This window comes from Lemur catta, chromosome 14 (genome assembly GCF_020740605.2).
Source record: "Lemur catta isolate mLemCat1 chromosome 14, mLemCat1.pri, whole genome shotgun sequence".
NCBI lineage: Eukaryota > Metazoa > Chordata > Mammalia > Primates > Lemuridae > Lemur > Lemur catta.
In genome coordinates this window covers 38,898,690-39,358,522 of record NC_059141.1, presented here as the reverse complement: position 1 = coordinate 39,358,522, position 459,833 = coordinate 38,898,690, and the positions used below count along the sequence as shown (strand labels likewise).

At 38.0% G+C, this 459,833-nt stretch overlaps 3 protein-coding genes and 3 pseudogenes across 7 annotated transcripts; 2 read left to right on the top strand and 4 right to left on the bottom strand.

Moving 5' to 3' along the window:
• Nucleotides 1-3,885: 3,885 nt before the first annotated feature.
• Nucleotides 3,886-269,744, bottom strand: BICC1 (BicC family RNA binding protein 1). Of its 3 annotated transcripts, XM_045568791.1 has the most exons (22): nt 269,286-269,497; nt 184,643-184,689; nt 124,275-124,344; nt 49,022-49,101; nt 47,008-47,166; nt 45,665-45,718; nt 44,946-45,140; nt 44,469-44,720; nt 42,267-42,398; nt 39,438-39,624; nt 37,457-37,618; nt 36,673-36,863; nt 36,397-36,529; nt 35,657-35,813; nt 33,296-33,461; nt 30,677-30,716; nt 30,129-30,283; nt 24,515-24,671; nt 17,752-17,912; nt 14,500-14,599; nt 11,643-11,721; nt 6,509-6,594 (listed from the first exon to the last, which is right to left on the bottom strand). In XM_045568791.1, the coding sequence occupies exons 1-21, from the start codon at nt 269,473-269,475 to the stop codon at nt 11,666-11,668; spliced, it is 2,844 nt and encodes a 947-aa protein (XP_045424747.1). In that variant the 5' UTR covers nt 269,476-269,497; the 3' UTR covers nt 6,509-6,594; nt 11,643-11,665. The 3 variants fall into 3 exon arrangements, with proteins under 3 accessions (XP_045424744.1, XP_045424746.1, XP_045424747.1); XM_045568788.1 differs by lacking the exon at nt 11,643-11,721 and having other exon boundaries at nt 3,886-6,594; nt 269,286-269,744; XM_045568790.1 differs by lacking the exon at nt 11,643-11,721 and having other exon boundaries at nt 6,158-6,594; nt 33,296-33,458.
• Nucleotides 269,745-282,460: 12,716 nt separating this feature from the next.
• On the bottom strand, nt 282,461-282,852 carry LOC123650218 (annotated as a pseudogene).
• An 82,352-nt stretch (nt 282,853-365,204) lies between these two features.
• On the bottom strand, nt 365,205-375,290 carry TFAM (transcription factor A, mitochondrial). Of its 2 annotated transcripts, none has more exons than XM_045568786.1 (7): nt 375,071-375,290; nt 374,400-374,518; nt 373,085-373,155; nt 372,192-372,341; nt 370,176-370,271; nt 366,515-366,571; nt 365,205-366,035 (listed from the first exon to the last, which is right to left on the bottom strand). In XM_045568786.1, exons 1-7 carry the CDS (start codon nt 375,169-375,171, stop codon nt 365,889-365,891), a joined length of 741 nt encoding a protein of 246 aa, XP_045424742.1. In that variant the 5' UTR covers nt 375,172-375,290; the 3' UTR covers nt 365,205-365,888. The 2 variants fall into 2 exon arrangements, with proteins under 2 accessions (XP_045424742.1, XP_045424743.1); XM_045568787.1 differs by having other exon boundaries at nt 372,294-372,341.
• A 15,145-nt stretch (nt 375,291-390,435) lies between these two features.
• On the bottom strand, nt 390,436-422,432 carry UBE2D1 (ubiquitin conjugating enzyme E2 D1). 2 transcript variants are annotated; one of them, XM_045568784.1, is made up of 7 exons: nt 422,179-422,432; nt 398,908-398,971; nt 398,783-398,814; nt 396,083-396,160; nt 394,870-394,975; nt 392,009-392,102; nt 390,436-391,315 (listed from the first exon to the last, which is right to left on the bottom strand). In XM_045568784.1, the coding sequence occupies exons 1-7, from the start codon at nt 422,200-422,202 to the stop codon at nt 391,270-391,272; spliced, it is 444 nt and encodes a 147-aa protein (XP_045424740.1). In that variant the 5' UTR covers nt 422,203-422,432; the 3' UTR covers nt 390,436-391,269. The 2 variants fall into 2 exon arrangements, with proteins under 2 accessions (XP_045424740.1, XP_045424741.1); XM_045568785.1 differs by lacking the exons at nt 398,783-398,814; nt 422,179-422,432.
• A 22,391-nt stretch (nt 422,433-444,823) lies between these two features.
• On the top strand, nt 444,824-444,953 carry LOC123650538 (annotated as a pseudogene).
• A 14,004-nt stretch (nt 444,954-458,957) lies between these two features.
• LOC123650537 lies at nt 458,958-459,083 on the top strand (annotated as a pseudogene).
• The last annotated feature ends 750 nt before the right edge of the window (nt 459,084-459,833 follow it).

Sequence of the window (459,833 nt, the reverse complement as noted above, 5' to 3'; positions counted from 1 at the left end):
AAAAGTGTTTGTTCCTGGTCTGCAATAAGTACAGAAAGTGAGAGTAAGCACTTGGAAACTTTTACAGCAATTTTATGCTATCACAACATTTTTACTGTATTTTACAAATGAATTAGTCTGCAATGAATTGAAAAACAACAACAAAAGGCTTACGCCACGTATAGTTTGACAAATGCTGGTAAAATGAACAACTCTATTTGCACTGCTTACCTTTGATTGTTGTTAACAAACTGGCAGAAATACAGAATCCTTGCTACAAAAATACTAGAAGAAGAGAACATAAAATTAGGCACCTAAGAACTTTTGATGTTATTTAACTCTTTAACTGGCTTCTCTTTCTTGTTAAATTTAACATTGGCTTGAAAGTACTGTAACCAGAAAGTAATGGATCCATTTTTCGTATTTACACTTCTCATCACATGAATATTCCAAAAAGTTTATCTTTATACTAGACTTATGACGATACATGGGAGACAAATATTGCCATTATCATTCCCATGACACTCTTTTCTAACTCAATTCTGTTTTCTGCTTTTTAAAAACAAGTCAGTTCTCTGAAGACATCCTCCTTGTATTGGAGAGCCTGATTATAATTTATTATATGACAGGAAAAGCTGTAATTTTTCTTAACTTCCCTGCCCATTCTCACATTTTTCTAATGAAAATATTTAAGGTAGTTTTATGTGTTTTCATAAAGCTTTTCTATATATATATATATAGTAATAGGATGGAATTCCCCATTCACATTTAGGAATTTAAGTCAGATTCCTGAAACAAAGGTAGTGTAACTTTTCATTGTGGACATTTTCCAATCCATAGGAAGAACTTATAGAGCAACTTCATCTGGCTGTTATTAATGTCAGTCTATGATTCTGGCAAAGAGAGGAAAAAATAAGGAAATGTCACCCACCCACATCATCAAATGTACAAAACTGGAAAACTTTATCCATGGCTACTTTGAATCAAATTACCTCAGCAATTTGGACAAAGAGTCAGTTTGTGCCTGGATGAAAATTTTGTTTGAATATAAATTGTTTTCTAGATGTTTTGCTAATGTCTTTTAATGTCTAATTCCCACAGCTTCTCTATGAGGGATTAAGAAGCACTGCAGACAGTGAGTTCAGAGTCATTTGCTTTCTCTGGCCTTGAAAAAAAGGGCCACACACACCCAATTACTGAGCTACTCTTTTTTTTTTCCCCTCTTGTAAGTCATCCAAACATTCTATTATGAAGTTGAAACATTTCAGTTACTGTAATTTTTTCCTAAAGGTTTTGGTTCCCACACTGAAATTCTGCCTCCAAAGTCAGATTCAGACTCCAATTCCCAAAATCTGTTCCAAAACACATTCATGGCCCAATCCTTGAGAAAGAGAACTTCAAGCTCTACTTGCCTCCTTTCAGAATGAGTCAAAGTATTTTAAAAAGCAACACAAATGTGAAATCCCTTGATGAAGTGTTTTTGAAGTGTCCTGGCCATGTCTGTAGGAACAGTCAAATATAATCTAACTCTGTTCACTTTTTAAAGTGGAAAACAACTAAACTTAAAACAAATATAAGGCAAATGGCTTCTTCCAAAAGGAATCAGTATTCCATCCTGGGGTGGTGCTGTGCAGAAAGGAATCAGAGTGGGAGAGACTGAGCAACTGGGGGTAGGATGCAGGTGACCTGGGGGCGGGGAGGAGACACCATCTGGAGTGATGGAAACTCTCTGGGAATATGACAATTAGGGACACCATATACGACTATGAGAATTAGCTACTAATCCTCTCCACCCATACGGAGAACCCAGTTACCAACACTCCGGCGAATCAGAGACGTGAAGGACTAAAAACGAAAAGGAATCAAATACAGATTTCTGTACAAAGTGTGAGGTCACAAGCTTGACCTTCGGGACAGTGTTCTGACCCCAACCTTACCAGTCAGGAGGTAGGTCCCTGGGACTGCAGTTTACAGTTCTCCTAATGTTCTGGCACAGGAAATAGGCTTCCCCCTTCTGATGCAGAAGATAGATAGATGAACACAGTGAAGATCTCTGATGGGCAAAGAAACACCCATGCACTGAAAGGAAAATCCAGTTAGTAGTAACAGCAGTTGCTACCAAGTCACTGCTCACTCTGTGCCATATACTGTGCAGAAAGATGTACACACAGCCTCTCTTTACCCTTTCAATCATTCTCAGAAGTGGTTATTATTTTGATTTTACAGAAAAGGGGTCCAAGACACAGAGGAAATTTCCCAAGGTCTAAGGATAAGATCTAAATGCACGTTTGTTAAACTACAAAGTCCAACCTCTTCACCCCTGGCCAGATTACCTGAAAATTATCCAAAAGGCTATTTGAGGAGAAGGAAGGAAGCTGACTTACCTGAAGCAGAACTGAAGGAGAATCATGGCCTTGGTGATGACTGGAATTACTTTATACATTGAATAAACATCAGATTATCAAAATTAGGTTAAATGCACTTTAACATACTAGAATGCATACAATTAGTAAGTACCCAAGCCAGGATAAATTATGAGCTAATTTAACAATATATACCAGGGTTTATATTGCCTAGGGAGTGAAGTTCCCTTGGAAACAGTCATTTAAGGTGACCCCATTTTATTCCATTGTTGAGTATCTTATGAAATTAACATTTGGAATTAATTTCCAAGTATTAACTGCATTCTTGGAGTATTCTTGGTGGTAGCAAACTCATGTTCTTAGAAGGTAAACTTGATTTCTAACAGCTACAAAGTCACTTGGAGTCAAATCTAGGAAGGGATGGGTCCCTAACCACTATCATCACAGGGTATAACTATGAAGCAGTGGTTCCACTTTTTTGGCTGCACTCTGCTTTTGAGAATGTAATTAAACCTGTGGAACCCAGAAAAAGGGATGGAGGATGAGTGGAGGGAATATTTTGATGGGTATTTTCAATGGTTTCATTAAAAATGAGTTTCTAGACTCCCAAGAGTCCCCTTGGAGTGAGAGAAACACATGGAGGCCCATGTTGAAGGGTAGGGACATTCCGCCATCCGGTCTCTCCACATCAGCTCCAGCTTTCTCCATTTGGAATATGAGCTTAAGGAGGGCAATGGGATTTTGTTTTATTCACTGCTGTGCCTAGATTAGGGCCTGGAACCCACTAAATAAATATATATCATTAATATTTATATCATGAATGGGATGAGTAAATGAGTGGATAATTTAATATTGGGTCATGGGTAAGATTTCAATTATCAAAAGATTTCAATTGTTTCTCTTGTTGTAGAAACAATTTTTAAAAACCACTGGCATAGACAGTTCAGATGGAGACATTCCTGGGAGTATAACGGGTGGTGCCTAAGGTTTAAGATTTAGCCAAATCTCAGAATTAGAAATATGGTATTGATTCCATCTGAAAATTAGTCCGTCAGAATCTCAGAGCACAGCACGGTAAGTGCTCAGAGGGACAGATGGCACAACGGTTAGGCTCTGAAGTGGGAACCTGGGTGAAACAGCCCGGTATCGCTTTGGTATGGAGCACCTCTGCTGATGGATGAGGTTGCCAAAGTGGTCATACACTTGAGTCTTTATGAAAGAAGGAAATAATAAGAATTAAACGTGTTCTATAATGTTACTCTTTTTGTATGTACCTGCGGGTGGCCAGAGAAACAATGATTGATTACCGGTCCTAGATTCACTGACTAAAATAAAGTGCTTCAGCATCTGGTTGAAAACGAGGAATGTCAATGCAAAACAAGAGGACAGAGAATGCATATTCAATTCTATTGCAGAAATATCTTTCAACTTTACTGGAAATGGCCCTCCCCACCAACAAAGCTTTTCTTAGAAAACAAAGATAGGCACAGAGTTGATGTGTAAAGATTTTTTCTTTAAAAAAAGACACATTTCATCTAGCAAGAGCAATACAAAGGGGTTATATAAATTTATTTTTCATGTAACAATTGATTAGGTTAGAAAAAATTCCCATTTTCACTGTTAATTCCATCTCTCATTTTGCTTTAAAAAAATCACTAAAAGGACAAAAACCCACACAAAAATACAACCTGTATCTGTTCTATATTTACAGATAACCAGTCACTATTAAGGCATAGATTGATTAAAAGCTAACATTTATTCAAATAATCAAAATATTTTGTGCATCATATAACACCAACAAGTCCATATACTGTACTGTCATATTCCCTTCATTGCATCGAGAGAAAGTGAGAAAAATAATTTCCAGTGTTTTTATTTATTTTTATCCACCCTACTTAATAATCTAGTTTAAGTGGGACAGTTTTCCCTTTGGCATAATATCAAAGCACTGTTCATAAAACCCATGTCAGCTTAATACTGCAAATTCATTCTATCTTCCTCCTGTTACAAATACATGGTAGAGAGCTGGGAAAAGAGCTCTGAATATTTTTTTATTTGGGAAGGTCTTATTAAAGACATAATAAAATTTGGAGCATTGAGTTGTTCAACTGCAAACAACTCTAGAATTGTTAACCTGTGCTGAATGTTTAGCATGATGCATCGGTACAATCAAATAAGGCAGATGATCATCATGTGATTCATGAGATCATCTGTATACATGTGCACAGGATGATTCCACTGTACTTGAAAAGGGAGTGATTTAATTCTACATCCTTAAGCAGAGAAGGCTTAGTTTAGTTTAGAAAGGGCAGCTCCTTAGTGCCAGTCACAACTGATAATTTTGTGACAGGCCCTTTATCTATGCCTTCAAGGTAACCAATACTATTTTTTAAAGTGAAGATTTTTCTGAGTGCAAAATGTCTCTTTAATTCTTGATTTTACCTTAATGGTAAGACTTAGCTGTGGAAAAAATGTCAGGCAAGTATTTCTTATCCCACATTTGTATAAAAGTACCCAACTGTGGTGTATGCTTGTCTAATGCTTTCTGCTGAGAGCGCATGACAGTGGTTTATGTCCATGCAGAGAATCTTGAATACTGAACATAAATAAGTAGTTACAGTACAGGTAATTGACAACATTTCCTATGGGAAAGTTTTCTAACAACTTAATAGACTTGGAAATAATATTGCTTTGAAGAAAGAAAGGCACTTTAGTGATCTTCTTCATGGATTAAAAATCCTTCATAAATCCACAATAAGATGCCTGAAAAGACCTAGGAAACAATGTTGCCCGATTTCTTGGACTTTCACAGTATAATATTGTAACAATGGATCTAGCCACTTAAAAATAGTCTTTTTTCCCTTCAGAACTCAGCTATCTTTATAAACTGTCACCCTGGAGACTCAAATAAGCCTTTTTCTTCTCAACAAACACAAGTCTACTTCAAGTAGACAGATACAGTTCTAGGAAAGTCCTGTGACCACATAGAGCATAGATAGCTAGCTGTACACGATAAAGTTTGTAATCTATTTCTCCTCATCATGGCAACAGTGCTGTCTTGTCAGATGATTATTTGTCTTTTTAAATAAAGTGACAATCTAGGGCTCCAGTTATTGAATGTCGTCCATTCTCTACCATAAATCTCTAGTAAATATCAATTTCATCAATTATGTACTGTATGCTTATAATATCTAAAAATAAAAAGTTTGATATAAATAAATGTCCTTTAGTGGCAATATACTAAAAACAGCCCTTTGCCTCCAGACAACCATTAAAATCATTTTAGCAATACAGGCAGCAGCTATGTATGACAACTGCAAAGGGTTAATATTGCAAAGTCCATTTGGTCTTTCTTTGCACCTATTACCATGAACTAGGTTCATTGCTAAGTGTTTCTAGGATGCTGACATACATGAACACAATTGGTCCAGAACCAAGTAGACTCACTTATGTTTCCCAAAGTCACAGAATAGTCTGCACAGAAACTAACATCCAGTACCATTTCAAATAAAAATTTGATGTAGTCAGAAAAATGTGACTAAATCTGATCTGTACCAATATATCAGGTGACATGAAAATGAGAGAGAGAGAGAGAGATGGAAAGAGCAAGAATTTCCACAGGACAAGAAATCAGAACGTGTAAAGTGCTGAAAGACCTCAATAATTATTTTAAAGCAGTACCAGAAAATTCCACTTGATTATTTTTAAAAAATCCCCAAATACCAAAACAAAACAAGCAAACAAAATAACTTCTAAGTTTTCTGGCATCCCAGATGTCAATTCATCCTTCATTTTAAGTAAAAAAAAAAAAAAAAAAAAAAAAAAATCAGTGCATATGTTATATAGGTAAATAAAAACAGGAAATGAGCCCTATCCTCATATTTCAATTCTGTCCAATTGTCATTTTAGAAAAGAAATCCATATTTAGTGTTCTGTATGACATCACAAGAACATCATCTCTCTTTTCTTCCTTTTTGCCATAAAGTACAGGTGTGAATAAGATGCTTTGGTCCTGACACCAGACACCAGAGTGCTGAGGATGCTGCGCAGTGAAGGCCGTTCACAGATGTCCTGTGTTCGCCTTTATAGTCAGTTGGTGGGCACGTGCCTCGAGGGCACTGCTACCAGCGGCCACTGACACTAGCAATGTCTGAGTGATACTGGCGGGGTAGCCTTCCACTCGCTCCACCTTCCAGGAAAGAGGTGCGTGCATTTGGCGATTCAAAAAGCTTTCTTCGGTTTTTATTTAATTCTAGAGAGAGAGAGAGAGAGATAATTGTTAGGAGCGTGGTAGGTTTTTGGGGGAAAGTCAAGTCTGGTAGCAAAAGAAAAACATTTAGTTGATGGCCAAGATATTTCTGAAATACTAGAAAGTACGATTTTAAAGGTAGCATACTGCAGTCAAGAGAATCAAGGACAACAAATAGTTTTTATTACAATTTGTAAACTCTGGACAGCAAATAATTTTTTATTACAGTTTGTAAACTGCCTGGGGGGTAAATCATTCTCAGAAATCTCAAACCAAATTAAACAGTTTGACCTATCCCAAACATCATTTCAGACGCAAAACACAATCAAAGCTGGTGAAAGGCATGTGAAAGGATGTATTACCAATGGCACAGAGAGGATGTATTACCAATGTATTATAGCTATTGAACTCATCCATGTCAAATGCAGTAATCATTAAGTTATTAAAGTCAGATATGAAAAGACAACCCCACACCTAAACCTGAGGACAGTGAAGGAACATCGTGAAATACGGTTGACCCTTGAACAAAATAGGGATTAGGATGCCATTCGCCTCCCTGTGCAGGCAAAAATCCATGTAAACTTGATTCCCTCCAAACTTAACTACTAATAGCCTACCATTGACTGGAGGGCTTACAGATAACATCAACAGTTGATTAAACATACACATTATATACTGTATGTTTACAATAAAGTAAGCTAGAGAAAATATTAAAGTCATAAAAGCAAATATATTTACTACTCATTAAGTGGAAATGGATCATCATAAAGGTCTTCATCTTTGTTGACTTTATATTGAGTAGGCTGAGGAGGAGGAGGAGGAAGAGGAAGGGTTAGACTTGCTGTCTCAGGGGTGGCAGAGGGAGAAGAGGTGGAGGAGGTAGAAGGGGAGGCAGGTACACTTAATGTAACTTTACAGAAGTACATTATGATGTCTTTTTTGCCTTTCCATTAAAAATTTTTTTTTCTTTATCATACCAATCCTTATTCCACCATCTGCTTTAGTTTCAGTGCTCATATCATAGAAGGGTCCATGTCATAAAAGAAGTCATAAGCAGTCATGAATAACCAGGGGACCCTCTGTCAGATTGCCCAATGTCAATCTGTTTTCTGGCATTGCTTCTTCCATGTCTTCTTCCTCATCCTCTGGCACTGGTTCATCTCCATCACTTCATCTTCTGTTTCTTCCTCTGGTGTGTTGTCTATTAGCTCTTGAATTTCTCCAAAATCCTTATCTGGAAACCCTTCACTCCCTACTTTTTTTTTTTTTTTTTTTTTTGCCATATCCACAATCTCTTTCATCATTTCCTTGATTGTCTTTGTCATAAATCCTGTGAAGTCATGTACAACATCTGGACATAGTTTCCTCCAGCAGGAATTTATTGTTTGGGGCTTGATGGCTTTCACAGATTTTTCTATAACAATGATGGCATCTTCACTGATGTAATCCTTCCAGAATTTCATGAAGTTCTCTTCAATGGGATTCTCTTCTTTAACACTGTCAATCCTTTCCACAGAGTACCGTGTGTAATGATCCCTAAAGGTCCTTCTGACCCCCTGAACTAAAGGCTGAATTAGAGACTTTGCATTTGGGGACAAGTAGATTACTGTGACACGTTTGGCGGCAAACTCATGGGGTTTGGGGTGGCCAGGGGCATTGTCCAATATCAAAAGAACTTTAAAGGGCAGTCCCTTACTGGCAAGGTACTTTCTGACTTCAGAAACAAATCATTGATGGAACTAATTCAGAAAAAGGGTTCTTGTCATCCAGGTTTTCTTGTCCATGCAAAAGACTGGCAGCTGGTGTTTATCTTTTCCTTTTAAGACTTGAGGGTGAGCAGCTTTATAGAGAAGGGGAGTCCTGATCATAAAGCTGACTGCATCTGCACAAAACAGTAGAGTTTGGCTATCCCTTCCTGCCTTAAATCCTGGTGCTCACCTGTTTTCCTAATAAATGTTGCTTGTGGCACTTTTTTCTAGAATAGGGTACTTCTGTGTGCATGAAAAACCTGCTGGGGCAGATATCCTTTCTCCTCCATGATTTTTTTAACAGCTCTGGGACCTTCTCTGCTGCCTCTTGGTTGGCAGAAGCTGCTTCTCCTAGTATCTTTATATTTTTGAGGCTGAACCTCTTTCTAAAATTATCAAATCATCCTTTGCTGGCATTAAGTTCTCCAGCTTAGATCCTTTACCTTCCTTTTGCTTTAAATTGTCATATAATGACTTCACTTTTTCTTGAATCATATTAGAGTCAATAGGTATGCTTTTATTTAGAAAACCCTATACTCAAATAAAAGCTGAATTTTCAATATGGGAAAAAAGGGTATTTTGCAAAAAGTATAAGGGTTTTGCGCTTGCTGGAGCAGCTGCAGCCATGGCTTCATGAATTTCCTTTTTTTTTTTTTTTTTTTTTTTTACAATAGTTTTATGCTGGATTCACATGTCTTGAAATGGCAGGCAACCAGAGCTGCAGACCTCAATCTATGGTACATATCAAGCAATTCAACTTTTTCTTGTAATGTTATGATTTTGCTCTACTTTTTGGGAGCACTTATAACATCACTAGTGGTAGTTCATATGGGTCCTATGGTTTTATTCAAGGTTTATGTTATTGCACTGAACACAATGAAAAATATGCAAGAATGGTGAGAGATTACTTTTTATTGTGATATGAAATTTACTGGAGAGATGAACTGCTCACATGGAGATGCTGAGCATCACACGGTGTTTCTAGCAGACACTCTCAACACTTGAGCTCACTGAAATAGCAATAGGAGGTAGCTAAGAAATTATTATAGCATACTACGTACTACAGTTAATTTTATGCAGTTATGATTTAATGCTGCATCTTTTGTTTGTTTACATTTATCTTGACTAAGAATGGTACCATACATGTTGTGTTTCTGTTAAGTTTTGATAAATGTTAACATTTTATAATAGATTGGCATATTTTATGAAAGCAAATGATAAAATAGACTAGTATTTACATATACTTTATTCATTCCTGACATGCCTTACTTTATTTTTTTCAAATTTCTGTGCAGTTCAAATCCATGTTGTTCAAGGGTCAACTGTATTAAGCCACAGCCCCCATGGCTCTGCCAACTCATGGAGCCTATTGCTTCTTGAGTCATAAATAGTTATACACAGAAGTATCATCAAAAAAAAAACAATTCAGTAAAAAAGTAGTAACAGCTTAGAAAATTAATACTTGAAAACAACCAATATTTAAATCCAAATTTTCAGGAAAAAACTGAGGTTCCCTATTTAAATTTTAAAGAAAGCAGAGTACTTAGAAAACACCTTAGTTTATCTTTTACCAGCTAAAAGTTATTAGCCTGAGAGGTAAAAAGTTAACTGAAGCAGACCATCTTGTACATAAGGCATCCGCCCCTACGTCCCCCACCCCAACCCCCTGAGTCACTGATGTAACTGTTCCTGATAAACTCACCGAAGTACACAGAATTGTCAGACAATGGAAATTAGGGTTTCTGATAGCCATCAAATGAAAATATGCTCACGTTTATTCAACTTAAAATAGATCAGAAGGCATATATAGTTGATTTGCCTAAAGTTGTTGTCTTTTTTTTGGGGGGGGAGGGGCGGCTAGAGCATGTGACTGAACACCTTATAGTTGCATGGTACTTGTGCTTTTTCAACCACACATATACAATCCCCTTTAGAATTCTCAAGTTACAACATAAGCTACAGCCAGCTACTGTAATGCTCAGGATGGGATCACAGACTCGGGTTGTAGGGGGCCCACCTGCGGTTAAGGACAGCCTTATGGCCAGACATGCTCCTGTCCCCAAGTTCTGGAAGATGGATCCTTAACATTTCACCCCACTGCCTTCCAAAATGTAAATGCCTGCCCTATAGGGTCAAAGCAACAATGGAGATCTCTCTTTTTTGTTCACATATAGGCCTTAGGAGAGAAGAAAAATAACAGCAATTCATTGGGGCTTATTATGAGACAAGCACTTTACATTTATCTTGCCCTATTCAAGTCCTCCTTAAGGGATAGATAGTATTACCGTTCCCCATTATATAGATAAGAAAACAGATTATAAAAACAGATGAAGTCACTGCCCACACAGTTATTAAGTGACAGAGCTGAAACTGCCTAATGCACAGGTCAACATCCTGCCACTGAGCTGCAGCGATCCACTGGACAGAGAAGACCGACCAAAGCACAGGAGCACAATCCGGTAGTTCTAGCTATGCCAGGTAACAGAGCTTTACTTCATATTTTAGCAAATCAAATTTATTTTTTAAATAAAAAAACATAGCTTAAAAACTCTGAAGCAGCAAGGAAGATATCTTTACAGGAAAAAGACACATGCAAGCATGCATGCAGATGGCTATTGTTTCAAGTCCCTGCAGAAACACAGTAGCAATGACATTCCTATTAAAAATGGAACACATGTATCTTGTTAAAAAACAAACACAGCACTTCAAAATTCATAAATCAAGACAGAATTGAATATATTTAAAGGCAAACTTATAGGAATGTTAAGAATACATGAATCCCTTTAAGTATACAGCCTGGGAAAGTTTTATCACCTTCCAGCAAGGAGACTATCTCTGGCCTCCATTTTCTCATGGGAGAGTAATCTACAAATCAGGAGGACATTCCCAAGGAAAAGGAAAGAACGAGGTCAAACAACATTCTCCCCCAGCACACATAACTTGTATAACTGAGCACATGGAAACAGCAGGGCCATGGAAGATTAAAAAAAAAAATTAATAAACATTGAAAACTTTATTCTGAAAAGTCACATCAGCTAGAGATTTCAAAAAAGTAAAATGATCACCAAGAAATTCAGTCATTCCCTACAGATGCAGTTTCTAAGAGAGCACATACATACATTTCTACATGTGATGCACAGAGATAAATCTTCCAGAGAGGTTATCTAGGATCAAGTCCTACTGAAGAGACTAGGATTTTTGTTGTTGTTGCTGTTTTTTTTTTTTTTTTTTTAAATAAAAAAGCAAACTCCTTCCTCTGATATTTTTCAGTAAGCCTAAGGAATAGTTTGGGAAAATACCAACCTTTTGCTTTGAAATTCCAACGTTCACACAATCCTGGCAGCTCTCAGGATCTTGTTGCGGATCTGAACAGAGTCACAAACTAAAAGAATAGGTCGGGAAATGTTAGATCTACCTGAGGCCGTGGCGGGAAGCCTGACAACAGGATGCTAAACTTCCTTTCACTGAGTCCCTGTACATTTAACCAGTCATTAAAATACTCTGACAGAAATCTGTCAATTTTCAAAATATCGTGGTTTTGAAAAAAAGATCAAACTTATTCTCTGATCCATCTCCATTAGAGATAAATCTCATTTACGCCTATAACATTAAAATAAATGTCTTTTGGTCCAAGATTAAAAGCAAAAACGAAACCTCATAGTGAAAGCACAACTCCGACTGTAACTTAAATATCTACAAAATTTTAAAAAGGAATTTTGAGCAAACTCTGTATCTAACCAAGCTGCGTAACTACAAGACAAACATGAGTCAAGGCTGCCTAGCAATTCTGCTATCTATCAGAAAATGTAATGTTCTGGGACTATAAATGGATGATCTCTTTGTTATCAGATAAGTTGAGTTGAGAAAAGAAGCTTTTTGATGAAGGATTTCTTAATGAAAACTTATTACTTACAGAGAAAACAATTTACTAGGTTCAAACAAATGCACTCAACGAGATAAAATTATCCTTAAAATAATCAGATACTCCACACTGTGCAGAGCATTCATAAGGCATCCTATTCAAAGTCTCTAACTCCCTTTAAAAGCAAGAGGACTCGTGAACCCACTGAGAGAGGTCTACAGAAGTACTACATAAGCTCAATAGAACCACACTGAAGACGATGGTTAGAAAAAAAAATTTTTTTTAAAAAGAGGATTCAAAACACTTTCTGATTCCTACCCTACTCCCCAAAATCCAGAGTAAAGGACACTGATGTACTCTAGAGTAAGGAACTGATGAGCCATCTGCAACTTGTGAAAGTAATTAGAGAGATCTGCTTGTTGCTAAAAGCTTTACAGAGTTTGGTCTTGGGTTGGTACACAAAGAACGAACTTAGTTTTCATTATACTACCATTGCCAATCCATGAATCTCTAGCGAAAGATTATGAAGTTCCAGATTGTACTGCCCTTCTCTGGCATAAAAGTGCTGGCCCACAGGCATATTTCAACAGTACAGGTGTGGTGAATAGGCAAGTTAATCAAATTTCAAGCAGTATTTCAATAAAAGAATGTGAAAATATATAAAGTTAACTTGAATCTAGGAATAGCCCCGAGGCTGAACTTTAGAGTAAACAAATGAGTTGGAAAAACTACCTTATTGCACAAATGGTAAAAAGAAAAGAACAAGGGGTATCCTGCTAGTAGTATATACTGTTAAAACTGTATTTGTCTATTTTCACTAAGCCTAATGATGCATCACATGAAAGAATAGATCTTAGAAGCAGAAGGTGACCTTACATGATCATCTTTCCAATCTACCTTCATGATTAATAAACCCAAACCAAAAGAGGTTTGGAAACTCACCCAAGGACTCATGATTTAGCAGAGGAAAAGCCCGGGTCTCCTATTTGAATCCAGTGTTCTTGCCACTATATAAAGATGATCTTATGAGCAAACAGGAATTATGCACCTGCCCTGTGGAGCTCCATTAATGTAGCCTCCGGGACACACAGAGTGGAGGAAGACTCCTAAAACTGATGTGTGTAGAACTCTATTCACCCATGAAAGAACCAATGAGGCTGCCACCAGGAAGCTAAGCGGCTGGATTTCTACTCCTATTTCAAAGCTGCTTTAAAAAAAATACAGATTTCCTATGGGGAGGTGGATGGAGTATGCAATATGCTGCTAAAATAAAATGGAAAACAACTGAGGTTTTTCCTTTTTTCTGCTGATATGATGAGTGGCTGCTGTCTGGAATGGACCTTCACCAGTTGGATGCAACTGCTGGCCTCACTAAGCATTGTCTGCAAATTCAGTGTTCTGAAAAAGCAAAATCACTTTCTCAAAGCACATGACACTTGGCTTCTACCCTTGGTGTCTGTCTTTTTGAGAGACTGGCACTCAAGAACTTTATTGTAAAATCTTCAAAAACGAATTGGATTCCCCCTCAAATTTCTTCCTCATAGTTCTCTAAACAGTTTTTTTGAAGTGCATTACTATGTATTCGCCAACTCCTGACTCATCATCTGGCTCGATTCCTTTCAAATGAATGGCACCCAGTAAATATGTATAGAGCGTTTTCTAAAACAGAGAATATGCAATAGATGCACAAAGAAAGCAGTCTAAGGAGGTAGACAACATTATTTTCCTTGATTCTGTGACCACCTTCAGGATACTACTAATATATCCTTCCATGACACACACATCTTATTAAAATGTTGAAAAAAAATAAAAAGAATTAAGACAAGTAATACTGCCAGATTCCAAGCAATACCAATGAGCATTCTTTTTTCCTCAGTGCAATAGTCTCTATTGGTGTGCAAGGGGACACATGTATTTGAAACATGACTTCCAATAAGATTTATTATTCACTGACCTGATGATTATTGCTTAACACAATGGCAAAGAAGAGAATTAAAGAGAATTAAACTGCCCCCCCATGTTCTGCATATGGCAATTTTGGTTAGATTCTTCTGAAGGGATCTACATGTATTTTCAGGAACAACACTGTCAAGGCAGGTTTTCAGGGAATGCCTTGAGGAAGGAGTAGAATATTCTCAGCATGTGTTACACTGTTGGCAGGAAAATCCTCTGAAACCACAACCACCAAGGTGTCAGGGTAGTAAGCCAGAAGCTGATGGGCAGAGCCAGTCCTACTGGCTGAGACCACTGGCAGGAGTTACTCAGATTTTAAAATATCAGTTGAATATTCATATTCACCTGAAATTGCAAGCAGCATTTTCCTCCTCGCACCAAAAGTTGTAATTCCCAGTTCCTTCAGATCCTGATCGGTGAGAGTAAGGAATGTTTGAAGATCGATCTGTGGGTGAAAAAAAAAATCCGTAACCAATATATTAAGTACTCATTTTCTTCCTCATCACAGGATCAACCTGTTATTCCACCTATTTTATTTATTAATTATTCACTACCTACTTCCAAAAAAGAATGATAGTGGCACAAACCTAAGGGACAAGAATTGAGAAATAAGGTGGTAAAACAGAAGTGATGATTCTAACAAAGACTTAGCTCTGAGCATCCTGGCAGCTATGGCATAAAGGGAAACAGAAAGATTGCACCATTTTTGTGAACTGATAAAAGCAAGAATACATATCTGTCCAGGAAAGAGAAAAATATTTCTTAGCTTTGGATTCTGAATTGGTTAAGTGCATCTTTATCTTTATAAGAAGAAACTAGATATTAATAATATAACAAATGGTATCTTTCTTTGTGTTCTGCATAAAAGTGACAGAAGAATTCCCAGACTCCATCAGATCTATGGTTCACTTGGCTCAACCCAGCAGACTACCTCTGAAGGAGGCACAAAAGAAGCATTTGTAGGAACAGTAAAATTGTACTCTCTGGCATTGGCAACAAAGCACAAAGGGAAATTGTCTAATAATTTCACTCTTTTTTTAAAGATGGTGTGGAGGAATAGAAAGGAAACAGACTCTGAAGCCAAAGAGACTTGAGTTCAGGTCTTAACTCTGCCATTATTAGCTGTGGGCACTGAGGGTTGACAATACTATACCTTGCGGGGCTCTGTAGTGAGCGTTCGATGTGGCTATAAAAGCAAGGCAATGGGCTCACCAAAGGGGTGAAATAATTGGCAGTTATGGTTAGTAATAATGCATATTGATAAATCATCTGTGAAGGATGCTAAACCAATCTTCAACATGCTTACAATAAAATCTCATGAAGTTACTTAGTGGGAGGAGATTCTTGTTAAATCGTATCTGAATATTAGAAAATATCCTACATGAAGGAAGCAGATTACCACAATTCAACACAGCATAAAAAAGTAAAATATACTTTTCATTAAATGATATTGAACAATGTTCTGTTTTGATTGAAGGTACATCTAGATCTTATGAAACCTTAATTTAAGGCCATCATTTATCACAGTTCTAAAGATAGTTTTTAGAAATTCTACTTAATAGAGACTCTCTAGTTCAAGTGTCCCCAAAGTTTCTCTTAAGGGGCCTGACAGTAAATATTTTAGGTCTCGTGGGCCATATTGTCACTGTTACAACTACTCCATTCTGCTGCTGTGGCTCAAAAGCAGCCATAGACAATATGTGAACAAATTAGTGTAGCTGTGTTCCAATAAAACTTTATTTACAAATCAGGCAGAGGGCCTGCAGGTCACAGTTTGCTGACCATTGCCACTAGTTAATAAAATATTAGACAAAGCCACTCTGGCTTTATACTTTCATGTTTTCTTCCTTCTTGGAATAACTGGATAAGAAGTACCTATAATAAATTTATTTCTATACTTCTTCAAATAGGAAATAAACAAAGATGAAAGCAAACCCAGAATATCATTGAGTAACATTCAGTCTCTTACTCTAAGACCTTCTGTGTCTGGACAAGTTAAAATACTTACGCCTTTTAGCTTCTCAATTAGCTATCCTCATCTAACTAATAAGAAAATATAGATACAATTCTTTAATGCACTGATTATGAAAGGGTTATTCAACTTAGAAAATCCTTAGTTAAATGAACACTAACTTAGATTTAGGGGAAATAGAACAAAATCAATACCCTAACATCTAATACCCATGGCTATTTCTTTTTCAGTCTAAAAAACAAAAGTGTTCAACAGCTAAACTTAATTAGTTATTGAGCCATGGGCAATACATTGAATTTATGATAAAAAGTGCCTAATAAAAACCTTAGATTTCTTACTGACTGATACATGCCTAGGAATTACTGACTAAATCGCATGTTCTCTAACACTGCAGTCTCCAACCCCTGGACCGTAGACCACTACCAGTCTGCGGCCTATTAGGAACCGGGCCACACAGCAGGAAGTGAGTGGGATTGGTTGGGGGGGCAGGGGGCAAGCTAGAGGAGCTTCATCTGTATTCACAACAACTCTCCATCAATCACATCACCACCTGAGCTCCACTTCCTATCAGATCAGTGGTGGCATTAGATTTTCATAGGGGCATGAACCCTACTGTAAACTGCGCATGCGAGGGATCTAGGTTATGTGCTCCTTATGAGAATCTAATGCCTGATGATCTGAGGTGGAGCTGAGACGGTGATGCTAGTGCTGGGGAGTAGCTGCAAATGTAATAAATGTAGTGCACTGAATCATCCTGAAACCATCCCCCTTCCTGCCCCAGTCTGTGGAAAAAACTGTCTTCCATGAAACTGGTCCCTGGTGCCAAAAAGATTGGGGACCACCGCTATAATATGAAATTAAGCCAACTAGCATCAAACTTGGACCATGTCTTGATTTGAAAAAGAGATAAATTTATAGAACTATTTTAATTTTCTGTTGCATTGAGTTAGCTGTGCCCTGGCAACATGACAGCATTATCAGAAAGAGTCATTCTTGGGGGCTCTTTTCTTTATGCCAATGCATAGTAGGCTACGGCTAATCAGTTTGACCAAAATCCATGGTAGTGATGGTTCGGAAGACATCTAAGCTCTGTCTCAGTTTGGGTAAAACCCAAGCAGTAAGTTTAAGAATAAATTAACATGTTAAAAAATATATTCTGTAATAAATTACAGATTTCAGTAATACAACTAGGATTAGGCCAAAAACAGCCACAGATACTTATTTAGGATGCTATTATTTACTCTTAAGTACCACAAATAAAGACAATAGATTCAAAAATGAAATCATGTTAAAAACAGACTTGTTGATGACCTCAGGGGAGCTGTGAATCCAAAAGTTTCTGTGAATCAATATACCACTTGGGTCTCTCAGCTAAAACTGTTGAAGGATGGCTACAGCGTATTTTTGCAAGCACCATTTTCTCTGTTTCTGCTATCCTGTGTTTTCTAGCTGCACTAAATAAATAAGAAATAAGATGACATTTTTCTCAGCAGCAAGAACAAGCTATGAGACTTGAATAAATGCTCAGTGAAAGCACAGTCATAGGTCAATGAGTGATTTCATGCTCGAAGTCATCATCCACACAACCAAAACAAAGAAACCCAGGAAAATAAATAAAGACTGACCTCTTGTTGCTGGAAGACATCTGTGTATTTGCCCAGGCCCAGTTTGCTGAAGAGCTCAGGGAGGTCAGAGCCTTTGAAAGAGCTGTTTAGGTTACAGCCATTGCTTCCTGTCAGTGAGGAAATGCAGTCCATGTAATTGCTACTGCTGAGATAGTGTTCCACTGAAAGGCAAAGAAGAGACAGGCTTGAAGTGTAAATGCCCAGAGACAACATGGTTTAATTGAAAGCTTTAAACACCCAAATATTTCAGATTTCATTGTTCAGCTGAACAGAGCAGTAGCTGCAGAAATACAGCAATCCTTTGCTGAAATATTGGCTTTTCATTAAGAAAATGCTGGTTATTGCTTTCAGGGAGGCTCTTGCCATTTAAAAGGTTACACTGGGAGGCAGAGATGCAGCAACAGTGCCTCTGTAGTTAATAATCATTCATCATATTCTCCCTGAGCATTCAGAAGCATTTGCTGTTTATAATTGATTTGATGTGAATTAAATGAGGAACAGAAAGAAGGATCCCTGGGACAAAATAAAGGTGTGGAAAGTTATTACAAGTGTAGGCTCATTTTGGATGGCAGGATGGCTCTCTGTATCCACACTGGTGTTTTCTCTTGGTCAAAGGAATTGTGCGATATTGCAACATATAAATCTTGTTACCTAGGAAAATATAATTGGGCACCAAATTCACAAAATACAACCTTCTGCTGTGTGATTATTGGATTAAGGAGGAAATTAAGATAGAAATCAAAAGATTCTTTGAACTAAATGATAAAGGAGACACAAGTTATCAAAATCTGTGGGAAACAGCTAAAGCAATCCTGAAAGGAAAATTTATATCTATAAATGCCTACATCCAAAGGACTGAAAGATCACAAATCAACAATCTAATGAATTGGCTCAGAGAACTGGAAAAGGATGAACAAACCAACCCCAAACTCAGCAGAAGAAAAGAAATAGCAAAGATCAGAGAAAAACTAAATGAAATTGGTAACAGAAAAACTATACGGAAGATTAATAAAACAAAAAGTTGGTTCTCTGAAAAAATAAAGTTGACACACCTCCTGCTAGATTAATGAGAAGCAGAAAAGAAAGGACTCCAATAAGCTCCATCAGGAAGGAAAAGGAGAAATTACAACTGATACCGTGGAAATACAAAATATTATCTATGAATATTATAAAAACCTTTATGTACTTGAGAACACTGAGGAAATGGACAAATTCTTAGAAACACACAGCCTCTGTAGGCTCAATCAGGAAGAAACAGAACTCCTGAACAGACCAATATCAAGTACCAAAGTTGAAGTAGCAATAAAAAGTATTCCTAAAAAAAAAAAAATCCTGGACCAGATGGTTTCACGCCTGAATTTTACCAGACCTACAAAGAAGAACTGGTACCTATCCTGCAGAAATTATTCCACAACGTCGAGAAGAAGGAATCTTCCCCAACATGTTTTATGAAGCCAATATCACCCTGACACCAAAACCAGGAAAGGATGCAACAAAAAAAGAAAACTACAGACCAATATCCCTTATGAATATAGATGCAAAAATTCTCAACAAAATCTTAGCAAACTGAATTCAGGTGCTTACCAAAAAAATAATCCATCGTGTGGATGAAACCAAGTGGCCTTCATCCCAGAGATTCAGGGAAGGTTCAACATATGCAAATCTATAAATGTGATTCACCACATAAATAGAAGCAAAAACAAAGACCACATGATCCTCTCAGTAGATGCAGAAAAAGCATTTGACAAAATTCAGCACCTTTTATGGTAAGAACCCTTAACAAGACGGCCATAGATGGAACTTACCTAAAAGTGATACAAGCCATATATGACAAACCCATAGCCAACATCATACTGAATGGGGAAAAATTGAAAGCACTCCCGCTTAGAACTGGAACCAGACAAGGTTGTCCTCTCTCACCACTCCTATTCAACATAGTGCTGGAAGTCCTAGCCAGAGCAATCAGACAAAAGAAAGAAATCAAGGGCATCCATATGGGGGCAGAAGAGGTCAAACTATTGCTCTTTGCTCACGATATGATCTTATATCTAGAAAACCCCAAAGATTCTGCCATGAGACTACTGAAATTGATAAACAAATTCAGCAAAGTTCTCAGCAAAGTACAGAAATCAATAGCATTCCTATATGCCAACAACAGTCAAACTGAGAACCAAATCAAAGACTCAATAGCCTTCACAATAGCAACAAAGAAAATAAAATACCTAGGAATACACTTAATTAAGGAGGTAAAAGATCTCTACAGGGAGAACTACGAAACACTGAGGAAGGAAATAGCAGAGGAGATAAATAGGTGGAAAACTATATCATGCTCCTGAGTCGGCAGAATCAACATTGTTAAAATGTCTATCCTACCCAAAGTGATCTACAGAGTCAAGGCAATCCCTATTAAAACACCAACATCGTTTTTTGCAGATCTAGAAAAAATAATTCTATGCTTTGTATGGAACCAGAGAAGACCTCGTATAGCAAAAGCAACCTTAAGCAAAAAGAACAAATTGGGAGACATCAGTTTACCAGACTTAAAGCTATACTACAAAGCTATAGTAATTAAAACAGCATGGTACTGGCACAAGAACAGAGACACAGACCAATGAAACAGAACTAAGAATTCAGATATAAAACCATCCTTATATAGCCACCCAATCTTTGACAAAGCAGACAAAATCATACACTGGGGAAAAGAATCCTTATTCAATAAATGGTGCTGGGAAAATTGGACAGCGACATGTAGAAGACAAACAGGATCCGCACCTTTTACCTCTCATAAAAATCAAATCACGGTGGAAAACAGACTTAAGCCTAAGGTGTGAAACTAAGAATTCCAGAAGAAAATGTTGGAAAAACTCTTATGGACATTGGCCTAGGCCAAGAATTTTGAAGAAGACCCCAAAGGCAATCACAGCAACAACAAAAATCGATAAATGGAACCTGATCAAATTAAAAAGCTTCTGCACACCCAAGGAAACTATCACAAGAGCAAACAGACAACCTACAGAATGGGAGAAAATATTTGCATGCTACACATCTGATAAAGGGCTGATAACTAAAATTTACATATAACTCGGGAAAATCAGCAAGAAAAAAATCAAACAACCCCATTAAAAAGTGGCCAAAGGACATGAACAGAAACTTTTCAAAAGAAGACAGACTAATGGCCAACAAACATATGAAAAAATGCTCAACATCTCTAATAATCAGGGAAATACAAATCAAAACCACAATGACATATCACTTAACTCCAGTGAGAACAGCTTTTATCAAAAAGTCCCAAAATAAAATATGTTGGTGTGGATACAGAGAGATAGGAATGCTCATACACTGCTGGTGGAACTGCAAACTAGTACAACCTCTGTGGAAAGTAATATGGAGATGCCTCAAAGAGCTACAAGTAGAACTACCATTTGATCCAGCAATCCTGTTTCTGGGCATCTATCCCAAGAAAAAAAGACATTCTATAACAAAGACATCTGCACTGGAATGTTTATAGCAGCATGATTCACAATTGCAAAGATGTGGAAACAACCCAACTGCCAATCAATACATGAGTGGACTAGTGAAATGTGGTGCATGTATACCATAGAGTTCTACTCAGCCACAAAAATCAATGGTGATCTAGCACTTCTTGTACTATCCTTGATAGAGCTGGAGGAACCCATTTTACTAAGTGAAGTATCACAAGAGTGGAAAAACAAGGACCACATGTATCCAACATCCAATTGGTATTAACTGATCAAGACTTATATGCACATATAATAGTAACATTCATCGGGTGTCAGGCAGGTGGGAGTGGGGAGGAGGACATGGGTATATTCACACATAATGGGTGCAGTGCACACCATCTGGGGAGTGGACACGCTTGAAGCTCTGACTCTGGTAGGGCAAAGGCAATGTATGTAACCTAAACACTTGTCATTTGTTCCGCTGTAATATGCTGAAATTAAAGAAAAGGAAAGAAAAGAAAAAGAAACAACAGACAGGGAGTGGAAAGAGTTGCTTGGACTCAGCAACAGGAGCTTGCTCAGGAATGAGCTGGAATAAAGATTAATTGAGTTCTCTTCAAAAAAAAAAAAAAAAAAAAAACGAGTAAATAAGAAGTGCTAAGAATGGTGCTGGAATTCCTGGATTTAATTTAAGGCAAATTCATCTGTTTCTTGGAAAAAATTCTGAGACAGTCATACAGAGCTTTTCCTTGGCTCTGTAAATGATTTGGTAGACAAAGGTTTCAACACACTATCTGTGGTTCTCAGAACCTATAGACTATTGAACCATGCCAAGTACTTCACCAAATACGCATACACACACACACACACACACACACACACACAGTTTTGGAGGTGCTAGCAGAGCTGTGCTGCCATTCTACCTCCCCAATCAACAATTGGCTCTTGCCTGTGTAGGAAGTCTGTCCTTTACACCAAGGATGTGGCTTTAACAGCGATTCCCAGAAAGGTGAAGGAGGAGGAGGACAGTCACCTCAGCCAATCAGATCTATTTAATCTACTCTGGGGATCCACACATCTGCCAAATTTAAGAATCTTGTTCTGTACTGTTTTTGGTGCCATTAATCACTTTCTCCAGTTGTTTTCATCTCCCAACTGGGATGTCCTTTATGTATCTCAAGTGGAAGGAATTTCCTGATAAAGTTTCTTTTTCTCTTAAAAACAGATGTTGTATCTCTTGTTGGGAGAATGTGTAGACAAAAGGACCCAGGACCAAGGCCTGAGATACTGAGCCCTGGGACACTCCATCATTTAAAGGCGAAGCAGAGGCCCCAAAGTCATCAGAAAAGACTGGGGAGGCGTGACTAGTGAGATTCTGGGTCAAAGGAGCAAAAAGCAGATCACGGTAAGTGCAGCAGAGTGACCGCTGGACTTGACAACACGGAAGTCACTGGCAGGCTGACCATATAATTTATTGTCCAAATGATACGTTTATGTTTTTTGAGAGAAGAGGAGTTTTTGAGAATTACATTCGAGTAATTGGTATAAACAGAGATAGCCAGGGAAAACTGACATATTGATGACCTCGAGAAGGGGATTAGGAGAAATTAACTGTGCTATTTAAATACAGTAGCCATTGTCCACATGTGGCTATTAACAGCTGAAATGAGGCTAGTGTGAATCAAAATGTTCCATCAGAGTAAAATATATTGCAGATTTTAAAGACTCTGTACAAAGTAAGAAAGAATATAAAATATCTCAAATAATTTTTACATTGATTACATATTTAAAAGAAATATTTTACATATGTTGGGTTAAATAAAATATATTAGTAAAATTTTTAAAAAACAAGTGTTTGAAAGTAAAATATTCTTAGTGACAAAAGTTCATAATGGCCCACAACTTTAGTTTTGTGTTAACTACTTATAGTTTCTATATCCTGTTTTAAACTCCCTACACTCTTGAATCACCTGAAAAAAGCCAAATGACTGTGCTTCATTAACCATTTCTGTTTATTAATGAATCCTCCATTTTAATGCTAAACTTCAACCCAGCTAAATAATATACTCAATTTTAATTATGCAACATTAAATGAAGGGAAAGGAAATAAAGATAGAAAAAGAGAAGCACAAAACAAATTTGCCTTGGGCTATAGACTGGACATCATTTACACCCCTGTACCTGGCACCAGCTGCCTCTCGGCTCCACCATACTGCCAGTGGTGGAGGACCCAGCCAGTGACTATTGGACATCTCCAGGCCACTACTGACAGTGCGCTTGGGAACGAAAGAGTTGACTGTGCTTTCCTATTTAGACTCGGCCAACACTATGATTGCTCTTTTCAAATCTGAGACTCCTGACAATACAGCCAACTTGATTGATGGTAACAACTGGCTGTTAGTGAGTGTTTCTATGCTTATCTAGACTGCCTTTCTTCAAGTACTCTTCAAATACTCCAAGCCACATGTTTCAGGATTCCAAATTTGTCAAAAACCCAGAAAGAAGGTATTAGGGGCATATCTTGTCATGACTGTGTCAATTCTTGACTGTTTACCTATTTGTACAGCCTAGAAGTGTGAGTGCTGTTATAGACAAGACTCCGGACTCACGCTGAGTCTCTGCCACATTTGCTCAAAGGCAGAACCCCTATGCTGTAAATTAAACTTGTTTTCTGTTCATGCTAATTCAGCTCTATCTTATCAACTTGAAAAATCAAATCCTGCTCTTCACCTTTAGTATCTACGCACTGGATAGTGTTTTTGCAATGGTCCAAGATGCTAATTTGATCACATTTTTCTCAACTGCTTTCTTATGTCCTTGTGTTTTCTTTGCCATCTAGATGTTTGTGCTTATATTACTCATTCATGCATTCACTGCACAAACGTTTACTGAGCACCTATCTACTAGGTATCGGACACTCCATTAGGCATTAGGGAAGAAGTAACAAATACAGTGCAACGTAACAGAATGCCTGGCACATGGCACTTCAGAAATGTTTGCTGAATGAATAAATATGGCCTCTGGCTTTTGGGGCTCAAATTCCACAGGCAGAGACAGACATGCAGATAAATAATTACCCTTCAGTGTGGCAAGTGCTAGAGTGCAAGCATGCATGAAATGCAGTAAGAGGAGAGAACTAAGTGGCCTGCTTCACCGGAAGAAGTAGGGAAGGTGGCACATGAATTGCACCAAGCACTTGAGGTCACAGAGGCGCTGGAGTGGTACTTCAACATCACGGCAAATCAACCAAACACCTTCTAAACTGAGTATACCTCAAAGTATGAATAAAAGACAAAACTCACTTGATTTGTTTTGCTTACGCTTGGGGCTGCCAACAGAAGCTGCAAAGTCACTATGACTTGCGGGTCCTATTCCATTCCGGTCTCTCCAGTTATCAGATTCGCTTCCACTTCCCAAGTGCTCACGACTGTTGGACCGTGACAGGGACATTGATGAGCCCTGTAAACAGTCAAAGCCAGATAAACAAATGTTTAATAAGGTGGGCTTCTCAGGGTGGGAGGAGAAAAGAATTCACATTGCACCACTACCGTTTACAAACCACTGCAGTTACCCATGAATGCTGACTGTGGTACCTGTCTATAGACTTCATCCTCCAGCACCAAGGACGCTTGGTAATACGCACGACGAAGTGTTTTTCCTGATCATGAGGGAGAGTTCTGAGAGCCCTCAGTATAAAGAATCCCTCCTATAAAATTTGGGAGAGTAGATGCTGAAGTTCCTCCCTATTTGGGGGACCACAAAGCAAATCTTCCATCTGCTATCACAAAGATTCTCTGCCTTGTATCACACAAGAATGAATGGGGATGAGCTATAGCCAAGCTAGATCCAATGCTTTCAGAAAAACTGAGCTGCTAGGCCAATAGGGCCTGAGGCTGGAGAGAGATCTGGCATTTACCCCTGTGTTACCCTCCCCCTAACAACTATACAATCGCTCCAACAAATTAGATACCTGGAATTACTTATCTTTGTAAATTCTCCAAAGTAAAAATAATTTAAAACATCTCAAAGTATGCACCAAACTTGCATTTATTCATTTCTTTGTTCTTTTATTTAAGCACCATATTACAAGCACCCTACTTTGTGCTACCTGGAGTATTAAAGTCAAGAATCGCTGATTTGCAAAGTTTTATGTTCATTGGGTAATTCCAAGAGAATCCTTTACTGTTCACATCGATAAACTCACTCATCTCGCAACAGCGTAAGCACAGTTGACCATGCCCTTCTTTAAACACTTCCTTCTTTAGGGCATCATGACACCCTAGGTCCCCAGGTTTTCTGCCGACCTTACTGTATGTTTTATAGGATACTCCTTCTATTAAATATTTTCCATTCTAAATGTCAGATTATCCTGGGGCTTGGTCCTAGGACCCCTTCTCTCCTCTCTGTTCACTTTCTTGTTAGGTAATCTCAACCTCTTTCAAAGTCTAATGACAGCAGTGCCCTATGTCTAGATTTGACTTCTCTGTTGAAATTTAGATTCATAAGATGCCAATTGATGCCTCCATTTTACTGTCTGATAGGTATCTTAAACTCAGTATGGTTGGAGTTGTTGATCACCTCTCCCCCCGGCCCAGCTACCCGTCAAGCCTATTCCTCTCTCCGAATGCCTGTGTCCCAGCAAGTGACTCCACCATTCACCCAGCTGCTTCAGCCAAAAGTCTAAGGCTCATCCTTGATCCCTCCTTCCCGCAACACATCCGATGCATCAGCAAGTTCTATCAGTGGCATCTTGAAACATACTCCAAATCTGCACACTTCTCTCCATCTCCACAACTGTCATCGACTGCCTCCTTAATGGCCATCTTGATTCTACTCTTGCCACTCTCCCCCCTAAAATCCATTTTCCATAAAGTAACAATATTGATTTTTTAAAATGCAAATTAGAACAAATCTTGGCTCTGCATAAAGTCTTGTAATGAGCTTCCATTGTACCTTACCACGGGCTCACGTGCTCCAAAACTGAGCCTCTGCCTCTCTCCAATCTCATCGCCAGTGCTCACCCACCCTGTCCTCCTCTTGCTCCCTGAACTCACCAGCTACCTCTGCCTTTAGGGCGATCATGCCAGCTGTTTCCCTGGCCTAACACTCTTTCCCTAGATCTTCACAAGATTGGCCTTTTCTTGTCATGTAGGTTTTAGCTTGGATGTCATCTGCTCATAAGGCCTGCTTTACAACTACCCAATCTAAAGCAGCCTCGGTTTCACATTTATCAGGGACTTTTATCACCTAATGCCTTCTTGTTTACCTGGGTTGTGTTTTTTTCTACCCACCAGAAAGAAAGCTCTATCCACAAAAGCAAGAACCTTGTATTCACTAGTGCATAGAATTGTACCTGGAACACAGAAAGTGCTTAATATTTGTGGAATTAGTGAGTAAATCTCAAAGATTCTCTTCCCTCCATCTATGGAATGCCTTTACTGAATTTTGGGAATGGGTATAAGGAAATGAAGCCTCCTGATGCCAAAGATGACTCTTCTAACGAAAATATCTTTAATATTTCCACTCTTAGATTTGTAAGATTTAAACTAATCAGATAATCTCATTACTCTTAGTGCTAGGGAAGTTTAAAACCATCTTTGATTTTCAATGCAGGTTTTTATTTGCTCTGGAGAATATGTAATCATTACTTATGCTTTTAAGAGATAGACGGCAAAAAGAAAAGGAAAATCCCAAACCTCTTTGTAGCTTTGTTGAGGTGACAGAGACACTGCACGTCAAAGCAGCTTTTTGTTTGACTTTTGGTGTCCCTATATAATATCAAGGAAACAGGGTCATATTTTTGAGTCTTGGAGAAAACAGAAAAGCTTGCGAGTCCCTGCTTCTTATCTAAAGGAGCTCTTTGAAATGAGTTAATTTCTCAAAGCTACCCTGAAACTGGGAAAAGAACGGCTCAAGTCTAGCTTCTCAGTGATACTGCACATACCTGAAGCAAACTTGCTAGAGCAGGAAACCCCGGTCCCTGGCATGCCCAGTGCGCAGCTCTCACCCGTCAGGACCTGCTGGCCAAACATGCTGCCTCTTACAGATCAGCATTCTCCTTGTTCATTTTGTTTTATTTTTCTTCAGAAAGAGAGTAAGGAAAAGGAGAGTATTTCTAGCCACCCTCCAAATTAGAAAATATTAGTGCTATAAGCATAGATGTGGTTTTCTTAATAAATTTTTTCTTTTCACTTTTCCCCAGGTGCTTCCCCATGTCCCAGTCCATGGAAGTGACCCTTACTGACTGGTTTTCATCCTTTTGAGCCATGGAAGAAGATAAGGAAAGCTGTGCACATGCAGGTAGTAAGTGCTGTAGAAAATCAGAGAATGAATGCTATGTGAGGGGCCCTTTCCCTCCATCTCAAAGGATTTGGGATGCATTAGGAAAAGTTCAAGTCCTGCATACCAGGGAGAATCTATTATATAACACCATTCCTAAAAAACCTTGATTACATCTCTCCATCAGTAGCATTTAAAGGGGCAGTGAAGAAAAGCAGATTACAAGTGAATGACCATGCTCCAATCCAGCTGGTTCCACTCGGCCTCCCTCCCCGTCTTTAGTGTGAATGTGCTGCTAGACACCAGCCAGGATGGTGGAGCAGGCTAGCCCACCATACCCAAAGCAAGGAGAGCCACAGGAAGGGGTTCAGGCACTGAATCGGGGACACTGCACAGTGGTCTATCTGTCCTTGCAAAGTGCTAGAGCAGAAGAGCCTTTCAGGCTCCTATGCCCGTGTCTGCCATCATGTCCTTTAGTATTATGTCCCTTTATAGCACAGTTTCGTGAGAGATGCCTGCATCAGAACCATACTAGGTTCTTGCCGAAAACGCAGGTACCTGGTACTCCCTACCTGCCGAGTAAGACCCTGGAGGCCGAATCTGCATTTGTATCAAGCTCTCCAAGTGACTCTTATGCCCATAAAAGAATCAGCAACATGGTTGTAGGTCAGCTACCTATCACCTTTTGCTATGGACTCTCCTGGGTTAAATCATTAGGAAGAGCAGTATGAGGGTATTTTTGTAAAATTATCTCAAGTCCTGTCTCTGACGCTTACTGACCATGACCTTGAGTAAGACACACAACCATTCCAGGGCCCTCTTCCCTCACTGGGAGTTTGTGGGGATAGAATAGAATTTTGGATGAAAATCCACCTCATAAACCACAAAGAACTAAATGAATGTGATTTAAGATAATTACTACATTCATATAATACCCTAAGATATCTTTGGATACAAAAAGCCTAAGGCGCTTGAATGCGCAGCAATACCTCCAATGAGCCTTCATGTACATAATCTCATCTTTCAGCAGGCCCCGGTTTTCTTCAGGGCAGAGTTCTCCGGTGGAAATAATAATAGCAGCTCAATAAGTAATTACTAAGAATTTACCATGCACCGTGCTAAGCACCGGGTGCCCTCCCCGATGCCCTTCTCAGTACAGCCCAAAGGCGAGAACAGGCTCAGAGGAGCGAAGTCACTCACCAAAGCCAGACGTCTGGTCAGTGGTGGTCAGCAGAGCCCACGGCCCCTGCACTTCACCACTACATTACTGAAAGTATCATCATTTTCAACTTGTCAAACTGTTGGTCTCGGAGAGCAGAACTCAATGAGCATTGCAAAAGTTACGTATTTCATCTCTGAAACTACAGAACACAATCAACAACCTAACACTTCACTCTGCCAAATGCAGGGGTGAGTGAAAGGGACAACCATAGGGTGTATCAGTTGAAAGTCTAAAAATTAGCACAGCAGTGTTACGGTCTCTGCTAACAAAAGGAGGTGTTTGTTTTCTCTCAGCGCTGTAACGGCAGAAAGAGTAGCAGCCCTCCTAGAGCCTCAGCATTTTTCATAATGGTCCCTGCATGCTCGCTGCTGAAGGTACTTTCAATCTTTAAATATAGCCTGGCAGGTTGCTACTATAACTCTAACAATGACATTCATAGGAGACTACTGTTCGTTTTAGTATTTCAATTGTACTTGCTTTTTCACTTACTCCAAGAGACAAAGAAAAAAACAGCATGTTTGCTTTCGCCTTTCATCAACAGCCTAATTTATGACAAAGAAAATGGGAGGAGAAAAGGAGGTCAATCGACAAATGCTAGTTATTAGACTAACAATTATGAAACCCTTAACCGGTATTTGTTTTTCGGCCTGCGGCGCTCTGGTTGAGCACTGTGATTCTTGGATGCGTCGTCTGCATCCACTCTGGGTCTGCAGTGCCCCTGCGCTGAGCTGCGTGTGCGCGCTCTCTCTAGCGCCACCCCCCACTCCCTGAGGCTTACAGCCAAAACCGGATACCCTCAAATGGACAAGTCCTGCGTGGTGAGTCACGTGGAGCCTGGCTGAGGAGTTTGGAACTGTGGATCCCTCCTCCAAGTGGTAAGAATGCCAGCTGCCCAGTCTCACCCTGAGCAGTGCAGCCAACATCTGGGAAACATAAAAATTCTGGAGCTCTTGTTTGAGATACTTCCTGCTGTGTTCTTGGCACGTCTGAACACATCGAATTTTTAACTCGTATCTGAAAACCTGTTTTTGTTGAATATTTGCCTTCTCCCCCTATGGTGCCCTTGCTAGTGATACCCTTGGATAAAAGAACTCTTTATCCATTTTTCTGAACTATTACCTCGCCTTTCTCTTAATCTCAGCCCTACTCTGTCACTTATGATACACCCCACCCCCAACAAAAACACACGTCCAAATTTACATTTCAACAACTAATCAACAACTTTGAGAGAAGATACATAAAAGACCATAATATATATGATTGCACTGATTTTGTCAAAATATGTTTACAGGAATAGAAATAAAAAATGACCACTAATCGCTTTCCCTTGCGTACATAAAAAATACGGGAGGATGACTATTTGCTTTTACTGAGAGAACAGAAGGGAAGAATGGGTTGGGCGTGGCTCTACAAACCTCGTAAGTGGTTGTCATTGTGGGTTTATAGGACACATGATTGGCCCTTCTCAGCTCCTTGATAGTTTCAGCTGGCATGGATTTAGAAAACCCCAGGCCACTCCAGGTATTTGTGGGCGTTCTGACCTCCGTCACCACTGGTTTCTTTAACATAGCTTTGGAAAACAGAATATATTAATAAAACAAATGCCTGGTATATTTAACGTATTGCTTAAGTAAAATACCAATGATAGGCATTGCTTCTTTGATATGTGTGAAGAAATTATCACTGACTGTTATTTCTTAACACAAAATGCCTAAAATGTCTTAATAAAACATTTTAACTGAAGTAACAGTAAATGAAAAAATGCTACATGATTTCTTAATTGATCTAATGCTAACTTATTCAACAAAATATGTCTAATCTCAACAGAATTTGTGCAACCTGAACCCAAACATTTTGGTTTCTTTTGTTTGAGGGTCCAATTTCTCAATTCGCCATGAGTAGTCAAAAAACTATTTATGAGTGTATTAAAAAACAAAGTATAAATCATTAGTATATCATATACCTTTGGTTGCTAATAGCTTCTTTTGTTCATAGTCAAATGCCTGAAAATGAAACGGAGAGAAAATATCTTTGTTGTCAGTCTTTCCAAATGTCATGCCACTACCCCACAGTTAGAGAGAGACACAGGTTTTGACTGTATCCCCTGCATCTGCCTGAGACACATGCTAAGCTTTGCACCATAATGTGACAGAAATCCAATGTAAGCCTGATGAATTTAAACATGTTTTCTAAACTAATAAATTAGAATAAATTACTATTTCTGATTTTAATCCTGGCAGTGACAAGAGTTAGAGTTTTTCCTTCAAAAAGAAAAAAAAATCTTATTTATCATAAATATCTAGCACATCAGGGCCAGTATCTGCTAAGTATAGTAAATAACTCCATAATAGTTATGCTCAGTTTCAAAATAATACATTACCAAAACACTGTCAGGTATCTATTGGCCTCCTTTGTGTCTCAAAATCCCCTCTTCATTTAGGTAAGCATGGCCTGAAGTAGTATGATGTTAAGGCAACTTAAGAAATTATTTAGCCTAAGTGGCATAGTCTTTGCTTTTGAAGTGAGATAAATGGCAAATGTCTAGTTCTAATCTATAATGGCATTAAATGAGTAACTATGATGCAGTCAGGTCTACATAGGGACCAAGATAGGTCTTTTTGAAGAAAGGAGTGCAGATATAGCTACATCTCAAATGCCATTTGAGTGTTATCAATTCTCCAACTTAGGAACTAACTCAGACTTGATTTAAGCAGCCTCAAAGGCCCACCCGGTCAAGACCCAGTTGGCAAGAGCTCTCTAACCCTTTTCCCAGGAAGATTACACCATATAACTTACGGTCTGAAACAGGACACTTCTGAGAGTGAAATGTGCTGTGAATAATAGTCAGGCCAGGATAATAAAAGTAAACAGAGGCTGTTCCAGACAAACCAGGATGTGTGATAACAAAAAACATGGCAATAAATCAGGAGAGCCAGATTTTTAGACAACAGCTTGATGGTGTTTTTGAAACCCTAGTACTAAAATGGCACCGGGAATTAAAATCAACTTTTACTTATTAACATCTAAGGGCAAGGGGTGGGGAAAACCTAAATTCACCTGTTCAGTAAATATTTATGGAGTGCCTACTGGTGCTAAGCTCTGTGGAAGAATACAAAATGAATCAAAAATAATCTATGGCCTCAATGACTTACAGTCTTAGGAGAGTTGAGAAAGAGAAATAACTATAAAATAAATTAGGAAGTAAGTGTGAGAAGAGAGGTGGAGATATAGCTCTCCAAGAACGATCAGGAGACAAAGATCATTTTCAGCCAAGGTAAGCAGGCAAGTCTTCAATCTTCTCCCTGCCAATGCTCAGTGACTATTATCATTGATTTCTTAGTGATTTTCAGAGTCAGCTATTCACTAACAGCATCAATACATCTATATAAGTTGCAATTCTATCATCAAGAACACTTCATCCACCCCAAAAGAAAGAAACATAAAATTGGGTTCACTGAAGGTATAAACCTGACAGAAAAGATGATGAGAACCACAAGACAGACGAAAACCATAAAGGATTATAAAGGGTATCCGATATTTCCTAAATGAGAGAACTTTAATTTACATTAACTGAAAATAAATTCAGAGAAAATGTAATCAGTGTCTTTTTTAAAACACTGACACATTATAAAGGCCATGGCTTTTGTAAAAACATTCATCTAAAAACTCATGAAAATATTCAAATGCAAAGGATTAAAAAACAGACAAGAAGGATTGAACTGGAGTTTGCACTGAAATTGCAGTAGCATAATTTAGTTCCATGAGTTAGTTTCTTTGACATATCTATGGCAGTGTTTTTGTTTCTAGGATTTTGTGAGAAAAGTTTTCCTCTTCTTTAGAGGTGGAGGGATGACGGTGATAAATCTCTTACTGTAAAATAGGTAGGTCTACCCAGTAATTCTGGTTCTAAAATCAAATGTTTATAGGAATCTCTAAACAGAAAGCACAAATTCTTATCTTTCATATTTGTGATCCATACCAGATTTCTGAATTTTGTGGACAATAGCCTATTTTGAATAATTAGCTTAATACTTTGAAAATGGATACAGAGAAAGTCCCTATTGAGGAAATTGTTTAAAATAATCACAAAAATCTGTGAACTAACACAATCATCAATATTCAGCATCTATTTTCAAATAAATAAAACTTCACATTATTTTCACAACTATCTTTAAATGGCACCAAATTTATCATCTCCATTTCAGACAGAAGATTGTATCTATTTATCTAAGACTATGTCATGAGGCAGTAATACTTAGCAACACAGTCCTTCACATTCATCTAAAATTTTTTCAAGTGAACAGATGAATAATGTTATTTGCCTAAGACATAGTGACACAGCTCATTTTGTACCATTTTTAATGTCATATCTTAAAGAACTCTTCTCACTAAGGCTAAATTTAGTATTTTATTTTTAATTTTTATAGCAAACTAGCTACTGTATATATATTTAAATTCCATTTTGAAGGGATTACAGAAGGAAAATCTAATTTCTGCACTACTGCTGAACACTCACTGAATTCTCTATACCCTAACCCGAGCATCCTATATTTGAATGCCTTTCCTATTTTATTACCGTTACCTGCATGTTGACGTATGATGACCGTTGAGCAAGGTGGGCCCTTTCGGAGTTTTGCTGGGCAGCTGCCGCCCTCTCTGCGGCTCGCTCACTCCCTGGAGCCTTCTTGTCAGCCAGAGGGCTTTCTGCAGCACTCAGTTCAGGGTCCGAGAGCAACCTGTCCGTGCTGCTGTGAAACAGAGTTTGGAATTCAACGCTCCGGTATACATACAAATGTACTGAATGTTTCCTATGTGCCGGATTCACCAGGCATGTTTACCATTGCCAGCTATTTATATCTCATTTAATCCTCATAACAATGCTATGATGTAGGTACTACCGTCATACTCATTTCACAGATGAGGGAAGTACCTTGTCCAAGGTCACACTTCCAATGTAAATGGTAGAGCTGGAATTGGAACCCAGGCATCATGACTCTAGGACTTGAGCTTGAGACTATTTCATGATACACATTCATACACATTATACATATAGCATATATGGTATATTGCACATGATACAGGTAGAATAGCTGTACAGACAAGATTTCTAATTTTTATACATCAAAGAAACATCAATGACTCATGCATGCAAAGTAAACAGAGATCCAGTCAATCTGAAGGCATATGGATGATGCAATTCATGTATGTGAAATATACATATGATATTGATAAACAAATAAAGGTAGCAGATAAATGAGAAATATTCTCCAGAGCGTGTTTAGGAGAACGGGCAGAGCATGAAAGTGTTTCTTATAATGGAGGCTTCTGAAGTGGTTCCTTACTGTCTTTGGACAGAGAAGCAGCTGGAGTTCACTTGTGTTTGGCTGAGAAATACTGAGAATAGAGGGGCATTTGTCCTTCCTAAATCAGGATTCTCTCCATCAATAAAATTCCCTTTTCTATTCTTTTCCTCCTCTCTTTGACTTTAGGTACATCTCTTTTTTGCTGCATATGATACATGATACATACAGAATACATACACCCCAATTCAAATCCAACTGTACGTTAGACTCAAATAAAATAGGGATACACAATTATCCATTGAAGAGCTGAATTTATTCATTAATTCATTATTTTATTTATTCAACTATTCAGCTGTTGTGCCAGGGGAATTTAGAATAATTTAGAAAGGACTATGGGAATACAAAAGGAGGAACAATGAATGTTGCTTGACAAATGTTGACAGAGGCTTCACAGAGGACATCTGAACGGGGAACTAAAGGGTATCTGCAAGTTCACTGGTGCCAAAAGCCAGGAGAAGAGCACATGCAATTCAGACTTGTGATGGTTCTGATGCCACAGTGTGACAACATCCGATCTGTGTTTCCAGGAAAATTTACTGGAGCAAATAAAAGACAGAGCAAGCTGATCAGAGATTGGAGGCAGGGAGACCATTCTGAAGGCTGCAGCTTAATCCAGATGAAGATGATGAGAAGGTTCAGAACATACTCAGGGACAAAAGGAATGAGTCTTTACTTCAAATGCTTCAGTAGTTAGAGGAAAGCAAAATCATTTCTCTAACCTATACTAAAGAACATTCATTTTGAGTATCAGTGCCAAGTAAAGAAAAACACAGATAAAGCTGAATTGGACAAAATGGGAATAATAATGATTAATTGACCAAAGAGTTTATAAAACAAAATGGATTTTAGTATGAAAGGGAGGAAATATGAATCTATATGCTAATCTTTGCATAAAGATGCTCTGTAAGGATATGCAATGAACTAAATAAGACAGCGGAAGAAATTAGGTGGATGGCGTAGGAGGGACAGTGAAAGGACAAACCTCTCATTGTGGAGACTGCACAAAATAAATGGAAAAAGAAAACAAAGTGAGGATGCCACACGCATAATTTTGCTATGGTAAGGGAGAGTTATATTTGATACAATTTATGTATTTCTACACAACATGATTTGGAATAAATAAAATCATGACATCACCAAACATTTATTAAAAAGTTCACAATTACCATGGAAAAAAAAGGAGTTACAGCTTCAGAAAGAAATTCAAAGCCAAATGAAAGAGAATGCACAGTTGGAAAATTCATACCAACAACAGTCAGAGAATAAAAATTGCTCTGCTGATCACTGAAGAGCAGAGAGAATGCTCAAGTTTCAAAACAATACAGGTGGTTTAGAGGACACAGATATGAACCTAATCAACTAAATGGGGGAGGAACTATAGAGACAATAGAAAAGGGTGAAATCATCAGATATTATTCCTCAATAAAAATTTGTAAAAAGAAAAGATAAAATGAAAAAGCTCATGGATGAGACCAAACCTGATTTGAACTGAAGAGTACTAACTATTGAGTTTAAAACAAATTTAGCCTGTTACATACTTTCTTTCAAAGGATCAAGGCTTTTAAGATTAAAATACATACTGTAAGTGTGAGTTTTTCGTGCCTTGCAATAGTTCTACCGTCTGCCTCTTGGCACAGGAAACCTTGGAGGGACCCATCATCTGTTTCAAGTCACCAGCATTCCCAGAATGGGAAGGACTTCGAGGCATGCCTACTTCAACAAAAGCATCATTGCAACCTGCAGAGGAGAAGAAAAAAAAGTGAGACATCTAAACGTCATCATCTTATAGTTGATAATTACCTGCAACGGAAACAAATCAGAACCCAATTCTATGGTGACATGATCAGCCTGACACAGGTTAACAGCTTTCATCTGCAAAAAGGACACCTTAACAAATTCAGGCTGTCACAAAAACCCAACGTGAAGGCAAGATCCTCATATTTTTCAAAGATTATTTGGGGCATAAGGGTTATAAAAAGACACTTGGTAAAAAAAAAAAAAAGATATATATATATATATATATATATATAGCATTTGGTAAGTTGATGCTTTCCTGAGACACAATTACCTTCCCTTTAATTTAGGAAGTTACAATGTAATGTGGAATGATTCTTTCCTTGGAAAGCGCTTTTCAGTTAATCTTTCACCATGCTCTTTGAAATTTTATTCAAGACGTTGTCTTTCTACATAGTTCAGGCAGGATGAGTCATAGATGGTTAGCAAAACCAACTCAAAACCACTGCATAGGCTCTCTGCAACCCTCTTGTTATCCAAGTAACAAACTAGATTGAATTTTAGCAGGAAAGACACAGTTCCTGACCTTCTGCAGGGCTTGATTTGGGAGATGTCTGCTCAGTCCCAGTTGTCTGGATGGATGGATCACCATGATTCGCACTCAGCACTTTCTCTCCAAGGGATGAAGTGGATATTGCACCATATTTTATATTTGGAGACTGAAATAATAATAGAAAATAACATATGGATATGGTCATAATTTTACAATTTGAAATTCATTTCAGGTGAAGGTTTAAATGTTATCACCAGTGGCTTATCTCTTACAAACAGCATAGATCACACCATTCTAGAAGGGCATTACCTGTGCATGTCCATTTAAAGAAGCAGAGATTTTTTTGCCTTCTGTCTGCAGACTGTTGATATCAACAGGAGTCAAGCCAGGAGGGGGAGACGGAGCCGTGTGCCCATAGGTAGGCACTCCAGACAACAAAATATTGGTTAACGTGGCTTGGGCAGTAGACGGAATCATAAGGTGTGGTATGGCAGAAAAACCTATACAAAATTCCATCAAGACAGATATTAGACAGGGAAAAACGCAGCATCACCAACTGTTATTTTCAATAACAATAAAAAATGTAATTTTTGTTGCAAATTCAGAAAAGAACTCAATTTTGATATCTCTCTGTAAATAGGTTTAACATTACTGTAAAGACACAAAAGAATGTTAAAATGGAACAGCGCCATAGAGAATATTTAACCCAAGTCCCTCATTATACAGATGAGGAACTAGCGAGGTGGAACACGTGCTCGTGACTACCACGCAAGTTAGTCCAACTGGAGCCTGCGTGTCCTAACCACAGGGTCAATACTCTTCCTGTGCCTCTGCCATTGCTCCCTGCTTATCATACTCTTCTCCTAATTTTCTTATCACATTTGAGGATTATATTTCACACTTGTATGAAAAACTCACTGCTTTCTTGTGCTTCATTTTAACTAATTTACACATCGGGGAATTTCTGTTTGGCTGCAGTATCCTTTGAACCATACTTTTCCCTACAGAAACCAAGCCATTGGTAACTTTTATTTAAAAAACCAGTAACACCTAAGAATACATGCCTCTCTGAGTATACTTTAATGACACTCACCTGTGGCATTTGAAGTATTAGCAAGTGGGGGTGCCCATAATGTGGGGCTGGGGGTGCCAGAACTGGGACTTTGCAAAGGGCTGACTGAACTATTAAGAGCATTCAAGAGTGAGTTTGGGGTTGTCGAAGTGTTTAAAGATAAGGTCGTGGGTCCCAAAAGACCTGTAATAAATAAATGTAAAGTCAATACACAAAAACTAAAGACTTTAAAATAGAGATGGCACCAATATTGCCATTTGGGATGCACACTGACATAATCTGATATTTCTAAATTTAAAACATGGGTGACAGATTTTCTTTCAAATATTCACATGAAATGCTGCATTATACAACTCCTACACAGGAATTAGCTTATCCGCAAACAGATGCTATCAGGAGATGGAAGACAGGTGTGCCCAAACCCGGACGACAGTCAGGGTCGCTGAGCAGCACCAGGTTCTTTGTGTTCATGTCAACTAGCCCGGATGCTCAAGGAGAGACCCATTTTTATGTCTCTGTGTAATTCACTTGTCATCAGCTTCCAACCAAACCATTTTCAAACCACTCACATTCATCAGTGACTACGGAATGTTTTCCTCTGGTAGGATGGATCTACTTAGCCCGTTTGCAGATAGGCTGAGCTACAGGTAACAGTTTTTAAATGTACGCCGAAACACAGACATGACCTCTTAGGGCTCCATTTCAACGACTAAAGCTTTTCTCAGGGAAAAAAATATTGTTTTTTGTTCTAAGGATTCAATGCTTGAATTTAAGTAATTAAATTTCCCTTTGGGCATTTAAAATATGTTCTAAAACAAAATGTGGATTTATAACAAGTTTCTAGGCATACACACAAATCATTAGGTATTACAGGATAGATAGAGCCATGAAAACTTTTTAAAAATTAAGTAATTCTGAGTCTTTGCTCATTTATTTTCTCTCTAGTGCAGGATGAACTTGGTTCTTGCTAAGCGATCTAATTGGTATTTTCTGGCTCACAGACATTGGTGTGTTATGATGACTCTGGTTCAGGTGCCAGTGGAAGGAACAACTTTGGTAGATTAGGGGCTAAGAAAAAAAAAAAATCCTTTACCGTAATGATGTCTAGGCAGGGGTACTTGGAATCTCAATCATATTATAATCTTATTAAAATTTGTAAAAGAATAGCTACTAGAAAAAATTTTGTAATTTTGCTGACAGTATTTTTTGCTTTAAATCAACACTGAGCTAGGCAGAATGATTTGCTAAGATTACTGCATTAACTAAAATACACACAACTAAGAAACATACAAGAAAGTAGTGAACCTAGCATAGCTGTGTAGACACACTAACTTCTGCCTATAAGATGGCAATCCACAGATGAGGCCATAACTAGAACCAAGATTATTAAGTGGCTCACCCTACTTTCTTAAAGAACTAAAGCACTGAGATGATGTTGTTTACACATTTTGCTATTCCTGGCCTTAGATGTGAACACAGGTCTGGCTGCAGGCTCCATTTCCTTTGCGTCTGGGTGAGGCAAGCCTAACAACACTGGGGTTGGGGGCTTCTGCTTGTTTTCACCTCCTCCTCGCCCTAACCCTGATACAGATTTGCAATTACTTTTTGAAAAGCAAACGGGATAATCTTTATCTCTAGGGACTGATGGCAATATTGCAAATGCAAGAGAGAACAAACACATAAATTACAGTCAGCCTGCTCACTTCAATCTTAATGGCATTCTTAATTTAGAAGAACACACGCAGCCACTGAAAATAAAACAGTCAGACCTTGATTATTTATGCCAACATGGGGAGAACCTAGATAACAGAAATCCAGAGTCTAATAAAAAAACCAAAATGGACTGGTACAAGTTTTATTGCTTTTCACCTGATCTTAGGACCTGAAGAAGAGGAAAAAAAAAAAAATAGCCTTTAAATGTAGACCTGAATGGTAGAGAGAAAGGGAACCAGATAAGCATTTCCCCGGTGACTGAGAAGCGCTGTAATAATAAATTTTATACCTAGTCCAGTGAGTCCGAGGCCTGCTGAAGCTAAGATATCCAGGCTGGGACATGCCAGGCCGGCAGGGCACGATGCTGGGGACGGACTGGTTGCTATGGTAACCCCACTGCTTTCAAGTCCGAGGAGACATTTCCTTGCTTCATACATATTTAAGGCATTTCGCTCAACACTTTTCACAATCACAGACTATGAAAACACATAATGGGGGGAAAAAAAAGTGACACGCGAGTAGTCTACAATGGATGGGGGAAGGGGGTGGGGAAGGCAGGTGGAAAATGAATATGCTAATAAGAATTCCACTCAGGGGACATATTAATGCGCTGCTTTAAAATCAACTGCAAATTCTAACCACTTATTTCTACAGTTTACTCACTCTGGTAAAACTCTAGAACCTTAGTTACCATTTATAGGGCATGTCTTGTGTTCCCGGTGCTGTGATAGAAGCTGCACATGTTCCCATTCTCAGCAAAACCATACAGGGTGGGAATCATTATTCCTGTTCAGTGAAGTTAAGGGACTTGGCCAAGGTCACTCAGGGCACAGCTGTGGAAGGGCAGCAAGAGGATGGGAAGCCAGGTCCAACTCTACAGCCCATTCTCTTTGACCACCTCCCATCTTTACACTAAACCTTCCCCACTTTTATCTCATCTTTATGAACCAAATTAAACCTGCCACCATATATAGGCTGCATAATAACAGTCACTTATGTTTGACATTTATAGTTTACTAGTTAACTAACAGACGTTGAGGTACCACTATTCCTCATGGATGACATATCTATGGCAAAGCTTATGGTAAAAAAAAAATTGCTAAATAATAAATCATTTTCCCCCTCAATGGACTAATTTTGAAAATTGGAAATGTGAGCCCATGGGGGAAAGCCTCCAATGCACGGTAAAGAGAATTTGTGGCTGAGAAAGCAGTTAAAGCAGTAGTTAGAATAGGGGCCAGCTAGGCGTAAGTTAATGGCCCTGGGATGCTACAAGGCTCCAGAGTTCTCATTTATAATCTATTTTTATCCAACCTCTGCTCATTTCTTACTGAACTCCTGCAATTCTTCTTGTGCCTACCCATCGTTATATGCATAAATCCTCAAATATCTCTTCTGTCTTTATCTTAATCCTGATACCTACAGTGACTCCAGTCAACTCAAATTAGTCAAACATGAAGCTTCACAATACATAAAATTAATGTCCTGCTATCTAACTTTAAACTTGTTACATCAAGTTCACTTAGAATCAGTGCTATCTTTTCCTTTGAAGTTTTCTTTTGGAGAAGGCATGATTATTTTTCTTCAGTTGGACAGTAAATACCACATTATTTACACATATACAAACTTATATATAATATATATTATACATACACCATTCTATATTTACATTAAGATTTATAGTTTAGAAATTAAAAAATAAAAGGCATGACTGTTTGGTGTTTTACTTACCAGAATAAGTTAGGGAACTCAGTTCAGGAATTATTTTTTATGTTTTTCTTCTAAACTTTCCATAAATCTAACACAGATACCTTTTATATATCCTTTTATTTTGAAGAGTTATTTTTTTAAAAAAAACAAAACTTAGAAAACCAAGATTAACACAACAACTATGTACCAAACCCCAGATTTGTTATTTTTTGTTTCTGATTTTTGTCAAGGAAATCAAACATTCTCTTATGTACTTTCCTGGTTTTGTTTTCCTTCCTACCGCCCCAAGGCAACTCATCATGAATTTGGTGTCTATCCAGCCAGATAATGCTTTGCACTTTAAAAACATACATATATCTAAATGCTACCATTTAGTACATGTTATCATGCAATTTGCTTTTTTTACTCAACACCATTCTCATGTTGACTTCTGGAAGTCCACTCTTCAGAGAGTTTAACTGGATGTAGAACTGCTGCAGGTAGGGTCCTCCGTACTTTCAAAGTGACCAGATGGTCCCAAATTGCTCTTCAAAGTGGTTGTGCCAATTTACACGACAATATTAATGTAGGAACATTCCTCTTTCCTCATTCTCACTAGCACTTAAAATCAGATTTATTACATTAAATTTTTGCTATAAATGTAATTAATGAAATTTTGCAACAGCTTACAGGAAAAGTTCCAGGAAGGCTGAGTTGAGGACAATTCAGTACTGAAAATTTTATTTATTAAAAATAATAGGAACTTATTCCTTAAATCTCCAAGGCTAGCATAATGGCTGGCATCTAGTTAAGTACTCTAGATTTTTAAAATTACATTGGGTATGCACACACACATACATATACATAAATAACACATAAGTAGCCTTATCAACTCTCTGGTAACTCAGTAAAGCTTAAAGTTACCAGATTGCAAATTAAGAAAATATGTTTTTCTTTCTTTCTCATATATTTATAGAAGAAATAATGGTTACTAAAAATGGACTCCAAAACCCAACACATATATAAAGAGATGATCAATAATACATACTGTTACAAATTTATATTTATATAACTAAATATATAACAATATATATATTATACAGGTTAAGTGGCCCTTATCTGAAATGCTTGGAACCAGAAGTGTTTTAAAGTTCTGACATTTTCAGATTTTGGAATATTTATACTGGATAGAGCATCCTTAACCTGTAAATCTAAAATCTGAAATGTTCCAATGAGCATTTCCTTGAAGTGTCATGTTGGTGCTCAGAAAGTTTCAGATTTTGGAGCATTTCAGACCTTTGGATTAGGGATACTCAACCTGCATAGAGTATTAGTTTCATGTATAGGCAAATACACACATGTATGCAAAATAACACTATATACAATACAATACGATACATGATTCTCTGGGTCCAGACTCTGAACCAACCTTGCTTGGCTGTTTTGGCTTTGGTTTAATACTGATGAAGACATCGAGCTGTTCCATCAACTGGGCAATGAATTGTGGATCTACTTCAATTTCTTCCTTCATATCAAACATCAATACAAGAGGAAGACAACCCTAGAAAATGTCACAACAGAATGTTTAGGAGGTAAAAAATTAATCATTTAAACACCTCATAATTTAACATGCCTGCAAATAATGCAATATTTTCTAGATTTAAAGAGTAAACCAAAATATCATAGCTAAATTATATGCCTTCATATGGTTTGGAGGATTAGTGTGGGAATAATGTTGAGGGGGAGAAAACTATTTTTTAGATGATAAAATTATATGTCTTAAGTTTCTGGTTTTGGTCCTGAATTTTTTATCCACTCTGTACCTTGGAAAATTCCTTTATTCTCTTACTTCAGTTTTGTTAGTGATGCTAGAAACTAGATTCTCAACCACACCAAGGGTACTCATCTTGTGCTTTTGCTCAATGACTTACAGCGGTGGCTTTTTACTGTATCCTGAATGAAAACTAAACACGTATCAGCATTTAAAGAGCTCCACATTGCGGCCCAGACTTGCTTGTCCAACCACAGATCTATGTGTCTATATGTCTGCTCTTCCTCCAGGACAGACCAGCCTCTACACTATCCTTTAAAGGGATCCTGCACTTTGGTATCTTCACTAATCAAAGGCTTCTTCTCCAACGCAAATCCTGCTTACCTTCTAAGGCAGCTCAAACCTTTCCTCCTTCCTGGAGTAAACTGCTACTCCTATCCCTTATTTAACTATCTCACTTTTAGCACTAAAGAGTTTAGATTTTTTTTTTCTCTGATACTGTCTTCCCAGCCCCTAATCTACTCAGTATAGAAACCATGTAGTTAGTGCTAGCTCACTGGTTGCTGGATTTTGTACATACATCTCAGGAGAAGTTACCACTAAGCATAATAGGATAAAAATGAAATACTATGCTTCATTTCTCTTGTGGATAAAAGTGATTTTTTATAAGGACAGTGCTATAAAAAGAAAGGTGATGGTATTTCAAATATAGGTTAAAGCCTTTTATTTCTCCCTTATTTCTTTCAATATTGTACAATAATGTGTCATTTCATTTTTGGCAGGTATGGCCAAAGTAAGAATGTGAATTCATAACTGCACACAATAATGTCTAAAAAACTTGTAAGCAGAAAAAAGAAAACATGAAAAATAATTATGACCATTCTTAGATATGAATATGCTACCTGACTGGTAGTATAGTATATTAAAAATAATCTGATAAAATACGCTTGGCTTAAACAAAATTATTCACAACACAACAAATTTCATAAAAATCATGAATTATAATCCTTAATGATTATAACAAGTTCTCATCTGTCAGAGGAATGGAATCAACAATACAAACTTGGATTTTCTTAAAGTTTCTCAAAAACAAATTCTGCAAGTTAATAATAGCAAAAGGTCACACCTGATGCTTACTGATTCAAATGTCAGTAAAGGTCAAGCACTGAATGAGAGAATACAATGGTGTTTTAGATAAGAATATTTGTGAGCCTAGCATTATATCTATCCATTTTGTTACTATATATCAACTCACACACTGGGGTCTTAAATGAATATAGGAAGGACAGAAATATTGTAAAGTATAAATTAGAAACAGTATTCAATTATAGCATATAGCTCTGCTGTTTTTATTCAACAAGTGATGCTCAAATGGTATTTTAATTGTAAACAGTATTTCATCAGAGATTTATGAAATGTACAGATATTTCAGGCTGCCAGCATTTGCATCTTTGAAGGTGAAATTTAAATGATATTTTTACTTTTCTGATTAAACAGAAGACTTTTTGGCTAAATGCAAACTGCACACTAATATTACACGTCAGATGAAAACAATCACCTTCTATCCATGCCACAAAATACAGTTCGATTACTTCAATGTAACCTCTTCTGTGTCTGGTCTAAGTTAAAAAAAAAAAAAAGAAGACCGCAAGAAAATTACTCACCGAGGCAATGAAATTAAACCTTTTGAGGCACGATAAACCTTACTCTTCCAGTTATTTTCTTCTACCAACAAACTTTCTTATTTGACCAGGCTTCCAAAGTACTTTCTTAAATATCACCTTAGTACGGTGGGTACAGCAATACAGTGCATCCAAAAAGGTTAAAAAAAAATGCTAACATTTATGTCAGTAACCTTACCATGAGATATTGCCTTGCAAGACAGACAGACTCAATGGTGCCCTGGAGGTAGACAGTGGATTTCTTTTGTGGATTACTGGGATCAGGAAAGTGAATCTGAGCACCCGTTCTCTGCATGATATGTTTGATGTTGCTCCCATTTCGACCCATCATAAAGAGATGATGTTGAGCTGCAATATCTAGCTGCGTGCTCACGGGAATGGCCGACGCTAAGCTCCCGGCAAGGTGTTCTAACAGCATGGCGGTTCCTTCCTATGAGAAAAGGGTGGCAGGGGAATAATCCTATAAAATAACTATTCATATAGAGAGAAGGAGTCTATCACACTTCTAATAGCTATAGAAGAACACGGTACATTCTATAAGCCAAAATATAATACAAAGGAAAATTCTGGAAAACCAATTAGTCTAATATCCTTTAAAAATAAAACTTGCATGATCTGTACATTTATGATGATCAGAATTATCTGAATCATTTACCTTCACAGCACTAGTGTTATTCTGAGACCCTCGTACTATGACAGTAGCACCATACATTCGGGAACGCTGTTTAAATGATACTGAAATGTTGTACGTTTGTGAGATGTGCTGAATAGAGGGGGAATTGGGATCAGGAACTGGTTGAAGAATTCCAGCAATTGGTAGCTCAAACATCAGCACCAAAGGAAGCAGCTCCTAAAATGCAATGATGAGAACCCAAAGGAGACAGTTAAAATATTATGCATTTAGAGATGTATATAACTCATTGGTTCTTTTCTGAATATGGATTTTCAAACATAAATTGCTTTTACTGCAGATGTAAGCTTAGGTAGACTAATATGTGGTTTGTTTTTTAAATGAAAGGAATCTTTTGCGAAACCTGAGAGTTTGTAACTCATACTGCCTGTGGCATTTTTCCTCAGGCTTCTTTCTGATCATTTAAAAACATCAGAGACACTGAGTCAGATGAAATCCAGAATATCTCTAACATCGTAGATGGAAAAAAGATTATAAATAACATAGAAACTCATTTTTTAAATACTTACAATAAAATTTTACATAATGAATGCTGAAATAGACATTAAAACAATTTTTGCCACTATTTCCTACTTGACTAAACATACGATTTGGTTATAAAATGATTATGATTTTTTAATGCCTTATATGTAATACAAATATTGCTGACATCAATGTACAATATTAAAGTAATAAAAAGTTACCCGAATTCTAACTCGGGCAGATTCTACTCCTGCCGGTTGTCCTGCTATAGATACCTGCAAAAGCAAGAAAATACAGAATGAGATTTATTTCAATCTAATTCACATCTGCTTTTCCAGTTAATCTATGTCCTTGCTACTCAAAGTGTCGTCCAGCGACAAATAGCAACAATATTATCTTGGAGCTTGTTAAACGTGAAGGATCTCAGGCCCTAATCTAGACCTGATTAATCACAATTTGCATTTTAATGAGATGCTCAGGTGATTTGTGCCAACTGATCTATATCATATCTTGGACTTACCTGAAGCCCCACAGCCCCCATGAGGCCATCCTACCCTCTTTATAATTATTCTTGTTCACTGCATTGTCTCCCTTTTGTTTAAACTCTTTGCATACCAGATGCATAGCAATATTCAGTGATACGGCTGCACTAGGTTCTGAAAATATTGAACTTCTTCCATACCAGACGGTGAATAATCATTGCTCTAACACCCACCTGGAGCTTTCTCCTGGGATCTCTTGGACCTTCCCATGATTCATCAACTACAGCGTTAGTCTTGGCATTGGGGTGGGAGTACAGGAGCTCCAGGACACTACTCTTAGGGCTGATGGCCATGCCATACCAGTTGTTAAATATTCTAAATATTGCCCTTGCTTTTACTATGGCTTTCGATCTAGTCCCTTGTGCATACACAACACTGTCACCACTAGTCCCTGTGGAGAAAAGACTATCTCTTATTCATCACTGTGGCTCACGGTTTCTAGTATTAGTTTAGAAGAGAGAACACCTCCAAATAACATAAATAATATCTGTTCTTCAAGTATTGAAAGTGCTTACATGTGGACAGGTGAGCTCCATTTGTCTGCAAACAGAAGAACTCAAAAAAATGTATATAAACTAGAGAGAGACATAATTCAGTCAATGTAAGAAATCAAGCATTCACATATTGCCTCTCACAAGGTGATCTGGTGTAGCCTAGGGGACCACTTCTGGGTTTTTGCAGACAGAATCCAGGCAATGGAAAATGTTCCTGGACTTGTCAAGCTTCCAGGTCTTTTCTAACAGAAATGCTTTCTCAGCTTTTCCTGAAGGGCTTCATTTTGTGGTCATCACATTCTCCCGTTTTTTATCAACCATTTAGAGATCAAGAGTTTAGGGTCCACCTATAGCTCATTGCCTCAGGAAAGCACAGCATCTTCAATCTCCTTGCAGGCAGTCATAGAGTGCATACTACATGTCATCTGTAGGATTACTTTTTTGTTCTCACCTCTCAAAAAAGACATGCACCCTGAAAATGAAGGCTGTAATTCACCCCATAAAAGTTCATGTGAAAAGACGAATCACCTGGTTGCTTTTTTCTGCTTGGTTATTCCTGTTGGAATCTGGGAAGTGGATGTGGCATCCAGTTTCTTCCATCACTTTTTTAATATTGTTGCCACCTTTGCCAATTACATGTGAATGTTCTGTATGTGAAACATCCATCTTCAACGTGACCCGATTGCTCTACGTAGAAATGACACATTGTTAACTTGATGCATGAAAAAGGAAAGAACAACTTCCTGAAACACTTCGCTGCCAAGGGAATCGGAACAGTACTAATAAAAAGTGAGCCGGTGGGAAATCTTTCAAATTCCTTAAGAAGACCATCTAAATCTACAAGTGTTCAATTTCTGTCAATTCATTTCTCTTTGATTATAAAAAAGAAATTCTCATTATAAGAAAAATTTGTCAGAAGAAATAGAAAATGTAGTCTTTACGAAGATAATTTTTTGGAAAATAGTCTTTACATAAAGTCAACTACAATTACAAATAAGTTACTCATGTTCTCTTTAAAGACATTATTCATGAAACATTTAATTCAAATAACTAAAAATAGATGAAAACACATTTACAAGACATGCATGTTAATAGGACTGTAGGACTAAGATGACAGAAAACTAGAAGTAAAAATAAAGCTCAAAACTGTGAATAAGGAAATATTTACAAATGTTGCTTTAACTTCTATATAGGTATGTTAAATGTTACAAAGTGATCTATTATTCTTGCTGGTAGGAAGAAGAGTGAGGAAGAGATCACAAAGCACAGATGTCTGACAGTGAAATGGCTTAAGTAAATTAATACGAAGTATATTTGTTATATTAAAGCAAAATGTAAAATTCCAAGACATAATGAATAAAAACACTATGGTCATATTGGAATTCATGTATGTAATTTTGATATGAAATTTAATGTTGTAAAATTGTAAAGACTGACATGAAATCCTTTCTCATTTACAAAACTGTTACTGAAATTCTTTGGGCCTTAAAAAGTAAAATCAAAAAGTTAAAATAAAACAAGATTTTAAAAATACCAGTATTTTTGAACCTTCTGAATTCTTACATGTTAAAACACCCATTAAATATTTTCATTTTTAAACTTAGTTCTTCTCTAAGTTTAACCATTGAAATACAAAAAAAAAAACCCCTTTTGGAGAAAATTCTAAAGTATTTCGTAACTGTAAGGTAAATGATTTAAATTTTTTTAAAAAAGAACAAAGAGAAGAAAGAAATAAAAAGAGGAAGAACGAAAGAAAGAAAGACAGAGAGAGATCACAGATCATTCTAATGAAATATGAGGTGGAAAAACAAAGTGGTTAAGAACAAGACAGCCTGGATTTGAATCCCACCTCCTCACTTACCAGCTCTGGGATCCTGAGCAAATTAGTTAATATCTCTGTGGTGACTTAGTTATGAGGATTAAACAAATTAATTTTCATAAAATGTAAAGTGCTTATTAGCAAAGTGGCTGGTATATAATAAGTGATTTAGATGTGTTTATTAAGGAAAATAAATTCTCACAAATGAGTATACATTTTTACATATTTAAATTTCCCTGTTATTTCTCTATACATATACTTGGAGAGAGAGTGAGCATGACTGCGTAAGAGAAAGCATCAAATTTCATGCCATCACACACAGAGCACAGAGCTATACAGAAAATCATTGTGGTTTTCTACTGGCATCATAAACGCAAATATGCTAATTACTATAACCTTTATTACTTACCCTATACTACCCAGGGGCAATTTCTGTTTCTGAAGATGGTATATATGTACACACCTATGTACATATATTACATATATCCACATACACATGTACGTGTGTGTGTGTGTATATACAGTTCAATTACCCAGCATGAGAGAACCTATTCAAATATTAAATAGAACTTTACCTCCACTGTAGAATCACATGTGCTTATTTTAAAACCCACCATTACTTTCTCCTGGTTTTTCTTCTCCAAATGGTTCTTTCACAACAGCATGAAGTAGCCCTTGTAGAGACAAGGTTCTGACATCTGAGTGTCCTTAACATTCACTTACTTTTGTGTCTAAGACAGACATGATCATTTCCTTGGCTTCTCTCACATCTTCCTTCTTTCCAGAAACCTTAATATGGGGATCTATAAGAAATCAGAAACAAAAGGCTCATGTGAAACCCCCAAACTCTGTTTTAGAATTGAGTTAGGACCTAAGAGATCCAAAATAAATTCAATGTTTGTTTTATTCTAGGTATGTTATTACTGTAATAAAAACAGGAATACAGAAAATACCCAAATTGTACATTATCTGTGGCTTTCTTCCTTCTGAAAATTTGCTAAACCATTTAACTTTAAATTTTTTTTGCAAAACAAGTATATCATATGATAATTGCAAAATAAATATATCACAATTATTTTTAAACAAGTGAGGAGTCTATAAACTGAACTTACCAATTTAGCTTGTTACATTCCAGGCCCTGTTCTAAAGGTTTAAATGCATTAACTCATTTAATCCACACAGCACTGCTTTGTGAGGCTGTTTACAGAAGAAACTAAGGCACTGAGTGATCTGCTAACTTGTCCCAGAAAACCAGTCAGAAGCTTGGTCATTATAATCCAATATCTTCCTACTATGAAGCCATACTTTAAACTATGTAATAATTTAGAAGATATCCTTACAGATTATGGTTAATAGAAAAAAAATTTAATTTTCATTCAGGAATATTTAATACTTATCCAGAGTTAGTATTGAGTGACTAATACATGTTGTCTATTGTTTATTACTGCCACTGAATTTTACATAGGAAAGCATTAATTCTTCAACAAATATTTTCTGAACTTCTACTATGCACAAGCACTGTTCCAGGAGCTAGGGGATAAATCAATGATAAACCTTGCAGTCTTGTGCCGGGAGACAAAAAGGAATCAAATTATCTAATATATTAGAATATAAATGTTATGGAAAAAAGAAAAAGGAGAGCAAGACAAAAGGATGAGGAGTACCAGCTATCAGAAAGTGGGGATGGGCAGTAGGCTTCATTAAGAAAGTGAGATTTGCGTCAAGGCTTAGAGGAGGTGAGACACTTGGCTGAGCTGGAATCTTCCAGGTAGAGGGAGAGACATCAGAGCCAAAGGGCTAGGGACCTGCCTCTTTCAGTTCTTTCTTTAATCAGGTTTTTAAGTCACTTCAGCAATCTAAATGTTCTATTTCCTTAGAGGCCAGCCTGACTCAGACAAAGACCATTCTGGGGTAAGCCGAAAGTCCTATACTCATTAGCTTTACTGACAAAGCTGAATAACACCTAGAGAATTTATTATGATTGTCACGACCATCAATAATCCCAACCTTACTGAGCGCCTACGACATACTGACTTCTCAGCTGAGTTCTTTATCTCCTGTATTACACGCTGAGTCAGTTGAGAGAGTCAGCAAATGTTTACTGAGCACCTTTCACAATTAACTAGTAGTTCTGCCTGAATCGTTCAACTCTTCTAAAGCATGTCTTCTCTAGGATAAGGAATCAGAATCACAGGGTGGGAATTTTATCTAAACCACACATATGAGGTCTGTCCGGAAAGTATCCAGCCATTGTTAACATGACGAGTATATACTACATGGCTGGATACTTTCTGGACAGACATCGTACTTCCCGATATTGTGATCTCTCATCCCACAACCCTGGTAATATCAATGCCACGCTGAGCACATCATATTCTAAAGGCGCAACTGGGCAATTCCCTCCCCACCCTGCCCCCCAAAAAAAGAGAAGAAAAAGAGAAGAAGGAAGAAAAGAAAGAACCAAACCGTATTCTTAAAGCTACCCACTGTTATTAACAGGACTAAGATGGTGAAATCATAGTTTACAACGGTGCACACAGAGCTTCAGCGTTCAGGACGGCCTCTGGCCCCCTGGGGGACATCCAGCAGCTGTGCTTATTTGAGTCAGTGCCATCACTTCCACCCCCTGCTCTGCGGTGGCTGCTCTTGGCCTCAGGCACATCTTCTTATCCAGTTTTTTAATCGCTCCTCTGACACCTAACCTGTCACAGGGACATTGTGAAGACCAAAGGCCTTAAGATTGGTTGAAACTTTCTAAAATAGTTTAAGTAACAGCTATTGTAAAGTGAGGGCCTAAGTGCAGGACACAGGGGATGTCTGACCCCCACAAGTTGAGAGAGAACCAATGTTACAGCATCTCTGATTCCCATTGCTTGTTCCCTAGGTTCTCATGCTAGTGAGGACCAGGACCACCTTTTCTCTGCAATACTCTAGCCAACTTTGACCACACCTATGTAAACAGAGCATTTTCTTCAGTAATTCTTACTATGTCCATTTTAACTCTTCTAAGCAACATTTACACAAAGAGCTGTCTACCTTCAAAATTTCAGTCTCAGCTATCCTTAACTTTGGTTTGGGTTACTGTTGGCTGACACTGATGTTAACCTGTACTGAAAATGCTCACTACTAATGTGGATGACTAGAATCCAGTGTTTCTCAAAACATGCCTGCTAAACTACGGGTTCCTGGACATTGAGGACCTGGTAATAGGCATTTGATTGGTTTTCCAAGTGATTCTTAAATCAAGTATAGGCAGATTAAACCACACAAATATTTTAAGTGTAGTCGCTTATCTATTCACCAACACCAAATATATATGATACAAAATGCTTTTACAGGATAAAATGTATTTTTCTCACAACATAAATTAACAGTAAGTATCAAGTAGCATGATAATCTGCAAACCTATTCCTTTAGGTTGCATACCACATTAAAATTCCTATGCATCTGTACAGGGACAGGGAACTTCAGATCCAATTGAACAAAGAATCTGATTTTCCACCATATTTGCATCAACCTCACAATAAGCAAAATAAAAAGCAGAAGCCTCAATAGAAAACTCTTTCAAAGTGAAAGGGCACCATCTAGTGACCAAAACTATAAATTATCAACTACAGTCACCACTATGTAACATCTGTCTCCAGGACCTGAATTAGTGCTTTTTTTTTGAAAAGTGGGTTTTTAAATAATCCAATTTAATAAAGACCGAGAGAAACAAACATGACACAATTCTGCTTTAGATTGCTAAGGTGAATAATAGCATTGCACTTCTCATGCCCTCTTTCAACCCTTGCTTAGAAGATACACCCCAGATGTGGGCTCTTACTCCAGGTTGAACTTAACTTACTCATTCCAATTCCTGGAATACACTTCTCTGTTTTCAATGACTGTTACAGTTTACAACTCAAATGTGTCTCTATAATACCACAAGAAACTAAGCTTTCATTCATATTCATTCTGGAAATACTCGACAGAGAAAAGAAAAGTCAAAGTATCAAACCACACTATTAAACACAAAAATGAGGAAAAGGTCCACTATAAAGAGTGTTAGAAGATGGTAGAGAAACAGGGAATAAGCATATAGCTTCCCCCTCTCAAAAGTAATTGCTTTGAGGAACAACTCCAATGTAGGCATGAAGGTTTCGAGACATTTACTCTAAAAACAATGTTCCTTACTTTATAACCAACCTTCAAGCTCCCTGAACACAGGAATCATGTTTTATTTGGTTTTGTAACTGACATAGTGCTAAATAAATGGTTAGATACTCAGTAGACTGTTGCATGGCTCCCATATTTTAGGAAATGGCTAAATACAGAGGGAGGAGATGGACTTCAATAGGAAGAGCCTGAACCTTATATCCAAGGCGACCATATATGTCCTGCACTTCCCAAAATAGTTCTGACTCCAATATTATGATCTTAGAATCTCTATAAAAATACAGAAAATTGTCAGATATTCATTCAGACTTTTTGTTTTTAGATTCCCATCCCATCCATCTGCTCACATCTCTCTGGTGTCATCCTATGGAAGAGAAGACGACCAGATGGTAATCCAGCCTTCACTAAGGGATATGAAGCTGTAACAGACATGCACGTGGATGGGGGGATTTTATTTATTTATTGTTTATAATTTTCATTTCAAAATATTAGGGAGTACAAATGTTCTTGTTACATGGATGGATCGTATAATGCTGAAGTCAGGGCTTTTAGTGTGCCTGTCACCAGAGTAGTGTGCATTGTACCTGATAGGTAAGTTTTGATCCGTCACTGCCTTCCCACCCTCCCCCATTCTGAGTTTCCAATGTCCTCTGCACCACTTTATGACAACGTGTATGAAAGGGGTATTTTATATGTGGATACTGCAAAACAATAAGGAAAACGTGTCCTTTTTTAAAAATGCTAAACCTTTCATAAAGACTTGATAAGGCAATAATTATTTTCATATGAACGTCTGCTAAAAAAACATATTTTCAATAAAAATAAACATTTACAAGAGTTGGAATGTTTTTATGAACTTAAATGTAGTTATGGTTTTAAAAGATTATCTCTTGGTGCTCTGGTTTCTACTCTTTGGTTTTTCTCTCCCTGGAAACACTCCCAACCCTGGAAACATTAGTGAATATTTTACTGCCTCTTCCCTCTCTCCTCAAGCCTAAATCTCCTTCCCACTTCATTCCTATCCCACAGAAAAACCTATAGAAAATACATCAGCCATTTGCTTTTATTATGCTACAGAAAGTAACGTGCTATTGACCCAGGATGAATTTAAGCCGATCTTTCACCAACGATCTGTTGGTAGCTACTTTCCTGTCTCCGTGGTTGAGTACTGCTGAGTGAAAAGAGTCAACCCCCAAAATTCACAGTAAGTCTTTCACTTGCAGCATGTTCTTTAGAAAAAGAAAACAACACAAAATCCCTTGTTTGACTAACTCCTTGCCTCCCACTGACAACACCCCAAGATAAAAGTCATCATATTAGAGTTGCACTTTTGTTTATGGGGAAAGGTTCCATACCATGGCTGGAAATCAGGACAGCTTTGGCACATTCTATGCATATAAACAAAACTGTCAAACTGATCTTAAATCCATAAAGAAGAGACCACTGGACAGAATTTACTCTCCCTTAGCCAAGGGCTCTTTTCACTTTTGTTTCAAGTGTAATTTCTTCCTAAAGAGCTTTAGCCTCTGAAACAATATAATGAAGAGGGACATTAGCTAGGGTTTGGTTCTGTCAAGAGTGGTCAGTGGACAAACAGGGGAGCAGCTCCAACTTCCCCTGAAATTCCTGCAACCCCTGGGAATATATCAACAGTCAGCAGGCAGTTCCAAAGTAGCAATGGCCAAATTTTTTATAGAAGAAAGAATGTGGCCCTAGGATTACAATTTTCTGAAAGAGTCAATGCACATTAAGTCTCAGAAAAAGCCCCAGACATCTCAAGGGCACTAGCTGACTTGGAAAGGATAAAAAAAGCCAGTGTGAATCACACAGAGTGTGTTAACTTTTCATGATTTGACTCTGCAATGCGCTACAGACTTCCCTCATGATGCAGTGAGAGTATGTGGACTTCACGGTCAATTCCAGATTAGCCATAAATGAGCACTGTCACCCTGGAAGAGTCACTGAACCTCTGGAGTACAGTTTCTTTGAGAAAAATAAAAGAAGGAATATAGTCAAATTGGTGCTATACTTCCTTACAAATTTGAATTTCTTTGACATAAAGTAATACTATAAGGTTCTTAAATCACACTAACCTGAGAAGCAACTTTATTTTACCATTTTTTGGTATGTCATGATAAGTAGATCACCTAACTCTACAATGTTTCCAAGAACCTGAAGCTGTGGGCTGTAAACACTGTGCCTGAGCAGGGGACGAACAGCCTCTGAACCTCGGTGACGGATCTACAACTGGATTTGCTCTTGTTTTACACACTCCACTAGTGTGCAATTTTCGATGAAAGGCAGCGTTCATCCCACTGGCATTTCCTGAATGTGATCACAGGCACAAAACAAACGCACTGACTACTCCACACGAAGACAAGATTCTACGTCAAACCCCATTTGGGGACATTTAATGTGTGTGCTATTTTTGATCACTTTTCCTTTAGGCTGGCAAGTCACTTTGCTAATCAACAAACGTGAATTCGACTCCTGGCCAGCTGGCCACGGCCCACATTTCACTGTCACACAAGTTCTCCCCGGCCTCTTGGGAAATGGAGTTTCCTTTTTAAACCGAAACTGTACATGGGTCAAATAACTTACAAATACACATTTTGAAAATGAAAATATGTACTTTATCAAGAGATGGAAAAAACCTGAACTGACTCATCAAACCTGACTCGAAATGATTTCAAAAGAATGAACAGGACAACAAGAAGCCAATGCACTCTACACTTATTTTGTGGCCAGTAATGTTGATTCCAGATTCTTTCAAGGAATGTTCTTTGACAACAAGAATTCCAATAAACTGAGTTGGAATAAAAGGGCAGAGTGTATTTCAAGAGAGGGGTGGAAGAGCCCGAGTATATGTATTTAAGGCCAAACGTTAGTGCGCAGCCATACTATGCCAGGTGATACAACCGGGGTAGAGGCAGAACAGGCCCACCTGCTGCAGGACTTCTGTAAACCAACCACAGATGACCCTTGAACAAAAGGGGTTTAAACTGTGCAGGTCGGCCGGGCGCGGTGGCTCACGCCTGTAATCCTAGCACTCTGGGAGGCCGAGGCGGGTGGATCACTCAAGGTCAGAAGTTCCAGACCAGCCTGAGCAAGAGCGAGACCCCGTCTCTACTAAAAATAGAAAGAAATTATCTGGCCAACTAAAATATATACAGAAAAAGTTAGCCAGGCATGGTGGCGCATGCCTGTAGTCCCAGCTACTCGGGAGGCTGAGGCAGGAGGATCACTTGAGCCCAGGAGTTTGAGGTTGCTGTGAGCTAGGCTGACGCCATAGCATTCACTCTAGCCCAGGCAACACAGCGATACTCTGTCTCAAAAAAAAAAAAAAAAAAAACACTGTGCAGGTCCACTTAATGCGCCAATTTTCTTCTGCTTCTGCCACCCCTGAGACAGCAAGACCATCCCTCCTCCCCCTCCTCCCCCTCAGCCTACCCAACGTGAAGACAGGGAGAATTGAGACCTTTATGATGATCCATTTCCACTGAATGAATAGTAAATGTATTTGCTCTTCCTTATGATATTCTTAATGCCATTTCTTTTCTCTAGCTTCCTCTACTGTAAGGATACAGTATGTAATACAGGTAACACACAAAATACATGTTAATCGACTGTTTATGTTGCCAGTAAGGCTTCCAGACAACAGCAGGCTATTAGCTGTTCAGTTTTGGGGGAGTCAAAAGTTACGCTCGGATTTTAAACTGTGCAGGGGGAGAGGCACGGTGTCAGCATCCCCAGCCCCCCACACTGCTCAAAGGCCAACTGCATATTGCTTTAGGATAAGGCATAAAATCACCCTTATTTACCTTATTTTAAAACAGAAAAAATTAATCTCCTTACTAGTCAACTAAAAGAGAAGGGAAATAGCAAACCATGAAAAACCAAATGGATTTTAAGTTCAAAAACCTAATTTTCACGAGACTAATGTTCCCATTGGTGTCCACATTGGCCTGTACACGATGAAGCCTCGGGGCAACTTCCTATATCAAAATTCCATTTGGCGAAATGAAACTTAAAGCTTAACAGAGAAAGAGGATTCCTGACATGACAGTGGTGTGAGTGATGTGAGCAAATCACAAGAAAGCAAGTATGGCAGTTCCTCGAGATATTTTTCAGCTCACCTCTGTGGCCTTCATCACTGTGGGAATGAACATTTCAGTCAGGTTCTTGCTGAATGAAAGCAAAGGGTGGGAGGTACATTCACATACCTATAGACTCTTTATCAGTTGGGTAGAATAGAGCTACCAGCTTGAGAAAATCCAAAGCTAGCTGGAAAATAAATGAGAGCTTTTGCTGATGGAATACCAATATTTCCAACTTAATCAACAATAACGGAGCTCAAAATATAAGGGTGCGATGCTATTATCACAGCTCTCCACCGCCCTTTCAACTTTGGGTGGAAATAAGGCATAAGGGATAGAAGAGGTAAATTGTACACATGCCTGTGTTAAGATTCCACTGTGACTTATCAAAGCTGTTTATTTAATCAGAAACAGAGTTATAGGGACTCAGCAAAAACCTCGAAATAATCTCAGAGAAAAACAACGAAATGCAAACAAAGCAGAAAGCAAAATCAAGGCATACCAGATGAAATAACCAAAAACAGATGTATTTAAGGAGTGTGAGAATTGGAAAAGGGTAAACTACTTTATCTTATAAACCACTTTATCTTATGCAGTGTAAACTAAACCCTAAGCATAATCTCAGAGTTGCTGCTCAGGTAGGAGGAGGGCACGAAAAAATCCAAAGCACAAGAGAAATCTAGCTTCGGAACACGGAGGGGTGGAAAAATAAAGTTAAAAACACAAAGCCTAACTCAATTAGTTTCCCCGCAGCCTCTTGGCATCTGAGCTCTATATTCCAGAGATAAGGAAGATTCTGGGAAGGGGAGGGAAGGAAACTAAGTGCCAAGAGGAAATCTGGAATCATCAGAATAGTTTGTATAGAACAATCCTACAGAGAACATGGGTAGCTCTACATCACTGCAAGGGAGGACGTTCACTAAGTATGAGCTAGAGGTGGGCAACTCTAGTGACGGTGGGAACAAAGCCAAGCCACCCCACATGACAAACGATAATGCAGGGACCCAGGGTGAGGAGGGGGACACTGGATACCAGCCCTCTAGAATGGCGATGGAATCCCAGGCCAATGCTCAGTGGTCCTTCTCACAAAGGAGGGGACATTGAAGTGGGGATGAAGGCATGTGCCAGGATAAAGCATCCCCAGGAAATTGTGCTGAGATAACAGCAAGTTATGCAAGAACTTCTAAGAGCCAGATGTGACTAATCTTCATTCTCTCTCCAAGGAATACTGATGTCCACAGTGTACATGACAGGTCCCAGAGGTATCGCTTGTGGTCTAAACCCAAAGCGCTGTAATCTGTGGCCAGGGCAGATTGTTCCTTTTTACAACAGCTGAGACTTTTTGTGAAAAATTTTAACACACAACTGCTGGTTGCCATTACAGAATAAGCCACCACACATTTAAGGGTTCACACACATTCCATTAGGAAATTCCTGTAAATAAAGACGTGACCACATCATACCACATACATGATCTCTTCATGTCTGCCTACTAAGAGCAGGAATTTAAAAATCAGAAATTCTGTCTTTTCGAGACATCTGAAGCACAATTAAGGGTGGATGTAGGAAACAGCAAAACTTTCAGGAATTCAGTTCTAAAAATAATTTACCGACTTGAAACTGGCATTAAAAGCCTTCACCTTTCTCATCTTTGTTGTAAGATCTAGTGAAAGTTTTCTACTACACTAAAGAGCAGCTAATTATAGGTGCAATTAATTGACTGCATGTGAAAGACACTGTTTCCAGCTTATTCATGATCTCAAGAAAGTTGGTAATTTTCACAAAGATTTAAAAGGCCTAATATTAGGTAAATGTCCTTAAAGAAAATTATCATTTGGAAAATGCCTATCTGTCAATCCTTTCTTCTCACTCCCACCTTCTACAGAATAGCTTAACAGCTATGAATAGGTTTTTTTCATGAAGCCACATATACAGACAACAATATTCATGTCCATTGCCTCAATTGTATATTATTTGTTTTGCTCATGCTTTTTGGTAACCGTTTCCACTAAGTAGAAACCAAGGGTTTTAATCTCTCAATCCAAAGAGATTTGTATCTTTGGTGAGTAGGGGTGGGGATACAATTTAAATTGCCAACCTCAAAACCGGCCTTCATTTTTCCTAATAAAAATATCTAAAGTTACTTTGAGGCCTAACAATCTCTAAATCAGCACTTATCCACATGCCCTGCTTAAATACAGTAAATAATAAAAAATTTGAGAGTTTAGTCTTTTAAAATTGGCTTTTCTTCTAAGAGCAAGAAGGCTGTGGCTTCTCATCAAATGTTAGAGAAATTAAACATCACCTGTTAATTAGTCTTATCCTTTCTAACAAGAAAGATGATCTTCTTCAATAGATTTTTTTCTATACAAAGAACTCCTAAATCAAGAGAAAAACCCCTACTTGCCCCATAGGAAAATGGGCGAAAACATGGATAAAAAATCCAACAGAAAAATGATAAATACATATATAAATAGGAATAAAGTTCACTCTTACTTAATCATTTTTATTTATAAAATTGGGGAAAGTTTTTAAAATTATAAGGCCAACAAAGATAAAGTCTTTAACGTACCCTTGGTGGAAATAAAAATTGGTGTAAAATATCTAGAAATCAATTGGAAAATATTAATAAAGGAACACAATATAATTTCATTTTAAGGATGCACATATATTAAGAGGAAGACAGGAAAACAACCAAATTAATAGTGATTAGTTCTAAGTAATAAAGTCAAAGGTAATTTTTATTTTATGCTTCAAGCTCTTCTGTATTTTCCATCACGAACAACTGTACATTCATAACGTGGAAAACATACCTTAAAAAGACCATACTCATACCTTAAAAGACCAAGTATCAGCAAAATCTGAGAAGATTAACTCATTCAAATTACATGCTTGTACTTTAAAACAAAATGTATTTAAGTCAAAACTTTTCTTCCAAGTACGATGTTTCAAGAAGTCCCTTAAAAACTGAGACCTTTAAATGTTAACAATAATGACGACAATGCTTTCTCAATTACGAAAGTTCCTTGTGACAGGCTTTTTGCCATGCAGTTTCTCAACTTTATCTCTTTTTATTTGTTGTGCCATTACTCTTAATATTTCACTGACATACTTTGGCTCTGGATACAGAATGCCTCAGGAGAACTGGGCCAGAATATGTAATGGTGGGGTTAACTTCCACGGAAAGACAAAGCTGGAAGGGAGTCCACACAGTTGGTGAAGGCCATATGTTTACAGCCTCCACTAACCACACATGGGATTCTTTCAAATGTGTATGGCAACGTCTCCCTTTTTCTTAAGTAATGGTTTCTAAAACAAATGGAAACAAGGACCATCCTGGTAGTAAGAGTACAATGTTCTTTCTTTAAAGAATGTTCCAAAGTCTCCCAAGCAAGGATATTTAGAAAAGCAGTATTTATTTATCACTCTGAGGGTGTGATTAAACCACCTATTAACGTAAGTAAGTGAAAACCTTGAAGGACAGTGCCCTCGTCACAAACAGTTTCACCAGGATGGCAACTAACAAGATCTTGGGTCTTCTCAGAGAAGTTCAGGAGTTGAAAAGTGCAATCTGGTTATGCTCCATTTGCCCCTGCCCCAGGGTTCTCCTGCCTTTGGCTCTGCCCTGCTTGGTGCCCAGGAAGCCGAACCAGCACCTCTGGCAGCAGCTGCAGGGCTGCACGACTACAGGTCCACGGAGTGGAGTCTTAGCACAGCTTCCCTTGTCACTGGGCTCTCACAATCCTTGTCCTTCCCTGGCGCCTTCAGCCCTTGGGTGATAACGGCTTCCAGCTGCTGCCAGCTTTTGTGCCTCATCGTCTATTAATATCCACTTGCGTGCTCACCTAACCCTTTCTACTATAAACAGCCCCTTGTTAGAGTTTCTTATTTAAACCATTTGGAGTTAATTTTGTTTTCCACCAATTCCTCTTCTCCTCTGAACGAGGGAGTGCTCAGGGAGGTTGGGGTGGTGAAGTGGAGAACCCCATGCTCAATACGTACCCGTCTCCTTTCTCTACAAAGCACTAACTTTTAGGGGGTGGACTCCATGCCTAATGTGGGTTAAAAATAATACTCCTTAGGTCTCAGCAGACACTTCTTTGGAGAGACTGATGTCTTCTAACTTATTGTTCAATACAAGTCCATTTCGCAACTACAGGAGAGAACCACTAATGCAGCTTACTCTTTACTTGCTCTCTTCCTCCCCGCTCCCTCTCCCCTCCCTCCCCCGCCCCCCCCCCAAGGCTATGCAAACACATTTGCATCATATGATCATGCTTATTACTGGAAGTATCTTGGCACCTTCAGATGTTCCTTGATAAATGTGTTGTAATGTTTATAGGACCTCTGAGAAATATGTGTGGATTCAGCAGCATTTCTGGATTTCTTTAATATTTTGTTGGCTTCCATACAACTTTTACCTCTAAAGGCATTTATTTGTATGTTCCACCCAAAAAACACTGTTTCAAAGATATATACAGAACCTATCCTTTTTGTCCCTATTTCAAATGTATTGAAATGAGATTTCTGTAACCCTTGAATCAGTCACAGAGTTTCTTACTGAGAAGTGGGGGGGGTCATCTATGGATTCTTTGTGGGACCTGTAAACCTGCCTATAGTTTCCTTCAAAGACTATGTACATGTGTATCGGTAAATTTTTCTGAGTGGATCTATATATTCTCAAAAAAGCTAAGTAGGTCTTGGTCTAAGAAGTATGAAATTTTACAAAGACATTAAGGGAACATATCTTGAAATCCTTCAAGGATTCAGTTTTGTTTGGCATTACTGCAAGCTGGTATCTTTTGTTCAGAAATTTTCAACAATTATATTTCAGTAACTATATTTAAAACATGAACACTAACCAATAAGACAACATCAATTTGGAGTTCATCATTACTTCCTTTCAGTTATTATAAAAGACGCAAGAGAAAACAGTAGCAAACAGGAAAAAAATGGAAGGTTTGTGAGAAAAGCCATAATTTAATCTAATTGTTGTTTAACCTTTTCTCTTTTTAAAAAGTTTTTTATACTTTATTGGAGTGAAAATTCTGTAACTTTTATCCTTTTGCGAAAGAAACAGATTTTTTTTTTTTTCAAGAGACAGGGTCTTGCTATGTTGCCCAGGCTGGAGTGCAGTGGCTATTCACGGGTGCATTACTACCACAGATCAGCACTGGAGTTCTGACCTGCTCTATTTCTGACCTGGGCCAGTTCACCCATCCCTAGGCAACCTGGTGGTCCCCTGCTCCTGGAAGGTCACCATATTGATGTCCAACTTAGTGTGGACACCTGATCGGCATAGCGCATTACAGCCCAGAACTCCTAGAATCAAGCGATCCTCCCACCTCAGCCTCCCAAGTAGCTGAGACTACAGGCCCGTACCACTATGTCTGGCGAGAAACAGACCTTTATATGAAATCTTATTTTAGAACTTACATTAACTCCTAGAATTATATCAAAGAACTTTAGAGCCCAAATGGAACCTAAAGTTCTACCCTTCCTCTGCATCTTTCACCAAGGTTCACCGACCAAGTGCTCACTTATTCTACAAAGTGAAGATAACACCATGGTGTGAGCCGTGCAAGTGACCATGGATTTTAAAACTTCCCACTCCTGGTGTGTCTTCTATATAACATTCCTCCCAGACTGTCATCTAAACTGCCACATTTTTAGTGACAGAAGGTGTACCATCTTATCAGAAAGCAAAAATTAGCTGTGAAAAATCATCTCCTTAAAACCATCTTTCTCATCATAAGCCTTCAATGATTCCCCAATCTCACAAAATTAAGAGTTGCAACTGTCTGCTGTGGTCTTCAAAGACCTGCCCCCAGCTGTTCAGCTCCCTCTCCCATTATTTCCCACTATATAATCTGCACTACAGCCAAACCAAAATACTCACCATTGCACCAAAATGTCCTGTGATTTCCTATCTGCATGCTTCTGTGCCTAAAACCATCAGACACTGCACTGTTCCCAATTTTGGCTCCATCCATCAATCCTCACCACCTTAAGGGCAACCCAAATGCCACATTTTGGTCAGGTACCCCCAGTACAAAGTAAATCTCTACCTCTGCTGGATTCCCATGACACTTTTTGGTCCAGTTTCTATACCCTCCAGAAAACATACTGTGTGTACTGAGTCTTCGAACACAGGCATTAGCTAACTATGTGGATTCCACTACAGTGACAGATACCTGCCTTCCCACCATTTTCATGCATTTATTCCCCCTTCCTCCACACCTAAATGACCACTCCCCTTGGCACACCCATGACAGCCCTTCAGACTCTGGCACAACCATCAGCTAGACGCGCAATCATTTTGTCTTTGGGCAATCACCCCACTTCTCTCAGTGGATTCCTTCTATAAACTGTCTCTAAGTCAGGCAACTTTGATTCTTTGAATCCTCAATCTCTGGTACAGGCTATAAACTAAAGTAGGTGTCCCATACATACAGATAATTGTGATGATTAAATAATAGTAAGTAGGATAACAAAATAGGCTTAGCACAGTGTCTCTGATACAGTAAATATCCATAAATGTTAGTTATTATTACTCAATGAATGGTTACTACCACAGTTATCATTCTAGCTCTTCTCTGGACACATTCTTATTTTTTCTTACCTCTTTTAGAGATGTTTTCTAATGAGCAGAGCCCACCAGGTCTCTATAACCTCCCAAACTCTCCATTAAATCTACCTAACATGGCATTTATAACAGCATTGCAGACACATCATATGCTGGTGCAGACTTAGAACCACCAAAACCCCAGGGCCTTCTCATATCAACTGGTGTTCAGCCCTGTATTTCTCCCCTCCCTGGATTGTCCCATAAGTATAAACAACTTCTTTTTTATTATTGTTTTAGTATAAACTACATTAGAATGTCTCAGTTTTACTATGTTATTTTTTGTGTGGGTTTTTTTTTTATTGTTATGGGAAAATCCTATTGGATAGCTAGCATCAGCCTCACAAAGAGAGATATGATAAACAGGAATCCAAACATACAATTTTCATTCCTGGATTTTCACAGAATTTTTATAAGCTATTTGACATTTGATATGTTCATTTTCTCTCACTTTTAATAAAGAATTATTCAAAATGTACAACATATCAGCATGCTAACTACTTGGTAAAGATAGGTTCACTCTGCAGTTCATGAAAGAGTAACATCTGAAGAAAGATAAGAATAAAAAATGCAACATATTCACTTTGCCATCACCTCACTGTTCCTTTCAAAAAAAAAAAAAAGAAAGAAAGAAAGAAAACCCCCCAAAATATATCAGGACTCCAATAGAAATTCTAAAACCTGAAAATCAATAGACTAATTTAGCCTAAATCCCTAACATCTCTGCAATATATATATATTTTTTCATAGCAGAGCCTCTCAATGATACTTACGAATTAGAAAATGAAGCAAAGGAGTTTTAAGCAAAACTCCTAAAAAAATTAAAGTTATAGCTACTAAAGATTCTATAAGATTACTAAGAAAATTTTACGAAATTTTCATTTTGCAATTGTAATTAAAACCATAAGAACTGATTTAGATAGCTTTAAATGAACATATAACAAAGACATGTAAACCTGAAACATTCTGTAGTACTACTTGTAAGCCTTTCAAATGTTCATGCTAATCAGTACAAAAGTCCACAACCCACACTACTTTAATACTTATTTTACTGAACATTTTTATAAATTTAGAACCCAAATACTAAATATTTTGGGTTCTTCTCAGCTGCCAAAATATGAGTAAGATATAGTTAGTGAAGTACACTATATGAGGAAGGTGAAATCTCAAAATAAAAAGCCATTAATATTCATAGAAATATTCTCCAAAGAAAATTAACCATTATTGAGTCCTTGGGTTCAGAACTCTTTGTGGAAATATAATTGGGCCAACAAGCAGTTCTCAGAGTACACTTAAGGCATGGGGGCAGGTAGGAATGCTAAAATCAAACAACAGGTGGAAGAGCAAGATGGCTGACCAGAGACTCCAGCTGCCAGAGTGTCTCAATAAGGAGAAGTAGTTTCAGGTGAAAGAGAAAAAAAACCGAACAGACAGACAGAGATTGGGTGTGGAACTGAGGTAAGGGTGACAGAACTTTCCAGAGCTCCAAGGGAAGAAGTTGCAAGGTATTGGTAGAGATGAACCCCTGAGAGGCTTGGAGTCCAGTGAGAGGGGTACGTACAGTGGTTTGTTTCTCCCTTCCTCACATCTTTGACAGTTGGTGGGTTCCCGAGTTGCTAAAGAGACCTTCTGCCTCCAAGAGATTTGTGAATTAGTCTTGGGAGGCAAGAGAGGCCACAGGGGCAGCTCAGGGGGGAGAGTGCAGTGTGAGTCCTAGCTGCAGTGTGCTCATGGAGAACCCCACCCCCCACAGAAGGGCTGTGCTCTCAGCTCAGGTGGGGATCCTGGGCAAGGAACCTCCTGGCCCACATCACAGTCATGGGGGAACTCGGCTGGCTTGAGCTCCTGCCTATTGGCAGACACTGGGGGAACCTGTGAAGCAGGAGAGGGTGGAGAGGTGTGAGGCCCACTCCAGACTGCCAGATTGTGAATCTCAGATGGCCCTGCTTCCACAAGCAGACTTTTTGATTAGGTGGGGTCATTTCAGCCCCTCTCTGGTGGCTTTGCCCAGAAGCTGGGAGCAGATCTTCGACCCCTGCTGAAACAGATACCTTGTAAGCTTTTGTGGAGCCTGAGGGCAAGCTCAGCCAACCTAGTCTCACCTAGCCACACTCCTCCACCTGCCTCTGCTGTGGCAAAGAAAAAGGACTCATCTGAAGTTCCAAGGCCCCATCTACCACCTGGAGCATTTGAGTGCCTCTTCTGAGAAAATAGTGCAGTCACAGGACCCAAAAACAACACTGCAGCTTGTTCCTTCCATCAAGTACCACCTATTGACAGGGAGATCAATTTGCACAGCCCTTTACAGCATTTACTGCCTCAATCATACAAGGTGTGGTTGATTCTCACCCGCAAGCGCTACCTACTGTCTCAGAGACTAAACTGGGTATGCCATTACAATTCACACTGTTAAGAAGACCACAGGGCTAGGAAAACAGAAAGTATTTCAAAGACCTCCATTTTCCCTCATCAAAGAGAGGCAGAAAATTTGCCCACTCACATAGTGCATCACTCCTACAGCCTACAAAACAACTAGCAACTGAGAAAAACATCACACCAAGGATATCTACAACCAAGGCATCCATCCAGAACGTAGACTGCCATCAAAGCACCCACATACAAAGCAAAAGGTTCTCACCCAACATATGCTATAAAAAAAACACCTGTATGAGTGGGCCAATGGGGAAAAAGCCCTATCTAAAGAAAATCCAAAAATAAGACGCAACAGCTGCCCTAGATGAGAACGAATCAGCGAAAGAACTCCAGGAAGTATAAAGAATTAGAGCAAAAGGTCACCCCCAAAGGGAACACCAGCACTCTAGCAATGGAAAGCAACCAAAATCAGAATATTGAAATGACAGGTAAAGAATTCCAAACGTGGATTATAAGTAAGCTCGACAAAATACAAGAGAAAATGGAAAACCAACACAAAGAAACCACAAAAAGAAATTCAGGAAATGAATGAAAAACTCACTAAAGAAATTATTAAAAAATATCAAATAGAACTTCTGGGAATGAAAAATTCATTCAAGGAAATACAAAACACAGTGCAAAGTCTTAAGAATAGATCAGGCAGAAGAAAAAATCTCAGAGCTTAAAGATTATACCTTCGAACTATTATAAACAAGTCAGTCAAAGATAAAGAACAAAGAATTAAGAGAAAACAAACCCTACAAGAAATATGGGATTATGTAAAGTAGCCAAACATAAGAATTATAGGCATCCCTGAGGGTGAAGAACACCACACACAAGGGTTGGAAAACCTATTTGAGGAAATAATTGAGGAAAACTTCCCTGGTCTTGCTAGAATTTTAGATACCCAGGTACAAGAAGCTCAACAAACACCTGGGAAATTCATTGCAAAGAGGCACTGACTGTGACACATAGTCATCAGACTAGTTAGCCAAAATTAAAATGAAGGAGGAACTTCCGTGAGCCATAAGGCAAAAGCATCACGTAACTTACAAAGGAAATTTCATGAGGATAACTGCAGACTTCTCAACTGGGACCTTATAAACCAGAGGGATTGGGGCCCCATCTTCAGTCTTCTTAAACAGAATAATGGCCATCCTAGAATTTTGTATCCTGCTAAACTTTCTTATATCTTTTTACCTTTATACTAGAATTAAAAGTAATTTACACATCACCATTTCAGTACTAGAGTATTCTGAATTTGACCATATGCTTACTTTCACCAGGGAGTTTTATACATTGGTATGTTTTCATGTTACCAATTAGTGTCCTTTCATTTCAGCTTGAGGAATTTCCTTTAACATTTTTTATAAGGCAATTCCAGTGGTGATGAACTCTCTCAGCTTTTGTTTGTCTGCAAAATCTTTCTCTCTTCTTCCTTTACAAAGGACAGCTTTTCTGGGCAAAGTCTTGTTGATTGACAATTTTTTCTTTCAACACTTTGAATATATCATCCCACTTCTTTCTGGTCCATAGGATTTCTGCTGAGAATCTACTGATAGTCTCATGGGAGTTCCCTTACACATAACAAGTCTCTTTTTTCTTGGTGTTTTCAAAATTCTTTTTATCTTTGATTTTTGATAATATGATTACAATGTGTCTTGGTGAAGTTCTCTTTGGGTTGAAACAGTTTAAGGATCTTTGAACCTCATGTACTTGGGTATCTGTATCTCTCCCAAAACAAGTTTTTAGCCATTATTTTTTAAAGTAAGATTTCTGCCCCTTTCTCTCTCTCTCTCTTCTCCTTCTATGACTCCCATAATGCATATATTATTTTTCTTGATGGTGTCCCATGTATCCCATAAGCTTTCTTCATTCTTTTTTCTTCTCTGACTAGATAATTTCAAATGCCTGTGTTTGAGTTCATAGATATTCTGCTTGATCAAATCTGCTGCTGAAGCTCTATATTGCATTTTTCATTTCATTCATGGTACTCTTCAGCTTCAGAATTTTGTTTTTTTATGATTTACATCTGTTTTTGAACTTTTAGTTTTGTTCAAATATTGTTTTCCTGATAACATTGCGTTATACACATGTGTTTTCTTATAGTTCAATGGGCTCCCTTAAAACAATTATTTTTTATTTGTCAGGCAGTTTGCAGACTTATATTTCTTTGTGGTTGATTACTGAAAAATTACTGTGTTCTTTTGCTGGTGTCATGTTTCCTTGTTTTTGTTTTTCTTTCATGTTCCTTGAAGTCCTGCTTTACTGTTTTCACATTTGAAGCAGTCACTTCCTCTAGTATTTACTGAGTAGTTTTGGGAGAGGAACACTTTGGCCAGTTAGCCCAGCTATAGAGATTCTGAGGCTCTCTCAGACCTTTCCTGTACATGCACCCCCACTGCCCCTCTTCTTCCCTCCTGATGGGTCATTCTTAAGACTGTATACCTTCTCTCAATCCTACAAAACCAGGCTGTGTGCTGAGAGCCTTTCTTTTGTTTTCCCTATGGCAGTGCTCTGACATGCTCAGATTTGTGTATCATCTCCCAATCCTATAGAGTTAAGCCAACTGATTGCATGTGCCTGCAAGCCATCTATAAAGGCTCGCACCCACCACCCAGGAAGTGTGCGTGGGAACCAGCCACAGGAGCAGCAGGGGAGGAGTTGTGCAAAGTATGGGGGCACCAATGGAGTTGGGTATGTCCACAGGTGAGGCATGGAAATAAGCTCACGGGTAGGCCTCCTGAAGAATCTGAGAAAGCAGTATGACATAGGGCCCTTTGTTGAAATTTGAGCCCTGATTGCTGCGAGATTCCCCCCCGACCCCCGCCATTCTTACTCTCAGTCTCTTCCAGCCACTCAGCCATGCTGATCCCCTCCAGTATTCTGAGTGGGTCAAGAAAGAGGTGGGCTTCTTGGGCAGCATTCTTCACAGGTGGGGGAGGTGGGTGCTCACTCATTATGCTTTTGCTTTCCCCACAGGAGGACTTTCAGGCCAACAGGGTCTCTCTTGGCACTGAACTATGCTGCTTTACAGGGGAGGTGATGGGAGTAAAGTGAAACTATTCTTCTTACCCTCTTCAGTGCATCTATTCTTTGATTTTTTTATACCAGCAGTGAGCTGGAACTTTTCCACTGGACTCCCAGACTCCCACAAAGGTATTCTTGTCCATGGGTGTTTGTCAAAATCATTGCTTCTGCAGGGAGATGACAGTAGAAAATTCCTATTCTACCATCTTGCTGACATCACTCCTGACAAGCTTTTATTGTTGAAAAATATGACTACCTTCTTCATTTGATACTTGAGATGATCCCAATTTTATTATGATTTACATCACTAAATAGAAATGTATATGCCAAGGCAGTGAAACATTTTCCTACACTCACCCCCAATTACTCTCCACACCCCATTTTAAGGGGAACAACAAAATAAAAAAAAATACACACATGTAGTCATTCTAATATATTATTTCATCAAGTTCCAGCTTTTCTGCCAGCCAGCGTCCCTGCCATCCTCCTTTCATTCCCACCCCATGGCACTATATCCAAGACTAGATTTGGCCTTAATCTGGTTCACAGATTGGGTTTTCTTGGAACATTATGCAGCATAAGCCACCTCTGCAACTACCAGACGCTAAGCAGCAATATAGTAACTGGAGAGTGATACCACTGTCCTGCCAGAAACTATCAAGATCTTCAAACCAGCAGGAGGCAGCTACAGAGGTGACTAAGAACTGAACTGAGCCAAAAGGGAGTATTTCTGTGCTGCTTCCAGTAACACAATGCGTATTCTAAAGTGATTGTGGACTGGAAAGATTTCATACGCCCTTGCAGATTAACTTTATTGTGTGCCTGGAAAAGAGAGGGCATTTGGATTCACTGGCAGCTTTCAATAGACCTCCCCTCCCTGTAACACCTGCTTTTGTTGATTAAATTTTAATAAGACTTTTTTCTTTTAATAGGGTGAGTTCAGGAGGGAAAATGGAATTGGCATCAGCTTTTCTGACATGATTATGAATAAGTGCAGACCATTAGAGGTAACTTCTCAGAGCAAGAGAATAAGTCCTTTTGCCCTCTGAGTCCTTATCTTAGAATATAAAGTTTTAGTTGGTAAAATGTTAGACTGCCTCATTTATGATCTGGCCTATCCAGAATTGTTGCTAAGTTTTCAAATCTTCTATATTAATGGGATTCTCATGTCCTTGATAGAGTACATGTTTCAGGATTCACACTGCAGTTTATTATGCACAACCTTATTAATGTGAACTTCACTAATTCATAATATGAAAGTTTTGAGCTGAGCTAGGCTGGGGTTCACCTTTACTTTAGATATAAAGAAAGTGTCTGATAAATAAATGAATGTAAATAAAAACGTCTGACCAAGAAAAATCCTACTCAACACTATTAAGGTCCACTTTGCAAGTAGCGTGTATTTAAAATACACACTACCTACAAAGTTGTGGTAACTAATCATTAAACTGGTCTCCCTAGGAATATTAGACCATAATTTGGTTATGTAACCCAAAGGAGGAAAAGGAAACTTTCTTTTACTACAAGCTCTTAGATTCAAATATTTTCCTCATGAACATAGACATCACCTTGATTATTCCAGATTAGTCACTTACTACAATGTTTGTTTCTCATATACCCTGTTGATTCTTCCCAGACAGGCTGATGAACTTACCCAGGTTTAGTATTCCATTTTCATTCCCTCAGTGTCCCTGAATTTCAGCCCACTGACTTTATGCTTTTACCTCTATCAGGCAAAACTTAAGGAAAATTAAAGGCATAAAATCTACCCCTTTTCCTGTTTGAGGAGGAAGAAAGTGAGAAATGCCAAGCCTGGGGGAAAAAAGGGAAATTAGTGATCGATTTTAAGGCTCTATGTTTCTCTTCCCTTAACTCTGGAGTGGGTTTTATGCTTACTCAGGTCTTTTCACCCTTCTGCTTTGTCAGCACAAACACAGGCATCGCCTTCTTCACTTTCTATATGTTTTTACACCCTTAGACATTTATACATTTATTTCTTTTGCCTTTTCATCCACAAGTGAATTTCTAGTCCCTTCCTTGTTTTGTTTTTTTTTTTTTTTTGGTCAATAAGGTGTCTAGAACAGGATACAGCATTCTAAGTATAGAAATTTCTCCATAGTCATACAAACCAGATTTTTCCCCCACTTTTGTGGCTCATTCGAGGGTCTCTGGGCACATAAGCTGAATTATCAGGGGTCCCTGAAGGAACTGTGGTTCTGGCAATTCACTGTCATTCCTAGTTCTTTGTTTCATTATTTGTCTAATTAAGCATTCAAAAGTTGTAGGCAACTGGTTACTCTCAAAGTAACACAGGTATGAGTCCTGGTTCTACTGATGTGAACTCAGTTTCCTCATTCATAATACAATTTTGATAGTAGTGCCTACTTCATACTAAGTGCTCAGTAAATGACAGTGTTATTGCACCTGTATCATTTGAGGGCCCCCAAACAGCCCTAAATGTATAGCAATTCCATGACTGTAAGTCTCCACTGGTCCTCCCGCTCTGTCTCCTTTCCTGTCCTCTCTGCCTCTGCCCTTAAAAGTACCCCTTCAGTATTCTTTTCTTCCGTGCCTTTTAACTGGAACATCTACTCATGTAACTTTAACTCCTACCCAATACCCTGATGCTTTCCAATTCTAGTTTCCCAGCTTTGGCCTCTCTTCTGAGTTTTCCAGCTATACTCCCAGACACCTAGTAAAAAACTTCTCACTATCTTCATGCTCTTTGATTTCAACATGCCAGATGCAAAATTCTTGACTGTTTTCTCTTTTTCTGGGAGAAATGGGGATCTCCACACTTTAAAAAGGAAAATGTTTGTAAAAAAAGCAATCCAAAGGTTAAGAGATCACCAGCATGTGATCATGTTCCACCTTCATACAAACACCAGTCTGCGCTCAGAACTTAACTCCTCCAGGATCTCTCTTGTGTGTGTGATTCATCTGTAGCAGTACTGGCCAGTGTGGCAGAATCCATTATTAGGAATCACTTTGCTTTTTTTTCCTTCAAATAATTCCAAAATTTACTGGGTCCACTTAGGTCTCAATACATTTTCTTATTCCATCTAAACCATATTTAACATGTCTTAGGGAAAGCTCAGGGATATACGCTCATAGTTTTTACATCACCTTTGAAGGCTGACTAACCCATGCTATCAGCTATAGTGACTACTCTCCTAATGGCATTTAAAAAACAAAAAGAAAAGAAAAAGTGTATGTTAAGCAATAATTTTTCCCCAATGTCTCCAATACTTTTAAAGTAATTACCATATCTTTTCAGAGTTTATTCATTATTGGAAGTCTCCTTCCTTTTTCTCCCTGGTAGACATGGTCAAGCTTGTGCAAATTTTGAGGACTGGACAGAACTACACCTGGATATCAGGAGGCAAATCATGTTAACAACACAAAACTCAGTGGCTTTCCTTGTATTTCCCGTGTTTACAAAGATAAAAGATCACAGGGCCTTGAAACAACAAACAGAGCTGGCTCCAATTACATTCAGAACCTATGAAATTCACACAGACTTTCCACCCCAGGGGGTCTAACCACTAAATGGGGATTTGCCCTGGCAATGAAGAGCACACTGAGCATGCTTGTGTAAAGTAGAAATTGCTTTAAGTTCCACGATGTACTTGTAAGGGTGATCTAGAAAGAGACAACTCTTTTTAAAGTTTCCAAAGTACACTGGCAAGTTTGGCCAATGCCTATTAACTTTTATCTCACAATAAAAAGTTATGTCGATTGCCACGTAAAGAAAATTTGGAAAGGGTACTTACAGAAGCTTAGTGTCTTATACCCTACCTGGCTCTCAGACAGTATGTCATGGCACCCAATTCACTCATTTAATTACCCATATTAATGATATGTATATTATCTGCAGGAGGACTGGCCATAGACCCCAGAGTTTGGAAAGACTAATGCTGGCCACTTTATAACCTATTCTTCTTACTTTTCCATATACTGTGGAAACAAAAGAAAACATAAAGCTAACCACATTTTTGGCCACATACTGCTATAGATCATGTAATACCTTATGGATCTTGATTTTGGCACTTCCACTGTATGCTTTAGATATTTCTTTTGCTGCACTTAGCAAATTTGACAACTACATCCTCCAATATTTCACAGGCATTCATTTCCGGCAAGCTTAGCTGCAAATCAGTTCTCAATGTTTGACCACATTTCCTCAGTTTGGTGGCACTTCGTACATTCTCTCATTTTGTTCTTGTTGAGCTTCCATGATTTTTGTTTTTCTTCACATGTACATTCTTCAGCTTTCACTTACGTGGCCTTGACTCTGATCAGATCTGTGAGTTTCCTAACACAAACCTCTATTGGGGTGAGGGAGACTGGTCTATGCCACGCCAGATGCAGTGCACATGCAGGCTCTTTCCACCGTGAATCCGCAACAAAGACGTGTGGGGAAAATAGTACCAAGAAGGAGAGCGGCACAGAGTTAAAAACAAACATGTGAAAAGGAGTTTGGCCTCAAATTGAATCCTGGACTCAACACCTATAAAACAAAGCTGATTTTTACAATCTGACCTATCTTTCCTCTAACTTTAGACTCCCAGTTCTTTCCTGATAAAAATGTTTCATAAAATTCTTTTCCTAGAAAAATCATCATAGGAATGGTTGTTTTATTCCTGATTGATAGGAACTTTAAAACTGCTCAGCTCTTGAAATGTGTTCCTAGAAAGGATTATGTAAGGCATTTTTTCAAGACCCTTGAAGATTATGACAGCCAAAAATCAAAAGATCTCCATGCCAATGCTTGCTTTGCAGTCTCCAGAAGAGTAGCCCTCTCACATCTTTCATTTATTTATTTTTATTTTTTTTCTCATACAGACTTAAGGAATGAGTGGCCTGCATCCTTTTATTAGGGATCCATTCTCAACAACACATCTTCAGGAACACAACTCCTTTTCTTGTTGTATTGTATTAAGCACATAACCACTTCTACATTTTTCTAAGTGCCTTATCGAAAGAAGTAAAAGGGGACAGATAGAGCTAACTGACACACATGGCAAGCCACAATAAACCATCTCTTACAATCTGCATTGATGGGCAGCTGCCATTTCCTTTAAAGGGAAACCGATTCAGGCACAGTGGAGCTTAAAGTCTTTCGCCAGCTTGTTTGTTCGTGTTTCTCTCACACACATTTTAAACTATGTCACTGTCCACTCCTCTAGGATTTGTATACCTCCTCTATGAATTGGAAAGGAATCAACTTTCTTCTGAGCCCTGACCTTCTCCTTCCATAGACAGCAAGCATGGAGTTAGAGTAACTTCCATGTGTATCTCAGCATTGTCCAGTTTCACACAAACTCATCATTCTGTTCATAAATTCTTGGTCTCTTATCTTTTAAAATCTTAAGTCCCTAACAAGACCCTTAAAGAATGAACTTTATATCTTTGGTAACAGTAAGTAAAGAAGTCTTTGTTTGTAAAAAATAAATAAATAAATAAACTCTGACCTTCCAGAAAATAACCCAAGGAAGGTTGTGTGTTACTTCTCTGATACCATCAAATGTTCATTTATATCACTCATAACTAACGTCAGAAAATGATAAGCAAAACACATTACTGGGTGTTTCCAATAGAAAACAATGCATTGTCTAGAGAATACCCTTCTGGGTTCTGATTCAAGCTTTTCATTGCCTTTGAAATATTTCATAACTCTCCAAGTTTTAATAACTGAGAGCAAAGTAAATCTTGTCTATAGAAATGCAAATAAATTCTGATCCCTGGAGGTTCAATTGACTTCTCTTTCCCCTTCCATTAAAAAAAGCCAGTTTTACATCTATTTGTAAATTCATCTCACATTCCTTTATTCTATATAAATTTGTGCTTTTGCTTTGAATGGTTATGATATCTGCCTAGTTCTCTCATTAATGAGATACATAAAATCTTCAACACGTGTTCATTTTATGCTCATATGAGAGTCATGATTTTCCATTTTCTTAAAAAAATTATTCTTTAACAGTAAAACAAATAATTCCCAAAGCCATTACTAAGAACAATTTAAATCCCATTATAACAGATTCCAGAAATCATTTTTTTTGGCTAACAGAAATTTCTCTGCATTGAATATCAAGTTAAATAAACAGTTTAGAAAATCTATTCTATGATGTTTTGTGGTGATGTATTTATTGTGGTGGGATTTCACCTGGAATGTACATGTGAGCTCCTCTGTGGAAGAGGACATAATATATGAGTGCTACGGTTTAACAAGATGCAAAACCATTAGGTACAGATACACTAAGGAGCTGGAAAATAGTGGAAACCATCATTTGGGGACTCACCAATCTCCTGCATGAATGTAATTTATAGCAATTTAACACCCTGGATGGAATAAGAGTTGTCTGAGAAAATCATTCCCATTCTTAGACCTGGCAACAACCAGCCTCCTTTTAACACCATGCTCTCATTCTACAATATACAAACTCACAGTGGAATTACTACTAAAACCAAAAACAGAGCTAAGAACATATTAGCTTAAAACGTGTTTATGGAAAGCAGTTAACATCACGCCACATTTCAAATGACCACAACTCCTTTCAAGAATGAACACTCTTTTTACTCCTTTGCTCTTCTTAAGATAATTCTATTTTCAGGTTTTACAAAACAGAGGATCAACAACGAGTTTCTTTCACACTATAGAAAAAGAGTCAACGGGAAGTGTTGTCTTAACACAAGAACAATTTAGCAGTTTTCATTCCTTCCCTGTTTTAATTTGTAACTTAGCAAAGAATGTTTTATGGTACTATAAAAATATATATACGATAAATACTCAAAGCTGTTTGTATCAGTGAATTAATTAATCCTTTCCATGAACCAGCTAAAGGACTTAAAATGCCTACTTCCCAGATATTTAGCCTGGTGTTCTTTTTCTAGAAAAGTTCCAAATATTTTAGGATTTATAGATCTTTTTTGTTTATATTGAAATATGGTTACAGTTCTCTTATTTAAATATTTTAATAACCAAAGATATTGTTCTTGGGAATCTAAATTGGACTTTAAGGCAAGTGGGCCAGCTTAAAAAAAAATTGCATAGGGATACTCAGTTTTTATTAATTTCAATTTCATTTTCTAATCTGACTTTACAGAACATAATAGTTTTTATTCCCAAGAGCAAGAGAAATTTTTCATAAGAAACAAATGAAGCTAGTCCCATTTGTTTCATTATCTTAGACTTACAAATGTGAGAAGAAATGGTTGATAAAATATTTCTTAAGCTTGACTGCTTTTGGTATTGATTTACAGGGATGAAATGGAATTACTATCTAGTCCTACAGTTTTTGGTTATTAGAACTAACCTTTATGCCAGGTGAGGGACAAGAAGGAACAGTGGGCTGCCTTTTTGTCACAGCCCTCACAGGGAGGAGAGCGAAAATTAGATGAACTATGTGCCAGGGATTGTGCTGTTAGTGAATATCATACTCATGGTAGCGATGTAATTGTCTCCTCCAGAATCCACCAAATATACTATTTTTTATTCAGTAGCGCGGAATTGTCAGTCTGGTAGGGGAGGAGTGCGTTAGAAATCACCTTTAGGCAGCTACAGTGAGGGGTACCTGCAAAATGTCGTATCTGTGAGTATTTGTAGCACGTGCTAAACACACATCTGGGGACCACAAACTTATGAATGGGTCACATTCTGTGTCTCTACAAATTGGTTGTGTGAAATATGCAATGTATTTTCCCAGACCAAAATAAATGTTTTAAAAATGATGCCTCTGGTCCTAGGTTTGGCTCACAAAAATCCTAATAATCCATGGGGTGACCGAAAATCTAAATGTATGATTTTTCAAGATCACAGAGGAAAAATATCGCAAATACCTAAGTGTCTGTCCATTATGGCAAGCACCATTTCTAGGGTTGTTCCCTGTGGGGTGTTTCTGAGACAGGGAATGCATCTTCTCCTTGTATTCTTCACAGCGTTGCTGACTGCCAAAAACTTCAAACCTTTTGCTGTGACAGCAAAAAGAGAAACCTTTGATGTGAAGGTCAGTTGTACACAGCTGATCTGAGTTGGAGGCTTCAGGCTTAAGGACAGATTGCGCTGATATTTATGGCATCTCTGGTTCTAACAAACCTTACTCAAGAACAACCTAAACATACAAATAATCGGTGAAGGAAGTCATGACTTGGTCCTTTATTCTTTAACTCAGAGTATCTGAGAGCGACTGATCTAGAGGCAAGGTCTGGCCCTGATGGTACACAGGTGTATGCAGTTAAGAGAGGGCCTGAGCCTCTTCCCGCCCCTCTTTATACATTCAACTTCTCGAAGGGACTGAAGCCTTAGTTGGAGACCCTGGATACACATCCTCCATAACATTGTTTATTGATCATAAGCTCCACTCTGGCACAGACTCGCTGATATTTACTTTTGCATTTTTAAATGCATCGTGCAATGCTAATTACACAGAGGCACTTGAATATTTGTACGTCTAACCTCCTGCATCTCAATTAGGGGTTAATTTTCTAATAAAAACGTAGAAACGTGATAATAGCTGGATAGATGAATGGGTACTATACTTAACTACAATGTCAAATACCTTTCCTACAGAAAATGTGTTATGATCTCAAGAGAACTTATTGAAAGCTGTATTTCATAATTGAGAAATGTCCACATACTCATGAGCAAATATAAATCCACAGAACATAATATACAAGTAGTGTTGATATTCAGCAAGGTAGCTGATTTCACGCCTGGGCCACAGACTTGGTCTCATTATTTCATATATATTCCTTGGATATTCTAAAGGCAAATGTCTGGCTATACATAATAAATCATGTTCAGCATCCTATATTATAATTACATATGGTTACTTCTATGCATGACAAAAGGGCTTATGATAGCAATTAAGAAATTAAAGCACCAAGATAACTGAATTTTTTAAATGTTAGCACCTTTGAAAATTCTTCAAAAATACCATACACGCATTCCTCACTATCAGTCTATGATGTAGCTGAAATTCAACTGCAAAGGATATCATGTTATCTAAATCTATCAGGTCCCTGAGTTTCAAACAGTGTAAGAAACGAGAAAGTTACCTCTTTCCCTTTGTTAGTAAGATGGATCCATTATAAAAGGCATCTATTGTTGCCAGAGTGTTAGAAATATTTGCTCAAATATTAATATATTTTTGTTCAACATTAAATTGCTGCTTTTTCACAAAATAATTAACTGCTAACTTAATATGTCATTACAGTTGCTATGGAGAACATTCTGGGCAAAAACGCTAGTAGGTGCTAACGGGTCCTGGAGACCAAGAACTTCAAAGGGAAGGAGTGTGAGCACTTGGAAAACTTTGGGGGTGGGACAAGCGCAAGAGGCAACAAGCAAACAGGACTCTTGGGTGTCCTGCTAGGAAGGGAATGGGAAGTAGACTCAGTACACTAGTCCTAAATATAGGAACAAGCTTAAAATCAACAAAACGTTAATGACAAACCTGTGGGAGGTAAAGGCCAGTGACTCTAAATATTACCATGCCCCTCATCCACTCCCACACAGAAAACATCACCGAACAGCAAGTTTAATTTCATACAGGAATGCTTGTGGTTTCTCCAGTAAGTAACAACACGGTCTTCTTGGGAAAAGCAAAAGGCAGAAAAGCAACAAGACTTTTCAGTCGGTCTTTATGGGAGAAAAGCTACTGCTTTTTAAGATATGAAAGAGGATTTAAAAAAAAAAAAAAGTCTATCTTGATGCTGGAACAGGTCAAATTAGAAAACAGAAACATCTTTTCAAAGGGAAAGATATAAAACTTCAAGACACAGTGCAAATGAAACAAGCAGAGGGGTGATGCTTGAAGGGTGAGAAGAGGCAGACGTAGGAAGAAACGTGAGGGGAACGCACGTAGAGGGAAATGGAAAAAGTAAAGTTGGGTGAAAACAGACACAGAGGGCTCATGAGCACCGAAGGGGAAGTGAAATTATCTCACGGCAAAAACAGCACAACTGCAAGGTGACTAAGCACCAAGTAGTGGAAAATGTCTACAAGCAGCGTCTCTCGGGTTGCTCATGAAGGCAGGTGCGGCTGATGCAGAGAAGCTTCCACTGTTAACTCTGTGGATTCTAATCCTGACTCAAACACTGCTGAAATATTTTCCCAAAACCCAACTCCAATTCACCTTCCAGAATGTCATTTAATACTCACGCCAAAAGGGAAAAAAAAGTAAAAAGGAGAAAAAAAATATATATATAAACACACACTCTAGAAATGCAATTTAAAAACACCCTTTGAAAACTAAGTTGTTTCTTCATTCGTCCATTTGCATTGGGAGTTTTCACAGACTCTGTGCAATTTTTCCTGAAGTCCTCAGGCAGAAAATCCCTAACGCAGAGGAAGCAGTGCTGAGCTGTCAGAGCCCAGGGAAGTCTCATGCAGGAAATAATTCATCAAATGTATTGGAATGTGAAATCCAACTAAATGTAAACCCCAAATCACACGAAGAACCCTAGTTGTCCACTGAGGAACCAGCTTTTCTCAGTTTATAATTTAACAGCTCTGCTGACTTGGGGACTACAGAAGCTGTAAGCCTTGCCCCAAGATGACCAAAGGCGACACAGAAAAGCAGGAGCCCGGCAGCAGGCCGGACACTAAGCAGAGTGCCCTGGCAGTTCAGAAAAGGAAGCAAACAACCCAACGTTCATAGGGCTACAACAGGGGTGTCTATTTACCTCCTTGCATTTGTACTTAGTTTAAATAAAACAATCACCAAGCCCAGAACTCCTCCTCCGTGAAAACACAAACAAAGAAAAATCCTGTGATCTGGACATAGTTGCTTTTCAAAATTGTCAGAGTCAGGCTTCCACTCACCAACAGTTTCAGTTTACCAAGGAACTTTAAGAGAAAGCAGATGTAACCTAAAATACAATGCCTGCAATACGTATTGTAATTCATCTGGTATTAGAAACAATCAGCCTCAGGGCTGTAGGGGACTCGTTTACAATCTTGATTTCTTAAGGCTAAGTACCGATGGCATTAAGGATGCCACAACAAAAGCATTTTCACGTTCAAAGTTCTTTCTCAGGCTTCTTTTTTTTTTTTTTCTTTTTCTTCTCAAAGTTAGTTGGAAGGTAAACAATTTCAGCTCGGAAACTGAGCTCAAGTAGAGTGTCACACACACACACACACCCTCACAAGTTTGTCCCTAAAGCCCATACAGTAAGTGCCAAGGGCACAAAAGGAAAATTTGTCAGCCATGCCTGGGGTATCCCTGGGCTCCCCTGGGGAGACCACCCACCCCAGACAGGAGGAGACATTCCTTCTGCTCCCTGCAGTGTGGGGATTTACTGAGCAGAGGCTGCCAACCTTTGGCAAGTGAGGAAGAAATCAGAATAGAACTGCAAGAGACTTCGGACTTCTCTCCAAGAGGAAACGCCCACTTTAAAACAGCTGTGGGTTTTCTTAACAACATGCGGCCAAAGGTGCCTGAATCCTCTGTGACTGATTTTTGCAGACCCCTCCATTTTCAACTTCAGAATTATCCAGTTTGCTGACAGAATTTACTAGATTTGTTCAGTCTTGCAAGCACTACTCAACTGAATCCAAAAAATCTTTTACTTGCAATGAAAGAAAATAAGCATTTCCTCTCAAAGTTATTCACTCTAAATTCTCGATAGGCTAATTATTTCTAGTCAGATAAGGAGTGTGAGAAGACAAGAGTTAAAAAAAAAAAAAAGCGACATGAAACAGAGCTAGGTTAGAGCTGTAAGTGAGCGCTTTGCTCTGGCTGGCAGTAAAAAACAAAGAAAAAAGAAAAAAAAAACAAAAAAAACAAACCAAAAACTTCTGTAGTGGTCCAGCATACTTTGATTGTTACTGTGGAATCTAGCCTTTTTGTACACCCAATACTTCAAAACTGGTTTTCAATTTGGTGATCAATGAAATAGGAACACAAAAATTAAGTCCTATCACATAGTGAGTACGCACTGTCAATTTTAAGAATAAAAAGAGAAAAAGAGGAGGAGAAAGGAAAATAAAGCAGGAAGAACAAAACAGTATAGAGTATGTTTTTAAAAAGCTGGGCAAGGCAAAACAGTTCTTTGTCTAGCACATATTAAGACATATTACAAAGTCTAAGAGACAAATGGAAAAGAACAGAAATGTCTGAAAAATATAAAGGAGGAAGGCAAATGTGTGTGTGTGTGTGTGTGTGCGTTTTCCAACTTAGTTAATAAAACAAGTGGTGTCATAAACCTGTGAGAAAGGATAGATGATTATCTAGAAATTGATGCTGGGAAAATGGACTTATTTTATGGAACTAAAATTGGATCCCTAACTTTCATCATACACAAAAATATTCCAGATGGATCAAAGGTCTACAGAAGAGAGGTAAAATCAAAAAGAAAAAGGAATTAAGGTAACTTTGAGACACTAGGCTTTGGGGAGACTGCCAGAGGCTGTCTAAACAGCCAACAGCAGAGGAAGGAACAATGGAACACCACACACTCCTTCAACCTTCCCACTGTTTCCTGACTACTCGGAGATGCAGCTACCATCCTGTGACCACATATGAGAAGCATAAAGCCAGCCAGCGCGGTTCTCCAGAGCAAGCCCCTGGGTCCCTGGCCACATGTATTATCGTCAGTGGAACCAGCTCTGGACGCCTGACCTCCAAATCTCTTGTGATAAGAGGAAAAATTAACCTCGGATGACAGTGCATGATAAAGTAAATGTTGTACACCCAAGGCAAAAAAACAATGTCCACTACTATGTTTCTGAAAATATTCCTTATTTACGGAAGTGTTCTTGAAAATAATTAAAACTAATTCTATAATCAACGGTGCCCCTAAGATATTCAACAGAGGAGATGGGCATCAGAGGAAGATTCGGGAAGGAGAGACATGAGAAGAGAAAAAAGACAGTAGAGTCTAGCAGCCAAGTAGGATAGTGATATTGGAGGAAAGCCAGTTGTTGGAGCCTGGTTCAGCTGCTGCTAACCCAGGGTCTGATGGCATTCAGGGAGATATCAGACTGACAGTAGGGTAATTCAGGGAAGACCCAAATCTTGCAATTGTGCTGGAGAATCAGGTCCTTCTGCTCAGACCTTCTGCAAGCAGATATTCAAACTCTGCCTCTGAGCACATTGAATATCAGAAAATTATATACCAATATATTCAAAATGCCATCAATACAAGGCATTTTGCCTCCAATACAAGCAGATAACAAAAACCTAGGTTTATATGTTTAAACCAACTCCACAATAGCACAAATGTCACACCGTGGAGCTCTTTCACACCTTCTTGTGCCATTGAAAAATGCCTTAGATTCAACACTATAATTATACCAAAGTGGATTTTGTTTTTGTTTTTGCCATTTTCTCTCCTTGCTAAAGAGACATTTTTAAAAATGCATACAACATTCAATTCTATGTCTAAAAATAAGAAAAATTGTAAAAGTTCAATAGCTCAAGTTAAATCACGGTGAGGTACACGGCAGAGAAAGTTATAACAGAAAGGGAGGCTTGTTTCCATCAACACTTTCTAACTTAGCTTTCTGGAAAAAATAAATGCACCCTATAGGCATGTTACATGTACAGTCTCAATTTCCAAATGCATGACATCGCCTAAAACTATGGAGCCTGTGGTTTTTGGTTCCAGACCTACATGTGAATGGATATATCTTCAGACACTTTAAAAATAAAACAAAGGAGTGAAATTGAACTTTAATTGTCTCTCCTAAACAAAATTTGAAGTTTTCATGGCTCAATAAAGAAATATTAAAATGTAAGCAGAGTATGTATTCTGACTAGCAGGAAGAAGCAGTTATATTTTGGAATATGTTATTTCATGGGCCTTGAATTAGTTTTCTCTAGCAGTACTGATCTGCTTGGCTTAATAATGAAATATTTTGCATCTTAACTGATAAGAATTATATCCCACACACAGACACACACACACACAGAAACAGATGAAACAGTTCCCACTGGGCATGTTATGTCATAAATACAAAACATATCCCAGGTGTTATTAGTAAAGGACTTGATTAGATTTTAAGGAAATCTATGGTTGATAGTTTTTGATATTTGTATGTTTATTACAAATATTTACCAGTAACAGCTCAAAACTGATAGCACACTAGGCTGACACCAATCAGAATCACCACCTAAATGCAATAGGAAATGGTAGAGATCGGGTTTCAGCAATTGTACCATCTATGTTAGAATCACTTTACTGGTATAGAAATAAAAAAGGTTTCAGATAGGTTATGGGCATGGGTGATTTAAAAACAAAACAAAACAAAACCATAAAGGACCAAGAAAACAATCTTAATCATTTGGAGCCTGTGGCTCTTTCTGGCTTTTTCCTGGAAACGTGCAGCAAGGCTACACTTCTACCGCTATCGATTTGGGTGTGTGCGTCTTCCATTTCAAATTTGTTCAATCAGCCCTGTGATTAATAGTTTAGTCCCTCGGGCTGTTCTTTCTGTTCCATAAACTCTTTATATTTCTTTTTTAGAGAGAGGGGAAAAAAAAGGAAAAAAAAAAAACTTGGGAAGCAAAAGACTTTTTTCCAAGGAAGAACACAAATACAAAATAGGAATCAGCTGTCTTCAATGAGAACCCTTCATGTAAGAAAATATTTGTGGCTTCAAAAGTGTAAAGACTGATTCCAATTAAAAAGCAGGTACCCTTCACATTTCTAGAACATAATGTTAATTAACAAAACTTTTCACTTGGAACTGATCATAGTTGGATGGTAATGGTAATTATGATCTAGAAGTGAGGCATTTGGGTTCAAAAATCTTCCACTCAACCCATTTTATGAGCAGACACATAATGTATAGTGTCCACTATGTAGAATTTTTCACTTATATTATTGACTGTAAGATACACATTTCAATAACAATGAAGTAGTGATGCATCTTAAAATCAACAGCCACAATAGCTCTTGGTCTTGTGTTGGTCATGATTTAGTTCTATGTGCATACACAAACAGGGACACAAAAGTTATATTTTCATATTTCTTGTGTCAAAACAAACCTAAAAGAGCTCTTATGAGTTTAAAATAAATCCAAAGGACAAAAAAACCATTGTGTCATAGTTTAAATGGTAGCATTTTTTTCTCCCTAATCGCTGTGTTTCTAACAATCAATGGCATTTTAGATTTGATGAAATAGGGCATAAATATAATCCAGATAAATAGCACTTGTCCACAGCTGGTGATTCAAGTCGCCTAACAAACTGAGTATGAAACTTTCCCACTGGCTATCGCGGCCCCACAGTAGAATCCAAACTCCACTTACCAGGCTCCTCTCTCACTACCTATTGTTCTTGCTGTCCTGCTGTTAGGAAAACTGTTCACGATGCCCTAAACATTTGCTCCATCTACCTGCCTTAAGTGTCTTCTCATGCTGTCTTCTGTTAGGATTCATTATCCTCACACCTTGTTCTAGATTTTGAATCTTTACCCATCCTTCAAAGTCCATGTCAAGTAACACCTTTTCTAAGTACTTTTCTAATCTCTGCACCTAGATTTGTTCTCACCCTCGACTCCATGAAACACTCCCAAATACCATGTACAATCCATATTGGAAAAGTTACAAACCAAAGGCCTAATGTTGGGACTCAGTTGGTGACACTGTTTGTTGGTCCACATCATCGTTTCATTTTTGATTATTAAGATTTAAAACACTCATAAAAAATCCAACTTTTGAGTATTAGGTGTCTGGCTCCTTAGACATTTGCGTTTGCAATCCTTCCTTTATTCAACTAAGGGTCCACAGGGCTCTTAATAGCAGAAATTTATCTTATCCATCTTTGTAGATCCTTTGCAGGTATTTTAGAAACAGAGGTTGAAATGAATATCTACTTTTTTTTTAACCCATTCTAATAATGTTACAGTTTTGGGGGATGTTCTCTAAAAGTCATATTTAGACAAAAACATCTTAAATTATATTAAGTAGGTAAGTTATATGTAATGAGAAATGAGGTGAACTTTTGTTTATTATACTGGTTGTCTTGTTTTTACTTGTTTGTTTTGCTATACATTCAGACTCAAGGGAGGAGACAGACTGAATATCAATGAAGTTCTTACTGGAATTTCTACAGAAATAATACCAATATTCTTTGCAAAAACAGAATAATGCCATGTTATAAATAGTTTTGACAGCCAGTAGAGTTCATGCTTCTTACTTCTAAATAGAGTGTAATAGGAAACTAAGTTTAAGTCAATTAAACAGATCAGTATTGAGCACCTACTGCATACTGTAGACTCAGGATACAAAGAAGAATAAATCATGAACACTCTCTGCTCTTAGAATTTAGCACACATTAATTTTCCCAAGAAACCACATAATATCAATTCAATGATGTCAATCCATGTGACTATAAACAAGTGTTTAAAAATCCTCATTTCTTTGAAATCGCTCCATCAGTAAATAGCTCTGAATATTAAGTAGCCCTCTTAACCAAATCATTATTTAGTGGGATCCTCCTAGTCTAGCTCAAAGAGCTGTAAAGCTTTCTCAAGAAGCATAAAAATAATGGAAGATGGCCGGCACAGTGGCTCATGCCTGTAATCCTAGCATTTTGGGAGGCCAGAGTGGGAGGATCGCTTGAGGCCAGGAGTTCTAGGGCAAGACCCCATCTCTACAAAACATTAAAAAAAAAAAAAAATTAACCAGGCATGGTGGCACATGCCTGTAGTCCCAGCTACTCAGGAGGCTAAGGCGTGAGGATTGTTTGAGCCCAGGAGTTTGCGGTTGCAGTGAGCTATGATGATACCACTGCACTCTGGCCTAGGCAACAGAAGTGAGACCCTGTCTCAAAAACAAAAAAAAAAAAAAAAAAGAAGAAGAACTGGAAGGACCTACACAATTATGTAGTAGAATGGTTCTCTAGTTGCCCCTGGGAACTTGTTGGAAATAAAATTTCTCAGGCCCCACTGAATTAGAAACTCATGGGGTAGGCCCAGATACTTGTTTTAACAAATTCTCCAGGTGAATCTGAGGCACACCCAAGTTTGAGAAGCACTGATGGAGTACAATCCCCTCCATGTTCCAGAGAAGTTAAGAACCTTTACAAGCCCATTCTGCCAAAAAGAGACTAAACTGGGGCTAAGATACAGGTTTCCTGTTTCCCAGCTATTCCATTACTATACCAGAACATGTATATATTAATATAATATCTACCACCCTACTTCAATATAAAAATAGAATTCTGAACCACACATAAAAGCTTAAGAATGAATTATTGGTTTGAGGTATCTCCATTCTCTCCACTCTCCTTTTTTCATCTAAATCTCACTGGAGAATAAGATTTCCAATTACATTAATATGACCTACCAGGCTTTATACATTTTTTATTATCTGTCTGCTCCACTAGGCTATAAGCTCCATAAGGGTAAAAATTCTGTGTTCTTTGTTTAAGTCTATATCCCAGGACCTAGAATATGTCCTGGCACATAGGAAATACTCAAAAGTTGCTCAATTTGAGTCAATGAGTAAATAAATTTAAATTTGACTTGTATTATCACTTAAACTTTCGTATGTCTTTTATCCAACTACATTATAAACTATTAGAGACTCAGCCTTAAATAATTTTTGAATCTACGTCACCTAATGTGGTATAATGTACTGTATCTGTCTAGTAGTTGACAATTTTTTTTGCAAAGGGCCAGAGAGCAAATATTTTAGACTTTGCAGGCCATTTAGTCTCTGTTTCAACTAGTTAACTCTGTCTCTGCAACACAAAAGCATCCAAAGACAATATGTAAGTGATGGATGAGGCTGTGTTCCAATAAATCTTTATTTCCAAAGACAGACAGTGGGCCAGATTTGGCCTGTGGAATGTAGTTTTCCAATCTCTGATCAAAGCAACAGAGCTAGTAACTACTATTGGTTTTATATTTTAAAAACTAATTAAGTTGATACAGACAAAAGGCTATATATACACAAGCTCTCAAACAGCTATTTTTAGAGAGAGCACATAAATGTTTGTTATTTGAAATGTATACCTCATAATGTACTGTATATTTTAAAATAACTAGGAGAGTAAATTTCAAATGTCTCACCACAAAAAAATGACAGATAAGTGAAGTGACGGATATGTTAACTTGACTTAATCATTTCACATTGTATACCTATATCAAAATATCACATTGTACCCCATAAATGTATACAACTATGATTTTTCCATCAAAATAATGTTAATAAAATTTATATCCCCTAATAAAATGAACAAAAAGTTATGGATACTTATCATCTCTTATATCTATTATTTTCTTATTTAAGTTGGTCTTAAAGTTAATTCCTGTATCTTTTTAATACATAGATCTAATCAAGATGGACATTAAGGAAAGGTTGGCTTCTTCACTTCTTTTACCTTAAAAGATTCAGGGGCAGTGAATACAGGAGTAGAAATTATCTTGACTCTGTCAAATGCAAGTTTACCCTGGCACCCCAACACTGAAGCTAATCTCCATGGCATCCAAAAAGGTTTTAATCACAAACAAATCTATCACTTTATATTCTTCTTTTTATTGAAGAATACTTCCTTTATGATTATAGCCATGGACCTGGCTCACCAATCCCACTGTGTGGTCCCGTGAACCTCAGCAGCGGACATGAGCAATGATAAATCACTGGGTTTCTGCTGCTGGGGAGAATGTCCTTTGGAAATGGAGGGAAAGGAAAAAGCCAAGAACTGAAAGTCACCCTCTTAAGTTCTACCCCATTGCCAGAATCATGGCTATTGTTATTGGCATTCACTTTTCCAAGACAGAATGAATTATTTCACTGCTGTAGACATATCAACTGACTTTACATTTTTTCTTTAGTGAGTTTTACAAACTCAGAACAGATTTTTCCCTCCACTCCTTTTTTATTATATGTAATCATTGAGAGTGCTGGTAGATGCACATCATGCTGGGAAACAATGGCTAAATGCATACCTGCATTCACGTTCCAGTTTAGGAAAGGGAAGGAATGCTTCTCTCTCCTAGCCCACCCCCTGCAAACTGATTGACACCAAGGAACAAAGAGAACCAGACTGAGACAGAAATTTAGCCACAGCCAACGGGCAGCCATCACGTTTCTCACCTTAGTTTGCTCAGCTGTGAATCTGAGAACTCATCTCTTCATTCCTTTTACCTCCAATCACACCTCTGCCAAGTTTTAATTAAGGAAGAAGGTAGGCGTTTTTTTTTTGCCCCTGTCCTCTTTGGCAGAAGCAATGAGCAAGCAAATATTTAGAGATAACGTTGTTGTCTCAAAGATTTGAACTGCTTTACTTTTCCAAATGCTGACACGCTACATAAAATAATTTTTATGAAAACATATGTAAACTGTGAGGCACTTCACAAATGTTAATACATTTTGATTCATTGTCTTGAGTCTTTGCCCACTCTAAAGCATAATATCGGATGTAGTTAGGACATATTTTATAGATGTAAATGTAAGAAGAGAGTTTTAGTAGGAAAAAGACCTCTCAAAGATAAACAGATTGAATACTGTCTGTATCTTTTTAACTGCTTTTAGCAAACCTTCAGAGGCACAAACCTAATCGGAAGGCTGATTTGGATTGCTACAAAAATGTGACAAAAGGATGATCTCTAGTCTATGTGGCTGCAAAAAAACAGCATCAGCACATTTTTCCCACTTCTCTTTGACTCCTCTCATTTGCCTGTGGTAACATATCTGCCCCAAAATAGAACGGAATTGCAGAAATATTAATATATAAACATCTATCGTATAACACTAGGATAGCATGAGGTGAAAACAGAAAGCAGACAGAATAATGATCCGCCAAATATTTCCACATCCTAACCCGTGCATCCTCGAATACGTTAGGTTACCTGGCAAAGGGCAATTAAGGTGGCTAATCAGCCGATCTTAAAATAGAGGGATTATTCAGGTGGACCTAATTTAACCACAAGGGTCCTTAAAGGTGGAAGACAGAGGCAGAAGAAGCAGAGGAAGATGTGGCTACAGAAAAAAGGCTTTGAAGAGGGAGGAAGGCGCCATGAGCCAAAAATGTGGGTGGCCACTTGGAGCTAGAAAAGGCTAGGGAACAAATTCTACCCTAGAGCCTCCAGAAGGCAACACTCTTCTACCTACACCTGGATTCTAGCCGAATGACACCCTTGTTGGAATTCAGACCTACAAAATCATAAGATAATAAATCTGCATTGTTTGAAGCCACCAAGTTTGCCATCATGTGTTCCAGAAATAGAAAACTAACACACCAGGTATTTTTGATATGTTAATTCTTATATAATCATATAAGGGATTTTCAGCATCTGCATTTCACAAGTGAAGACACTGTGATAAGTGAATACCTTGCCCAAGGCCACAGAGCTAGTAAGTGGCAGGACCAGCATTCAACCCAGGGGGTCAGACTCCAGAGCCCCAACCTTTATCCTTTACATTATGAGAGACAAAATACTACAGAAAAGACTTTACAGCCAGCCATATCCTGTGATTAAAACTTGAAGTTTTGTGATGGGGAGTCATCAGAAAATTAGAATCATCATGTAGTGGAAGGAAATGTACTTATTTGTTATAACATTTTTTTTATTTATTTATTTTTGTTATAACATTTAATCAAGAATATGGAGGTAGCAGAATAGGGTCATAACAGAAGATAACAGAAAATCTAATTTAAAGCCTGACAGAATCTGTGAAAGTAGACCAAATAAAAACACTCTGGAAGAGCTCTCAAGATTAATTGATCTTTCTCATTTCTTAGACCACCAATTCCATCCATTTATTGGAATTAACTTCCTTTCCATGGTCTGAGTTCCTGTAAAGTTATCCCTGATCCCCTCCAATGTCCTCCACTCCTCAATGTCTTTCCAGTAAATTCCTCCATCAGTTCTCCTCCATGAACCTGAATCCAGAAGTGGACATTGTACTCAACACCAGAATAAAACATCTGAATTGGACAAGGCAAGTCCCATCAGCAAATAATTTCTTACCCAAGATAAGGATTAAAATGTCAATCATAAAACTTTCATCATGGAATTTAGGATTTTATGCTTTTCTGCCACTGGCCAATAAAATATTAAACAATTGATAAATATTAAGAGTAACTTTTAGAAAAAAAATTAGCCTTTTTAAAATTCAAGAAATATTGGTTAATGAATAAGCAGCTTATTATTCCTTAGATGGTACCTCATTCATTATGTCTAGGTACCAGTCTGATTTTTTAACAAAGCTTTAAGAAGCATACATAACAATGGCCACTGGACCAAAACATGAAAACCTTTAAAAAAAAAAAAAAATACCTCTTAACAAATGGATGGCTTCATCGAGTAACTTAAAAATAAAATGTTTCTTGGCAGGATAATTGAGAGGGGAGGGTATATGCCCTAACATTGAGTTTATTAATTACACTACAAAATAGACATTACTAAAACAGTAACCTACCGTGATTAATAAATTTAAGTTTTTATATCAAAAAATGCTATTTTTTCTAATCAGCAATTAAAATAATACTTTTTTAAGTGAACAAAACATCAATTTAAGAATACAATACAGCATGATATTAATTTAAGAGTTCACTTAGAACTGTAATTTTATTAAGCTCTAAGAATGATTTTGAAATACGTGTCCACATAACACTTTGAATCAGCTAAATTCCTCTGCCTTAGTTTGTTAGGGTGGCATCAAGGATGAAAGGAATTTTTGTGGCATGAACACTTCACAGCAAAGACGGTGCTCGACACCTGCTTACGTTTTGTTGTCATGGGGACCATCTAGGAGAAACCATTTAAATGCCAGAATTTCAAACCTGTTAAAACACTGCCTTTAAGTCTGGCTTCACTTACAGCTTGGAAATCAAAACTATAGTAACCATTTAATTTTTCAAAAATGTATAACCCATCTGCTTTAAAAAATCAAAAGTATTGACTTCACTCCTTGAAAAGCCTTGAATTTCCTTTCCATGAAAAATTCTGACGCTAGAACATACCAACCTGGGGGATTCTGCTGCCTAGCAGGTAGCTATGGAAACAGAAGTACACACTGTGAGCCTGCACTAAAGCCAGCGTGATAAGACCAAAACTGAGAGCTCTGGCATATGTTTTTCCAGCTGCTGTCTCCTTGCTTTATTTCTGTTGGTATTTTAAAAGAAATTCAGCTAACTTCATCTTTTCCTTTAAGCTTACCTGAAGATCATTATTAAAATATCAAAAAAAATTCCCAGCGAATGGTACAATTAAATGGTGGGAGAGAAATAAAGATGTAAAGCAGAGAGAAGGGAAGAAGCCCTGATTCCCAATTTGCTGGAAGCATCTGTGCACCATTTTATTAGCTCAAGTTTCATTGGCCAGGGAGACTCACTCTAGTCCATGGAAGGGTAATAGCCAGACTAAGTACTTAACTAAGAGATCTGGAGATTGTATTTTCTTAAGAAATCAGATACCACAAAGTCCTCCACAATTTGGTCCATGCCATCAAATTTTAAGCCTGTGCCCAACTACACTACTTCATGAACCCTGCATTGCAGTCAAATTGGTCTGCTTGTCATTCTGTAAATATGTTACATATTATGACTTTCCCTCACAACACCCACCACCTGAATGCCCTTTGGGCCATCATCCTACAAGAGTAAGTCAACTATAAATAAAACCATAGTCAACTGCCACCTGGCAAAAGTGACTTCTGAATTTATATACCTATTTTATTCACGTTGCTTATTTGGCATTTATTTTATGCTTCCCAGAGTATGCTGGTGTCAACATCACCTCTTCAGAACAACACTGATCATTTGAGGAAGGGGAAATGGCTCTTGATCTAATGGCTAGTTCTCCAGTAACTTGAATGACAATAATAATAGTAGAAAATTAAGGAATACTCGTTTCAATCAACCAATATTTAATAATGTTGAAGTAGAAACCTTTAAGCAGATCAGGCAAAATCTGGATCAGACACCCTATTAGAATGGAAATTTTTAAAAAATCATAGAGGCAACCTCATGGCAGAAGTGAACAATTCCTGAACATACCACTCACATATATCAATAACGATCCATTCATATGGACAATTATTGATGTCAAGAAATCCTTAAAATACTCTGTAAGAGGTAGGCAGTGTAATTATTTGAAAAGAAAATTATTGGAAATACTTTCCCCCTAAAGGTTTCTACAGACAGCTTTCTGACAAAGCATACACATGCAAAACGCAATATGACATTTGGGCATGAAGTAATTATTGTACCTAGGGGGAAAAAAAACAAAAGTTTTCAAAGTTGCTACTTTGGCAGTTTGGAACATCAACTTTCATTTAAAGTCATAATAAAATTGAATATCCAAACTTTAATGGCCAATTTTATAACAGAAAAAGTTATAATACTGTCAAGTTCAAAAATACACCTTTCATTTTTTTAGTATTTCAACTGCCTACTGGGCATCTCTTCCAAGTACCTCAAATGCAACAAGTCCAAAGCTTAAATGATTATTCATTCCATTCCCACACGCACAAAATGAAAACAAACCTGCTCCTTTACTCATATTTCCTACTGCTGGTTCAAAGTGCCAGCAACCACGGTCACTCAAACCAGAAGCCTCTAAGTCAGCCTTGCCTCTTCTCCCAGCCCCAAACCCTAAATCCAACAATTTCAATAGGGAAACGGTATCATGAAAAATAAAAAGCATGAGTTTAAATATGAAGGGCTTCTTATTAGCTATTATTAGCTTCTATTAGCTTCTTATTAGCTGTATAATCCCTGGCCAAGATATTCAATCTCATTAAGTCTCAGTTTCCCAGTTTGTAATGTGTGGATAGAAAACCTCTCTCAACATGAATCTTACGAGAAATTTCTTTTAAGTAAAAATATAAGCTGCAACTAACAAACAGATTTTGAGATACACTTCTCTTATTCTATGTTGCTCTACTGGAAATTCACAAAACATATAACCAAATTAAAGGTATTGAGAAATAATATAATTAAAGGAAAAACTATCTCACTTTGTCTAGTCTACTGCTTCCCAAACTTATTTCACTACAGCATCCCTTTTTAAAGAATGTATTAACGTTTCTGCCTCCCACTCCCCTCTCAAAAATCAGTTGCAAAATACCTATTTCATGGGGCTGTCATGAGGGTAAAGATCACATTAAATCATACACAATCCCACAAATATTATTTCAAATCCCTTCTCCTTCTGCAAGTCATTCCACTGCCTAAATATCTCACTCCTAACCTCCTTTGTTGCCATTTCTACCAACAACACCTTCCAACAACTCATCTACGCTCTTCAGCTGATCCTCCACCCAGAGATCTTTCTAAAATTCAAATACGAGCACTGCCTCCCAGGTAAAAGACAAATTCCTTAGGATACACACCCTGCTCAATTTGGCCCCAAATCCTTTTCCAATCTCTTCACCACGCTCCTCCCCATTTGAAGCTACTCTTGCACAGTTCACATTGTAATTTCTTATGGTCCCAGAAGCTAATTTCCAACTGCTAATGAAATATGTGGGCTTTCACAGCTCCACCTTTTCACTCCTTTGGTCTGTTAAAGCCACCCCACACCCATCCCTTTCTCCATCTGGCGGACAATTCATCCTTCAAAGCCAATTCAAATGTCACTTCTTCTATGAGGTCTTCCAGAATGAGTTAGTCACTCCTCGTGTGGACTCCCATGGCACTTTGTTCTCAGCTCTGTCCTAGGGAGCTATTAAAACTTGGGAACAAGAGTGAAAAGATTTAAACAGTGATTTAGAAATAATTAATTCCTAAAGAGTTTTTTCCCCACCAAAATCCTAGCCACTCCACACTTTCTCTTGACTGAACACATACATATACACATAGACACAAATAAGATCTAGGGAAATACAGAAACAAAAAGCCTTGTCACAATCAAATAAATTCAGAAACCATTTAGTGTATCCAAATGAATCAGACCTGATCTCATTTTGAAATACCTGATGGTGTCTTGAAAACTTTTAAATGTCAAAGGAGTTTCAGGGAACAGCCAAAAATTTTAAGACCCTCACAAGTTTCCAAAATATAATTTCCAAATTATAGTGGTATTTTCTTTATACATGTGCAAAACTTTTAGAATTCCACAGGGAAATAAACCTTCATTTCAAAAATTAACTCTGAAATTGGGAAATAAAAACATACGCTATTTCCAGGCACTGGTCATAATAATGGCTACCATTCGTGGACAGCCTAGTGCCAGGGCTAGTCCGGGCACTCCCTGCAGATCCCTGCATTTAAGCTGCACAGCCACCCTATCAAGTAGGAGTCGTTATTCCTGTTTTACAAATGAGGAAACTGATCAACAAGATTAAGTAAATCCAGCTAGACATCATCACGCAAGGACTCAAATCCAGATAATCTGACTCCTTGGCCCATACACATATTCCATAAGCTAAAATGTATTACCAAAAGCTAGGCCAACTGGATGATTTCTCCACAGAGCAGATAACAAAGACTTGCTTGGAATGTCACATTCAAAGGGGCAACCTTCTTTGACCAGGGGAATATGAGCTATTCACCTCAGATTTATATACTAATCTCTCAAAATGCTAAATGAAGTTATCAAAATTATTTCCTTATAAAGGAAGAAATGACAAATTTTCCTTAGGTTTATGTACACATATATCCATACATAGATTTTTTTAATTTGACAGAACTGTAAAATCAAGTTAGAGTAGTTCTAATAGCAAAAAAAGTCTGTTCAGTTAAAATTTATCTACAACAGCTCAAAAACAAATAAGGGGGAGAAAAATCTTATAGTTCAGGTAAGAATTGTTGGAGGAAAGCATAAAAAATATTAAACCAAGGTTTTGTAAATCTAGTTCTTTTTTCTTTACTTGTTCAATCAAATCAATGTTTCTCATCCTGACTGAACATAAAAAATAATTTAGATTTATATTTCCCTAGCACTACTCTGCTCATCTCTCTGTCCAGTATTGGATAATCTTAAACAAATAGTACTGTCCTTTAATAACTCTTCTGGTAACAAGAATTTGATACCATATAATGTCCTTGAATTTAACTACTTTGTAAATACATATTTTCATACACAGTCTTTCTTCAATATGAATGGAGATAATTGAAGATTTCTTTGCTTGTTTATAGCTTCTAAAAACACAACAATAAGTCATGGAGATATCCAATGGAAAGATGGCATTATAGTGTTTCTCAAACCTTACAGAAATGTAGTCAGTCATAAATACTCCATGCTGACCAATATTTTCACCTCTGTGATAACTCACCTGGAATATTTGGTCTTGATCTTTCACAAGAAGCACAAGAAAAAACAGCATACTACATTGGATGCTTCGATGCAGTATTGATTAAAGCAAGTATCAAATTCAATCACAGAGTTCTGCATATTGTTTCTGTTGTTGTTTATGAGAAAAGGAACATTTCATAAGCAAAATAATAACAAAAATTGCACTACTCCATCCCATTTTAGTGAGTCAACAGCTATTTGTCAGGTGCTCGTTATGTACATTACCCTTTGGGGACTTGGTGGACATACCACTGCCAGGCCTCATATAATGTACTCTCTCACAGGGACTAAAGATCGGACTAAACATATCATCGGAAGTGTGACAGACACTAGAAAGGAAGGGAAATACAGAGTGCTTTGGAATGCATAACAAGGAGTTCAGTCTGGAGAGAGTTTCCCCATGGAAGAGACCTACCAGATAAGATCTAAAGGGTGAACAGGAAACAGGAGTTAAAGAGGCAAAGGAGGTATGCAGCAAAAAAGAAGTTTCCAGGGGAAAAACAATAATCAACAGGAGGCACAGGGGCTGCAGGGACAAGTGGATCACGAGAGACAGCAGGGGTGAGCCAACCAGATCCCCCCTGCAGGATCACAGGACTCATTCCTGGAGAGGCCAGGAGCGGAGCACTGCCATGGACAGCCCACAACTATCAGCCCCCTTTGGGAATCTCCCCTGCTGAAGAAAACTGCCCTGCCTGGTCACACCTCTTTCCAGTGGCATTCAGTGACTAGTCCACTCTGGGGTACAATGGCTGGCTCAGCCAGGCCTCCCACTCTAAAGCTTGCCTGGGTGAGCGGAGGGCTGTGCTGGGCTGGCCTTGCAGCTCAACTTCTCCCCCCACCCGATTCTGCTTTCTTCCCATTGCCTCCCTTGCACAGGCGTTGATCTCAAGGGCACTCCCCAACCAGTGCCTTGCACATCACACTCCCTCTCAAAGTCTGTTTTCCCACCCTGGGATCTGATGTGAGTTGAGATCAGAAGCTAAAAAGTAAACAGAGAACAGTTAATTCGGAGCCCTATCCAGAAAGTAGCCTAAGGGTTTAAAATAAAGGTGTGATAAGGTCACTAATAGCATCATTACAGGTGATTCTCTCAAAAATACAGGAGAATATAAGGAGGGAAACATCAGGAAAGAAATAATCACCCAATACGGAATTTCTCCCCAAGCTTTGACGCCTGGTGACTATCAGGGTGGACCAACCTGAAGCTTTTTACAAGAAGGAAATTATCTTCAAATTCTGATATAATCGGACCATGCCTCAGTTTGTGTAATGATGATCATTCAACCCCAGTGTCACACAGGTATTGTGATGCTCAAAGGCCTGAGGTTGGTAATATCAGAGACCGGAAGGTGGTATTCATTTAAAAATTCTTATATGGAACCACATCAACGTGAGAATAAAATATATTCCATGTGTCAGAGCAGGTATTTTTTTTTTTTGGTGGAAACACTGTAACAAAAAGAAAAGGAAAGGAAAAAGAAAAGGAAAGAAGAAAAAAATCCTTTCATGTTAAATAAAGACCTAGTAATTTTAAAATCATATGCAATATAAAAGTCACTCCATAAAAAAAATTATTGAAAATTTTTCCCTGTTGCCATTATTCAATAGTTTTGTATCTAACTCCCCTGGGGACTATTTTTTGGTTTACAAGTTATCTAAAATGTGTTAGCAAATAAGCCATAGTTCTGCCAAAGATAATTTATTCACTAAGATTTGTACAAACTCATTTTAAACCGTAGTCTTACCTCGATGTATCTTGTCAAGAAGAAAATTTTTAATTTATATACATGTGTTCAATAAAGGCACCTTCTTAAATATCAAATCAAAACAAAACGGCTATAATGCAGCAGATGGAATGAATGGAGGCTGACCAGTCAGAGCACTGCCGTCCAGGTGAGGGGGGAAGGTGGTGACCAGGGAGCCGGGGCAGGGTAGATGGTGTGCAGTGACTGGGGATGCCACTGAGGGGCGCTGTTCCAATTCCCCCAAAGAATGAAGATGCTGTGCACCTACCAGAGGGTCATCCTCTGGCTGGACTGTCTCCAGCTGCAGCCCCTTCAGGATCTGCCCCAGCTTTCCAGCCCAGGCCATGTTCTTCCCTAGCAGCCCCAAGCCAAGGACTGAGCACAGTGGTGTATTAGAGTCTTGCCATTTTTGCCCAAAATGGAATTCCTCCAACGGGCAATTTTTGCTCTCTATATAGCGCCTGCTGGAACAGCCAAGGCCTTGCCGGATCTGCATTATAGTCCTGACCCCACCTTGCTCCACCACTCCCGCCGCCCTGACACACACCTCTCCTTTCTCGGAAGTCAGGTCTGAACTGTGGGCTGTACTGGGCCCTGCCCTGCTTCTTAGCACTGCATAGCAGGTAATCAGTGGTGCTTTGTGCCTGAAGAAATGCAGAGAAGGAAAGAGAAATAGGGTTCAAGGGTAACTGCTGGGCTTTTGGCTGGAGCATCTGAGATGCGAAGAATGAAAGCAGTGCAAATTTAGGGAGAAGACCCTGAGTTCATTTGGGGTCAGGCTAAGAATGAGGTACCTATGGGAATCCACTTTAATCGAGTGATGCTATGGTACAAAGAACATAGTTCGGGACACAGATTAGAATTTGGTGAATTTCTTTGCAGCTCAACAGAATTCACTAATGACCTTGACTATCTTATTTCACTTCACTATAAAACTCAGAGAGACAGCTGCTGTGGTAATGTGGGCTTTAGATTCACATTCAGATGCTGCAATATCAGCACCTACCAGTTGAAGAGTTTCCCCAAAGTGCCAGAAGTTTTAGTTCCCAATCATAAATGGGGATGGCAGGGTGGCTGTGATCTAGCACAGTGACTGAGATTACAGCATGCACTTAAAAAATGTTTATGTTGTAATCTTTTTCCTCAGTTAACATATTTGTTAAGCACAAGTACTACTAATCCCTTCAATTAGACTTAGATGGCTATAAATGAACATGCAAGGATATGATAAAAAAATATATCCCAAAAAGTACTGTGCAACATCTGGCTGGCATCAAAAGGCTATAGCAGTGTGTGGCATGTTGCGATGGAAGGTGTTTTCTACTCACGAGGTAGCCAATGTAGAAAGGGTGAATACTTCCAGCAGCACAGGCTGGAAGAAAAATAACCCCTGACGATGGCATCCAAACAGGAGGCCACGTGTTCCCGGCAGTGCCCTGCTGAAGTTGACAATGAAGAAGAGGGCTATGAAAAGAACAGTCTATCCCACCATACGTAAGGCATGCCTAGAAGAAACTGTTTCAGTGTAAATTGTTTTCTCTTTTTTATAGTATTAAAAGAAGCAATTTACTTTGGTTAAGGGTAGATGTACGACATCCTTGTACTACTTTTCACTGTCTACCTTTGTCAGAAAGGCCACTGTGATTTATTCTTGGAGAACTAGAACCTGTATGGCAACTAGTGAAGGAATGCAAATTCATTCCATAAGATCCGCTTGATAGGCAGTTACAGAAACCAAATCTGCTTGCCGATGTGGAAATACACATGGCTGATTGTTTTTGCTGCTCTTGCACTACATACCATGTAGTACCCAGCCTGCCTAAAAATACTGATTTAACATTTAGACAAAGAAAACAACTTCTTGATATGCCAAAAGGTCGAGTAATGCCTGAAGCCACTGCAGACAACTTGGCAGCAAATTCCCTTGAAAAAAGAAGTTTTTTTCCTATGAAAAATGAATCATTTGCCTCTTCACTGAGAATTTTAAAATTCACTTTTTTCAGCTAATATAAAGTTACCACCAATTTCCTGAAAACCCAAACACAGTTTTGAAACCCTGAAATTATGACGAAAAAGAAATATTTCCAATTCACTCCAGTATCAAGCTAAATGAAGAAAAATGTTCAGGATTCCCCAAATCACGATCATTCCTCTTCACCCAGTTCACATATACAGCACGCAGAAGCAAAGTATTTATCGTGTCCATATGGATGCTTGGAAATGTTAGCAATTTTGTTTAAAACAAAAACAAATTCAACTATGTCAGCATTTCAGGAATTTATAGTCAAAGACCACAGTTAAAACATGCCAAAAATCTCATCCTAACCAGAAAGCATTTTCAAATGTTTCCAGAATGAACATTTGTATCATAATGATCGCAGACTCTGAAGAGTTTAATTGGATACTGGCACCTGGATGGAAACAGTGACCTAAAATCCTTGCCAGGCTGGCAAGTCACAGAGAGGGGGTGCTCACTCTCCATTAGGTGCCGATGATCAGAGGCAGGGTGGCAGGTGAATAATTAAACACAGCCCCAGCTACATGCTAAAATCTACTTCATTTTTGTCCAGATCCCTGTGCAGGTTCGTGACAATAGTCACAGACTTTTCCCACAGATGGAAATGTAGGTTATACTATGTAAGGCAGCGATCAATACAAATCCTGTAAGAGGTGCTCCCACTTGTGTTCCCATTTCATGGATGAGAAATCTGAGATGGTTACAGAGAGGTGAAATAACCTGCCTATGGTTCCACAGCTAGTGAGTGGCTGACCCAGGAAGACAGCACATGCAGTTCTGGATCAAGATACCATGTTCCTATCTACTATGATACACTAGAGTGAAAGATGCTCATAGGAGCACTTCCAAAACAATCGAGGCCAGCCAGATGTGCATTCATGATGCTAGGCTGGTGGACCCTGCATCAACTGCAGTGGCCAATCACCCACGAGATTTACTGGGTTTTAGAGGAAACTCAGAAATTGGGTAAGCAAGTGACCAAGAAAGTCTATCTTCCATCGCTGCATCAGTAGGAAACCACAGGAAGAGGTTTGACCACAGGCATCAGTCAGGAAGAATATCTGGGGTGCTGAGGCTGTTCCAGATGAAACTTGGTTCCTACTAGCACAACCTCCATAATATAAATCTCCACCATAAATTTATTGTGGACATTGTTCCTGGGATTATTCCTCTAGTTTTAAGCCAGTATGTTCTCCAATTATTAACCTAAGTATACTCGAATCAGGAGGCAGGGAATAGTAGGAGAGAAATTTTTTTTTATATATTGGAATCACAAGAAATCACACTGGCAGTGAAAGGAGGTGTTACAGCTCACGTATTCACACATCAGCTTATTCATACAGGCACATAATCATGAACGCCCCCCTCATTCACTTGCTCACTCACTCACAAAACGTTCTGAACACCTACTATGCACTAAGCACTGCCGCAAGGGCTGGTGATTATTTCACAAAGTCCTATTCTAAGACATTCACAAAAATTAGAAGAATTACAGGTGTTTACAAAACCATGGGTTTTTTTTTTTTTTTTTTTTTTGCTACATCATGACCGTCTATCTAATCTCCCTCCACATTAATAGTTAAATATTCAGGCATACTTCGTTTTATTGTTTCACTTTACTGTGCTTCACAGATATTGCACTTTTTTTAAAAATTGAGGGTCTTTGGCAACCCTGTGTCAAGCAAGTCTGTCGGCATGATTTTTCCAACGGTAGGTGCTCACTTCGCGTCTCTGTGTCACACTTTGGTAATTCTTGCTATAATCCAAACTTTCTTTTAATTATTATATCTGTTATGGTGATCTGTGATTGCTGATTTTTGATGTTACTATTGTAATTGTTTTGAGGCACCATGAATTGTGCCTATATAAGACAGCAACCTTAATCTATACATATATATATTCTGACCGTCTCTCCCCCTTTCTTCAGGCCTCCCTACTCCCTGAGATACAACAATATTGAAATTAGGCCAATTAATAACCCTACCATGGCCTCTAAGTGTTCAGATAAAAAGAAAAGTCACATGTCTCTCACTTTAAGCTAGAAATGATTAAGCTTAGTAAGGAAGGCACTGCAAAAGCCAAGATAGGCTGAATGCTAGGCCTCTTATGCCAAATAGTTGGCCAAGTTGTGAATGCAAAAGAAAAGTTCTTAAAGGAAATTAAAAGTGCTATTCCAGTGAACACACAAATGATAAGAAAACAGTCTTATTGCTGACATGGAGAAAGTTTTAGTGGTCTGGATAGAAGACCAAACCAGCCACAACATTCCTTTAAGCCAAAGCCTAATCCAGAGCAAGGCCTGAATTTTCTTCCATTCTATGAAGGCTGAGAGAGGTACAGAAGCTGCAGCAGAAAAGCTGGAAACTAACAGAGTTTGGTGCATGAGGTTGAAGGTAAGAAGCTGTCTCCATAATGTAAAAGTACAAGGTGAAGCAACAAGGGCTGACGTAGAAGATGCAGCAAGTTATTCAGAAGATCTAGCTGAGATCATCAATGAAGGTGGCTATACCAAACAGCAGTTTTTCAATGTAGATGAAACAGCCTTGTATTGGAAAAAGATGTCATATAGGATTTTTTTAGATAGACAGGAGAAGTCAATTCTCTCGCTAGGAGCTAATGCAGCTGGTGACTTTAAGTTGAAGCCAATGGTCATTGACCATTTTGAAAAATCCAAGTATCCTTAAGAATTATGCTGAATCTACTCTCTCTGTTCTGTATAAATGGAACAGCAGAGGCTGGATGACAGCAAATCTATTTATAGCATGGTTATTTCAAGGCAACTGTTGAGAACTACTGCTCACTGACAATGTACCTATTCATCCAAGATCTCTAATGGAACTATATGAAAATATTAATGTAGTTTTCATGCCTGATAACACAACATCCATTCTGCAGCCCATGGATCAAAGAGTAACTTCAACTTTTAAGTCTTATTATTTAAGAAATATAGTTCATAAGGCTATAGCTGCCATAGACAGTGATTCCTCTGATGGATCTGGGCAAAGTAAATTGAAAACCTATTTGGGTGTTAGGAATACTTATAGCCGTGACTAAAGCATTACAAAAGCAATCCATGTAACAAAAACATTTGCACTCCCTTAACATTTTGAAATAAAAAAAAAAATTTTAAAACTGAACTAAAAAAAAAAAAGCTGCTTTAGCTGCAAACTCAAGGGATTATTTTAGGCTCTGTCTCTACCTCAGTCACTCTTACAAAACTCCATTCTCATCCCACTGGCTTTCTCTTTGTGTTATTCCTCTCTGCCCTTTAAGATAAGTTATTCGCTTAAAAAAACCAAGCCTGCCTTTTTCCTTGTTTTCCTGAGGTGAAATACATTAAAATGTTGTCATCTATATCTTTTTAAGAATTAGCAACTACTCTTATCAATTATTGTTTACATTAATCTATTCCTATTGTTTTACTCATATCTTATTTACCCTGTTGCTGTACCAAATCAAGTAAATAATATAAAGCCAAAAAAAAAAAAAAAGAATTTCATGATTCATGGGAGGAGATCAAAATATCAACAATAGGAGTTTGGAAGAAGTTCATTCTAACTCTCATGGGTAACTTTGAGGGGCTCAATACTTCAGTGGATAAAGTCACTGCAGATGTTGTAGAAATGGCAAAGAGAACTACAGTTTGAAGTGAAGCCCAAAGATGTGACTGAATTGCTGTAATCACATGATAATACTTGAATGGATAATGCATTGCTTCTTATGGATGAGCAAAGAGTGGTTTCTTGAGATAGAATCCACTCCTGGTAAAGATGCTATGAACATTGTTGAAATAACAACAAAGGATTTAGAATAGTCCATAAATTTAGTTGATAAAGCAACACCAGGGTTTGAGAGAATTGACTCTAATCATGAAAGAAGTTCTGCTGTGGGTAAAATGCTATGAAATAGCACTGCTTGCTACACAGAAATCTTTCGTGAAAGGAAGAGTCAATCAATGCGGCAAACTTCATTGTTGCCTCGTTTTAAGAAATTGCCACCGCCACCCCAATCATCAGCAACCACCACCCTAAATCAGTCAGCAGCCATCAACATCTGAGGCAAGACCCTCCACCAGCAAAAGATCACAACTCTCTGAAGGCTCAGATGATCATTACCACTTCTTAGCAAAAAAGTACTTTTTAAATCAAGGTATGTACTTTTTTCAGACATCATGTTATTGCACACTTAACAGACCACAGTATAGTGTAAACATAACTTTTTATGCATTGGGAAACCAAAAAATTTGTGTGATTTGCTTTATTGTGATATTTGTTTTATTTTGGTGGTCTGGGACTGAACCCGAAATATCTGTACTTGATTAAGAAGCTGTTAACTGATGTTATTCAGGTTTGATGCTGAATGAATATAAATGCAATTTATAGAGATCATATTTTCAATACAAAGGGATTCACTTTTTAATAGAACTTTGCTATGAATCCTTTTGTAATTCTGAAGTATGAAAACCATTTTTTAACTTAACTATCTGGTTGTAGACTTTGGACACTTGTGCATTAAGCTTTCTCAATGAAAATTAAATGTATAAAATATAACCAAAAATGAGAATTTTAATCATATATATAATTTTGTTACTGTCCCATAGAAAATCCCATTTTCTTTCAGTAAAATGCAATTGGATTTTGTAAAGAAAAAAGCAACACTAAACCCTATCATCTTTTAAAAAGGCAAATATGTTAGTATTAGTGAGACAAAGTTATAAAGCTCTGTAAGATTAGAACTCATGCTTGCTTTTTCATCAATTGCTTACATTTCCCAAGCAGCTTCACATTTCCTCCATCTCCCACCCATACATATACTCCCCTCCTCCTGGACTCAAAAGCCTACCAAGTTCTAGAAGGAAAAAGTTTCATTTTACCTGACAACACTTTGAAGATCTGATTTTCCCTGGGGTAAACTTGTTCCTTTGTACATAGATTAAAAGGTATTTCCCATCAATTGAGTTATGCAACCTTAAGAAGGGACTGCAAAACATTCCATGGTAATATATATATTTTTAAGATGTTTACATGTAAGAAAAGGGGGGGAGCAATTCTAGTCACTCCAGAAGAAAATGCAACCAGTTGATTTCAATGTGTAAGTAACAGACAGAGGATGGAGCGGGGCTAAACAGCTGCCTCCTATTTGTGTGCATAACATGTAATAACATCAGCCGATGAAATCAGAAAGACTTAATGATTAAAGTGCTCAAAAATATACGTTACTTGAGCATACAGCGTCAGCGCCAGGATTCTATTCTAGAAGCTCTAAACACTCTGAAAGGATAAGCCGCCCAGCTGAATAAACTATTAGGTGCAAATCCCAGCCAGAGCACCTAAAAGTTGTGGAAGTATTAATACTAATATATGAAATTATTTTACTTCTTTGAGCCTCTTTCTCCATTTGAGATGAGATGCTTATCTCACTGGATTGTTATTCAGAAGAATGAGATGAATTACAAAACACATATAATCCAATGCCTGGCCAGGTATGTGTTCAATAAATTATAGTAGTTTTATCACTGTTACTGAAACTGGTTAAGTGATTAAATCCATTGTGGGTAGTCTTATCTGGATGAAAACAGACATGCTCATATGATATTATTTTTAATTCTTCCCATTCAAGGCTGCAAAGACAATTTTAATGGGAAGGGACGAGTTAAGTCAAATGACTGAATTTTCAGTCTAATTAAAATCATATTACAAATAGATATATAATCCCTTGTGGATATAACAGATTATTTTTTAAATAACTACATCTTGTAAGTAAAAATGGCCTTAACAATGAACATTATAGTCTTGACATTTTCCAATTGTAAAGGATACTTCATAAAGTATATAACCATTCCCCACAAGGTTAAGAAACATTAGTCAAATGAATGTAAGGCAAGTTGTTAATAACTTACTCCACCATAAAAAAATTTTTTTAATACACTGCTGATGGGACTTCAAACTAGTATAACCTCTGTGGAAGGCAATATGGAGATACCTCCAAGAGCTACAAGTAGAACTACCATTTGATCCAGCAATCCCATTACTGGGCATCTACCCAAAGGAACAAAAGACATTCTATAAAAAAGACATCTGCATTGGAATGTTTATAGCAGCACAATTTACAACTGCAAAGACGTGGAAACAACTGAAGTGCCCATCAATACATGAGTGGATTAAGAAAATGTGGTATATGTATACCATGGAGTTCTACTCAGCCACAAAAAACCATGGTGATCTAGCACCTCTTGTATTATCCTGGATAGAGCTGGAGCCCATTCTACTAAGTCAAGTATCAGAAGAATGGAAAAACAAGCACCATATGTACACACCATCAAATTGGTATTAACTGATGGAACTGACCAACACTTAAATGCATATACAGTAATAACATTCATCCAGTGTCGGGTAGGTCGGAGGGGTAAGGGGGGATGGGTACATACACACCTAATGGGTACAATGCGCACCATCTGGGGGACAGACATGCTTGAAGCTCTGACTTGGGTAGGGCAAAGGCAATATATGTAAACCTAAGCATTTGTCATTTGTTCCCCTGCAATATGCTGAAATAAAAAATAAATTAAAAAAATAAAATTTTTACTGCCTGTTCCCTAAAAACATGATTCTAGGAAACCAACAGGCTACAGGATGTCACCCTCAAACAGTGCCACACTCGTGGTATTAAGGCTAGCAATCCAGGTTGTCAAACCAGCCTGAGGCAGCCAGGAAGGCATCTTGGACTAGATGAGGATCCACAGGCCCCTAATCTGAAAACTTCAAGGAGGCCAGTGAACCACGTAGATTTTTACAGGCAAAATAAGGAAACTCACAAACAAAAACACATACTACTTAATTACAAAAATAGCTATTTCTATCTTATGATATGGCTTGTTCACTCTAGTGATAAAATACATTTCCACATTGCTCCCTTCCCTCTTAGACAACTGGCAGGTGAAGATGATGATAACTTCACACACTAACACAGAGAGGAGATGATCCATACTTTAAAGAAGCACCCACAGGACCTTAGTCAAGAGAAGAGTAGAGAGAGAATTCGATATTCAAAATGTGCTGAATTACATCTGGGCAGAGCCCGGCACTGGGGATTGCAGTGGGGTAGGGATTGCCAGGAAGTGGAAAGTCACAGATGGAAGGAGCAAGCTAAGCAAAACCTCATTGCTTCCCTACACACTTAAGAGTCTGCTGCAAATGTACCATCTTGTATGGTTTTTGCAAGAGAAAATTCCAAAAGGAGAGGTGTGTTCCTCACCAATAATGCATAATAACAGGTACAGAACAAGAAACTAAGCCCTACTTTAAATAAGGTAGAACTGACTAGATAAAAGTTTAACCCACCAACCCCCCAAAACTGCTACAGGAGACTCTGGATTCCCACTGCAAATGTGGAGGTATGTGAATAAATTTTATTTGTATTTGTCAATAGGGTTCCTCTGCTTCCGCCTGCAACAGACAGGTATCTAAGATCAAATGAGACATTAGGTAGTCAAGGGAGGGACCAGGCAGCCAGGACAGACAATGAGGTCCCCAGAGCCTCTGTCTGCTTTCATCTCTCGACCTTTCTTCTCACTCAGACCCCATGATGAGTAACTGGAGCTGCAAGGAGAATCAGAGACCTGAACGTGCATCACCTGCCTCACCCGGACAGGGGCAGCCATGGCTTTGGGTAGACGTGTTCTGGAGACTGTCAGTCTGGAAGCCAAAGCCTACACATCCTGGAGTCACCGGCAGAACTTGCCCCTACATCGACTGGGTCAGGGCCTGTTGGAGGGGCATAAATAGCCACTGGGGCAGAGACAAAGGCAGGAATAGAGAGAAATGGCAGGGAGGATGAAGAACATTCCTTGTGACTCCAAGGAATCCTGTGCATAGTTCTGGCATGGCACAGGTCACAACTTTTAATGTTCTGGAGCTGAAAGGTAACCTCGGTGTTCATTGTGGTAGGCTGAGGAAAGCAGCCAAAGAGAGGGTCAGAACAAGTCTAACTAGTTCTTAAGTATCTGTGTATTTGGAAAATCCCACACATATACACAGTTATTTTATCTGACCATCCTATTGAATTTCTATAAGAATAACTTTATTTGCCCCTTTGTAAAGAACCAAGAGATTATATAATGACTACAGATTATATAACTAGGAAGTTATGAAGTTCCCAGATTATGTAACATCTAAGAATCATGGATGCATTTCTTTTCTTTCGACCTATGATGTAATTCTCACTGGAAAACATGCATAAGTTATGAGGTGTCTGCACATGTAACATTTCAAAACTGGCTAGCAAAAGCACTGATCGGCTGTTACATAAGACATTCTTCCATACATGAAATTCAATTACTAAAGGGACATTAGCTTGGCTGTTCAAAGTCTTAACATCCCATAGTGTCAACATGACTCTAGTTTATGAAATTCTGTTTCCATCTCACTTGGTTTTAACTCATTAACAAGTTTCTTTTTGCTTGTTTAAAGAATCAAATTTAATTTTGCTAAATACTCCTAAAGATGCTGAGAATCAGTAAATTGTGAGACTAGTCATACACTAACAACACATAAGCCCAGCCATAAACTGGACCTCATCACAATCCAGACCACTGCACCTCTTAGACTCCTTCTAAGTTGTCATTTCCTTCTGTGCCTACAAACTCCTACCAATGTAACCTGAATGCCCTCAACCATACACGTTCTCAGCTCATTATGACTCCTGTCCCCTGCCCTCTCTCTAGCTTCCCTGCTGGCTTCAATTCTCCCTGTGCCACTATAACAACTCCTAGCCAAACATTTCACCTTTTTGTCAAACACCCTAAAATCCCCACTCCTCAGGCTTTCTCACCACCCTCCACCACAGGTAACACACTATTTGTTTTCTCCACTTCTGAGTGACCTAAGAACTAGAAATAGGCATATTAATGCTCCTGAAAAACTCAACTACAAATTCATACCACGGAGCCTCAGCGGGATACTCAGTTCAACTTGGCAAGTTTTTAATCCATCTCTATTGCATTTTCCATAAGCAGCTGCTCTGAACGCTTCCCAGTTTCTTCAAGTCTCCAAACCATCCTCCTATTCTCCCAGGAGATGACTTTATCTCCAAACAGACCGAGAAAAATAGAGGGGATTTATACTGAATTTCCTCCCCTTTACCTCAAATGGATCATGATCTTTACTCTTCTCTCCTCCTCCTTGACAAACTCAGGAAAATATGTTCAAACCAGTTTTAATAAACATTTATTGAGGACCTGATACAAGCCAAGCATTTACTGGGCACATCTGGCAGAATCAATGGCCTGAGTCCTTATGTCTGTAACCATACCTAGTAGAATCTAATGAGGACTATAGAAACCAGAAATTGTAATAGGTTATTTCACCAAAATGAACAAAGTGTCAGTGGAAGGGCTCATGAAGTGAGGTGAACAGCCCCAAACTAACTAACCCTGGCCCCAATACCTGTTATCTTAAATCTACCTCTGCAGGGGGTAGCTTCAGGCTAAGCTCCACCCTCTAATTTCCTCTAGTGTCAATCTCTTCTCTACACTTTCTCAGCCTGGACGTTCAAGTGACCTTTATTCTTACAGGAAAAGTAAAAATACCATAAAATAAAAATAAACTCATTTCACCTCAATGATGCATAAGGAACTACCCCATCTACTGCCATTTTCTGTCACAGATGGGCACCCTTAAATGCTAGTTTGCCACTTCGTCCTTTTCTGATCATGTCTTCTAGATTCTGTTACCTATAAAATGCTCTCTCAAAGGTCACTAATGTGATCATGCCTTAGTTTTACTTTCCTGTATATGATGCTTTCTGCAATGGAGGTGAATATTCTTCAAATTAAAAAAAAAATACACGTTCCCTGGAAGAATTCAAGTATGTTTTATTACTTAACTCATGTGATTGATGAGATTATAAAGATAATACATATAAGCACTCCAAAATTTATTCAATAGTAAATAAACGATGTGTTTTTAATCCACTTCAAAAGAATTAAGAATCTCTAACTAATATAGATTTTTGGAGGGAAAAAAAATCAATAAACACTATTCCTTCTCTTCTAGGATCAGGTCCAACATAGAATGCAGGGCTAAGGAAAGCCAGGGCTCCATTTCCTAAGAGAATGTAATGTACAGGACCACCCCAGTGCAGGCATCTTTTCAGCTATGCATCACTTCCAAATGCTGATGAACTCAGGTATGATTGCTCATGGAACCCGGATGCAGTCACTGTTTCCTTCACTTATAAGCAATTTTCTTGACATTTTTGTCTATAAAAATTCCATCAAATACTGAGTTTTCAAAGATCTGGATGCTAATGCGATCATGAAGAGGAAAAGAATGAAATTCTAATGCTTATTACTGTCAAGTAAATATTTCAGAATCCCCACGGAGCACACTTAACAACTATATTGTTAGTAACGGAAATATTTTTCCTAACTTGGCTCAAGTCATTAACCATGACTTTCAGGAGAGTACAAGAACTTGACAGAAACGATCTTATGGCTGGGTCCTTTCCCCACGATCAATCATCAGTGCTCCTTCACCTGGCAAGAACCACATCACAGCTGCCAATAGCCTGGGAATCTTAAGCTACCTGGATGACATCCAGGTAAGGGAGCTCTGGGCTCCTGCCCTGCTCACACACTGAAATTCTTTTTCCTGACCTGCCGAAATCATGGCTTTCTAGACCCTTTCTTTCTTCTTGCTTCTCCCCATAGTGTATATTTTTCTTTTTGTTGACAACAATGTAATGTGCCTGGAAACTGCTTCAAGTGCCTATGTTCCACTTGGGATCATTTTAATACTTTTGCAGATGGTTTGGAGTTTTTCTTCTCCCTCAAAACAAGCCACAAACTCTAAATCATTTTGCCATACTTCTGCACTGATACATAAAATACACTTGAGATGATTGCGGTCATTCTTTCACTAGATAACAGAATCATTAGTTAACCTAGGAAAGAGTTCCAACTCCACTTTTCCATGGCATAATGATTTTTCCAATTATCCAAGATACCCATCTTAGTTTGAGTCCCCCCCCCAAAAAAAAAGACCTTGAGACAAGAACTTAGGTTAGTTTGGGACAGTTTATTCGGGAGGTGACTCCAGAGAGCATGAGTTAGGGAGGGAAGAAAGTATGAATGAGGAGAGAAAGAGCCCGTTAAACGCAGCGATATGGAGCAGTCACTGCTGGGACTCAGCCCCTGGGATGTTCTGAAAAGACACACCAGTGTGCCCCAGAGTCGTCCCACAGAGGGGAGGGGAGACTGGGTGTCTGTTTTCTGACTCCAGTCCTTCACTGGGTAAAGGCTGCACTGCACCAGGGAGTAAATTCCTGACAAAGTGCTCAGGGAGAGAAGCAAAGACCCAGCTCTTGAGGTAGGAAGCTGCTGGTGAGCATGGAAAATGCCCACTGCAGGTAAACCCACAGGTGGGCCAAGAGCATTATCACCGCATCTGCTACCGCAGCCAGCCACCCAATTCCTTGCTTTTATCAAGTCACCAGGTGCGGTGGATTCAAAGAATCTCTCTGATCCCCCATCAGCAAATGATTTACTATACTCATATTCCAATCTTCTACCTCCTTCTTATTATAACAATTATCTCCTGTGACTACCCTGATCCCAGGCCTTCCACTCTCTACAGGATGGATGAGTCCTCCCGAGGTCACTGGTCCTCAAGGATCTGCTCTTCCTGTCCAACCTTATTGCACCGATTCTTCCAATACTTTCCCTTTCATAAAACAGCCTCGTCTCTTCCCGCAACACACAATGGTCCTTCCCAGCTTTAAGCCTTTCCCACACAGAATACTCCTCCCCCTTGAGACCCACACTAGGAACTACAAACACCTAAGGAATATTTTCCTTAGCTGTGGCTTGCGCTCTTCTCCTCCTCGTCTGAACCACTCTAGTCTTGATGGCAAACAATGCCATATTTAAAGATTTGTTTAAAGTGAGTAGGGTAGGAATCTCCAGCCAAACTCTAAGAATCCAAAGGGCAGAGACTGAGATGTTTCTTTCTTAAATTCCTCCAACACTGACTATAGTGCCCACTAACCAAAGACCACTAGGAACACACCTGTAGTAAATAAACTGAGCTCTCTTTAGGTTACTGCAGCAAAACAATTCACCAAAGGAATGAAGAGATCTTAAGAAGAAACTGGTGGATGCTTAGTATACAATTTGGCTTTGTTTAGGGTGAGTTCAAGAAGGGTTTAAGAAAATAGAGGCCAGGCTTGCATTGGAAGCTGTGAGGAAGTAGGGGCAATTCGATTATCTTGGCAAATTCAATCTAGAAGGCAGAGTAAAGAAGCCACAATCACTCATGTCAGTCAGAAGAGAGGGATGTTTAATTCTGTCTGTAGTTGGACAGTGTCCTTGTCTCAGTCTCGTTTCAGACACACTCAAGAAGTAGCCTTGTCTGATTATTTATATTCTGCGAGAGGTATTTATGTTCAGTCGGGAACATTGTGGCCTCGCTGTCAGCTGCCAGGGCCATTTTTCACTTTTTCAAAAATTACTCAAAAGATACCAGAATAACTTAAATCATTGTTGAATTAATTTCAAATTTATCCTAAACCTAATGATAATGTAAACTTTGACTCATAATTTATCATTCTAACTTTCTGGCAGGCACCGTGTACATGGATGGGAATAAGAAATACTGGCCTTTGACACAGGTCCATGAGCTCAATGTCCAGAAGAAAAGGAAAATGTCTAGGCTGATGCAACGTAAGCATTCAAACTGCCTAAATGTAAATTTGTATAAGGTACTGAGTTAATGCAGGAAATAGAAATATTAAACCCCATCTGGAAGCATGGAGTGAAGCTTTTCAAGGAAGATGTGCCACACCTGAGACAGATGTGGAAGGATGACCAGGAGGTGACCAGTTGGAAAAAGGAGGTAAGAGGATGTCCTTCCACAGCAGATACAGCACAGGTAAAGCTGAGAACTGGCTTCGTGGCTTGGGGTACAAAATATAAGACAATGTTGCTGAAAAAAACTTGACTCAAAGCACTCAAGAATATTTCAAGTATATATTTTCAGAAGGTGGTTTTTCTTCTGCGACAAGTGACTTGAGTGTTGAAGAGAAAGTAAATTACACCCAAAACTAAACACTAGTACTTACGGATCCTATTCTAGAAATGGAGAAAGAGTAGAAATGGAATGTAAGTCAATTAAAAATAATGTATTTAAGTTGTACATCCTTCCCTTGAATAGAAGGGATTGGGAAAAAGTCAGAAATCTTTCCCACTAAAACAGGAAACGAAAGCCCAATACATGGAAATAAAGACAACTTACGGGGTCTTATTTCAGAATATTACGGGGGTACAAATGTTTAGGTTACATATATTGCCTTTGCACTGCCCAAGTCAGAGCTACAAGTGTGCCCACATTCCCCAGTGTGCACCGCACCCATTAGGTGTGAATTTACCCAGCCTCCCCCTCCCACCTGCCCGACACCCAATGAATGTTACTTCCATATGTGCACATAACGGTTGATCAATTACTACCAATTTGATGGTGAGTATATATGGTGCTTGTTTTCCCATTCTTGCGATACTTCATTTAGGAGAATGAGCTCCAGCTCCATCCAGGATAGTACAAGAGGTGCTAGTTCACCATTGTCTTTTGTGGCTGAGTAGTACTCTATGGTATACATATACCACATTTTATTAATCCACTCATGTATTAATGGGCACTTGGGTTGTTTCCACATCTTTGCAATTGTGAATTGTGCTGTTGCTATAAACACTCGAGTGCAGATGTCTTTATTTTAGAATGTCTTTTTTTCCACACAGGGTCTTCTTTCTATTATACCAGGAGAACCCAGGAATTGAATGACTATTGTATAATATTATAAATAATTCCTATACCTTGCCCCCCACACACACACACATGCTTACCTTCATGCTATTACTACAAGACCTAATCTTCAGATAATTTATCTTGGAAATCTAACGTCCTAAAAGTTAATACATACTTTTCTACAATGCTTCAAAAATTAACACATTATTACTTTTTAAGGTCAATTCATTTCTTTCTAGTTTGAAATAGAAATATGATCCATAAATTACTTGTAAATGAGTATTAATGGTGAGAAATGAACAGTTTGGATAACAAAATTAGAGAGAAATGAAAGTCATCTTAAACTTCCAAGTAGAATTTAAAAGTCTATCTCAAGCCAGGCTTAGTGGTATACACCTGTAGCCCCAGCTACTCAGGAAGCTGAGGCAGGAAAATTGCTTAATCCCAGGAGTTCAAGACTACAGTGCGCTATGATGGCATCTGGAAATAGCCACTGCACTCCAGCCTGGGAAACATAGTGAGACCCTGTCTCCATAAAATATATATATGTGTGTGTGTGTGTATATATATATATATATGTATGTGTGTGTGTATATATATATATATATTTCATCAGAAAAAAAGATGAACTGTTATGGTCTGAATGTTTGTGTACTCCCAAAATTCAAATATTGAAACCTATACCCACAAGGTAATGGTATTAAGAGGTGGAGCCTTTGGGAGGTGATTAGGTCATGAGGTCTCCACCCTCACGAACAGGATTAGAATCCTTACAAAAGAGACTTAAGGGAGCTTGTTCACCCCTTCCACCATGTGAGGACATGTAGAAGGTGCCATCTATGAGGAACAGGCCCTCGGCATACACCAAATCTGCTGGCATTTTCATCTTGGACTTCCCAGTCTCCAGAACTGTGAGCAATAAATTTCTATTGTTTATCAATTACCCGGTTTAAGGTATTTTGTCATAGTAGCCCAAATGAACTAAGACGACAACCCATTAGAATTGGGGAAGGAATATGAATCACTAACAAAAGCAAGGACAAACAATTCACAGAGAGATATAAATAAGTATTCCATAAACAGATGAATAATGCTCAACTTTTCTATTAAGGAAGTACACATTACAACATGATTTTTCTCCCTGTTTAGATTGGCTGAGTATGGGAAAGCACAGTGTTGGCAAAGAGGGGAGAGAATAGTTGTTTCTCTTTCCAGAATCCAGTCCCTGACTAGTAGGAGTTCAATAGTCACTTGGGAGGACAAGGTGACAATCCTAAAAAATATTAAAGTTACTCATATCCTGTGGCCTGGAATTCCGTAATACTTGTAAGAATTTATGCAACCTAAAGGCATGCAAAAGTAGACAGACAAATTTAAAATTCATTGTAGGACAATGAGACAACAATCCAATGTCCATCAAAACAGATTTGTTAAATTATTATATAGCCACATACCCCACATACATACAATGGCATTTCACACAGCTACAAAAATAATGACATTATTATTTATCTGTTTATATAAAAGATCTCCTTTCATTTTTTAAGAGGAAAAATCCAATTGCGGAAATGTTTATGTAGAATGAGCCCATTTCATAAAGTAATAATACATAACTATTTGCACAAACCAAATGGTCAAAACCATGCATATGCTGTGCTCCCATTTTATTTTCATTTCAGGTAGGACTTATTTTGCTTTAAGAGTAATTTCTGGCAATGAGATATACAGGAAATGTAATGCCTCATTTCTGAAATCTCTCTAATATCTTTTGATAAAAATGTCTGTTAGTATCCAGGTTTGTGTAAAACTGTAATAAGCCACACACCATACTTTAATGGCACAAAAAGGACACTGGAAGAAAGGATGGGGCCACTATGATTTTTCTTTAGCTAATGAGAAATGCCACAAGGTAGCTCAGTAATGCCCGTACCTGCAAAAAGCCTTTACGAAAATTACTTAATTGCTACTGACAGGCCTGACAGGTGTCACTAAATTCTGCACAGCCATGGTATGACTGACAGGGCAGAGGAAAACGGGAAAAGCCACACAAGGTTTGGGAAACTATCAAAATTTGGTGCCCACCTCTGGGCCAAGACAGGAGCTTACAGCAACATTGTCGTCTTCCCATATGGTCAGAAACCTTAGGAACTGTCACAGTCATCACAACTACACATTCCAGCAGAGAGGAATAGAAGACAAAGGCAGCAAGAACCAGGAGGGCAGCAGGTCTGTCCCCCAGCACTGAAGCCACAGGCATAAAGTAAAATATTCACGAGGAATAAACAAAACCATTTAAGTCACATGATGAAACTATTTAATTCCAAATGGAGTGCAAACTGGCTTTTAAAATGTGTAGACCTATCATCCTACCATGTTATATCTCTTTTACTAAAATTGTGTCAGTTCACCTATTTTGTTCCATGATATGTTCTTCCTTTGGTAGTCCCTAACAAACAATCCTGACGCTAACGCTGCAAAAACGAAGTCAGTTAAAGAATGCACCAGGCTGCGTGAAATGATCTCATGGGAATCCAATGCTGTGCAGACAGCAGACTCCTGATACTAAGCTCACTCCTCCAGCTCAGCATTTCTCAGCCTCCAACTGCTGACATTTTGTGCTGGATGATTCCTTGTTATGGGGGCTGTCCTGTGCAGGGCAGGGTGCTCGGCAGCATCCCTGGCCTCTCCCCACCAGACGCCAGTAGCAGCCCTCCCAGCTGTGACAATGAAAAATGTCTCCAGGCATTGCCAAACGTTCCCTGAGGGATAAAATCACCCCAGGTTGAGAACCACCACTGCAGATAAAAGTATATAAAATCCTAGCAAAACCATTAGTAGGTCTCAAAAAAGGAGAAAAGCAAAGGAAGACGCTGAAAAGCACAGGAATGATAAAAATAAATCTAGGTTGAACTTTTTAAAAAGATAGATATCCAGCAAACTTCTCAAACCCAGGTAAGAAGTTACCCAAGATTACTTTTCTTCTTGAAGAAGATACTTAAGGAACATATTTTAAGTCCCGGTTTTCTCAAACGAATGTGTTGGTGAGTGTTCATGGTTTGGGTGACCGAACACCCATTATTAGCACCGATGTGCATGCTTACAGAGTGGAGGAAAACACTGTATCTTGAATTTTCAAATCAAGATTTATATCCTAACTCCATCACTTAAAACTCCATGATCTTCAACAAGTTTTATCATCTCTCGGCATCAGTTATTAATATATCTAATGGAGATAATAACACCCGTTCATGTGGGTTATTGTAAAGATTAAAAGAGAAAACACAGGTAACAAATCTAGCACAATGCCCATGACAAAACACGTAAGTAAATATTTTCTCCCTTCCTCCTCAAAGAATTTAACAGAGAGAAGAACTGCAAATGGAAGAGACTGTGGGATGACACTTCCTCACTAAAGTCAGGGACACATAAAAGAATCTGTTCAGGAAACAGAACGACTGAGGGGGAAGGAGCCCTCCCATGAAAGGAGAGGAGAGCAGAATTCACAGAGGCAGGTAAGCTAAGAAAAATCAAGACCTGAGCCAGTCACCTACTGGTGTCTTTTACTGTTTAATGTAGCCATTTTTCTCACTTTTTAAAAATTTAACAGTATTTTCATTTCTTAAAAGATTTCATGGTACTTTTAAACTTATACATTATGGAGTTATTGATCACATAACATTATATTTACATATAATACACTTTCAAATGCTGACGAAAGTGCTGCGCCAGTATCTGAGAATTTCTTAAAATATAGACGTAATTTTTTAGAGCAGTTCCAGACTCAGAGCAAAACTGAATGGAAAATACACAGAGTTCCCATATGCTCCTCCCTACACATGGGCACAGCCTCCCCTCTGTCAACATCTCATCAACTTCAAAACCTGTTCCACTGCTTTGACAAATGCATAATGACATGTATCCACCATTACAGATCATACAGAGTAGTTTCACTGCCCTAAGAATACTCTGTGCTCTGCCTATTTATCCTTCCCCTGAATCCCTGGTAACCGCTGATCTTTTTATTGTCTCCATAGTTTTGCTTTTATTTAGAACATCACATAGTTGAAATCATACAGTATGCAGACTTTTCAGATTGGCTTCTTTCACTTAGTAATGTGCATTTAAGCTTCCTCCATGTCTTCTCATAGCTTGATAGCTCATTTCTGTTTAGCACTGATTAATATTCCATTGTGTGCATGTACTGCATTTATCCATTCACCTATTGAAGGACATCTTGGTTGTTTGCAAGTTTTGGTAATGATGAATAAAACTGCTATGAGTATCTATGTACAGGTTTTTGTGTAGACATAAGTTTTTAACTCCTTTGGGTAAATACCAAGGAGTGTGACTGCTAGATCATATGGTAGGAGAATGTTTAAGTTTTGTAAGAAACTGCCAAACTGTCTTCTAAAGTAGCTGTACCATTTTGCATTCTCACCAACGATGAATGAGAGTTTCTATTGCTCCACATCTATTCCAGCATTTGGTGCTGTCAAGTGTTCTGGATTTTAGCCATTTTAATAGGTATGTAGTAGTTTCTTGTTCACATTAGCAATTCTCTAATGATATATGATGTTGAGCATCTTATATACTTATTTGCCATCTTTATATATTCTTTGGGGAAGCATCTACTAACATCTTTTGCCCACTTTTTAATTGAGTTGTTCATTTTCTTACTGATGAATTTTGAGAGTTCTTTGCATATTTTGGGCAAGTGGCCTTGATCAGATGTGCCTTTTGCAAATATTTTCTCCCAGTCTCTACCTTGTCATCTCTTTCTGTTGACACTTTCACTTTTCCACTTTCTTTCTCACCTCTCTATTCCACTCCAAATATGTTTCCTTACTAAGTTAGTGAAAAATATCGCTTCAAAAAACTACCAGATATATTTGCTTATTTCAGGTTTGAGAGGATAACTGGAAAACTAAGGCCATCTTCCTCTCTGGCCCTGGTACGGGAGAGGAAAAGATTGCAAAGAACAGCTAGCTCGCAGCAGTTATAAGACGAGCAAACAAGCTAATACTAAGGGCCTTCAGAAGAGAAGGAGAACCAGATGGACATCAAAAAATGAACCCAAACTTAGGTCCTCAGTCTTGATGAGTCACCAGACGTGAATTGTCTCACCTGTCAAATGGTGTGTGTGTTGTCTCTGTGTGTGAGAGCACACATGTTCAGAAAGGATGTAAAATGTGCATGTTTAGCACTACCTACAAATAAGGTTATTCACATAGAAGGAGATGCACTGATGAATTCAATATTTAAAATATACATTCCTTTTGATAGGCCTTTTGTTGTGTAACTATGTTGGGAGCTTTAAGAACTAGAAATGGCCCAGGTCTCTGTCCTCCTCTAAGAGGTCCTAGTTAGACCCTGCTCTCTGGAACCACAGTGACTTTGAGTATCCTGCACACAACTCCTTCAGCTCTCTGGCCTATTTCCTACTCTGGCCCCCAACTAGCATTCACCAAGTGATGATCTTAATAATATATACAAAAATGTTAAGTACAAAATTTTTCTGTCCAGAAGAAGAAATACAAGGGTCCCTGAGCAGGTCATAAATATTACTTTCAAAGATTTAAAGCAAAACAATAAAAAATAAAAAACCCAAAATCAAAATCTCTCCAGGCAATTTATAACATATCCTGAGCTTATTTTTCTTCCAAATTAATCTTTTAGAAGTTGTTGAGCTTAACAACAAATCAAAAAGTCTCTGCCTATGGAAAAAACACATGACATGAAATATCAAGTTAAAATTCAAGGCAAGTACTTTTTCAAAATGTACATAGCTATGAGTGGTTTCACGTTTTAAAACTGAAATCTAAATCCCCCTGAAAAAGGAGGTGTTATCTATAAGATGTGCTAACCTTATCCTACCTTCAAATCTCTGTAATTTTCAAGGACTGAGACATTATAAAATTGGGCTGATTATAATCAGCTGTACTTGGCAATGGTCACTGAAGGTATAACACATCACACAACGCCATGGAATAAGGAAAAGCACTAGGAAAGGTATTTTCTCACTTAGGTGTGGGTGTGAAAAGGTATTTGAGTATAGTGATTAGGACTTGGGGCTCGGTACAGAGACACACTTGAATTCATGTTTGGAGTCTGCTACTCACTGACAGTACAACCATGGCCAAGTTATTCTACCTTCATGTACTTTCGTTTTTTCATCTGGAAAATGAGAATACTACCACTTAACTCATAGGGTTCCTCTGATAATTAAATAAGATTTAAGATTATATGTGTAATATATTTAACACAGTGTCTGGCCCTAATAGGCTTCAACACATGGTAGACACCAATATTGCTACTGATAATTCAATTACTTAAACAAATACTAATTAAAATAACCACAACCAAAACAGCTCTGGTCTGAGGGTCAATGAGGAGGCTGTGTCTTGTTAAGTCTCATTTACAAGCCTCCTAAGAATAGCACCAGAATTTCACTCATTCCAGTACTCCATGAATAATAATGATCAGGTCCTTTTCCCTAAGTTTCCTTCCACTCCCCTCATTAGGACCACTCAGAACCACTAAAGGAAGGTTTAGTCACAATCATGTCCCACATTCCTTCACTTAAGGGGTCTATAGGAAAGACATCATTAGTCAATATTTTTCATAATAGTGATTGCCACTCAAGTGTGAAAGCCATGATTCTAAATCTTTTTTTCTACACAACACAGTGATATACATTCCCATCTGTATTAGTGGTTTTGCTATTACCGTATTGAGTTGAGGGCTCAATCTACAAATACCCATTGATGCCAACTATGTACTCGTCACACACCAGGGATGCAGCAATTTGTAAGATCCATGTGCTCTTTACCCTTTGGAGAGCTGACCACCTAGCACAGTGTTCCTCAACCTTTCAACCTTCCCTGTCACCCATTTTACATCATGACCTACTCATCTATTTGTGTGTGTCTGTATACAGACAGACAGACACATATATGACTGAAAGTTTCATTAAACAGTACCCTTACTGAAGCAAGCCAGGCACAGAAAGAGAAATAATACCACAAGTTCTCACTCACACGTGGAAGATAAAAAAGTTGATCTCGCAAAGTGGAGAGTAGAACAAGGGTTACTAGAGGCTGAGGGGTGGGGGTGGAGAGGGAGAGAGCTCAGTTCACAGACACAAAATTATAGCTAGATAGGAAGAATAAGTTCTAGTGTTCCATAGCACTGTAGCGTGACTATAGTTAATAATTTATTGTATATTTACAAATAGCTAGAAGAGAGTGTGTTGAATGTTCCCAACACAGAGGAATGATAAATGTTTGAGGTGATGGATATGCTCATTACTCTGCTTTGATCATCACATGTTGTATTGAAATATCACACTGTATCACATAAATGTGTAAATTATGTGTCAATTAAAAATAATTTAATGAGAAAGCAATGCTCTTACACTCTGTTTTCTTTTCTAATCCAGCTGGGGTATTTTACTGCTGGTTGTGATCCACTAAATTAACTTTTGACACACAAAGGCCACAATCCACCATTGGAAACACTTTGGTCCAGCACGCCACGCCACGCCATGCCATGCCTTTTCTCTGCCCTAGGCCTTTTGAGCACAGGTACGATAAAGTCCTCAACTAATCAGTTCACCATGAACACTCAACGAAAGTATAAGTATACTCAACAAAATATTTTCCCCTAGAAAAAATAACATCAACATTCTACAATTTTTCTCATGCTAAGATTTTCTATTAGATGTCTGCTTGTTCTGATGGAATACAACCAAAAATAATAAAACCTCATGGAATTCTGATGATTCTCTTGTTAATTCTGGGAGGAAGAGAATGGACAAATTTTGTGCCAAATTGCCTCCAAACCAGAATACATCAGGCAATGCAGTCAGTAACTTTCATTCCTGCTAGTTCTGGAGTATCCTAAGTTGTCAGAGGAGGAACACTTACAGAGATCATAACTCTGCAATTAAGCCTCATTACTGCTGACCTTATTTATTTGGAATTTGGCATAAAAACTTTAAATAATCTTTACCCACATTTACCTTTGCCAATCTAAAAAGAGAGAAACAAATCAAGAACAAAAAGAAGACTGTGAGAAAAATATTTACCTTATTTAAGAGAAAAAACTCATTTAGCATGTGGAGCTCACAGCACAATCATACCAATGTGATAAATTCTTATTATAAATCACTTTTATATATCTGTTAAGGCAAGCCTGGCAGGATTTCTCTTTGGCAAAACAATCAAATTTGTTCAAAATGCTCTCTGTACTTTAATGGTGCTGCATTTATTTAAAAATAGGCTGTGATTCAGAACAGCATATGCAAAATTTTAATGACTGCCTGAAATTATTCTGTTAGTAAAGTTGTATAGCATTAAACACCTTAATCCTCACATACTAGTTTCATAGGTACAAACCTCAAAGTTTTCTACGTAAAGCAGACTGTTCGAGTATTCTGAATCCTAAGAGTTGGAAAACAGTTTGATTTTCTTCCATGCAAAATAAGTTTATGGTATATAGAAGAAATACTAAGCATTGCTTTTTCTTAATCATGACCCCCATTAAGATAGATAATCCTACAGTCACCTATTTAAATGTCCGTTATATTGAACCTTAAATTTTTAGTTCTTTCTGGCACTAATGATGATTCAACTTTCTAATAATTTCAAATACTCTATGGATTTAAAAAAAATTTTATGCCTCAGTTTATATCACAAAACACGTACTCCCTAAAATGCCCTACAAAATGAAAATATCTCAACTACTTTTTCCCAAATATATTCTATGTAGAATATGGTTAACAGGCGAATAGAAGGGGAGTGAAAGGGAAGTGAGAAGGTGGGAAAGGGAGGAGGAAGGGGAAAGAGAGAGGACAATTACTAAATGGTCTTTTACCCGACCTTATATGTAGCCAGGCACAGGACAATGAGGTTATCATCACTGTATGTTAATTGGCTGCAAAGACGACAGAAATGTGAAATTAATGCACCCACAATAGTGTAGTTCTGTGGGTGCCAAAAGAGACATTACCCAGGAGTGACTGTTAAAGGACCCTGCCTGCTTTTCCATAATGGTCATCACTCATTGCCTTCAGAACACACTGTCTTCTCATGTCAGATAGGGAGATGTACGTTTCCCAAACTCAGTGTGACCATTAAAACAACCAGTGGAACTTGTGAAATACATGGCTTCCCAGTCCCATCCTTAGAACTACTGAGCCAGAATTTCTACAGAAGAACCTGAATTTTCAAACTGATGGCAAATTCAGTCTGTTGACTGTCTGCCTTTCTGCCAGGCAGCTTCCTACCAGCACTTCGACCAAGGGAGCCAGACAACCACTCACACAGCTGCTCTGAGAAAGGATTAATGACTTAAAAAATAAAATCTGGACAGAGCTACCAGAAGCTAAGTGAGAAACACAGGACTAAATTCCAATAGGGTAAAGAAAGGGGCAGACTGTGGTAACAGTGGCCATGAAAAATGTTTGTATAGGATCAAATATTTAGCCAATGTGCATTTTAAAAACTAGAAAGTGAAATACAACACAAACCCATGGCAGTCTGGGGATTATCTGTATATTCCAAACTTGCACATCACCATGGGGTTTAGAATTTAATGATCATCCAAAACATGCCAGGGGTCCCTAAATACATTCATAGTCTTTAGTATCTTTAATAATAATAATAGTCTGGAATGAAGAAGGGTTAACAAGTAAAGACCGACGATTCTCTCCCTCTACAACGGGCTTGGGGGCAAGGAGGAATTGCCGTATCAGATAAAAGAGCAGATAATTACTTTCTAAAATTCCTCCTGCCATTTTTATTTTACTTTTATTAAATACAAATTATAATCAAACAAACTTCAGCTCTGAATTGAACCATTTTAAAAATAATATAAGTATATACATACCAGGGATGTTAGCCAAGAACTAATTCAGCAGCTGTGTGTTTAATAAGAACAACTCAAGTAAATTCTGAACAGTAAATTCCTCTGAGGCAAATTTTTTATTCTCTCTCTTCCTTGTTCTCTTCTGGTGCATTCTACTCATCATACAATACTGTGTATGTTCATAGCACTTCATAAATAATAAAAAATAAAATGAGGTCTGTAGACTTAGGCCTGGAGGAATCAATTCTTAGGGCACAATTCCAAAGATTAACTTTAACCATGTGGAAATTATGCCAAATGTCCTCAAATGTATTGTTGAAATATTCTTATTTACAAAGCAAAATGAATAATCAAAATGTGAAATATAGTTGGCCATTCTGAAGGGGTTAAGTGTGTCAATGATGGAAAACCAATCTAAAAACATCAATCTATTCACTTGCATATTTTCTAAAATCTCTAAAGTTATAACCAGATTTTGAATAAAATATTAATAAATTCTCAGTTTCTCAGGATAAACGGGGAAAAAACTGTAGCATGGGTACTGCAAGAGAATAAGCCATCCAAAATTATCTGGAATTGTTTTAATACTCATGTTTCCTTGGGGGGTTTTCTTTGGAGACTGATTCAATTACATTTTTATTAGGCTAGTATTGAAGCTCATTTCATTCTTTACATAAAAATACCTTTCCAAAGGGAAAGAGGATCCAGTTTATGTTAAATTTCCAATTTACCCAAGTAGTAGGCCAGGGATTTTTAAATGGCTACAAACAAATTGGTAGATAACCCTCTAATGGAAGTTTCTTCTTCTGCATAATGAGTACAAAACATCCCAACATACCACAAATATTACTGATTAAGAATATATTCTATATCATTTGGCAAATGTGAGGTTTATACAAAGATACAGAATTACACTTGGAAATTCACCATGTCTTCTTATGACTGTTTGCACCTAAGTTCCCAATTCCTTGCTACTGTGATCACAAATATTAAGGTAACAAGATTGCAGTTTCTGTAGGAATTTCAGCCAACTGAAGTACAGCTAACAACACTCACAAAAATAACTGTAAAATAATTTATATCCCATGTGATGAGTAACTAATACAACAAGATTAAAAGAAGGCAATTTGGACTGAAGGATATAGTGTTACCATTTAGCAATAATAGTCATAGGGAAAAAGGGAAGCAAATACAGAACTGTACAGCAAAAACCAAAAAGCTAGACCATCAGAAATAATGCTCAGCTTGCAATTATTTTGAATTGTTTGATGGTTATTTGTCATTATCTTCTGATGACTACATGCATCTGCACTCAGTGAAATATACACAACAAAATTTGTTGAGACCAAGGTCACACTTTAAAAAGAAAAAACTATCCATAAAAATATATAGTGGCAGGCCACATTTGAAAATACTATGTAATGTTGTAAAAACACTAAGGGGGTCTATACTTCCATCTCCAACCATCCATGCAATGGGTAGTAATTGGCTAGCAAAGACAGAAAAGCCCAGGTAAGGGAAATATTCAGCCTAAAAGAGGCATCTAGTGGGTTCTTGCTGACTGATAAAGAGAAGAAAGCTCTCAAGAAGGGAAATCAAAGGTTCAAACCACATTGGGGGTGGGGAGGAAGCAGCTATTACATCTGTGAGGTACATAAAAGAGAACTCTGAAGTGCAAACAATGGGAATTTATGTGTTGAAAACACGTTCTTACATGGGGAGAGTGACCATGACTAACCGATATTGACCAAATGAGCATCCTAGAAATGGTAGGTTGCTATGATATATGTTTCATAATAACATTTCTACTATACTATTCATACTTAAAAATATTTTTCTGTTGTTGGGTAAAAAAAACTGTATACTGTTTTTAATTATGATAATCTTCTTAAAATATTGCCATTTAAAAAAATATTTGGGGACAAAAGGGATAAGAATAAAGGTTGGCTTTTTTCTCCAGCAAACTTGCAGTAATTCTTTAACCTCAGTTATCAAAACTACCAATTTCTCTCTCTCTCACAATTTACCTTTCTTGGATTTGGCTCCGATCTTCAATTTTGATGGCCAAGCAATCTGTGTATTTGTTTCCTCCATGATCTGTAACAAAGATTGAGAAAAATATTGACTGAGTTAAGAACTTGTATTTACAGATAAGGTTTTTCATACACAAAGAAGCTTATTTTCAAGTTTCTAGCTTGGTGTTGATACAAAATGATCTCATCGTAAAACAATGCAAAAAAAAAAAACAAAAAAAACCTTGGGGAAAAGAGATGTTTTTAAAAGCCTTTAATCTATTAGAATTATTCAAGTATATTTTGTTACTCCCAGTATCCCTCTCCACGATGCTGTAGAATCTTAACATAGAGATGAGAGACCAAAAAGTACATGAACAAGTAATTAACCCAACTTGATGCCAGAACTGTCAGAGATGCTTGCGCTGAATAAAATTCCCCAAGACAATCGCCAATGGATTGCAACACACCAAACATGATTCTTGTAACATAAAACAGCATGAGTTAGGCCATACTAAATGAAGAGGGTTTTTCCCCCCTGGGAAAAAAATAACTTGCTTGGGGCACATTTGTATTTCATTAAAACTGATGAAAAGCCTCTAAACACGACATCATGTCATAAGGCTGCATTCCCCATCACCCTCTGCGTAGTCCAGAATGGCATTTTTGCCCCAGTTCCTCCCCATTTCACATGCAGCTAACACCAGCCAGATCTTGGGACCCAAATGAGCCAAAGCACAAGACCAAGTGAGGGAAGCAGGGATTGCAACGGAAGTGAGCCCTAAAGAAGAAAAAAGTACTCCAAAATGTGCATCCTTTGCTCCACATTGATTTCATCATGTGAATTATACTAGATTAATGTTTACTACTGTAACATGAATACAGAATTAACCAAACTAATAGAGCAAACAACTAAAAACTTAATAGGCAAATAACAGCAACTACCATTCATTCACTTAATCACTTGAATTGGAGTAGGATAATATTAATCTTTAATATGGATCTAGAGTTAGCTAAATAAATTAATGGTGAAGATAATTAAACACATTAACAGTGCAATTAATGATAAGTGCCTTTTCTCCTCAGCAGGGGCTAGGTACTGGGCACAGAGACAAGTGGTTCACATGCATCATACTTCATTGAACCCCCTTTGTCACAGCATAAAACGGCTTTCAGCAGATGTTTCAGACTGGCAGCCCACAGCATTTTGTCTATTCATCGTAAGCGTTTTTCAAGCTTGAGCCAACATTTTTAAATCTGGGAATTTCACATAAAAATTCAGATTTCTGGTTCTCTGGAAAACTTGGCAGATTGAGCACATGGAAGCCCCATTCCCACATGGCAACATTTGGCTTGTACCAAGGTGCAGCTGCCCCCTTGAGTCAGGGCCAGCAGGCTCTGGGCTGTTCCCAGTCCCTACTGTGTTTCTGACTCTGAGGTCAAAGGACACTTGCCATCATCGTTGTGTTTGTGCTGCTCACTTTCCACTTATTGTGACATTTGATGTTCTTCTTAGAGAAATATTCTCTACATTCATGTCTCTATAAGAAACTAAGCAACAAAATTAAGGCCACGCTGCCTTTACTAAGTCAAGGTACTGGTCTGGACCCGAGGCAGGCGAGCTTGTGACCTCAACCCTACAGGACCCAGCCCCCACCTTCTCTCCTTTCATGCCTGTCCTTGTTAACATGTTTAGTTGTTTGCACGATTAGTCTAGTTAATTCCAAACCCGCATTAAAAAATAAAAAATAAAATACCATCCCCTACTCAACTCCCTCTGCACCAGCCACCACACCGGCCACCCCAAAAACACACCCGACAAGCATCCCCCTTCAGGGCCCTTGCATTCCCTGCTCTCTCTTCCCCAGAACTTCCTGTCCCGGCTTCTCACACTCAGACTTTAGCCGCCTCCTTGTCCAAGTCGCTGTCCTTTTCCACTCTCACATCACCCCAGCCACTATTATTTTTCCTACCTCTCTGCCTTTATTTCCCTTCTAAACCCTTGTCATAATCAGAAATCCTCTTCTTTTCTGTGTTTACTGGTTTACAGTCTGTCTCCGGAAACCAGACAGCTCTCTGCCCTGCACACAGCCAGCCCTGGATATAACAAGATTCATAATTTTCCTCTAAGTTGGTCAAGACTACTGAAGAGATAAAATAGAAAAATAAGATCTCACTACAATGGTGTTGGGTAGGGAGATAGTAAAGAAATAATCTGCATGCTTTTCTTTTTCTGAATTGAATAATTTGGACATTTAATCCAGTAAATGATGTCAGGTGCCACACTATGATACTAGAATAGAGAAGCATCCCTGTTACTATATAGGTAGAAGAAATAGCTTTCTGAAATCTCAGTCATTAGCAGAACTTCCCAGAGATCACCCTGCATATGATCTTCTTTTATTAAACACTAGTAGGTGCTCCATGATAGGAAATAATATGCCAGAGAAAATATCCTAAGACTAGCAGGTGACAGTTATCACGCTGGAATGCCCACTTTATACCTACCTACTCCCTCCAACCCCCACAATGACCCCACGTCTCTATTGTGCAGAGAAGTGGCGGCTCATGAGGACTCACTCTTAACCCACCCACATCGACACTGTAATGGGAACAGAGGTGACCTAGTATCCCTAACTCTAATAAAACCAGAGTTCTATTTACTATACCACATGATCTCCAAAGTTCTGAGTTCCAGGAAACACCAAACCTTTTAGAGAACACTAATTACTAGAAATCAGAATTTAGCATCTGAAGCTGACCTTTCCTATATAACCAGAAGTGACTCCCTTGAACACCATTTGTGGCCAGCCAACGCCAGCGGCCCAGGTCATTCACAAGGCCGCCAGCCCCATACAGAGCTCTGGATGGATGCCTTTGCAGACATACTTTATTCATCACTGTGTGTAATCTGGCCATTAAAAGCAGGTACATTGGAGTTAAGTACCAGCCCTTTCTAGCTGTGTTGTGTTGGGCAAATTATCGAACTTTTATCAATCTTACTTTCCTCCTCTGTAAAATTAATTATATCTACTCCTGAAATTGTTGTGAGGACTTAATGAGAAAACATGTGGGAAAACCCCAAGCACAGAGCATGGCGCGTAATGCTTGATAATATTAGCCCTCGTACTTACTACAATATTGACTACTTTCAGTCTGGCAGGCATTGTCCTACATACCAGGGATACAAGAGCAAACAAGATGGTGCCTACCCTCCAGGAGCTCAGGGCCTACCAAGGGAGAAGGCGAGTTAACCCAGGTTAATCACCACCATGGTACTGTGTGCCAAGTTCCAGAGTGGGGCAGGGCAATATGAGATCGTATAGAGGGGATCCTAACCTGGTCTTGGGTAGTCAAGGAAAGTTACCTCACAGAAATGCTTATAAATACTTATAAATGACCTAAGGGAGGAGAACAAGTTGGGTAGCCAGAGAAAAGGTGAGGAAAGCATCCCAGGCAGAAAAGGAGGGCACGTGGAAAGGTCTAGGGGGAGCAGAGGGAGCAAGTACCCTAGAGGGCCTGAGGGTGATTCAGCAAGCTGAGTCTGCCTCAGGCGTCCAGGACAGGGAATGCATTTCGTATCATCCCCACTGCCCTAGGGCTGTGCACACGAACATGCTCCAGACAGACTTGAAGACATGATGACACAAACTGAACCCAGCAGTCCCCAACCTTTTTGGCACTGGTTTCATGGAAGAAAATTTTTCCACGGGGCAGGGGGTGGGGGTGGGGCTGGGAGGAAGGTAGTGGCAGAGCGCAGGCAGTGATGCCAGTGATGGGGTTCACCACTCACCTCCTGCTACGTCCCCTGGGTTGGGGGGCCTCCCCAGGGTTCCTAAGTTTCATGGAAGGCAATTTTTCCACAGATGCGGTGGGGTGGCAGAGCTCTGGGCTCCGTCCCTGACAGGCCACATACCAACAGACCAGTACTGGTACATGGGCCGGCGGTGGGGACCACAGGAAGCCACCGAGTACCTGTGCATGGCTAACACTCATGACAAATACACTCTGGCCGGCAGAACGATTATACATGATGGAGGCCATACTTACTTCACTTCCCAGGAAGTCGAAATTCCCCTTAGGAAGTTACCACTGAACCTTTCGCAACCATCATCTACAATGACGGCACGTTGGTTGCTACGGCTTTCACACCGCACACTACTGATGTGCTTTAGCAGCAGGGTGAGGCCTGCCATGACCGTGAGGGGGAAGCAGAGTTCTCTGCAGGGGGTGGTGTGGGTGGAGGCTGGCCCAGGAACCCCAGGACTGGGGCTAGACTACTGCAGCTGGGGGCTGATGAGCATGCCCGGGAAGGCATGGGGTGGGGTGAGGGGTAGAAAGGCAGGAATTACCGCAGTAAGCAAGGCAGAGGTTTTGCATCACAAGCTATGCGAAAAAGTCTTCTAAATGTTCGTCAAGGCAGGAAAATAGGGGAACTGGAAAAGGTAAGTTCAGGAAGATGTGGCGGAAATCAAAGAAGCCACAAAAAACTCTGAGAAGAAAAATGATTATCTGTTTCAGAAAAAAAAAACAAATTCTAAAATGAATTGCAGCTAGTTGTTTTTTTGTTTTTTTAAAAAATCTTATCATCCTTGTTTGTACCTTCACAAAACCAAAGCTCAAAGAATAAACTATTGATTTTGAATCATTTTCTATAAACATTAGAGTGACATTTTTAAAAACATCATGGAGCTGGGGACATATTTTATGGATCCTACAATGGACGGAGACATTGATAGCTTTTCAAGAGGATATCATATATTTCTCACAATCCAATTAATCCCTCAAAAACCTGACAAGAAAATCATTTCCCAGAATCCCATGACATGCCTTAATTCTTAAGTCAGTCAATATGTTATCCAAAATATTTAGTTTGCCTTCAAGGAATAATTCAATTAAGTGGCTAATTCTGACTACCTCCCCTGCCCAAAATAAGACGTTGATACCCCCTGGAGTTTGAAATTTGACCTGAAAGTTGGAAAACATGTTTAAAATGATTAGCACTTCCTTATGGAAATAAAACTATAAATATCATGGTGTCAGTTAAACTAAAGAATGCCAAAAAAGCCACAAAGCCACAAAATCTTTCAGAAGAAAATTACTATCTTCCGAGGAAAAAAAAATCCTAAAGCGAATTCCAGCTTTTCAAAAAGTCTTATTATTGTCCCTGTTTCCACCATCATGAAACCAAAACAAAGCCCTAAGAACAACTGATTTCAAATCATTTTCTATAAATATTAAATCACACCTTAAGAATTTCAAAGATTTTTGTTCCAATTCATAATTCTGTATGCTATATGTTTCTGCTATTTCAAGTCAGTCAGTTTCAACTTCTGGACATCCCCATTGCCAAAAGAATCTCTTCTCAATTCTACCAATCTCTGCTAGGTTTTTAAAGCTGTTCTATTATAATAGACAGCAATCCTATATGTCATGAGAAAAGGGGAGATTTTAGAGGAGTCCATATAAAAATATAACCATCTGAATAAATAACCCTTTTAAATTTCTGTTGTTAGACTTACTGTGCTCATTACTTACGTGGGATTAATAACCGAAATGTAACCTCATTATAATGCTAATATCAGATTTGATGAATAATATTTATAGTGACAAAGGATTTGTACTAAGAAATCAATTTGAAAATATATGAAGCAGTTAAAATTAAGATTGTTGATGTAAGAATATATATGTTTATAGTTCATCTATAAAAGTTATTTTTTCCTCATGAAAAACCTGATGAAGATAGCATGCTATGAACATATAACAGCTTTGGAAGCTAAATAGTCATCTTAACTTTCTACTCATATTTAAATTTCATAAACAGGAAGTAATGTTCCCCGATTCAACACTAATAGCACTGCTTTTTCCACATTAAGAAGGTACCTAAAAAACATGAAACTGTATGTTCCTGTTTTGATTTTAGTTTCTGTGGAGCATGGGAGCAGGGGCAGAGGAGGGAAGGGAGAGTCATGTTTACGAAAGCTTGAATTTGAAAATTGTTTTTAATTGGACGAAAGTCTGTCAGCTATTGAAAAAAAATCTAGAGATATACCCTGAATCATAATTTCACTGTCCTAAAAATAAATTGCTAAAGGGAGAATAAAATAAACAGTAAAACCTAATCAAATTCTACAAGTAGTTTCATCCATGATAAAAAATAATTTCCATTCATATTCTTCAGTGCTCAAGTCGTAATAGACTAATTTCATCTCCAACAAATTCCAGATTAGTGTACCATTTGGAAAGAGAACATATCTACCAATGTTCACTAACCCATACATTTTGCAGGTTTGCAGCAATTACAGGATAATATCTTACAGATGAAGGAAACCTTTGCCAAACCAGCAACATTCTACTAACATGCTTATTTCACCAAATTCTTCAATCGAGACATAAAGTTAAAAATCCACAGGTAAGTTAATCAGCATCTCAGATCAACCCAAGACAATATTTATACTGACTTTACTTGAAATATTTATTCTTGGACCTGGAAAATAACCCTGAACTCTCTAACTGAACATTTAAAGTCGTCATTTAAAACGGCTACCAGCTGGGAGCCATCTGCAGACTGTGTCTAACTCATTTGTGCTCTATTTCCCTTATATCAATTCAGAAATAAGGTCTATGCTCATGGAAGAGGCTGATTAAAGTTACTTCAGGTACTAATAATGGATTGAGCGTCAATGTGCTGCATTTCACCACGAAGGGAGCTAAGTGAGAAAAGAGCCAACTATGTGGAGATGGGAAAGTAGTGAACTTCTCACACGAGGGGGTGTCGAAAAGCTGAGGATGTTTGTTTTGCTGAGACATTAGAGGGTTCTGTTATATTTCATTGTAATCCAAGAAGGGCCTCCCAATGATTCAGCTATTCATCATCATCACAGCAATTCCTCACATTCACCTAATACTCAGACACATTTCCCATTTATTCCGCCCAGTAATCTTGTCAATCAGATCCACGAAACCTATCGTACAGCTGAGGAAATTAGGATTCAAAGGGGCTAAGGGGCAGAGAGAGAGAGATGTGCAAAGTGCAGCTAGAATCTAGGTCACATGACTTCTTGTTGGCAGTGGGGGACTCTTTCAACCTCACCTAGTTATGAGGGAAGTGGCAGACACCCCATCCTTACAGGATGGCCGCTCAGAAAGCTCCAACTCCCAGAACTCTGCTATGAACGCTGAAGTACAGCAACAGCAGAGTGGCTACCTCTCAACACTTCCTGCTTCATTAAAGTGGAAATGGCCAGAATGGCTCTCAAACTAAGGAAGAATCCCACCTCCACTCTCGAATGTATAGAAAATGTGGGAAGCATTTTGGCTGTCACAGTGACTAGGGGGCTACAAGGGCATAAAGTGGCCAGAGTTACAGTTACTGAACTCCCAACGAAGGACAGGACAAATCCACTCACAATGTCCATACTAACAGTTCTCACTTTACAAAGTTCCAATGTGCATGAATTTTAGTGACCACAGCTTGGTTAGAAAACGCCAATCCCTCAACAGCACCAGTTTACATTCCATTACCACTATGGTATACAAACCGAGAGCTGCTGCATCAAATACAAATTTCACTGCCAGCTCTCCAGTCCATTAACCACAATGTAAACAACAGGTGCTCATCGGGACCAGTGCTCAGATGAGCCACGCTACTCTTCTGAAGTCTTCGCACATCTGTTCGCCAGTTCTGCACAGGCAGCAAAGCAAGTAGCTGTGACGACTGCTTGACTCCCAGTGATAAAACCAAGTAGCATTTTTCAAAAACAGGTAAATCGAAATTGGACACTGGCCAACAAAGGTGAAAGTGCACCAAAGAAGCAAAAAGTGACAATGCTGAAAATGAAGTTCAAATCAGAAGCCAATGAGAATAGAAGAAATAGCTTATTATGGGACTGTTGACACTGCTGATGTTCAGTAGACTCCGGATGTGCAGCCAGAGGAACTTAGTGAAGACACATTTATTGACATGAACAAGGAAGCAGGTGTGACAAAAAAGATGGATGTCCCATAGGGAGTGATGCCGGCAAATATCTTCATGTTAAAGAAACTCTGGGCGATATTTCACAACTTTGAAAGCACACGGGATGAAAAGCTGGAAGCCAACTCAGACTCCTGAGTATGAGAACTCCCCAAGGCACAGAAAAGATGTTTGCTCCTTGTTGTAAATTACACAACAAAAAGAAAGCCAGCACTGTTCAAGCTATTCTTGACAAGTTGTTTTTACAAAGAAATAAAACATGTTAATTCTCAATGTTTCTAACATGTAAATACAGTGTGCTGGATAAATATTAGTTTTCCCTTGTTTTCCATTTTCCTATACATTTGTGACTGGCAGTAAGAGAAATTTTTTAATATTTTGACACAAATTCTTAAAGGATAAAGATCATTAAATTTTCCCCTTGATGACTAGGAGTGTTTTGCACAGTTTCAGCTTTCACGGTCACTCTGATGTCCTCAGAGTGTCACACAAAGTGAGCACTACCTTTCAGGCTTCACTGAGAATTACTGACAAGAGTTTCAAACTGGGCCACACTAGATGCAAGCTTAGCTAATTAATTTAAAAGTTCAGAGAACCCCTATTTATCAGTCAAAAGTCTAGTTTAAATGTGCCCTCCACAATGAAAACTCTTCTACTCTCCCAGTCAGAAGTCACCTGTCAGGGCCAGGCATGGTGGCTCACGCCTATAATCCTAGTACTTTGGGAGGCAGAGGCGAGAGGATTGCTTAAGCCTGGGCGTTCAAGACTAGCCTGAGCAACATAGCTAAACCTTGTTTCTACACACACAAAAAAAAAAATTAGCCAGGCATGGTAGCATACACCTGTAGTCCCAGCTACTCAGGAGGCTGAGGCAGGAGGATCACATGAGCCCAGGAGTTTGAGGGTGCTGTGAGCTATGATGACACCACTGCTCTCTAGCCACCCCAGGGAAGAGAGTGAGACCTTGCCTCAAACAGAAAAAAGTAGTCACCTGTTTCTCTCACCTCCCCGTACTCAACATTATAGTGCTTATTTCTTTATATCAATCTTGCCAATGAGTTGGGCTCCTGGCAGCCAACAACTGTTCCTCATTCATTTTTAAATCTTAGGAATCTAGTACACGGACTCTCAGTAAGTGTCATTAAAGTAACTGAATGATCACTAACAGTGATGAAGGAGAGAACATGAAGGCTGCAGGAGAGGAAGAGCTGCATAAGACTTCCCAGTTGCAATAGCACATGGTCTGTCCCAGGGCACAGCCAACATGAAGCTCAGAGAGCTCCATCTCCAAAGTCTCCTTTAGCTCACTCAACAAGTAGTATTTCCCAGGTGTCTGCTTAGCAGAATAAATGGATTGAGCGAATAGTCATTGAAGGAAAGTAAGTTCTAAATTACTGACGGGATTAATTCTCCCAAGGGTTATTTGCATGATAATGGAGAAAAAAACCCTCCAACCAAAATGTCTGCTGTGGTGGGGTGAGTACAGGGAGTGGCGGACTGGGCCAAGTGTGAGCTGCAGAAAGCAGGAAGCCTCAGTTCAGCTGCTTCCATTCCAGCCTCCTACTGGCACTGGCTCAGTGTGGCCACATTCACCCATTTTTTAAAGGGGCAGCCAGAAATCTAGATGTTGTGTGTTAAACATCCTGATTCCTAAATGTTGGCATCTATTTCAGTTACGCAAAAAACACTTTGTGGGCCAAAGAAAACACGAGTCCCGATTTTTGTCCTCTGCTGCAAACCAAGGAGAATTTTCATGGGGTGTGGGTGGGTTATTTGTGATAGCCTATAGTGTTAATGAAGAACAGGTTTTGAGGTTTCCCTGGGACATAAGGATCTGTGATTCTTAAGGCTATTTCATTTTCCAAGTATCACTTTGTTATAATTCTTCAGAAAGATTACACAGATCTTCTATCTGATACCATGAGTAGCTACAAAGAAATTTATTAAACTTGAACTATCACAGTATAACTTGCACATAACTTGAATACAACAGTGTATAACTTGGACAAGATGAGTAAGTCTTAGGGATCTACTACACAACACAGTGCCTACAGTTAACAACACTGTACTGTATACTTAATTTGCTAAGAGGGTAGATCTTAGGTTAAGTGTTTTTATCAGGAAATAAAATATAATAAAGAGGGCAGGAAGAAACTTTTGGAGGTGATGAATAGGTTTATGCCATAGATTATGGTGATGGTTTCATGAATATATACTTATCTCTAAACTCATCAAGTTATATATAACAAATATAATTTATTGTATGTCAATCATACAATAAAGTGTTTTTTTTTTTTTAAACAAACAACAGTGTCTAACTTAGGGGAAAAAATGAAATAGTCCTGATTAAACAAAATCAAGTAATCAAACCTTGATCGCAATTTTCTAGCCTCCAATTTTTCATAAGCCTAGTTAGTCCACTTCACTAGATTCACGTGGCAGGTTTTTTTTTTAGGGAATATAGTTTACCACGCTACTCACCTGCATATTCTTAAAGCAAACAATCCTACTTAGCTCAGTAAGCCCTGATGACATGGCTGCTGGTGAGTAGTAAGAGATTAACACAATAACTGAGATCTATAATGGTGTCCCCAAGACATCAGAAAGAGATAAACTTCTACGCAGGCTAACATGGGTAAGTAGGCAAGGATGTAAGGGTTAGGTTTGAGACAGGTGCTTCCAGAAACACAGTAAAGAATGAAAAGTTGTATGTATTGGTTGTGTTGCTGTAACAACTCCAAACGTCAGTGGATGAACAAAACAAGAGTTTATTTCTCCCTCATGTTAAATGGCCTACATGGGTCAGCAAAGGGCTCAGCTTCACACACTCACTCAGGGACCCAAGCTGATGGAGGCCTTTCCACTGCCCAGCTGCCCATCTGGAATCCATGACTTCCTCAGTCTCCCCATGGGAGAAAACCAGGGAGAATCGTGCATGGATTTTTTTATTGCCTTGGCCTGGAAGAAACTATCACCTCCCTCATAGCCAGTGTCCACGATAAGACACACGGCTCTGCCAATGCAAAGGGGGCTGGGAAATGCAAGAAGAAATTAGAATTTGGTGGGTGTGACTGCCTCTGGCAGAAATTTCTTAAAAGGCTTCAACACCAGTGAGCTAAAGAACTTACTCCAAAGCAAAACCTCCCCTGTTCCTTTTACAATCCAGACTCATAAATGTAATCTTCTAAGCATGTCTCCACCTTGCTATCCCACCAGCTCCTTAGACATGTTTAAACTGAACTCAATCTTCTCCACACAACTGGACACTTAACGTTGTCTACCCAGAATCCTGGAACCAACCGAATATCTAAGAGTGATGCCACTCCCACTCCTGTGTATTAGTTTAAGAACAGGCAGGTGATCCAATCTGGGCCAAAGACAAGTGAGAAAACATTTGATAGAAGCTTTCTGAGAATGAAGCTTTCTGGCTTTTATAAGAGAATTTCTGAGTATGTTCTCTCTCCCACTAAGTGGAACAAAGGCACAGGTAGCCCTGTTGCTATAGGCTGCCTGCCACCCATGGCCACAAGGAGAACCAGCCATCGGGGTGGACGACAGAGCTGAAAGTCAGAAAACATCTGGATCCTCAGTGATATTACAAAAAGAGTCCTGACTTTTTTATATCAAGAAGTTTTTTCTTTTTTAATACATGTGTCTTTTTATTTTAAAATATTTAATTACACAATAAAGACGGAATACATTCAAACTGCACAACATGATTTGATATACATTTTATGGTGTAATGACTACCACAATCAAATGAACACACCCATCATCACCCATGCTGTACATTATTAGATCCCCAGAACTTCAACCTGAAAGTTTGTCCCCTTTGATCAACATTTCCCCAACTCCATAGCAAACGTGGACCTACTCTCTGCTTCTATGAGTTCAACTTTTTTAGATTTCACGTGTAAATGATATCAGATGGTATGTGTCTTTCTGTGCCTGGCTTATTTCACTTAGTTCGTCCATGTTGTTGCAAATGGCAGGATTTCCTTCTCCTTTATAACTGATTAGTATTTCATCGTACGTGGTACACATGTACCATAGTTTCTTTATTCATTCATCTTGATCAACCATCCCAAAGCCCAGTGTACCTCTGTGCTTTTCGGTAATACAAGCCAACAGACGTTCACGTTGTTGAAGCCAGCCTGCCACTTGGAGCTAAAAGCATCCTATTGGATACACCTTCCAAACTGGGTTCTCCTTTTGACTCCAACACTTTTCTCAGACCATCTATATTCAAAACTTTACCCCCTCTTTGCTCCCACAGCTTCTCCCCTACCCCTCCTCACCCCCTACTACAACCATATCCAGTAAGTTGCATGGACCTAGTGATTCCCTCTCCAAAACCGTGTCCAGAATCTAAGACGATCTTCCATCCAAATAATTCCCACTCCTGAGCACCTCCACGGAGGGTCTCACGCTTGCTGGCAGCACTTCCAGCTTTTTCCCCTCCAAGTCTGCGTTTTGATATTTCCCTCCCCAATTAAAATGTCACTCAGTGGTTATTTGTCATCTCTCAGGTAGGCACAACCTCCTCAGCCTAACATTTAAGACACAACCAGGCCACAACAGCGTCTTTGCCTTTACTTTTCTCAGGTCTTCCTACTTTAACTGACACAACTATCCACCATCCTATCCACACCCAATCCTCTTCCATCTTTTTTGTTTGCATTATTTAAACTGTTCTATTGTCCCATTGTCTCCTGCTGCTGAATGTCTACCTGTCCCCACGACCAACCATAAAAGCAACTTCGAGAGTCCCTCCATCAGATGTAATCTCCCTCTCCTCAGAGCTGCTGTGTCATCTCTCTTATGCTAGTTACATTACATTACTATTCCATTTGAACCGGTGCTTTGAGGGACCCTAGGGTGGAATCACTTCCCTTTTATAGGATCATGCATCTAATCAAAAGTCCCTGACTCAAATGTCTATAGGAGCCAGGCAAAGAACAGTTAGAAATGAATGAGCAGCAGTGTATGCTTTTAATGCAAATATATACTCCATAAGGGAAAAAACAGACACAGGAAAATTATTCATTTACCCAAAGAAATAAATACACCCCCTCTCATTTTCTTGGAATTCACTTCCTACCCTCCATTCTTATTTCCACTACACCTATAGACATGGTACAAAAACTATTTTACTTCACCCCCCACAAAAAAAAAAAAGACAACAACAGTACAATGACAAGAATAAATGCTAACTGACACTTGACCTCCGTGTTTCAGGAAAATAATAAGGAGTGGTAGAGGGTGCAACAAACAGAAAAGAGCCTGTCCTGCCCAGGGTTGCAAACACTAGCTCCAGCGAGCACATGCAAAAGCTGGCCCGGAGTAGCCAGATGTCCAGATTTTTTTCAGAGAAGCTACAAAACCAGATTGGTATGTCCAATCTCCTCAATTTTAAAGTGTTGGTAGCTAGATAATTTATTTCAAAATCCATACTCAGATGAACACAATATGGCCTAAATTCAATATACTTGTATGCCAAATACAATCAGGAAATTTTTAGCATGTTTTGAGTGTTTACCTGAGATGGGTTAAAAGAAAAATAAGAAGAATGTGTTAATACCCAAAGTGAGTAGACAGTGCTACAACCAGAATCAGAAAAGCTTGTGCCCCACGGTATTTTATAACGACCTGGGCTTTGATCTTACGAAGAAAGAACAGTCAGCTTTGTAGCCCAGCACCTGATTCAGGGGCTCGAGTATTTGGTGGGGAAGCCCGGGGGTAAGGACTGCTAAAATACTGAGTCTAATTAAGCCTAAGGCAAAGGTTACATGTAAATCCTCTTGCATATGGTAGGAATTCAATAATACTTCCTGAATAAATGTTGGAAATGACTCCTTCCCAAAGGATGCCAGAAAAAGTGTTACTCTATTGAATCTGGTCAGCATGGTAGAAAATTCTCTACTGCACTCTATATGTATGTTTACACAAAAGTAATTTTAAATCTTCCCAATATAGGAAAAAATGTGGAGCCTATAAAAAGCTATGACTAATAGTCAAAGAATTTATGAATTTCAAAAATGAATTTAATTGATAATGAAAACTTCCAAAGAAGCTACTCTGGAGGCTTAAGTGCATTAATGATGTCACAAGGGAGAGCTGCAGAGACAAACACGCAGATGTCCTAAGATTTCATTCATCTGCAACAGTGCAGAATGAGGGTTGGCAATGTTTCAGATGTCTCTGTGTGATTCTTATAGTAAAAATTTCAAAACAACTTTTCCCTTGTGAATTTTTAGCTTCTTAACATCTAAAGAGAATCCAGTCAAAAACCACTAAACTTTCTGAACCATGGTTTCAAGAAATTCAAATTCTCTCAATATACCCTCAATTTCTAAAACCTGGTCACATAGGATAACATGGCATATATTTTCATGGACTATGAAATGTAACTAGTTGGTGAGGTTTATTTTTATCACTATGTATTCATTTATAAAACAAGATGTGTGTGGGGGACACTATGTTCAACCCAGGGGATGGCCAAGACAGCCTCAGCCCCCGTTCTTGTGAGGCTGACAGTATCATGAGGGAAACAAAGAGCCAAACAACACTCACCAATGTATAACTACAAAGCTTAACAAGTCTCATGAAAAATTTACAAGGTACAATGACATCATCTAACAGAGTGACCCCAAGGAGTCTAATAATCAGGGATGACTACCCTGAAAAAGTGAGCTCCACTATGAAGCATGGTTACAACAAACAGGATAATACAAATCACACCAGAGAAAGAGATTAACATTCATTGAATTCACAAATATTTACTGCAATCCAAGTATGCAACCATTCTTGCATTAAGCATTAAGTACACAATAGTGAACAGAATTTGAATAGTAAATCTACTGGAGGAAATGAACGAGAGAGAGAGAAGGCAGCAGAATGGTAGTTGCCAGCATCTGGGAGGAAGACAGAATGAGTAGCTATTGTTGAATGGACACAGAGTTTCACTGTGAGCACTTCCACAGAGGGTTCACACTTGGTGGCAGCACATATATGAAAATGAGACAGATGGTGGCCATGATTGTACAACACACTTAACGCCACTGAACCGAACACTTTAAAATGGTTAAAATGATAACTTTCATGTTATGTATATGTTACCACAATAAAGAAAATACTAAACCTTAAGAAATTCCAACATTCAGACATTGGGTAGAATAGGAAATGCTAAAAAAAAAAAAAATGCGAGGGAATGAACTTCCAGACTGGTGGTAGACAATGAAGTCACAGAAGACAAATGAAAAACTCACAGCTGATCCTTACACAGGGAAGTGTCTCACAAAGAAAAAATCTAAATGTTATTCAGAAAAACAAGTAAGATGAAGACTGTAATGTATCCCTTGGATTTTGAAACAAACACTGAGATCATGGGTAACCTTGACACAGCCCTTCAAGTGGCAGGGTGAGTGCAGAAGTTGGGACTGAGAAAGGAAAGGGATTTGAAGAAGTAGAATATCATGAGCAGATGATGCTTTCAAGAAGTGTTGACTCTAACAAGAAGCAGAAAAATGGACAATGGCTGGAGGGGAATGTGAAGTCAAGGGAGGGAAGGCAGTTTCTAGGAGCCTACCCCCATAGCCACTTTGTCCCAATTAGAACCCCATTTTGGGCTGGAAATATGAATACTTAAAAAGTACCCTGCCTTCCTTGAAGACAGGTGTGGCCATGTAACTAAGTTCTTTCCAGGGAAATTTTAGCAGATTCTAAGAAACCTTGTCATCCAGCTGGTTAACGTCTTTTGTCTCTTCTTCCCTCCTGCGGGTTGGACTGTGCTGTCCAAGGTTCCAATCTGGATTATGACGATAAGACCATACCCTAGGGGTGGGGAGCTAGAAAGGTGGAAGCATCTCGGGTTACTGAGGCCACTGAAAAGCACAGCCACATCAGACCTGGACTACTTTGTTACAAAATCATTTTGTCTTGCTCAGATTCTCTATTTTGCAGACAACTCTAATCCCTACTGATACGGCAAGGTTTTTTTGGTCTGTTTTTAATATGGGAGATCCTAGAATACGATCGTGTAGAAACAGGAATGATCCAATTAGAGAGACTGACACAGAAGGAGATACAGCCTAGAGTGAGAAGCATGAGGGACATGCAAAACCATTGTGGCCAGAAATGAGAAAAAGGGAAGATAGGGAAGGAGGGTGTGTCAAGTCATGCAGAGCCTTGCAAGCTAGGGTAGGGAGTTTGCTTTTTTATCCTAAGAGCAATGAGAAACAAACCAGATATTTTTAAAGGCAATAACATGATCGAATGTGTATTTTTTCAAAGAGCATTGGCAGTGGTTTGCAGAAAGGAATGGGGTGAGGGCTCAGACAGGTGGCAAGAAGACCAGTTAGGTTATTTTGGTAATCCAGGTGAAAAATGGTGATGGCCTCAGACAGGACACAGATTATGGCACCAGGGCCAAGTAGGTAAATGCGAAGAAGAGAGTGCTGGCAGGATGTTGGGTCTAATTTCCTCAGACAGGGAGCAGTCAAGGATCACACCCAAGGCTAACCAAGGGTGGTACTATTTACTGAAATAGGGACTTATACATCTGAGTGAGCAAGATTTTGGAAGTTCTTATTTTTAAGTTCCTGTGAGATAATCTAATGGAAATATCCAGTAAGTAAAAGACTTGTTTTGGGGAGCTTTATTCATAAGAGCCAAACATGGGAAATAGCCAGGTGTCCATCAACAAAGGAATGGATAAACAAACTGTGATTTCATACAATGTGATATTAGTCATTAATAACGGACATGCTTGAAGCTCTGACTTCGGTGGGGCAAGGGCAATATACATAACATAAACATCTCTACCCTCATAATATGCTGAAATAAAAAAAAAAAGGGGCCAGGCGCGGTGGCTCACACCTGTAATCCTAGCACTCTGGGAGGCCGAGGCAGGCGGATCGCTCGAGGTCAGGAGTTCGAGACCAGCCTGAGCAAGAGTGAGACTCCATCTCTGCTGAAGATAGAAAGAGGTTATCGGGCCAACTAAAATATATATGGAAAAGATTGGCTGGGCATGGTGGCACAGCCTACTCAGGAGGCTGAGGCAGTAGGATTGCTTAAGCCCAGGAGTTTGAGGTTGCTGTGAGCTAGGCTGATGCCACGGCACTCGCTCTAGCCAGGGCAACAAAGCGATACTCTGTCTCAAAAAAAAAAAAAAGGAACTAGTGACACATGAAAAAATATGGATGAAACCTAAAAAGTTTATGCTGAGTGAAAGACAACTTATACCACAGAGCACATACTATGTTTCCACTTAAATGATATTCTAGAACAAGCAAAATGAATCTTCATTGAAAATACTCAGAAGAGTGGTTGCCGTGGCATGTGGGGTGGGATCTTTAGTGGGGTTTTTGGTTTGCTCTTAGAGCCAGGATCTTGCTCTGTCACCCAAGCTAGAGTGCAGTGGCATGATCATAGCTCACTGCAACCTTGAACTCCTGGGCTCAAGCAATCCTCCTGCCTTGGCCTCCCAAAGTGCTGGGATTATAGGCGTGAGCCAAAATGCCCAGCCTTCAGTGGAGTTTTCTTAGGAAGGGGTAGAAGGAGACTTTCTCAAGTGTTGGTAATGGTCTATATCTTCATAAGAGTTTGGGTGAAACAGATATATACATGTGCAGAAACACAATGAATGCTACATTTACTTTATGTAAATTTAACAACAACCAAGAAACACTACGAACAAGTACTGAATACCAGTTATTGGTATGCATGCTGATGGGATGAAGTATACCAATGTCTACATGTTAGTTTGAAATACATCAAAAAATACGATAGACTTATGAACAGATAGGAGGATGGATGGATCCATATGTGATAAGCAAACTTTTTAAAATAATTGTAGAATTTAGATAATGGATATCTGGTATTTCCTACAAAATTGTCTTAGCTTTCCTATATTGTCATAATAGAATGTTGGAAAAATCTTAAGTAACCAAACAAACTGCATTTCTTTAAAAGCATGAACACTTTGCAATAATGGAAACAGAGCATTTTCTTCCATTGTTTCCATGTTCACTTTTACCGTGAATCCACCAATGTTCACTATTAATGGACTTGTAAGCAACTGAATTACAAAGAATACTGACATTTTAATGCCATTTGAAATTATCAAAAGCCCATAATATTTATTTTGCAGAAAAAGTTAAATAGAACTATAAAAAACATTTGTTTCAGTCAATTAAACCATGTTAATTCAGAACAAACATGGGGAAAGTTTCAGATAATAATGGAAAAACAATGGTCATTATGAATTATGCAACACTTTAAGGGATTCTTTTTGTTGTTTTTATACTCTGGCAGCTATATGGGGCCTATTTTACAGTAGTTAACTATCACTGCCATTGCAAATGTCACATTATGTTACTCAATGTATTTTTATATGTTTCCCTAGGCATACAGTTAATAGGCTTAATTTCCACTATAAACACAAGAGTTTTTAATTAAAGAACAACCTCAGGTCTTTCTTTGTGAAATTTAGCAAATATAATTTATTAAAGGCTTAAAGTTTACTAAAAATTCACCTTCAAAAAAATGTCAAATTATCCTTTAAAAAACTCAAAATATTAAGTGGGTACAGATGTTTTCGTTACATGGTTTGAGTCAGGGCTATAAATGAGACCATCACCGGAATAGAGTTCATCGTACTTGTTACATGGGGTTTTGCCCCTTTCCTCCTCCCCCTCCCCTCTGCTTGATTTCCAATGACTTTTACTTCCCTCTGTGCACTTGAGTGTCCAACAATTAGTTCCAATTTATTAGAGAGTACATGTGGTGTTTGTTTTTCCATTCTTGAGATATTTCACTTAGGATAATGGTCTCCAATTCCTTCCAAATTGCTGTAAAAGGCATTAATTCATCCTTTTTATGGCTGAGTAATATACTCCATGTTATACATATACCACATATTGTTAATCTACTCACAAATTGATGGAGACTTGGATTGATTCTAGATCTCTGCAGTTGTGAATTGTGCTGCAATAAACATTTCAATGCAGGTGTCTTTTCGATCAAATGACTTCTTTTCCTCTAAGTAGATACCCCGTAGTGGAACTGTTGGATTGAATGGTAGGTCTACTTTTAGTTCTTCAAGAAATCTCCATACGGCTTTCCATAGGAGTTGTACTAATTTCCAGTCCCACCAACAGTGTATAACTGTTTCTTTCTCTCTCCATCCATGTGAGCACACACTGTTTTTGGACTTTTTAATAAAAGCCATTCTAACTGGAGTAAGACAATAATGCATTGTGGTTTTAATTTGCATTTCCCTGATGATTAATGATGTTGAGCATTTTTTCATGTTTGTTGGCCATTTATCTTCTTTTGAAAAAATTTCTGTTCATGTCTTTTGCCCACTTTTTAATGGGGTTATTCATTTTTTTCTTGCCTATTAATTTGTAGATTTTGGATATTAGCCCTTTATAGAATGTGTAGTTTGCAAATATTTTCTCCCATTCTGTGGGTTGTGTATTTGTTCTGTTAATTATTTCCCTGTCTGTGCAGAAGCTTTTTAATTTAATCAAGGCCCATGAATTTTGTTGTTGCTGTAATTGCCATTGGGGTCTTAGTCATAAATTCTTTGTCTAGACCAGTATCTAAGAGTTTTCCCTACATCTTCTTCTAGAATCCTTATGGTTTCATGTTTTACATTTAAGTCTTTTATTCATCTTGAATTAATTTTTGTGAGTAGTGATAGACAGGAGCCCTGTTTCATTCTTCTGCCTGTGGCTCTCCAATTTTCCCAACACCATTTATTGAACAGGGGTTCTTTTCCTCAGTGTACATTGTTGTCTGCTTTGTCAAACATAAGTTGGCTACAGGTAGATGGTTTTATATTTGGGTTCTGTATCCACCATGATCAAGTGGGCTTCATCCCAGGGATGCAAGGATGGTTTAACATATGTAAATCTGTAAATGTGATTCACCACATAAACAGAAGTAAAAACAAAGACCTGAACAGATGTAGAAAAAGCATTCAATAAAATTCACTACCCTTTCATGATAAAAACCTTCAACAAATTAGGCATAGAAGGAACATATCTCAATATTATAAAAGCCATCTACAACAAACCCACAACCAACTTCATATTGAACAGGGTGAAGCTGAAAGCATTCTTCCTAAGAACTGGAACAAGACAAGAATGCCCACCATCACCACTTATATTTAACATAGTGCTGAAAGTCCTAGCCACAGCAATCAGGCAAGTGAAAGAAATTAAGAAGTGGTAGTCAGTTGGTGCAAGGTCTGGTGAATCTGGTGAATAACAGAGTTTCCAAGTCCAGTCTCTGTAGCTTGAGCAGTGTTGTTTGTGTGACATGTAGTCAACCATTGTCTTACAAGGGGATTGGCCTGTCTCTATGGACCTGTCTTGGCTGCTTAATTACAAGCATCCTCATCATTCCACCCAATTGGGTACAGTAGATATCTACTGTACCAGGTTTTATGAACCTGAAATGGATAATACAAGTGCTGGACCACCAAACAGACACCACTAACTTTTTTTGATGAATACTTGGCTTTGAAATGTGTTTCAGTACTTCACCTTTATCCAACCATTGTGCCAAATACTTTTGATTGTCAGAAAAAATCCATTTTTCATCACACGTAACAATACAATGTAGAAGTGGTTTGCCTTTATGTTGTGACAGCAAATAAAGGCAAGCTTTGAAACAATTTCTCTTCTGACACTCATTTAATTCATGCAGAACCTATCCACAGCTTCTTTATCTTGCCTATTTGTTTCAAATTGTCCAATATTCCTGGAATAGTAACGTCAAACCTTACTGCTAATTCATGCATAGGTTGAGATGGATTCACTTCCACTCCAGCTTGCAACTCATCATTATCCACATTGGTCTCAGGTCACCCACGTGGCTCATTTTCAAGATTAAAATCACCAGAATAGAACTTCTCAAACCATCCACGTACTATATGTTCATTAGCCAAATCCTTCCCACTTTGTTGATATTTTGAGCCGTCTGTGCTGCATTGGTTCATATTAGAAAATAACATGAATTTTGACTTATCCATGGTTTCATAAAAATTTCTCTTAAAAAAATTTAAAAGATAATCACAAGCCAAAACATGTGCTTGAAAGACTGAGGATGTACCTTCACAATAAACATAAAATAAGAAGTGTCAAAGTGAGAAATGTCAGAGATATCAACTGTCAAACTTAATATTTAAGGGAATCGGACATTTCATACTTAATAACCTAATAATTTTTTGCCTATGACCACACAGCTAATAAATGATGATCATGTATTTGCAGCTTATACATACTTGAATAAAAAGTCTAAACTCTTTATATTACGTCACACCTCCTCTCACCTTCTGTGTGCTTGGCCAGGGATTCAAAAATTTAAAAATCACATTGAGCAACCTATTGGAATTAAAATTTGGCTGAAGAAAAAAAACATAATTATTATACAATGTATCAACTGTTCTGTTGGAGGTATGAGAACGTATGGAACTTGCACTTTTAACAATAGGGTAAACTGGATATTCAGATGAAGCCATTTAAGCAGGAAACACCTCTAAATACTAAGTAAAATATAAAACCGTATTTCGGGAAGGTAAGAAAATTCCTTAGATATCAGAAATGATAAAGTAATTAAGGGGTAACTGAAGGCTGAAGCCAACTATTTGCCACAGAAATGTCCACTAGTACCTGGTGGCCAGTAGCCTGGATTTTAACATAACATATTCAGTGATTAGGAAATAAAGTTCAGATCAGAAACACATAAAGTCCCAAAGGGCAAAATGAGATAAAATTTTCCCTTCGTGATTGATAGTGAAGGTGAGTGCATGGTTTTGCTTTGTTGGAGCAAGGGGAAAGAAAAAAGTCTCCCCTGAGAATTCCTACACACAACTGTATATTCATGCACTATTGATGATAGGATTCACAAACAAAACAAATTAGTTTAAAGTAGTCCTACATTAGGACCATACCCCCAGGCAGATAAAGACTACAATCTGAAGCAATGCAATTTAAATATGGGCTTCAATGAAGTCCCATGGATAAAAGTCCAACAAGCATGAGCTCACAATAAAATCACTAAAGATATGAGAGGAAAAGCCATATTAGTGAGAGTTAACAGAAAAAAATCACTAAAATAATTCAGATACTATACTATGATATAGACTATTCATGCTTAATATAAAAAAAGATATCAAAAGTATGTGAAGGGAATAAGAAACTATCAAAATAGATCATGCAAATTTCAAAAATAATTACTTACAAGAGGGACAGGAACACTAAGAAAGTCCCTTTCCTGAGGCTCAGGCACACAAGGCCTGCCTGAAACTGAGACTGGGGAGATGAGAGACTATCAACCCATCCTCTTAGCCACTATGAACCTTGTACTGAGTAGCAAGCAGCAGTAGTCTATCTCTGGTGAAGTGGCAAGAAGAGAGAGAGATTCCTGTGGCACAGGTGTGCAGGGCTGGCTGAAAGTCAAGGTTAGATCAGGAATACTGGGAAAAACATATCATACTCCAACCCTCATGCTAAGCTCAAGACAGACGCAGCGGTCCACCCCTGGAGAAATCTGAAGCCTGTGTTGCACTCAAGGTAACTATATAAACAACAAAATTCAAATCCACCTCAACTGACAATATTGACACACTCCCCTGTACTAAGGGCCTGAAGAAAAAAGAGAAGTAATCATTTATGGGTATTAATTTTATTTACCTCAGTCTCTATTGTTCTTTAACACACAATACCTGACATTCAATAAAAATATTACAAGACACAAAAAATAAGTGGGATGGGGAGAAACAAATCTATCATCAACAGATGACACAGTCAACAGACACAGACCCTAAGATGGCCCAGATTTATAAATATCAGACATAACCTTTAAAATAACTATAATTAATATTATAAGGATCTAATAAAAAATATGGGCCAGGCACGGTGGCTCACGCCTGTAATCCTAGCACTCTGGGAGGCCGAGGCGGGTGGATTGCTCGAGGTCAGGAGTTTGAGAGCAGCCTGAGCAAGAGCGAGATCCCGTCTCTACTAAAAATAGAAAGAAATTATCTGGCCAACCAAAATATATATATAGAAAAAATTAGCCAGGCATGGTGGTGCATGCCTGTAGTTCCAACTACTGGGGAGGCTGAGGCAGCAGGATCGCTTAAGCCCAGGAGTTTGAGGTTGCTGTGAGCTAGGCTGATGCCACAGCACTCACTCTAGCCTGGTCAACAAAGCAAGACTCTGTCTCAAAAAAAAAAAAAAAAAATATGATCAGTGTGTGTTTATAGGGGAAGGGGGATTTTACCAGAGACATGAAAGTTACATAAGAGTCAAATGAAAAATGTTAGAAATGCAGAACAAAGCCACAGACTGGAAAAAATATTTACAAAACCTTAATCTGATAAAGGATCTGTATCTAGAACTCTTAACCCAATAAAAAAATTAGCAAAATCTCAAACAAACACTTCACAAAAGAAACTATGAATAAGCATATGAAAAAATGCTCACCAATGCTGGTCAGAGAAATCCAAATAAATACACAATCAGAAACTATTACACATCCACTAGTATAGTTAACATTAAAAAGATAGATAATATCAAGTGCTTGCAAGGACATGAAACAATTGGAACACTCATATATTGCTGATGAAAACACAAAATTGTATAGCCACTTTAGAAAACAATTTGGCAGTTTCTTCTAATGTGAAACATACACTTACCAGACACTCATCCAAAGGAAGTAAAAATATATGTTCACACAAAGACCTGCATGTGGATTTTATTAATACATCACCTTTATTCATAATAGCCATAACCTCTAAACAACTCAAATTCCCATCAACTGATGGATTTTTTAATGTGGTATATCCATACAATAGTTTACTATTCAGAACCAAAACAATGACTTATAGATACACCCAACAACCTAGATGAATCTCAAAGGATTTACTCTAAGTAAAAAAAAAAAAAAGACAAAAGACTAAATACTGTATGATTTCTATTTAAATGACATTCTGGAAAAGGCAAAACTGTAGGGAGAGAAAACATATCAGTGGTTCAGGAGCTGGAAAATGAGGGAAAGGAATCTATTCTTTTAAATAAAACTTTAAAACAATGTCCAAAACCAACTACAAATAAAAATGACATCTTTCACTTATTTATTCAACAAATACCTACTGAGTGCCTACAACATGCCAGGTACTGCTCTAGATACTGTATAAAAAAGATCTTTCTTTTATCTGCACAATTTCTTATTTTCAGAGAAGTAACTGACAGTAACAAATACAATAAATAATTTAATACAGGTTTTCCACGTGTAACTGAATGTTCAGAATTCCCAGTACTTTTTCCTCCTTATCAGATTGTTACAAAATATATTTTCTAATGACAGTTCATCATACATTTATTAGGGTGAACCATATGAAACTCCAATGTAATCAACAAAATGGCACTCTCCTATGCTTCCAAAGGTAAGGACTCAGAAGCAAGAGAGCTGTAAAAGTAATTGGGGGTCATGTCACACTTTATTATAACACAAAATAATCAATAGAATTTCTAGTCAAAACACCTGATATTTCTGATAAACTTCTTTCACTTTTTAAGAGCTTTCCCAACATCCAGACTGAAATGTGTTATTCATCTTGTAAATACAAATGATTGCTATGGAGACTTAGTTACTTCTGGTTTCATATTTCTAATGCAAGAGCTAAAGGACAACACAATTGTTCTCATTATAGTTAAAAGTGTTTTATTTAACCTCCGTCCTTATCATTAGTGGAAAACATATGAAAACCCTTCTTAAACGGTTCATTTCATTCAGGCATTTTAAAATTCATTATCTTTTTGTCAATTCCTATGGATAATTTTAGGAAAAAAATATAAATTTTGTGCTTGAACACTATCCTAATTTTTTTATAAGCCACTGGGATTTTTATATCCCTCTAGTGGAAGATTTCCATATGCATCGCTAATATTTTGGCCTAGAAGGACTACTCATTCTACAATCACTTACATTTTCCTCTATAGATGATGGCGGTGCTTCTCAGCACACATGTACACACTAGGACAATGAAACTGCACAACCACATGTGCCTCACAAAGGACCTCATTACAGAGAAACAATAAACAGAAATTTAGAACATAGGAGATGGAACATTTCATTCCTCAATTCATAACAATTTTTTAAATTCCAAAATGTGACAGTTCTCAACGTTAAAAAGTATGGTTTTCTATATTTCTCCAATTTTTTTCTCAACCTACACTTTAATTTTTATGCTTTTGCTTTCTTGATTTCATCTTTTAAAACCGTATCAAATCTCAAAGTTAGGGAATTTAATCTTTATTCAAACGAATAAAACTATACAGCCTCATACTTAAAAAGCCAAATTATATCAGATTTGAAATAAGCATAAATCCAATAAGACTTAATCCAATTTTTAAGTAAAATTAAAAGTACTCAGTTATCCTCCAGTGACTTCAGCTATTTTCCACTACACAAGAGATTATCTAAAATAAACTTGTGCCAACAAATGAGCAAAACCTGAACATGGTATAGTAGGTAACTCTATACCCTGATTTTAATTGTTTAAACCTAAACATTGTCGATAATAGCAACCAACTTAAAAAAATCTTCAGAAAACGAAAAACAGATGAAAGTTCTTAGATCATGATGAATCACATGGTGATGGAATTTAGCTTCAGATCACTCCTAGGATTCTTTTAACTATAATCAGGTTTGGTGCTTTGATTTTTACAATCTAGGCCAGTGGCTCTCACCACTTCTCTCTCCAGTTTTCCTAAAGGAGGTGGGCCTGGCCTCTTCAAAATGCCATTTCTAAACTCCAGAAAGAAGGGACATGGGACCGACTTGATATCAGTGTTCTGAATTTAGCAAAGAAGCCGAAGCAAGGATAGGCATGAGAAAACCCAGAAGACTGAAGATCTCAAATCTCAACATGTGAGCCCTTTTAGAAATCACAAATTTGAAGAGAAGAAATCTCTCCCTTAAAAAACCTGATAGCACCAGGTTGCTACCAACATGTCGGATCATCCCATTTTGGAAACCACTGCCCTATTACCCCAGAGGAAATGAAAACATTAGAATAAAATCCAGCCATGAACACCTCACTACAGCCTAACAATGAATGAAAATTTAACTCTTTTCCACTTATGGGAGAAATGAACAAATTATAAAAAGAGAAGCCAATAAAGACATATTTTTCTGAAATCTGTATTTCATGAGGAAAGCATCTGTGGTTTGAAATATTTAAAAAGACATCATGTGTTAAATACAGTGGTTTCCAACCTTAGCACATTACATCACCTTAGTGGACTCTTTCTTTCTCTTCCCCTCCCCTCCCCTCCCGAGGAAGTTGGGCTGTGAGGGGGTGGGGGTTCCATGCAGAACATGTGCCTGGCAGCAGAGGAAGGTGGGTAATGGCAGAGCACAAAAGTGGCAGGAGGAAGATTCTTGAGTAGTGGGAATATTGGTTACATCAAGCAAAATTAATTAATTGGGCATAGAACTAATATACTGAGGATAATGGAAACCAGCTTTCTCACCTTCTGAAAAGAGGTAGGCTAAAAAGAACACTGAGGTTAGAATTCAAACTATCAGAATGAACTCATTTTTTTAAAGTTATATAGACATAGATAGATATAAAATTAGAGATATATGTATGTGCATACACACACACATACATTCCTAGTACTATCTGTTGAGAGGTCCTAGAACCAATTACACCTGAGTGGCAATGAACACACTGAGACTTGGATCATAGTTTCTTGTTACATCTACTCAAATGAACAAGGATCAGAGCCAGGGCAGGGAAATTACAAGAAAAACCTGGAACACGTTGTTGTGCCAGAAAGCAGGAAAATGCTCCAGGAATGAAGCGAACATGTCAAAAGAACACAGGAGCAACTTGAAAAGTCTCCTACTAGCTAAATCTGCAACAACTCGAGCATTAAAATAAATAACGAGATTATCAGATTACAATCCATTGAATAAAATGGGAATCCATAAAGCCACACTGATATCAATAATAAGTAAATTGATAAATAGGGAATAAAATAAAGCTCTTTCTTACAGAACACCACCTAATAAATATAGATGGAATAATAAAAACAAATAACTACCATTTGGCAACTATCATAGTGATAGTCTAAATAAAAAAGCAGGGAGCCATTGATGAATGCTAAGGTGTGGAGGTGGATACCTGAAAAGGATGTTGGCATAATATAAGAGCATCTCACACAATACTAATTAAATACAAAGGGGATGATGTTGACAATATAGTGGAAAAACTCATCATTCTCATCATTCAACCTGACCAGGTGATCATAGTTAACATCACCAGTGGCGGGATGGACTGACAGTATTTCCTGATGTGATGCGCTGAGATGACAGAATCATTTCTGCCAGGAACACATTGCCTGAGTCTAGTCATGGGAAAACACTGGATGGTCCCAGTAGAGGGCTGTTCTACTGAAGGAAAGGCCTGTCGAGGACAGGAGAGACAGGGAAAAGACTGAGGAATGGGTTCCATGCTGAAGAAAGCTGATGGGACAGACATGCCAACTAAATGCAGCATGTGTTCCCATATACAATCCTGGACCAGAAAAGGAAGGGGACATGGTTGGGACATTTGTAAAACTTGAATAGGGTATGCAGACCGTAGGGTGGTTTTGTATGAGTGTTGATTTCCTGATCGGTAACAATCCTTCCTTACTGTCCCTTCTCTCACCTTCCAGCAGGGAGATACTGGCATCCAGGGAAGTGGAGGATTAGGGGGACAGGGTGGGAGTCTAACAGCCAAGGAAGGTGGGGGGTACACGAAGGCAGAAGTAGAGGGCAAGCAGGCCACAGAGTGGTAATTAAGAGAGTGTACTCCTTTGGGGGAAGTCCTTACTGTAGTATTTAGGGATAATGGGGCATCATTTCAGAAAAAGACCACACTGGTTGATGGGGTAGAAATTTCAGCAAAACAACAAGTGGGAATCTAGGTGACAGGAATACAGGAGTTCTTTGCAACATTTTCATAGGTTCAAATCTACTTTAAATAAAATTGCCTAATTGAGAATCATCTGGGGATCTTGTAAAAGATCCTAATACTCAGGCTTCCCCTCAGACCAATAAAATCTCTGGGGGGCGAGGATCAGGGACCAGTATTTAATGCTGCTGGGAGACTTAGCACTCTAGGATACATAGTATTTGCTTAATAAATGGTTGATATTGGTGCAAAAACTATTATATTTAGCATAACCTTACATGTCAATATACAGAACGCAGTTCTGTGTACTGAGAATTATTTTTTAAGAAGACAACCCGGATAGCTATGACCTAAATTAAGCAACAAAGATACAACACAGTGATGAGGTTGATACCACTAGCGGAGAGAGAACTGGAAAGACTATAGGTAAAATATAAACAATGATGGAAAAGTACGTCTTTAAGCTCTCAAATGCTTATTAGTCTCACAAAAGAATTACTGAATTTAATCTCAGACAAGGTTATCAATTATTTACAAATATTACCTGTTTATAATATCTCCAGAAATCACAAATGAAATTTCAATTTGCATAGGAAACAAAAACAAATATAACTGACAGTTATTTATCACGTGCCAAATGGGTTTTGAAGTGGCTTTTTAAAACCCACATTTATTTCTTTACTAAAAAAAAAAAGAAAATTTATATAAAATAAGCTGAACCTGTTAAAACTATCTCTATGTTCAAAGACTATTCCCTTCTTTGTTCAAGATCTTATACCTCTATTCTATTTTTTTCCTTTTGCTCCCTCCTCTAGTTTTGCAAATGGTTGAAAAGTCACAGGTCTGTAATAATAAACAGTTGTAAACAACTTAAAGGCTCACCAACTGAGGACTGATTGAATATCTTATGCTGTATCCATAAAATGTAATAATATGTAATATGCAGCTGGAAGAAAAAGGTGAATGATCTTTATGTATTCAATTGGAATAAGTTCTCAGATACATTGCTAAAGTTAACAACAATAAAGTCATAAAACTAGAAGTGTTATGTACATGCTGGGAAAAGAAAGGAAAATGAAGTTCTTTTAACATTACTTATACTCTTTTGCACATTCTGAATCCTGAATTTTATACATATATTAACTAAGCAAAAATTTAAATTTGCAAGTAAACAAAACAATTTTACTTTCAGGAAATCTTCCTAAACCAAGGTAACTTCTGTGGCTCCAAGCCACTTGTACGCTTCTCCACAATCACAGTGTACCTCTAAGTGGGTGCCAATTAAATCACAGGAATGTTCATCCATTGAACGATATTGAGCCTCTACAGAGACATACAAAAACTACCAGTGCACGTTCCTTGGGAACACACATAAAATGCAAAAACAGCAATCCCTGACTTTATCTGGATATTGCACATCTATTATAATGCAGTACAGTGTTGCATGCAGACAAAATCTCTAATGAGTGATAGATGGTGCACTACAACTCAGAACATTTCAAAGGACAGTGATCATTTTCAGCTCTCTGTGATCAAGGAAGACTTCATGAAAAAGATGGCACTTGAGTTGGCCTTTCAAGAATAATGTATCAATAGGCAAGAATAGGGACAGAGCAGCTAGCAGCCCATTTTGACAACAGCCCCTGGTTAACACAGAGAAGGTGAGACACATGAGGCTGGAGTGAGGCTAGCGCTGAAGGCAGAGGTGCTTAAATTACTAGGCAAACCCCAGGCTAGGTCACTGTCTGTCCCCTAATAGATGTTCAATCAGTGTTCAACCTTGTAAGTCATTATGGAGACACTGTCAACATTATAAATCTTCTTTATGCCCAGATACAATTAACCATCTGTGATTTACTGAAGGTTGGAAGTAGTCCTGGAAAAGTATGGAGATGTCATTCCTTTTGATTCTTTCAGCTGTCTGTGAAAACATGAAGTAATTGATAGTATTCTCAGATCAAAGAACTTAAGGAATAAAGATCAAACTTGTTAGAGCCTCTATGATTTAAATGACTGTTTTCTTATTTGAGGTCAAGGTCTATACTGGGTAAATGTATATTTGCTGGGACAAAGAAAGAGCAATGATATTAGTGGAAGGATGCACAATGCCCTGATTCAAGCAAGACCTGTGGATTGAACAGATGGCAAATGAAGACTAGACTTCAGCAGTTTTCCATGCTGAACTATTTTAAGTTCAAACTTCACATATTTTAAAGAAATGCTGAACTACGTTTTCATGGAAATAAAGGCACTCTTCAGAAGTGGGGTGCACAGTTTGATGCTTATGAAAGGGGCTTTAAATTTCTGCAACTGCCTTTGGTGTGCACAGTCTTCATGTGGGTGTGATTTATTAAGCATTTGTCCCATCAGCGGGGCTCAGTTTCAAAAAGAACTGAAAACAAACCAGATCCACCAAGATGATGCAATATCCCTGGAATTTTGGAGACAACTCCATGAATCCCAAAACTATTTCTGGCTACTTGGCCAAATTCAGGGCAGTGTTTGCTTCTGCCCATCTCAGTGAAAATGCATTCTCTCTGTGAAACAGGGCAGCTACCATCAGTATAGCACAGACCCTCAAAATTGATTCACCCTCACTAAATATTCTCCATATTTTAGAGAATTAACTTGCCTTTTAAATACTATACTCTTGCTTACTTTATAAAAAGTAATTAATAATTAGCTCTAAGGTAATAACTATGTGTTAATCTGTTTTCCGTATGTCTCTTACATTAGTGATTAAAACCCTTACTCTGCATGGCCACAATATTCTAATGTAACATGGTACCAAGGAAACCACTGCTCAGCCTCCATGTGTAAAGATTACTAATTGTGAAGCTTTTCCAGTAATAGCAAAGACTGACTTCAAGAAAGGAGGAAAAGAACATTGAGTAAGCTCCAACTACATTCTAGACGTGGTGCTTACTTTCTTTTCTTACGCGTATATGTTTAAGAGTTCTGAAATAAGCAAAAATCAAGCTGCATCCCACAATATTAACAATATTAAATACTAGCATCCTCTCCCCAAAAATCATGAAACAAAAATGTTTAACAAGGTAGTACTCTGAGGTGACATCCAACTTTAAAACTGTCTAGCTCTATAAAATGTTTAAAAAATTAATTCCAAGGTTAGGTAACAAGACATTATATAATTGGCCATTTTAAGTGGATAATGCTGTTAAATTCCAAGTTAAAACAATAAACATTTATTGAATACCTATGATGGGCATATTAAAACTTACCAAGAATGTGACTATGAGATAAGTACATAACCCCTCTGGTGACTACTGTAATCACACATGCATGTATATATGTGCACAGAGTTTCTTTGTTTTACTACAAATTACTATCATACTCTCAGGTTTGTAAGAAAAACACCTGGATATGGGGTCTGGAGACCCAGTCACTGTGCCAAGAAACTGCAATGAGGTCTGTGGATTAACATGTTAATTCAGCTACCACAAAGGGCCTCAAAACTCAGGACTCAAATTTTTACTTACTCAAGTCGTGACAGTAAATTCTTTCTGATGTTATATTTTAGCTGCATTTGAAACATCACAAAACTTTAGAGCTGGCAAAATTGTTATGTTCACGTAGTCTAGTTTCTTCATTTTAAAGATGAGATGACCAATTTAGAACAGGTAAAATGGCTTCTCCAAGTAACACAGCTAATAGGTCTCCTGCTTCTCAGTAGCAACACCTCCCTCCCCATCTTTGTCTTTGTGAACTATTAAGTATGAATTTTAAATATGTTTTCTGTCCCAATTCACTACTGAATTTAGAATGGTCCTCTGGCTGGTTCCTTAAATTTTAATATCAACTAACTCTACTGAGTAATTAATATGATCCTTTAACCATCTTAGTCCTGTTATCTCAAGAAAAATTCACTTTTATCTTAGTTTACCCCTTGCCAAACCTAGAACCAGATTTCAAGATTTGTAGAAAAGCTGTGGTCTCAGTCCTCCACTATCAATTAGGACAAGGGTCCCCAACCTATGGTGAGTTGTATAATTATTTCATCATATATTACAATGTAATAATAATAGAAATAAAGCACACAATAAATATAATGTGCTTGAGTCATCCTGAAACCATTGCCTGCTCCCAACCCAGTCCATGGAAAAATTATCTTCCATGAAAATGGTCCCTGGTGCCAAAAAGGTTGGGGACCGCTGAATTTGAGGACATAATTTAAACCACAACCACTATTTTGGGCAGCAGATTTTTTTAAAGGGCTAAAGCTTTAAAAACACATGTATTTATTTGGCAACAGCACTCTGGATGTATGCTATTGGAGGTGAGGACTGGAGGTGTCCGAAAAAGCACATATAAAACAAAAGCACCAAATAAAGAACCAAGAGAACCCCAGAAAGAAATTTAGGATAGGAGAATAATAAAATCAAAGGTAGGACTGGAACACTGGATTAAAAACACAGGGCTTGAACAGTCACTATCTTGGGCTGCAAATGCGACTCCTACCTTCCTCAAGCAAAGAGAGAAACTATATTTGGGCCAGATTCACACCATGCATAAGCTCAACAAGCAAGCCACTTTTTCAGGATGGACGCACAGAGGTTGCTGGTGTTAAGATCTGCAAGCGATTTCCCCAGAGGACCCCCACCAAGAGTCCTGTCTGGGATGCGGTGGATGGTGTCCTCCACAATACTGGCGTGCGCTGTGTCTCCTCTGCTCACAGTCTCAACACAGGCGGACGGCCTCGTGCCAAACGAAGGCAATGCAGACAGCCCGTCTCACTGTGAGGAGGAAGTACATGCAAAGAAGGCCAAAATCTCCCTTAGAGAAGAGCCTGGCCTTACTCCAACTTCCAGACAAATGGGCAATTAAGGTCACAAAGCTTAGAGCCTGGTCACAATCATTTTAGCCTGGAAAGTTTAACAAGGCAGGCATTCCTCATCGCCTACAAAAGTAATTTGTAAGTTGGGGGTAGGGCAAAGAGGGAGCCCAGTAATATTTTGGTCTTTAAAAAACATGATTCAACAAACTGTAACAGAAGTTTTGTCATTTAACATTGGTACATCTTGTGGATTTTCAAGGACTACAGTTGGTTTCATCTTTTTTGCTGAGACATCCTTCCATCTTGACTTCTTTATTTTTAACAAGGGTAGTTCCAGATTAATTTGCAAGGCTTATAAAAAGGATATGAGGCTGAGTTTTATTGAAAAGAAATTATAAACCAAGGAGAAATGAATTAATATGATGTTCTGTGAGTAACAAATGCAGTAATAAACAAGACTGATTTAGCAAAATAAGCGATTTCAATAAAACCTGCTCTGGCTACAAGTACAAAATTGAGGTCTGGAAATTAGAACTCCAACAGCTCCATTTTAGCCATGAACAAGAAGAGTTTAGCCACTGTTCCACAGATGACAGACACAACCCATGGAAGACAGGGTCACCCTGGTTGAATTGCAAGCCTCTCATAGTCCAAATAGGTGAAGGCTCATATAACCAGCTCACTGCAGTCATCATGATTCAGTGGGGGCAGGAACATAAACTGCACCATCCCTGCTTTCAACTGGGTTCTTTGGAATCCCCCTATCCCATGTCTTCTCATTAAGGTAAAGAGCCCATAAAGGTCTAGGCACTGTCAGTATTAGAAACTCAGGCTGTTGAAGTGTAACACCCAACTCTCGTAACCAGTTAATTCAAAATTAACCCCCTCCTTATGAGTAGCTAGACTTCCAGCTCAGGAAACTCAGGAGGAGGGGGAAAGGAAGGGAGAGAAAGAGAGGGAGAGGGAGAAAGAGAAAGAGAATGCACACTGGGAATGAGGCACCATTCTTTCTCCCCTTCATACCTCTCCTGGGCTTTAGATCATCTATTTAGTAGGTGGTAACTAGCAGCTGTTAATGTAACAGAAAAGAATAGAAAAAGATAAGGTAGGATTACACATAAATATTGTTATGAAAGTTTTTTTCACTCATTTTATCTAAATATGTAATGGGTCAGGACATAAAATGTTTATGTTGTTTATAGTAAACAACTTGTTTATAGTAAAAAACTTACTGTTATTTATGGTAAAAAAAAAAAAAAAAAACTTTGAAAGGGATCTTATCCCATCTTCGGTGGACAGGCAGTACAAGTAAAATACAGTAGTGATGGCATGGTCTTGGACGCCAGACAACATGCATACAAATCCCAGGTATGAAACTTACACTGAACCTTAGTTTCCTATATATGCAAAAGGAGAACAGCATCAGTACCTCTATCATGGGCTTGCTGGGAGCATTCAATGAGCCAATATGTGGAAGGCCCACAGAATAACGGCAATAGAGATTAGCTATTCAGAGGAAGAAGGGATGGAAGAAAAAGCAAATGCACCCCTCACCTGGGTGCAGCAGCAATCCTCTCTCCACTGCTTCCCAGTGCTTCTCTAACTAATGCTAACTGGCTGCTGACAGCCTCTACAGGGAAGTTCTGCAGGTACAGCTCTCTGTATGGAGTCTATGAGTTTTTGAAAGGACATCCATGAGGTTCCCATTACATACTTCTCTGACATAAGAAAACCAGTATCCCCCATGTTTCCTTACCCTCTGATACCAGCAGAATGTTTGATGTCTCTGGCTGCTGGGCTCTACTCACCCAGCAGGCAGGCTTCATGGGTGGGTTACCAGAGAGAGAGCTCAAGCCCTGCTGCCTTCAGGGTATCTACCTGACTCTTGTTACACTGTGGGAGAGTTGCTCCCCAATTCTCTCTTCGAGTTTCACATAGGCATTGAGGCACATCTGCAAGTCTGCCCCTTAAGCAGTTGTGCAAGCAAGTAATGAAACACTGGTCTCCCAGTGTTTCTTGCAGGCATGCCCAATATTTATGAGAAATTTCCTTGGAAAGTCCCATTCCCCAAGAGATCATCTTCTCACCTCTTACGGGGAATACCCTATTTCCCACCAGCCCTACCTCCCCAATGACTCTCCACCTCTTTCTTCCCTCTTTAATTTTCTTATTGGGGAGAAGTTGTGCAGGATAGTGGGGTGGTTTAGAGTAGTGACTATTGCTATTGGAGAATTTTATGCCACCTCTCAGTAAGTGTGAAGGAGAAGTCTGTGGTCTCAAGTGTTGGCAGGTCTTCCAAAGCTCTCTTCAGAATGCCAGGGCCACATGGCCCTCCACTTTGAGTCCTAGCTGCCAATTACCGGGTAACAGGTAAAGTCTTACTCAAATCCTGTGATGCTAACATGCATGGTGGAACTATCAAGAGAAAAAGAAAAGCAAAAAGGAAAGAGAAAAGCAGAATGATCAGAAGTCATCATGCTTAGGAGAGACAGGAGTATCAAGTATCATTATGCTCAGACAATAGAGAGGATTTCTAACAATGTAGAGACATTCTATACCCTAGTGCTTAAAGATATAGGATCCTCTGACTTCGGTTGTTTTTTGTTTTTGTTTTGTTTTTGGTGGGGGGCGGGCAGGTAACTGAGACCAAAGATGTCATCTTCCTCCCAATACCACAGCCTTGGAAAGCAATGACATATTTACAGTAATAAACTAAGTCATGGTGGAGTGGCCAGCACACAAGAGTATTGTACACAACAGAAAATAAAACTCTGTGGTAATGATAAATGCCTTTTATGGCTTGGATTCAAAAGGTTCTCCAGCAAGGGGCAAAGGGAAATGATACTTAAATCAGGTGAGCACAAGAAAACGTTAAAGGGTCAGTACAATGTTGAAGCACTGACTCCATGTGCAATGTGTTGCATATGAGAACACAGCTCAAAGAGGGCAGTTGCTGAAATATTTGCATATATAGTAAGCATCTACAGCTGCAAGCACCATGCCCTCCTCAAGAAGTTGACTTCAGCCATGCTCTATTACAGGAGAGGGTCTCAGTCAAAAGAGTAGAAACTGCCCTTCCCTATGGCTTAATGGCTTGCTGGAAAGACAAAGTAGTTGTTTTTGGTTTTTTGGGTTTTGTTTTTTTTTTTTTTTTAATGCAGTTGACTATGTCATGTGTACTTCTGAAAATCTTTTCTAATTAAAATAAGGCATTGAAACACTAGATAAAGTTGAAAAAGAACTCAGCATATCATAAAGCTGGAAAAAATATATGGTCTCTGGAAAATATATTACTAATGCAGTATATTCTCTGAACTGTTTATAACACTTACAAAATCAGTAGTATATCATGGACAATGCTTGTCAACTTTTCTGTGTAATTCTGGTCAAAGCTTAACACTGACAAATGCTAAAGAAAACTAGCTAGTTTCATGTTTCCAGAACTGTGCTTCTCTCTCCTGTGATTGTACTCCGGCACACGCACAAATTTTTTTTTTTTCTCTGAGAAAGCGCTCCTCAAATCCCTTAAGCACACACTCTTGTAACAGTGAGGGATAGCCCTTTAAACTCCACCAACAAGATAAAAAAAAAGTAGCTGTGAGCAATCAAAGAGTTTGGGACTTGGAAAATTCATATGTTTTCAAACTCCTGACAAGCCAAAAGACATAGGTTATTGTGAAGATGACGGTTTTCCTGAGTGTGGAAAAATCACCTTGGGAAAAAAATCATTCCTTCAGTGTCTTTGATACTATAACCACTATAATTCATTTCTCTGGATTCCAGATAACTAGTATTTTATGGTATTAAAATGCTTCCTAAACTCATGAATTATCTTTAAGTTCTTCCAGGTTTCTGCAATAAGCTAAAGGCCAAGGATTTTGGATTCTCTAAAGCAGCAAAGGGACTTTGACATTCATGCTATTTCCTAAAACAATATCCTTTCAATGTTTTAATGAACTAAACTTCTCACAGCAGAAATTTGGCATATTCTCTTTTCAATGGTTATTACAGGCAAATAGTCAATGTTTAACACTACTATTTTCTTTTACTAAATAAAACATTTTCATATTTTGAGTGTGAGATGGCCCCTAAATATGATTTTGTAAATCATATTTATGAACAAGAAAAGCTGATGGCTAAAAAAAACAGAACAGAGACTAGTTTACAAAGTAAATGACAATTCAATAAAATTGTAAATGCAGGCATATCCATCATAGGAAGATGAAGAGAAAGACACTTCAAAATGTGTATAGTATCTTGGGGGAGGGAATTCAGCTGGTCTTGACTTTCTGGTGTGTACTTTTTATGTACTTTTTCTTTCCATGAGTATATACCATGGGAGGGAAGGAGGAAGGCAGGGAAGGTGGACTATTTTTCCAAACACAATATTAACCTATGGAAAGAAACATTTTCTGTTGTATCTAAAACTAGCACATGAACTCTCTAAAACAGACTGTGGTATTATATTAAAAAAAAAAAATTCAGGAGTAGGCAAGAGAGCTTTCCCAACCACAGCACTACCTACTTGTTGCATTTTTCATGAGAATCTCCCCTGAACTATGGTAAAATGTTTCTTCCTTCATTTCTGCTGTGAGTTCAAGAAGTTCTGTGCAAGAGGCACACAGATACCATACTAGTCTCAATCAAAATATTCCAGATACATGAGACTAAATAAAAAGGGCTAATATCCAAACACATGAAACTAAATAAAAAGGGCTAATCGTAATGAAAGTTTACACATGCAGAAGAAAATCCTTAGCCAAATTTCTATGTATGTATTCAATATCCAAACAGGTAACACAGACAGGTTGCAAGACCCAAAACTTTTGTAAAGGATAATATGATAATCATACCTTACTCGAAAACATGGTAAAGCGAATTCTGTTACTGTATTATTGAGAATTTTAGCCCAGATAAAATATAATCATAAGCTATTTACTCCCATTACAGATCAAATATCAAATTTCACAATCTTGTTATTATCTCAACTGCTTTATTCGGAAGGCAAGTTATATTTATCAGCATTTTGCCCCCTAGTGTGACCGAAACATTTAAAACATGCTGTCTTTTAAACTTTTAGCCTTCAGAATGAGTCTGTATTTCCCATCTATTTAACTGGCATAATACCATTCTTAGGAACAGTTGGCCTAGAGAGACAGTGCAAAAGAAAGCAAATGAGTAAACAAATAGCAAATAAAAGTAAGTAAAAAAACCTTTTTTAAATCTAATCTCTATTCCAGAAAAATAACTATTCCTTCAGTTTCTCTGGCATTGCTCTGAATGCATCTAGAAAAGTTATTTAAGTAAAGGACTGACCATAACAGAGCGTGTGAGAATGCTGTTCATTTGCCAGAGGACAAGAAAAAGATATAATTAAGCATAAACTCAGCAGGAAAATCCAGTGATCAGAAAGAGCACCAAATAAAAAGGCAACTGCTTTTGGCAAGATGGAGTTGTTTTTGCTATATAGTTTCTATTCACCTTTGAAGCAGTTCAAATGACCCGGCCTGCAATCTTGGACAGAGTGCCCTTGCTTAGAGTTAGTCAACTGGCCTCCTGGGGAAGAAACTTTAACTTCACGACTACCTCAGAATGCCAATGGGACCGCTGGCAAAAGTATTCGGTATCGCAAGTTCAAATGGTAATCGAGTTTACTACATTTCGAGCCAGGATCACAAAATTTAAATTGAGAAACCAGCCAGGTTGGATGCTTGGGTAATGTCCTCTGTGTTTGTTGAAGTCTGCCTAGCAACTACTGGCAATTTTTGAAAGCACGTTCATCCTGGAAAAATAAATACCTGCCAAGATGCCAGTATGGTTCTAATTGCATTCCTTTTCCCTCTTTGAAAAACATCATCAGCTTCCTTACTTTGACCTAAGGTATAACAAAAAGTGTAAGAAGGAGTACGTGTTTGGGGTGGAGGGTCCTTTTTGTCCACATGAAGTAAATTCTTTGTTCAGACACAGAGTCAACCTTTTAGAGTGGGAACATAATACTATTTGACGAACTTTGTTATTACGAACTGACATTTAAAAATAACCCTGTCTCTGGCTTAAAATACATAGAGGCATATTAAAGATACATCTAAACATATGCTAAGCAATCAAAATGACAGAAGGAGATAATCTATGCATTGCCTTTAACTAAAATTTTTCATCAAGAGGACAGAGTAGAAATAGTATCAGATTTTAAACATCTTTACATGGAAGGCTATTTTTTTTAATAAGATTGCCCTTTCTGACAACATTAGCCAAATTAAATTCAATTATATTTTCAAAGTTTAGGAATATTCAAAAGTCAAAGCAAGAAAATACTTGTGCTTATCTAGTTTTTCCAATCATTCAGTGTGGCCATGGATGCAGAATCCCATGGAGTTTTAAAGGGAGCCAGCTGTGGAATGCCACAAGGCATGTGTGTGACACACATGGCCCTAAACAGAAAACAGAGACTTCACAGGAACAGGCAGGAGGGAGTCTATTTCTGTGCTGCAGAGGCTAATATGAGAAAAGACAGGACTGTTTTAGGGATTTGCCTCAAAAGAGCTAAACTGTCTTTCTCATACAACTTCTGGGTCTCGGGTAGTGGAATCAGTGCCAGGCACACAGGCAGTAGTAGCCATGCAAACCTGGTACAGTCAGTCAACTTCTTTTTTTTTTTTTTTTTTTTTAGTCTGAGTCTCACTCTGTTGCTCAGGCCAGAGTGCCGTGGCATCACCCTAGCTCACAGCAACCTCAAACTCCTGGGCTCAAGCGATCCTTCTGCCTCAGCCTCCTGAATAGCTGGACTATAGGCATGTGTCACCATGCGCAGTTAATTTTTTCTATATATTTTTAGTTGTCCAACTAATTTCTTTGCATTTTTAGTAGAGACCGGGTCTTGCTCTTCTTGCTCAGGCTGGTCTCGAAGTCCTGAGCTCAAATGATCCTCCTGCCTCAGCCTCCCAGCATGCTGGGATTACAGGCGTGAGCCACCACACCCGGCCCCCGTCAACTTCTTTGAGCCAATTTTCTTTCTCTAAAATAAGAATAAAGCCACAGAGTTTCTATGAGGATTAAGAGATCTCTTCTGCAGCAAGTGACTTACGATAAGCCTGACACATTATAGGTACTTGGGAAAGAGTATGTGTTATAAATGGTAGTATTGTTAGAATTATTAGTAATAATAAAAATAATAAGAGACTAGATAACTACTTTATCTAATTCATCTAGAAGAAACAATATCCCTGGAGGACTGACAGTTGTACAGCTCATCCTAGATACTCTAAATTTCTAATTTTTGTAGAATTGCTTTGGCATATGAACACATAATAGGAAGCAACGATATTATTTCCTATACTGAAACATAACAATAAACAACCATATTTCAATGGAGTAATTGCTGTTGAGGACATATTCTACCAGGTACACACTGCAGTGTCTCCTTTGGGAAATTAACAGAAGCTTTTCCAAAGGCTATGGTAGTAAGAAAGTCTTTGACCTTTCAGAGCCACTCACTCACTCTTAATTTTATGGACCTTGTGATTCTTATATATCCGGTCAGGTTTCTTTTTCAGCATTGGCCATGAACAGAGCTCATATTCTGATGTGTGTGTTGTATACAAACCTTATTGCTCCTTACCTCAAATTATTTTCCAACTCTTATTTTCCCTTCACACCACTTTCCTCTTGTGCTTATTTGTTATTACTAATTGGAAATTACTAAATGTAAATGGTTAAGCCACTTCAAATCCCTTTTTGGAACAAGGAATAAAATAATGTGCCATAAAGCTTAACCACTCTGTCATTCAGGATTCACTCTAAAAATACAAGAATTCTGTGAGGTTCAACGTAGCCCAGTCAAGCTCAGGCTTAGAGGTAACTAAAAGATTTCGCTGATGGACAGGTGGTAACAGACAACTAGGGAGGAAACTGCTTCAGGAAATACCCGGGAAGTTTGACAAAATTAGATGCAAAGGAAGAAGACAGCAAAGAGCTCTGTAATCAGAGCAGGGCTCTTCAGATCACTGAACGTAGCCAAATGCTCTTGGACACACGTAGCTGTCACGTATGCAAGAATATCATCCCTCCCTCAAATGCTCACGTCCTAATCTGAGAGTGGCACCATCACAAAGCCTTCAGGGGACTGACCAACCACAGCGATTTCGATTCCCCAGTTTTTAAGCTGAAAGGTTTCCTTTAAGTAATTAGTTGAAAAAACCAAAAAATACAAAAGTTTATTCATTGGTGCCCTGACTTACAGGCCCCGCTAGTATTAATAAGTAACACCTCATAGGCATGGAGGTCCCAAGCATGATAAAGACGAACGGTCTACACTTTCAGGAGCGTGGGAATCTGGGGTGAGTTGTGTCATGAAAGGATGGGTTGTGTAGTCAGCCACACTTTCCTGGAGGCCACCAGCTACGCAGACAACGACAGGCCGGAGCAGTGGGACAGAAATGACCGCGCACGTCTGGACGTGAGGGTAGAGTTTTGCAAATCATCTCCAGTCACCAGGAACTCATTATAGGGAAAGTTCCACAACGTTCCAGGAATGATGCCAGCCTAGAACTCATCACTCTGACTTCCTTCTCTACCCGACCAGAGTCACTGTTCTACATCCGGGAACGCAACACACATGGATTTAATAAACATTTCAGGGAAAACGGGCTGCGATCTGCACAGGCAAGTGCCCCCTAGCATCTTTCACAGCTCGGGACTGAGAAGCCACCGCGGGCGGCTGCTGCTGATCTTCACTCGCCCCTGAAGAGCAGAGCCTATGTCACCCCTCCCAAAACGCGGAGACCTCAGGCTTCTTTCTAGGCATTCAGCACCTACTACTGGCTGTGCATTCTAAGTGCCAGCTTTAGAGTAACTATTCACCATTTATTTAAATGTGCAAAGCTACCCTGGAAGAGCCCTGGCTATTCCAGTTTTACCATAAATCTGCAGCAATTTTGTCACAACTTCAAAATTTGTCTTTCCAGCAAACATTTCACATCTATGTTTCAATTTTAAATTTTTTTCTCTGTAAGCATGTGGCCATCTAAATGTCAAAATATGAATGCAGGTGGCTTGCTATTTCACAACAAAAATCCCTTAAGTAGCACAACAATGTGAATGTACCTAACACCCCTGGACTCTATACTTACAAATGGCTAAAATGGTTAAGTTTATGTTACGTTTATTTTACCTCAATAAAAAAAAAAAAGAATCCCTTATGTTAAGTTTTCTCTGTATAACCACATTGTTAACCCCGTGGCCAAGTTATCCCTCATTAGGAAGTGAGGAAGCTCTCAGTTTCCTAAAGTACAAATGACAAACTTCTCTGTATTATTAGAAATTAAAATTACAACTGATTAGTGTCTTTAAGACCTATCTATATTTGAATAGCCGAGGGCATGAAGACACCACCCTTAACATTTCTATTGAGCTGATGTCACTGCTGCATTCAGCAGCAGTGTTTGTTCAGGGAGGGGGAAAAAAAATCAGCCTAGATGGCACCAAATCATCCCCTAACCTCAGGAAGACAAACATCTGCCTCTGAATCTGCAACAAGCCCTAGAAAAATTCCGGCATGAAGAAAGAGCACGACAGCAAAACCACAATCCAAGTGCTGCCCTGATTTAAAGGGGAAACAAGACCCCAAGCCTGCCCAACACAGAGTAAATGATAAATAGCAACCATCACATGACAAAGCTTCCCAAAATCATTTCATGGGGACAGGCCTGTTTAGGTTAAATCTTTCTCCCCCCGCCACCCCCCCCCCCCCGTCCCCTCACTACCATCCCCTTTGGCTGTTCTATAAAAAGAAATTATTTACCAACTGCCTTGACATCATAGGTAATGGAATAATACATCAAATAAGATGCTTCATTATTCCCGCTGAGGCTCAGCTCTGAGGAATGTATTATTGTTTTGGAAGAACTGTAAAAGAATTCCAATAAAGACAAGTGAAAGAAAATACAATTACATTCTTAATGGGTAAGATTTCTTAAATTTGTTGGTCTAAATGGAAGGGCAAAGAACTGCTTTTGAAAGTTGAAATAAATATTTAAAGCTTTCTATCTAGCCAATGCAAGTGATTAAAATCTAGCTTCTCCCTCCAAAAAAGTACTTCGTTTAAAAAAAATTGAAGTGTTCTTTTTTACTTGATGTGTTCATTCATTTAATAAGTCCTTCCTCATTTGCTTCTTTCATAGCTATATTATATTTATTAATTATAGTGTAAAATTAATAACTATTCTATTTACTTATTTCCTTGTATTTTGTCTACATTCCTCAATAAAATGGCAGAATCCATCTCATAATTTGTCAACACTGTATTCCTAAGGCCTAACACAGTACCTGGCACACGCTAGTGGGCTCAAAAATTTTTTTTTAGTGAGCAATTTCATCATTTTATTCATTCATTCAATATGTACTGAATAACTTTTAACAGCTACAACAACCATCTTAGGATTTAACAAATACCTATGAGCTGCATGTGTAAATATTTTTGGTCTTAGGGATTTAAGAGATTGGAAAAAAGAGAAAGACAGCCTATAATTGCTTTAGAACTTAATTTGACTTATAATACCTTAGACTTTTGCATATGAAGAAACCACAATACAGCTTTCTTCAATATGAATAAAGATTAATTATTACATTTCATGTTAGCTCTACTTGTTTATAATTAAATATTTTGGTACAAGTGCTCTACTATAACGTTGGTTTCTTCCTACACAATCAACACCTTTTAGTAGCCAAATAGTAAATAAAACCTGCCAGGAATGTTATCACTAAACAAAGGGAGTTTACATTATATAATGTAAACCCAGAACAAAAACTATGGTGTGGATTTCATTCTTTTTCCAGCCCAGTCTTTTCTAAGACAGTTCTATTGCTTAACCTTACTGGACAGTGCTTTCACCAGAATGGGGGACAAAAAACAATGTTGTCTTACATTCAAAGAAAAATTACCATTTCTTTCCAAACTTTGGTTAACAATAGCTAGTCATGAGGCTCAGGGCAAATCATGAACTCCTTGTTGCGCCTGATCCCATCTCTCATCACTGCACAGTGTTCAAGAAGATCACCCTGGACTAATGCCAATGGCAGGCTCACCACTGAAGACCTTCCTGTTGCCCTCCTTCACTGGAGAGTTTAGGAAAATAAAAGCCTTGGCAAATGTGTAAGTGCTGCATAAATCTCACATGAAGAACAAATGTGCTCCATGAGCTGCTTTGATTTATTGGGGACACTTAAGGTATGGATATGGATCTTACTTCTGTACCCTGAAGAAACAGAATCTCATTTCCTTTAGGCAGGAGGAATAATTCAGTGTCCTATTGTACAAATGGTGAATATAATAAATAGCAACGTATCATATACTTGAAAATTTCAAAGAGAGTGGATTTTAAGTGATCTCACCACAAAATAATAAGCATAGGAGGTAACACATATGTTAATCACCTTGGCTTAGCCATTCCACAGTATGTACCTATGTCAAAACATCATGGTGTACCCCAAAAATATATTCCATTTTTATTTGGCAATTGAATGAAAGAAGACAGAAGAAAAAAATAGAATTTTAGCGCTTTGGAGACCACATGGCTGTACCCAGCCCTTGATGAATAAGGAACGAATAAGGAACCAGAGGCCCAGAAGAGGTGCCTGTGCTGGGAGTATCTCCCTCTGCTTTGTCCTCATCTGGTGCTCTTTTCACAACAGGCCATGGCTTCATGGGTACAAGTAGCCTCTGGGCATCCTTTCTCATTACCCTTGTGCCACAAGACCCAGAGGATGCTGGTGTGACACATGAGGCTCTTCGGAATAAGGGGACATTGAAGTCTGTGAACTCTGGGTGACCCATGTGCTGAAGCCCACGCGGCAGTGAGATGCTGGCCTCCATCTTGGAAGCACTGAGCCCAAAAAGAGGGGAGAGGAGTTGGGGGGAAGGAGCCGGGACAGGAAGAGAGCAAAGACTGCAAGAGCCAAATAAGTGAGGCTTTCTTCCCTTTAGCTGCAGCTCGAGTTACTCCGATTCACACCCACACTTGGAAAAGAATACACTTATCCCCACATTTCCTAGTGGACAATTTTTAGCCATTTTTTCAAATGGCTTTTTAAACTTCATAATTACCATAAAATACAGTTGCTATTTTCTGTAACATTAGTGAGATAAGAAAACTCCTGACTTATAGGCAACTCTACGTGAACCGCCTCACTATTTCTGAAATCCAAGTTAATTCCTGCTACGTCACTATTTCCAGCTCTGCCCTCTCTCCTGAGTGTTCCTCCAAATATCTTCACCTAGACTTCAAAGCGAACACATTAGTTAAAATTATATTCTTTTTTTCCTCCAAAATAGCTCCCCTGAGAGATGTTACTATGTCTATCATTTTCATATTAGAAACCTGGAAGTCATCCTTCATTCTTTCGTGTTCTTCTTCATTCCACTACATCCTTCATTCTTCATGTCAATTGCCTGCTATCTATCCCTTTACTTTCCTGTTTGCCTACCTCCCCAAAGTTCCCAGGCCTTCTTCACCTTACCGGTCCTGTGTAAGTGGCTTCCTCTGGCCACCAGGGCACTTAGTCACCTGATCCCCTCTGGTCCACCATGCTTATACCAATTTGTAAGTTACACCATTGGGAATTAGATTGATCCCCAACCAAGTACCTCTAGTCACAATCAACAACTGACAGCATCTACTATCCTATCGTGTTCTTGCAGAGCTCTAACACAGTGCCCTGCACTCAATATTTAATAAAAGCTTCCATAAGGATAAAAATACATGGCTCTTACTACCGGTACCAGTGGGTCAGTGCGCTATAGAAGGAGTTGATGAGTAGCCTTGGAAGGACTTTCATCACCTCCAAGCAAAGAGTTGCAAAGCCACAAGCTGAAAGCAAAGCATGCGTGAGGAGAGAAGACAATGCCCATCAGAATCAGAACGGCAAATTCTTGTGGCTGAGACACGAAACGTTCCTTGAGCCGCAGAGAGAACTGGCAGCTCCTAAAACAAGAAGTTGCTTGGATTTTCTTTTTATCCCATTTTGCCAAGCAAAACAGAAAAATTTTTGCATTGAAAATGAAAGTTCAGTCTGCCCTGGTAATTCTTTATTGGTAGCAAATCCCATCCAACCACAGCTTATCAGTCCATGACAATTTTCCATTTCATAACAAAGGAAAAATAATATTTCTAATAGTGACCAACTATCCTATTACATGAGAACTTAACACAAGAAAAGAAAGAAAAAAAAAAAAAGAAAGAAAGGGGGGAGGGAGGAAAGAGTGAAGACAGAAAAAATCTCTACTAAGGAAGAAAATATTTTTACTCTAAAATGCAAAAACATCAACATATTTAAATAAAAACAAATGAGATCATTTCCCCATAAAAAAAATCAAAAAAGCGTAACCACAAATAAAAGTTACAACCACTCAACTTCAAACTGAGATAAGTTGCCAAAAATATTATAGAACCGTGTGTGATTTCTTCCAAGCCCCTAAAGACACAGCTTCATCCTACAACAACAGCCCTGCAGCCTTCCCTCTACCTGGAAGATACAAACACTGAAATGGAAGAGTCTTCTCTGAAGAATCAAATCACTTCTCACATTTGTTCAGTGTTTTATTGTTTCTAAAGCACTGTGAGTGCCTATTTCACCTGATTTTAACACCAGCTCTATGAGGAGTTATCCCCATTCTGTAAGTAAGAGGACTGAAGCTCACCCGCCAAATGACGTGCTCAAGATTTTGCAGCTGGTGACTGTGCTGGAAGCCAGATCTCACGGCTCCTAGTTCAGTATTCCTTACAGTATTGACATCTCTTATTTGTTTCATTCACTTACAGATTGAAAATGACAGCCTGGCATGAATCAGGGGAGGGAAGAAAGGAGGAGGAGGAGACATGTATGGAGGAATGCACATCATAATCACCTCTACAACACCCAACTGTTAAAAACTTACTTCCCAGGCCCTATATCAGACAACAGCTCCTTAAAAACCTCCACAACATCTTTTTGTGTATGTTGTGAGGATGTGAGGTGGGAGAACAAGACATCACTATCTCTTACTGCTTTGATTTAAGGAACAATATTTACTGTGCTTTCCCATTAACAAGAGAGACAAACATGAGATTTGTATTAATGTTTTTCTTGAAAGAGTACATGGATTTTAAAAAGATGGGAACTTTCAGTGTAGTAAACACAACACTGAATTGGGTTTCTTCCCCAGCTTCAACAACTGGATAGTCATATGACTTAGACAAATTACTTAACTTCTTCTCTAGGTCTAGTTTTCCTCATTTGTACACTAAACTAGGAAATCTCTAAGGTCCCTTTTCAATCCTGCAATATCACAATTCTACAAAGTTACTTAGCCCCAACCACACACACAAAACGGTGTGTTAAGTTCCAAAGTGCCTGAGTCAATTTGAGAATTCAAAAGTTATTTGGACTGTTAATGTATCAACTCAAAAGAACAGCACAAGGCAAGAAAATTAACTTTTTAATAAAATCCAAACAAAGTGATGCAGATATATAAGTGTAATATATAAATAAATGGGAATTGCCAAAATAGTCTGGGCTAGTCCAGAACACCCCACAAAATGATGCCCCTTAAAGGTACAACTACTGGAGAGAGCCAGAGATTAAGACGAGAGAAAGACTTCCTAGTTTGGGAGCTATTTTTATCTACAGTCATTAGAGTCAGGAATGATCATGGCTTGGGGTTGATGCAAAGAGGGATTGGGTTAAGGAGCAATGGGAAACAAAGTTAAATAAGTAGGAAGGAACCAGACTATAATGAATGTTCAACATCAAAGGTGGACATTTATTTAGCTTTACCTGGGAGGCAACAGAGAGTTGTCAAAGAAGTACTGAGCATGGATGTAAAATGATAACCGTTGTGTTTTAGGAAAGAATTGTGTAGCCTGAAATCATTTACACTTTCACCCCTCTCATGAGGCTCATTGAGGCACTTTTTAAGAAGCCTCCATTGTATAACCACATCACACCCAGTCCTAACACAGACCGTGGGCAGTGAAAAAAGAATTTCCAAATGATTCACTGATTGTTTAAATCTGTAGACTGGAGTTTCTACCAAGAAATAAAAAATGATTTCATCAAATAATATTGGGAAGTGCTGCATACTCTATATTCCTGTAACAAATTCATCAAATGCAAATAACTAGCATATTAAAGGCTGCAATCAGTTTTGTAGAAAAGAATATTTTCCAACTGTATATGGTTGCATTTCTCAAACTTACCTAAACATGGAACTTTTTTCATACAATATTAATTAACCTAGTGCAGAACCGGCGTTTCACAGTACGCCCTCTCGGAAATCACATCATGTAACATTTAGTTCTAAGAGAACAAAGCTGAACAGAAAATTAATCCATTAGGAATTGACACAGACACAAAATACACACACAAGTGACCCTTGAACAACACAAGTTCACTTATACATGGATTTTCTTTAGCCTCTGCTACCCCAGATAGGGGTAGGACCAACGGCAGGACCAACCCCTCCTCTTCCTCCTCCCTCCTCAGCCTACTTCACGTGGAGACAATGAGAATGAAGACCTTTTTGATGATCCATTTCCACTTAATAAAGCAAATAAATTTTTCTTATGATTTTCTTAATAACATTCTTTTTTCGAGCTTACTCTACTGTAAGAATAAAGTATATATAGAATACATATAGCAGACAAAATATGCAGAATAAAGAATACATATAGCAGACAAAATATGTGTTAATCGACTGTTTATGTTATCAGTAAGGCTTCTAGTCAACAGTAAGCTATTAGTAGTTAAGTTTTGGGGGAGTCAAAAATTATACACAAATTTGTGACTACATGGCAGGGGAGGGGGGTGTTCAGTGTCCCTAACCATTGCATTTTTCAAAGGTCAACTGTAATTCCTTTTATCAGGAGAGACCAATATAAATTTAGAATTTCTCTCTGCACTTATCCATACTCTGTATCAGTGGTTCCCAACCTTGGCTACATATTAAAATCACCTGAGGAACTGTTTTAAAAAATACTAACTGTGAGGCCTCACTCCCAGAGCAATTAAATCAGGGTCTCTAGTTTGAGTATCAATAGTTTTTAAAAAAGAAAATTCCTCAAACAATACTTCACCCAGGGTTAAGAACACTACTCTATTCCATCCCAAAATACTTGGCAGAAAAAAAAAAAAAAGAACACTGCTCTAGATTAAGAGTTTAGTATCACTAAAATAGCTGATGGTAGAACTAGACAAATGGGGATGTGAACATGAATTTCAGTTAATAGTCTAGCTAGAAAATCTGCCCCTGAAAAATTGAAAATTGGCTACATTTATTCTGCATGTGATACTGGATCTCAAATATTCTTGGCCTTACGTTTTCTGTACTTGTTTATCATTATATTAGTGATTTAATGCTGATACTAGAGTACGCTAAACTAATAGCCAATGATTTAAGGGACTCTTTAGTTTTATACAAATAGAACCAAATTTTCTATTACTTGCCAAATTTAAATAATTTTTATCTATTTCTCATAACTTTTAGTTTGATTTCCATACAACACAGCCAGAAGTAAACTGCAAAGCCAAAATTTTCAACTGTTTTCCTGGAAAATACATTTTTGAAAACTACATATCATAGAAGGTTCAGAACTTAGTTAAAAGATGCTAACCATTTATTTTATAGCCATTATTCTGAACCTGGCAAATTTATCATCCGAAATGTAATGAATGTATCACAATAACTGAAAACTTATGTTTCAAAGCATAGTTAAAAGTTAATCTGCCTGGGAATGCATTTATCATCCAGGAACATAGTATGAAGAAAAAAGAAATAACATCTCCCTAAGCCTAGCACTAAAAAAGAAGTTAGAAGCTGCAAAGCAAACTATATTGCAAAACTTCAGTTTTCCTGTCATTTTTAACTCTCATCACCTTTGAGTAGACAATAAATGGAAACAATACAATCTTCTAACTTTATTTTAGATTTCAAATCCTTCCACTTAGCCTCTCAACCTTTTGCTTAAAGAATTTGTGAATAATTAGCTCAGATGGAATGATACAATGATATTTATCACTTTTAACTAATCTGTTTTCTGGGCCATATGACAGAGAAACAGTCTCCTCTGTCCCTTATTCCGCCTTTGCAAAGGCAATCAGTTGGTTCCTTCTGCTGGAAATGCCTTTCCATTGTGCTTCCGTTAGGCTATTCAGGTCATGGAGCCACAAGTCTGGAAGGCATCTTAACCTCATCTGAAAACTGCTGTCTGCTCAGAAATTCGTCCTTGCCGCCTTACCCAACATATTCATTATACTCTTTTTACCTATCTCTCAAAACCCAACTCAAACACTTTCTCATAGAAGCTACCTTCCTTGATTACTCAGAGTAGAAAAAAAAAAATCACTCCTCCCATTTCTTCTAACACTTGCCACACTAGGTGGCACTTATATGCTACTTCTCTGGAGTGTGACCCTCTTGGAGCCATAGGAACTCCTTTTCCCCTTCACAGTCCTGTACCTGCACAGTGTCTGGCTCACAAGGAGGGCAGGGAACGTCTCATGAGTGGCATCCTTAGCATCTCTGGGAAGTCTGCACATAATCATTCACCCCAACCCCTCCCTGTAAGTATCTTTTCCCTTCATATTGAAAGCTCTTTGAAAGCCAAAATTACTCCTTTAGTATTCCTTTGGAACCCAGAAGACAGCAAGAGAGTTTTTAGATTCACAGATTATGAGGTAGCTCATGATATTATTAATGTATGAAAAGGATAACAAAGTAAAGTGTTACTCAAATGAGACGAGACATATCCACATTCCCATTAAGTACTGAAAAATACTACTTCCTCAATTTTGTTAATTTTTCCCTCTCGGTGTACTGGCTGAAGCCAAGAAAAGCTTAGGCTCTCCAAACCTAAAAACCTAGGAATATGCCACGAAGCTTTTCAAACAGCACCTCCTACTGACTCACACATGGACCATTATTTTAGCAAACGCCATGGAAAAACAGAACAGGAAGAATTTCTATTTAAGAAAACAAACAACTCCAAACTAATTGAGCTTAAAGTTTTCTTATTCACAGGGGATTAAGGTTTCCTGGTAACTCCAGAGTGAACAGACACATGGGAATGGAAGCTGGTTTTTTACTTCTTTCAAAAAAGTAATTGATGATGAACTCAAGAAAGAACCAAGCAGAAAACACAGAAGCCTCTATATTTTTCCTACAGTCAGTTTCATCTCTGGCTAAATGCCCTCCTTCCCCACCTATCATTACTTTGACCATTAAGAAACAGAAAATTTGAATGGCCAGATGATAATCGAGTGTGACAAAAGTAATAAAACTAGTAAATGCTAAGGAAGAAAAGCCATACTTAACACTTCTAGACCATTTTAATTTCACACACAAAAGAAAAAGAAGAAGAAGAAGAAGAAGAAAGGCAATGAAATTTATTTTTCCACCACTTGCAATGCCAAAAGACAGCTCCTTTTAGGAAGGGATTTACATCCAAAGAAATAAAAAAGAACCTGCAAAACAGCCAGTTTGGGACAAGCCACAACTGTTAAACATACGAAATGAGAGAGTAACATTCAGGATATTTAATAATTTAATTCGAGGATCACGTTACTTAGAGGCATATAGTAACATTCTCTTAAACCATTATTAAGAAAAATAGAAAATGTTTATATGCTGTACTAATCTCTCTGCATGTTGGCTGGCTACAAACTTCCCACAAAAAGTATAATAGTGATGAAAACAATATCAACGCCAATGGCCAAAGAGAAGGAGGAAATTATGGTATGTAGGATAAAAGCCCATAACAAAATCTTTTTTGAAAATAAGAAGGTCAGCCCTTGCTTTTTTCACGTAAGATAGTAACAATGACCTTTGAATAATGCTGGTGACTGACTAGCAAAAAGAAATATACCTTGAATAAAAATATTATTCTTACATAGTATCTATGTTATATACAGAGAACATTCATCCTACGCTGGTATGGTATGGTCTAATGTTTTAAAACACACTGTAGTATTGCTGCCACATCCATATTTTAAATGACAAATTTGGGGGAATATCTTTTGTCTTATCTAAAGAACACTGTTCCTTTAAAGATATACCTTAATTTGAGCCACTCATTGAGGGGTTAAACTACTGTACACACACTGAATTTTGTTAAAGTGTGAGTATATAAACTCTTTGAAGAAAGGAGGGTTATGCAATTATTCCAGTAACTGAGTGCCTTTTATGCATCATAGTCTGACACGTCATTTAGGCTTCCTAGAGTTTCCCGACTACATCAGGAGAGGGGAGAAGACTCCAAGGACACCTACACACAAGAACCTGAGAAGCATCACAGACTGTGCCAGTTCCAGGCAGGAGCACCTCTCGCTCTGGCACACCTGCTTCTCTGTTTTCTGCATCAGGCCACCCTCCATGGAGAGGGACCCCCTGCTTACTACTGGCTTCCTTATCCTCATGACACTGGCTTTCCCATGGCCAACACCATCACGCTCGGCTTCCCCTCCTCATCCCAGCCAACGTCACAACCTTCCCCATTCTGTTCCCACTCCCACTCCAGGTCTCAGCACCCTGATTCGCTGAGATGAGTCTGGCTTGGCGGAGTTTGCAGAGCACGCTGCACAGATCATGCCCACTGGATAGACAGGTTCGTTGCTGGGTCTGGCGCCCAGATCTTGCCCAGTCAGCTGGGCTGCAAGAGCTGGAGGCAGAGTCTGGTGGTGCAAAACAAGGCCTGCTTCTCTCCTTCCTGTGGGAAGGCAGGAACACACACATAAAATAACATATAAGGTATGTTTCACATGAACTAAAAACCACAGAAATTAAAAGTACTATTCAGAGAGAAAAGCAAGGTAAGAGTTGAATTAGCCAAAAGACAAATTCTAAAGCAATGTATTTTTGTCTAGATAAAATGAGAAAACACTAAACACATCAAGCAAAAGGTTATTCTTTAAAAAACAGAAAGATACACATCTAATGGGTGCAGTGCGCACCATCTGGGGGATGGACACGCTTGAAGCTCTGACTCGGGTGGGGCAAAGGCAATATATGTAACCTAAACATTTGTACCCCCGTAATACACTGAAATAAAAAAAAATTTTTTAAAAAGATAAAACTTTAAAAAGGAGTTCGAGACCAGCCTGAACAAGAGCAAGACCCCGTCTCTACTAAAAAAATAGAAAGAAATTAGCTGGACAACTAAAAATATATATAAAAAATTAGCCAGGCATGGTGGCGCATGCCTGTAGTCCCAGCTACTCGGGAGGCTGCGGCAGGAGGATTGCTTGAGCCCAGGAGTTTGCGGTTGCTGTGAGCTAGACTGATGCATGGCACTCCAGCCTGGGCAACAGAGTGAGACGCTGTCTCAAAAAAAAATGAAAAAATTAAAAGAAAATAAAAAACAGAAAGAGTCCCACACTTGAAGACAGAACCGATTCATGAGATGACATCATATCATTACAGGTCTCCTAGACAGAATTAAAAAAGTAAAATATCAGAGGTACAAACTTCAGGAACAATCAACTTTAGTGTGATTTTGAAATCTGACTATTTTAACAAAATAGAAAGAACTACAAAATCTATACCATTTATTTTATTGTATTAATTTGCCTCCAGCCTTTTGGCTGCCCCTCAAAACACCACAGGGACCCTAATTCAGAGCTCTACTTAGCAAAACTTGCAACCTTAGGTGGGACTTCTCTCACTACAGAAGTTTAGCCCACAACAAAGGCATGATAATTGCTAATCTAAAGAAAAACATTCATCTTTTATTAACAGTAGAGTCAAGCATAAAGTCAGAAAAGCACTGTTCCAGTCTTGGCTGCCACCAACTAGCTGTCTAAAACTTGGGGGGGAAAATTCCAAGACTATTTAGACCATAATATCTTTTTCTAGAAGAAAGAGACAACACCACAACTAGCTTTAAATTGTATTGATTCTTCTGTGAACCCATTTTAAATCAGTAAAGCTTAAAGTTCTTTACTAAATGTCACCTGAGCTGAACGAAAATAAAAGGCACACCACCATCTCCTCATTGTAAAGACTGTCACCCTGTGGCTGAGTCCTTTTCCCCAAGTAATCTATGGAGTCCAGAGTGAAGGAAAAAAATCATACAGGCATTCTGACTCTCGAGTCAATGTCCAAACCAGGTAAAATCTCCCAGAGTGATGCTTTCTACACTTTCATATTCCAGCCACCTTACCTGCCACGTGGTCTCCAAGCTAAATGCCCGGTCAAGAGCTCAGAGTGACAGACAGAGCATGTGAGCTCTATCTATGGAAGCCTTTCCCTGCCAGTCTGAACTCAGAAAGTGTCCTCATTTTATGTTAGGTACCCAAAAATGATATTAAAGCCAACCTTTCCCCTTCAGCTGGGTAAAGAATGGCGAGCAATGTCAATTTTTCATGTCTGTGATCAATTCAATAGTGCCTGAAACTTCTATAATCTTTAGGTACTTCTGGTACATCCATATTGCAGATATTATGGTCTCACTATCATTCTACTAGTCAGGCTATATCCAAAATACTGTACCCAGAAATTGCCGCCACATTTAAAATAGGATTTGATCTTGCTACTGAAAGTGAATAGGACAGTAAGGGGTCTGAAACTAACTCATACAGTAAATAAGAAACTAAGTATCTTCAGTCTGAAGAAAAGAAGGTATAGAGGTATAAAAACTGTCTTCAAAATTTTTTTGTATCTCTGGATGGCAAAACAAGGGCACACGAATGTAAGAAAGAGAGGGAAATTTTCTAAAAATTAGCACTGCCTAAAAATGATCTACCTTGATGATCTGAGACTTGTTTTGTCTTTATAACTGTCATAGGTGATACAGAAGTAACTTTAGTACTTGATGGAAAGTCTGACTTAGATTTCTTTCAACAAAAAATATTGCATGCTCATAAATTACAATTATTTATGAATCCATGGGCAGCCTCAACGTCAACCTTTTAGCTATTATTATATGATCCAGCTTCTCTTCATAAAATGGCAGTTGTTATTAATCCTGATTATAAAAGTAACAGAGGTCCATTATAAGAAAGTACAGAAAGAAAATAAAAACCAACCATAATCTCACCACTGAGACAGTCCTGGTTAACATTTTGGCATAATTCTGCCAAGTCATTTTCTAGGCATAAATATATATAACAAAATTAGCATTTAGCTATTTATATGCCTTTTGTCCTGATTTTTGTATTTATGTTGTAATCAATTTCACAATTCATTAAATATTTACAAAAAGCATGATTTTTTAATGCCTACATTGTTATAATCCAATGTTTGAATACACCACATTTCAAACCTTACATTGTTGAGGACTTAGGTTATCTGTCATTTAATTGTTATAATATTGCCACAATGAATATCCTTATACATTGGCCTTCAGATATCTCTGATAATGTTCTATATATATATATTCAGACTGAATTTGTCCTGTGTCCTTCTAAGATATAAAAACAATTTGAACCACATGACAATGAAAGTACATAACTAAACAGACACAGACTACCAAAGCAAATGCAAAACTCCGATGATTGAAACTAATCAAACTTAACCCTTCTTCACAAATAGCTAATGCCACTATCTTTAAAAATTGCTTCAGAACCATACAGAAATGTTTACATATAATCAGTTTATTAGTATAATTTTGGTTTATCTGTACAATGTAGAAATAGTTCTGAAATCTTAGTATCAACCATAAATAAGGAAGTTTGCATATCAAGATCTTTCAATTAAAAGAAATGCTGACAACTTCAAGACTTAAGGTAGGCTTTTAATCTATACAGGGAGAGCCTTTTACAAAATATATACAAACATTTTTCAACTAACACCAATAAATCCCTTAACTTGGCCTTTCCATGGTCACTTGCACTGCAAGTCGGAAATCCAGAGTCTCACCCTTGTGACCCTTTTTAAAAGACCTGCTTTCATGAATTCAGTTTGATTTTCTACACAATCCAATGCTTTTAGTTTGGTTTCAAGAAATCATCTTAATCAGTAATAACTCAACTCTCATCATACATTGGTTTAAGATCATTATTCACTTGAAAAAACTGTACTAGCAATTAGGTTACATTCATTATCATTAAAACATACACTTTGAAAGAATCTCAGTGACATTCCCTGTTTCCACGGTTCCAGAAAGGATTAAAATAGGAAATGTGGTTTTCATAAAGCATTTGTGTGAAATGACTGGCAAAATATATGGTAAGAATACACCATTACAATGCAACTCGATGCAAGTGCCTTTACAACATGCTAAGAGAATATGGACTCAACACGCAGGCTTCCTGTGTCCAGATGAACACAAAGACACAACTCAGAAGACTAGAAGAATGGATGATAAGCAAACCACTTTAAAAACTGCCTAAAGGATGCTCAGACAACGTTTTTGGGGTGGGGGGTTATTCCTTTTTTCTAAGTCTTTAAAGTGGCCAGTTATCTCTATCCATACAGTAGTATAAAGAGAACCATGATCACAGATTCTGTCACTGAAACCTTCTCAGGACAATAGCATTATGATTGGTAATAAGAACGCAGTATGCCTGAATGTTAGCTTTAAGTCCTAAGTGTCCATTAGTAATGACATTCATGGATGATAATCTTTATGCAAGTTTGGGACCAACATTGCAATGCTACACAGCCCTCTCAGTGAACTTTCATAAACCACTGTGACATCAGAAACTCTTCATTGTATACCCTTTTATAAATTTGAATTGTGAACCAGGTAAACATACTACCTATTGAAATACTAAAAGCTTTAAAATATCCTGATTTTATTTATTAATAAATCAAATTTTATGTTACTTTGAAGCATAAAGACTCAGTGTTAGAAAAAGTACATTCATGAGCTGTAGTTAGTTGAATTCACTTTTAAATAATTAAACCAAAACTTATTTCTGTTACTAGAGGAACAAGATCCATTCAAAATATAAAAACAATGGCCAGTGGAGAAAGTAGAAGCAATTTTATCATCTCTGCTGCCCCCCAATAAAAAGATCCCTTTAGTCCCCATCTCGGACCACCTAATGCATTCGTTTTGAGCTATAGAGGGAGCCAAATATTCCTCCCAGAAATTTTCCCCAGAATACACTACTTGCTACTTTCCAGTCTCAAAATGCCAAAAGTAATGTTTTGCCTAAAAAGGATGCGTTAGAGGGTGATAAAAATATACCACATGAGCCACCCAACAGAAATCTCATTTATGTTAGTCTCACTGTTAGCCCTTATGACAAGCCAGTTTATAGGTCAGTTTTCCAAAGAAATATCCAAAAAATATTTTAAGAGTGTAAAATATCCCTACATTTCAAATATGTGGTGTGCACTTTAGGGAGAAATACTGTACATAACCCCAATGCAATGGAAAACTCGGCTTTCCCCAATCGTGATGCTGACTGGACTGGGTCTTCTTCAGTAATTGGGATTACAGATTCTTCTCAAGCATTTTGCTTTGGTGAGTCACATTTGTAATACATTCACTGTACCCCTCCACACCTACTACACTGTAACACATTTTCCCCTCCAAGATCTGGCTATAGTCATTTCATAAGAGAAAGAAAAAAAGAACTGATTAAAAGGAAACAGGACAGACGGTGAGTAAGCCATGAACAACTGCCCAAAGAACCATAAAAAACTCGGAAGATCGTTTCCATGTGTTTTAATTAGAGTTGCCATTAGGAGTGGATTAGAGAGAATACTGATAAAATTGTATCCATTCCCACCTTTTTGTAAGTGTAGTTAGAGCCAAATAATAAAAAGTACAATTACTGGAGACCTTTGCAAAGTTTTAACACAGAAAATACATTTGGGATGTTATCCAATGCAAATATGTCATTTAATTTGTAATCCCATCAACCAGGGAATATTAAAAATCACTTTATATACATTTTTAATAGGCATAGAAAAGACTATAAATAGTTCTCTTTCAAAGGTAAGATTACAGATTTATTTCTCTTTTTGCATGTCAATTATAAATTCATTCTAGACAAAAACAGATTTAGTATTAATGACTAGGCAGTTAAAATCTATGATCAAATTGAATATCAGAATGTTATATTGTAACATTTACAGTTTTAGTACATTTTTCTACAGAATCATTTTCTCAATTAAAAGATGTTATAGGTTGAACTGTCTTCCAAAAATTCCTATGTTGAAGTCTTAACCCCTGGGATCTCAGAATGTGACCTTCTTTGGAAATAGGGTCATTGCATATGTAATAAGATGAAGCCATACCAGAGTAGGTTGAGCCCCTAATCCAATATGATTGGTATCCTTATAAAAAGGGGAAATCTGGACACAGAGATACGCAAACGAGTAAACCATACAAAGATGAAGGCAGAGATCAGGACACCCAGAGAACCAAAGAACACCAGTGAACCACCAGAGGCTAGAAGAGAAGCATGGCACAGATTCTCTCTCACAGCTCTCAGAAGGACTCATCCCTGCTCACACCCTGATCTGAACCGTGAGACAGTATGTTTCTCACAGTGAAGTCACCCAGTTTGGGGTATAGCAGCCCTAATAAACTAACACAAAAGGTTTCAAAGCATACCACACAAAGACACTACATTTTGACCATAAACATTTTTTCCCTAACAATCTGGCTTTTGATGAATAATGCTCGCAAAAATCAAAATATTTCTCCAAATGTCCCAGCCCCTCCCAACCCTCATTATTGCCTTTAGGGAAAGCCACATAACTAAGTTCTCTCCCACAGAATTTGAGAGGAAGCGACAGATGCCACAGCCAGGAATAGTGTATAGAAAATTGGGTAGATCGCTGAAAAAAACAGTAACCTTGACTCAAGGCGAGAAATGTATAGTAAGCTGAACAACAGTGTATCACAAATTCACGTTTGAGACAATATATCTCACAGTCTTACTGTAAGTTGAAATTTAAACTCTTTGTGGAAATATATCAATTCTTATTCTGAAAGGTATTTTAAAATTTGGTTTTGTTATTTCCTAATTCAAAAACTTTAATGAGAATAATGACTTTAATTAAATTTAGTAAGATTTAATTAGTATCTTATGATTTTACACATATTTTTATGGTACAAACATAAAATAATACATAAAAGTCTCACACTCCTCCAGGGGGAGAGCCATGATGAAGCAAGGTAGGTATGCTTCCATGCTCAGAAAACGTTGTGAAAATAATTAGAATATTTGAACTTTAAACTCAGCTAAAAAGAAGTTTTAATTTTGTTTGTCATGCACACCCCGGAGTCAAAAGCAAAAAACATTCCAGTAAGAGGCATACAGATCATATTTACATTACTCTAGGAGCAGGAAAGTATTCCTTCAAAGATGCTAGGAAGCAGCAATGTGGTCTATTTCTCATTCTCAAATGATCCCTAAAGTGTCATTATGTGGAACTAGAATACGTGTGACTGGACGAAAGTTCCTGGAGAACAATTCAATACTTCTCCATTACTTCATTCTACTGTAGATGAGCGATAGTGTCTACTTCTGTCTAGTCAAAACATTGAAAAATTACTCTTCTGGAATGTGGGATGTTTGCTTTTTAAGTTACAGGTTTTTTTCCAGGATGCAGGTCCAAATTTCATATGGACACTTGTCTATCAAGAAGACACCTTCGATTGAACTAAAGTAGAAAATGAAGACATTAAAAACTACTCCCATTTAATTATTCAGAGACCTTATTAACTAACCTGTGACCAAGAATGGAATCTAAATTCCAACTTGCAGTTTGTGGGATGCACACATGTTCCTGCCTCCAAACATGTGCTTCCATTTAAACTGCTGGAATGTATACATGGCTGTGCAAGAGTGCTAAATATCAGCAAATCTCCTAAGAATGAAAGTCCTTTATGACTATATACACTGTGTTTTGACTCAGCTCTTAAAATGTCTGAAGCAAAGGTGAACAGTCTGCTTTTTACACCTATCTGCGAGCTACAGAAGAACAATGGAGGAAAAAAAATCCTTTCACAGACAGCATCTATTTGTACCATCACAACTAACCCAAGACAAATCTATGATTTCTGCTATTTGTATACGCTTTTTTTACCCTTATTGGTAAGCCTGCCCTGGCTAAGGGCAGGGTATTCTGAAATGTCCAGGTATTGAGTACAAGTTGTGTATTAACCAATGTCAGATAATGCCAAGTGAGGGGCTTCAAGCACAGTACATAAACTTCAACAGCTTGAATCTAAAGGAGGAGTGGAAACTGGTGGTCTGGAACATTCTATTTGACCAGCACACCATTTTCACTTTTGTAAATATAAATTCCTTTAGAAAAGTACACCCCCATACGAGGAAGGCACTTCATCACATGGGATCATGTACCTCACCTGGCACTATGAGCCCTTCACATGACGTGTGCCAGCCAAATGTTTGAAGTATGAATGGCGCATAAATGCATCCACCTCTGACCCTTCTTACCTGCTGTTTCTTTGCCTTTAAGCATAAACTTCATTAGATTTTCCCCTGGAAAGAACCTGCTTAGAGTCCCATACAACATCCCTCCCTTTCCTCACTCATGCTGAGTGTTTCCAACTTGCTTACTGAAAACTATCCTCCCTTATATGGAAGGGGAACTTTGAGCTTCTAGTGTCACTGTTGAGACAGGCAAATTTCCTCTTATAACCAAGGCAAGAGTAAAAAAACAAGCAACTTACCTTTTGAAAAAAGTCTTCCCCACTTCTGCCTTTTCCTTCAGCAGCAGCTGTAAATAAAAATGTACACATTTAAAATAGTTTCTCTTTTCAATTTATGTATTCAAAAAACTTTCGAGTATCAGGTATGAGAATAGAAAAGCAAATGAGATGCCAGCTTTGCTCTTCCAAAGCTCAGTGTCTGCTACCATGCCTCACCCGGGTGCAAAGGTGATAAAGAATAAAACACCAATCTAATCAATTACATGTCTTTAGATTATGTAACACTCCTTTTTCTTGGTCTGGAAGACTCACAAATCTCTACACACTTAGATGAAAGTAATCTTGTACTTTCACAGTTAAGAAACCATATGAACAAATGCAACTATCAAAGTAATCAGCTGTAGTGCCCCAAGCATGTTCTGTGTGTAATAAATCCCAGGTGTGAGTTTGCCTTGTCAACAGGTGGCTCATCCCATATGGCCTACTTCTGGGCTATTTCAGTTTTACGCTTTACAATGACTATATAATCTACTTGGATTTCAATTGGCATCATATACTACTTTAATTTGTTCCTTCATTTGCATATACAAAGAAAGAGAAAAAAACAACATGAGAACTCAACACCCGTAATGGTGAAGGTCACAGCCAACAATAAAACTCCATTTGAGGCCAGTGCAGTGGCTCACACCTGTAATCCTAGCACTCTGGGAGGCCAAGGCAGGAGTTCAAGAGCAGCCTGGGCAACACAGAGAGACCCCATCTCTACAAAAAGTAGAAAAATAAGCCAGATGTGGTGGTGCACACCTGTAGTCCTGGCTAATTGGGAGGCTGAGGCCAGAGAATCACTTGAGCCCAGGAGTTTGAGGCTGCAGTGAGCTATGATGACGCCACTGCACTCTACCCAGGGCGACAACTTGAGACTCTGTCTCAAAAAAAAAAAGAAAAGAAAAGAAAAAAAATACTTCATGTGAGATTAATTAAAAGGTCATTGTATCTGAACATCATTTTTGTATCTAAACAGTATCCTATAAATACAGGACAAACCCAGTTCTCTGACAGTGTTCATAAGTCTATGACTCTATTTGCAGTGAGCAGTGGGAAATTTGACCAAAAGAAGGAATGAGGAAAAAGTAGCATCTTGCTTGCAATAGCCCCATGTTGCATCTTTCAGCGGGCAAACACCAAGCAGGACTTTGATTCTGGTGTAGGGTGTAACAATGCTTAGCTGGAGAAGCCACCCTCTGGCCAGGACAAAGAAAGGAGCTGAAGCAAGAACTACTGGAAACTGATCTGGAAGACCACGGTAAACCACACACCTGCTGCGGAGGACCATAGCAGGGCAGTTTGTGTTGATATGTGCATGTGTGTCCAGAACACTTGTTACAATGACTAAAGACCCAAGAAGTGTGGCAGATGAATCACTTAAGAATCTCATTTTTTCACTTATCAAGTTTTGACAAGCACCTCTTACAACTTTGACATTCTGTTAGGTGAAGAATTCAAAACTCAAATTATCTCTACCCTCAAAGAAATAACAAATATTAAAATTCAAACTCTTTTTTACCAACTTAAATTTTACAGTTAAATATAAGATACCCTCTCCACTTTTGTAGCAATGTGTATTTTTTATCCACACATTTTTATCTGAATACAGCACAGAGAACATTTTTCTGGAATTTCCAAGGACAGTCTGAGAAAATGTATAAAAACAGGGGCTAATAAAAAATTGTATTCCAATGTATAATAGGGCTGAATAATGCCCCCCAAATATGTTCGTGGCCTAATTCCTATAACCTGTGAATATGTTACTTTACATGGCAAAGGGATTTTGTAGATGTGATTAAGTTAAGGATCTTGAGATGGGAAGATTATCCTGAATAATCCACATGAGCGCAATTAATTATGTCCTTATAAGAAGGAACCAGGAAGGTCAGAGTACAAGGTGACGTGACAATGGAAGGAGAGGGAGAAGGGCACATGACAGAGAAAGCAGAGATTAGAGAGGAGAAAGATTTGAAGGTGGAAGACGGGCCCATGAACCAAGGAATGTAGATGGCCTCTAGAGGCTGGAAAAGTCAAATAAATGTATTCTTCCTGACAGCCTCTACAGCGAGGACAGCCCTGCTCACAGCTTCATTCCAGCCCAGTAAAGCCCACTTCAAATGTTAAACCTCCAGAATTGTAATATAATAAATTTATGTTGTTTTAAGACACTACACTGTGGCAATTTGTCACAGCAGCAAAAGGAAACTAATCCCTAATGCCAGTATCTTTTTAACTTTACTTTTTGCACAAATTCCATACCATCAATAGCATAAACTGAGCACCAACATTTATGTAGGACACTTGAATCACATATTTCCACAAATAGATTCTTTCAGTTTACAAACTATCATTTTTACTGTCCAACTTGGAAATATATCAATATTAAAGCTAAAAAAAAAAAAAAAAAAAAAGGAAAGGAAAGTTGAACAAATTTCTAAGCTAACTGACAAGTGTGATTGGTCCTAGCCACAGGGGCCACCCAGGCAAGATAAAAGGGCAGTGCCCAACCTAATGACAAGTATCTTGGGGACACTTAACCAGCTCTTGGGCTATCTTTGCCTGAGGCTAAAAAAAAATAGTTAAAAGGGGCCATACTCGATGATACCTACAGTCACTTGGCAATGAAAGTAGTAGTAAGGGCATGGAGATTTGAAAAAATCCGAGGGACATTGAGAAAACTCTTCTTTGAAAAGAAATTTTTAGAATCAAAGACATTTTCAAAGGTCTATCAAGCAAAGTATAGATAATCACCCTTTTCATCATAGGAAACTCCTTCACAACTTAGAATTCATCTGTCAAAATTCCATTATACGATTACATTGATTACAGAAACTTCCTTGAGGAGACTTGTTTTGCTCATGACAAACTCATTATGTCACACTTGGTAATGCCACTTCATTCCAAGTCCATCCAAACACTAAACAGACTTCACAGAATGGCCCTTCAATCTCCGGATGAATAAAAAGGGGAACATTTCCTTAGTTAGACCCAAACTATAAGTAACTATGCTTCAGAGGAAAAAAAAAAACAATAAAATTTAACCAGAAACTTGAACCTTTAGCAAGCTTGAAATTTGAGGGAAAACAGCAGGCAGGGAGCCAGAATTTGTATTCCAAGTGTTTGTGTATAAGAAATGCTCAATCAGAGCCTGGATTTTGCTCAATTCTGACGTGCCCTGGTAAAAGACCCCAGGTGAGTTCGTGTTTAGATCATGGTCTCAGGTGCAGACTATGGTTAATCCTAGTCATCAACACTTCCCAGGGAGCATCCTTATTTCATTCCCAGGTTGCTGGGTCTCCTGAAGGACTTTTACTGACCCCAAGCATGCAAACCTGTCAAGGCCATAGAAGCCAATCAAGAGAGTGACATTTTACCAAAAGTCTTGTCTTCCCCAAAACAGGGATCCTTCTGAGCCCAAATTTGAGACTAATTCTCAACCTTACTCTAAATTCCTTAGCATCAAAATATAAACTCCCAAAACGTGAGAGATGGAGGAGAGGGGTCATTGAAGAACATTTCTTTCTCAACATAAACATTTAAATTTTTATATTTTACAGACCCAGAAAAGAAGTTCACTCTTTCATTCCACAAATATTCAGGTCCCATGTCAATGAATCGAAACAGGCAAGGCTCTGCCCTCATTCAACTCACAGCCCTGGCCTGTGTAATACTCAAAACCAACTTACTAGTAAGATGAAGCCGAAATGAAAATTCAGTTTTTCTGAGAACTTTTCCAGAGAGATTTGCACAGTCACAACTCTATCCAAATTAAACTTATTATAAAATTTAGCTATTCTCATTCTGGACAATGCACTAAAAAGCTGGTCATTTTACTCCTAACCCAACACCAGAGCTGGAGAGCTACTGTTAGACCTGAAAAATAAAGGGCACCTGTAGGGAGACCATTGGAGAGTTGGATTGCAAAAAAAAATGAGGTATGATAATATCTTGACTCACATCATTTCCTTTCCATCATATTTGGAGAGGGAACTAGTGCCTGTGAAATGAGCCAGCCCATACTGTATGTCATGGTGCTCCTGGACCTCTGAACTCTGATTCTACTCTATGATAAAACAGTTCTATTGAATATTCACAGTCTTACTCCCTCATGTTTTATTCCACTGTAACACGAACACACACATAAAGATTTAGCAGGTTTTTTTAAACTGTTTTTACAATATGACTTCTGCCTGATGTTCCAAAGTTTATGCACTTGAATGTAAAAACCCTGGATTGTCCCTGCCAATGAAAGCAATTGTCCTTATTTTCATGATATAGAACTCCAGGAATAAATTACTTCAATACCACCAAAACGTGGCTGGCTAAATATGCAGGTAAAGCATTTCATATTTTAAGCTGAACAATTCATTTTTTATGTTTATTATAATTTCTCCAACACTTTGCCATATTTTATTTCATATTTTTGCTTCACAAGAAATATGGGATGGCAAAAGTTACTGCCAATAAAAACAGCAAAAGTTGAAACAGGTGTAAACTATTACAGTTCCCCAAACTATAGGACAAGTCCAGTTAATTACCAAATTAAAAGGGAGTGGGATGCTTGACTTTAAATTCTTCCTAGGGCACATGGAAAGTTCTGTTTAAATATCCTTTTCCTTTTGAAATGCTTTTCTCTATTATAACATCTGATGCTTTATGGAGCCAATTCTAAAAACCCAAGGACTATGTACTTCATATTTAAAACATAGTATGAGATACCTTTAAACATTACCTTGGTATACAATGAGATTTTTTTTCTTGTGGAATTTGAGGGAAAAAAATTCCAAATTATAAAAAAATAATTGAGAAATAATTCATTCTGGTAGCCTGATTCTCTTGCATAAATGTTTTACTAAAAACTTAAAATATTTACTTATTGTATAAATGTAATCCATATGCTAAAAAAGTTATGTCACCTATTTTATTCTGTATACCAACTATTTGCAGAAAACTGCCCTAACTTGGCCAATTCTACTGAAAGAGAAATCAACAAAAGATGTAGAAGATGCTGTTTCTACATACTTCCAGGAACACTTTTTATGTTCATGAATTATATCTTGCACTTTGGAATGTATGCAAAGCTCCAACAATTGACTAAGAAAAGAGTAAACAGTAAGTCTATTTTTAAAGTTTTTTCCATTTTTCAGTTATTAATAAAATCATGATCATTATCCAAATACTCTAACCAACTGAAGAACACTTTCAAGTATGATTTTCAGCAGCATAGAGTGTCATCTGAATGTTGTGTATCACAATAAGTGTGAAGATTTTTGGACCGCATTTTTCCCACAACTCCCTACCTAATTCCCAGAGTTCACTGTGAACAAATCAAATTCACCTGCCCTGCAAAAAAAAAAAAGGTAGACCTATTGAGAAAAATCAAGAAGAGACAAAAAAAATATTTTTATCTTCGCAATCACTGGATTAAGGATGGTTTTCTTATTCACTTCAAATTTTCTTAAATATTATTTTATTTTGCAATTAAATCCCCATCATTAAAAATGTAACATTGGAGGATATGGGTAAATTCACACTGAAGGGGTAGAATGCACACTATCTGGGTGATGGACACACATAACTTTGACTTAAAATGTACAAAAGTAATTCATGTAACCAAAACATTTGTAACCCCATTATATTCTGAAATTCAAAAAAAAGCAATATTGTTTTATATAAAACAATGTACAGAACGACCTCAATTCTGTATAAAACTATGTGCATGTGCAAATATAAACATTACATTTACAAATATAAACACACATATCTATATATGGAAATATAGTATACATTAGGAAGAAAAGAGTGAAAGGATAAACTCCAAAATATTAACAGCTATTATTTGAGTAGTAGAATTATTACATCATTTATCACTTTCCCCTTTGTATTTTTCCAAACATCTTTAAACAGCTTGAACTGCTTTGGAAACAGGAAAAAAAACATTTTTAAATCCTCCTTTCTATTTGAGAATGTACAAGGTTTTACCATTACTGGTTTGTCATAGCATCATCATTTTTAGCCCACAGTGTACGAGGCAATGTGGAAAAAGTATGAAAATCAAACACGGATATAAGCTACCTAAGGAGACAGGATGACTAATGTAGTATCAGAGATGGATAATGCACAGTCAATAACATCATACCAGGTATAAATCATAGGCCTTAATTACTCTAGTACTTTCTAGATTTAAACACAGCTGGAAACAGTAAACAATCCAGTATTTGGAAAACTTCTGGAGTCATCTCCAAATACAATAGCCAGCCAAAAGAAGACAAAAATAGACACCCTCCCAAATGTGTGAAACAAAAAGAGAAAAATGTGTATGTATACATTTCCAATTAAAAACTGTTGTTTAAAAACAAAAGGCCGCTATTACTGAAAGGTCACCAAATGAAACATAGAATAAAACAGATAACTCCTTATGAATTTACCACATCCTACAAGAGCTCTATGGCTAAGAATATGAAGGAAAAGAGATGGATCTCCCATGGCAATTTGAGCCAAGACTATGGGCCATCAAGTGAACTACACCAACAATCTGAGACATCCCTTCAGACTATTTTTTTCTTTTTTTTATTTCAGCATTTTATGAGGGTACAAATGTTTAGGTTACATATATTGCCTTTGTCCCACCTGAGTCAGAGCTTCAAGCGTGTCCATCCCCTAGACGGTGTGCACCACACCCATTAGGTGTGAATATACCCATCCCCTCCTCCCCCTTCCCACCTGCCTGACACCCGATGAATGTTACTTCCAGATGTGTACGTAAGTGTTGACCAGTTAATACCAGTTTCGTGGTGAGGACATGTGGTGCTTGTTTTTCCATTCTTGTGATACTTCACTTAGTAGAATGGGCTCCAGCTCTATCCAGGATAATACAAGAGGTGCTAGATCACCGTTGTTTTTTGTGGCTGAGTAGAACTCCATGGTGTACATATACCACATTTTCTTAATCCACTCGTGTATTGATGGGCATTTGGGTTGTTTCCACATCTTTGCAATTGTGAATTTTGCTACTATAAACATTCTAGTGCAGATGTCTTTTTTATAGAATGTCTTTTGTTCTTTTGGGTAGATGCCCAGTAACGGGATTGCTGGATCAAATGGTAGTTCTACTTGTAGCTCTTGGAGGTATCTTCATATTACTTTCCACAGAGGTTGTACTAGTTTGCAGTCCCACCAGCAGTGTATGAGTGTTCCTATCTCTCCACATCCATGCCAACATTATTGTTACAGGACTTTTTGATAAAAGCCTTTCTCACTGGAGGTTAAGTGATATCTCATTGTGGTTTTGATTTTCATTTCCCTGATGATTAGAGATGATGAGTATTTTTTCATGTTTGTCGGCCATAAGTCTGTCTTCTTTAGAAAAGTTTCTGTTCATGTCTTTTGCCCACTTAATCTCATTTCCCACCAAATGTTTTAACAGAACTCTTAAGAATTACAAAGATGATGGTGGAGGTTAGGGAAGGAGCCTTGATCTATTCTAACAATGGGGACCACTGCTGCCTCTGTAAGACTTTGCAGACCACACTTCTCAAAACGAGGAATGCAGGGGATTTTTTTCACACGTCATATCTCTCAGGGCAATAAAGCCCTACAAGTATTTCAGTGCTCGGGACTAAGACACTGATGGCCCTGCCACACTCGGGGCACAGTAGAAAACAGGAAAAGGCTAGCATTCTCTAATCCACAAGCTTTTAGTTTCAGAAAGCATCTGTTACTATCAAACGAAGGGAAATATATTCCCAAAAATCTAAATTATATTATTCACTGCTTTAAGCAACTTTTAACTTGAAGTCTTCTAGTAACTCTAAGAGTTTATTCTGACTTCAAATTTATCGGCCTGACAATGAAGACTTCCTTGTAGACTGATGACCCTAACATGTATCAGTGGAATTACAGTCCAACTGATTAACAGAAATGTTGATCATATCAAATATCTTGCTTTCAGACCCTATTTCTTCTCCTATAAGCAACCCCTGAAGCATCCTTTCCTCTGGCCTGAGGTCATACCACTATGTGACAACTTCAGGTACTTGAATATCAGCTTATTCTACTGCCACACTACAAAAAAAAAAAAATGTTTCCTCAGGACCACAGTGTTATTATGAAAACTGAATGAAAACTATGAAAACAAAATGATCCTAACTGAATGAAAAATTTGTCATTTTTTATTGTTTTCTGTTTTTTTAATAAAAGGTAATATAAAAACTTGAAAATTAGTAATATAAACAGTAATTTGAAAACTTGAGAAATAGCTCACAAGGGTGAATTGATTTTCTTGACTAGTCAGGCTTTAGTATAAATTACAGGTAAACATAACTAGAAAAATGAAATTTATTGACTCTATTCATTTAATCCACATTTTTAGGATTAAATTATCAGTATTAATTGTAACAATAAGAACATCAACAAGTAAGATTTTCATGAACCAACTAACTGCAGGGTTTGGCCAGGTTTTGATTCACGAGGTCCCGGGCTTAAAACTAGCTTGAGTTAAATACAACTCACATGGCAGTTAATGTGCTTTAAAAAAAAATCAATACTCTTTTAACACTATCAAAAGCGAAAAGATGTTCATGGCCTTTATACAGTTTAATGGAAGTATAAATACCTAACACCACGAGGATCTTGGGCTGATCTTCCTATAGAACTGTGCCAGGCAATATGGCAGCCACAGGCCACACGTGGCTAGTGTGCACTTGAAATGTGCGTAGTCTGAATTCAGATATGCTACAGTATGACACATACACAGGATTTTGAAGACTTAGTACAAAAAAAGAATGTAAAAATCTCAATTTTTTGATATGTTGAAATGATGTTACTTTTATGTATCAAGTTAAACAAAGATATATTATTAAGACTAATCTCACCTTTGTTTCACTCTTCTTAATGTGGCTGTAAAACTTAAAATCTGTGTCTTCCATTATATTTCTACTGCACAGCACTGCAATCGGGAATAACACCTTACTTTGCTGTTATCCAAGGAGGACTGAAAAGATTCAAGGAGAGCACACAGCCACAGGCTATGAGGGACCCAAAACAGAGAATATTTCCAAACAGTAAGAGTCAGCAGTTTGAAATCAAAGTTGTATCTGTCTTAACCTCCTGGGAAACATTCTGAGGCAGGAAGAAAAAGGTTGGTATTTGGAGGGTGGTGGGAAGGTTAAAGAATTAGAGCAGTTTGAATAAAATATGTAACATTAATAATCATTTCCTTAATATCCATCCTTGGCCCAACCCAAAGCCATGAAACCATTTAAGAGTTTATGTGGATGGTTATTTAATGGAATGAAGTTTATATTTCTTTTGTATTTGTAATAACATGGCAATGGGGCAAGCCAACTTGTTTTAAATGAGAACCAAATGTGTTCCCGGCATGTTTAAAGTTCAGGTTCTATGCAGAAATCTGTGATAGGACAGCGTGTTTTGCTATTCTCCCCACCAAAATTGAGGGTTGAGTGAGGGCAAAGAAAAAGACATGCTTGCTTTTATTGTGGCTATTCCTATTCATCTTTACACTAAAAGATTTATGTGTCGATTGATTTGTATAAAACTTATTTGGCACCCGAGGCATATATAAAGGAGATAAAAAGTTGTGGAGTCAGAAAAATCTGGGTTCAACTCTAGGTTTGCCATTCACTAGCAGTTTAACAATGAGAAAGTTCTTTACTCTCCCTAAGGTTCTGTTTTCACCTCTAAAATATGCAAATAAGCACCCTGTAAGCATTTAATATATGGAAGCCTTCGACTTTGACCTCCAATAACTTACAGTTAAGTAATAAAAATGACAAATTCTAAAAGGTTGAACATTACAGAAGAGTCACAGATAATAAAGTTCAAGAATTCGAAGAATGAATATAGTAGAGACTTTTGAGCTGATTATTTAATGTGGAATTTAGACATAGGGACATGGGGAAAGGGGATTCTGGGCAGAGAGAATGCTGTGTATACCCATAAATGTCTGATTCTAAAACTTCATTTTCCCTTTTAAATACCTCAGAGCATTTGAAATAGCACCTGTGCCCAGAAGGAGCCCGACGGTGCAGCGCAGCAGAGAGGAAGCAGAGCTCTCCAGTGATCGGGGAAGTGAATGCCCCAAGTTGGCTTACACCAATCCTTCACCAGAGAAGGTGGTGTTTGGAAATATGTGGGTTTCATGGGGTTTTTTGGGGGGGGGGCGTTGTCAACGAGGAGGGGAAGTAGGGGCAGTGGTGCAGACATTTAGTGTCCAGGGCACTCACAAAGGAGTTGTACTGGGAATATGATACCAACAATACTGGTAGAGTGCTTTAGGAACGTCCTTCGGCAAACGATCTTCTAACAGTACATATCCATGCCACTTCTCCTTTCTACAGTGTTAGTGACTCGGACTTACTTAAGGACCAAGTGCTACCATGAAAACTAGGAAGGACAGCTATCCTTTCTTAGAGTTAGAAATTGCTGCTGGGTTCTCCATGTGTACAGTTCTAATGCACCATATTTCAGTTCAGGTCCTTAACTGATGCAATGCTTTACCCGTTGGGGACTGTACTATCCTAAGATGGCCACAGGGCTGTTATTCACCTTGAAATGTATCAACATACAACGTCATTCCCGTGCTGGCAAGGACCACCAGTCAACAAATCACATAACAAATCAACAAATCAATCAACAAAGCAGAAGGTTTTACTGCCCGACTCCAAAATATGAACAAAAGCAAAACAAAGTAACAGAAGGAGGGAGGTGAGGAGGAGAAGGAAGGGTACAGAGAAGGAAACAATGGAGACAGATGGGGAAGAGGAAGGGGGAGGAGGAGGAGGAAGAGAAGGGGAAAGGAGAGGTTTGAAAGCAAAGGAAAGAGGAGGAAGAAAAGATGAGAAAGGGCAGTGTGGGGAACGGATAAATAGGGAGGATGGGAACATTTTTTAAACTTAAAATATTATTAGAAAAGAAAAAGTAATGTACCCCCCCCAAAAAAGCAATGGCATGGTATTTTTAAAAGTGGAACATTCAGAAAACAAGAAAGAATGCTTGTAAATTAAAAATATAACAAAAATAACAACTCTATCCAAGATTTGCAACATTTAAAAGCATCTTCCCAGAAGGAACAAGAGGACATATATGACAGTAAATAAAAAAAGAAAGACAATTTTTTAAAGAGTCCAAAATCAACTAACTGAATTTCCAGAAAAGGAGAACACAGACTATAAATTCGATTTGTTTTTGAAAACAAAGAAACACACTAGAAAATTTCCATACTAGTAAAGCTAACTCAATGTGTAGCTGGATGAATCCAAAAAAATTCAAATCAAGGAATATCCTTCTGAAATTTCACAACATTTGGAATAACAATATCTTAAAATCCTCCAGAAAGACATAACCAAGTCCTAGGCAACTAGAATAATTCTCATTCAAGCCACGGGCATGACAATGGAGTAAAGCTTTAAATTCTAAGAGAAAATGATTTTCAACCCAAAATGTTTCACCTGGCTAAACCTGTCATCAAGTAGATTATGGTGACATTTTAAGGCACTCAAAGTTGGAGGAAAAAAATACCTCGCTACTACTGCCATACATTAGTAGAGGTTGCATATACCACATTGAGAAAATAAGCCAAGAAAATGAGAGACTTTCTCTAGTATAGGAAACTGGGAATTAACCATAGAAAAGAGGGAGGAGGAATTCCCAGGGTGGAAACGAAGTTCTAAGATCACAGCTGCAAAGCTGGCCTGGAAGGCAAAATAATGGTAGTGGATGGAGCAGACCAACAGCCTTCAAGGAGAAAAGCTGTCAGAAAAAAAAGTAACCGACTAAGGATCTGACATCTTGACCATATGGGAAATTATATTGATAGGATTGGAGAGTGTAGAAAGAATTTGTAACACGTATAAACAACATTAAACCCCAGAGGAAAAAACAAGGCCATTACCAACTCCAAGAAAAATAAAATTCTGACATAAAAAGAAATATTTGCATATTCCTTGGCTTGTCAAGAAACAAACACAGCATAGATAATATACAGTGAGCTCTCTGTGTCCATGGGTTCTGTGTCTGCGGATTCAACCAACTATGGATCAAAAATATTTGAAAAAAACCTGTCTGTGTCGAACATGTACAGATTTTTTGTTATTATTTCCTAAACAATACAGTAAGTACTATTTATACAGCATTTACATTGTATTAAGTATTGTAAGTGATCTAGAGATTATTTAAAGTTTATGGAGGATATGCACAGGTTATGTGCAAATACTACACCACTTTATATCAGAGACTTGAACATCTGTGGATGTTAGTATCCGTGGGAAGCCCTGGAACCAATGCCCTGCAGGTACCAAGGCACTAATGTAATATAAATAGTGAATATTGATTTAAAACTTATGATTAAACTTTATTGGGAAAAGAGGGGAAGAGAAAAATCGAGAACTAAATGCTTTCTACCATACAAAAGTACAATAGAAAATGTCTGAAAATAATGAATTGGGAAAAAACAATAAACACAGATTATTTAGAAAATGGAGACTAAAAAACAGCTTAAGGAATAAAAAGTGGCTGCATCTAAGAACAGAGCATGTTTTTGGGAGATGGGTATTGTGATTTCCTCGTAAGTCTTTTCACACTATCTCATTTTAAAACTATGCATGTATTTTTATGGTAATTTTTTACATACTAACCTATTCTAGCTCAGTGCTCACACCACAGAGAGAATGCAAAGGGCAAGTGTCATAATCTGGCCTAAGACCATTTGCTCTGGTCTAAATGTTTCCCCCAAAATTTACATGTTGAAATCCTAACCCCCAAGGCGATGGTATTAGGAGGTGGGGCCTTTGGAAGGTGATTAGGTCATGAGGGTGGAGCCCTCATGAATGGGATTAGTGCCCTTATAAAAGAGAGCCTACAGAAGTCCCTCACCCCTTCCATCAGATGAGGACACAGCTGGAAGGCACCATGTATGAATCAGAAAATGGAGGCTCGCCAGAAACTGAATCCACTGGTGCCTTGATCTTGGACTTCCTTGTCTCCAGAACTGTGAGAAATAAATTTCTGTTTATAAGCTACCCAGTCTAGAGTATTCTATTATAGCATCCCAAATAGACTAAGACAACCACATTTTCTAAGTACAAGGTGAAGCTAATGTTCACCCACAATTTGTAAACACAGAAATTACGCTTTTGCTTAATTTTTTTTTACTTGACCTAATGGTATTTATACTTACATTTTATTTAAAAGATTCTGGTTAAAGTCATGTCATCTACATATCAAACAGATTGCAAAACAACAACAAGAACAAAAATACTAGTTTATCACTACAACCCTCGAGACAGCAGTGGCAAGGCCCGGGGGTTCCGCTGCCCTGCCTGACCCCAGTGGGACTGGGAAGATCATACTAGGAATATCAGGAAATGTTGGTGGCATTAAGTGAACCACCCATGGGGCAGCAAACTGGAGGCCTTATTGCTTTGAATTCTTCTTAGCAGTTCAGAATTAGCCAGAAAGCAGAAGCAGAAAAGACCAAACAGATGGAAAGACAGTGAGCAGTCCATCCCCACAGCATTCAAAAAAGAAGAGGGATCCTTGCACATAACAGATACACAGTTCAACATCAACTTCAAATAGTTCAAATCGCTATGAAAGACTCCATAGGCCTAATATTGACAATACTTAATGTCACTTGTTAAGTGGTTACTTATTAAGTCCTAAGGTACTTACCTATTAAGTATTAAATTACTCATTAAGTAATTACTTAAGTACTAAATGAGTACCTAGTTGTCTACTTTTCTATTGACATCCTTTTTGATTTCAGAAATTGTACCAACAATGTTATTGGCCTCCCACTCCTAATAAGAACAATTATGGAAGATCAGAATTTTCATTTCAAGAATTCGGCCTCTGTCAATGTATAGGCTATATGCATTTACTTTCCCCATAATATTAACCTGTGAACTACCAAATGAATAATTAATCTGCATGATCGTTCCATGCTCTTTTAAGTTGCCAAGAAGTTTAACTATATCACAAAATTTTTTTCATTGGACATGTCCACTAGCTCAAATGAGGTAGGGCTGCTTAAGCAAACTTACCAACTAATACGCTACTCCAGTAGACTGTGGCATACCAACTTGAAGATTTACTGAGGGAGTAGGGCATTCACAAAAAAAATCACATTTTTGAACCCTGCGCTCAGATCCCACTGAATCTTAATCTTTGTGGGAGCCCAGGAATCTGCATTTTTATAAGGATGCTGCCAGATAATTCTTACAGTTAAGTCCCAAGCACTGTGACACCACTGGAATCTCATGGTGAAATTGACACTTTTTATTTCCAAACTCTCAGTCCAGTTGGCTTTCCATAACCCTAACCAGCTGCCCACTGCTATCTATTCCACATTTTACTTTAACCTCAGCACTATAGAGAAATACAATTACTCTGAAGTAGGTAAGGAGTTTAAACCTGCTCTGGGTGTTCAGCAAAATTCATTACAACCTAAAGGAGCTGCTTTTTAGGACTGATTAAAGGATAGTATTAACAGAAGCAGTATCTGACTTATGTTTTAACATTAAAACTTTGTATACTTGCTCTACTCATTGCCTGTTTAGCCAAAACTGCCTCAAACTTCACCCCATTAGAAGACGTCTGAAGTGCTAAAAGAATCAGCAGGTGTCAAATGCAACCGGAGGATTTTCATCTCTACTCAAGACGACCAAGTTTATGATCCAGAAGTTTATGGACTCAGTGCAGGTATGCAAAGGCAGCAATGGTATCACTCAGAGGGGATCTGGTCTATGATCCCAGCAGGTCCTTCTGTAAACTGCAGCTTTGCATCATCAGGTTACCACCAATCAAAGCACCCTCACTCAGAAGGCCTAGGGAAACATTTAGAGGAGATCTTATTTCTTAAACTCAGCAGTTTGCTGTGATAAATCACACACCTACTTTTATGAAATTAAGCAGATCCCCTCCTCTCAAGACATTTAGTTGAAAAAAGATAGATGGCTTTGAGGGCTAAGCCATCAATTTTCATCTCTGAAAAGAATCATTTGTTTCTGCTAAAGCTGATCTGAATCTAACATCTGATTACAATTTATTCCATTTAAAGTCCTTGGTTTGTTAACATGAATTCGTTTTTCATCAGTAGGCAGAAAACCACCTTTAAATGTGGTTTTCATTTCAAACAATGCTTGAAGAGTAATTTTTAGGTAATAGTCTTTGGCCTAGGATAAAAGTTATAACAGATATCATTACCTCGATTTCCTTTCAAAAAATATGTGCGTATATTTATGATGCAAACACAGTGGTCACATTCTAAGCCATAGCTTTATTCTTATTCCCAGAATTGTAACTTTGGTTAAGGAGTCAAATTCTATCTCAAGTAAAATGAATCTGCTATAATAGCATAGTGGGCCTATATGTATTCATTTTCTTGAAGATTGTTCTACCTTCTCAGCTGATTTTTGTACTCTATTTACTTTGGAAAGTTTAAACTCATTTTTCTTCTTAAATTCAGAGAACTTAAATGTCTTAGGCCTAGATTATTCACCAGTCTCAAAATATTCAAGCCTTTCTAAAAAAGGTAATGAAAGTTTCTTCTTCTTCTGACAGCTGGCAATGCTCTATCAAGTTGGATGCTCATGCCCGAGGCACCTATCCTGAAATACACAGAGCAAAAATTCTCTTGGACATCTTCCTGATTTTGCTAAATCTATTTATATTAATTTCAGAAAGACTTGAAAATAAATTCTTGATCTTCTACAGGTCAGATACAGTATTTGAATCCATCCTTTTTTAGAGGGCGTGTTTTCCCAGGGAATTTAAAAGATTTTACCTCAGGTGAAGGTTTGACATTAACTCTGAAATTCCTTAATATCATAAGCACCAGCAATAATGTAATGCTTGCACAATGTTGGAAGTGTAAATTCATGCAGCCATTTTGGAAAATAACTTGGTTTATATAAAAAATAACTATCATTTCCATGTATTTGACCCAGTAATTCTATTTCTAGGAAGCTAAGGCCTATGCATATAATCCAAATCAGGCAAGGAGGAGGAAAAACTATTGGCACAAACATGTTCACCTTGCTGATATATATAAAATAAGCAAAAGAGAAAAAACCAATAAGAGAATTAAGAAAATTTAGACATAGGGACTTATTCAAACATTTTAAGGCCATTTGCAAAAGTCTTTGAAGCAATAAGGAAAATGATTATAATAAACTATGCGGTAAAAAAATAAGAAAAGAAGCCATGACTTTTAAGTGGGTCATAAAATTACATGTGAAATATGATTGTAACTATTATTATTTAAATAAACACAAAAACTAGGGACATTCATCAAAACGTCAAAATGTATATGCTAGGGAAGAATAGGATCCTATCACATGTTATTTCCTAAATTTTCTGGAGTTATAGATTTATTACTTTGAAAATTATCCCCCCAAAAGTGTACGTACACATACACACCCAAGTAAAAGACCAGTGAAGACATTTTATTGTAAGTCTAATCATATTTTAAATTATCTATTTGTGAGAAAAAAGGACTACAGTCAACCCCTGAAAAACATGGGGGTTAGGGGCATCAATTTCCCCATGCAATGGAAAATCCACATATAACTTTTTATTTACCCAAAATTTAACTATTAATACTAATTGCCTACTGTTAACCAAAACCTTACTGACGGCATAAACAATTAACACATATTTTGTATGATACAGGTTATTTTGTACTATATTCTTACAACAGCGTAAGCTACAGAAATTTTTATTAAGAAAATCATAAGGAAAAGCAAATCTATTTACTATTCATTAAGTGAAAGTAGATCATCATAAAGGTCTTCAACCTCATCCTTATGTTGAGTAGGCTGAGGAGGAAGAGGAGGGGGTGGTCTTGCTGTCTCAGGGATGGCAGATGTGGAAGAAAATCCACATGTAAGTGGACCCACACAGTTCAAACCCATGGTATTCAAGGGTTAACCATACTATGAATTTGTATTCACTCATATAGCTAACTAAACCCAGTAAAGAAAAATCTGATTTCCAACACATATTTTAAGATTAACATAATCAAGATGAATATACAAAAAATAGCATATTTTGCCCAAATTCTTCAATTGTCTATTGAAGCTAGAATGCTTACCTTCCAGTAGGTTCTGCAAAGCTTCTACCCACAGCTCTAACTGTCTGAAAAACAGCCTGAATCTCTCCACTTCCTGGCCCCAGCTCAGCACGCAAAGTGCAGTCAGCTTACATGTACCTATTCAGTGACTATAAACACAAACCTACAGCTGTGGGGCTTCCAAATAAGCACCTTTGACAAGGATAATCATAAACCAACAAAAATGACTTTGAAAATGGGAGTGCTATGTTACATGCCTGTTATAACAGCAAAGGTTGGGAGTTGACTTCTCAAATCAGTGCTGCTGCCTGAACCATGAGATGCTTCCTCACACGCGAGCCAAGGTAACAATGCCCTGGGTGGTGCAAAAGGTTCCCCACAAGCAATTAGGAAACCCTAACTTGGGCTTCAGTGGGATGCATCTGGAAACAGTTCTCTACAACCTTAGTCCAAAGAACTTCCAAAAATGCAATGATTCACAAAATACAGAAAATCACAGATGTTTTCACACACACACACACACACACACACACACACACACACACACACACAAAACTTCTTTAATTAGATTTTCTGAAAGACAATCAAAATTGCATTGGGTAGAACAGGAGTGTTGTTTGGGGTGGGGAATGGAGGGAAACTGCTCTTGAAATGGAGGGAAACTGCTCTTGGAAGGTTTAAATGGATGTCCCTTGGTCAGGCAATCAACACTATCTGGTTCTGTGCCCAGCCCTTTTCCAGGTGGAAATGAGGGGAGGGGAGGGGAGGGGAGGGGATGAGGACAGGTGAGGAACAGAAAATTCAGAGGAATTTTTAGAAATTATTTTAAGGGCTTATAGTTAGGGGGAAAAATGAAATCACATCCTAGTCTTTAATGATATTAACTCAAATCTAACTGCCCCCAATTTTCTACACCACTGCTACCCTCCCAAAAAAGAAAAAAACAGGCAATGGCAAAAGAGGGCAAAAAAGACTACCTTGATTTTAACCCAAACTAACACTCAGCCATACATGAAATATCCATGTATTTCTCATCATAACACATAAAGAAAGGACTGTATCCAAATAAAGGTAATTTATACAATAAATGAGATGGACATTTTTCCTCTAATAAACTTTTTTGTGCAAATTTTCATTCTGGAAGAAGATGAAGACATTATAAAATCACATTTATTCAGTTAAAAAAAGGGTATAAAGAGAATACAGCGATTTGTCATATTCTTGAAAATGTATTCCATGTATTCAAGAAAAACAATAAAGCATCATCCCTTGAGAAACACTGCTAACCACTACTTTACATGTGGTTAGCAAATGTATGAAACTTGGTGGCACAGGCTAGAAATACAAGAAGAATTCAGAGCAATCCATCCACTCAACAATCCATGTAGGCAGGACATATAGTAAGAAAAGCTAGGTGTCTACAGGGTAAAAGTGTACATACCTAATCTCTTGAGGAGACACTGGCCTTCGTAAAACCACTGTTGGTGATCCAGAACACCTGGCACAACAAAGTTTTCTCACTGCATCTCCCAAACCTCCTCCCCTCCAGTTAAGCTTAACTTCCTGCTATGGTCTGAACGTTTATGTCCCCCACCCCAAAATTCATGCTGAAATCCTAACTCCCAAGGTAATGATATTAGGAGGTATGGCCTTTGGGAGGTGGTTAGGTTATGTGAGGAAACCCTCATGAATGCCATTAGTGCTCTTATAAAAGAGGCCCAAGCGAGACCCCTTCTATCATGTGAGGTTACAGCAAGAAGGCAGTCTCTGAACCAGGAACAGGCCCTCACCAGACAAGCAATCTGCTGGCACCTTGATCTTGGACTTTCCAGCCTCCACAATGGTAAGAAATAAATTTCTGTTGTTTATAAGCCATCTACTTTATGGTATTTTGTTATGGCAGCCCAAATGGACTAAGAGACTTCCCTCAGTTTTTGTCATGCAAACAACAAGTAAAATCAATCTGTTTATCTTCTTACAACTAAGCAGCAGCCTTTATAGCAATTTTAGAGAGCACATACATAGGTAGCACCTTCAGAATATGAGATGCCAAGGAGATGTGGAGCAAAACAATGTTCAGCCAGGTGCAACTAATGAGGGCGTATATCCCAAAACTGGGAAGTGTCTATTCGAGGGAAGAGAGAAGAGAAATAGTGAACAGCACCACTGGACTGGAAAAGGCAAGCCTATTTTAACTCAAAGAGAGCACCTATGGTCAAAGATCAGTTTCTTAAAAGCAAAACCCTTTTATGACATTTTTAAAGTACAATATTTCCCACTGACTCCTAAACATGGGCATATGGTTATACTCTACACTTCTGCACAATCTTATATTATTTCTGCGGATCATTTGACAGGCAGTTGCCTTTTTTTAAGATAATCTAAAATACCTATAAAACTACAACCGGGGATTAGGAACAGCGGGAAAGAATCTTAAATGCTAAGATAAATGGAGCCACTTTTACTAGAGAAACTTGGAGCACTTTTGGTTAGGCTGTGGATTTGCAGTGAAAGAACTTTTTTTTTTTTTTTTTAAAGTCTGGTAGAATTCCCAAGCTGCTCTCTTTCAAATAAAAGGGAAATACACTCACTTCCCAAAGCATCCATCTTTACAAGAAATTCAAGTACTGTAACTATCACAGCCTTCTTCAACGCACGTTAAATTTCTTGGCACTAACTGGAACTGAAAGCACCAAAATTCCCTAATTAAGGAGAAATTTTAAGAGATACTCTAAAATGAGGAGAGATTTGTTTTTAATAGACTTCCTTATAATGAGTCATTTCATAGATAGAGAACTCTAGGATGGCAGCCAAGAGTCAGCAGACACAACTCCTTAGCACAAGCAGGCAGTTTACGTCCAATCTGGTCGGAGATGGCACGATTCCTGCTTCCAGCCAAGGCCAGACTGCACATCGCTAGGGCAGGGGATCAGGACTTAGTCCTTAGTCAGCAACCACACTGGTTTTGGAAACTATGTATAAAAGACAGATTTCTCCTTAGTAAAAACAGCCCCGAACTCCTCTAAGTCCATTAAAATCAAGTTTTCTGCTCCACACTTAATCTGCTGACAATAAATTGAGCAGAAATAGAATAACATACCATTCATAGCCCCAATGGACTGATAATAGCTTGTTGTTAATCCCATATGAATAAATGAAATTTTAGATTTCCTGGAAATAATTACACATGGGTGAGGATAGGAACAAACGCTGTGTAACGTAACCAAGGGTTCATTCTTAGCTCTACCGAGTGCCAGCTGTACAACGTTGAGCAAAGTTATTGCCCTCCCTGTCCCTTAGTTCCCTCTTATGCAAAGTGAGGGCAAAGAGTACCTGGTTTTAGACTGAGTTCCCCCAGAAGTAGATGCTGTGACAGGAATTTGAGTGAAAATCGTCTATGCAGAAGGTGATCCCAGGAGATGCCGGTAGGGAGGTGGGAAAGTGCCAAGTGAGAGAACAAAGCGGGAATCCTACACAGGTGTGTGTGGTGGCAGGTTCTCTCTCTCAGACTGCAGAGATGCCTCAGAGCTGTGCCCACAAGGGACGCCATCACTGTCACCAGAGGAATTCCCAGGGCAGCAGTCACAGGGGCCAGCAGTGGCTAAGGTGACCAACTCCTCATGGTTTTGGCACTGAAACTCCAGGCTCTCAGGAAAACCCTCAGACCAAAGCAAACTAGAGCAGTTGGTTACACCACGGGGTGCTTGCGGTAGCCATCCCAACACAGGACAGCAAGTGGCAACGGGTGTGGCTAGGTCTGCTCTGCCATCTAATGTCATAAAGGTCACATGTGCTCCTTCTCGCACCACGTTTAGCACGGGGCCTAGCACTCAGTGTTGAATGTTAGCTATTTTTGTATGCTCAAAGCAATGTAAGAATCACAGGATCTGAACTTACCATGGCGGAGACGCATGGTGCCTGTGCCACATGCCCGGCGCCCTCCAGAGCTGGGCTGGCTGGAGAACATGCCTCAGGCTGCCAAGCCCTGCCTGCCTAAAAGGCTCCAGCATACCGCAAACAGAGCCTCTGGTAAAAGAAACACTTTTTTACCTGCTCCATCACTGATACCTAACGGAGATCTAAGCTGGAAATCCAAGTCAGACATAAAAGAATGAAAGTATGAGAAACAGGAGAAGCTGGAAGGGAGCTTCAACCTCCACATCCCTGACACTCTCCCCCTCCCTGCTGTAACACAAAGTGACAGATGCACATGGAGGCTAACAGGATACAGCCATGCACCCCTCGGCACCTCTGCTCCTGCCAGCCGTGCCGTCCACCTACCTAGAGCCAACTGTCTGTTCCCAAACATGTTTGTCAAATAATCTCAAAATATGTAAATATTTCTAATCAGCCTCCCATATTCAGAAAAGACCTGGTCCCTACAACAAAAAAGGAGGGGCAAATAAATGCATATTTCTATTTTAAGGGACTAATAATTTATATTATTTTTTAATGATTCTTCAATTTAACCAAGTTTATTTTGGCTTCAAATCACATTGGAAAAGCACTTCTGTATACAAACCACTTATGTACCTCCTCTCTAGGTATGTGGGGCAGCTGATGTACCTGTTCAAAGATACCTTCTCAATCTATGTGAGATCCTCTCTGAAGGTGGCAGACAAGACACCAAATCCTAGAGGTCCCTTTCTGACCAGTTAATCATGAAATGGAATGAACTTCTTCCCACAATATACAGAAAATACAAGCAACTCTATCACTCACTACTAACCTTAAGCAGGCCCCCAGATTACTCGAAAGCCATGAGCTTAACGGGAATCCGACTCATGGTCAGAACAAAACAGAGCTTCTTAGCCAGCCGTAACTATTTATATTAGTCTGCCACATTACCCTACGTTTCTATATGCCATAACTTGGAATTGTAACTACATCAAAAATGTTTTTATTTAATAATATAGAAGACTAAAGCTGGCAAGTTCAAAACCCCCAAGCCAGTAAGGAGTATTACCTTCTCCTTCCTTACCATCTCCTTTCAAAAGCTTCATGGTATGAGCTTTAAGGAAAACCATAAACTAACATGAACAAATTGCTCAAGAATAATGTCTTTTCCATAAGAATTTTTAAACATTTTGAAGCTTTATTATACTAAAGTTTTTATGAAAAGTCCTATACTGGAAAATATCTATATGTACTGACTTGAAATTTTAAATATAAAAAATATCTTTCTTTTCCCTGGAGCTTCTGGGCAGTAGGCTCACAGAACTTTACAACTGGTCAGATGTCATGTGAATTTGCTACATTGCTTGAGAAGATTCAGTTCTGCTCATTAGGACGGGGAAAAAATGGGATAGATGAAGCTCCTAAGATGTGTTAAAGCATAGATAATGAAACATGTCAAATAAAACAAGTAGAATGTGTGTGTGAACACGGAAAGGGAAAAAAGGACCAAGAATCTCCTAAAATTCATGAGGCACTAAATATGCATGAGGCACCTGAGGCACTAAATATTCGCAATACAAATTATACATGAGACATATGTGGCACTCAATATTCATGAGGCCTTAATTAGGCCACCCATGGTAACATCCATTCTTGTCCTCTGCACAAGACACAAATAAAACCCCTAGCTGTCAGCAGGCTAACTGGCAGATCCCTGTGTCTCTCCCATACAGAACAAGTGGGCAAACCAGGCCAGAGCAGAACCTGGCTGCAAGTTAATGATGTTGGTTGATGCCTAATTCCTGAAATCACCCTCCATTCAATAAGCTTATCGATTCACACCCACACACAGACATATAAGCATGTATATTTCCAGATGATATACATATGTTTAAGTGTATGTAACTGCATGCTTATGTGCCTACACACATACATATATTTGCATGCATGTGTATATACTCTATAGTATATTTGTATGTATTGTGTGTGTGCAGATACCTACTGTATGCCATGTGAGGGTAGGGATGCTGTCCGAGTCTTATTTGCATTGTATTCCACTGCTACCAGCAATGCCTAACACAAAGAAATTACTCAGCAAATATCTGTAGAGTTAATTGCTTGTCAATAAGAGGGTACCAAGACCATTCAACTGTAGAGCTTGAATTTATGCAGAACAGGAATTGGGTCTTAATCACTTTATTGTTTTTTTTAACCATGAATCCCCCAATCTTTGATGATATCTGAAACACAGCAGATATATAATACATATTGAATGGACAGATGAATGTGTTGATACATAAAAGAACCAAAGAAAGAAGTAGCATCTACTAATTCTTACAATGTATTTAGTGCTCATAAAGAAAATTGCAAATGACTTTTTTACTACTAACATGTATAAACTATACTTTTCCAGTTGCAGAAAAATTTAAATAATAAGGCCAGGGTATTTCTTAAGTGATAAAGTTTAAATGTGCACTTTATGTGTAGCACACCAGCCCCCTCCTATCTTTCAGAATAAAAGCTGTACTTCTGTTAATACATAATCTTAACCACTTCTCTGAAAGCAGATCATTATGTCACATATGGTGGAGAATACCTACAACACTGTATAGAGTTGTTGTAATTAAATGAGCTGAGTTAATAACAATTATTAAGAAATTATACCAAATTTATAAGTCAAAAATCTGTGATAAACCATTTTTTCTAATTTGCTAAAAAATATAAAACATACTTTACCACTGTGTTTTCTTATTAAAGAAAAGGAAAATGTATACTGTATTTCTTTGGGAGATGGGGGTTCTCACAGTGAGACCCACTGGTCTACCAGTGAGCTGTATCACATATATACACCAAACACTGCAATCATGGAAATGGAAAAGGTAGAGGGTAAAATTAGAGAGGAAATAGTTCTCAATTCATCAAAATATAAGCATTGATTCTTTTCCCCCACATCTGTATTCCTATCTTCAGAAAACACTCTAAATCACTTCCTTAAGTATTAACTTGCTGTTAGTGGAGGTCTGTTCATCACTGCCTCTTCTGACAGCACTCGCCCTTAGGAACTGTTCAAAACTAGCACCAACCAAATGAATCATAGCTGATTCTCAAAAATATGAAGTTGACGATGACCACACAGAGTTGTGTCATAGTCCTGGATAAAAACAGACCACACAGACTACCTAAGCCCTGCTTGCCAAAGCAAAATACTCTTCAAAATGAAGGGAAAAACTAGCAATCCCGAAATACTACCTAAATACAGTAGTCTTATTAGACACTACAAATGAATTAAGATCTGGTTCACAAACCATTAAGTTTTTGAATTCCACTTTTCATATCCTGCCTCTACAACTTCTCATTACCACTTGCCAAGTACCATTGTAAATTAAAGATCTAAGGGGAAGGACATTAATCATTATAGAGGTGGAATTCCACAATGACTAATTTTATTTATTCTGAATTTTTATTAATGGAGTAAAACAGAAACACACAGTCATTAATATATTTATAACCTGCCTTGTTTGCCTTTGTCAAACTCTTCTACACTCATTTATTCAAAAAAGTGTTTTATACCCACTTTGTCAGTCACTGTGCTACATAACAAAACACTGAAATACACTGACCAACTCATCCTAACTTGCCCAGGAGTTTCCTGCTAAAGCACTAAAACCCCCATGTCCTTGGAAACCCCTCAGTTCTGAACAAACTAGAACAGCTGGTCACACAACACTGAGAAATAAATGAAAAGGAAAAAAAAAACAGGTATGATTCTTATATTCATGAACCTTTCTGCCCAATGACTGACAGGAAATTTAGCTAACAATCACGAAGACAAATTATGTTACAGCATCACAGCAATGATTCTCCTATCATAAAGTCACAGCTAAGGCCCAGGGCTAAGTATACACCACAATATATGTTCATGGAGCAGCCAGAGGAGCATGAGATGTTGCAGGAGCTACTTCCACCCAGAGCTTTCTAAGAGATACCAGAACTGGCCCTAACTCTATCAAGCATCTCTCCCATACCCCAGCCAACACAAAGAGGGGCCTGAGGGGACCACAAGGCATGGTCACCTCTGGAGGAGAACAGGATTCATAGAGAGAGGTTGTTTCCTTTCCTGATTTCAAGACAGAAGATGTAAAATCAAGATGATTGAGTTTTAACTACTGAAAGGAGAAAGTTATCAAATTTGACTGAGATCGTTAAGGAATATGCTATATTCTACCTCAAAGAAAAGGGAATTTCAACTTAGCACAGCTGAGAAAAAATTACTAAAAAACAAGGGGAGGGGGTGTTATGACAGTTTTATGTTGACATTCAGAGTAGAGATACTCAAGTATGCAATAAAACAGTCACAGCTGCAAACCATGACAATAATTATGAAGGAAAAGTATGGAGACGTCTGAGCACATTGAACCGGGATCCTTGATACAGACCACAGAGCACAAGGAAGGTTCCACTAAGGAAGTATATTGATTAAAATATGAAGAATGAGTGTGCATTAACTAGGTGAAGATGGCAAGCGGTAGGGGAGATAGGAGAACTTCCTGACACAGAGAACAGTCCGTGTAAAGTCCCTGAGGCAAAGTAAAAACTGGAAAAAGATGACAGAGGACGATGAGATGAGGAAGAAGGGGTAGAAGCTCAAGGCCACATCAGGGTATTTTTTATCCTGAAGCTTTTAAGAAGAGATGTGACACTAGTGACACTACCATATTTGTATTTTTAAGAGATCACTCTAGCAGGAGTGTGGAGAACATCTGCAGGGGTCAAAAGAACGTGCTGGGGGACCAGTTAGAAAGTTCCTACAGTGGTTTGAAGAAGCTAAAAGAATCTTGGTGTAGGTGTGGCAGAGACAGATGTCTTTCTTTGACTTGAAACCTGTCTTAGCAGTGGAATCCACAAAAGCTGACAAAAGATTATATATGTAAAAAGTAAGGGAAACAAAGAGGGAATCAAATACGGCTCTGAGGCATTCATTTCCTTGGTGGAGCCATTCACTAAGACACAGAACATTGGAGGAAGGCTAAGTTTAGCGTGGGAAGACAGAATCCTGTTGTGGATAGGTTTGAGAGGTATAATAGGCAGAATAATGGTTCCCACATCCTAATCCCTGGAACGTGTAAACAGGGTACACAGAAAGGCAGAATAAAGGTTGCAGATGGAAGTAAGATGACTGAGCTGCTGACCTAAGAATAAGGAGATTATCCTGGATTCCCTGAATAGGCTCAGTGTAATCACTAAGGTCCTTAAAGATGGGAGAGAGAGCCAAGAGTAAGTTGCGGAGATTCAAAAATGCTTTGCTGTTGGTTTTAAAAATGGAGGAAGGGGCCACAAGCCAAGAATGCAGGTGGCCTGTGAAAGCTAGAAAAGACAAGGAAACAAATGCTCCCTTAGAGCCTCTGCAAGGAATGTAGCTCTGTCAACACCCTGACGTTACCCCAGTGAGATCGATTTTGGACTTCTGTCCTCCAGAACTGTAAGATAATCAATTTGTGTTGGTTTAAGCCACTAAGTGTGTGGTGATTTATTATAGCGGTACTAGGAAACTAAAAAAAGTGGCCTCTGAGACATCTAAGTGGATGCTAACTGAATCTAAGAAGAATGCATAACATCATCTAGACAGAGAATATAAGCTGGAAAGAAAAGAGCCTGAGAGGTTGGTGAGCATATCTAATATCCTGAAAGTCCAATGCATCTTTTATGTTCAACCTCACTCAAAGGAAATGCCTAGACTATATTAAAATACAATTTTTCATGTATTAGATTAATAAAGGTCAAAAAGTTAGACTACATGATGCTAGTGAGAATGTAGAAAACTAAGCAACAGCACTCATTATTGCTGTAAATATAAAGTAGAGAGATTATGGAGAGCAATTTGTGAGATCATTTGAAATTCAATATGCACATACTATTGATTGAAAGTAACAGAAATGTCTACTAACAGAGCACTAGCTAAGTAATATTAGTACATCCAGACAGACATTAGAAAGAATGAGTACTGATAAGAGCCAATCTCTAAGATATTAACCGAAAAATTGAAAGCTAGAAAGGATATAGAGAACACTACGATTTGGTTTTAAAACAAAACAGGTTATACAAACATATGCTTACATACATATATATGACCTGGCTGGGGGGCAGAGTGTGAGGACAGGAGACACAAGAACCTGGTAAAAACACGGTTATCCCAAAGGGTGTGAGGGGAGGGGGGACTGAGGAATTCAATGATTAAAGGAATGGAGAAAGAGGATACTTTTTAATGTATATGTATTTTTTTCCTCATAAAATTTGCCATGTGCATATATTGCCCATTCAAAACAAACAGGTGTGCTTTTCTCAACCTTCCCAAACTGGGGGAAGGGGTCCCTCAGCACTTTTCTCTTACTTCTAATACAGTATGATAAATAACCAAAATCAATCATTTGACGCCAAAACCTGAATATCTCTAACATCTCACATGTCTATTTGCTCTTCCCACCAACACAGAACCCAATCCCTCCACTTTGTGTTTGTTGCTTCCTTATTTTTGTTTTTTCTGTCTAAGGACCACAAAACAGAGGCACATTAAAACTTGAGATGCCCTCTTTAAAAAACTGGAAATGAGTATTCTTCATATACTCTCTCAAAGATCGTATCAATCCAAAACTATTGATCAGAAACACTGAAACATTTAAAAATAGTATTAAGCATGTATATACGGCAATGAAGAAGTTGACCATGAATAACTTAATATCATAATAAATATTTTAAATATAAATATTACCATTACCACCTAATAAATTTTTGTGGCTCCATGAAGACCTAGAATTTAGAAAGAAAAAAAAAGAACTAGAATTTAGAAAAGTGCTATTATTAAAAAGTTTGATTAACACTCTTTCAAAAGATGATTAGGCACCATTATCTGACACTTCATTTTATCCTTATAAAAGTAGGACTATAAAAAGATTACTTCCTTTACTTTATGAATATGGAAAATAGAAAGATTTTACTTATTCCAAAACACCAAGAAAGCCATCATTTATTTATTTTTTACAAGGAAAATAAAATTCCTATACACTTCTAGCAAATTTTTGCATACAAGTAACTTCAAAACTTGAATATCAATCCCTCTTTCCTGATTAAAACCTTTCCTAAAATCAAATACTATAGTTGTCACATCAATTTTTCTGTCTTACTGCTATCATTAAGATAGTCTAAGATGACTTTAAAATTTGTTAAATATAAAATTCCTCTGATGCTGTTTGATGTTTAAAAAACACTAGCTCTGTTATACACTGAATTTAATTTCTTGTTTGCACCCCACTGGTTACTGAGGTTTTCAAATTTAATAAAAATATTGCTTGATATTGAGAAGGGGAGGCTGGCAGCAAGAAAAGCCAAAAAATCCAAAGCATAGATTCTGGCCAACGGGAGTCAGTAATCAGCAGGCATAAAGTTTCAGTTATGTAAAATGAAAAGGCTCCAGAGAGCTGCTGTACAGGTGTACAACGCTGTACATTGTGCCTATAGCCAACAATAATGTATTATCGCAGTATCCTTTATCCAAAATGCTTGGGACCAAAACTGCTTCAGATTTCAGATGTTTTCAGATTTTGAAATATTTGCATTATATACTTACCAGGTGAGCATTTCAAATTCAAATATTCGCCTCATGTCAGCACTCAAAAAGTTTCAAGTTTTGGAACATTTCAAATTTTGGATTTTTGAGATTTGGGGTACCTAACCTGTACTTAAAATTTGCTAAGAGGACCACAATAAAAAAAAATTCAGAACAAAATGTAATACAGTCCATTCTCTTATAGCTATGAAACTAAACTGGAGTGACTGAGAGTGAGCTACAATGTATACATTTCTATTATCCAAAAAAATGGATAATCCAAAAAGCTGTTCTTTTATACTCTGGAAGACTTCCAATGCTTTCTTTGCCCTGTAAACGTACCTTACTACTTAAATTCCCTTTAAGCTAAATGAGCCTGCTTCCTCTCTAAGAACAGACCAATACAACCAACCAGACAGAGTAATCCAGAAACAGACTAGTTAGCTCTGCAGCTGGGAAGAAAACACTCTCATTACTTTAAAAATTAGGAAGGATTAGGAATGAACACTTCTCACCCAGGCTCCATCCTGAAAGAAGGAAACCATAATAACCTGGCAGTGACAGATGACATCTAGGGAGAGCCCTGCATTTCTCTATCTGGGGATGGATTATAAAATTAGAGCTAATACAGCTAGGAAAAAAACTCTTCTCCACTAGGGCAGGCTTTGGGATCTGACTATTGTCATGTGGACTGTTAATGCCATGGTGTTTGCCATAAATAATGCCTGCACACTACGACTACTCCCTTAGTGAAGACAATTAGTTTTACTGGGTGTACAAGACCTCTTCAGCACCAACAGGAAAAAGTACTTATTTTGAATTTTACTTATGTAAGCAGCATAACCTGTGAAAATAAGGTCAAATGTCTTCTCTCCAGCATGGAGTGAACTATTCCCCTTGTGGACACCCACTGAGCTTCACTTTTAAACCAGTTCTAGGGGAAGTCTCAAAGAAGCCAGAGGCACAACTGAGCCAAGGTGGCAGGGCTGCATTGTGAGCTCAGCAGGGACAAGGCTGGAGGTCCCGGGTGGGACACAGTGCAGGTCCCGTGTGGTTGACCACCAGTGGTATCATATGGAGGGGACCTCTGAGTTCCTCAATTCTCAGTGGGGTTCAAGTTTGAAACTTTATGAGCCATAACTTTCATGAACAATGGACTCATAAGAAATCTAGACACCATTAGGATTTATTTCAAAATAGCCACTTCCTGGGCATTCAATATCTTAAAAAGGTCCTGTCAAGGAATGCCTTCTCCCTTCACGTGTACAAAAGGATAGGGCACAGAGGCTAGCTTTCAATGAGAAGCAGCAAAGGGGCAGCAGAGATAATTCTGCACACCTGCAAGGGAAGGGAGGTTGAAATCCTGCACATGCAAGAGGCAGGGAGCATGGCTCAGACACTAAGTCTCATGCTTCTCTCGCATGGGGGCATGGGGACACAGCAACCAGACCCCTTGCCTCTCTGAAAATTATGTCAGAAGCCATTTACCTCCACTCCTTCCAAGTCTTCATTTGCCACACATTTAGGGACAAGTGATATCTAGAAGAGTCACTCTCAAACACTCGAAGGGTTTTAGCCATCAGAAGTCAACCATTTCCATCGTCCTGACTAAGGCAGGAATGTGGGCTGTTGTTTTAGGAACATTTTCAACAGCCAGAGTCAAAAAGAAAAAACAGTTTCTTCATGACTTTTTATTAAGAAGAAAAAGAGATGAATCCCCCCAAGTTTTCCATCAACTAGGATGATGTATTGAAATACAAGGTGGGCCCTCTATCGGAGAGGACAAAGGCAGATCATAGAATGTACTGGTAAAAAAAAAAAAAATTAAAAACAACAATTAGAAGAGACTCTGACTAAATCTCAGGAATGAAAAATAACTCAAAAATACTTTTTAATGAAGAGGAAAAAGATGACTATCAGAAGTCAAGATATTAAGGTTATAATGTAAACGGCACACAAGAAAAGAAGGGTAATTAGAGAATTGAGATCACAAATCAATAACCCTTTTTGTAACAGAAAATAGTAATTGCCCTTATGCCTACCTACCACTTCACGTCCTTTACAGGGTAGTAAGTAATTATTTTTTGCCTTATAACTAAACATAAAAGGTTTTGTTATTGTTTACATAGAAAAGTCAAAGAAATCTGTAATGAAATCTCCTTTTAGCCTTCTATTAAGGAATAATAAAAATTTAAGTAACGAACATTCTATGTGTATATAGTAAGAGAAGGCTAAATATGATTTATTTTAAGCAGAAACACAGTTTACTCTAGTTGAAATAGTTGACAGCTCAGAAATTTTTTTTTCCACTTAGAATAAAATAATACTTCAAATGATCATTTGGAGTGACTCCTCCTGTGCTTCCACCATTGTTATTACAAAGAGTTTATGGTTTTAAGAGCATATTTTGGATTAAATGACCATGGTTTCAAATTCAGGTACATATATTTTGAAAACTCAAAGCAGCTTCGGAAAGATTGCGGAGACCTAGCAGAGATCCAGAAAGTATTGCAATGTGGCCAAAAACCTTTGGATAAATAACATCTGGCATTAGTGGTTTGCTATACTTGAGTTTCTCAACTTCCTCTCTGAAGAAACTTAAGTCCCTTTTGGCCTCTCTCTGACTTCCTTAAAAATGTTTCTGGAAACAGATAATTCACCATCTTCCATCTTCTTTATCTGGAGAAGTACTGTAGGAATTGTCATGAAACTATAGGGCCTGGTGTACCAGGCATGTTACAGCTCGCTCGTGGGATCTCCTCAGTCTCAACTCCCCTGGGAAATTTGCAGCCAGTCTGGAAAGAGCAAGAGGCTTCAGCATCAGACTGATGTCCGTTCCAATTCCAGCCTCACTACTAACTAGCTGCATGCCCTTGAAAAAACATTTTACCCTTATAAGCCTCTCTGTTCACTTACCCTCCCTTCCTGGGTCTTGTGAGGATTAAGTGAGGGGCTATGAACGGGAACCAGCCCCTGCCTGGCACATGGTAGATACTCACCAAATGGTAAATGCCCAGGGAAACCCAGCTCTGACCGTGATGACCACAGCTCCAGCTGACTGTTGGACACCTGGGAAACCAACCTCATCAGACCAAAGCTGCTTTCTCTATCTCTGAAAGCTTCCTCTGCCCCTGGCTGGCCTGTTTGTTTCTGTTTTCCCTCATTTTCTCAGCTGCTACCCGTTCTGACCAGCTGTAGCTCTGTTCCTCCCCTCATCCACAAGTCTTCAATGGAACAAGTATGTAAGAATCCCATAAAGAAAAAATAAGCAATCGCTCATTCTTTCCCTTAACTCAAGACATCTGGGATAACTTTCTCTGTTTCGTCCCCCTCAAACAAGTAAGCCAGAGGTGATATCTTATTAAGTGAGAAAATAAGGTCCAGAATAATGTCATCTGACCTTATACTTGAATGTTTTTTATAACAGTCATGATCCTTTTTAATATTATGCCTTGAATATGCATACCTTACTTTTGTAACAATGTACAACACCATTTAAATACTGGAGGAGGCAGAGAAGAATACGTAAGAATTCACTAGGTTTAAACAGAGGTTGAGGAAGGGAGGCAGGAAGTAACATAACTAAAAGTTCAGGTTTGAATTACGCACAGTGGCAGTGACCGGCATCAGCGCTATTCAAAGTGTGGTCCGTTGCCAGCACGTGACGTGTGTATTCCCAGACAGCCAGCAGATAATACAGAATGACCCAGAAATTGAGGGTAAGCATTTAGAAACTGACAGTAACTTGAAAAAGTAGTTATGTGCACACAGAATAAAAATTCAGGCTTATAATTTTTATGTCTTTGTTTTGCTTTTCTAGTCATTTTCATTTTTCTCATAATTCTTTTGTATTGAATATTAAAGGATCAGTATACTGTACAAAAAGTACCAATCCACTGGAGTTTAGAAATTTTAAAACTCAGGTCCTACACAACAGACTTGCTCCTGAAAGGTGTGGGAGAGAGACTTGCTTTGACCTCCACAGAGGGCGAGAGTACGAGGAGAGTGTAAATATAGTTAATTAGGGGCCAGGTAACACTCTGCCAAATCCACTCGGCTCTTCAAAAGATATGAAATATAATCCACATAGGTGAGAAAATAAAATAACTGTCCTTAAATAACCTATTTAAAGCACACACCAAAAAACATAGTAAATAATATCACTTATTCTTGTCAAAAATGGTAATCAAACATTAAAACATTACAGATAAAAAACTTACTATGAGAATGTTTGAAAAATCACCCAAAGCCATACCCTCTACAAACAACTTATCTCTATTATGAAGCTGCATCAATAAAAGACAAATGCTTCCCTCTCCCTGAATTCTGAGTAGAAGGCAAACACAACTTATGGTAAACAAAGACAGACATTAAAAAAAGAACAGGGCCAGGCATGGTGGCTCACACCTGTAATCCCAGCACTCTGGGAGGCCGAGGCGGGTGGATCGTTTGAGCTCAAGAGTTCGAGACCAGCCTGAGCAAGAGTGAGACCCCCGTCTCTTCTAAAAATAGAAAGAAATTGCCCAGACAACTAAAAATATATAGAAAAAATTAGCCAGGCATGGTGGCGCATGCCTGTAGTCCCAGATACTAGTGAGGCTGGTGCAGGAGGATCACTTGAACCCAGGAGTTTGAGGTTGCTGTGAGCTAGGCCAACGCCACAGTACTCTAGCCCGGGCAACAGAGTGAGACTCTGTCTCAAAAAAAAAAGAACAATCACAGAAGCAGAGCCATCACAAGAACCTCATTCAAAAACTGCCTGCACCAGTAGCTAAGGAATTTTAATAATCCTCAGGAGTAAGTCTTCCAGAATCCCAGGTTGCCTCAACTATAAAATGGAGAAAGTCCTTACTTCTCAGGGTCAGCATGAGGACCACACAAAATAATAGAACGTAGAACACTTTTGGAAGCCACAGAGCACCAGTTCTCAAAGTGTCATCCAAGGACACCAGTGGTCCTTGGTACCCTTTTAAAAGGTCTGCAAGGTCAAAACTACTTTCATAATACTAAGTCATTTTTTTGCCTTTTTCATTCCTGTTTTCTCACAAATGTACACAGTTTTTCGGAGGCTACATGAAGTGTGACGGTGGGACAGATTGCACGCACAAGTAGACGTGAGAATACAGCTGTCATCTAGTACACCAGGCACGAAAGAGGTTTGCAAAGACGTAAAACAATGTTATTCGTCTCACTGAACATTTGGTCTTGGAAAACAGAGAATTTCTCATAAAAAACAAGTTTTATCAACATGCATTAGATTTGTTACACTTAAGTATGTCAATAAATCTATTAAAACTATCTCAACTTAATTGAGAATACAGTCAGTATCTATAAACCATACAAATGAAATCTCTTTTGAGGTCCTTGATAATTTTTTAAATGTAAGGGGTTCTAAGACCAAAATATTCGAAAACCATTGCTGAAGGTGAAAGAGCTGTGTATGCTTTAACAGCTATGCATATATTAATATATAAAATTAAATTTGTATTTAGTATATAGTACTTTAAAATACATGTATATATTTTATGGGAAGACAAAGTTTATTAGCCTGCATTTTGTATTTTTATCTCTACTTGCCTGTGCCATCTAACCAGAAAAAAGCAAACTGAAAGGGCTTGTTCTCTGGCAACCACATGTCCTAGGTTTTCCAGGACAGTCTCAACATCAAATGTGTTTTCAATTTTTCCCATCAACCACAAAAATTTTCCTTATATTTCAACATTTTTGTGTCCAAATGCATCTCCCAATCTGATTCTTACATGCAAGAAGAATCACAAAACATCCTTCTGCTGTGTTGTTTTTAATTATCTTAAAAACATTTCAGCACTGCTCACGTGACAAATGCATGTTGGTGGGTTCTGACCCTCGCCCCAGAAGTGTGGGTTACCCCAGCTGAGAACACCCCCCAAAGGCGCTTCCTTAGCATCGGAAAGCCCTGGGAAGCTCCCATTCCAGAGTCAATGAGGAGGAGTCTACACTTCTTTGTCATGACCACAACAGGCATTAATTAACAAAACAGGTGTTAAAAATTATTTTTCATAGGTGAAATAGTGATTTTTTTAAAATGTGGAGTGGTTTAGAAATATTGTAGAGGACCCCCTGCCCTTGATTTAACAGGGCATACAGGGAAAGCCCTAATGCCCCAATGCTTTTGGATCAGCACCCTAGACTTAGGAGTTCAACTCTGAAGGATGACTAGCAGTCAGTCATGCTGCCTGAACAACTTCTCTTCTACCTCAAATGCACATCTCGTGAGCAGAACTGTAAAAGCATTGGAAGGACAAGGAGCTGGCACCTCATGAGCTTACAGAACAGTCATACAACTGGGCCTTGCTCATTAATAAGGGTGTGCACAAGAGGCAGAATTCAGTGTGAGAGTCGCTTTGGTAGTTACACACTGTCCGTGAAAAAGCTGCTGAGGAGGGAACCTACAGCCCTCACCTTGCCGTCTATTACACCACTGATGCCTGCCCAAAAGAATCAAAGAATTATAAACCATCAGATTGGCTCAGGAGCATTAAGGAAAACCTCTTTCAGACCATCTGAGCCTCAGCAGTATCTATTCCTTCTCATTCAGCACTATCGTCTACCTGCTAAGAACTGCCTTAAAGGGGCTCAAACACTGCACAAAATCTGCCTCGCAAAGCCAATATCTTCAGTCATGACAAAGGCCAAGTTTGATTTTCTGCTGGATGAAATTCAGAATCATACCTTTTATGAAGAATCAAGCTACCTTTTCTTGCAAGAAAAGTAGTTTGGGGAACATTTACTGAATATTTTAACATGCCATAAGCTGGACCCCATGTCACACAAGCTGGCAGTTCAGCTCAGGGTATCACTATACAACCACCAAGATAGTCCCACTTACAAGTGAAGAAAGAGGAAGAGTGGGAGACAACTGAGTAGGGAGAATATGAAGCTTCCAAAATTTAAGGCATATCAAGGTGTTGTGTCATTATTCTGTTTGAGGTAAAACCTCAGATAACACAGAATCCAAAATCAAATATGAATTATCTGTATTGGCTTCCTTGCATTAATACTGATGAAGAATTGTCAATAGTAAGCACCAGATCTTCTCTTTCATCCCCAGAATAACCAAAATAAACCAAATACCTATATGATGGAATACCACGTAATTACAGAAAATCATCCTAAAAATACCAGTCAAACACAGCACAGTGGCTCACACCTGTAATCCTAACACTCTGGGAGGCCAGGGTGGGAGGATCACTTGAGCTCAGGAGTTTGAGACTAGCTTGAGTAAGAGTGAAACACCATCTCTACAAAAAATAGAAAAATTATCGGGTGTGGTGGCACATGCCTGTCGTCCCAGCTACTTGGGAGGCAGGAGCATCGCTTAAGCCTAGGAGTTTGAGGTTGCAGTAGCCTGGGCAACAGAGTCAGACTGTCTCCATGACAATAGAAAATATTCACCATATTTCAGTCCCCACCCCCAATGCTAAGGGACCAATAGCATATGTTTTCCTCTGGCTGTCTAGTTTTTTCACACTTCCCATCTCCTAGATATAATCCTTGTTGCTATTTTGTTCCTCTAGCACTGTTCTCTACATATTTAAACACAGATATGTGCTATTTATCTATATGTAGATATAGATGACAGATACATGTTTACGGGAGGCTTTTTCTTCTGTGCTTTTCAATTTTATGCATATATTACTTGAGGAATCATAACATTACTTTAAATGAAATTTGTTTGTATCAACACTTTTCACATTAGATTAATAAAGGAATCTCCATGAAAATAATGTATTTTTAGCCTCCAGGCAATTTCCCTAAATCTGGCTTCCCACAAGATAATCTATAAAAATACTGCACTGTTTGACCATATCAGTTCAATTAAACCAGTATTTAATTAATCACCTTCCATGAGCTGGATACTTTGATAGGCCCAGGGGGAAAACAAAGATTCTTTCCAATAAAATTACGCAAATCTCTGAATTTGTATTACTCCATTCAGAACTGGTCAGCTCTGGATGAGAGAATTTGGTCAGACTGCCTTTCTAAAAACTTGGAGTGTACGAAGCAGAAATAAGAAAACTGAGAAGACAGATTCACAATTCAAATTGTTTGATGTACAGCTGCAAGCAAGTCTAGAATACATTGGATACACAGCAATGACAGATGAAGGTAAAGAAAATGAGTAATTAATTGAAGTGGATACATTTGCTGGGTACTAAAAACCACAGTCAAGCAAACATTTCTACACATAAAGAACAAAAGAAGATCAGCAGCCGTTATTTTTGCAAACCCAAAACGGAAATGGTGTCATGAAACATTTCACAAACACAGATGATGATTACGAGACCCTATTTTATGTTTCATATAAAGTGAGAGCATCTGGAAGAGTCCAGCCAAAACTACACTTGTTACTCATTTGTTTCCATTTAGACTCTGTCGATGCTAAATTAGCAGTTGGCTTACTGATTCCAGGTTAAATGGGTTTTAGGTCTGGGAAATAAACAGTTCTGGTTTAAGTTAAATTTCCTACTTGCACATAACATTCCTAACCTTTAAGTTTCCAAACTGTATTTGCACCAATTAGGCACAAATTCTAAGCTGTGCTGACTCAAATATATTATGGCTAGAAAGCTAAGGGAAAGATAAACATACAAAGCCAAAGTAAGAAGCAGTTCTAAAGTTGAAAAGAAGCCTACCAAGATGGGATCAATTGAAATAAGTAACTCTGCATCTGTTCTGAATAGCTCCATTTCATCCTCTTTCAACACCAGAATCTAGTCATCTTGGCTGCTTCTGCCACGGCCTCCAGCCTATCACACTCAAGGAGTTCATCATGAGGGTTGGCCAACTTGGAGAACCTTTAAATCCACCAGGGCCAAACTTAAGAGAGCATCAAGCCAGGAAAAGCACACACGGGCATCACACTACAGCACGCAGTTCAATGTTACAATGCAAGATAGGAGATAACCTTAGCCAAAGATAATTCCTCTAACCCTGACATCAGAACTGGATGCTGCGTCTATTGTTTTTAAGTGAATTTTTCAATGAAGGTGCTTTGATTTGAGCTCCCCAGAACCAGGAAATACACAGACATTCATCTAATGAATGATCTCACTAGGCAATCATGTTTATTTACTGCTTACTGTAGTTGATTAAAAATCGTCTTAAGTTGCCATTCCCAAAGCTATAGATTTGAAGGATAGTCATAAAAATAAATATTTCTCCTCAAAACATTCCTGACATTCCATTTCAATTGCAGTATAGGACCCTCAAGATGTTTAAATATTATTACTTGTACACATGTTCCTTGTGGTGAGGGGAACTGCAACAAGAAGAGAAACGCAGCACTCTGTATAATTAAAGAGGTTGGAGACAGGAGAACTTCCAGGAAACTCCACATAGATGAACTTTGAGTCACACCATCTCCAAATGAATACGATTAGATGTATAAACTGTATTCAACATGTAACTTACTTAACTTGACGTGCTATTTTCCTCCTTTCACTGTAACTTTGAAACATACACAAACAGCACTTGTTACGACACTTTTATCAAACCTCCAGGTTCATTTCCCTACCTTTGCTCTTTGGACAAGGCAAAAATCTAAAAAGCCCAAGCTGAGAATTCTTAAGGATAACTTAAGAAGTAGAATATCTTGTCTTGTCTTTTTATAAAAATCCATCCTTAGGAACACAAAAAGTGAAGGAGGGGAAGCCTGAGTTGTCACTGCAGTCCTCCACTTCCAAACCCACTGCACGGCAAGCCACGAGCCCAGTGGCTTTGGGGCCAGATTCGCCTTCCTGAGAAAGGCCTTGGTATTTTCATGGAGTTCTCACAAAGGGTGTTCAGATGTGATTCTTATCTTCCTCCTGATGATCCACTGAGTGGAGAGAGGCGAGGGGGAGAGAGGAGTGGAGCCCAGGAGTAGGAAAAAGCCTGAAGAAGTCCAAGACAAACATCTAACACAAAGACCAGTCCTTACCTAAAAAACCCTGGCTGGATTTTTGGGATTGAAAAGGCTCCTTGGAGTGGATGTGGTGTGCTGATGTGGGCGTTCTGGGCACAAGTTTCTCCTCTATTCTGTTTTTGCTGGCCAGCAACACTTCTTCCTTTCCTTTCATCCTTGCCAGGACGAATTCTCAGTTTAATCTTTGAGGTGAAGAGATAACCCACTGGATCATTAAAATAAGTGCTACATAATACAGAATTAGCTTTGGAAGGCCTTGGAACAAATGTGACCCGGGTTTAGAGTGCGGTGCTCTCAAGCAGAACTCCTCTCCGAGAGGAGCGGCCAAACGTTGCTTACTCAAGGGCATCCCCACGCCAGCCTCCTCCTGTCAAAGTCCTGCAGTTCTATCTGGCATCTCTCGGTCACGTCTGGCCCCCTCAAAGTACCAGGGATATCACCAGGGGTCCTGAGGAGAAAGAGAAGTCGGGAATAGCCTACAGTAAACCCTTAATTCCAGATAGTGTGCTCCAGCCTCTGTATCTCCTCATCTAGTCCTTACAAAAGCTTGTATACATACATAATGAGTGCGATGTGCACCGTCTAGGGGATGGACACGCTTGAAGCTCTGATTCGGGGGGCAGGGGGGAATATATGTAACCTAAACTTTTGTACCCCCATAATATGCTGAAAGAAAAAAAAAAACAAGTATTACAGAGTGTGAAGCAGTTAACTAATAAATGTAATTATTTAAAAAAAAAAAAAAAAGCTCTCTTAGAGATGGACAGTTAGCACCATTAACTGTTCAGATAAGAAAACCAACGTAGAGACACGAGTAAATTACCTAAACTCCAATGGCCAGAAAGTCATTGGAGTAGAATGTCACTGACTACAAACTTATCACTCCAGGAGAGGTTTGTTTTTTTTTTTTTTTTCTTTTTTTTTTTGAGACAGGGTCTCACTCTGTTACCCAGGGAGGAGTACAGTGGCCCAATCATAGCTCACTGTAGCCTCAAACAATACTCCTGCCTCAGCCTCCCCAAGTAGGCACAGGCCGCCATGCCCAATTTTTCTATTTTTTTGTAGAGATGGGTCTCACTATGCTGCTCAGGCTAGTCTCAAACTCCTGGCCTCAAGCATTCCTCCTGCCTTAGCCTCCCAAAATGCTAGGATCACAGGTGTGAGCCACCACACCCAGCCCAAGAGAAATTTTAACTTTTGGGGTTTTTTTCCTGATTTCTTCCCCACACTCCCCTTAACATTTTGATCACATAACATCTCTCAGTCTTCTCCAAATATATCACGCCCTTTCCAACTTCAAAGCCTTTGTACCTGCAGGTCCTTCTGCCTGAATGTCCTTAAGAAGCTTTCTTTAAAATTGGATGATGTCACTGCCTCCCTTCTCCAGGCACAAATGGTCAGGGGGTCCCTAGACACTAGGAACTTTAAAAATGCCATTATAAGTAACCTATTTAACTACAAGTATTTAAGTATCAACTGTAAACTGCCAGTGGCAGTCTTAGGTATTAGTTGGCTATGCAATTCTAGCCATAGCATTCAGCAGTGGCTCAAAAAAAAAAAAAAAAAAAAAAAAGGTAACCAAATATTAAAACAAAAAAGTCAAATAAGCCAATTGAAAGGTTAGAAATATATTTTTTTCTAAGACATGACAAATTACTGTCTTTTCCTTCCCTTCATAACTGTCCTAAGGGAGAAAAGAGAATTCAAACAGTTTTTGAGAGCTTGTGGGAAAGGCTGATTAATGAGATGTACACAAAACCTCAGCTTTGGGGAACAGCATTAAAAAGAAAAAAAACTAAAGTTTTTACCTTTAAGCAAAAACAACAACAAAATATACATTAACCATCAAGCACAGCAAATTTTCCATGAACATGTTAAAACACTTTTTCCCCATCTTTCATAAGGCACAAGAGACACAATCTAATCCAGGTCATCATCATGCACATTAATTATGACACCACAGGCCTCCAGAGATGTGAGCAGCTGCTGCCGCTATACCACCTATCCCCAGACTACAAGCAGTTTTTAGTTTTTACACCTTTTTATGATTCTCCCCTCAGGTTTCAACTGTGCTTTATACTGAGAATGTCAGAGGAGTTGACCTAAGTATTCCTTCTTCAAAAATCTAATGTGCAAATTTGCTGAGACTGCGAACAACAGAAGAATACACACAGATTCCAAGCAAGAGTCTCTCTCATAAATACCCCGGAAGGAAAGGGGTACCTGCCAACCATACAAGCACAGTAGGCACAGTATGTGACTACCGGGAGGAATGGCCATGCCAAGGTGGCATCACTGCCCATTAATCACCTCTCACAGCTGTCAGAATCTCACAGGCATGGATGGTGACTACGGACACAGAAATTTTTGCTTTAGGTAATTGAACTGACCTATGAAATCAGAGAATGTGTTGAGAGTCATTTTTCCAGCAAAAGCTATTGATAGGCACCAGCTGGCAATGAGAAAATAAGTTCCATTCTTGTTGCCCCTACCACTTCTTAGTAACACTTGAGGAAATTCAGTATTAAGATAACAGTTGAAAAATGTTTCACTTTGTGTGCTGCAAGGGTGTCCTAAAATACATAAACGACATTTAATTAAATGGGGAAATTACAACCCTGAGCATAAGTTAGGCATTGAAGTCAGTAGTCATTCCTTTATTCATTTATTCTTTCCTTTATACCTTTTGTTAGCATGCTCTGTTTTGTGTTGGATTTTAACATGTAAAGAATACAGTTCTGTCCCCAAAACTCTCACTGCTGGGGGGCATAACAGTTTCCTATTGTTGCTGTAACAAATTACCACAAACTTATTGGCTTAAAATACCACAAATGTCTTGCTGTTCTGAAGGTCAAAAATTCTAAATGGGGCTCACAAACTAAAATCATGGCATCAGCAGGACTCTGTTCCTCTTAGAGACTATAGGGGAAAATTAACATCCTTGTCTTTTCCAGTTACTAAAGGCCATCTGCATTCCTTGGCTCATGGCCTCTTCCTCCATCCTCAAAGAATATCGCCCCAACCTCTGCCTTAGTCATTGCATCTCCTCCCCTCTGACCTTTCTTCTAAGGACGCTGATGATTACACTGGGCACACTGGTTAACCCAAGATAATCTCCCCATCTCAAAATCTTTAATTTAGTCACATCTGCAAAGTCTCCCTCCCATGTAAGGTAACATGTTCACAAGTTTGGGGATTAGGACACGGACATCTCTGGGGCCATTATTCTTGCTCCCACAAGGAGACTGATGGAAATAAAACCACAAATCTCAGCAAAAAAACTCTGCTCTTTATTCTTTAAATCCTCTCTCTGAATCTTGCTGATGCTTAATAAACTTCCTAAAAATCTTAGTTACAAAGTAGGGAAATGGAAGGAAAGCCGGGGTCCTAGCTTTAGGAGAGCTACATTAACATAACAGGAAAACATAAAAATAAAATGGGGGACAGCCTACAGTACAAAAGTAAATATCCAAATAATGATCTTAACACACCAAGAAAATTAGTGTATTCAAAAAGGCAGAGAAGTATATAAAGAATTTTAAAAGCAAGTGTAATAAAAATTTTAAATATTTTACAATATGCTCAACATGACCCTGATTTTTTAAACATATAAGTACATATGCATAGTCACAGAAAGAAATTAAAAGACTATGAAGCTAAAACCAAGGGTTAACAGTGATTATTACTAAATAGTATTGCTTAATATTTAAAATAGAGACACTTTCTCTTGCCCTTTCTGTTAACTTTTTCTATCTATAATAAACATTCATTATTTTTATAATCAGAAGAATATATGTTATAATTTCTAATGATTTGGTAGTTAAAAGTACAAGTTTCAGTTCCTTGGAAATATTCAATTAAATCAGAATACTCTTTTCCGCTATAAGACCACACTGGATGATTAACTTCCTATTTTTAATTACATTTTTAATTATTATGTTACCAAGCAATATTATGATTAATTGACCCTCTCAGCTTCAGGGAAATGGATGCCCTGGAATTAGTATTTTAAATACTGACCATGTACAAATGCAAAAAATCATTTTTATATATTATCAAATTTATGCACACATATATACAATATTTAATAGCAATACATATGTAAATCACAAAGTCAATTGGTAGATATGGTCCACAGAAGGGGAACACAAGTAAGCTTAGCATTAGTATATTAATCCTCCAAAAGACAATAATAAAATGAATACCCTACACCTTTTTACTCATAAGAATTTCATAGCACACTTCTCCATTCATAAATGGAGAATACTCGGCAGATAGCATATTTACTCATGCATTTCTTATCCCTCTTGCTTTACAGAAAGAAAAAGAGGGAGATAGAAAAAGGGAATAAAGAGGAAAAGGAAGAGAAAAAGGAGAAAGAGAAAGAAGAAAAAGAAATCAGGGTTTCATTATACCCAGGAGACGAATGAGTGAGTCTGAAAAGTGATGGAATACTTGGCTTACAATAAAATTTCTCTGACAGCTAAGTGAGTTGAAACCCAAATGGTACATAAGTGAATCAGATAAGATTCAAAAAAGAAAGGGGCCAGCACCCTGATTCTTAACACTTTTCTGTTCCCCTATTATACCAATGACAGACACATAAAATGAAAAGGACAAAATTATGCCTAAAAGTACATTATTTCATACTGTTAAAAATTGCTAAAAATAAATAAAATGGATTATTTCTAAAAGTACATCATTTCATCCATGTTTCTTATATAACCAGACCCATACACAGCTATATTTACTAAAGTTATACAAAATGGCTTTTTTATAGCCCCTTTTTATAAAGCAGAGGGACTTCCCTACTAGTTCAGGACTTTAACTGACAGGCCAGTGTTCCCTCTGGAGGAGAGCACGATGGCCTCCATATTAATGGACAGGTGGCGACAGAACAGCCAATAGCTGTCTCTACCCACATCCAAGGAGAAAAGTTAGAAAACAGCATAATGTCGTGCTTGTCATGAAATCCAAAAAGTCAGCCTCTTGCTCACTGAGTGACTTGAGGGGAAGCTTACTATGATCTGAGTATCTGGCTCTTCGTCTGTATAATGGGAGATTGCTGCATATACCACTGGTGTTTTTGAGATGATCAATATGAACTGCCTGCTGTCTTCTGCCTGCTGCCTGCAAAGGCAAGGACTGCCCACTGGTCCAAACACGGCAATTGACACTTCTGGCCTCACTCAGGGAGCCAAAACTGTTTTCTCATTTATGAACTTGATGTAGAGCCATGACAAATAAATAATAACTATGAGCAAAGCACTTTGTGAAAGACTTTGCATCAAAACCATGCAATTTTTAAAGCAGTACACAAAGAAAAAGGGAAAAGGAAAATTGAAAATGACCTAAAATTACTATACTGTACCTAAGTATACAAAACTATGAAGTTCAAAACATTTAATTAAGATTAGCTTAAAATATGTTATCAGCTTTCATTCTCCTAAAACTTTGATCATATAGTTATCACAAAATAGCAAAAAGCTTTTATTTCATTTTTCTACTTGAAAGCCAAAAGAAACAGCTGTATATAATAAAATGTGGCATAGGATTCTACTAGCAATTAAATACATGCTTTGGGCACTCAAATATGCAGCCTATTTCATATGGCCAACATCAGAAAAATTTCTGGCAACTTTTTTCAAGAAATTTCAATCACCTCGTCACATTACTAAAGGTTTTATCACTTATAAAAATGCAATCCAAAGAAAATTATTTGTTTGCTGTTGCTAAGAGATACTAAAGGAAACTTTAAAACACTCCATTGTTTCCAAATTTAAAATTTCATGTGGTCAAAAACAAAGGAAACATCATCAAGATGGCTAACTAGAGATGATCAACGCTCATCTCCTCCACAAAGAGCAAAACCAACAAATAGATAACTGCCGTTTGAGTAGAGTATCTAATGGGGAACACTGGAATTAGGCAAGGAAGTGATGAAAGCCCTCTGGACACAAAAACTCAGAATGGCATCATAGAGAGGAAAGTGAAGCACCTGGCAGGATTCAGCTCAGAACCAAGACAGACTCCCCACTGTAGGAAAAGGTAAGCAGGAGACTCCCAGTAGTTTCCATTGCCACCACAGACACTTCCAATCCTAGCTACGTAAGAGCCCCACAGTCCTCACAGATCCTGAGCCCAGTATACAGAGCTGCCTGGAGTCTATGTGGCAGTGATGCTTCAGAGAAGGAATTAACGCTCAGTCACCCATCAACTTCTAGTACCCAGCCAGCTATGACATGATGTCATTTTAAGAAGGAAATCACTATCAGAGTACATCCTTCCCTGGGCCCAACAGCCCCTGCATCTCCATATCCCTGTGGCCCTACCATCACCCTGTGCCCCTACAGAAGGCTACAACACCATGACCCCAGTTGGACCCAGAAGTACAGCCATAACCCATGCACAAAGCCCATGCAGCAACCTATATACCTCAAGGAGCAGGCAATCCAGCATGGTGGGGAGGCTACCCCCAATACCTGCACATGCTCCCCAGGACCTGAGAGCCAGCCCACCTGGCAGCCACTGCCCCCCAACAAAGCCATGCCACTACCTCCACAAACACCAGAAGCCTAGGCCATTGAGGAGCTTTCAGACACCACTGCCCTTGAATACAGCTGAAGAAATCATATGAAGACTACACTATTGTGGCCAGCCATAATCAAAACAAAAACATCTATCCAACTGACACTATAGAACACATGTACAAGAAGAAAAATTAACTTTAGGAAAGCAACTGCATAAAATTGGAAGTGGTGACCATTCCACCAGATGTGCAGATATCAATGTAAGGACACAAGAAACATGAAAAAGCAGAGAAACATGACACCTCCAAAGAAACACAATAATGATCTAGTAAGACCCCAAAGAAAAAGAAACCCATAAAATGTCTGAAAAGGCATATAAAATAATAATTCTAAGAAAACTCGGCAAGATACAAGAGATAACTGATAGAAAAGTCAATAAAATCAGAAAAACAATTTATGATCTTAACAAGAAATTCAACAAAGCGATATATATCATTAAAAAGAACCAAACAAATCTTGGAGCTAAAGAACTCAATGAATGAAATAAAAAATACAATCAAGTTTCAACAATAAAGTAGATCAAGTAGAAGAAAGAAATTCTGAACTTGAAAATAGGTCTTTTGGAATAATCCAATCACACAGACAAAGAAAAAAGAACTTAAAGGGGTGAAGAAAGCCTGCAGGACTTATGGAACATTATCAAACAAGCAAATTTTCACATTATAGGGATTCCAAAAAAAAAAGAAATAAACACATAGAAAATCTATTTAATGAAATAATAGCTGAAACTTCCCAAATCTTGGGAGAGAGATACACATCCAGAATCAAGAAGCTCAAAAATCCCCAAATAAATTCAACCAAAATTACAGTCAAACTGTCAAAGGTCAAAGAAAAAGAGAGAATTATAAAATCAACAAGAGAAAAGCATCAAGTCACATACAAAGGAATCCCCATCAGACAACAGAAGATTTCTCAGCAGAAAGCTTACAGGCCAAAAGAGAATGGGATGATATATTCAGAGTGCTGAAAGGAATAAAAAATGCCAGCAAATAATACGGTACCCAGCAAAGCTACCCTTCAGAAATGAAAAAGAAATAAAGTCTTTCCCCGAATAACAAAAACTAAGAGAATTCATCACCACCAGAAGAGCCTTACAAGAAATGCTTCAGGGAATCCTACATCCAGAAGTGAAAGGATGATAATTACCATCACGAAAACACATAAACAATAAAAATCATTGATAGAGCAGATACACATATGAGAAAGAGAAAGAAATCAAACCTAATCAGCAGAGAAAACCACCAAGCCGCACAGATAAACAAGAGAAAAACAACAAAAAACATACAAAACAACCAGAAAACAATTTTTTAAATGACAGGAATAAGTTCTTACCTATCAATAACAAACTTTAATGTAAATGGTTGAAATTCCCAGTTAAAAGATACAGATTGGCTAAATGGATTAAAAAAAAGACCCAATTATATTCTGTAGCTAAGTACTGATTAACTTACACATGTGAGGAAACTACTCAAGAACGTGAAAGGCTTAGATCCCAGCCCTCACACAGTTTGAGAATAGCTCCTTCTGTTCCTACTGGTCAGAGTGGAAAGCTTCATAAATAACAGGATACCAGGTAGAATATTTATTAATAGAAGAGTTTTGCCTAAATAGGAGATAAAATTAGCCGTGGACTAAATATGCTGCTCTGGTCCTACCAACTAACTTGATTACATCCAATAACAAAGCTCAAGAATACAAAAATATCAGGACCCAACAAGTTAAAATCACAATGTCCAACATCCAGTGAAGATTTACTAGGCAGGTAAAGAAGCATGAAAATACAATCCATGGACACAAAAATCAATCAACTAAAACCAACCCAGAATAGTAGTATGTTAGAATTAGCAGACAAGAACATAAAAATTGGTTACTACATGTTCAGAAAGCTAGAGAAAAATTTTAAGATATTCAAAAGATCTTAACTGGACTTCTAGAGATGAAAATTACAACATCTGGGGTGAAAAACATTGAATAGTATTAACGAACATTAGATTTTTACAGAAAAAAATTAGTGGATTTAAAGTCATGGAAATAGAAACTATGTAAAATTAGACAATGATTTTTTTTTAATATTGGAAAAAAATCAATAGAGCATCAATGAGCTGTGGATCAACTTCAGGAAGTCTAATATACAAGTAATTGGAGTTCTCAAAGTCATGGGAACAGAAAGTGTATTTGGAGAAATAATGGTTAAAAATTTTCCAAATCTAATGAAAACTATGAGCCTCTTGGACTTATAGCTCTAATGAATTCCAAGCACAAAAAACATGAATAAAACGTTGATATAGATCATCAAATTGTTTAAAATCAATGTTAAACACAAAATCTTTACAAAATTAGAGAGAAAAATACATTCTTTACAAAGCAACAAAGACAATGTTTATTGATGGCCAATTTCTCATCATAAACAGTCTAAGTCAGAAGATAGTGGAACATCTTCAAAGAAATGAAAGAAAAAAAAAACTATCAACCTAGAATTATTTACCCAATGAAAACATCTTTCAGAAATTAGGGCAAAATAAGAATCTTAAAGTATAAGAGATGTTAAAGAAAATCCTTCAGACAGAGGAAAAATAATTATCCAGAATAATCCTGCCGTCATGACTGTGAAATCATTAACTCAATCACAACTGCAAAGTCCCTTTTTCTGCATCAGGAAACATTCACAAATTCCAGGAATGAGGATGTAGATATATTTGGGAGGACATTATTCTGCCTACCATGCACCCCATATGAAGAAATTACTCAAGAAGATGCTCCACTAAAACAAAAAATAACAATAATGTAAGAAAAATATACAACTTTTTAAAATGGAAGCCTAGTATGACCTGAAAAGAAACAGACAAGAAAAAAATTGAGACTTCTTTGGACTTTGATGCCTGGGACATTCTCTTTTGACCTGTACATGTAGTAATTTAAAATTATGTTCTTCTTAATCACTCCCAAGCACACTACTTGATTCTGCAGCAAACAATATTTGTATAATTATAGTAATGTAAATTTTGTTAAACAAAAATAAATTCACAAGCAATCCAAAAAGTGATTTCAAAAAAAATCCCCAAAGTTTCTACCTGTATCAAGTGCTCTATCAATTAAATTGCTTTTGATTATAAGAGCAAAAATTGGCACTGAGAGGTTGAAATTATGCTTACTTAACTCTATATCAATATTCTGTAAGTAACATTTCTTGGTCAAGGTTCTTTTCCCCTTTATATCCGTAACAATGTTGCAAACTTTTATGCTAAGTGTATTAATTGCCCATCAAAAATTTAATAACTCTTAACATATATTTTTTTCTTGTATGAAATGCTTCAATGCATGACCAAATTGACCTATTTATTTTGGAACTAGTAATGCAATTCTGAATTTCTGGGAAGCTACAAATGAGTAGAATTTATCTTTTTCTGCATGCATGCTTATATCCATGCCAATAAAAATTAGACATAATCAAGGCTTCCCATTCAGCAGTAGGAGTCTAGCATTTTAAACACAACCTGGGAGGTATAACTTTTACAGTCATCCCAAGTTAATAATTTGTCATAATATTAACCATACCCCAATGCATATAAATATAAGTTCCAGCCTTACATATAGACTTTCTCATTCTATAATTTATGGATTATCTAAATAACCATAATTAAGCAGATAAACAGGAATTATTTTTTAAACATACAATATTACTTTCCATTCAAATGCCACCTAAACTGGAATAACAGTTCTGACCCTTAGTGTAGAACACCATGTTTAAAGAAACCAGTACCATTTACAGAACTGATTCTCTTTACTGATAACACAGGTGGTGAAATATTCCACTTGATTCTCCTCCAACCAAAGTTGCAGGCTTTGAAGCCACCTGTATTTGTTCACCAACTTCATCTATTTCCATTTAATGATTAAAACTCTGTTTAACTGAAGCCCAACCTGTCTGGCCATCATTTGAGTTCCAGAGATGCCAGGCCAACATTTAGTTTCACATGAGAGCCCTCAGTGACCCTATTTTTCAATCACTTACTGATACTTCCCGTACAAAGAGTTGCTAATCATTATCGTGAGACGAGATGAGAATGTTGATCTGCCCACTGAAAATTAACTGACTTCACATACAGAGAACCTCATTACCTGGATCTCAGCTTCCCTTTTTTGATCTTGATGAGCAGAAAATAAATTTTTCCATAGCCACTGATGTTTTTAAGACTGTCACCAATACTACCAATTACTCTACTTTTTAACTAACTGGGTGGTCAACTCTCTTCCTGACACTACAGGAAAACAATGCTGTTAAGGAGTAATAATTAATTCAATCCAACAGGTTAAAATATATGGAACCACAGGTGCAACTTTTAGTGTGCTACTGAAATCCTAGGGCCAACCACCAAAAAGAAAAGGCCAATAGCCTCCATTCTCTTCAGCTGTAAAAGAGAAGTCTGACATCTGAGGTTGTTACAAGAATCAAGCACCTTACATCAAGTTTCAGATATTTGCACTATGTAAAGGTAATTCAAGCAAAAACATGAAAAAAATCTCAAAATGTACTTTCCCCCCAAATAAGTATCCTAGATCTAAACAATTTTAGCTAAAATAATTATTTTACTCTCCCCACTATGTGAGTTACTTAGTTCTTTTACTTTTGAAAGACAAACTCGAGTACTTATTATAAAATCTGGGCAAAGCTACAAATTGAAAATAATGAATTCAGAATCTACACATTTAGTTATATTCTTGATCAGGCATGAAGCCAAAAGAAATACAAACAAAACAGAATTAAGTTTATGAGGAAATAGTAAAATATTAATATATATAATAGAAAAAGAGGTATATATTACAGAATTTATACCAAACTTAAATAGAATTCTAACAAGACTACAGAGGCAGATTTAAATGTCATTCGTGTTAAGTACTTTAGAAATCAGATTGTTAAACTAACATTAATATTAAAGTTTTTAAATTAGGCCCTCCATTTTTGCCACATCAAATGTTTCTATTTCATGGGTCCAAAACATAAAAGTAATTCTTAGCGTGTATGTGCTATCCTAGCAAACGGGCAAGCATTTTGTCTGATTTTTGCAATTTCTTTCAAAACCACTATTATTGGGAGTTACATCACAGCAAGAAGAACAACAACAAAAGCAGAAACTTCAGGAACTGAACCATAATATAGGAATGCCTGTTTGTCTAAGGTGTTTATAATGGCTGCTATGTTTAATAAAAGAATCTTTATACTGTGAGCTTTTTATAAAAAGTACGTAACTATAGGCTTGGCTGAAGTTCAACTTTAAAAGCCCAAAATTCTCCCATTTTTGTCTTATCTTTGTGCAGCAAGACAGGAAAAGAAGACTGAATTTGCAGTCCAGAGACTTAAGTTCTGCTCAGGGTGCTACAATAAGCCAGATAAGCTAACTTGAGCTAATCTCTTAAAACTGTCCTCTCTGACCCTCAACTTTCCTTAACTGTAGAATTAATAGGACCTCCACAGATCTTCCTAACTCCTTCTGATTCTAACATGGGGCTAACAATTATGAATTCAATCAATGCCTCCCTTCTACCTACCACCCAATAAGAAATCTGTTCATTTAATATGCCCTTGAAAAACTGTAATTCATTTTAATATTGTTAAAAAACACAAAAATAAAATTTTAAAAATAAAAGCCTTGTTCTACATCATCCAAATAGTCCAAATCAAATACAATTTATTCAATGTTTTTAATCCTACTGTAGATAACCATGAAACTAAGACTGTTACCACATGAAGAGTGAATTCTTTACCATCCAGATCCAGTAGCCTGATAACTTCAGATTTTCATTTTTGTACTCTATCACAAAACTTATAAAAAGCTACCCTTGAAAAAGACACACAAGTTCTAGCATACAAAATGAGCATTAAAATCTTCTTGATGTTCATTAAAGAAAAGACTAAAAATAAAGGGCCCTACCCCCCAAAAAAAACTTGTCTTAAAATATTTCACAAATATTTTCACAAAGTTAATTTCTCAAATTAATTAACACAGTGCTCCTTGCACCAGACATCTGTATTAATTTCCTATTGCTGCTGCAACAAAAACACCACAAACTTGATGCCTTAAAACAACACGAATTTCTTATGTTACCGTTTTGGAGGTTAGAAGTCCAAAATGAGTCTCACTGGGCTAAAACCCAGGGGTTGGTGAGCTGCATTCCTTCTAGAAACTCTAAGGGATAATCTGTTTCCTTGCCTTTATCAGCTTCTAGAGGCTGCCAGCATTCTTTGTCTTGCAGCCCTCTTCCATATTGAAAGCCAACAGCGGCCAATAGCGTTGTTCTCACGTTGCATTCCTCTGACTCTAACGCTCACCATCCTTTCACTTATTACCCTTGTGATTGCATTGGGTTCACCTGGTATTCTCAGGCCAGCTGATGGGCAACCTTAATTCCCCTTGCCACGGTAAAAGAGTCACAGGTTCTGGGGATTAGAACACGGACATCTTTGGGAGGCCTTTATCATGCTTGTCACTACATCTACTATACATTTACTGAGAGAGCCTACTAACAGAGTTCAGAGATGAACAAGCCCTGTGGGAGTCAATTTAAGGGGAAAAACCAAAGAACAGTGGGGAAAGAAGAGAGAGAGACACAGAAATGCTTAGCCACAAAAGGCAGTTGAATAAGGTATTTTTAAAAATAATGTCTGAAACCACATGCCTACAATTAAGGTTCTACATACTTGCATATCATTGTGAGGAAAGCACCTACTATATGTCACAACAAATGAGGTCAATATTAATCCAAATTTCAGAGACTGTTGAGGTCTTAAGAGATCATCTCATCACTGAATCTAGTGTTCAACTAAGATCCAGAGAAATTATAACTTTCCTAAGATCACTTGGGTAGGTAGTTCAGAAATAAGACTTTAAACCCAATTTCTTGATTCCTGGTCAAAATATTATGTCGGATGGCAAAAACAATACATTCAGTACAGTGTGTTTAAGAAATAAGAGTGACATGTAATTACACTTTGAAAACACCAACTATAGATCTGTCGAATTACAAAAGTCCTGAGGTCACAGAAAGACAAATTCTGCATGATCTCATTTATATGTGGAATCTAAAAAAGTCAAACTCATAGAAGTAGAAAGTAGAATGGTGGTTACCAGGAGATGGGAGCTGGGTAGAATTGGGGAGATTTTAGTCCAAGATAAAAAATTTCAGTTAGACAGGAAAAATAAGTTCAAGAGTTCTACTGTACACATTGTAACTACAGCTAATAACAATGATTATATTGCTAAGAGAGTAGATTTTAAAATGTGTTTGTTACACAAAAAAATTAAGTATGTGAGGTAATGGATATGTTAATTAGCTTGATTTAGCCATTCTACAGTATGTACATATATCAAAACATGTTGTACACCATAAATATATTCAATTTTCATTTGCCAATTAAAAATAAATAAATACATAAATAAAAGGTCTGAGGCCTAAAAAGTTACATAGTTCAGTCATTTGGCAAATTTATCTTTGTACAATACCCTATTGCTCAAGGATTTTATAAATATGAGACACCATATTTCACTCATCTAGTTTACACTAGATCATTGAGATCTTACCAGATGCCACGCAGGTCCTAGGTAAAGGGGATATAGCAGTGAACAACAACTTTTTAAAAGCCCTGCTCTTATAGCTCTTCAAATAGTGAAGGATCGGAGAAACAGATAAAAAACAAGTAAATAAGTTTACCATATATCAGAAAGAGGTTGTATTTACTATTACAGCCCAGAGATGTGCATTGTCAATGTCACTTGAAAGCAAAGAGGCCGTGGAATATTAAGAGTTTATAACATGATAAAGGAGATAAAACATCTAATATCTTAAAAATGCTCAGATAAACTCATACACATTGTCATAAAACTGAACCCCTTTCCCAAACTAAAATTAAATTTTTCTAACTAAAAATTAATACCAATTAAAATCAAACTCAATCAACACATGTGGAATTGGCAAGAATAGATGTACTGATCAATGGAACAGAATAGAGAGCCCAGAGGCCAACTGATTTATGAAAACTTCACAAGGCAATTAAATGAAAAATGCATATCTTTTCAACAAATGATGCTAGAACAACTGGACATCCATACACCAAAAAAAAAAAAAAATGAACCTTACACCTGACAAAATAATCAACAAAAAATAAATCATAAACCTAAGTATAAAATGCACAACTAGAAAATTTCTAGAAGATGACATAGGAGAAAATCTACAGGACCCTGGGTTTAGTGATGAGTTTTTAGATACAACACCAAAAACACTATCTATGAAAGAAAAGATAAATTGAACTTGACAAAATTGAAAACGCTGCTCTGTGAAAGGCACTATTAAGAGAATGAACAGACAGGCCAAAGATTAAGAGAAAATAGTTGCAAAACACATATGTAATAAAGGAGTTATATAAAAATTATGCAAATAATTCTTAAAACTCAACAAAAAGAAAAATTTTTAAATATGCAAAAGATCTGAACAGACACCTCACCAAAGAAGACATATAGATAGCAAGTAAGCATATGAAAAGATGTTCAACATCACATGCCACTAGGGAAATACAAATTAAAACAATGATGAGATACTACTGCACATCTACTAATATTAAAAGGGCTAAAATCTGAAAAACTGACAATACCAAATGTTGGCAAGGATGCAGAGCAAAAGGAGCTCTCATTCACTGATGGTACGATGCAAAACACTACAGCCACTTTGGAAGACAGTGTGGCAGTTTCTTAAAAATCAAAACACAGTCTTATCGTACATTATAGCATTCCTGTTCCTAGGTATTTACTTAATTCATTCGAAATTTTATGTCAACACAAACACCTGCATAAGAACGTTTATAGAAGTTTACTTATAATGGACAAAAACTGGAAGTAATCTCAACAGGTGAATGCATAGTCATCCACATAATGGAATATTCATACTATCTCAGAGAAAAAAGAAGTAACCATAACAAAAACACGGATGACTCTTAAATGCATTTTTATAAATAAAAGAGGCCACTCTGAAAAGGCTACATACTGTATGATGACATTTACGTGATACTCCAAAAAAGGCAAAATTACAGAAATTAGAAACAAGTCAGTCGTTGCTAGGGGTTTGGGAAGAGTTGAGGGTTGAATAGGTAAAGCACAATGGACTTTCAGGATGGTGAAACTATTCTGTATGATATAATAATAGGAGATACACGACACTGTGCATTTGCCAAAACCCACAGAATACAGAGCAAACCTTAAGGTTTGCAAATTGTAGAAAATCATTTGAGAGGTTGGAGAATCCCAGATGGAATGCAGACTGTGACGAAAGAATCTAACAAATATATGGAACATGCTCACGGAGGGGAATGGGGAAGATGCTGACCTAAGTATCCTTAGAAATAAGTGGAGTATGTAAGACTAAAGGTAAAAGGAACTGCACATAAGCTCTGTGGATAAAACTGTTTCTCACAAGTAAGAATTCTAAAACCACTATTATACTGTATACTGGAGTTGAACCATTTAGTAAATGGATTGTGGATCGTGGGAGCCAGATTTCTCACTGTTGGAGTGGGAGTTTACAGACAAGCAACAGGAGAAAACTCCAGTAAACCATGTGGGAATAGATTACAGCTAGAGCCATCAGTATTAATTCATGTTTAGCTTAATATAGATAAAAATGGATATAAATACAAATATTTATAAATACGTGAATAGGTTGTTATATACAATATATTCCCTTGCTCTGTCAGCTGAAAGAACCTAGAAGCAACACACCCCAGTAGCAATGAGCACAGCAGATCTTGGTTTCTAATATCATTCTACAATCAAAAAAACTAGGGCTCATTGGAAAAACCACTGATTCTAGGACTGGAGCAGGGAATATACAAGATGGGCTCAAGCATCCTATAGTGCCAGATAGAAAGAAAGTACTCAAATACAACAACAAACCCAGTGATGGGCACAGGAGCCAAGTGAAAGAGCTCCCAATGGCCAAGGCTGGAACAATCTGAGTGATACTAGTAGTTTTAGATTATAACCCAAAATATGAAATAAATATCCACAGTTCATCATGACATAAACGATTGCAAAAACAAATAAATGGGGAAGAAGAAACCAATCCCCCATGCATGAGTTCCAAATAATTTACGTAGACACTCGCCTCTCACACAGGTGGAGCTTGACTCCCTCCTCAGGTGTGGGCTGCACACAGTGACTTCAGTGACATTACAATGGAGAGACCTGACAAACACCACCTCAGCCAGGTCATCAAGATTCACATCAATAGTAAAAGATCAATCGCCACAATAGTGTGCACCCTTGATATGATGAGAATGGTTTGGGGGGACTCTCTTCCCCAAAACACATAACCCCAGTCGAATCATGAGATAAAAATCAGACAAGTCCCAATTGAGGGTCGTTTTACAGAATACCTGACCAGCACTCCTCACAACTGTCAAAGTCACTGAAAACAAGAGAAGGCTGAGAAACTGTCACAGCCAAGAGGAGCCAATGACTGACAATTAATGTAAGGTGTGGTATCCTGGGCAGAATCCTAGAACAGAAAAAGCACATTTGATAAAAACTCAGGAACTCAATAAAGCATGGACTTCAGGTCATGATAACACATCATTACTGGTTCATTAATGTAAGATGTCAATAATAAGGGAAACTGGATTTGAGGTAGATGGAAACTCTTCACACTATATTTACAAATTTTTGTAAATCTAAAACTGCTCTAAAATAAAAAGATTTTAAAAAATTCTACTAGAACAAATCATAAATTCTTGCCAATGAAAAAAATAAGAAACCTCCATTGGTCTCTAGGTACCAATTTATCCAAGTACATATGAAAGTCTGATTCATTCCTTAAATATTAAAAATAAATAAAAGCTGATACATTTGCAAGGCAGAAGGCCAATATGTTACCGTTTTTTTAAAATCTCTCTTTTGTTTAAAAAAAAAGTACCAACATCCTCTGGATTGCAAAACTGATACATTAGTATTGATTTTTTTCTTAAGCATTTGAAACTACTGATAACAGGATAACAAAATAAATTACGATAATAAGAAGATTATTACTTAGGTATGTAATTTATTTAGTCAGGTAAAATGATAGTTAACTGTGGGTGCCGTTTGGACCTCAGTTTTTCCTGCAGCTATGAGAGCTATTCAGTACCAAGGACCCCAGAGCTGACTCTTCTAGGACTGGTCACCAACAGTGCCTGCGTGGAGGTAAAGCTCTAACAGCTTCAGTCCCTAGAGGCAGAAAACAGGTGGTATTTTATTCAACCAGTAAATATTTTTGTAAACATAATTTGTCAATAATAAAAATTGGGAGACTACATGTAAAAATTCAAATTTCTACCTCTTGGTTTGAACAACAGTAGATCTGCCCACATCAGACCTGCATTCCCACAGCACAACAACTGCATGTAACAGAACAGAGGTGGCCCATTTAAGCCAAGTGTAGACTCTCTAGTTTGCCTCAATCCTCAGCACGCCCTATTTTCAGTATCCCAGCCCACTTTACTTATTACCACAGCTCTACAACCTTCGGCCCTATTACTCCTGGAATTTGGAAAACAATAAACTTGGAGACAGAGCAGCAAAATCCATAAGCTAATACCAATAATAGTATTTTTGTTTCATGACCCAGAAGTATTCTGAATTATACAGGCAATAATGGGCAAGCACACTAAAAATGCCAAAATAGCATTCATTGCTTCATTCTGGTTCAGGAAAGAAGTCATTAGAATGGATACGTAATAGATAAAACAAGATATAAATAAATACACTCTGCTAACTCCCATCTCCAGATGTTTAAGAATTTAACACAAACAGAGGAAGGACATGGACTTATGAAGGGGCACAAAGAAGAACAGGGCTCCAGGCCCTTCCTTGTGCAGACTTCTCTTGGAATTAAAATAAGGGGCAGCCCCAACTGGGTTGCTCCTAAGAGTGCTAAACTTTTGAAGGGCTAGTTAAAAACATCTCTAGGGCACTAATATATCACTTCAAATGCAATATGACAGAGGGAACAATATTTACCAAACCCAGACTCAGAGAGGATGGTATATGTTTTAGAAAGAACAACTTGATAACCTAAATTGGGATGGAGAATGAAATCCACAAAGGATACAATGAAGGGTCTTCTAAGGAGGGCAGGATTAGTTAAATGGGGTGGGTTTGTTTTGCTAAGTGGAATATGCACATTTAGGCAGCAGCAAAATTTCTTTTTTTTTTCTTTTCTTTTTTTTTTTTTAATTTCAGCTTATTATGGGGGTACAAAAGTTCAGGTTATATATATTGCCCATGTCCTGCCCATCCCCCCCAAGTCAGAGCTTCAAGCGTGTCCATTCCCCAGACAGTGCGCCTGGTGCTCACCATGTAGTCATACCTCCATCCCCTCCCTCCACCCCCCACCTCCCCGAGTCAGCACCTTCAAGCATGACCATTCCCCAGACGGTGCGCAACGCACTCATCATGTAGGCATACACCCATCCCCACCCCCCACCCACCCCCTGCCGCCTCAGTCTGATATCCAATTGGTATCATTCCCCAATGTGCATTTAGGTGATGATCAGGGAAACCAGTTTTCTGGTGAGTACATGTGATGCTTGTTTTTCCATTCTTGGGATACTTCACTTAATATAATGGGTTCCAACTCTCTCCAGGAGAACCAAAGAGATGTCGTATCACCGTTATTTCTTATAGCTGAGTAATACTCCATGGTATACATAACCACAATTTACTAATCCATTCGTGAATTGATGGGCATTTGGGTTGTTTCCACATCTTTGCAATTGTGAATTGTGCTGCTATAAACATTCGGGTACAGGTGTCTTTGTCATAGAATGACTTTTGTTCCTTTGGGTAGATGCCCAATAATGGGATTGCTGGATTGAATGGTAGGTCTACTTGAATCTGTTTAAGATATCTTCATAATGCTTTCCACAGGGGTTGCACTAGTTTGCAGTCCCACCAGCAGTGTATGAGTGTTCCTGTCTCTCCACATCCACGCCAACATGTGTTGTTTTGGGACTTTTTGATAAAGGCCATTCTCACTGGAGTTAAGTGATATCTCATTGTGGTTTTGATATGCATTTCCCTGATGATTAGGGATGTTGAGCATTTTTTCATACGTTTGTTAGCCATTCTTATATCTTCTTTTGAAAAATTTCTATTCATGTCATTAGCCCACTTTTTGATAGGGTTGTTTGATTTTTTCTTGCTGATTTTCCTGAGTTCTAAATAGATTCTTGTTATCAGTCCTTTATCTGATGTGTAGTATGTGAAAATTTTTTCCCATTCTGTAGGTTGTCTGTTTATTCTTGTGACTGTTTCTTTGGCTGTGCAGAAGCTTTTTAATTTAATCAGGTCCCATTCATTTATTTTTGTTGTTGCTGTGATTGCCTTAGGGGTCTTCTTCATAAATTCTTTGCCTAGACCAATGTCTGTAAGAGTCTTTCCTATATTTTCTTCTAGAATTCTAATCGTTTTCCATTTAAGGTTTAAATCTGTTATCCACCAAGCAAAATTTCTTGAAACAAGAAAAAAGGCTAGAGCTACCACCAGAAAGCTAACTTCTCCAGCCTTCCCCCATGCAATGCCTCCCTCGCCAGGCAATGTGTGCAGAACAAACATCTACTGGACATGAGCTGAAAAGGAGGCACATCATTAGCCTGCATGGAGCACCAACTTATCCTGGCATTTTGTTTCTATTAATATTATATATTTCCAATAAATTTAAAGAAAAAATAAAGTCAAGCCAGTTACAACTATTCAAATCCAAAAGACAAGATTGTGAGCAATTTCAGATGTAGAAAAACACTAGACCAAATATTAAACCTTAAACTTTCATATCTAATAAAGAAGCCACAATAAAATATCCAAACATCTCATAGCCATGGTGACATATGCTCTAAGGATAATTCAGAGTCTAAAATTTGTATTTTAAACTTTAAAAATGAAATTTTTATTTAAAGTTGGTCCACATTTTAAAGAATTCCTTTTAAATCAACCTAGAAGAGCAGACTTATGGAAGTTTACCTGTAAGTATTTAATTTAAAAAGTGATACTACAATAGCACACCCGTATATGTCTTACGCTAAAAGGTGACTAAAATAACCTGAGAGGCAAGGCTAAAGTAAGCAGCAATATTAGCCATATGTTACTTTTACAGTAAAAGTCATTTATAAATGGCCTGTAATACATAAGGATATTGTGAATAATTCAGTTAGATTTTCAAATGAAGAATCCAAGTAATGCTTTTGACAGCCTCTCAGTCAGATGACAGTCATTCAAACAATGTAAGATTACGTGATACTGAATAGATTTGTCACAAAAGTGACCATCCAAATAGCCAGCAAACAAGTAAAAATGCTCAATCGCATTAGTAATCAAGGACACACAAATTAAAACCACAATGAAATGCTGCTATGCACTCACCAGAATGGCTACAACGAAAAAGACTGATAACACCTATTATTGGTAAGTTTATGAAGTAAATGGAAAACTATAAGATTATAGGTAAGAGTGTAAGATGGTACGACCACTTTGGAAAACTAATTGGCAATATCTCCTGTAACTAAACATATTCTTACCATATATCATTTTCATCCCTAGATAATACCCAACAGAAATCAATCTATCAAAGGACAGGTATAAAAACATTCACAGTAGCTTTATTCATACTAACCAACTAGCCAAACGTAAAAACAACATAAATGACTGTCAACAACTGAACAGATAAATTGTGGTATATTCATAGAATGGAATAGTCCAAAGTAAAAAAAATAAAAATGCAGCAATGAACATGTTCAAATAAAAGAAAACTGGTCTCCAGGGGACCTGCACAGCAAGAAATGCTCTAGGAAGCTTTACAGGATGAAGGTAAATATTAGGAAAATCAATCTACTATAGCTATACACAATATCAATGAATTTCAAATTTTGACTGAGAAAAACCAGGCTCAACAGATTGTATACTGTAGAATTTTATTTATATGACGTTTAAAAGAAGACAAAACAAAAGTATTTAGTGATTCAAAGACATACAAGTGGTAAAACTATATGGAAATCAAATTAAGATGTTATCATAAAAATGAGGATAGCTGTAACCTTTACAGGTAAGGGAGTGGGCATGAAGGGAATACTTCTGGGAAGCAGACAGTATCTACTTGTTTGATCTGAGCAGTGGTAATAATTTATTGAGCTATTTGCTTTTGCTTTATACAACATATGGTTGTACATATATTATTCTTTACAATGTAAAATGTTAAAAACAAAACCAACAAATCCTCTAAACTGACTAGAATATTTTATAACTAAAAATTGTGGGTTTGAAAACATTTAGGATAGAAACAGTCATAATAAAAGCACAAAAATGTATGTTTAGAAAGGGTACTTATTGTAATAACAGAATAATTCTATCTCAAAAATTAAGTGTCACAAAATTCTCAAATTCATAAACACAATAAATCATCAACTATCTCCTGATTACCTATTTTCCAAACATGAAATTTATTTTTGGAGTAGATAAAAGTTTACCAATGACTAAGGCAATTTTTGCAAAAGTTTTTGGTTCCCTATTACTCCAAAAACTAGTCTTATATTAAACCCTAGCTTAAGACTTTTTAAATAGCATACCTTGGTATATTCTGAGTTAACAGAATATCAAACAACTTAGCCAAAAACACGACTAAAAGACTGCTAGCTTTAGTATAACGTGGCTTCTTTTATTTCTTAAATAAAAATTACTGTGAAAATCATTTGTCAGGCCAGTTTCACAATATTCACTGTCTTAGTATACAAAATTCAAGTAGTTATAGAACTTTTTCACCCAAAGAAAAAGTTTCTCCCAACCTCCACAGCAACAACAAAAATACCTAACATTGTAAGACAGTTCTTTTTCTCTATCACTAACTCCAATTCTCCCTAGTCAGAGGCTCAGGTCACCCAGGTGTGTTCTCGCATTGGCTGCAGTGGTTGGAAGTAGCAAACACGGACATTCCAGGTATCCCATGAAATGCAGAGGGATCCAGCAAGGGAACACGGCACCCTCCACTGTCCCAAGCACTGAACCCAGGTGTCCCTTCTACTGATGACAAAACAAGCACCATAAAAAGGCACTTACACCTTGGGGCAGTGGAAAAGCTGGTCCTATGAAGACATCTGTAATCTGCAGAAAATTTAATTCCAATATGTGTAATTTTGAGAATTTTTTTTTTAATTTTGGTGCTGATTAGGGCAGGTTTGTTTGTTTCTGATTCCATCTTTTGAATTTATTACGTTTCCGGTGGATTCTGGTGGTAGTACAAATTGCACAAACTCATACAGATTCTTGAATAATATTTATTTATGCAAAGTAGGGTCCACTTTCCAAATCTAAGTGTTTCATCATCGTGGCCAACTTTAATTTCTCTGTTTGCAAAATTAGGAAACTAATTTCTCAGTGCTTAGGAGATACTAAGAAAAGTTAAAATATTTAAGGACTAATTATGTTTTATAGCTAAATGAGTATATCCTGACTTGTAGCATAATAGAGAAATACTAGTTTGAAATATTAGTTTGCTAGTGCTGCTGTAACCACATACCACAAACTGGGTGGCTGGCTTAAACAACAGAAATTCATTGTTTTACAATTCTGAAAGCTGTAAGCACCAAACCAAAGTGTCAACAGAGTTGGTTCCTTTGGAGGCCTCTGACAGATGGGTCAGTTCCATGTCTCCCTCACTGGCTGGTAGATGGCTGTCATTTCCCTGTGTCTCTTCATATTGTCTTTCCTCTATGAACATCTCCATACGCAAAGTTCCCCTTTTTTATAAACATACCAGTTATATTAGATTAGGGCCCATCCTAATGACCTCACTTTAATTTGATTACCTCTGTAAAAATTCTATCTCCAAATAAGGTCACATGCTGAGATATTAGGGGTTAGAACTTCAACATATAAATTGAGGGGGGAGGGGAGATACAATTCAACCAATAACATACATAGACATATATGTATATGTATGCATGTGTATATGAACATACATCCATATATACATACATAACTAGAAACATTCTTATCTATTATCAAGAGAATTTAATTGCACTGAATACTGTTTTTCATACCATTTCTGAGGTGCTTCATATCTCTATTATCATGTATTTGTAAACATTCAAAGTGTAAAACTTATTTATATTTCTTTCCTTTCTAGATACATAACACAGATCACACACATATATTCATGCTTCACTGCTAAACAAAGGTATTTCAAGCCAAGTAGCCTGAAATAAACATTCAAAATCAGGCATATTTTCCAAGGGAGGTAAAGATTATAGTGTAACCAACAGGAATGTGCAAGCCAGCAATAATTTAATTTCGTAGCTAAGCCAAACCATGACAGTCTACCTTAAAAATATGGAAACTTGAGTAAATGATATTATTACAATTGTTAACTATGGCATGCAAGAACATTTCTTTTAAACTTCAAGTCACACAAATCCATTTTGTATATTTATTTTTTAAACGAAACGTCTATTCAGCACATTTGGGATTTGAAAGCTTGAAAATAGCTGAATCCTTTTTCCTGTTAGGTGCATGTTAACACCAAATGTAAATGCTATTACGAGGTTCTAGTTACCGCAGGGCTCTGCCTGCATGCAGACTTACTTTATGGAAGGCTCAGAAGGAAATACTCATGGTTCAGGTTTCAATGGATAAATGTGTTCACCCTATGAAACACAGAAAGTTCTCCCCTTTTAGAACTATTAACAAAAGATAAAGAACCGTTTATGACTCTTCAAGTGTCTGCTCTTGCTCTTTCCTTTTTAAAACTTTCAAACAGTTTTTAAAGGATTGTGCCTGCTCATAAAGGCTTACCAAAGGCAAATCAGTCCTATCAAGAAAAAATCAGATGACATCAGACAGGTTTATTTCTTTTGTTTTAAATTATGGTCAAAAACACGTAACATAAAATTTACCAACTTAACTGTTTTTAAGTGTACAGCACAGTAGTGCTGACTATATGTACATTGTTGAGCAACAGACCTCTAGAATTTCTTTATCTTGAAAAGTTAAACTATAAACACTAAACAACAATTCCTTTCCCCCTTTCCTCATCCCCTGGCAGCCACCACTCTACTTTCTGTTGCCAAGAGTTTGGCTATTTTAGATACCTTATATAAGTGGAATCATGCATCATTTGTCTTTCTGTGACTGGCTTATTTCTCTTAGCATAACGTCCTCCAGGTTTATGCATGTTGTAGCGTATGACAGGATTTTCTTCTTTTTAAAGGCTAAATAATATTCCATTGTATTTATATTCCACATTTTCTTTATCCATTTCTCTGTATAAACATGAAGACAGCTTCCACCTTTTGGCTAATGGGAATAATGCTGAAAGGAAAATAAGTGTGCAAATGTGTCTTGGAGATCCTACTTTCAATTCCTTTGTGTATATACCCAGAAGTGGGATTGCTGGATCATACAGTAATTTTATTTTTAATTTTTTGAGGAAACTTCATACTGTTTTCCATAGTGGCACCACTTTACATTCCCACCAACAGTGCACAAGGGTTCCAAGTTCTTCACATCCTCATCAACACTTGTTATTTTCTGGGTTTTGGTTGTTTTGGTTTTTTTTTTTAACAATGGCCATCCTACTGGGTGTGAGGTGGTATCTCCTGTGCTTTTGAATTACATTTCCCTAATGATTACTTGATGTTGAACACCTTTTCATGCTTTTTGGCTACTTGTATATAGACATTTTCTTTAGAAAAATGTCTGTTCAAGTTTTTTGCCCATTTTTGAATGTGATCATTTACTACTGAGTTAAGCAGTTCTTTCATGTTTTGGATATGAACCTCTTATCAGATATATGGTTTGTAAGTATTTTCTCCCATTACATAGTTTGCCTTTTCACTCTGTGTTTTTCCTGTCCTGCACATAAGATTGATGTCACATTTATTATCTATTTTTGCTTTTCGTGCCGGTACTATTGGTGTCACATCCAAATTGCCAAACCTAATGTCATGAAGCTTTTCCTCTATGTTTTCTTCTAGGAGCTTAACAGCTTCAGGTATTACATTAAGGTATTTAATCCACTTTGAGTTAATTTTTTCATGTAAGGCAAGGGTCCAACTTCACTCTTTTGCATGTAGATATCCAGTTTCCCCAACACCATTTGTTCAAGAGACTGTCCTTTCCCCGCTGGGTAGCCTGGGCATCTTTGTCAAAGATCATTTGACCATACGAGGGGATTTCAAAAACTACATGGAAAATGTGTACTGTGAAAAAACTATGCATGGCTTACAAAATTTTTGTACCAAAATAAACTTGTAACAACTTGTTATAACATATCTGAACAGGATTTAGTTTCAGGCATTAAGAAAGATAAGACAGCCGGGCACAGTGGCTCACGCCTGTAATCCTAACACTCTGGGAGGCCGAGGCGGGTGGATCGCTCGAGGTCAGGAGTTCGAGACCAGCCTGAGCGAGACCCCGTCTCTATTAAAAATAGAAAGAAATTATCTGGCCAACTAAAAATATATATAGAAAAAATTAGCCAGGCATGGTGGCGCATGCCTGTAGTCCTAGCTACTCGGGAGGCTGAGGCAGTAGGATCACTTAAGCCCAGGAGTTTGAGGTTGCTGTGAGCTAGGCTGACACCACAGCACTCACTCTAGCCCAGGCAACAAAGTGAGACTCTGTCTCAAAAAAAAAAAAAAAGAAAGATAAGACATTATCAGTTTGAAAAGGTCCCCTATCAGAGCAACATAAATTCTACTAAATTTGAAGCAAGAACAAACATCAAATTTATGGTAAAGCTTGGATGGAAAAATTGTGAAATCACTGATGCTCTATGGAAAGTTTATGGGGACAATGCCCCAAAGAAATCATCAGTTTACAAATGAATAACTTATTTTAAGGGATGAGACAACGTTGAACAAGAAGCCTGCATACAGCAGCAGACCAACCACATCAACTTACGAGGAAACAAGTCACCTTGTTCATGCACTAATTGAAGGAGGACCAACGATTAACAGCAGAAACAATAGTCAACACCATAAACGTCTCAATGGGTCCTGCCTGCACAATTCTAACTGAAAAATTAAAGTTGAGCAAACTTTTAACTCAATGGGTACCCAAAACCATCGTGCCTAGATCAGCTGCAGACAAGAGCAGAGCCTTCAATGGAAATCTGAAACAAGTGGTATCAAGATCCTGAAGCCTTTCTTTGAAGAACTGTAACAGGAGATGAGACATGAGTTTACCAGTATGATCCTGAAAATGAAGCACAAAGCCATGGCTACCAAGAGATGAAAGTGGTCTAGTCAAAGCAAAAGTGGACCATTGAAGAGCAAAGCTCATGGCAACAGTTTTCTAGGATGCTCAAGGCATTTTGCTTGTTGACTTTGTGGAGAGCCAAAGAATGATAACATCTGCTTATGATGAGAGTGTTTTGAGAAAGTTAGCCAAAGCTTTAGCAGAAAAACACCTGGGGAAGCTCCACCAGAGAGTCCTTCTCCACCACGACAATGTTCCTGCTCATTCTTCTCATCAAACTAGGATAATTTTTCTAGAGTTTTGATGGGAAACCATTAGGTATCCACTTTACAGTCATGATTTGGCTCCTACTAACTTCTTTTTGTTTACAAATCTTAAAAAATCTATAAAGAGCACCCATTTTTCTTCAGTTAATAATGTAAAAAAGACTGTATTAATATAGTTAAATTCCCAGGACCCTCAGTTCTTTAAAGATGGACTCAATGGCTGGTATCATTTCTTACTAAAGTGTCTTGACCTTGATGAAGCTTATGTTGAGAAAAAAAGTTTATATTTTTTATTCTTATCTTTTAATTTCATTTTTCCATGAACTTCTTGAAGTTCCCTCATATTTCTGGATTCTTTATTATATTCCACCAGTCTATATGTCTGTCTTTAAGCCAGTACCATGCTGTTTTGATTTCTGTGGCTTTGTAATATGTTTTGAAGTCAGGAAGTGTGTAGCCTCAAGCTTTGTCCTTCTTAAGATTATTTTAGCTATTCACGTCCTTGGAAATTCCATATGAATTTTAAGATGGTTTTTCCTATTTAGGCAAAAAAAATGACATTGATATTTCAATAGGGCTTCCACTGAATCTGTAGATTGCTTTGGGTAGTATGGACATTTTAACAGTATTAACTCAACAAACATGGGATGCCTTTCCATGTGTTTTCTGCAATTTTTTTCAGCAATGTTTTGTAGTTTTTGGCATACAAGTGTTTCACTCCCTTGGTTAAGTTTATTTCTAGGTATTTTATTCTTTTTGATAATATTGTACGTGTGACTGGCTTCTCAATTGCCTTTTCAGATTGGTCTTATTTGTGTATAGAAACACCACTGATTTTTGTGCGTTGATTTTGTGTCCTGAAACTTTGCTGAAGTTGTTTATTTGTTCTAATAGTTTTTTGGGGTATGGAATCTTTTGGGTTTTCTACATATAAGATCATATAATCTATGAAAAGAGATAACTGAACTTCTTCCTCTCCTATTCAGATTCTTTTCATTTCTTTGTCTTGGCTAATTGCTCTGGCTGGGATTTTCAGTACTATGTTGAGTACAAATGGTGAGAAGGGGCATCCTTGCCTTTTTCCTGATCTTAAAGGGAGAGGATTCAGTTTTTCATCACTAGGTATGATGTTGGCTGGGGCGTTTTCACATATGACCTTTATTATGTATGTTGAGGTAATTTCCTTCTATTCCTTGTTCATTGGGTGTTTTTTTAATCATAAAAGGGTGTTGAACTTTCTCAAATGCTTTTTCTGCATCAACTGAGATGTTCATGCATTGTTTGCCCTTCATTCTGTTAATATACCAGTATTACATTGATTTTAATATGTTCACCCATACTTGCATTTCAGGAATACATTCCACTTGGTCATGATGTACAATGCTTTGAATGCGTTGTGGAATTCAGCTTGCTAAAACTTTGTTAAGGATTTCTGCATCAATATTCATCAGAGAAAGACTACTCTGTAGTTTTCTTTTTTGCAGTATCTGTCTGATTTTGGTATCAGAGTAAAGCTGACCACACAGAATGAGTTTGCAAATTTTCCCTCCTCTTCAGTTTTTTGCAAGAATTTGAGAAGGACTAGTGTTAATTCTTCATTAAATGTTTGGAAGCATTCTGCAGTGAAGCCATCTGGTCCTGGGCCTTTCTTTCTTTGGAGGTTTTTGATTACTGATTCAATTTCCTTACTAGTTATAGGTCTGTTCAGATATTTTATTTCCTCATAATTCAGTTTTGGTAGATTATGTATTTCCAGAAATACATTCATTTTTTTCAAGGTTATCCAGTATGATGGTATATAATTGTTCACAGTTCTCTATTATGATCCTTTTTATTCTGTGGCATCAGTTGTAATGTCTCCTTTCATTTCTGATTTTTGTTGAGTCTTTTTTGCTTTTTTCTTAAGTTAGTCTAGCTATGAAACTGTTGATTTTGTTCTTTTCAAAGAATCAACTCTTTGTTTCATTATTCTACTTTTTTTCTATTATCTATTTAAATTATTTATGCTCTAATCTTTATTATGTCTTTTCTTCTGCTAACTTTGGGTTGAGCATTTTCTTTTTCTGGCTCCTTGAGGTATATAATTAGGTTCTAGATTTGCGATTTTTTTTTTAACATAGGTGTTTACTGCTATAAACTTCCCTCTTAGCACTGCTTTAACTACATCCTGTAAGTTCTGGTATATGTGTCTTCATTTTCATTTGTCTTAAAATATTTTCTCATTTCCCTTGTGATTTCTTTTACCCATTCATTATTAAAGAGTGTGTTGTTTAATTTCCAAATATTTGTGAATTTTCTAGTTTTCCCTGTGCTATTGACTTCTAGTTTCATTCTTTTATGGTCTGAAGACACTTTTATACTAATTTCAATCGTCTTAAATTTCTTAAGACTAGTTTTGCAGCCTACCATGTGATCTATCCTGGAGCATGCTCCTTGTGCACTTAAAAAAATGTGCTTCTCCTATTTTGGGGTGGAGTGTTCTGTATGATGTTTGTTATGTCCTATTGGTCTATAGTGTTTTTCAAGTCCTCTGTTTCCCTGTTAATATTCTGTCCGGTTACTGAAAGTAAGTACTGAAAGAGTACTGAAATCTCCTACTCTTACTATGTTACTATTTCTCCCTTCAGTTTTGTCAATGTTTGCTTCATATATTTCAGTGTTCTGCTATTAGTTGCATATATATTTATAATTGTTATATCTTCCTGATGAATTGACCCTCTTATTATATAATGTCCTTCTTTATGTAGTGACAGTTTTCAACTTAAAATCTATTTTGTCTGATATAAGTATGGCCATCCCTGCTCTCTTTTAGCTACTATTTGCATGGAATATCTTTTTTCCATCATTTCACTTTCAGTCTGTGTATGTCTTTAAAGTGTCTTTTTTTAATAAATCTATAATTTAATTTTTTAAAAAAAAATAGAGACAGGGTCTCACTGTGCTCAGGCTGGTGTTGAACCCCTGAGTTGCAGCTATCCTCCCACCTCGGCCTCCCAGGAAGCTAGGACTACAGGCATGAGCCACCGCACCCGGCCTAAAGTAAATGTCTTATAGACAACATATAGTTAGGTCTTGGTGGGCTTTTTTTTAATCCATTCAGCCATTCTATCTTTTGATTGGGAAGTTTAATCCATTTTCACTTAAAGTAATTACTGATAGGTAAGAACCTACTATTGCCATTTAATTGCGCTCTATATGGCTCATAGTTATTTTGTCTCTCTTTTCCTCTCTTGCTGACTTCCTTTCTGTTTCATTGGTTTTTCTTGTAGTGATATGCTTTGATTCCTTTCTCATTTTCCTTGTATAGCATCTTCTATAGGTATTTTCTTTACCAGAAAGCTTTATATTTCCATAAGCTTTCATGTTCTGTCTAGTATTACTTTGTTTCAACCTGAAGGACTCCCTTTAATAATTCTCATAAGGCAGGTATAATGGTAATTAACTCCTCAGCTTTTGTTTATCCAGGTAGGTCTTTATCCTTAATCTCTGAAGGACAGTTTTGCCATATATACTATTCTTTTTTTTTTTTCATTGTTCTATGCTTTTATTCAAAGAATTCCTACTTTCGACAAACCATGTAAAATGAAATAACTTTTACATATAAATAATTTATACTATTCTTGATTGACTGGGTTTTTTCCCCCCTTCTTTTAGCACTTTGAATATATCAATTCCACTCTGTGTCCTGTAATGTTTGTGCTGAGAAATCCACTGATAATCTTATGAGAACTCCCTGTACATACTGAGTTGCTTTTCTCTGCCTTCAATATTTTTGTCTGTGACAGTTTTATTATATCTTGGTGTGGATTTCATTGGTTTCATCATGACTGGAGTCCTTTGAGCTTCTTGAATATGGATGTCCATTTCCTTCTTCAGATTTTGACATTTGGGGCCATTATAGCTTCAAATACACTCGCCTCCTCATTAAGTCCATTAGGCTTTCTTCACTTTTTTCATTCTTTCTTTTTGTTCCTCTGACTCAATAATTTTAAGTCTTCAAGTTCACTGATCTTTCTTCTGTTTGATAAAGTCTGCTGTTTACCCTCTATAGTTGATTTTTCACTGAAGTTATATTCTTCAGCTCCCAAATTTGTTTGGTCCTTCTTAATAGCTGCTATCTCTTTGTTGATATTCTCATGTTATGTCTAGTTTCATTGTGAGATAATTTAACATGTTCATTTTTAATTATTTAGCAAGTAATTCATAGATCTCCATTTCTTTAGGGTTGGGTTCAGGAGAATTTATTTTGTTCCTTTAATTGAGCTGTATTTCCCTATTTCTTCATGTGCATTGTTATTTTTTATTACAATTTTTGTATTTGAAAAAACAGCCATCTCTTCCCATCTTTACAGACTGGCTTTGTACACAGAAAGACCTTTACCAAACAGCCCTACTAGAGATTCTGGGGCATCTCAAACCTTTTATGGGGATGCATCTTCTCTGGGCTTGTGTAACTTTACAATCAGAGAGGTTTGCTGGTTTCTTTTTCAGAAGCTTGTAGTCTCTTGTTCCTCTGGTGTCTGTCTGAAGTACAACAGGTTCTTCAGAGCTTCCACAAAAAGAGTGCTGCTCTTTTTTGTTCTCAGTACCCCAAGCATCCAAAGTATGCAGATTTCTCATCAGCATGCCAAGTCAAGCAGTACAGAAATCAGTCCCTTGGGTAGTCTTGAAAGGTCAGAACGCTGGATGTACAATCCATTCTTCTCTTTCACTCCCAAGGGAGAAACCGGGCATTGGGCTTTTCCTCCTGATCATCAGCTGTGCTAGCTTTGGGGAGGGCCTGACTCAAATGAAATGAAACAAGAGTTTCCTAACTGTTCCAAAGCAGTGGCTCTTGGTTTTGAACTTGCCTGGAGTACTGTGAGTTCATAACTGATATCTGATATTCTCATAAAGGCTCCTTTGGACCATATATTGTTACTAAGTCAATGTTTTGATGGGGGAGAAAAGTCTGGGGCTTCCTATTCTGCCATCTTGCTGAGCATAGATGGGTTTATTTTTGTAATCTCATAAAGAGTACTCTATAGCAGTCATCAAGAATTTATAGTAAGAAATTTTCTTTGCTTTAGAACAAAGGATATTAAATATCTTAAACATCCACTTCTGCCTCTCCCTTTCTGAATTTTTGCACTTAAAGTATATAAAGACATTGTACTAGACACACCATCTCATATACTATCTCACCTCCACTATGCTTCATCTCTAATTCCAGCCAGGCTACAGTCAACAGCTTTACGTAGGTATCAAATCACTTTGTGCTGACACTAACACCAGATATACCTTTCACTTTCTTCCCTGAGAGCTTACTGGATGCTTGTCGGGGCCAATAGATCTCAAGTGTAGTAACCTAGAAGTATAATAAAGGCCATTCCCATGAGGCAACCCTTGATCCTCCTCAAAGAGGAGATAGAAGCTGATAGACAAATGCCACTTCTTTTCATCTTTTAGGTGGGCAATTTAGGGACATAGTCTCTGGGCCTCACCAGAAGTATCAGTCATCTTCAAAAGTAACAAACTAGATAGTGCATCCTTGTATTGGCTTTGCCATCGTCCTATTTGATTCTCCATATTCCCTCATTGCATTTCCTTGTCTTGTGATGTAGATGTAGGAGACCTAAGGCTAAGGTGCACATTAAGTAAGTAAGGCCTTACTCTATGTGATCTCCTTTTGTTTTCTGTTAACAAGTAGGTTTTCTGTCTTCCATTAGATTGTATTTCTTTTAAAGGCAAACGGCTTCATTCACTTATGTAGTCCCATAATATGCACTCATGATTTTTTTCTAACACATGCAAAAATTTCCCATTATAGATAGCTTCACCATTCCCAAATGATGTATAATGAGAGAAAACTTTCACAAGCTTGAAAGCTAATCATTTATGCAGAACTCTCTTGAAATCCAAATCCATTTTAATGTTTTGTTGCTGACGCCTAGTTGTTTTTTGTTAGGTAGACAGCCAGGATCTCTGGCTCTTCCAGGGACAAGGGTACCCTGTTTTGGTGCTGTCTTGAGTGATTGCCCCACCTGGGAAGAAGAATGAGGGCAGGCACTCCGTTTTGGTATTGCCCCACTCTTAATCCTATCCCGAGAAACTGCTACACCTGGGGAAGGAGGGAATGCTTCACCAATCTGGGAATTCCCCAACCTAGGCATAATAGGATTTGGAAAGTGAGCTGGAGTAACCTAAAGCTAATTATTATGTTATTAGCTTAAATCTATTTTGTGGTTCATTTCCCCCAGGTAGGGCTTTTAGCAAAGGAAGCTGTAGCTGGTAAATACAGATACAACCTTGAGAACACCTATTAATCATTTGGTAACATCTGACACCTCCTGAAAGCCCTTTCCTGGACCAAGCCAACAAATGCAAACAACTCAAGAATTCCCAGACAGTCAGTCAGTCTTGTCTCTCTCCACTCATGGAGACAGACCTGTTTCATTTTACAATAAAAAGCTACTCGTGTGAAACTGCTTCCTGCTTGTGGTCACTCCATCGCACTGGCCCTGCTTGTGATTTTTCCAAGCAAGGAGCCAAAGAACTAGGATAAGTGTCCACTAAGAGACTGAACCTGACACTTTGGTGTGTCTAGTCATTCTTCAGCCAAGGGTACACCAAGAACCAGGAGAAGACTGCCACCCTGACATTTTGACTTGGTCAAATATATTTTACATAGATAATGCATCTAGATGTCCACTTACTGATAGTAAATATATTTTTAAGGTAATTTTTCTGTTTAGGTAACAATATAAGTGCCAACTATGTTTTATTAAATTATAAATAGATCCCTGGGGAAAAATATCAAAATTCTATAAATCTATGATAATCTGTTTCCTTTTCCCATATAAAAAAATGTAATTATTAATAAAAAAAATTCCCCATATTAAAATGAATACACCTTTACATGAATCCTCCTGTAACATTTAAGCCAAATATATGTTTTTTCTGGCTTTTTAAAATTAAATTATTATAATCAAGCAATTAAAAAGATAAAATCTTGCCAAAATATTGACTTTGCTTTAAATGGTACTTTTAATAAAAAAAATCTCCGAATATGATAAAAGGAACTCAGAACATAGATAACACAAGCTTTAGTGGTCTTTTATGCAAGATAAGAGAAATATTGTATTAGTTCTCAATAATCAACAAGCAATTAAAATAATTCTGAAAATACTTGAAATTTGGGCATATAAATGTCTTTATTTTTATTGAGATTTCACTCTAATGAACATTATTACATTCCACTGCCATGTAACTCTAGTGATTTATGTGCTAGATATAAATAAATCCTGGCACATGAAGCTTGTTAACTGGACATGTTAGCAGAGGAGAAGGAAAATGTGACAAAAAGATGCTACTTGGGGAAACATATGATCTCTGTTGTTCATCTAGCACAGTATGTTAACACCAACAAGTCTCAACTATGATTTACACTATAATCTCTGCTCAATTACTGTAAAAAACCTTAAATTAGCTAGCATCTAGCCCACAGAATTCAGGGTGCTACAAACTTGACTGCCAAGATGTTAGAAAACAGAGCTCGTGGTTAGCTCTCTTATAAGTACTTGCTCCTCCAAAGCCAAGACACTCCAACTATCCTCATTCCACCACATTCCCCATTTGCTGTGAATACTCATGTGTGTGGTACAGATCAAGACAAATTCCTGCCAAAACTACTCATGTACAGACAGTTCAGTCAGCCTCCAACACTACACTGCATTCAAAGAACTATTAGGTTTATATTGTACACTGTGCAAAAGACCTGGAATACCGGAGCTGAAAGAGATTTTAAGAAGCATGTATATAATCCAAAAACCTAAAAGGCTGTCCAAAGTAACCAAGTCAGTAGCAAGACTGGGCCATGAACTCAAGTCATGAACTCAACCACTCTGGAGAGAAGTGATTTCCTTTTAACTCAAAATAACTCAATGATTATCATAGTGCAGGGAGCAAACTAACACAAAACAATATTCTTACTTTTGAGAGTACATCTCTTATCTGAGATGCTTTGAAATCATATTTAAACAAGTATCTGAAGATGTATTATTCTAAGAACAAGATAATTCAGTGTCTACAACTAAATAAATTGAAAAGTTGTATCAACCTTGACAATTTTCAATATTTAAAACTTATCCAGATCACACACAGATATAAATTACTTAACATTAAACCTCACTTGAATCTCATCATCAAAATGAGTTTTGCATATCCTCATTCAAAACTCCATATTAATGTACTACTGCTAATATAGTACAATATTCTACATACCCCTTAGACTGAGGGTGAAGAAAGTCCATTCTCCATGCAAAGAACTACTCTGCCTTACTTGTGTAAGGCAGAACTCTTTGGTGTTTCTTAAAGCCAAGCATGTGACTTAGCATTAAAGTTCCATTCCATGAGGTCAATGCCAGGTCCACTAGCCCAAAATGGGATAAAGTTTTTAATCCACATACATCATGGGACATTTATTCTATAAACACAGTCCAGCTATTTCCACAACTCTGGGCTAGATGCTAGAGAGAAATAGGAGATAAATCTGAAAAATACAGACACCAATTGTGGGCCAACTTTTTATACATTATCACACAATCTTCACAATAACCCTAGTAGAGAAGTATTATTATCCTTGTTTCATAAAGGAAGAACCTGAGAAAACTTAACCAAAACTAGAGAAGGCAGAGCTTTGGAACATCTGCATTCTCACTAAGAATTATAACCATCCCTGGGCCTAACACTCAGCTCCTCTGCACTTCAACAGAAAACTTAAGCAGCAGCGTAACCTATTCTGCAGTGTAGTTTATCATCCTAAACTCAGCTATCACATGTCTCCACAACACTAAGAGTCTAGACTGTACAACAACCACCCTGAGATGAAAACTAGTGTCTAGATCCACTCAGAATTCCACAACGTAACCAGGGATCCAAATTTAGAGTTTACAGCTGCTTTTTTTTCTGTAAAATACAGATCCCAATGGCATATGTATCTCATGGGTTGCTCCTGAGAGCTTGGGATGACTGCACAGGTACAAAGCACCAAAACAGTGCGTCACACACAATAAGTGCTCCATAAAAATTGGTGACTGCTTTCAAAGTCACCATCATTCTTCAGTACCCATATTCCTCAAGTTTTTTCCTCAGAATACAGTTCCAAAAGAGTAAAAAGCCACATAATCACGTTCATTATATGGTAGTTCATAACTGTAGGAAAAAAAATTTTTTTCAACCCAATGTACTATTAATTGACTATAGAATTTTAATTCTGAAAACTCTTAAAACTGCAAAAAACATTTAATATATTAGATTAAAATGCTGAATACAAAACAGTAGTTAATACTATAACAACAACTACATAAACTCTATGTAAATAGTCAAGGACTGCTATTTCAAGGCAGAAAAATGAAAATAGCTGTTAGGATGGTAAGATTACTGATGATTATTTTTCTTTTTAAAAATTCCCTTCATATTGCTTCTTAAATTCTTATATCAATAATTTTAAAAAGCATGTGCTTTTAAATTATTTCATAATATATTAAGTAGGTATCTATCATGCCTAACTTAATGGGAGTCTGCAGCAAAATTGAATGCATTGTGAGTATACTGTGCAATAATAGACAACACATCCCCTCCACAGGAATATATAGGTTTGTACTCTTCCCTCAAGATCCTTATAACAAGCCACTATAAACATGCCAGTTATAAATTATGCTCCCAGACTTAAATGCTTCAAGATGGTTTAATAACATGGAAAAAGTACTAGTTTCAAGGGTAAAGGGAATTAAAGAAAGAAAAGAACCTGTGAATCTTCTTAACTTTAATGATTCAACCATCCTCTAATCACTTAGCAATGTTTCTCAAAGTGTGGTCCTGGGACCACCTACATTAGACTCCCACAGATTCTTTTCAAAATGCAGATCTCTGCCACCACTCCCGCCCCGGAACCCACCGAACCGGAATCTTGGACGGAGGCTCAGACTCTGCCTTTTTAAACAAACATCCCAGGTGATTTTTATGTCCACAAATTTTAAGGAATATTGATCCACAGACACACTAATCAGGTAAGATAAACATTACTTAAAATTTTCAGTGAAAAAGGCAAAACAGAACTCTAACTCTGTATTGGTAACTCAGCTGCTTCCCAGTACCTCACAACTGCCGGCTCAAACAAGCCAGGTGGTGGGGACCACCACATGTACCAGGAGTAGATAGATACCCTGCAAATCTGTCATCTCTTCTGCCTAATCTGAGAAACTTCCAGAAAATAATTTTGCAAGACTGATCAAAAGCCTTAAAATGTCCATGCCTTTGCCTCAAAAATTTCACTAGTAATATTTTTTTCCCATGAGAATAATCAAGAATGCATAAAAGGTTTTTAGGCAAAAGTGTTTGGGACAGCAGTATTAATATTCATCATCTGCCATATTTTGAGTACCTGCTCTGCACCTGGCACTTGTGGATGCTTTACATATAGTATTTCCAACCCTCACAACATAAAAAGATAAGTACTTTTATCCCCATTTTACAGACGAGAAAACTGAGGCCCAAAGAAGTTATTAACTTTACCCAGGCCACACAGCTAATAGCTAATAGATGATAGAGCCAGGATCTGAATTCTGAGCAGTTTGAATGAAAACATTAGGCTCTCTCCACTGTCTGGCCACCTAAAAATGTTCTAAAACGTTGTAATGTTTAAACAAAGTATGATATACCAAGGGAATTATACAGACATTTAAAACCCTGTTCTTCAAGAATCTTTAATGAAATGGAAAATACCCGTGGTATGATGCCAAGTGAAAAAGATGGGAGGTGTGATCCCAGCTTAGAATTTAAGTCGCAGAAGGGTAGGGACTTTTATCTTGGTTTCATCTGCATCCCCAAAGCTTAACACCGTACCTGACATATGGTAGGAATTCAATATGTGTTGCAAAAATAAATTCTGTGTGGGCATATTTTTAAAAGACCAGGAAAAAAATTCCTAAAATATCATCAGTGGTTATTGCCAAATTCTGGACTTAGGCATGACTTCAGGTTTTTCTTTTTTACATCTGTTTATACTTTCAAGTATTCTATAATAAGTTTGTATTGCTTTTAAAATCAGGAGAAAAAACAGCAGCAGCTAATTTTCGAATCCTACATTTAAGCACCTTCCTACACAAGAGATGTAGTTAAGCTCCAAATCAACTCAACATGCAGACTAATGTGTGCTTTATCTTTTTCACTAGAACAGAGAAACTGCATTATAGCTAGAAAGTGAGCATTATTTTCTATATGCCAGTGTCACAAATGAAAACGAGATTTAATACTTGTTACAAATACAAATGCTTTCACCACCTACAAGTGTAAGTGGCTTAGAAGGTAGGAAAAGGATTTAAAAATGTGTAACATCCACAAGTTGTTTCTATTGATGGTTTTGTGCATTTTGAAGACTGTCCTAAGTGATAGTACCACAAGGATTAAAAATCAACTGTGGAAGCTTCTGCAGCATAACAAGAGCTTCTTGCCAATATCATCCCCAAACAGTGCAAAAGGCATTATAAATTATTAAAATTGGGCTTTTATCAAAAAGTCCCAGAACAAGTTCTGGCATGGATGCAGAGAGACAGGAACACTCATACACTTCTGGTGGGACTGCAAACCAGTGCAACCTCTATGAAAAGTAGTATGGAGATATCTCAAAGAACTAAGAGCAGAACTACCATTTGATCCAGCAATCCCACTACTGGGTATTTACCCAAAGGAAAAAAAGACATTCTATAAAAAAGACACTTGCACTCAAATGTTTATAGGAGCACAATTCACAACTGCAAAGATGTGGAAACAACCCAAGTGTCCATCAATACATGAGTGGATTAATAAAATGTGGTATATGTATACCATGAAATACTACTCAGCCATAAAAAAATGGTTATCTAATACCTCTTGTATCAACCTGGATGGAACTGGAGACCATTCTTCTAAGTGAAGTATGACAAGAATGGAAAAACAAACACCACACGTATTCACCATTAAATTGGAACTAATCAATCAACACTTACGTGCACATATGGAAATAACATTCACCAGAAATCAAGCAGCAACATGAGTGGAACTGGAGGCCATTATCTTAAGTGAAACAATTCACACACAGAAAGACAAATACAGCATGTTCTCACAAGTGGGAGCTAAATAATGTGTACACATGGAAGCAGAGTGTGGAATGATGGACAATGGAGACTTGGAGGGGTGTAGAGGTGGGAGGGGGTGGATGATGGGAGGTGCTCAGTGGGTACAAGGTGCATTGCTCAAATGATTGGTCCAATGAAGGCCCTGACTTCACCACTATGCAATATATTCATATTATAAAGCAAAATTATACTTATACCCCATGAACATATAGAAATAAAAAATAAAGGGGAAAAAAGACTATGACCACCATAGAAAAGGAAGAGAAACTACAACAAAACTCAAAAAAATACAAAACAAAAATTGTGTCTCATCCCTGGTAGTTTATTAAGCATTTTACATAAATACATATGGTCACTATTATCCCATACAGTTTTTTAAGTGTAACTTTATCTTAAAGTAAACTAAGGATGAGCCACTTGGTATATTTTATTAGCTCATCATTGTGGACAATTTCAAACAGCAAAACATGTCACAAACTTGATGATAATTCTACTATCCAACTGCCTCCAAAACAGCTTCATCTTCTGAACAAATTCAGGCTTTTCTGGCCAGATTATACTGGCGTGACCAATCTTTGAAAAGCCAAAAGGGCAGAATCATGAACTACACTGAACCTGTCCATTCTAAAGGAAATTTGAGATGGGTAGAAGTAGGGAGGAGGGAGGAGAGAAAGGATATCTTAGAGTAATAAAAAGTAAAATGGTCATTTGTATCATATAATTTCCAATGGAAAAAAACATTTGATATGGAGATTAAAAAAATAAAAAGATAGTTTCAGTACTTAGTGACCCTAGGTCATGTTCATAAAAGGAGTAATAAGATGAGAATAGTGTTAGACCTTTTTGAAGGATTTAGTTTTATTCCTGGATTATGTCAAGAAAGAAATTCTACTGACATATAACATTACCAAATAATCTAAATTTCTAGAGACCAAAGTCTCTAATACAGGTACACTTTGGCTTCAGTCACAACTTTGAATTTGGGGTCACAATGCTCCTCTGCTTTGCCTACTGTGAGGAAACTATAGTTTGCATCACTAGCATCCATTCTGACCCCTCTTCCTTGCCTACTTCTACTAGAAAGGCTGGAAAAGAAGATACATTTCCAGAGTCTCTTGCAGCAAAGAGTAACCAAAGAAATACAGATGGGAGTTCCAGAGGAGAGAATAGTCTCATAAAAAGGCAAACTCTTGAATAGAAAACAATTTTTATTCTTCCCCCTCTTCCCTGCATAGACCACAGATGCACCTCCAGGCATAACTATAGCCATATTGCAAAAGTGAGGTCAAAAACCATAGGCTGAGGATGGTAGGGGCCAGAAGGAGGGAAGACACTGGGCTCCTGATGCCCTTGAGCAGCTCTTGGGGGCCAGGACTGCTTAGCCCCAGACTTCTTTGTAGGTGACGAAGATAAACCCCTGGGGCTTGTTTAAGCCACTCTGTGTCAAGATTCCAGTTAGTCGCAGCCAAATACATTCCTGCCTGTAAAAGTCATCGATATAATTAACCTCTCTAGCTGTGTGTTATCAATGATCAACAGAACCAAAACCCCCCAAGTCCTCACAGAGATAACAGTTACTGACAGTGCCTGCCCCATGTCCCTGAGTGCAGGGTTTTAACGTCCCCCTCAGGACATCTTCACGTGCTGAGGTGAAGGACGACCTCCATCCGAGCTAGTCTGACGGCCCCTCCTGAGCTGCCAAGCTCCACACCTCTGATGTGTTTTTTCTTTAGTCTATAAAGCAATTCTAACTTTCCATTCTGCTCTGTGACTCAACTAAAATTGTCCTGACAAACTTTCTGATTTTTTGAGGAAGATTTTCACTAAAAAGTCAAACACTCCCCCCGAACCCCTGGCAAAGAAAAAAAAGACCGGGCAAACCAAACATTTGCTTTCTAGTGTTTTGAAATCTGCATCCATCACATAGCATGGTGCTGCTACTGCTAAGCTAATGTTTACTAAGCACCATGTGCCTGGCACTGGGCTAAGCATTTTACTCGCACCCTCTCAGTCAGTGCTCCATCATCCCCATAAGGCAGGGCTGTTGCTATCCCCATTTTACAGATGAGCAAACAGAACATATTAACCCACGCATAGCATTTGTTTGCAAATGCTTCTTTTCAGACATCAATGATGACTCAAGCTCAGAACAACATATAACTAGAAGAGAGACTTTGCTGTCAGTCTTTAGGAAAAATATCAGAAGTAAGTGGCTCAAGACAGGTCAGAGAATGAAAAACACTGAAACCAAGAACAATGACAACTCAAGAGAGTGAAAAGCTCTCTCTATCCTGGGAAAAACCTAGGATTTCAGATGCATGTCTAATGGAACTTTACTCTGTATATTCACATTTAAAGGGCTAAGACACTCAATACACTGCAAGCCACGAGGAAGGCCAATATTAATATTTAGATAACTGTGAATGTTCATTACTCATAAGCATTTAATTCACTTTCCAATGTACATGATTTTAATTTTCAATATAAGCATGTGCACTTTATACAATACAGTTTATAATGAATATTGTTATCAGTTTATTCAGCACTTCCTATGTGGCCAGTGCTGTGACGGTTTACATATACCATTTTTGTCTTAATTGTCACCACCACCTCAGTATATAAGAACTATTATTAACACCCCCTTTGAGAAATGGGGTTGCGGGTGATGAATTTTCCCAACCTCCCTATTAAAAAGTAACACCAAGATTCAAATCTAGATCTGGCTCAGAGCCCTGTGCTCTTAACCAGTAAGCTCATAATGTTATTTGATTTGTTCTTATTGTTTGTTAGCCTTGATCAAGCATTTGCTAGAAAACTCTATTCATTTAAGCTTCACTCTTCATTTTCACTTCCAGTACTCTCCCATTTTCATATTATTTTGGCTTCACATTTCTTCCTGCTCCCACAAAAAATGTCTAAGAAATTATCTGTTCACCAAATCATAAAACAAGCTTCACTAAAGTTTGCTGCATTAGATAACATAATTGCTGCTCGTACTTTTAATCAATGATGTACTTTTAATCTAAAAGCTCTCTTTTAGTAGCTCAGCTCTGTTACTCAAGCAAGCAGCAAATGATGCCAGTTCTGCCTATCACTGTAAAAACACAACATGGTTTTTGAAGTCTTTAGCAGTAGTATCATAGAAGCCCACCAGATATCCATCTCTGTTCATGAAAGTAGACCGTTTCCCCCATGTTAAAACTCCCTACTTTCTCTGCTGAAACACAAGAGACTCAGAACTTTGAAAATGTCTATGCTTCTAAATTTTATGTGGGAATTTTTAATTTTATGGTACACACACGTTTTCTGATGTAAAAAGAGAAGTATTAGTATACGATTCCTGTGTTTGCTTCTCAGTACTCTGGCAAGCACATATAATTGACTTAAATAAATTAACACTATTATCTCACATGAAGCATGAGATCTAAATTTTGAAGATCAGCATTAAATAAATTAAAAATGAATTTTATTTATCATTAAAAATGCTCTCCATGGTATTCATTCCAAGGCTGACCACATCCATCAAAAACCTAAACTAAACTCAAAAATAAATTCCCATTTATAAAACCGTAAAGTAATACAATTAATAACCTTCATTTAGATACAACAAAAATGTCAGCTATTTTGCATGCTGTTCCAAAGTAGTGACTATCCAAAGTAGTTACTAGACCAAAAAAAAAAAAAACCCATGAAAAATGATATTTCCCTACATTTTCAGCCTAGTGGTTTTTATGTATGTCAACTCTTTTAGGTTTCAATGATCATCCAAGAATGGTATTTCATTTCTTTGACTACTACCCTATTGCCCATATTTTAACCTCACTAAATTTTTGGTCCATTGCGTAGAAGAATTTCTCTACTAATAAAAATACAACTCATTAAAGATTAACTTGCCCCCAGGACAGTCTCTCTGGAAATAAATTCCAAGCATTATAATCACCAATTTACAGTCTGAAGACTTAAAGGCAGATAATCTTATTTATCCTGATTTAAATTGGAAACCTGTACATATTTTAAAGCAATTGTAAATAGAAAAATAGCAAATCTAAATTCATAATAATCAGAAACCCAACCAGGCAGGTACAGACTTTACTTACTTGGCACCTTCCAATTGAAAAGTTTTCCACCCAAGAATATCTAACAATACTGGGATATTTATTGATTTGCCAGAGTTACTATCTTGGTTTCTACTTTACCTCTGCAATTATGAACTTGAAAAATTCTTTTGTTCCCCAACTATTTATTAAGTATATAGTATGTGTCACAGATTGTGGCAGGCACTGGAAATCTTTTGAATCCATGATGTAATACTTATTATGAATAAAAATAAAAACTAATATTCATTAAGCTATCATTTATCAAACACTGTGACAAATTTTAGCTTATTAGGCATGATCTCTTTCAACTCTCACAAAATCCTAAGAGAAAGGTCCTAATCTCAGCCCCATTTTTCCAAATGGGCAAACTGAAGGCAGAAAGAGACCCAGGAATTTTCCCAAGGTCCTGCAGGGATTTGAAGCCAAGTCTGAGTGATTTTAGTGCTCGCACTTGCATTTGGGTCAATAATGGATTGCATATACCACTGTGGTTCCAAAATACTGTAATGGAGCTGAAAAATTCCTATCGCCTAGTGATGTCATAGCATAATGTAACACATCACTTTTCTATGTTTAGATACACAAATACTTACTATTGTGTTATCATTGCCTACAGTGTTCAGTATACTAACATGCTATACAGATTTGTAGCCTAAGCCATAGGCTATACCATATAGCCTAGGTGTGTGGTAGTCTATACTACCTAGCTTTGTGTACCTAAACCCTACAATGTTCACACAACGATGAAAAGAGCCCATGACATATTTCTCAGAACATATCCCAGTCATTAAGCAATGCATGACTGTATTTGGGTTGCTGAAGAAATGCTAACTCTGCAAAGCAATATTAAATCATCTCATGTCAGAATATCGTATCTGCAACAGGAACAGCCTTTAAATTAAAAAAAAATCACCCATATTTCATTTCATTCAAAATGAAAATGAATTAATTCAAAAAAGAAATTCACTTCTAAAGCTCAGGTTACACACATGAACGTCCCAGACGCTAATATCACTGTCATTACTTGTCTGTGCACAGGTAAAACGGGTAAAGGATGATGTAGCATATTATCAGAAGATTGATCTTTCACATCCCTCCATCCAAACTCACATAGAAAACAAACTGGAAACTTGTCAAAAAGGAGGAGTATGTGCTCTTACCAGTTCAAACAATTTCACAATATTTTCCTGACATAAATTTAATATTTTGTTTTATAATCAGAAACTGAGCGAAAAGAACTACGGAACAGATGAAATACTAAAATGAGTTACTGAAAGGTAACTGGGGCTTGAATTTCCAAACCCACTTTGTAATATTCTTATTTGAACAGTTTATCACAAAAGTCATTCTCCTCAAAAGTTACATAATTTAAAGGAAAAAGACAGGGAAGGGGAGAGGGAGCAGAGACATGACACACATTAGGGATGTTTATCAATAAAAGCAAGCAACAAGGGAGACAAGTTTGTAGTACATCCAAAAACGCCTGCCAAACACTCCTGCTATTTGTTTCCACCAAGTTATTGTTTTGGAAAACATGTTGTTCTCTCTTAAAATAACCTGCTTAATTGTTCTAAAAAGCCACTGCATTTCCACGGAGAACTAAATTGCTCCCATACCGCGATGTATTGACTGATAAAGTCAAAGTAAGTTTATGCATAAGGGCACAAAAGAAAGTTAGAAAAACTCCAATCCTCCAGTGACAAAAGGACACTAGCTACTGAATGAATCTTCACCAGCGCCCTCAGTGAGACTAATGTCTGGTCCTCTACCTGTATCTAAAGAATAAAGTCATTCAAACGACCTCATTTCTCTCTTTGGATGTGGGAAATCAGCCACACTGGTGGCTACAGGTAGGCTAGTTATCAACATTTTTAAGGAAGGTCAAAATGACCTTGGACGGTGTTGCGTTCACTCCAATCCTCATGTTATAAATCTGAATTCGTTTCGTCCAGTATGGTTAAAGCTTTTCGGCCTGGGAGGTTCCCAGAGAAATTAAGGAGTTAAAAAAAAAAAAAATCCCAAATTGTGAAACACGAAGTCAGACACCCATAGCACAGGAGGATTTTTATGGACTGAATGTAACTCAAGATGTGTTTTATAAGCCTGTCAGGGAAGGAACACACACTGTCCTCAAAGACAGCAGCAATGCCCCGACGCAATCCCCACACTTGAGCTGCTAACCCCAATCCTGGCCCCTCTGACCACAGGGTGGGGGGCGGGGGTAGGCGCTCCCGTCTTAAGTCTTGACATCTGCAGAGCGTTTCCCAATAGCCAGACAAGGCCCCTCAGCTGGAGGAAGTGGATACTGACAAACGGAGAGAGCGAAACAGACAGAGAGACAGGGCTAGAATTCGGGGCTGCCAGGCAGCGGGGAGAGAGTCACGCATACTCCGTGCAATCTGAGAGGGTCCGTATGGCACAGCCCAGGTGTCCTGGCTAAAGTTGGCATCTCCAAAGTCTAGGACGTAACTTGGGCGCGCCAGCACAAACTTGGCCTTCGGCTTTTCCGAAGACCATCAAGTTAGCACAGGGCCGCCGGTGCCTAAAGACCTGAGAGGCGTGGAGCGGGGGGAGTCCCGGGAGGTCTCCATTCCCTGGGTGTCCTCCGGCTCGGCAGGGGAGGGGGCCTGGGGGCTAAATCGGTTGCGGGCCGGGGATGTCCGGAAGGAGTTGGAGGCTGAGTCGGGGAGTCCGAGAACGCGGGGGGATGCCTACCTTGTAACATGGCCTCAAGTTTCTTCCTGTCCACGCGGAAGCGCTCCTCACTCCACTCGGGGCTGTGCAGGGTCGCCCCGGCGACCAGATCGTCCTCGGAGCCAGGCATGGGCGAGTCGGTGCTGCGCTCGCTGTTGGAGCCGGGGTCCGACTGCGCCGCCAGGTAGCCGGGCTCGCCCTGGGCGGCCATGGTGGGCGCGCAGCGCCCGGGCTCCGGCTGCCGCCGCCGCTCTGCCTGCGCCGCCGACTCCGCTCGCCGGCCGGGCTCGACTGGCTCCCCGCGCAGCGGCGCTAGCCCGTCCCCCCGCAGCCGCCGACGCCACCGCCAACGCCGCCGCCACGGAGCCCCGGGCGCATCCCAGCCCCGGGCGCCGCCCACGCCGCCCGCCGCCCCGGGTCGCGGCCCGGGTCCCGGGCCAGTGGCTGCGCCGCCCCCCGCCAGCGACGCCCGCGCGGAATGAGCGCGCCGCGCCGCCCGCGCCGCCCGCGCCTCCATCCGCAGGGCCCGGCGCCCCCTCCCCGCGCGCCGCCCCTGCAGCCGCGCGCTCATTGGCCCGGCCGGCCCACGGGGAGCGCGGCGGGCGGGCGGCCCCTGGCGCTCACACACACTCGCGCGCGCACTCTCCCACTTTCTGCACTTCCACGTCTAAATCCTGTCCACGCATGTACTTCCCTAGCTCTCCACAGACCCTCCTGCACGCACACGACGTGCACACATAATTCCTCATACGCACACATACGTACATACTCCACTTTCCCGCACTTAGAAATCCCGTCCCCCTACTTACTCTCATAATCCTCCTCCAAACACAGCCACATGCCAAGTTCAAGTGCAGCATGCTCCTGAACGCACACAAAGTGCATACACAACTCCGCTTCTATTGACGTTCACGCTACATCCTAAAACTCACAGCCCCAGTCACTCCTACAAGTTTGAACGTGAAACGAGAGAAAAGGGAAGGCTTGGGGAAGAAATAATGTGCGTCGCAGACATCACCGTGGACTTGGCCTTGCATGTAGTTTATCTTCCACTAACGGTTCAAACCCAGACCCCTCCTCTCATCCCAGCAAAGTGGCCAGCTGCACAGGAGGTGGACAAGAGGCTTACTCTTTTTATTCTGAGAGAAGGAGATGTTTTTCTTGAATGGAGTGAGGAAGGAATCATTTTCTCTGGGATTCTCAAGGCATGGACTCAACGGGTTTTTAAAAAGAAGCTGGAGGATTGCAGTGTTGGTTAGCCGGATCCAGCTGGCATGTGGGCAGGGCTCTCTTGTCAGGGACTGAGGGCTCTTCTCTGTTGTCAAGGTCAATCTGTCACAGATGACGGCCAGTAACCTTTGAGACTAACCGCCCAGGGCCAGCCCACCCATTGCCTCTGTCAACTTGGATATGAAGCACTGGGGAAAAGGAGACTCTCTTGTACCCGGTGTGCCATGGGAACACGATTTTCCCAGGTCACACGGATTCATACCCTCTTGTTTTATGACCAAAAGCACAAAGATTTTTTTTTATATATGCTCAGAGGGAGGGACAATGGACATAGCAGTTTGTCACTGCTCGACAGAGGGAGGCTTCCTGGCTTACATGTGGAACAAACCGTATCATTGGCACTGGCCTGTGGATAATGATGGAATGTGTTTAAGGGAAATTGAAATTCGTATAGGTAGAGTTGCCTAGAAAACAGGAATTGCCTCTGTGCTGGGTACTGTGGTGCCATTTACAGATGAGGAAACTGAGACTGTGGGAAGTCAAGTGACGTGACTAAGGCCACACAGCAGCAGATAATAGAGCCAGGAATCAGACTCCAGGTCAGTTTATCTGATACCGAATCTCCACGAAATCCTGCCTTGTTGAGCAGAGAATCCTCCTGCTCAGAGTCGCCTCCTGAAGACCTGCGAGCATCTGCACAGCTTAACTTCTCAGAGCACCCCCAAGTGTTCCTTCTCTGAACTTGTTGATTACTGTTTTAATTACTGGGCAAGGCACTAGTTTCAGGGATGTTTACTTTTTCTGTCAACAGGTATTTATTGGGACCCTACTATGTGTTGGGCACTGTGGTAGGCCCAAGGAATAGTGAATAGAGACAGACACAATCCCTGTGCTCCTGGAGCTCACATTCCAGTGAGAAAGACAGAATATTGACCAAAAAATAAATGTCACTCAGATAAATATAAAATTATGCCTTACAAATAAGAGGCTCAAGAGATGAGAACACCTATGACAGAGTAATTGGATTCAGTCAGAGAGTTCAGTGGAGACTTCTCAAAAAAAGTGACTCTGTAGCTCAGACCAGAAGTTTGAGAAGAAATCAACAAGGCAAGAAAAGGGAGGGAAGAACCATCCCTGCAAATGATCACTTGATCATAACATCCTTAAAGGTATTAATAGATATTATAACTATCCTCCTTTTATGTTGAGGAAACTGAGGCACAGGAGGTAAAATGACTTTGCACAATGTTGCATAACTAAGCAAGTTGTAGGATCAGAATTTGAACCCAGGCAGTCTCTTCTTGAAAATTAGACTTCAGGTGCTTTATCTTTAGCCAGTAAACTATATTGACTGTCTGCAAGATTAGCACAAGCAAAGACCCTGTGGCAGGAGGAGGCAACATTCATTCCTCCATTGGAGGAAATAAAATGTCAGCATAGCTGATACTAAAAAAATAAAATAAAAACCAAGGAATTAGACAAAGCTAACTGAGACAAGTGTTGTAAGTAAGAGGCGTGTGTAAGCACTTAAGGCCAAAATAAGGAGTATTTGTCTTTATCTTTAGAACTCAAGGAAGTCATTAAGTAAAGGATGATGTACTTAAACTTGCATTTTTAAAAGATGCCTGTGGCTATAGAGTAGAGAACAAATTGAGGGACAAGATTGGAAATAGTTGGACCAATTAAGAGACTATGGAGGAAGTTTAGATAATAGATGCTGGTAGCTTACCTATGAGGTGAAGATGGAGAGACATGAGAGGATTTGAGAAATATTTCAGTGATAAGTGTCATTAGATCAGTGATGGATTGGATATGGGGTGATAGGAAGGGAAATGTCAGGAATTTCTCTAGGATTATGGCTAACATAATTGAAGAGAGACAGGTGCCATAAACTGAGATAGGGAGCACTAGAAGAGAATTACACTGAAGGAAAGAGCGTGAAGTTGAATTGGGTATGTTGAGTATGAGGTGTGATTGAGACCTCCACGAAGAGATGTCAAGTAACTAATTGAACATATGGGTATGGAGTTCAGTAAAGAAATCCTGGCTAGAGATAAAGATGTGTTATTTATTTGTTTATAGGTGATAATTCTTGCAATAGATATGGCTAGGACTGTCTAGGGAAAAAGAAGAGAATTAGAAGAAAAAAGAACCAAGGAAAGGGCCTGTTAAAAATTCTGACATGTAGTAGTCAAGTAGAGGACAACATAATGTAAATGGAGATGGAAGCAGCAGTGAGAGAAGAATGAAGAAAAGAGTTGTGTCTTGTAAGCTTAGGAAAAATGGGGTTTTGAAAAATTTTACCAAAAAAATGTGATCATATTTATACAATAAGGGAAGTCAGCATTGTTTTTTGTGAAGGTCACTGGGACCTTAGCAAGAAAGCCATAATGGAGTGGTTGAGGAGTAAATATAGCTGATGAAATGAGGAGTGGAAACAACTCTTTGGAAAAGGGTAGGAAGAAGCAATACTTAAGGATAATGTTGGTAGAGGGAGGCTGTTGGTTGCTTATTGGTGATTTTGGTTAATTGGTAGGTTGGATGACAGATTTAATGGTTTTTGAGGTTTGAGCATGCTTTGAAATGCCTGGAAACGATCCAGTTGACAGAAATTTAGTATTTTAAAAAAAGAAGAATTGGTATTATACAGCTTTGAGAGTATGAACAGAATAGATTTCAAGATTACAAATAGAGGAGGAACAGCTTATCAGAAGGTAAAAAAGATGTGTACAAATGTAGATCAGTTTGTAGGTTTCATTTCTAGAACACAAGGGAATTCCCATCAGATGGCTTTTATTTTCCCAAAAGAGTAAAAATCACGGTTATCTGCTAAGAGTATGGGGGAAGGAGAGCTGTCAGAGGTTTCAGGGAAGTTAAGAGGGTGTTTTTGTTTGGTCGTTTGGTTTTGGAGAGGTTTTAAAATATCCTTTTGCATCTGTAAAAGGGTGAATTGGCACAGTTGAGAGTCCAGTTGATGTTGATAATCATAAGTTTATAAAGGGATCGGCCTGCTTGTTCTGTGACTTTCTCTAACAGTACTCAGCTTCTTGGGTCCAGGCACCAAGAAAACAGAAATACCACCAAATGGGTGCAGCACCAGGAGCCAGAAGGCAATGGAGCAAAGCCTGATAGGAAATAATTTCTAATGCAGAATTTTATACCCAGTGAAACTATCAACTGAACATGGTGCTAAAATTTATTCTTAGGTATGAGAGATTTCAAAATAAAAAATTATTTTCTTTATACCTTGTCTGAGGTAGCTACCAGAGATTGCATGCCATCAAAACGAGAGATTAAATTAAGATGAAGAAAAAATATAGAATATGGAAAACAAGTGATCTCATACATGATAGAGGCATAAAGTTTCCTCAGGTTGCTAGTGAAAAGAACTCAAATTGGAGTAGGTCAGAAGTCTCAGGGTTGAATTACTTCTATCTTAAATAGATAGAATTCTTGAAGTGTATGAACATATTCAGAGGAGATTGACAATTGCTGAAGACTTTAGTGTTTTCATAGAAAACTATAGTACCAAAAAAAATAGACAATTATTAACCCCAAGTATAACAAAACTTGAAAATCCAAAGTAAACAAAGTATGCAACATCACTAAGCTATAACTAGCATTTACCCAGTTGCAATAATGTAAGCCATGAATATTGACCTAACCTAAATTATAATATAACTAGATTAGGAATTTGGAGGATTGGGAAGTATGCATGTGTGTGGTGAGGACTTTGTGTGGGGAGAGGCAGTGGTGAAAAAATGAAACCTCTTCTGCTCCAAGAAAACATCAATAGACAATGTCTAAAACTTTTAAAAATTAAGAAGTAGCAATATAAGCATATTATTTGGACATGTAAAGGTAAAAATAGAATCAAACTAAAAGTTTTGGAAGTGGTTACCTATAGGAAATGGGAAATGGGGGAAGGCATATGGTCCTTCTGATTTTTGTACAAGTCTTCTAGAATAATCTGATGGGTACATGACTTTACTTTTAGAGAAGCAAATGAAGTAACATATGCTTATTATACCATTATTGAAATGATAAATATATAAATAGCAGAACGCTGAATTCATGACTTCTGAGTACTTGTTCTCCTTCTACAAAAATTGAACCAGAATTGGAATAATCAACTAGCTTTTTGTTTTTATAAAGCATATGGGCTTTGTTTGTCTTTATCTTCCCATTTCATTCAAGAAAAGAATACTTTTCAATCCATTCAGCCTGTAAGAGCAGATCAGATGTCATATAATCAATTGTATAAATCTTTTTATTAATGAAGCAAGATTCTCAAAAAGAAAAAAAAAATCACTAGGAAAAATTTAAATAACTAAGATCATATCAAATCTTCAAGTTCACAAAATATGAAAACCCAAAAGAGATTTTTAGAAAAACAAAATGTGTGTTATCTTACTTGTACCTCAGAAATACATAGATAACCTTGATCAGTGGTCAACTGATGAAAAAACTCCTCAGGGAACATTTTAAAGCAAAATGGATTGGTGTTCTTTCCCAGGCACTCTTAGTTTCCCTGAATTAGTTTCTTCTAAGACTACCTACAAAAAATATCAATTCCAAACTTCTATATTTTTGTAATAGTTCCAGAAGTTCATATTAAAAACTGCTTTTGTCCATTTGAATGTAAAACCTTTGCATTTTAATTATGTTTAAGTAATCTCAACATATGGCCAGATATTATTCAATTAAATGGCTTACAAAGCTCTTAGTGAGCTCCTGTTTGTCTGTCCCACCTCCTGATTTTGCATTTCAAACTCTAACAATACTGAACTATTTGTCATTCCCAGTCTAGCCCTCCTCTCTCCTCTCAAGCTCTTTGCAAACAGTGTTCCTCCAGCCTGGACTATTCTCTCTCATTTTGTTCCCCTGGCCTCCACAAACACTCTGCCACCACGCTGATTTAGGTTCTTTTTATGTTTTGTTTCCAGTAAAGATTGTGCTTATTCCCATTAAAGCAATTATCTTTGCATTTATTATCTCCTCCATCATCATCACCATCATCACATGTCTGATGTCTGAGTTCCTGAAGGCAGGAAACATGGTTCTTCACCCTTGTGTTTCCAGCACCCAGCAAGTGCCTGGTATAGATTGACAACCTTTAACTGTGCACATAGAAACATATGTTTAGAAATTAATTTATGGTACAGTTTGTATGATCATGCAACCGTAGAGTAACTTAGCTGAGGAGGAGCATAAAAAGAAGACTTAAAACTTTAATGCTATAATTAAAGGCAGCTGATATGTAGATACGTTCTCTCCTCAGTTTGCAGCTGAGGAAACAGGCTGGGAGAAATTAGACGAATTGATTAGAGTGCCACATTACATGAAATAAACTTTGAATCATCAATGTTGAAATCTGCAAAATTATCTGGTCAAGTTCCTTTATTTCACAGATCAAGAAACTGAGGCCCAAAGTCTCAAAGGGAAAATAAAATTCTGCAAATATATGCTTAAAACTTATGAAGAAAAAGCTGGTGTTCAGCAAAGCATCATCCACAGCAACTATTCATTTCGTTTTCACTTTATTTTTTCATTTTAACTTTTAACTGAAACTTTTTGGTCAAAAATCTACATAGTCATGGGATGATGCAGTATACTTTGGAGATCAGCTTGCTCTTATGCGAACACTCTAAAATCATATAAATTTTCCCTGTTGTTAAAAGAGGGAAATGTCAAGTTAAAAGAGCAGGAGATTATGAGATGTTCTATTTTAATGCCTTTAGAGTTTATTCTAGGAGAAGGCTTATTTGAAATAAATGCAAATAAATTTATAAAGGAAGGTAAACATAGTATGTATAATTAAAATGTTTCTAGACTCATAATAATGATTAATATTTATTGAGCATTTATAATTTTCTGGACACTGAATTATCTCATTTGGTTCTCATCACAGCCCTGAGAGGTTGGTACAACTATCATAGTTGTACAACTATCCACTTTAGAGAAGAGAATAGCTAAAGCCTTGAGAGGATAACTTGCCTGAAGCCCCACAGTATGATGTGGTTGTGATTCAGACAAGGACATCTATTTGACAGAGACCACATTCTTAACCATTACGTGGGGTTTCCTCTCCTACCTGGAACCATCTGATTACATGGAGGTAAGGTATTAATCAAATGTTAGAGGTAGAAGAAACCAAAGGCTCATATTAGTAGTTTTCACATTTAAAAAATAGAAACTGTCTTTCAAATTAACTTTAATGCAGAAAGCCCTTACAGAAAAATAATAACACAGTGGCTCTGTTTTAAGGACAGGGGATTCTCACTAACTCAGCTTCTCTTCCCCATAATCTCAGGGTTCCAAAGCCTCAGTCTGAAAACTGCTGATATCACTCTCTCTCTCTCTCTCTCTCACTCACTCACATACACACACACACACACACACACACACACACACACATTTATCCCTGGGTACAAATGAAGCATCAGAGCCAATGACTTGCTCAAATGACACGCCTCAAGCCAGCAAGTCATGTTCAGGTTTGTATTGCTTTCCCATCAGAAGAGGAGGGATTTTGTGTTTTCCAGAAGTCAAGGGCAGAGGATGTATGGATGATATAGGGAGTTCTAGAATTCTCTTACTATTGCAATAAAATAAGCTTATGATAAAAAAACATTCTGAGCCTGGTATGGCGGATCATGCCTGTAATCCCAGCACTTTGGGAGGCTGAGGTGGGAGGATCTTTTGAGCCCAGGAGTTTGTGGTTACAGTGAGCTATAATCACACCACTGCCTGGGTGACAGAGAAAGACCTAATCTCTAAAAGAAAAAAAAAAATCTAAAAAGTAAAAAATTTTCACTGGGGTTTTCAATACCCCAATGCTGAAAAGTGATAATAGAGAAAAACTTGGATCATCAAAAAGAGAATATAATGGATTGATGTGGAAGAAGAAAATCAAGGAGCAGACAGAATAGAAGGAAATAAACTTACTTGAATTCTAGCATTGCCTAACACAGGACTTTGCCAAAAAGGGGGGTGGGGACACAACAATACGAGTACATTGAAACTGCCACCCACAGAGATATTTAAGCCTAGCCTCACAGCTGCTTCAGTTGTCCAGGTTTTGAGGTACATGTTAAGTGTGCTTTTGATCTACAGTACCAATATTTTACCCTGTCATCCTTTTACTCCTGGACTAACACTCACATGTGAATTCGTTCTCATGCTCCCCTGAGACTGAGGAAGATGAAATGTTTTTGCAAGAGACAACAGAGTAAGCATGTGCAAAGTTGTGCCTTCCTGCATTTTTTTAATGGACTGACAGTCTGCTGGCAATATGACTTTAGGTCTAGCCAGCAACAAAGACTACAAAGCCTGCAGACTTCTGATTTCAAAATTGTTCTTTTTTTAAGCACCAAAGGAGACAAGAAAAGCTTCATCTTTCTCTGCTTCACCCTTTTAATAAAAGGATTTGTTCTGTAAAATTTGGATTCAGTCAAGAGGCTGCACTTAAAGACCTAGAAGTGTGGCCTTAAGGCTGCAGGTTCCCCACCGCTACGGCAAGGTAAATTCCACCAATGCCACTTTTGTGCTAAATCTCACATCAAGTAAGAAGAAAAAATATTCCATAAATGAGGGCCAATGGAGTATTGAAAGGGAGCCTTCCCGGGCAGCTGGTGTGGGAAGAATGGGTCATAGCAGGAAGAGAGTGGATCATCAAAGGAAGGACCAGGACCAAAATCCGCAGGAATCCCAGTAGGCAGATGCATGGCATGCACTCCACCACACCCCCGGCCTGCTCTTATGACTGACATTACTAGTTGATCACAGCTCTCTTCCACTCCAACTCAGGAAATGCTTCTCAATAAGCAGTCCAAACAGCCAAAACAAATCATTTGAAGTTGGATCTCAGTATGAAACTCCATTGCCATGTTGGAGCCAGGGCTGTGGTTAAGGGACTGGAAGATGGATAGTCATTCACATTCAATTGGACACAGGCTGTTGACCCCTCTTTGAGGGGAAGTGAGCTTAAGAGCAAAGGAAATAAATACCCTGGTCATGATCTGTCAGCTATTCCCTTCAGGATCCTTGTGGTTTTGTAGAACTAAAATGAATAGGAACCAAATTGAACCTACTCCAGGTCCAAAATGCGGTAGTGAGCTCTGGCCATATAGAACTATCAATCAATTCTAAACTGGGCATTAGGAGACCTGGGTTTTAATCCCCATTCTTTCCCTACTTGTATAAATTCAGGAAAATCCCTGAATTTTGTTGGGTCTAATTTCTCATCTATAAAAATGAGAACAGGTTGATTTAGACTATGTGAATTTTTAGATTTCTTTTAACCCTAAATCTCCATGACTTGAAAAAATTGTCTATTTCCAAAATAATTGCTCATTTTAGCAACAGGCAGTTCTAGTCAGAAAAGGCTCTATGAAAGAAGCATGAATAGAATCAAAGAAGAATTGAAAGACTATGAAATTCAATGTGCTGGAAATAGTAGCTCATAAAAGCATAGGGTAATCAAAGTCATTGTCACACAAAGGTAAAGAATACAGACCCTAGAATCAGATGCCCTGAGTTCCAAGGCAACTGGGCTACTTAACTGCTTATATGACCTGTGTATTAGTTATCTATTGCTGCATAACAAATTGCCCCAAGAATTAGCAGTTTAAAATGACAAACATTTATTATCTGTGGGTTCTTATGGGCCAGGAATCCAGGTACAACTCAAAATCTCTCACAAGACTGCTATTAAAGAATCAGCTGGGGATGTGTTCTTCTTCTTTAAAGGACAACTGAGGGAGGATCCGCTTCCAAGCCACTCACATGGTTGCTGGTAGGTTTCAGTTCCTTAGGGGCTGTTGGACTGACAGCCTCAGTTCCTTGCTGGCTGTTGGCTGGAAGCCTCCCTCAATTCTTTCTACCTGAATCTCCACAGGGCAACACACAACATGGCAGCTGGCTTCAGAGTAAGTGAGTGACAAAGCAAGAGAGAGTGTGCCCAAGCCACATCCTTTTTGTGAGCTACCACACATTTTCCATATTCTATTCATTAGAAGTAAGTCACTTGGTACAGCCCAGACTCCAGGGGAAAAGATTATATAAGGGCATGAATACCAGAAGGCAGGGATCACTGGTGCCATCTTAGTAGCTGCCTACTCTAAACTGGAACCAAACAAACATTTCACCTCAGTTACCCCTTGTTTAAAAATGGGAATAAAATAGCTACATCAAAGGTTATTGTAAAGATTAATGAATTTTATAAAACACTGAAGTAACAAGGTGTTCAATTTCATATTTCTTCTTTAATAAAAAGAGAAATTAAACCCTTCAGTGACATTCTTCCTCTTGAAAATCAGTAGTAAAACACACAGACCTTCAATCCATGCCCAAATAAATTGTTCACAATTCAAACCACCCAAACCCCACATATTTGTGATTGAATTTATCCCTCAAATATCTTTCACTTACTGCCACATTTTAACTCCAAGCTAAATTCTACCAACAGTTATTCAGCTCAATATTCTCTGATTACAGTGGGTATTTGGTAAAAACAAGTGGAATCTGGATTTAATTCATATATTAAAATTTCTTTTGTGTATTACAATTTGCATCTTTTAAGGCCAAAGGCAAATGGCTAAAAATGACATTCAAAGGGAGCATGTGATTGGCAAAAGTGAAGAGGAAATAGCGTATTGTAAAATCTTAGGGCCAGATATACAAAAGCTTAGCCTGTCTTTGGCTGATTTTTTCAATGCTAATAAACTGAGTATGGTAAATTGCTCAAACCAACAATAGAAAAACTTGCTCCTCTTGGCAAAGATCTTCATATTTCTAAATTCTTTCTTCTTTCTTTTGGCCTTGATACCACAGCAACTTTGTTCTTACTCTTCCACTGGTATAATAAGTAGGACATTTCCACAAACAATATCTCGACCTCAAAGCAAAGGGTAGGTGGAAAGAGGAAGCGTCAGTGGAGGCTACTTATGTATGTACACTGTCCACTTCATAGAAGTTCTCTTTTCTTTTTAGCTTTGTGTTAGTGTTAGCCACCTTATTATAAAATTGATCAAACTCAATTATAAGAGCTCAAAAAGGTATAGAAAAACCAATGAGTTTCAGTTTTATTACAAGTCTTAAAATCTTGGACTAGTTTTAAAAAACTTACATGCTAATATCAGCCCAGGGTTAATTTTTTTCACAACCAAATTAAAAATTACTACATGGGAACATCAGTGCAACAAACAAGTAAATTTGCAAGCACAAGTCACAAACTAATAGTTAATAATCATGGTAAGGGACATAGACAAAGAGCAACTGATGCTTCAGTTAAGTTTGAAAGAAACTCTGCCTTCTGTGAGGGCAGAGAAGAAATATGCAAGCAATTCTGCGTCAAGAAATTTGCATAGAAATAGAGAAGGCTAGAGCCTTTACCGCAAATGAAACTGCAAAGCCTCAACATGTTCACGTCAATCCAGAGAGCACCAAATGTTAAATTGGAATCAAGGCAGGACTTGAACATTTAATTTCAGCTATGCAACTCACAGAGCACAACAATTTCAAGTGTGGAAACCAGCTGCAGCCAAGCTCTTTAAAAACGTGCGTTTTATACACCATAATTATAAAACAAGGTCAACATTTCTGCATTGCTGTTTTGCTCTAGGCACCACGAGGCATCAGGTCTCTTTCAAAATCACTTGAAGCAACAATTAACGTATTGCCAGCCTCGGTAACCACCTCTCAGTTCCCTAGCCTCTGCACACATTGGCACAAAATCTTGCAGGCACACCACTTTGCAGAGTGACTTCTGACATTAAATCCAGTCACAGGCCATCTCCCATCTCCTCTTCACAAAAGCCTCTAAAACTCTCAGCCTCAAGAGCTCCCATCCCTGGGACCCACACAGGAGGCCACATCTGGAAGCTCTACTCCTCCAGCTCCGTCTCCTGGAGACCAAAGTGACAGTTTGTTGCCAAGACTTGGTAGAAACAATGATTATTTACAAATTCATTTTCGTACACATTTACTTAGTTTAGAACCTGGGACTTTGACAATTGTTCTCCAAATCCTTTCATAGAGGTAGTCAAAAACGCAGCAATGCTAAAGGAGCACATTTTATTTCTACAGAGGAAAATGAATTAGTATCATAATTGTGTGCATCAAGAGTAATTTATAATTAAAACATGAAAATAAGACGAATGGCCCAGAAACTTGCATTTTATGGACACTTCCATTTTTCCCACAAGAGAATCTTAAAAAGAAGCCACCTGTTTTGCTTTTAATGAATGCAAGGAGCCCACTTGTATTCCTGAATCTTTCTTTGAAAAACCACCAGATACAATTGATTGTCACACTTTTTTAATGAAATAGTGACTAACTGAAGCTCACATCTCCACACTCTTATCTACCTGCTCAATGGTCTCCAGTTCCCTTAAAGTCCCCTTTTGCTATTTTGGTATTACTATTATGAGCACTGAAATTTTCAAGCAGAAAAAAAAGTCAGGCTAAAAATAAGTGGCAGGCCAGGCGCGGTGGCTCACACCTGTAATCCTAGCACTCTGGGAGGCCGAGGTGGGTGGATTGTTTGAGCTCAGGAGTTCAAGACCAGTCTGAGCAAGAACGAGACCCCGTCTTTACTAAAAATAGAAAGAAATTATCTGGCCAACTAAAAATATGTATGCAAAAAATTAGCTGGGCATGGTGGCACATGCCTGTAGTCCCAGCTACTTTGGAGGCTGAGGCAGTAGGATTGCTTAAACCCAGGAGTTTGAGGTTGCTGTGAGCTAGGCTGATGCCATGACACTCACTCTAGCCTGGGCAACAAAGAGAGACTCTGTCTCAAAAATAAAAATAAATAAAAATAAGTGGCAGCCCAAATAAAACCCTTTTGCTATAATTTATAATTTTTTGTTCAATCCATACAGCAGAGATACAAGGATAAACTACCATTTTGCTTCCCAAGTTGTATTCAAGAACTCATACAAAATATTCCAGATAAATGAATTTTAATCTTCATCTTCCTCCTCCTCTTCATCCTGGTTAATTTGGAAATAATGTAATTAGTAACTCCCTTTGCTGTTAGCAACTACGCGCGACCAATCCCATAGGTTATTCTTCTTCAGATATTTTCTGGTGAGATATTCAAATATTTTTCAGAAAAAGGCACCTCAGAAGTGACAACGATCCTGTTCTTCTCCTCTCGATGGTTACGACTTTCCACCAAGATTCCCAGCTTTTTCCATTCACTTTGATTCTTTCTTGCAAAAACTGCTCAAAATTGGCAGCATCCATGATTTCATCTTCTATAGGGTGAGTGCACAAGAGTAAACTTCAGAACCTACTTCTTTTTTTTTTTTTTTTCGTCACATTTTGTCACAGGCTTTTTCATGGGCACCATGGCTGCAGTGGAGGCAGAAAAAGAAATTGTCTCATTTTTAAGACTTTAAAAAATCTTTTTCTTCTGAGCAGTAGGTCTCAACAGTGGGCTTAAAATATTCAGTAAACCATGCTATAAGCATATATGCTGTCATCTTTGTTGTTCACAATTTTAAGTCTAACATTTAAGCTTTTCATCATTTTAAACAGATTTTTATATAAGATAAGAATACAATTTCATTCTTTTCTTTTGCATGTGGATATTCAATTTCCCCAACATTGACATAACTATCTTTTCCTCATTGTGTATACTGGGTACCCTTATTGAAGATCAGGTGACTGTATATGTGTGATTTATTTATGGGCTCTCTATTCCATTCCATTAGTCTGTATGTCAGTATTTATGCCAGTACCACACTGTTTTGATTACTGTAGCTTTGTAATGTATTTTGAAATCAGGAAATATAATACCTCCAGTTTTGTTCCTTTTCCTCAAAATTGTGCTGACTATAAAACTATTAGTGAATTTTTTAACAGAAACCTTACAGGGAAGAAAGGAATAGGCTAAAATACTTTAAACACTAAAAGAAAAAAAACCACCAACTAAGAATACTATACTTGGCAAAACTATCCTTCAAAGAGAAAGAAGAAATAAAGACTTTCCCAGACAAACAAAAACTGAGGGAGTTAATCATCACTAGACCTGCCTTCCAAGAAATGCTAAAGGGAGTTCCTCAAGTTGAAATGAAATGATGCTAAACAATAACACAATAGCATAAGAAAGTATGAAACTCATTGGTAAAGGTAAATATACAGACAAATATAGAATACTGTATTATTCTAATGATGGTGGGGAAGTCACTTTTAATTTTAGTGTAAAAGTTAAAAGACAAAAGTATTACAAAAACAATAACTAAAAACTGTGCTAAAAGGTACACAATATGAATAAATGTAAGTTGTGACAATGGTAATTTTATTGTTATAAAGTGTGTGTGGGAAGGAGAAGCTAGAGTTTTTGTATGTGATTGAACTTAAGTTGTCATCAGCTTAAAATAGACTGTTATGAATATATTTTATATAAAGCCCAAGATAACTACACACACCAAAAATCTGTAGAATTTGCACAAAAGAAAAAAAGGAATCAAAGCATATCAATACAAAAAAAATCAACAAAACACAAAGAAAGGCAGCAAGAGAGGTAAAAATTGATAAAAAGAACCACAAGACTAACAGAAAATAATGAACAAAATGGCAATAGTAAATCCTTCCCTGTCAATAATTACTTTTAAGGTAAATGGATTAACTACCCAATAAAAAGACATAGAGTAGCTAGCTGAATAAAAAAAGACTCAACTATATGCTATCTACAAGAAATTCACATTTATGTTTAACCAAGCACAACCTTATCTGCTAAAGCAGGAGAGGACATTATATATTCTCCTATATTAGTCTATTACCACAATTCATTATGAGATTTCCATAATGTACTGTTCCAGCTAACGTTTATCCATATCCACTTCTCAGAAAATTGCTTTGACAATATTTCAATGCTAATGTCTCTATCAAGTGTACAGTAACTGGATGCCTCCAAAGCTGCCAATTCTCTGGGACTTGGTGAGTCCTATGCATAAAAGGAAATGCCAAAGCTTCCATAAAGTAACATGAGAAAATATCTATACTATGTACTGTTGGGTTAAAAATGCAGCTTTCAGAAAAATAGTTATGGTATTATCCCATAAATATATTCTCTTTTAAAAATTTTTGATAGTAAAAATGTGAGGGACCAAGATGATGGATGTACATGTAGGAAAGTTAACAATGATTATCTCTGGGTGGATAAGATTCTAAATTAAAAACTTTTTTGCTTATCTGTATTTTCTATCTTTTAAGAAAATGGAAATTATCTTAAATTTAAAAATTTAAACATGCACATATACTTTATTGAATCCCAGATGATCAGACTTTTTTCAAAATTATAATTATTATGCATCTTCCCACCAAAGAAAATTAAATTTTTTTCCTTCCTGAGAAGTTAAAAAACAAAAAAACACAAGATATCAATGTCATAATCCACAAACAGCAATCCAACCAGCCCCTACCCTATTTACAAATTGCATGAAGGTTAGTCAATTTATTCTGTTAAACATGTGACTATATTGTTTTCTGGAATTAAGTAGGTGGATACTGATCCTTGTACCTCAATTTTTTTTAATAAATATAGAGTTTGGATGTATCTTTAAAGATCATAAAACTGAAAGTAAAAGAAACTGCTTTTTTAAATCAGCTAAATTCATTTGTCTGGGAAGCTGTTTACCCAATACATGATTTCTGGTCTGCTTCACCCATTTTTCTGTTTTTGGCATCAGTGGAACCCTTTATTGTATACCATATAATTACAAACATTTCTAGCAAACCAACACATCATTTGTGCTAAGAGAAAATAGATACCTTGGTTTTGTGTCATAAATATAACAAGGTTTCTTGTTACATTTAAGAGATTTTACCCAAAACTTTCATCTTTTATTTTCTTAGGATTGACATTCCTGCTGATTACTAAGTCTACAGTTATAAAATTTGGGACATTATCTATTTTTGAAATTTATTTTCTATTTGCTTTTTGATGGTGAAATAAACATATTTACAAGTACATTCTTACTTAAAGACAAACTGTAACATAGAAATTAAAACTTGCAAGAAGTAAATTGAGGGAGAGGGCTGATTATTCTAATTCAAAGTGGATGTCCACATATCATGAATTACTTGACAGAGACTTGGAGGAGGAAGTGGGTGTTGGCAGGCTGCAAAATAGGAAGGGGGGAAGAACACCTAAACCTTAAGTGTCTGTACACAAGTTAAAAAGTATCTGAAATTATAATATTAGTCTATGAAAAGGCAATACCATAAATATTTAATTTTTAAAAGTTAGGCTATAGCATAATTTTTAGGAACATATATAATATGGAGATCAACAGTCATCCACAGTGTAAATCTGCCCTTCATTTATTAACGCATTGAACAAACTGAGTGTGTGCAGTGTTTCAAGGTACTTTACAAAGTAGTCACCAAAGATAAGCATGGAGCTATGGCCTAGCCAGTCTTAAAAGGAAAACCCAGGAATGTATTAAAACAGCATCATACAAAAGAAATGCATGAAGCCATTTAAAATGGTTGATGACATCTGCGATACCCACGTTTTATAGTTCTTAAGTGAGGCTAACAGTGGGGGTGGTGGGGTGTGAATGGGCCCAGTTGGATCTGCTCACAGCCAACAGAGTCTACTGTTACTACATGAGTCATCTTTTGTTTTTATCGAAACATATCAAATATCAGGAGAGTGTCTCCAAATGTGCGATCGAATGAATAACATGGAAATTTTACTATGCATACTGAATAGCTTATACTCAGAAAATGTCCCATTTCCAAATGGTTCAATCTAACTGCAATTTGACAGGGAGAACTTGCACCAACCACAAAGAAAAGTTTGATGAATAGGGTTCAAAAATAATGAGTTAAAAAACTTGAGTGATCATTAAAATGGCAATATTTATTTCTTAATTAAATGATATTTGTATTTGTCCTGTGGTAGTTTTTTAAAGTTATTTTTTCCCATATATTATTATTTGTATATACAGGGCTGTCTGGAAAGTATCCAGCCATTGTTAACATAATAAATGTGTCTATTTGGCTGGATACTTTCCGGACAGCCTTCCTATTTGTGGGGTACAAGTGCAATTTTTGCTGCATTGATATATTGCACTATGGTGAAGTAAGGACCTTTGGTGCATACATCCCTGAAGCAATGCACATTGTATGCACCAAGCAAACTTCCATCATCCACCTTATTCCACCCCCATCACCTCTCCAGGTCTCCATTGTCCATTGTTCCATGGTATGCTTCCATATGTTATTAGCTCCCACTGATAAATGAGAACTTGTGGTATTTGTCTTTCTGTGTCTGAGTTGTTTCACTTAAGATAATGGCCTACAGTTCCAACCATGTTGCTGCAAAAGACATGATTGCATGCTTTTTTAAGCTGAATAGTATTCCATTGTGTATATATGCCACATTTTCTTTATCCAATCCTCTGTTGATGGACATTTAGGTTGATTCCATATCTTTGCTATTGTGAATTGTGCTGTGATAAACATAGGGGTGCAAGTATCCTTTTTATATATTCATTTCTTTTCCTTTAGGTAGATACCCAGGAGTGGGATTGGTGGATCGTATGGTAGTTCTATTTTTAGTTCCTTGAAAAATCTCCATATTGTTTCCCATAGAGTTTGCACTAATTTGTGGTTTTAATTTGCATTTCTCTGATAATTAGTGATGTTGAACATTTTTTTCATATGCTTTTTGGCCATTTGTTTGTCTTCTTTTGAAAAATGTCTATTCATATCCTACTCCACTTTTTAATGGGGTCAATTGTTTTTGTTCTTGTTGTTGAATTGTTTTGAGTTCCTTGTAAATTCTTAATATTAGTTTCCTGGCAGATATATGGTTTGTAAATATTTCCTTCCATTCTGCAGGTTGATAGTTCACTCTGTTGATTATTTCTTTTGCTGTGCAGAAGCTTTTTAGTTTATTTAAGTCTCACATATTTTTTTCCTATGCTTTTGAGATCTCAGTCATGAATTCTTTGCCTAGACAAGTGTCCAGAAAAGTTTTGCCTAGGTTTTCTTTTAGTATTTTTGTAGTTTCAGGTCCTACAATCAAATCTTTAATCCATCTTGAGTTAATTTTTATATATGGTGAGAGATAGGGGTCCAGTTTCATTCTTCTGCATATGGCAATCCAATTTTCCCAGCACTGTTATTGAAAAGGGTGTCCTTTCCCCAGTGTATGTTCCTGTCAACTTTGTGAAAAATCAGTTCACTTTATGTTCATGGCTTTATTTCTGGGTTCTGTATTGTGTGCCATTAATCTATATGTCTATTTTTATACCAGTACAATACTGTTTGGGTTACTATAGCTTTAAGTCAGGCAATCTGATGCCTTCAACTTTATTCTTTTTGCTCAAGATTGCTTTGGCTATTTGGGCTCTTTTTTGGTTCCATATGAACTTTAGAATTGTTTTTTCTAATTCTGTGAAAAATGATATTGGTATTTTGATAGATATTGCATTGAACCTGTAAATTGCTTTAAGCAGTATAGTCATTTTAATGTTAATTTTTCTAATCTATGAGCATGGGACGTTGTTTCATTTGTTTGTATCAACTATACTTTCTTTCACTGGTGTTTTGTAGTTTTCCTTGTAGAGATCTTTCACCTCCTTGGTTAAATACATTTCTAAAAATGAAAAAAAAATGTTTGCAGCTATTGTAAATCAAGTTGCCCTCTTGATTTGGTTCTTGGCTAGATCATTATTGGTGTATAGAAATACTACTGATTTCTGTACATTGAGTTTATATTTTGAAACTTCACTGGATTCATTTGTCAAATCTAAGGGATTTTTGGTGGAATCTTTAGGGTTTTCTAATTATAAGATCATATCATCAGCAAACAGGGACAACTTGATTTCCTCTTTTTCTATTTGGATGACTTTTATATTTTTCTTTTGTCTGATTGTCCTCTGGCAAGGACAACCAGTACTATGTTAAATAAGACTGGTAAAGTGGACATCCTTGTCTTGTTCTAGTTCTTAGAGGAAAGGCTTTCAGGTTTTCCTTGTTCAATATGATATCAACTGTGAGGTTTGTCATATACAGCCTTTATCGTGTTGAAATATGTTCCTTCTTTACCTAAGTTGTTGAGAGTTTTTATCATGAAGGGATGTTGAATTTTATAAAATTCTTTCTGTATCTATTGTGGGTTTTATCCTTCATTTTGTTGACATATATATCATATTTGTTGATTTGCTTATGTTGAACCATCTTGATCATGGTATATAATCTCTCTGTTGTTGGATTCAGTTTGCTAATATTTTGCTGAAGATTTTTGCACCTATGTTCATCAGGGATATTGGCCTTAGTTTTCTTTTTTTGTTGTGTCATTGTCTGATTTTGTTATCAGGGTAAGGATGGCCTCATAGATTAAATTTGGAAGAACTTCCTCTCCTTCAGTGTTTTGGAATAGTTTGAGAATACATGTTAGTTCTTCTTTCAAAGGCTGGTAGATTCTCTTGTTTTAATAGACAGAGTTGCACTTCTATTCAAAATTTTAATCTATAGGTAAGACTAAACACACAATAAACTGATGTCATTTTTTTTTATCTGGAACTTTCTTTGTTGGGAGACTTTTTATTGCTGATTCAGTCTTGTTACTCATTACTGGTCTGCTCATATTTTCCATTTCTTCCTAGTTCAATCTTGGTATGTTGTATGTATCCAGGAATTTATTCATTTCTTCTAGGTTTTCCAATTTGTTGGCATATAGTTGTTCATAACAGTCTGTGATTATACTTTGTATTTATGTGGTAATGTCTCCTTTTTAATTTCTGATTATTTGGGACTTCTCTCTTTTTTATCTTTTAAAAAAATTATTTTTTGTTTCATTGATCTGTGTTGTTTTGTAAGTTTCTATTTTTTTACTTATGCTGTGATTTTTATAACTTCTTTTTTTCTACTAATTTGGGGTTTGCTTTGTTTATTTCTAGTCCCTGAGGTGCATTATTATGTTATTTATTTGGAATCTTTCTAATTTTTTTGATGTAGGTGTTTATTGCTATAAATTTTTTTCTTAATACTGCTTTTGCTGTTTTCCATAGGTTTTGGTATGTTGTGTTTGTATTTTTATTTGTTTCAGAAATGTTTTATTTTCTTAATTTCTTCATTGACCTATTGGCTGCTTCAGAGCATACTGTTTAATATTTAAGTGTTTGTACAATTTCCAAAGTTCCTCTTGTTATTGACTTCCAGTTTTATTCCACTGTGATTTAAAAAGATATTTGATATGATACATGATTATGGTGTATAATCTTTTTGATGTGCTGTTGGATTTGATTTGCTAGTACTTTGTTGATGATTTTTACATCTATGTTCATCAGGGATCAATATTTGTCTGTAGTTTTCTTTTTTGTTGTGTCCTTGTGTGGTTTTGGTATCAGAGTGATACTGGCCTCATAGAATGAGTTGGGAAGAATTTCTTCCTCCTTGACCTTTTGGAACAGTTTCAGAAGGATTGGTATTAATTCTTCTTCTTTGTATGTTTGGTAGGATTCTGCTGTGAATTCATCTGGTCCAGAGCCTTTTTTTGGGGGGGGGGGAGGATTTTTTTATTACTGACTCAATCTTGCTATTTATTATAGGTCTGTTCAGAAGTTTGATTTCTTCCTAGTTTAATTTTGGGAAGTTGTATGTTCTAGGAATTTATCCATTTCTTCTAGGTTTTCTAGTTTGTGAGTTTATAGTTGTTCATAATAGTCTCTGATGATCTTTTATATTTCTGTGATATCAGTTGTAATCTCTCCTTTCTCATTTCTGATTCTGTTAATTGGAATCATCTCTTTTCTTGGTGAGTCTAGCTAGTGGTTTACCTAGCATTGTCTCCTAGGTAATCTGCTTGAAATGTGAGTATCTACTTACTATTCTGGTTCCTTTTCGTGGAGGAGGCACATAGTACCTGTGTCTAATCAGCCATTTTGATCCTCTTTTCAAAGGTGGTTTTAAATGTAATTAACAGAAAACATTTATTGACAGCTTACAATGTGCGACTCACTTTCTTAATTACTTAATGTATATTACATGATTTACACGACAGCCTTTGGAAGTAGGTTCTTTTATCATGACCCCCTTACAAATAAAATCTGAGATGCAGAAAGAGGAAGCAACTGCACCAAAGGCACACAGCTAGTAAGTGTCTAAGCTCAACCACTACACAATATGGCTTCAATTATTAGTTTAAATGTGCTATTTTTCCAACCCAAGGATGCTTTAAAGATTGACTATTTTTTTTTAAACCTGATTCAGGTTTTTTCTGGAACTTTAACAGACTCTATCTGCCAGTTTTCCAATTGATGAGTTTCTATATATAGGCCTTATCTTATGTGTACCTCTCACATAGTTTGGAAAGTTTACACTTCTAAGCAAGTATAAAAGTAGCTATCTTCAGAACTGATTTGACAAGAATTTTTTTCCATAAACTACTTCTTTGAGCAGATCATTGAACTCTCAAAATTGAATAAAAACAGTAATGCTCCAATCCATTTGGGTAATGCGAGGCTAGAAGTTTGCATAATAGAGAATGGTTTAGCTTTTCCTCTTTGTGCACCTCAAAAACATCTGAAAAGACTTAACCTTTTCAAAAAAAATGCTCACCTTTGGGCTGAAACCAAGTAGAAAAAACTTCAGTTTCAAAAGAAAGAATTCTGTTTTTAAAAAATCTGAGCGAATTAGACAAGGCAATTGCCTGGAATTTGGTGCATATGAAGCTACATTTTATACCCACACGTGTTCTGGTGTTGACTTCCTGCTCAGTCAGCACCAATAGTTATTATTCTATAAAATAAATATTTGCTTCTCAGGGCTATAAATCCTGAGACCACCTCAGAATCTTTAATGAACTTCATCTCTTCAAGCGAAGAGGAATGTAGTGCACAATTTAAGATGCAGTGGAAAAAACTGAAATATTTACCCATCTCCCAACCACGGCCCATATCTAGTGGCACCTTAATTATATCTTCTGTGGGAAGTAATTGGTGCCTTGTCAATAATACATGCCATATTTCCTCTGTCTTAAAACCTCACCATTTTAGTAACAGCTTTTGGTCATAGGGGAGAGAGGGAAGAAGAAATACTACCACATTAAATCATTAAATGAACACATTGATTGTAAAGCATGAATAGATATCACACACATTACATTATAAAAAAGCACACCTTAGAATTAAAGAGATTTGAGTATTTGTTACATTAAATTGAAATACAAGGGCCAGGCATGGTAGCTCACTATAAATATTTGCACTCTGCGAGGCCGAGGCAGGAGAATCGCTTGAGGTCAGGAGCTTTGAGACCAGCCCAAGCAAGAGTTGAGACTTTGTCTCTACAAAAAATAGAAAAGTTACCTGGGTGTGGTGGCATGCACCTGCAGTCCCAGCTACTCGGGAGGCTGATACAAGAGGATCACTTGAACCCAGAAGTTTGAGGCTGCAGTGAGCTCTGATGAGGTCATTGCACTCCAGCCTAGGTGACAGAACAAGACTCTGTTTTAAAAAAAAATTGAAATAAAAGCCTTCCAAAGAAGAATTAAAAATGGAAGATATGGAGCCCCACTTTTTTCTCTTCAATTATATCAGAGATGACAACCATTAACGCCACAGCTTTTTGTAAGAGAATCTACTCCCTGCACCCCCACGGGCTCTTCTGTATCCCTAATCACAATTGATTGGATGATGGATGGACATTTGACACAATCTGGGCCAATGAGACTTTTCCATTCTGGGAATTTGACGTTGGGACACTGAAAGACTGGCTCCATTAGTTGAGGAAGCCAAGTTTCAAAGACATTAAAGTCTGGAACAGTGTCAAGCTCACGGCCAAAGTCATCATGCATCAGTCAAATTTATAGGAGACCAGGGATAGCCAGTGTTCAGGGAGAAGCAAGAAGACGCAGACCATGCGGCCCCTTGAAAGAGAGTGGAATAGTCTCAGCTTCCAGCTTGTCATCTTCACTGCCCTTTTTCTACTCAGCTGTGCTTAACTTGCTTCCCTTTGCCAGTTTTAGCCCTAAAAGCAATTCTTTTTTCTAAAATAACTTGAGCAGATTTTTTTAAACAACAGACCCATTTTTTATTTTCAAGTCATTATTTGCTACCTTCCTGATAGACACAAGGTAATGTTCATGTAACAGATAATATTTGCTGTCATATTGCATAGCAAAATCCAAATAACCAAGCAAAGTTCAATGACTTGGCCAAAGTTTTACCACCTAAGCCAGAGCTAAGTCCCAAACCAGGTGCTTTGTTGTTGTTTTTTACCACCTAAAAAAGTGAAATCTGCTCCAAATCTGGTCCTTCTCTGCACACTTCTGACTGAGAGCTGTACTCACTTGGAAGTATCGGCTGTTCCCACGTTATGTTGCTGAAGTTTGTCAGTACGTATTTTCTTACAGAAATAATGTTTTTAGTGGTGGTTGAATTTCAAGATTAGGCCACAAAACCTGTTTTACCTATCATGAATCTGAAGCCCACTTTGTTTATTAAGGAAATAGTGCAATACAATACTGTAGCAATGATAGTTATTAAACAAAACAGTAAAGCAAATAAAAACTTGTGTTATGTATTTTAAATGTTTGGTTTGAGGAAGAACAGATTTTATTGGAGGTTTTGTGCTGATTCCTAAAAACAGGTCTGGGTATTTTCAAAAGCTTTTTAGAGTTTGGGGAAACCAGCTCTTCTCCATTATGCTTAATTATATCACAAAATTTAACACCATTAGGAAAAAAAAAACCAAAAGCCTGGCCTGGACCAATATGCCCCAGACAGTTATCAGTGGTTGCCTTTTGCGAGTGAGGTTATAGGAGACTGTCTTTCTCATTTACACATTTTTATATTGTTCAAACTTTTTAATCTAGTATGTATTACTTTCATAATCAGAATGTAAGCAATAAAAATACAAAAATCTTTACAGCTTCCTTTTCCTGGATACTGTTGTTTTACTACAGTCCTTTGTATTTATGATGAAAGTCATTTTTGGATTCACAAAGAGAAGAAAGAGTGCACTTTCATGTGCAGAGTTGGACAGAGAGAGCACTAAGGATTTTGGACGTGAAAGAGTTGCCTAAAGTGGAAATATCTGAGTTGTACCTTGGCTGGGGTATCCTCATCAGGAGAAAGGAAGAAGGTGCTAGTAGAAAAAGAACAATTTTTTTGTCTTCAAAGGCCTAGAACAGAAAAGAAGAGTTAAATGAGAGTAGCCTTCGGAAAGTTAAGAGGCAGAATTACTGTGTACAAGACTGCGATTGTCCCAAGAGCATTTAGAACCAGGGGACGTGCCTATGTAGCCAACAGGATCAGCCTTAAATGAAGATGGAAATAGGGAAGAAAATGGATGGGAAGACCCTCCTCCCCACCTCCCAGAAATGCACCCAACCAAATGATTTCACCGAACTTCCTCCAATATGGGAAGTGTCATTACACACTGCAAAAATAAACTGAACAATTAAAATACTCCTGAAAGAATAATGATTAACATAAATTCACACAAATACTAGTAATTAACTAATATTAACTACTATTAATCAGCTACATCTCAATTTGACCTTAGGATAGTCAGGGTATCATTCAAGTGGAGAAATAAAAGTTGTAGGGAAGGGAGATTAGTAAGGGAGCAGTAAAATGAAGTGGGACAATTTCAGGGCCTTCAGGAGGGAACAGTGTGACCATTTGGCCTTGTCTAGGCCCAGGTGAACACAACTCTACACTTCAATACTGCCTTAGTCTGTTCTGTGCTGCTATAACTGAATACCATACACTGGGTAATTTATAAAGAAAAGAAATTTCTTTCTCACACTTCTGGAGGCTGGGAAGTCCAGTATCAAGGTGCCATCATCTGGTAGGGCCTTCTTGTTGAGTCGCCCCATGGTGGAAGGCAAGAGGGTAAGAGAGGGCAAGAAAGAGCGAAAGAGGGCAGGGCTTACTTTTATAACAAACCCACTCCTGAGATCATTAACCCACTCCTGCAATAACAGCAATAATCCACTCTTGAAGGCAGAACCCTTATGACCTAATTGCTTCATACTAGGCACCTCCCAACACTGTTACGGTGCAGATTAAGTTCCCAACACACAAACTTTGGGGGACAGATTCAAACCATAGCAAATACCAGCATAGCTCTATAGCTCTGACTCATTTCTACGTGTGTAGGGGAGAACACAGGGCAACAGGTGTCTGTGGCCAAGAAGGCAAATGCACCCTCCTCATCAATGAGCTAATTAAATTCACTCTCTTATCATCCTGCAGAGCCATTTAGGAAGGAAGGAAGGAAGGGAGGGAGGGAAGAAGGCAGGGAGGGAGGGAGGAAGGCAGGGAGAGAAGGAGGGAGGAAAGCAGGGAGGGAGGGAGGAAAGCAGGGAGGGAGGGAGGAAAGCAGGGAGGGAGGGAGGGAAAGAGGGAGGGAGGAAAGTAGGTCAGTCCATCCAGTCAGCAAAACTAAACCACACTAATACTGACTGATTGCCCCAGACCCGGTTCAGTGCTCTTATTCTCCCTTTCTGTGACTTGGAGTTACCAAGAGGCACTTTATTACAGGGCACTGTCCTTATCACTCTTGGTCCTTCTGGTTCCAAACCGATCCTGTCACTTGGGGCTCCCAACCCTCTAAAATCTATAAATCATTTCTGGGAAATGATGAACACAGAGATGTGCTCTGAATACATGCACAGACCCACTGCTCCCCAAATATCTGTGATGGGGACAAGTCACCTAACACCTCAGGCCCATTTCCTCATCAGTAGAATGAAGACTTTGGGTTCATTGATCTCTAAAGTCCTTTTTCAAATTAAAAACAGAGAGAGAATAAATGAGAATAGAAACTATCAAGGTAAATGGAATAAGCAATCAATACATACTTTCAGACATTTCCTGTGACCAGACAACATTTCCCCCCCATTAAATTGAAGATACCATGGATTTTAATATGCACCATTTCTTTATGTATCACTAATAAATAAAAAAAATACTTCCAACTAACCATGACACACCATTGATTATAAAATGCACTCCAGAATCAGAGATTTTAAACTGCAAAACAATATGGGTCCTAGAATCAATGAAATACTGTGTGTGTGTGTGTGTGTGTGTGTGTGTGTGTGTGTTTAGGGTAGTGGGAAACTCTCACTTTAAACACTGTTATTGGCATTGCTGCAACATATCTGTTATACTTAACATACTAAAAGTTCACGTTCATTTCTCTCTGTTGCACATCCCACTCCCAATGGCTCTTCATAGCCTCACTCCACTCCACCTGAAGCCTCAAGCTCTCACTTGGTTCCCAGAAATCTCCAAAACTTCCTAGAAGTTACCCCTGTTCATGATAATTGTGACTTTTCTAGCCCCCTTGTCCCATTGAGTCTAGTCCTATAATTCATTCTCTTAGGTCTTGCTAAATGATTGGAATAAAATTTATGAGCTAATTTTAGCTAAAGTTTTTATGGTGGGAAATAGCTTAGTGTATAACTTTTTCAGATGGCAGATTTTCATCTTAATGTAGGCTTTCTTACAAAAGAAACCAATGTGCATTTATTGAGGAATAAAGAGGGTGGTATATGGAAAGGAAGAGTTTTGTTCCCCTCAAATCATACTGCTTTGATCACTGTTTATTGCCTCAAATATGTAAGTCTGGGTGGCCCAGCTGCCTCTTACCGCAAGGGCTACCAAAAGTCTGGGAGAAACCTCACTTTTTAAAATCTCCTGCAAGAATGCAAAGGCAAAGTCTGAGAAATATCAAAAATCTAAGTGGCTACTACAACCACTACAGATGCCCTATGGAATTCTCCTCCTCCTTTTCCTCCTCTCCATCATCATCATCATCACCTCCTTCTTCCCTCTTTGACTTGGCTGCTTAAAAAAAAAAAAAAAAACCCTCAGAATCAAAGCAATTCCCTTTCTTCAGGAGGTGCATAGGAACCCAATGCCTATACTTGGAATACTAATCTCATTTCAGGTTGCATCTTAATTTTGGACACTTTCTCATTTATTTTTGTTTCCATACTATATTTTTGTAAAACATATAATTTGGAAAGGCATTTTACCTTTTCTTTAAATAAGAATGGCATTAATCGATTAACCCTTGTATTATACCTTTTATAGCACTCTTCTTCATCTAGAAAGCACTTGCTTTGATGCCCAAACATACTGCTGATGGGAATAAAATTTGATAAAACTTTTTTGGATGGGCAAGGTGTCAATATGCATCAAAAACCTGAATATTATGCATGAGCTTTAAACCCAGAAATTTTACTTCTAAGAGCTTTTCTTAAGGAGAAAGTTTGAAATAGGTACCAAAGGTAATGTTCAAGGATATTAATTACAATACATTTTATAATATTCAACAGTATGAATTTGGTTAAGTAAATGCTAGTGAATTCAAATGATGGACTATTAGGCTGCCATTATATGTCATATTGTTCAAGAATGTTATTGACATAGGGAGGATCATAATAAATTGCTAAGCACCTTAAAATACAGGCTACAAAACAAAATTTCCACTGTTTTTAACATTATACCATTTTCAAATGGCATAAGAGTTAAAATGTTTGAAGTCAAAGACATCTTGTTTCAAACCTTGGTTCCAACATCCAGTTCTGTCACTTGCTACTTTTATAAACGTGGGCAGGTTATTCAGCCTCACAGAGCCTCAGTTTTCTCATCTGTAGTTTGGAAATAAAAACCCAACCATTAGGGTTTTTGTGAAGATTAATTTAAATAATGTGTGCAGAGCCCTGAGTACATGCCCCTGCCCAACACACACATGCAATAAGTGCTCCATAAACGTTTCTGTATATCAGGCATGTGTGTCAGTTGGGGTTTTTTTATTACAAGCAACAGAAATAAATTTTGGCTGACTTAAACAGATGGGAATTTATTGAAAACTACGCACAAAAGTTGGAGCACTAGGCTTGGAAATAGGCAGAAATAGACTCAGCTTCAGGGGCTGGAAAATAGGAATTGTAGGGCTAGTCTTGTAGTGGGAACAGTCTGGTAGGGATGTTACTGCCAGGATAAAAGAATTTCAACCTCTTCACTCACCCAATTTCATACATTCAAAAGTTGGCCGGGCACATTGGCCCACACCTATAATCCTAGCTCTCTGGGACTCTGAGGCAGGAAGATGGCTTGAGCCCAGGAGTTTGAGGTTGCATGGGGCTAAGATGATACCAGTGTACTCTACCTGGGGCCACAAGGTGAGACAAAGTCCCAGCTTCCATGGCTAAGCCGAAGCCATTGCTCACCTTCTGGCTCCAGAAGGCACAGGCAGGTGGATTTTCTATCTCAGCAAAATTACACACAAAGGCACGATAAGTTAACCCCCCAAAGGAAATCAGGGTTCTATAGCAAAGAATGGGAAATACTGCTGACAAACGTTCCTATATCACATAAGCACAAGGTAATTTTGAAATGGAAAAAGTATAAATCAATTATTTATTTTAAAATGAAAAATGATTTAAAAAAAAAAAAAAAAAAGCTCTTCCACATACATGTGATCCTTATAAATGCCCTATGTGGAAATCAGGACAGGAATTATTGTCTTCATTTTACAAAGAGAAACGGAGGCTCAGGGAAGGTAAATGACTAGCCCCAGGACTCTGTACTTAGGCTGGGGCAGGGCTGGGACAGTCTTGGCCCCTGGTCTTGGGCTCTTCCCGAGGTACCTCCTGGGAAATTTTCAAACATCTCTCAGCAGTCCCTCCTTCCCAACCCTCAACTTCAAAGAACGCAGATTACTGCTGGTATTTCCCTTGCACAGAACTTGCTGGTTCCTCCTGCTGCTTGGCGTCCAGGCCATGCCAGAGGGCCCTGCGCTGGGGCTTCTGCTGGAAGCATTACAGTCAGCGAGGCTGGGGTGGCTTGGAGACCTGGCAGACTGCCTCCTTCACATTTGGGGGTGGAGGACAGAACCTAGAGCTGAGAAACCTCTGGAGTAAGGAGTCAGGCTGGAGGAAGACAAAATGGCCAGGGCCAACCTGGAGAGGAAGTGGTATGAAGAGCAGGTGAGGAGATAGTGAGAATGATTTTTAAAAAGAAAAGAAAAACTCAAAGATTTAGGAATATTGTTAAATCAGCCAGGAAGGAGGCCCAGAGATGACCGAGATCTCCTGCACCTGGCTTCAGAGAAAAAAGTGAAAGCCTCACAAAACTGTCGTCCCCCTCTCTGGAATAAATCACCTGTCATGACTTACCATGATATTTGACATCCAAGTCACTAAGGGTTGTTTTCTGCTTTTTCTCTCTCCTTAAAGCATATAGAAGAACCTACCAGAAAGACCAAACCAATTGCAAATTCTCGGACTCCATGAGTTACAATGATGGATGAATAGTTCTAGACCGATGTTATTTAGGAGTCCTCTTGTTTAATATATTCATTTTTCAGTTGGAGAAACTGAGGCACAGAATTATGTCCACAACTATTTATTTTCTTGAAAACTTTTAAAATGTAATTATCTACACCAGGAGTTGGCAAACTTTTTCCACAAAGGGCCATCTAGTACATATTTTTGGCATTTGGGGACATATAGTCCCTGTCATTCAACTCTGCCATTGTAGAACAAAAGCAGCCACAAACAATATATAAACAAATGGTGTGGCTGTATGTCCACAAAAATTTATTTATAAAAACAGGGCAAGGGCCATATTTGGCCAGTGGCAGTAGTTTTCTGTAGTTTGTTGATACCTGATCTAGACCTAGTTGTTTATTAAATACCATGTGAAAATCCCAGAAGAACATAAAAGCAAATGATAGGCATCAGTTTAAATTCCCTTAGGAGTGATGATATTAATAATAATGGCTACACTTTACAAAGCACTTCCTATATGGTTTTCCTCATTTTATTGCTCCATTAGTCCTATGAGGTGGATACTATTGTGCTCTCCATTTTTTTTAAGATAAGGAAATAAAAATACCCGCAGGTCAAATAATCTGCCAATGGTCACACAGCTAGAAGGTGGTAGTGGCAGGATTCGAGCCCAGATCTATCTTACTTCAGAACTCAAGTGCTTAACAACGATCCTGGGTGAAAGAATACAAATACTTAGAAGGCAGAACAGAAAACTACATCCAGTTTCTCACAAAGCATTGAATGTTTTCACGTTATTACAAAGGCAATTTTGATAGTTGAAATATTTTAATAATGCATTCCTATCAGCAACTTGAACAAAGCATGGATCTGTACTTCTCCTCCCAGCCCCCCAATGTTTCCTTGGAACATTCCTTTTGTTACCTCTTTCTCGTGGTGTGTTGGGCTTTCTCTAGCACGCACACTAAGATTTAAGGAAGGATATTAGCTGGAGCCCACCCACCTCAGACACTGGGAAGTGAGAGGCCTTTAACACTGAGAGGAATTCAAGCCTGAAGGGGAGAAGAGGACAGCTCTTGATGATTATCCTAAATTTTTGAAGCCAAACCAGGGAGAACTTGAGGAAATGACTCACTGAACCCAGGAGAAAGAAAAACAGCCGAGTGATGGCAGGAGAAAATGAGGATAATATAGCCTTACTGTTAAAGTGAGGGTTAGAAGTCCACAGGGACCCAAAAAGGAAACACTGAAATGGCTGAGTTACATTCCTGAAACTAGCATGCAATATTGTTTTATCAGGCTTACGACTGTTTTGCCCAAGAATGAGCAGGAACAGTTTCTCCTTAACAAAGACATCATCTCATGTTCTTTACAGTCCCCAGAGCGTCTCCTCTGTTAGAGCCCCAAGGGGAAACCACAGCCATCTCCGTCCCTTCTATTCTTGAATCACAAAAGTGGTAGTTCCTGGCTCAGATGCTGAGGTCGGTGTGACAAACAGATGTATTATGCTGCAGTCATTAAAATCTCCTAACATCTGTACCGAGTCCATGAGCCATCAGTTTTCCGGCTAACAGCAACCCTGATCAGAAAAGTCGGGGAATGTTTTCAAGCACAAATACAGTTGGCTTTCACTTAATAGGTCACTAGAAACAGAAACAAAACTGTGAGGTAAGTAAACTTTGTCCTTGGTCTTTTCAATCCATCTATTATATTGCCACTACATTAACTTTCTTAATGCAAAGCTCTAATCATGTCACTCCTGAGCTCACAAACATTCAAAGTTAACACAGTGTATTGGTAATAGTACTGTGAAACAGGCATTTTTATATATTGCTGATAGAATTGGTATAATTCTATACCAATAATTCATTGGTATAATCTCTAAGGAGAGCATTTTGGCAATGTCTACCAAAATTATGAATGCACATACTCTTTGATCTGGGAATTTATTCTATAGATCTATAGATGTAATTGCATTTGTATGAAATAAAGCAAGTATAAGATTAGTTGTTGCACGAGGTGCAGTGCCTCATACCTGTAATCCCAGCAACTTGGGAGGCTGAGGTGGGAGGATCACTTGAGGCCAGGAGTTTGAGACCAGCCTGGGCAACATAGCAAGACCCCATCACTACAAAAAATAAGAAAAATTAGCAGAGTGTGGGAGTATATGCCTGTAGTCCCAGCTACTTGGGAGACTGAGGAAGGAGGATCCCTTGAAACCAGAAGTTGGAGGCTGTAGTGAGCACCAGTGCACTCCAGCCTGGGTGACAGGGGCAGATTCTATCAGAAAGAAAGAGAAGAAAGAAAAGGAAGGAAGGAAGGAAGGAAGGAAGGAAGGAAGGAAGGAAGGAAGGAAGGAAGGAAGGAAGGAAGGAGAGAGAGAAGATCATTTAAGATTTTTTTTTTGCAATGTTGTTAGTAAGAATAACAGATTAGGTATACTTCTGCTCCTGGATAGAATGTAGAAGGTCACAGAAAGTCAAAGCTCTTGCTGCAACAATAACAAATGGACACATTGAAAGAAACATGTTAAAGGCATCAAAGGGCTGTGGAAAACTGCATGAACTAAAAGTCCAGAGGAAAAAAACTTTCTGGGGCTGAGAAGTCATAGACACTCCAGGCACTCAGTCAAAAACCTGGAAAGACTATGTACAATAAACCCGGGCAAACCAGGGGTGGACAGATTCTTGCTTAAATTGTAAATCCAGTCCTACCTCAAATCAGTCTTTGATTGAATTGAGGTAATCAGCTCCTGGTCCTAACAAAGAGAAAAGGACACCTCTCTGGTGGAAGATATCATCAGAAGTCCTCACAGTTCTATTATATATAATCAAAATATACTATACATTAAAAGAAGAAAGGTGACCAATAATCAAAAAATAAAATAAACACAGACTCACCATGAATTGAGATAATGAAATTATAAGAAAAAAACAATGAAATAACTATGACTATATAGTAAAGAAAATAGAAAATTGTAAAATATTTGAATGAGAATTAGAATCTACAAAATTTTAAAAAGTATTTCGTTTAGAACTGAAAAACACAATACCTAGATTTAAGAACTCATTGGGTAGGTGTAAAAGCAAACTGCACATAGAAGATATGATTAGTGAATTCAAAGGTGGGTCAACAGAAACTATTCAAATTAAATCACAAAGAAAAACCAAACTGGAAAGAAAGAGTATTCCAAATGTGGGGCATATGCACAGTTTAATATATGTGTATTATAGTCTCAAAGGAGAGGAAGGACAGAGAATGGAGCAGAACCAATATTTGCAAACATACAACTGAGAAATTTCTAATAATGATGGAAGGTATAATTCATCAATTCCAGAAGCTCAACAATCCCTCAGAAGATAACAACAAAAAGAAAAAACCCACCACACCTGGACACATTGTAGAAACTGTTGAAGAGCAAAGAACAAAAATTTCCTAAAGGCAACCAGAGGGGGAAAAAAAGCCCATGTCTCAAGGAGAACCACAATAAGATGGACAGCTCACTTTCTAAAAGAAACTATGTGTGGCTGCCATGGCAGTGCACCACTCAGATCTCCCTTCAAGAGATCCTGCTGTGAGGAGCGCATGTGACTGATGGCTGCTGCACTTTGGAATTCACTGAAAACTTCAGGTCAAGACACATTCTCTGGGCGGCTTCCAGCCAATGAATGAGCACAATTGAGGTATTAAAATCAAGCTATTTTCAGAATCTGAATTTCTCTCACAGGCAATTTTGGCTCAAGAGATCTCCCTTGGCCTGGGCAAGAATTTTTCAGAGCTGTCAATAGTCTGAGGCTCTTCTGATCCAATCTTTCCTTGCCTATCTTCTTTCACAGGTTCCAGACCTGTCTTCTTGTCTCCTTGCCTATTCCCCTCCTTCTCCTTTTATACTTTACAGGCATTTGCCCCTAATAAATCTCTTGGATTTTTAATCCCATCTTGGTGTCTCCCTCTCATAGAACCCAAACCAACACACTGTGGAAATCAGAAGACAATATAATGTCATGTTTAAAATTTTTTTTAAAAACTCTTGACCTAGAATTATATACCAGTATAAATATTTCCTTCAAACCAAAATAAAGATAATTTGTTGCTAGCAGCATACCACTGAAGTAAGAACTAAAGGGAGTTCTGTAGGCAGAAGAAAAATTTTCCCAGATGGAAATACAGAAAACTGAAAGGAACTGAAAAGCACTGAAAAGAAGATAGATATGTGGATAAACATAAAGTATAACTAAAGCAGCAATAACATCTTTGGGCTGGGCATGGTGGCTCATTCCTGTAATCCTAGCACTCTAGGAGGCCAAGGTGGGAGGATTGCTTAAGGTCAGGAGTTCAAGACCAGCCTCAGCAAGAGCAAGACCCTGTCTCTAACTAAAAATTGAAAGAAATTAGCCAGACAACTACAAATAGAAAAAAATTATCCAGGCATGGTGGGGCACACCTGTAGTCCAGCTACTCAGGAGGCTGAAGCAGGAGGCTCACTTGAGCCCAGGAGCTTGAGGTTGCTGTGAGCTAGTCTGACACCATGGCACTCTAGCCTGGGCAATATAACAAGACTCTGCTCAAAAAAAAAAAAAAGAATAACATATTTTGGAGCTTAGAACATATAACATAGTATAAAATGTATGACAACAATAGCACAAATACCCCTGTCTTAGGAGACAGGGGGAAATGGAGTTAGGTTATAAGATTCTTACATTCTCAGGAAGTATAATTGGTAAAGTGGACTGTAACAAGGATGATTGTTGACTCTAGAGTAATTGTTCTCAACCTGGAGCTATTTTGCCCATCAAGAGACTTAACCATGCAAGGAAGGGAAGGAGGGAGGGAGGGAGGAAGAGAGGATGGAAGAAAGAAAGAAAAAAAGAGAGAAAGGAAGGAGAGATGAAGGGAGAAAGGAAAGAAGTAAAGAAAGACATACATTTGGCAACACCTGGAGACATTTTCAGTTGTCACAGTTTTGGTGGGTGGAAGTGTCAACATGATCCTAAGTTGAAACACTATCTAAAACACAGAAACTATCAAAGTGGATAAAGCAAAAACATGACATAACTATATGCTGTCTCCAAGAAACTTATTTCAAACATAATGATATAGGTAGGTCAAAAGTAAAGAATAGAAAAAGATATTTGGCCGGGCGTGGTGGCTCACACCTGTAATCCTAGCACTCTGGGAGGCCGAGGCGGGAGGATGGTTTGAACTCAGGAGTTTGAGACCAGCTTGAGCAAGAGCGAGACCCCATCTCTACTAAAAATAGAAAGCAATTAGCTGGACAACTAAAAATATATAGAAAAAATTAGCCAGGCATGGTGGTGCACACCTGTAGTCCCAGTTACTCAGGAGGGTGAGGCAGGAGGATCACTTGAGCACAGGAGTTTGAGGTTTCTGTCAGCTAGGCTGATGCCACAGCACTCTAGCCCAGGCAACAGAGTGAGACTCTGTCTCAAAAAATAAATAAATAAATAAATAAAAATAAACATTAAAAAAATCAATAAAACCAAAAACAAAAACTCAAGAGAGAAAGCCAATACAACCAAAATCTTGTTCTGTTATAAAACCAATAAAATAAAAATTGACTATAGTAAAATTGACAAATAAAAAAGAAATAAGACATAAACTAATGATATCAGGAACTAAAGAGAAAATATAATACTACTTAGAGGTCCTAGACCCTGCAGACATTAAAAGGATAAAGAAATTCTGTGAGCAACTCTACACACAAAAATTTGACAACTTAAGGTAAAATGGACAAATTCCTTGAAAACTATGAATGCCAAAACACATTCTTGATGAAATAGCTCATGTTAATAGTACAAAGAATATTAAAGCAATTGAATTCACAGTTTAAAAGCTTCTGGAAAAAAAATTGATCCAGTGTTTCTATTTGCTTGTAATGGTAAGATTTCAGGTTATCTTAGCTCACTGTATTGCTAGCAATGAAGCTCTAAGTTGTTTTGTTTTGTTTTTGAAGCTAGTTTGAGTTGAGTTTTCTGTTGCTTAGACAGATTTCTAAAACATCATAGTTTTGTGGAGTTCAAAATAACATAGCTGTTGAGCATTCAAATACCATACTGAAGTGACCCAGAGCAATAGCAGCAGCAGTAGTAGAGTAACAGTAATAGTAATTGTGGCTAAGAGATACTCAGCACTTACTTGTGGCACTCTGCAAAGAACTTTGTATATGAAATACCACAGTGCAGTTTTATAGATGAGGAAACAGAAGTACAAGCTTTAGGAAAAATAATAAAAACATAGTGGGATGGAATATCAAGGAGGATCTTCTGGAAAATAGTTTTCTTCCCAGCTTACTGTATGGCTGTAATCCTCCCACTCTGGGAGAAAGAATAGGACTAAAACAATTGTCATTTTTTCCCCACCCATAGGAAAATGCCTGAAATGGTACACATTTGGTCTCCCAGAGAGTGCTTCCAGCCAGAGAAAAACCAAGGTATGGCGGCATGCAGATCTTGCCAATACAGAGGGCCAAGTTTGTGCTTCTCCAGCATGGACCTGCCTTTTTCATCAGTCAGCCCGTAGACCCATCATCTGTATTTGCTGAGGGACCCCAGTCCCTTCTGAAACACACACACACACACACACACACACACACACACACACACACACACACCACTAGCGTGGAATGAATGCAGAGTGCCTGGGAGAAGAAGCTCCCAGCTTAACAGGAAGGCTGTCTCAACAAGACAATAGCCTTTGAGCTGACACAACAATGGTCTTCAAAAAGAATATAAAAATTCACCTTTTTCACTTGCTGAAATAAGACCCTGAAAGCACTCCTATGCAGTGTTTGGCAGTATGCCCATAAACACTTGCTAATTTCAAGTAACTATTTTCCATTAATCTCCTGAAAGTTGATAGAAAAAATTACATACAACCGAATTGAAAAACCAAATAGATGAACATCACTCATTTCTACACTTTCTCCATTCTAACGAGGCAATGGTCCAAGAAACCACATTCCTGACCTTATAAATCAACTGCCAACAAGAATGTGATTCTTCAGCTATGAGAAAATGTCTTCTGAAGGGTACAGGTTAGTTAATATTGGAAATTCTTATGTACTTTAGGAGATAACACTATTTGCCCTGTTAAGACTAGTACTTTTTTCTTCGTTTTTATCTGGACTTGTCAAGAATCAGACATGTCATTTTACATTTTTCCTTTTTCTCCCTCCCACCTTTGCCTCCTTTGGGATTAATGCCAGTAACATGCTTTCCTGCTACAGTTGTGGATATAATCCAGTATTGACATCCCCTATGTTAAATTAATAAAATCTTGAGACTTAGGAAAAGTTCACATTTAGGAATAAAAAATAAAAGTTTTAACATGGAGTAGCTATAAAGCAAGAGTATACTAACCACACCAGTGCAGGTGTTCAGCTTTATGACTTTTAAATCTCTTATTGTAAATCAATTCACTAGTGTTAGGGTTTACAGTTCAAGTGAAAAGAAGATGGGTGGATAGGAAGAAAGAAGAGGAGGGAGACTGAGAGGGAAGGAAAGAAGGGACGGAGGGAGACAAGAGAGGGAGGAATCCAAGTTGGGATTCAAGGTACTTGGAGGAGTAAGCCGGCAAAAAGGAAACACAGCCCATTCTGGAATGTCCAGCTCCCTGTTGGTTCCTGTTTGGGCAGAATGGACACAGGGAGGTTTACTCTCAGTAAAAAGCTCCCATTCTGTGAGTTCAGTGAGCTTTATGCCTGGGGTATAGATGGTTCTCAGTAAATATTTGAGAAATAAATAAATAAATGAGTAAATATAAAATTTCTTTTCTTATGTTAGTAAACTTGAAGCCTGCAGATGTTTAGTGAGTTGCCCAAAGTCCCATGGAAACTCTTAAGTGCTTAAAGTATACTAGATGGAAAATTTAAAAAGACCACCCCTTGGAAGTTAAGAGATCTGGATTCTGGGTCTAGGTTTGCTTTGTCGTTTCACCTCTCTGGGCCTCTAGATAGCAGAAGGCAGAGACTCATCTGTGTTGTTTTCTTTTGTACCTTCAATGCCTAGCACAGCATTGGGTACACGGCAGATGCTCAATAAATAGTTAAGTGCTTAACCATTTCTCCCTCTGTAAAATTTGGTTTCCCTGTGTGAAAACCGAGGGGGTTGGCATCAGGGCTTTCTGAGTGCACCTTCCAGTTCTGTGCCTCTGTGGGAGAGGATCTCTGCTCCAGCCGTTCCATCAGGCCCCACATTCCAACTTCCACTGCTCAAGTCGCATGGGAAGGCAAACACAGGTGGGTGAGGTTCCAACATCCTTTCTCCAACGTTACACCATCATCCCTCTGAGCTCTTATTTCCACCAGAAAAACCACAAAAACACAATCTTAATGGAAAACAGTGAATCAATTACTTCATTGTCTATTTTGTAAGACGAGTTCCAGAATCACCACAGACCTCCCAATCTCCCAACCTCAGCAACTGGAGATTTCCCAGACTTTCACGCTAGGTGTTCCAGCCACTCTTCCCTAGGGGTGGGCTCAAGCCCATGTGACATTCTTTCTCCATGTCTTCTGGGGGTGCTCAACGGCAATAAACAGTCTGAGGGGAAGAAAACAGGAACCTCAATGCTCCATTTATTATCGAATGATGTCTTGAGAGGGACTAATTCTCTCATACTCCTAATGCAAGCCCTTCCTCGTACTTTGATGACAATCCCATAGCCAGAAAAATAGTAGCCAACTCTAGGCCACGGGCAGGAGAACCAGCGGAAGTGGCAGCAGAGCCTTCTGGCTGGCCTGGAGAGGGAGGGGACCCACCCACTGAGAAGACCCATGTTTCTCCTCTTTGAGGACTCCCTTCCCTGGCAGTGGCTATTCCTGTGTGACTATGGGGTAACGTATAGTATTCTGAGGACGGCCCAGCTCAGGGGTTCAAGAACTCCAATTTACCCCTGACAGGCCATGTGACTTTGGAAAAGTCACTTTCCTTTCTGAGCTTCAGATTCTTCCATTTTAAAACTTATTTGCCCTTTTATGTGATTATGAGATTCCTTTTTAAAAACACTTTTATTCTTCCAAAAAGAATACATAATGAATGTAGAAAAATTTTTAAATACAGATAACTTAAAAGAAAAAAAATAGCAATCATTGATAATCCTCTGACCCAGTGATAGTCACTGTTAACATTTTTATGAATTCCTTTTGTCGAGACTGCTTGGGATTTTAGCATCATTGAACGTTTATCTCCCAATGTGGGTTGCCTCGTCAATGTCTTTCCAAGGCTCGCACTTGTGCCAATAACATTGTCTATAAACTATGGATTTAGGGAACTTCTCTTTGGTAATTAACTCCCTGTAGATTGCAACCCAGTCTTTTGAATGTCCCTGGTGATGAAACGTCATCTGAGGGTGGTTGTGATTATTGGAAAAGTCATTTGAAGGCAAATCTGCATGATAAGAAGAATGATCAAGCTGGGTACCTCCATTTGGTATTTCTTTAATTTTAAAAGTATGCTTATAAGGTTTAAGGACTGTTTTTCACATTTCTCTGGAGTTTCCAAAATTTTTGATGCTTAGATTTATGAAGGAGAGGAATAAATGCCATTATTTTAGAGCAACATTTCTCAGAGTGTGCTCCGTAACACTGCAGATGCTGGAAATGTCCCCCAGAAAAAGAGTTCTGTGGTCAAAGGAGTTTGGGGAAAGCTACACATTCCATGTAGTCCCTTAAAGACTCAGAGAGCACGTTTACTATATGAAAGGCTTTGAGATTTCTTTGCAAAGAAGGCTATCTATAAACCAGGACAGCTTTCATTAATTATGGTTCCTAAACTTATTTGAGTTTCAGATCCTTCCTTGGGAATGCCACATCAGATCACTCATCAGTCAGGCATGGCAGCCAGTGTAGTTTAATGGACAAGCACGTAGTCTGGCTGGGTTTCTATGGGTACATAGCTTAACTTCTCTGAACTTCCAGCTTCTCTACTCTAAGATAAATATTAAAATTTTACCTATATCATAGGGCTACTCTAAAGACTAAATGAAATAAAACACATAAAGCATTTAGACTAGTGACTGGCATGTATGAAGTGCTCGAATAAATGGGAGCTCTTATTATTTATTAATTAGTTGGAGTGAATGAGATGATGAGAAGAGGATGAGGATAGGTCAATTTTATGGAAGTGAGAATGGGTAATAATGGCAATAATTCTTCTTTACTGGGATAGCAAGTTGTTCTTTCTATCTTCCTGGAGGTTTTAAGGCCTGTGGTTATTCTTCCCATTACCTTTCTGTTTGTAGTAACACCCTGTGCCTGGACATAGGACATCCATTTCCAGCAATAAGGCAATCTAGATTCCAATCTTCTCAGTACAGAATGTAAGATTTTTATAAAATATAAAATCCATACTTTAAGTGTGTAGCTGAACTAGTGGGAAATAAGAGGAAATAATAAGAAAGCACAAATCCAAAAAAGAAAGCAAGCGCAGAATCCACCCTTCACTGAGGGTCCTCTGCAAGTCTCTAGTAGCTAACATTTTGGGATTAATGGCCCATTCCCAAGTGGCAAAAGACAAATCCTGAAACCAGTGCAGTGTGAAAGGTTGTATCATAGACCATTCAATAAATTCAGGAACTTCAGAAGATAATAAAGTCAGTGGGTGAAGTAGGGGGAAGAGAAACCACAAAGGATTGAGTGGTGGAGACACTTGGCTATCTGAGCCTTAGCTCTACGTGGAACAGAATAAAAGAAAAAGAATAATTTCTAACTCATTGTGAGATCATCCCTCACACAGATTTGGAGCTAGACTCTTATCACCTAAGCAGCCTAAAAAAAAATCTACCTGAAAAATTAAGCTAAAGGGACTTCAGATCCCTTTAAAGGTGCTATAAAACACCTGATAGAAGCAAAAGCCAATTCTCTCTTAGAGAATGAACTTAAAGACAGGCCTCAAAGAAGTCCCAGAGGGATACGAGTACTCAACTTAAAACATCATTAAGCACACTTGAAAACAAGTCATAAGCTGCAGAATCAGCCCCAGACAGCAGATGCTGGCATGATCAGATATCAAATGTAAAATAAGTTTAAAGAACTATAAAAAGTAGTTGAAGTATCAATATTGATGAGGCAAAGTGGAAAAAGATACAAATATTTAAATGTCTAAAGATAAAACATCTAATAATTAAAAATTGAACCTCAAAGGAAAGTTTAAATAATGGCTTAGACACAGAGGCAGAGAAAATTAGTAACTTGGAAAATATCCCTGAAAAAATTCCATAGAATAAAGCACCTTTGCCTTTATGCTTGTTGGTTTAAAAAAAAATGAAGCACTTTGTATGAAGAAGAGACCGATAAATACACCACTATAGTGGTAAATTTTAATGTACCTTTATCAGTAATTGATAAATGAAGCATATGAAAAATTAGTAAAAATATGGAAAATTTACACCACATACTCCACCACATTGGACTTTTGTGATTGTCTCCTGGGAGGAATGGCATCATCAGCTGCCAGTCACTCAGCCCTTTGTGTGAATTATTTTACCTCGTTTTTCTCCTGTGACAGTTCCTTAAAATGATTCTGAGCATTTAGACCAGGGACTAGCACATATCAAGTGCTCAAATAAATGGGAGCTCTTATTATTTATTAATTGGAGTACATGAGACGAGAAGAGGATCAGCATAGATCAATTTTATTCCTTCAAGAAACTTTCCCATAAGACTCTCCAACAACTAGACTTTAGTAAGGCTTATGTTTTTGTGCCTTCTAGTATTTAATATTTGTCATTTTGCATCATTCTAGTTATTTTTTCCTTTTTGTTTGGTTTACAATATAATATATACTCATTATTAAAAATTTGGAAAATACAATTAAGTCCTCACCAAAAAAAAAAAAAAAGAAAATTAAAGTGATATTCTTTTCAGTTTTCTGTTTTTATTAATTTATTCATTTATTTTGACACAGGGTCTCACTCTGTTGCCTGGACTAGAGTGCAGTGGCATCATCATAGCTCGCTGCAACCTCAGACTCCTGGGCCCAAGTTATCCTCCTGTCTCAGCCTCCTGAGTAGCTGGAACTACAGGCACACACCACGATGCCCAACTAATTCTTCTATGTTTTGTAGAGACAGGGTCTCGCTATTGCCCAGGCTGGTCTCAAATTCCTGGCCTCAAGTGATCCTCCTGCCTCAGCCTCCCAAAGTGAGGGGATTATAGGCATGAGCCACTGTGCCCAACCCCTTTTCAGTTCTTCATGTATAATTTTAATTCTTTCACTGTTTAGGATTTATGTGCCTCACACTGTTCTAGCACTTGGGCAAAAGTAATATAAAGTCAAAGTTCCTGTCCTCATGGCACTTACATATACATATTTTTTTATATTTTGAATTTAAAAACCAAACAAAAGTATCAGCAATTATTCATATTATTTGTGTACCTGTTATTTTCCCATGGAGGAACCAGGTCCTAAGTGAGGAACCAGATCGCATTAACCGTGATATTCTTCATATCACCTGGCAGAGCCACTGCTTATAGAAGGACTTAACAAAGTTTTGTGGATCTGAAAGTTGAGAGAGTCAAAGGGAGCAGGGCAAAAGCAAGAGGCAATTGGGACCACAGGTCCCCCTTATCTTTGGGCAAGCACTAGTTTATTGATAAACCAGCTTCCTGGGGAGAAAACATCCTGATTTGTAGTGTTTGCTGATTTCCATGATATAAATACTCCCACATGGCCAATTTCAAGCTTCCAATGTTACGTCATTGAATATGGAGTTTAGAAAAGGTACTCGCAGTTGAATCTCATGAGCTGCTACAAACCGTCTGCAGCACACCATTGCCTGGCCTGAAGAGAACCCATGTATCTTTCCACCTCCCATAGTTCTGGTGATGAGGAATGGGACCTCCTCTCTGGAGGAAGAGCACAGAGAGAGAAGGTTGAGATGCCAGAGACTAACCTCACCAACTCCTCCTTTTGGTCTAATCTGCTTTCCTTTTCAGAATCCAGTTCTGATCTCTAGGTAATCAGAGAGTTGCCTAGAACAAATGGAAGACCTACTATGCACAAGACTATGGTGTTGCATAGGATACAGAAAACACAAGACATGATCCCCATTCTCCACAAGCTCACCATGTAGTGGGGACAGGATAAGAAAGGTTGCTAAGTGGTCATAAGAAAAATTGATAAAGAAAATGAACTCTCTCAAAGATATAATTTCTTGTGGGGGTTCAGATTCAGTATAGTAAGAGCTCTTATGTGAGACACATGTAAGATCAAAACACTAGTACAGTGATCTTAAGCAATGGATTAATAAGTCTGTATTCTTGACTCATAGGTTGTTATGAGACTTAAATGAGATAGTGCATGGAAAGTCACATGATGACTAGTACATAGTAACTACTCAACAAATGCTAACAATAGTACTGCTATCGATAGTATTTGCAATACCATTTGAACAAAGACAATAAAACACAAAGGCCTGGGATATGTTTTAGTTAAGGTTCTCCAGAGAAACAAAACCATTAGGATGTGTATAAACACTTCTATGAAATTTATTTTAAGGAATTGGCTCAGCTTATGGGGGCTGGCAAGTCCAAATTCTGCAGGAAAGGCCATTGGGCTGGAGACCCAGGAAGAGCCAATATTGCAATTCTAGTCTGAAGGCTTCTGTTGGCAGAATTTCCCTGGGCGTATGGGTGGAGTCCATCTTTTGTTCCATTCAGGCCTTCAACTAATTGTACCAGACCCACCACATTAGGTGGTAAGCAATCTACTTTACTCATTCAAAAACAGCCTCACAAATACATCCAGAATAATGTTGAACACATATCTGGGTACCATGGCCCCACCAAGTTGATACACAAAATTAACCATCACCAGGCTGATTATCTCAGGGACTACCTGGCAACACGGTTTCATTAAATTAATGGAAGATAAGATTAGAAAATTATTTTGGGAGGGCATCTTGAGCCAGACTGAGGAGTTTGCACTTGATTTTATAAATGATGGAGAACCAGTAAATGTTTGGTGGCATGATCCGAGCTGCATTTACAGAAGATTGTGCTTGAATTATTGCCACTTGCACAGACGGGCTTGGTAGTTTCTGCTGATATTTGGATAGATAAAGGCAATAATGTGTGTGGCCACAGGACCTAGGCAGTCAGGAATTTGCCTTCAGGAATCTCCCTTTGGCCTCAACCCCAGGGATGATTTTCCTCCAAAGCAGACAGTGTGTGTTTTCCTGAAGCTATACAAGTCTTCTTTTCCTTTTCTTACTTTGCTATGTTTTTGGCTCACAGAATCACTCTAAAAATAAACAACCTTTAAAATGATCCCAAACCAATGAGTATAAGAGTTATCTAGGAATAAAGGGGGACATACTGAGGCTTAGCAAGATAAGCCTGCTTCCATGTCACGGCAAACAACTTCTCTGTCCAAGTTTGGGGGTAACCAGGTCATTAACAATAGCTTTTCACATTTCTGATTAACTTATGTAAGAGGCACTGTGTTTTTCAAGTTTGTTGACACATGAAACAAATAAGCTGTTGGTGAAGTCTGTTGCAAAACTGGAAACAAAATGGATCTCAAATAGTTTACAAGGGCTGGGAAACAGGGGTCGGGAGGTGGCCCAAAAATCCTTGCTTCCTGTTGAAAGTGCATTCAGCTCAGTGGGATAGTTTGTCTGGTTGTGATATGTAAATGATCTCCGTTGTGTATTTACACTTGAAATTTTCACTGATTCCTGTTATTTCAGACCACATACACCCACACAACTATGGTTACTTAGAATCCTTAACCGGAATACATTAGGAGTAATTGGGTTGGTATGCCATTTTTTTGTTGATAATTGGAAACTTTTGGATGCAACACAAGAAGTTAACAAATTCCCTTGAATTTAGCCGTATGTTTGAAGAGCTATAGCAACAATGATTTTTCTGCATATTTCTTGTTGGAACTCAAGAAGATTTTGTGACTACTGCACAGGTCTAGTCCTAATGATCTCTAGAATATTATTTCATAAACAGAAACAAGATCCTTGCCTGATAAATTATTCATAAACCTGGTTGGGACCTCATATTGCACAAGATCTATTCAAAGGGCCTTTCTTTTATTAAACTACAGTCAGGCCGCCGGGCAAAGATAAAGGTTTCCGATGAAAGGCAAATTAAACACCCCCGTGCAATTTATCATGTGTACTGATTTAAACTGGAGGACTCCATGGGATGTTAAATATTTTCCACATCTGATTATAAAAGTGAGAGAGGAAACACAGATGGAGATGATTGAGCTTTGGATGAATCTGGGAAACCAAGGAGACTTTATTTTTTAATATATCACATTTCCCTCTCCTAAATACTAGTGAAGGAGACATTCTCTAGAAATATCTGATCAGAAACTAGTCAGCCAAGATGAGGAGGCAAATATGATTCACAGGATGTAAAAACAAAAATCTAAAGACTAAAGATAAATAGAGTAAAATTTTTTTAAGAAAATACCCCCAATACTGGGTATACATCAAAGGCAAACCTATGTAAAGAAAACACGGTGTATGAATTATTCAAATAATATGAAGTAGCAACATAATCAATATCAGATGAGGTCAATAAAAGCCAGGATGGTAAAAACTTTAGCTGAGCTTTGAGTAGGGATGTAATTTAGTGGAAGAGAGGGACCACGGTTAGTCTAAAGAGCTTGGGACTGAGAGCCAAAAGAGGAAGCTTCCAAACTTGCTTTGCCACTAACAAGCTGTGTGACATTAGGTAAATCACTCAACCTTTCTGAACCTCAGTTTCCTTCTCGGTAAAATGAGGAGGCAGGATAGATTACCTTTAATTTCTCTATCCATGCTAAAATTTAACTTTCTTCTCTTTCCCCGTTTCCTCATATTTCTGGTCCTATATCAGAAGAAATCAGTGTTTTCAAGAAAACCAAGAGCGTATCATTAATAGGATTTTACTTTGAAAGCTACTTGCAAACAAGTGGCTTCATTCATCCAGCCATTTATTCATTCTTTCTTTTCATTCATTCAACAAAAATTGATTTCAAAACTTAATGCCTATTATGAACCAGATACTGTGCTATATCCCATAAAAGGCTTCTCGTATAAGGGTGAACTGGACAAATTGCCTTCCCTGAAGGAGTTTACAGTCTGGTGGTGGAGGCAGACACATACACAGATAATTCTAATCAAAGGGAGAAGCAAATGATAGAGGTAAGCACAGCAAGCTTTAGGAGGAAAGAGAAAGTACTGTATATTTCCTATCTGGGATGGCAGAAGGCTTCGTAGAGGAGGAGATGACCAAGCTAAAGGATGAGTAGAGGTTAGCTAGTCCATGTAGAGAAGAAAAATGGCCGACGTATAGGAGAACGGAAGTAGAAGGTGTGACAAGCTGTTAAGAGTCGCTAGGACGTAAAGCACGAAGCAAGGAGGTGAGCGAGGACTAGGTAGTGCGGATTCTGGTGTGCCTTAGAAAGGAGCTTCATGTTATTCCATAGATCAATGCTTCTCAAATAAGCCTATGACCTTTTGCCCTTGGGAATCTCAGTGGGGCCAGTGTGGTCAGCGCTCTGCAATCTGTGGTAACAGGGCAAGTGATAAGACAGGTGGCTGTTGTCACCAAGTTCCATAGTGACAGAAATTTCAAAGGCTTTGACCATTGTTATTTTGTTTCCTTCTCTATCCAAACTGAATCAGAAAGTTTCTAACGTGACATCCCCCTACCTGGAATGCCTTCCCTCCCCTCTCAACCCTCTCTTTTCTGGAAGGCAGCATATAATGGAAAGAACCCAAAGAGCCCTGGATTTGAATCTAAGCTTTGTGACTTTCCAAAACTCTTTTTAAAAATATAAAAACAGAATGACTGACATTTACATTTTTTGTATTTCCACTGTGCAGAATAAGCTTTATGCAAAGTGACCAGTTTTAACATCAGGGCTTCAGTCTCTTTGAAGTCCAGCCTCTGGTGGCCACTCTCCTGGGAATGGCTGGCCTCGATCTGCCCTTTAAGAGTTACAGTATAGGTTTTGCTGCTCCTTTATCTGCCCAAGTCATTTGGAATTTGCAGTCCTTGTTTAGCTTCTCCACAAGATTCTATTCCATCAAAATACCTAATGGTGTTTTCTAACACCCCAATACCCAGCTATAGTCAAAACTTTCAATCTACCCCAGAAGCACAGACCAATTCCTTGGTGATGGGCTGTTCTACTTACAGTTTAAAGACTATTCCAATGTATTATTTTCAGAAGTTATTTTGGACATTTAATTCATTTCCCATTGGAAGTGGTTCTTTTCTTCTAGCTACTTTTGATTCACCATGAGGTATTTGCTAGTTATCCTTTTGCATACAGCAGAGTCTGTCCCTCTGATATACTATGACAGTTTGGAATGTTCCCTTCGCTGGGGTTCAAGACCCAGTTTTATCACTTCCTATTTCTCTGGGAGGCACAATATATTGGAGAGGAACTCGGGCAGCTTGAGTTTGAATCCCAGCTATGCACTAACTGGATGACTTCTGGCTGATCACATAAACTTTCTGAGTCTCACTTTTACCATTTGTGCAATAGGAACAATAATGCCTACCTGCTAGGGTTTTCTGTGAGTAATAAATGAGAGATCATGCCTGGTAGAGTGCTTACCATGTTATAATGGGTATTCAATAAACGTGACATCCACACCAGCCCTCAGTGGTCTCATCTTCCTCTGAACCTACAGCACTCGATGACCCCAACAGGGACGGAATACTCACATGCCTGTGGGGTCCAGAACATAATTGAGGTGAATGAGAATTAGTAAAACAACACTGCAAGCTTGAAGTTGCAAGGCAATTGAGAGATGCCCTCAGCATTGGAGGAACATAGGGAGTGCTGAGGACTCTTATGGCAAACTGGGGAGATGCTTCATCTAACACACCCACCACTCCAGTCCGTTGATGCCCCAAATGAGGACAAACACATACTGACAGATCTTTGCATATTTCAAAGGAAGCCAAAAATATGGATTTTTAGGTAAAATCTCTTTACCTAAATATTTTTAAATGTTGGCTCACTAAAAAATACAAACAAACTTGGAGCCCAAATATTTCCATGAGATTAATCTAGCCAATTGATGGGGAGGCCCTGTTCAATTACATTCACCTGATATCACAAGTGATATGGCTTATATTGCTTATATTGCTCCTTAGCTTTTTTATTTTAATAATTATTGTGTAAATTTCAATGCTTAATCTCTGTGAAGCTACTTGAATGAGATATTTGAGATCAGGGATAGTGTTTGCTCAGGAAATATCCACAATTGGTAAACTCTCCTTTGGACTATATTCTTTCAGATCTTGAAATGCTTGCTTTCCCCCAGAAGAACGTGTTGACTTCTTTCTGCCGTGAAACAGGAATACAACAGCTGGCTGCCTCTGGGAGGTTGAAAATAAACAGGTTCAGAAGGCCTGAGAACAGCAAATGGGCGTTGTAGGTGGAGAAACAGCCCAAAATAAATACAGCTGTTGAGGCGGAAAATTCTATTTACTTTGGCTCTTTTGAGGTCTACACTAAGGGAGGGAGAGTTGCTAATCCTGAGACTCTCTTTATATTGACGAGAACCCCACTCAAGGGCTGGACCCCGGCGCTAGTCACATTCATACTAGTCAGTCAGTACATATTTGATGACTAACAGATCAACTGGGTATCTGAAATGATGGAGGATATTTTAACAAAATGAAAATGAAGAGTTGAACGTCTCTGTACTGGATGGCCTGTACTGATGTCTTTCCTGGTCTGGATTGTAACTCACACTGAATATTTTTAACAACTCACTTTTGTTTGCCAAATAGACATAATAGAAAAGACACTAGCTTGAGAGGCAGAAAATTTGGGCTCTTGTCTTAGTTTGCTGACTGGCTGTATGAGCTCCATAAGTCATTGCAATTTTCTGGGCTTCCATTTTCTCAACTGTATAGTGAGCAATTAAGAGAGAAGTTCTCTAGAGAGGCAGTGACAGATGTGGAAAGGGTGACGGGATGAGGACCAGAAGGTCTTCATTCACACCCTGGCTGTGATAACTCTTTCCATTGTGACCTTGGATGGCAAAAAACATAATCTCTAAATCTCTGTCTTTACCTCTGCCAGGCAGGACTAATCCCAGTCTCCTCCCCTGCTGTGACTGTGAATTAGAGAATAGAATTTACGTGACAGTACTTCTTAAATGGATGTATGATCATAGATGTTGTTATCAGACAGACCTAGCTTTGAATTATGAACAGGTGACTTAAGATCTCTAGGCATCATTTTCCTCATAATTACAAAATGAAAATATATCTACTTCATAGGGTTGCTGTGGTGATTTACATTACGTGAACTAATGTAAGGAAAGTACTAGAACAGGGACTGGCACAGAGTGATATAAATGGTAATTTTTACTGCTCATAAAATACAAATGCTATTGATAAAATCTCCATTTCAAACGCTTATGATTCTGATTGGCTGATGCCCAAATCAAACTTTTTTAAACACTTTGATCTCAAATAAAACTGTTTTCCTCCCTTTACAAAAGAAAAAAATACCATCACACAACAAAACAGAACAAAAACAGTTTTCCAGTCTAAGTCACAATTGAACTTAGTTGTTTTTTGAAGCCCATAAGAGAATAAAGCCAAGACATCCAAAAATTTCACCTCAAGCTAAGTCTACCCTACTACACTGAGGTAAAAAGTAATGAGAAAGTATCCTTCAGCCAGAAAAGATCACTTTCCCTTTTTCAGAAGGCAGCCCATGGAAACTGCTTGGTTTATAGAGGACCAGGAAAAAAACCCAAATATCTCAGATAGATGCTGTTGCAGATTATGTGCTCAGGGCAACATTCCAGACTATAAAACCCAGATCACAGGAGTAAACACTTTGTCTAAATGGCTCTCCAGACCTTGCCAATATCACAGGGTACACTTAACATCAAACTGCATCCAGATGGCAAGAAAATGTGTTAAAATTCTCATCATGAGACAAGTGAATTAATCATTCATTTATTCATTGATTTACTCATTCAAAACACAGCTATTACTAGCCTAATATGCACTATCCATGATACTGACTCTGGGGCTATAACCATAAACAAGGCAAAGTTCCTTGATCTGAAATACCAAGATTTTCACACATATTACTCTAAGGGCTTTGTAATGTCAGGGTTCTAGTGATTAAATATTAATGTACATGAAACAATATTAAATGTTTCTACTCTTTACCACAGATATCTTACAGCTAATAATCTATCCCCCCCAAAAGGAAAGACTAATTATATACATAAATCATGTTCATGGTGCATTATTTATAGTTGTAGCAATATAAATGTTCAATAAATTGAATAATGATTGAAAAGGTTGGGGTGTATGAAATAATGGAATACTATGCAAATGTTTAAAAGAATATAATTACAAAGATCAGCAGAGTGAAAATTGCTTATTCATGTGAGATGATAGAAATAATGCAAAATTATAATGTATCAAAGATATTCAAACTTGTGTGTGATTATATCTATAAAAAATATACATTTGTTTCTGAATAAGGCCTGGAATATAATATAAAACATTTGTAGTTATATAAAGATAGTAGAACTTTTGATAATTTTTCCCATTTTCTAGACTTACTATGTTACATGTGTAAGCAAAGTAAGAGGTTGACATATGCTGTGATTTGAATGATGGGAGAAAACGTTGCTTATCTTTATAAATATCTCTTTCAATACCATGTTACTGAACACAAAGTTTATCAATTTTTAATTCTCTTTCCAGTCTGGTTCGTTTCTGCATTCTCAGTGATGTTGCTTTAGTTCAGCTTCTCATCTCACCTGAAAATCCTGAAATAGCCTACTAACTCATCTATGTCTTCATTGTCAGACTTCCCAGTTGCTTCTCCATTCAACCAAAAAACTTATTTTCCTAGAATATTCTTTCCTGGTTTAAATGACCTTCTCCCAACACACTAGACATGCACATGTATATCATGTCTGTGCTACAAGATTTTCACGATCCCTGACATTAGGGATGCATGTACAAAGCAGAAACAAACACTTCCTTTCCTCTATTCCACATATCCTCTCTTTGGTATGATTAATCCCTAAGTTCTTCCATTTAGACCTGGAAGGTAGAAGAGTATACTGGATCAGACTTCAGGTTCTGCACAAGAATAGCTGAAACACTTCTGAAGCTTAAAATAAGATGAGGTATTTGTCATGCAAGAAATAAGACTAATTAGAAGCCAAAATAAATACAATAATAAGGGTCCTTAGTTTCCAGTAATGATTGAGTAACTCCCATCAAACTAACCTTCCACATACAACAACTAAAATTATGGGTAAAATATAGGCCAGGTGCGGTGGCTCACACCTGTAATCCTAGCACTCTGGGAGGCCGAGGTGGGTGGATTGCTTGAGCTCAGGAGTTTGAGACCAACCTGAGCAAAAGCGAGACCCCCGTCTCTACTAAAAATAGAAAGAAATTAGCTGGACAACTAAAAATATATATAAAAAATTAGCCAGGCATGGTGGCACATGCCTGTAGTCCCAGCTACTCAGGAGGCTGAGGCAGGAGGACTGCTTGAGCCCAGGAGTTTGAGGTTGCTGTGAGCTAGGCTGACACCACGGCACTCTAGCCCAGGCAACAGAGTGAGACTCTGTCTCAAAAAAAAAAAAAAGTCTATAATCCTAGTGGCTTGAAAAACCGAAGAACATTGCGGTCAACACAGCAGCTGAAAAGTGAGGGGAGAAATCCAGAAAAGGAGAGAAGCAGCAAGGAAAGTTCCAAATTCTGCATACAAACTCTGCTCAAATCTCTAGTAGACTGTGCATGTGTGGAGAAGACACTAAACAGCTCTGTTAAAGGAAAAGGAGTTAAACAGAGATTTCACTTTAAAAGCACAGTTAAAAGTTTGAGACCAGCAAATTTAATTACCTGCAAAATTAGCACGGTTGAGAGGAATATAACAGAATTCAGAGACTCAAGATATTATTTACAATGTCCAGGATAATCCAAAATTACCAAAGAAAGAAATAGGATAAAGAATTAGAATAGTGTGAAGAAATAGGATAATGTGGTACATACTCCAGAGAAATTGCAGTCAGTGGAGACTGGCTAGATGTCGGAATTTGCAGAAAAGGATTTTATTATAACTATCCTCAAGAACATAAAAGAAAACATGCCCATAATGAATGAAAAAGTAGAAAATCCTCCAGAAGAGAAACAGTTGCTATTTTTTAAAATGGAAATTCTACAGCTGAAAAATATGTCTGAAATTTAAAAACTAGAGATTTTCTCAGGAATAGGTGGAATGACAAATAGAATAGAAAGCCCAGAAACAGACCCATGAAAGTGTGAAAACTTGACATATAACTGAATTGACATTGAAGATCAACGAGTAAAGAATAGACTATGTAACAATGTATATGAGATAAATGGATATCTGTTTAAACAATGGGATAGATCCTTTCCTCACGCCATACACAAAACCAACTCCAGTGAGAGTAAAGGCTGAACTATAAAAGGCAAAACTTGAAAAATTTTAGAGGAAAATATAATAGAAAATTTTGTGACCTTAGAGCAGGATTCTTATACAAAAACACAAAATATTAAACATAAAATTATAAATTGATAAATTTAAATATATCTTAATGTCAAAGCAAGATATAGTGTGCATAGAATATGCTATCTCTTTAATAAGAAAGAAGAGAAAATAAGAGTGTATATACATTTGTTGTTAACAAAAGGCAGAAAAAAGATAACCAACAACAGATTAAAATGATTATCTACATAGAGTAGTTGGGAACAATGGGAGACTGAAGACATAGGCATCTTTTATAGGTGAATATACATATTTTTTCACCTATAAGACATATAAATATTATAAATATTTTTAAAAGTCAAATCAAAATGAATTTTAAAAACCTAAACTCCAAAATTGAATACAAACAGAAATAAATGGCTCTATCTATAAATCAAATTAATAGAATACTTAATCACACAGGAAAAATAATTCAAATAACTTTTGAAGACAATTTTCTGACTGTACACCCTTAGTATGCTATAGTCCAAGAATAAAAGGAACTGCACAGAAATTTGAACTCTACTTAGTAGGTTTTTTTTTTAATGGGGGTACTGGTGTTGTACTAAAATTGTTTTGTGTGCCAGTTTGTGTGCCATAGGTCCAGTGAGTAAATATTGTTGTAGTGTTGTTTTGGGAAATAGGGTTTTCACTATGGGAGAAGGAAGATACAAAAATGTAATGGAAAAAGATAGGAAATAAACGTGGTAATGTACTTGAATTACAAGTATCAGTAAGAATTCAGGTTACTTTTTAGAAAAAAATTTCCCTAGCACTGTCCCCTGGAAAGAACTAGAAGCAATGAGGCACCAGTAGCAGTGATCTCTCCACTAGAGCTCAGATATTGGATTCTGAATCTCATTCCCCACCAAAAGGAACCAGAACTCCTTGGAGAAATCGCTGAATCCAAGGCTAAGACAGGGGAAGTACAAAGAAAAATGGAAACATCACGTGGTGCCAGAAAGCAAGTATGTACTCAAAGACTAGTGGATTCATGCTGTTATCAGCAACAGAACTATTTTCCAAATGAAAAATTACTCGGAATACTTATATGTAAAGGAGATAAAAGCAGAACTGTAACACATATAGGGGGCCCAGAGCCCCGATCATTCACGCTCTATCTTCTGTCCCATCTTTGTTCAGTGGCAGCTTCTAAGATCCATAGTTTGAGAGCCTGCGTTTAAACATCTGGAGACCTGGATTCTAGCCCAAATTTGGCCCCAAACTAGCATATAGTCTTAGGTAAATATTTAGTCTCTCTGGGCCTGTTTACTTATATGTAAAGCAGAGCTAAAGCTACTAATTTACCTATTTTTCAGTCATAAGCGTCAAATAAGAAGACAATTGTAAAAATGCTTTGAAAGATTAAAAAGAATGGTTCATACTAGTGTAATTTATCACACCCCATGGGGCCTGTAGACACATTCTTGTACACCACTTGGCAGCTGTCATTCCTAGCAGCTGCCAAATAGCAATGTAGCAATAAGGGATTTTTAATATATGAGTATATCGGGTGAAATGGAGGCTCCTTTCCAGCCTTCCTTTCATCATAAATTTACTAGTCATGTACCATGTCTGGCAGCACAAAAACAAAGACGCAAGATTATGATCTCAAAGAGCTCACTGTCTAATAAAGGAAAATTAGCATAAATAAAATACTTGCAATGTAGTATAAGCACAATGCTGGGAACATTCATATTAGATTTTCAACCAGAAGACAATGCAATCAGTGGTGCCAGGATTCAGAGGAGAGAGGGTGGCACACAATACTGCATAGGAGTGAAGGTGCCAACATAGCAAATCAGCTGGCAAAAATTAATGAGTACTAACTTGGAAGTAAACATAGCAGGTTGAAAACATGTACCTACCTTCACTCATCTTCTAAATCCCACTAAAGTGGCAACCTGAATCTAGCAATATAGCAAAAGGGTGATGTAATTTAACCATGGAGGTTTATGCCAACAAGTCAAGATTGGTTTAACACTTTAAAATTAATCAATAAATGCATTATAATTTGCCATATTAAGACGTTAAAGAAGAAAAATCATATGATCAATTCAATAGATGAAAGAAAAAAACCATTTGATGAAATTTGAAATTCTTTTCTCTTTCTTTTTTTTTTTTTTTTTTTGAGACAGGGTCTCGCTCTGTTGCCCAGGCTAGAGTGCTGTGGCATCAGCCTCACTCACAGCAACCTCAAACTCCTGGGCTCAAGCGATCCTTCTGCCTCAGCCTCCCAGTCGCTGGGACTACAGGCATGCGCCACCATGCCCGGTTAATTTTTTCTGTATAGATTTTTAGCTGTCCAAATCATTTCTTTCTACTTTTAGTAGAGACGGGGTCTCGCTTTTGCTCAGGCTGGTCTTGAACTCCTGACCTCGAGTGATCCTCCCACCTCAGCCTCCCAGAGTGCTAGGATTACAGGCGTGAGCCACCGCGCCCAGGCTCTTTTCTTTTAAAAAGAAAAAGCTTAGCAGGCTGGGCACAGTAGCTCACACCTGTAATCTTAGCACTTTGGGAGGCTGAAGTGGGAGGATCACTTAAGGCCAGGCACTTGAGACCAGCCTGATCAATACAGCAAGACCTCGTCCCTATAAAAAAAGTAGAAAAATGAGCCAGGCATGGTGGTGTACACCTGTAGTCCCAGCTATTCAGGAGGCTGAGGCAGGAGGATCACTTGAGCCCAGGAGTTTGAGGTTGCTGTGAGCTAGGCTGATGCCATGGCACTCTAGCCTGCATGACAGAGTGAGATAAGACCTCACAAGTAAACATAATTTTTAATGAGGAGACACTAAAAGTTTTCTCTATGATATAAGGAACAAAATAAGGATGCCACTATCCTACTCAGTCAACATTGCTTTAAGGGTCCTAGCCAAAACAAAAACAAGACAAATAATTATGATGTATAAGGACTGAACACAAAATATAAATGGCATTATTTGGAAGTGATATGATTATGTTCATAGAAAATGTAAATTAATCTAGATATTATTAAAGTAAATAATTCAGTTTAGCAAAATTACTAGACACAAAATCAATATAACATTTGTTATTTCTATATATGAACATTTAGAAAATAAAATTTAAAAGAATATGCCATTCATTATAATATGAGAAATACTAAGTAACAAGGATTAACTGTAATTTAAGATTTATGAGAATTTTATGGCAATGCCTATAAAATTATAATAAGTAAAATTAAAGACCTAAACAAATAACAAGGTTTATTGTACCTGGATTGGAAGATTCAATATTGTAAAGATAGCAGTTCTTCACAAATTATTCCAGAGTTTCAATATAATCCAATCAAAATCTCAATAGGTTTTTGAAGAGATATTGACAAGCCAGTTCTAAAATATATAAAAATTCAAAGAGCCAAGAATAGCCAACACACAATTATAGTTGGAGGATTGGCTCTACTGAATATTAAGGCTTATTAAAAGCCATAATACTTGAAAGAATGAAGTGTTGGTACAAGGATAGGAAAATAGGCCAATACAAAAAAATATATGGACGCCAGAAACTACCCTACACACATATGGATATTTGATTTATGAAGGAGTAGTACTACAGAGAAGTTAGAAATGTGTGGACTTTTCAATAAATAATGACAGGAAAGTTCAGTATTATTTTGGGGAAAAAAATGATATTGGAACACTTTCCATGCAACCAAATCAATTCCAGTGTGTTCATGGCACTAAATAGGAAAGGCAAAACAATAAACCCTTTTGGAACATCATATGGGAGAATATTTCCATAACTTCAGAGTAAGGAAATTTCCTCAAACAAGACACAAAAAAGGATTAACCATTAATAAAACTTTAATAAACTTGGCAAAATTAAAATTAAAATTAAGTACTTCTGTTTATGAACATACACCCCATTAAAAAAAACAGTGGGCCGGGCGCGGTGGCTCACGCCTGTAATCCTAGCACTTTGGGAGGCCGAGGCGGGAGGATCGCTTCAGGTCAGGAGTTTGAGACCAGCCTGAGCAAGAGCGAGACCCCGTCTCTACTAAATATAGAAAGAAATTATCTGGCCAACTAAAATATATATAGAAAAAATTAGCCGGGCATGGTGGCGCGTGCCTGTAGTCCCAGCTACTTGGGAGGCTGAGGCAGAAGGATTGCTTAAGCCCAGGAGTTTGAGGTTGCTGTGAGCTTGATGCCACAGCACTCTAGCCAGGGCAACAGAGCGAGACTCTGTCTCAAAAAAAAAGAAAAGAAAAAAAAGAAACAGTAACAATGCAGGAGTAATGAGTGCTCCTAGCATCTGGATTGTGATCTCTTCACACCATTTCTCCAAAACTGGAACCAGAGTACCCTACAGAAATGACAGTTTCAAACCCAGAATAGGAAATGTACAGGATGAATCTGGGTCATCTTCTCCTTCCTGAAAGCAAGAAAGTTATTCATGGCTGCTAGAGTCATACCAAAAGGACACCAATGAGAAAGGGCTCATACTGGCCAAAGATGGACAATTCAAGTATCTAAAAAAAATAATGACTCCAATGAATTGAAATACATCAAATATATACAAATTCATGTGTTCATAATGATATCCCAAAATAAAAATGTATTAATTACTTTTACACTTGCTCTTAGCCAAGACCGAGAAGCGATTATTATTGATCACTTGTAGAAGCTGCTAGAATATGAAACATTTATTGTAAAAATAATAAAATTAATAAATAAAAGGAAAAAATCAAGTGTTTATACTGCTTTCTCTATACACTGTATTTCAGGCTAACAAAAATAACTGACCAAGAAAATTTCTTCTTTGTAAGTGAATCACAGCTAATAAACGCAAGAATAATAGAATTAGAAAATCACCAGTTGCAACTTCTAAGAAATAATTCACCCAGGCAATATTTGTGGTCCAAAAACATTAAGTGAAAGAGCTTTTTAATGGATACATAATGTTGACACTATCTCAATTCACTGGCTAATTTTAATATCACTAAGAGTGAGATAACTAGGCATTAAATGCCTCCTGACATGATGAAGAGGAATTAAACAGCATGACGTCTATATACTAGCAACAAAGAATCAGAAATTGAAATAAAAGCATTAACATTTACAACATAACAAAGATATAAAATATTTATGGTGACCTTGGGTTAGGCACAGATTTCTTAGATATGATACCAAAAAGACTATTTATAAAAGAACAAACTGATAAATTGGACTTCATCAAAATTAAAACCATACGCTCTTTAAAAAACACTATTTTTAAAATGAAAGAATGAAAATCAAACAACAAAAATGAAAAAGCAAACAGATGGGGAGAAAATCTTTGCAAAGCATATATCTGATAAAGGCCTTGTATTCAGAATATATTAAGAACTCTCAAAACTCAACAATAAGAACAAACAACCCAATTAAAAATTAGGCAAAAGGTTTAATTAGACACTTCACCAACAAAGACATACAGATGGCACATCAAAAGCAGCTCAACATCATTAATCATTAGGGAAATGCATATTAAAACCACAATGAGGAGTCACTCCATACCTATCAAAATGGCTAAAATTAAAAAGACTGACCAAGGTGGGGCACAGTGGCTCACGTCTGTAATCCTAGCACTCTGGGAGGCCGAGGCGGGAGGGTCGCTCCAGGTCAGGAGTTCGAGACCAGTCTGAGCAAAAGCGAGACCCCATCTCTACTAAAAATAGAAAGAAATTATCTGGACAGCTAAAATTATATATATGTAGAAAAAAAGTTAGCCAGGCATGGTGGCACATGCCTGTAGTCCCAGCTACTTGGGAGGCTGAGGCAGAAGTATTGCTTAAGCCCAGGAGTTTGAGGTTGCTGTGAGCTTGACGCCACGGCACTCTAGCCCAGGCAACAGAGCAAGACTCTGTCTCAAAAAAACAAAAAGACTGACCTTATTGAATATTGATGAGAATGCAGAAAAACTGGACCTTTCATTCCCTAGTGGGGAAAATGTAAAATGGTACAACGAAGAAAATTTCTTCTTTATAAATGAACCACAGCTAATAAATGCAAGAAGAATGATAGAAAATCATCAGTTTTCAACCTCTAATTAAATAATTCATCTAGGCAATATTAGTGGTTCAAAATTATTAAGTGAAAAGTTGATGAAGAACTTTTTAGTGGATAGATCGTGTTGACACTTTGGAAGTGATTTTGACAGTTTTTTTTAAAAGTCAAACATACCTATCATATTATCCAGCTATTTCATTCCTAGGTATTTACTCAAGAGAAAAGGAAATTTGTTCTTTCAAAGACTTGCACCTGAATTTTTATAGCAGCTTTATTTTTAATAGCCAAGAAGTAGAAAAAACTCAAATGTCCATCAACAGGTGAATAGATAAACAGATTGTAGTATAGCCATACAATGGAACACCACTTCGCAATAAAAGAAAATGAACTAGTGACATGGCAACATGATGAATCAAAATCAAATTGCTTATGTTGAATAAAAGAAGCTGAGTGAAAGAGTACACACACTGCATGATTCCATTAACATAAAACTCTGGAAAATCCAAACAAATTCTATAGAAACCAAACTTCTTTTGGTTGCTTAGGAAGGAGAGTGGGGAGGGGTACAGGGGGTATCACAAAGGGTCATAAATAAGTGGTTTAAAAGGATTCTGAAGGCTCACCTGGGTTCAGCATAGAAAAGAACCATGGTTGACTCATAATATGTAAACAGATACAGGAGAATAAGTGGGAACAGGTCCTGCATATTTCCCCTTAACACCTGTTAGGTTCAATTATTAAGTCCACTTTTTAGCTTAGTGGGGAGTCACTGAAGAATGTAAAAGTTAATTTTGATAGAAGGGTGGGTGGTAGTTGGTAGATGGGTGTGGCAGGCAGAATAATGACCCTGCCCAAAGATGTCCGCATCCTAATCCCCTGAACCTGGGAATATATTATGTTACATGGCAAGAGGGAATTAGGGTTGCAGATGGAATTGAGGTTGCTAATCAGCTGGTCATATATCCTGGATTATTCAGCTGGTCCCAAGATCATCACAAGGGTGATAAGTGAAACTGGAAACAAGAAAACAAGAGTTAGGGTAAGATGTGATGGCAAAGCCAGAGGGATGTGATCTCAGAAGGACTCAACTGGCCATCGCTGGCTTTGAAGGTGGGAGGGGGCCACAAGCCAAAGAATGTGGGCAGCCTCTAAAAGCTAGAAAAGGCAAGAAAATGGGTTCTCCCCTAGAGTTTCCAGAAAGGAATGCAGCCCTGCCAACACCTTGGTTTTATTCCAATAAGACCATTTCAGTCATCTCACCTTCATAACAGTAAGATAATACATTTGTGTTGTTTTAAGCCCTAAGTGTATGGTGATTTGTTACTGCAACAATAGGAAACTAACACAGTGGGGAGCATAAAATCTCAGGGGAAAGATCAGAACAGGTGACAATCCTGTGGCCAAGTAGGGCAAACCAAGGTAGGGCTCCATAGGGGTGAACTCTGGGCCTCGAGAGAGAAATAGGAAAGTACTCAGTACCGGAAGATAGGAGTGATAGACCCATGAAGGGGAAAGGGGTCCAAAAGGAAGATAGCTATGACCACCTTGACTTATTTCACTGTACTCCTATATACAAACCCTGGACTTGGGTCTCCAAGAAGGACAGGAGAGAACAGGTTTTCCTTCTGGAATTTGGCAGAAAGATTCCTGAAGGACAAGTAGAGACTCACTGAGTAGCCAAGGGCATCAGTCGCTATATTGTTCCCATCAGTTATTCTCATTTTCCTAGCAAAAGCCCTGCCAGCATCTTATCTGAATTAAAATGAGGGACAGCCTTCCCAACCAGGGCATGAGCTGCAAATCTGGAACACTTTTGAGGTTTGACTCCAACCTATTCCTGCAATCCTTGAACAATCACTATCCCCACACAAACCAGTTCAAGTTTTATGTGTATAAAAATTCTTAGTCAGAGTCCTTTAACTCTCAGTTATATGACTGATTACCTTAAACCACACTAGCAATTGGATAAGGCATCAAAAACAGAAAAATCTGCTTACACAGTCTTTGGATCTGAAAACCAAATGGAAACATTAATTTCTTAAAGCTGAAAGCAGTTGCTGGATAAAACTCTTAAGGAACCTTGAACAACCTATTGAACCAAAACAACATCCTGTCCCACAAATGCTTTCAATTCATGTTGTGAAATAAAACAGACATCGTGTTTTTACCCTCAGAACATAAAACATGGTATTGAGCTTCCTGTGCTATGAAATAGATATACAATTTCAGAAAGTAGGATGAATAAGTCTCCAGTTCTGTTGAAAAATAATTATGGCTTCATGTTTATTTTTTTCAGGTTGAACCTATTGCCAGATAATTATTTCAAAATGAATCTCTTTCCCAATCCTCTGGAAAAGAATGCTTGGTATGTTTTGATTGGTCACTGTGCCATCATGCATTTTATGAGCTCTCTGCTTAATCTGATGTTAATGTATCCTTTTCAGGCAAAGGAGAGAGACTGTGCCCACAGGTGACAACAGCGACACCTGAATTGCTCAGCTGATATTCATTCTCCCTACTATACCAAAGATAGGAAGGAAACCCTGTCCTCTTTTTTGATCATATTTCCACATAATGCCTTCAATAGCACCATGCACTTCTCCATCGTAACTGTCAATGCACTTCTTCAATGTCTAAGTAATAACCTATTCAATGTCTGTCTTCCCTGTTGTATTATAAGCTTCAGGAAGGTAAGAACCATGTTGATCTTACTCCATGCACTATTTCTAGTGCCTAATACTGTGCTTGGTACATAGTAAGTTCTATTTAAATATATTTTGAGTTAATGAATGTATGAACAGGTAATTGCTTCCTTCCCTAAGGGCTGGGCAGTTTAATCCCAAGACAAGTAGGTCCTTTCAAAATAGCTCATTCCAGGCAAATACAAGTGACATGAATACTTTCTAAATATACTGTTCTCTAAGGAAATATTTCTTTATTTGTTCTGCCACACTAGGAAAACCCTCTTATCTGCCAATCTCTTCAGCATGTCTACATTTAATGTGTATTTAGTGTTTTTCTCTTCTAACTTTTTATTGTGCTTATATCTTATCAAATCATACTATTTATATGTTTCTGCTTTGTCTGCTCCTAGACTTCCTCTCTGCCTGCTCTGATTTTTGGATGCTGCAGGTAAAGCCCCTTACCTGTCCTAGCTTCAGGTTCCAACATTAAATGCTGGCATTGGCCCATACCAGCCCTTGCATATGCAGAGATCAGATACAGTTTGATTTCCTTTTTTTAATTCCAAAAATTTAGGGAGTACAAGTGTTTTTTGTTATGAGGATGAATTGTATCATGCTGGAGACAGGGTTTTCAGTGTACCCGTCACCAGAATAGTGTACATTATACTCAATAGGTAGATTTTTTTTATCCCTCACTCCCCACACACTCCCCCTTCTAAATTTCCAATGTTCATTACAGCTTTTTATGAGCATGTATATCCTTCGTTTAGTTTCCACTTGTAATTGAGAATATGGGGTATCTGTTTTTCCACTCCTGAGGTACTTCACTTAGATTAATGATCTCCAGTTCCATTCAAGTTGCTTCAAAGGACATTATTTAATTCCTTTTTACGGCTGAGTAGTACTCCATGGCATGTGTGTATGTATGTATGTTTATGTGTGTGTATATATGTATATATACACACACACAAACACACTATATTTTCTTTATCTACTCATCAGTTGACAGGCACTTAGGTTGATCCCATATATTTGCAATTGTGAATTGTGCTGCAATAAACATTTGAGTGCAGTTGTCTTTTTGATAAAATAGCTTCTTTTCTTTTGGGTAGATACCCAGTAGTGGGGTTGCTGGATCAAATGGTAGATCTATTTTTAGTTCTTTGAGAAATCTCCATACTGCTTTCCATAGAGGTTGTGTAAGTTTACATTCCCACCAACAGTGTATAAGCATTCCCTTTTCACCACAACTGAACCAACATCTTTTTTTTTGTTTTTTTTGTTTTTTTTTATATATATTTTTTTTTATTTCAGCTCATCATGGGGGTACATAAGTTTAGGTTATATACATTTTCCATGTCCCACCTATCCCCCCGAGTCAGAGTCCCAAGCGCGTCCGTTCTCATTCTCCCGACAGTGCACCTGGCACTCATCATGTAGTCATACCTCCATCCCCTCCCCCCCCCACCTCCCCGGGTCTGCACCTTCAAGCATGACCATTCCCCAGAGGGTGTGCAACGCACTCATCATGTAGGCATACACCCATCCCCTCCCCCCACCCCCCATCCCAGTCTGATATCCAATTGGTATCCTTCCCTGATGTACATTTAGGTGATGATCAGGGAAACCAGTTTTCTGGTGAGTACATGTGATGCTTGTTTTTCCATTCTTTGGATACTTCACTTAGTATAATGGGTTCCAGCTCTCTCCAGGAGAACCAAAGAGATGTCGTATCATTGTTATTTCTTATAGCTGAGTAGTACTCCATGGTATACATATACCACAGTTTACTAATCCATTCGTGGATTGATGGGCACTTGGGTTGTTTCCACATCCTTGCGATTGTAAATTGTGCTGCTATAAACATTCGGGTACAGGTGTTTTTGTTAAAGAATGACTTTTGTTCTTCTGGGTATATGCCCAATAATGGGATTGCTGGATCAAATGGTAGGTCTACTTGAATCTGTTTAAGGTATCTCCATATTGCTTTCCATAGGGGTTGCACTAGTTTGCATTCCCACCAGCAGTGTATGAGTGTTCCTGTCTCTCCGCATCCACGCCAACATGTGTTGTTTTGGGATTTTTTGATAAAGGCCATTCTCACCGGAGTTAAGTGGTATCTCATTGTGGTTTTGATTTGCATTTCCCTGATGATTAGGGATGTTGAGCATTTTTTGATATGTTTTTTGGCCATTCTTATGTCTTCTTTTGAAAAATTTCTATTCATGTCCTTTGCCCATTTTTTGATAGGATTGTTTGATTTTTTCCTGCTGATTTTCCTGAGTTCTAAATAGATTCTTGTTATCAGTCTTTTATCTGATGTGTAGTATGCGAAAATTTTTTCCCATTCTGTAGGCTGTCTGTTTATTTTCATGACTATTTCTTTGGCTGTGCAGAAGCTTTTTAATTTAATCAGGTCCCAGTCGTTTATTTTTGTTGTTGCTGCGATTGCCTTAGGGGTTTTCTTCATAAATTCTTTGCCTAGACCAATGTCTGTAAGAGTCTTTCCTACATTTTCTTCTAGAATTCTAATTGTTTCCCATTTAAGGTTTAAATCTGTTATCCACCGTGATTTAATTTTTGTGAGAGGTGAAATCTGTGGGTCCTGTTTCAGTCTTCTACATGTGGCTATCCAGTTTTCCCAGCACCATTTATTGAATAGGGACTCTTGTCCCCAGAGTATGTTTTTGTCTATTTTGTCAAAGATTAGATAGTTATATGAGGATGATTTTATATTTGGGTTTTCTGTTCTGTTCCACTGGTCTGTGTCCCTGCCCTTGTGCCAATACCAAGCAGTTTTAAGAACCACAGCTTTGTAGTATAGTTTGAAGTCTGGCAAATCAATACCTCCCATTTTGTTCTTATTGCTTAAGATTGCTTTTGCTATTCGGGGTCTTCTCTGATTCCATACAAAGTGTATAATTATTTTTTCTAAATCTGTGAAAAATGATGTTGGTATTTTAATAGGAATTGCATTGAATCTATAGATTACTTTGGGTAGTATAGACATTTTAACGATGTTAATTCTTCCAATCCATGAGCATGGTATGGATTTCCACTTATTTACGTGTTCTGCAATTTCCTTCCTTAGCGTTTCATAGTTCTCTTTATAGAGGTCCTTTACCTCTTTAGTTAAATATATTCCTAGATATTTTATTTTCTTTGTTGCTATTTTGAAAGGTATTGAGTCCTTAATTTGGTTCTCCGATTGAATGATATTGGCATATATGAATGCCTCTGATTTGTGTGTATTGACTTTGTAACCTGAGACATTACTGAATTCGTTAATTAATTCCAGGAGTCTCTTGGTTGAGTCCTTGGGGTTTTCCAGATACAACATCATGTCATCAGCAAAGAGTGAGAGTTTGATCTCTTCTGTCCCTATTTGGACACCTTTGATTCTGCTCTCTTGTCTGATAGCTCTCGCAAGGACTTCCAATACTATGTTGAAAAGTAATGGGGACAGTGGGCAGCCTTGTCTGGTTCCAGTTCTGAGTGGGAATGCTTTCAGTTTTTCCCCATTCAGTATGATGTTGGCTGTGGGTTTGTCATATATGGCTTGTATTATTTTTAGGTAGGTCCCATTTATGCCTATGTTGTTAAGTGTTTTTATCATAAAAGGGTGTTGAATTTTGTCAAATGCTTTTTCTGCATCTATTGAGAGGATCATATGGTCTTTATTTTTGCTTCTATTTATGTGGTTAATTACATTTATAGATTTTCGTATGTTAAACCACCCCTGCATCTCTGGGATGAAGCCTACTTGGTCATGATGAATTATTTTTTTAATCAGCACTTGGATACGATTTGCTAGGATTTTATTGAGGATTTTTGCGTCTACGTTCATGAGAGAAATTGGTCTGTAGTTTTCTTTTTTTGTTGCATCCTTTCCTGGTTTTGGTATTAATGTAATATTGGCGTGTTAGAATGTGTTGGGGAGAATTCCATCCTTCTCAATATTGAAGAATAGTTTATGTAGGATGGGCACCAGTTCATCTTTGTATGTATGGTAAAATTCAGGTGTGAACCCATCTGGACCAGGGCTTTTCTTTTTGGGAAGGTTTTTTATTGCTGTTTCAATTTCAGTTGTTGATATTGGTCTATTCAGGAATTCTATTTCTTCCTGATTGAGCTTGGGAAGGCTGTGTGATTCTAAAAATTTGTCCATTTCCTCCTCATTCTCCAATTTGTGTGCATAAAGATTTTTGTAATATTCATAGATAATGTCACGTATCTCTGTGGCTTCGGTTGTGATTTCTCCTTTCATGTTCCTGATGGAAGTTATTAAAGATTTTTCTTTTCTGCTCTTGGTTAGTCTAGCCAGTGGTGTGTCTATTTTATTTATCTTTTCAAAGAACCAACTTTTTGTTTTATTAATTTCCCTTATAGTATTTTTGTTGTCTTTTTCATTTAATTCTGATTTGATCTTAATAATTTCTCGCCTTCTGCTGGGTTTGGGGTCAGTCTGTTCTTCTTTCTCCAGCTCTTTGAGTCTATTCATTAAGTTGTCTAGTTGTAAATTGTCTGTCTTTTTGAAATAGGCATTTATGGAAATGAATTTTCCTCTCAGGACTGCTTTAGCTGCATCCCATAGATTTTGATAAGTTGTGTCACCTTTGTCATTTAATTCAAAGAATGTTTTGATTTCTGACTTAATTTCTTCCTTTACAAAATTGTTATTCAGGAGAAGGTTGTTTAGCTTCCATGACTTTGCGTAGGAATGAGAGTTCCTGTTAAGGTTCATTATTATTTTTATTCCATTGTGATCTGAGAAGATGCAGGGTATGATTTCTATTTTTTTAATTTTTTTAAGACTTGCTTTATGACCTAGGATATGGTCAATCTTAGAGAATGTCCCGTGAGCTGATGAGAAGAATGTATATTCAGTGGTTTTCGGGTAGAATGTCCTGTAGATGTCAGTCAGGCCCATTTGTTCTAGCATTCTGTTTAAGTCTACTATGTCTTTACTTATTTTCTGCTTGGAGGATCTGTCCTGTGCTGTCAGTGGGGTATTAAAATCTCCAACTATTAAAGTGTTGTTGCCTATGATTTGGTTTAGATCGAGTAGGATTTGCTTTATGAATCTGGGTGCACCTAGATTGGGTGCATATATATTAAGTATGGTTATGTCTTCTTGTTGAATTGTGCCTTTCACCAGTATGTAGTAACCGTCTTTGTCTTTTATTACTTTTGTTGGTTTGAAGACTAAGTTATTGGAAATTAAAACTGCCACACCAGCTTTCTTTTGGCTACCATTTGCTTGAAATATCAGGTTCCATCCTTTTATTTTCAGTCTAAATGCATCTTTGCCGGTTAAGTGAGTTTCCTGAAGGCAGCAGACACTTGGTTTGTGTTTTTTTATCCATTGGCCCAGTCTATGTCTCTTGAGTGGGGAATTCAGGCCATTGACATTTAGTGAGAGAACTGATAATTGGGATAGATTTCTGTTTATCTTATTGGGTAGAACTTCATTGCTATGTTTTCTCTCTTGAGCCATTGTGGTGGCTAGAATTTGATCTTTAGCTCTTGGGTGGTTTTACATTCGTGGGTCTTTGTTGTGATGATCCATGTGTAACTCTCTTTTGAGTACTTCTTGGAGGGGTGGCCTTGTCTTGGTGAATTCCCTCAGTCCTTGTTTATCCGAGAATGTCTTAATTTCTCCTTCATATAGAAAGCTTAGCTTAGCTGGGTACAAGATTCTAGGCTGGGCATTATTCTGTTTCAGAAGAGTGAGAATGGGGCCCCAACTTCTTCTTGCTTGTAAAGTTTCAGTTGAGAAATCTGGCGTAATTCTAATGGGCCTCCCTTTGTATGTTACTTGTTTCTTTCTCCTTACAGCTCGAAGAAGGGTCTCTTTAGTGGATATTTTGGTCAGTCTGACGACTACGTGGCGTGGTGTTTTCCTATTTGCTATGAATCTACCAGGGGTTCTTTGAGCTTCTTGAACCTGTATATCTAAAGTTTTAGCAAGGCCTGGGAAATTTTCTTCTATTATGTCTTCAAATAGTTTATCCAGCCCTTGCTTATTATCTTCTTCACCTTCAGGGATGCCTATAACTCTCACGTTAGGTTTCTTCACATAATCCCACATTTCTTGAAGACTCTGGTCTTTTTTCTTATTTCTTTGCTCTATCTCTGTGACTGTCTTATTTAATTGGAAAGAGTTATCTTCGATTTCTGAGATTCTGTCTTCTATTTGATCTACCCTGTTCTTGAGACTTTCCACTGTGTTTTGTAGCTCCCTGAATAAATCCCTCATTTCTAGGAGTTCAGTTTGGTTTTTTTTCAATACGTCTATTTCTTTAGTGAATTTTTCTTCCAAATCCTGGAATTTTTTTGCGGTTTCTTTGCGGTGGATATCAATTTTTTCTTGTATATCATTCAGCTTATTTATAACCCAAGACTGAAATTCTTCTGGTAACATATTGGTATTCTGAAACTGGCTTGTGCCAATTGGAGGAGAGTTGGTATTTCTCTTTGGGGGCGAGGTTTCCGTTTGGTTTTTTGTGCTCCCCATATTTTTCCGCTGAGCCCTTCCCATCTGGCTCTATCGTTAGATCTTTTCTCACAGCTTTAGTCTAGTTAACAGCACGTCTTGTACTCTGTTCTTAGGCTATGGAACAGTCTAGGAATGTTGCTTCCTTTATCTATAGGGGGAGACTGTTGTGTGCTGTTTAGAGTTTCTTTTTTCTATCTCAGTTGGGGGACTGCTTCTGATGGGTCCACCCCCAGAGGGTTGGCTTGACCTAAGACCAGTTTGGCAAGTTAAATCATTGTGTTGCGGACTTTCAGTTAGTAGGCAGGATTCACACGATTTGCAAGCAGAAAGCCTCTTCTCCCTCTCTTTTTTTTTTTTTTTTTCCCTCCCCCTGGCTTTTTGGTTCTTCCTCTGGATGTGTGGTTTCTGTCTCCTTCAGCAGGAAAGACACTGGCTCGGCGGAGGAGGCGGTGCCCTCACTCACTCTGTGCCCCAGCTGCTGCAGCTCCCACGGGCAAAGGTCTACACTGTCCCAGTGTTCCCAAGGTCCGGGCTCCACACTCTTGCGTCTGGGGAAGCACTCAGTGTTCACACCTGGGAAGGGGACCTGGAGAGGGTCTATGGATCAGGGGATGGAGCCTCCTGAGGAGTCGCCTGGCACCCTATGGCTCTGCAGCAATTAGACCTTGGCCCGCACAATTGTTCCTGCCCACCCGCAGATCACTGGCACTGGGGGGTAATTTTCAGGGTCCGATAGGAATCACAGCTGGGGGTCTGGAGCACTCAGGAGTTTACAGTAGCTCCTGGGCTGGAGGGACACCGGAAAGAAGAAAAGAAAAAGAAAGGAAAAAAGAAAAGAAAAAAAAAAAAAAAGGAGAGAAACAATATGAATAACAAGAAGAAGAAAGAGAAAACAAGAAAGAAAAGAGAAAGAAAGAAAGAAAGAAAGAGAGAGATAAAAAGAAAAAAAAGAAAAAAAAATCCCACTTTAATATTTCAGGCTCGGGGCCCCTCGCCTTGGTGCAGGTCCGCATCTGTCCCTTTAAGAGATAGGGCTCCGGCACCGCAGAGGCCTGCCAGAGTTCAAGGTCCTTTCCGCTTAGCTGTGGGAACCGAGATGGCCACCGCGCGTCCGTCGGTCGCAGGCGCCAGGGGAAAGCGTTCAGAGCTCGGCAGGCGCCAGGGCCCACAGCGGCTCCCCAGCCGGAGAGCTGCCGCACGGGAAGAGAAAAGCAAAAATGTCCCGCTTTAATATTTCACGCTCGCGGCCCCTCGCCTCGGTGCAGGTCCGCGTCTGTCCCTTTAAGAGATAGGGCACCACGGAGACCCGCCCGAGTCCAAGCTCTCTCCCGCCTATGTCACCTGTCCTCGGAGCTCCACGTCTCCCGCGGTGATTCTGCACCAATTTCAGCCAGATCCCTGACCGAGTGGATGTGGGGGTCAGTGGGGAGATCAAGCCGCTCTGCTGTGGGGCTGAACCCGCCCCACTCGCCGGTGAGGCAGGCACGGCCGTCCCGCACTCCGCTGTCTGTTTTCCGTCCCGCACTCTCCAAATTATCTCGGTCTGATTTCTCACTCGCCTCTGTTTTTTCCTGTTCCCCGTGTCCCACGGTGATTCTCCGTGGGTTCACACCGCCGTTCCTGTGGAGAAGCAATCCTCTAGCGTTGTGGCAGGTGGAGATCCACGCCTTCCTCTCTGGGAGCACAATTCCAGGAGGTCACCTCCACTCCGCCATCTTCTGATCTCCCCAACATCTTTTTTTTTTGAACTTTTTAATAATGGCAAGTCTGACAGGGGTAAGGTGATATCTCATTGTGGTTTTAATTTGCACTTCCCTGATGATTAGTGATATTGAGCATTTTTCATATGTCTATTAACCATTTGTCTATCTTCTTTTGAGAAGAGTCTATTTGTGTATTTTGCCCACTTTTTTGTGGGGTTATTTGTTTGTTTGTTTGTTTTCCAGACTGGTTTGTTTGAATTCTTTGTAGATTCTGGATATTAGCCCTTTGTTGGATGTATAGTTTGCAAATATTTTCTCCCATTCTGTAGGTAGTCTATTCACTCTGTTGTTTATTTCCTTTGCTGTGCAGAAACTTTTTAGTTTAATTACATCCCATTCATTTATTTTTGTTGTTGCTGTAATTGCTTTTGGGGTCTGAATGGGGAAAAATTGAAAGCATTCCCCCTAAGAACCAGAACAAGACAAGGATGCCCACTGTCATCACTTCTATTCAACAAGTACTGGAAGTCCTAGCCAGAGCAATCAGGCAAGAGAGAGAAATAAAGGATATCCACATCAGGAAAGAGGAGGTTAAACTATCCCTGTTTGCTGAAGATATGATCTTATACCTAGAAAACTATAAAAACTCCACCAAAAGACCCCTAGAATTGATGAATAAATTCAGTAAAGTTTCAGGTTACAAAATTAATGTACAAAAAACACAAATCAGTGGTATTTCTATACACTAATAACAGTCAAGCTAAGAGTCAAATCAAGAACTCAATTTATAGTAGCTACAAAGAAAATATTAACAAAACACCTAGGAATATACTTAACCAAGGATGTGAAAGATCTCTGTAAAGAGAACTACAAACCACTTACGAAAGTAATCATAGATGACACAAACAAATGGAAAAACATCCCATGCTCATGGATTGGAAGAATCAACATTGTTCAAATGTCCACACTGCCCAAAGTGATTTACAGATTCAACGCAATTCCCATCAAAATACCAATGTCATTTTTCACAGATCTAGAAAAAAAATCCTAAATTTCACATGAAATCAAAAAAAGAGCCCAGATAGCCAAAGCAATCCCAAGCAAAAAGAACAAATCTGGAGGCATCGCATTACCTGACTTCACATTATACTACATGGCTATAGTAACCAAAACAGCATGGTATTGGTCTAAAGGCAAACACATAGACCAATGGAGCAAAATAGAGAACCCAGAAGCAAAACCACATAGCTAGGACCAACTGATTTTTGACAAACCAGACAAAAACATACACTGGGAAAGGGATGCCCTATTTAATAAAAGATACTGTTTGATTTCAATAGAGAAACAAGATCCTAATGAAGACACTGTCAGGCATTAGACATGAACTAGCTGAGAAATGGCTGACCTTAACCCTGAAGTTCTGTTTCCTTTCTTTTAGGTTTTTTTCTTCACATCAATAACCATCAAAAAATAAATAAATTTTCAAGGGGATGATTATGGTCTCAGATTTCAAGAAATAAGGCTTCTAGTAAAAAGCATCAGCATGTGTCATGTCATGTGGGGGTGGGGAGAAGAAGTGGGTCTAGGCAGAATGTAATTTGTTCAAACCCATCTTGTATTACATTTCAACTCTTTCCCTCATGCCTTCCTCTAGTCTTCAAAAATGTGCATTTTGGTAACTCTGTTGGCCTTACCTCTTATTGCAAAGAAAGTTTTGCCATTTAGTGACTGAGAAACAGTCTGCTGTATGGATTATATTTAAAATTATTGTGCAACTGGGCCCACAAGCATTAATGGACAAAGTTCACAAGCTTCCCCCTCTGTGACGGCTATCTTGTCTCCAGGACTTCTGTAATGCTAATCAGGACAATGCGTAGAAAGATCTGAGAATTGAAAGATAAGATACAGACTGGAAATTTTTTTAATCTTAGAAAGAGAGTATATATATTGTGGGAGGAAAAAAGGGGAAAAGACCAGAACCCAGAGTGCAGTGCAGGGATAAGAAAGATTGGATGAGCTCAAAGAGTCTTTGGAAAGTTTAAAGTAGGTAGGAAATCAAAAGAAAGACGAAGAAAATTTTTAGGACTTCTGCTAGATATTCTTCTGACATTCCTTGAGAGTCCCTGGTAAATATTTGAATTAGTTTCTGATTAGTGTTGGTTGTCAAAGTCATGTTTATTTGAATGTCACATAGACCAGACCACAGGGTCCCAGGTTTAAATGGGCTCTTTCTCCCTTAATTTCTTTCTTTATCCATATATCTGGAGAAATCAATATTGGAGGTAAGTGGAACCCAACTAACCAGAATTTTCTTAGCTAATTTAACTTTTATTTTCCCAGAGAGATTTCATGAAAAATAAATAAATGAAAGATGATTATTTCATATAAGAAATTCTGATAGAACATACACAGATGCAACTGTTATAGGATAGATAACATTTCAATCTTTAATACTTTGTATATCTACAACTCTAATCAATAAACTTGGACACTCAACTGAAATTCAGAATGATGGCTCTGAGATACTTTTTAAATCTGTCTTTTTGTATTACTAAAGAACAAACAGGCCGGGAGTGGTGGCTCACTCCTGTAATCCTAGCACTCCGGGAGGGCAAGGTGAGAGGATCGCTTGAGGGTCAGGAGTTTGAGACCAGCCTGAGCAAGAGTGAGAACCCATCTCTACTAAAAATAGAAAAAAATAGCTTGGCATGGTGGCACATGCCTGTAGTTCCAGCTACTCGGGAGGCTGAGGCAGGAGGATTGCTTAAGCCCAGGAGTTTGAGGCTGCTGTGAGCTAGGCTGACGCCATGGCACTCTAGTCTTAAAAAAAAAAAAAAAAAAAGAACAAACAATAACCAAAAGAGTTTTGGTATAAGACCCAATCCCAAGAATGGAAAAACAAGCCTATGTGTACTCACCATCAAATTGGTATTAACTGATCAACACTTATGAGCACATACAGTAATAACATTCATCGAGTGTCGGGCAGGTTGGGGGGAGGCAGAGGGGATGGGTGTATACACACCTAATGGGTGCAGTGTGCACCGTCTGGGGGATGGGCACGCTTGAAGCTCCGACTCTGGTGGGGCAAAGGCAATATATGTAACCTAAATTTTTGCACCCCTGTAATATTCTGAAATAAAAAAAAAAAAAGAAGACCCAATTCCTTCCAGCCTGGACATTCCTTCCAGAGCAGTTTGATGCACACCTGTTTGGCTACCTTAAAAACGTACCAATCACTTTTTTCTCTGTTCATTTTCTTTAAGAGATGGGACTTTATGACCAGGACCTTAAGAGAAACACACTGAAATTTCTCTGTTCCCTTAGGAAACTGTAAAACATTGAAGAGCAGAACAACTAGACTTTCTCTTTCCCACTGGAAACTTTTTCCCAAATGACCCATTCCTACCAGGCATTTGGGACTCCTCCTCAGGTATGTTTATACTTCTGTATTAGAACAAAGAGGCAGGCCCTCACACCCACACGGCATTTATAGACATTATTTGTGGCCAGGTTTTTGTGGGGTTTTTTTTTTCTTTTGCTTCCTTTAATTTCTGTTGAGAAAAAGCCCTGAATTCCAGCTTCTATCAATTGGCTTTCAACCCAGGCCACACAATTGGCAAAGCCCTGAGTCCTAAGACCTCCCCAAAACATAGAGCTGCCTGGGAATCTGAAATAGGTACCACTGATTATTTTAACAGTAGAGACCTTTTGTTTTCATGTGCCACTGTTACTTACACAATTCTTTAGACATGACTTTCTAGTCTTTCACTTGGTCTTTTTTCCACTGGCACATTTATCCTGATTCTTTCCTCCTCTTCTCAAGCCTTGGCTTGTGACATCTCTGCTAGAACTGATATCAACATGATGGTTGTGTTTATGTCTCCCCCCGCGTGCCAGGTTCACTGATGTGGTGAGTGGAGCTTGGGAAGTGGAGCCCAGGAGGCTGAGTCATCAGTCATCATCTCTTGTCTCCTTGGGTCTGACCAAAATGACAGAGGCTCCTCTCACTCAAGTGTCACTGGGAGACCACAGCAGAAAGGAAGCGGAGGACTTCTCCCATTTGACTCTAACCGCTTTAAGAAAGGTCACATTTTCGTCATAGCAGTGGGGAGATGTTAGTCCAGAAATCTCAACGCAGCTTCCAATCCAGTTTGTCCTTCAGGCCACAGCTTAACTGACCCTTTCTAAATGGTAAACCGTTTTGAAAAGCTGCTAAAGCTTAATATAGGCATACTCTAAGACCCAGCATTTTTACTTTTGAATGTGTATATGCATAGATATGATATATCACATATTCATATATGCATATAAATCATATATAATATAGATAATAGAAATCCATTCATATGCTCACCAAAAGACATGTTCAAGAATGTTCATAGCAGCACTATTTATAATAACAAAAAACCCCAGAAACTACCCAAGTAGTTTCTAAGTCAACAATATAACGGATAAATAAATTGTGGTATATTCACATAACAGAATACTATACAGCAATGAGAATGAAAGAACTATAACACAACAATATGGATGAATACCACAAACATTATATTGAGCAAAAGGAAGCAAATAGAAAAAAATACTGTGTGGTTTCATTTACATAAAGTTAAAAACTAGGCAAAATTAATCTATGCTGTTAGAAGTCAGGATAGAAGTTACCACTGGGGTTGTGACAGGAATAAAGCAGGAGGGCTCTTCTGTGGTGACTTTCCATTTCCCATCCAGGCGCTGCTTACCCTGAGGTGTTCGGGTTGTGAACGAGTGATGCGCTTTTCTTTTTTATGTTATACTTTAAAGTTTTTTTAAGAAATCATCTTCTCATACATACTACTATATGGATGAAACTTGAAGACATTGTGCTGAGTCAAATAAGCTAGAAACAAAAGGACAAATATTGTATGTTTCCACTTATGAGGTACCTGGAGTAGTCGAATTCATAGAGACAGAAAATAGAATGGGGGAAGAGAGGAATGGGGACTTTTTGTTTAACAGCTTCAGAGTTTCAGTTTGTGATGATGACAAATTTCTGGAGATGGGTGCACAACAATGAGAAGGTACTTAATGCCACTGAACCATCCGTTTATAAAAGGTTAAACTGGTCAATTTTATGTTATGTATATTTTACCACAATAAAAAAAAAGTCATGTCATTGCAGACTTTCCTGATCAGCTCACATAAATAGTGCTTAACAAAATAGGTTCCTAATAAATCTTTGATGAACCAAGCAAGACGTTTTCCAGAAGATCTGAAGCAAGTTATGAAATACTTCTGCATATCTTTTTATTTATTTATTATAAAAATATTTATTAAGCATTTATGTATATAGTGTGGAGAATTCAAAAGTGAAATGAAGCTGCATGGTCTTCCGGAAATGAAACTAGCTCTTGTAAGCAGCAATGCATTTCCAGTCTTTGTCTAGCTTTCAGCTAGAGGCTAGCCCAGAACAGCACATAGATTCCAACCCAAAGTGACGGATCGATTGTTTAGTATTAGCTGCTTCCAGAGTTCATTGAAAAGGATTCTGAGGCCCATTTGGGCTCAGCAGAAACATAAATGTCATAAAATATTGGTGATGTGTACCATGATATATTGAAAAGGAAGTGATGGCATTTGTATCGTGGATTTCACCATCCTTGAGGTTGTTGGTGCCTCACAAGGACATTGTAGATGTGAATCAGGGATCAGATTGAACTCAAACTAACAGATGACTTCTGAGTCTTTTTCAACCTGGGAGTCTATGAGAACAAAAATGAGTCTCAGTGCTCACTGGTCCTTATGGAGCTAAAGATTAGGCTGCTTTAGTTTCTCTTTCTATAAAATGAGAGAAATTAGCACTGTTATTTACTGCTTAAGTAACACATCAGGGAGATGAAATCCCTATGATAAAATCTGTAAATGGACACACATTTGAACATCTTTCTTAAACTTGATGAGAGTAAAGGGCATAAATGTAATAAAAGTAATAATAATAATGATGATTATAACTGACATTTCTTGAGAATCTACTATGTGGCATACAATCCATTAAGTATCTAAGGTATGTTATAGCATTTTAACAACAAACTGGTAAGGTAGCAATTCTTATTCTCAGTTTATGGATAAGAACAGTAAGTCAAAGAAAGCCTTAAAAATTTGCCCTAAGTCACACTGTGAATAAACAATTGACCTGAGATTGGAACCACATCTTTCCTCACAGCACAGAGATGGTGTAGGGACTTGGTACTGCTTCTCAGACATTGTAGTCCCACACAAGGGGTTGTGTGGGACAAGGGCAAGGTCAGACCTACGGGCAAAGGCAAATGTCCAAAGCAGCTGCTCCCCTGCTAGCTGTTGATATTCTCTCCCTCTCTGCCAGCTCCTATCCCACAGGTAACCAGGGCCCTCCCACTGTCCACCACCTCCATCCACACACACACCCTGACCAAGGCTCTGAGAGTTGCCAGCTCCTGCACCTGCCTCCCTGCACACAGTTTTGTGCCTAGACAGTTGTTCTCAAGTCCTTCTTGAGGACCTCCAAACACCCCTACTCTACCATCAATCACAGCAGCTATGCTTCTTCATGCTTTACACGTTCAGCCTCTATTAGGTTGAACCATATGAAATTGCTGATACTCAACCATTTGACCTGCAAGACTAGCAATTTCATATATTCAACTGAATACATAAACTTTCCTTTGAACAAAGAGTTCTGTAGCTAAATAATTTGAAAACTATTGCTCTAGGCCTCTAATGAGCCCAATGTTTTGCTTGGCCCATTAAAATTGAACTCTTTTCCTTCTCAGACATCACTAGTAAGAGTGGAAATGGGTATGAGCCCTCTTCAGGGCAATTTGCCAAAATATATATTTTTGAAGTTTTCTCATTCTGCATGTCCATTGAAGCAGCAAATTTACCTCTAGAGACTTATGATGAAGAAATAGCCAAAGAACTAAAAATATTTAGCTACAAGATGTTCACATCCTTGTATTAATAGTGGAAAAATGTAAAACATACACACATACACACACATCATACAACTAAAATCTCTAATATTAAGGGATTAGTTAATGAACTTATGATATTTCTATATAATGCAATACTATACATTCATGAAAAATGATATTTTACCAACAAAAAAAGAATTCAGTAAAACAACAAAATATAAATTTAATATTGAATGAAATAATGAATAACTTTCCTATCCACAAATGTGAAACAGAATATATCATGAAAGAGAAGATTCCATTTAAAATAACAACCAAAAAATCATAAAATGCCTTGCAAAAAATGTAACAGGAAACATACAAAATCTGTATGAGGAAGATTTTAAAGCACTTCTTTTTTTAATTGACAAATAATAATTGTACATATTCATGGGATACATAGTTATGTTTTGATACATGTAATGTACGGTGATCAGAACAGGGTAATCAGTATATCCATCACCTGAAACATTTATTGTTTCTTTGTGTTGGAAACATTCAATATCCTCCTTCTAGCTATTCAAAACTATGTAATATATTATTGTTAACTATAGTCATCCTACTATAGAACTACTAGAACTTGGCCAGGCACGGTGGCTCATGCCTGTAATCCTAGCACTCTGAGAGGCCGAGGCAGGCAGATCGTTTGAGCTCAGGAGTTCGAGACCAGCCTGAGCAAGAACGAGACCCCGTCTCTACTAAAAATAGAAAGAAATTATATGGACTGCTAAAAAATATATTATAGAAAAAATTAGCCAGACATGGTGGTGCATGCCTGTAGTCCCAGCTACTCGGGAGGCTGAGGCAGGAGGATCGCTTGAGCCCAGGAGTTTGAGGTTGCTATGAGCTAGGCTGACGCCATGGCACTCACTCTAGCCCAGGCAACAGAGTGAGACTCTGTCTCAAAAAACAAACAAACAAACAAACAAACAAAAAAAGAACTACTAGAACTTATTCCTCCTATCTAGTTGTAATTTTGTATCTTTTAACAAATCACTCCCTATCCCTCCATTCCTCCTACCCTTCCCAGTCTCTAGTATTCTCTGTTCTACTTTTTACTTCTAATGAGAACAACTTTTTTTACCTTCCACATATGAATGGGAACATGAAGTGTCTAACTTTCTGTTCCTGGCTTGCTTCACTTAACATAATATCCTCCATTCCATCTATGCTGCTACAAGTGACAGGATTTCATTCTTTTTTATGGCTGAATACTATTCCATTGTGTATATATACACCACATTTTCTTTAGCCATTCACCTGTTGTTGGGCACCTGGGTTGATTCCATATCTTGGCTTTTGTGAGTAGTGCTGCAATAAACATGGGGGTGCAGACGTCTGTCCAAAATAATGATTTCCTTTCCTTTGGATAAATTCCCATTAGTGGGATTGCTAGATCATATGGTAGTTCTATTTGTAGTTTTTTGAGGGCCCTCCATACTGTTCTCCATGGTGGCAGTACTAGTTCACATTTCGACCAACAGTGTATGAATTCTGTTTTCTTCACATCCTCACCAGCATTTGTTAATTTTTGTCTTTTTGATAATAGCCATCCTAACTGGGGTGAGATGATACCTCACTATGGTTTTGATTTGCATCTCCCTGATGATAAATGATGTTGAACATTCATATATTTGTCAGCCATTTGTATGTCTTCTTTTGAGAAACGTCTGTCTGTGCAGCTCATTGGCCCATTTTTAATGGGATTATTTGCTTTGTTGCTGTTGAAATGTTTCAATTCCTTGTATATTCTTGATATTAATCCCCTGTTGAATGAGTAGTTTGCAAATATTTTCTCCCACTCTGTAGGTTGTCTTTTTACTGTATTGTTTCCTTTGCTGTGCAGAAGATTTTTAGTTTTATATAATCCCATTTGTTTATTTTTGCTCTTGTTGCTGTGCTTTAAAGCACTTCTGAAATATACAAAGTTAAACTTGAACAATTGGAACACCATATTTTTGGATAGGCAAATTCATGATCATAAAGATGTTAGTTCTCCCTAAGTTAGTCTATTTACTTATTGTGATTCCAATAAAAATGCCAACAAAATTTTTCATAAAGAAGAAAAGATTATTCTAAAGTCACATGGAAAAACAGACAAGCAAGAGAAGCCAAGAGCCAAGAAAGACAATAGCCATCCATGGTGGGGCAGGGGGCATCGCTATGTCAGATATGAAACATATTATAAAGCTTCTATAATTAAATTAGCATAGTATTAGTGCATTATTAGACAGACAAACCAATAGGACAGAATTTTAAAATTGTATAATAGTCCCAAATACATGTATAAATTTAATATATGCTAAAGGTGATATCTCAAATCACTAAGTTTGTGGGTAAGGGTTGGATGAATGAACTTTTTAATATATAATGTTGGGCCAAGTGGGTAACCATTTGAAAAAAAGATAAAATTAGACCCATACCTCATACCATGCACCAGTATAAACTAACATTCAGATAACCTCATGCTAAAAAAGAAACTATACAAGTACTATAAGAAAATATGGGCAAATTCTTTTATAGCCTAGTAATAGGGAAAGCCATTTAAGTCATGACTCAAAATCCAGAAACAATAAAAGATAGAGAAACTTTATTAGATTAAAAAACTTAAAAATGTTTTTTGTATGGCAATAAACACATAATTAAAGTCAAAATACAAATGCCCAATCAGCAAAAAATTATTGGCAACTTGTAGAGAGGGCTCATCTCCTGACATATAAAGAGTCCTTAAAAGGTGAGTGAAAAAAAATGGACAAAAGACAAGAACAGACAGTTTATAGAAAAATAAATCAAATGACTCTTAAACACATGAACAGATGGTTAATCTCTCTTGTAACAAGAGAAATGCAAACTAAAATCACACTGCGATTACTATTCCTCACCTATCTGTCTGGCAAAAATCCAAGTGTGACAATAAACTCTGTTAGTGGGGCTTTGGAGAAACAGGCACTTTCATACACTGCTGGAGAGAGGACAAAATGGAGAAGTCCCTATGGGGGAGAATCTAGCAATATCTGAACAACTGCATTTATTCTTTGACCCAGCAACTTCAGTGCTAGAAATGTTTCTCAATGATACACCTCCATCATTAAAAAACATGCATCCAGGAGTTTTTCACCGTGGCCTTACTAATAAGAACAAAATATTGGAAACAACCCAAACATTCATCAATAGGGTGCATGAACTATGATACAGCCACACAATGGAATATAAAGCAGTTTTTAAAAGAATGAGGAAGATACCTATGAACTAACATGAAGTAATCACCATGATATGTTAAATGAAAAAAGCAGTGTTACCAGTGTATGTATGCTGCATATTTTGTGTCAGAAAGCAGGAAAAAAAAATCATGTATGTATATTTGATTATTTTTACCAAAAAAAGAAAAAACTACAAGGATTAACCAGAAAAACTAATAAAATAGTAACCTACTGAGGTAGGAGATGAGGGGGAACAAGAAAGAGAGTGGGGAGGATAGGAATGGAAGTGAGACTTCCGTGACTACAACTTTTGACTTTCAAACCATGTAAACGTTTCACTTATTTAAACAGTAAATTAAATCCAAGAAGGAAAGAAGCAAAACTCAAATTTGAAAATAAACCTAACCTAATGAATCTAACTGATACTCCTTTTTATGAAGCACCTGTTAAAGTCTTTTACCATTGCCCTTTTTGTTGGGTTGTCTGCCTTTTGCTTATTTGCAAGAAAATAGGAGGACTTTATAAAAATGGGTATGAGTCCTTTGTTGAGCGTGTGCCATTGCAAATATTTTCTCCCACACTCTTAGCTTGCTTTTTTACATTCCATGTTTTTTTGTTTGTTTGATAAACATAAGTTCTTAATTCTAGGAAGTTTAATTTATAGGTATTTTCCTTTTTGGTAAGTACTCTGCTATCTTTTAAGAAAGCTTTGCCTACCCCAAGATATCAAATATGTATCTCTATGTTTTTTCCTAAGGCTTTATTGTCTTACCATTCACATTTAGATATGTATATTTTTTGTCTGGATTTATTTTTTCTGTATAGTGTGAGTAAGGATAAAGATGTATTTTTTATATGGATATCAAATTGACTGGCATCATGTATTAATAGGATCATCTGTTACCCCCCACTGCACACTAGTGTCACCTTTGTCATAAGTCAAGTTACTATATATGTGTAGGTTTGTTTCTATCTTTGCATCAATTACACTCTTCAGTTGTATTTTTATAAGATCTACTAAATAAAATTAATTGGCTCTCTCTGTTAATGCATCACTGGAAGAGAGCTGGACGGGATTTTGTTCTTTTTTTTTTTTTTTTTTTTTTGAGACAGAGTCTCGCTCTGTTGCCCAGGCTAGAGTACCATGGCATCAGCCTAGCTCACAGCAACCTCAAACTCCTAGTCTCAAGTGATCCTCCTGCCTCAGCCTCCCAAGTAGCTGGGACTACAGACACATGCCACTATGCTTGGCTAATTTTTATATTTTTAGTAGAGATGGAGTCTCACTCTTGTTCAGGCTGGTTTCAAACTCCTGAGCTCAAGCAATCCTCCTGCCTCGGCCTCCCAGAGTGCTAGGATCACAGGCGTGAGCCACTGTGCCCAGCCTGGATGGGATTTTGATCAGATTTAAAGGATCTGGTTATGGAATGCCTAATCCATAGTCACTGAATCCCTACACAATATAGCATCTGATCAGGGAACCCACTGAAGAAACGGGAGAGAAGCCATGACCAGAAGACCCACTGGTCATACCACTTACTGCCCCATTCAGAAACTGCCAGCCTGGTAGAGTAATGAAATGACCTGCTGAAGATACAGCTGAAGCACTAACTCATAGGCAGCACTCTGCAAGGCTGGGGTGCCATCCAACAGGATACAGAACACATACTGAAAATATTCCCATGCTACACATCCGATAAAGGGCCGATAACTAGAATCAGCAAGAAAAAAATCAAACAACCCTATCAAAAAGTGGCAAAGGACATGAACAGAAACTTTTCAAAAGAAGACAGAATAATGGCCAACAAACATATGAAAAAATGTTCAACATCTCTAATCATCACGGAAATGCAAATCAAAACCACAATGAGACATCACTTATCTCCAGTGATAGTGGCCTTTATCAGAAAGTCCCAAAACAATAAATGTTGGTGTGGACGCGGAGAGATAGGAACACTCATACACTGCTGGTGGGACTGCAAACTAGTACAACCTCTACAAAAAGCAATATGAAGATACCTCAAAGAGCTACAAGTAGAACTACCATTTGACCCAGCAATCCCATTACTGGGCATCTACCCAAAGGAACAAAAGACATGTTATAAAAAAACAACAAAAACATCTGCACTAGAATGTTTACAGCAGTACAATTCACAATTGCAAAGATGTGGAAACAACCCAAGTGCCCATCAATACATGAGTGGATTAAGAAAATGTGGTATATGTACACCATGGAGTTCTACTCAGCCACAAAAAACAGTGGTGATCTAGCGCCTCTTATATTATCCTGGATCGAGCTCGAGCCCATTCTACTCAGTGAAGTATCACAAGAATGGAAAAACAAGCACCACATGTACTCACCATCAAATTGCTGTTAACTGATCAACACTTAGGTACACACATGGAAGTAATATTCATTGGGTGCCGGGCAGGTGGGAGGGGGAGGAGAGGATGGTTATGTTCACACCTAATGGGTGCAATGCACACCATCTGGAGGATGGACACTCTTGAAGCTCCAACTCGGGTGGGGCAAAGGCAATATATATAACCTAAACATTTGTACCCTGATAATACACTGAAATAAAAATAAATAAATAAATAAAATTAAAAAGAATACATACTGAATCAGACACCTCTGTATGATGCTCAGTCTCCTGGAAGAATTTCTGTGTCCAGAAACCAAGTTGTAGAAGCAGAAGTGGCCCTACTTAACATCCTTTGCAATGACCCACTTGGGGGGGCTTTGTGCTTTCTGTCCCTATAACTCTGGGCTCTCCAGGATTAGAAGTCTTGGTTCGAAAAGGGGCCATACCCTTGCCAAGGGACATAGCAAAGTTTCCATTGAACCACCAGCCGCAGCTACCTTCTGGGCACTTTGGCCTCCTTATACCCAGGACCAGCAGGCAAGCACAGGAGTCACTGCCCAGACAAGGGTTATCGACCCTGAGCAGTAGCAGGTGGTGGGGCTGCTGTTACACAGTTGGGACAGGGAAGAATACGCATGGAATTCAGATGATACTTAGAAACAAGCGCAGCCTCCTGACCCAAGGAGAGCATGGTCACCAGGGGCTCAGACTCCTCCTCAGGAAGGGGAGTTGGGGTCGAAACAGTAGGTAAGCCATAGAGGCCAGAGAGGTGGTGGCTGAGAAAGTAGGGAAGTTAGCATGGGCTGGGGGGTGAGGGGAGAGAATGAATACCAACAGCAGCCACCAGCCTCCCCGTCCTCAGTTTCCGGGTAGGAAGAGGGGCTCGCCGGAATCCTGGAGGAGCTGCTCCCCAAACGTGTTTGGAAAAGAGGCCACAGCACAAGAGTGAATCGTGGCAGCCATGGAGGTTTACCGCTCCGAACTCCCTTCAAGGGCCGGGCGCGGTGGCTCACGCCTGTCATCCTAGCACTCTGGGAGGCCGAGGCGGGAGGATCGTTTGCGCTCAGGAGTCCGAGACCAGCCTGAGCAAGAGCAAGGTCCGCGTCTCTACTAAAAATAGAAAAATTAGCCATGCGAGTTGGTGCACACCTATAGTCCCAGCTACTCGGGAGGCTGAGGCAGGAGGATCCCTTGAGCCCAGGAGTCTGAGGTTGCTGTGAGGTAGGCTGACACCACGGCACTCTAGCCCAGGTAACAGAGGGAGACTCTGTCTCAAAAATAAATAAATAAATAAAATTTAAAAAAAAAAAAAACTGTTCAAGGAGGAGCTTGCTGGCAGCTCAGCTGTTAACACTTTCAGGATCTGCCGTGACTTTCACGCTGAAGCCACATTCTTCCAAGGTAGCCCCCAGCCAATGACTGAACAGCGTCCTTGCTCTTTCTGTAGATTCCTCTCATGAGCAGCCTTTGCTCTGGAGCTTCCCGTTGGGTTGTCTGAGATTTTGTCAGATCTACATCATGGTCTGAGGCTCTCACATCTGGAACCTTAACCACAAGAGAATCGGGAGATGGAGTTTTTGGCTTTCCAGCCTGTGTAGTGCAGGAAGGCATCCTAGAAGGAGGGGAAGGGACGCTGAGCACCAATCCACCATGTACCAATCCACCATGTCAGCCAGCTTGCTGTGTCCCTGGAGGCAGAAGCGGGGGCGACGGAGAGCCACAGGTGAAGGCATTTCCTGGCTTGAAAACAGAAGTAGAACCAGGGGAGAGAGAAAAGCAAAGCCGAATGGAGCATTCAGGAAGGTCTGACATAGAAGCTGTTCTGTCTTTTTAAAATCCCTATCAAATGCTGCCCTCTGATGTTTGTGGAATAAACTACGTTTGAGAAATGCTGAAACAGAGAGAGAATGCATCTAGCTATAGTTTTCTGGAATAAACAGCTATAGATGTCTGAACCTCATGAAAACCAGGAAAAAAGCCAATGGACACCAAAACTACTTCCAAATGATTTGGTCAATTGACACACAGATCAAGTTCTTCCAAGGTGTTAATGACTCTGACTTCTAGGTATAGATTACCTTTTCTTCCATAATCAGAGTAAGGAAGTTTTAAGCATTTCTTATGAGTCATGAAATGATTGGAAAGCAGGTGATCAATTAAATTATGAATCATTTGTACAAATTTTGAATCCAAGTGAAGACTTCCAATAAAAGTGTTTAATTTTATCACCAGTATGGTTCCTTTGAGTCTGTTTGTAATCTATCTTTATAAGGTCTCCCCAACCATACCACCGTCGTAGGTGGTAATTAGAAAAAGAATGACATCACTGATTTTTTGAATTTTATGTGCCAATAGGGAGTACGTGTATGTCAACAAAATACGGTTTATGAATAAAGTATTGCTCAGTGCTACCAAGGAATGAAAGTCACCATGTTTAAAATTATTATATCTATAGCTATCAATTGAGATCCAAAACACCCACCAGAGTTATGGACTAAATAGTAAGCTCCAAGGATCAGGAGATGTCCCTGGGACATGCTGAGCATGCTCCTGCCTCAGTACCATTTCCTTTCCGCCTGCTCGGAACACACTTTCTCCTGATACCACATCCACAGGAACGAGGTTCTCCCTTGTCTTCCCTCCAAGATGCTAAAGGGTCCACGTTCGTAGGTGGTTAAGTCGTAGCCATCTCCTTCTGTTCCGCCTTCTTTCTCCATGGTCATTTTGTGGTAAACTGGAACTGTGGTTTGGGATGTTTGGATGGATGAAGGTGGGTTAGAATAGGTCTCATTTTAGACAACTTTATCTGAGTTGTCTATATTGGGGTCGGGAGTCAAAAGCACATTTAGCAATCCTGCATTACTTGGTTTCCCTTTGCTAACTTTCCTTCAGTATATGCCTTCCTTTGCTGTTCTTTGGCAGAATTTAAATATTCATGGATCTCTGGCCCCATGAATTTCTAATAGCACCTCAATCTCACTTTGATTTCTAATGAGATTCAGGCTAACGAAGTCAAGTAGATTAATGAGCAAAGGCCATTGAGGCTGGAGTTGCAGCAGTCTTTTCTGAGAACTATCTCCACCCCAAGACCACCATCTCTGCGAATCTCTAAATATTTGTGAACTCTTTGACAAACCATCCAAGTCGGAGGCTAGAGCAGTAATTAAAATATGACAAACTGGAGATGCTCAGAAGAAACCACTTCTTATATTCTGCTCACACAGACAAACCTTCAGCTGCCAGGTGCCAGAGCTGTCCCCATTCCCACTGCTCTCCTCTGTCCCTCAGCACTAAGGGAAAGGCATTTGCAAACAAGACAAGGCAGAGATCAGAGGGTCCCGCTCTGCATAGCCTGTGGGACGTGCATCTCACTCTTCTCACTCCACTGTTTGCTTTCCGACTGGGGAAGAGATGGATTCATCTTCAAGACGCAGGGATGAAAGGCTACAGAAAACAACAAGCTTGGGGCTATGTGTGGGGTCAGAGCTGTGTGTAATCAGTCATTAGGGGGCCCTGATCTGCTGACGGGCTTCAAGGCTTTGGAATTTCACTTAAGGGATGTCATCCTGCTGGGTTCACAGAAGAAATTCCCAGGGGCTAGGGGTGAGGTCTAGCCACAAAAGTGAGGTCATAAATAGAGAAACACTTAGAAAAAGAGTTTGTAGTGCTGTTGTTATGATAATGAGAACAATAATAAGCCAACCACGAGGATCCTCCCAAGACTGTCAAATCCCCCATGTTGAGTAGTTTAGTCATAGTATAATAAAATAGTGTGGCTTTGAGAGCTAAATAAATGTGGGATAGAGAAACAATTATAATGTTCACACACAGAGATAGATTAAACAAATTATGGTAATTCCTACAATAGAATAATATGCAGTCATTTAAAAAATATGTAGTACACACATATTGCTAGGGGGTATGTAATTGGCACTATCTCTGTAGAGGACAACTTGACCCCACAGATCAAAAATACAGATGCATGTGCCTCTAATCTAGCATCCTGCTTTAAGACATTTATCCTACAGACATGTTCATAGAGGTTCAAAATAACACATACAAGACTATTTGTTGCAGCACTTTTTATGATACCAAAAGTTTGGAAAACAGCATCAAAAGTTTGGGAACCTATTTAAAAATTTGTGGTATAGGCCAGGTGCAGTGGCTCATGCCTGTAATCCTAGCACTCTCGGAGGCCAAGGTGAAAGGATCGCTTGAGGGTCAGGAGTTTGAGACCAGCCTGAGCAAGAGTGAGACCCCGTCTCTACTAAAAATAGAAAAAATTAGCCGGGCATGGTGGCGCATGCCTGTAGTCCCAGCTACATGGGAGGCTGAGGCAGGAGGATCACGTGAGCCCAGGAGTTTGAGGTCGCGGTGAGCTAGGCTGACGCCACGGCACTCTGGCCTGGGCAACAGAGCGAGACTCTGTCTTAAAAAAAAAAAAAAAGTTATGGTATAGCTATACAATGGAATATAATGCAGTTTTAAGAAGAAGAAAAAAGAAGCTATGTCCTGATATATAAAACAACAACAAAAGAATCAAAGTAAGAACAGTATGTAAGGTTAATAAAATTAAGGGAGAACCTGGGAAGAATATTTGGTGGATGGAAGATGAGCAGAGTCTGATCGAGCTTGCTGTCGGCCTCTGATGCTGTCAGCCTGAGTCAGCTATACTTGAACCAGGCAGCCTTAGGGGAGGAAGAAGCCTATATATGTACTCTAGCGCAATAGAGTTTAAATTGTAGCGGGCATGAGAATCATCTGGGTTACTTGCTGAAGATGCAGATTTAAGGGCTCTGTCTTTAGAGATTGTGACTCAGAAGGTCTGGGATTGGCCCCTGAAACTGGTGGGTTTTTTAACAAGCACACAGGTGATTCTGATGCAGCAGATCCTTGGACTGATCTTTGAGAAACAGTGTGATAGTGACCCCAGAGCTAGCATCCGAGGTGAACTAGAGCCTCCTCACTGAGTCAAGTCTGCTCCGGGAACCCTGAGAGGAAAATCCAGCCATGCCATTTGGCCACAACGTCAAGCTCCAAAGAGCCCTGAAATGTGGCTACTGCCAAATTTGCTCATGGAAGCAAGAGGCCCTTCCACAGATATTTACATTTTGGCCCTCTTGAGCATGGGGATATCTATATTATCTTCCAATCATCACAGTGAAACCACACAGAAGTAATTGCTGATCACCGAGATATTCCCAGACAGAAAACTGGATTTATGGGATGTTTCGCCTACTTCTGTTTATATAGTGACGCCTTTCTTCTCAGAAAACAACATGCAATAAATATTCCCTTAAATGATCATTCATACAATTCTATGTATTGTATATTCTGTAGTTCATGTGCAAGATATGTGAGTATTGTAACTTCATTGTTTTGTCAATTATTATTTCTTTCTTGTAATCTATTTCAGTATTAGTTGTCTTTTGCTATTTCTATGTTTTCTCTATTTACTTTTGTGTTATTTTTAGATGTTATTTTTATCTTTGTTATTTTTAGATTCAGATAAAATAGAAGTGAAAATACATATGCAACATCTATACATTTTTCCTATGCCAATATTTATCATTTTTCATAAATTTTATAACATTTTTCAAATCTATCAATATTTATAGTTTCATTTACAATTTTAAAAGTTCTGATGATTCAGTGAATTTCCTAAATTTATATTTTATTCAGGAAAGTACAAAGTACATACGAAGGTATAAACCTTTGTTACATACTAAATGGGTAAGAATTTCACAAAATTTTGTTCTGAGACATGTTTCCTGATATTTAGGTTTTACTTTGTACAGTACTGTTCTAAAGGCTTGACAACTATTAACTAATTTAATCTTCAAAACAGGACTGTAAGGTAGTTGCTATTATCACTATACCACGTTGACTCTCAATATTGCTTTCAAAGTTCGACTTCTGACTCTAATTGAAATCCATCTTGAATTGAAATCTCCCCATACTAATCTTTCCATAGTCCTCTAAATCCAAGGTCTGAAAATCTGAATGCTCCATGGGCTCCCTAGTGCTCTCAGAGAGTTGATGCAACATATCGTACTGCTCCAGGTCAGTCCTGGCAACTGCCTATCTTCTTGGTAGTCCCTGCTGGAACTGCGGCCCTTGCTTGAACTTTTCTTGGCATCTTGCCATGCGTTTGCCCTAGAAACCGTCTCTTGGGTGTCTGTTGACCCTAGCCACTGCCTGGCTTAGTGAGGCATTACTGTTGATTCTACTTGTCTTTAAGTGTTGCCTGTTGTTCGCATTCTCTCTGAACACTGCACATTTCACCTTTCCTCTGTCATTGGGACACTGGGTTGGGCCTCCCAGAGACTACCTACTTGATCTATGCGAGAGTTCAGTAGGCCTTTTATATGCTCACTATAAATCCACAACTGGGCCAGTTTTCTTCTAACCCAATTCTGACTTACTATTGCCATTTGCTGGGTTTGGTTAAGTATCCAAACCCAGCAAATCCACTTAAGATATGCCAATTTTGTGTCAAACTTTGACATTACTCTGATTTGGAAATGATAAGGGTACCGATAAACTGGGTTTCAGTGAAGTGACAGAAGTCACAAGTTCTCATGCTATACAAAGGAAATGAAACGTGATAGAAGCCCTGTGGGAAGAGGAAGGCTGACAGACTTCCCCCCACCCCTCCTGCCTCAATTGTTTCCTATACTCCTTCATGTTCACTCTACTCTTTCAGTTTATTTGAAGAACTATCTATTTAGAAGCTTTAAGAATTGGCCGGGTGTGGTGGCCCACACCTGTCATCCTAGCACTCTGGGAGGCTAAGGCGGGAAGATAGCTTGAGGTCAGGAGTTCAAGACCAGCCTGAGCAAGAATGAGATCCCGTCTCTACTAAAAATAGAAAAACTTAGCTGGGCAACTAAAAATAGAAACAAAAAATTAGCCTGGCATGGTGGCCCATGCCTGTAGTCCCGGCTACTCGGGAGGCTGAGGCAGGAGGATCGCTTGAGCCCAGGAGTTTGAGGTTGCTGTGAGCTAGGCTGACGTCATGGCACTTACTCTAGCCTGGGCAACAGAGTGAGATTCTGTCTCAAAAAAAGACAAAGAAGCTGTAAGAATTGTGTTCACCAGGCAATGATACTATACTTCCAGTTGGGCAACTTAACACATCTGTACAATCATCCTAAACTTAATTTTCTTGAATTTACTTGTCCTCCTAAATACAGTGTTCCCACTGTAAGAAAGAGCACGTGCTCAGCTTTACAGAATCCTGCCTCCTACCTTTATAGAATCCCTGCGTTATCACTGGAGTTAGTTCATCAAATGTCTATACTGCAAGCTCCTGAATTCCATGGTGTTTATAACCTGCTGGTTTTGTCTTAAAAATACTGAATTGGCATCTTTGAATGGAAGGTTTTTTGTTTTTGTTTCAGACAAAACTACCCTAGAAGTCCCCAAAATTTAAAATGTTTAATGAGGGATCTTATTGATCCATATATATACTTAATGTGAAAACTCTTTTAAATCTACTTACATTATTTTTTTAATTCAATGTTTACTGAGTGCTGAGTATGTAGACTAAATTATGTGTGAGGGTACTGGAGTATATATCCTAATAGCAATAAATAATAAACATAATGGGTAAATTATATACTATTTATTATAGAAGGTGTCAATGTCTACAGAATAAAGGAAACAAAGAGCTGGGCTGAAGAGATGGGAGTGTGGGAGTGGAGATACAGGTGGGTACTATTCTGCACATTGTATGTTTAGCAGTATCTTTGTCCTCCACCCATTAGATGCCAGTAGTATCCGCCCCGGTTGTGGTAATCATGTGTTTCTCAGAATAATTCTAAATGTTTAGAGGGGCAAACTTGTTACTCCCCTCAACTCCCACCAGGTCAAGAACCACCGATTTAGAGGATGAACAGATAGGACTGGCCAAAGATCTATCTAGTGTGACTCTACTTCTGGGAGATAACCCCAATCTATTCATACATTAAGATTTATCATGGACCTAAACAGAAGACATACCTCCTAGTAGCCTGCGGATTTATCATTAAATTGGTCTTTTTGATAGTTTCATCAGTATTTCTTAAATTATAATCAATATTCCATTTGTGGCAGAATCACTTGAGCTTCTTACTGGCCTGCTGAAAGTGAGGCCCAGGGACTTCCATTTCACATGTTTTACAGATGATTCTTATTTTAACTTTGTTTGATAAAGTCTGGTTTTGATTAACTTCAAACTCCAGATGGATGATGTTGTTTATTCTACTCTCCTGGTTCTGGCATCTGATCCCAGTTCCCCCAACAAAGTCCTCTTTCATACTTGCTGCCAGTTGAACACCTGATTTTGGATATTGCAGTCTAACTTCTGCCTATACTGACATCTCAGGTCCTATATCCTCACTTACAGTACTGATATATCACTCTTCTGTCCCCAGTAGTATTGATCTCCTTAGATGCATGCTCCGATTTCTTTGGATGCACATTCAGAATTCATCTGTTTCTATAAAATGAACCGTTTATCTAATATAGTAACTGTATCAACCCTCCCAGTTTCAATATTTTTGTGTACATGTCTGCATTCTAAATCCTGGCCTTATCCTGCCTCTTGAGCCCTGGATATAATAGCGTACAGTGATCCAAAATCCACAGGTCTAGGCGGAGAAAGGGTCAAGTTGAAGGAATTCAGCTCCTTATCTAATATTCCCCCATCCTGGTTGCCCAAAGAAACTTGAGAATAATCTTTTATATCCTTCTCTACCTAATCTCTCACACCCTATCAATTATTAACTCCTCTAGATTCAACCTCTTAAAAATATCATGAATCAACCTAATTCTCTCCATCCCCACATAAGGCCTTTGTATGTGCTGTTTCTTCAGCCTTTCCACAAATACAGAAGACTATTAGCTGCATAGTATCACCCTTCACTGTTGGATTAGCCCATAATCATACTCCAAAATTATGTACAGAACAAATTTATGTATATCTGCCAGATGCAAATTAATTTGAGGATGCCACTGATGACACAAAATAATAGAAGTTAGTATAAAAAAGTACCAACTTTACTACACATTGAACATAATCTCTATCAAAATCCCAGCTGGCTTCTTTGCAGAAATTGACAAGCTGATCCTAAAATTCATATGAAAATGAAAGAGATCCAGAATAGCCAAAATGATCTTCAAAGAAAATAAAGTTGGAAAACTCATACTTCCTGATTGTACAACTTAACTACAAACTGTAATAATCAAAAGTGTCATACTGGCATAAAGATGATATTTAGATCAACATAATAGAATTGAGACTTCAGAAACAAGCCCATATATCCGTGGCCAATTGATTTTTCACAAGGGTGTCAAGACAATTCAACAGAGAAAGAACCGTCTTTAACAAATGGTGCTAGGACAACAGATACACAGGCGGAAGAATGAAGATGGACCCCTATCTCACACCATACACAAAAATTAACTCAAAATAGATTATAGACCTTAATGTGAGAGCTAAAATTTATAACACAGAAGAAAACACATGGAGTAAATATGAACTTAGTTTGGCAATAGTTTCTTAAATATGACACCAAAAGAACAAGCAAAAAAAAAAAAAATAGATACACTGGACAACACAAACTTAAAACTTTTGTGCTGCAAATGATACCATCAATAAAGTGAAAAAACAACCCCCAGAATGGGAGAATATGTGCAATTCATGTATCTTACAAGGGACTTATGTCACTCTAGAATATATAAAGACCGCTTCAAACTCTATAATAAAAAGATAAATAGCCCAATTTCAAAATGGGCAAAAGATCAGAATAGAGATTTCTCCAAAGACATACAAATGGCCAATAAGTACATGACAAAATGATCAACATCACTAGTCAGGATGTAAATACAAATCAAAATTACGAGATACCACTTCCCACCCACTAGGATGGCTATAATAAAAAAAGACATACACTAACAAGTGTTCAAGATTGCCCTCTACATAGCCCACTCGGTACCAGTCACTCTGACCAGATTAGGAAGCTCTAAGACACAGTACTACTCTCACCAACCTTACCTCCAGAATCTGTTCAAAAGCTCTAGGGTTGATCCTATTGAGCAAGAGTTAAGAGTAACAGCACCTAGCTCAAAAAAAGACCACCGTGCAGTAGCATATATTTTTCTCAGTTTAAGCAAAATACTAACTGGGGAGAAACTAATTCTATGTCCATTTGCACCTACCCCTCCTCTGCCCCGTACACCCTATCCCCTAATTTCAGGTTTAGAAACCATCTTTAGGGTTCTTTTTCTTTTCCTTTCTTTTCTTTTTGAGATGGGTCTTGGTATGTTACCCACGCTGGTCTCAAACTCCTATGCTCAAGCAATCCTCCTGCCTCAGCCTCCCAAGCAGCTGGAACTATCGGGGCCAGCCACCATGCCCCTGACCACCTTAAGGCTAATCTTTGTTACTAGCCCCCACTGCTCAAAATTGGTGATATCTCTGTTTTTGCTTCACTCACCTTATGTGTTTTGTTCACATTGGCAGCAATGAACATCTGTCAATCCTGACCTACCCACCTTTTATCTTCCCAGAATATCTAGAAACTGCTGCTCTATTGATAACACTATTTGTTTTCTAGTGTTGTTATGTTTGACTTTTTTCTTTTTCTTTTGCATTTTAGCTGCATTAATGAAATTCTGGAAGAAAAGGAAGAGGGCTGTTTCATTATTTCAAATCTTTTTTTCACCCTTAGTTTTTATAGAGAGCAACAGCTGTTTCTAATCAACCTGCTCATATGCATTTTATGATTGCTACTAAGCAACAAATAGAATCAACAATCAATTCCCATTTTTTCCCAAAAAAGAAGAACCCTTTCTTTCTGAATCCAAGATAACATTGTCAATGGTAATACTGGTTAAGGGTTGTGACATGTCTTACCATCCATTCAAATTGTCATTCAGGCTCTTATTATAAATGGCAAGTAGGAGCTCTGCAAAAGTAAACATTGAGTTCGAGGGGATGGCTCTGGGAAAATATTCTGGGTTATTTCTGTCCAATTAGTATTTGATGCTAAGCTTCCATAATCTCAGATGTTACCGTCAAAATTAAGAGAAAATTTCTATACTATCCACGATTCTCCATTATGCCCCTCTAAATATTGCCTTATAATCAGGGTATAAATTCCAGCTTAGAAAACCTATTGGCATCTGCAAGTATCCAGTGTCAGTAAAATTGCTCTTCTCCTTAGTTACACAACTACTGATGACCTATTCTGACTAGTGCCTGGGGGAAAAAATCTAGAAATGAGTAGGATGGTCAGTAATACTTCAACAATTTCTCAACAATTTCTCAATGACTAATAACTGAATTTGGACCCTTCCCCTCATCACTTAATCCTACCCAACATTCAATGAACAAAATTTCCACTATGGGTGTGACCGTATCTGCCCTTTTAAAAAACAGTAGTTGGCAGCCTATAAAATAAAAGGTCACTGTGTCAAAACTATGCACGGCCTTTTCTCTTCCCCCATCATATGCATAATTTGGGAGTGGGGTGACAAAATGGGATAAATTTTAGATTAAGACACAAAGAAAACTGCGATATTTTCTTACACATCACATATGTAAATCATAAACCATTATGTAAGGATGATTTATTTACATGATGTTAGGGTGATTCAAAACATACAACATAGTCTGTACCTGTAACATTTTCAGATTTGTTTGTGACAGCTTGGTACTATGAAGAAAGAGTGGTTATGAGGGAAGGAAAGAGGGAAAGAATATTCTTATAGTAAATGTTGGTAAAATAAAGAGAAATAATGGATACTATCACTTAACAATATAAAAAACTTCCTATTGTTTTAACACATGCTGGTGGTGATAAATTTTAGGTACAGTAAATGTCAGAAAAATCAATAAAATGTTCTAATTACTTTAAGAACTTGTAGTGTGGCAATATCATTTTTTCAATTCAGATATCTAAATATACTAGTTCAGAGCAACTAGAAAAAATAACATGGCTTGTTACTGCCACAAAAGAAGTTAGCCAAAAGCATAGCAAAATTACACGATTAAGTAGGCTGAATTTGTACACAGTATTCTTTAAGTAAACATCAGGAAGTAAAACAAACACATAACCCTCTCTCCCCTTATCAAATTATTTTTTTAAAACCTAATATTGGCACCCCAATGAACAAAAGTATAAAAATCTCTTTATGACTACTCATGACAGCATAAATCATGCTTTATTTCATTTCTTCAGCATCTTTCCCTCCAACATTCATCTAGCTCCTACAGCAACTACCTTCTTGGAACAAATTAAGAAGAGTCCAGAAAAAAAAGGCTTTATACAAGTGGTCACTGGTTATTGATGTTAAGCTCTTATTCTTTATAACGGAAAATGTGTGTATATTGCTAGAGCTAAATGGCATTTGAATGGCATAGCAGTCTTCCACATGTACCAAAGTTTATTAAGAAAGTCTTGGGGGAAAAAAAAAAGAAAACCTTGGAAACCAGATCATTCTATTATTTAAAATGTTAACAATGACGTTTTTTTTTTTTTTTTTTTGAGATGGGGGTGTCACTATGTTGCCCAGACTAATCTGGAACTCCTGGGCTGAAGCAGTCCTTCTGCTTCAGCACCCCACCCTCCCACCCCCAGTAGCTAGGAACGCCCAGCAACAATGACATTCTTTTAGAAACAAACAAACAAAAAAACCCCACAAATACAATTTGACATTACCATAAAATGGTTTTGCTCTAGCTCTTTTCACTATTTTATACCTTTCCCTCCTATATTAAACTGTAAGTACTTGAGAACTATTAAACACTGACCTTCCCAATATATTTAGGAAGGTATGATTTGTTAAGTAGAAAATAGTGCAGATAGTTAAATGCTAAAAGAGCCCAACAAAATTTCCCTGCAGGGTAACTGCAAAGATGCTTTTTGTGCTACATTTGTCCTGTACATGTTTACATAACCCATTTCTCTCATTCATTCCATACTACTCATTACACATGGACTCCTATGTGCTCCCTGAACTCATCTGAAATAGAGAACATAGTCAATGATTTGAGTTATGATTTTCTCCATTCTCCTAAAGATGGTACATAATTAGTACCACTCTAGATGCCATGGGGAATTAGGGCTGAATTCTCTTCTGAAAACCTAATTGAGAAAGACTGTGACAGACACTAGCACACCTTCTCCTCTTTCCCCCTACCCTTAAACTACTATGACCTCAAACCCATGGTATCTATTTTACTAATGGATGGCAGACTTTGTCCTGTATTCATTCCCACAGGGAAAAGTTATTTGAAAATACCCAACTTTACATATTTAAACCTCATGTTTCCTCTTAAGCTATGTTTTTCTCTTCAGTTACTACCTTTGTCAACCTCAGTATATAACAAGTCATCTTTTTGTGACTTTTTACTTATTTTCCATCCACAAACAACAAAAATCTTTCAAGTCTTTCTGGAGATCTAGAATCTACAATTTCTAAATATTTTGCATAACATATAAAGTACACATAAATTCTGAGTTATCCTATACCTGTGAAATGATGAGAAATGAATTACACTGTTCAAACAGGTGATAAAGATTCTGACAATCTTTGCTTGACTCTCCTAAGAGGATAAACAAATGCTAAAGATGGCTTCCAACTACAGTGAGGTTTTTGTGCTATGCGGTAGGTGGAAAAGGTACATTTTACTGAGCCATAGCAAATAATTTTAAGAGAATCTTATTCCATACTATATTGATCTTTTTCATTATCCTGCAACATAATTTGAAACTAAAGATTTTTTTCTCCATGCTAACACTGAGAAGCAACAATTTGTTTAGCTTATGTAGTCATTACCTTTTTCCTCTTCAGGTAAGGGAATGATTCTAAAACAAGAACATCTGAAACAGTTGAAAAAAACTATCCCAACACATCAACACCGGAACAGCAGTCACACTATACGACAGACAATGGGTTGGCAAACTTTTTGGGTAAAGAGCCAGATAGTAAATATTTTAGGTTTTGCAGGCTACATACAGTCTCTGTAGCAGCTGCTCTGTCACTGTAGCACAAAAGCAGCCACAGACAGTAAGAATGAACATGGTTGTGTTCCCATAAAACTTTATTTATGGACACTAAATATTCACATTCATTTTCGTGTATAAGTCTTTTTTTAAAAAACCATTTAAAATTATAAACACAACCCCCGCGTGCCATAAAAAGCAGCCAGTAGGCTGGATTTGGCCCACAGGCTATAGCTGGCTGTCTCTTATATAGGCTTTTATATGTTATGCAAAATGTTTCAAATTCCAGAGACTTGAGACTTTTCTTTTTTAGATTTCTCATTTTAAAATTTATATCACACTAGCTCTCTTTCTGGATAAATACATGAGAGAGAGAAAATAATTTTTAAAAAATACAATTCCTTATTTTAAAAAGAGAAAAAGAAAGAAGCTGTAAGATGAATGTTATCTTTAAAACATATAATTCAGAAACAGGTGAAATTAAAGATTAAAATTTTTATTCTATGCAATATAAAATGATATGCATAGATTTGGTACATAATTTTTTAGTTTTTACTTTAGGAAAAAGACAACAAGAAAAAAGGTTTATAAATCTCAGTCCCTTTTATAAAAAGTTGCAACTGAAACCAGCAATCACTTCTATGTACAACCATCAACTCTGCGTATAATATGAATTATACCTGGGAATTGTAATTTACCTTAATGAGTTCTGGCTACTTTTTAAAAAATGCACAATTATATCATAGAATACTGTGGCTTCTATAATTTGTGACAATTTTGAAAAGGAAATTCCTGCCTCCGTAATATAAGGAAACAAGAATACTCTTTTCCATAGTTGTCATCCAGTATAAAAAAACTTCACAGTCTGATTTACCTTTATCAAAGGTAAAACAATTCACTGCAACATTTGCATGGATTATTTTGCTCCTCAGTAGTTCCTAAACACAAAATAAATTTTGCATAAACTTTTACCTGTTTGGTTTTCCAAACCAAGATACTAATAGAAAATGTGCTAAACTGGCAGAAGTCCATCAGCTAAAGAAAAAGAATTGAATATAAAATGTTTACCAACTTTATCCTTTCTAATTTTACAACAGCTTCAAGTATTGAGACCTAATTGGTTTCTTGTGTCTATCCATCACGAACACAACTCAATCTTCTACTTTAAAACTTCTCAGTGCCACCTTTTGGCAGGTGCTTTACGTGGCGACGTACAAGATCAGCTCGTCCAACTTCAATCATTTGTTCTTCCCAAGATTTTATTTCATTATGATAACGAATTTTATCATCTTTAGCAAGTTGAAAATATACCTGAGAAAAAGTGAAGTTGTTTATTTAGAAAAGAGTAATTTCTGGAATGCCTCCATATATACTTTACAAATTACATCACTAGTCTACATATATAAAGTGGAACTTCAGAAAGAATGTTTTGTGAGATAAAAGCAACATGAGAAAAAGGTTAAGAGATAAAGATTTGTTATCTCTTAAGCTGTTACAAGTTCAGATTTTGGGTTATGGGAAGGAGCCAGAAACAGAATAGGATTGCCACTCAATACAGTGGGTACTCTAGCCTTATGAGTGACATTTTAAATATCAATTTTATATGCAGTCAAAAACTACCAATAGAAAAAAGCCAAACTGATTCTAAGAATACTAAAATAATTTTTAAAATACTTTAACTGTATTATTAGTAATAGAAGGTTGCTTTCCCATGAATCAAGCTTTACCCTAATATATTCTCTAACAGATATCCTAACTGGACACTTGAGACCAAAAACCATAATACTTACTTGCTTTTCAGAACTAGACAGATTTTTCCAGTTTTCATTTATACTCTTCAGCTTTGCCTGTAAAACAATGCATGTTTAAGTAGCAGACATGGGAACTTCAGTAATTAAAGAAATTTCATTCTAACGAAAAACTCAGATATCAAGAGTAACAGGCACAGCCTCATCAAGTCCTAACATCTTTTCTTTCTAAACAAAAACTATTAAACTGTTAAAATCTACAAAAATGAACTGAATGAAGGTACTTATCTTTTTTGATTCAGAAACATTAAGGTATAATCTATATTCTGCCATAAACTAACTTCAAAGAAAAAGTGTTTTTATTTCTTCCCTGTCACTTCATGTTTTATTCTAAAATTGTGCTTAAGTGTTCAGGTGTAGTCATAGGAACAATAAGTCATAGGAACAACATAAGTCTCTAATTCTACTTAGCTGAACTTAGTCATGTGGCCTGCAAAAAGTCAATTTATCTACCTTAGGATTGGTTCTTCATCTATAAAATTAAAAGGATAGAAATGCTTACTTTTGCTCCTTCCTAAAACCTTATTAAGAGAATAAACAAAAATTTTTAAGGAATAAACCCAAACAACAAAGACAAGACAAAAGGAGAGGGCACTACCAATACAAAATTTTACAAGCTAAAAAGCAGATGGAGAAGTGGTTACTGGCTCAAGTGACCCAAGACAGCTAATTCCTAAGCTGGCAGTGAGGAAAAGCCAAAAGCAACTTGATTTGCAATGCAGAATTCTCAAACAGCACAGGAACTGGCAGCACCAGATAACTGTAAAACAGTGGTAAAGCTAAGGTTAAACACAGAATTGACTGAAGACTGTTTAAAAAGAAGTTAAATCGTTACCATAGCAGATTTTAGGACATTTATCTCCTCCAGAGAGTAAAATAAAGTCACTCTGTGAAAACCAGGTATAGTTTAGGGCAATGGTACCATGCTAAAACCAGAGCGATTAAATGTAGTATCCCAGAAATAAAAAGCAAAGGCTAAAGGAAAACAGTAAAGATAAGAAAATTAGAGAACTAGCTCAGAAGATCCATATACAAATAATAGTTCTAAAGAGTCAGAACAAAAAAAAAAGAAGGCAGAGGAGAAGAAGCCAGATCACACTCAAAGGACCAACAATCAAAATGTTTTTACATTTCTCAAAAGCAACAGAACAAGCTAGAAGAGAAGGATCAATACTTTTTTAAATTTTGAAGGAACATGATCTCTAACCTAAAATTTTATGCCCAGTATAACAAACAAATGTGAGGATAAAGACATTAGAGGCATGCAAAACTCAAAAAATTAATCTCCCATGCACCCTTACTGGGGAAGATGATATGCTAGAATCAGAGTAAACCAAGAAAGACAACAGAAACAAAAACACCGTAAGGATGATGAAGGATGATCCTAGGATATTAGCTGTAAACAGGTGTAGAAGGCAACAGCCAAACTGGAACAAACAGAGGCTTCAGATTGAAACAGAATATCTAATGCATCAAATATACTGAAAGCTGATGAATACGGAAGAGTTTTGGGTGGAACTATTGATAAGTACAAAAAAACCCAAGCAAGCAAAAGAACCTAGACATAATCAACTTCAGAGAAAAGTAAGTTTTGCAGAAAAGGAAAAATAATCATAGCACATGGCATAACTCAGCTGTAAATAGGGTGTACATAATCATAATAATATAAACACTCAATACTGATCTAACCAAAATTATAACTATATTGGGAAGGAGGGAAATGGGAACATGCAAACAGTTGGATGAGAGTTAAACCTTCATCTTAAGTAGTGGGAAGTAATGCTTACAGTATAAGATAGACAATGTTTAAAATTGAAAAAAAATCAAGAAGCAATAATGTAAGAATGTTATTTAGAAATATGGAGGTAAATACCACAAGAATCAGCTAAAATAGTGGAATGTGTTTCTGGGGTAAGACATATGGCAGGGCAGTGAAAACCGTTATCTTTCTAACAAACCTTAAAGAATTATTTTGATTCTTTAAACAATGACAATGTATAACCAATATTTTTAAATGAATAAAAATGATATGGTCAAGTTATACTTCAATTTCCAGAGATAGGACCCAGCCATTAAGCTTCCTAGGTGATTCCAAGGTGCAGTGAGATTTGAGAAAGACAGATTTAGAAGGACTCTGTCACATATAACGTTCCTATACTGATGAGAAAACTAAATCCAAGGTTTAAGTTAGTGAACGAGCAAATTCCAGATAAAAAAATATATAGGCCTGCATTTTAGTAATGGAGAGCCATAGAAACTGAATTTAAAATCCCAAGGGGAGTAATTAAGTGAAAATATGTAGTTAGGGGAGATGACTATGTCACATCTATACATTATTTAATCATATGTTAAATAGGATTTGTAAAGTCAATGACAGATCTAAATAACCCCAAAAAGGCACAGTGCCAAAAACTTTAACTCAGATTAAAAAAGGTTAAGGCCAGGCGCGGTGGCTCACGCCTGTAATCCTAGCACTCTGGGAGGCCGAGGCGGGCAGATCGTTTGAGCTCAGGAGTTCGAGACCAGCCTGAGCAAGAGCGAGACCCCGTCTCTACTAAAAAAATAGAAAGAAATTAGCTGGACAACTAAAAATATATAGAAAAAATTAGCCGGGCATGGTGGTGCATGCCTGTAGTCTCAGCTACTTGGGAGGCTGAGGCAGGAGTATTGCTTGAGCTCAGGAGTTTGAGGTTGCTGTGAGCTAGGCTGACGCCACAGCACTCTAGCCTGGGCAATAGAGACTCTGTCTCAAAAAAAAAAAAAAAAAAGGGTCAAGGATCTGAACATCCACTTCTTTTACCATGTCCTATTATATAAGGAAAAACATAATTGCCCATTTGGAGCTTCTAAGAAGATAAAAAAGGAAAGACTAAGCCACAGGAATGATTAATAACCTTTTTTTCTTCTTTGGCAAATTTGTATGATGATGTTCACATGTACAACACATTTCCGTGTGCATAAACAAAATTTTATTAAAGGATTTAACATGAAACAATAGGTTATACTCTCATTCTTCCCAGTGATTGTAAAACAGTTAAGAACTGCTGGAGTAGAAATGTCTCCAGAAGAACTTAACAACCCTATAAATTTGAAAACGTTATATGGTTTCTTTTGAGGTATTGTAGGAGACAGGATCTTGCCCTGTTTTTCAGGCTGGCCTCAAACTTCTGGGCTCAAGGGATCCTCCTGTCACAGCCTCCTGAGTAGCTGGGATTACAGGCACGCCACCATGCCACCATGTCTGGCAGAAAATAACAAAAGTTGGTGCCAGGCCTGGTGGCCCACACTTGTAATCCTAGCATTCAAGGAGGATCGCTTGAGCCCAGGAGTTTGAGGTTGCTGTGAGCTAGGCTGACACTGGGGCATTCTAGCATGGGCAACAAAGTGAGACTCTATCTCAAAAAAAAAAAAAAAAAAAAATTTGGTAGTGTATGTATGTGTTGGCAACTACACACTCTAATTGTATGTGGTAAGAAAAAGGATTTTTCTTTAAAGAGATCCAATAAAAAGGGCCTTATCAAAACAGTTTAATGTGTTTAATGTGCTACCTTTCTTGACATATGGCACCTGACATATGGCACCCTATAATTCCCTATCTAAATATTTTTTAAATTAAAGTAAACAAAATGCAGTTCAGTTTTACCTGTGATGAACTATCCTTAGCTTCTTGGAACCTTTCTGCTACAAAAATGTTATAAGCTGAGCGAGGTCTTTTTGGTTTTCCAAGCATTGTTAACTCCTAAATAACAAAAATAGAAGGATCAGATATAGTTTTAACCTCTATGAAACTTAATCTTACCTAGATAAACTTTATTTGCTATATATTACAGAATGTTCCTTAAAGTGAATATTATGATTCTTATATAACATATGTGATTATTATATGTCAGGGTCAGAATTTTTTGACAGCACTAAGTTTTAAAAGTTATAGATTTCTTGAGTTATTTCCCATACACAAACATTTCTTTTACATATTATTTTCATGGTCTCCATGAATAACTGAATACGTATTTACAACACATTTTTAAAAGATAAAATAATACCAGTTTCACCCTTTCAGCACACTACCATCCCTTCGGCCAAATCACTCACTATGTATATGCCTCTACCACAACTCATATACTGGACTATGTTTAATAATTTCTCCTCTCATTCACCTCCCCGAATGGCTTGATCTTTAAAGCTCAATAGATGTGCTAAATTCAATTCTTTTTACGAGGTACTAAAAGCGAAGAAGAACCTATGGAAAAGAATACAAATATCTCTTACTATCTAAATCAGTTTAGTTCCTGAGTGCAGAAAGTGAGGGATAATGGATTACCCTATTTAGTTTCTGAATTTGGATGGTAAGTAGTACTTGTAATTTGTAAAATTCTGTGGCTCTTAAAAGCAATTTGGTTATGATCAATAACAAATCCAACTATTATTCATAAGTAAAAGTAGGGCTCCTATGATTGACATCTAGAGATCACTTTCTTCTTTCTGAATCTCTCAGTCACATAGTTATTGAAACTACTGCAGGTTCCAGGCACTTTACAACTTAACTATGTCCCCCTTTGTTTTTAGAGCTACTGCCAGGGATTTCTCTCCTAAGTACTTCACTTGCAACTTCTGGTCCCCACATTCTCACCTAATCTCTGAACTAGTTGGTACTGGGTGTCTTTAATGGGAAAAACATTTCCAAAAGGGGATAAGAGTGGACAGGGAAACCCTTATATCTGCTCAATCCTCATTTCTGGTCCTCCCCATTCTTAGCACAGGCTGGGTGCTTTAAGGAGGAAAGGAGAGTAAAAGGGAGAGAATATACTTTAGCAAACACCTTTCCAAATGCCATTCTCATGCAGACATTATTTCTCACTCTCAGTATCTCTTCCAGCTCTCTTTTACTAATTGGATCAGCAACACCAGATTATCATTTTAAAATATCAAGGTCAAGGAGGTGCCCTAGCATCTCACATTCAAGGCTGGAATCTCCTTTTTCAGAAAAATAGTTTTAACTCTGATGATCACTTTTTAATAGTGTATGTACTGGGCCAGGAAGCCGACCTACCTCACACCTAATACTGGTTTTACAGAAAAATGTAGTCTAACTTTTAAACAATGGCATTTATAGGGATTAATACTTTAAACTGGGAACTTCAAATTTTGAAGCATGTGGGGTTTCTTAATAGTAATTTCTTTGAAGAAAAATAGAATTCCATCCTAAAGGCACTTATTTGCTTAGACAAACTGGCACTTTTCCCTGATGTGTTAATAAATTAATTCAGTCTATTTAGCAATATTCAGTATCAAACTCACTATTACCTACAGAACAATTCAAATTAATAGGTTATTCTAGACGAGACTCAGACGCAAAGATTCTTGCTATTCCCGGTTTGGTTATTTCTTAACTCTGTTCCTGTAGCTTTCACGCCAGTCCTGCTAACTATATATCTTAAATTTGGATACATCTGAAAGTAACACTAACGAATTCCAGGACAAACAAAATGGCAAGTGTCCTGGTGGCTATCCCATTTTTCCCTAACTGGAGTCCATCTGATAACATTCTACCATATCATATCTATACATTATCATCAATATAAGGGAAAACTACCTATATTTATAATCATACAAATTTCAGTTCTTTGCCATAGGAAAAGAGTATTATAATAATACTCACTCTCTTTTTTATTATTGATTTCTTTTTTAAACGTTTTTGCATGATTTCTTTTTCCAAAGATAGCACCTGGCTTGGAGTTAGTTGTTCTTGAATTCTGTTTACCTCTTCTTTGTATGCCTCCCAGTCTGCCCTGTAAGCATCTTCATATATCTATAAATAAAAAACCCAAATAAGAAGTCAATAAACTGTTGCCAGCAAATTCAACATAGCACATCTGCCAGAGAAAGACAACTGCATGACTTCAGATTAAATCACCATGTGGAAAATGTGCTCTGGGATGTGATGTAAATGAACTAAAAACATGGATTTTTGGCCGGGCGCAGTGGCTCATGCCTGTAATCCTAGCACTCTGGGAGGCTGAGGTGGGTGGATCGTTTGAGCTCAGGAGTTCGAGACCAGCCTGAACAATAGCGAGACCCCGTCTCTACTAAAAATAGAAAGAAATTAGCTGGACAACCAAAAATATACAGAAAAAATTAGCCGGGCATGATGGCGCATGCTTGTAGTCTCAGCTACTAGGGAGGCTGAGGTAGGAGGATTGCTTGAGCCCAGGAGTTTGAGGTTGCTGTGAGCTAGGATGACACCATGGCACTCTAGCCAGGATAACAGAGTGAGACTGTCTCAAAAAAAAAAAAAAACATGGATTTTTCATATATATGCTAACCAAGGTAAGAGTCCAGCAATTAGCCTCCATTTTCAGATTGGAGCCAACCCTTTACCTCCACCCCTATGTATCCATATTCTCATCATTTATGTGGATCAGAAGGTATAAAGTTCCTTTGTACATAATGGATATTAAAAAAAGTCTGGGTCATCTGGTCCTTTAAAAGATATGACAATTGTTCCTAACTGCAGAATAATTGGTCAGAGATGTGGAAAACGTATATGCTTACTTTTTTCTCTGAATCAGGAAGGTCCCTCCATACTTCAGCAATTTTTTTAATTAGTTCTGTATTTTTCGCATCTTTGGATTGGAATAAAATGAAAAAAGATGTCACAATTTTATGTCTTAGGATTTCTAAAGACTTCCAAGAAAGCACAATCCATACCACATATAACTTAACATAATGATTTAACTTTTCTTTAGCAAACTACTTTAAATATGATAATTTATCCAACATTGTTAAAAGTCATTATCTAATAACTAAGGAATATATCGCATAACCACCAAAAACTATCCTCAGAAATTGATTAATAGTTTAAGAAGCTGGGTAATCAATTGCTTCAAGTTTTTTACTTCCATATTTTAATCAAAGCTTTTTTAAAGTCTTTGAGGAATCATTAAATTCATAAAACCTGACCAAACAAAATATAGCCTTGATTCATATAATACCAACTTGTATTTCTATTACAGAAATACCATTTAGAAACATACTATTCTAAAATCAATCCATTAGTCTCCATTTCCTTCCTATCTCAACTGAATGATGGGGTGCCACTGATTTACACCTGGTAGCCTCAACTCTTACATTTAAAAAGAGGTGGGTACTTAAGCATGTCTCTGAAACTAATTCTTTATCTACATTGTGAGCATTTTTATTGTAGCTCATTTGATTTTCACAACAGCGCTGTGATGCATTGCATGTAAAGGAGCCTTAGAAATCATAAGCAAAGATTAGCTATTATTAATTTAGCTATTACCTTTACACTATAACCCAAAATAAAGGCCCTGCAGCCTTTCTAGGGAGTCAACAAACATCCTACCCAGAAATCTTTTTCTCAGGAACTCAAGACAAGAAAGGATTTTCACTGAAAGCTATCATTTTACGGAAAGCTCTTGAAATTAGCAATAATTTGATAGAGCTTTACAGTTTATAGAACACTTTCACATAGTTATTATATTTCATTGCAACTTTATTAACAATTCCCTGAGACTGAAGGAGGAGCTAAACAAGAAAGAAAATAATTCATTCATCAGTGGAACTAGGCAACGAGGCCCAAATTCAGCTTTTTCAATCCTGTTACCAGGGTGTTTTCCACTATTTTCATGCTATTTCTAAAATACCTTCCATTAGTTCTCACTTATATTTAAAGCATTTCCATTTGGTATAAAATGTTATCTTTCTTCTTTTACGGACCATCAAACAAAATAAATGATTGTTCCTTCACTCACTGGATGTTTTGGTAGTGCAAATCAAATTTGGCATTTAACTGCTTAGAGGCCTTTCCATTACATCAGAGAAGAGTACAAGCCCCCAGACTCCTTACCTGGGTTCCGAGCTTTATATATGGGTAGCTGTTCTTGAGAAAATCGAAGGTATGAAGTCATAGGTTTCTTTGGATAACTAGCCAAGGCGGATGAAAACCATTTCTGTACATACACAAAACTACATATAAACAAAAAGAAAGTAAATGTCAAGTATTTAACTGTCAATATTCACATGTATATGAACACAGAGCCCAAATAAGATTTCATCAAGATTATCTGACACCTTCAACGAGAATGTTAATGACTTACTTAAAACCCTGTCCTAACCAGAGGCAAAAGCCTTCAGGCCTGAAGTCTCAAAGCCCTTACCTCCTACGAAGGGGAGAAGGTGGAGGAAAGCCTCTATATACCAGCTCCTGGGCCCCGCCTCCTTAATACCTAGATGATGGCTAGAGTCGGCGCGCTTTCGCAGACGATGCCGAAAGGGTGATTCAAGGCTGGACAGTGGGGAGGGGTAAGGGGTGGGGGGATGGGGTGGGAGATGGCAGGAAGCAAGGTATGGGGTACTTAAAGAGTAAGGCCTGATCTCAAAGCCACCGTCCCCTTGGCAAGGTCGAGGTCTGAATCAAAGGGCCAGGGTAGCTCTGAGCTAGCTGAGGACAGCGTCTGCATTGCAGCCCCTGGACGTCCTGGGCCCTGCGCTTCCTGAGGCAAGGGTGGGCGGTCCTACCTGAAGGGTAAGCGCAGTCGACTTCCACAGCCAGCGCACAGCTCCGCTCCGGACCTCCCCAGGGCGCTCAGCACGCCCCACATGCTCCGGATAAGCGCCATCGGACCGCCGGTCAAGGCAGTGACCGAGCCCCAACCTCGTGGCGCCTCCTGGCACAATAGAACAATCCCAACAATGACAACTCCCACCACCGTGCGGCCCTTCGGAATTTGTTATCATGCCCGCCACTCGCGAGGCACTATGGGAAGTCGGTTACCTTCCGGTTGGCCGGCAGGGGGCGGGGCAGAGCACAATGGCGCAGGCGCCGTAGTGAGCCCCTGGTAGGCGGGACTGCGAGGGAGGAGGAGGACCGCCGAGGCGGTAGAGGGAAGCCGCCGCCCCCTCGCCTGCGGAGGGCTCTGGCGTTTAGGGGGCGCTGCTGAACCGCCTCTGCCTCCGGCCGCCCGCAGCTGTTGGTTCCTCACGCGGGCCAGGAGACTGACGGGGGGACCGCAGCGGCCTCACCTGCAGCGAGCGCGGGCGGGCGTCGGCCGGTGACGGGCGGAAGGGCTGTACGTAACAGACAGCCTTACAGCCGGGACGCCGGACAGCTGTGCAGCCCGCGCGCCCGGCGCAGCCCCTTTGTTCAAGCCAGGGCCGGAATTCAGAGTTCAGAAGTAGTGCCAAGAAAGCAGGGGAGGCCCAGACCTAAAAATGCAGATTCCAGGGCCTTGCTGCGGAGCTTAACTCAGTACATCTGTGTGGGGCGCATGAATCTGCGTTTTTAGCAAGTTCGTCAAAGTTTAACATGTTCTAATTCTGGTCGTCTTGGGACCATATTTAAAGTAATATGGATTTAGACTATGCTCCCATCTTCTCCCACGGTCTTCAAGTCTGACTTCCAGCCCTGCTTAATTTTGAACGGAGGAGACTTTGGCTAGTTGTCCGCAGGCTCTAGTTCTAGTCTAGTTCTAGTCCCAGTTCTAGTCCTAGCATTAACATTGACATCTTGACCTGGGAATGTCTTCTAAGATTTAGTTTCCCCCTCTGCAAATGAGGATATTGGACTAAATCAGAGTTTTGCCAACCAAAGCCCGGAGAATGTGTAGTTATTCGTTGATGTGTTGTACAATTTTTCATTGGTGTTGTAGAAATACCATTTTCTGTACAGGCAATAGCATGAAAAATATTAGGAAGACCTAAAGATATCTAAGGGCCTTCCAGCTCTTAAATACCGTTGTTTCAAAGATCACCACCTCTTTAGACAGTCTTTCTTCTGTTGGATAGCTGTAATTGTTCGAAAATTCTGACCAGTGTAATACTGTTCTGAGAGTCTACTGCCTTTTGTAGCTTTGAAAAGACTGGCCCTTTGAAACTACAAAAGACTAAGCCCACCTCTTCTTTTAAGTGGCAAGTAATGATCACCACTTCCCTTATCATAAACAGGACCTTCCAGATCCTCTGTTCAAACCTCCCATTAGATCATGGAAGAAACGGGTTTTTTCCTGAGTAAATACTACCTGTGTACAAGGTTCCAAAAGTAAAGAGATAAAGACAGTATCATGTCCGCCCTGCCATCTCTCCTCCCCTCAAGTGAAGCAAGAAGTAAACCATTAAAACAGGGTGCTAAGATAGAGGTTACATTTAAGGTGATATCTAAAATGATTTGGTTCCCCTCTATTTTTCTAGAATGTTTTTGTTCTTTCAGATGTTTGACAGTTAAACTTCTTTTGGATATTTAAAAAATCCTTTTTTGTTGTTTTCAACTGACTTCAGTAAATCTTGCTGTAAAAGTCTTACCAAATCTGTAACATTTCTGTTTGCATCAGATACCAATCTTCCTTCATTTACATTTCCGTTATAATTTTGTTCTAAATGTAGTATTTACAAAGACAATATAACTCTACCTACTTATTCAAACTGTCTTTGAAATAAAAAGACATATGGTTTCATTTGTATTGACTTTATAAAACATGGAGACTTCCTACACCCTTTCCCAGGGTTCTGACCTTTTATTTTGTTTTAAAAATTCATCCACTCCCATGACTTCAACTATCAGTTATATCCTCATGATTCCCATATTACCTATTGAATCCAGATCTCTCCTTTTAGTTGCATATCTGTATAACTACTGTCTTCTGGACATTTTCACCATCACGTCCCACAGGTGCTTCAATTTCAACATTCCCTAAATAAAATTTACTATCTTTCCCCTATCTTGAACTCTTCCTCTTGGTAAGAGGCACCAGTTTCCCACTTCAGTCATCCAAGCCAGTAACTTGATAAGTCATTTTGGAAGCTTCCCCACTGACGTTCCGCTCCCATCAACCAACAGATAATGAATATTGCTGATTCTACCTCATTAATCCCTCTCATATGTAGTCCCGTCTCTCCAGCCCCATTGCTGTTGCTTTTGTTCAGGCCAACAATATGCTGGTAAATCAGCTTTCTGAAAAAGAAAGTCCTAATCTGTAGTGTTTGCCAAGTTCTATGGTGTAAAGACTCCCACCATGGCTGATTTCAAGCTACCAGCTTGAAGTCACTGAACCTGAAATTAGGAAGAGGTAAGCATAATCAGCTTTCCAAGCCAGTACTGGCTGGCTCCTCTTGCCACTGGTTCAGACTCAGCCATCTTTCCCCAAACTCTTAATTTTCCTGCTTTCAATCTTTCTTCCATAGTCACCATTTCGATCCTTCTAAAAGGCAAATCCCATTAATTAATTTATTCATCGAGTGTGTATGGAGCACCAACTCTATGCCAGGCAGGCAATGATCCCATGTCTGTACCTGATTACCCACAGAATCAAGTTCATTTCTCATATATGGCATACAAATCCTCCATGAACTGGTCTTTTTGTTTCCTCTATAGCTTCACCTTCGCTTGAAATTATTTATGACTAAAATACCTATTTCTTCTGATTTAATAGATTCATTAAACCACTACATTTGGCTCTAAGTTTACCATTGCTTTTTGTGTGATATGCCAGTGTAATGGAAATTACTGGGTAAGAATATAGGCTTAGAAGTAAGACAGATCTGGGTTCAAATCCTGCTCTTGTTAACATGAAAATGAAATGAAATGAAAATCTTTTTGACCCAGAGTTTTCCTCTCTGTAAAATGGGGATAATAATGGTTGATTCTTAGGATTGTTGTGAAGATTAAATTATACATTATACAAAAAGTTCTTAGCTAGTCCCTGGAACATAGTAAAGGCTCAATAAATAGTGGCTATTCTTGGCTGGGCGTGGTGGCTCACACTCAGCATCGGGAGGCTGAGGCAGGATGATCGCTTGAGCCCAGAAGTTTGAGGTTGCCATGAGCTAGGCTGACGCCACGGCACTCTAGCCCGGGTGACAGAGCAAGACTCCGTCTCAAAAAAAAAAAAAAAAAATAGTGGCTATTTTTATCCTTATATTTTCATAACAATTATTATTAGCTTCTAAATATAATAATTAAATAATTATAAAATATCCTCAAATGGAAAAGTCAGACTTGCATCACATCCCTGCCATTGCTTTTTTTTTGTCATTTTCTCTCCCTATTAAATAGCCTACATACATACATATTCAGTAACCAGCACTGCCCCTCTTTTCCTATTGAACTTTTTTTTTGAGAGACAGGGTTTTGCTCTGTCACTACAGCCTCAAACTCCTGGGCTCGAGTAATCCTCCTGCCTCAGCCTCCCAAGTAGCTAGGACTACAGGTATGCACCACCACACTTGGCTGATTTTTAAAAAAAGTTTTGTAGAGAAGGAGTCTCACTATGTTGCCCAGCCTGGTCTTGAACTCCTGGACTCAAGCAATCCTCCCTCTTTGGCCTCCCAAAGTGCTGGGATTACAGGCATGAGCCACTGTGTCCTTCCCCTATTGAGCTTTTAACATTTCTTAAATTAGTGATATCTGAGCAGAAATGTGGTAATTGATGAAAAATTAAAACAACACACCCTTAAATTGGATTGCACTTTAATGTTTTCAGAATATTTTTATATAATTTTGACTGTATGATTCACAAATCAAACAAAAAAACAGAGAAGGTATTGTTATGATTATTGATTACCTCCAGTGGCCAGACGGGAAAAATGAAGCACACCACAACTTAGCAGGCCACATCATGCCAGCCCAAAATATCTTCCTTGGATTTTCTATAATGTGTGAGCTTGTATTACTTACTTGTGACTTATCATATACCATTCTGGTTTCTAATTTTTTTTTTCTGTGTATACATTTTTTTCCCCTCAATACATATGAGTTACTTGAGGACAGGGCTAGGTCTTATGCTTCCTTTTATCTCCTGTAGTACCTAATACAGAACATTGAGCATGATAGACAGACAGACAGATGGACGGATGTATGGGTGGACTGATAGATAGATAATGTGAAAAGATTAGCATCTGCACAAATTACTTATACACAAATTTGGCCCCCTAGAAAACAACTACCTGTTAGAAGTGTAATTTGCTAATAGAAGGGATAGATACGTGTGGAGGTGGGAACCAAGTAAAATTTTGGAATTTACACATGAAAGTAATTATGGTTCATTGATACTTGCACACTGGTAAAGCAGAAGGTAGCACCAATAAATAGCAATAGCAGCCAGAGGCCTGGATAATTCCCTGCTGAATGGAGTTAGTTGCATGATTATCACTCACAGGAAGAAAGAATATTGCTAAAAGAAAAGCAGTCTTGCTTTTGTCATTATAATAGATAAATAGGAGCAATTACTTAATAGATGTAGCACAATAAGTAGATATGATTCTGAATATATATTTCTGTAAATAAGATCATGTTGTAAGCACTACATTTAAAGATTATTTGCTCATCAGCAATTATATAGTACTGTGATAGGCACTGGAAGAGCTTGAAAAGAATAAGACATTGTTCCTGTCTCAATGAAGTTACGCACCGATTGGGGGAACAAAGTACAAACACACAAAAATTATAAAAGTATAACAATTCATTCCAGCAATACAAGAAAAATTTTTACAATTTGAATATCTTCTGAAGGCTTATTTTTTTATAAATCAAGATTTTTATGAATTATAAGTATAGAAAACTGCATTTATAATGTTTTTCTTTCAAACTATTTTCATTCACTTAGGGTCTATTTTCACATCACTGGAGTTTGGCTTTAAAATCAGTATACAAAAGGAAGGAAAGGAGAGATAAAGAGAGAGAGAGAAATTAGAAAAAAGATCTATTGCATGATAATAGTTCCCAGCTATCTAAATTAGTTTATGAATTATTTCTCAATTAGAACAAAGTCTACCTGCAATCTTAATTATTAAGGGCATATCAGAATTATTTTTAGCCATTGCTGTAACAGCATTACAAAAAAATAAATATAGCTTTTCTATTTAAAGCTGATTCTGAGTCAGCAGGAGGTAGGACAAGCAAAAAGGACAGCTATAATTTTATGCAAATTTTTAAAACCCCAATTCATATTACTGGGTATTACTGAAAACTGACTTCATATTACTGAAAGTTGACTTGAAGACTGGAAGAACTCCAGAATGATTATATTGAGGAGCAATGCTATTAATAAAACAACTTAACCTACTGTGTCTGCCCTCACACTATTGCAAAGCACCTGATCGATACAAATGATAATAATTATAATTTATTGCTCAACTACATGCCAACTGTTTTACATACATTTTCTCTAATCTTTTCATAAACCCTACAAGGTGGTATTATTTCTATTGTGCAGCTATGGAAACTGGTACAGATATATATATATATATATATATATATATATATATATATATATATATAAAATTTCCACCTCTGAATCCACAGTTTGAAGCTTTGAAGTTATACTTGATTCTATGTAGGTATAACATATGCAAATCAGTCATGAAGTTGTAGTTTTTTTAACACTTGCTCACATTGCATTATTTATTTTCTCTCCCTATAAAGATGCTTTCTTAACTTTTTTAACTGAGTAGATTATGAAAATAACATCTTCAGTTCCTTTATTCACTCATTCATACAATCATTCAAAAACAGCCTTGAATTTAAAAAACTACACATACACATATGCATGGATGTGCATACCTAAAAAAGTAAAATAATACACACAAAATTTGGTTTAATGGTAACTATACTGGGTACTGCAGGAATGAGTGAGTGTTACTCATTTTTTACTATATATATTTTTAATTTTTTCTGAAATATGATAATATTCATCTTTTTGTAATAATTGTTTTAAAACTCAGTTCCTAGGAGAGGCCAGTACTATGCTAGAGACTGTGCTATGTTCTAAAAATACATACAAAGATGACTAAGGCATGATCATCAGTTTAAATCTGCCTGGGAGAGTAGGGGATGGCTTCATTTGAACGGTTTTTTCAAGTAGGGGTGGAGGTGCTTTCCAGAAAAATTAAACAGTATGTGCAAGTCACAGACATGTAAGCGGGCATAGTGTACATATGAAAACAAAATATATGTGAAAAAGAGTGGTATGAAACAAACCTAGAGTTTGGGAGGGGCTGGCTTGTGAAGGACTATATATGATATGTTAAGGAGTTTAGCAAAAGACAGCCAAAGATTGCAGGTTAGAGGTGCAATTGAACTTGTTTTTGGAAAAATCCCTTTGGCAGGAGTATAGAGAGTGATGGGAGTGAGGAGACTATGGCCACAGTCCAGGAAAGAGAGGCTGAGACTCTGAACTAGGACAATAACAGGGCTCATACTCCAAAGGCATTTCTAGGTACAATCAGCAGGATTCCATTGACCAGATAAGAACATAGAAGCCAAGAATGGCTTTAAGGTCTCTAACTTGACAGACTATTCTAATTCAAATTGCATACTCTGCTCAGTAGATAAAATATAAAAGTTATAATTGAAAAGGTATGAGAGAGCTGCAATACCCAGGAGACTCTCAGAGGTGAGCTCTGAGTATCTGCAGTCATTTTTCTCCTGGAGTGCAGACTAGAGGCAGAGAATTTGGGCTTAGAACAGGCAGAGGGCCCACTGCTGGGGCATAGAGAAACAGTTTTTTGTGGCTGTACAGTGCTGAGTGACAAAACTGGAGACTTAAGGGACAGGCAACTAGTTTCCTCCCTCAAGATACGTGCCAAAGTCTTAAATATTTTTTGGGCAGGAAGCTAAAGAACTAACATGAGAAAACAGTGTAATGTTCTGCAGTCTGGTGGTTTAGAAGACAATGGCCTGCCAGAGGAAGGGGACCCTAAAGAACAGAGGAGTTAAAAGACTGAAGTGGTGAACTGACACTGATGACTTACTTCTCTTTTTCCCTGGGCCACTTGATTGAGATGTGGCTAAACGTTGAGAATTCAGGCTTGATCTCTCACAGAAGGTAACTGTTCATGACAGAAAAACTGGTGGTACTTTTGGTGGTTGCAGAGAGCAAATGTAATAAAATTGCAGATCTGAAAGGCTCCAGACACATAGCTGGTTTCCCGCTCAAGATGTGTGCCGAAGCCTGAATCTCCCATGAGCAAAAGGCTAAAACTCTGAATCAAAAATACTGAAAAGCAAAGTGGAATTTCCTGCAGGCTCTCTGTGCTGAGGAAACAAAGACAGTGGAAGAGGGCTTAACTGGGCGCAGTGGTGTCTACAAACCTGTAGTCCCAGTCACTCGGGAGATTGAGGCATGAGGATTGCTTGAGCCTAGGAGCTCAAGATCAGCAAGGACATCATAGTGAGATGCTATCTCTGAAAAAAAAAGAAGAAGGAAGAAGAGGAGGAGGAGGATATGTACTGTGAACAAGGGTAACCAGATACAGTTTGAGATAATACTGCAAACCAGCCTCAACTAAGCGCAGGCCCTGACTGCATTAAGGTGATCATCACACACTGACTAGCAGAGCAAAGGAAGAGCACTTTGGTGGAAGACAACATCATCTAGGGTCTCTACAATTTATGTACACGATGTCTAGCATAAGAGCAGACTTAACAGGTGATTCAGATGCTGAAGTCAGCAAAGACTTTAAGGATTAAGAAGTTCAGGGCTGGGCGCGGTGGCTCACGCCTGTAATCCTAGCACTCTGGGAGGCCGAGGTGGGTGGATCGCTCGAGGTCAGGAGTTCGAGACCAGCCTGAGCAGGAGCGAGATCCCCGTCTCTACTAAAAATAGAAAGAAATTATCTGGCCAACCAAAATATATATATAGAAAAAATTAGCCAGGCATGGTGGTGCATGCCTGTAGTTCCAGCTACTGGGGAGGCTGAGGCAGTAGGATCGCTTAAGCCCAGGAGTTTGAGGTTGCTGTGAGCTAGGCTGACGCCACAGCACTCACTCTAGCCCGGGAAACAGAGCGAGACTCTGTCTCAAAAAAAAAAAAGAAGTTCAAAGACAGAAAAATATAGAAAAGATAAATGAAACAATTTAGGAACTCATCAAAAACCTAAAATATGCAAAACATTCAAATGGTAATTCTAGAACTGAAAAATAAACCTGGAATTAACAATATCTGAAGTAGAAAGGATGGGTTTAAGAGCATCCTGAACACAGCATTTGTATTAAATTGTAATTAGTCAAAGATGGATACTTTAGAGTAATTACACACACACACTAAAAGAATGTCTAACAAGTTATCAGAGGGAAAAATGATACTACTATAAAAATTGACTAATCCAAAGAAGGCGAGAAGGAAAAACAAAATAAAACATGGCTTAAAGGAAAAGCAAAACAGGAACATAGTTGGTACAAACTCAACTACATCTAATTCCATTAAATGCAAAATGATGAAATGCTTCAATTAAAGGACTAAAATGGTCAAATTGGATAAAAACCAAATCAAATAAAACCAACTATGAGCATAGGAGACATACATTTTAAAAAGGACACAGAAAGGACCAAAGTTAAAGAATAGAAAAAGACATACACTGCAAACACTAGCCAAAAGAAAGCTACAGCAATATGAGATAAAGTGGACTTTAAGGCAAAGGCATTAATACAGATAAAGAGATGCATTTCTTAATGTGATATCACAATTGTGTCTGCATGTGTGTGAGAACTCAATAATATGATGTCAAAATATGTAAAGTAAAAATAAAACTAACAATCCTAAAGGGAAACTTTCAACACATTTCCTTTAATGGCTATGAGAATAAGCAAATAAAAATTGCAAACTCAATGAACTTGATCTAGTCAGCATAAACACTGTACCTAATAATAACAGAATTCATATTCTTCTCAAATGTATATGATACATTTATCAAAATTTCCATATGCTGAGTCATAAAGCAAATGTCAACAAATTTCAAAGAATTGAATTTATTCAGATTATGTTTTCTGGCGATGGGGAATTTAAGCTAGGAAACAAGAACAAAAATTTAACTTGAAAAGAACCCCACTGCCTGGAAATGGAACAATACATCTCTCTATACAACTCCTAGGTAAATGAAAAAAATTAAAACAAGACTTAGAAAATATTTTTAACTGAATGATAATGAAGATAGAATATTTCAAAACTTGTAGGATGCAGCCAAAGTAGTGCTTAGAGGGAAATAGTTTTAAATGCATATATTAGAAAAAAAGGCCAAAAATTGTTTCAATCTCAAGAAGCAAGAAAAAAATAAAATCAAAACTAAAGAGAACATAAAGAAATAACAGGAATCAATGGAATGGAGAACAAATACACAAGTGAAATTTTGAAAATCAAACATTGATTCTTTGAAAGATTAATAAAACTGATAATCTTATAAGACTAATTAGAAAAAAGGAGGAAAATTTAAAATGTAAGGAGATGACTACAGATTATTACCTTCAAAAAGAGGGTATCGATAACTCAATGCCAAATAGATTGACAATATACATAAAATGCAAATTCCTTGAAAAACACAAAACTGAGAGTAACAAAAACATATCTAGTTCTATATATATTAAAGAGATAGAATTTGTTACTACAATCTTCCCATAACCCTATGCAAAAAACAAAACATTGTTTGATTTGCCAAGAAAAAAAAAAAAACTCTAGACACAAATGGCTTCAGAATATTCTTCAAAATATGTAAGGATAGCACAAATCTTACACAGACTCTTCCAGACAATAAAGGTGGAATGTTTCCTAACTCATCTTATGAAGCCAGCATAACTCGAGGTATTAAACTTAACAAAGATAGTCAAGAAAGGAAATTATGAACTTCTCTCATGAACATAGTTACAAAAATCCGCAAAAAATATTAGCAAATATTAATAGAATCCAGTGACTTGTAAAGAGGATAATATATCTCAAAGTGGATTTTTATTCAGAAATGAGGGTAATTTAACATGTGAACATCTGTTAATGTAATTCACATTACATTGAGGGAAAAGACAAAAATCACAATAATGATTTTGATAGATGAAGGAAAAGCATTAAATTCAACTTGTAACTCAACAGTAATAAAAATGCTTAATAAACTAGAAATAGAAGGGAACTTCCTTAATGTGAAGGCAACACCATACTTAATATTGAAATAAAACCTTTCCCTCAGAAATCAAGAAAGGGTGCTTGCTATTGCCATTTCAGCATGATACTGAAGGCTCAAGCTAATGCAACAAAGAAAAAAAAATGTGGCATAGAGATTATAAATGAATAAAATTATCACTATTTGCAGGTAGCATGATTATAAGTGTAGAAAAATTTAAAATTCTACAAACTTTAAAAAAGTAAATTTAGCAAGGTTGCAGGATACAAGGCAAACACTATAAATTGTGTTTCTATACATCAAGAACACACAAATATGAAATGAAATGAAAAATAATTTTTATAATAGATTTTAAAAATTAGAGACCTAGGAATGAATCCAATGAAAAATGTGTAAGATGTCTACACAGAAAATTACAAAACAATTACATTAAAACAATTAGATAATTAGAAATTAAAGACAACCTAAGTACTTCTAGTGTTATACATATGCATGGAATGACCAGTAAGATATGGTAGTGACCCTAAATTCTTTCCCAAGGAAAGGTGAGGATCTGTGTCCTTTTCCCTTGAACTTGTGTAAGCCTGGGACTGTTTCCCCCAATAAACTACAGCACAAGTGATGCTGTGTCACTTAAAAAAGGAAGCTTACTCCTCATCCTCTTAGAACACTTGAACTTCAGATGCTCCCTCTTGGAACTGAACAGCTATATTGTGAGATGACCAAACCACACAGAAAGACCATTAAGTAAGTGATCTGGTAAATAATACCTGCCCAGATGCCAAAATATGAGTGGAGAAGGCTCCAAATGGTTTTAGCCCCAAGCCACTTGAGTCACCCCAAACTGAGACCATAAGTAGCATGCAGTAGACAAGCCATCCCTACTGTGCCCCCTACCAATTGCTGACCCAAAAGAATACATAATAAAATGGTGATTGTTGTGTACCACTTAGTTTGGGGTGCTTTGTTGTTTAGCGATAGCCAGACCAAAAGATGCCAACTTTACCAAAATAGCTCTACAGATTCAATCCAATCCCAATTAAAATCTCAGCAGGAGAAATGGCAAAGCTGATCCTAAAATGCACGTGGAATTACGAGGGACCTGAGTAGCCAAAACAATATCATAAAAGAACAAAGTTGGAGGATCCACACTTCCTCATTTCAAAAGTTACCTACAAAGCTACGATAATCAAAACAGGGTGGTAATGGCATAAAACATATAGATTGATGGAACAGAACTGAGAGTCCAGAAATAAACTTCTATAGTCAGCTGATTTTCAACAAGGGTACCAAGGCCATTCAAAGGGAAAGAATCATCTTTTCAACAAATTGTACAGGCTGATCTTCAGAAGGGCCTGTTTACAAGGTTTGCCCTTGGCTGACGTTTGGGAACTTGGCTTCTGAAACCATCCCTAAGTGATAAGGTTGTGCCTGCTGTGCTAGCCTGACTAGACTTTTTAAATAAACAATGTGATTTATGGTGAGCACCTGCTCTCCTTCTGGGAGACTAGAATTTTGGAGAACAAAGGGTACCTACATAATTAGCTCCCAATAAAACCTGGACTTTGAGTTTCAAACTGGCTTCCATGGGCAGAAACACTATGCCCATGATACTACTGGAGGAAGAGTGTACTGTGTGTGGCCCCTTCCAGAAGCACACACGCAGCCTGCACGTGGATGCCCCCAGACTCTGCCAGATCTGTCTTTCCCCCTTACTAACCCAGCTGTGTATCCCTGCTGTGTCACTGTAATAAATCTTAGCTGTGAGTAGGACCATATGCTGAGTCCTGTGAATTCTTCCACTGAAACACCGAATGTGTGGGTGGTCACGGGACTGCCAAAACAAGACTATCAAAAGTGCTAACACAAGTGGGGTAACAACTGTTTTCCACAATATGTATATTAAGAGTTTATATTAAAATATTTCATACACAATTCATAGTGATCTTTTGCACTTAAAGAGATCTTAACAGTTTTTCCCGTCAAGTCAATTATGAGGAAAACATAGTTCAGACCTTAAACCAATGTGCTAATATAATAAAAGCAACTTCCTCATGCAGAGAGGCACATCTCTCCCTCTACAAAAAAAGCTAACAGAATGTTAAAGTAAGTTTTTAAAGAAATGCTTATTATACAGAATGCCCCCAATGCTAATACTCTTAGGTGAATTTTTTCTCTGTTAGTTGAGTTCATTTACAATTTAAAACCATTTTTATACATAACAGGATAATGGAAGCAGAAATTTAAATGTAAGAAAATACAAATAAGTGATATAAAATCTACAAGGCTGTCACCAAGACACTATTGCATTACAAATTATTTCTACAACCAGCTGTCTACAAATTTTCAATTATCATCGCTACTGAAAAAAACACCTGGTGAAAGCGTATCAATTAGTTTCAGAAGAGCTTACAGACATTACTCAGTACAAAAAAAAAAGAGCAGAAATGACTAGTTATCTATATATAGCAACTTTTTACAAGTGAAATTAGATGAATCTCTAATTGCCTTATTTGTGTAATACAACTGTCAGAACAACAAAAGACAAGCATTATTAGAAATGAGAACTGTCACAAATAATATGCATTACATTTTAGGGCTATTACATTGTGACTAAACCTCTGCTTTAAAGGAAAAAATTTGAAAGTCCTACTTTATAGTTAGTAAGAGTGACAGAAGTAAATTTTTAAAAATTCAGACTTGTTATTGTTTTATTCTGTTAATAATCACTTACAAGACTTAAACAAACTAAAAGCAGCAGTACTTTCCACAATTTGAATACACTGCAGCTCTATTTATACAGCCATGGCTAAAGTGTTGATCACATTTTCCACAGCTGGTCCTAACGAGAATGAGTAACTGGACTGATAATTCTGCAGAACACAAAGTTTAAAACATCTCAACTGGACTGAACTTTCAGTCCAGTTCAAATTGACTACCAATAAATAGACATGCTATAAATAGCTTCATAACCAAGAATCTTTTTTAATCTGAGAAGAAAATTAATTTCCCTAATCTCTCCATTTTAAAAGTACAGAACCGTGGGAGAGCAGGATCCTGACAAATGTCAATGACTGAATCATGTCAAAGGTATATCACTGGGATAAAATAAGTGTAAAACTAAAATGTGATATTATTTTTATCATTTTTTTAAAAAGTAACTGTTTTTGAGTATTAAATCTTACAGCTACCCTTGATATGTAGTTGATTTACAAAGTTAATTTTTAATTTCCCCTATCAAGAGATTAAGAAGGGGTGGAAAAGGGAAATAAAGCAAAATGAATAATTAAATACAGTTTATAGAGGCATGTGTGTAAAGCTGTACTTCAGGAATAATACCCTTTTGAGATAGTTGGGGGATGGTGGCAGGGTTACCCTTACAACCTGTGTCACTGATGTATCGTGTGTGGCGGCTCCAAGTGTCCAGAATCCAATTTGAATAAGAGGTGGGATCCTAAATCCCCAAAAGACTACCCATTTCCCTCACTCCAAGGAGGTCCTTAAATTAATACTTTATGTATGAAAAGGCCCAAACTTTGAATTTAGTTCTAAAAAGTAACTGATGTTTTCTTTGTTAGAATTAAGCAAAAATAATACACCCAGAATGGTATCTGACTGATGCATTATGCCACCATCAAGCTCAAGATTTGTAGTTAATTATAAGAACTTGTGCTTACTCCTCAGGAGTCTAGTACAATTCTGATGTAAGCAAAGGCAAACGAGAGTTAGGCGAGTTTCAAAAACTTTAATAAAGAAAAAAAGACACTTCCAAAAATAAATGCCACACAAATGAAAGTTTTTTTTAAAAAGTGAAAGATATTCAAGAAACAAAACCCTTTACTATCAAAGTATACTAAATACTTAAATCTAACGATGTTGAGTGTTCAAATGCAGGGCAAATGTAGCTTATAATAATATAGCTAGTAAAGTAGTGTTTTTCATGATATGGCTGTTTTAAGACATCACTTAATATAGTTACTTTTTTAAGCCTATATTTTCTTAAACATCCATTTCACAATTCATTTAATTATTGTACATTCATTTATAAAAACACATATTTTCTAACAGGTTATTTTGTGCTTTAATAATAATGAACCATGATAAATACTCAAGTGATTTAAATGCTTTGCTAATGACTACACCCATGACAGATTCTTGCACACTTATACAGCTACTGCAATAATCAGAAGAGCTACAACTGTTCTTAAAAATGACACTCACTCAAGTTTGATAAGCATGCTAAACACTGAAGAGATGTATTTTTTCCCAGGTTAAAACATTAGAACTTTCTTGTTTTCTTTAAAATCTATAAAGACAACCTGCTTATTTAAATCACTTTTAGCTGCCAATATATAAAAACGGAGGGAAGCATCATTTAGAATTTTCTTTGTCACTTCTATAGTAAAAAAATGGATGTTTTCAAATTGCAATAGCATTAAATTCTATTTTAGAAATTCTAGATTTTAAAATGTTAAGAAATATAATGTCAATTACATTTACAGGGCATTTTAATGAATTAATCTAGCAATTCTGCAGGTCTATAAAGAATTTTCTAGCCAGGCATGGTGGCATAAGCCTGTAATCCCAGCTACCTGGGAGGCTGAGGCGAAGGATGGTTTGAGCCCAGGAGTTCCAGACCAACCTGGGAAACAGCAAGATCCCGTATCAAAATAAATAAATAAATAAAGACTTTTTTTCAGGGTGGGTAACACCACCTTACACTCATTTCAGTACTTTTAACAAATTCCATTTTAGATGTGACCCAGGACAAACCCCAACTTATTCTAAATGCTCCTCTACAACAAAGGACCAAGGTATATCATCTTATAGATTGACCATTTAGTAAACAGATATTAACCTAAGACAATAAAGTTTATATAATTAATGGTGACTAATGCCAAACATAATGGACCTCATTTTCACAATTTGGAAATAATTTTCATGCAAAATTTTATATAGAGCTTTGATTATTATTTATAATTTTTATTTTTTTAAGTAATCAAGACAAATAGTAGAAAAAGCATTTTATTTATATGGAAAAAGCTACAGTAAGGTCTGTAAAAGGTGTCAATATAATATTGCCTATAGAGGAAAAAATTCAAATGTGAATAGCAACAAATAAATGTTACACATCTTCCTACTTAGCAGTGCAATTAATTCACATTGCAATAAAGTTAAGTCAAGTATAACAAAATCAAAACAAGTGTTTCTCCATAATCAGTATACTGAGAATTACAGTGTAAAGATCATTTCAGGTTTAAGAAATCTGCAATCAATCTATTGAATAGCCTAAGACAAGGGAGACACAGTCAATTCATTTAATTATCAGCTGTTGGGCTTTTTTCAATACTGTTCACAGGAAAAAAGTAATGAGTTGACGTACATGTAAATAGAATATATTTAGTCTATACAGTAAAAAAATACAAATTATAAAGTGAGCTAACAAAGAATGAAATCTGAATACAGATTTATAAAACTGACGACATCTTAGACAACACATACAGTATTTTCCATGTAAAAACATCTAGTTTCAGCAAAAAATAATTTGGTTGCTTTTCAGCTGCACTGTAGATCTTGTAAGCTGAAGATGCAGATGTCCAAGTATCTTAAAAACCATAATAAATGTCTTTCTCAATGCATACAAAATGATAAATGCTCTCATCACAGTCTTAAGGGTATTTTTGGAAGTTTGTTTTGTCTTGCTTCAGAAACACATTTAAAATGGGCAAAAATCAAAGGGTTTCATGATACAATGAAACAGTAAACAGTGCTCAATTTACTGCTAATGTTGAAAAAAACCTAGATTTTACAGTACTCTGGTATATATGAAAAATTTTTTGACTTTACATTGCATATTTCTGAGTCCATTCTCTTGCATGTCTGTTGTATCTGTAGGCAAACAAAAGAGATATAGTAGAAACATACAAATTTATTCTTGTAAAAGCCTCTTTCTATATAAAAATGCATATCCTACCTTCTCATGCTTAATTGCAATAATCATACATATATGTGATATAGGATCATGCATAAATAAAACAGGAAAAATAAATGATTTTTTTAACTTATGGATTTTTTTTGCAACCTACATGAAAATGTACCTAAATATACAAAAACAAAACGTAGAAACCAACTTCTAATAGAAATTTATAAAAGCCAACCCTGAATGAGCATTACCTGCAAATTGCAAATAAACCTATAGTACTAAAAAGGTGGAACAGCTTGAAAATTAGGTCAGTTGGGTGGGCCTAGAGTTAACTTCTCATTCTGGGAGAAGATAGGGAATATAATATTTAGTACTTTCCCATGATTAAATTCTTTCATTTTTAATTTACCACCCTGAATTATATATAATCATTGTGCAAACACAGAACATAGACCATAAAACAGTAAAGGGAAAGAACAAGATTTTTTGTAAAAAGACTTAATAGAGTTTTAAAAGAAAGGTTTACTCCCTTGGAAAAAAATAAACTTAATATAAGCATAACAAGCATAAACGTACTTAAAATATATTGATAATATTCATTATTTAGCAGACTATATGGAAAAGCATCCAAACAGAAGCTAATATAAGTAAACACTTACTTTTCTTTGTCTGATTTATAGATTTGTGCAATATCTGGTACTAAGGGGTCATCTGGATTAGGATCACAAAGTAGAGAACATATGGACAATAAAACTAGATTTAAAAGAGAACATCATATTAGATAATAATCTTTCTACTTTATACAAATTACATATGTGAAAATAACTTTGCTGAATATAGATAAAAAAGAAAAAATAAAATTACATTTATACAAACTACATTTTATACTAACTTTGGCTGCTAGCAAATTGATCTTTAAAAATTTTTAAATTATAAAATTACCATAAAATGTATATAATATAAAATTTATTTTACCTTTTGAAGTTTTAAATTCTATTTGAATTTCTATTTATTTAAAAAATGTGAACTTCCAAAGTAGCTATGAATAACTTTTAAACTTAAGAGTTCTCTTCAAAGCCATCAAATTACAGTTCACAGTCCAAACCATTCTGAGTAAGTGTGCTCATGCGCTTTTTTACTTTGGCTTAGCGCTACAGACTGTCTACAAAGAAAATCTGTACAATTTTTTCAAGAACATTTTATTCCATGTACCTTATTCATATGGCATGCATTTAAAAATCATGTGAATAGCTATCTTTATATAACTTATATATTTTAAAATATAAATGAAATTTTAAAAAGTAGTTATTCCTACACTATGTAAAGATACTAACACAAATAACTACACTTAAAAAAACATCTAAGTATCTGAAATAAGAGGGAACAAGGACTCTGGTTCCTCCTTTGTCTGCTTCAATTACGTGACACCATTTCTGAGGGGGTGCATGGAACCTCTGGAACAATCTCTCATTTCCAGCTGCTCCCCACCCCCCATCATGTTCCTTTTTATTTTCTGAATCTTTTAAGTTCAAAGGTGGATTTATAGAGCAGAATTGACTCTTAAATGATAGGCAAAGGGGAGGGGTGTTATCGACTAAGGAAAAAACTAATATTTTAATTCATCTTCCTTATCTTCCATCTGCTCATTGAAACTTCAGGCCCTGAATATTAAACTTACAGGGTAAATTTTCTGGGCTCACCTATGTCTCCAGAATGCTTCCACACTGACCTCATGGTAAAAAACAGAACAAGACATTTAAAATATAGAAAAGCACCAGGCGCGGTGGAATGTGCCTGTAGTCCCAGCTACTTAGGAGGCTGAGGCGGAAGGATCGCTTGACCCCAGGGTTTCGAGACCAGCCTAAGCAACACAGTGAGACCCTCCCCATCTCAAAAAACTAAAATTGCAATTAAAAATATATATGGAAAAGTAAAAAATATACAAACAAATGAGTGAGATATGATCTATTCATAACATAAGAAAGAGGGAAGCTCCTCCTCTGCCTTCTCCTGCTGACAGGAGTTATTTGCCCTAATTTCACTATCATGCACACAAACCATGTCCATCCCTTAAGATAAGGAAAAAGGTAATCGCTAATATTCATTTGAGTGACTGTGAGCCAAGTGCATGGTGATCCTATGTAGTAATACTATTATAATCCCCATTTTACATTTAAGGAAACTGAGGCTGTTTAAATTCTCAAAGAACAGTTTCCAGAAGCCAATACTACTAAGTATTCTTTATAAAAAGCTACCAATGTCAGAAGATAAGTACTCAGTGTGTGGCAGTCTGCCATTTCTACCTATGAGGATTTAGCTGCTTTTGCCAAATGACATTCATTTCATGACATCATTCCAGGAAAGCGTATATTAATTTGAATAACCCTTTGACACAGAATCTTTCCTACATCCAGTGCATGACAGTTACACTACATGAAAGATTTTAAAAAGGATACTAGAATCTATATGAGCATTTTAGATGAGGATTCTGGGTCAGCAAAACCACCATTCATAAATAATTGACCTGAAAGGCTATTATTTATTTAATACTTGAAAGAGTTATGGCTGTGGGCCCTACTTCCTCTAAACCTTACCACTTTTAAAAGCAAGTTATATATTCAGGTAGCATTTATAAAAAAAAAAAAAAGAAAGAAAGAAAGAAAGAAAGGAGCACACGTTCTTCCTGTGAATCCTTCAGGAGAAATAATTTTCTAAAATTTTATAAAAAGGGAAAATGTGGTAGTTACTTCAGGAGCAGCTGCTTCTAACCCAAACAGTATTTTCCAACTCTCAGGTTATCTTCTATTAGAGAATCAAGACAATGTAAAGAGTGCTAGCACAGTAAACAGTATTGGCTAATGAAACAAAAATGGCTTCAGACAGCCCATACACACATCTGATAATTCAGCAGAGAACAATGCCGTACGTAAATCTGTGAAAGCTGAGAATCAGCACTGATTATGTGCCAGTCACTATAATGATGCTATCGATTATTCTAAGTTTAGACTAACATATTTAATGTCCTACATTAAAGTGTGAAATATGTCTTTCATTTTAAATCATTTATTTTAACAGCCAAATCTGATATTTTTTTCTTGGATGAAGTAAAACAGCTGTAAAGCTTTATGTCAGTAGTTCTATTTAATGAATGGGATAACTGGTCCTAAAAATCTTCTTTTTCCTACCTTTCTCTCTTTTTCTAAAGACAATGCCCAAGCCAAAAAGGGTAACATATCAATAGGCTTTATCCCCAATTTTCTAGCCCTCGTACTTTAAATTTCTTCTCATTTCATCATTTAGGGTGGGGTGGATGGCTCCATCTACCCCCCAACCCCCAAGCTAACTGCTAAAAGCCAGAGTAATATGAGAGCTACAAGAGCAAAGTAAAATCAAAACAGGAAAAAGCACAGTTGATTGGTTTTTTAAAAAAAAAAACTTTAGTGCCTAGATACTTCTACTTCTTCTTTATTTCTCCAGTCTCACTGTTATCAACTGTTTTAAATCTGATAAATGAAATTACCTTTTGATACAGTCAGAGCTGGTGACCACTGTGACCGCAGGATATCAAGGCAAATACTTCCATTACTGTTTATGTTTGGATGGTAAATTTTTGTCGTGAAAGCAATCTAAACATAAAACAAAACAACAAAACCATGACAATCCACAAACTATGAACAAAACAGAACTCATTTGCTCTAGGGTAAAATATCCTCAACTTTACATAAGCTTAGAGGAGAAATGGTTTTCAACACTAATCAAATGATCATCTACTTTGTGCTTTACATAGCTCATGGGAATGTGAAAGCCAATCAGTTTCCCTCTTTCCCCCTCGAAGGAATTGAGAAGTATTTTGGAGAGTGTAATATAAATAAGTCTGACTGGTTGAGTAGCACCCGAAGTAATCAACCATGGCTTTCATCATACCTAGAAGTAATAATCCTTTTCTTAATTTTGATTATCAGTGATACCTAGAAGTGACACTTGGGTCTAAAATCAGGGTGCTAATCCTGTTCCAGGGCAAAGTTGAGGGGTCTCAGCTTGCTACCTGTCCTAAGAAATCCTCCAAGAATCCTAATCTTTCACAAGAGTTGTTATCATATCATTTCATACAATGTTAATCAGGTGGTTTTTTTTTTTTTTTAACCTCGGGTCTATCAGGCCAGTAAATCAGGTGTTTTTAAAAATCTAAAATAATTATTTTCTGAGTGACAGAATCTGTTGGTTTTTTTTTTTCCTTCTTGATATCCCCATCATTTGTTTCCCTTTGGAGCTAATCTAAAGTAAATTTAATAAGAACAGGTTTTTACCTTCCCTACCACACTACAGAGACTGTGTCATATTTACTTTTGTTTTCCCCAATGTAAAAGAACATGGTAGGTGCTCAATAAATGTCTATTGACTACTTTAAAAATTGAGAAATAAGGGTCAACTTTGGAAAGATAATCCCATGAATAGAAAAGTCTGACTCTTAACCATAAAAACTTCCCATACTACACATATCTAATAAGGAGGGAAAGAAAGGCAAGGAATCTAATTTATAGTACAACAGATACTACTGTTTATTTTACAGACCTAACATAATATTTGAGTAAAAAAGCATATTTTAGATTCAGTGGCTTTACAAAGTTTAAAAGTACTAAACTACCCACACTCTTTAACATCATGCAACTACCTCTAGATAAAGAGTAAAATCCCTGCCATGGGAGTCACATCAATCATAAAAATAAAAATACCTTTGGTGGTTTAAAAGGATAATCTGTCGGAAAATGTACAGTGAGAAAGAAGACTCCACCTTGATATGCGCTATCAGGCTGAAATTACAAAATATTTGCATCAGTGTTTGATTACAGTATTTATTTAATAACTTAAGATGATTTCCCCAATTATTATTAGTTGGAAAAAATGCCATCATATTTAACATGATTTTGTTAAATATTATCAGTTTGGGGAAAAAAAGGCAACCATTTTGACATAAGTTCAAATCATTTACCTTGAGAACAGGTTTCCCTTTGCAGGTATGAAGGATGATTTTCCAACAATTATGCCGACGTCAAAAAGTTTAAAAGAAAACAAAAATAGGACACACACAGTGGTGTGACTTGACCAAACAAATCTGTTTATGAGTACAAATTTTTAAAGATCAGTATACACACAAGACTGCTGTGAGAAAAGATAATTTTCTGCAGCAGTAATCAGTAATTTTTTTTTTTTTTTTGAGACACAGTCTCACTCTGTTGCCCAGGCTAGAGTGCCATGGCAACAGCCTACCTCACAGCAACCTCAAACTCCTGGGCTCAAGCAATCCTTCTGCCTCAGCCTCCCGAGTAGCTGGGACTACAGGCATGCGCCACTATGCCAGGCTAATTTTATATATATATATATACATATATATATATATATATGTACTTTTTTTAGTTGTCCAGCTAATTTCTTTCTATTTTTTTTTTAGTAGAGTCAGGGGTCTCCCTCTTGCTCAGGCTGCTCTCGAACTCCTGAGCTTAAAGGATCCACCGCCTCGGCCTCCCAGAGTGCTAGGATTACAGGCGTGAGACACCATGCCCGGGAGTAATCAGTATTTTTTTAAAAAGGGTTGGAGCTAGTATTTACCTTCTTTTTTATAAAGTTTAAGTTCTTATTACAAGCCAAAAAAAAATTTTTAAAGGGGAAAAAGAAGCAAAATATAACTAAAATTCTATTTTCATTCTTTTATATTTAATTAAATACATCAGGTTATATTAGCATTTGCGTAATAACAGCATGACTGTTATTATTTCCTCTTTAAGTTCCTGCATATATATTAGAGGACTGTACTGTATAATTATTATATATGTTGTTTAATTCTAGTTCATCAAGTTATAAAGAATGTAGAAAAGATAAGCAAATTACAATGACAGATATGATCTGCTTAGATATGCAAATGATAGTACAGAGTACTATAATGTAATGTACATTACATGACTAATATAAATAGTAGTCACATTTACATTCCTAAAATAAGGGAGGTATGAATAACATAATTGTAACCATTTGCTACATGTGATTCACCTAAAACATTTGTGAGGGGCTATAATTCAAATGGTAAGGGTTGGGGCTGGGCGAGTTGGCTCAAGACTATAATCTTAGCACTTTGGGAGGCTGAGGCCAGAGGATCACTTGAGGCCAGGAGCTTGAGACCAGCCTGAGCAACACGCAAGATCCCATCTTATAAAAAACAGAAAAATCATACGGGCCCAGTGGCATGTGCCTGTAGTCCCAGCTACTTGGCAGGCTGAGGCAGGCGGATCAATTGAGCCCGGGAGTCTGAGGTTGCAGTGTGCTATGCTGATGCCACTGCACTCTAGCCCAGGCAACAAAGCGACACCCTGTCTCAAAAATAAAAACAAACAAACAAAAAATGGTGAGGCTGGACCTTTAAAGGATAGTATTTTGAAGGTTCTTAGTATGTAATGAAAACAAACAAATAACTAGATTATTATTGAAAGTTGTTGAAACTTACTGAAACAATTATGTTGCATTTTACCTTTAAAAAATCAACTTAATAAAACAATTTAGTAATTTGAGACAACTGCCCAAGAGTCCTGCTTTGAAATTCAGTAGTCTTTGTTTTTTTTGAAGTTAAACACAAGCCAATATGATTAAAAACACTAAACTTACTAGATAAAGCTCCTTTAAGGGAAGGAGAAGAGAATGATGTTCATAGAAACATGTTACTAAGGTACTCTCAGCCAGAAAGGAGATTTGAGCTGTCAGTGCCCATTCTTATGCAATCAGATTTTTGCTCATACAAAGAAAAGCCTGTTCCAAGTCATAATTGCCTCTCAGGTGTTGAAAGAAATAATTTTAACGAAGGAAATAAGTATTAAGAGGAGGAGGGTATAAAACAGTACATAATTTTTAGTTCAGAACAATGAGACAAAATTGAAAGCGTCAAACTCATAAGGTGAAACCCATTGCAATATTTTATCAATTTTCTTTCACAAACAAGAACAGTGATGAAACACATTACAAACTGATGCTTGTTACTTGCAGGAATTCCATTATTGAGTTAATTAGACTTATTTTTAACCTACTAAAACTGTGGATGTGAGAATGATTATGCATAGTTATAAACAATTGACTCTTTGTGTCTAAAAAAAAAAGATAAAGCAAACACACAACTTGGTTGCAAACTGTGGGTGATCCATTACTATGTGTAACGATCAAGGATTTGGCAAAAAAACAAACAAAAAAAAAAAAACCTCATAGTGATTGTCCAAAGTATTTGCCACCAATGCTCCAGAAAATCATCATAAATCCTCAATCATATTTTACTTCCTGGGTGATTCAGAGTATAAGAAAATTCAACCTTAGTCACAAACATCTGGTCAAAGGTGAAATGGCAAGAATGATGTATGGCTGGGGGGATTAATTTCATATATATGAATCATACTTACAGGCCCCATAATAGTTGCTTGCCAGTGGAACACTGAAACAAACAAAGGAGTTTTGGAGTCATTAACAAATGTTCAAACCTATATTTTTAATGGTAGCAAAATCCCGGCAATAGAGCAAAGCTTACAGTCATCTCCCACAGGTCCAGCCGAACAGTGAGCAGGTGGATCACGTTGTAGATCACTTAACTCCTGAAGGAAAGCAAAAAGACTTAAGGTTAATGCTTTCTGTTCCCAATGAAACAAGCACAATAATTCATCAAGACATAAATTATTAACTTTACCTTTAAAACCATTTTTGGCAATTCTGTTCAAAATATGAAAACATAAAATGTACTGTCATTAATTGGTAGAAAGGTATGAAATACAGTACTAAATTCCTCCATCAGACAGCTCCAAACCTTGAAAAGATTAAATGGGGTTAAAACATCACTTTAACATCCCTAAGACAAAAAAATTTAATGCGCATCTACTGTTTACAAGGTATTTATGTAAGTGCTAGGTACATAATATACGAAAAAACAGGTCCTACTTCCAACAGGTTACAACCTAAAATGAGGTAGAGTGAAGGTTCAGAAAGATGAATATTTAACAACTTGAAAGTTACATAGGAAGAAAGAAGAGCAGGCAGGCCACGTTTCAAAACCTAGAACATGGATTCACATGGTTTCCTGCCCTCAAGGCAACAGAGAGAAAGGTCATAGAAAGGACACAGCTTTGGAGTTGGCCAGGCTTGGGGTTGGGATTCCAGTCCTAACACAACTAGCTCTGTGGCCTTGGGGAAGTTACTGAACTTCCTCAGCCTCAGTTGGGGAGGAACTCATCATCCCCAAATAAGAAAGGTGTAAGTTCAGGCCGGGCACGGTGGCTCACGCCTGTAATCCTAGCACTCTGGGAGGCCGAGGCGGGAGGATCGCTTGAGGTTAGGAGTTCGAGACCAGCCTGAGCAGGAGCGAGATCCCTGTCTCTACTAAAAATAGAAAGAAATTACATGGACAACTAAAAATATATATAGAAAAAATTAGCCGGGCATGGTGGCACATGCCTGTAGTCCCAGCTATTTGGGAGGCTGAGGCAGGAGGATCGCTTGAGCCCAGGAGTTTGAGGTTGCCGTGAGCTAGGCTGATGCCACGACACTCTAGCCTGGGCAACATAGTGAGACTCTGTCTCAAAAAAAAAAAAAAAAAAAAAAAGAAAGGTATAAGTTCAATATGAAGGACTATAATGGAAGAATCTAACGTAGTTTGGAAAATCAGGGAATGCCTCTGAGGAAGTGACATTGATGCTGAAAGCTAAAGGACAAGTGGGAGTTCGTTTTGGGGGAAATGAGTAACACTGGGAGGCAGAGTGGCAGAGGATGAAGCTGGAAAGGCAGACAGAAGACAGGCAGAAAACAGCGAGCGAAACACACCGCCTTAAGCATTTGGGGTTTTATAGCAAGCGCACTGGGAGGGGTTTTAAGAAGTGGCAGGCTCTGATTTAAAGGATGGTTGGTTCGGACTGGATTAGAAACTGGATTAGAGGAGAAGCAATAAGACTAGTCACTACAGGCGAGAGAAATGGTGGCTTAGACTGGGGACGTGGTGGCAAGATAAAAGCGGGTATTTGAGACACGTTGAAGGGGGCCTATCACAGGATTTGATGATGAATCACACAAGTACAAAGTAGGGAGAGGTCACAGATACATATGACGAAGAGTAGGTGGCAGCTAACATTTACTCAATGTCTTAGTCACCCTAACAACCCTCAGAGGGAGATGTCATCACGTTCCCCACTTTATAGGTAAAGGTGACGCACTTCATGGTATGCTCGTGGAACTGGGATGCAAACCCAGGCAGTCCAACTTCTCGATTTTTAGTTTCACAAATGTAGAAGGCATTTACTGAGATGGGGGACACTAGAAGGCAAGATGATCCGGAGAGTTGACATGTTGGATCTGTGATCCCTGCGGTACCAAGAAAAACTTTAGTTCCACATACAGGGCTGGAGCTTAAAAGAGGGTGAGGCTAGAAATTGGAAAATTGTTGTACATACTTGGTATTTGAAACCACGGTAGTGATGTAAACATTTCTGTGGGAACACATAAGTAAACATGACACTTAATCAAATCTAAGACATCACTGACTATAAGTCACATCTTTAAGTACCAATAATTAGGGAAAAATGCTGCCAATTAATTCTAAGACACCATCAATTATAAGATGCACCTAGATTTTACAAATGTTAAAATGTGAAAGATGTGCACCTTAGAATCACTGCAATATGGTAATTATAGCGATGAGCTCAGTGCTCTAATAGAGACAAACAAGAAAGAGGATGTGACAGGGGAAGGCTTTCCCAAGGAAGTGATATGAGCTAAGTAACTGAGCCAAGTGCAAACCCAGGTCTGCTTCTTCCAAGTCCAATGTTCTTTTCCAGTACACCTTGGTACTTTCATTTTTGTTTTGTCGCTCTTTTTTTAATAGCTGGTGTGAGGTTTCTCTTTCTAACAAGAATTAACTAACACAGCTGTTCCTTTGCTCTGTGTGCATTTAAGCAATAAGAATGATTTCAATCTTTGACTTAGCTATCCTGGTTAAAAGCAAGGCTTTGAAGTTCAAGTCTGGATGCCACCACTCACTTGCCACATGATCTTGGGGAAAATCATTTTTTCCTCTCCAAACCCCAGTTTTCTTTTATGTAAAGTGGCATTACTACCTTCATCCATAGTTTCTATGACAATCAAGTGAAATGATACAGCACAATCTCTGGCACATAGTAAGCATTCCAGTAAATGTTATGATATTATGGGATTGATAACAACCATTTGATTCTTCAGTACCAGAATACAATTATTTAAACAGATTAAAAGATTGAGGGAGGAGCAGTTCCCAATTCATTGCCCCATTTTAGAATGGCTGTACCTTATAACAGTTTTCTAATTTGGGCTTTTAGGAGATTGCTTCTGAAAGTATTCATCATGTTGAGTTTTCTAAACATTAGTGTAAATGAGAATTCTTTGCCCTCATTTTAACTAGAAAACTAGTTAATCAGAAAATAGTCTCTGTGGTTTTAAAAAACTGTTAATGATTTGCATGTATGTATTTTACATAAAGACTATGTATATGTGTATCACACATATAGACAAAAATGTACATATCAATTTTATTAACAAGAAAAACCAAAACCATATTTTAGTTCAAACAGCCTTGAACCATATTCAAATTTCAAATGTCAGACTGATCTTCAAATCCCTTTAAAAATATTGTATAAAATAAAGGTTATTTTATTCTTATGTTTTTACATTCTGATTCTACCTTCTCGATTAGAAGAAGTTAGAGCTAGGGAGAGAAAGAGAGAAAATCTAACAAACAAATTCTACAAAGCTCAGGTTCTTATTAAAGTCCACCCATATAAGAAGGAGGCAGCTGATACTACATCAAACATCCTTAATATTCACATCAATCATTAGGTACTACAAATAATTCCAGTAATGCTTTGGTCAGGAGACTTACACATCCTAGACTTTTTAGGAGGGTCTAGAAGCCTAATGTTTTATCCCTTTGTCAATCCATGTGTCTGGAAATATGCCGTTATACTGTTTGGAAAGATGTAACTGAAGCTACAAAGCGTATGTGCAGACAGAATGACCAACGGAAAACAAAAGGTACAAAACATACCCTCAATCACCCCCAAAAATACAGATCTTAAATTTGAAAAAAGAAAAATGAAGATATTTTAGAAAATTCCAAGATGTACTGATGAGGTGCAAATATAAATATAAACAAATATAAACAAACAAAAACTACAACCAAACCAAATCCCCACTCTTTTTGCTTTTAGTCTATTCAGCAGCCAACGGACTTTTAGATGACACAAGAAATCAAGGATTGCTTGTATCTATTAAATTCTCCCTTTTGATTCAGATTACTCTCAGCTTTTCTGAAACTGCCTCATTTGACTTATGGTTTATCTGCTATAACTGGCATTCTTATTTACCTACTACTACTATATACAGCCACATATGAGGTATCAAAGATAATTTAGTGATTCTTATGTTATTCCAAAAGGATATGCAAAGATTAGTAGTCTCTTCACGTACCCTCTCCCCTACGCACTCTGTAAGAATTAACACTGAATTATACAACTTGCTCAAGACCACAGATCTTTACAAGAGCCAAGGCTTAACTCCCGCATTCCTCACTGCTAATGGAAGTCCCTCTAGAGCACAATTTATGACCCTACTTCGTGAAAGTTTATGCCTGCCTGTTCCAATACTGCCTGACATCTGAGATGCACCCCATACATAGCCTAACTGTTTCATGAGCCCCTCACGCCTCTTGTCTAGATCTCTTCATGGCCATGCTTTTATCTCATGCTGAATTAAAAGATTTCAAAGACAAAGCATTTAAAACCGTTCATTTTTTTAGAAAAAATTAAATACTGTATCTGTGTGTGTTACAAAAGCAAAACAAAGCAAAACAGTGATTTGTAGGAAAAAAATAGAGCAATGTATAGTTTAACGCCAATAAGACCATTACCCATACCAAACCATAGTCAACAGATTAGAATACTTCCATCCACAGCTTTGTTGTGAAATAATGTCACTCACTGCTAGAGGGAGTGTAAACTCAGAATCTTTTGAAGGGTAATTTGGTAATATTAACTGTGAAAGTAGAAAATGTGTATGGTCTCTGATCCAGTAATGTCACCTCATAGAAGTAATTTCCCAGGTAGCCAAAGATACATATATAAGAATGTTCAGTGCAGCATCTTATGTAAGTATGAAAAACTGAGAATCACCTAAAGGCCTATCAATAAGAGAATGGTTTCATAAAATGATATAGCCATATTATGAAATACTGAGCAACCATTAAAAAGAATGAGATACATCTGTATATGCTGATATTAAAGAATGTTACATGAATAGAACAGAGTTTGAATGAAAAATACAAGCTGCAGGATGGTATGCCTATTATGATCTCATAACACATGCACAAATTATACTTGCATAAAAAACACATGAAGAAAAGGATACACACCAAACTATTAATACTCATCTCTAGGAGTGGGTTACTACTCCTTACTTTATGTCTTCTATATTGTTTCAATTTTTTTATAACACTTTTCTAATTTTTTAAAGAAAAAAAGATTTTTATTGTTTATGTGTACATATTTTTTTTGAGACAGAGTCTCACTGTTGTCACGTGGGCTAGAGTATAGTGGCATCATCATAGCTCACTACCACCTCAAACTCCTGGGCTCAAGCAATCCTCCTGCCTCATCCTCCCAAGTAGCTAAGACTATAGGCACACACCACCGTGCCCAGCTAATTTTTCTATTTTTAGAAGAGACCATCTCAGTCTTGCTCTTGTTGCTCAGGTTGGTCTCGAATTCCGGAGCTCTAGGGATCCTCCGGCCTTGGCCTCCCAGAGTGCTAGGATTACAGGCATGACCCACTTCTCCTGGCCTCTTATGCATTTTAAAAGCGATGAAATGACACTTTTTTCCCTCTACATCTTCTCTTTTCATTAAAAACTTTTTATAATACAATGAAAGACTGTCACAGATTGGAAGACAGATACTAAGAGATCCAACAACTAAATTCAATGTGGAATGGAACAGGAAAAAGACACTAGTGGAAAAACTGGAGAAATCCGAATTAGGTATGTAGTTTAGTTAATAGGATTGTACCAAGCTTGCTTTCCTCATTTTGATAACTGTACGATGATTACGTAAGTTGTGAATATTAGGGGAAGTTAGGTAAAGGATGTATGTGAACTTTTCACCTTATTTTCACAACTTTTCTGAAGACTAAAAATTATTTCAAAATTTAAAAAATGTAAAACATTTTATATATATTATAAAACTTCACTATTTTCTTTTCCAAGCTTGTTTCTTGTTCCTTATCTGTTAATGGGACATTAACCACCCAGTCAACAGGCTCAAAATCTCAGTATTATCTTGACTCCTCACTTTCTCTTATGTCCCTCATACGTAGTCAGATGTGAAGTACAATATATTCTACGTCAATATCCATTGCATTGCTTACCAGTTACCTCCAACATCAATTACAGTTCAACTATAACTGCTTCCCAATATGCATTACTTGCATAATTACCTTCTAAAAACACAGCTCTCATTTCATTCTTCTGCTTAGAAAATTTCAGTGGCTTCCCAGTGCTTAGTAAAGACCAAACTCCACCAATGAAAGTGTTTTCATTATCTAGTATGAAAGCTACACTTTCATCTAAGCTCCTCTTCACAAACTTGCCTAGTTATTCTCCAAAGAATGACCTTGGATTTTCTAAAATACTTTCAGGAGGTCTGTGAGGTCCAAATTAATTTCATAATAAAACTAAGATGTTATCTGCCATTTTCACACTCAGTATCTCATGAGTATACAGTGGAGTTTTCCAGAGGCTTAATGATATTTGTATTGTAACAGCTTGAATGCATAAGCATATGTCAGAATCCAGCTGTCATCTATAAGCTTGATTATAATGAGATTTGGAAATGTGTAAAACAATACTACTCTACTTTTTTTTGTTTGAGAAAATATGATTACTTTTCATAAAAATGTCATTTATGTTAACATGTATTTATTATTTAAAAATTATTTACTAAGTATTTTTAAACTTTTAATTTCTTACATGGTAAATATCAATAGATATAACCCACACAAACAAAAGCTCTTTGGGTTCCTACATACTTTTAAGAATATTAAAAGGGTCCTGAGGCCAAAAAGTTTGAGAACTGCTGGTCTAACCTGACTACCTAAATGTCCCCTGTACATGGTTAAGTTTTCCGGCCTTCATAATTTTTCTTCTAAAATAACCTTCCTCTCATCTCCCATGCCCAAATTTTATCCATTCTCCTTAACAATGGCTATCTTCTCAAGGGCCACTTTGAAAACCATGTGTTTTGGAGTCATTCAGACATGGATCAGACCTTTACTAGCTGTGTGACTGGGCAATTTACTTAACCTCTCTGAGTCTCAAGTGTACCATCTGTAATATGGGGATATTACTGGTTACCTTAAAGAATTGTATTGATGCTTCTACTATAAGTGTTTGGGGGAAAAGAAAAGAATTGTATTGAGAAGTAAAAGAAAATACATAAGGAAAACACCTAGCTTAATACCTAGCATGTACAGTAGGTACTTAATAAATGCTAATTTTTGCTCTTCCTTTGCTCTTCTACCAGAACATTTTTTTAAAACCAGAAATTTTATGTATTTTATTCAGGGATTCCTCCACAATACTAAGCACAATGCCTTTCACATAAGGTGTTTGGTATTATTTGAATCAAATAATAAAATTTAAGGGATAATGCAATCAGAACATAAATATCTCAAATTTCAATCTTTTAGAAATGAAATGATTAGATTTGGCAACAGAATCAAAATCAATATACAGACATGCAGACTACATATAATAAAAAGCATAGCAAGTGTTAAAAGAGAATATTGTAGTTTACTTAAAAACACTCGAGTGATCCTTTAAATAACATAATGAAACCTAAAAATGAATATCAAAAGAATATTAATCATTAAGATATTATACCATTGCCACAACTATTTTTAATTTATAGAATGTATAATATATACTCTAGCAAAGTATCCACAGCCACACAAAATTACTGTTAGAAATTTTTGCTTTGGTTTTACAGGTTTAGAAGCCCTCAAGACTCTAAATATTACATAAATATTCCCTCTTTATTGTTTATTTAGGATGCTACTGACCTATTTTTCAGGACATGGCTTTGGGTTGCTTTTCCAAGAGGAGTTAGGCATTTGTGCTGAACTGACGCAGTCTCAAAGTTGGGCAATCCTTAGTGACAGAACTGCCCACAAACAGGGCTGCAGTCTGCAGCATGGACAGAAATTTTTAAAAAAAAATCTGTTCTATACTCAACCAGCTGGCCTAATTATAGAAGTTTATTAAGTACTTACACATCCTTTCTGACAGGCATCATTCTGATTTTATACTTTCATCCCCTCTATATCCTTCTGAAGTTTTAAAGATCTAATGTAATAGTATCAGATTGTGATGCTAATAAAAATCCTCACAAGTTACTGGTCAGACACATCTGTTGATGATTAAACTAGGGCATAAAATTCAAGGAGAAATTATTCATATGTAGAAAAAAATATTTTCGTAAGATGTAGTTTAAAAGGTACAGGAAAGAGGGTCTGTCTGTTCCTCTAGATTCTTAGAAGCTTAAAAGTTGCTGCAGTGTGGCCGGGGGCGGTGGCTCACGCCTGTAATCCTAGCACTCTGGGAGGCCCAGGCGGGCGGATTGTTTGAGCTCAGGAGTTCGAGACCAGCCTGAGCAAGAGCGAGACCTCGTCTCTACTAAAAATAGAAAAGAAATTAGACGGACAGCTAAAAAATATATATATAGAAAAAGTTAGCCGGGCATGGTGGTGCATGCCTGTAGTCCCAGCTACTCGGGAGGCTGAGGCAGTAGGGTTGCTTGAGCCCAGGAGTTTGAGGTTGCTGTGAGCTAGGCTGACGCCACCGCACTCACTCTAGCCCGGGCATCAGAGTGAGACTCTGTCTCAAAAAAAAAAAAAAAAAAGTTGCTGCAGTGGTGGGACTTCCAAGGAAATACATGTAGGAGTATAAGCCTCAATGGTTACCTTCTGAATGTGTTGATTAAAGTTTAGAATGCTCTAGGAAGTCCTGGAAACAAAGTTTCTCCTAGGACAGACAAGTGATCTAATGAGGAACTTAATAATCTTAACTGTGGTAAACTACTTTCTAAAGCAAAACTAAAAACTGATATATGAAACATTAAAAAGTAAGGTTGGCTGGGCACAGTGGCTCACACCTATAATCCTAGCACTCTGGGAGGCTGAAGCGGGAGGATCACTTGAGCTCAGGAGTTCGAGACTAGCCTAAGCAAGAGTGAGACCCTGTCTGTGAAAAAAAAAAAAAGTAAGGTTATAAGATCTGATAAATTCTGAAAAGTCACAAGGATTACCTCAGAGTTTACTTCTTATATACCCCTTTAAACTTGTAGCACACTTCAGTACTGTACTTAAATATAAATAACCTTTATTTGTTAAAAGGTAGGTTATTGGAGGCATAGAAAATATTAATGATTTCTTTTTATTTCCCAGTTATTACAAGTAGCATTCAGGGCTGCTGGATTTTGCCATATAGGCCATGTACCACCAAATCTAAGAAACACCATTCACACAAAGTGAGTGGTGCCTCCCTGGAGCTCTGCAAAGCTTCAGAAAGTCGCACATAAAGGACATGAACAATGTATTCTTTAAACCCAATTAGGATATCATCACTGTCTTGGGTAAACAAATAGAACTTCTAATGTGGAAGCAAAAGTGATAGTGTTTTACATCTGAGTAGGACCATGAGTACTTATTTAAACGTTACTTATTTTGACCAGGTGTTGAAAATGGAAAGAAAACAATGGCAAACATAGAACTCCAAAAGTAAAGTAAAAACAATGACATCCTAGTAGAGGGAAAATAAAAGTTTTTTTTTTTCTTCAATAGACGGTGCTGGGTAAATTAGGTATCCACATGGGGGGGGGGGAATTAACTTTGACCCCCTACCTCAAACCATACATGTTGGGTGCCACATAACAACATTCCAGTCAACAACAGACCAAACATATTAATATGATGGTGGTCACATAAGATTACAATGGAGCCGAAAAATTACTATTGCCTAGTGACCTCATCACTGTGGTAACATCATAGTGCAATCCATTATTCACGTGTTTCTGTTGATGCTGTGTAAACAAACCTACGGCACTTCCAGTCATATAAGAGTATGGCACATACAATTATGTACAGTACATTAATACTTGATAATGATAATAAACAACTATGTTACTGACATGTTATTTACTATATTATAGTTTTGGGTTTTTTTTTGACACAGGGTTTTGCTCTGTCACCCAGGCTGGAGTATAGTGGTGTCATCATAGCTCACTACAACCTCAAACTCCTAGGCTCAAGCGATCCTCCTGCCTCAGCCTCCCAAGTAGCTGGGACTACAGGTGTGTACCACCACGCCCGGCTAATTTTTTCTATTTTTACTAGAGACGGGGTCTCACTCTTGCTCAGGCTTGTCTCAAACTCCTGAACTCAAACAATCCTCCTGCCTTGGCCTCCTGCGATTACAGGCATGAGCCACTGTGCCTGGCCTATACTATACTTTTTATCCTCATTTTAATGTGTGTTCTTTCTACTTATAAAAGTTATCTGTAAAACAGCCTCAGGCAGGTCCTTCAGATGTTCCTGAAGAAGGCATTGCTATCAGAGGAGACAACAGCTGTGCGTGTTACTGCCCCTAAAGACCTTCCAACAGGACGAGATGTGGAGGTGGAAGACAGTGATATTGATGATCCTGACCCTGTGTAGCCGAGGCTAATGTGTGTGTGTGTCTCAGTTTTCAACAAAAAATGTTTGAAAAGTAGAAATCAAAATAAAGTAAAAAGTTTACAGTAAGCTAAGGATAACTTATTGAAGAATTTTTAATAAATTTAGTGTAACCTAAGTGTACAGTGTTTTATAATGTTCATTCACCACAGCCAGGGCAATTTCCAGTCCTACAAGTTCCCTTTGTGGTAAGTATTCTATACAAGTGTACCATTTTTAATCTTTTAAACCTTATTTTTACTGTACGTTTTTAATGCTTAGATATATCTAGACATGCAAATACTTACCATTGTGTTACAATTGCCTACAGTATTTAGTACAGTAACATGTATAGCTTTGTAGCCTAAAAACAACAGACTATACCATACAGCCTAGGTGTATGGTAGATTATACCACCTAGGTTTGTGTAAGTACACTCTATGACGTTCACATAATGATGAAATTGTCTAATGATGCATTTCTCAGAACATGTCCCTGTCATTAAGCAATGCATGACTATACAATAATCAAGTCAAAATAGGCTGTAGGTTTAAATATGCAAGGTAAAATAGTAAAGCTTTTAAAAGAAAACATAAAATGTCTCATGACCTTGCGGGAGGCAGACATTTCTTAAATAGGACACAAAGAGAATGAAGCATAAGAGAAAAAATGGAAAAGTTGGACTTGATTAAAATTAAGAGCATCTGTTCATCAAAAGACACATTAAAAGTGTGAAAAGGCAAGTCACACAAGTGGGAAAAAATATTTGCAATACTACATATATCTGACAAAAGACTCATCCAGAATATGTTAAAAAAGAAAGTTGCTACAAATCACTTTTTTCTTAAAGCTAACTTAAAGAGGTACTTTACAAAAGAAGCTATCCAAATGGCCAATATATATATATCAGTAGGGGCTCCGCTTCATTAATCATCAAGGATATGCAAATTAAAACCAAAATGCTATGCCACTGCATACCCAACAGAATGGTTAAAATGAAAAAGAAGAAAGTACATGTGTTAGCAAAGATGTGAAGCAGATGGAACTCTCATACACCACTGGCAGAAGAAGAAAACTGACAGTAACCACTAAAGGTAAACATAGAAATACTACATGACCTAGCATTTCTACTGCCAGATGTATACCTAACAGAAACATGAATACATGCTCACCACAGTGACATTATTTGTAATAACCCCAAACCAGAAACAACCCAAATGTCCACCAACAGCAGAATGAATAACTTGTAGCATATTCATGCAAATGAGAATGAGTGACCTACAGTTCTATGCAACAATATAGATGAATCCCACAAACATGTTGAGCAAAAGAAGCCAGAGAGAGCCAAGTTCAAAAACAAGCTAACCTAATCTATGGTGACAGAGGTCAGACTAGTGATTTACCTTGAGAGCAGAAGAAGGGAGAAAAAAGGATTCCTAGGGTCCTTGTAATACTATTTCTTCAGCTAAGTGCTGGTTTCATAGATTTACTTGGTAAAAATTGATCAACTGGTATACTTTATGTATTATCCTATATTTAAACAAAAAGTTTACATTATAACTTTTTAAATGGATTTTGTCATAATGAAGAACACAATGATAGTATCAAAAAGATAGGCAAGGATATAGAGTTCATATAATGTAAAAGATGTCTATCAAATAATGAGACCAGTTATAAATCCATATATGAAATGAACATATTACAGTAAGCACACTGTGTGCTTTGTGTGTGTTTCAATTTCATTTCCAATGGCTTTTAATCTAAAATTGAAATGCAGTGTTGATTCAATTTTCTTTTTTCCCTTTGAGAAAAAGTAAGCTTAAAACAAACCACCCTATATCTAAACAAACATCATCAAACTGGTAAAAGTGTGCCCCAGACAAAAGTAGTCTGTACCAATGAAACGATTTTCTATTCTGATTAATATTCAAATAAAAAACTAGCCAGGGGTTTGCCTGGGCATAGTGATGCACACGCCTGTAGTCCCAACTAATCAGGAGGCTGAAGCAGAAGGATTGCTTGAGCCCAGGAGTTTGAGGTTGCAGCGAGCTGTGATGACACCACTGCACTCTAGCCTGGGTAGAGCAAGATGCTGTCTCAAAAAACAAACAAACAACAACAACAAAAAACCACCTGGGAGTATCTAAATTTCAAAATAAAAAGATAAGATATTAATAAGCAGTAGATTAAAGGACAGTGTCCTTATATCATTACTGGAAATAAAAGCACGTATAAGCCCACAAAAATGTGTACCTAATGGATTTACACAGGCTTACATGGCTAAGTACCTCCATTCTAGTTCAGATTTCTATAACCAACTAGACACAAAAGTACTGAAAGGTCTGAAACTGAATTTTAAATTAGCACAGATGGCATGTTTATAACACCCCCACAATATGCTGAGTGTTCTCCATAAAACCAACCCAGACACTATCCCTGCCTCTAGGGGACTTAAAATCTAAAAGTAGATGAGGCAGCCTAATTCAAAGTAAACAAATAAAAGGAAACAAAGACAGGAATGTAAGAGAAGGGGCCTAAGTTAATTCACCCAGCTCCCGGAAGGCTAACAGTCCACTCTGAACAGTGGAGAATGAAAGCTAACAAGTAAGAGCTGCCTTATTTACCATAAAACTTAATATGACACCAGGCAGTAAATATTCCCTAAAAAATTATGCTGACCAGGCTTGAAAATGCTTTGTTGTTTTCTGGCTTCAATAGTCAGAAGATCTAAACCTCTGTAAAATTATAGAAGTAATATTAATATATACCCTACTGCGTGTGTGTAAAGGACATGAAACAGCCTGTGTATAGGAGCTGATTTACAGTCCAAAATTGAAATTACTGAATCCAAAGCTTATGAAAGCATTATTTCAATAGCCCTGGTTCAACCAGCAATTAATTAATGTGACACAACCATCTTTACCTCAAAACTCTTAAAACAAGACAGTTATTCTCACTGGATTGCATTTTTCATGTTGTCTCTAAAGGGATAGCTGAGCTATATTTGGTGTGTCTGTAAATAAACATTTCACGGGCTTACAGTTCAGGCCCTGATCTCCTTATCCAGTTGACTAGAGCTATTTCAATAGAGACATTTTCAAACAATCATTAGAAATGCCTCCAAATACAGAACCTTGTTAAGGCCTTGAATTAAAAGTACATCTTGATTTTCAACCATGTAGATTCTTCCCGGAAGACTTCATACTGCTGACAACATCCAATTAACTAAGTTACAGGAACCAAATCCACTTCAGCAAACTGGTCCTGGCTGGTTTGCTGTGTCTTTGGATCAGGTATCTCTGGCAAAGGCTGTTTAAAAATAATAATGATGCAGCCAAATTCCACACAAAAGGAAGAAGATGAAGAAAACAATTACACTGTTGACTGTGCCACATTAGAATAATGTTTACTGAATATGAACTATAAAGAATGAAAGTTCAAGGTCAGTATTAGGGACATTATCTACCCAGTGCCTCATTTCTGCAACCACTTTCCCAGTGATCTCTGCACCAGCCACAATGACTCAATTTCCCAAAATACTATCTTGTCTCTAGTTTCAAACATACCTGTTTAAATATCCTCCCTACATATACAACAGTTCCATCAGAGGCATTACATAAATAAAAAGTATTTTTTATTTTATATTTTGTTTCTCAGAAGAATCTGAGAAAAGCCAGAGGAGAGACATTTCAGGATAAGAAGCCAAAGGCATAAGCCAGGCAGACTGGATTACAATATCTGGGACCAGAACAGATAATAGGAGTCTGAAGAAATTGCCCAGACCAGCAAGTCTTTGGGACTTGACTTGAAGGGCCAAGTAGGTTTAGGCACAGGTTGGTCAGACCAACTCAAGAGTCAGGTGATACAAACACCCTACAATTTTTCTCACATACCTCACTTTTCAATGCCCTCTGCCACCATTCTAGCTCAGACCCTTCTTGGATCTCACTTGAACAACTTCAACATCTCGATTGACTCTTTTCTCTACCTACACGCTGCTGCCAAAATCATCTTCTTAAAGTACTACGTCAAACCTTTTCAGTGTTTTCCATTTGCCTTAAAGTAAGACTTACATATCCTTAAAATGGCTTCCCAGAACTTCCAGGGTCCGACTGCTTCTCTCCAGCCACATGTCTGCAACCCCTTTTCCCCAGTGCTCTCTGCACCTGCGGTAATGACTTTCAACTCCCCAAAATGCTATCTTGCCTCTGGTTTCAAACATGGCTTTCTTTTAAATAGAAGATTCCTAATCACTTCCCATCTCCAACACTCTCTCTCACTCAGCCATTCATTTTATCTAATTTACTATTACTTTTCCATCTCATCTTAAACATAATTTCCTTGAGGAGGTTTTTCCCCCCGAACCCTTCAATGGGTCATTGTATATTCCCAGAGAACTCTGTGCTTCCTTTTCTTTGACAGTCATAAAATTATAGTGACAAACAGTGAACTGTCTTGAGCTCTATGAGGGCAAGGACACACACTTAGTGCTATGATTAAGAATGCTACTTCCTTTCTCAAAAACCTCCAATGGCTTCCCCAAGCTTCTACTTTAAGTACACATTTCTCAGCATGGGCCTTCCTTCACAGTATGAAACTTTATGGTCCACTATTCCCTGAATGATTCCCAAAAGCAGGATTATCTGCTCCTTCCCAAATAAGCCAAGCACTTTCTAGTGACTTAATTTCTGTAGCTTCTGTTATAAACCTGGCTCCCCTCTTTCAAAATGTTCACCTTTCCAAACCTATCCAATTCCATCTTCTCCGTGAAATTTTTCTTGATTTCCCTCAAATAAATTTGGCCTCTCCCACCTTTGACTCCCTTCCTGTTCAAATATGTTGTATTTTCTTTATGGTCCTTTCCTAAGTCCATCTAGTTGTTACAGTATTTTTCTCACCTTTATTAATTTTAAATTTCTTTTAAATGGTGATACCTCACTTTTCTATATAACTGTATCTCCTTACTGCATTTAGTATATAACTTATATCAGAAGGTGCTCCATAAATGCATCAACTTGAATCTTAAAAATCCATCATATAAAGCAACTAAGTATGTGGTTAAAACAATCTTTGAAGTACAAAAGCCACCTGTGAAACAGATGGAATCCAAATGGAATTAGAAAAGTATGTTATATTACCAGTACAATAATAGAAATACATCTTATTTGCATCACAAATAATTGCTCTTTAATCAAAGAATAGGACTTATTGACCTTATATTATACATTAAGATGCCAACATTTATTTCAATTCTGACATCTCAAAGTAAGTCAATTTTAACTCAAGTCTCATATACCTGCAGAGCCCGGTGCCAATGTTCAGGGTTTATTATTGTGACCAGTTCTGCTGTCTGCTAAACAAAAACAAATAGCAAATAACATTATTTAGGTTTGCTTAAAATTATGAAGCAGAAAGAACCATAGAAAGTACCGAGTTCAACCCATTAAATTTCCAGATGAGGAAAATAAAGACTATGAGTTTCTTGGCAGAGGTCACAAAGCCAAAGCTAGGACAAAGGTTCAGACCATCTGACTCCACTCCAGCATTTTTCCCGCTCGGAGTCAATATTCACCTCCAGACTGCAATACCGAGAGGACAATTATTCTCAACCGACACTGGAGCAAACAATGCCCCAGTACTGAATTAAGGCCATTTGCACATTTTTAACTGTGCTCAAGAGAAACAAAGTTGTGATGAGTGAAGGAATGAAAGGAATTCTTTTTATCTTTTCTCAGGAGCCTTTTATTTTATAAAAGGTTAGAAATGAACACTACTTTGTAAGTGTTCAGTAGAGTGTTTGCGTTCAAAGACACACTGAGAGGCAAGAAAAACAAGATAGGAAATTACACTCAACTTCAAAAAATACATGACAGAATTTTGACACACGGGAGAATAAGCTACATAGAACATTTTGAATGCTCCATTATCAAAACTTACTATTTACTTCATAATAACCAAGAAAGATAGAGCTTCAGGGGAGGGGAAAAAAAAAAAAGAAAGAAAACCTAGCTACCTATTTCTTAAAATGCACATAAAACATGAACATACCTACCAATATCTACCAAATATTTGTTATTATTTATTACTTCTTACAGCTCCATCCCTAATAACTGGCATATGGTAAGCATTTAATAAGTGTTTGCATAATAAATTAACTAATATCTCTAGTATCACTCACTGCTATTCTTGAATACTATGGCTGTACATCAGTAACTGTACAATTCTGCTACTTAAAGTAGAAAACAATAAACATTGACAGTTTGTATCAAATGGAAATGTTTCCAAAGCTAGAACATTTTACATTATGTCTGTGTATGTGTATAAATATATGCCTCTGCATATACATGTATATATATTCTTTTGATCTTCTTCTACAATATGTATATGTATGTATATATGGCATGCATTTTTGACATTAATTTTACCGAAGGATCTAATGTTATAGAACAATGATTTTCAAACTTTCCTTACAGCAATTCATAATAAAAACATTTTATACACAACCTAGTAAAAAGATACACTGGGATACACACACATAACTAAACAAAAGTTTCATGAAACAATATCCTTACTACATGCAAAGCACTAATATTTTCTATTTCATTTTAAAAAGTGGATGTTAATGATTCACTAAACTGTTGTGGAAGTGATAAGGAAAAACCCCCATCTATTACTTGGCACAGCAGCCACCTGAGACCCCCACCCCTCACGGAAGACCCACATTAGCATATGACTAACCTAACATCTAGTACATCAGCATAACACTAAACCTAATTACCTGGTGCAAGACACTAACCTAACACCTAGTACATTAACGTATCACTAACCTAACATCTGGCATATCAGCATAACACTAATCCTACTGCCTAGTGCAAACACTAAACTTATTACCTGGGGGGCATTAGTCACCTGAGATCCCTCCTCTTGGATCACCCCAACTTAATAAAAATGGGAAAAATTGGGTAGACGGGGCTCAGAATTTGGTGGCGAGACCCCTCTGAGCCCGCCGGCGAATAAACCTTGATTCTCCGACTCTCCGTGTGCCGCTCGGTTTGTTCTCGAGACCACTTGCTGTAACACTTGCCGTAACAGAAGCACATAAAACAGCAAAAAAAGATACTGAGGTGGTGTAAACCTTAGTTTGGCATCCATTTCTTAGAAATAACCTAGAATCAATTGACACCAACCAGAAATGTCAAATTGAAGTCTAGAAATTATTAAACATTGTTTATTCAAAAGTGGTGTTGGACACCTGGAAGGCTTTATTATTTATTGTGTTAATAAAAAAATACAAACTATATTCTGGGCCATAAAACAAGTCTCAAAAATTTTACAGCCTCAAATAATAATGGAATTTGTTCTCTGAGCACAATGGTATTAAATTAGAAATCAATAACAGAAAGCTATCTATAAAATCACCCAAATATATAACAAATAAATATTTCTAAATAATCCAAGGGTCAAAAAAGATTAAAAGGGAAATTAGAAAATATTTTTAACTAAATGAAAGTAAAATAAAACATATCAAAATTTGGAGAAAGCAAAACCACAGGCCAGAATTTTACTGGTTTAGAGAAGACCGGTGTCAGGTCCGCTTGGTTTCCTCCAGTGCAACCCAAACTCTGCTCACATAAGGGGGTGCCCTCCTGGAGTGAGAACAATCAGATTGTTATGTGAGGAAGCTTAAAGTGAAGGAACCAACTCCCCAGCTCACCCTGGTTGGGGAGGCTTTTTTAAACTGAAAGAAGAACAGGAATCTAAATAAGCAATGTGGAGTCACTGGAGGAGATAAGCCTCCAAACAGAATCACATGTGCAGAGGGCAGCAGGAAAAACACCCAGAAACAGGCAAAATAGGAGGTTGCAGAGCATGGCGGTGAGACGGGTAGTACTGTGTATGTATCTAGATGGTAGCTTCCTCCCCATACTAAGGCCAGCTCCTGGAATGAAGTAGCCTCTTATTACTGTATGAAACCAAACCTTTATAGACTCATTCCAGAACCAAATGAAATGCAAAAAAACCTCAGCTTCTCAGAGGCCATCTAAACCAACACAGGCCAGAAATAGAGCCTGTCTTGCCTTCAATACCTGTTCTGAGGTGGCCTAACGACTCTTCTGGTCCCCATATTCCACAAATCTGGTTCATGTTATATATATTCTGCTATCATTTATTCTAGCATTTCACAGGGACAAGAGGAGAGAGGACAAGTACCCCATTTTTAATTCGATGTAATATTGGTTCATCCACTATAAAAGGAGAGGGAGAGCTAATACATTAGTAGACAACCATTAACTCAGGCTGATGGCTATGGGCTAGGTTTATCATTGTGATTAGTGGCACTCATTAAAAGAAAATAAAGGGCCCATACATTTCCTATGTGTTTTTCAGGGAAAGAAAGTGAGCAAGGATGCTACTCTGCTTTACTGGAGGCAATCTCACATCCTGCTAGGTTAGGTTTTCATGTGTGCCTGGCTTCCTAAAATAGGCATAAACAGTCCTGTTTAGTTCTATGCTATTTATTTCCACAGAGAAGGTACCTCAGAACTTTTTAACTATAATAGGTAACCTCGTCCTTTTACACCTTTGTTGAGATGAAGAAAGAAAAATATATGATATATGATATCAGAGGCAAAAGAAAGACTAAGCTTAACTACAAAGAATCGAAAGCAGAAAAATTCACATGGTGGCTTGTCTCAAGATAAACTGTTTATTAGCTATCAAAAAGCATAAATACTGCGTGCCCCTTCTTTTTTTGTTGTTGTTTTTAAACTTATATCCTTCTTTCTTGAAAGAACCAGTCCTGGATGTAATCTTGTAATTCGAATAGTTTACTAATCAAACTCACTGCAGGAACTAAACAACCGTATCAATTCATAAACAGTTATCTCAAATGGAAACTTCACAATGAAATGATACTTTCCACAGAGTATTTATGAACTACAGTTAATTTTTCTAAAACCTTTTCGAAAAGAAAAATTTAAAGTGATGAAACAAAGATGATCAAAGTTAGATTACTCATTTGCAACGTTAAATGAGTTGTATACATTACTCTGTATACATTACTCTGGAGCAGAGATTTACAATGCATAATCAACACACTGAGCAATGCTTTAGTAAAAATGATTAAGTATGCCAAGGTCTTAATTACAATACCACTTTACAATTGTATCGAACATTTCAGTTTGCAAAGCACTTGCATCCACAAACTCATTTGATTCTACATGTCTTTCAGTTGAAATACAACAGATATAAGATATGTGGATACGTGAAGCTACACACTGAAGTGGTAAAGAGAATGGAATCTCAACCAGATGGTTTGGAGTCCTAGCACTGCCACTTACTACATATGTGATCCCGTGCCTCAGTTTCATCATCTGTAAAATGGAGACGATACTCTTTCTACCTCTTGGGCCTACTTAGGATTAAATCATTTAATATATGTCAAGTACTCAGAACAGTGTCGAGCACAGCATAATCATTACACAAACACCGGTTATTGTTAGCAGCAGCAGCACTGTGTAGATAAGAAAACTGAAGCCAGTAAGCCACGTGGCCAGGAATAAAAACCAGGCCTTCTTCACTCATTTAATGTTCCATCCACAGAAGGCTGAGTTTTTTAAGTATCGTAAGGTTTTGTAGACTGACATAAAGTTTAATTTGACATTCTACAAATCAAAAAATCCAGCAGCTCAAAACACTCATAAAATTGTATTTTAATTTATGTTGATATATATATTTTAGATTAATTTGATTATTTAAAAAACCCAAATGTTCCATTTTGGGAATAGAACTACAGACTAAGGAATAGTTCTCAGTGTTGCTGTATTTGTAAAACAAAACTCTTTTGTTTCATTTTTCAAAAGACAAAAAAAAAAAAGGCAACAAGCCTATCATACCACATCATGCTCGTGTGACGATCACTACCTCAAATTCTTTATCAAAATAAAAAAAACTAGATGGAAATATACTAAGATGATGATAATGACTGTATTAAGATTTCCTTTTTTTCTTCCAGTTTTCTAAACATTCAGTATTGTGATATAACATTTATAATTTTAAAAATGATTCCCCCCAAAAAGTATACCAAGCATTGAAAATAATATTGGTAAAAGAAACACTTAGAAATTAATTCTAGAAAATAACCCACTTAAAGAAGATGCCCACTTAAAAACTACCCTCTTTTTTCTGACATGTTTTGGGTATCTTTCCTCAGACTTTGTTCAAACATTTTTCCTTTAGTGATTTAGGTGACTATGATAACATCTTTCACTGTTATCTAAAAATAGGGCATGAGTGTGTAAATTTATGAGCTGAAATGCAAAACTGGCACAGGATGCCTAAATTAGAGCACTAAATCATTTAGTATACTGTAGTATAGAATTATATTTTAATCATTGATATCCACATGCCTTGTATGTACATATCTTTTTAATTCAACCATCTTTATTCTTTTCATAGTGAAGAAATGTGAAATTGAACATTTTAACATTCTTAATTAAATATGCCAAATCACCTCTTAAGAGATTATCCTTGAGCAAAAGCACTCCTCCACTACAGGCCTCCAGATCCTTCTTTATATAAGGAGAGCAGACCAGAACATCAGCAGTTCTCAATCTTCTTTTCACCCCAGCCCACCTGAGGGATTCAACATCTCTCTACTTTACAGCAATGGGGACAGGCTGAAAACATCCCACAGGTGATTCTGATGCATTGCCCTAGAAGCAGTTCCCCTACTGGTACCCTCCCCTACACTACTGCGGAATTTGAGGTTCCACACAGCTCTAAGGCCTGCCACTTCAGGTACAAGAAAATTACATACAACCTAATGACCTGGAAAATAACTGACAATGTCACTTTAATATGCTTAAGAAGAATGGCCAAAAATCAGTATATATCTTCATTTGTTGGAACATGCAAGATTCAAATAAAATCTGTATACTGATGATATCAAAGAAGGCTTTATAACTGTTCATACGACAGACAGCATCTCTGACCTGGAAATGTCTTCTAATCAAGGAGGTAGGCAAAGGAGGAAAAGTTCAGAATCAGTCAAAAGAATGACCCCTAACGTTTGAGGGAATGGTGTGAATGTGTGATTAATGGAAAGGAGATTTGTGTAAGTCAACTTGCCTATAATAAAAAAGAGAATCCGCAGATGGACACATGGAGATGGGATGTTATGTGATCCCCAATTACTTCTCCAAAATATCAATTTGTAACAAGTTTGACATCAATTCTATGTAAGTGATATTTTTGTCCTGGAGAACTCTATAATAACCAATTAACTACTAAAAAAAGACTTCGACATATGCCATATTACAATTATAAATATAAGTCAAATACGCTGGCTCAGCATGATGACTGACAAGAACTGCCAAGCATGGTATTTACAGAGGGTGTCCATATGTTTTTGAATGTCCACTTAACTGTGGACTAATTCCACAGCATATGTACAACATCATGTGAAAAATTCTCACAACTAGGAAACAGAATTCAAAAATTTCTTTGGAAAATGTGTGTTGTCTGATCCAAATGTGAACCAACATTACATCATCATGAATAAGGATGCAAGGTATGCTACAGACGCTGACTGGGGCTTAAAAATTCGGATTATCTATATGAAAAAATGTGCAATTGCATTATCTTCAAACCAAAAAAACATTATTACCTAATAAATGCTGATTGTTAACTGTACATTTTATAGTGAGATGACCCTTAAATAGAACAAAAGATAACAGAGATCCACACATTTAGTATTTGAACCAAAAAAAAAAAAAAACTTGGCAGGGTCTAAAAGTTGCTGTCCTCTGTACCTAAAGATACCACCAGTGGTGAGTAAGAATACAATGCATACATCTCTATCACTGCACTAACATATGCTACTGCTGTAATGACTCATGGAAAAAGTTGATAAAAATTTTTGGTAGGCACTGATTTCTTCTGAAATCAATCATAAAACACATTGTCCACTGTTGGCTTAACTTGCTCCAAGCACTCCCTATTTAACAAATGTATTTTTGATGTTCCCAACATGGACTATAGCTGTAAAACCTAAAACTTGGGTCAGTAAACAAACCAACAAGTAATAAAAGTGAACAGGAAGAAATCTCAATTTTGTACGATGTTCACATCTGAAATGGTTGCAATAAATAATATGAAGAGAAGACAGTTCCTTACAGAGTTGGGATGGATATTTGTTGAATGAATACATACATTTCTTCCTCATTCTATACTCATGTGTCAAAGCATCAAAACAATTTAATTTGTGGCAGTTTCTGTTGTGTCTCAAACTTTACATGTAAGTTTATCATGAGGGGGAAAAAACCTATTTGGCTTGACTCACTATGAATCACAGCCAGGAGGTCATCTTGTTGTGTATCAGCAACTATGTTTTCACTACAGCTATGTGACCTGAAGTGGCAGCAGCAGAGGTACCAAAATAGAAGGGGCAGGAGGCTTCTCCTGGCTTCTCGGCCGCAAATGGGCTCTTCCAGCCCATTCGGGCAACTCAGCAAGAGCCAACCGCAGAGGAGAGAAACAACGGAGCAGACAGCTCCAATGAGAAAGGTTGCAGGCCCACCACACCTTCCTTGCCCTCCCGGGGAGCCCCGGGAAGCGAGAACATAAAAGAGGGCAGGTTTAAGAAACAGCGTGTCAAAGACATTAGCATGACAGGAGTCAAAACTAGCCCGGCGTAAGGCAAAAGCCAGCCGTGGCCGTGAGGCACAGATTTCGGGAAGGTCTGGGCGCCAAGCAGGCTCTCCACCCGGGGCTCCGGGAGCAGCTCCGGCGCGAGCGCAGCGGGCCCCTCGCCTTCGAGCACCTCCGGCTACCCGGCACCTGCCCCGCTCCCACCTCACCTGTCCCGTGCCCGCCGGCCTGGCCGGCGCCTCCGGCCCTGCCCCCGCCCCGGCCCACCCTCCTACCCCGTGCGCTCCTGGCACGTCTCTAGGGACCACCAGCAGGGTCAGCGTGGGCAGGGGGCCCGCGCCCGCCCCGCCGCCCCAGGCCCGGCCCCGGCACTCACTTTCTGAATCCGCTTCAGCGCCATGGGTCAGGGAGGGCGGCGGGGACACCGGCCAGCGGGAGGCTGCGGCGGGGGTCGGGGCGGGGGTCGTCGCGGGCTCGGCTCGCTGGCTGCTCGGCTGGCTCAGCCCGCCGGGGCCCCGGCTCGCCGCTGGCTGGCTCGCTCCAGGCGCCGGTGCCGTGCCGTGTGCGCCCTGGCGCGAGTGTGCGCGAGTGTGCGGGCGGGGACGCCGGCGAGACTCTTTTGTTTCCGCTTTTGCTTCTGGGAAGGAGCCTGCGCCCTCCCCGCCGCGCCCCGCCCCGCCGGGCACACTGGGAAGTGTAGTTCCAGCCCGCCCTCGGCCGCAGGGCCCGGGCGCCGCCGGCTTGCTCCCGTTGACCTCCGCGAGCCGGCGGGGCGTTACAGGCCTGGAGATCTGAGGCTGGTCTCTGCAGTTTGCGATAGAGCAACTCACTGAACCCGGGGCTGGGCATCTGTCAAATGGGGGCAACTAATGACCTCCTAACGCACTTGAAGGAATTTCTAAATCTTCAGAGTTAATCATTACTTATCCAATAGGTGCTACAGCTGATCTTGTTATTTTTACCTTTACAGATTTCGCTGTCTCTTCTTCAACGTATGAATTGCCTCGATTTCTCATCCTGCCCACATGCACAGACTCATACCTATTATGACTCCTTACTTACCTCCTTAGTTCTTATTTCAGAGAAAAAAGGTGCTTCCTCCGTCCAATGTGCAAATCTTGCCTTGTCTACGCGCACATAGGTCCCTCCTCATAAATTACTGCCTTTGAATTCTGAATTCTGAGCTTCACTCCCAACATTAGCTCCTTCTCTTCCGTAGACAGTCCCTGCTCAATAGCTTACTCGCGCCCCACACTCTCTTAATTCCTATGCACTTGTGTACCAATTAAAACCTCGCTTCTGCTTTCAGCACCAGCAGATTCAGTTTTCACCAGTCACGCTTGAGCTTCTAATTACCAAATTCAACTCATGCCTTATCTTGCGCGATGTTTCTGAACCATCTGATTGCTAGCCACCCTTTTGCTTTTCAAAACACTCACCGCCTCTGGCTTCCACAACATCATGATGGTGGGGTCTCCTCTGACTTTCTCTTTTCTGTCACTAGCCCCTCCTCTCAAGCGTTGGAGTGCCCCACAGTTCCAAGCCTTGTCCTCTCACCATCAGTATCTTTCTAGGAGATAGCACTCCCGCCCTCCTCTGAACTGGGCGTGAGCAGCCTGGGGTGGTCTGAGGAACCTGGGCTTTGGAGACTGACCACTATCATTCTGACTCCTACAGCTGGGTGAATTTGGCCAAGCCACTTAAACTCTCCAATTCCCAGTTTCCTCATCTGTCAGTAGAGATGATGGTCCCTAGATGTACTATGGTAAGAATTAACTGGTATTAGTATATATAATGTACCAGCATAGTACCTAATATAATATGTTGGAAGTACTCTATAAATATTATTCCCTTACAGGTTTTACCTATATGGTGATGACTGTAAAATCTCTCTTTCCAGCCCAAATTCTGATTTTAGTTTCAGTCTTGTATTTTCAAAAGCCTACTGGACATGTCTGCCTTCCCTCCCCATGACCAGGAGGCAGAGTCTGTTATTACAAGGTGAGGGTGGGAAAAAGCTTATGAGGAAGCCAAAAAAAATAGCTACCATGGCATTCCAAAGACTTACAAAGAGGAAGGAACAAAAATCCACTCATGTAACTTAAAAGAAAAATGGAGTACAAGGTAGTGGAAGAATAATAAAAATAATTAATGAGACCTAAAACTTAACTTGGAAGCCCACCCCCCAACTAAGACAGGTCTGGGCCTAGCAACTTTCTTTTCTTTTCGCGGAGTCCTGCTTCTCTCTGCACATTGACTTACCCTCCTTTCTCCAGTTCCTCCTTAGCTTCTCTTGTACCTGGCTTGGGCTTGCCACTGCCATAACTCCATTTTGTGATGCTCTTCCAGTAACTGCTCCTGGTGCTAACTAGCCAAGCCTTTTGGTACTCCCTAATTCATCTCCCCCAAAAGGAAGAATCTCACTGATGTAACTCATCTTTTTGCACCAGGCTATAAATTGTCAGCTAGTGAACAAACTATGGATTGACTGTTCTTGGGTCGCCATAGGTGACTACCCATCATCCAATCAGCTATGGAAAGTTTGGAAGTACTGTTGGGCAAAGGTGCTTCTGGAAAACACCAGCAAGTTCTTGATATCCTGCAGAAAGGTATCTAGAAAAGCTCCAAATATATTTTGAAAAATAAACATCACACTTCTAAATGACCCATAGTGGTGAGGGTAGGGGAGTCAAAGAGAAGTACAAGTGAAAATAGAAGATATTTAAAACCAAATGAAAATGAATAACCAGCATAACAAAATTCATGGAATGTAGTACATAGAAATTAATACCTTTGAAGTTTTCTATTAGAAGAGAAAGATTTAAACCATTGCAGCTTTCCACCTTAATAATTTAGAAAAAGAAGAGTAAATTAAGCCCTGCTTAAAAAATACAGAAAAAAGAAATTTTAGGAATGACTGATGGGCACATGAAAAGATGCTCAACGTTATTAGTCATCAGGGAAATGTAAATTAAAATCATAATGTGATACCTTAAAACCCAGCAGAATGACTAAAATTAAATGATGAACAACATCAAACATTGACAAGAATGTAGAACAAACAACAATCATACATTGCCGTTGGGGCTTTAAAATTATGTAATCACTTTAGGAAACTCTGGTAGTTTCTTTTGATCTTACACATACACTATCCTATGACCCCACAATTCCAATCCTAAGGTTTTTATCCTAGAGAAATGTCAACATATGTCCACAAAAAGAGATGTACAGGAATATTCATAGCAGCTTTATTTATAATAAACCCAAACTGGAAACAACTCAAATGTTCATTAACCAGAGAAAGGAGAAAAAAATTATAGTATATTCATACCATGGAGTGCAACTCAGTAATTAAAAATAATGTACTACTAATACATGCAATAAAATAGAACCAAAAATATTGTGTTAAGCTAAAGAAGTCAAACATAAAAGAATATATATTGTCTTTTTCCACTTACATGACATTCAAGAACAGGCAAGATGATTCTACAGTGATAGAAATCAGAGCTGTGGTTCCCTGTTGGAAAGGAGAGTGTGTGGAAGGGGCAATGAAGGAATTTTCTGTGGTGATAGAAGTGTTTTATATCTTGATTGTGGCATTGTTATACAGGTATATTGATTTGTCAAAATTCATCAAATTGTGCACCTAGATGTGTGCATTTCATTGTATGCTAATTTTATCTTACTAAAAACAGTAAGATATTTTCATATGTTGTTAGAATTCATGTTCTAATGAGATAACCAACTATGAACAAATAAGTGGTATCCCTAAAGTATGAACATCTTGCTTCTTAAATAAAAGGATAATGTAGATATTGATAAATCCACTTCAGTGGATAGGTAAAGGAGTATCTCAGAGCATATATCATTTGGATTGGGTCTTGAAGGATGTGTAGGAGTTTGTCAGGTGAATCGTGGGAGGTTATTCTATGCAGAATGAATACATGTGCAAAGACACATGACATTAACTGCAGTGTGTGAGCTATAGATGGAAAGGAGGAATTTGGGGAGAAATTGTGACAGGTGTTTTGCACTAAGCGGAAGCACTGAGCTTCTGTGTCACAAACCAATAGCGATTTTTAAGCAATAGAGTGATATGATCAGTGTGTCTTTTAGTAGCATGTAGGATATCCTGGAACAGGGAGAATTCCATTTCCTTTTAAAAGTAATATCATTTAGAACCCAAAATCTGGGCATTTGGTGTGCTTATTGTTATTGGGTATGCTGTTCCCAGGATTTCTCAGTGGTCAAATCTAGGTAACGTACACATGAGTGTATATGCATATACAGATATTTATATTTATGATTATTCTTATAACTATCTAGATATATTGAAAACCAGAAATTCATAGTAATATGTCCAATTCAATTCTAACACTCTGAGATTCATTCTAGTTTTTTCCTTTCCTTATTTTAAATTATCTTTTCTGGCGATAAGAACATGTCTCCCATTATACTTGAAATGTTTACGTATTGGCCAGGCACGGTGGCACACACCTGTAATCCTAACACTTTGGGAGGCTAAGGTGGGAGGACTGCTTGAGGCCAGGAGTTCGAGACCAGCCTGAACAAAATAGTGAGACCCTGTCTCTACAAGAAATCTTTTAAAAATTAGCCAGGCATAGTGGTGCCCACCTGTAGTCTCAGCTACACAAGAGGCCGAGGTAGAAGGATCGCTTGAGCCCAGGAGTTTGAGGTTGCTGTGAGCTAGGCTGACGCCACGGCACTCTCTCTAGCCTGGGCAACAAAGCAAGACTCTGTCTCAAAAAAAAAAAAAAATCAGACTACGTGGGAGGCTCTGGCAAGGGTTTTTCAATAAAAGTTCTTTAAATCAGCAATTCTCAAGTGTTATCATGTTATCAATTTTTTGCATGCAAAAACTTATTTATTTATTTTTATTTCAAAATATTAAAAGGGTACAAATGTTTTTGTTACATGGATTCATTGTATAATATAATGCTGAAGTCAGGGCTTTTAGTGTGTCCATCACCAAGGTAGTGTTCATTATATCCCATAGGTAAGTTTTCAATCCCTCAGCCTCCTCCTCCTCCCCCTTCTTAGTTTCTAATATCCTTTACATCTCTTTGTGCCCATGTGTACCCAACGTTTAACTCCCACTTATTAGTGAGAACATGTGGCATTTGTTTTTTCATTACTGAGATGCTTCACTTAGGATAATGGTCTCCAGTTCCATCCAAGTTGCTGTGAAAGACACCATTTTATTCTTTTCTATGGCTGCATGGTACTCTATGGTGTGTGTGTATATATGTATATACACTCTTTCTATATACACACATCATATTTTCTTTATCCACTCATTAATTGATGGGCACTTAGGTTGATTCCCTATCTTTGCAATTATGAATTGTGCTGCAGTAAACATTCGAGTGCAGATGTCTCTTTGATAAAATGACTCTTTTTTTTATGTTATTTTTTTTTTCTTTTGATAAAATGACTTCTTTTCCTTTGGGCAGACATCCAGTAGTGGTATTGCTGGATCGAATGATAAGTCTACATTTATCTTTTTGAGGAATCTCCATACTGTTTTCATAGAGGTTGTACTAATTTGTAGTCCCACCAACAGTGTATAAGCATTCCTTTTCTCTGTATCCATGCCAATACCTATTGTTTTTGACTTTTTAATAATGGCTGTTCTGACAGGGGTAAGATGATATCTCATTGCGGTTTTAATTTGCATTTCCCTGAGGATTAGTGATATTGAACAGTTCTTCATATGTTTCTTGGCCATTTATTTATCTTCTTTTGAAAAAATTCTGTTCATGTCTTTTGCCCACTTTTTAAGGGGCTGTTTGTTGCTTTCTTGCTGATTTGTTTGAGTTCTTTGTAGATTCTGGATATTAGTCCTTTGTCAGATGTATAGTTTGCAAATATTTTCTCACATTCTACATGTTGTCTATTTATTCTTTTGATTATTTCCTTTGCTGTGTAGAAACTTTTTAATTTAATTGTCTCAATTATTTATTTTTGTTGTTTTATTTTTTTCTTTTGTGAGACAGAGTTTTGCACTGTCACCCTGGCTAGAGTGAAGTGGTTTCATTGTAGCTCACTGTAACCTGAAACTCCTGGGCTCAAGGGATCCTCCTGCCTCAGCCTCCCAAGTAGCTGGGACTACCGGCAGGTGTCAACATGCCCAGCTAATTTTTTTTAAATTTGTTGTAGAGAAGGGGTCTTGCTATATTGCCCAGGCTGTTCTCAAACTCCTGACCTCAAGGGACCCTCCCAGAGTGCTAGTATTACAGGCATGAGCCACTATGCTTGTAATTTTTGCCTTTGAGGTCTCAGTCATAAATTCTTTGCCTAGGCCTATATCTAGAAAAGTTTTTCCTGTTTTCTTCTAGAATTTTTATGGTTTCATGCCTTACATTTAAGTCTTTAATCTATCTTGAATTAATTTTGGTATATGGTGAGAGCTAGGGGTCTTGTTTCATTCTTCTACAGGTGGTTATCCAATTTTCCCAGCACCATTTATTTAAGAGGGCATCCTTTCCCCGTGCTCTCAAATTTTAAATGTGTATCAGAGTTTCTGATTCGGTAGGTCTGGGGTGGGGTCCAAGAAGCTGCATTTCTAACAAGTTCCCAGGTGATATTAATGCTGCTGGTTCCACTGTTCTGCATCTTTCATATTCAAAGTGTGGTCCATGTACAAGTAGCATCAGCATCACCTGAGAACTTGTTAGAAATAAAGAATCTTGGGCCCCACTCCAGACATGCTGCATCAGAGTTTCGGTTTAATAAGATCCCTAGGTGATTCAAATGAACATTGGAATTTAAGAAACACTATGCTAGAAGCCACTGATATACAAGGAGCTTCCAAAAATGCAAATTTCCTTTAAAGAATCTAATTTAACAAGTCTTGAATAAGGGTCTGGAATCTATACTTTTGAACAAATTTACCTAGAAGTTCTGACGCAGGTGTCTGAGGACAACACTTTTGAAAATCTCCACCTTGGGCAAATCTTTAAATCTGTCTAAGCTCCAATTTCCTCATCTATATCTAATGCAATAAATGTCACATTTGTTGAAAATGAATAGAGCTGAAACTTGGTGCCCTTCTAACTCAAAGATCTATGATTTGTACCAAAAAAAAATTCTCGTTTTTAATCAATAGAAATAAACCTAAAAAAATAAGCTTACAGATTATTTTTGTCTTTCTCAGGGCAGATTTACCTCCCAAGAAAAGAGAAATCACACTTTTTAAAAATCTACTTTGTTAGAAAGCAACCTTTTCTTGGAAGAAAAAGAAAAAAGAAAAGAAAAATCTACTTTGGCATCTTACAATAATAGTTTTCATTTTGGGATTGCTTTAAACTTTCCAAAACATTTCACATGCATTTTTGCAACATGCAAATACATGTGCAACACATAGTAGTTCAAAGTGTTTATTTAATCTCTCACTCTTTCTCCCAGGGGATGGTTTGTGGTCAACTGCATAATTAATTCAAAAATATTACTTAATGTCTACCATATGCCAGGCACTGAAGACACATGGTGAAGAAAACAGACAAGAACCCTACTCTCAAATAGTACATCAAAATCTTATGGGATGGGGAGGGAGTGCAAGTCTTGCTAAAAATGTAGATTTCTGGGCAGTAGCCCACACTCACAATAAATAATACTTTAAGATTACTTCTAGTTGGGGTATTACACTGTGCTAGATGGTAAGGAATATGCAAAAGAAAGAATAGAATTACTCCTACATTTCATAAACTTAAAATCTTCATGGGAAGAAGATATCAAAAAATATACAAAATAAGTAAGTAGTGATGCAACAGAGCATTCATTGATTCAACAACAACAAGAAAATTTCCTAGTAGCCAAACAAATGATGCAGAGGATAAGAGCTAAAGACGTTCAAAAAGAACATCATCATGGACTAGAAGGTAAGGGAGAAGGTAGAGATAGTAGAATTTAAATGGAGAGAACCATTTGGATAAGCAGAGGAATAGGTGAAAAATTTTCTAACGAAAGGAAATGCACATGGAAGTGACTATGAAATGTTTCACAAGGAGGTCAGGGTTCTTTCTGGGGACTCGTCAACCTCCCAAGTTCCCCCTGCCCCCGTTTTTTTCCCCCAGACCCTCTTGGAAACCCACAGCAGGTTTTCTATTTCTTCTTTTCACTTGTATTCCCTAAATTCACAGACACTCTTACTTTGAGGCTTTTCAGGAAGCATTTTGATACTAGTAACAGCAAGGAAATTGATGTTGTTAACACATGTAACGAACAACAGTGGCATGACAAACTTGTAAGAATTCTTCAAAGCAAATATACCACAAAACTATTAAAAGTCTAAAACTTTTAATAACTAAACTAATAACAAAACTATTAAGAATTAAAAGGGTCAGGTGTGGTGGCTCACACCTATGATCCCAGCACTTTGGGAGGCCTAGGCAGGAGGATTGCTTGAGGCCAGGAGTTCAAGACCAGCCTGGGCAACATAGCAAGACCCTGTCTCTATAAAAATAAAAAATAAAACAATTAGCCAGGTGTGGTGGTGTGCACTGGTAGTCCTGGCTACTCATGAGGCTGAGGTGGTAGGATTGTTTGAGCCCAGAAGTTTGAGGTCACAGTGAGCTATTATCATGCCACTGCACTCCAGCCTGAGGAACAGAGCAAGACCCTGTCTTTAATAAATAAATAAACATAAATAAATTTTTTAAATGGGGAATAGATTTGAATAGACATTTCTTCAAAGAAGATATACAGATGGATGATAAGCACATGAAAACATGCTCAACATCATTAGTTTTTAAAGAAATGCAAGTCAATGAGATAATACTTTGCATTCACTGGAATAGCTGTAATCAAAAAGACAGACAATAACAGTGTAAAGGATGTGGGGAAACTAGAACTCTCATACATTGTTGACGGGAATATAAAATGGTGTAGTTACTTTGGAAAACAGTTTTGCAGTTCCTCAAAATGTTAAACTTAAAGTTATTATATGACCCAGAAATTCCACTCCTAGGTATCTGCCCAAGAGAAATGAAAACAAACGTCCACATAGAAACTTGTATACAAATGTTCATAGCGGCATTATTCTTAATAATCAAAAAGTGGAAACAATTCAAATGACCATCAACTGGTGAACAGAAAAACAAAATGTGGTATATCTAGACTATGGAATATTATTCAGCACTAAGAAGGAATAAAGTACTGATATATGTTGCAACATGGATGAATCTCAAAAACATTATGCTAACTGAAAGAAGCCAGTCTCATAAGACTACATACTGTATGATCCCATTTGTGTAAAACTTCCCAAACAGGCAAATTTATAGAGTTGAAAAGTAGAGTAGTGGTTGCTAAGGGCTGGGGGCAGGGAGGTTTGGGCAGGAATGAAGAGTGACTGCTAATGGGTATGGGGTTTCTTTGGGGGATGATAAAATTTTCTAAAATTAGATTATGGTGATGGTTACCCAACAGTAAATATATTTTAAACCATTAAATTGTACACTTTTTTTTTTTTCTGAGACAGAGTTTGGCTCTGTCACCCAGGCTAGAGTGTGGTGGCGTTAGCCTAGCTCACAGCAACGTCAAACTCCTGAGCTCAAGAGATCCTCCGGCCTCGGCCTCCCAGAGTGCTAGGATTACAGGTGTGAGCCACTGTGCCCGGCTGACTTGTACATTTTAAACTTAGGATATGTAATTATATCTCAATAAAACTTTTTTAAAAGTCAGTTCTGTCCTCATGGGGATTTAAAGCCTCAGGCCTCATTACTGTCACTGTCTTGCCCCTGGATTTTTCCTGAGGACAGCCCCATCTGTAGCTTCCATCTGAAGGTTGCTGTTGCTGTGTCGCCATCCCTTCAAATAAGAAAGGGAGGAAGATCTCAAAACCCTCCAGCCCCAACATCTGCCGAGCACAAGTCCTCCGGCCTGGCTGTGCATCAGAATAGCTAAAGTCACTTTTTAGAAACCCCGTTTGGGGCTGGGGGCACAGGGACCGCGGGCCCCTGGCTCATCCGTAGGCCAGGCCAGGAGCCGCGTCCAGGGAGCACCCACCCAGCTCCGCCTGGCCCCTCCCAGCGTCGGGTCCCAGGGCCGGGCTCACCTGCCCCGCCCGCCCCAACCCTGATCTATGGGTAGCAGGTGAGGGAAGGAGCCAGGCCCCTTGTGGCCGTCCCCCACAGCAATGAGAAGCCTGGCCTTCTTGTCACCCCGCAGCAGGGCTGCCTCGAACCAGTTTTCCAACACTGGCCCAGCTTGTTGAAGAGGCCACGGGGATTTAGCTGCCTTTCAGAAACTCGGATTTAAGGGGAAATCTCTGCAGGCCCCGGAGCAGCCACTGTCAGCGCCTGAATACGGTGGGGTGGGGAACCTGCGGCCTCCGGCCACCTGCGGCCTTCTGTATCCTTAAGTGTGGCCTTTTGACTGAATCCAAATTTTACAGGGATTTGTTCTGTGAAGTTTGGATTGGGTCGAGGGACCGCAGTTGGGGATCTGGAGGGCCACATGTGGCCTTGAGGCCGCAGGTTCCCCAGCAGGTGAAGACCTTGAACCTGACACACTGATTTGGCCAGAAATTTCAAACAGAGCAGAGTGAAAGGAAGGTTTGGTGAGAAGCTTCAGGCGGTCCTGGCCGAGGAGGACAGGATGGAGCAGGACATCTGCCAGGAGTCCCGCGGCTGTAGTCCGTGAACTTGGTTGGCCCTGGCCAACTGAGGCCAGTGGAGAGTGGCCGCACTGCGGGGGATGCCACCACCAGCTCTGCCCTCCCTGGAGAAAAAGCCACCTGTTGGGGACTGATAGCAGAATGCCAATTTTGCTTCTGCTCTACTCTGTGAAGCGGGTTGTGCTTTGTTGTTGTTTTAACAACTGGTAATCAAGTTAATAAAACAGTTGACTTAAGAATCTGCAGAGGTGACTTCGGCCTCAACTCCTGGCTCAATACTAGTAGAAGTAATTTGCTTACCAATCTGCAAAGGACCCTGCAAGTCAGTGAGTCGCTTGCGGATTCTCATCTGGAAGCCATCCCCTGTCTTAGAACCTTCATCACAAGGAGCTTTTCCTGTAGTGATTCTCAAAGTCTTAGGGCAGGTATCTCAACTGGTCCTTTCACCTGGAGATTTTTTTCCTTTGTGCCTCTGATCAAGTCAGCACACACCTTCTCCAGGGATTTTATTAATACCTTGCGGCTGGTTAGGGTAATGGTGAATTGCCACCTCTGGCTCCGTGAGTGTTTTTCTCTGGTATCTTGAGAAGCTATGGCTGTGGTGTGGCTTCCTGACCAACTTGTTCTGTGCCCGAAGCAAACAGCAGAGAGGCAGGAGAAGGAGCGGGCAGACCAGAGCTCCACAGCACCTGCGACAGTTTCTTCGGCCAAAGGAAAAAAAAAAAAAAAGCTGAAGAGGTGTTTGTCTTTGCAAATATAGGAAGAGCCTCTTTTTGTTTTCTATCGGTGCCTCTCTGAGGCTGCACCGTCCAGCACCCGTCCTCCTTGTCTGGAGAGGGCCACCCCACCCGCATATTCCTAGCACTTTTGACCAGGGGGTGCTTTCTTTGGACTGGTGAGGACTCATTTGTCCTGGGGCAGTTCTGAGCTTATAGGCCACTGAGGTCTTCAGATACAACAGGGCCTTTTTCTCCTGGGATTCTGTAGTCCCATAACTGTAAACCACGATCGTCAGGAGGTGCGGCCTGGGCAGGAGAGTTGGGAATGGCTCAGAACAGGTGTTTGGCACACATGGAGTTCAAGCATTCTTCATTTTGACATTTTCCGAACAGCTGTCTGCATCGTTGGCTCACAGATCTCTACCTTACCCCACCCCCCAACTCCACCCAGCTATAGGCCATAAGATCTCAGGGGACCATTCGCCAGATGGGACCTGTAGTTGATGCATGAACTGCCTTGTCCCCGGCAAATCTCCATAGGGTTAGAACCCAGTGCTGAGTGGGTCTCTGTTTGAAAATGGCCAGAACCATGGTTTGGGAAAGGCAGGGAGCGGAGAGCCTCAACAGTGCCAGAGCCAACCGTAAACTTCTCTGGAGGGACGTGTGCTTCCTTCAAGGGTGTTTCTATTATGTGTGTCCCTCTATGGCCTGCATTTCTTTCAAGACTGGTCGTTTCCATTTCATAGCCGTCCCCCCCTTTTTTTTCATTGATAACAAAAACTAGTTTTGAGCATCAAAAACCAAGCAGAAGAGTGTTTAAACTTTTTTTGGTTTTTTGACTGATGAGGTATGAGAAGAAAAATCCCCCTGGGGTTCCAGTTATAATTTATTTTAATAAAGTTCCGAGGGGTCTTGGGAAGCTAGAACTCTTATTAAACAGGAAAGCTGCATCCTCCCTTTCCTCAGCACAGTGCCCGGCGGACAAGGCCACTCTGAGGCAGAGAGGGATTTCACCAAAGTCCCTGGAAGTCAGGACTGGGATTGTGGGAGCTGGGACACGGTGGTGGTGACGGCCGACAAGTGGATGAGGCTCTATGCCTGGCCCCTGTCACCCTCAAATGTAATTAGAGCAGTTCAGTAGGTATCTGCTTTTCTAAACTATCCCAGTGGACTTGGGTAAGTCTCCTCAGATAAAAATTAGTTTAATAGCACCTACCTTGTATAATCAATGAAACAAAGCAATGCCTAATACACTTGGCATTGTGAGGAACAACGGTACCCATTCAAAAAAATGTTAGCTGCTATTGTACTTGTATTCCACATTAGAGTTTATTAGAAGAATGGCTTCTAATACTGGAAAAACAGGTTTGGAAATCACTTATTTCTCCCATAGTCCTTGTTAAAACAAACAAACAAAAAAAAGGTTTTGATAAATTTTATGAATAATATGTCATTTCATTTGTATAAAAAATTTAGAAAAGATGACAAAACAACAGTTTTCTCCCCTAAGTTCTCCTCTAAAATGAAAAATGTTTCTATGGAAAGATGTCCCTAATTAACTCAGTTCAAAGTTTTGATGTAAAAACGATGAAGCCAATGATCGCTCCAAGACAGAAAGTTATACACAGAGAGAATTTTATTCTCTTATTGGACGTATTCTACTCTTTTGCAGAGTTCCTCGTTCTCAGATCTCTCTCTTTTTTAAACAATTTCATTTAATAATTTTCTCCTACGCCTGGAAATCTTGTGATTCTACAAACATTTTTCAGAAATTTAGTTTTTTCCTTCTTTGATATATGAATTGTCATTTTATGATATAAATACTCTAGATGGAGTCTTTCAACTCCACCTTCACACTCCATCACTCTGATCATTTTTGCTCTATATTATAACAATTGCATATTTTCATCTGATATTGCCATCTACAAGAAAAGATTATACTTTAGAGCAATAAACAAGTACCCCATTCTGTTAATTCTTTAAGTAATCCAGGATAATATCTTGCAATTTACTAAGAGAGAAGAATGTCTGTAATTTTACTCCCCAGTTCAAACGACAATAAACCTATTAATGCTGTAAAAGTTGTTAAACAATTCTACATGATACATCCCTTTAATAAACAAACTTATTTCCAAGTGCTCTGAATCATGGTTGGTTGTGCTTTTCTGCAAAGCCTAACAGGATTGGATTACGGGGGTAAATACAGAGCCAACTTTACAATCAGTTAAGAGTGATGAGGACTCCAAAAGCCAAGCTGTCTAGGAGGACCTTTATAAATACCGTATATATCTTGTGAAAATGCAGAAAGGTGATTACTTCTTACTAACAAAGGAAGTTTGGTGGTTGGGCTCACCCTGAGCAACATTGGGATACAACATGTATTCCTAATTCCCTTCTGTACTCCTTCCTGCTTTTCAGAACCTTTCCTCCCCAGTATCCTCTCCTTCTTTTCCCATTTCCTTCTCTGCTGCAACCAAAACTGAAAGAGGGACTTTGTGTCACCCTAAGGATAACAAATACAGCATTCCTTAGCATTTAAAAATCCATGCCTCCAACCTTAAAAACGAAGGGAATTCTTACATGGTACCACTTTGCTGAACCTTGAGGACCTAATGCTAAGTGAAATAAACCAGTCACAAAATAACTAATGCCACTATATCATTCCACTTATATAAGGTAACCGGAGTAGTCATATTCATAGAAACAGAAAGTAGAACAGTGGTTTCCAGGATCTGGGGCTAGGGCAGGGCATGAGGAGTTGCTTAATGGGTATAGAGTTTCCGTTTTGCAAGATGAAAAAGTTCTGAGCTTGGTTTCACAACAATATGAATGTACTTAACATGACTGAGCTGAAATTGTTAAGACGGTAAATTTTATTTTGTGTGCTTTTTACTACAATTTTTAAAAAATCATGTCATATTAAAAGGACAAATAAGTGTTGGAGAGGATGTGGAAAAACTGGAACCCTCATCCATGGCTAGCGGGAATATAAAATAGTATAACCACTTTATAAAAATACTATGGCAATTTCTTAAAAAGTTGAACATAAACTGGATGCGATGGCATGCACATGTAATTTCAGCTGAGGCAGGAGGGTCACTTGAGCCCAGGAGTTGGAGACCAGCCTAGGCAACATAGAGAGACCCATCTTAAAAAACAAACAAACCAACCTCCTCCCACACACAAAAGTTAAATATAAACATACCCATATGACCCAGTAATCTTACTCTTAGGAATCTACCCACAGAAATAATATATATTTTCACACAACACAAAGACATGTACATGAATGTTCATAGCATCGTTATTCGCAATAGACAAAAATTGGACACAATCCAAATGTCTATCAACTGGTGAATAGATAAACTGAATGGGCTATATCCACACAATGGAAAGTTATTAAGTGATAAAAAGGAACAAACTACTGACACATGCTGCAACATGAATGAACATCGAAAACATTATACCAAGTGAAGAAAAAAAGCCAGATGCAAAAGACTTACATATCATATGATTTCATTTATAGGAAATGTCCAACAAAGGTAAATTTATAAAGGCCAAAATAAAGCAGACCAGTGTTGGCCTAGGATTGGGAATGCAGCAAATTTGGAGATTAACTGCAAACAAGCACAAAGAAACTTTTTGGGATGATGGAAATGTTTTAAACCTGGATGGGTGGTGATGATTGTACTGGATAAATTTACGAAAAAATCATTGAAATGTACATTTTAAATTGGTGAATTTTATGATATATAAACTATACCTCCATAAAATAAATATTAAAATTTTTCAATGTAAAAACAACCACACTTAACATAAGGGTGAGCCATCTTTGGAACAGGTCTTCCAGCCCTATCTGAGCTGCCCAGTGGGTATCTCCTGGAGCAGAGGTGAGCTGTCTCAGCTGAGCTCTGCCCATGTTGAAGATTTGTGAACAAAAGAAATATACACACATACATAAACCCATGGCCCACTAATGTAACTAAAATCTCCTGTTCCCGCAGATTCTAACATGCCTTCCTTACCTTCTTGAAGAGAAAATGTCTGCCACTGCGGAATCCCCATCAGTGAAATGAATTTTACAGGCACTATCACCTTTAAGTCTTAAAAGAACCCTAGCAGATAACTAGATAAATTGCTAATATACATATAATATAAAACAGTGCATATTGTAAGACATCCCAGTTTCATCACTGAATATTTCTACTCTCCAAAACTCATGTTGACTCATGCCTATAATCCTAGCATTCTGGGATGGCTAGGCGGGATGATGATGACAGCACTGCATTCTACCCAGGATGAGAGAGTAAGACTCTGTTTCAAAAAAAAAAAAAGAGAGAAAAAAAAATTCATGTTGAAACTTAATCCACAATGTGGCAGTATTGAGAAGTGGAGCCTTAAAGAGGTGATTGGATCATGAGGGCTCTGCTCTCTTGAATGGATTAATACATTCATGGATTCATGGGTTACCATGACAGTGGGACTGGTGGCTTTGTATGAAGAGGAAGAGAGACCTGAGCATGTTAACACACTCAGCCCTCTCACCATGTGATATCCCGTGCAGCCTTGGGAATTTGCAGAGAGTCCCCACCAGCAAGAAGCTCCTCGTCAGATGTGGACCTTAACCTGGGACTTCTCGGCCTCCATAGACTTTTCTTTATAAATTACCCAGTTTCAAGTGTTCTCTTATAAGCAACAGGAAACAAAGACATTCATAAACATTGAAATACAAAAAAGTCTGCCTTTCCATGAAAAAAATACTTGGTTAGCCCCATTTTACATATATAGAAACTGAGGTTTAAAGAGAAAAAAAAATTTTGCGAGATCCCACAGTCTGTAAGTGACTGAGCTAATGGCCATGCTTTTAGCTTTGCACTGTGCTGCCTTCCACTATAATATGCTTTTCCAAGATACATATGCTCCCTCCATAAATAACCCCACTCTTTTGAGAATAGTTGATCTCGGAGGGTGGGATTTGGCCTTCACTCAGTCTACCCTGGTTGGCCCTGGACAGTCAGGCCAAGAAGTGTTGCCTGTCCCCTCTGTTGTAAGGGGGGCAGGTGAGTGGCCCTGAGCTCTGTGAGCCATTCACTTTTGTGTGCTTGTCTCTTTGGCTTTTATCCATTGTAGGGCTTCATTCATTGCTGTCCTGGGGAAAAAGGACATACTCTATCATTAGGTGATCGGGAAATGGGAGAAATGAGAAGAGACTGAGAATGAGAGGGTCAACTCACTTTGTGAGCAAAAAGAGTACAGCTTCCCAGGAAACAGTGAAGAGAAAGCATGTTTGACCAGGAGAAAAAGCTTGAGACTTCGGCAGGGGCCCTTTGCTAGGGGATAACTGTGCTGTTTGCATGTTTGCCCGCTGGGGAATGGGCAAAGGGGAAATTGATCATAAATGGGAAGGAGAACTACAGTTTCTGGTTTTCACAGAAACATCCCATAAAGGGTGTACTTACATAAGTGACTGCTATGTTGTTAATTTCTGAACTCTCCCCAGCCCACCACCCTGGCAGGGAAGGGGAGACAACTGAGTCACATCTTAACATTAACAACCCGCCCACCTCAAAACAAAGCAAACTTTTGGTGTCAGGATTGAAATTTTCTCCTGCCTTTGCAGGAAAAGGAGGTGGAATTAGTGCAAATGTAGGTGTCGTAGCTACACAGCTGCTGTAACTTTCACACCTTAAGAAAGAAAGATCACCTTATTCTGCTGGTGTTAGAAAGTCTCAGGCAACTGGCAGGTTTAAGAACATTAAGCCTCTCGGAATAATTTTCAGATATTACTAACACACAGCGCTGGAGAGAGGAAGAGGAGAGGGAGAGAAGGGATGTAGGAGAGATAGACAAAGCCAGATAAGAAACACCGAGAGAGAAAATCTAATCTCAGAGGCAGGAATACTTAAAGGTCATCCCAGAATATGTCATTTAGTGCTGGGTTCCACAGTCCCCTGGATTATTGTGGTTTAGCATTTCGGTGACCATATATGCACAGCGTATATTTGGATCCTTGCCCTGAGTTTAGAGCCTACAGGAGTAGAATTTAATAACAATTACGTTGTATAGAATTATGCATACACTAACTGATCCAGTGGTGTGCCAAGGATGGAGATATGCTGTTCATTGTGGGTACAGACATTAAAGGACCCAGTGTAGGGAATTTAAGAATAATGTAAAACTTTCAGCAATTCTAAAGAATGCCAATGATGAGATGCTCCTATCCCCCAAAATATATCACTGATTCAAGTTCTAAAATAATTGTTGCAGTTTCTCTTGAATTTTTCTTATTTTTCTTAAGTTATAATTCACATACCATAAAATTCACCTACATAAAGTATACAATTCAATGGATTTTAGTATATTCACAGAATTCTGCAGCCATCACCATAATCTAATTTTAGAATATTTTCATTACCAGTTGAGTTTTAGTAATACAAATGTAAGCTTCTAATTAGCATATTTTTATTACTAGTCTTTTAATAGCTTTGCATACTACATGGAAATTAATTTAGAGAATTTTCAGTTATATTCTTGGTCCCTGGTTCAATGGAATTTAGCTTTTTGCATTAGTTTTGAAAGTAAGTTCATAATAGTCTAGAATTGTTTGAGGTCTCTGAGCAGTTCTTGCCTCCAACTCCGTCATTTACATATCCCTACATTCATTCATTCATATATTTTTTAGAGACAGGGTCTTGCACTGCACTCAGGCTGAAGTACAGTGGCATGATCATAGCTCACTGAAGCCTCAAATTCCTGGGCTCAGGTCATCCTCCTGCCTTAGCCTCTCCAGTAGCTGGGAATATAGGCCCATGGCAACCATGCCCCATATCCCTGCATTTAAACAGTAGATTCAAAACAAACAATGATAGATGTAAGCTATTTATTTATTTATTTATTTATTTATTTAATTTTATTTTTTTGACATGAAATTTTTAGATGAGGTTAATCAAATACAAAAATATTTGCAAGGCTGGGCACAGTGGCTTACGCTTATAATCCTAGCACTTTGGGAGGCCGGGGTGGGAGGATCGCTTGAGGCCAGGAGTTTGAGACCAATCTGGGCAATAGCTAAACCCATCTCTACAAAAAATAAAGAAATTAGCCAGGTGTGGTGGCACATGCCTGTAGTCCCAGCTACTCGGGAGGCTGAAGCAGGAGGATTGGAGGTAGGAGCACAGAGGTTTGAGGTTGCAATGAGCTGTGATGACACCACTGCTTGTGTAACAGGGTAAGACCTTGTCTTAAAAAAAAAAGAAAAAGAAATATTTTCAAAAAGCCAGAATCAAACATGAATAATATACAATGAAACACAATGCTTTAAAATTATTCCTTGAAGATCTGTGCATAAATGTTGTGGAGAATTCTGTACAACAACAAAATGTTAGGGACCTGGACATTTATATTTAAAAAAGAATAAATGTTCAAAGAATGCCAAGGGAAACAATGAAAGATGTTGGTCTTTCATTGGCAAAGGTCAATGTCTGAAATTAGCTGGGCATAATGTTTGCTTTGAAGAGAGATTAGTAGGTAAATCTGGCTACACTATCTATTGAATGAGAAAATGTATGAAGGTCAAATTTGATGAGGTCATTGACAAATTTTTCTAAGTTAACACTCAAAAATAGAAAATGTAATGTTATTCATGACTTCCACAGACCAATGTGTAGACATTTTCCCTTACTTCAAAAATACATTAATGTGATTAAAAACATCAATGCTTTTACTTTTTTCCTTATTTCACTGAAATGTTTAATTTTTATTCTTATTTTTACCAACATGATTATATATATGAAGTTAAAAGAAAATTTCTCCATCTGCATTTCTTTCCTGGCTATTACTAATCATTTCTTTCTTGGTATTATTGAAAATTGTTTCATCATATAGAATGGGGGAATTAAAATTAAATTCTGCCCTGCAAGATATTTGACCACTGAATTATTTATCTTTGAAAATTACTTTATATTTGGTTTCTTTAAAAAAAAAAACCTAGGTTATCATAAAAAATATACACTAATGACTGCCTTCCTACAAATCTCTCTGTTAGAACATAAAGGCAACAGGACTCATATCTGATATTCACATGTATCTGATGCTAGGACAGGCAGTTTCTTGTGTGTTGTTTGATTCAATCATTACATCAACCCCCTGAAATAGATTTTATTTTCATTTCATAGATGAAGCTTAGAGAGGTTTAGCAAAGTAGGCAAGTTGCATAGTAACATGTGGTTTCTAGTCAGTGAATTTGAATCCAGATCTGTCCACCTCCAATGAGTGGTATTGCCCTGCAAGTGTTCACAGTGTAATTGAGAATTCAGAACACATACATAAAGATAAAATAATACAAATAATATAGCCAAGTACCCAGTAAAGACCTGGACCAAAACCTCTATGGGGTCAGGAAAAGGAGCCATCACTAGGAGTCTCACAGTTGAGGAGGGTTTGTGGGGGAAGGCTTGAGCAGGGCCTGAAAAGGAGTATTTAGATTCAGAATTTTAAAAGAAATAGGAATCAATATGAAATCTGAGAGTCTGCTTTTGGCCTGTGAGGACTCTAATCACTAAATTTAATTGCTTTAGAAGGACTTGCTTAGAGAAGAAAGTTCATACAATTTTGGCCTACCTAAACAAGCAAGGAAAAATCCTACTTTTTTTTTTTTTTTGGTCCTCATAGGTGCAGGCTACCTACTTTCATTATATTCTTGGCTAACACAGACTGGATCATTTCCAGCCATCTTCAAGTTTGGCTTAGATTTCAGAAGCTAATGCTATTGCATTTAATGTAACAAATACTTAGATCATGGTAGCTACAGATAAAGCTTCGCACTGATTTTTTTGAAATTTTATGATATTTAAATTACTATATATGCATATATACACACAAATACATATTTACACACAAAATGGTAGCTATGAACAGAGTGTATACATACTCTTGTGTGCCTTGCTTTCCTTTACTTAACATATATTACAGAGTTTTATATCAGTATAGAAATATCTGCCTCAGAGACAGCTTCTCCTGTTCTCTCTGTGGTATTAAAAATTCCTTTCTGGCCGGGCACAGTGGCTCACGCCTGTAATCCTAGCACTATGGGAGGCCGAGGCAGGAGGATCACTTGAGCTCAGGAGTTCAAGACCAGCCTGAGCAAGAGACCCCCCTCCCTTCTCTGCTAAAAATAGAAAAATTAGCCAGGTGTTGTGGTGTGTGCCTGTAGTCTCAGCTACTCAGGAGGCTGAGGCAGGAGGATTGCTTGAGCCCAGGAGTTTGAGGTTGCAGTGGCCTGGGTGACAGAGCAAGACTCTTTCTCCAAAAAAAAAAAAAAAAAATTCCTTTCTTTCTTGGCAATCCTCATTGTCTCAATAATTGGTTCTTCCTGTGACAAGCAACTGGACTTAGACCTAAACCCCCTTCAGTTTGAACAACAGAACAATTATAACAATATACTAGTAAAAGTTATGTGAACGTGACAAAAAGAAATAAAAAGAAATATCTGCCTCGTTTCTTTTGTTTTTATATTTATTTATTTATTTTTGAGACAGAATCTCACTCTGTTGCCCAGGCTAGAGTGCTATGGCATTGGCCTAGGTCACAGGAACCTCAAACTCCTGGGCTCGAGTGATCCTCCTGCCTTAGCCACCGAGTAGATGGGACTGCAGGTGCACCACCCCCAGCTAATTTTTTGTTTCTATTTTTAGTTACCTGGCTAATTTTTCCTATTTTTAGTAAAGATAGGGTCTCACTCTTGCTCAAGCTGTTCTAGAACTCCAGAGCTCAAGCGATCCTCCCATCTTGGCCTCCCAGAGTGCTAGGATTACAGGTGTGAGCCACCTCGCCCAGCCCCTATTTTATTGTAGCCAAGTGCTTTGATCCATTTAATCTGAACCCTATTCTTTGACCCTGAAATTGTTTCTTTTGGTTTGCTGTTACAAACAGCATGCCATGTAATAACCTTAAACCTATATCATTTGCTCATGTGTAAATAAATCTATAGGACAAATTCCTAGAAGTAGAGTTTTGGGGTCAAATGATATGTGAATTTTTAATATTTAAGGATAGTACAAAAATCCACTTCATAAAGGTTGACATTGATTTTTCTTTTAATTTATCTGGAACCAAATTATTTTCTTGTAGAAACAAAAGATTGATCCATTAATGCATTGTACTGTCTGCTGGGTCCACTGAAGCAGCCTACCATGAAAGCACATTCAATTCATTTCATCCTGTATTACTGGAGTCTGAGCTATGTGCAAAGCATAACTTAAAACAGCGAGCAACAAAATGGACTGGGTGGGGTAGTTAGAGACATACTGCAAATACTAGAGAATAAAAAACTACCTACTCCACTAAAACATCCACTTTCACACAGGTGGAAAGGCCTAAGAACAGAGTGCAGAGGAATCTTGAAAAAGGAGGCCTTGTTTTGTTTTTCCCTGAGCTGCTCTCAAAGCCTTGAGACACCTGGGACAGACAGAGTCAGGGTCTTGGCTGTCCCAGTCCTAAGACAGGAGAATCCAGCAACAGAGATAAAACTTGGGGTAAGCACCCTGAGAAAATGAACACGAACTAGGGGGTGAGCCAAGGAAAACTTTGGGTGGCTGGAGGTAGAGAAAAGGGAGAGGGGAACCCGAGAGGAAGAGAGGTTTAGACTTCTTGGTGGGCAAAGAGAAAATCTCATGGGGAGAAGGGCAGTTTGGGGGAAATACAGAAAAAGAGGGGATAGGGTTTGTTTAAAAAGGTTCATTACCACCTCTTCCCTATTGTTATCTCTCAGGCTTGGTCTGCGAACGCCACTTTAATGGGTTCCTACCCACCTAGAATCAAGTTGTCTCCATTTTCTTTCCACTGGAAAGGCTCTTTTTGTCCTTCTCCCATGTGACACAGGGCGAGGCATCTGGTGTCTTGCCCTCTTCTTCCTGCTTCTTTCCTTCTTTGCACCAAATGCTTAGTGCAAACCTAGACACGTAGTTACCCCATTTGTGAACCAGAATCCTTACCCTGTACCTCTTCTCCAGCCCAACAGCCAGGATGCATACTGTAGGGTAAATCAACCACCTCCATGCAGGCTAAGGTTTTGGTTTGCTGTGAAAAGTTCTGAGCTCTTTCTACTTCCATTTCCTTCATTGTCTCCTTCAAGAAAAAATCCTGCTAAATATCAAACCCAAGAAGAAAATGCAGATTAGATGCCTAATGGAAGTAAAAACCCAGTAACTTCATAAAGTCATAGACTGGAAGTTTGGAAAAGATGTCAGGGGTCACTCGGTCCCATACTTCAACAGGAATCCCCAGACCACTGTTCTGTAATGACCAGAAACTCTAGTAAGTTTGGGGACAGATCAGCTCTTAGAGTAGTTTGATTATTAACAGTCCTCCTTATAAGTGAGCCTAAATTTTCTTTCCTTGTAACATTTACCCATTAGTCTAGTTGTTATATCTGGAGTCATATGAAATAAATATAACTTCTCACTCCTCTGAATGCTTATAGTACTTACTGTCTATGTCATTTCTCTAAGACTTATTATACCTTATCTTGAGAGATTTAATATAGGAATTCATCAGTGAACACCTATGAACAATCCACAAAGTGGCAGCATTTGCTTACATTCTGTGAAGATTTCAATAAATAAGACAGGGCCATGCCCTCAAAAGCTGAAAGTATGAAAAAGACACATAGCTTTGCCCAGTGGCAGTCAGAGGTGTATCCGAGGCGCGATTACTGCTAATTAAAAACTTTTCCCAATACCCGGCCATGATGACTTCGCTATAGTCAGCATTGGCAATTTTTGACAGTCTCTACAGAGTCTGAATAAAAAAAAGAAAACAAAAAGAAGAAGTCACATAAATAATTAATATTAAGTGATATCTCTATTAGAAGTGTGAACAGAACACTGAGGGACATCAGAAGAGGGTGTAATGGAATGTGTGGATAGGAAACCAAAAAAAAAAAAAACTTTCTTGGTTAATGAATATTTGATCTGGGTTTGAAGGATGATAGTGCATTTGGCAAGTGAAGAAATGGGAAGGGAATTTAGGAGGTATTGATTTGGGGGATTTCTTTTAGGCTTACAGAGAGGCAAACTAGATTCTGAGGCCTAAAACTCTTTGCTCCCTGGGGTGGAGAGATTCTAAGACGACTGCTGGAGATCCCCATCTCCTGGTACTCGTGCCCTTGTGCAATCTCTTCCCTTTGATATTGGGTGGGACCTGTGACTTGCTTCTAACCAATAGAGTGCTGCAAAGGTTATCACCTTTGCATGTCACTTCTGCGATTGTGTTACATAAGGTATGATGCTCAGCTTGCTGGCATTGATGAAGCAAAGGGTCATTTCAGGACGGCACACATGGCAAAAACCTGAGAGTAGCCTTTGGCCAATAGCCAGCCATGAAATGAAGATGGCCTTCACTGGCAGCAAGAAAATGAGGCTCTCAGTCCAACAGGCCACAGGACCTAATTCTGCTACCAACCATCGGAATTTGGAACAGATCCCTTCCCAACCAAACCTTGCAATGAAACCACAGCCTGACCAACGCCTTGATTTCAGCTTTATGAGACTCTCCCACCAAGCCATGCCTGAATTCTTAACTCACAGAAATTGTGAGATAATAAATGTGTTATTTTAAGCTGGTAAATTTCTGGTAATACTGTTTTGCAGCATTAAATAACTAATACAGAGCCGGGCGCAATGGCTCACACTTGTCATCCCAGCCACTTGCGAAGCTTTGGTGGAAGGATCATTTAAGGCCAGGAGTTTGAGAGCAGCCTGGGTAATATAGGAAGACTCTGTCTTAAAAAAAAAAAAAAATCCTTAATACATTCCCCTTCCACCTTTGCTATTCTGATTCCTTTTCCCTCCTCTTCTTTATCTTCTTTCTTCCTTTCTATTTATTTATTTTTTTTTTGAGACAAAGTCTCTCTCTGTTACCTGGGCTAGAGTGCCGTGGCGTCAGCCTAGCTCACTGCAACCCCAAACTCCCGGGCTCAAGCAATCCTCTTGCCTCAGCCTCCCAAGTAGCTAGAACTAGAGGCGCACATCACCATTCCTGGCTAATTTTTTCTGTTTTTAGTGGAGATGGGTCTCACTCTTGCTAAGGCTGGTCTTGAACTCCTGAGCTCAAGTGATCCTCCCGCCTCGGCCTATCTTCCTTCTTTTGAAATATCTCCTTTCTTTACTCTCTTCTTTCTCTGCCTTGTTTTTTAGAAAAGAACTAAACTGACTTTTCTGCTAGACTTAGTCCAGAATGCTCTCTCTCCTCTTGAAATACAGCAGGTTATAACTTTAGCATTCATCTTTGTCTAGGATTGAGTGGAAAAAGGAATTGTGTGCAAGAGCTTGGATTCTGGAATCAGAGGGACTCGGGTTGGAATCTTGACCCCTCTACTTAACAGCTATGCGAATCTGGGCTTGTTATTTAATCTCTCCAAACTTCACTTGCAGTCAAATGGTTATAAAAAGAATGTGCTCTCAACTGAGCAGTAGCAGGAACAGTGGCTAATGGTTCTTGCTAGCAATGCCAGTGTTAACTCCTGGTGGAGTGCCTAAAAGAAACCTAACTTTTCACACTGTTGAAAAAAAAAGAAAGAAAGAAATTAGCCTCCTGCCAGCATAGCTCCAATTGTATTACCGAGGCTCCTCTCTGTTTTCATAGCCTTAGTATGTACCACAAATCAAAAGGGAAGTACTAGAAAAACTGCTGCACCATGGCTTGCACCACTGTCTTTTTTTTTTTTTTTTTTTGAGACAGAGTCTCACTCTCTTGCCTGGGCTGGAGTGCTGTGGCGTCAGCCTAGCTCACAGCAACCTCAAACTCCTGGGCTCAAGTGATCCTTCTGCCTCAGCCTCCCAAGTAGCTGGGACTACGGGCATGTGCCACCATGCCCGGCTAATTTTTTTCTATATATATTTTTAGTTGTCCAGCTAATTTCTCTCTCTTTTTTGGTGGGGGGGTGGGTCTCGCTCTTGCTCAGGCTGGTCTCAAACTCCTGAGCTCAAACAATCCGCCCACCTCGGCCTCCCAGAGTGCCAGGATTACAGGCGTGAGCCACCGCGCCTGGCCCACAGTTTTAACAATCATGTAATCCTACAAGGTTCTCAAAATAAAACAGCTGTCCTTTCCCACCTATTCAGTTTGGGTAAAATCAAAATTAATGGCTTAATTATTCTAATCGGATAAATAGTATCCGCACACAGCACAGCAACACACAACTTTTTTTTTCTTCTATCACATTCACATTTACTTGTCTTGGAGTTTATAATGCATCTGTTAACACCAAAATTCTTTTCTCTGTTGTTTGTTCGCTTCTGTTTTTCATGTTGGAGGTTTACCTCACAGGTCTGGCGATCATTGTCTTACTGGTTCACATTTAGGAGTGACTGATGGGTTTTATGTGAGGATTATTTATTTGTGTTACAAACGATATTATTTTCTCTTGGCTGTTCTGTCAGGTTGTGGTAGGGAGGGGATGTGGGAAGGAGTTATAAGTCAGGAAAAGTGTCTGTAGGGCTCGACATTTAATATATAGATTTTACTTTAGCCCTTCTGTTTTTATTTAATTAAGCCCTTCACTGTGTCTAGAGTCCCGGAATCCATTGCCCCTCTGTGATAACCCCTCCCTGGAGTGAACCTCAAGTCATCTTTCAGAGAGTTGGGGGACGGATAGTCACCTGCCTTGGTCAGCCTGATGGGGGATTTGGAAAGGGATGTCTGTAGCTCCTTAGTTAGACATTTAATCTATCCTTTTGCTTTCAGCGCTACACCTCTCCCTCTGTGTTCTAAATTACATGCAACTCTTGAATCTCCATAGGGTTCTATTTCTTTCTTAATATTTTTATTGTGAGATTTTTAAGTAAAAATTTGTATTAATACAGAAAAGTTGAAAAAAACCCATAATATATGTCTGCGATACTTGCAAATACAACTTTTTCCTCCCCTAAGTTTCTTGTTTATCTTTTGACTTTATTTATTCACTGTTTGTCAAGCAGAAGTTTTTTTTTTCTTTTCGTTTTTTTAAATGAAGTTGAAAGTTATGGCTTCTGTGTTTTGTGTTATACTTATAAAAGTCTTTCACATCTCAAGAGTTAAAAAATATTGGCAGGGCGAGGTGGCTCATGCATATAATCCTAGCACTCTGGGAGGCTGAGGAGGGGGGATTTTCTGAGCTCAGGAATTTGAGACCAGCCTGAGCAAGAGCCAGATCTTGTCTCTACTACAAAAAAAAAAAAAAAAAAAAATTAGCTGGGTGTGGTGGTGTGCGCCTGTGGTCCCAGCTGCTAGGGAGGCTGAGGCAGGAGTTTGAGGTTGCACTGAGCTATGATGACGCCACAGTATTCTACCTGGGGTGACAGAGAAAGAGTCTGTCTCCAAAAAAAAAAAAAATAGTTAAAAAATATTGTCCTGTCTTTTCTTCTAGAACTTTATACTCTCTTTCTTCACATTTTTGGAAAGTTGATGAATGTGGAATTTATTTTGTTGTAAGATATCAGGTAGTGGTAAGTATCCAACAATTTTTTTTTCTTCCCAGCTGGCTATCTAGTTGTTTCAGCACAATACTTTGAATTATTTATCCTTTTCTTGATGATTTGAAATGCCACTTTTATATTAAATTCCTGTTTGAATTAAGGTCCTTTCTAAGTTTCTATTCTTTTCCGTAGATTTAAAGAAAATTCATGCTCCATTTATCACACCATTTCAATTATTATTGTAGTTTAATAATAGGTTTAACTATTTGGCTTTCTAATTTGGGGTTTAATAATAGGTTTTCCTATCCTTCTACAAGGATCTGGAGAAAATCCCAGTAAATGTTCAGGTCAAAAGCCTTGCAATAATCCTTTCTCTTTCTCTCACATACTACATGTAACCCATCAATAAGTCTGGTCCATTCTACCTTCAAGATATATCCTGAGTCTGACCAATTCTCTAACACTCCATCCTAGACAAAGCCACCATCATTTCTCTCTTCCAGATTATTGCAATAGCCTCCCAAATGGTTTCCTTGTTTCTGTGCTTGGTGTCCCTACTGTTTAGTCTGCACACAGAAGCCTGGGTAGCATGCAAATCAGATGTCAGCCTCATGCTCAAAAACCCTCCAGTAGCATTCCCTCTTGCTCAGAGGAAAAGCCAAGTGCTCACCTTGGCCCACACAGCCTGAATGACCTCTTCAGACCCCCTCCCCTCCCACCCCTTCTTCACTCAGCTCCAACCCCAGGGGCTCCTAGCTATTTCTCAAGCAAACACATCAACAAACTAAGTATAATCTACCTCAGGCCTCTTCCCTTGCCATTCCCACTCCCTGGATCTTGCTTCCCTCAGATATCCATTTAGACTAGTGGCAGAGATGGAAGACAGGGAAAAAGAAGTATAAATATGCTTATGTCATAGCTTCTTAATAGGGTTGTAGCTAGATGCTATCTAAGCAAATAGAAGATTAAATATATTTCATAATAAAGATAACACCTAAAACAAAAATGCGAACTTTTCAAATTGTCAGGAGAAACACACATAGCAACACAAAATAAGCATAGAAATATAGTGAAATACTATAAAAAGAAACTAAAGATAAGAAAGAAATCATCAAAAAATATTAATAATAGGATTAAGACTCATCTGTTATATCCATCAATATAAAGATACTAAAACCCATCTAGTAAACAAAGACGCTGGCTGGGCTTGGTGTCTCATGGATGTAATCCTATCTACTAGGGATTCCAAGGTCGGAGGATTGCTTGAGGCCAAGAGTTTAAGACCAGCCTGGGCAACATTATGAGATCCCATCTCTACAAAAAATAAATTGAAAAAATTTTTTAAAAGACTCTGGTTGGATTATAAAGAAAACAATATTTATATTGTATACTCTGTACATAGAGAGAGCACCAAATTAAAGTTACTCAGAAAAGCTAAAAGTAAAAAGAATGAACGAAGATATTCTAAAAAAATACAAATAGAAGGCCAGGCACGGTGGCTCACGCCTGTAATCCTAGCACTCTGGGAGGCCAAGGCAGGTGAGCTCAGGAGTTCGAAACCAGCCTGAGGCAAGAAGATTGCTTGAGCCCAGGAGTTCAAGGCTGCAGTGAGCTATGATCAAGCTACTCCAGCCTGAACAACAGAGTGGGACCCTGTCTCAAACATAAATAAATAAATAAATAAATAAATAGTAGCTGTTTCTCCATTCTGAGACTGTGGTTTCATATTACCAGATTATTCAAACAAAGCCAGAAACTCATCTTAGTGTATAAAATCTGGTTTTTCAATATACAATTTGCTTGTGGTTCTTTTGGCCATGGGATGGGTCCACCAGGTTTCAGTCTTTGTGTTACTAGGTGCTGGGGACACACAAAGGGAATGCTTTTTGTCTTGTCCCTTCAGTCTCAGCCAATGGCTCCTACAATCCGATGCCTCCTTCTCTCTTCTCTCTCTTTATCCTCAGCCTCTGACACATCACTTACAAAGTCCCTGGACTGTAAACTCCTTAAGAGCAAGGACTATGTTTTCCTATACTCCCCTCCTTGGGCCTACCAGAGATTCTGGCACATAATAGGTGCCATGGGTCAGGGGTCTTCATTACATTGCAATAGCTGGTCCCTAGGGTGTGGGCTGGGGATGCTGAAGGCATTTTGGCAATTATTATGCACCAGACCTTGTGCTAAATGCGTTAGGTATATTATCTGGTTTATTCCTCACAACATCCCTTTGAAGTAGCAATTACCTTTCCTATTTTGTATACACAGACGTTCAGGTTCAGTGTGGTTGTCAGGCTTGGTCATGAAGAACCACGCTGAATACCTTTGTTCCACAATAGCACACTACGCAACCGAATGCCTCTTCACTGCTTTTCCCCAGTGGTTTCCCTCACTCAACTCCCTGTATAATTTCTTCTTATTCTTTGACCAGGCAAATCTCATTTATCCTTCGTGTACTAGTTCAAATGCCACTTTCTCTGGGGAGACGGTTCAACTTCCCTGTAGAATTCTCCCCAAAGAATAGAATTTGAATTGATTGAATCACTGTAGTTTACACATAATTTATTTTAGCACTATTTTGTTCTACAGTTATTATTATATGGAAAACATTATATGTTTTCCAGCTAGGCTGGAATTGTTTTAAAGTCAAAGATCATTTCTTAAAATTCATCTTTGTATTCAAAGCATCAGTTAGATATTTTGTACTCCGCCGCCTCCCCCATGAATGAATAACTCCATATGAGTGTTTGGTGAGTGCAAAAGAATTAGCGATTGTTAGTGACATCAGAGGAGATGGAATTTGACACAGATGTTGAGAATAACTAATATTACACACAAAAAAAGAGTACGGGAGGGCACATGATGCAAAGGGAATACCATAAGCAAGCTACAGAGGCCGGAATGTGGAGGCAAACACTGGGGACTGCTGAATAACGAATGGGGCATTACATATAAGGCAGGTGTTAGCGAGTAATGAGGGATAAGACAAGAAAGTTAAGATTATATCATGAAGGGCCTTGAATGACCAGGTGAAGGTTTCGGATTTAACCCATTAGTTAATGTGGACATTATTCATAAATATGGTGGACCTTCAGATTTTTTAAAAATAGGGTAATCAAAAGACAGTAGAAAAACAAATGCAAATGTATTCTACTTTGGATATTCAGCTGTGATTGCCCAGGATTCAAAGCACTGGCGTTCCAGCTGTTTAAGAGCCTTTCTCTCAGAACTCAATTTACTTCTCTGAGGTCATCATGTCTAATATAGGACTAGACGTTACAGTGAGTATTTAATCAGTATTATTGGCATCCTGAATGTTGGGATTGGTGCCCTGGTAGAAGGTTAGGTAGTGGTCCACCTTGAAAGAGAATAGATGAAGTCCTTGAAAAATAATTGATGAAGGGTAAAAAGATTGTGCAGTGAGTAAATTGGGTGGTGAACATTGAAAAAAACTGAAAGTGAGGAGAGGTAGAATAATAATAATAAATGATAACGTGACTTCTTGGCACTTATTAGGTATCAGACAGTGTGCTAAATGCTTCAGGTTTATTATCTGGTTTGTTCCTCACAACAGCCCTTTGAAGTAGCAATTACCTTTCCTATTTTATACACACAGACTTTCAGGTTCAGAGGAGCAACTCATTTGCTGAGGGTCACACAGGTGATATGAGTGGCGTGGAGCCAAGATCTGCAGCCAGCTTTGTGTGATAATGGGCATCACAAACAGGATATAGAAAGGTAGTAGCAAAAGAAGCAAAAGAAATGTTATAGTATTTTTATCCTGCAACATATAAAGGATGGAACAGAAGAAAAGTAAGGAGAGAAAGTCTGCTGTACATTGAGGAGGTGAAAAGGCCAATGGGACTTCTGATACTATGGGGACATCTGCCTATTCCTCTAAGGTCACTGGAATACAAAAGGGAAGATCAGCAATGTCTGAGGGGGCAAAAAACCCCTACTTGATCAGAAGTCTCTGCAAAGATTTTCTGTTGCTAGGATTAGTTTCCAAGTCAGCTGGTCCTTGGGGACTATGTAGGTGAAACTTTGATGTGAAATCCCATTTTGCCTAGTTTTAGACAGACTGCGAAGAAGAAGTGTGATGTGAAGCTTATGGTTTATGTGTGAAGAAGCAGCTGAAGAAATAAGAGATCTGAAGAACAGTTTTTACAAGAAACAGCTTTAAGTAGCAAGCTAAAGATTGCTCACATACATTATTATTCAGGAATGAAATTGTTGTTGGAGATCATATAATTAGGTGGAAGACATATTGTAGTAAAGCAATGTAATATGTAATCCAGGGCAGATTTTTGATATTTGGACCTGGGAATACAAAGGTTTGGTAGCACTGTGGCAAGTGAAATAAACACTCTGAAATCTTAAATTCAGTTAGAGACTATTTCAGATGTTGTGGAAGCTGCAGTCTATGTCATAAATGGAAGTCCAGGGAGCATGTCAGTTTGGGTCATCTCATGCTTAAATGCCTCAGATTAGAAGGAAAGAAAGCAACTGACACATAAAGTTCCTGCCAATGGCTTGTGGTCTCTAGAGTCAGAATAGAACCAGGATGAGGGGGACAAAATAACAGAAGCAAAATAGACATTACCCACATCCTTGCAAAAGGTGTGCAGGCTGAGCACTCAGAGATACACAAAGAATAAAGACATAAACAGGTGGAAGAAATTTGTAGGCTTCCGGAGAAAATGTAGAGGGATGATCTTCAGAAAAGAAGAGTGAAGACACAGGAAGATACAGAAGAGAAAAAAAAGAATTAAAATGAGCTGTATTTACATGTTTGGGTACGCTACAGGAGATGATCTGTTACTGCAGAAAACACATAGGACTTCAGGTCAGTATATATCTGAGTTTGACTCCCATTCTTCCCTGTTAATGTTGTGACCATTGCAAGGCACCTAGCTTTTCAGGCCATCTGTAAAATGAGGACCAAGAAATCATACCTACCTCACCGGGTTGCTGTGAAGATCAACTGAGACGATAAATGAGAAGCATTTTGGAATCTCCATAAAACCCTCTGCAGATATGATAGTATTTATTAGTGGACAGGTTCTTATGAAATCATCTGGTTTAAACTGATGCCCCTAGTGATTAAGTGGGGATAAAGAAAATTTGAAGGCATTTGCATTGGAGGAGGGTTGCCATGAACTTCCATTTCTCACTGAGGTCTTCTTCCATTGTTTTGGTCTGTGTTCAAACATTCCTGAGGGTAAGGCTATTTGTTTATTTGTGCTAGTGCTATTGAACAGACAACTGTGGCAAGTCTTTCATTACTTATGGGTTTCTTTTTCCTTGTGTATATTTAGAGATAGAGCATATTTGACTTTCTCCATGCAGTCTTTCCCAAGTATTGAAACCCAAAGAGCTTATTCCTCTTTTCGTGGATCCCTCTAGACTTTTTGCTTGTCTTCCAATGTCAATTATAATCCCCAAAGGCATGTGTACTTCTTCTCTAACTGTAGACTTTATACCTTGATTTGTATCTGTGAAATGACTTTTTGGCTTGCAGTTGATACTTGTACAACAACATCATAAATACCACATATATAAATACATAGATAGAGATACACATAGATACTTGACTCTTCATTTTACTGTACTGAAGAAATAGGAATATATGGATTCCTTCTTACCAAGCAGGAAAAAACAAATTCATTACCCTTGGAAAAATTAGAAGATTAAGGTTAGGGAAATGTGCTTTACCCAGGAAGTGTATTATTTTAAACATTTCCTATAGTTTAAGATGTATTTGAAAGCAATGCGAGATTAGACATTTTATTTGGTATCACGTGGTGTTTCTTAGAGCTCTTCCCCTGCTAGTGTGCATTTTTTCTGTTCCTGCTGATAAAAGAACAGTCTGAGATCTGCTTGTTTTGATCAGCTTACTGTCTGGTGTCTGATTCTGCCCTTGGGGTTTACATTGTCCTCTTTCTTTTCTTAGGACGCTTATAAAAACTTAGCTGGTTGAAACTGCTTCTTTGAAATCAAGTGGTACATCTCCCGTTAGTCAACTTCTCGCAGTTTCTCTAATCTTGATGAAACGTTAATGACAAACTTCTACAAAAGACTCTGACCCACTCTACCTAGTACCTCGCCATAGAAAGGTGTGACCAGGAGTCCCCCTGGTGGGCATGGTAAGGAGTGCATGGGGATCTCCAGAACTTGGATTTCTCTCAGGGCTTTCCTCCTATGGAGCAGATATTAATAGAAGAGGCTCAAGGACAAAAAGGGACTAGAAAAAGTAGGACTGTTTGGACTACTTCTCCCAGTTCAAGTTTCCAATCTCATTGCCTTCATGTTTATTGCTTCTGTCCTTTTCCAGTTTCATCGTCTGGGTCTTTACACAGTGTTGATCAAACAAAGGGTAACACAAACAAAGCAACCTTGTCCCCCAAACCAGCTTTAGTTCCTTGGCTATCGTTATGACCACACTATAGTTTCCAATCAAGAAAACAGCTTCTTTTAAACAGCTGAAAAACAATGGACAACAATGAATAATTGAGCACACTGAACAGGTGTTGGGCATAGTGTAAAGTGCTTCCTACCTGTTTCATCTTGATGGCAGCTCTGTGAGATAGTTCTATTATCTCTGTTTTTTCAGGGCTCACAGAGGTTAAATGACCTGACCAAGAGTCCTTAGCTCTTTGTTAGAGACTTCCCCAAGGTGCTCACTAACGGGCAATGAGTACCAAGAATGTTTTTGATGTAAACACCCACTTTACCCTCCTCTGCAAAATTACATTGTGATATAGCTTGATTTAAAACATCACTATTTATACTGGGTTCATGAAACATTTCCATCCAGATCAGGTATCTCTTCATTAGGCAATGACAACAATATATAACCACCAATGATTTAACTTTTCAGCCTCTCTGGTGAAGTGGTTATGGTTGAATATAAGACCTTTTAAGTTTTGGCCAAGGCAATAAGAACCAGCCTCTTCTACCTCAGTTTAATCCTGACTTTGTCCTGCTGTCACCTGATGAATCAGGAATGACAGCTGGATTTCATTTTGCACATTACAAGTCAGGGGAAAAATATTATTAATGATATTATCCCGCAGGAAGGCACACTGCAGACAAAACAGGTGGTAGAACCAAACAGAGCCATCTCAATGGAGAGGGCAAGGTGGGATGCTCTGAAATGGTCTCTCAACCTTGAAACTTACTGCCTCTCTTCCCATTCTTCAGTTACTTACTGAAACTCACTCATTCTTCAGTTTTGAGTGCCCTGAACTGTGGTTGTAGATTCATGCCCCTTGTGCTCTCCTAGCTTATGTGCTTTTCTCTTCTACTTTATATCTCTAATCATAGTAATTAACAATGGCCTGATAACTTGTCTTTAACAGTAACCTTTCCCCCTACTAGGAGTTAGGGTGTATGTGTTGATATGTTGATAAACTCCATTACGGCAGAAATTGTTTTCAGTCTTATTACTTACAGCCTGGGAAACAGTAGGTACTCAATAATGAGAAAGAAAAGTTAGGGCCAGGCACGGTGGCTCATGCCTGTAATCCTAGCACTCTGGGAGGCAGAGGCGGGAGGATTGCTTGAGCTCAGGAGTTCGAGACCAGCCTGAGCAAGAGTGAGACCCTGTCTCTACTAAAAATAGAAATAAATTAGCCAAACAACTAAAAATAGAAAAAATTAGCCAGGCATGGTGGCGCATGCCTGTAGTCCTAGCTACCTGGGAGGCTGAGGCAGGAGGATTGCTTGAGCCCAGGAGTTTGAGGTTGCTGTGAGCTAGGCTGACGCCATGGCACTCTAGTCTAGGCAAGAGAGTGAGACTCTGTCTCAAAAAAAAAAAAAAAAAAAAGAAAGAAAGAAAAGTAGCTCAGAGAAGTCTGAGATATGTGAGGCATGCAAAATTTATTAGGCCCAGAGAGACATGAGACTTTAGTCACACACCCCGACCCACCCATGCCCAGAGACAAATGTTTAAAGCCATTTTGTTGTTTCTTTCCTTCACTGTAGTTTCCAGAGTAGCTGATAAATTACCTAAAATGTTATCCCAAGTTGTACAATATGACCTTCACCCATTACCTTCATGTTTCTGGAATTTTACACAAATAACAATGCAATGTATAGCCAATCAATACCTTATGTTATTTTAATGAACCAGTGTAAGAACTGTCCCTTCTTTTTTCCTTTATTTATTTATTTTTTTGTGGGTCTTGCTATGTTGCCTGCCCTGGGATTACAGGCATGAGCCACAGTACTGGGCCTTTTTTCCTTTAAAAACTCACTTGTAACTACTGCTAATCAGAGCATATATTCACGGTAACTTGAATCTGTGTCTCCTAGGTTGCAGTCCTTAAATGTGGCTCAAATAAACTCTCAACTTATATTAATTTTGCCTCAGTTTCTTTCATTAGATTGACAGTAATTATTTGTAGAAATTACTGTAGAATGACCCTCTAATTTAAAAAACTGATTTATTTTCTCTCATGCATAAATATAGGGGACAATTTTTATGCAAGAAAATTGTCTTGGGAATGTTAAAAATATAAGTTTGCCAATGTTCAATCATTTCTATTATTTATGTATAAAACCACTCAATTTGCCTACTACTTTTAGCAAGTGACATGATAGTAGGGTAAGGAGCCCATGCTAGTTTGTAGTATATGAGAGATAATGATGTTTCAATTCATTATCTCTAACCCTTGCAGGGTAGGTACAATTTCCCTTTTATATGTTTAAAAAAAGAAATAGGATGGAGATGGACATGGAGGGAAGGGAGATGGGGTGGAGAGAGAGAGAGAGAGAGAGAGAGAGATTATGGAGGCTGACAAGATCTGCAGGGTGCGTCAGCAAGCTGGAGATCCAGGAAGAGTCAATGTTTCAGTTCAAAGGCAGTCAGGCAGGAAGAATTCTCTCTTCCTGGAGGAGGGACAGCATTTTTGTTCTACTTAAGCCTTCAAAGGATTGGACAAGGCCTATCCACTTTAGAGACACAAATCTGCTTTACTGATTTAAATGTTAATCTCATTCAAAAATACTCACAGAAAACACCCAGAAGAATGTTTGACCAAATATCTGGGCACCTCGTGGCCCAGTCAAATTGACACATAAAATTAATCATCACATAGAATAATTTCCTCAAGATCTCAGCTAGTTAGGGGCAGAGCAGGAATTTGAACTTAAGTCTGCTTTAGAAACCCATGATTGTTGCACCAGTCCACAATGCCCCCAAGGAGGTAACAAATGCAATTAGCAGGCCTTTCAGCCTGACAAACACCAGAAATTTTGGTCTTTCATGGCAGCTTTCTCCCAGAGGACTGTCCACAGATTTGAAATAACCCAATTATCATACTTTTCTACAATTGTGATGCACCATGTACATACTGGCTTAAAATAAGCTGCTTCTGGATAGTAGTTTTTGTTGGTTTTTCTTTTTTTAAATTTTATTTTCTTTCTTTTTTTTTTTAGAGACAGCATCTCACTCAGTTGCCCAGGCTGGAGTACAGTGGTGCCATCATAGCTCATTGCAGCCCTGAACTCCTGGGTTCAAGTGATTCTCCTGCCTCAGAATCCCAGACAGCTGGGCCTATAGTCCCACACCACCACACCCAGCTTTTTTTTTTTTTTTTTTTTTTTGATAAGGAGGGGGGCGGGTCTCGGTATGTTTCCCAGACTGGTCTCTAAAAGCTATCCTCCTGTCTTGACCTCCCAAAGTGCTGGGATTACAGGTGTAAGCCACCATGCCTGGACGGTTTTTCTACCACAAGTTTCAGCCAAAGAAATGTTGATTAGGTAGACTAAATTATAGCCAATCTTGTCAAGATAAGAGAGCCATTCAGAAGATTTTCCTAACAGGCATGTTCAAAATTTAGACTACTTAGGCCGGTCCAATGGTAGTGGGTTATCAGAACTTATTAACATTAGTGTCACTAAAGTTGGTATTCAATCCCCCACTGCTAAATTTGACTGGCTTAAAAAACAAAAAGAAAAAAAGAAAAAACAAAAATTTAGAATACTGGATGTAGAGAAACAAATTTGAAAAAAAAATAATTAGGGTTTGGGGGTGGAATAAGACAAAAATACTTATTTGGGGGCAATTACCTTTAAAAATGGTGTTCAAATCTTATTTAATGAAAACAAGTATTTATTGAACATTTGCTGTGTACTTGTATCTGTTCTGGGTACTGAGAATATTGTGATGACCAAACTTCAAAAAATATTTTCTTTCTCAGGGGTTAAAAAAAGTGAGTCCTGGAACACTATCCGCGGTTTTCCAAACCAGATGCCAAATGCATAAGGGAGTTACAGCAATGTAAAACCAAACTGCTGCAAGTGACCCAACTTTCTGGGGTAAAAAGGTACTTCAAGATCAGGGACAAGTTTTGTGCAGTGGCAGTATGGTAGCCAGTGAGGTTTACCCCAGGCGCAATTATTGCTAATTGAAAACTTTTAGCAATGCCCCGCCATGATGACTTGAAATATAGTTTTTTAATTTATATGTAAAAAAAAAAAAAAGATCAGGGACATATATCAAGTGCCTGTATTGGATGACATTGTTAAATTATGAAGTGTAATTTATGGTTTAATATTTTCATTATCAGAGACTGTACACTAGGTGGCGTTCAGGGTCAGGCTGGAAGCAGTAACCACATTAGAAAGCCAATCACTGCAGCTTCTGTGTTAGACTCGGCTTCCCTGTTCATTCTAAGGGGAAAAGTTTTAAGAGAAAGGAGTGAGGTTGCTTTAAGTAATGATCAAATGCTCTTTGTTGGAAGGGATGCAAAGGTGATGACGTGGAAAAGGTCCATGTGAAGGCTACAGGGTAGACTGTGTTGGAAAGATGAAGGCTGAGAACAGAATGTTTAAAACTTTAGAATCATGGTATTAAGGTGAATACACAGCCTTATTGTCTAAAATGAGGAGAGGGAGCCTGTGTTAAGAAAGTTTAGGATAAAGAAAGATTACTATGCAGAGATGGATTATGTAAGTGGAAGTCTACCTTTCATAGTTGAGGAGATTTGGAAATAAATTTAACAGATTTTGCTAAGTTTAATGGATGACAGAGCCATAAAAGACAGCATCTCTCATGTCTATCTTGTATGCTGAGTTGTATGAACCACTGCCTATGAAAATGTTAGCAGGCAACATCACCAGCAGAAAAGTTTATCCCCCGATTCCCCAGTAATAAGCATGTAGGCAGGTGGGCAATGCTCAAAATGATTTTAAATGAAAAAGAAAGTTGGGAATTTATACA

What these genes read in the sequence shown, in the direction of transcription:
- UBE2D1 (XM_045568784.1), bottom strand. Translation starts at nt 422,202, where the DNA reads ATGGCGCTGAAGCGGATTCAGAAA. An exon ending in ATCCTTTTAAACCACCAAAG is followed by an intron (nt 394,976 to 396,082) that starts GTATTTTTATTT and finishes TTTTATGTTTAG; the next exon opens with ATTGCTTTCACGACAAAAAT. An exon ending in TATAAATCAGACAAAGAAAA is followed by an intron (nt 391,316 to 392,008) that starts GTAAGTGTTTAC and finishes GTTTGCCTACAG; the next exon opens with ATACAACAGACATGCAAGAG.
- BICC1 (XM_045568788.1), bottom strand. Translation starts at nt 269,475, where the DNA reads ATGGCCGCCCAGGGCGAGCCCGGCTACCTGGCGGCGCAGTCGGACCCC. An exon ending in TTGCAAGGCAATATCTCATG is followed by an intron (nt 42,399 to 44,468) that starts GTAAGGTTACTG and finishes GACATTTTCTAG; the next exon opens with GGTTGTCTTCCTCTTGTATT. An exon ending in CAATGACAACCACTTACGAG is followed by an intron (nt 24,672 to 30,128) that starts GTTTGTAGAGCC and finishes GACTGTTTACAG; the next exon opens with GGCTCATCAATGTCCCTGTC.
- TFAM (XM_045568786.1), bottom strand. Translation starts at nt 375,171, where the DNA reads ATGGCGCTTATCCGGAGCATGTGGGGCGTGCTGAGCGCCCTGGGGAGG. An exon ending in CGACTGCGCTTACCCTTCAG is followed by an intron (nt 374,519 to 375,070) that starts GTAGGACCGCCC and finishes GTTTATATGTAG; the next exon opens with TTTTGTGTATGTACAGAAAT. An exon ending in TTCCTGATTCAGAGAAAAAA is followed by an intron (nt 372,342 to 373,084) that starts GTAAGCATATAC and finishes TTTTATTTATAG; the next exon opens with ATATATGAAGATGCTTACAG.